Genomic DNA, 576716 nt, shown 5'->3' on the forward strand with positions numbered 1-576716 from the left:
AGGAATAGTAATTTCTAGTTCTATCAATTTGCCTGAAAATTTAATGTTGTTGTTTTTGCAGCTGAGTAAGGCTCCATTGTGTAAATGTACAACATTTTCTTCATCCATACTTTGGTGGGGATCATCTAGGTTAAGAGGAAGATTTTTAAAAATTTTAAATTGTTATTATTTTTAACATTTATTTTATTAGAATTTCATATATGAATACTGTATTTACACCATTTCCACCCCACTCTTTCCTCTTCCAAATCCTTCTGCATCCACTATTCCTTCTTCCCCATCTATTATAAAATACTGATGTGGTCTATCTGGTTCAAGTCTTGTTCATGTAACAACTTCTGTGACTTCACAATTTTATATATATATATATATATATATATATTTATATATATATGTGTGTGTGTGTGTGTGTGTGTGTGTGTGTGTGTGTGTGTGTGTACATATTTGCATGTGTACTTTTGAGTGTGTGTGTGTGTGCCTTTGTGTTTGTGTGTGTACATAAGAGAGAAAGAGAAAGAGAGAGAAAAAGAGATTCTTGTTTGTCAGTTTGACTATAACTTGAATGAACTACAATCCAGAAATGAAGGACACAACTGTAATAGGATCTTGACGTAGGAAGACAACATGCCTTTGATTCCGATCCTGTAGTTGAAAGACATAGATTTTTGATCTGAATCTTGAGGCAGGGTGACTAATGTCATCTAGATCTTGAGGCAAGGAGGCTCATCTTTATATGGCCCACACTTCCTGAAAGCCTATATAAAGACAAGGGAAGAAAGAAGGTTTCATTCATTCTTTGTCCCCTTGGCCTTGTTTTGCTAGCACACCCATTCCTTCACTGGCACTGAAGTCTTTCACTCTTGGATTCTAGCATATATAGAAGACCGGCTTAGAAACCCAGTCTTGTGGGACTAAGCAATTATGGATTCCCAAATTACCTTTACAGTTAGCCATTATTGGACTGTAGCCTGTATGTTGTTCCAATAAAAACCCATGTCTATCTATCTATTATCTATATCTATATCTCTATATCTCTGTAACTCTATCTATATATCTATATATTTATATATCTATACTATAGACCCATTGCATAAGTTCTGTGACTTTAGCGCACCCTGACTAACACACACACACACACACACACACACACACACACACACAGAGAGAGAGAGAGAGAGAGAGAGAGAGAGAGAGAGAGAGAGAGAGAAAGAGAGAGAGAGAGAGAGAGAGAGAGAGAGAGAGAGAGAGAGAGAGAGAGAGAGAGAGAGAGAGAATAAGTCATAGAAACAGAAGGGAACTCTCAGACGGAAGGGAAGGAATTTTATTTTAGAGAGAAGTACATTTATTTAATCATAGTAAATGCTTTTTGTTTTTTTATCATGAGTATGACATTGGCAAATGGCTTCACTTTATCTTAGGCTCCTTGAAAACCACCATGTACCTCGTGCTACATTGAGGGGAGTATCCATCTGCGTAGGCAGTGTCTTTAAGGAGAGAGTTATCATCCTTGAGCCACAGTGGTGATGGGTATGGAGACAGAATGGTATAAGCATGTCATCTAGGGATGTAGTGTCAACATTACTTCTGGAACAAGTCCTCAATATATTCCTCTGGGTTGGCCTTAGCCTGGTCAGTGGGATAATGTGCTAGTGGCTCAGGTTGTGTTTTCTCTTTGCCTTCTTCATCAGTGCCATCTTCTTCTTATCTGTTGGTGTCATGGCTGTAACTGACTACTTCAGGTAAGATCTAATGCTTGTGCCCACTCACGGCCTTCACCTGGACACCCACTGTATTTTCAAGTTTGGTCATGCACTTTCCTAAGACTAGGTTTCCTGGAGAGGTAGGCTTCCTAATCCAGAAGGTCAGGGCTATGATAGACTGCAGCAGCAGGATCACCAGTACCCCCTGTGTATAGTTCTGTGTAGGATCTGTGATTCTTGAAAGAGACTTGCAGTCTGTTTTCTTTCAATAGATATTTGACCTTAACAATCTTACACAGGGCTTTGTAGAAGATGTTTGCACCAGAACATTGCATTGGCCTTGCCAGTTGTATAGGGGTCATACAATTTGGTTTGATAAAAAGGATAAATTTTGCTCTGTGATTGCATTCATCTGTGTGTCTTCTGGTTATGCACTATCATGTGCTTGTACCTTGAACACACTTCCTGAGTTAGCTTGATCAGTGATGGAACTCTGTGAAAAAGTTCTGAAATCTAGGAATCAGCAAAATGAGAGTCATAGGGTAGCCCTGTGAAATACATTGAGTGTGGGATAGTAACAGGATGTTGCACTGGTGACTACCAGGGCAGGATCAAGTGTATCCTGGGAACATGTATCCACATGATAGTATCACACTTTTGTGTAAAGATTCAGGATTCATTGAAAAAGAGTTCTTATAAGAAAAGAATAGATTCCTGCCATTGCAAATGGTACAAAGAGGTAAAGGTATAGAGAGAAGAGCAGAAGAATAGACTCAACGAATTTTGATTGAAAATGTCATAATGAAACCCAATACTTCTATGCTAGCTAAAATAGATAATAAATAAGCAAGTAGTAAAGATCAATGTAACAAAAGGAATGGGGCAAAATGGGGAGGTACTGACAGTTGGAGAAAATGGGTCATGAGTCAGTCTATATTATATACATATATAAGTATATTGTAATAATATTTAGTACAAATGAAATAAGCTAATAATACAAAATAAGTAAATATCTTGGCTTAAACATATGCTACCTTTTGATCTTTGTTAAATTTCTTTTAATTTCTATGGGCCTTAATTTCATAATAGCTAAAAAAGGAACTAACTTATGTAATTGCTCTGTTGATTCAATAAGACAAGGTGCATATACACATATAAGCTTTGAGTATAGTAGGTGTAACAGAAGATGTTTTAATTTTACAGATATATGCTCTTGAGTCTCTAATAGATACTGAAGGTTCTGTTTCTTCTAGTATAATGCATCAGACATTCACAAGTCCAGATGTAAGTAGACAGACAAAAATGTGTGTGTGTGTGCGTGTGTGTGTGTGCATTTTCACCCTTTAATGAAACATACTATCATATTTTTCATCCTTGTTTCTTCAGAGGTTTCCATGGAAACATCTAGTTAATTTTTTCCACAATTTCTCCCAATAAGGACTTAGAAATGAGTATATGAAGATCTGGAGGATGAAAAAATACAACTGACATCCACTGTAATGAATTCATTGTCATTTTTCTTTCCACTTGATATATTCTTATTAAGCTATTCATTTTTCTATCCACTTGATATATTCTTATTAAGCTAATTTTGTATGGCTGACCCTCTCTTCTTTTAGAGTGACATATTTTTTTCATAAAATATTCTTTTACATTTCACATTCAAAACAAATTGTCTCTGCTAAGTTTGTCACATCTTTAATAAAGTTTACACCTCAACGATGAACAGAAATTCAAAGAAAATAGATAATTGTACTTTCAATATCCATTATAGTTTTTCTTTAAAAATAATTTTTAGTACATTTTTGGGAAATTTGTATAATTTGTGTTGATCATAGTCGTCCTCTTTCTACCATAGCTTCCCAGATCCCAGCTACGTATCCCTTTCAGCCCAATTTTGTGTCTAGTTTTTTATTCATCAAGATGAATTTGTGCCACCCAAATATCTTTGTAGATGTGGCTTTTGACTGGAGTGTGGTTGACATATCAGGAGCTACACTCTGAGAGAATACTAATTATCCATTTCCCAACATCTAACAATAATCAATATCTCCTTGACTGAGTCTCCTATCACTCAGCTCCCATGTACCAAATCACAGAGATCAAAACATCAATCAGGTCAGTCTACCATGTCCAGGGTGTCATTATTTAGAAGTCTGGTTTGGGATCCCTCCAGTGCCAGCACTTGATAGGATCCATGACACCTTCTGTGGTTGGTTGGGGCTTGCTGCCTGGACTTTGGTCCTCGTGAGAAGAGTTAACATGATCATTGTAACATTCTCCAGGAACCATTAGGCTTATGTATCACAAACACGGGGCTGTTACAGGGGTTCATAGAGGGCATTATCTGTCCTTCTTTAAGCAGATTTCTGGTTATTTCCTTGAGTATCTTAAGTTTAATTTCAGGTAATGGCCATTACTCAACCCGTAACAGCTTACCAGGTGCTCACATAATGGGGGGAGGGGATACCCTGGGGACAGTGGCCCTCTACTTTTGGGGGTGAATCCAGGTGTCAGAGTCTGCTGGATGACACCTTGCTCTGTCTTATCATCATAAAATGCTAGGTGGTCAGTGATAATAACAGCATCCATTTGTCCTAATAAAACTTGTCCCAGGAGGTTTGCAGACAATGCCGGGAGCATTAGAGGCCTGAACTTTCCTTTGTCTCCATATGGCCCCACCCAAGTTATGGGACTGGCCATTTCTTGAGACGTAGACCAACCTCCAACCCCCATGAGAGGCAGCCTGGTTATGAGATCCCAGCTGGTCGGGACCTCTCCTTTTCTGAGGACCATCCTGAGAGCTCCTGTGTCTATCAGGCATTTGGAATCTTTGCGCCTCCCAGACGTCATAGTCATATTGGGTTGGAACCCCTCTACCACTGGAATGGTCCAGTTAACTGAAGGTGCATCTCTCCTTTCTTTGGTTAAAGGGGGCAGGAAGGCGCTCCTCCATCTAATTTAGAGGTTGATTTGTTATGGGTTTCCCATTCATATCAAATTAGGTGCAGCAATCTGAGCCCCAGTGGTACTCTTTGTGGCAGCAAGGGCAGGGGAGATAGAAAGGGTTCCTTCCACACGAGGGTCTTATTGCCCTTTTGTGGGAAATCCCTCTTAAAATGACCCAGATGACCACATAAGAAACATTTCCCAGGTGTTTGCTTTTGCTGTCCGGCTGCCTCCAGGGCTTAAGTAATAGAAGAGGCTAGAGTTTGGGTCTGGATCTGAAGGGCCCCCACAAGAGTCTGGTTGGTATGTGACTGGGTCCTACATTCTGCGATGCCACAACTCTGACTCATGGACCCTTCTCTAAGGCCAGCACAAGCCATCCTAGTATCTTCGTTCACACCTTCCCAGACTAGGAGCTTAGTAAATTGGTCTCTAAGCCCACCAGAGGACAAATTCCTCACAAGGACCGGTGCTGAACATGACAATAAAGTCCAGAAGCGGCTTTCCCGGTTTTTGCATCGTGCCAGCTCTAGGTGATTCTGTGGGTCCTTCCTCTAGCTTGGCCCAGGCCTTCAGGCTTGCTTGTCTAACTTGTTCTGATACAGACCTGCAATCCTAGCTTGGTGGACCCCAGCGGAAAAAGCCTTCGCCCATACCAGTTAGTATTGAATAAGTGATGGCAATTGGGGGTTTGGCCGCTCTGTTGAACTCTGCTGTAGGTGTGACAGGCCTCCTTAAAGAAGGATGTCCATTTAACATATTGGGATTCCCCCAGGGTAGCCTTGGCCACATCATACCAGTCCTTTGGGACAGAAGGAAGGTAGACTACATCCTGAAGGAGGGTCGTGGCCCAAGGGGAGTTGGGGTCATCTTCAGCCAGTGCCTTCCTCAATTCTTTCAGGTCCTTAGATTCCCAAGTATACTAGGATAGGTCACAATTAGGGCCAGGGGCAACTTTGACCAGGAAAGCTTGGGGCTTTTAAACCCTAGCCCCTATAGGCCTCGGTGAAACTATCCCCTGGAGACTCTGCTCCACATTCCTCCTGGAAGGTGGTATATTCATTTCCTCCTGGCAAGGATGGAGCCCCCTTATTTGTCCCATTCCCCTCTCCTATTTTATCTTTCCAGGGCAGCTGAGAACATAAGGAGGTGGCCACTCCTTGCCACAGGCAATATTTGCTTTCCTTTGTGTCTTTGCCTTTGCTCCCATATTCCTTCCCCCTGGGACCACTCTTCAGTAAATTGCGCCCATTTTTGATCTTCTTCACTCTCATTTGACTCATTTCCTCCTGTTCTTTTGGTTAATTGGTTACTTTTCGATTCTTTAGACTTCTCCCGATCTTTGACCTCTTCCTGCTCCTCCTTGCCTGTCTCCTCCCCCAAAGCTGTGTTACCCCATCATGGGGGTCCCACTCACTTTGAGACTACTTTGACTTGGTACTAGTGCCCCACATTGGGTGCCAGTTTCTGGCTTCTTGAAACCTCCTTATTCCCAGGGAAAGGTGAGTGCATTATTTGCCTATTCCCACAGCCCCACCATTCAGGACAATCAGATCTGCAGTCCCAAATGCAGGACAATCAGATGCAAAGGGAGCAGAGTCAAAGCATGGAACTCAGTTTGTTACTGTGAGCATGAGCTTATATAGTTTAAGTGACATGGTGACATGGTATGATGTGGAGGTACCGCCAGACAGTGAGAGGCAGCCAAATCCTCCCTCTAGCTGGAGGGGCATCTACCCTAATTTTTACTTTCTCATTGTCACTCAAACTCAAGCCAGGATTTCTCTGTCTTACAGGCCTCAAAGTCTGGGCCCTGAACTCGAGCCAGGCTTTTTTGTCTTATAGGCCTCAAGATATAGGCCCCTGAGATAATTTTAGCCCAACAGAATACCTCTAGAGACTCAAAGTTAATAGTCACAAATGAGACAAAACATGCAAAATTTTCTTTGGACTCTGGGTTACCTAACCATGAATAATTGTTTCCGGATCCATTTATTTATGCAAATATTTTCTAATATTAGATTTCTTAACAGCTGGCAATTTTCTATTAATTAAATATACCATACTTTTATTATCCATTTATTATAAAATGGGTAACTAGGTGATTTCCATTTCCTGTTTATTGTGAATACTGCAGCAATGAACAGGGATGAGCAAGTATATTCTGTAGTAGGATAGAACCTACAACAAGACGGTAATAGTAGGATAATGTAACAGATTATTTTCAACTTTTGCATCAACATTCATAGTAATTTACACAGTGAATTATATTAATTTATATTCCCACCAGCACTGAGTAAGTTTTCTGCTTTTACCCAAATCCACATAAGCACGTGTTGTCAGTAGTTTCATCAATACTAACTATTCTGACAGCAATAAGGTGAAATTTCCAAGTAGTCTTAATTTGCATGTACACAATGCCTAAGAACATTGATCATTTTAAAAATATATAATCTGGCCAGTGAAGCAGGTATGTAACCTGCAGATAGATATTCATCTCTCTTCAATTTCTCTAAATCCAATTCCCCAGTCTCATTCCCAGATCTACAGCAGACTACCTGTGTTGACCTCACTTATCCATTAATCTTATTTCCAGGTAAATCACACAGATCTTCCTCTTAAAATCTTTTTTCCCTCAACTTATTGTTTTATCCAAGGCCCTCTATTGCAATAGATATTTCCCAAGAAAATGCTAGTTATTCCAGCTAGATAAGCAAGTAAACTAACTATGGATCTTCACATATCTCTATATTTCACCTGGAAACGACAGTGGACACAACTCTCAGGATCTCAGAAGAAATTATTAGCAGTTAACACACCATCACCACATTCTCCCATAAACCAGAGAGAACAACAGAAACCAAGTAACAAAACACATTCCCAGCAAGGACCAAATATCAGCACACAAAATTATAACCTTCTCAAACCCAGATACCTAGATGCCTATAGTAGGAGCTGTGGGCTGCGTTCCTGCTGCCTGTCTCCCGGCCACCTGGCTAGCTTATGCCCCAAAATAACAACACACAAACTGTATTCATATAAACACTGTTTGGCCCATTTCTATTAATGTTTGTAGCACGATGAGGTGGTGACTTACCAGGAAGATTCTAGCCTATGTCCATCCTGGGTCGGAGCTTCATTGTGTCTGCCCTGGAGAAGAGTGGCATGGCATCTGTGTTCACTTCCTCTTCCTTCCAGCATTCTGTTCTGTTACTCCACCCACCTATATTCTAACGTATCAGGCCAAGCAGTTTCTTTATTAATTAACCAATGAAAGCAACGGATATATGACACTCCCACATCAGATGTCAGCATAAAATGAAAATAATAGCTACAATAAAAGAATCTCCAAGAGCCAAGAAACACTACCACAGTAGACCCCGGGTACTATGACATAGTTAAAGCATAGATAAAAGACCTTAAAATAATCTTACAAATGTGATAAGAGTCTTTAAATAGGAAATGATTGATACTCTTAAAGAAATCTGTGAAAACACAAACCATTGAAGAAAATGAATAAAACAGTTCAAGAACTGAAAGTGGAACTAGAACCAATAGAGAAAACACACAGAGAGGAAAGTCTAAAAATGAGAAATTTATGAACTTGTACAGGAATATCTGAGGTGAGCTTCACTAATGGAAAACAAGAAATGGGAGATATAATCTCAGACAATTATGACAGGACAGAAGAAATAAATACATCAGTCAACAATGTGAACTCTAATCTTTTTTCAGTTGAGGGTCATCTAGGTTGTTTTCACGTTCGGGCTATTATGAATAATGCAGCTATGAACATAGTTGAGCACTTGTCCTTGTGGTATGATTGAGCATCCTTTGGGTATATAGCCAACAGCAGTATTGCTGGGTCTTGAGGTAGATTGTTCCCTAATTTTCTGAGAAATTGCCACACTGATTTCCAAAGTGACTCTACAAGATTACACTGGCGCTGTTTAGGTGCTGAGGAGTTCCATCTGGACGGGTGAGTGTGTGCAGTCCAGGGGCAGATTGTCCAGGAAGAGAGCACAAACCTCCCTCCCCCATCTCCTGCTGCGGGTCTGTCTTTCTTACACACGACCCATCCTCCCAGCACCCCCCCCAGGCCTGCCCTGCTGTCTTCTAGGTCCTTTGCTTAAGAATAACTTTCCGCTCCTACACTAAGGCTACCCACCCAGAGCGGTGAATGCCTGCCTACCGGGCAGGCCTCAGGGTCCCTCGTAAGGGAGCCTGGGCACCTTCAGCTTGTGCTGCAGGGTCTCCTGCACTCTACTGGACCCTGCTCTGCCTACCACGTTCTTCCTTTGGTCCCCAGCTCATTGAGCTACCAGGTGTCCCTGTTTAGGTGCTGAGGAGCTCCATCTGGATGGGTGAGTGTGTGCTATCTAGGAGCGGATTGTCCTGGAAGACAGCACAAACCCCCTTCTCCCAGCGCCTGCTGCAGGGCTGTCTTTCTTACACACCAACCAGCCACCCAACCCCCCCCCCCCAGCCTGACCTGCTGTCTTCTAGGACCTGTGCTCAAGAACAGTATTCCGCTCCTACACTAAGGCTACCCACCCAGAGTGGTGAGTGCCTGCCTACCAGGCAGGCCTCAAGGACCCCCGAAAGGGAGCGCAGGCACCTTCAGCTTATGCAGCAGGGTCTCTTGTGTTCTACTCGACCCCACCCTGCCCCCCCAAGTTCGCCCCTTTTGTCCTCAGGTCATTGGACTACCAGGCATCCATGTTTTGGTGCTGAGGAGTTCCATCTGTCCGGGTACGGTTCCTGCTTCTACACTGAGGAGATACACTCAGAGAGTCAGTCACAGCAAAGACTAGACCAAGATACCAGGCCTCTCCTGACTCCATTTGAAGGAAGAGAAGAGAAGGCACCAATGCAAGAATTCCTCTAACAATCTGAAAGGCAACATGACATCACCAGAATCCAGGGATCCCGAAATAAGAAGAATTGTATACCCTACTCCAGAAGAATTAGAAGACATCGACTCAAAAGTGAATTATATGAAAATAATAGAGGACCTTAAACTTGTGCAACCACTTTGGAAATAGTGTGGTAGTTTCTCAGGAAATTCGGGATCAACCTACCCCAAGATCCAGTAATACCACTCTTGGGAATATAGCCAAGAGAGGCCCTGTCATATTACAAAAGCATTTGTTCAACTATGTTCATAGCAGCATTATTTGTAATAGCCAGAAGCTGGAAACAACCTAGATGCCCTTCAATGGAAGAATGGATGAAGAAAGTGTGGAATATATACATATTAGAGTACTACTCAGCGGTAAAAAACAATGACTTCATGAATTTTGCATGCAAATGGATGGAAATAGAAAACACTATCCTGAGTGAGGTATCTTAGACCCAAAAAGATGAACATGGGATCTACTCTCTCATAATTTGTTTCTAGCCATAAATAAAGGACATTAAACATATAATTTGTGATCCTATAGAAGCTAAATAAGAAGGTGAAGACAAAAAAAAAACATATAGTCATCGACCTGGATATGGGAAGTAGACAAGATTGCCGGGCAAAAACTGGGAACTTGGGGGTGAGGTGGCATGGGGCTAAGGGGAACTCGGGTGAGAAACATGAGAAGGGGAGAATGGAGGAGCTTGGGGGAATGGGATGGTTGGGATAAAGGAAGGGTGGATACAGGAGCAGAGAAATATATATCCTAATTAAGGGAGCCATCTTAGGGTTGGCAAGAGACTTGAATCTAGAGGGGCTCGCAGGTGTCCAGGGAGATGTCCCCAGCTCGTTCCTTGAGCAACTGAGGAAAGGGAACCTGAAATGACCCTATCCTATAGCCATACTGATGAATATCTTGCATATCACCTTAGAACCTTCATCTGGCGATGGATCAAGATAGAGACAGAGACCCAAATAGGAGCACCGGACTGAGTTCTTAAGATCCAAATGAGGAGTGAACAATCTAAATAGACCTGTTAGTCGCGAAGAATTAGAAGAGGTTATCAAAAACCTCCCTACCAAAAAAAGCCCAGGACCAGATGGCTTCAATACGGAATTCTTCCAGAACTTCCAAGAAGAACCTATACTCCTTAATGTATTTCACAATATAGAAACAGAAGAGGCATTGCCAAATTCCTTTTATGAAGCTACAGTTACCCTGATACCAAAACCGCACAAAGACTCAACCAAGAAAGAGAATTATAGACCAATCTCACTCATGAACATCGATGCAAAAATCCTCAACAAAATACTGGCAAACCGAATCCAAGAACACATTAGAAAAATTATCCATTATGATCAAGAAGGCTTCATCCCAGGGATAAAGGGCTGGTTCAACATACGAAAATCTATCAATGTAATCCAGCATATAAATAAACTGAAAGAAAAAAACCATATGATCATTTCATTAGATGCTGAAAAAGCATTTGACAAAATTCAACATCCCTTTATGATAAAAGTATTGGAGAGATTAGGGATACAAGGGTCATACCTAAATATAATAAAAGCTATATACAGCAAGCCGACAGCTAACATCAAATTAAATGGAGAGAAACTTAAAGCCATCCCACTAAACTCAGGAACACGACAAGGCTGTCCACTCTCACAATACCTCTTCAATATAGTGCTTGAAGTTCTAGCAATAGCAATAAGACAACATAAGGGGATCAAGGGGATTTGAATTGGAAAGGAAGAAGTGAAACTTTCGTTATTTGCAGATGATATGATAGTGTACATAAGCGACCCCAAAAACTCCACCAAAGAACTTTTAGAGCTGATAAACACCTTTAGTATTCTGGCAGGATACAAGATCAACTCCAAAAAATCAGTCGCCCGCTTATACACAAAGGATATGGAAGCAGAGAGGGAAATCAGAGAAGCTGCACCTTTCACGATAGCCACAAACAGCATAAAATATCTTGGGGTAACTCTAACCAAGGAAGTGAAAGATCTATTTGACAAGAACTTTAAGGCATTGAAGAAAGAAACTGAGGAGTATACCAGAAAATGGAAGGACCTCCCTTGCTCTTGGATTGGGAGGATCAACATAGTAAAAATGGCAATTCTACCAAAGGTAATTTATAGATTCAATGCAATCCCCATCAAGGTCCCATCAAAATTCTTTACAGATCTTGAGAGGACAATAAACAACTTTATATGGAAAAACAAAAAACCCAGGATAGGCAAAACAATCCTATACAATAAAGGATTGTCTGGAGGCATTACTATCCCTGACTTCAAACTCTATTACAGAGCTACAGTGATGAAAACAATGTGGTACTGGCATAAAAACAGAGAAGTCGACCAATGGAATCGTATAGAAGACCCGAATTTTAACCCACAAACCTATGATCAACTCATTTTCGATAAAGGAACCAAAAGTATACAATGGAAGAAAGAAAGCATCTTCAACAAATGGTGCTGGCACAACTGGATGTCAACCTGTAGAAGAATGAAATCGGACCCATATCTATCACCGTGCACAAAACTCAAGTCCAAATGGATTAAGGACCTCACTATCAGTCAGAACACATTGAACCTGATAGAAGCGAAAGTGGGAAGTACCCTACAGGAGATGGGCACAGGAGATCGCTTCCTATGTGTAACCCCAACAGCACAGACATTAAGGGCAACATTGAATAAATGGGACCTACTAAAACTGAGAAGCTTCTGTAAAGCAAAGGACACTGTCACCAAGACAAAAAGGCAACCTACTGACTGGGAGAAGATCTTCACCAATCCCGCAACAGACAAAGGTCTGATCTCCAAAATATATAGAGAACTCAGGAAACTAGACTTTAAAATGCTAATTAACCCAATTAAAAAATGGGGCACTGAACTGAACAGAGAATTCTCAGCAGAGGAAGTTCAAATGGCCAAGAGACACTTAAGGTCATGCTCAACCTCCTTAGCGATCAGGGAAATGCAAATCAAACCAACTTTGAGATATCATCTTACACCTGTCAGAATGGCTAAAATAAAAAACTCCAATGATAGCCTTTGCTGGAGAGGCTGTGGAGGAAGGGGTACCCACATCCATTGCTGGTGAGAATGCAATCTTGTGCAACCACTTTGGAAATCGGTGTTTCGGTTTCTCAGGAAATTCGGGATCAACCTACCCCTGGACCCAGCAATACAACTCCTGGGAATATACCCAAGAGATGCCCTATCATATGACAAGAGCATTTGTTCAACTATGTTCATAGCAGTATTATTTGTAATAGCCAGAACCTGGAAACAACTAGATACCCTTCAATGTAAGAATGGATAAGAAAGTATGGAATATCTACACATTAGAGTACTACGCTGCGGTAAGAAACAATGACTTCTCAAATTTTGCATGCAAATGGATGGAAATAGAAAACACTGTCCTGAGTAAGGTAACCCAGACCCAAAAAGATGAATATGGGATGTACTCACTCATAATTGGTTTCTAGCCATAAACAAGGGTCACGGAGTCTACAATTGGTGATCCCAAAGAAGCTAAGTAAGAAGGTGAACCAAAGGAAAAACATATAGTTGTCCTCTTGGCTATGGGAAGTAGACAAAATTGCCAGGGAGAAAATTGAGATCTTGGGGGTGGGGTGGGATGGGGGTAAGGGGAGATGGGGAGAGAAAAGGGAGAAGGGGAGAATGGGGGGAACTTGGGGAAAAAGGAGGATTGGGATAAAGGAAGGTTAGATAGGGGAGCACGGAAGCACAATTCTTAGTTAAGGGAGCCACCTTAGAGTTGTCAAGAGACTTGAACCTAGAGTGGCTCCCAGATGCCCAAGCCGAGGTCCCCAGTTAGTTCCTTGGGCAGCTGAGGATAGGGAACCTGAAATGACCCTATCCTAGAGCAATACTGACGAATATCTTGCATATCATCATAGAACCTTCATCTGGTGATGGATAGAGATAGAGACAGAGACCCACAATGGAGCACTGGACTGAGCTCCCAAGGTCCCAATGAGGAGCAGAAGGAGGGAGAACATGAGCAAAGAACCACGAGGGGTGCACCCACCCACTGAGACAGTGGAGCTGATCTATTGGGAGCTCACCAAGGCCAGCTGGACTGTGACTGAAAAAGCATGGGATAAAACTGGACTCTCTGAGCATGGCGAACAATGAGGGCTGATGAAAAGCCAAGGACAATGGCACGGGGTTTTGAACCTACGTAATGTGCTGGCTTTGTGGGAGCCTAGTCAGTTTGGATGTTCACCTTCCTAGGAATGGACAGAGAGGGGAGGACCTAGGACCTTCCACAGGGCAGGGAACCCTGACTGCTCTTTGGGCTGGAGAGGGAGGGGGAGAGGAGTGGGGGGAGGGGGACAAGGGTGGGGGAGGTGAAGAAGGGTGGGAGGAGGGGGAGAAGGGTGGGAGGAGGGGGAGAAGGGTGGGAGGAGGGGGAGGGAAATGGGAGGCTGGGAGGAGGTGGAAACTTTTTTTTTCTCCTTTTCTCAATTAAAAAAAATGGAAAAAAAAAGATCCAAATGAGGAGCAGAAGGCGGGAGAACATGAGCAAGGAAGTCAGGACCCCTAGGGGTGCACCCACCCTCTGTGACAGTGGAACTGACTATTGGGAGCTCACCAAGGCCAGCGGGACTGGGACTGAATAAGCATGGGATGAAACCGAACTTTCAGAACATGGCGGACTGTGAAGGCTGATGAGAAGCCAACGACAATGGCACTAGGTTTCTATCCTAATACATGAACTCCCTTTGTGGGAGCCTAGCCTGTTTGGATGCTCACCTTCCTGATCCTGGATAGAAGTGGGAGGACCTTAGACTTCCCTCAGGTTAGGGAATCTGGACTGCTCTTCATTTGAGAGGGAGGGAGAATGGAGTGAGGGGAGGGGTGGAGGAGGAGGGGAGGGGGGTGAGGTGTGGGAGGAGGGAAATGGGAAACGGTGAGGTGGCAGAAATTTTTTTTCAACAACTAAAAAAGAAATAATAAACATAAAATAAACAAAAAAACATTACACTGGCACCAACAATGGAGGAGCATTCCCTTATCCCATATCCTCTCCAGCATAAGCTGTCATAAGTGTTTTTGATCTTGACTATTCTGCCAGATATAAGATGGAATCTCAGAGTTGATTTTATTTGCATTTTTCTGATGTCTAGGATGTTGAGCATTTCCTTAAGTGTCTTTCAGCCATTTTAGATTTCTCTGCTGAGAGCTCTCCTCTGTTTACATCTGTACCCCATTTTTATTGGATTATTTGTTCTTTTAATGTCAAGTAGAAAATGTGATACATTTACACAATGGAATAGTACACAGTGGTAAAAAAATGGCATGTTGAAACTTGTAGGCAAATAGATAGATCTAGAAAAAAAATACTGTGTGAGATAACCCAGAATTAGAAAGACAAATATAATATGTTCTCATTCATAAGTGGTTTGTAGGGGCTGGAGACATGGATCAGTGGTTAAGAGCATTCCCTGCTCTTTCAAAAGTCCTGAGTTCAATTCCCAGCAACCACATGGTGGCTAACAACCATCTGTAATGAGGTCTGGTGCCCTCTTCTGACTTTCAGGCATACACACAGACAGAATATTGTATACATAATAAATAAATAAATAAACAAACAAATAAATAAATATTTTTTAAAAAAAATAAGTGGTTTGTAGATATAAAGCAAAGAAAAACTAGCCCACAGTCCACAACCCCAGGAAACCTAGACAACAAAGACAAACCTAAGAGAGATATACATGGATCTAAATAGGAAGGTCAAAAATACAAGAACTTCTGAGTAAATTGGGAGCATAAAGGTTACAGGAGAGGGTAAAGGGGAAAGGGGAGGAAGGGGAGGGAGCAGAGAAAAATATATAGCTCAATAAAAATAATTTAAAAACCAAAAAAAAAACAAAAAAAACTATGAAATATAGAAAGGAAGGAAAGAATGAGGGATGGAAAAAATCCTAACACAAAGTATTTAGTAAACAAGAAAAGCCAAGCTCTAAGAATAATTAAGTGTTCATTCTCACCATAAGTACAATACTTTGCATTACTCAAATACCTGCTTGCTTTCAGGCCCCAGTGCTGTTTAACTTTCCAGTGTGGTGTTAGCACGACAATGTTAACCACTGTCAGTAGACAATGGGTTATTGAGTGTTCTCCAGCTGTATCCCATAGCAACACAACCTCTTATCGGGTACTCAAACTTCTTCATCATCTTCAGTACAAACTATACTCAGAGATGTTTCATTTTGACTTTGTTGTATAACTTATACTGCCAATATGGATGGTGAATTAAGCTGGGCAATGACAACTTTCTCATTAAGGAAAAATGTTAGCTTTCATGTAAAACCAGAATGTTTTTTTTCTAAAAATCAATCTGTATAACTCTTTAGCTGTTCATGAATTCTACTAAGTCCTTGTTTCATCCTTGTATTTGTGTGTAACTACATATTAGGATTCATATAGTTTGTAAAACTTCAGCATCAAGCAAGGTATTATTCCCATGTGATTAAAATTCTTTCATTGCTCTTTTATGTAAGAAATAAAATTCGCTAAATGAAAAAAAAATAAGAAGAGAGAAAGAAGAAAACACCCAGGTCAAAAGCACAGCACTAAATACTTGAATAAAAAGGGGAGCAATTCTCATACTAGTAACTTAACAGCACACTTGAATGCTCTAGAACAAAAAGAAGAAATCATACCTAAGAGGAGGAGATGGGAAGAAAGCAAACAAAGAAACAAAAAACAGTCAAACTCTGGGTTGAAATCATAAAATAAAAACAAACAACACCAAAACAATAGAAAGAGTCAATGAAATAAATGAATTGGTCCTTTGATAAAATAAGATTAACAAACCCTTAAAAAAATTAACTAGAGGTCAGAGAAAAATATCAAAACTAACAGAATCAGAAACTAAAAGCAGAACGTAACAACAGACATCAAGGAAATCAAATGGATCATTAGGTCATATTTTAAAAATCGGTACTCCATCAAATTGGAAAATCCAAAAGTAATTGATACTTTTTTCTACATATACCACTTACCAAACTTAAATATTGATCAGATACACAATTTAAACAGATCAATAACAGCTAATGAAATAGAAGCAGTCATAAAGTCTCCCAACCGAAGAAAAGCTGAGGGTTTTAATATAGAAATCTACAAGACTTCCAAAGAAGAGTTTATGCCAATAGTCTTAAATTATTCCGAAAAATAACAGACCAAACAATGAGACCAATATTCCTTATGAAGATAGATGTAAAAATTCTCAATAAAATTCTTCCAAACTAAATCCAAAGACAAATCAAAAAGAACATCAGCCATTAACAAGTTATATTTATCCCAGCAATTCATGGATAGTTCAACATATTTAAGTCAATGGATATAATCCTCCATATAAACAAACTCAAAGACAAAATCTACATGAACATCTAATTAGATGGAGAAAAGATCTTTGGCAAATCCAATACTCTTTTATGGTAAAAGTCCTGGAGAGATTAGGTATAAAAGGGATATACCTAAGCACAACAAAGGAAGTTTATAGAAAGCTTATAGTCAACATCAAAATTAATGAAGAGAAAGACAAAGCAATTCCACTAAAATCAAGACCAAAATAAGGTTTCTCACTCTCTTCTTAAGTATTCAGTATGGTACTTGAGACCTTAGAGCAATAAGGCAAATGAATGATTGGTTTTGATATCAAGTAATAATAGTGCTTCCATAATAGGAATTTGAAAATGTTCTTTCTTTTTTTGTTTTGAGGAATGTTGGCAAGAACTCTTCCTTGAAAGTCTGGTAAAATTTTGCATTGAATCCATCTGGCCCTGGGGTTGTTTTATTGGAAGAATATTAATTACTGTGTCTATCTCACTGGATATTGTGAATCTATTTAAACATTTTCTATTTATTTGTTTGTTTTTAAGTATGTTCTTACACGAAATACATTTACATCACTTTCCCCCTACTGTTTCTCTCTCTAGCCCCTCCCATATACCCTCCCTCAATACCCTTCCACATTTCTCCCATCTCCCAATTTGATAGTCCCTTCTTCTTATTAGTGTTGTTTAATACACATATATGCTTATATACGCACACATATACAAACTATAACCACAAAAAAACTATATATATTTAAAATTGATTGATTCTTTTGTTGTGGTTGTTGTTGTTTATATTATAAATGGTTTATGGGCTGACCACTCTGCATAAAGCAGACAATAAGACAATTACCCCTAAAAAGGATGTGTTATTCTTCTAGCAGTAGTAATTAATTACCTACAGTTGTTTGTCTAGGTCTGGGTTCCTACGAAATTCTACTCTCTTTTTGGCACAATGGAATAGTTCCCACCTATAAACAAAAATGAAACCATAAAATTTGCAGGTAAGTGGATGGACATAGAAAAGATTGTATTGAGGGAGGTAATCTCAACTCAGAAAGAAAACATCACAAATTCTGTCTCATCTGTGGCTCCTAGCTTCACATCCTCAGATGTGAGTATACAACATGAAGAAATAAGAGAAATGGACAAGAAAGGTGGAGGCAAACTTGTCAGTAGAACTGCAGGATACAGATGATTTGAAGTGGAAAACAAAATATTAAGTGGGGTGTTCAAATGGGGAAGAAGAAGGGAGTTCAGTACGGAAAGAGAAGGATAGATGAGAGACAATACCATGGTTGTTTGGTAAAGACTCAAGTAACCATATTGTTTAATATTCATCTAAATTTTACTATCTATATATTAAATGAGATCAAACCACTTGACTAACAATGCTCCTATCAAGAATCAGAGTACCAGAAACCCCAGTGGGCAAAAGATACTTCCTTTCAAATTGTTTGTCAGGTTGTCTATGTTAATCTCCAAATAATATAGACTATGGATGTACCCTTTACAGACTCTCGGAGAATTAAGGTAAGCCACTTTTGCTAATGGCAATGCACACTTAGAACACAGGCCTCAGATGATTCAAGCTGGGACTGAAGTGGTGCTCATATCAGTGGCAATAACAGCCGTCATGCCTGGGTCCTGAAAACCTAGTAAGGTTTCTGATGGTAGTGACGTCATGAACTTTAGAAATAATCTACCACCACCACTTGAGTAGAGCAGCATCTACATTCTAAATCTTATCTTTATACCTACAGGCAAGTGGAGCTACCACACCCATTGAAAGAAAACTCTCTCCTCTCCTTCCTTTCCATCTCCTTCTCTCTTCTCCCTCTCCCTTCTCTCTCTCTCCCCACTTTTATTTTTTCCTGACATGATTTTTCTGTGTAGCCCTGGCTGTCCTGGAACTCCCTAGACCAGACTGGACTCATGCTCAGAGATCTGTCTGCCTCTGCCTCTAGAGTGCTGGGACTAACATTTTGTGCCACCAGTTTCAACTAAAGATGCCTCTCTTTAGAGCAAATGGATACTACCATAGAAAATAACAATTTCACACAACGAAGAGATCAGCAGATTGTGGGGAGCACAGCAAATACACCTGTGACACAGTTCTTGCATCTATGGCTCATGGAACATTTTGGAATTGGGGATGTAAAGATTGTAGTAGCTATAATGCCAGAAAATCTACTTTGAAATGGTCTCTCTCTCCTAGGAATGATTGCATAATGAAGACTGGAACAATGTCAATATTAATGGGCATTTTTAATTGGAAGTAAGGAATGTTTAAATTATTAACTTCATCTTGATTTAACTTTGATGTGAAGTATTGTTGTGTATCTAGAAAATCACTCATTTTTTAGATTTCCCAGTTTAGTAAAATATAGATTTTTAAAGTATGTCTTTATGAGATTCTTAATTTCCTAAGTATCTGCTGTAATGTCTTATATTTCATCTCTAATTTTATTAATTTGTATTCTTTCTGTATTTCTCTTTTTTTAATTCGACTAAAAGTTTGCCAATGTTGCTAGCCTTTTTAAAAGAATAAACTCTTTGTTTCACTGATTCATTGTACTTTTCCCCTTTCTATTGATTATCTCTTCGTACTTTCAACCTTTCTTAGAGTTGATTTTTTTTTTACTTTTTTTAAGACATTCAGGTGGATAGTTGGGTTCTCAATATGAGATTGTGCCAGGATTTTGATATATGCCAAATTGCTATAAACTTTTCACTTTTGAGTGTAATAATTGTGTTTTATAGATTTTGGAAATGGAATTTCATTTTCATTCAGTCATAGGAATTCCTAAGCTTATTTCTGCTTTTTCTACACACAGTTTTACCTCAGTAGTTTGTTGTTAAGATTCCACAAATTTGTGTACTTTCTGCCTTTTCATTTGGCTGCTGATGTCCTGCATAATATACAATGGTCAGAAAGAAAGTGGGTTGTAATTTCAATTTTCCTGTATTTGTTAAATTTGCTTTGTGTGCTAATCTGTAGTCTATTTTGGAGAAAGTTCTGTGATATGTTGCAATGAATGTGTATTCTTTAGCATTTTGGTTGAATGTTTTGGAAGCATGTTTGTTCCATTTGGCTTCTGATGTCATTTAATCTCAGAGTTTTTGTACTTAGATTTTTGGTTTGTTAGTTTATTTTTTCAACATGATCTGTCTATTAGTGACAGTGGTGCATTGAAATAACCCATGATCATTGTGTTTAGGTCAATTTGTGGTTTTAAATTTCATATTTCTGTTACAAAACTGGATAACCCTATATTTCATTCATATATTTAGGACTGTAATATCCCATTGTATTTTCCTTTAATATGTATTATGAAAATTAGTTCCTATTCTTTTAATTAAAAAGGAATATAAGGCATTCAGGTTAACTCAAGCTTTAATGTTCCAAATTCTGTGTCCAAATTACATGGTGTCTCTAGCAATAAGGTCATATCTTTAATCTTTGGGAGGTGAGTAAAGAAAACAAGGGCTGTACTGATTTGGATGTATCTTAGTATCTCTTAATAAACAACTCAAAGGGAGGTTTCTCAGACCTGATACTGGAGTGAGCTTCTTCCTGTGAAACTGACTTTAAACCTAATTAAAAATCAACTCTAAGAAAGTCATAGCGTCTGTGTCAGTATGGCATCTATGGGTATATCTTATAATGCCAGAATTCTACTGGCACCTTTTTCCTTAATATCTTCCTTTTTCTTCTCCACAAATAGTACCTTTCTACTTTCCTGAATTCTACAGGCTCTTAAAATAAAATGCACAAACCTCAGGATTCGAGTTATGATACATACATATGTGACAAAATGTATATTCATCTCTCTGAGTCTGAGTAATCTTAGTTAATGTTTTCAAGCTGCATCCATTAACCTGTTATTTTCATGTATTATGTCTTTAAAACTGTGATGGCTATTGTGGGTTGTCAACTTGACTACACCTGGAATGAATAGATCTTGAGACAGGAAAACAACATGCCTTTGATCTGGATTTTGTGACTGGAAGACACAGGGTTTTGATCCAGATGTTGAGGCAGGATGACACATTCCTTTAATCCAGATCTTGAGATCGGAAGACACACCTTTAAGCTGGGTCACACCTTCTACTGGAAGCCAATGGAAGGATAATGGAAGGATGGGAGGAGGGGGAGAAGGGTGGGAGGAGGGGGAGGGAAATGGGAGGCTGGGAGGAGGTGGAAATTTGTTTTTTTTCTTCCTTTTCTCAATAAAAAAAATAAATAAATAAAAAGAAAAAAAGAAAGAATGATAAGGAATGATTGTCTAGTCTCTAAATCCTCTTGAACCCAGCTAGTGCAAACTACTATAAACAGATTCTTCCATCTTTTTGATGCAATGCATCAGAGTACTGGATATTAACTACCTACCCACGTGGTTGTAGGAAAAGACAGAATTTCCATGCTCTTACAGGACTTGACTTTTGTGACACAGTTGAAAATAATGTTAGATATTGTGATTTCTTCTGTGTGTACATTTTTAAATTCACTTCCTGAATTTTTCTGGAAATCAAAATGTACTAATCAAGCCAATGTTCCAATCTAATTGTGCAGAGACCAAACATAAACATCTGTCACTTTTGTGTTTTACTGATTCTAGAAATGTGATGTCTCTCAGTTTTTGTCTGTGCACATGCAAACATCACTTTGCATACAAAAATAAATCAGATTTACAATTCAAAAAAAAGAAAGAAATTTTTAAAAACATATGGGAAGACAATGAACCATGACAAAGAGCTTGTGCTAATTTTTTGGAAGAAATTAATAGCAATTATCCCAAAAGTGATAGAATTAACCTTACAAGAGAATTACTTGGATTATTCCCCGAATTGTACATGATGCTCCAATGACTGGAGCCTGCACATTTTATACTGATACAAATAATTCAGGAAAGGAAGGTTACAAATTAGAAGAATTAAGTAAGGTAGAACAAAGCCCTTATAATTCTGTCCAAAAAGCAGAGTTATATACTATTCTCATGGTAGTAAGGGATTTTAAAGAACCTCTAAATATAGTTACGGATTCACAATATGCAGAAAGAGTTGTCTTGCATATTTAAACTGCTGACTTTATACCAGATGATACAGAATTGACTTCATTATTCATTCAGGTTCAAGACATAATCAGGAATAGACTTTGTCTCATATACATAACACACATCCGATCTTATACAGGTCTGCCAGGTCCTCTAGCACAAGGTAATGCAAAAATTGACCAGTTGAAAGTATGCCGAAGGCCTCAGAATTTTATAGGAAACATCGTGTCTATGGTGATATGCAAGATACTCATCAGTATGGCTACAGGATAGGGCCATTTCTGGCGATGGATGGAGATAGAGACAGAGACCCACATTGGAGCACTGGACTAAGCTCCCAAGGTCCAAATGAGGAGCAGAAGGAGGGAAAACATGATCAAGGAAGTCAGGACCACGAGGGGTGCACACACCCACTGAAACAGTGGGGCTGATCTATTGGGAGCTCACCAAGGCCAGCTGGACTGGGACTGAAAAAGCATGGGATAAAACCAGACTCTCTGAACATGGCAGACAATGAGGGCTGATGAGAAGCCAAGGACAATGACACTGGGTTTTGATCCTACTGCACATACTGGCTTTGTGGGAGCCTAGCCAGTTTGGATGCTCACCTTCCTAGACCTGGATGGAGGGAGGAGGACCTTGGACTTTCCGCAGGGCAGGGAATCCTGAGTGCTCTTCGGACTGGAGAGGGAGGGGGAGAGGAGTGGGGGGAGCGGGGGGGGGGGGAATGGCAGGCTGGGAGGAGGCAGAAATTTTTTCAATAAAAAAATATCAAAAAAAGAAACATAGTGTCAATAGCAAAAGTTTAAAGAGTTTTCTATTACATGGCAACAAGCTAAGGCAATTATAAAGAGATGTCCTACTTGTTCTTTCTATAACCAAATATCATTACCTGTAGGGAGTACCCAAAAGGTACTCAAAGGAATGAAATCTGGCAGATAGATGTGTTCCACTTACAAAATTTGGAAAATTAAAATATGTACACCACATCATTGATGCATATTAAGAACCTTGAGCTCAGAAAAGGATGATTCAGTAATTACATATTTATTAGAAGTTATGGCCATCATGGTTATACCTGCACAAATAAAGACAAACTATTGATGTGGAATTCCCCTCTGTATGTTGTGAATATCGTTGACTAATAAAGGAACTGCTTTGGACCTATAGCAGAGCTATAGAGTAACAGAGCTAGGCGGGAAAAACTAAACTGAACACTGGGAGAAAGATGAGCAGAGTCAGAGAGAGAGATGCCATGTAGCCACACAAGAGACAGACACCAGAACTTTAGCCAGTAAGCCACCTCCATGTGACAATACACAGATTAACAGAAATGGGTTAAATTAATATATAAGAGTTAGCCAATAAGAAGCCAGAGCTAATGGGCCAAGCAGTGATTTGAATAAAAATAGTTTCTGTGTGTTTATTTTGGGGCTGAGTGGCCGGGAACCAACAAGCATCTCCTTCCTATAGACAATGGACCAGCATGTATGTCTAGGAAAATTAAACAGGTTTTTTTTTGCTTATTATAATATAAAACATATTACAAGTATACCAAACAATCCTACAGGTCAGACAGTTATAGAAAGATCAATTTGAACTATAAAGGATATGTTAAATAAACAGAAAGCTATGGAAAATACTCCCAGAAATAGATTGCATAATCCTTTACTAAACTTGAATATTCTTAACGCTAATGAGAAAGGAACAGCAGCAGTAGAGAGACATTGGCTAATAGAAAAAACTTTGGAATTAAATCAGCCAGTGCAGTTCAAGAATGTGGTGACCTCACAATGGAAACCAGGAGATGTGCTGGGGTTTTGCTCTTGAGTCCATAGAAGGTGAAAAGTTATGGATAGCATCAAGATTAATAAAGATTCGGTTTGAAAAAGAGAAACCTCTTGAGAAAAAGAAATGACAGCTCATCCACAGAGGTGACAATCATACAGGTAGTAAGAAAACCTCATAAGGGTTGGGGCAGGGTTCTGTTCTTATCTTTGAGGAAAATACTCATCTTCAAAGAGGTGAGAGACTTGGACATCTAGATGTCTAAAGATGAAAAGATAGCTATCCAGAAAGAATCAACAAGCAAAGAGGACTCTGACTTATGATGCTGCATCATATGCATGATAAAATTTTATTATCTGGACATGTATACATATCTAATTAAAAATTAGAGCTGGCTTTGAATTTAGACAATGGCTATCCTCTAAATTCAAACATGTTGTTAAAAAATCAGAATTTCTGTCTTGTGTCAGGAGCCATCTGGTATGGGACACAAAGAAGATAGATTTTAAGGAAATATTTTTTCTTTATGACCATTTTGCCTATATAATATATTTTATTGAATAGGTGTCCATATGAGTAATGTTTAAGTTTTCCACATTGAACATGGAGTAATTTTTGAAGCTTCCAGGAAGAAGATGGGGCCCCACAACAATGACTCCACCTCGTCAATATGATGTCATGATGCTGATAGCACTACTATGAGACCAGTTTTTAGTTGCCAGCTGGAGAAATGGTGTACCTTCTTGCAACGTTCTGGCCAGAACTCCAAATAAGAACTTCAGAAAAAAGAAAAACACCCTATCAACTACTCAGAGATCATTTGCAATTATTCAAAACAGCAATCTTGAAACTTAACCATCATTTTACTTTTACAGGATCCTATAGAAAGAACTTCACCTGCAAGGCAGCTGGAAGCAATTCTAGAAGATGACATTCCCTCTCACAACAAAGTTTGTCTTCAGGGTTAGGGATACTATTTAGGGGTTGATTATTATTCATATAGATTTGGGAATTGGGATGGAAATTATATAGATCCAGAGATCTCAAAAAAGAGGGAAAAATAAATGGGATAATGGGTAGATCAGTGTAAACTTGTTCACACTAATAATAATAATAGTGAGTAAAAGAGTGAATACTTGTGGGCTATTATTTGTGGGAAATTTACATTGGTATAAATTTTTGTATATTAATGCAAGTTTAAATTATATTTCCTATGCTGAATATGCTCCTATTTCTGTTTATAATACTTGTACGCTTATGTAATATTATTTTGTCTGACTATATGTATGCATGTTTCTACCCCTCTTTGAGACATTTTGTATATTGTTACAATTTTAAGATATATTTATCATGTTGCATTATACATGTCTACCTTTGATCAAGATACTTATATTGTTTACATTTTGAACACATCGTCCTCCTTTACTGCAAGTTGTTTAAAGATTGTTTAATATTCTGATATGAAGTCTTAATCTTTAAGTTATATAGGTATTAAATATTATGGGTCAATAGTCATTCATATTTTTTATACTTTTAATCAGATTAATTAGGTTTGTTAGATACATAGAGATTGTATGTTGTATGGAGACTGCTAGTTGTTCCCAGGCGCTTAGCCCCAAAATAATCACACAGAAACCATATTAATTAAATCACTGCTTGGTCCATTTGGTGTGGGACAATATCTATATTCTGTCAATTATGCTTTAAATAAACACTGATTGGCCAGTAGCCAGGCAGGAAGTATAGACAGGACAATAAGACAGGAAGTAGAGGTGGGTCAATGAGAACAAAAGATTTCTGGGAAGGAGGAAGCCATTCCTCCGGAGTCCTGTCCAGACACCGAAGAAGGAAAATGTGACCTGCCCTGCTGAAAAAGGTAACAAGACATTTGACTAACATATACTAGAATAATGGGCTAATATAAGTTATAAAACTTAATAAGAAGCCTGAGCTAATGGGCCAATCAGCTTATAAAATATAGACCTCTATGTGATTTCTTTGAGACATAAAGACTGCAGGAACTGGGCAGAACAAGGACTGGACAGGATAGAAACCCTGACAACATTCATAACTCTAACTTCTTATTGGCTAACTCTTACATCTTTATTTAACCCATTTCTAGTAATCTGTGTATTGCCACGTGGCTGTAGCTTACCAGGAATATTCCAACCAGCATCTGTATCTGGCGGGGCTACATGAGCATCTCTCTGATCCTGCCCTTCTTTCTCCCAGCATTCAGTTCCATCTTCCCCGCCTACCTTGGCTTTGCCTTGTTACAGGTTCAAGCCAGCTTTCTTTATTAAACAATTGTATTCACAGCATATAGAGGGAAATCTCACATCACCTCACCTTTTCTGTTTAAATAAAAAGGAAGCTTTTAACTTTAACATAGTAAAATTACATACAACAAAACAGTTATCAAGCAAGAATTACAGTTACAATATTTCTATTTACTTTATCATTTATCATAACTAAGGAAAACTATAATTATAACTATAAATTCTTCAACTCCATGAAAGACTCCAGAAGGATATAATATTACCTATGTAAACAATAAGTTCATTGCAAGCAACTTCCAAAACTCTAGAAATGACAGAGACATCTCACTGCCTGGACAGTCATCCAAAGTTCTTCTGTACTGTTGGGGCATCCAACTTCAGGCCCATAGTATCCAGCAGACTTTTCCATGAAGCAGGAAATTTCAAAGATAGGTCTGCCTATATTGGCAGTTTGTCAATCATTTTTTTCTGTGTCCTGCGAAATGTCTGGCAGACTTTTTCATGAAACAGGAACCCCAAAGAATCATCTCATCTTTAGTCAAGTTCAGCCATCATTTCTCTGAGGGTCCTGCATGTCCAGTTAAGCAGTCCAGGCAAGAGCAGTTTCTTGCCCAAATGGCTAGCAAACTTCATAAGGAGCCTCTTCAATGCCCATCTTCCTCTTGAAGTAGATTGGTGCGGCCAGGAGCAGATGTGTCTCATTGTCATGAAATTTCTTAAACATCTTAAATGCCATATTCTGAAGGCATTTGAAGGTCTCCAAAAGATTTGAAGAATATATATATAACTGAAATATATTTCTATATATCTAGAAAACCTAACTAACATGACTACAAGCTTGACTATTATAGATGATTATCTATTTACCTATATTTCTTAATTATACATTACATTTTAAACAAATGGCACAATCACAATACCTTAATCAAAAGCAAATATATATATATATATATATATATAGTATAACAAAATTGATCTTAAATTTGTATCAATAAACCAAGATCCATACCAACGCAAATATCTGTAGCAATTGTATTCTGCATAGATAGGTAATCTTCAACCACTTCAAGGATCTGTAGAACATGGCATTTAAATAACTTAGGATTCTGTCGACATGAGACATGAATGATAATGGCAGCACCAATATATTCCTGAAAGATGAGTACCAAAGACACTTCACTTGGAGTTTGTTTTCTTCTTGGCACAACTGGTCTTTGGCAAGGAACTGCCCATGCCTTGACCACTGACAAGGTGCATGGTGTGCAGATTGGACAGGCAGAATATAAGAAAAAGACTTCCAAACTTTTCCAAGACAGGGTAAGTCAGTTCTGAAAATTTTTCTACCTCTGAAAATGGTCTATCAGTTATTCTAGGCCTTAGCCAAAGTTGGTTGTTTCAAAAATGTAAATGAGACTTTGGGTGATTGCTCAGGTTGACATTTGTCTCTGTCATCTACTGCACATTTTGTAAGCTGCTTGATTTCACTTCCTGCCTACTCAAGTAATATTATCTCCCTTCTCAGGCCTTCCATGGGGTTAAAGATTAGATAGTCATAGTTACGTTCATCTTATGATCTAACCAAGACATTTCCAATGTAAAACTAGACTCCTTAAGATAAAATGTTTATTAAAACGTTTAACATAGTGCATAAAATTTTGTATTGGGTTTGGAACTATCTTATTTAAACAAAAGGGGGAGGTGCTGTGGGAGTTCCTTCAGCCATAGCCTTTAGAATACCAGCCTATTTGGGCATAGTCTCATACTATAATTGCTGAGGTAAAGTTTGTACTTGCTCTCTCAGTTCCAGCTGCTGGATTTGGTTCCTGTTCCCTGTTTGTGCAGAGGACTGTGATCTGTGGGCCTATCCCTAAATAAATAACCCTGTATTATCCATAATTATGAACTATAGTGGGATTATTTTGTTACTTCTGTCATCATTTCAGGACACAAATAAACTTCTAGTATATATTATTATTAACTGATTTTAGTTTTTTGCTTTTGTCTTTATAACACTAGCACATATGCTATTTAAAAGCATGATTCTTTTTCTGTTTGTTCAATGATCTTTCTTGACTACCTTGTCCTATATCAGTCATTCACATATACCAGATACTTTGCAAATCTTTGTTGAGATCACTAATGAAGTAGACTCTATCTCATCTATGAGGAAGGAAAATGTATTTGAATACTATGAAGAAATTATTCAAGAAAATAAGTATGTGGAAAAAAAGAAAAATGTAGGTATCAGTCTCTCTGTACAAATAATCCGTGAACAGTTACTATTCCAATCAGACAAGAATTGGCCCAAATTATTCACAATCCTACAAGAAAGACAACTAAATTTATTGATCTAATCAGATCTTGAAAGCTCATCATACAACACTGAAGACCAAATTCCAACATTAACTGTTGAAGGACATGGGTCAAAGAATTCTAAGCTAACTCCAAGATACACCAATTCCCGTTAACTTAACTTTGGAGATAATAAGGCATACTCACACCATTGCAATAGCACAAAATCTTTATAAGAGACTATTTACTTTCTTATTCAATACCTCTACTTTAGTATTTGTAAATATTTTTCCTTTATTTAATTTAGAAAAAATTATGTGTATGTATGCACATCTGTGCAAAGGCATGTGCATGTGGGTAAAGGTACTCTCAGAGGACAGAAGAAGGCATCAGATCCCCCAGGAGAGCTAAATTACAGGTAGTTGTGAATTGTTTGATGTAGGTTCTGGGAACAAACTCAAGTCCTCTTGAAAAGCACCAAACACAAATAGCTCTTGAGTATTGAGATATCTCTATAGTTCCTCTTGTAAATGTTTTAATATTACTATATTCATAACTGAAATCTTGATTACTGATATGAATAGCCCTTTAAAATCCCAATTATATTTTGAGTTTTATAAATAATACCATTGCTTGTCCAATTGCTGAAAACAGAAGTCTGGGGCCCACTTCCTATTTATGTTTTCTCCCTGCCCCCTTGTAGCTTATTCTAAGATTATGAGATTATGTTTTTCTTGCATGGAACTTTTTCTTCTATTGCTTTCTCTCTCTCTTTCTCTCTATTTGTATTTTATTATCACTAAATGCAGAATATATTTTAGAAACATAGTTTATGTGTCACTCCTCTAAACCCTATAATAACTTCATGGTGAATTTGGATAAACTTCAATCTTCATAAACCTTAGCCAAAGGGTCTCATGATCTACCTCAACCTTACTCCTCTAACTTACTTAGTTAGTAATTCTGCCCAATGTTGATCATTTTAAATTTTGTTCTTTAAAATTCCATATATATGACAAAAACTTATATGTCATGTTTTATCATATCTACTCATTACCCTTTCTTATCCCACTTCCACTCCTGCTGAATTCTGTCTTCTTCTATGTGTATTGTATATATTCTCTCTCTCTCTCTCCTCTCTCTCTCTCTCTCTCTCTCTCATCTCTCTCTCTCTCTCTCTCTCTCTCTCTGTGTGTGTGTGTGTGTGTGTGTGTGTGCATGTGTGTATACATGAATATGTATATGTCCTCTGGATTATAATTGAGGTGGCTAATGTGACCATGCATAGAGATTATTACTAAAACATAGGCAAATTACCAGTGCCTACACCACTGAAGAACACAGTGAACTGCCAATAATCCCTAAGATAAGGGTGAAATCTTATGAGTCCATCTCTCATTTACAATGAAATGTCGAGAGATCCATTTTTACAGGTTTCCTGTAACTAACCACACCTTCAGTGATTTCAAGATTGCAATGGCCATGTCATGTCCAGAATACAATGTTTCATTGCTCTTTTCTCCATCCTTCTTTTCTTACATTCTTTCAAACCTGTTTCTATGATTTCCCATGAGCCTTGGATGGAGCAATTTAGATTTCATGTTTCCATCTAATAAGTCCAAAGACAGACACTCTCAAAATTTAGTCAGTTATGAGTATCCGCGGTAACCACCATGCACTACTAAAAGAAGCTTCTCCGAACAAAGATGAGACTAGCACCAGCCTATGAGTAAATTATAAATATTTAAAAAGCAGTTTGGCATCAAAAAACAGGACAGGTTTCTCCCTAATTCATGTTCATCATCCATGACATCAGTTGCCTCCAATGGAACAGGCCTCAAATTCATTCAGATGTCAGTTACTCACTCCCATAGCCTCATTACTCTACTGCAACAGTGGGCATATCTTGCCTGATAGGGAACACAGCTGAGTAAGATCATTAATGGCTTTTACTTCACAGAAGCCTCCATATCACTTTTCAGTACCATGAAAGTTGGTCAGCAGTGAGAAAACTGCAAGTCAATATAAATCTGATTTCTCTATATCCAAAGATTACACTTGTTTTTAACTTGCTGAACTCCTCAGAGCACTAAGAATTTTGAGCACATTCTTATCTTTTATTGGAATTCTGCCTCCCAAGATCTTTGCTCTTTTTATTATTTGAGTCTCAATTATAAAATTAATTACATTTGGGGGAGGGAATGGTGATATGACTCAGAGAGTAAAGAGTTATTCACCAAGCCTGATGGCCTGAATTTGATCAATGGGACCCACATGATAGAAGATCACCAACTCTAAGGAGCTATGCTATTAAAGAAAGCCGAATCTCCTGCTCCAAACAACTGTCAATTGTCAGGAGTTAAGAGTTCATGTCTGTGTGTATAAGAGGGCGACTGATTTTTTGGAGTTGATCTTGTATCCTGCCACATTACTAAAGCTGTTTATCAGCTGTAGGAGTTCTTTGGTGGAGTTTTTGGGGTCGCTTATGTACACTATCATATCATCTGCAAATAACGAAAGTTTAACTTCTTCCTTTCCAATTCGAATCCCCTTGTTCCCATTATGTTGTCTTATTGCTATTGCTAGAACTTCAAGCACTATATTGAAGAGGTATGGTGAGAGTGGACAGCCTTGCCGTGTTCCTGAGTGTTTCGGTTTCTCAGGAAATTCGGGATCAACTTACCCCTGGACCCAGCAATACCACTCTTGGGAATATACCCAAGAGATGCCCTATCACATGACAAGAGCATTTGTTCAACTATGTTCATAGCAGTATTATTTGTAATAGCCAGAACCTGGAAACAACCTAGATGCCCTTCAATGGAAGAATGGATGAAGAAAGTGTGGAATATATACACACTAGAGTACTATGCTGCGTTAAAAAACAATGACTTCTCAAATTTTGCATGCAAATGGATGGAATAGAAAACACTATCCTGAGTGAGGTATCCCAGACCCAAAAATATGAACATGGGATGTACTCACTCATAATTGTTTTCTAGCCATAAACAAGGGTCCACGGAGTCTACACTTGGTGATCCCAAAGAAGCTAAGTAAGAAGGTGAACCAAAGGAAAAGCATATAGTTGTCCTCTTGGCTATGGGAAGTAGACAAAATTGCCGGGGAGAAAATTGAGATCTTGGGGGTGGGGTGGGATGGGGGTAAGGGGAGATGGGGAGAGAGGGGGGAGAGGGGGAGAATGGGGGGAACTTGGGGAAGGGGCAGGATTGGGATGAAGGAAGGTTGGATGGGGGAGCACGGAAGCACGGTTCTTAGTTAAGGGAGCCACCTTAGAGTTGGCAAGAGACTTGAACCTAGAGTGGCTCCCAGGAGCCCAAGCCGAGGGTCCCCAGTTAGTTCCTTGGGCAGCTGAGGATGGGGAACCTGAAATGACCCTATCCTAGAGCAATACTGACGAATATCTTGCATATCATCATAGAACCTTCATCTGGTGATGGATGGAGACAGAGACAGAGACCCTCACTGGAGCACTGGACTGAGCTCCCAAGGTCCCGATGAGGAGCAGAAGGAGGGAGAACATGAGCAAAGAAGTCGGGACCACGAGGGGAGCACCCACCCACTGAGACAGTGGAGCTGATCTATTGGGAGCTCACCAAGGCCAGCTGAACTGTGACTGAAAAAGCATGGGATAAAACTGGACTCTCTGAGCATGGCGAACAATGAGGGCTGATGAGAACCCAAGGACAATGGCACGGGGTTTTGAACCTACGTAATGTGCTGTCTTTGTGGGAGCCTAGCCAGTTTGGATGTTCACCTTCCTAGAAATGCACGGAGGGGGGAGGACCTAGGACTTACCACAGGGTAGGGAAATCTGACTGCTCTTTGGGCTGGAGAGGGAGGGGGAGAGGAGTGGGGGGAGGGGGAGAAGGGTGGGAGGAGGGGGAGGGAAATGGGAGGCTGGGAGGAGGAGGAAATTTTTTTTTCTTTTCTCAATAAAAAAAAGTTAAAAAAAAATCTAAACACCAAGAAAACCAACAACTTTAGGAAACTGAACAAGGAGTTCATAAAGAAGACATACAAATAATAAACACTGTTTTAAATGTTCAATATATTTAGCCATCAGGGAAATGCAAATCAAAACTACTCGGAAATTTCATATCACTCCAGCTAGAATGGCCATAGTCAAGAAAACAAATTATATTAATCAATGCTGGAAATGATATAAGGAAAGGGGAATCTTTACCTATTGATGGTGGGAGTAAAAACTGATACAGTCACTATAGAAATCATTGTGGATGGCTCTCAAAATGCTAAAAACATATCCTCTATATAACCTAGTTATATCCCTCCTGGACATCTGAAAAACTCTATGTCTTTCACAAAGATATGTGTATACCCATGTTCATCACAACAGCCTGGAAATGGAACAGGGATAGATATTCATTCACTGATGAAATTAATGGGTAATGAAATTGTGGTACATATACAACATAATTTTATTTAGCCATAAGCAATAAAGTTCATAGATCAGAAAAATAGTACACACAGAGAGGTAACAAAAGCCCACAAAGAAAAATTTACATGACTTTTCTCATAAGCGGATGATAGTTTCAAACTCTCAGATTAGTTTGTTAACACAGAGTTCCTGTAAAAGCCCAAAATTTAGAAAGAAGCCACTAGAAGAAAAGAAAATTTAGGCCTTAAAGGGGGATATTTTGTAGAATCCATGTGATGTGAACATAGAGAAGGAGAATATTTGGTATGTAAAAATTGAACTGCAGTTAGAGAGAGGATGGGAAGTAGCTCAAGAAAGCTAAGAATGTATTAAAAAATTCATAAAGAAGTCTAATATTTATAAGATTATTAAAAATGCAATTTTAAAAATAGCTTAAAAGAAGATATCCTGAATGGTGAACAATGTTCCTCCCAGAAGGCCTGAGGTACTAACCAAAAATGGCAGTGCCAGGCATTGGATACCTTTCCCTAGAATGGCCAGAGGAGACTCCAGGCCTTCCCTTGTAACACTGACTTATCAGTTCTTGGTTGCCTACCATAACTAGGTAGTAAGGCCTCAGTGTTCGATACATCACATAGTTTGGCTGCAGAACATGGAGAAAATAAAGCTGGAACTGTCCCTGAAAACTTTTGTACTCGCCAGCTTTCACCGAGCCAGAAGGGTGTCCTATGCAGACTTGTGGGGAGGTAGGGAGTCATCAATAATCCTTATCCAGTTGTGGATCCTGTATGGTACAATCATCTCACCAGATAAGAAATGTCCACTAGTTTAATAGTGGCAAGACTCTCATTGGAATAATCAAACACTTTTTTGTTTGGGCTTGATGCCTGCTCATTGATATGAAAATATAAGCCAGCATTGAAATTTGACCAATATCCTGCCTGCAGCTAGGAGGTTTTTTGGCTCTAGAGGGGAACCTACTGGTGTTTTGTTTCATTTTTTTACTAAGTGGATAGAGTGTCAAACTGACTACTAAATATCTATGTTTCTATCAACATATTAGGGCTGTTCTAATCTTGGTCAGAGAAGCTTCTTTTTGCAGTGGACACCAATTAATTCAGATACTCATAATTGGTCAGAGTGTCAAGAATAAGTGACGGGGTTGAGAGCTTGACCCCAGCAAGATATATATATTACTATTTCAAGGTTTCATGGAATATCACAGAATAAAAATGGGGAAGAATGTAAATAGTAAAGGATAGATACATTTATTATGAAAAAAATTTCCTGGAGATATGGCATGGCTGTTACATTTATAATTTCACTACAACTCTTCAGAAAACCTAAAAATGATTGGTGTCCAACAAGAGATGGGGGGAGAGGGCGGTTTTCTCAAGAGGTACCAATGGTCCCTGAAGGACCACTGATAATTAGTGGTTACTAGGGGAGAAGGTGTCATTTTCTTAAGCCATTGCTAAGTTGTTCATGCTTCGATAAATAGCCATAGCCACCCATGCTCGTGCAAGCAATCTAATTAACTTAGCAGATTAAAAACAAACCAAGCTATTTCTGACAGTTTTCTGGCATACATCATCTATAAACAATCTTAATCATTTTTCTTGTTCTTTTATTATTAGATTATTCTATACATCAATATGTTTATTTGTAGAGCACTTCAAATGATGTTCATATGTTTTAGTTATTGATTTCTTTTGCTAATCTATTATCTCTCCCCATACTAGGTTATAGACTTGATGTAGGAGGGACTATTTTTGCTACTCAGATATACTCAGCTTCTTATATATCTTCCAAATTGTAAGCACACAACTGCTTCTTCAGGAAGTCAATCAGTAAAAATGTTGAAATGTCACCCTGGTCCATCTACCTAAGTAGGAGATAAGTTTCTAATTTGTTAGAATAAGAATGCTTCCTTGGCTAATACTTTATGATTTTGTAATTCTGTAACCATATTTTTGCTAAATTGACTAGTTATTTTGATGGGAATGATGGACTTAACTCTGCATAAAAGAACGATTTCAGGAAGTGTTTTTGCAGAAAATTAAGCAATTAGGCATGAAGCCAGAGGCTCCCCAAAGTAAGATGTCATCTTCCAAGCTGGATGAACTGATACTATGTATATCTTTTATAGAATCAAAGGAGACAAAGAAGAAAAAGATCATAACTTCATATTTTTTTCAGGCATGTGCTGGCCATACTTGCATGCAAAATTTCGCTCAGTTCCTCCAAACACATTTTTATTCTTCAGTAGATGAGAGATTTATCTGTAACTTTCTCAATGGATTAACATCGCCTGCTTAGAGCCGCATTCAGACATGCTCGGATGTTGTTTCAACAGAAAGACGTGGAGAAGAAAATTCTTTGTATATCGGTTCTTTGTGGAAACAGATGGAAGAATGTTGACTTATCTCAGCAATCTGACTCTGTCTGCTTAAAGTGAAGCTACGGCAGACCATCAGAGCTGGTGAAGTGCTTTTATCTTTGCTTCATCTCCTCCCATAGACAGGCAGTCTGGACTTTATCATCTGGAGTCTTACGTTGAAGGCACTGAGATCTAGGAATCACAGGAGACTCCAACTACGAACAACATTAATAATAAGTTCCATTTACTTAACTAAACCACGCACTTTGCCAGGCACTGCGTGTATATTACGTCAGTGGACTTGACAACAATCCTAGAATTCTTATTCAAATATCCATTTTTCATATAATAAAACAGGATCTGAGACATGAAGTTACTTGCCTAATTTTAAATCTCATGCTCTTAAAACACATTCTGCTGCCGGGCAGTGGTAGCACACTCCTTTAATCCCAGTACTTGGAAGGTAAAGCAGGCAGATCTCTGAGTTCCAGAACAGCCTGGTCTACAGAGTGAGTTCAAGGGCACTCAGGGCTACACAGAAAAACCCTGACTCAGGAAAAAACAAAAACCAAAAAAAAAAAGAAAGAAAGAAAGAAAAAAAACCTTTCTTCTATAAGAGAGAATAACATTGACTTTCCATCCTGCTAAATCCAATTTCAGCCCTCTTTGGATACTGTATGGACACCCTGTTCTGAGGAAATCTAAGGCCAACATCTGCCATCGCTGCTCTCTGACTCAACTATTGTCTTCTACCCCCAGTTAGAGGGAAATCGGTTCCTCTTTACAATGTTGATATCGGTTTATTTTATTGCTGGGAAGCTAAAATTTCAAGTATGTCTATGATGATAGGCTTCTAAGGCTGTAGTGTCAGAGGATCTACGTATCATAGGAGAAATTAGACTCTTCAGAACCATTCCTGGAAATACGTGGCAGCGGCTTCAGAAATGAGAGGCAACAGCTTCCCAGCTGTGACGCAGGGTAAAAAATGTGAAGAGACTTTAATACCAATCAGTTGAGATGCTGTACTTTAAAAATAAGATCATTCAGCCAAGAAAAAAATAAAATAAAAACAAGGCCGATTTATTCACAAAGCAATCAATAAAGTGAGTCCTATGTGCCTCTTGAATTTCTTTCAAGGTAATTCTTTTGTTCTTTTGTTTCAGTCCTGTTTTCTTTCTTTCGTACAGACAGCCTAACTTTTGATATTTGCTTTTGCCTCTTGTCTATGATTTGACTGGGGACTTTCCTCCCACAGAGGCCTATGTGTTGATTTCCTGGTGTCTGAGATGACAGTGTCGGGAGGGTGACATCTAGCGGGAAATAATTTAGTGGGAACATGACCTTAGAAAGGATTAAGGAATTGCTCTCAGGCCACTGAGGTAGTTCATCTAAGAACAAACATCTGTGCTGGTTCCCCCGCTGTCAGTCCAGAATCAGTGAGCTCCAATTAGCTCAGGTCAGCTGTTTCAATGAGTATCCCCATCATGGTCTTGACCCCTTTGCTCATATTATGGCTCCTCCCTCTCTTCAGCTGGACTTTGAGAGCTTGGCCCAATGCTCCGCTGTGGTTCTCTACATCTGCTTTCATCAGTTGTTGGATGAAGGTTCTAGGATGACCATACTAGGCCCTCTGAATGTGGGGTTACTGTTGTGCCTGGGACAGTCTGTGGGGCCACTGGCACTAGGACCAGTAGTTATCCCTAGTGCTTGAACTGGCTTTTTTGGAGTCCATTCTCTTTGGAGGGATACTTTGCTCAGCCTAAATATAGTGGGGATGGCCTTGGTCCTGCCACAAACTGACATGCTAGACTTTGTTGACTCCCCATGGGAAGTCTTAACTTCTCTGAGGAGGGGATGGGGGTGGGGTTGGTAGAACATGGTGGGGGAAGTGGGAGAAGGGGAGGGAGAGGGAACTGGGATTACTATGTAAAATGAGAAAATACTGTTTTTAAATATAAGTTAATTAGTTTAAAAAAGAACAAGCATCTATAAAAATCTTTGCCTAGTTTCTAAATTATCACCTTGCTACTAGTGAAGTAATGGTTAATTTTACATATGCTCCTACCATTCTGATGCCATGATAAGCTAATGTAGGTCTGGATGTCTGGATTTCCAGCCTCCAAAATGGAACTAAACCCCCTTTTCTCTTTGTTATTATTATTATTGTGTATATGTGGCCTTGTGTATGCCATGATGAACAAATTAAACAGAACAACTTTGGGGAGCTGGTTCTTTCTTTTCATTCTTTACTTGGGTTCCAGGGATGGAACACTAGTCATCGGGTTTCACAGTAAATACTTTAACCTGTTGGCATGCTTCTATTTTTAATTACCCATGTTCAGGCATTTTTTATAATGCTGAGAAATAAACTAATACACTGGCCTGTGCTCATTTTCAGAATTTGCTGACAAAATACATATTTCTAGCTTTGACTTTTGGTATTTCTATATATTTACTTTTTTCCTTGCTTTTCTTCATTCTTTTTCTCAATACTGAGAACCACTCTAGACAAGACAAATTTTTCTCTGGATGATCCAAATAAGTATTTGGGGCTTTCCGTGCAAAACTGTCTTGGTTACAAGCTTAGAAAGACAAGGTTCATCTGCTGTGATCAATAGGTTGCAAAGTTGTAAAGAGAGATAGCAGAGTCTTAATCCAAGGAAATCAATGTTAATAAGACTCCCTAAAAGTATGACCACAAGACAAAGTCAGATTCTTAGAAAATGGAGTCTTTGAGGATTCCTTAAAGAAGGGTAGTAGGAGATGAATCAGTGAGGAGAGAAATCTCTCCATAGCAAGGGAATAGTCTTGGGATCTAGGTAGCAACAGGAGCCAAGGGGTAACATAAACTTTAGACAAAGGAGACTGCCTTGCAATTAGAGCAAATAACTGAACACTTGGCTCAATGCCTTGTTTAAATTCACTCTGGGCCAAATTCTGGATATTGTGTGCTATAACAAAATCTAATTTCAATTTTAAGGCAACAGATACGAACTGGGGCCCAGTATCTTATAAGCTGTAATTCAGCTAGGCTATGCATCACCTAAATTTAAATTGAAATCTATATTCTCTATAAATACTACCACCTCTCTTATTTTTGATCATTTGTTTTCCTTGACTTTTGAAAATTAGTTGAATACTGCCATTGTTGAGTGAAGAGGAAAAGGATTTAAACTCATTTCATCTGACCTAAGGAAAAGACAAGATCAAAGATGGCCAAAGCGTCCCATGTTCAGCATCACAGGAGTTATTGATAGGCACATAAAGTGCTTACCATCCATGAGAGAGAAGAGGTGAACATCAATCTCATCCTATCCAGAGCTTTCTCTCCCACCAGTCCTTGTTAGCTGGCTCTACCACATTCTCTGTGAACCCCATGATCCACATACACCTTGAACGTCCAATTTTGAGAAAGACCTGTCATAACCACTAAAAAAGATGAGCTCAATGTCAGAATTTGATCTTTCAAACAATGAATAATAGGGTCTCAAATATCAGAATTGAAACATCCCATAGAAATGAGAGACAATTCCTAAGATAAGGCTAGTCAACTTTCACAAAAATACCAGTCCCCCTTGTCCCTATCCCCCAAAGATCCATATTGATATTCTCATAGATAAAGTCTAAACGTCAGCATTTTTCAGAGCTCCTTGTATATTTTGAACATGCAGTTACAGTGACAAAGAGTCGATATAGTTTAAACTTCTCAGTGCTAAATATAGGGAGATGAGGTTCACATACAGAAAAAATAATAAATAAGGTGTAATGGCAGGTTAATCAAGAAAGCTAGAATATAAGTATCCTGTTTCCTTATCCTCTACTTTCTTTCTCTACACTGCTTCTAAGTGTAAAGTACCATTGCAGTCCAGAGTTCCTTCTAAGCCTTACAGTGCTTTTATATAGCAGAAAAATCATCACAACCTCTTCATTCAACTGTCTTCACACACATCTCACACAGCTGCAGACTAGGAGTATTTCTTGGAAATTGTACAGTGATTGCTATGTGTGTGAGATGAAATACTCAGACCCAAGGAACTCTTAATATCAGAATGCTGAAAACTTATGAGGTGATCCCAAACATTTTATCTGACTTTGAAAAGAGCATGGCTCTAAATACTTCAATATGCCCAGAGTCTACATAATGATAATTCCTATCTACAGTATTATACACTTAGCATCACTGCAAACCATTTTGTGATTACAACAAAAAGGAAAAGCCCTATTTTTTAAAGTGGGGGCAGCTTCTAAGATAATTCCTTCTGGGAGTAGAAAAGCAAACTAAGAGAATATGAAAGACAAGAATTAAGTTACAAGATGTCCTTCAAAACTTGTATAGCGATATAACCTGAATAACCTGACAAGGACAGCATGTAGAAAGTATGTAGAAATGATCGGTTCTCTGCATTCTGCCCAATACTATGGTATTAATTTTTAATTCATCTATTTCATAAAGATAAAAATGTTGTATTTACTTTCTGATATACTTTTTCATATATTGATGCATATTTGTATTACTTGCTCTTTTGCCAGTTGTGACAAACAGAATTCTAAAATGGCCCCAAGTTCCTTCCTGCAGACAGACTTCCCCCTAGAATGTAAGCCGTGCCTGTGAATGGCACTTAACAGGTGTTCTCTGTGTGAGGTGTGTTCTGAGTCAAAGATCATGAGATGTTTTATGTATGTATACACGCAACCTTTAATAGAACAGTGGAAAGGGATTCACCATGTTATGTCAGAGTACAGCTAGGAATTTATGGTGATATCTAAGGACAGTGATTACTGTTCTCTAATTGACAACCAGGAGGTAAATGTTAATTCAGTCCTATATCCCTTTAAAACTTCATTCTTCCAACAGATACTATGTACTTGGAAGAGGATATTGAACCCAAGAAATAGTGATGTTTTCCTACTTCAAAACCTTGAGTTTGAGGAAGTCTTCTAGCATCTATCTTTTCCTCTTCTAGTACTCCCCTTTGCGACTCTTCATAAAAATCTAACCTCCAGGTCATGGAAATCCACAACACATAAATAGATACCCACTGTAACAGTTCCAGTTGTCCTAGCACAAACTGTCAGTCATACCAGTGAGCCATCTCAGACATTCCAGACCCTCCGGGCTCCTCGAGTGACTGCCACCTCAACTAATAGAGTATGTAGAAAAAGAAGTAACTTCTCAGCCACATCCACATAATCACGTGTTATTGTATGGTGTAGGAGGCCCTTCTGTATTTGTGTTGCCTTCATTGGTTATTAAAGGAACTGCCTTGGCCTAGTTGATAGGGTGGAACTCAGTAGGCTGGGAAGACAGAACAGAATGCTGGGAAGAAGAGCAGAGACAGGCAGATGCCATGGTTCTCCTGCCGGAGACGGACACTGGTTAGACTCATGCCAGTAAGCCACAGTCAAGTGGTGATACACATTAATGGAGATGGGTTAAACTAATATGTGAGAGTTAGCCAATAAGAGGCTGGAGACAATAGGCCAGGCAGTGATTTAATTAATACAATTTCTGTGTGGTTATTTCAGGTGTAAGCTAGCAGGGTGGCCGGGACCAAAAACAGGCCCTCTCATGCTACAATTGTAAAACTGATTTTTGTTTTAAACCAGTAAATGTTGTGGTTTACTATGCTAAACTAGAAACTGATTTGGCATGTGCCAATCAATGTAAACCATTGTAGACATATGCCCAACACATTTATTATGCAGCAACAGATAACCAAAGCACACATGCAATCCTCTCATGGAACAACTAGTATTATCACCACTGTTTGACAAATGAGGAAACCACACTCTTAATTAATTAATTGTCCCAAGATCATAATGCTTACACATGAATGAATTATAATATAAGCTTAGAGTTCCTATTCCTAATCAAGATTCTGTGATTCTGCTTGTGAATGCAAAAATTCTAAAAATATTAACAAATACATCATATAGAGAGGATCACATGTTAATTTGTGGTGGAACTACTCCTTCAGCAAGAGATCCTCAACTGAATAAGATGGAGAAAGGAAGTCAAGCACTAAAATGTATATCATAATTCTCTACTCTCAACTCTTTTATTACTTTTTGGAGGTGGTGTGCTGGTAGATTTTAATAATATTGGTAAAGAGCCAAATTCTAAAATGCCCCAGCATACAAAATACAAAATACAAAAAAATCTCAGAGACAAAATAAAAACCCATGAAAAAAATAAGAGCATCCTGAGAAAGGTAATAGTCTTGAAGCTGAAAAAACCATTTTATCAAATGCACCAAGCATCTTTATTAGAATTTAAGTGAAATTAAAAACAAGGAACATAGTGGAGTATTCCCCACCACATTGATCAGGAAGATGTTGTCTGTGTGGCTGAAGGCACAGCACCAGATACACAAATCAACCTCAGTCTCCAGTGGATCTGGAATGGACCCCCTCCAGGTAGACAGAATTCCCTCACAAGTCTCTTACTGGGCAGAAATCAATGTACTCTCTGGTTGTAAGGTACCCTTGGGTAGTAACTTTATTGGCAAATGGGTCAGGGGTGACATGTTTCCACACAGCTAGAGAAACAGGATGGAGCTACCCAACACCGCACAGTTCACCACACAGAGGGCTAGGCATTGGTGGAGTGATAAGCTGCCTCCTCTTGGAACATTATTACTCGGATAAAGTTAACAGTGCTGTGTGAGCAACAGACCAATGATAAGAAGCTGGAACCCCAGGGATTCCTACTCTCCAGAGGAATAGTGTGTCACTGCTCTGTGTGTGGCAGGAAAGCAGAAATTGACAAGCTAGTCCTGGTTTAGTTGCACTGATTATCTGCCAAGATGCCTTCTCTGGGTAGGTGAGCGAGAGTTCCCCTCAACTCTGCAGCAAATACTTTCCCACTGCCATCATTTGGTCCTCTGTTTTCCCTAAAGGCATCCTTCTTTCATACCTGTCTGGATGCTGAGTTTGGTGCACTCCTTACATGGGAACAGCGCAATACATACTACAGCCCTTCACATCAGCTGCACCTCACTCGTTCCAGGTCAGACGTTCACATCACTGTGTGCCTGTGCAGCCCAGGATGTAGCAGCAATGTGTGGCTGTTGGAATTCTGTGCATGTCAGACAGCTGACACTCCGCTGTAGAGTCACCCTCATCCGGGCCAGAAAGGCTTTGAAGGTGGAGAGACCTTCACTCCAGCCCTGTGGACAGGCCCTTCATTTCCCAATCCAAACCAACAGCTTAAACAGATGCAGATCCATTTGATAGTGGGGACAGTAAAGAAGATTCAAGGTTTTCTATTCTTTAGATGTCTACGTGTGCTGTGCTGGCTATTGAAAAGTGCTGTGCAACATGGAGATTAAAGGCACCAGCAGCTTCTTAGAGGAAGGGAGTCCTATTCTCCTTGGGGATTAATGATAGAACTCACCGAGGCATTGAATCAAAGTCAGTGACAATCTTGCTGTACTTCTATGTGAATTTCCTGAACGTGACCCCAGCCAGTTTTACATTAGCCTAGCAGCCATTGTCTCTTCGCTGTCATGGTATTTATCCGACACGAATATAACTTCTTTCAATCTGCCTGGATGACGAGCTTAGCACATTCATTACATGGGAACAAAGCGACTCACACACGACAGCCCTTCACATCAGCCCTTCGGTTCATGATAGCATTTAGCTCGCCATGGCACACATAAGGATATTTTCTGCTGTTCTCCAGGCAACGGGTTATCACGGCATCTATTTGTCATTCCATTGTACCCCATCCCAACATCCCTGTCCTCTGTATTCACAATGCAGGCTCTGCTCTCGGAGCTTAGATTCTTGCTTCTTTGTGCTGATAGAAAAACCACCGCCATGAAATCTGCCACGAAATACTCAGGCCGTTCCAGACAATCATTCAGTTTTTCTGTCAGGAATGTCATGCTGGCCCTAAGAGTCATAGGACTCAGCTTGGAAAGGGCATGCAGTCCTCACAAGTAGCTCAACTGTTCTCTGGCTTATCAAGCTTCCATCCTCCCCACCATGTGGGTGCCGGAAGAGACTCAGGGAACACTGAGGAACACCCTCCCTCCTCGGAGGCAAACTGACGCCCACATGCAGGCTGAGCACAGCAGCAGCTGAGTCCTCTGCAGGAGACCACTGGCTCTGGCTCTCTGCTTGGCTGAGATGCAGGCCAAACTCATCATCTCGCCTGCCCCTCCCCCAACACACACACACTCCTCTCCCCAGCCTCAGCCTCAGGGCTCAAGAGGAAAGTCAGAAGTGAAACTTTTCTCTTGACTATAGATGTAATGCCATCATTTCTTTCAAACACCTATTGCTGTGACTTCCCTGCCATGATGAACTTTAACCTGGAATTGAGAACGAAGTAAACACTTTCTCCCAACATTGCTTTGGTCAAGATATTTTACCACAGCAACAGGGAAAAAAAAACACTAAGAGATAATATTAAAATAATAAAAATGATAGGAAATTATGCATAATAAATTAATTATTGTACCTGGTTGTCAGGAAAAGAAATAAAAGAGGAATGAGCACATACATAAAGGAAACATCAATGCTACCTGTAAAAATATACTTTAAGTGCATTAAGAAATATTTGCAAAGGAACCAACAGTTAGCTAGTGGACTTAGAGAACACACTAATGGAGACAAACAGAGTAGGATTTATCCAGAGATTCAGACAGCATCTTCGAGATGTGTCCACTGGCAGAAAGGAACTACAGATGTGAGTGGGTGTGAGGACCAGGGAGCCTATTAGGATGGTGGGCTGGGATCTGAAGAGCTAAGCATTCAAATATCTGTTACACTTTCCAAATTATAGTAAACACAGTTCACATTTCAGAACTTTAAGTTAGTCACTAAAAATAAAATGGATGTCTGGTCACATCTGCCAACAATTAGAAGAGATATTGGCCCTGACTATAGTTTTGCCTCTGATGAGAAAAGATCTTGGCTCGAACCCCACAGTTCTGCTTCTTTGGCCAGCTGTAGACCATCATGCTATGTCCTCAAAAAAAAAAATACTGCTCAGAGAATAGACACCCCAGGCCAACATACACGTTCTATTCCATTTCAGTGGTCTTGATGTAAGCCTCTGTTCCTTCTTACCCCCAAGTTCAGGCTGGACAGGGTTGGGGATGTCAGAGAACAGAGTTGTGACTAAGAAGCTAACCCTTTCACCTTTTCCAACACAGGTTCCTCAGAATCTTATCTAGATTGAGTCTCTTGATTTCCAGTATCCAATCGATCACCCTGAAAACCCTGCCCAAGAAAAAAAGCCTATCTTTAAAGTGCTTCCCTGATGATCTGTACCTTGTGATATATCTTTTGTTTCTTCCTCCCATCACTTTTATGTTTTCTAGATGATGAACAGGGGAAGAGTTGAAGGAAGCTCAGTGCCCCATGAGATGAGAGAGTGACGCTACTACTATTTATACAATGACATGCCTATAGCTCTGTGCCTACTTTGAGTATTTGAACACTTGTTTCAATTTTACTTTAGTTCTGCATATCCTTAGCAATTTTCCAGTGCTGGCAAACTCAAAACCTTATACATTCTCAGTTAGTGTTCTACTACTGAACAGGTGCCTCAGACTTGCCCCAGCTGTATTTTATTTTATAATTTTACCACATAAGAAGTTGAAGTCAATGAGTCAATATTTCCATAGCACCTACTGTGTACCAAAAACGTCAGAAATATAACATTGTGAAACTGACCTGGAAGTTGTCCAGAAATCATGAAACTCAAATGCATAAAACAGTAGCAACAAAAGCATATCTAGTAAGTAATTTAGTAAAAGGCTAAACAAAAAGCTGAAGACTGTGATCTTTAGTGTAAACCAGTGTGTTTCAGTATGGAAGGGACTTTGTGGAGCGTAAGATAAATGAAACAAGGGAGTTCTTAGATAGTAATCATCTCTAGAATAAACTAAAGTCTGATTTCCTGAGCCAGGCGGTGGTGGCACACGCCTTTAATCCCAGCACTTGGGAGGCAGAGGCAGGCGGATCTTTGTGAGTTTGAGACCAGCCTGGTCTACAAGAGCTAGTTCCAGGACAGGCTCCAAAACCACAGAGAAACCCTGTCTCGAAAAACAAAACAACAACAACAACAACAACAAAAGTCTGATTTCCTTTCTACTGGAAAGAGAATTGGATCCATAGAACAGTGTTCAACAGTGCTGAGTCACTATTTTGACTCATTAGATATAGGAAGAACTTCACTTGCCCTATAGGTTTTGCCTAGTATATGAGGGCTTAAAAACCTGACACCGTGGGCCAGTGAGCAGGTTGTCCTGGCTAGTTTTATGTCAACTTGACACAAGCTAGAGTCATCAGAGAGAAGGAAGCCTCTATTGAGAAAATGCCTCCATAGAAATCAGGCTGTAGGCAAGCCTGTAAAGAATTTTCTTAATTACTGATTAATGAGGCAGGGACCAGCCCATTGTGGGCGGTGCCATCTGGGGCCAGTGGTCCTGGGTTCTATTAGAAAGCAGACTGAACAAGCCATAGGGAGCAAGCCAGTAAGTAGCACTCCCCCATGACCTCTGCATCAGCTCCTGCCACAGGATCTTGCCCTACTTAAGTTCCTGTATTTTCTTCCTTCAGTGATGACCTGTGATATGAAAATGTAAGCCTAATAAACCCTTTCTCCCCAACTTCCCTTTGTTCATAGTGTTTCATCACAGTAAGAGTAACCTTAACTGGGGGCTGGAGAGATGGCTCAGTGGTTAAGAGCATTGCCTGCTCTTCCAAAGGTCCTGAGTTCAATTCCTGGCAACCACATGGTGGCTCACAACCATCTGGAATGAGGTCTGGTGCCCACTTCTGGCCTGCAGACATACACACAGACAGAATATTGTATACATAATAAGTAAATAAATATTAAAAAAAGAGTAACCTTAACTAAGACAGGGGCTTAGCACGTAAAAAATGGAAAAATGCTTTCTGTTGTGATCAGTGTTAATCCCCAAAACCAAAATGGTAGAAGGAGAGAACTGATTACCCAAAGCTTTCCTCAGATCACCACAATATGCAAAAGTACATGTGGACCCCCCACACATATATAAATAAAATGTAAAAAAAATATTTTTTTTTTAAAAAAAAGAAGGTCACAGTATAGGCCTGGTCACCCAGTGCATAAAAGAGTTCAGATACCAAATCAGTATACATTGGCAATTTCCAGTTAGAAAATATTCTAGAATGATATTATTTATAACATCAACTAAGTCTAAAATAAAAAGTCTAGACACAATCCTAACAATAGATGGAGCACTAATATGGAACAAACGCTTGTAAAATAATTTAAGGGTATTTTAATATTTGAATGAGTATAGCAATATGCATTGACATGGAAAGACCAACTCAGTATTAACATAATGGATATGCTGTCCAAATTGCTCTATAAATTCCAAGGGTTTTATTTACATAAAACTAATAGGATCATTTTAACTTATTTGAAAGAGAAAGTGCATAAATATGGCCAAGAAATTTGGAAATAAAAGTAGCTGACAAAGATATGTCCTATCAGATATCAAGACTTAAAATGAAATAATTGAAATTTTATAATTGGTGCTAAAAAATTTTAATTAATGAACTAAATTGAGAGAATACCAAAATAGACATTAGAAATAAAGATATACATTAGTATGGCTATAGGATTGGGCCATTTCAGGCTCTCTCTCCTCAGCTGCCCAAGAACCTAGTTGGGGACATCTCTCTGGACCCCTGGGAACCGCTCTTGAGTCAAGGCTCTTGCCAACCCTAAAATGACTCCCTTAATTAAGATATATACTTCCCTGCTCCCATATCCATCCTTCCATTATCCCAACCATCCCATTTCCCCAAGCTCCCCCATCCTCTCCTTCTCACTTGTCTCTCCTCATCTCCCCTTTCCCCCACCCCACCCCTCAGTTCCCAATTTTTGCCCAGCAATCTTGTCTACTTCCAATATCCAGGAGGATAACTATATGTTTTTCTTTGGGTTTACCTCTTATTTAGCTTCTCTGGGATTGCGAATTATAGGCTCAATGTCCTTTATTTATGGCTAAAAACCAATGAGTGAGTACATCCCATGTTCATCTTTTTGGGTCTGAGTTACCTCACACAGGATAATGATTTCTATTTCCACCCATTTGCATGCACAATTCAAGAAGTCATTGTTTTTTACCACTGAGTAGTACTCTAATATGTATATATTCCACACTTTCTTCATCCATTCTTCCATTGAAGGGCATCTAGGTTGTTTCCAGGTTCTGGCTATTACAAATAATGCTGTTATGAACATAGTTGAACAAATACTTTTGTAGTATGATAGGGAATCTCTTGGGTATATTCCCAAGAGTGGTATTGTTGGGTCCTGGGGTAGGTTGATCCCAAATTTCCTGAGAAACATGGAGATAGAGACATAGATCCACATTGGAGCGCTGGACTGAGCTCCCAAGGTCCAAATGAGGAACAGAAGGAGGGAGAACACGAGCAAGGAAGTCAAGACGGCAAGGGGGGCACCCACCCACTGAGACAGTGGGGCTGATCTATTGGGAGCTCACCAAGGTCAGCTGGACTGGGACTGAAAAAGCATGGGATAAAACCGGACTCTCTGAATATGGTGGACAATGAGGGCTGCTGAGAAGCCAAGGACAATGGCACTGGGTTTTGATCTTACTGCATGTACTGGCTTTGTGAGCCTAGCCTGTTTGGATGCTCACCTTCCTAGACCTGGATGGAGGGAGGAGGACCTTGGACTTTCCGCAGGGCAGGGAACCCTGACTGCTCTTTGGACTGGAGAGGGAGGGGGAGGGGAGTGGGGATTAGGGAGTGGGAGGAGGGGAGGACAAATGGAGGCAGGGAGGAGGCAGAAATTTTTTAATAAAAAAAAAGAAATAAATACATAAATAAATACATAAATGGATGTTAAGTACAGATGTTAATATGAATTGATATATGGAAGAAAAGGTGATATTTCATATTAATATGAAAAAAGTAGTTGAGTGTAATTCATAAATTAGAAATATTTAATCATCATTTAAAAAGTATTCTTGCTGGATAGTGATTGTGCATGCCTTTAATCTCAGCACTCAGGAGGCAGAAACAGGCAGATCTCTGAGTTTGAGGACAGCCTAGTATACAGAGTCAGTTTCAGGACAGTCTACACAGAGAAACCCTGTCTCGAAAAACAAGAAAGAAGGAAAGAAAGAAAGAGAAATTCTTATCTGATACTATTTGCAAAAGTAATTCCACATTAATTATAAATCCTAATGTAAAAAATATTTCTAAATAAATTTATAGGTAATGCACATAAATTTGGAGAATGAAAGTTCTTAGATAAGATACAAAATGTAGAAATATAAATATATGTGTGAGCTTAACAGCATTAAAATGGAAAGCTTTTTACAGCAAAACGTCCAACATAAGCAAAGTAAAACTACTGGCACACTAAGAGAAAAAATTTCCCAAAAATTAATGTATGGACTAAAATGTAAGCTAACTACACATATTTATGTAAATCAAAAAATTAATAAACTTAGTCCATTAAGTGTTAAGATATATGCATCATTTGTTGAGTTTCTGCTTCTAAGTAATGAAAAGAAACTTTCTCACATAGGCATAAAGGAGTATGCATATGGAAGTTAGTTGCATTACTGGAAACAGTCAAAGGGAAATGACAAGACATACCATGGCGTGTCTGCTTTATGGCTCAGCAAGTAGCAATTTAAAGTGAGGAGTGCTAATTTTGTAAAAATCAAAGTCATACTTTAATTTTTTATTAGAATGTGTTAATTATACCTAATGATGTGTCATATTGCCATCTCTCATATCTATAAATTATACTCTGATCATATTCAGCCCCATTACCTTCTCTTGGCCCTCCTTTCGCTCTCACCTTTCCCCTTTCTCTTCTTTTTATCTTTTACTTATTTATTGGTGACCAAGTGATCACACCACAGTTACTGACAGGAGCATAGGTGAGGAATTACTTAAAGAAGCACGAGCACTTTCCCAGTGCCTACACAGTGTAGGCCGTGAACCGTTAAGCACAGCTGCTGTGAGTTCCGAAACACCACAGCTTGAAAGGCAGAATTGCCCAGCTCTACCTCTTCCTCGGGCTCTTGTGTTCTTGCCACTAAAAATAAATTACATTTTTGGCTAACAACTAGTTGTGGAACAGTATTCATGTTCTGAAATAATTTAAATTTTGAACACTATAAAATAAGACAATGTATTTGTACACCGCGATTTCATATCATTATAAAAGCAGGTGCCAAAACAGGACTAAAGGAATAAGAGAGTCATTGAAATGCTTGAGCATGAAGCAATACTCAAAGCCATACTCAAAACAGTCTTCAGTCTTTATGTAGGTTTGATACATGTAAGAGAAAAGAGGTACTGAAAATCTGAGAATACGTCAGCCTGTCCAATTCAGAGACCACGAGCAAAAGTCCATTGGAGAAATCATCTCCAATACTCCCGGCATGCTCAGTGTTGGGCTCTGAACATTCTGTAGGAAGCAGGATTTCTATCTGTATGATGTCCTGAACCTATACATGCTGCATCTTGGGTTGTCAGTAAACTCTTTTCCCTGATGCAAGTTCTCTTAAAGCGGCAGCTAAATGATACATCTCCCTATAAACTACATATTTATAAACACTTATGTCTATCAATGAATGGGGAAAGTATGGAAGGATAGTAATATCTAACAGTTACTGATAAACAATGGTATATCCATACAATAACATAACACTTATCAATAAAAAGAAGTGTACAAAGATACGTGCAAGTTGAACACATCTCACAGAGATAATGCTGATTGTAAGAAGCTTGCCTGAAATGATTGTATTCTGCCCCATTACACTTGTTTAAAGTACTCTAAATGGCAAAAATAGAATTCCAAAGAAAATATCAGTAATTTCTACTGTTCTGAGCAAAGCCATGAGGGGGATGGGAAATAGAAAAATCACAAATATAATGTAAGGTGAAGGTTAAAGTTCACTTTCTGTACAGATATTCAGTTGTTCTAGAACCACAGAATCATTTGTTGGAAAGGCATTCTCAACTGAATGGCATCAAAAGCAAATTGTCTTTAGGGTTATTTTGCTCTATATACCTAACCTTTACACTGCTAGCAAATTACCTTTGTTTTTCTAATTTTATTATGTCTTTTAAAACATAGCAAACTGTTTGCATTATTTAAAATCCTGTTGATTGCTTTCTTTGCTGAATACAAAGTTTTCCAATTTCATACAATTCCGTTTGGCCATTCTGCTCTCATTTACTGAGCTATTAGAGGCATATTCCAAAATCTCTGACCTGTGCCTATGTTGTGAAGTATTTCCCTGAGCTTTCCTTGAGTAATTTCAAAATCTGAGGTCTGACATGAAGGTTCTAGGCTCATTTAGAATTGATTTTTGTACAGGAAAAGGGTAGGGGTCAAGTTTCATCTTTTACATGTGAATATCCGGATTTTTCATTGGCATTGGTTGAAGATGCTGTCTGTCCTCTAAAATGTATAGTTTTGGAACTTTGGTTGACAATAAGATGGCTAGAGATGACTGTATTTATTTCTGTGTCCCATATTATGATCTATTGTGCTACATACTTGGTCTGTGACCACTATTCTCTTCCCTTTCTATGAAATTAACTTTTGTAGTTTTCAAATACAAATGAAAACATGCGTGCTTTGTATTTCTCTATCTTACTTTGCCTAACACCGTGACTTCCAGTTTCACCCATGTTATAAAATAAATGACAAGATTTGTATTTTTAAGATTGAATAATATACCTATATATGTGTGTATGCATGTATTATCTTTGTTCATTTACCCGTCAGTTAACACCTCAGCTTAGTCCATATCTTAGCTGCTGTGAATAGCACTGCAATAAGGATTTTCTCCTTTAGGGGGTTCTTCCTCACTTTGTGACAGACACTTGCATAACCAAAAAACACAAAGGATTTAAGCCATAATTTCCTGTATCACAATGCTACTCCACAAGTGTGGTTTCTCCAGTAGTAAAGTAATAAAAGTGGACCATCCATTCCATGTTGGTCACTTCCTCAAAGTTTAGATTCCTGCCCTACACATAAATGATCTTCTTTGCTACTCAGCAACCTTGGGCTATTGTATCATTGTGTTTTTTCTACAGTTTACTGTTATTACTAAAGTAACTGATTTCTTAAAACTCTATTTTTCTATTTAGAAAGCAGTATTAGAATTATGTATCCAAGGTTACATAGTTATTATGTAATGCAATATGCCTTCAAAAGTAATTCTTTAGCCCTGTCATAGCAACATTTAAGTATTACTACATAGTAATACTATATCTCAAAAAGAAAAAAGAAAACTGTCCTTCACACTATACAATAATTTTCAAGTCAATTTTTTTAAAGGTGGATATCAGATATTTATTGTAGAACACTCACGAACAACAAGGTAGAGAACTGCCATGATCCGCTGCTCTGTGTGTGCTGGGAGCTGCATTCAGATCTCTGATCACCACCCAAGAGAAAGAGCAAGCTTCTTATCTGCCATTATAGTACCTCAGATCATGCCCAAATGGGCCAGTATCCAAAAGGCTATTGACTGAATGAATTTCTACAACACTCAGTGTCTCCTCTCCTGCTGCCATAATCTAGAGGTTTGGATTAGAGGCAGGGAGCAGGTTTGTGAAGCTGGTGCTGATTTACCCTTTTTTAAAAATTTTTAAATACAAGACATTGCTACTAAAGTTAAGTTTCATCGGGAACTGTCACATTTCTGTAGCAGGCTTTCTTTTGGGTCACCAACAAACTTCCAAATCATGACACTGAGACTTATTAGTTCTGAATGCTCAGCCTTAGCTTATGCTTGCCCCACTAGCTCTTATAACTTACTTTAACTTGTTTCTCTTCATTTACATTTTGCCTTGGGGCTTATACCTTTCTTTCACTCTTCATGTCTTACTTTGTGTCTGGCTGGCTGCCAGCTGCCTGGCTGAGTGCCCACAGACATCTCCTTCTCCCTGTTCTCTCTTCTCTCTCCTTCATCTGATCTAGATTCCTCCTCCTACCTATTCTGTCTACACACCAGCCCCAACTATCCCTCTACTGCCTAGCTATTGGCCATTCACCTTTTTATTAGAATAATTAGGTACCTTAGGCAGACAAAGCAACAAATAGCTACATTGTTTTTGTTTGTTTGTAATTGATTTTACTGAGCTCTACATTTTTCTCTGCTTTCCCCTTCCTCCCTCTCCTCTCCCCTTCAGTTCTTTCCCATGCTCCAAATTTACTCAGCAGATCTTGTCTTTTTCTACTTCCCATGTAGATTAGATCCATGTATGTCTCTCTTAGGGTCCTCATTGTTGTCTAGGTTCTCTGGGGTTGTGAATTGTAGGCTGGTTTTCTTTTCTTTATGTTTAAAAAGCACTTATGAGTGAGTGCATATGATAATTGTCTTTCATGTCTGGGTTATTTCACTCAAAATGATGTTTTCTAGCTCCATCCATTTTCTTGCAAAATTCAAGATGTTGTTATTTTTTCAACTGTGCAGTACTCCATTGTGTAAATGTACCACATTTTCCTAATCCATTCTTTGGTCGAGGGGCATTTAGGTTGTTTCCAGGTTCTGGCTATGACAAACAAAGCTGCTATGAACATAGTTGAGCACATGTCCTTGTGGCACGACTGAGCATTCCTTGGATATATACCCAAAAGTGGTATTACTGGTTCTTGAGGAAGGTTGTTTCCTAATTTTCTGAGAAATTGCCACACTGACATCCAAAGCTTGCATTCCCACCAACAATGCAGAAGTGTTCCCTTTATCCCATAACCTCTCCAACATAAGTTGTCATCAGTGTTTTTGATCTTGGCCATTCTTACAGGTGTAAGATGGAATCTCAGAGTTATTTTATTTTGCATTTTTCTGATGACTAAGGATGTTGAGTATTTCCTTAAGTGTCTTTCAGCCATTTTAGATTCCTCTATAGAGAGTTTTCTGTTTAGGTCTGTACTCCATACTTTTATTGGATTATTTGTTCGTTTGATGGCCAATTTCTTGAGTTCTTTGTATATTTTGGAGATCAGACCTCTGTCTGATGTGGGGTTGGTGAAGACCTTTTCCCATTCTGTTGGGTGTCGTTTTGTCTTGTTGACCGTGTCCTTTGCTTTACAGAAGCTTTTTAAAAGTTTCAGGAGGTCCCATTTATTAATTGTTTCTCTCAGTGTCTGTGCTGCTGGTGTTATATTTAGGAAGTAGTCTCCTGTGATCTGCCCTTATTAAATACAATGTAAGACCAACTATTGTGTTTCATTTATTCTAAATGCCTTTCAAACCTCGCTTTTTTCAGATTTACAGCTTTCTCTTTAAGGAAACATATACTTACCTTCCTTGGGGACCAGTTCTTCCACTTTCTCTGTTAGAAAACCAAGTAGAAACGAGCCAAGAACCCGTAAGAGTCCACATATACTGGGAAAGCTGGTTTCCTTTTTCTCTGTGAGGTCTAGCCTAGTTCAACAGAAAGATTTGATCTCAGGTCTCATTTTTCTTCACACAGCTCCCTCGGCACAGATTCCTTTTTGATACCTTATAGGGCAAACAAATAATTAGATTATAAGGTTTTGTGTCTTTCTTCCTTCTCTAATTCATTTATTCTAAAATCAAAATCAATAAGGGCATTTTAAAGCAACTATTTCTTCCTGAGATCAATTCCAAAGTTGAGGACAGACCCACTTCTCTCCCTTACATGAAACCATTGATAGCATATGCTTACATATTTCTGAACCACTAAGGATAAAATTCCCAGTACCAAGTCCCTGCTCTCGGAACCTTAATAGTCCACCTTCCTAAAATGAGTACCATGCTAGGTGTCTTCGTTTCATTTTCATGAAAATGAAATGATAAAGGAGAAAAAAATTGTATTTCTTTTATCTCACAGTCCCACGTTATAGTCTCTTGCTTTGGGGAAGGGACAGTGGCAAAAGCTTGAAAAAGACTAATCATATCACATCCATAGCCATGAAGAGGAAGGAATTCGTGCATGTGTGCACTCAGCTGGATTTCTATATTTTTATACGTTTCAGGGTACCTTGTCTATGGAATACGAAACACAGTGGGGAGATTTTTTTTTTCACTTCAATGAACCATAATCAATCTAATAAAATCCAAGTATGCCCACGGGCCAACATGGGTAGAAGTATTTTTTGTCCACATTATATGTCATTATATAAAGTGGGAATAATGAAACCACCCACCATTACTGAGTTGGAGTTAATCTGTGTCTTTAAGTCCAGGTTTATTAAATTGAGTACACTGGTAATTGGTACATGTATGTTCAGGATTGTAACATGTTCTTGGTTCATTTTTTTCCCTGAATATAATGAAGTATCCTTTCTTTATCTTATTTGATTACTTTTCCTTTGAAGTACATTTTTGCCAGACTGCAGCACACACTTTAATGTGGTGCCTATCTTTGAAGATGAACTTCTTGTAGACACAGAAAAAAGAATTATTTCTTAACTCATTCAGCTATCCTGTGTCTTTTGATTGGAGAATTGAGGCCATTAATATTCAAATATACTATTGAAATTAGTGTGTATCGCTGCTTGGTTTTTATGTCAATTTGACCCAAGCTATAGTCATTTTGGAAGAGGGAACTTCAATCAATAAAATGATCCCACCAGATTAGCCAGTGAGCAAGTCTGTGGTGTATTTCCTTAACTGATGATTTATGTAGAGGGGTCAAGATCACTGTGTGTGGTACCATTGCTGGGCAGGTGGACTTGGACAGTAAAAGAAAAGAAGCTAGGTGAGGAGTGAGGAGCAAGCCAGTAAGCAGCACTCCTTCATGGCCTCTGAAGGAGTTGCTGCCTCAGGTTCCTGTCCTGCTTGAGTTCTTGTCCTGATTTCCCTCCAAATGGACTGTTTTCTAGAGGTGTGAATTGAAATAAACTCTTTTTTTCCAATGTTGCTTTTGGTTATGGTGCTTCATCACAACAGTAAAAACCCAAACTAAGTGCATCTGAGTTGCTGTCATGTGCTCTTGATGTTTCCTTGGTATTTGTGTTTTTAGTCCTACCTTGTGCTTCACTAATTACAAGTCATTTTCCCTACCATTTCTTAGATTTGGTTATTTTTCTTTTCAGTCCAAAGTATTGTTCCGCGTATTCTCTGTAGGGCTTGAGGTTCTTGTGAGTGTGAATTATTTTAGCTTTTTTATGTGATACAAAAGTTTCCTTTCTCCTTCAATTATGATGGAAAATTTTTTCTAGATATCATTGTCCAGGTTGCCATCCATGATCTTTTAGACAGTAAAATGTATTTTTTCAGACTCTACTTGCTTTTAAAGTTTCCGTTGACAAATCAGCTGTTACTCTGATAGGCTTCCCTTTATATGTGACTTACGATTTTTCCCTTGAAGCTTTCAGTAATCCTATGTGAAATTAGTAAGAAAATAGCTGAAGCTAGAAGGTATTATACTAAGTGAAGTAACTCAGGCACCCCAAATGACAACCAGAATATCTGCTCCTATTTGTGCACCTCTATTCTATATCTTTAGATGTGAGTATATAACCTAGAATAACCATGGAAACCAGGAAAGTAAAAAGGGACCATGGTTGGGGGAGCTCTGAAGAAAGGATAGTAAGACACAAGTACAATGAATGGAAAAATAGAAGGACTTGTATAGGAAGGGGAGAGGGGAGACAATAGAGAGAAGTCAGGAAGAAGAGGAATAAATAATACTAATTATTCTGAAAAAGTCATACAGCAACATTATCTTTTCTTAAAAACTCATATATAATATACATCCTTTTTATATTTCATGCCTAAACACACTCACACACCCATACACATACACAGAGAGAGAGGGGGAGAGGAGGAAGAGAGTGGTAGAGGAGGAGGAATTTGAGTGAAGTTACGCCACTTGTATTGATAATGCTGCCTCAAAGAGTCGTAGACTAAAAAATCCCTGATGCTAAACTTGGAAAACCTCTCTTCCAGTTGTTCATCAGAGGATTTGAAAAAAACTTTCAAAATAATATAGGCTATTGCTATTGACTTTGATTTCCTCCTAGAGATTGAAGGTAAGACTCTATTTATAAAGATAACACACTTCAGACATGGGACTTGGAAGAATTAAGCTAGATGTAACTGGGAAGCCTCTTCCCTAAGGGCTAGCTAGCTCTCATAGTATCTGAAGTTTCTATGCAAGCTGCCAAGAGGGAAAAGACTTCAGCATCCTACCAGTTGTGTAGCTTATGTGTAGTGAGCCGGACAGGATCGCCATTACAAGATGGCGCCGACATCCTGTCTTGTTGGTTATAAACAACTCCATATTTGGCTATGGCTTTGAGAGCTGCGCGTCCCCATTCCCGCATGCGCGGTGGATGAGGATCCTTGAGCCTATCCCGATGCGGTCTGGTGTCAGCTGTTGGTGGCAGCCAATCACAGGGCGACCCGTGTGCCAATTCCCTATTTAAGCGGCTGCCTAAGTGCCCCCCCGGCCCCTTCGCTTCATGCTCTCCCTGCCCTTCCCTTCCTGACCCTTGTTTTCTTGCCCCCCTCTTGTTTCCTGCTCCCCATCAATCAAGGGCACTCCAGTAAAGCGTGTTCTGAGTAGAATCCTGATGTGGTGGTCATTCTTCGTCGCCGGTCGAGAAGTCCGCCACACTTATGAACCCCAACAATGACCAGGATGACAAAATATATTCACTCTTCCCCTTGATAGACTGTTCTACACAAAAAAAATCATACTAGTCTCTAAATTTTTATTTTTAAATTATTTATTTACTTAAGGTGACATACATGTCATATAGGCATAAGGAGGTGATTGGATATTATGAAGGAGTTACTTCTCTTCTTCCACCATGTGGGTCCTAGTGGGTCCGAGCTCAGGATATCAGACTTGACAGCAGCTGAGTTTATCTGTTGAGTCATCTTACTAGTCCATTGGTCTTTTTATAAAACTACAAACCAGGTAATTCTCTCTATCTAGTGTCTAAAATCCCTATAAATATTTTCTATTTCATTTATATAGAAAAGCATAAAAGATCCCAAATAATTTATCATTTTATCACTTCATCATAATAATTTTTCAATTCATACCTTCATCCTCCTCCTCTTCCTCATCTCTCTCTATGCATATATATATATATATATATATATATATATATGCAGAATATTTCTGCTGCCACACAAATATTCTGCAAAGATACCAAGTTTTGCCCTATTTCAGGACTTTCCTAATCAGGTCCCTCTATTCAGAATGTTCTTCAATAACTTCAATCTTCTTAATAACTGAGGACTGATTTCTTATTATTAAATCCCAGCTGGAATGCCAATTCCTCTGACATATCTTTTTCAACAACCCAACCACTCAGTTTATTTGATTTGATCAAGTTCTAATTTCCCACCTTAGAATTTGCTCTAGGTAGTTAAACCATTCTCCTGTAAGTAGAAGAGTACTTTGTGGGGTTTTGTTTTGCATTTCTGCCCTGGGCCTTTTAAATTGAGCTGCACTGTCTACCAGTCATGTACTCCTACCGAAGAATAAAGCAAATAATGAGCCCCATGTATGTTAGAACCACTCTAGTACTTGTCAGCATTAGCAGTCAATGTCTATGACCTCAGAGATCACACTGCCTTCCAAACAAGCTTCTTTTCTTTTTTCAGGTAGGTTACTTGCAAAGGTTTATCTTTAGATAGATTATGCTCAGGACATGGCAACATACAAAGGATTAATAATATATATATATATATATATATATATATATATATAATAAACTGGGCTCTTGAAATATTTCCATCTTTTGCATTTAATATTATGATCAGACTGAGTTCAAATCTTGGCTCTGTCACTAAGTAGCTGTATACCTCTGGGGAAGTGATTTAAACTCTCTTAGCCTGTATATACTCATCCATAATATGTAATTTCTATAGAAAAACAAAGTTGAATTCACATTAATATGGACATCTATGATAAGTGTTCTCTCCTCTCAAATTAACCACTGTGTGAAAGGTTCTCTATATTTAATATCTGTACCTGGTTACAGTTATTGCAACTCTTGCTCTTCTCCAAGGGCTGCTTTCTTTCTTTTCAGTTATTTTAAATTTATGTAAAATGATATATAAAATATATAAGTTGTATATGTGATGTTTTGATGCACGTATAGGCCATGTAATACTTAAATTGGAATATTGTTGTGTGACACTGTTCCTGGGGGACACATGAACAAAGTTCTACCCACCCAGATAGGGAACCAACAATAGACCAAAGTAAGGATACCACCAAAGTCTGACTTGGTGAAACAATAAGTTTTATTAGGGTTACCTACAGGACTATGAAGGAAGGGGTTACTTATAGAAGCAGAAATTTCTCAAAGACAGCTGCATCACAAAGACCAAGTGCAGCATGGGCACAGCTCACGAAAGCTACAAACCTGGAGTGCACTACAGTATCTAATGGCCATTCAGCAGATTGGAGAGTGTCCTTTCTGAATATCTCAATTGGTCTGAGCTTCTTCCAGGCAACTTGTGTGATCTGAGAGGCCCTTAAGTAGTCCTTACTGCTTACATAAGCTTATGGATGGAGGGTCCTTGTAAACTTTGTCAGTTTCAAGGACTTCCTGGAACTTTTGAGTTGTTTACTTCCCGAGTTTAATTAGTTTCCCAGCAGCATGAAATTTTCACCTTCCTTTAGAATATATTGTATCTTAACAGAGCTTACATCCACGATGAAATATTTTATCTGGAAAGAAACTGCTACATGATAGTTAACCATATCTATTCTATCAAATATTCATCATATTTTTACGGTGAGAACTCTGAAAATATTTTCTTCTATTTGCTTTGAAAGTGTACATTGTTGGCTTATTGAGCCTTAATCCCTACTCTTCTAATCACATTTTTGAATGATGGGTTGGAAAGATAATTATCCTATATTACATAGAGAAACCAGAGGGTTGTCCTCATATTCACTCAATAAGACCAGACTATGATACTGTCATCCCTCATGCAATATTAAGAAATGCCTACAGGTGATTCTGTCTACCTTTCTTTGTACTTATTCTTCAGGATTATATATATTTATATAGTTACATGATAGATAGACCATGTAGACCTGCAAATACTACACGTTATTAGCATTGTTCTTTGTTTACCTCCAGAACTAGATAGCAAGACCCCACCTAAATTGAAAACATTGTACACACAAGTCCAAAAACATGAAAATCAAGCTGGTACTGATATGGAAGATTTATCCACATTGGATAGCTTTCATAGTGCTTGAACGTGCTATATATACATTCTAATGAAGGAGAAAAGTAATAATCAACCTTATCCGGCTGTGAGCCTAAGAGCTACAATAATGACTGGCCTGGCAAGAAAAGCCCACTGGTATATGAGTGGCATGAAAGCCATAGGAATAATCAATCATTTTCTGATTGGATTTAAGGCCCACTTGATCAAATGTAACTCTTACTAGACACCATTATCAGTGCAAAGAACCTGTGGTAAAAACAAGTCATGGGCTGTAGTGTATACTCTATTACTATTATTCTGCTAAATAGATATAGTACCAAACTGACTTCTAATAACTGACTCATAGAATAGAGCATCTCTCAACACTCAACAGAGAGGCTTCTTTATGCAATAGATGCTGGTGAGCACAAAGACTCATAACCGAGGAATACTCATCCCTAAACAGAATATCTGAATGACATCCCTCTTCCTAGGGACCATTGATCATTACATAAGAGAGACTGGAAAGATTTCAAGAGCCAGAGGTAGTAGATGTCCACAAAGAAACTGCTTTCTAGACAAAGCCAGACAGTTTCTCTTATGAACTAGCAGCAGATATGAATGCATATAAAAGAATTGTGTAAGCTCAGGCTTGATAAAAATCCCACCATGGATAGGGGAAGTGATCCTGAAGTCCCAACCCTAGCTGAGGCACTATTGGCAACTAATAGATGCGAAGAGGAGGAAAATCAGTTTACTTTAAGGGTGTAAGCCCTGATAAGTTGACCATTCTCCAGTGGAAGGCCACATGGATGTGTAAGTAGCACAAATTATGCTTCACAGTTAAAAAAAAAAAAGAGGAGACAAAGCTGACTGAACGGATCTGAGAGGCATTGGGGCAGAGTAAATATGATCAAAATACATTGTATGAAATTCTCAAAGAACTAATAAAAAAATGTCTTCAATACTGAAAGGCTTCTAGCATTGCAGAGCAAGTCAAGTATGGTAAAACAGGGCCCTTGTCTTGAAGAAGACACTCATGTTGTTTAAGAAGTAACCAGGAACAACAAGGACTTCTTGAATTTTGCATACAAATGGATGGAAATAGAAAACACTATCCTGAGTGAGGTAAGCCAGACCCAAAAAGAGGAACATGGGATGTACTCACTCATATTTGGTTTCTAGCCATAAATAAAGGACATTGAGCCTATAATTCATGTTCCTAGAGAAGCTAAATAAGGTGAATCCAAAGACAAACACATAGGCATCCTCAGGAATATTAACCTTCATCAGGCGATGAAAGGAGACAGAGACAGAGACCCACACGGGAGCACCGGACAGAAATCTCAAGGTCCAAATCAGGAGCAGAAGGAGACGGAGCACGAGCAAGGAACTCAGGACCACGAGGGGTGCACCCACACACTAAGACAATGGGGATGTTCTATTGGGATCTCACCAAGGCCAGCTGGCCTAGGTCTGAAAAAGCATGGGATAAATCCGGACTAGCTGAACATAGCGGACAATGAGGAATACTGAGAATTCAAGAACAATTGCAGTGGGTTTTTGATCCTACTGCACGTACTGACTTTGTGGGAGCCTAGGCAGTTTGAATGCTCACCTTACGAGACCTGGATAGAGGTGGGCAGTCCTTGGGCTTCCCACAGGTCAGGGAACCCTGATTGCTCTTCGAGCAGATGAGGGGGGGGGGACTTGATCGGGGGAGGGGGAGGGAAATGGGAAGCGGTTGTGGGGACGAGGCAGAAATCCTTAATAAATAAATAAATTAAAAAAAAAAGAAGTAACCAGGCTTTCCTGATTTCTGTGTGTTCACAATATCAAAAAAAAAAGTTTATCAAAATAACAAATTCATTCTTGCTATGGTTTGGATATTGTTTAGATGTTCCTCAAAGATCCACATTAAAGTTTAGATACCAGGGATGTCTTAAAAATTCAAGAGGTTGGGTCTAAACCAGTGGCCTCTGTTGGAGCAGGCCTGAGGGAGCAAACTCCACTGAAGCAGGTACAAGTGAGCAACCACTGAGGGAGTAGGCCAGAGCCTGAGACCTCTGTGGGTCCAGATTTGAATCTAGGAGCTCCAAGCGAGTAGGCCTGAGCCAGAAAATTCTGTGGGATCTGGCCCAAGCCAGGGACTTCCACAAGAGTCGGCCCAAGCCAGGAGGCAACCACTGAGGGAGCAGGCCCAGGCCAGGGGTATCTATGGAAACAGGCCTGAGCCAGTGACCTCCACCAGAGCAGGCCTGAGAAAGCACACTCCACATGAGTAGGTACAGGGGAGTGACTTAAGATGGAGCAGGCCTGAGTCAGAGACCTCTGCAGGACTAGAAGCCCAATGCTGAGGGAGCAGGCCCAAACCAGAGACCTCTGCCATACTGGGAATGAATCAGTGGCCTCTGAAATAGCCATGAGCCAGCAACATCCCACAGAGCACGCACAATCCAACAACTTCCACCTGAGCAGACCTGAGCCAAAGCAGGCCTAAGTCAGCAACGTCAGCTGAAAGAACCTCAAGCAATTAATCTCTATGGGAGAAGGCCCAAATGACCCCTGGTATTGCAGATTGACCCCTGGGAGCACTGAGCAACCTCCAGAAATATGGAGTGACCAACAGGGTGACTAGAACTGTGGCCCTGACTATATCACGAGGAGAAACAATCTGAGCCTTAAAAGATTGATTGCCAGAGACACAGACAACCCCAACTTACCAATCAGAGGAAAAGATGGGTAGACAAGGTAAAAAGATACGTAACAACAGAAAGAGCAAAACAACACCAGTATAAACTAGTGGCCCTACAAGACCAAGACTTGAACAACCAAACATAGAGAAAGTAGAAGAAAATGACCTAAAAAATAACTTCAGGAGAATGTTTGAGACCCCTAAAGAGGAATTGAAAAATTCCCTCAAAGAGATGGAAGAAATGACATAAAAAATTGGACGGTATCAACAAATTTCTTAAGAAAACCAAGAAAAAGCAATCAAATATATGAAAGAAACAATTCAAGACTAGAAAACTGAAATAGAGACAATAAATAATATACAAGCCAAGGGAATTATAGAAATGGAAATCATGAGAAAATGATCAGGAACCAAAAATGCAAGCATAAACAGCAGAATACAAGAGATGGAAGAGAGGATCTCAAGCGCTGAAGTTACAATGGAGAAAATAGACTCATCAGTCAAAGAAAACATTAAATCTAATGAAAGCTTAACACAAAATATCCAGGAAATATGGGACACCATGAAAAGACCAAACCTAAGAATAATAGAAGGAGAAGAAGTTAACCTAAAAAACACAGAAAATATATTTAACAAAACCATAGAAGAAAACTTTCCCAACCTAAAGAAAGATATGCCTATGAATATACAAGAAGCTTACACAACACCAAATAGACTGGATCAAAAAAAGTCCCGTTGCCATATAATAATTAACACACTAAGCATACAGAATAAAGAAAAAAATATCAAGAGCTGCAAAGGAAAAGAGCCAAGTAACATATAAAGGCAGACCTATCAGAATTACACCTGACTTTTCAATGGAAACAATGAAAGTCAGAAGGTCCTGGTCAAGGGTTATGCAGACATTAAGAGACCACGGATGCCAGCCCAGACTACTATATCCAGTAGAACTTTCAATCACCATAGATAGACAAAACAAGATATTTCATGACTGAACCAGATTCAACCAATACCTAACCACAAACCCAGCCCTACACAAAATACTAGAAGGAAAATTCTAACCATAGGAAGTTGGCTACATCAACAAAAGCACAGACAATTTATGATCTCACCACAGCAAATCCCAAAGAAGGAAAAAAACACACACACAATAACATCACCAACAATTAAAACTAAAATAACAAAACCAGGCAACCACTGGTCATTAATATCCTTTAGTATAAATGGACTCAATTCACCTATAAAAAGACACAGACTAACAGATTGGATGCAAAAACAGAATCCATCTTTCTGCTCCGTACAAGAAATGCACCTCTACCTCAAAGACAAACACTGCCACAGAGTAAAAAGTTGGGAAATTTTTTAATCAAATAGACCTAAGAAACAAGCTGGTGTAGCTATCCTAATATCTAACAAGATAGGCTTCAAACTAAAATCAATCAAAAACAGACAAAGAAGGACATTTTCTATTAGTCAAAGGAAAAAAAATCCATGAAGAGGAAAGCTCAATAATGAGCGTCTATGCCCCAAATACAAGGGCACCCTCATATGTAAAAGAAACACTTCCTTTTTTTTCCCATTTTTTTATTGAGAAAAGGAGAAAAAAAAACAAGTTTCCACCACCTCCCAGCCTCCCATTTCCCTCCCCCTCCTCCCACCCTTCTCCCCCTCCTCCCACTCTTCTCCCCCTCCCCCCACTCCTCTCCCCATCCCTCTCCAGTCCAAAGAGCAGTCAGGGTTCCCTGCCCTGTGGTAAGTCCTAGTTCCTCCCCTCTCCATCCATTTCTAGGAAGGTGAACATCCAAACTGGCTAGGCTCCCTCAAAGCCAGCACATTACGTAGGTTCAAAACCCCGTGCCATTGTCCTTGGCTTCTCATGCCCAAGCCAAGGTCCCCAGTTAGTTCCTTGGGCAGCTGAGGATAGGGAACCTGAAATGACCCTATCCTATAGCAATACTGACGAATATTTTGCATATCATCATAGAACCTTCATCTGGTGATGGATGGAGATAGAGACAGAGACCATACTGGAGCACTGGACTGATCTCCCAAGGTCCCAATGAGGAGCAGAAGGAGGGAGAACATGAGCAAAGAAGTTGGGACCACGAGGGGTGCACCCACCCACTGAGACAGTGGAGCTGATCTATTGGGAGCTCACCAAGGCCAGCTGGACTGTGACTGAAAAAGCATGGGATAAAACTGGACTCTCTGAGCATGGCGAACAAAGAAACAGTTCTAAAGCTTAAATGATGTATTAAACCACACACACTAATAGTGGGAGACTTCAATACCCCCATTCTTCATACTGACCAGGACTGCAAGACAGAAATTTAACAGAGAAACAAGGGATCTAACAGATGTTATGACACAAATGGACATAACAGACATCTATAGAACATTCCATCCAAACAGAAAAGAATATGCCTTCTTCTCAACAACTCATGGAACCTTCTCGAAAATTGACCACATACTAGGTAGCAAAGCAAGCCTCAACAGATACAGAAAAATTGGAATCACCCCATGTATCTTATTGGATAACCATGGCTTAAAATTAAAATTCAATAGCAACACTAATTACAGAAAGCCCACAAATACATGGAAATTAAACAATGCTCACCTGAATCATAAGTGGGTCAAGGAAGAAATAAAGGATGAAATTAAAGACTTCTTAAAATTCAATGAAAATGATCACGCAATATGCCCAAATTATGGGCCACAATGAAAGCAGTGTTAATAGGCAAGTTCATAACACTAAATATCTACATAAAGAAGCAGGAAAAACCCACACTAGTTATTTAACAGAACATTTGAAAACTTTAGAACAAAAAGAAGCAAACTAACCCAAGAGAAATAGATGGCAGGAAATAATCAAATTGAGAGCTGAAATCAACAAAATAGAAACAAAGAAAACAATACAAAGAATCAATGAGACAAAAGAGTTGGTTCTTCAGGAAGATCAACAAAATAGACAAACCTTTATCCAAATGAACCAAAAGGCAGAGAGAGAATATCCAAATTAACAAAATCAGAAATGAAAAGAGGGGACATAACAACAGACATGGATTAAATCCCAAGAATCATTAGGTAATATTTCTAAAACCTATACTTCACAAAATTGGAAAAATTAAGGGAAATAGACAACTTTCTGGATAAATATCACTTACCAAAGTAAAACCAAGACCAGATAAGCAAATCAAATAGACCTATAACTGCTAAAGAAATAGAAACAGTCATCAAAAGTCTCCCAACCAAAAAAAAAACTTAGGAAAAGTTGGTTTTAGTTCAAAATTTTATAATATTTTTAAAGAAAATTTAATACCAATACTCCTTAAATTATTCTACACAATAGAAATAGGAGTATTGCTAAGCTCATTTTATGAGGCTACAATTACCCTGATACCCAAACCACAAAAACACATTACTAAGAAAGGGAATTGCAGACCAGTATCACTCATGAACATTGATGCAAAAATACTTAATAAAATACTGGCAAATCAAATCCCAGAACACATCAGAAACATCATCCACCATGATCAAGTCGACTTTATCCCAGAGATGCAGGGATGATTCAATTTACATTAATCTGTTAATGTAATAATCTACCATATAAACAAACTGAAAAATAAAAACCACATGATCCTCTCATTAGATGTTAAAAAAGACTTCAACAAATACAACATCCCTTCATGATAAATGTCTTGGAGAGAGCAAGGATATAAGGGACATACCTAAACATAATAAAGGCAATATACAGCAAACCAACAACCAACTTCAAACTAAATGGAGAGAAAGTCACAGTGAGCCCACTGATCAGGAACAGGACAAGGTTGTCTACTCTCTTCATATCTATTCAATATAATTCTTGAGGTCCTAACTAGAGCAATAAGACAACAAAAGGAGATCAAGGAAATACGAATTGGAAAAGAAGAAGTCAAACTCTCACTATTTGCTGATGATATGATAGTTTACATAAGTGACACAAAAATTCTACCAAGGAACTTCTACAACTCATAAACACTCTCAGTAATGTATCAGGATACAAGGTTAACTCAAGAAAATCAGTAGCCCTCCTTTACACAGATGATAAATGACTTAGAAAGAAATCAGAGGAACATCACCCATTACAATAGCTACAAATAGCATAAAATATCTTGGAGTAACTCTACCCAAACAAGTAAAAACCTGTATGACAAGAACTTTAAATCTTTGAAGAAAGAAATTGAAGGAGACACCACAAAAATGGAAGGATCTCTCATGCTTTTGGGTAGGTAAAATTAACACAGTAAAAATGGCAATTTTTTAAATATTTATTTATTATTTATTATGTATACAATAGTCTACCTGTGTGTATGCCAAAGGCCAGAAGAGGGCACCAGACCTTATTATAGATGGTTGTGAGCCACCATGCGGTTGCTGGGATTTGAACTCAGGACCTTTGGAAGAGCAGGCAATGCTCTTAACCACTGAGCCATCTCTCCAGCCCCAAAAATGGCAATCTTACCAAAAGCATTGTACAGATTCAAAGCAATGCCCAGAAAAATCCCAGCAAAATTTTTCAAAGACCTCAAAGAACAATACCCAATGTCATTTAGAAGGGCAAAGAACCCAGGATAGCCAAAACAATCCTGTACAATAAAAGAACTTCTGGAGGCATTCCAATCCCTGACTTCAAACTCTACTACAGAGCTACAGTACTGAAAATAGCCTGGTATTGGCATAAAAACAGGAGGACCAATGGAACAGAATTGAAAACCTGGATATTAATCCACATACCTTCAAACACCTAATTTCTGACAAAGGAGCTAAAAATTAAAATGGAAAAAGAAAGCATATTCAACAAATGGTGCTGCCGTAACTGGATATCAACATGTAGAAGAATGAAAATAGACCCATATGTAGTATTAGGGGCGGCGGGGCTGCGTCCCCAGCACCCCGGCTGCCTGCTCGGCTAGCTTATGCCCCGAAATAACAACACACAAACTGTATTCATTTAAACACGGCTTGGCCCATTCTCTTCTAGGCTAATTCTCACACATTAATTTAGCCCATTTCTAATCATCTGTGTTGCGCCCCTAGGTGCGCTTACCAGGAAGATCCTAGCCTATGTCCATCCTGGGTCGGAGCTTCTTAGCGTGCGTCTGCCCAGGAGCCAGGAGCATGGCTTCTCTCTCAGGCGTCTGCTCCCGAGAGGAGAGCGGTCGAGTCTGCTCACTTCCTCTTCCTCCCAGCGTTTTGTTCTGTTTACTCCTCCCACCTATCCTCTAACCAATAAAATGGGCCAAGGCAGTTCCTTTATTAGCCAATGACCTTCCTCCATCACCCATATCTATCACCATGCACAAAACTCAAATCCAAATGGATCAAAGACCTCAACATAAAGTCAACCATACTGAGCCTTATAGAAGAGAAAGTGGGAAGTACACTTGACTACATTGGCACAGTAGACCACTTCCTAAATATAACCCCAGTAGAAAAGACACTGAGAGAAACAATTAATAAATGGGACCTCCTTAAGCTGAGAAGCTTCTGTAAAGCAAAGGACACTCTCAACAAGACAATATGGCAGCCTACAGAATGGGAAAAGATCTTCACTAACCCCACATCAGACAGAGGTCTGATCCCCAAAATATATAAAGAACTAATGAAATTGGTCATCAAAGAAACAAATAATCAAATAAAAGCATGGAATACAGACCTAAACAGAGAACTCTCAACAGAGGAATCTAAAATGGCTGAAAGACACTTAAGGAAATGTTCAACATCCTTAGTCATCAGAGAAATGCAAATCAAAACAACTCTGAGATTCCATCTTACACCTGGCAGAATAACCAAGAAAACACTGATGACAACTTATGCTGGAGAGGATGTGGGGAAAAGGGAACATTCCTCCATTGCTGGTGGGAGTGCAAACTGGTACAACTGCTTTGGATATTAGTATGGCAATTTCTCAGAAAATTAGTAAACAGACTACCTCAAGGCCCAGCAATACCACTTTTGGGTATATATCCAAAGGATGCTCAATCATGCCACAAAGACACATGCTCAACTATGTTCATACAAGCATTGTTTGTCATTGCCAGAACCTGGAAACAATCTAAATGCCCCTTGACCAAAGAATGGATAAGGAAAATGTGGCATATTTACAAATGGAGTACTATGCAACAGAAAAAAATGACATCTTGAGATTTGCATCATATTGAGTGAGGTACCCCAGACCCAGAAAGACAAATATCATATGTACTCACTCATAAGAGGCTTTTAGACATAAAGCAAAGAAAACCAGCCTACAAATCACAATCCTAGAGATCCTAGACAATAATGAGGACCCTAAGAGAGACTTACATGGATCCAATCTACATAGGAAGTAGAAAAAAAATCAAGATCTCCTGAGTAAACTGGGAACATGGGGACCATCGGGGAGGTTAGAAAGGGAGAGTAGAGGAAGGAAGGGGAGCAGAAAAAAATAAAATAGCTCAAGAGGTTGAACCTAGTGAGAAATTGGTAGTAGGACATCATTCCCCAGAAACTCAAGGTAGTTCTCAGGATTGGTTTGTTGCTATCTCCTATGGTCCTAATGATAAACCAAGTTACAACTTAACAACAGGTTACTTCAGGGATCAATAAGTGTATTGGGGTTACTTCCAGAGCATAAGATGAGGGATTTCTGACAAGAATGTGGATGACCCAAAAGTAGCCACTCTAGAAAGCCCTCAGCCTGCTTGGTTGATGGCTTCTCACCTGTAATGTAGATGTAATTCCCTTCCCCTAGTCTTCTCCAGCCTATGTACTCCAGCTTCTCATAGAGTCCCCGAGGCCATGAACAATTAGGGTAGAATGCATGCATAGGGCTGGGAGGAATGGCTGGAAATTCAATTGCGGATCCAATGATCCTAGCATGTCAACAGTATATAGACAGACTTGCAAGCAATCACATTTAATCTAACGAAGATGATGACAGTTTGGCTCAGAGAATAGTGCCTTACAACAGACGTTCTTCTGGCTGTGTGGCTACTGGCTTCTGCACAGGCATCTATCCAAGTGTGATGCCATCCACTGACCTCACCAGGCACTAAATCAGTGAAGCTAAGTCTTTTCTGGAACTTTAAACCTCCCAAAAGTCTGACTTAAATAAATCTCCTTCTTGTTTACCCGGCCTGCCTTAGGTATTTCATTAAGAGAACAAAAAAGTGCATAATGGGATACTGAAATGTCTTCTTTCCAGTTCAGTGAAATGTTTTGGGTTTGTGTTTATTTTTTTATTTATTTTTTTTTGCTTTCTTAGGAATAAATCTTTCTTTATGATTTTGGTTATTTGCACAAAAACGTGCTATTTCTTGCTGAATTGTTTCTATTGTCTAATACCTGGCTGTCTAGTGCTTTGTCCCTCTGCCTGCATTACTAAGGTCTTGAATGTTATCTGTCTTTAAGAGCAAATTTCTATAGGAACTGAATGGACCCTGGTTCTGTACATCTGGCCTCCAGCTAGCCTTGAGTCTGGGATGTTCTGCAAGCTCCTTCTCAGACCAAACTTTGTCCCAGGTCACAAGTTTGAAACCTTATAAGGAGGGTTTCAGTCTTATTTTTGTGTCCTTGAGAACTTCTGGTATTTTAGTTTCCAACCTCCCAGAATCAGGAGGATTTTAATCAGCCTTTCTTTAATCAGTAATGACTGGCATACAACAAGTTCCAGGAGATACAGGTCATTCAAGTGCCATTTTTATGGATGTAGTGCAACTCTCATAGGATTTTACGTGTGTGTGTGTGTGTGTGTGTGTGTGTGTGTGTGTGTGTGTGATGTTTATTGTGTATATTATATACGGTCATGTATATTATGTGTGTGTATATATATATATATGTATCATACATGCGCACACACACACACTTGTGCACACCTTTAGAACAGACACAATTTTACCTAGAAAAAATGACATTATAGAGGCCACACTGGGGAAAAACTGATATGTATACTTTGTTCTTTAAGAATGACTTTAAACAAAAATAAATCTGACCTATAGTCTGTTTTTCTTAATGGATAATAAAAACCTTTTAATTGTTTTCCTAAAATGTATTTGAGCCAAGGCTAATTTAAAGCACAAAAACTGTTTCTTTAATTAGCACTTTTAGACTACATTGAGGATTAGCTTCCAAGTTTTTATTTATGTATATATGTGTATATTTCTGTGTAAGCTCTCTTGTGTATGTGCATGCATGTGTGTGTGTGTGTGTGTGTGTGTGTGTGTGTGTGTGTGTGTGTGTTCACAGAGACCACAAGGATGTTAGACTTCCTGAATATGGAGTAACAGGCAGTTGTGTGCCACCCAGGGTGAATTTGAGGAATTAAACTCAGGGCTTCTGGAGGATTGAGAAGAGCTGTTCAGCCCTGGGATTAGCTATGATATTAATGTATTTGATGTATTCTTACACCTTTTATTTGATTAAAGCTTGAAACTGCAAAAATCATATGGAAATTGTGAGCAAAATTATAGATCTGACATTTAGATGACCACTTTAATAAGAACTTACCAGATATGAATAAGAAAATGGAGGAGGGGGAGGAAGGGGGAATGTGGAGCAGAGGGGGAGGGGGAACCTCAAGAAAGATGTTGTATAAAAAAAGACACTTTTATTAACAACCACAAAAGCCCTCCTCTTCTATTATGCTCAGGTTTAATAAGTACAGAGTCTTTAAATTATCATGTTAATTAAATGGCCAAGAATACAAATTATGTCAAAATTCCTATGCTACATGCTCTTTTATGCATATATATGTTATAATAATTTTTCTGCATGAAACTAGCTAGCATTACTAGCCAGCTAGCTGTCTCTCTCTTATCTTTCTGTATTGCTTTCTAGTTCCTTTGGCTGGAAAGACTAACTGATTAAATTTGACTTGTTATTATGAATATAGTCTACAATGTAGTCTAAACAGTCAAATATCCTGAAAAAAAATGAAATGTTACTGAGCTTTGCCTATATGGATAATAAAAAGTATATTTTTGCAATAATGTTTATAATTGCGGCTATAAAATGATAAAACCCTTCAATTTTAAATGAAAGTTTTTATGTGTTTCCATCAAATACTAGTTTACTAAAAATAGTTATCATAATATTTTGCCTTATTTATGACCAAGATTAAATTTCTAATGATTAAAATTTCTTAAATTGTTTCATCTTTAATTTTATGAATAGAATATGTTTTCATTATTTTTACAGCTTCTTAAAAGTTAAAAATATGCATATATAAAATTGTATTTAACTAAATAAAATAAATATAATGGTTTTATATTGACATATGTGATTTTTAAGTTTTTGAAGTTATTTTTTATTAAAATGTTAAATATATTTTAGTTATTTCTAAAGTTAAAGCCTTACATTATGAACAAGTTGCATATTTTGTGACATTATATGTCTACATGTAATAAGTATACATTTACTGTATTTTTAATAAACATGGTGCCAACAGAAGAAAATTTAAATTTGGACTTTTCCTATGAAATCTCTGAATTAAGCTTTACTCAGATTGCTTGGTCTTTCTCTTTATTGCAGAACTGTGTTAGCTTCCAGTGCTTTTATCACGATCTTAAATCATTTTATTAGGGATTCTGTTGGTAGCCCTGAGTTAGTTTTATTTGTTCATTTAAAGAAATGGTATCATAGGCCTTAATGCCCTCTTAAATATAAAGTAATCTTAGAAATTAAATCACCTCAGATGACTAAAATAATTTCCCTTACCCTGCTCTTCCAACTGTAGAAAAGAAAACATTTATCTTGATAACTGGTGTATTTTAGGATTACCCCACTAATTTGAATGTTTGAAATGGTTTGGAGACCAGGAAAAACTGACGCTTAAATCTTGACTAAGCCAAAGCAAAACAGTACATTGAAGAAGTTTTAGACACTTTGCTCTTACCTAAGGAAAAAAATCAAGCAATAATAAAAATATGCTCACACAAAGCACAATAATCCAAAATCTCAATGTAAGGCTTCACTGATCACAGTGCTAAGCAAGGAGCAGTAATCCAGATAACACATAGAAAGGAGTCCTTGGGAAAAGTCAAAGAGCTATTATAAACTATCTGCCTCTGAAAATAAAGAAGTGAGAAAAGTTAGGATATTTGATGCATAATACAATATTTGGAGCCATGAGGAAGCCCATACCTAGACTCCCAACACTAGGGCATGGGGGAAGGTGCTAAGGCAAAAGAATCTCAAGGTGAAGACTTTCTGGGCTACAAAATGAAATGCTGCCCACCTTCCCCCAAAAGAAAAACAATGTCAACTCTCAGAGTGACTAATTGATTGCACTAAATAAGTCTAAATAAAATTTAGCAAACAAAATATTTTGTAGCTTTCCTATAAGGTAAAAAAATATAATTAAATCACTTGTTGTACAATTTAAAGATGATATTGAGTATATTCCAAAATGCTTTCTTTTTGTCAACAACAATATCCTGTATTCAAGAATCAAAATCTTGAAGACCCTTTGAACACAAACCTCCAAATGGACGTTATTCAAATGTTTCCTACAATAGTGTCTTAGTTACTATTGTATTGCTATGAAGAGACATCATTACCAAGGCAACATACAGAAGAAAGCACTAAACTGGGGATTTGCTTACAGTTTCAGAGGGCTTGACCATGATCATCATGGCTTGAAGTCTGACGCAGGCAGGCAAGCATGGAGCTGGAGAAGTAGCTGAGGACCCACATCATGAAGTAAGGGGGTAGAGATAACTAGGGACTAGGCCTGTGGCCTTCTGAAACCTCAAAGTTCCCCTTTTCCCCAGTGACACACCTCCTCCAACAAACGGATCACACCTCCTAAGCCTTCCCCAAACTAGTTCTATCAGCTAGAGACAAAGCATTCAGATAGAGGAATTTATGGGGACCATTTTTATTCAAACAACCATACAGGCTATAAATATTTCCTGGTTATTATTTGTTTATTCTTGGGGTAGATTAAATGCTTTCCTTAATTAGAAAGCCATCACTCTATGACTGCCCCATTTCTGCCCCCAGTCTCCACCCCGTCCCTATCCCATCCCATTGCCTCCTTGCCTTCTAAAACTTATTATTTTCTCCAAACTGAAGAGCCTCATTTATTTGTTACAAATACAATTATACTAGTATTGTTATGAAGGAACTTTATACTTTTATTTTCTCGGAAACAAATTATGAAAATTTTCATCTATAGTACTCAGAAAAAAATAGAGCAGGCTAATAAAATTCTAAAATTAAAACTAAAAACATTGTCAGAAAGTATTGGACTTTCGGGTCTTAAATTATTATTATTTGCTTTGATGTCCTCTGGGGTGCACAGGTTATCCCCTTATAAAACAATCCGAGGTCATTATATTCATGTGATATAGCAAGCAGATTTAACTGTGATTCATTACTACTAGAGAGTCAAACTTTGTCAAGAAGCACTACATTAATTTTCAAAACATCCACCTAAATATCTAAAAGCATCTACAGAATTTATACCATTTAGATTTACTCTTTTCTAAAAGATGAAGGAAAAAAATTCCTGAGTCCTTGATTTAAAAGATCTTATCTACAAAGCATGGTAATACATGTCTGTAATGCCAGCACTCTGGAGGCTGAGGCAGGAGGACCTCAAGTTGGAAGGCAGTTCAGGCTGTGTAGCAAGATTCTGTCTTAGAAAAACAAACAACAAATGAAACTTTAATCAAGTATTGTTAATGACTGACATATCAATAAAATGTCAAGGTATTGTTGCTTATATTCATGTTTCCCATAACAAAACAAGTATGTAATTTGTGTGTGTGTGTGTGTGTGTGTGTGAGAGAGAGAGAGAGAGAGAGAGACAGAGACAGAGACAGAGAATTGGGGATCAATCCATGGGCCTGTGAATGCTGAGCTCTACCACTGAGCTTTATACTCAGCCATCAAGCTCAGACACCAATATCCTTATTCCTGACCACTGAATATTCATCCCAAATAGAAATCCTGGATTTCTGGGATTACTGGGAATTCCTCAGAATCCACTGATATCAGAAATAAATAAATTGTGTGCAAGCCAGTGCAACAATATTATTTTTATTGTTGTTTCTTCAATGGTCTCCCCTCCTTACTTTCTAAAGCAGAGTTCTTTCTATGTTTTCAGAGATCATAGCTATTGCTGTGAATCTAGCAGGCTTTTGGACCTACCACCACTCATCTCAATCTCCTGACAGAATTTGGATGGTTGTTCTTACCAATTAACAGCTTTGCTTTTGTTTTCTGGTACTTATGTTTCCCACAGGTCATCTGTTTTCAATCTTCAACCCTGGAAAAATTAGGCTTTCACCTCCCATGTACCAAGTGTTGATTAAAATCCTATAAGCAAAACCAAACCTAAAATAGCTCCATTTATTGGGATCAGCCTAGCCATGACAGTTTTCTCTTTTGGAAACATGTAACCTTTGATTATAGAAACTGTTTGATTCCAATGAAGAAACCCATTCACAAAGGATATAACATTAATTCGCTTCTACTATATTACATTATATATATATATATATATATATATATATATATATATATATAATCTCAATACAAGCTGTGCTCCAACAGGATATTATTCCTTATGTGAACATCAGGTTTCTACCTATACAGTAAACTATTTTTTCTATTAAGAGTAATTAGAGATTTCTAAGTATCTGATATTACCACCCATCTAGTAAATGATGTATCTATTTAAAAATGGCTAGATGCCTCCAAAATAAAATAAGCTCTAATTATTCTGCAAATTATCGAAGAGTAATATTTTTTCCCACATGAGCTATAATTTCCAAAATGGGCGTAATACAACTAGAGAAGCTGAGTGAATGGATTCTACATCAGCTCCTGCCTCCAGGCTCCTGCCCTGTTGGATCTCTTGTCCTGACTTCCTTCAGTGATGGACTATGATGTGGAAGAGTCAGTCTAATAAACTCTCCCCTCCAAAAAAAAAAAAGTTGAGTCACTCAAAACTTGTCTCTGACTATAGCTGAAATCATGAAATAATAATACTATTTTCTAGGACCTAAGAAACAATTCTAAATTCACTAACTAGCCTAATATTTCCTCTTAACCAACAAAGAGAAAAATAGTACTCCAGTAAACCACTTTGTTGCATCTATATAAATACTAAGGACAAGTAGAACAGTCTGTAACTAAGCTAAAAGAAAAAAAAAAACATCTGGATGTCTAAAACAGGCCCTGCTGAATTCTGGAAAGTTACATCCCACTGCCTGAATTACATAATCTAGGACCTTCGATGTTTGCTGGGGACTAGTAGATGTTTATGATAACTGACTATGTTACAGTTGTCTGATATAACTTGTTCAGACTCTTAAATAATAATTAACAGCCAAAGTCATGTCTGATGGTTCAAAAGTTTGTCCTACAAGCAAGCTTAATGGTAGCTCATCTATAAAAGACAATCAAAGGAAACTTTTCTGTGCTTAATAAACATGCTGTTGATAATGATGAAAACCTGGATGCCATGCATTAAACTCTTGCAGCTTAGATTTATTTATCTTTAGTCATAAAGAAAAACTGAGAAAAAATAATCCTTTTCTGACATCCAGAACCCATCTGGCATTCAGATAGATCTCAACAATATTTAAAACAGGTTTGACATCATAACTAGGCCATTTTGTTCTCCTATTGGGCATAAACAATGTCAAAGAAAACAACCTCACACAAGGCTACTCTGAGATCACAATAAAATAAAACAAAGCAAGATCACTTCATAATTTAATCTAAGTACAGAATGAAACAGGTTCATAAAATTGCCCCCACTTTCTGGCAACATCCAATCGCAAAGGAACCCCTACTTCCTTCAGTCCTTGCCAAAATCACCCAAAAACGCCCAAATCCTAGGGTGGCTTCTTTGTAGCATATGTTTTCATCACACCCTGCCTCCCTGTGCTGTATTTCTCTGAACTCCAAGAGGGATAATAAAGGCAATTTATTTATGCCAAGATTTGTCCCTAGTGAGTTTTTGGATAAAATTGCTTAAAGTCCCATAGAATGTATTGAATGAATATTTGCTGGAAACCAGTGGCCCACAATTTGCTTTCCTTTCTCATATGTACCATTCAAAATGAGTGTTGGATCACCCAGTCCAGTGCTTTTTTTTCTCATGCTTAAACTCCCTCTAATCTATCATATCCTACCATGCTGTGAATATTCTCATCTAAGCTTCACACTATCTATGCTCCTACCCTTTCCTGTCTCTGTCAGTCAATTCTATATCGTTGGAGATTTGTAAGTGTTGGGCCTCATGAGGCCTGGGCATGAGGCCCAGTGTAATTTCCTGAGCCTTAAATTGAGTTGGAGTGAGGCCTAGCGTGTAACTTCCTGAGCCCAGCTAGTTTGGAAACCTGTCTCTGGCTACCTGACCTAGACCCGCCTCCACCCAGCCACCTCTAGCGTAGCAGAATATTATTGGCCCTTGTTTCTTTGCTCCACCTTGGCCCATCCCAGGCTTCTCCACCCCCATCACAACCGTATATAAGTCCCTGCTTGATACCATTAAAAGAGTTCCTGCTTTGACATAGACTCCCCCACTCAGTGGGTGTGTTTCTCCCTGGTGCTCTGGAGGAGGGCTGAGAGGGCTATGTCGCGACATTCACAATCCTGTCAGCCCCAGGGAGAATCTGCGGTTCTGGATCTGCACTGCGAACACCAGAGAACCTGGCAGATTGGTGCCCTGTGTGAGGAAGCTCCATAGTGTGAGGAACTTTGTTTAGAGTGAGAAACAAGAATTGTTGTGGGGCCAATCGATCTGCGGTTGGCTCCATTGTGTGAGGGACGGAAGAAATGAAAGGATCCCTGATCCCTGATGGGTCGATCAGTCTGCGGGTGAGTGTAACCCCATTAAAAATGGGGCAATTCTTTACTAAACAAAATCCTGCTTTGGAACTTAGTTCAGTGTATCAGCCCCTAGACACCTTTTACAGGGCCCCTAGGCCCTTGAGGGGTCCTTTACCTCCAGATCCCTCCCCCACAAAGCCCTTTTGAGCACTCTCTGCTCCACCACTTTGCTGCAGAAGGGATCTGCCCTATATGGGAGTCCCCTCTGCACCCCAGCTTCATATCAGGGAGGAAGCATTAGGAGGTAGCTTCTTTCAGAGCAACAGAGGAAGAAACGGCACACCTGTCCTGTAAATGTTAACCCAGGTGGTAACTGGCCTAATGCCCGGTACTGTTGGGAAGCCCAGGATCTTAAGCATCTAAAGAAAGCTATAGCTGAAGACTGGCCAAATTCACCCTGGGCTGAAACCTTCCTCCAGGGGTTAGCCCACCAATTTTGCACTGGGATCTCTTTTTCTTAAATGGGAAGCCTCCTTTAGAGAAGAATGCCAGGTCCAAGCTGAGTGCAATGGGGCAGCTAACCCAGCTATCCCCATTACTTAGGGGATGCTCTCTGGTATGGCTGACAAGCATGCCATGGGCCTTTTGCCGGCAGCCATTCCCCCTTCCTATCAGGATCAGTTTAGGGCACTAGGTTTAGTGGTTTAGAAGAAGCTTGAGGAGGGTCCTACTGAAGCCCTGGTGTCAGGGGTCTCCCAGAAGCCAGAAGAGGACGTCACATCCTTTACAGAAAGGGCTAACAAAAACCTTCAGAGAAAGTTCCTCCCTGGGGAACTTAGGGACAGGCATGTTTGAATGCTAGTGCGGGCTGGAATGAAGGCCAACCATAGACTAGCATGTACGGGACTTAGGGATCACAGCTTGGGGAAGTGGATCATTGCCTCCCGGGACGTGGGCTTAATGTCTCACCAAGCAAGGACTATGGCTGCTGCCATGCAGGCCATGCATAAAGAAAAGATGACAACTTTGATTAACACCCTACAGGAAGTAACTATATGTGGAAGGGAAGGCCATTTCAAAAGAGAATGTCCTAATAAGGCTACAGTCAGTCTGCCAGCTCCAGCCAAGTCTGGTGTGCCATGCACCCTATGCCCCAGGTGCAAAAAGGGATTCCATTGGGACAGGGTTCAATCTCCACGTTCAATCTCCAGGGAAAGCCTTTAAACTCCCCCAGGGGCCACCCCTAGCTCCGGTAAATAAAGGGAAAGGGCAGTCAAAGCACACTGGACAGTGCCTTTGATACCCGTATTAAGACCAAAGATGGCCCGAACAATTGGAGATAGAACCTTTAGGTTCCTTATAGACACTGGGGCCCACTGCAAGGTCATCAGAAAAGAGGAGGGCCCCCCCCTCTTGTCAGCTGGTCCCGGAGCCACCTCTTCTTGGTGTGGGCAGGCAATTTATAACACGGGAGACAACCAACTGCTGCCCCGGACTGATTTCAATGGTAATCACAGGGAGGTGCATCCCTTGTTGGTCTCTGGCCTAACTGCCAACCTCCTTGGCAAGACATCCTTGAGGAGGCTGAGGCATATATTACCACTGACCATAAGGCTTTTACACTGAGGGATATGAGTTACAATTTAAACAGGGACGAGCTGCCCACCCTAATTCTTGGGTTCAACCCCAATCCTAAGGGCCACTGCTTGCTCCCTCTTGCCAAAAATCCAGTGGGCACCTGGTGACCCCATGTGGGTTTAACAGTGGCTTCCACCTTCTTTTAGGTTACAACAACTTGATTCCCTGGTTAAACAACAACTGTTATTGGGGCATGTCTGGCCATCTATGAACCCTTGGCGTTCCCCTGTTTTTGTTATAAGAAAGACTAATGACTCCTGGAGACTCCTTACATGACTTAAGAAAAATCAATGAGAGTATGATCCCATTTGGCATCCCCCAGAAGGGACTCCCCTTAATACCTGCCATTCCTAACCCTTATTACCTAATAATTGTTGATATTAAAGATTGCTTTTCCATCCCATTGCATCCAGATGACATGGAGAAGTTCGCATTCTCACTGCCTTCAACTAACTTCTGGGGCCCAGAGCAGAGGTTCAAATGGACTGAGTTATCTCAGGAATGGCTAATAGCCCACCCTTATGTCAATATTATATGTTACATCCCTTTTCCTCCTTAATGGAACATCCCAGAGTTTCATTCTATATTAATATGGATGATATTATTTTGGAAGCCCCACTTCATCAGGCCTCTGTGACCTCACAGATAATTCCCTTACCATTCTAAAGGATGATAACTGCAAGGTGGCTCCAGATAAAATTCAGCCTATTCCTCCCTCTAAAATTTTAGTTTCCCTTTTGTCCCTTGATTTGGTTTCTCCAGCCAAACCCCGATTACACATTTAGGATTCTTATGCCCTACCTCAGCTCCAAAAGGTACTAGTAGAAATAAATTGGATGAGGCCATGGATGTCTGTTTCCATGGAACAGTTGGCACCATTGTTTGAACTCCTAAAGGGCTTCGATCTCTCATCCCAAGTTACTTTATCTTCTTACCTGATCATACGGCAGGTCTAAAAGGCCATTGACACTGTGGCCATGAGGAGCTTTGATCCTAACCTACCTGTCTTCCTATATATCTTTCCTGGGGAAACCTTGTGCACTGCATTATTAGCACAGGAGGGGGAGTATTTTCATTGGGTTCACCTCTCAGTAGGCAGAGCTCCCAGAGTCTATTCCATGACCAATTAGATAGCTGATTGCATCATTAAAGGCAGGGATATTTTGATCATGACATTTGTCACAGAACCTCATTCCCTTATTGTTCCATTTAAAATCACAGATCTCACCTGGCTTCAGAGAATTGCCATAGCCCTTGATGGATTCTAAGGAAAACTTGATTGCCATTATGGCCCTCACAAATGGGTGAGCTCCTTTTCTCAACTGGAGTAGAGGTCTCCTAAGCTTTTTCTGTCTCAACTCAACCCTGATTTTCTTACAGTGTTTACAGACAGGGGGCACTTGGGGGCCTCCCTTGTTGTATTCCTACCTCTCCTACGGGGAGAGGAGCCAATGCCTATTAAATAAATTTCCCATGAGGTGGAGGGATTTGCACAGTTTAAAGCATTATTTGCCATTATTATGGCATTGAGTTCCATACCAGAGCTGTTCAATCTATTTTCTGATAGCCTCTATGTTGTAAATATTTTACCCAACCTAGTTAAGGCCCATATTAAACTAGTCTCCAACCCTATGTCCCCTCTTATGATTCAAGCTCACCTCTTACTTAAACAAAGGATTAATCCCATATTCCTACAATATTTTAGAGGTCACCAAAACTTACCTGGATTTCTCTCCAGGGGAAATCAGATGGCTGATCACCTGACTTCCTTGCCTCGTTGCAATCCTGCTATGGAAGCCACACATTTTCACCTTTTGACCCATGTTAACTAGAGGGGCCTAAAACATAGTTTCCCACAGGTACCAGTTAAATATCTCAAACAAAATTGTTCAGACTTGTAAGTCCTGTCAGCCTTCCTTCCAGGTTCCTCTCCTCCAAAATGTGGGGAGCAATCCCCAGGGGCTTCACCCCAACCATCTCTGGCAGATTGATGTTACACATTATTCTCCATTCAGAAAGTTTAAATAGTTTTTTTTTTTTCCAGTGGATACCTTCTCCCGAGCCTGCTGGGCTTTGGCACAGGCTAGAGAGAAATCCAAATATGCTATTAAGACATATGCTATATATGTAGGCAACTCTCAGCAGTATCTTATGAAATAATTACTCTCCTCATTAGATTCCCATGGTGTGGCCTTATGCATATGGGTCTATTTCTGAACCCTCAGTTCAGTCCTAATAGTCTGCATATCTATACTCACTGTGGCTTCATAGGTAGTACTAAAATCAGGCAGCATACACTCTCCAGTTTTAGTCTTCTTTTTCAGAAATGTTCTGCTAAGTTCCTTGAAAATTCACTTAAGATTTAAAACCTGCCTGACAATTTTGTAAGAAAACCCGTTGACATTTTTAATGGAACCCAGTTGAATCAGCAGATAAATATGGAGAAATGGTAACAATATTGCATCTTCCAATTAAAGAACATAATATGTCTCAAAAAAAAGACATATGCTACAATGCTTTGCTATCCTTGGCTTACCTGGCCAAATTAAAACAGATAATGGCCCATGATTTATTGGTGGGGCTTTTATAAACTTTCTAGAAACCTGGAAATTTTCTCATTCCACTGGCATTCCATATAATCCAAGGGAACAGGCCATCATGGAAAGGTACAATCAAACACTCAAGTCTCAACTAGAAAAGCAAAAACGGGAGTCCCTACCCCTGCATGATCAATTGAGAAAGGCATTATTGATCCTAAATATTCTAAATTTCTCTAGAAGATAAATATCTGTCTCCTTTTCAAAAACATTGGTCTTCATCAGTTACCTACAGTTCTATCTTGGTCAAATGGAAGGATCCCTTGACTGGGGCCTGGAGAGGACCAGACCCATTCCTCACCACAGAAAGAGGGTTTGGATATGTCTTCCCTCAAAATAAAAAGAGGCCCATCTGGTGGCTAGAGATATTAAATATTTACCCCAACAAGGGGATAATGATAATGATATTCCCAGGGAGTGTCCCACCCCTGAGGATGGTCTTTCTGCTTTTTTTTCCAGAAATAATCAAAGACGTGGGTGCTGTCACTTATCCTGATGAGACCTAGAGAAGAGATGGCGAGATCTTTGGGACAACCCCCTGTGGATGGGCTTTCATGGATTCTTACCCTGCTTCCTTTTCATGCACGGACCCTTCCATTTTCTTATTCACCTTCTTACTGTTGGGCCAGTGTGTTTAATAAGATCACACAATTTGTTTACTAAAGATTGGAGGCAGTTGAACTATATCAGGTCAAGGTATACTATCATAGGCTGGCCACTCAGGAGTCTGGGTCCTTCGTATAACTCTATGACTGGTAACCCTCATATAAACACCCCTCCTCTACCCTCCACTTGACCAGTGATAGGTAAGATCTCAGTCAGGCTGGGACAACCTAAGGCAGGTCATGGAGGTGGGGTTTTCATAAAAGAGGTACATGATATTCAGTTACTTCTTCATAAATGAGATACATGGTACTCAGTGATGGGTAAGACGACCTAAGACAGGGACCATGTCTTCCACTGTCATGACAAAAACAAAAAGAGAGATGAGGCCTGGGTGTGAGACCCAGTGTAATTTCCTGAGCTGACTTGAGTTAGCATGAGACCTAGTGTAACTTCCTGAGCCTAACGAGATTTGGAGACCTGTCTCTGGCTACCTGACCTAGACCTGCCTCTACCCAGCCACCTCTAGCATGGCAGAATATTATTGGCCCTTGTTCCTTGTTCAATCTTGGCCTATCCTACCCACATCACAACCCTATAGAAGTCTTTGATTGATACCATTAAAAGAGTCCCTGCTTTGACAGACTTCCAACTTAGTGGGTGTGTTTCTCCCTGGTGCCCAGGGGGGTGGGCTGAGTCACGACACTCACCATCCAATTCAGCCCCAGGGAGAGTCTGATTGTTCCAGCTCTGCCTTGCTCTTTCTGACAGAGAACCTGGCACATAAGATTCTGCATTCTTACTCTGGAGGTTTCAGTTATACTGAGGGCTTCGACAAATATAAATATGTGAATGATTACAATATTTATATTCCTAATAGCATCTTTCTGCAGTCTGCCAATTAATACCATTCCAGTATGTTCATGCTTCTTCTATTCTACTCCAAGAGTAGTTCTGAATATTGTATGTTTGCAAAAAGAAACCCTGCTACAGCTTAAATCACATTTTGACCCTTACACATTAATAGTGGGAGATTTCAATACTCCACTCTCACCAATGTACATGTCATCCAGACAAAACTAAACAGAGAAATAATGGATTTAACAGACATTGTGAATTAAACAGACCTAACAGATATTTACAGATGATTTCACTCAAACACAAAAGAATATACCTTCTTCTCTGCACCTCATGAAACTTTCTCAAAAATTGACATGCTTAGACACACACCAAGTCTGAACAGACATGAGGAAATTGAAATAAATCCCTACAGCCTATCAGACCACATGGGTTAAAACTGGATATCAACAACAGAAACCACAGAGAGCAGAGAAACTCATAGAAACTAAACAATTCTCTACTGAAGGAAAAATGGGTCAAGGCAGAAATGAAGAGATTAAAATCTTTCTAAAAATTAAATGAAAATAAATATACAGCATACCCAAATTTATGAAACACACTGAAAGTAGTTGAGACAAGTTCACAGCACTAAGCGCCTACATTAAAAGAAAATTGGATAGATCTCATACTATCAAATTAAGGTCTAGAAAAAAAAATAGTCACAGCAAAAATGAGTAAATGACAAGAAAAAAATCAAATTTAGGGCTAAAATCAATAAAATAGAAACAAGGAGGACAATACAAAGATTCAATAAAATAAAGAGTTGCTTCTTTGATATTATAAACAAATCTTTATCCAAACTAACTAAAAAATGGAGAAAGAATACTTAAGTTAATAAAACAAAACAAAAAAGGGGGGGTATTAACAACAGACACTGAAGAAATTCAGAGAATCATATGGATATACTTTAAAAACCTGTACTCACCAAACGAGAAAATCTAGAAGAAATGCTTATTTTTCTCCATAGGTACCATTTACTAAGTTAAATCCAGACCATATAACCAATTTACATATATCTATAACCCACAGAAAAAATAGAAACAATCATTAATAGTCTCCCATCAAAAAAAAGCCTAGGTTCAGATGGTTTTAGCATAGAATTCTAACCAGCATTCAGAGAAGAGTTAATGCCAATACTCTTCAAATTTTTCCACAAAATGAAAACAGAAAGAACATTGCCCAATTTATTTTTGAGGCTCACAGTTACCCTGACACCCCAAACCATATAAAGATCCAACAAGGAAAGAGAAATATAAACTAGTTTCTATTATGAATATAGATGCAAAAATGTTCACTGAAATTCAATAAAATACCTGCAAACTGAGTCCAAGAACACATCAAAAAGATCATCCATCATCAGTAGGCTTCGTCCCAGAGATGCCAGGATAGTTCACTATGTGAAAATCAATAATTGTAACACATAATATAAACAAGCTAAAAGAAAACAACAAAATGATCATCTCTTTAGATGCCAAAAAAGATTTTTTTAGAAAGGCCAACAGCCCTTCATGATAAAAGTCTGGGGAGATTAGGCGATAAAAGGAACATATCTAAACATCATAATGGCACTTTACCTCAAATTAAATTGAGAAAAACTCAAGGCAATTCCGCCAAAATCAGGAGCAATACAAGGTTGTCCACTCTCTCCATATCTATTCAATATAGTATTTGAAATCCTAGCTAGAGCTGTAAGACAATTAAAGGAGATCAAGGGAATACAAATTGGAAAAGAAGAAGTTAAAGTATTGTTATATGCAGATGATATGATAATATACTTAAGTGACCCTCAAAACTCCACCAAGAAACTACTACAGCTGATAAATACTTTCAGCAATGTAGCTGTATAAAAAAAAGTTAATTCACAAAAATCAATAGCCATCCTATATACAAATGACAAATGACTGAGAAAGAAATCAGAGAAGTAATAATTTTCATAGTAGCCTCAAATAATATATCTTTGGGTAACTCTAAACAAGCAAGTGAAAGACCTGCATGATAAAAGTCATCAAGTTTTGAAGAAAGAAACTGAAGATATCAGAAGTTGAAAATATCTCCTATCCTCATGGATCATTAAGATGAATATTATGGAAATTGCCATCCTACCAACAGCAATCTACAAATTAATATTATGGAAATTGCCATCCTACCAACAGCAATCCACAAATTCAGTGCAAACCCCATCAAAATTCCAACACAATTTTTTACAGACCTTGAAGGAACAATGTTTAACTTTATATGGAAAACAAAAAGCTCAGGACAGCTAAAACAATCCTGAACAACAAAAGAACTGCTGGAGGTCTCACCATTTCTGATTTCAAGTTGTACTGCAGAGCTATAGCAATAAAAAAAATGTATAATATTAGCATAAAAGCACACATGTTGATCAACGGAATCGAGCTGAAGATCCAGCCATAAACCCACACACCCACACCAACACCAACACCCACCCACATCGGATTTTCAACAAAGAAGCGAAAATTATACAATGGAAAAAAGAAAGCATCTTCAACAAATGGTGCTGGTCTAACTGGATGGATGCATCTAGAAGAATGCAAATAGATCCATCCTTTCTGCAGACACCAAGACTCCATTGCCAAAGACAACACCCATATAGTTCATTGAACAAGAAGAAATCAAGCTGGTGCCTACATAAAACCTTCACCACTACATTCTAGTATCTTTTGTGAGGAAAGGTTGTCTGCAAGCTACCAAAATAAAAAGGTAAACACCAACATAGCTACAGAAACTTATAACTACAATCTGTGATGCTTGCAAAATATGCTAGTGCAATGATACCAGAGAACTGTGGGAGTAGCCAACCAATGTCTGATTAAACTTCACGTCCAGTCCACTAGGGGAAATCCATTTTTGACACTGCTTGGGTAACCAAGAACTAGGGACTAGATAGCACAAAGACCTAGGGTGAAACCAAACAGTACTGGTCTAAAAACAAAAGTGTCAATAAAATGACACTGGCGCTATGACATTCTGTTGTACTCATAGATCAGTGCCTTATTCTGCCATCATCAGAGAGGCTTCCTTCGGCAGCAGATAGGAACAGATGCAGAGACCCATAGCCACACAATATACAGAGATAGTCTAAATGGAATGTCTCCATCAAATCTCTCCCCTCAGAGCTCAGGAGGCAGAAGGAGTGTATGGGACAGAGTAGATGGAAGACACCAGGAGAACAAGGCCCTCTGAATCAATTAAGCAGGGCTTATGTGTATTTACAGAGATGAAAGCAGCAAGCACAATGGCTACATAGGTCTACAACAGCTCCTCTGCGGATATATTATAGCCTTTAGCTTAGTATTTTTATGGACTCCTGACTCTGAGAACAAGTGGCTCTCTGATTCTTGAGCCTACTCTTGGGATTATTTTCTTTCTGTTGGATTACCTTGTCCAACTTCAATATGGTAAATTTTTCTGCTTTATCTTATTATATTTTATTTTGTCATACCTGGTTGTTATCTCTTAGACACTTGTTCTGTTCATTTCCAATGAAAGACAGAAAGGGAGTGGATTCAGAGGTGAGGTAAGGTAGGGGAGGAACTGGAATGAGTAGAGGGAAGGAAAACTATAATCAAAGCTATATTGTATAAAAATAATCTACGGTCAATAAAAAGAGAATAAATTGGACAAAATTAATCAGAGAACTCTTTTTTAAAATTTTTTATTCATTTTACATACCAACCACAGTCCCCATCCCTCCCATCCTCCTGCTCCCCGCTATCTCTCCCCAACAACAACTCCCCCATCTACATTTCAGAAAGGATAAGGCCTCCCATGGGGAGTCAAGGAAGCCTGGCACAAAGAATTTAATTCCTTACCTCAAGAAGTTGGGGTGGAAAACAAGTCAAATCTACTTTCAGAAAATGGAAAGAAATAGTAGATCAGGGAAAAATTAATACAATAGAAATAAAAAGAACCATGGAAAGAATCAACTGAAGAGTCAGTTCTGAAAACAGAAATACAAGTTGTATTATACAGACTGAGGAAGCTATATTTTGGAATGTGTGTGTGAATATATGTATGTATATTTAAATCCGTGCAATGACAATTAGTGAAAAAAGTGGTCAGGATTTGAAGAAGAGTGGGAAGAGGTATATTGGAGGGAGGGAAGGCACTATAACCTCAAAAACTGAAAAGGAATCAATGAAATAAATAGGTAGTAAATTAAAAAATAAACAATATTAACTCTTTGACAAACTAACCAGAAGAGAAATTTCTCCAAATCAATAAAATTACAAATGAAAAGGAAGACATTACAATAGATGCCAATGATATTTAGAAGATATTTAGAGGACATACTTTAAAAACATATATTCAAATACATTTGAAAATCTAGGGCAAATGAATTAATTCCTACACAATATTACCTACTCAAATTAAACCAAAAATATATAAACAATATAAACCGATCTATAGAAGATAATAAAATTTAAACATTAATCAAATGCCTGTTTACTTAAAAAAAATACCCAGGCCCAGAGGAATTCACAGGCAAATCCTACCAAACATCGAATGAGAAACTAACGTCGATGTTTCCCATAAATAATTTCATAAATAGAAAAGGAAGAAACTCTCATTTTATGAAGTCAATATTACCCTGATGCCAGGGGTAGGTTGATCCCAAATTTCCTGAGAAACCGCCACACTGCTTTCCAGAGTGGTTGCACAAGTTTGCATTCCCACCAGCAATGGATGAGTGTACCCCTTTCTCCACAACCTCTCCAGCAAAGGCTATCATTGGTGTTTTTTATTTTAGCCATTCTGACAGGTGTAAGATGGTATGTCAAAGTTGTCTTGATTTGCATTTCCCTGATCACTAAAAAAGTTGAACATGACCTTAGGTGTCTTTTGGCCATTTGAACTTCTTCTGTTGAGAATTCTCTGTTCAGCTCAGTGCTCCATTTTATAATTGGGTTGATTAGCCTTTTACGGTCTAATTTCTTGAGTTCTTTATGTATTTTGGAGATCAGACCTTTGTCAGTTACGGGATTGGTGAAGATCTTCTCCCAGTAAATGGGTTGCCTTTTTGTCTTAGTGACAGTGTCCTTTGCTTTACAGAAGCTTCTCAGTCTCAGGAGGTCCCATTTATTCAATGAGGCCCTTAATGTCTGTGCTGCAGTGGTTATACGTAGGAAGTGGTCTCCTATGCCCATATGTTGTAGAGTACTTCCCACTTTCTCTTCTATCAGGTTCAGTGTGTTCAGACTGATATTGAGGTCTTTAATCCATTTGGACTTGAGTTTTGTGCCCCAGCAATACCACTCTTGGGAAGATACCCAAGAGATTCCCTATCATACTACAAAAGTATTTGTTCAACTATGTTCATAACAGCATTATTTGTAATAGCCAGAACCTGGAAACAACCTAGATGCCCTTCAATGGAAGAATGGATGAAGAAAGTATGGAATATATACATATTAGAGTACTACTCAGCTGTAAAAAACAAGGACTTCTTGAATTTTGCATACAAATGGATGGAAATAGAAAACACTATCCTGAGTGAGGTAAGCCAGACCCAAAAAGAGGAACATGGGATGTACTCACTCATATTTGGTTTCTAGCCATAAATAAAGGACATTGAGCCTATAATTCGCGATCCTAGAGAAGCTAAATAAGAAGGTGAATCCAAAGACAAACATATAGACATCCTCCTGAATATTAACCTACATCAGGTGATGAAAGTAGACAGAGACCCACATTGGAGCACCGGACTGAAATCTCAAGGTCCAAATCAGGAGCAGAAAGAGAGAGAGCACGAGCAAGGAACTTAGGACTGCGAGGGGTGAACCCACACACTGAGACAATGGGGATGTTCTATCAGGAACCCACTAAGGCCAGCTGGCCTGGGTCTGAAAAAGCATGGGATAAAACCAGACTTGCTGAACATAGCGGACAATGAGGACTACTGAGAACTCAAGAGCAATGGCAATGGGTTTTTGATCCTACTGCACGTACTGGCTTTGGGGGAGCCTAGGCAGTTTGGATGCTCAACTTACTAGACCTGGATGGAGGTGGGTGGACCATGGACTTCCCATATGTCAGGGAACCCTGATTGCTCTTCGAGCTGATGAGGGAGGGGGACTTGATCGGGGGAGGGGGAGGGAAATGGGAGGTGGTGGCGGGGAGGAGGCAGAAATCTTAAATAAATAAATAAATAAATAAATAAATAGATAGATAAATAGATAAATAAATAAATAAAATATTACCCTGATGCTAAAATTGAACAAAAACATACAAAAATTATAAGCTAGTCTTCAAAGAAACATGAATGGAAAACCTTTTAATAAATTACTAGTAAACTACCTTAAAATAACATTATAAAGACAATTCACTATGGCCAAATGGGCTTCATTTTAGGAGGGATGCTCGGATGGTTAGAATTATCCAAACCAACACATGAAATATAATACAAGAATAGACTCAAGGACAGAAGTCACAGGATTATTACACTATCATCCTTTTATGACAAAATATTCTGCTAAAAGAAAATTGAAATAGAAGAACTACACTTTAAAATAATAAAGCTATATATTATAAAACTATAGTCAATACTACATCGATGGAGACAAACACAAAGCATTTCCAAAAAATTAGGCTTGAGATGAGGGTGTCTACTTTCTCTAATCTTGCACAAGACAGATCTTGAAGTCTTAGCACAAGCAAGACAAGAAAAGATAATTAACACAAATAGGAAAGGAAGAATGATGTGGTTTTATATGTAAGAAACTCTAAAGCTTCTATCAGAAAACACTGATTAAAACATTTTCTGCGAAGTAGCAAGATTCAAAGTTAGCATAGAAAAAGTGATTAGTTTTATTATATACCAGTAATGAACATGCTCAGAAATAAATAATCTCATATACAATAGGTTCAAAAATACCTAAAAATGAATAGTCCTAGCCAAAGGTACAAAAGAAATGAACTATGAAATTTCAAAGTGCTGAAAAAAAGAGATTAAAGGAAGACAGTACAAGATGGAAAAACCTCCCAAGACCACAGAGTAAAGGAATGGGTAAAATGATAATATTACCAAAAGCAATTAAAAATTTTAATGTAATATCTATGTCATTTTTTTATTAAAAATTTCTGCTTCCTCCCCGCCTCCCTTTTCCCTCCCCCTCCCCCCACTCCCCCACTCCCCTCCCCCTCCCTCTCAAGTCTGAAGAGCAGTCAGGGTTCCCTGCCCTGTGGTAAGTCCTAGGTCCTCCCCCCTCCATCCAGGTCTAGGAAGGTGAACATCCAAACTGACTAGGCTCCCACAAAGCCCAGTGCTATTGTCCTTGGCTTCTCATCAGCCCTCATTGTCCGCCATGTTCAGAGAGTCCGGTTTTATCCCATGCTTTTTCAGTCCCAGTCCAGCTGGCCTTGGTGAGCTCCCAATAGATCATCTCCACTGTCTCAGTGGGTGGGTGCATCCCTCGTGGTCCTGACTTCCTTGCTCATGTTCTCCCTCCTCATTTGGACCTTGGAGATGGGGAGAGAAAAGTGAGAAGGGGAGGATGGGGAGAGCTTGGGGAATGGGATGGTTGGGATAAAGGAAGGGTGGATATGGGAGCAGGGAAGTATATATCTTAATTAAGGGAGCCATTTTAGGGTTGGCAAGACTCTGACTCTAGAGGGGTTCCCAGGGGTCCAGAGAGATGTCCCCAGTTAGGTCCTTGGGCAGCTGAGGTGAGAGATCCTGAAATGGCCTGATCCTATAACCATACTAATGAATATCTTGCATATCTGTAGTAATAAGTGGCGTGGGGCTGCGTCCCCAGCACCCCAGCCACCCGCACGGCTAGCTTTACCTGAAATAACAACACACAAACTGTATTCATTTAAACACTGCTTGGCCCTTTAGCTCTAGCCCTTACTGGCTAATTCTGATATCCCGATCAACCCATCTCTAATAATCTGTGAGAACCGGTCTTACCGGGAAAGGTTCAGCATGTCTAACCTGGCGGCTTGTTTCATCGCGTGTGTCTGCCCGGGAGCGGGGCATGGTGTCTTTCTCAGGCGTCTGCTCCTGAGAGGAGAGCTGTGGAGTCTGACCTCACTTCCTCTTCCTCCCAGCATTTTGTTCTGTTTACTCCACCCACAGGGCCAAGCAGTTTCTTTATTGCTTAACCAATGAAATCAACAGATTGATATATGACACTCCCACATCACTTCCCCTTTTTCTGTTTAAACAAAAAAAAGAAGGCTTTAACTTTAACATAGCAAAATTACATATAACAAAACAGTTATCAAGTAAAAATTACAATAATCTTTATCATAACTAAGGAAAACTATAACTAACTATTCTTAACTCCATCAAAGACTCCAGAAAGATATAATATTACTTAAGTAAACAAGAACTAAGAAACTTCAAACTCTAGAAATGACAAAGACATCTCGCTGCCTGGACAATCACCCAAAGTTCTTTTGTACCATTGGGGCATCCATCTTCAGCCTTCAGGCCCATAGTATCCAGCAGACATTTTCATCAAGCAGGAAATTCCAAAGGCAGTCACTTTCTGCTTGTCCTGAAGAATGTCTCGCAGACTCTCTCATGAATCAGGAACCCCGAAAGATCATCTCACCTTTAGGCAAGTTCAGTAGTCCTCTCTCTGCGGGTTCTCTGTTTCCAGTTTATGCAATAGTCCAGGCAAGAGCAGTTTCTTGCCCAAATGGCTATCAAACTCCATAAGGATCCTCTTCAATGCCCATCTTCCTCTTGAAGTAGATTGGTGCTGCCAGGAGCAGAGTGTCTCATTGTCATGAAAAGTCCTAAGTTATTAAAATATTTAAAATGCCATATTCTATAATCTTTGAAAGATATGAAGAATGCCTATCTAAAATATATCTACGCACATCTAGAAAATCTTAACTAACATGACTACAAACTTGACTATTATTTATGATTATCCATCAACAACCTATATTTCCTAATTATACATTACATTTTAATAATGAACTACACAATCACAATACCTTAATCAATATCAGAAATACATATACATATAACAAAATTGACCGTAAATCTCTATCAATAAAGCAAAATCTATACTAATGCAAATTATTCATACCTATATCATATCCCCCTTTAAATGTAAAAGAACGTTTATAAACCATATTTGGGAACATGGGCGCAGTTTTTTCTCTCCAAACTGCTTCCTGCTGAATGGGGGCGTCGTTAATTAGGTCTTTCATGGTATAACCTGTGTGCTAGTTTCATCTCAGTTGGCAGTTGAGCGAAGCAATTTTTTGAAGGCGTGCACAGGAACCATTCAGGAGGACGTGGTCTATCATACCACATTGGGATGGAAGCAATCCACAAACTCTCACCCTCTGTGAAAACAAAATAAGAAACTCCTTTCCAAAGCATCATGTCCTTAGATCCAAATTTCAAAGTCAAGGCATCAAAATATCTATGTTGGATTAGTTCAGCAGCATTTATAAATAAATATCTTTTAGCAGCTGTTGCTCCTTCCTCAGCTTTCAAATAATTCAAAGAGAGCATAATAGCATACAGTATCAAAATTCTCTGTGTATTTTCCATCTTTGTTCGTTTTATTTTAACCTCTATTTTGTTTATTTTTACTTTTAACTTTTTGCTTTTTGAGATAGGTTCTCTGTATCTTTGACCTGAAGTAACTCTGTAGACCAGGCTGTCCTTGAACTCTCAGAGATCTGCCTGTCTCTGCCTCCCAGGCATTGGGATTAAAGGCGTGTGCTACCACACCTTGAAGTCACAGAGGTCTATCTCCCTCTGCCTACCAAGTGTTGGGATTAAAGGTGTGTACCACACACAACAACTCTCTTCCTTTTTTTTTGTTACTTTAAGAACTTTAAATTTTAGTCTGCATATATTTTTAACACACTTCAAACCATTTAGAAATTTTCTTTGTCTTTGAATCTCTCTTTACTGTATATCTCTCTTTTTCTGACCACACGAGCCTTTAAATTACTGAGCAATATCAGTAGGATTAAAGCCGTGGCTTTGCCAGCTAGATGTAACCCATTCCTTAGCTTTCTGCCATTCAAACCTTGTGGCTGAGGTACCGGCCAGAGCCGCATTCAGTGCCGCAAGTCTACAGTGTTTCAAGGTCCTTGCCATCAAACAATCTACAACAGACAACACTCAAGTCCTCTCTCTGTAGTCGGCCCTCCTGCCTCAAACAGTCAGAGTTTGCCCTGGCAGGATGGCCCAGAAAGCTGGCATTTTTAAACAGCGCAGCTTTTTTCCTGCTATGGCTGAAAACCGAAAAGCATGTGTTCAGCTTTTCGTCAACACCATTTAAGTGTTTCGTGGCAGGACTTCTTAATGAGCTGCAGGGTTTTGCAGCTAAAGCTGATTCAGGAAACCTCTATTAAATTGCAGCTACCAAGAAAACATGCTCTTCTCTTTCCCAAGCTTTCTCAGGCTTTCTGTGGATTCAGTTGTCCACGTGGGTGCCAATCTGTAGTAATAAGGGCGGCGGGGCTGTGTCCCCAGCACCCCAGCCGCCCGCACGGCTAGCTTTACCTGAAATAACAACACACAAACTGTATTCATTTAATCACTGCTTGGCCCTTTAGCCCTAGCCCTTACTGGCTAATTCTGATATCCCGATCAACCCATCTCTAATAATCTGTGAGAACCGGTCTTACCGGGAAAGGTTCAGCAAGTCTAACCTGGCGGCTTGTTTCATTGCGTGTGTCTGCCCGGGAGCGGGGCATGGTGTCTCTCTCAGGCGTCTGCTCCTGAGAGGAGAGCTGTGGAGTCTGACCTCACTTCCTCTTCCTCCCAGCATTGTGTTCTGTTTACTCCACCCACAGGGCCAAGCAGTTTCTTTATTGCTTAACCAATGAAATCAACAGATTGATATATGACACTCCCACATCACATATCTCCATGAAAATTTTAATAACCTTCTTCATAAACTAGAAAAAATCATAAAAACTGTATAGAACTACAAAATACTCCCATATAACCAAAACAAAATCTGAACAAAATTAACAATATTTTTAAATACCACATTATCTGATTTTAAGATATAGTATAGACCTATAGTGACAAAAACAGATTCATAGAGTTCACTGGAATAGAATGGGGGTATCCAAAAATAAACCCACATAGCTATGGCGATTTGATTTTTACAAAGATGTAAATAAGAAACATTACAGAACAGAAAGCCTACTTAACAAACGACACTGGCAAAACTAGATATCAAGCTATGGAAGGCTGAAATTTACTCAGTATCTATCACTCTGCACAAGATCAACTTCAAATGGATAAAATGCCTTAAGGTAAAACGTAAAATTCTGATACTCTATTTTTTTCAGTCTATATTTTTTAATGAAATTCTATACAGTTACAATAGCCATTCTGAAGTTGTAGAGCTTTGCTTTACATTTTATATGTGTACTATCAATTACATTTTAATACGCTTTCCCACTACAAGTATGTGTGAGTGAGTAAGTGAGTGAGGGAGTGAGTGAGTGTGTATATTTATAGTGGAGTGGGAAAAACTGATACTCTTAGGGAAGAACATTAGGATAATATTTCATGATTTAAGCATAATCATAGACTTGTGTAAAATCACTCCAACAGAACATGAAATAATCCCCAAAGTTGACAAATAGGATCTCCTGGCTGATTGTAAATCATATCACATGACAATAAAAATTGACAATTACAATATCCATCTCTTTCCTATTTGACACCCAAATACATCACTTTTATTTATGTGTTTTTTAGACTTCTTTGTTTTTCACTTTTTGTTTCATTTTATTTGAGTTTATCATTGTAAATTGTGCTTTATGGAATTATAGACATATTTAACTTGGAAATGTATATAGTGATTATGATTAAATACAACTTACATCACTTTTAAATCATAACATTTCATCCATCTCCCACATAGACTCAAAGTCATATCATAATGAAAAATGTATTAAATAGAACTTAAAATGTCTCCATAGTCTTAACATTTTCAACATTGTTTGAAAACAACTCTAATATCCCTTTCTGAGAATTAATCTCTTAACTTTGAGAAACTAAAATATTAACAAGTTGCCCAGTCATAATATACAATAGCACAAAGTAAACATTCCCAATCCCAAGTGAAGGGATGGGAAATATGTTGAGGAAAGATAAGACCATAGAAAGGCAATCCAGCAGGGGCATCAGATCCTTCTGCAGCATGCCTGGTATCTGAGACTTGAGATCTAGGTTCTAACATTTCTGAGTAGTTCCCACTCTAGTTTTGTCAACTACAATACATTTAGTGTCTTTTGTGCATCAACTTTTATACACTCCATGGAGCTTTCTTGCGAGACATTCCACAGACAGAGTATCTCCAATATCCTGAATCACCATTGCAACTTGGGATTTACCTGCACAGCTCCGTGAAGTGGCCTCTTTGGACATATCTCCTTGCCACACATTGATCTGCTACACATTGCTTGACTTCAACAACTTTCTGTAAATGTAACTGAGTATTCTGTGACCCTGAACCACCTGCACTTTGCATGCCTGCAGAGCCAGTGGCATATGGAAAAACACTGCCAAGTTCTGCTGACAGCACTTAAGATTCCAGACAACACTTGGAAGACTGAGGCAAGAGGACTCAAGCCCAGCCTGGGTTACATAGTGAGTTAAAACCTGGACTACATAGCACGACCCTGAAAGAAAAGAAGAAAAACACAATTATAGATCATAAATCATGGTAAGTATTATTATTATTTTTTTTTTTTGGTTTTTCGAGACAGGGTTTCTCTGTGGTTTTGGAGCCTGTCCTGGAACTAGCTCTTGTAGATCAGGCTGGTCTCAAACTCACAGAGATCCGCCTGCCTCTGCCTCCCAAGTGCTGGGATTAAAGGCGTGCGCCACCACCACCCGGCGGTAAGTATTATTAAATAAAGAGTGGGATAATTTTTCACAGCAAAGAAGTCACCTGGCTTATTTGGAGCCTCAAGAACAGATTTTCTGAACAATTAATATATAACTTGAGAATAAAAGAAGGGATTAATACAAAGAAATAGGGGTGGAGGCAAAATCCAAACCAGAAGAGTGTATGCAACATCCAGAGAGAAAGAAGACAGTAGCTGTTTGATGACAAAGAGGAAGGCTAGTGTAGCTAGAAGAGTGGAGCATGAGGAAAATAATATTGTCAGATGAGATTGGTAAAGTGATACTTGGAAAAAGGAAAGAACTTTGTGATGTGGGATTTCCTTCTGTATGCTATGAATATGTTTTATTGATTATTAAAGAAGCTGTCTTTGCTAATGGCTTATTAGAGTAAAGCTAGGTAGGAAATCTGAACAGATATATAGAGAGAAAGTAGGCACCATCAATGAGAAGCCATGTAGTTGCCAAAGGAAAAAGAAGCCAATGGCTAGCCAGAACCTTACTAATAGACCACAATGTCATGTTGATTCACAGATTAACAAAAATGGGTTAATTTAAAATGTAAGAATTAGCTAAAAATATGCATAAGCCATTGTCTAAATAGTATTGTAATTAATATAGTTTCAGTGTGACTATTCATGTCCAAGCAGCCGGGAAATGAACGAGCAGTCTCCATCTACAAAACAGAGTGCCAACATGGGCCGACTACATTCACATAAAACCTGAGAGAACTTGGAAAGGAACTATAGACACAAAAGAACAGAGTTCAGCACAGCTTCTTAGCAGCAGCATTTTATTTTCAGATGTTGCTCTATTTGCTAGTGGCAAGCAGAGGTGCCATGGGTCCTTTAAAAGAGGTCTTTCTGACTCAGCATTGGCAGCGAAGACTGTACGGCTTCCTTAGGGGAGGGCATCCTGGTTCATGCTGGCACAAAAGTCTCTGGATCTTTTGGGAGGTCCAGCTACAGGGCATTTGAATGGGGTTTGTGAGTAGACTGCAACATGTTAATTGATGGCAAAGTGGACCCACTGCATCCCTGGAGCTGGGTTAGAGAGCATAGCTCAAAAAGCTGGTAATAAACATACCTCTGCCATGTTGGAGTGGCAGAACCAAAAGGCAAAGCAGCCTTAGTCCTAGCCACACCCACTTAGCTTTTTTAAAAAAAAATGCACTCCTGGTCAGAAAATGGTTGCAGATATGCAATAAAGAAAGATTCAGGTGAAAAAACCAAACCTCCGACTGGGTTATAGTGTGTTTAAAAATGTACATAGGCTTGAGAGAGAGAGAAGAAAAAAAGTATAGACAGTTATAAAAAGAAATAAATAGTTTAAAAAATCTTTAAAGAGACACAGTACAGTCATAGATTAAAGGAGAACAGAAAAATAAGTCACATAAAGATGGAATATACACAGAGAGTCTGGATTATGTATATTATTGTATTTAATTTTTTTGACTGCAGAGAGACATTTGATTCTGAGGATTGCTAAATTAAACAAACATATATATTTCAAAGGTATCTTGGCTTCAAAATTTAAGTCTAAGGATATGTTACTTTGGAAAAAAGGTTCTGCTTTGGTTTCCACAGAGGATGGGAACCTAGGAATTCTTTCCAGGTTATTGTGGTTTGATGGAACAAGTGAAAGGTTTCTGTGAACCCCTAAAAATACTTCACCCAACAAACAGTAGAAAAGAGTTTAGAGAAACTATACCCAAATTCCCAAAATGATTGTTTATAAATGTTTGTTCTTGTTTAAAGGGGGATATGATATAGAGGTGAATAATTTGCATTGGTATGGATCTTGGTCTATTGATACAAATTTAAGGTTGATATTGTTACACTATGTATATGTATTTCTGCTCTTGTTTAGGTATTATGTTTGTGCAGCTCATTTAAAAATATAATGCATAGTTAAGAAATACTGATTAATAATCATCTATAAAAATCAAACTTGCGGTCATGTTACATTTTCTACATATATAGAGATAAATTTCTGTTAGATAGGTTATCTTCAACACTCCAAAGACCTATAGAATATGGAATTTAAAAGGTTTTAAGAACTTAGACTTTTCTTGACAGTGAGACATGTCTGTTTCTGGCAGCACCAATTACTTCAGAGAGGCTGAAGTGCATCAAAGAAACTCATTATGCGATATGCCGTCAATGTGGCAAGAACAGCCATTTGGGCAAGAAACTATTCTTGCCTGGACTGCTTGACTGTATGCTGTATAAACTGGACATGCAAGACCCTCAGAAAATGACAGCTGAACTTGCTTAAAGAAGGTGGAGATGGTGTTTCAGGGTTCATGATTCATAAAAGAAACTGCCAGACATTCTGCAGGACACAGAAGAAAACAACTGATGAACTTTGACATTACAAGGCAAATTTCCTGCTTCATGGAAAAGTCTGACAGATACTATGGGCCTGTAGGCAGAAGATGGATATCCCAATGCCACAGAAGAACTTTGGGTGAATGAATATGTGTTATTACCATTGGTTATTAAAGAAGTTGTTTCAGCAAATGGTTTAGTAAAGTAAAGCCAGACGGGAAATCTGAACAGAGATAAAGAGAGAAAGCACATAGAGTCACAGAGACACCATGTAGTTGCCGAAGGAGAAAGACACCAACTGTCAGCCAGAACCTTACCGGTAGGCCACAACATCATGGTGATTCACAGATTAATAGAAATGGGTTAATTTAAGATGTAAGAGTTATCTAGGAATATGCATAAGCTATTGGCCAAACAGTGTTGTAATTAATGTAGTTTCTGTGTGATTATTCATGGCCGGGTGGCCAGGAGGCCAGGAAATGAATGAGCAATCTCAGTCAACATCTTTGCAAGGTATATTAAGGATCTGGGATCTCAAGTGCAATGAAAATCTCTTAGAAGCTTTAAGCAAGGAGGCAGCATGGTGTGATTTACAAGTTATCAAAGATCCCTCTTTCTGTCATGTGATGAATTTTTTACAGGATGAGATGAGAGAATATGAAGAGTTAGGAGGCTATTAAATTTGTTCAGGCAAGAAATGATGATGGATTAGTGCTGGGCTGAGCTTGGTGGCACAGTTCTATAAACCCAGCACTTGAGAGAGTAATTCAGGCAGATTATATGTTTAAGGCCAGTTTTGGGGTTATGTAGTAAGGAGGGTAGGGCTAACAGATGACCATAGAAAGGGATCAAGTACACAATTTCTAGCTACATTTTGCAAATGGAATTGGCAAGGCTCGGTGACCAAGAATGGTAACTAAAAGGGAGAGATCCAAATGATACCTAAGGATTCATATCCCGTGTGTGTGTGTGTGTGTGTGTGTGTGTGTGTGTGTGTGTGTGTGTGTGTGTGGTGTCTTGTGTTAGGTATGATTGCATGCAATATGTGTGAAAATGTCCACAGAGACAAGAAAAAGCCACTAGATTCCTTGAGTTGGACAGTCATGAGCTACCAGATGTGGGTTCTGGGAACTTAACTAGGGTCCTACAAAATATTAAGAAGTGATCTTAACTGCTGGGCCATCTCTTAAGGCCCATAATGCACAGGGATCTTGATATGAGAAAAGCTACCATTTATTGAGATGAAGAAAAAAAGAACAGATTTGCATTGTGAAGAAAGGAACAAGAGTCAGTTTGAATACACTGAATTTGAGGGGTTAAAAGAACAATGGAAAACATGTCAATTGAGTAATTGTATTAGTAAACATGGAACTCAGAAGATAAAAATACAGATGAGAAAGGATTAGGAGGAAGGAGTAAAGGAAGAAGGGATAAAGTGAAGGAGGGAGGGAGAGAAAGAACACAGAGATGCTGTCTGAAATTTGTACAAAATCCAGGAAGAAAGTACAGAATTTTATAAGTTAGAATGAAAGAAATAAAGAATCAAAACTAAGAAAACTTATGAAAAGGACAGAGGAAAACTGAAATATCACCATGTGAAAAATTACAAAGAAAAAAAGTGATCATTGGGTTAAATGTGCCAGAAAGGATAAATAGGAACATCTCTGGGAATATCAAAGGATGTAATGTCACCAAGGAACTTGATGACCTTGACAAGAGTAATTTCTGTTTTGTATAGAAGGAGAACAATTTGAAAGGAACTAGAGGTGGCAATGACACAAGAAAGAAGAAAATACTGGTGGCCTGAGAATTTGTATTAACAATCTTACAGAGAAATGGTAGGTTTAGAGGGAGCGTCTGAAAATGGAACAGAAGAACAAATTGAATATTTTAATCATTATATTTTAATCATTTTATATTAATACCTGTCACCCTATATATATTAGGGTTTCATTTGTTCAATCTTCACCATTTCTCTCAAGTATTATTATCGGCCGTTTCCTTATGACTTTTTTCTGTCTCTAATACTCTTTTCCTCAAAATCTTTTTATGTTAGCAGTTTTCAAAGTATAATTTATGATCTTCTTGAACTAGGCAATAATTGAAGTTCCTAGACATGACAGAACCACTGCACTCAAAAACTAACAGCATCTGTGGCTGTCTGCACAAGAGAAGCATAAAATCAAGCCAGTAGTCTTTCCAGCATGGAGAGAAGAGGGGCTCATGAGCCCCACCCCTAGCTGAGGAGTTCTTGACAGGAGATGGTTACTAGAGCAGCAGGGGTCAGTTTTTTTTAGATGTGGTCCCTGGTAGGGCAGTGGATTGCCCTGTATCCATATTTATATGGAAAATGCTAATTGGACTCAATAAGTTACTTAAAAAGAAGGGGGCATGAAGGGGATTCTGTGGGGTATGACTTACCCCACAGAGGTATCCTGTAGAGGAGTTAGAGAGAGGAGTAGAGATGAAAATGATCAAAATACATTGCATGCATTATGAAATCCTCAAATAATTGCAAAAATGCATTTAAAAAGAACACCCTCAACTAAACAATGAATTTATTAATTTTGTTGAATTTTTATCCTTGAATGTACTACTAATACTTTGCTTGACACAACAGAGAGTACTTGCAGCAATAAAGCTCTGCTATACAACAAAATTGTTGCTTGTCACAGGAAAAAGGACTTGTGAGCTGTATAATGAACTAGAGTTTTTCTTGTGGAACACAATTTTTAAATGGTAGTAAGTGGCAGATGAACTATACTCATTCACACTTGAATACTTGGCAGCCATTTTCTCACAAATAAATGATGTAATACTGTCTGTCCATTAAGGAAAACAACTGGCAATGTTGGTTCCCAATATAAAAGTTGGACTTTTAAAGTAAAAATTGGAGTTTTAGAAAAATTTTTATGAGCTTGAAATTTTATTTTTTTTTAATTGAAAAAAAATTCCGCCTCCTCCCAGCCTCCCATTTCCCTCCCCCTCCTCCCACTCCTCTCCCCCTCCCCCCACTCCTCTCCCCCTCCCTCTCCAGTCTGAAGAACAGTCAGGGTTCCCTGCCCTGTGGAAAGTCCAAAGTCCTCCCCCCTCCATCCTGGTCAAGGAAGGTGAACATCCAAACTGGCTAGGCTCCCACAAAGCCAGAACATGAAGTGGGATCAAAACCCAGTGCCATTGTCTTGGCTTCTCAGCAGCCCTCATTGTCCGCCATATTCAGAGAGTCCGGTTTTATCTCATGCTTTTTCAGTCACAGTCCAGCTGGCCTTGGTGAGCTCCCAATAGATCAGCCCCACTGTCTCAGTGGGTGGGTGCACCCCTTGTGGTCCTGACTTCTTTGTTCATGTTCTCCCTCCGTCTGCTCCTCATTGGGACATTGGGAGCTCAGTCCAGTGCTCCAGTGTGGGTTTCTGTCTCTATCTCCATCCATCGCCAGGTGAAGGTTCTATGGTGATATGCAAGATATTCATCAGTATGGCTATAGGATAGGGTCATTTCAGGTTCCCTATCCTCAGCTGCCCCAGAGAGCTTGAAATTTTAAATGAACTTAAGAAGTCTAGCTGATTTTCCTGATGAGTTTGATGAAGCTATTAACTCACAACTTTCAAAAACATATTTCATAATGAGTGCACATACAAGATTTGGTGGCCAAATATCTTCCACACAACTAATCCATGCTGCTACTAAAACATGTGTGACTAAGCATGCACAGCCCAATGCATGAATGAATTATGGAAGATTCATTAAATGTACAAGATAGACCAATGGGTTTTAATGAAGCAGACTATGTCAAACCACTAATATGGTTTCTGGTTCCACATGACACTTAACTTTCAAGAGACCACAGTTGATCTTTGGTGTAGTCTTAAAGAAGAATATCCATATGTATATACTAGGTATCCTATTTCTTCAAATAAAACCAGATGGCCAAAGAGAACACCAGAAAGCAGGTATGTTCTATTAATAAAGGCAGACAACAAAAAGTCTTAAAATTTGTAAAATTATATTATTCCTTTTTATAATTTATTTTGGAAAATGTAGTTGTTTTCCTCATACATTTTAATAATATATAACTGATTCATTTATTTGCATTCATTCATTTGCATTCATTTAAAATGAATTTTACAAATTTTAAGACTTTTTGTTGTCTGCCTTTATTAATAGAGCATACCTGCTTTCTGGTGTTCTGTTTGGGCATCTGGTTTTATTTGAAGAAATAGGATACCTAGTATATACATATGGATATTCTTCTTTAAGACTACACCAAAGATCAACTGTGGTCTCTTGAAAGTTAAGTGTCATGTGGAACCAGAAACCATATTAGTGGTTTGGCATATTCTGCTTCATTAAAACCCATTCATTTAAAATGAATCATTTTTTTTAAATCTCAAATTCAATGAGCAACATGGTAAATATGAACAGATACAAATTACAGAAGCAAAAGCTCTTTGAGATTTTTCAACAATTTATTAAGAGTCTTAAATGTTTCTGAGACCAAAATATGTCATGATAGTTCTATAAGGTCCATGTCGCCTTCCTGGTTATTAAGCTTCAAACAGTCCACAAGCATTCAGGGTTCTTCGCAGACAGACTTACAGCCCTTTTTTTTTCTGCTACATTTGATCGATCCCTTTTTCACTAGTGCAGTTTATGAGGTTTGGTTCATAATCATTCTATTTTGCACATGAAGAAACCTGGGTACAAAGAAGGAAAGAAGTTCCACTACACAATACAGTAAGCGAATAACTGAGCTAGTGCCTAAATTCCCAGAATTCTTTCCATAGTTCCTTCTATAGATGCTGAGGCCATGGCTCAAAGCATGAGAGGGACTGAAAGGATTAAATGAAACTATGAGGAAAAGGTTCTGGAGATAGAGGATGTAGCTCAGTGGTAGAACATTTGTGGAGTATAAACAAAGGCCTTGGGTTCAACATCCAGTCGTGAAAAATCATTCTAAGTTGGGATGACTGTGAGGGAATCACTCTCGGCTTTGTCTAGGTAGAAAGGCAGCCTATCAGTCTGCACAGGTTGATAGCAGTTACAATCCACTTACAGGCAATACCCTGGTCCTTTTCTCCTTTACACTGCTTCCTGCCAGTCATTCTCCGTAACTAGAGTGCCTCCGGAGGCTGCAGGTGCTCTAGAGGCCTGCTAAAGAGAACTGTTCCCTCTGAAGAAGGCTCTTTGAGCAAGCCTTTTATAGTCGCAACAGCTCATTTACTTCCACTGCCTTTATTCAACTTCCTAGACTGAGACAAGTACATCGAGGAAGGCCTAAAGCACCACTCAAGAACTGGTGGAAAATGTAGCTACCTGTTTCAAAGCACTGAGCTTTTTCCTCTATTTTGCCAAATGGTAAATATTGGGATTTTTTTTGGAGGAAAAATGATTTTAAAAACTTTGAGCTATTACTGAGAAATAATTTCTGTGAGGCTTCTGAATGAAACTAGGTCTACAGTATAATGTGCCATAGCATCTGGCTGGCTAGGAAAAGATGCAGGGGTCTAGGAAATAATGGGTGTTTTTACTATTCCATGGCAAAGCCTTTTAGGAACCTTTGGTTCTGATAATGTAATGTTAGAATCCAGCTGCTGCTCAGGCCACTATACCTGTAGCAGCCCTTCCCTTCTTACAGAGACTGACAGGCACCCTGCTGAGACATTGCCTGGGAGCCCCTAGCTAACAGCCTTCCAGGTACCAAGATCTCTCACCAGACAAGTGGGTTTACATCTAAAGGATATTAGTGGGCACACATAACGCTGTTCCTATCCTGTTCTCTGCCTCTTGCCAAGATATCAGCAGCCTGTAGCCACCTTCATGCTGTGAATTCCCTATTTCCTCAGAAAGGATCTGGTACCTGCCAAAATCCTCACCAAGCTGTCTGTCTCTGTTTCTACAGTCTGAAATCTTCTCAGAGCCTCCACCAAGCTGTTAAATTATCTGTCCATCCGTGGCATTACCTAACTCCTAATAAATTATTTACTCCCAACAATCCTCCTCGTGTCCCTCTGGAGCATGTTAATCCTTCAGTGATGAATTCCAATATTTAACCATATTGGTTAAATGTGAGCCAGATTCTGGGCTACGAGATTAGAGCAGAGTTAATTAACAGAGAGCCCTCTTGCTCTGATAAACAAGCAAACAAAATTATAAAGTGCATGGCAGACTAACATACTCAGTTGATCAGTGGGATGGAAGAGGAAAGATGTCCATCCATATCTGCCTCTGTCTGGAGCCTGACTGCATCACTAGACTGGCTATAATTCTGATGCTTGGTTTTCTTTTTTTTTTTTTTATTTTTAGGAAGTCAGTATTATTCTGATACTAAAATGAGACAACCAACAAACAAAAAACAAAAAATTTTAGGACATTATCTTTGGTGAACACAAGATTTCTAAATAAGATATTTCTAGACATAAAAGTTCTAAATAAAATATTTGCAACCTGTATTTAAGAACTCTTTACTGAAATAAGTTAAAAGATTACTGGAATAATCAAATCAACTTCATCCCAGAGATATAGGGATTGGTCAACACACATAAATCACACATATAGACTAAAGAACAGATATTGCATGATTTTTATCTACAAATGCATAAAAGACTTTTATTAAAATCTGACTTCTATTCATGACAAAAGTTCCGGAGAGACTAGAGATACAAGAGATATGCCTTAATACGATAAAAGCAACATACAGGAATGTGGTGATATTTTGTTTATGATTCTAACAAATAAAGCTTGCCAGAAGATCAGAGTGTGGATCTATCCACTAGTTAGCCATAGAGACCAGGCCGCGGTGGCACACACCTTTAATACAAGGTGTGGAGGCAGAGGCAGATGGACCTTTGTGAGTTCAAGGCCACCCTGGGCTACACTGGATTGAGCCAATACAAAAGAGAAATAGAGTCAGTGACTCACACCTTTAATCCCAGTACTTGGGAGTCACACCTTTAATTCCAACATGAAGGAGGTAGAGACAGGAAGGGATAAGGCTGGGTGAAGAGAAAAATATAAGGCAGGAGGAGACATCAGAAGAAGACTTAGGTGAGCACACATGCAAATGTAGGTGTGTGTGCCTGTGAACACACATGTAGAGGCCAGAAGAGGAAGGAGGGTGTCTTCCCTTATCACTTTGCCTTATTCTCATAAAAACGAGTCTCTGACTGAATGAGTTTGGGTATTTGGGCTACACTGACTGGGCAGCAAGCTTATGGGATCTACCCATTGCCATCCCCTAATGCTGAGGTTATTGGAATGTACTGCTACGCCTGGCACTTTATTTATTGTTTGTTTATTTATTGTAATGTGGGTGATAGAGCTAGGGATTCGAACTTGGGTTCTTACACTTGTTATAGCAAAGGGTCTTACCCACTGACTTGCCTTCCAAATCCAATGCTTGAACTTCCTAACAGGGAAATGAGCAGTCTGTAAACAGAACTTCTTGGTTATAATTCTAAATACTTGGTAAATTACAAATGTGACTTTAAGAAGAAGATATAAAAGGAAGGACATCATTGATTTAGGAAGAAGATTTAGAAGAGTTTGCCCCACATACTGAATCTAAGTAACTGAGAATCAAAATAGCTATTCCAGGCGGGTGTGTGTGTGTGTGTGTGTGTGTGTGTGTGTGTGTGTGTACCAAACACAAAACATTTGTTTAGAGTAGTTCAGAATAAAGAGATTAAATCATTGGGTCTTGAAAGGAAGGTTTTGAAGTAGCTATAGGAACGGTACATGAGCTAAGGTTGATACTAAAGAATCAAATCATAAAAATAATTGCTATGCTAATCAGTTAATATGTGACAACATAAAATATACATTTCAATAAATGTATGCCCTGGAGTTTTAAGGTAGAATGACGTGGAGTGACAGAAGGTAAAAATTGCATTCATGAATGATGAGGATCTTAAAGAAGAGAAAAATCTTCCAAAGCAGTTGGTCCAGAAATTAGCAGCCCGAAGATTCCCTTGATCTGACCTAGAGGTGAGTGTGGTGTGAATAGATGGGCAATCCCTGATAACTGTGAGATGCCACAGGAGGTTGGGGCAAGCATTTGGAAATACATGAGGCTGTATAACACTACTGACCATCTGTGTAGAATACAAATGTCACAGTGAAAATGTTTAGGGAAACAAGAAGAGTGAAAGAATTAATCAGAGAAGAGGTGCCCCAGAGTATGGTTTGATTGCAAGTGTTGGGTTTATTGATAAGATATAAGCAGAGCAAGAAGCGATAGATTCTGGCTTATATCTGGCAAAAGGTAAACCCCAGCTGGAGGGCTGCTGCAGACTGGAAAAAATGCCCCATGATGATGAGAGCAAGGCAAGTTTCCAACTCTCTGAATAACAGTAACAGGATGCTCCCGTGGAGTTATCCTCTTATTGGATTGCATTACCCAATATGCATAATTATGCTGAATGTCATTGTCAACATGACCAGATTTAGAATCGTCATAGAAACACAGCTCTGGGTAAGTGTACTAGGGCTTTTCTAAAGAGGTTTAACTGAGCAGGGACGATCTGCCCTGAATGTGGTGGCTCCATCCCATGGATGCAGCCCTTAACTGAATGAAAAAGTGAAAGGGAGCTGAGCACCAACATTCGTAGGCCTCTGACTCGTGACTGTATATGTAATGGGATCAGCTACCCCACCCTTTTGCCACCATGACATGTCTGCCATAATAGATCGTCCCCTCAAACTGAGCCAGAATAAACCTTTCCTTCCTTCACTTGTTCTTGTCAGGAGTTTTGTCACAAATGACAACAGTGAGCTTGTGAATCAGTCTATATGACCATTTAGGTTATCTTTCAGCTCTCCGGTTCCATAAATCTGCAAGGGAAGCAGGCATCTCAGATTAAGCCCAGTGGCCCATCCATTAGTGAAAGGTGATGGTGACAGATTTAAGGCCAGAGGGTTCTTTGAGTAGTACACTCAGTGAAATAAATGAGACTTCTTGGTTTAGGACAATGCCATCCTTTCTTTCAAATGTATCTCTTGCTGACCCGGTCTCCCCAATGACTGTGTAAACAGAGAACCATATGGTTAATTCTACTAGATATCTATTTTTAGAAATGTCAGGCCCTTAAGCTCCCCTGGAAGAAATCTCACCCTTCAGTAGGCATGAATGCGGTCATCCACATTCCCAGCCCCTGTGGACTCCACACTGGACACATAAGATGGATTTTGAGAATGGTCCTAGGTACCAAAGCATAGTTTGAAACCAAACTTGAAGAAAATGAAGATCGGAGACATTGAATGCTTCCCATTGATTTCTCACTGCACCTCAGGCACAGCTTATCATTCCTGTTACAAGTGAAGAAACTAAGGCTGGGAGAGCTGAGGTGATTTCCAGGGTGGGATATAATTCTCTCTCTGCCCTCCCTCTACTTTTCTATATCCCTTCTCCCTCCTCAGCTATCTCTCTTCTCCCCTCTCTTTCTGGCTCTTTTCTTGTCCCCCCCCCCCCGGGAAAAAAATGTCTTGCTGGTTCTAGTGTAGAGAACTTGGACTAATACATAAAATGAAAGGAAAGGTGTGATTTGGGGTAGGTGCTATTAGAGACAACTGGAGTCAGATAGTAAGTAGTACTGCCAGGCAATGTTTGTGTGATTGGAGCTAAGCTCTGCAACCTTGCAAAGATTCAGTTTCCTTACATAAGACACTATATTATCCAGGAATTTTGTGACCCATAAATGAGAAGCTTGGAATAAGAATACCTAGGAGAGGGCTTTTTTCCTGTTCCATTTTCTCTAATATTTTTCTAATATAATATTATTATATCTAATAAAATATTCCTAATATTTTATCTCAGCTGACAATTAGCATTTTAAATTTATCAGGGAGTTGAAAAATGTTACAACTTTCTAATATGAATTAGAAACTCAAAGTTCCTTCCTTATTAAGTAGGCTTTAGAACTCAGTGAGTCACACAGGAAAAGAATCTTCTACGTCTTCCATGCTCTCCTGGACACTGTGAGGACCTGTGAGTACCATTGTGTTGGTCACATTTAGGGCTGCCTCTTGGATTTCTGAGAGCTATACATGCGCATTAACATCTTGAGAAGGAAGCATCTTCTTCCAAACACAAGGTCAAAGTTGCTCTGTACATCTCCCGTCCTCAACTTATTTCAGGCACTGACCACACCTTTAATTTACTCCCATGGTCCAATCTCATCAGCATAGCATACACAAATAACAGTTTCTTTCCTAATCATAAGTCGAACACATAGCTTAGGATATACTGGTAATTCTGATAGTGCCGACAGAATCACGTAGGAGATGAACATTAGGACGTGTCTGTGAGAGAGTTTCTAGATAGCACTGGGGGAGGAAGACTAACATAAATGTAGATGGATAGCATCATCTCTTGAACTAGAAAATTGGACCAAATAAAAAGGAGAAAACTTAGCAAGGGCATCATCACTCCGGATTCCCAGACACAGGCACAATGGGATTAGCTGCCTGGAGCATCTGCCGCTGTGACTTTCCTACCACAGTGGATTGAACCCCCAAACCGTGAGACAAAATGACCCTCCTTGAGTCACTTTTCTCAAGATATTTTATCACAACAGGAGTTTTGAGAATTGAAAACCTTTTTGTAGCCTCTGGAGTCCCATAAGCTTTTATTTCCACTTTGGTTTTCAGTATTTACTTACTGTGACTTTGAGCAAGTAATGATTTTTCTGAATTTAATCTTTTTATGTGTAATATGAGACTAAAATGAGGTGCCAGGATGCTCAAATAACACTTTCTCTCCCTCCTCCCCTACCTCTTCCCCCTCATGTGTGCATGTATTTTCTTTCACCAAATTACTTTTCTTACTCTAACCCCAGACCACCGGGAAGTCCCAAGGATTCAGGCTTCTCCTACTCCATGCTTGGTACCTAACCAGTGCTTAATGATATTTGTTTCCCTTCTTTGATTACACAGTAGCCTATTTTCTAGCAGTCTGTTTCGATCAAGTCTCTGAATTCTAATAGAACAAATCAAAAGTTGTGTCTTATTTTCATCCCTTGTCACTACATCAGAGCTAAGTACTCCACCTCCTTTGTCACAATGGGACTGGCATAGTTTTGTGGTTTGTCTGTGCTTCTTCCCTGGAGCTTTTAAAATCTACTGAAATTATATTTAGACTCGTTCCCTAAAGCATTTTGTGATGTCATCTTCATTTCAGGAAAAATAATGTGATATAACCTGGACATCCAAAGAATCTAAGGGTTAATTTCCAATTGTGGATGAAATGACCCAGTAGTACGCTGTTTCTCATCTCCTTTCTCCTCTTCAGAACACAGCTACCCCCTTGCTGAGTGCCCGGTTGTGAACACCACGCCACAACTCCTATGAGATCAGGAGTACAAAATGTAAAAGAGGAAAGCAATGGGATGTGGGGAAGAGACGTGCATCACAAGACATCAGGTGGATGGCCAGGAGGTTGAAAACATCCATGCCACCCCACCAGGAGCTGAGCTATAATAAAAAAAAAATAAAACAGCCCTTGTCAAATTTTAAAGACATAAGAATCTTCAAGGTCTCACTATTGACAAATGCCCAGGGCCAATTAGGTGAGCCTAAGATATGAGCAGAAAAACCTCTGCATGGTAGAAATACACATACAAACAGACCCAGCTACGGGCATATATAGACACAGCTTGGTAGGAGTCAGTACAGTTAGTCATGGGCTCAGAGAGATGAAATTTCTCATTTGATGCAGGTTAAAACACATTGAAGAATCCAAAGATTAAGTAGTGATCATCATTTAGGAATGTCTCCTTGCGTGGTATAGCTCAATGTTCTGATCTAGGGCAGATGGAGAGGAGACTGCATTCCTGGAAAGCTACTGAGTCACGACCGCCACTGACAATGCTGATAATGACTAATACTTATAAATACATGGCTGACAACACATATTCGAGTGAGAAGGACTTGCTGCAGTGGCAGCTACTAGGCATATAATCTATCTCGGGGCCTGTTAGTCTTAATCATAGAAATCCAGAGAAACATGAGTCCCAAAGGCAAAGGGTATGGAGTGTGCGTGCATGTGTGAATATCACTTACCTTGCTTCTAATGGTGGGAATGTAAAAGCCAGAGTCCGACTGGCAATGTCCAGAAAAGATGTCAAGGGAGTAACAGAGGGACTCAGTATAACACTGAGTCCACCTAGATCTCAGGTCTAGGAGTGGAAGAGAATTCCGAAACTTACAGTAAGTGTAAGGAAGAGATGGCAGACAATCACGACTGAGGTCCGACCAATCTCACATCATGATGTGTCTGGGATTAACCGTGGGATGGCACTTTCCAGTACTTTGGGTAGTAGTAGCTGGGGAAGAAGAAACCAGAGGAATAAATGTAGGATTGACAATACTAGTGGAAAAGATAGGCACAGAGAAAAGGTCACTGTGTAGCTTCAATGTCAGAGCTAGAAAAACTCCATTTCAGTTTTAAATCCAGGTAACATCTTGGTGGGGATTCTAAGGGCCTGCACAGTCAGACTTTATATAGAGAGTTCAGAGACATTAACAGAAATTAAGTGTAAGTGCTTTGGATACGGAATATCCTCCTAAGGCCCACATGCTAAAGGCTGGGTCCCCTTTATGACACTGTTGGGAAATGGTGGCTACTTTATAAGGAGAGACTAATGGGAAGCCACCATGCCATTGAGGGTGTACTTGTGATGAGTAGATTATGACTTGAGCCTCTTCCTATCCTATCCTATTTTTCTGCATGACTGAATTTAGTGGCTCAACTCTGCCATGTGCTTCCCCCGCATGTTGTTTCACCCAGAGCAAAGGTCCAAATGACCATGAACTGACAACTTGAAAACTGAGACAAAAAAGTTGATTATCTCTGGTATTTGTTACAGTGACAGACAGCACACAGGAAGAGGCCCACACTCAATGAGAAGCCTTCAAGTGGAAATACTGCTCAAGAACACATATATTCCTGGTGTTCCATCGTGACTTTATCCATCACAAGACTAGCACCTCTGAGCCTCTGAACAAAAGGATTGCACCTCACTCTGCCATATAAAACCTAGCAAGTCTCTGTACTTCAGAGAATTCTTCAAAAATCTCATCTGTATTTGTTCCGTTATCCAAATGGAAGGGCACTGGGAACAAGCTTAGAGCACTCTTAAAATCAAACTTGCCTCTATCTCCCCACTATTAGAATTCCCCATGTTGATTAATGACAATTCTCTCAGGAGGTAGGAAGAAGAATGGTCTGAATTGGAATCCTGAATTCACTATATCCTGAGTGTGGGAACTTGGGTAAATGGTGTAATGTTCTGTGCCTCAGTTTTCTCCTTTATAAAATGGTATAGTGCCAAGGGGACCTCATAGGAATGCTTGTTAAGGCAAATCAAAGAACTTAAAACCACATTTTCATTAAGTAGACAAGTGTCTACCATTACAATCAAGTGATGCGGCAATGGCCATCACCATCGCAGATCTTTAGGAAACTGACAGGCAGAGATTAGGGAGGTAACTATTTCATACTTTTCACAAGCATCTATTATGTCCCCTAAGAAAACGCCATAACCAAACCTGTGATTCATTACAAAATATTAAGATGTAATTAAGGCTAATGGGGTTATTAAAATATGGAGAAAATTCTGATTTTAGTAGATTCAGTCATTGTTATGGGATGAACCCTAAACAGAAGAGGCAAAAAAAGGAAGCAAGAAAAAAAGGCAGCAGCAACAATTCAAGAAGGATTCAGGCAGTTGGCTTAAAAATGGAGAGAGTTTTTGTTTTGTTATATTTTTGTCTTATTGGATTTTTTTGTTTTATGGGGTTTTTTTGAGAAAGGGAGCATGAAATTGGGTGGGCAGGAAGATGGGGAGGATCTGGAAAATATCTAGGAAAGAGAAAGAATATGATCAAAGCATATAGTATGTCAAAAACTTTTAAATAAAAAAGCTAAAAATAATTGAAGACTCCAGTCTTACAGAAGAAGCTAAATTATTCTAACAACCTTGACTGAACTCAAAAGAATATCTCAGATGAGAACCACTCAGAGAATTCAACTATTTCATAGGAAAACTTCTGACCAACAGGGACAGTGAGGTGATAATGAATGGATGAAGTGCTAAATTTTTGATAAAAAAAAATACTGGATGTATCTTTGTGCATGTTTTTACCTGTATGCATGTATGTATGTGCACAACATGTTTGCTGGTACCCTCAGAGGCTAGAAAAAGAAGTCAAATCTCCTGGAACTGGAGAGTTGTGAAGCACCATGTAAGCGCTGAGAACTGGATCCAGGTTCCCTGGAAGAGCAACAGTGCTCGTACTCTCTGAGTCATCTCTCCAGCCCTAAACTTGTGATCAGTCATTTGAACAGCCATAAAGACTAACACAGTGCTGCTGTATTTCAGGTTGCCCAAACCTGTCAAATTGAGAACTACTTTGTCCCTTGAAGCAGCTGATGTGAGGACAAAATAATAGAAAGAACCTAAGACTGTTCTGCAAAATTTTAAGTCACAAAACTCTTCTATACTCCAACAGGAAAAATAATCAATCTGGTTTGAACCAGGAGAGATAGTTAAAGGCCAGGTTTACAAGCAAAAATCCAAGAACTTAGAGCTCATGACATTTCTCAGGAGAAAAACTAAAGGTCTGCAGGCCTGCCTCTTCTCCTCTAGAGAAACAGCACGGCGTAGGAGGATTTGAAAGACTCAAGGCCCACTCTGCCTCCTACGCTATGATACCCGTCTGAGCAGCAACAAAATGGGAAACTCACTCCTGCTCTGAGGTGAGAAAGGCTGTGTGGGTACTCAAAAGGAAGGCTTGTGGATGTATGACAGAAACAAAACACCCAGATGACAATACAGCACACCTCCTCTGCGTGGGTGGCTCGCTGTTGGGAGCAGGTGTCTAGACTGTGGCAAATAGATCACCTAAGGGAAGTCCTGTAGAATGGTATTATAAGGGGGGAGGTAGTTTCTACCCTCGGGTACAGCCTTACGCAAGTCCTTCGCCTTCGATGAGTTTGTTTCTCCACCTATAAGAAGTCACCTTGAGGCCAGTGGCTCTCAAATACTGGGCACTAGACTCACCTGGAGGGGTAAGCAGCAGACAATGACTATAAGTTTCTTCTCCCACTGCCAAAGCATCCCCCAAAAATCTGAGGCAAGGAATCTTGTTTTTACTAAATCATGCAAAGCCTTAGCCACAACACAAGTTGATTCATCCAGTAGGTGGCCTGAAAGCAGTTGAATCTCGAAACTCTGCATTCTTTGTTATACTTGAATTTGAAAATTAACTAATTTGCAGCCAATTAATGAGCTAGGCTCCTCCTGGTCTTTGCAAATTTCTGTTACCACTGCTTTGCTATAATCCCAGCACTCGGGAGTCAGAGGCAGGCGGATCTCTGTGAGTTCGAGACCAGCCTGGTCTACAAGAGATAGTTCCAGGACAGGCTCCAAAGCCAAAGAGAAACCCTGTCTCGAAAAACCAAAAAAAAAAAAAAAAAAAAAAAAAAAAAGTCCTCCCAGTATTGCCTTTCTTCTGTGAAATGACGATGCTAACCTCGCTGAAGAGCAGTAGAGTTGCCCACTGGCATTACATCATGGCCTGAGTCTGAAAGTTGAAAAGACCCTCTGAGACAAAAGGTAGACGAGACGATGTGCATGGCATGCTCAGCATCTCAGAGAGGATGTAACAAAGCTGAGTCACAACCACAGAGCTCCTGAAAAGCTCCATCCAACGGCCGCATGTCTGTGCACTGCTTCCCTTGCACAGTCTGACAGCCAGGTCACTTTCAGTCTGCTTATTCCCTGGACTTGGCCTGCTATGCTTGGACATAGAGGAACTTCATTCACTTGTCAACACAGTCACAGGCCACGTGCAAACCGATGAAAGAAGCAGAGCGTTATGGACTCTCAACAGATTAGAGCAGACTAAGCCAAGTGTTTCTCAAAATTTTAATGTGCATAGAAATCTCTTCTGGGATTCTCAGTATTCCTCATTGTCCGCTATGTTCAGCTAGTCCGGATTTATCCCATGCTTTTTCAGACCTAGGCCAGCTGGCCTTGGTGAGATCCCAATAGAACATCCCCATTGTCTTAGTGTGTGGGTGCACCCCTCGTGGTCCTGAGTTCCTTGCTCGTGCTCCGTCTCCTTCTGCTCCTGATTTGGACCTAATGAGGAATACTGAGAATTCAAGAACAATTGCAGTGGGTTTTTGATCCTACTGCACGTACTGGCTTTGTGGGAGCCTAGGCAGTTTGAATGCTCACCTTACGAGACCTGGATAGAGGTGGGCAGTCCTTGGGCTTCCCACAGGTCAGGGAACCCTGATTGCTCTTCGAGCAGATGAGGGAGGGGGACTTGATCGGGAGAGGGGGAGGGAAATGGGAAGCGGTTGTGGGGACGAGGCAGAAATCCCTAATAAATAAATAATTAAAGAAATCTCTTCTGGGGTCTTGTTAAAATACAGATTCATATTCCAGATGTCTCAGGTAGATCCGAGGAATCTGCGTTTCTAATGAGTTGCCAGGTAATGCTAAGGCCAAAACTGATATTTTTATTAATCCTATTTTAAAACATCTTCACTTATATTTGGGATTCATTTTCTTTTGAAGATTTATTTATTTATGAATTTTCTGTATATGGGTATTTTGTACTTCTACAAACTAGAAGGGGGCATTGGATCCCCTGTGACTATACTTATAGATGGTTGTGAGCTGTCATATAGGTGCTGGGAACTGAATTCAGGACCCCAGGAAGAGCAACCAGTACTCTTAACGGCTGAGCCATCTCTCTAGCCCAGAGGTTTGTTTTCACTACTAATTTTGTGACACTGTGGTAAACAGAAAGCCATTTGCAGTTCCCAATCTTGGACTTTAATCAATTTCTAGAGTCTTCTTATGGGTAAGTCATTTTTACCTCCCTGGACCTCAAGTTTCCTTACCTACAAGACAGACTTGCTAGCTATCACTTATTGATGCTATACAGCCTGAGAGAATGGCAAAGCTGAATAGATTAAGACTCTTGGGTTCAAAAACATTTTGTGCCGAGTTCTCTTTGAATGTTTTTACAAGACAGCGTGAGAGGAAGATGGTGGGTGCACCATCATTCCTGATATGCCGAAAGACTGTTTCCATCATGAGACTGCAGATGGAGGACATTTATTCAAGCACTTAATTGAAAATCACATGAGTGGGCTCAAGGATCTAATTCTTTTCTCTTATTTCACACTCATAGTTCATATAGGCAATTTCATATGAAAATGAAGGCTTTACTTCATTGACAATATCTTGTTAAGTTATTTAGATTCACTCTGGATTTTCCTTTGCTGTTGTCGCTAAAGCTTTTGTAGGTAGGCGTCTAATGTGTCAAGGTCAATTGTCTGCTCCTTCTTTAATAACAGCTTCACTGGTCCATGTTCTTTCAAAAGCAATTATTTCATGAGTTGCCGAACTACTTCCTTTACTTTTTGTAGTTCTTACAGAATAAAGTAATGTCTTGAAAAGGGGAGGATGTTTCCCTATTGTAGCCCATTACTTCCAAAGCACTCTTACACGACACTATTTTGTTTCTTAAACTGAATGTTTAGTTTTTGTCCTGTGCTGGCTGGATACTTCTTAATACCTCTCTTTCAACTTGAAATATAAAAATTCAATGAAATTTCTTTTTATTAAATGACCCCTGATTTTTGCTTTCACCACGGAAAACCTTTGTAGCAAGGTGACCCCAGGGCATCAAATTCCACAAAGGCACAGAGAACTTCCGTTCTCTCCAAGTGCGTGCATGTATATCACCAGTCTTCTTGATCAAACTGTACACGTGACAGGTAGGGATGTACTGGGAAAACACAGCCACACCTGGAAGGACCCTTTCTCTCTGAAAAGTGACTACAGCGACTAATTCACAGCTACCGATCACAACAAATTCTTCACTTCACAAGGTGAGTTTCGATGATCTCTTAAAACATATTAAAAATCTGATGCACTCAGAGTGAAAAGAAAACCCAACTAGGGATTATCTTTCAGCCTATGGTCTACTCCCTTACGAGGCAGCCTTGCACCACGTCCCTCCCTCACTGTTTTCCTTTCCATATTGGTTAGGCATATGGGAGTCAAGAGTCAACTCACCTCCAGCAATGTGTCCTCCGTCTAAATACCTACCTCTGAATGACATAGGGAAAATTGCAGAGGGTGAAAATTCCGAGAGGTCAGGATGGAAATCACACTTCTAGTATACATTATGTCTGTGTACTAGAGCCGGTAACAACACAACTGGGTACCCTCTTAGTCTGTACAAGAAGCTGAGTACTTGCATGATTCTTATTAGGATGACATCTAAGGTATTTGAAGTATCTGGTATTCAGTGGGTGCTTAATAAGTGTTAGCGCTTCCGTCGTCACTATCAGTTCAAGACTTAACAGTTCTCTCACCTATTTGCTAGGGTTGTTGCTAATTTCCCAGAGATACCCACGCACATATGGCCTCTTCTGATCCCCTCTTTGGAGTGAGCATCTATGTATCAAGCAGAGATGGACCAGGCCAATCTCCCTTCACGACATCATGCTTCACCACAGCCATATTGCTCTTTAAAGCAGGTTGTCAAAGGGAGAGACTTTGTTTCATTCTCCAAAAGGAGTTGATGCAGAAGTAGAACCACCCCAGCAACTGCTCCCTGGCCTCCAAAGCTGGGGACCCCTCCTTCTCAGCTGAGTTTTCATCCATGTCCCACATAACATAGCAATCACAGTGCAAAGTTTCTAGAAACTTCTTCTATTGGGATTGCAGTGTCTTTCTCTGCCTCTCCATAGTATTCTAAGACTTTTAATGTTTACCACGGCCTTTTGCCTGAGGAAAACTAGACTCAAACTGTCTTCCTAATCCTTCATGGATCCTGGCTCACTCCAGTGACCAAGTTCTACACATACACTGGCTTTTCTCTCATTAACAGAGAGGATTCAGCTCTAAGACCAGAACTCAGTAAGAGCCCCGCAAGCCTCAGAGGCCGGGGCCCGGGCATCTGCACAGAAACAGAAGCACCAACACCCTAAAAACCAGGCCTCAAAAATGTCTATTCTTCAGATTTCCTACTCCCTGCACTGCTTTCGTTTTAGTGCACTTTCAGTGACTCCAGCAGTGCTGAAAGGACCAGCAGCTTGTAGCTTGGATTTTCCACTTGCTGGCAAATATGAGAGGCTCAAGAGAGAATCAAAGCCAATAGCTCCCCAAAGAACCATTAAAGCCACCACCTACAAGGCCCCCTCCTCGATAAATGTGGCGTACTAAAAAGAACCTTATGTAGGAGCTCAGACACCTGGGATCTCGTCCTCTTGTGGTCGCTAACTTGCTCGTCATGTAAACTAAGCTGTTGTTAGTATAAATGCGTTTGAAAGTTCCTTCTAATCCAACCCTTTATGGGCTGTAAAGAGTCTTTTATCTCAAGGGCTGTGGTTCTTAACCTTTATTGGGTTGCAGTCCCATTTGAAATCCAGTAGAATGTTATGAACCATCTGCTCAGAAAAGGCATTACCCTCATGGAATTGTATATGTCATCTTGGGGGCATCATGGAGTTCCAGAATCCACAGGCACTTGGCTAAGAATTAGTTTTGTTTGCTTGTAAGATTTGCTTGTTTGCTTTTTCTTCACGAAATAAAAGAACATGTAAGCGAGAGGCAAATAAGAAGCAATAGCAACAATTCCTCGTACTCAAGTCAATCTTAGCCATTTTTCCTAACACTTGGCCCTCCCCGTTTTGTTTTGTTTTGTTTTGTTTTGTACAAAGACGTTTTCTGCTTTGTTTTATTTGTTGATTGCTGGAAAGGAAGCTATTAGGTGAAAGTAGGCAAAAGGAAAATCCAGACAGCCTAGGCTTTGACATGCAACACATGCTTAGCACTGTGAAGGACACTGTGTGGGAATGATCCACGCGGCCTGGCCCCACTGGACATCATTAACATGTCATGGTACCAGAGTGCCAATCTGGTACTAGTTAGTGTCCATATTCTCAGAAAGAGACATGACACAATTCTCCAATATTCAACTAACAGCCCTAGTCCCTTCCAAATAAGGTAAACAATGGCCCCAACTCCGGTAGCCTTTAGATCAGGGTGAGGCCTCCAAGATCAGTCTTTAGCCCTGAATCAGTCAGAGTCCAGTGACCTTTGAAGAGACAAGTTCAGAGAAGAGTGGAAAGCTGGGCTCCCCTCTTCAATACAGGTCAGTGGGTATTTTCACGTCAGTAGAGCTTGGAGCTTAAGAGAATCCTGCCATCCAGTGTCCTTGGAGCTGCTCACAACAGACATTCTGGGGAGATGAAGAGAGAATACAAAGGAGAAACAAACACATGTCTCAGACATGTGCTCCCTATTTTATAGCTTCCCAGACACTGAGGGTTCGAGGCCGGAAATGAGCTGCTCTTCAGCACCAAATAGCTCACATGGGTTTGAAGTAGACCCTTCCCCAACCTGGAAAGGGTCCCTCGAGGCCAAGTCCTTTCAAACCTAAAATGAAAAGAAAAAAAAATAGGGAGTTAGGTAAGCCTGGGTGAATATTTAACAGGTGTTAGGAAGGGGGAGGGGTGTCTCTCTAGTTTCTTACCCTAACTAGTACCTAGTCTGGAAAAGGGACTTTGTACTTTAGACTCCAAACAGCAGGTCAAGGCTGCTCTAAATAGGACTAGAGACTGTCTTTGACCCCACCTCCAATTCCCTAAAACAATCTACCAACAGGGGAAGCAAAATTCTGATACTAAAACTTCTGAGCCTGCCGCTCCGTTCTCCTCCCTTGCATCTTAATCATTGCCTTTGCGCTCCTTTCGGTATCTCCAAACTTCCTTTGCCCAGGCCTTCATTCTTAAGGCTGATAAGACACAGCTTATCTATCGCTAGGCCATGGAGGACTGGCAGTGACAGGAAAACACAGAAGGCTAAGGAGCACATGGCAAGCCAAACTCCAGATACTTGGACCTCATTAATGTTCACATTGGTTCATGTCATGCCAGAGATCTGATAACCAAGCAATCAAAGTCTTATGCAGAGAAAGACATTTCCCTGACCCCCAAGCCTCCTGTGACCTTAGCAAGTCACTTATCCCCTCTGAACTTAAGTTCCTTTGTTTGTTGAGTTGGAACACATAGTATCCTCCTTCTTTCTGGCATGGGATGTGGATCAAATGAGATCTTGGATATGAAAGTTTTGCACACTCAAATGAACATAAAGGACCACAGAGGATGGTTCAGGTGGGAAGAACTGAAGTAGTTACTTGGTCTCAAGGAATGAAGTCCCACTATAGACACATTGTCATTTGTCTAAATATCAAAGAGGAAGTCACTGGCATCCTTAGAGACTCGAACAATAGCGGAGGCAGGCAGGTCCATCGTCTCATTTTACAAACAGAAACTGAGATTTGGAAAAGGAAACATGCTTGGCCAAAATATCCAGCCTGGGATTTCTAATGAATTCAGCTGAAAAGCAATCTTACAGTAATATAGTGGAGGGGGAAATGGCAGGGAAAGAAAACTGCAAATCATATGAAACCGCACAAATAAAGTATGTAATTTTAGGGGAGCAAACTGAGACATGGAGTAAGGTCCTACCCTCTGGACTTGTGTGATATTCTAGTCTTCAAAGTCCTAGCCATGAAAAGGGCTTATTTGAACGTTTTGTCATGAAGGGTAGAAACAACATACCTGTGGCCTCAGCTCTCATCTCCAGGAAGTTTTCCTTGAGAGCTGTGGGCAAAAGAAAGAGAGCTCAATGAAGCCCTTGATGTCAGGACTGAAAAGGTTAATGGTAAACAAGTCACTTGGTTAGGGGGAAATTATTCTGCTCAGATCTTTTACTGCATTTGGTTCCATTCTTCTAGGTTGGGAAGGTTTAGAGAACCCACTATTCTAGACACGAAGCCATCTTTCAGGAGCTAAAACAATTTTTTGAGTAGTAGACTATGGGAAACTAGACACAAGACAGAAGCTGACCCAAGACCACAGTTCACATCGCATGATTATCACTGCTGGTTAGAAGGACAAGAAGGCAGGGGTCAGTACCGTGTAAAACAAAGTCCTCCTTGGTCTTACAAAAACCACACAAGCTCTGGTCAGCCTGCTGATCAGCCCTAAATTCGCCTTCCATACTCAGCTGAGAACTGGGAGAAAGAGACAACCATAGAAAAGAAATCTCCTAACAATATAGCCAGAGCATCCCACATAACAGCTGGTTCCCCCAGCTACAGCCACAGCCTTCTACTTTTCTCTCATCTCTTGAAACTACTTATAACTAGTTGCCTAAATTATCTTATTCCTATTCATGGTTTTAATTACCACCAACTATTGGGAATCTTCTTCCAAAGTGTCACTACTCATACAGTATATATGTGATGTCCCACACTAGAATTCTATAAAACATTGGTCATCCCTAGCATTTCTATTACTAAATCTGTACAGGCCCCACCCTGACAATTAGTTTGGGTTGCAGTTACTCACTGGGCATCTCTACCTGGATGTCTCACAGTGTCTTCACAGGGACTGTCTGAACCTGAGCACAGCAAATGTCTCACAAAACCTGTTTCTTTATGATTAATTGTTGTGCCATCTACCAAATTGCCCAAGTTAGACTTATCTCTCTCAGCACTTCCACAGTGCCTCCCATCTGAAAAGTCAGCAGGGTCTGCTGGAACCGAGCGCACACATCTGTCCCTGTATTCCATTCCCACAGCAACACCTTAGGTCAGACCTTCCATCAGCTCCGGCCAGCAAGATTTCTTTCCTAATTGGTCTCCCTGCTTCCCATCTTTACCACCAGAGTGATCTTTTTACAACTGAGCCAGCTCAGAATGTGCACAACTACCTAAATATCTTCAACGGCCTGCCCCCAGCAGACTACAATACAAAGAGCAAACACCTTAACATGTCATACAAGACCTTTGCAGTCTGGCTCTAATCCATTTTCCTGGTGTTCCGTTCAGCTAAGCTTTCTTCTTTTCAACCCCACATTATAGACAAAGTGGAACACTAATCACTTCTGAAGCTACATTGCCTTATGGAATATTCTCTCTTCCCTTTTCTTCCTGACAAATCTCTAATAATATTTCCTTTGAGTTTTTTTTTTCTTTTTAACTGTTGAAGAGGGCAAGAGAATGAGGAACAGATGCTATCAAAATGACAGGCTACAGTCAAGCATGCAAAGGAAAAACTAAAAGCAGCAAGGCAAGATGATCGAAGAGGTAGGCAACAATGACCATATAAGGGATTAGCCACGTGACTGGGAACATCTTGCTCAGTGGCCAGCCTGTGAATACACTACTGGTAGTGGTGGATTCAAGGTAGGAAGAATATTTTTCCTAAGCAGCTTCTGAGTAAGAACTACAGCTAGCCAAGATAGAAGGCTGGTATGTTTTAGCCTTACTTTCATTCCTTCCAAGGTGATTCTTAGGACACAGAACAGGATTAAGGCTAGGTTTGAGAAGCCCAGATAAAGAGTGGATAGAATAGCATAGGCTGAAGTGCCTGCTTTGGACAAGGCCTTCCGGTGTTGTGCTTGGTCTAAGTCTGCCCTGAGCACTGGATGACAAATCCTACCCCCTTGCAAATGTCTTTCCATGCCCTCAACATCAGTTTGGCAATGGTTTTCCTACTGAAAGTTAGCCTTCACTAGAAATTCTACTAGACTTTGTTCATGCCTCTTAAATATTCCCTTCTTAATGTCTTGACAGCCTGAACTAAGATACAGATCAATCCCCAAATTTTGCTGTGTACTTCTATTTGATCAAGCCCCAGCTCATGTATTAACTCTTCAATATGCCTGATTCTTTTTGTTCATTCCAGTTTATTTCCTTCAATTTCTCTGGTGTTTATTTCTCAAAGGATTTCTTTATCCTAGGGAGGGAGGAAGTAGTGTCACTCACAGGAGGCAACTCTATTAAGAACCTCTCTTTCCCCCTCTGCCTCGGCCCACTCTGTGGAACTCAAGGCTTCAAGCATGATGTACAAATACTTTAGCACTGAGATATAATTCCCAGTTCCACTCCAAAACCTCTTCATTTTCCATCCTCTGGTAAAAGAAATAAGGGATTTAGCCTCACTTTCATCTGTTCTGGTAAAAATAAATGATAAGTTATTGTCTAAACAGAATTTGGCTGATCCCATAGCTGCCTGTGGTGACTTGCCATGTGGAATCACATCCTGGTGAATTCGATTCATGGTATTGGGAAGAGAATGTCAAACCTATCCTGGCTCCATTTTTAGGCTGGCAGCCTAAAAACATTAACTCTTGTTCTTGGCCAAGAAGCACAACTAAAAAAATTCTCAGATTAGCCACATGAATCAAACTCACAGCAAACACCTTGAAGACTAAGCAACCATTCCGCTGGATGCTTTTGTGCAAATGCTCCCAAATGCCCAGAGCTTGAACAGTTTGTACCAGCATTTGGAAAAAAAATTAAAAACAAATAGAAGGAAGGATGAACAGAAGGAGAAGAAGGAGAAAGTAAATAGGGAAGAGGGATGACAAAAGGAGGAAATAATGGATTCTCATGTACCAGTCAAAAGATCAATTTTAGTGAGTGTAGAGGAGAAGCCAGGAATCTGGGATTTTTTTAAACAATTTTTCAAGAGATTTAGATGGATGGTCAGTTTGATAATCATTTAGTCAACTACTTACTTTTGAAATGGGAGCCATACTTACTCTGAACCCATAGACAATAGAATGCTATATTCTACAAGCCTTTGTCAGCTGACCTTATACACTATGATGTCTAAGTAAGTAAAATAATAGCAACAAAAAGACCTTCATTGATGCAAGGTTTCTTTTTTTCAGCATAACTTTGGGATGTGCGCTGGCTAGTTCTATGTCAATTTGACACAAGCTATCTGAGAGGAGGGAGCCTCAACTGAGAAAATGCCTCCATAAGATCAGGCTTTTGGCAAGTGTGCAAAACATGTTCTTATTAGTGATTGATTGGGGGTAGCAGCCATTGTGGGTACTCCTGGGTTCTATAAGAAAGCAGGCTGAGCAAGTCACGTGGAGCAAGCCAGTAAGCAGCACCCCTCCATGGCCTCTGTATCAGTTCCTGCCTCCAGGCTCCTGCCCTGCTTGAGTTCCGGTCCTGACTTCCTTCAGTGATAGACTATGATGTGAAAGTGTAAACCCTTCCTTCCCCAGGCTGCTTTAGTAGTGGTGTTTCATCCCAGCAACAGTAACTCTAACTAGGACCACATGTGTGTACATACAATAGAGTACATGCACAGGTATGTCTGTGAAAGAGAACGAGAAGCAGAAGAAATGGAAAAAAATGAGTAAGAAAAGAGACAACAGAGACACAAATTAAGAAAAGCAAGAAGGATGGCATAAAGAGAACACAGGGCGAGAAGTGCAAAAAGTGGCAGAAAAACTGAGAATGGCAGAGACACGTGTAAGAACAAGCAAGAGAAAAAGACAGGACACTGATAAGAAATAGAAGCCAATCTACGATGATTGCAGGAGAAAGGTGGGAGAGGAAAAGGGAGAGAAGGACAGAGAGGAGGGGAGAAAACAAGAACTATAGAGAAACAGAAAAGGAGGAGGAAAGAGCAAAACCTGATGAGCTGCACTTGATGCATCCATGCAGTACTGCCATTTGCCCTCTCTGCTGTGTCTCTTACCTTCCAGTTTTCCGGGATGCTGTTTCAAAGAATCTGGTCCTGGATGCCACCCTGCAAATAGAAGCCAAGCAAATATGATGAGCTACAGTGGAATACATGTGAGAAGCAAAGACCAATGGAAAGGACATGACACTCAGTACCAGACAGGTCACCAATACCAGGCCCTACCCTGGCTCGCAAAAAGCCCAGGGCAAAACTCGAATATCAGAATGAGAAATGGTTCTGAAGCCATAGGCACCCCAGGGCAAAAAAAAAAAAGATCCTTTACTACCTATAGATCCAGAATGGTAAACTCTGAGACTCACTCAGACCTGTCTTTGGAAAAGTAAATGAAAACAGTCTTTGGTTTCAAAGTATGACTGAGGGAGCTTTGCAAACACACATTGCTAATTAGTGGAAGTTGTGGAGGCTTTGATCTTTCCCTAAGTTTTACAATTATGGAAAATAAAAGACACAAGAAAAAGAAGGGTCTGGACGTGATGTGCTAATGGTCCAGGAAGATGGTCTTAGGAGGGCATGAGGAGAGGCCAGTCAGGCTAGCTATGGCCAAGCACAGCTGGTTTCTTGGCTCTACTTTTTCCCTGGCTCCCTAACCAGAGGGCCTATTGGGTATCCTGTAAGAGGATCTTTAGAGGACCTGAGTCATTTTGGATGATTTTTTTTTAAAATGTACCCTTGCAAGAAAGAAAGAAAAAAGCCCCAAGCACAAGTACAATGACAAAAATTACATGCTCATTAAATTACTTGAATAACCAGTAGCAATAACACAAAATAGAAAAGATTTTTAGAGCAGAAAACTGAAAGTAATTTTTCTTCCTCCACAGACATCAGGGCAGCTAAGAACAAATGAGTCTTTATATAAGACTTTGAAAAAGTCTTCATATGTAGTGAAATAGCCCAACTTTGGATACTGAATGGAATATTCCACACAGGGATGACACTGGATAGTCTCTAGATTATAAAGAGAATGATGTTCCAGAGTTGTCTGCTGTATACACTTAGCAACCAGAGATGGTGACCCTAAAGGCACTTCTAGTGGTCAGCACAGGCCTTAGATCAAGTTGAGGGAAAACATTGCTTACACAGATGATGGGATTTCCCCTGCATTGCCAGCCACAGTATCTGGCTTTGGTTCTGGCTTCTGTGAAACACTGGCCCGGCAAGGAGGGTCTGGGGGTCTCACTGGAGGACGGATGATTGTTTGCTTTTCTCCTGGGGGCCGAACTTTGCTGAAACAGTCAGTATCTCCTAAAAGAGAAAGCAATAACAAGGACATAAATAGTCGCCCAAATAGAACACTAAATGTCAGTCGATGACCTGGGGTTGGCTGGGTCATCTTCTCTGGTCCCCATTTCTTCTTAGCTAACAACAACTCTATTTTTGTTTTAAAATTCTTCTGGCTGATGCCCTTTAGAAAGCTTACATTCCAACCTAGACTGTACAATTTCATGTACCTTACATTTGTTACGAATTTTCTAATTCTACATTTCCTTGGCTTTACAATTCAGAGTAGTAACACATTTGTTTATAGAGATCGAAGGGACTAAGTTAGGAACTAGTATGTTTATTACAGTGCCAGCCACATCGTAGGTGATTAATGCCATAGAGTAGGTGATTGATGAGGAACTTAAATTTGATAAATTCATCCCTACTAAAATCAGATCCTGAGACTGGGGAAATGACTCAGCAGTTGAAAGTATTTACTGCTCTTCCAAAGGACACAAACTGCATCCCTAGCACCTATGTCAGGAGGCTTAGAAAAACCTGCAACTCCAGACCCAACATTCTCTGCTGGACTCTGTGGGCAACTGTATGCACATCAACATACATATGTACATAAAATGAAAACTAAAATAAACCTCAAAAAATTCCAGGTCCTTTCAGTACTAAAGTACTCTTCTATCTCACGTTGCTATCTCCACATTTCTGGCTTACAGTTTAATTGGAAGAAATAAACAAATAGTTTTTATGAAATGGCACTGGCAGGATTATGGTAAAAACAAGTACTCTCATACTGCTGGTGGCACGATAAACTGGACTAATTCTATCTAGATACCTATCAAGTATTTTGGAACAATCTGGATGTAACACAAAATTATGCATAGGTAATAAATAATTCATGCCTGTTTATCTAGTAATTCCACTTTGAAAAAAACCTTACAAGAATTCATCCAAGATAAAAAATAAGAAAAACCAGCTGGCACAAAACATACATAGCAAAATATCAGCCAGAACTACAAAAGCTAACCAAACAATTTACTCTTACAAGCAACTAACACATATTGCATATAAACTGACAAGAACTTGGACAAGGTCAAGACAAAAATGTATATTGAAATAAAGTAAAAATGAATTCATAAAGCTTGGCATGGTCACTCAAGTCCCAGTGCTGAGGACTCTAAAGCAACAGGATTGACATTAGTTAGAGGCCACCTTAGTCTACATAGTAAGTTCCAGGCAAGCCTAAGCTACAGAGGGAGACTCTGTCTCAACAAGAATGAAGGAAAAAAACTCCACCAAAAAGTACTTGTGTCTCAATGAAGATGATATTAATATAGCCATATGTGTAATAATGAAGTGGATTAGATCTTGATATTTGCTTAATATTAGATCTTAATTTTCATTCTTTCTGCAAGATGCTTAAAGTAAAATTAAAAACTCAAATTCCATCTACATAATACTGCTTGCTATAGGATTTACTAAAGTTTACACAGTTTTATTTTTCTTCAAGTCCTTCTCAGTAACTCTAAAATGCACAGGATAAAGATCAAACTTCTCAACATAATTCAAGGCCTCCTTTAAACTAGCTACAAATCATTGTTTCAGGAATAACTACCGGACATTACCTACCAAGCCTACTCTATCAAACTGGTCTCTTCACTACCCCATCAAAACAAGTCTTGATTTTTGGTTATATTAGTATGCTGATTTCCCTCTGTATGCTGTGAATATCATTGTTTAATAAAGGACTGCTTTGGGCCTATAGCAGGGTAGAACTTAGATAGGCAGGGAAAACTAAACTAAATGCTGGGAGAAATGAGGCAGAGACAGAAGGATGCCATGTAACCCCACGGGAGACAGATGCCGGAACTTTAGCCGATAAGCCACAGCCACGAGGCCATACACAGATTAATAAAAATGGGTTAAATTAATATGTAGGGGTTAACCAATAAGAAGCCAGAGCTAAGGGGCCAAGCAGTGATTTAAATAATATAGTTTCTGTGTGGTTATTTTGAGTCTGAGCTACAGTACGCCACAGAAAATACAGAGGTTCTAGAATTGTGAAGACCTGGATGTGTGGCTTTATTCTGCTATTTCTGCTGTGGGTTAATGCTCTTGTACACTGTAAATATTTGTCATCCATATTGGCTTAATAAAACACTGATTGACTAGTAGCCAGGCAGGAAGTATAGGTGGGGCAATCAGACTAGGAGAATTCTGGGAGGAGGAAAGGCAGAGAGTTACTAGTCAGTTACTGACTAGACACAGAGGAATCAAGATGAGAATTTCTTACTGAAAGTCACGTGGCTAACTACAGATAAGAATTGCAGGTTGATTTAAGTTGTAAGAGCTAGACAATAATAAGCCTGAGCAATAGACCAAACAGTTTATGATTAACATTAAACCTTTGTGTGTTTATTTGAGATTGAATGGCTATGGGACTGGGTGGGACAGAAACTTACAGTTATAAACTTCCAAGCAGTGAGAACTTGGACAGTGATTTAATGTCTTTGACTATAATTTTCTCACTTGGGAAATTGGTATATAACAATTTCATTTCATAAGGTGATTATAAAAAGTTAGATGATATACTATCCAAAACAAGCATGAATAAGTGTTAGATGATTTTTACTTCTTTCCTTCTATCGATTCCTAAGCTTGCTCACATCATAAGCACCAGATCCATTCCTTAAGAGTGTGTACAAGTAGGGAAATATAACACTAAAGCTGTTTGAAAAGGCTATATGGAGATCTATTATTTTATAAGATTTCTAAATATGTAAAATAATTTAATTGGAGTCACCATACACAGGGAATAAAGCTCTTTCCAGAAGCCATAACTTACCAAATAAAAAGCCTGCTGTCAGGTGTGAGATACCTCCCCTCAATTTGTTGATCAGAAGTGTCTTTGAGATCCCAGGACAACACAGCCTATTGCAATTGCTCTTGGTTGCCCACCAAAACTTGATGGTAAGACCCTTTTGCTGAAAATACCACGTACTTTGAACACAGGATGTGGAGAAATAAAGTTAGTACTGATCAGGAAGCCTCCTGTCTGATGACTAGCTTTCATAATACCAGAAGATATATGTAGGCTGCTGGGGGGAAGTTATCAGTGGTCATACTTAGTTGTAAATCGTATACGCTAAAATAACAACTGGCCTGGAAAGATATGATCATGGTTGCAATAATGGCAGGAATGTAACAGAAGTTACCAACTACTTTCTGATTGAATTTAGGGTCTCAAGAGGAAGAAGCACATGCCTGGTACTAAGGATGGTCTCAAATCCATGGTTGAGGAGTTCACTGGGTCAAGGGGTAAAGCCTACTGCTATCAATAAATAAACATAGAATTAAACTGACCTATAATCCATTTCTCTATACACAGATTAATATAGCAGTCAGATATCATCAGAGCAGTCTATTTGTTCCATGGATAACATTTAACACAGAAACACAAGTAGTCAAAGTGCAGAGAATAGGTGTTCATGGTTTCACATTTCTTCTCAGGCTCAGAGATCATTGCAGAAGAAAGAATGGAAAGATTATAAGAGCAATGCAGTGTCTTCTGGACATTGCAAGACTATTGCACTCATATGCCCACAGCTGCTGGGGTTATATGCACAAGACCTGCATAAGATCAAGCTAGTCAACATTCCAGGATGGAGAGTGGAGGGGCATGTAAGTCCACACCTAGCTGAGGAGATGCTGACAGCTGTTAGCTACTATGGAAAGGAGAGTCAGTTTTCTTTACACTATGGCTCTTGGTAGGGCAAACACATTCTAGTGGATGGTCCCCATACTCAGGAGAACATGGGTCATACAAATCAGACTCAGTAGGTTTTTATAAAAATAAAGAGGAAACAAATTTGAAAGGGGTGAGAGGAAAGAGGGATCTAGGAGGAGTTATGGGGAGGAGGTGGTAAATATTATAAAAATGGTGTATTTGCAAGTATGAAATTTGCAAAAAATCAAAAATTACCATAATTACGTTTTATTAGAGCCAGTTCAAATCTGAGTTACATATGAAAAATCTCAGGAGAAAAGGCAGAATTCTGATAGTACAGTATATGTAGTATACTAGTAGAGGAATAAGTAAAATATTATTCCTGTTTACAGAGAATTTCTATCTTCCCATCTAGGCTCTAGCTTATATTTATGGACATACTATTCACCATAGTTAGCATCAGGGTGATTTTCTACAACTGCATTAAATAAAAGATCATCAAAGTAATAATAATTGCTTTCCTTGACTAACAAATTTATACTGTTTGAAACATTCTCCCAGATGATGTTCATAGTCATCTGAGAAGGAAAGAATAGAGACTTCATGTCATTTCTATTTTACAGAGAAGGAACTGAGGCTCAGAATGGTAAATCTATTTACCCATTACCAGATTGTAATAGAGTAATGATTGAAAATTATTTTCTATTTTTATGTCCACTTCTTTCCCGGTGCCTGCTATGTTGTTATTAGTAGCAGTAATAGAAAATTGCAAATGATAATAATGATTAACAGTAAAAAAATAAGTAAAACAATAGTTACTATTTATTTTTATTGACTGATTTTGCAGTATGGGGATTAATACCAGGGTCTCACACAGTTCCAGTTCTGGCTACTTTTATTACCAAACACCAGTTCTGATCCAAGTTTCATTAACACCGCATTTAGTGCTTTTTTCAGGTTTCATAGTTAAGACTGGGCATCATTCTGCACAAATGTTATGCCTTTTCTACCGTTGAGGAAAACACTCCAAAATGAAAAGGAACCTCAATGCTTACCATTAACAGATCCATGTGCATGTGATTTCTACAACCTATGTAGTTCCAGTTACCAGAGGTGCAGTGGATTTCAATCCTGGCTGCACATGAGAACATGGGAAGACCTTTAAGTAAGCAGTACCCAGATCCATCCTCAGCAGTCCTAGTTTGACTAGGACAGGACTTGCACCTGGGCATGTCAGTGTTCCCCTGGTTCATGGGCAGTGTGGGCTGTAAAGTTGTAAGCCACCCAAACCCGCTTCCTCGTTGCAGGTCACACATGAGCAAAGATGGCAGTGATATTCCATTTCCACTAGTTATTGGAGGAGGGAGTTTGATAGGAAAGACACTACACTTTCAGAGCTAGAATTATTTCTACCTGAAGCCATGCCTAGCCTAGGGCTCATTTCTCTTGAGGAGTATAGCAGATATGATCCTCATAACAGCAGCCTCACTCATTACCTTTACAGCCACATCCAAATGGACATCTAACTAGGGCCTGAAAGTAAGCACCATTAGCTGTTCGTCTGATTAGGCCCTTTTATATGCAACTTCAACTTGATGATTCATTACAAGTCATGCTTTGAAGTAGCAGCAAAGAGTTTTCTTGGCTGAAAGACCCCGGTGTTGTTCTTTCTTGCCTCTAATTTGTCTCAGTCACAGTTAGGCCACAATGTCAAACTGGCAAAGCACGGAAAGAAGTCATATAACTAGGAGTCAAGAAACCTGGTTTCTCATCTTAATACTAAAACTAGCTTGTGTAAGTCAGCGGTTCATTTCTCTGCCAGTACAATAGGAAGATTGGACTGTTTTGCAGATGAATCAGCAGATGGTATCAGTCTGTAAACCTTTGCCTTTCTTTGCTAACTTTTGTATGTTTGTTTGGGAATACTATGGAAGTCTCAATTTCTTTATCAGTCTCTCCCTTCCTTTCTTCCACCTTCTTATTACCTCTCAATAAATGGATTTCAATTTCATGCCCCCTGTTGCCTGCCGGTAATACCCAAAATGCCTAAGTTGGCATTCACTATGCCCTCTTCCATTGGGCTTTAGCAGTCCTTTCTGATCTTGCTTTCCACCATTCTTCTTCACATATGCTACCGTCTAGACAAACATCATTATTTATTGTTCTGTGTGCATGTCTTGCAATGAATCATCTTTCCAAAATCCTCTTTATCCTATTCCCACATGCCCCAAATTGCATCCGCTTAAGTGCCATGTCTCTTAGGAAGCTTAAGATTCTCCAAGTTCCTTTCTCCAGCTCTGAAGGCACTGGTTGTCTTGTACTTTGAATCTTGTACTTTGGCTCTTTGCTTTCATGGCTCTTTCTCCCCTATTAGAATGGGAGCAACTTGAGAGCAAGATCCAGGTGGGACTCATCTCTGTATCCCCAAGAGAACCAAGTAAATTGCTCTGTGTGTAACCGGCAGATATTCAACAAATATTTATTGAGTAAAGAAAAATGCAATGCAGCCTTTTAGAAGGACAGCAAGGAAAGCTTTCCCTTTTTAGGCTTCCAACTGAGCTTCCTATGACACACAAGCTCAATACTCTCGGGCTTCAAGGGTATTCTGAGACCTAAAGTAAGTATTCAATATACTAGGGATTTTGTGAGAGCATTTGTGTCCAACAAGGGATGAACACAAGTGATCCTATACAGTCTCCCTGGGATCTTAAGTCCAAACTGGGATGAGAAGTCATAGGCATGGGCTATAAGCAGTCACATTAGAGGGCCAAGCATGGGAGCTCCAGGAAGTGAGGTATGGGTGGGTACCCTGGAATAGGACTGTCAGAGGACCCATGGACCAACTGGACTGGAACTGGACTAAGAAGAGCTAAATGTCCTTTTTTGTCTCTTTTCTCCACAATGTTTTTTTTTCTGTCTGGGTGTTTATCAAGTGTATAGCGAGGCTGAAGACAAAAAAAAAAAAGTAGTTCTGAGCTGTTTTCTTCTGCCCACATTTTACATTTGAGATTCCACCAAGGCTCTAGAATACAGAAAAGTAGATGTCCCTGTCTTGTAATCTGCCACTTCTTGAGCCTCTACTAGATAACTAGGTGCTTTATAGACTACTTCTACTGTTTCACACACACACACACACACACACACACACACACACACACACACACACACATCTTGCCTGTGGTAGAGGTGCTAGCCCATACTACTCATAGTGGGGAAATAAAAAGTAAAGCTGACCTAATTACAACAGCATGCTATCAAAACCAAACAACTCCTTCCATTTACAGGGTAGTTGGAAAGGCACAGGTATACACATGCCACCCTTCCTTGTTATAGCAATCCAATGGGCACAATTATGAGCCTCTTATACAAATGAGAGGCTCAGACAGGTTATGATTTACCTGAAATCCCACAGCTGGGAGAGACGGGGTCAAATTTAAAACACATATCAAGGGAAGTAATGGAGGATGGGGTTTTAACCACACATTCTCTCTAGTCTATAGAATTCCACCAAATGGCGGTCATTTTCTTTTGATTCTTGGTCCAAAACATAGGTTTCATTACAAACTTACTGCCCTCTCCAAAACATTTGGCTCCTTCCTTTCCCATCCTCTGCCAAATGGTGGTGAGCAAATATCTTAGCATGTGTGGGTTTATGGAGAGACAATAGTCATCAGTTCTCGATTTTATGCAGCTTTCTTAACACCCTCCCTAATATCCACCTATACCCCACCTCGGGCGAAAGAGCAGGGGGAAGATTGATTTTTCTTCTCCCTCAGCCCTAGCCTTCTACAATGATCTCTTGCTTTCTGTGACATTCCTCCATGCGCATCCTATAGCCTTCCTTTCCCCTTAGCCATCAACTATCCTTATGGAACACTCTGGAGTTAGACTCCAGGAACGGCAGAGAATGAAAACCAAACAGTAGATTACTAAAGCATACGCATAATAAGTTCAAACAAGAAAATGTGGATAATGGCCAGCAACGCCCATTACTGCAGGAGCAAGTCTGTTCCTAATACTTTTAGAGCAGATACAAATGCCACTTACAGCATTAGTCACCTCAGTGAAGAATTGATGGCTGTGTGCCTAAAAAAGGTCTTGCAAATATCCTTCCTCCAAGCCCAGAAGCTTATTACCAGAGAGAGGAAAGAAACTAAGCAGGGCTGTTAAACCCACATGCCCTAGGGCCCGTGTGTGTGGCCCTACCTACTTTAATATCTATACTCAGGCAGAATGAAGGGCTTCTTACCCTGGCTCTTACTGCTCTCATTATCATCCAAGAACATAGCTCACACCGGGCTTTGACTGACAGCCTATGGGCCATCCTCACTGTGAACAATGGGAAGGCAGAATCATGGCTTTTCCTCTCGGTCTTTCCCTTTGCTTAGTGTGATGTCTGAATGAATGCCCAGATAGAAGAGAAAGGCATACACCCTTCTGTCCTCTTCATTCTCCCCCAAATACTAAATCTCTTTGTAGAAATTATACACTTGCATTTTGTAAAGCCAGAACCGGTAAGAGAAAGCAGCATTGAGTGATGCTACCTGTTTTCTCTTATATGTAGAACCTAGATTTCAATAGATGTGGGGGATCTACATGGAGGGCCACAAAAATAGAAACTGGGGAGAGTGGAGGAAGAGATCGTAATGGAGGTGGGAAATAGAGAGAGCAATGTAATATATATAACAGGAAATAAAGTAGAGGGGAAAACTAACTGGGGAAAGAAAGGTAACCAAGTAGAGGAGGCACACTAGCGAAGGAGAGGAATAAATGGCAACACAGCATAACACATATGCATGAAGATGCTATGATGAACCATCCATTACTCTATATGCTAACCTAGAAAATTAATTTAAAAGACAACAAACTCACATGGTCAAAAGAAGACGTGCTAATTTGTATACGCCAAAGTAATGCTTGCTGTAAAAGAAGGAGGTGGCTAAGGCAGAAAAAAAGGACTGTGGGGTGAGAGAGATGATTATGTGTTGAAAAGAGCTTGCTGCCCTTGTGAAGGAACCACATGTGAACTCCAGCATTCACATGGTGGCTCACTCCTATCTGTAACTTCGGTGCCAGGGAACGTGACACCCACTTCTGGCTTTCATGGGCAAAAGGTGCATGATACATACATACATGCAGACAAATATTCACATGCTTAAAATAAGTCTTTAAAACTGAATGTGTTATATAAAAAGCATACCAAATATCTAGTTTCCAGCAACATCTCTGCATTTTATAGCCCAAGGGATGCTGGGCAATTTGCTTCCTACTGAGCCACTCTTTCTTTGAGATGGGTAGGGTAAAACCTACCTCACACACTTACCAATGATAAAAATATGCAATGAATAAGAAAAAGCATACAGGCCCATGTCTGGAATAGAAAAGGGTCCTGAATAAAATTCCATCAAGGAACAATATTGCTGTTTGCAAAGTCACTCGACTGCCATGGAAGGAAGCCTTAACATGGCACCAGGTGCCTGCCATTTCTAATTGCTCTGGGAAAAATGGGTAGAGCAATGAAATCCACTCACATGCTAGGTCAATGGAAGGGGTAACGATGGAGAGAGGTTAGGATGGTGACACATTTGGAATACCAGAAGCAACACAGCACCTTCAACAGCAAAGGTGGAAGCTACTGACAACTCTTTGGTGTAGAGTGGGTGAGCAGAAGAGGCAACTTGCTCCCCAAGCCTGCCATTCAGGTTGCTTGTTAGCACATGGGGTTAATCATCCGCTTCAGCTCAGGGGAAGAACCATGTGTAGCAACTGATTAACTGATAACTCTTCTGGTGTCCAGGAATTTACCAGGAACATCAGCGAAACTAGGGAGGAAAGCGGAGGTGAAGTGATAGGCGGGGAAGGTTTAGAGACGCAACTATACCAGCAATTTGGCTACAGGGCTCTACCATGACCCAACCCATCCGAGTGCTGCCAAGGCTGAAGGCCAGAGGCTTTAACGAAAACTGTACCACATAAGTTTGTTGCTAACTGATTTAAGAGCAAAAAAAAAAAAAAAATCTGGCAATGCTGCAGCTTAGACTGAGAAAGCCTGGATGGCCCTGGACAAGTCAGATCAGTTCTTATATTAACTGATACCATTAGATCAGAGCTGCTGCTGCCAGCAGCCCAGAGGATGGGAGTGTGAGAGAAGCAGCAGAAGGGATGGCATGGGGATTGTATTCTATATCCAAAGATGTCGGAGGCAGAGCCGATGTAGAAGGCTAAAAGTTACTGTGTGTGCTGAGCTGACAGGATCTGGCTTGACAACGGGCAGGGCAAAGTTTACCATAGGGGTAGAAGTGCCGCTCCCCAAGCTTCTACTTGGTTAATGTGATGATCAATATATGACTTCTAAACTGAAGCAGATGTCTCCATAGATGTCTGGCCTTTTCTGGCTGCCTCCCATAAGAGGCAATTTGTAGGGAGGGAAGACAGGACTGAGGGAGAAAATTAATAACATATTTCATTTTCTGATTATGAGCCAGGTATTTTGTTTGTTATTCTTTTTAATCCTAAAAAATTATTTGTAGCTATACTTTTTCCCATTTTAGAGATATAAAACCCAAGGTACAGACACGGAAAGTAACATGGACATGCAAATGCATCTGAGGATCAAACCAGAGAATCAGAAAGTGCCAATTGCTCTGTGGAAATCTTGCTGGCATCCACACAAAATGGCATTTACCGAATTGCTCAAAGACAACGCTGTCAGCATGTACTGAGCCTGCCACAGACGACAGAATTTCTTCCCTCTGCTTTATCTGGACGGGCTTATTTTTCCTCTAGCTTCCCTCTGCCTTCATATATACTCTAAAATACCTCCCTGCCTCTCCTCTCTAAAAAGAAATTTGTGATGCTATTCATCAAGTGTGAAAGGCTTTCGTGGACACTTCCCACACCAACTCCATTGCTGGCCTTCCTCTGCTATCCTGCTCCCCAGTTCCTCACTCGATGCTGCTGTTTTTACCTGTGCTCCAGCACTGTGCTACCAAACAGAAAGACTCCCTTGAAAAGGATGTCAGGCCAGGTGCAGGGCCGCATGCATTCGGGAGGTTCAGGAGGCTGAGGCAGGAGGATCTAATGCCCAAGTCCTTAATGGACTACATGTTGAGAGCCATTATTCATAGAGACAAAAAAGAATCCTAGAATTTATAAGAAATATGAAAGAACACAGTAAAAACAACACGAAGCAGAAGGAACACAGCCGGAGACATCACATTACCTGACCTCAGATTAGACTATGGTAAAGCTACTGGCACTAAACAGACATGTAGACCAAGGGAACATGACAGAAGAACTAGCAATAAACCCACACAACTACGGAAACCTAATTTCTGATTAAAGCGCCAAGAAAGTGTGCTGGAGGAAAAAACTGCCCCTTCAACAAATTGCCAGCAAAACTCAATAACTTCTTGCAAAATAATGAAATTAGATTTCATAGCTCTCAGCTTGCACAAAAATTAATTCAAAATCAATCAGAGACCTAGATCTTAAACTGGAAACAATGAAACAAAGGGTAAACACTTGTGGATATAGTTACAGACAACAAATCTCAGAACAGGAAATAGACCAAGAATTGACAAATGGAACCATATGGATTCAAAGAACCACCACCACCACCACCATCACCACCACCACCTCCACCACCACCATCACCACCATCACCACCATCTCCACCACCACCATCACCACCACCACCTCCACCACCACCACCACCACCACCACCTCCACCACCACCACCTCCACCACCACCTCCACCACCACCTCCACCACCACCACCACCTCCACCACCACCATCACCACAATCACCACCACCACCATCACCACCATCACCACCACCACCTCCACCACCACCACCACCACCTCCACCACCACCTCCACCACCACCACCACCTCCACCACCACCACCATCACCACCCCCACCACCTCCACCACCACCACCACCACCACCACCATCACCACCTCCACCACCACCATCACCTCCACCACCACTACCACCTCCACCACCACCACCACCACCATCACCACCTCCACCACCACCATCACCACCACCACCACCACCACCACCACCACCACACACCACAACCACCACCACCACCACCATTATAAACAATAGCAATAACAAGTGAGTAGAATAAACAGCCAAGAGAACGGGGAAAGTCTTCATCAGCTAGACAACATACAAGGAGTTAATATCTCCAATAAATAGTTTTAAAATTCTAAAAAGTAAACACCAAAGAAATAGTTATCAATTAGAACATGGGCCAACCATCTGAACAGACACTGGTGGCTGGATAAGAATGTCCCCCCATAGGCTCATATATTTGAATGTTTAGTCATCAAAGTGTGGAACTGTTAGAAAGGATTAACAAGATGAGGAGGTGTGACCTTGTTGGAGGAAGTGTGTCACTGGGGGTGGACTTTGAGGTTTAAATATCTCATGCTGGGCCCAGTCTCCCTCTCTGCCTACGGATCAGGATGTAGAACTCTCAGCTACTCCTCCAGCACCCTGCCTGCCTGCCTGCACGGTGCTATGCTCCCTGCCTTGACGATAATGGACTGAACCTCTGAAACTGTAAACGAGCCCCCAATGAAATGTTTTCCTTACAAGAGTTGACTTGGTGATGGTGTCTCTAAACAGTGACTAAAAGAAGATAGTTCTCAAAGGAAGACCAGATACATTTTCAAATATTCAACATCTCTATCCATCAAAGAAATGTAAATTAAAACGACATTGAGATCCCATCTCACCCAGTGAGAATGGCTGACATCAAGAAAACAATATGGGGAAAGAGGAACACTTACATACTCCTGGTGGGAGGGTAAGCTGGTGACGCCACTATGTAAAGTAGCGTGGGGGTATCTATAAAACCAATAGAACTTCTTTTTACCCAGCTATACCACTCCCGGGCATAAACTCAAAGGACTCTATATCCGGCCACACTGTTTGTCGCACGTCCATGTTCACTGTAGCTCTGTTGGTGATAGCTAGGCCCCGATGTCTATCAACAGATAAATGGATAATGAAAAAGTGCTGCCTATACACAAAGGACTTTTAGTCGTCCATAAAAAAAATGAAATTTTCAAAAGGAAAATGGAGAGAAATGCAAACAAATTGTTTTAAGCCGGTTAACCCAGGCTCCAGAAAGACAGCTGCTCTACACTGTCTCTCATAGCCACACCTTAGTTTCTAACTGTGAAGTGCACAACTGGCAGGAGATACGAGTAAAGGGCAGCAAACTAGAAGGCGACTCAGGCGACTGGGAAACAAAAGAGGCTCTAAGAGAGCAGGTCGGGAAGACAATAGAACAAAGTAGAAGGTGCAAATATACAGCAAGGAAGGGGAATCAAGGAGATGGGGAATGGGCGATAAGAATCAACTAAAATGAAATATGCATTAAAATCTCATACTGAAACCTACTAATTACTTGGCAAGCTAATTTTAAAAATTACAATCAAAAAAGCAAGACATGGGAGGACACGTGACAAGAGGGAGAGAAGGAGGGCAGGAGCAAGGGAGGAAGATACCTCCAACCCTAGAAAGTTCCCATGGTGAAAAGCAGCTTGGCTCAGTTCTGCTTCCCATAGCATTGCTAAACATTTACCTTCCTTGTGGTGAGCCACTGGCCTGGGAGCTGGTCTCTTTATATGGAAAGAGGAGGTCTTTGTGGTCCCAGAACCTGGCACAGGTCCATTGGTGGCCTTTGGAGTAGCCTTGGTCCCTCCATCCTGCAACCTAAATACCAACTTCCCCACATCCATCTCTGGGCAGGGCTCCGATTGGTAGTCAGAAACAGATCTATTTGGGGACTTTCTTCCAGGGTCAGTTTCCCCACTTTTCTGAATGGGTAGTTTGAGGTGCTGCGGTAGCCTGGGGGGATCCAGGTTGCTAGTGATTGTACCATTAGGAGTTTGATGCTGGGTTTCATCTGAAAAAAATAAATTGGTACAAAGAAGAAAGATTAATCATGACCTTCATGTATACATATTTAAATCTGAAAATCTGCACACATTTTCAAAATTGTTATTCTAGTACAGACTGACTACATCCCACAAGAACAGTCTCCACCCTGCCCGACTTGCATGGAGTCACAGGTCTCATTCAAATGAGGTTCAATTTAAGATGTTCGGATGACTTTCACCGACACAACTGAATCAACTCGAGTCTCCAATCTGCTTTATTCAAAAGGATGCAATTCAAAAGGGACAGAGTGCCCAATCAATTGCATAATTTACTCTTTCTAAATAAATGCATCAACTAATTCCCAAGTAGCACTTTTAAAAGCAATTTTTTAAGGTTTCTCCAATTTCAAGCTAACAAGCCTAACAGAATTTAATTTCTTTCTCTATCCATGTAAAGATCTCCTCAAATAGCCAATTTACATTCTTCCTCTAGCCTTTGTGCTCTGTAATTTCCTGTGCCCATTAGAATAAGATTTTAAGTGATTCTGAATATAGTTAAAGCTTTAAAGAACACAATAACAGACAGAAAGACTTTCTCTAGAAAAATAAGCCCACACACATATATTTAAAATTTTTCAAAACTACTTTAAGTTATTCGCTGTCTCTGAAAAAAAAATCAACGAATGCCCCAGATTCATAATATCCACTATGGACGTTGTCACCTTCATTAATAATAGAAAACTTAGGGCTGGGGTTAACAACTCAGTGATAGAGCACTGGTATGGGACGTACAAGGTTGTTGGTTTCATTCCCGGCACCCCAAAAATAAATAAATAAATGAAACAGACATGTATATAAAGCTCATGTTAGAGCCCAGTAGTTAGGCATACTGTCTCTGTTCAGCAAAGGGAGACATTTGAGAGCTGTATTCAGCAAAGGTGACACAGGGCCCTTATTTGAAACCTGTTTCTTGTAATGAGATAGTGAGAAATTTTAAACATTGACTAGACAATTAATCTTAAGGATCTGGTTTCATTTATATATAATTATTATACTGATCATTTAGAGTTAATCATTGAACTCTGGCCGAGAAATTGGTGGGAGTCATAGACAAATCAAAATTGTTCAGACAAACAAAAGCTTGGAGGAGTAAAAAAATCATGCTTTGTAAGAAAATATTACATTATACAGAGTGAGCAGGTTATGTCTAAGTATATAATATATAATATATATATGTATTGACATATATGCATGTAACAACAATCAATAAAAAAGGAGGCCATGGGAGTATTTGAAAGAAGAAAAGGAAGGGAAAGGGGAATAGTGCAAATACATTATAATTTCAAAAATGAAAGAATTTTAAAACAAAAATATATTTCAAAAGCAAATAAGTTCAGTTTGTCTTGAGCATTTATGATAAAAGATGTGAGTAGCTAGATATGGGTCTATGCTAGCTAGGTGCTATTTCAGTAAGGCCTGAATAGGAATATGAACATTACCTCTGGTAGGTGGAAAGGAAGCATTGTCAAATAGATGTTTCCAGAACATCTAGTATGAAAAGCAGATCAGAGTGGACAAACTAGAGATTTCAAAACATATGGGAATGCTGATGACAATGACCAAAACTGCAACAGTACCCGTAAAGAAACACGGTCTCTTTGTTAAAGAGGTGGACTGGAAGGTGCAGTTAGTTGCACACTCCTGTAATCCTAGCACTTGGGAAGTTGGGGCAGAAGGATTGAAAGTTCAATATTAGCATAGGCCACATAGCAAGGCCCAATGTCAAACAAATAATACAGACTTAGAATGGCCAAAGATTTGATATAGGATATGAAAGGGTCTATGATAGTGGGGGAAGGATTTACTAAAATATTATATACAGGCAGAATATAAATTTGAAGATCAAATAATGAGATGCCATTTGTCAAGAAAAGTGGCGAACAGTATCGGCTGCTCCTTAGAATGGTGGTGGGACACATTGTAAGAAGTACAGTGTTACATCTACTAGGCATGTGGGATTTGGGATAAGATAGAAGGGGGAAATTGCTGCTCTTTAATTTGGTCATGGTATCAACTGGACAAATTACTCTCCTTCTCTGAGCCACAAATGACTTTCTGAAGCTCAGGTACCTACTTCATACTGGAATATCGAGGATTAAATGAGATTATAGGTTCACGCCCACTTAAAATGCACAGAATGAAAAGATAAGACTACTGTAATTAGCACTGACCAGAATACAGGAATATTTGAAGCACCATCCTGTATTGGTGAGAAAGTAAAATGGCACATGTGCTTTGGAAATTAGCTTGGTCGCTCTGCAAAAGTCTAACTTTAGAGTAAATGTATACTCGGCAATACACTCAAGACAACTGAAGTCAGACATTCCCCCAACAACCTGAATACTCATAGCAGTACTATTCATAAAACACAAATACAATTTCAGTGCCCATTCACTGAGGAATGGATAAACATAACATGGTATAGTCACACCCTGGAATATCATATAGCAGCAGAAAATATACATACACACCCCAGAATAAGTTGCTAGCCATAAAAGATTATATAGAATATGAGTCCATTTATATAAAAATTTCAGAATAAACAAGTCTTCAAGGTTAGCGAGTCATTGCCAGAGGCTGGGGAGGGGAAAGAATTGGAAGATTTCCTTTTTAGGATAATGCAAATATTTTCAGATAAGGTAGTTGTGCAAAATACATTTTACTGGGATTTATAATTTAATGGGGTTTATTTTATGACCTGGGCATTATTTATCAGTCCAAAAATTAGTGGGTAAACTGTAATCTCACTGAAGATCTGGTACAAAGCCCTCATCATAGAGCAGGGCAAATTGAACCCCAGTTCAATTTACTCAACAGGCTAGTGACCAAAATGAAATTAGACCTGAGGTCTACTGACACCCAGTTAATTCATCTAATACACTCAGTAATTGGGCACTTATTATGTAGCAAGTTCTGTGTTGGTGTAGGGCATAAAGTTCTAAAAAGTTCTGTTAGTATAAGTTTTTTGGAGGGAACATTATAAATAAATTAATTTCATAAAAATCTAATTATGGGGCAACAAAACAAGCATCCGGTACTCCCATTTTCCACTTTCTATTCCTCCTCTATGGAAGTGATCCCTTGAGCTAGATAATCCCTTTCTATTCATATTCATAATATAACTATTCATTCACATTATAAATATGTACTGAACACACACAATGTATATATAGCAGGGATTGGTCCCAGACCCGGTGATAAAAATGGATCTAACGTTCTTAGGGGGAAAGTAGCTACTAAATATGTCATCAAGTAGTAGCAGGTGACATGAATAAAACAAAGCAGTGTAAGGGGACAGGAAGGGAGAAATGTTTAACTTGGGTGCTCAGAAAAGGTCTCTACAAGGAGATGGCAATGTAAACTTGAGACCCATAAGGAATATCAAGGGTCATGAAACTAGAGAACAGAGAGCAAAAGGGACAGAAAGTACATAAAGAAAGTTCAGATAGATAAGCACGGGGCACTGAAAACAGCATAAAAACAATTTTATTCAAAACATGAAGAGAGGTCACTAGAAGTTTGGAGCAGAGGGACGAGGTCATGGGCTTCACATTTTTGAAAGGATGGAGAATTTGCTGGCTGCTTTGGAAAATGGATTAGAGGCATTCAAGCAGGCCAGCACAGACAGCTGGGAAGAGATGGTACAACCTCAGAGTGTGTGGTCCAAAGGGAAACCAAAGATTTCATATGTGATGTACATCCACAGCCCAAATGAATTGCTGATGGACCTAATGTGAGAGCGATTTGGACAAAGAGCTACCAGGAAAGACCAACACTCTTGACCTCAGTGTTCTGGAGCTGGAAGTTGAGAGGGGAGGCATCACGAAAGGAGTAGGTTCAGAAGCAATAGAAAATCAAGAGTTGCTTTGGGCTAAGGAAGCGATGTGGAGCTTAGTGATAGAATGATCACCTGTCATTGTACAAAGGACTAGGTTCCAGCCACCACCATTAAAATAAAATACAAATCATGGTCCATTCCTCTTGAATTTCTAATGTCAGATGTGAATGGAAAGGGTAGAACGAATCCTGTATCTAAATGAACTGGGGAGTCCTCTGCAACATTTAGACGCTTTTTACATGCAAGAAACTTAGGCGGTGTACAAGAAAAGCATGGGAAAGGAGGTTAAGACCTTTGGAGTCTTCAAATATCAAAATTAGAAAAAGAAAAGCAGTAGAGGGGGATGAGGTGGATGAAAAGAGAGGGATCAAGTTTAGTGTCCTGAAAGCCAAGTCTAGTGCCCCACAAAGAGAGAGGGGTTACCTGTCACATGTAGCTCACCAATTCACAAGAACAGTGCAGTGCTTGGTTTGGTCATGAGGAGATAAAAGTAGTTAGAGGAGTGGCAGGGGCTAAGGCCTATTTAGGACAAGTACAGTCTCCTCAGGAAGAATCATCCCATTGGATGATGCTCATTTTTTCACATAGCCATATCTTCCTCTGTCCTATAAGCTCCATGAGGGCAGGGGCATGTGGCTTAATTTCATTTGGCCTCTTTCAAATTACTTGGAACATGGCCATCATTCAACCCATGGTAGCTGCATTTAAATTACATTCTCAAAACATTAGCAAGAACCTTGTACACATATTTCAATGAACTAGAGTAACATACCGATGAATAACTTGGATTTGCTGCTAGCCTTGCAAGGGATCATGCAGGATTCACCCCTTCCCCATCCACTTCCAGTAATCTAATTTCCTCTTAGAATACAAACTATAAGCCTTGCTTCTTCTGACTGCTTGTAAGCCAAAGACCTATGAAGGGTCTATCATTGCATGGAGGAAATAGTCACACTCCCATTTCTGTCCTCCAGTATTTTCTTTGTATGTAGCTGTCATACTAACCACTGACCTTCACTTTCCTCGAGGGAAGAAGTGTAGAACACTGTCTTCTCTCTCAGCAAACGCTTCGAGATTGTGATTGGTTTGTGCCTTCTTGCTGTCACTCGAGGCGGAGGCACTGGAGGTATTTGGCTATCCTCAGGTGGACCCAAATATATCTGTAGAGAAGGAAGGAAGATACCCAAGAGATAATTAGCAAACTACTCCTTGATGCAGTCCAGCACTGTATCTGGTTGACCATGTGGATGCTAAAGCGGCTAATGGGACTGGAGGGATTTTCTTGCTCCCTCTAACGACCAGCAAGTGTTCAGATGTCTCCTACCATAATGAATGCATAGAACTGACCCCCTCTGTGTGGAGAAAGAATGTCGATATAAATAGTGAAGCAACCCTGGACTTTATACTTACTACCAGTGAGACTTTAGGTAAGACATCTACCTTTGAGTCTCAGCATCCTCTCTCAATTGGAATAAGAGGATAGCAGCAACTACCCAACAGGCCTGTCGAGCTACTTTGTATGGGTGGAGATGAGGGTAAAGGGTTACTAAACACATTCCTGCGTACATATACGTGTATGCACTCAATATTTCAAAAAGGATACTTAAGTATCTAGATATGCAGGTTGTCTCAATACTGAGGAAGAAAAAGAAGAAAAATGGTTTTCTCTCATATTATTTTGATCACCTACAGAAATTTTCATAATATGGCATGTTAATTATTTAAAAATAGAAGGAAAATAAAATTGAGAAGAATATCAAAAGTGCCTTGGATTGTGTGTGTGTGTGTGTGTGTGTGTGTGTGTGTGTGTGTATGATTCTTGAGGAGTACAAGAATAGCTGTGATTAGAATTGCTAACATGTGAAATGCCTGTGTAAAAGTGGCAAAATTAACAGGAACATTGTACATACAATCACAAGCCAACATGGATTTCATGGGTGACAGTAAGAGATGATGAAACAGTGGTAAGCAGATGAGTATTGAGCTGCATGATTCTAGGACACAGTGGGTTCTCCTTCTATCAGAGAACTGAAATAGCTAGCTAGCATTTTGGGAACTCCTACTCCATTACTGTAATAGTCACAAATACCCCTTCCTATGCTTTATACATGCCAGAACCTTTGTATCGATTGCTCATTATACGCAGAGAACTCATTTCTCTCTCCAACTATCCATGTGGCTTGCTTGCTCTGTTTTACTTGCCCTTCTTATAAAGGCCTTCCAATTCAATGCATCTAAACTTTGACATACCTCCCTCTACCCAACACTTCCTATTTCTTTCTTCCCTGAATTTTTATGTTTTGTTATTTTGACATTTATCACGTTTTAAACATACATACACAAATACATACATTTAAATAAACATATATTTTCACTTAGTTTATTTCCTGTCTCCTAACTAGTTTTATTATTGTTATTACCATTGTTGTTGTTAACTCTTCCCTTCTCCTCTCCATTTTCTCTCTGCGGCCCCACCAATGTCTGCTTAAACATTTCCACACCCAGTATTCCTCTTAGCATGTCCAGACCACACATGTTCTATTACCCTCCCTGCTCTTCTCCCCTGAAGCCTCTTTTGTCTTCTCTCACGGGCCCCTTCCCAGTTTCCTGGCATCTACACAAAGTCACTTCCATCTAAATGCACATCTTTAAAAACTTGCTAGGATCTCTATATGAGAAAGAATAGTAGTGTTTCCCTTTCTGAATCTGGGTTGCCTCAATATATTTTTTAATTCCATCTATTTTCCTTCAGATTTCATTTTTCTTTATGGTTGAATATAATCCATTGTATATGTGTACCACATTTTCATTCTTCATCTGTTGTTGGGCATCTAGGCTGGTTTCATCTCCTTGCCACTGGGTACAGAACAGCAGTAAACAAGAGTGTGCAAGTATCTCTATGGTAGGGTTTAGAGACCTTTGGGCAAATGCTTAGCAATTGCACAGCTGAGTCATATAGTAATTTTATTGTTAGCTTTTGTGTTAGCTAGTTTTATGTCAATTTGATACAAGCCTTATCATCTGAGAGGAAGGAACATCTACTGAGAAGGTATCTCCATAGATGAAAGTTCGGGTAGGCCTGTGGAGCATTTTCTTATTAAGTGATTGATGGTGGAGACATCAATTGTGGGTGGTGACATCCCTAGGCTGGTGATCCCGGGTTCTATTAGAAAAAAGGTTGACCAAGCCATGTGGTTGTTAACAAGCCAGTAAGCAGCACTCTTCCATGGTCTCTGCATCAGCTCCTGTCTCCAGGTTCCTGCCCTGCATGAGTTCCTGCTCTCATTCCTTTTGAGGATGGACTGTTACATGGACCCTTTCATAAGTTGCTTTAGGTCATGGTGTTTCATTACAGCAATAGTAACCCTAACTAAGATAACTTCTCTCTCCCCCTTGCTCCCTCCCTCCCACCTGTCTTTCTTTCTTTTGAAACCTCCACACTGATTTCAATTATGGCTGTACTAGATTTTAAGCTTTATAAAGGCAAGTCTATTATATTTCCCACTCTTTCTGAGATCCATGAGAATGCCTTGACCTGGTGACTCAAAAATCAAACACATTTATAAATAAGACACACAAGGAAAATGCACCCCCTTCCGGAAGACAGCATTTCAACTACTTCTTTATAAGATATTGCCATAGGACCTTATTTTCTTGCAGTCTGACACAAGAAAAAAAAAACAAAGGACAAAACGAAACAGAAGAAACACATGCACCAGTGGTTTCTGAGCCATTGAGAAGGTAGTTATGACAGTTAGTGTTTCCTGGAGATGATGAAAACAAACAAGGCAAGGCTTTTGATCATTATCACACTTGCAAATTACAGAGATCTATGCAGACAGCAGTGTAGAAAGGGGAGTCTAAGCAGAGCACAGCAGGGCCTTTCTTAGGCAAGGCAATAAAAATGACCATGAAAAATACCAGAGAGGACACAGTTTGCCCCATTACCAAAACTTTCAAAGTACTTCAGATTGAACACAACCCCAATAAAGGTTTTTGATAGAATTAATAAGCTCATTCAAAATTTATAAAATTCAAAGAACTTAACCAAAAAAAATATCTTAAAAGAAAAATAGAGTTGGAGGTCTGCTATTACCTGATTTCAAGCCTTATTATACAAACCTGTGATAATCAAGACAGTGTGGCATTGGCATCAGTGTTAAAATGGATCAACGAATATAGAAAGTCCAAATAAAGTCTTACAAACTACATAAATAATTAGAATTTTTTTCAGAAAGACAACTCAGTACAGAAAGATCAGCCATGATAATGAAATAATTGAAAAGTCATAACACTGTGTTGTGAAAATCAGAATATTAATCCATATCTTACACATTAGATAACATATTTCCTTCAAAGTTATTTTGTGTCTTATGAGAGAGATAATTTTAAGCTTAGCAAATATAACAGCCAAAATTACATATTTTTATAAGCCTCTATTATAAACCTGAAAACTAGTCCAATTATGCTTTCCTAAGAAAAATATGAATGGTAGCTATAATAAAAAATAATCAATCTAGAAAAAAGATACTAGTAATACATTTTAAGGTACACTATAGCAAAATACAATACACATAATAGTCAATGAGCTAATATCAAATAATAAGAACTAAGCAAGCTTCTAAAACAGAAAAAATGAAGAAAAGTTTAAAGAGACATATGAAAAGGTAGAAAAATAAATAGCTCAGAAACATGAAAATGCAACAGCTTCACTGCCAATCATAAAATGCATTTTAAAAGAACAATACATTACATTTTCCATTAGACTAATATATTCCACTGAACTAGTAAATAAATGGATGAACACCATCTTTATAAGCTCTGTTGAGATAGTGATTTGCTTTTAGCTATATTTGGTTTCATTAAAGCAGCGACTTTAAATGTTCCTTTGATTATCACCACTTCTAGGACTCTCATGGAGCAAAAACACTCACATAATTATATGCTCATAACTTTCATGCAACATTCCTTAAATGAAATTCTAAAATTCATACAACATGAATATGGTCACATAAATTATGATTCATCTAGAGACAAATATTATGTAACTATTAAAACATGATGGAGATTCATGGGAAATGAGATTGAAAGATTTAGTAAATATTTTAAAATAGCCGATAGGACAGTATGAACATGACAGCATGATTTAAACATGGTTTTGCAATGTGTGAGTATGTATTAATCTTTATTTGCTTTTTACTGATGATTAACAAAGAACCTAAATTTTAGGGATCTAACATGCCTGCATTCAAATCTCAGGTGTAACATTTGTTACCTAGTCATCATAAGTAAAGTTATTTAACTTCTCTTAACCTCAGTATTCCAATCTGCCCAGAGAGAGATTACACTTACTTCAAATATAATCAAATATAATGGTCAACTAGTAAATAAAAGTACTTCTCTAGCATTAATCCCTTCTTTTTCTCCTCTCTCTCTTTCCCATCTCTCCCCCTCGCTTTCTCTTTCTCAAGGACTTGTCTATTTTAACAAGAGAATTTCCCTACTGGGGGGAATTTTGTCTCTGAGGGCATCTTTCATGTTGCCTATAGAAATATTTTGTCGTCACAAGTGTAGGAGGGGGAATGGTGTGTAGTAAAGAAAGGCCAGGGATGATGCTAAACATGGCGTTCTTATAATATGCAGAACAATCTCTACAATCAAGAACTATTGGCCCAAACTGACAAAATAAAGTCAAGGTTGAAAAAAAAACTAACTTTATTAAAACGGGATAAGAATAACAAAATAATTACTAAATGTGGGTGGGTACCAAAGGTTTTTTTTTTTCTTTCTAGATTGGGTTTCTAAATATACTTTGAAAAAGTTCAATGGAAGGAGAAAACAGAATACATAGTGTGTTAGTGTTTGTTGGTTGTTTTTTAAATATCCACCCATCTATCCATCTATCCACTCAACCACCAATACATCTGACACTTCAGATAGCACTAAAGGAAGCATTATTTCTGGAGACAACCTCATCATTGCTGCCTCTTGCTCAGTTAGATGTAATGGTTGCCAAGCATTTGTAGCACACTATATCAAAGGATAGTTTCACTTAGATAACCCTATCTCACACTTCAGAGAAAGCAGAGGTCCTTAGAAGGAAATATCTTCAATTTTCTATTTTCTCACTGGCATAAACTCATAAACTCAACTTACCTCATCCCTAGTTTTTATTTCAAAAACCAGAAAGTCCTACTTGTGCCCTCAATCCCGTGTGATCTCTTCCTGGTTCTTGAAGGACCTTCTTGCATAATCTGCTACTTCTGTACATTACTACTTCTCTGTAGCATTCAGACATACTGAACTCTCTCATTCGGACCATTCTCCCTGAGCTGACACCATACACTTTTTCATCTTTACTCCCTAACCTGGTTGACTTCCACTGCTCTTCAATGTGGCCATGACCACACCCCTTCTCTTCCAGAATGATTTTAAATTTTATTATTTATTTTGGTGTGTATAGATGTTTCACATGCATGTTCGTCTGTGAATTACATGTGTGTCATGCCTGGAGGCCAGACGAGAGCATTAGACGCCCAGAACTGGAGTTAGAGACGGGTGTGAGCCTCCATGGGAGAGCTGCAAATTCCACCTGGATCTACTGTAGGCTGGTTCTCTTCACTGCTGAGCCATCTCTTCAGCTCTAGATAATTTTCATAATAATCACCACTAACCTATTTTCCAGATCCAAGCAACTTTTAAACCTGACTTTGACTTTTCAAGAGTATTGCGACAATTACCTAGTCCTTTTCCAATAATGTCTTTCCCATTCCTTTCTACTTTGTTTGATTCTGAGCCTTGCCCTGTGTCTTTCCCTGGTTCTCAATAAATCTTGATATTGTTCAGGATTGCGTTCTCAGTGCTCTTGTGAACTCATGAACACAGACTCGCCACAGCCGTTCCATCCATTCTTACTTCCTGCACTCCCAGACTCATCTAGTTTTTTCTGTACAGTGTATCTAGTTACTCAGTGGTGCTATGGACAACCCAAAAGCAACTCAAACAACATTTCAAAAGGTATCACCACTTGACTCTTCTATTATAATTTCTTACGCAAAATAATGGTAATGCCCAATCTCTGTACATCATCCCAATATCCTCCCTGTCTCCAGTTTCCCATCCATTTACTCACCAAGGTTTCCTAATTGTACCTCCTTCTATCTCTCTGATCTCTCGTCTCCTTACTGACACTGCCTTAGCTCAGAGTTTTATGTCTCTTTCTGATTACTACATGGCCTCCTAATTGTTCTTTCTGCTTCCAGTCACTCCTTTCTTAAATCTGTTTGCTCTGGTATAAGTTGGGTGATCTTTCTTAACTCAAATTTAATTGTGCTGTTCCTCAGTTGAAAAGATCTCAGTGACGCCTCACTGTTTTGAGGACAAAGTTCAAATTGAGTTCCTTTACTAGCAGGAGATACTCTAAATTCTGGCCACTGCTCACAACCTTCAGTTCCTATTTCCCTGTATGGCTCCATTCACCCCAGACTACCCCTATTCTGTGTTATGATCGCTCTTTCTGCTCTTTGGTGTTCATTTCTCTGACTTTTTAGTACTTCTCTGTCTCTTTGATCTCTCATTCCTGTATGTATCCAGAGTTTCTGTGATGAGCAGACCACATCCCTAATGATGGAAGAGGTTACTCATTGCTCATCCTAACACCCTCTTTCTTCTTTTTTTAAAAATATTTATTTATTTATTATGTATACAATATTCTGTCTGTGTGTGTGCCTGAAGGCCAAAAGAGGGCACCAGACCTCATTACAGATAGTTGTGAGCCACCATGTGGTTGCTGGGAATTGAACTCAGGACCTTTGGAAGAGCAGGCAATGCTCTTAACCGCTGAGCCATCTCTCCAGCCCTAGCTTAGACCCATACCTACATTTCTTAGCCTCTCTTGTTGTGAGTTGAGGAATTGGTTTAGACAATGCTTTAAACAATTGTCTTAAAGAATGAAATGGAAATGATGCATACAATCTTTTGAATCATTTTATTATAAAGAAGCTCTGTATGTTCCATTCTGCCTCTTTTCCCTTTCTCCCTGGACCACAAAAAAGGACAAATGGAACACTAACTAAAGCTTCGATATTGCATCCATGTCATGAGGATGGTGTGATGTCCTATCTATCGTGTGTCACCTCTAGTTTTCTACACAAGATAAAAATGAACTTCTGCCTTATTTGAAAGGCTGCATTTACAATACCTACTTCTAAGAATTTAATACAGAGAGTTTTCTGGTACCTCAAATTAATCTGCTGACTTTGAGGATTTCCCTCATGAACTAACTGCTCTGAGAGAACTTCTGTAGTCAGGTTGCTTATGTACAAGTATGGTCCCAGAATTTGAGAGGCTAACGCAGGAGAATCAAGGGTTCAAGCCACCCTCAACTATATCGCCTTATATTTCATCCAAAGTAAAAGGACTGAAAATGAAGAGGAAGACAAGAACGAACAGAAGACATAAAGGAGGAGGTGGGGTGACGGAGAAAGCACTATCATTTTTCCATGTACATCTATAGAATCTAGGGCACATTTCCATCATTATACTTAACACATTACTTCCCAAGGACGAGTAGATACAAAATTCCCAGGCAATCATATTCATTTCCTGATGTCAGAGACTTCCCACCCGTGCCTGTGTAAAAGCAAGGGTGGAATGGGGCACCAGACAAAAAGCTGCAGCTCAATAACCATTTTTGCAATGAGCAGATGAATGTTGGCTGCCAGGCCCAGTACGATATTACATAACAGACACCTTTTCACCACGTGTCCAACTGGAATAGGAAAGAGTACAGCGCACAAAGACTACTGAGTCTAGCTGGAGTCAAGGTCAGTTGTGTTGAGGCTTTGCTACTTACTAGTTATGCAACCCTAGGTGAGACTCGAGACTTCAGTTGCTAAAAACATAATGACTGCCTACTAGAATTGTGGTCACTGAATGTGATTATGAGCCTACACTGCAAAATACTAGCTATCGATATATGGTAATGATTATAATTATCAGCAACACTACAAAGAAATTACACCTATGTATACTTGGGTAAAGACATAGGCAGAAAGAAATGTTTGTTGTCAGGGAAAGAGCAAGGGAGGGAAGAAATGGGGTGGCGGAAATGCTTCTGCGGCACAGAGAACAGAGGACAGGGATTCAGGGACTCTCCAAAGTCTGTGCCACATCAAATGATCTTTTTATCCCTTACCTCATTACACAAACTATCTGCAGCGCATTGACAACAGCACTTTCTTGAAGCCTGTTTTTTTTAGGAAGAGGTGCCAAGTTGACTGAGACACTGATCAGGAACCTTCTGAGACCCATTCTGCCAATATACCAGAAATCCGGCCTCAGAGAGGGTAAATGGGAAGCTTAAAGCTGTATTCTGTCCAAATGGGAGAAGTACAGAAAAGTAGAGGGGCCATATAATCCTGGTTATGTGACCACTCTGAAATTAAAATGTGGCCTGCATAACCCCAAAGTCATCACAGATTGCAACATCCCTCCCAAAGCTGGTCTGCAGATGTAAACCGTGGAGCCAAACGTTAATGTGGAAATTTTGGCAATTCGTTTGGTAAGAGAAGTAATTTACCTCTTTCTGTTCTGTGGGCCCTCTAAAGACCTCACTTTGTGTATTTTGTTTCAATGTTTTGATTACTTTTGGAGACAGAGTTTCATTCTGTAGCCCAGGCTGTCCTGGAACTCATTATATGTAGCTCAGGATGGCCTTTAACTTACAGCAATCCTCTTGACTCCGTTTCCGGAACACAGTCAATAATGTTTACTGCCTGGCCCACATCTTTTGAAAGATGAATTTAGCCCTTGTGTAGCCTTTGAGAAGAGAAATGAAACAAACGGCTACTTTGCTCATTCCACTATCCTCCCTTCGCTGTTCAACATACCAACCACACATCTGCCTTGGGGCCCCTATAATTGGTTTTAGTATTCATAGAGCTCTAAGAGAGCTACCATAGCTCATATTCTTATTTCATGGAGATCGCTGTCCTAAATTTTCCATTGTGAATGGCCTTCTTTCATTATCTTACAAATACTAACCTTTACCGGCTTTTTTTTTTCAGAGTATTTACTATCATTTGATAAATATGTCTAATTGGTCTTTCCCCAAGAAAATATGAGACTTATTTTAAAAGGCTTTTGTTTGGTTTATAGGAGTATTTCCAGTGCCAGAATTTTGATTGTTATATACCACAAAATTAGTAACCATTCATTGAATGAATATCATGGGCACTTGAGAACTGGGCTATTACCTGCAGACCTAACTTGTGGGACTGAGAAGGAAAACTTTGGAAGGGAGATGTCATAATTTCTCTTAAGAGAGGGGCAAGAAAGAAGACGAATGCAAGAGCTTCTGCTTTTTATTATTTGGAGCACACTTTATTGGTTTCTGTAATCAAGAGCCCCAAATCCCTTGATTTACTGTTGGTAGCCCAATGTTAAGGAGGAGACTTTTATAGATGAAAAGGGCATTGGAGTGCCCAAGAAAAGAACCCCAGCCTGCACTGCTTATTCCACCATTGATTTCTTGACTATCCACGAAAGGGCTTGTTCTAAGTTGGTTCCAATGATGGACAGTATACCTTCTAAATAGAAGAAACAAACCCCAAACTCACAGGAAACAAGGCTTTTCTACTGGGTCAATGATGGAAGATAGAGAACCAAGCTCTCTTAGGCCTTCTGATATCATTGTGAAGGGAAGGCAACAGTGATAGTGGAGAAGGAAAGAGAAAATGATTCTAACGGTGGACTCAGACAAGTGACTAAAGTACAACTTGGACAGCACAAACTTTTCCCAGGGACAAGTGATGGATAAAGGACTGTTTTCATGGTAAAGTCCTATACCATGTTTAAGTGTTAGGTACAGTTCTAAAGTTCTATTTACTTAGTGACTTTTCATAATTTCTTTTCTCTCCAATGAAAACTTGGGTTTTAAATATATGATTAATTAGCTAACTATTACGTTATGGTCAGCACAGAATTAATCCATCTATCCACCCCATTGATAGTATTAAAAGAGGAAAGAATGGTTGGAAATATAAATGAAAAGTAAATAATTACCAACAGAATTTGATAGGGCTTTGGTCCTCATTTTTCCTTCTCTAGACTCTGGGGTCTTTTACATAGCTGAAAGAGTAAGTGGGCATTCTTTGCTAACAGAAAGACTAGACCAGCTTGGAGAGAAGGCTGGAGAGGGGATTTAAGGCCAAGGGCTTGGCTGGGAATAAAGAGAGTGTATCTTTCCAAGGCTACCCGATAATAAGTAGCAAGGCCATGTTATGAACTCTGAAGTGTCTGACTTCAAGGCTAACACTCTTTCTACTATATAAGAAGGAAACATTTTAATTTGAACAAATGATTATTTGAATGGGAGCAGGATCAGGCAGTACAAGTTTCCCACGCATCAAAATTCCAGCAACTATATGACTAACTGACTTCTCTCTGAAAACTAGGTAAGAATACCCAGGCTCTTGCAGTTACTAAGAGTGAGAATAGGAAAACAATCTCAGAGAGTGGTCAGAATAGAATCTTGTGCCAAAATAGTGCTTATTTGTGGACACATGATTGGTACCGTGTAAAATATTCACTGAGAAAAATCTGCAATGCCTGGTCAAAAGGAAATCAATATCCAAGGCTAAATTCTATTCAGGTAGCTGTTGGCTGTTGCCTAGGGTTGGAGTCAGGTGTCCAACTCCAGGACATTCCTCCTCTTTCTAAAGGGTTCTGAGAACTAAATCTGAATTACAACACTGAAATTTGGAGGCACAGCCAGAAATGAACTACCTTCAATGAACTGGAGGTTCATGAACTACTTACCTAAGCTTGGTGATAAATTTCTCCCATTGTAGACTTTCCTCTGTCATGCATTTAGGTGTGAGAATAAAGTTTAATAAAAGATGGTCATTTTCAAATTGTCAAAAACTCACAGAGCTGAACAACTATGGAGATTCACCCCAGATGGGGCTTCCAGGTTCCACATATCAGATTGTAGAAAACAAAAGAAAAGGAAAAGAAAAAACAACAAAAAAAGCCTACCTTGAATTTCTAGAAATCTAAGCTATAATATCTGGCCCTGAAGAATGCCAGCTTTCCACCAACTCTCCATTTCAACTCTGGCTGAGGCTAGATTGAGCTTTTCTGAGGTCTGGTTATACTAGCAGAAACTGTATTTTAAAATGCATTAGAAACAAAGGTGGCAATGGGGTCAAAAATAATAAGCTCTTAGCATTTGGCACAAACCACTTTAAACATCAAGTGTGTCACCAAGTTTGCTTGGAGTATCTACATAACTTTGAAAATGTCACGTCTCTTGTAAACAAGAGCCAACTTTTAAAAGAGGGCTGTCATTAAGACTGTCTTTTGACTCAGCAACACATAGTCTTTAAGATTTTCTTTTTAGATAGAATATTGTAGAATGCTATTTGGTCCTATTCATACATTGTACTTGTGGAAAAACTAATATCCAAAGAGGAGTTATGAATTGCCCAGGGCTCCAAAACTAGTAGAAGATAGAATTGTGATTAGAGCCCAAGTTCTAAGGCCCAATATGGTCTCCTTTCCCTTAAAGTACAGCATCTACTGTAGAAAATAACCATTGCCTTCCATTAACTATATTTACTAGGTCTGTAACCCATGCTCTGATTGGCTATCCATTCCCTGGTTGGTTGCCTTGGAATGAGAACACCAAGGGAATGAAAGAATGCAGTCAGATCCTGCTAAGAATGTTCTGAGTGGAATTGGTAATTATGTGTTTTCTACGAAGAATGGATTGATAGATATCAAGTGGAGTGCTTCTTTTGGACCAGCATAGTATGATTTAGACTGTGGAAGTGAAGAGTGTCTTTACCACAAGGAAACAAAAGTAAATAAGGGTCAAAGGACCTCTAAGACAAGCTTATTTTATTACAATGAATTCGGAGACAGTAAGGAAAAATGATTATAGGAGAATGTGCCCACTAAGATCAAGTTCATTTCCCATGCATACTCTAAAACGCTGGTGGGGGAGGGCATAGGCATTGTGCTATATACAGAGCACTGGACACCTTTATCATAGCGAATCCTCCTAATGACACTGAGGTAGGGTTAATCATTTGTCTCCTTTTTTAAAAGGAGGCAAACACCGCTCAGGGAGAAAAACTGACTTGCTTAAGACCACCCAGATAGCAAAGGATACAATTAGAACTACACTCCAGGGCTGTCTGGTTCTAAAGTTATTCCATTCTTTTCATTGCTTTCACATCACTAGAGATACTTGAGAAGCCTATATAGTTAACCAGGACACTTCCTGGATTCTTTGTGTTAATCCAAAGAAGTAGCCGTGACCCAGTCATCAGCCACAAAATCTCAGAGATCAGAAATAAAGCACACAATCTCTCAGGCCTCGTCCACTGCTCCCTAGCCTCTAAAACTCCTATTGGCACAACTGCCTGACTGCAAAAAGTCAGGCTGTTCCAGGCCTGGCTGCCAGAGTCCACCATCTGGCCCTCTAGCCTACTGACCCCAGTCTTACTATATCGTCTAGACTTTGACCGGAGACTTCAGAGTACTCCAAAGCCATGTCAGACACAGAGATAAATTCTATGAAACAATCACCGTCTAGTGAGGAAAATAGTCTGTATCATTTTGGAAATCTTTTTAGAATGGCAAAGGCTAACTAAGGTTATAGCTCAGGGCTTGCCTAGCAGTTCATAGGTGCAGGGCCCTGGGGTCCATCCCCAGCATTTAAAATAACAACAATAAGTGAGTCAATAATACCTTTAAAAGGTATTTATTCTATTTAGGTGTGTTTCCGCTTGGACATATAAACTAGATACGAACAACAACAACAACAAACATGTTTGATTTTGATAACCCACAGCAAACTTAGCCTTTCTCTGTCTCATTACCTACCAGTAAAATGGGGGAACACCTCAAGGGTTGTTGGAAGGACTCGATAGAATGTTGAACAGCAAAGGCTTAGCATATAGTAAGTTCTCGTGAAATGCTACCTATGGTTCTTACTGTTGGGAGCATTGTAGTGCCAGCTGGAGAAAGGAAAGGGAGAGGAGAATGTATCGCTACCTTTTGCTGAATCTTCCAGAGAACGATCAGGGTGACCAGAATCGAAAGACTGACTCATAATGAGGATTTCAGGTATCAGAACACTGGGGGCAAATGTCACTCCCAAATGTACCCTATACTTCACACGCCATCTCATTGGGATTGGACATGCTGATTGAGCTGCAGCAAGCCCTGACTGTGATCCAAAGGCTAGCTGAGAGAACCCGGCTGCTGGAAAATGTGTGAAGAACTCAACTCAGGCAGGGTTGAAACCTCGAAACTGTATCTTTAAAAGATTCACTATGACTAGTGAACACGTCTGAAGTTTCTCAATCTTAATAATCCCTGCTCAAAGCTATTTTTCTTCAGGTTACCCTTTGATCTCAATATGCATACTTAAAGATACTTTTCTGAAGATTCATTTGAAAATGTTTGTCAAATTCTCAGCTAACTACATATTAGATTCTGAAAATGTCCTAACATGAACAAGCTAATAAAAATGTTATTCTTAATAACTTTTTAGCTTAACCTTATCATTTCAGAAATTATATGCAATGAAGCACAGATCTGACTTAATTAGATTCTCTCACCCTCTCTTTATTCCTGTTACATATGCACACATATACGTGCGTGTACTATTAATGAATATTTAGATGACGACAGGTACATTTTAAAATATAAACACTAAAAACAAGCTTTATAGTAAGACGCATTGTGATTTGCAATCAGCGTTTACATTTCAAATTAATACACACACATGTGTATGTGTGTCTGAATGTGTGTATCTGTCATTTATCATTCCACAAAGAGGGAAACACATTTCTCTGTTCTCTTGCTGCCCTCTGGCGGCCGACACAAATCTACAGAAGTCACATTTCAGGAAAAAGAAGCAAACCAGGGCTGTGGTCTGTGTCCCTTGGGGCTGCTAGATTGGGTGTCAGAAAAATACATAAATCAGAGTTGTTTTTTAAAAGGGACTCTTGTTTGCCTCTTCCAATCCATCATGTTGCTACAACATCAATGAGGTCTTTTTTCCTGGATAAGTTCCTGTTTGGACATTTGGGAACATAGGCAACATTGGAGTTCTCACAAACTTTGTATTGAAAACAATCCAGCTTTCTCTGGCCAGTTTACAAGAAGAACTCCCCTCAGTCATCTGTGGCAAAGACTGTATCCTTCAGTTTTTCAGTTCCTCCAACCACGCTCTCAAACCATTCATCTTTAGAGACAGTAAAATCCATTCTGACATATATTAGTAGTGGATTTCCTAATTACCTTGAAAATAATTGTTTTCCCAGAAAACTATACGAAGACCATGAAGCAACACGGTGCATAATTGAAAGGCAATTACCCACCCACCAGAAGGGAAATATTGGACTATAGCTGTAGCTCAGCGGTACGGCAGTCATAGTATGTGTGATGCCCTGTGTTACATCCCCAATACTAAGAAACATGCATAAAGAAAAAGGAAAGCATTGGAATACACATATTAGCACTGCAGAGGAAGTTAACGAGAGCAACAATGGCCACCTCAATAGCAGTGATACAAAGACGAGCACCACCGACTACTCTCCTTAATCTTTCGCTTGAAAAGAGGTCTCCATGCCTTGAGATGCAGCCTTACGCTGCCACAACTAGATTTATCTCAGTTTTGCCACTCAACAAACTCAGTATCTCTGTTCCCTAATCTAGAAAATCAATAATGTGCATCATTTCAGAGTCGGAATGAGGACTGGATGAGCTAAGAGTACAGTGCACCTCACTGCACCCAGCCCGACTCCTGGGTCACTGCTCAAAAATCGACTTCTGAGCAGGTTGACCAGTAACTGGTCTCTAGCACAGTGCAATCAGGAGCAGCAAATGGGGAAAGTGCTGAAGTCCGGCTGTGCGGCTGACAAATGTCTTTCTGAAGTACACGTGAGATAATAGAATAGGCAAGGATTCAACCCTGGTCCCTGAGCTCTTTTATAAAGTACCTTGTGAAGAACCAAGGGGATATGAGGGTCCAAAGACAAGGGTGGGGATGGAGCTGCAACAGTGCATTTTGCAAAGAGACGGGGCTTTATGGAAAATGAAGTGCCTGAGTCAGAAGAGCTTTAAAAGTCACTTTCTCGTTCTGATAGCCAAATGAATCTGTCCCATATTCCATCTCCTTAAGGGAAATACAATTCTGTCCTCAGAACTAAATCACTAAGAACTGCCTTCCCAGCTGGCCTCTCTCTTTCCCTGTAATTCCCAGCAGCTGCCCCAAACAAAATGTTCAGAAAACAAAAACCAACCTTCCTCTGCCAATCCAAATTACCTCTGTGTCTCAAGCCAGCAGTATCGGGTTAGCGTACCATGATCCACACACTATTTCATGGGCTAGAGACTAAGAACTTCAGAATAATTGACAGTGCTATTCTAGGGGATTAGTGGAGGGGGGAGAACTTCCTTTCCCCAGTTACTTATCTGCTCTCCTACTTGGAAATTTAGAGGTGATTCAAATTACTTAAAAACAACAGTGCTGAGACAAATCTCGGAATTGACTCCTTTAAGCATCAGCTTGCCTTACACATTTAAGTTTTCTTTACAGACTAGCTAGGTATTTTTTTAAAGGGGCTGATAGAGAATCTGAAAGCCAGTGTGTTTAAGCCCTTTCTATTAAAAAGCAAGCGTAAATGGAAAAAAATATTACTGAAATTATAATATGTCAACCGAAAAATCATATCCCATTAGCCGAACAACTCGGCAGGAACATATAATCCCTAGTGCTTGCTGGGCAGCCTCAACGCTCACATATATTATCTCTTTTAATCCCCACAGCTATTCTATGTAGTCACGCCTACATAAGGTCGATAATTTCGGGGACAACCCCACACATCAGTTTTCTCCTTTTCAAAACGGGCAATTTGATAAATGCTTAGCACACTGGAAGTTCATTTTCTATAGCCACATAAGATGCCTCACCTGAAGGAAATTTATAAATCAGAAGCAATTCGTGATTGTCATATTGCTGTTTTGAAAACATAGCTAATGTACATCTTTAGTACCATACAAAGGCCAGAATTACAATCATGTAATACATATTTAAAATCTAGCAAGATGTAACAGCCTCACCCCACCGCTGAGCACCAGTAAGCTGAAATGACCTCCTATTGGAGACTGGGGATAACAGATAACCAGTATTTGTAATTAATTGTTCCTCACAAATTGCTACAATATAGAGTTAGGGATCCAGACCAAACATGCAGCAAAATAATTTTATAAACCCTGTTGGGATTAAGGATATTCACCAAAGAGCAGATCTTTTTGGTAAAATAAAATTGGTCTTTTATCTTTAAAATCTATAGAATAATTTTTTTTATTTGGGTTTTGAGAAATTTGAGTGGGTTGTTTTTGTTTGTTTTTGTTTTTGAGACAGGGCTTCTCTGTGTAGTCCTGGCTCTTCCTGGAATGTGCTCTGTGAACCAGGGTGGTTTCTAACTCACAGGCCCTCTGTCTCCTGAGTGCTGGGATTAAAAGTATGTGCAGCCACCACCCAGCCAGAAATTAAGGGGTTTTGACTGATAACAGACTAAACATCATCCTTCCTCTATCCACTCACAAATGAATAAGAACATTTAAAGTGCAGTAAGTCAGGACATACTGAAGCATTTCCATGGCCTCTTCTGCCTGGAGCTAAACTCTTCACTCAAACCAACAAGATTCATAAGTTCATCATCACATGTTAAAATTAGGATACTGTATTAGTTACTTGTGCTGCTCTGATAAAATGCCATGACTAAGACAACTTAAAGAAGAAAAGAGATTATTTGGGTTTTTGGTTCCAAAAGGAGAGTCCACAATGGTGGGGAAGGGTGGCAGCAAGCAGCAGGAATAGCGGCAGGGCCGGGAAGCAGAAAGATCACACTTCTGTGCACAGGCAGGAAGCAGAAAAAGCAGAGGCAAACTACAAGAGAGGAAGTGGGACGAAGTTAGAAACTCGCAGAGCTGGCCTTCAGTGATGGCCTTCCTTCAGCACGGATCCACCTCCAAAAGCTTCTAGAACTCTCCCCAAACAGTGCCTGCAACTGGGGACCAAGTACTCGAATATCTGAACCTATGGGAGACATTCATCTTTCCAACTAGCGCACACATCTAACACAAATCTCCACTATGTGGATGACCTTTGGCAACTCTAGTCTCAAATATCCTCGACCTTTTCATCTCTACTGACAATCTCTGCCACTTACGTACTCATTTTCATCTCTACTGACAATCTCCGCCACTTACGTACTCATTTTCAAGAACCCAGCAAAGACCCTGGAGTGTCGATTTGAGTTAATGTTAAATCTGAGTTCCCAAACTGGCTCATTCGGTGACCCTGGACAAGTCATTCTGTTCTCCTAATGGGAACTTCGGTGTAAAATTGTCTCCAATAATACCTGACATACAGTGGTAACATGATAATTTTAAATCCCTGCAGAGGTAAACAGCTTTTGTCTCTATCTGACAAATGCTCAGGAGAGCAAAATATGGTTCCCCAGATGTCCGTGTTTGGTTTGCTTTGTTTTAATTAAGAAACTGCACATCTATTTTTCAGAGAGGCTGTCCTATTTTATATTCCCATTTGAGAAGTATGACACATTTGAGCTTCTGTGTACCCTCGTCACTATTTTGCATTGTCGCTGTTTTTTATTTCTGCTGTTCTGATAAATATTCGGTGCTAGCTCACTGGGGTCTTAATTTGCATTTCCCTACTGGTTAGTTATCCTGAACAACTTCTAATCTCTGACTTGCCATCTGCGCATACTGTTCATGACTATCCAGTTTAATAATTACAATGCTTGATCCTTTGCGGTTGGCTATGCAAATTCTTTATATATTCTAGATATGAATCCTTTGCAACTTGGTAGTAACTTTGATAAAAATCCAACCCACTGATTTGTTTTCCTTTCTGGGTGTCACATCAAAAAACTCTTCTAAAAGACCAAGGGCCTGCAGACTTTCTCCTATGCAATTTTCCAAAAATTTACCTGTAACTGAGTACTCCAATTTTTTTGCTGCTGATTTTGCTTCCTTTTAGATAATCCATTTTGAGTTAACTTTTGCACATGCTATGAGATTTACATTGAGATTCACTTTCATTACCAACATATGTGCAATTTCTTACAGCATTGGTTGAAAATATTATTCTTATTTAAAATTCTTTTGCCGTACTTGGAGATTGAATTTGGGGTCTGAGCTATGGAAAAGGCAAGTGACAGCTACCTGAGCTATGTAAGACAGTGTCAGCTACCTTTGTACCTTTGTGAAAAATAGTTTATCCAAACTTTGTGGGACTACTTGCACATTCTTTATTCTGCTTCATTGGTCTGTGTCTATCCTTTTGCTAATTGCATATTGTCTTAGTGCTGAATATCATAAGAATTAATAATAATACACCTCAATTTGTTCCTTTTCAAAAAGTGTTAGCTTTTATAGTCCCTTTTGAATCCTCCTACTTAGTATGACCTTGCCACTACCAACAAAAATATTTGGCTGAATTTTGACATTGACTTAATATAGGTCATCTGGGAAAGAAATGATATCGTTACTACGTTGCGTATTCTACTCATTAAATACAGTGTGCCTCTTAATATAGCTATAATTATTGTGAATTCTCTTGTCAGCTTTCTGTAGTTTGAGCAAGTAACTCCAATAAATGCTTTGTTAGGCCTACTTTCAAGTTTTGCATTTGTTTTGAGTGGAAGTAACCTGTCACCTTTTGATTTAATCTAAGGATGACTGGATGAGGTAAAGCCCATACCAGACACTGCTAACGTGGCCCAGAACTGAGACTAGATCGATCATGGATTTAGGGGAAAACTTGATGCTATTTTCTGCTAAATGAGTATAATTACATGATTCCTAATGAGGTTTTGTTATACCCACAGATCAGCGCCTTGCTCAACTCACATCAGAGAAGCTTCTTTTTGTAGGAAACTGGAGTCAATGCAGAGACCTACAACTGGACAGTATGCAGAGAGAGAGAACTTTGGACTAAACTCCAGCACCGCGGAGGGGAAGTGGAAAAATGGTCCTACCCCTAACCAAGAAGCCACTGCAATTGGTGCCTGCTGGGAAAGGGAAAATTGGGTTTCTCCAATAGAGTGTTACTGGTCTATCAACAATATTCAAGGGTAGGCCCCATGCCCAGATCTGGCTAACACAAACAACAAAATATATGCTTTGTGAAATTTTTGTTTTACTTTCTTTGCTTTTCCGTTTTCTATTTTACTGGTTTCTTGTTTGATCTGAATTGATTTTTGTTTCTTGCTTTTGCTTTGAGAGAGAAAGTAGAGAGCGAGAGAGAACATTAAATTGAGTCAGTTGGGAAGTAGGAAGGATCTAGGAAGAGTTTAAGGAGGGGAAAATCATGAACAAGATATATTGTATGATTAAATAAATAATTGAATAAACAAAAATAAAATAAAATGACTGTTTAGCCTTCCCACTTCTATTTCTGTCTACTGTAACTATTGTCCCCACCTCAGTCAGAATAGTCCTATGAAAAATAAGGAAAATCATGTCACTCCAATGCTAAAAAATCTACTTTTTGTCATAGAAAACAAAGCCAAAAGCTTTCCAAGGGATTCTAAGTCCTACTACTTCCCTCATTATCCTTTTGAACCCTTTTTCTTCTATATAGATTTTCCTATTTCCTATGTCTAAACAAAACCTCACATATAGGGATGGATGAAAGGATGGATGGATAGATGGATGATAGATAATTATGCTGTGTGAACAAATCAACTCATCAATAAATAAAATCTAATCATTACACCAGGGCTGAATTAATTATAGACCATGGGCTTAATAGCCTATTTTATTGTACAACATGGCCACTCCTGTTTACACATGGTTGCTTCCCTACTCTACAGTCAGCATGGGTCAGTTGTGACAGAGTTCTGTAGCCTCCAAATCCTAAATTGTTTACTATATGGTTTTATATTCAGTGACCCTTTCTTTAGATTCACATTAGCCAGCTTCCCTGCACACCTTCAGACCTGTCTAATCCAACTTGCCCCAAACTGAGATTTCCTTCATCTCTCCCAAAATTTATCATTCTATATTTCTTTTTTTTTAATTTATTTATTTATTAAGGATTTCTGCCTCGTCCCCACAACCGCTTCCCATTTCCCTCCCCCTCCCCTGATCAAGTCCCCCCCCCCTCATCTGCTCGAAGAGCAATCAGGGTTCCCTGACCTGTGGGAAGCCCAAGGACTGCCCACCTCTATCCATTCTATATTTCTTACGATAAAAAGAGTGGCTACATTCACTTGGCCAGGCAAATAAGAAATCTAGGCATCAGAAACCCTTAGTAGCATCCTCAGATTATTAAGTCCTAATGATTTCACCTCTCTCTTCTTCCCACTGTCCGAACTCGGAATATAATGACTTTGTGCTCAGACAGTGTTCCAACTGTGTGAGCTATTCTTCTAAATGCAGCCTCTTTTATACAAGGCTTACTGTAGCCTTTCTCTACTAGAAAGCAATGCTTTCCTAGCAGTGGCAGGATAAAATGCTCACGTTCAAACTCATCAACTAGGCAGTCAATTGCTTTTCAGCCCTGATCCCCATCTGCCTCCAGTGCAATCTGCTACTTTTTATTCCCACTTCATGTTCTAATAACACAGCATCAGGTCTCTGACCTTTGTCCACACTGGGTTATCCACTTGTAATGTGCTTTCCCTGTTTCTCTTTCTATTCAGCTTTAGAATCTGTGACAACTGTTAAGCGACAAACAGACTGGATTAAGTAGCCCACATGAGGAAGATCAACCCTCATTGGGGAAGAACCCATCTGATCTGTTGGGGCCATGAAAACACAGAAGACTAATTTGTGAATGAGAATTTTCTTCTCGTGCTTTGGACATCAGGACTATTTTCCCACTCACCTCTGCACTCCTGCTCTTACGCCACGCTAACCATCCACACCGGGACCCCTTTATCTGTAGCCTTTCTAAGATGATTTATACTGTAGGCTTCCCTGGTTCTGAGGCTCCTGGAACTTGACTGAGTCATACTATTGAATCCTGGGGTCTCCAGTCCATCATAGGTGTACTATGCTGTTACTTCTTTGCTGCAATAAACACATCATCTAATTCCCCTAACAGCTCTCCTCTGTAGTGTCTATACATGTCACATACCAGTTCTACCTCTCTAGAAAGTTCTGATTAATAGAGTACCTAATGTAGGTCTTATCTACTTCTTCACAACTCGATAATTACAAGGCGCCTTGTATAGACCCTACTGTCACTACACATCATGACTGGTGCTGCAGTGGTATCTAATTAAGTACCACTTAGACTCTTAGAATATCTCTTGTTAACACTTTTTAGTTGACAGATATTACACATACATATGTGGTACAGTGTTAAAATTCATACATTCACACACAGTGCATAAGGATCAAAGAGTATTTCCATCTCCTTATATAGTTATTGTTTCTTCGTGATAAGACTCACAATTTTTTCTCTTTCTGCACAGTTCATGTGTTATAGTTATTCTATTGTGCTATGGAAAACTGAACTCTCTTCATCTAAATGCATTATCCATTTTGCTACCCATCTTTGCCACTTCCTAGAGAAATAACCTTGGACCTATGGCTATCACATAGAAGCATATAAACCTCTTTCAATTTCTAATGCCAAAACCAGAAAGGTTATGAAAAGTTTTGGAAGAGACATGGACAACATGGCAGAGAACACTAGCTGTTTCTGTGGATGCATTCTCTTACTCCTTTTGAAGTCTTAGTTGGGAATGTGCTATACTGAAGACTTTACCTTCAAGCCGGGCAGTGGTGGTGCACGCCTGTAATCCCAGCACTGGGGAGGCAGAGGCAGGTGGTTCTCTGTGAGTTTGGGGCCAGCCTGGTCTACAAGAGCTAGTCCCAGGATAGGCTCCAAAGCTACAGAGAAACCTTGTCTAAAAAAAAGAATTTCCCTTCTTGAGACAGCACAGTTGCATATGTGTTTTATCCCAGCACTTGGGAAGTTGAGGAGACTAACTACAAATTCAAAGGCAGCTTGGGCTATGAAGCAAGATTGTGGCTTAAAAAAAAAACAACAAAAACGAAACAAAGACTACTTTTCTGCCTCTCTTATCAGTGAGCATGATTGTGAGATTCAAGTTTAGAAAATGGAATGTAATGAAAATGATGCCTAACTCCCAGACAGGAACCTTAAAGCACAGGGTTATAAACTCTACTTCTCCCTCATTCTTTTCAACAGCTAGAATGGAGATGATGAATGACCATTGGAGCGAAAGCAGGATATTAGGCTTCTCAGAGCACTAAGAAAGAAAGAACAAAGAATCCTGATTACATCAAGTCATCTTAGTTGGGTTATTTTACAACAAAGAAAGAAACATCTCTTACATTAGAGCCATGGTATGTTTATGCCTCTCAGCATCTGAGCATCTTACCTAGTGAGGCTAACAAGTGATCAAGATTGGACTTGAACTATGCATAGACTCAGCTTGTATCAGCCTTCACAATACAAATAAAGTTCTTTTTAAATAATGCTTTCCATGGAGGGCTCTGTCTGCTAAAAAGCTCTTACAAATAAACATGAGACATTTGTGGCAAGTCCACAGTTTGTGTTAAGAAGTATTTCTTGTCTCAAGCACATTACCAGGTTCATTTTTTGTCTCCCTATAATTTATTCCTTGGATTTGACTAAATTATAATGTATGCTACCTTATAAGTCATATATGATATAAAATACTCTAACTTAAAACATTTTAAAATGAGATGTAATTTAAAATAAACACACTGATTTATTTGTGGTCTTGAAATGGGGTTCAAGACTTGCTAAATATGGGACTTGCAAACATAATGGTTCTCAGACCTTCTGCTGCCCATTTTCACTGAAGCAGGCCAGAAAAGAATTTTCTGATTTCCCACTAAAGTACATTATATAAGATAAACCCAGGGGAACCCAGGGAAAACAAACAATGGTGTCCTCAAAGGTACAGAAACACACACACACACACAAAAGTCCCAAACAAATAGGCCTGCCTCCAGTGTGTTAGTACTCTATCAGCCCCTATTGTCCTGCAGTCATATTTCTCTAGAACCAGAAATTTCATCATATAGTATAAGTTTACCTGAGTTTTGGGGGGAAGGTGCTTATTCTAGAGTGTTGCAAAGTCATATGTCATATAAAACGTACATAGACATGTTTACTTTTCTCTTAGTAATCTGTCATTTGATTGGGGGATGTCATGGACTTGGTATGTGAGGATAACTCTACCCTATAGTTTCATTGTATATGCATCACCTTCTTCCGTATCACTTTCCTTTGCTATACTTCATGGTTAGTGTCTTAGAAACAGCCAGTGGCTTTTTTTTTCTTTAATATCCTCAGCATTTACCTGATAATAAAAACAGTTTATGTTCAAGTAACAGATGCTTAATAGATGAAAAGCTAAGTGTTATATTTTTGTGTGTTTTGTTTGTTTGTTTGCTTTTTGAGACAGGGTTTTTCTGTAGCTTTGGGGCCTGTCATGGAACTCTCTCTTGTAGACCAGGCTGGCCTCGAACTCACAGAGATCCACCTGCCTCTGCCTCCCGAGTACTGGGATTAAAGGTGTGTGCCACAACTACCTGACTGCTAAGTGTTAGGTTTAATATTTAACAATGCAGACCTGTAATCTCAGATACTTGGGAGGCTAGGGAAGGAGGATCATAACTTGAAGATCTGTCTGGGTTACAGAGTGAATTGAAGGTTGACTGGGACACCGTATTAAGACTGCTTGAAAAGTAAAAAGAGGGCTTGAGGCTAGATCAATGGTAAAATATTTGCTTATCATATACAAGGTCCTAGTTTTAATTTATACATCTTCAAGAAACATGTCATTGTGGCACACAATATCAACTTGAACAAAATAATAAGACACACAACTTCCTGTCTGTGAGCCCAACAGTCTGGAAACTAAGTCATAAGGATGACAGGTTCGATATGCACTACATAGTGAGTGCCAGGATAGCCAAGCTTTTTATAACATGTTTTGCTTTGAAAATCTAAACAAAAAAAAAGAAGGAAGGAAGGAAGGAAAAGAAAGAAAGAAAGAAAGAAAGAAAGAAAGAAAGAAAGAAAGAAAGAAAGAAAGAAAGAAAGAAAGAAAGAAAGAAAGAAAGAAAGAAAGAAAGAAAGAAAAAAGGAGGGATGGAGGCAGGCAGATAGACAAACACAGTTAAAAGGCAGACAAGACAGATGTCACTTTTTTGGAGGGGAGATATTAAGGATAGGAAATGGTTACCTTGCCAAAGTGTTCAATCAGGATTTCTACCACAATGTTCTGGAATTTGATGTTCATCATAGCAGCCACAGTGTCCTCTTGAGCTCTCATCAGGGTGGGCCCAAAGATCACCCCCATATTGGAAGGTGTCATAAGATTCTCTTTGCTGTGCTCACATACACTGCCAGAAGAAAAAGAAAATGATGAAAAAGGTACATTTTTCTGGTAACGAGAACTATGCTGGGTGTTAAAGGAGATAAGAGACACCAAAGAGTAGAAAAGAAGAGGCCAAAAGTATAGATGGAAGAAAAAACACAATGGAAAAAAACTAGCAGGTAACACAAGATAGTATATGCATAGGAGCCAAAGTGAGAGAGAGGAGGAACTAAGAAAGCAAGTCTGAAGGAGTTAGGGGACAGATGTGGAGGTAGTAAAGGGTGTGGGGAGGCAGGAGAAAGGCCTGAATATGTGCAAGGCATGGAGAACAGCAGGTCCAATGAAGAGCAAAGTACATTAGAAGGATAACCCAGAGGTGGAGGACTTCCCTAATACTTCATTGCTTTCTTTAAAAACAAAACCAGTGGGAAGTGTGCCTACTAGTCCTTCTAGTGAGGAATCTGGCCATTCTAGTACCACAGTCAAAAAACTAAAACCTGAAAGACCGAAAAGGATACTACGGTTGACTGCCCCTTGATCAGCTTCTTCATCTTATAAAACAAAGGAGACGGAAAAGCAACTTCCTGAAATCACAATTGCTGAGCTGGGGAGTAGATCCTGCAATCTGATGGCCAGATCTCTGCTCTGCGTCAATTCTTGCCACTGGCTACCCATCACTTACAGGAGAAGCTAAAAGGTTTTTAGAGAGCACAGCTAAAACCTTTTGTAATCCCCCCCACCCATTTCTAATCCCTAGGTATAGCCTAGGTTCTAAAGTTGAGCCCAGTTGGGATCCCAACAGTGCCCTCACAAGCTGTGCAACAGGGAGTTTTAATCCCAACCTCCCTGAGCTTTGGTTTTCCCCCTTGTGTAAACAGTGTCTACTTTAGAGCAGTAGAAAACCAAGTGTGACATTGCTTCAACACGGGACTGCCCAATGCGCTTCTCTTTCTAAGAACCTCCGTTAAAGGTACTGCTAATCTTTGACAAGTGTTCCACTCAACTGCTTAGATAAGCGTTTTCTGGCTATACCATGGTTATTGCAGACAGAATTTCCTATCTTTCTCTTATGCCAACCCTTTTCCTTGAATGTCCCCTATCCCATATCTAAAGAATGACTAATTTTTCCTGGAGATTTACTTTAGGTAACATCTATCTCCTTCCAGGTAGCTGAAAATGAGGACTAATAAATTTTAAGTCAAAGGTGGCATTTAGTGTGAGGAAGACAATGGATTTCTGGCTTCCCTCTCTCCTGCTTTCTTAAAAACATGTTTTTAATTTTCCAGAAAAAAATACAAATTATACCATTTTCCTCTTCCCTTTCCTCCCATAGCCAGCTTACCCCCATTCAAATTCATATCCTCTTTTTCTTTGATTCTTCTTGCTAGCTACAAGCATGTGCATAAATATATGAATATAACCTGCCTAGTCTGGTTAATGTTGCTTTGTGTGTATGCGATTTCAGGTCTATCCATTTGGTACCGTCCTCACCTTAACTGATAATACTAGCAAGGAGAATACATTGCAATTTTCAGTTTAATTATCTGCTTCTACTAGGTGGTAAACAACTTCCAACTGTGTTCCTGGCACACAACAGCTACTAATTAATTATCTTTATAGGAACCGAACTCCATTAAAGCTCTTTTAAACTACTAGAGGCAGGCAAGTGAAAAACATGCAGCCCTTTGGCCAGTTAGGCTGTGGGGGTGTAGAGGTTAGAATAAGGGGCAGGCCCGGTGCCCACTCAAAATACTAATGCCAAACTCACCAAGCTAAAGGCCCTGAGAGACTGACCCATGAACAAGCAAGTTCTTGACACTAAGTGGGTAATTAAGGGGGACAGAATCCTTAGACCAATCTTTATAATAAAGTCTCTTAAGCCCTTAACAAAGGCTGGGTGCCATTCAGATGGTAATGAGCTGCCAGCATTCAGGCCTTTGATATTTCTGGCTGTTGATCAGTCCCTTTCAACAGTTTAAATGCCTCTGCAATTAACCTTTATTCTTTAGTGACAGAATTTGTTCAGTTATTAAAATAGCAAAGAATCTCCATGCTGCCACCAAGTGATCTGGAATGGCTAAACCACTGTGAACTAGGCAAGAACCCTCATCTCCTTTTGTGAGCTTTGTATATTTGCAACTGCAGAAAGAAGGGTGCTTTATTCCGGGACCTGAGGCGAAGCACCCAGCAGCAGGTGCTCAATAATGTCACTTTGGAGAGGCAGGTGATTCGAACCTGTATTTGTTGGTGTTTGAGTGTAACCATTGTTCCACTGCATCTTCCTGCCTGCTTCGGTAAGGCCTCCTGGGGAAGAGAAGCCTCGATAGAAGGATTTTAAGCTGAGCTTACTTCTCTTTTTCTGCAGGAGCTTCCTACTATCCCTACTATATTCACCTCTCATGGTGGCCTTCTGGTGAAACCTGGGGAGATTTCTTTGCAAGTGCCATGTCTCGTCCTACTATACACTTCCTTTTTGACACAAGGGATTGAACACTATAGCTTTATCCATACTAGCCAAGGTCTCTAGCACTGAGCTACACCCAAGCCATATCCATTTTCCATGTGCTAACTTTCTTAATGCACACATTTGTTTCCTTTCATTTGAGAATATTTTATCTGTTGAGAATTCCATACAATGTATTTTGATTATATTTATTCCCCACTCATCCCCCTAACTTTTCCATACCCCCCCACAACTTTATTTCCTGTTTTTTGCTTTTAAATTTAATACTCCATTTGACTCCAATTTGTGTTGTTCATGTACTTCTGGGTGTGGGGCCATCCACTGGAGTGAGTAGTCTTACCAGGAGTCATAACCTTAAAGAAAACAGATTCTCCCTCGTCTAGTAGCCACCAACTGTTCATAGCACCAAAGGAGGGGGGGTTCACTAATGAACTGCTTGGGCTCCATGCTAGAACGCTGAACGGCTTGCTCTTGTGCAGGCAAATCCTCAGCTGCTCTGAACTCCTGAGTGCAGCAGCCTTGGCATGCTTCATCATGCCTTTGCTCTGTTCTTCATCAACTTCTGCATCTCATCGGCTTTCTGCTAGAGTCTCTGAACCTTGAGTAGGAGGTGATGAGACAGATAGCCCACATGCGGCTGAGTCCTCCTCGGGCACTTATTCTCTGCACTTTGGCCAGCTATTAGTTTCTGCCTTAATCACCACCCAGCAGCTAAAAATGTGGAGAGCTGATCACAGTGGTCTAGGGATGGAGTCCTAGGTACTTTGGAGGCTGGGGTGAGAGGATCATTTGAGCCCAAGAGTTTGAAGCCAGTCTGAGAAATGTAACAAGACCTTATATACAGAAGTAATGAATGATGTCCAAAATGATAAATGAAAAAAGTGGCACAAAGAGCAATGATACACTGGGATGTGCAATTTATGTACAAATGCACAAAATATAGAAATGTCTTTATATAGAGAGAGTATTTATGTATATTTGGTCTGCCTGGCTAATCTTGCTGCATGATTTTTTATTTGCAAGTTCTGTACAGTAAATTCAACTTTTAAAAGGAGAGATATAAGTCATAGCTCACTTGTATGAGTGAACCCCGACAACATGCTAAACAGTAAATTATGTAGAAGTTTACAGTATTATTTCTAATCCACAAGGACTAGAACAAGTGGGCACAACTTCAGCATCAAAATTAAAAATAAAATGTTTAGCTAAACCAGCATAACTTTAGACTGCCTTCTAAATATTTATGCTTATATCCATAGACTACTACTTCAACGAATGTGTGTGAATGCAAAGACTTAACACCACAAGAAGCACTAAGAATAAATCACAGTTAAGGACTGAGCCCTAAACAAAGCATCAATGGTTTTCTGCTAAGGCTCAAGGACTATTGCGGAAGAAAGAATGGAAGAATCGAAAGACCGGGAAAGGGGCTGTGAAATGCTATATTCTGGGCAAGAAACAGCAAGTGCGATCACAAACACATAACAACTGGGGACAACTGTATAGGGACTGCTCATGACTGAGCCTGTCACTGTCAGATAAAAGGGAGGAGGGACTCATGGGGCCCTATCTGTCACTGATGAAGTGTTTCTTACTGACAGATTTAGGGAGAGAGGCAGTTGTTGCCAACAGTTGTTGGCACCCACGAGTGGCCCCACCAAGCTCCAATAGATAGTCCCAGTCTGATGGCTACAATTATAGCCCTAGTTAACTAAGTAGGCCACAAAGCAAACCCCAAAGTCATTAATCTGGGAAAGGGACTGGTATGTGAAGGGGATAGTGGGAGCTGGTAGGCATAAGAAAGAGACAAAAGACTGTACAGAGCATAATCAGAACACATTACAAGCAGGTATGAAAACATCAAAGAACTAACTTAATGCAAAATTAAAACAAAAGAAGGAGCATTTGAAGGAGGTGTTGCTCTCTACTATAGAAGATAATAACTCTCTTTGATGGTTTAGATTTGAAGAAATAAACTAAAATTTTTTGAGGAGCACAGAAGTCATGTAAACGAGGTATATTAACCTGGAACATATGGCTGATCCCTTTAAGCAAGCACACATTTGTTAAACCACTATGGTACCATTCAACATTATTTCTTGCTTTACGAAATGACCTTCATCATCTAATCATTACAGGAGGAATGAAAAGTGTCCTCCTGACGAAACAGGGCAACTGCACATACGAATTCACAATGGTTATGACATCACACACAAGATCTGGCTATTCCAAATTCCAACATGGAGAAGGGACTTGGGTGGGAAATCCAACCACTCAAGGAGGAGCTGTTGGCAACTGTCAGTTGCTAGGAGATGAAGGGTCAGCTAGTTATAAAAATATAGGCTCTCATAAGTTGACCATACTCCAGTGGAAGGTCCTACATCTATGAATATTAGGGCAGCAAAAGTTGGCATGGATTGGTATAAAAAGACACAAAATTGGGTGTGTAGGAAAGGAGAGGTGGACCTAGGAAGAGCTGTTGGGGAGGGTGAATATGTTCAAAACATGCTGCACGAAGTTCTCAAAGAAATAATAATAAAAAATCCTAAAAGAGTACTGGAGTCTGTGGCAAGTCGGCAACTTACACTACTTCAAAGAAGAAACCACTACTACCTCCAGCATACCTGGCCCGGTGGGGTGAGATGGTCTTATTCTTGAAATTCAGACATTAATGTGAATTACTTAAAATTTAAAATTTGGGAACTAAGTCTTTTTTCCCCCAAAATAGTTGAAAACAATTATTTTATTTATTTATTTATTTATTGCGCTCTGAATTTTATCTGCAGGCTATTCAGTTGAGTGAGACCTCTGGTTTACAAAGATAGCTGGCAGAAGAATTGGAGGCTATTTATGTAAACTTGTCAGTATCAGCCAGTTTTAGGGTTCAGTGACTCTAAGAACTCGATGTACTTTGACTTTTAAACGAGGCCACTTCCAATCATATTCCTGGTTCTGTTACTAATGTACTGTGTGGCTTTGTGCCTATCTTTTCCATCCCTAAGAATCCGTTCTGTCATGTGTAAGGTGAAAAAGTTATTAGGTGATCGAAAGTGTATTTCAGCCTGCCAAAAAATGAATCTAAGAAAACCCTGCTCTCGAAAACAGCGAAAAAGAGAGAGCCACACACTACATGTCTCCTGGACCATCAATTATGTATATTATCCCACTCGAAACACACATCCACACAAACTGGAATCTGAGCAAAGCAAGCTTCTATACTCAACTTTCAACTACAGAAAACTTTAAAGGACAAGTAACTTTTTTCTTTAACATATCACAAGAAAAAGGAACGGTGTACAGAAAACCGTGTATTGAATACACGGTAAAATAAAATAGTCTCTGTTGCGCACTACATCAAGTCTAGGCCACACTGTGTGTTTTATGATGTTACAGGTGATTCTGATATGCAATAAATTTAGAAAACAGTGCTATAGATCAAGCAGTTAAACCAAATCTTACTATCATGTGCTTTTTTTAAATAAATAAAGCTTTACTTGAACACAGCTTTTCCACTCATTTAAATAGTATTTATGCCTGCTTTCAAGCTGTAATTATACAACTGTGTAGATGTGATCCAGGCTGAAAGGCTCCCATATGTACTTTCAAGTCAAACTCTGCTAGAAATTAGATACTTGAAACTCATGTCACTAGATTGCTATGCATACATTCAAATTGGATCCTCATTTCAAGACAGAAACAATATACTTGTGAACAGTATAAATTTGAAAATAGAATATTTCATATTACTATTAATTTCCTTTCGGCTACAATAATTTTACTAGATATGTGCTTACAAAGGGTTCTCATCTTCTCAAGATAAATTTGAAGCTGAGATTTTGATGAGTGAAACAAATATAGTGTCACGACTTTATTTAAAAAATCATACACCAGGCAGATGGAAACTAGGACTATAGATAAAGTGTGACCTCGAGAGCTGAATCTGGATGATTCATATGGTGATGTTTCCTTCATTTAATTTTTGTATATACACACTAGAGGACATCTTGCATAATACAAATTTATTCAAAAGGAAAAGCAGTAACAGAGAGAGTGAGTGCCAAAAATGACCAGTCCCTTCCCCCAAAATGGTGTTCTCTTTCAACGGTAGACAGCTTTGGCTTTCTCCATCAGTAGCATACCCTCTGTAACCTACGATATATATTTCAACATAGTACAATGGCCTAGAATATTTCAATGCCACCGATTAAAACCAAATCATGAATGTAAAAAAGAAAAACAATTTTATTGTCAAATCATTGCATAATGTTTTAAGAAACTTAAAGAACAAAAATAAACTGAAAACTGGATATAAGTTAACAGCAATAGTGACGGTAAGCTAAGAGAGCAGATATTAGCAAGTTGATACATAGAGAATGTGATAATTACATCAAGGCTATCTAACAATACAATTTTAATAAACTGTTGGTTCTAAGATGCTTCCAGAGTGCAGATAACAAATTGAAAAGGAAAAGTGCCCTCAGAACCAATGACAAAATGTTTATTTATATTTTTTACTTGCATGTGTACTCTCATACCTTGATAATTGTATTATTGTAATCATGATTTTGTACATTTATACTCTAAGAGTAACTAGTTGTATTTAAAAGACTAACAAAGACAAAGAGCTATAATAAAATTTTGAAAACACTATCGCCAGTCAGCATGACAGGTGGTAAAAATGATTTCTCATGAGGTAGATGTGTAGGAAATACAGATACTAACTGTGAACACCATACAGTCACACAGCCTTCTTAGGAACAGAAAGAAAACAATAGCACTTGATAATGTGACCATCAACAAGTGAATAAACCAATACTACGACTCTCCAGATGTGATGAAACGTAAGTTACCAAACAATCCTTGACTATTTGCTGGAGCTGCAGATCGGTTAATTGAATCCATTCAGCCTTTAAAGGCAACCTGTTATATGCAAGAATAAAGGGACAGGCTAGAAATAAGACAATGAAGAAAATAAGTATAACTAGGAAGAAGGAACCAAGCACCTGTAATTCCAACACTGAGGATGTTAAAGCACAGGTATCATTAGTATGAGGCCAACCTGCAGTATAGAATGAACTTGTCTGTTACAAACAGACTAAGAATAACAATGTGCAGGACAATGTTGTGGTCTCATCAATAAACCAGTGTCATAATAGTTGGGGGCGTGGTAAGTTAAAGAGATGAAAAGGATGTAAGAGAGAGGTAGAATGTGTGGTAATATACTGGTTAGTTAGACAAACACCTTTAAAGAGCAGTTTTAATGTCAACTAGGAAAATAATAACAGAGTCTGGAAAGGCAGAAACTACAGAACAAGGTAAGTAGAAGATGTCAGGCATGGTTGTGCAGACCTGTAATCCCAGAACTCGAGTGACAGAAGCAAGAGGACCAGGAGTCCCTAACCTTCCCAAATGACATTCATGTCTGCATAGACTACCTGAGCCTGCCTAGAAAGAGTGGGGAGGGAAGCTGAACACCGTAACCTCATCTTATTGACAAACACAAATATGTTTCTATATAAACACACTTTCACAAAAGATTTAGAATAGTATGTGTTATATTATCAGTAATGACTACAGAGAACTAGAACAAAGAAAGATAATTTTGGCTTTGTTTTCTGTACTTTCTAATTTCTACACTGCGAAGTACTGCTTCTGAAAAGATGTAAGTATTACAAAAATAAGAATCCAGTAAACCTAATAACCCTAATCCTTTCAAATAGCAGCACAGATGCAAGACGGTGAAAGAGTTTTACATCTCCCCCATTAGATCATAGAATTTTATTGCCGGACTCCAATTATACTACTGCATTTTCTCATTTGCCTCAAGTAAAACTTTCACAAAAGATGCTGTCAACGCATCTGAAAGCACCAAGAAATGGGACTTCATTGGGATTATAGAACAAGCTGGACAACTCCCTTTGTGTTTGTGTACTGATAAACACATGTACGAATGGTAGAATTAGCCATGACATTAGCTTCCATTGTAGAATTCCAGTAAGGGTGAGACTGCTGGAGAGGAGACTATTAGTGATCTCCTATCTGTGACTAATGGAAACTCCAGACAAAAAAAGAACTGGATAACTGAGAACCCCAGAGGTCTATTTATTTTTGCCTATTATTAACCTAGAAAATAGCAAGAAGCAGGAATATATTACAAAGGCACAGATATAATCATTATATACACTATGGAAGCCATATCACCTCTGAGGGTTTCTGTCAGGCCATTTCCATGGAATGTTAACTACGGTGGGAGACATGCCCTAAAAGATGTCAACAACATCCCATAACCTTGTGGCACATGTCGAGCAAAAGGGAAAAATGGACAAAGCCCACTAAATTTCTCAAATTTACATTCTCTCCATCTCTCTCTTTTACCCTTCTTCCCCCCCTCACTAAGCCTTGCCACTGTGATATAAGGTGTTGTGTCTTGTCATGGACATGCCCCACTCACTCTACCCTGATGAAGTGATGGGTCGAAATAAATATGCCCTCCCTTCAGGTTACTTTATTCTGGTATTTTGTCACAGTGATAAAAGACTAAGACAAGAACTGTGGACATCTGGCCAGCCTACAGGAAGCTTCAGTGATCAGTGCTTTGCCGCACTTGCTTTCTCTGTGTATGTTTTCCGACGTCTCCAGAAATAAATTGATTAATCCCTAAACTACCAGCATTCATACTGAAAGACAAAGCAAAATTTCCTACTAGACTATAACAAGATTTTCATGTAGAAGAAAATTTGCAATTCCACACCACCTAATATCTATGCCATAATCAAATTCTCTCAAGTGTCAAGAGAAAACAAGTCTTTTAAACTGAGTTTTTAACATGTCGGTAAAATCAAAATTCATGTACTGCATTTGCCTTTTAGGATCCCTACCTCTTTTTCCATGATACTGACTTGGAAAAAATAAATCCAAGCCAATAATCTCATAGATTGTCAAGCATTCTCTGTATTTATAGCCTTTTGTCTCTTAGTTCGATTCACATTAAACATTTCATAGTTTCATGCTTTATACTTCACACTTTATCAAATTAGGAGACATAGAGGGTCAACTTGTGTCATTATTGGTGATGCTAACATTGACCAATGATTTAAGGCAGCATCTGTCACAGAGCCTCATTGTGAAGATCCACAGTGTCCATTTATAATTAGTAGCCTGAAGCAATACATTAAAATGATAAGAATATCTTGTCTCTCGATTTGATCATTTAATCAGTGCTCAAAACCAAGGCAGTGCTAACAACTTGGCTATCACTCCCACATTCATTAGCTGCTGTTCTTCTATAATAGCTGTTCTGTCTTTACCACCTCCTCCATGAATCTCTGCTTCATCAGTGTGCTCTTAGCAAGTATTCCTGTGCGGGCTTCCCAAACGTCATTGGTCTCATCCTATTCAAGCAAATCCCTTTCTTTATGGTATAATTTACCCACGGCTCACCTTGTCTTTCCAAACCCCAGATCTGGAAAGGCCGCTTTTCTAAGCTGCTCTGGTCCTTTTGAAAAGGGAATAGAATTTAGATACAAAGAACTGGGCACTAGGTATACTCACATTTGAAGGGGAAGGGAGAGAACCATTTCAAGGATGGAAAAAAATGTTTTTGTTTTATTTGGTATAGTGAATTCATAGACACCCCCTTTGTTGTTGTTGTTTTTATTCTTTGGACTCTTTACTCTTTGGGGGGGCCAAGCACCCAGCTCCCAACTAAATTACACTCATGGAGGCTTATTATTACTTATAAGTGCCCAACCTTAGCATTGCTTGTCTCTTGCCAGTTTTTCTTAAATTATCCCTTCTACTTTTTGTCTCTGGGTTTTTTTTTTTCTTTTGTTACTTCCGTATATCTTACTTTCCTTCTTACTCAGTGGCTGGGTGGCTGGCCCCTGATGTCCTCCTCTCCTTGTTCTCTCTAGCTCTTCTTCTCTTCTAGATTTTTCCTATTTATTCTCTCTGTCTTCCAGCCCCGCCTATCCTTTCTCCTGCCTTGCTATTGGTCATTCAGCTCTTTATTAGGCCATCAGGAGTTTTAGACAGGCACAATAACACAGCTTCATGGACTTAAACAAATGCAGCATAAACAAAAGCAACACATCTTATAATAATATTCTATAACATTTCCCCTTTACCTTTAATATTGCAAAACTCCGTTCTTCATTTCTACCTTCATATCCAATTCTCTTATTTCTTAGTGTATAAACACATACAAATATTCATGCACATAGATATTTGTTTTCCTTGTAAAATGTTTATATATTTTATATCATATTTATATGACTACTAATAAAACAACTGAATGACGCTTAAAATTTATTTGTAGCTCTTTCTTGCTTTCCAGGGCCATTGCATAAGGATGAGTGAGAGGCAAGGACGGACAACTTAGTTGAAATAGCTCCTTTCTCTACGTGCTCCTATCACCAAGTGGACAATCATGCACCTGTTTTGGGGCTGTTCTGTTTTAGGGTTCTTGAGATTTGCTTATTTTTATTTTATTTTTGGATTTGTACAAATTAGCACTGATTGGAAGTAAAATCTACATCAGAAGGTGACTCAGAGAAATCTAATTCTTGTCCCTATCCCCTCCATGACATTAATACCATGTTCATAACTTCATAACTTTGCTGAGGTTTAAATGCCATTAAGTTCCCCATTTACAAGAGTATTATTCAACGGCTTTTAGTATATTCGTAGGGTGATATAACTACTACCAATGTCTAATGCAAGAAGCTATCATTATTCCATAAAAAGCACCACACCTAGTATCAGCAACTCTTAAATACTATGCAATATTTTGTCTATCAATTTATATAGTGACAGGTGCTAGGTTTACTGACACTATTAAATAATTATGGATAATGCTGTTATAAATATCTGAGCATAAGGTTTTGTAAGGACATCTGTTTTGATTTATCTCGGGTATACAGTGAGGAAATAGAATTCCCAGGTCTTGCAGAAGCCTGTATTTAACTTTTGGAATCATTACATATTTTTAAAATCCCATTGTGTTTCATTTGACCTTAACATGCGTGTGATTTCTAATATTTAAAATTTTCCTCTTCTATTAGGAAAATGCTCTAAAATATTATACCCCTTGATTTATATTTTAGGTCTTTTTTGTTGTTGCTGTTGCTTGTTTTATAACCTAACATGTATAATGCATCACGTGGGGAAAAACCTGCATAGACAATGTCTTTATTCTTTTTTTATGAGTACACATTACTACATGTGGGATATACCCTTATTCACCCAACAAGCCCTTTTTGTTGGGCATGTACTATCCAATTTTTGTTGTTAAAATTATGCTGCACTGACCAACATTGCCTTGCATTTGTGGAGATGTATATTTACAGTAGATGCCAAAAAGTGTGCCTGGTAGACTGAAGTGAAAATCAATATGCACATGTGTTAAGTGCTTCTGAATGCCCCTCCTCTAGAAGCATACTAAACTAACACTGCAATTACTCAGAAGGCCTGTTTCCCATAGTCTCATTGACAGAGAATGTAAATTGAAATTTGTCAATGAATGGTAGCTCAGCAGACGTTTGATCTGCATTTCATTACTACGGTGAGATTAAGTATTACATTTCCACACATTTAACGCTTTCTAGCTCTGTGATATATCTATATGTATCACTTTTGTTTTAAAGATCTTGAGGAGCAGGAATATGGAGGTAAACCAGTTAGATGGGAAGATGGAGGCCGATGCCCCATCACTCACTATCAGCAGGAACGTTATGATGAGTTATAGGGATCTTATCACATATTAGATTTTCAGAAAGTCACAGCTAAAAGAATGCCTTGAAAAATAGCTGATTCGGTTCCTTCCAGCTATCAATGAACAAGCTCTACATTAATAACTGAGGGCCAAGGAGTGGAAGGACTTTCTTTAGGTCACACAACAAACTAGAGCTAAAGCTAGAAATGGAACTCAAAGTTACTTTCCCTACAGGAACATCAAATTAATGCACAAATAATTTCTTCGTTGATTTTTGCATTTTTGCTAAGATTACATCAAAGTACATTTTGGAGAGAACATGTCTCTTAATACTCTTTATCAGCCTGAGCTGCAGACATCAGCAATAAACCAAAATGTATCATTTTGCTATCCGCGCTTATTATCTATATCAGCATCTTTAATATCCACTTGCAGTAGAAGTGCAAAAACAATCTTAGAAGGTACAAGCTGGATGAGATTTCAGTCGATACCTCACATCACAGGAACACACGAGGTCCAGATACACAGAGTGTTCAATATATATCTCACAGGGGCAGCCAAGAGGGTCCTTAGTCTGAGATTTCACTATCACTAAAGGCCTGGAGATTAGGTGTTTAGACTCTTTCCATATGAGGTTCAATATAGCATGATGAATTTTGAGAGTGTATAGATAGGCATATTTGCTAAATATTTGCTTAGGATATATTGTAATTTTATGCTGTTTTACACATTGCTGCTTAAAATACCAGGAGGGGCCTAGAGAGGGGCACAGCAATCAAATGAGCTAGCAACAGAACTGAAATAAGCACTCAAAGTTTGATAACTTCTCAACTGCATGCCGTCAATCTTTGTTTTGATTCAAGAGCATCAATCTTCATTCACAAAACTGAATCTTTTTTATGATGCATCGTCACGGAGCATGTGTACCCCTTCTAAGTAAGTCTCCTGCCATCTCCACAGCAGACCAGGAGCTTGACCACATCCTAATATCTTTTATTTTATTCATTTCTCTTTTGCCCCAACTCCCCTCCTCCCTCTCTTCATCCCTCTTCCCTCTCTTGATCCCTCCTCCAATCCATAGCTTTCTTCCTTCCCCCCTTCTAATTCCTTACTTCCTTTCTTTTATTCTTTCTGTCCATTGGCAGGGTATCACTACATAATTGGCTAGTCTGGCCTCTAGCTGACAGTCTTTCTACACTATCCTCCCAAATGCTAGGATTACAGACACACACATAAAAAAAAATTGCACTTCTTAAGAGCTCACTCTATGTAAAGGCTTTCCTATGTTCATCTGAATCCATGACACTCCTACTTCATATGTTCATAGAGATGAACATCGAGAGGCTCACTAAGACAGCTAAGTGGTAGAACTAGGCTCGTCTGACAGTAAAGTACATGTCTGGTCCTGATGCACAGCACACTCCCTTACTGCTGCTACCTTTCAACTACAACAGAGTAGAGGCCTGTGGACTCTAGGATACGTACACGGGTGAATGCAAAACTGAATTCCCTCAGAGAATATTCAGATGGCAGAAGAAAAAGGTGGGGGGATGGGGTTCAATGAGTTAGGAATCAGTTTTTCTTCAGTCCTCCCATGTGTTCCAGACGAACAACAGAAACTCTTTTTGAAACCCCAGCAGTTACTTACTTTACCAAGTGTCCGATAAGAAGTTCCAGCATCTCCCGGTTCTTTTCTGGTAGCTTATATACTAGGGAGTGAATAGCCCCCAGACGGTAATCCAGGTTGTCAGATTCTGGCAGAGAGAACAAAGAGAGATGGTTTGGCTTCTAGGTGACTGGATTAATTAAACTCTAACATGTGCGCACATATGTACGTGCATGTGTTCATATGTATGCACGCACGCGCACGCGCACACACACACACACACACACACCTGAGCACAGGGAAAGGGAGAAAGGAAGAGGGAAGGAGAGAGAAGAAAGGGGAGGAAGACAATAAAAAAGATGAAGAAAGGAAACAGGCAAATAGGCACAGACACACTGAATAAATGAGAAAAAATAAAAAACAAAGTCAGCAATGGCAAGGGGAGATTAGAAAGCAAAACAAACAAAATGTAGGCCTAGAAGGATGAAGAAATTAGAAAGTGGGGAATGGAAGCTTGTGGACTCAGGTTCAGAGGCAGGCAGAATCCCAGGCACAGCAGGCTGTCTCTAAAGCCCCAAGCAAAGCCTCCAGTTGGAAACCTTTTCCCCACCTACTATATGTGAAGCACTATGGGTGCTGCTATCCCAAGTCAATCACTGAAAGAGCCCGGAAGTACATACCACGTACCTCCCCTTAGTCAATTACTTGAAACCATGCAAGTAACATTGGCTATCAAAATTATTTACCTCAAAAAGTTAGCAACCAAAACTACTCTCATTTGGCAGTGGGCAACATCAGTTTATTTTAGCAATTGTCCCCCAAAGCAGTCTTCAGGTTTTTTATAATAAGCTTACTAGGAAACCAGAGCAACCAATTGAACGAGCAGTACACATACTTACTGGCAGCAGAGACGAGCTCTTTGTGAAGCTTATAAGTCATGACAGGTTCGGAAAGATTCCTGAAATGAATGAAAGGGATCACTCTTTTGGAGGAAGGAGTAACCAGACCTTGGACTCTCAGTTCTACAAGTACTAAGGACCCATACCTTAGCCTGATTACACCCATCTCACAGAAGTTTACCACTGGGATCTATGTCTGAATGAAATGTATGCCCTAGCAATGGTGAAGCATGCATGGGCAGCCTGTATGTGGCGGTTCTGTTGAACTTGTCCATTGGGTTTCATGGTCTAAATTGACAAGGACAGCTAATCTGGTCTCTTCCTCATATTTAAAAGAAGATCTGCTAAAATATAGACTGCAGCTTCCAGCAAGGTCTCCAATTAGCTCCCCAAAGTGAAAGGAAATAAAAACCAATCCTGCCAATTCTAAAATAGACCTACTCGAAATATGACGTGCTTATAAATTGGTGGATCTGAAGAATTATTTCCAAAGCGCTTTAGTATCTGTTCTATTTGACCCTTCCGCTGGTCCTATGAAGTAGAGCAGGATTGAAACAAAAAGATGAGTTCTGTCTGGGATGGCACTAAAACTTGGGCAATCACTAACCATAGAGGCAAGAACATAGACAAGATCATTTGATGAGCTGTTGTACACATTTGCAGCCAGGTTTCTATACAAAGCAATGGACATAACATGTCTACTTCTTAGTCCCGGAACCCCCTGGTTCGCTCGCTAATCCATTATGACCTGACTCAGCCCAAATGCTCCAATGAAGCTGTTCTGACCAGTACCACCAGTGACTGCCTCAATGCTGCACAAAAAGGCAACTGTCATTTTTTACCTTTGCATCATTTCGGGGTTGTTAACAAGCCTCCTTGAGACTTACCTCTTGGGTTCTGTTGAATCACTTGATTTTGGTATTTCTTCTCACCACTTTGACCTTTTATAATTTATCTTCTCTGGGAATTTATCATGGCCCCTTTTCTGTTTTTACAACACTAGAGGGTTGGAAAACTCAAATATCTGCAGAGGCTAGGAGATTTTCATACTGCACTTGTCTGATATTTAATCTGCACTTACATGACATTGCCTTGATTTTCTCAATGGCAGACATGTTTACTTACACAAAGAAGCATGTGGGCTCAAGGGAGTCAGATATTTCCATCTTCAACAGAGATGGGAAATGAATATTTTTATTGGAAATACACTCATTTTCATATTTTGGCCATTGATTTGATTCTACTTGAGTGGCAGCTACTATTGGACAAAAGGGAGTGATATAAAACATTGCACCGCTGTTTCCCAAAAGTCTGTATCTTTCCTGGAGCAGAGGGGCATCTGTTCTTGTGGTTTTAAGCACAAGCACAGCATCGTGATTTCCACTTCTGCCACTGAAAGGCACAAGAAGGGCCTGACATCTAATTTCTTACTAAACATGATTTTCCCGTGGCAAATCCAAACGGCCCCGTGGTCGTGCACATTCACTTCATTATCAGTTGATCCCTATTCTGTCTGATTGCCCACACCAGATTCCTTTCTCCCTCACGATCCCAACCAGCAAAAGGATTCCATCCACAAACTCCTTCTGAGCTCTTTTCTTGCCCCTTATGCCACTGCTATGAAACTTTACATCAACTAAAAGCAAAACTTTGCATCTTGACTGCAAATGCAATGTGACCTCGTGTGCACCACTGCCATCACTTCCCTTCCAGGAGGGACTGGACACTTTATTAAGCTACAAGTCAAAACAAATCCTCTTTCTTAAAAACGAAATTGAAATAAATCAATAGTGATGACAGCCTAGCACAATATGACAGCTTCACTAATGATCACCTCTTGCTACATGTGTCGGCCACTAATAGTTTTAGACTTGGCCTTCCCTTCTGCAGATTAGGTTTAAGCTAGAAAGGCTTTCAATTGAAGAAAGCCCTTGAAACACATCTGTGAAGATATTGCTTTAAAGAGGATAGGGACAGTACATCACTTACTCATCTAAGTTGGAAATTATTCATATAAGACTGCTCTCTTGTTATTAAACTATCCCCACATCCCAAAGTTGGTCATGGCTCCTGAAAACAGGTATTAGGGGGGGAAAGACACCCCAGGAAAAGTAGCTTTTTAAGTCAGAGATTTAAGTTCAAAAGATATCACCTATGACCATATACATACTTTGTTGGGGAAGCAAGAACCTGAGTTTCCCCATCTGTAAAAAGGAGTATTGCCCTTCCTGTGGTACACAGGAGTAGGGATGAACAAATAATCAATGAAGGTGTTAATATTAGCAGCTAGCACAGTGGCTATCACAGGATAAGCCCTCCAATAGCATTTCCTTTCTTTATAAGACAGAAAAGGCATGTCCCAGAGGAATCTAAAATGACTGAAAGACACTTAAGGAAACGCTCAACATCCTTACTCATCAGAGAAATGCAAATCAAAACAACTCTGAGATTCCATCTTACACCTGTAAGAATGGCCAAGATCAAAAACACTGATGACAACTTATGCTGGAGAGGTTGTGGGGTAAAGGGAACACTCCTGCATTGCTGGTGGGAGTGCAAGCTGGTACAGCCCCTTTGGATGTCAGTGTGGCAATTACTCAGAAAATTAGGAAACAACCTTCCTCAAGACCACTTTTGGGTATATATCCAAAGGATGCACAAGGACATGTGCTCAACTATGCTCATAGCAGCATTATTTGTCATAGCCAGAACCTGGAAACAACTTAAATGTCCCTTGACTGAAGAATGGATAAGGAAAATGTGGTACATTTACACATGGAGAACTACATGGCAGAGAAAAATAACGACATCTTGAAATTTGCAGGAAAATGGATGGAGCTAGAAAACATCATATTTAGTAAGGTTACCCAGACCCAGAAAGACAAATATCAAATTACTCACTCATAGGTGGTTTCCAAACATAAAGCAAAGAAAACCAGCCCACAAATCACAATCCCAGAGAACCTTGACAACAATGAGGACTCCAAGAGAGACATATGTGGATCTAATCTACATGGGAAGTAGACAAAGACAAGATCTCCTGGGTAAATTGGGAGCATGGGGACCATGGGAGAGGGTTGAAGGGGAGGGGAGAAACAGGGAGGGGAGCAGAGAAAAAAATGTAAGCTCAATAAAATCAAGAAAAAAGAATATAAAAAAGAATAGACATGTTTCTGAACATAGCATTCATAGTTATATGAAATTAGAACTACATCAAGATGATGCTATGGGCTGACAAGGGAGGGGAACTTGATTGGGGGAGGGGGAGGGAAATGGGAGGAGGTGGCGGGGAAGAGACAAATCTTTAATAAATAAATAAACGGAAAAAAAAGATGATGCTACAGTGGAAGGTCATTCAACAGCAATATCATGACCCAGCTGTTTAGAATAATGATACGGTACAGAGTTTAAACATCTATCTTAATGCTAAAAGTCCACAAAAAATGGAAAAGATAACACTTGAACTTGAAACTATAGTGTATGTTATAGATCATAAAGAATGGTAGAGGGTAACTGAAGGTAGTGCTATGTGTGGTGGCAATGCACACCTTTAACCCTAGCAGCACAGAGGCAGAGGCAAGTGGATTTCTGTGAATGGAGGCCAGCCTGATCTACACAGAGAGTTCCAGTCCAGCCTGCAAAGTCAGAGCCTGTCTCAAAAAAATCAATGGATATGTACATAATATGTATGCGTGTGTATATAGTCTTTGAATTATGTAAATATACATGTCTATATATACATATTCAAACATATTTTAAATAACATATACTTACTTATGCCTATAAATAAGACATTAATTTTATCAGCACTATATATCCCCAAATTTTGCTTATCTTTTTTCTTATTGCTGTTGCTCATTTATCCCCAACTTTGTATTTTCTTTTATATTTCCATTTATATGGGTAAAGAGATGGAAATATGGTATAGCCATATTCTATTTCTCTTTCTCTCTCGGGGTGAGGACTCTACTGCTGAGCTATATCCACAAGAGGATGGTTTTAAATAATACTGTTTTGTAAAGGATTTTTCCAGTAACAAATGCTTTCTAAATCAAATCCTCATATTAAAGATAAATTTTCAAGAGCTTGAGGTTGTGGCCAATGTCTATAATTTTAGCTTTCAGGAGACTGAGGCAGGATGATTATATCTAGTTCCAGTACAGCCTGAGCTACATAGTTAGTACATGTCTCAAAGACAAACAAAAAACATCTTATTAAACAGAAATCCTCTTAGACAAATTTCATCAATTATAAAAAGTCAAGATCCAATTGAATAAAACATACCTGAGGTAGAATTTTAAGGAGCTTGTGATTGTCTTAATGTCCCAGTCACTATTATGAAAATCGACATCTCCTGGGCATTTTGGATCTAAGGAAAACAAAACAAAATGAAACAAAAAATAATCTTCCAACAGATTTTACAAGTTACCTTTTTCTATAAGAAGAGGTAAATTAATTAGTTACTCAAATACATTTTCAAGAGACCAAAACTTAACACAAAGAAATCTTTTCATTTAAAAAAAATCATCTTGTATTCTGTCTCAGTATGTAAGAAATTTGGAACTCATCACTTCTAGACACCCTATGAGAAAAAAAAATGCTGAACAACTCTAGATTACCAAAGTCTGGAGATGGCGAGGAAACCTGCTGCTGCCAAACTGAGAAGCACTCCCTGGCAGAAGCTCAAGAGCAGAAATGCCATGAAAACCATTCCCAGCCCAGGAACAGCTAATCTGTAAATAAAATAATGCTAAGACCCATTAAGTATGAGTTTCAGAGTTATAAACTGAGTGGCCCAATCCCATCAGAGAATACCTCCGGTTTGCGTTCCCTAGTAGCTTTACCTTGAGAATGTTATCAGTTTTCCAGAGAAGAAAACGAAGAAAAATCCCCTCATGAATTCATGCTTCTAGTAAAGGTAGTAGAAAAGCAAGCACACGGCAGGAGCTTTGAGGCATAACAAGAACTATTTTACCATACTCCAACTACTACAGTTTATTACCACAGTCTAAATGAAGCGGATATTGAAGAAAGCATTCAACTCCATACCCATATGTCTCTCCTTAAAAGTAACACCAAAAATAAACTAAGAGGTGCTGAGAAAGGTCACAGCCCAGGGGGGCAGTAGACAAAGAATCACAGAAGTTATGGAACACTTCCCCCTACCATGACACCTTACCACCACGTCCTTCTGCACAGGACCCATTCTGATTAAAAGAACAGCACAGCCGGGCGGTGGTGCACGCCTTTAATCCCAGCACTCGGGAGGCAGAGGCAGGCGGATCTCTGTGAGTTCGAGGCCAGCCTGGTCTACAAGAGCTAGTTCCAGGACAGGAACCAAAAAGCTACAGAGAAACCCTGTCTCGAAAAATAAAAAAAAAAAAAAGAACAGCACAATTCACTATGTCTCTATGGCAAACAAAAGCTAGAGGAAAGACAAAAACGCAATTTAACCTGAGTCAAACATAAAGCTCCATACTAAAGGTACATGCACCTCCACTATTTTTTAATCTATTATTGTCATGTCCAGCTTACAAAAAGTCAGAAAACACAGTTCAAAGATGCAGAAGCAAGATAAAAACCACACTTTGACATGTTTTGGAAATATGAACTCAGTAACTGGAAACACCTCTGATTAATGCTAAGGACTATACTACACAAAAGTGGATAACATAAACGAAGAGATGGATAAATCAGTAGATTCAAAATCTAAAGAAGCATAAAACTAAATACTAAAAAAAAATCCAGAAAAACTGTAATAGGAACAATGCCTTTAAAAACTGAACACGGTTCAGCAAAACATCAGTGAGTCTGAAGAAATGCCAATAGGAACTTCTAAAATGGAAATACAAACCAAAAAAAAATATCTAAAGCTATGAAAGGTATAATATACATGTGATAAGAATCACCATGATGATGCAACAGATAAAAGAGAGATTTTTGGATGTAGCTCAGTAGCACTGTGCTTCTATTGCATCTGTAATGCCTTGAGTTCAATTCCCAGTGGTGGTGGAAGAAAGAAGGGAACAGGAAAGAAAAAAAAGAAATAAAAAACAGAAAAAAATGAACAACTAAGAATTTCCCAAGACTAACAAAAACAATAAATGCCAAAGCACAAATGCAGGAAGGAATCATCAGAAAACATATCTGTATCTCTCTCTTTCTCTCTTTCTCTCTCTCTTTCTCTCTCTCTCTCTCTCTCTCTCTCTCTCTCTCTGTCTCTCTCTCTCTGTCTCTCTGTCTCTGTCTCTCTCTGTGTGTGTGTGTGTGAGTGTGTGTGTGAGTGTGTGTGTGTGTGTGTGTGTGTGTGTGTGTGTGTGTGTGTGTGTGTACAGAGAGAGAGGCTGTTGAGAATGACTGGGAGGTCCCAGCCCCAATTAATAGAACTAATTGGTGCAGTCCTTACACCAAAGTGCTATGTTGTTAAATGACAACATTCAGTGAAGTATGATTTAGACTTCCAGAAATTTCAACTGATATTATAAACGAAAAACATCTATAAATGTACAACTTACAAAAATTAAACTTCCAACAAACAAAACTCAACATAGCAAAGCCCTACAAAAGAATACAGGTTGGCTACTAGCTGTCTCTCTAGAGACTCAGTTTATAGATTCAAGAAGAGAACACCCAGAAAACAAGTAGGGCATAACAAATCTTTACCTAGATGTCAATTTCACCTTACTCCAGTCATAATGGCAAAGATCACAACTGACAATAAAAGCTGGACAGGATATGGGGGAAAGGGGAACCCTCATTCGTTGTTGGTGGGATTGTAAACTGGTCCATCCAACTCTGAAAATCAGTGTAAAGAACCCTCAGAAAGCTAAAAATAAACCTCCTATATGATCCAGCTAAACCACTCCTCAGCACATTCCCAAAGGACTCAACACTCTACTCCACAGACACTTACTCGGTCATGTTCATTGCTGCTCTATTCACAACAAGGAGGAAATGAAACAACCTAAATGTCCTTCAACTAAAAAATGGATGATAAAAACATAGCACATATATTACTATGAATACTATGCACATGTAAAGAAAAATGCTACTTGCAAGTAAATGGATGGAACTATAAAGTATCTTACTGAGTGATGTAACCTAAGTCCAGAAAGACAAATGGTCATATCTAAGGTTCCTAACTCCAAATCTTCAGATGTGAGTAAATACATAATCCGGAGAAACTACAGAAATCAGAAAAGTTTAAAAAATACTGCTACAGGGTAAGGAGCAATAATAGAAGAGTGAATATCACCATACAAGTGATCTGAGGGAGGAACAGGTCCAAAAGGAAGGATACAAATACAAAAGAAGGAGGGAGGAAAGTAACATAATAGCTTCCTATTTATTTCCCTTAGGTATCAGAAAAAGTCATAAGGAATCAGACTATTAACTATATACCTAAAATATCTCTAGCAAATATAAAACTCTGTATACAAATAAATATAGTTTAAATGGCAATGCTCCCCGAAGAGCCACAGACTATCCAAAACAAAACAAAACAAAACAAGAAACCTAACACCAGGCATAAGAAGACCTCTTTTGAGATTTCCGTGAGATTTCCAAAACAGTAGATGCTATCGCTGCTGTGATTGGTGAACTGCCTCCAGAGGTGAAAGGTAAAGGTACCATGTACTTCATACACAAGACTCAGAAGACCAGGAATGGATTTGTCCTAAAAGCCTCTTTCCTGTATATGCTTTTATGGTCCAAGAAGGAACCATGCATGCTTCCAAAGGAAGGAAACAACTAATAGTATTACCCAGGTATTGTGTCTATGAACTACAACACAGTCCAGCATGTCAGGATAATTAACTTTGCAATAGTGGCAAGTATACCGTGGTGGTAAGCAACAGCTCTCTAAAATTCAAGACCTATTCAACAAGAGGGACATCATACCTGATAGCAGAAACCCGGTCAACTACCCAAGATTGGTAAAGTCACGGACCTTGGAGGAGAACCTACAATTACCACTTTACTAAACTATCCTAGTCCCTGCCTTTCTAAATATTTGTCCTTATATCCACAGAAAAGTATTGGTTCTCACCCGTCATCAAGAAAAATTCTCTTTGCAACAGATGGAGACCATTTCAGAAAGCACAATCAATCAAAATGCAGAACTGGGCAGCTCACCCCTAAACGACACATCTACAACACAAGTCCTCCACCTAAGACTCAAGGATCTCATTGGGAGGGGATGTGAATCAATTCTAAGAGCTAAAGGAACAGGACGTCTGCTATGAAAATCCATCTCCTTGAAATGTCAGGGCAGCTGCACCCATCAACTCTCAACAACACAGCTACCTAAGTAAGACTTGAACAAGGATGGCACAAAAGCCATGCTAATGGAAGACGGGACGCTCAGAAGGCCTCAACCCTAGCCAAAGAACTAAGGAAGGCTGGAAGTAGGATGAGAACACTAGCTGCTTTCCAATACCAAACGATCAGCCCTGAAAACACACATACATGCACCATTATAAAGACTGAGAAGGTTTATCTTACATATTTGGTTGTGTGTGTGTGTGTGTATGTGTGTGTGTGTGTCTGGGTAGATATGCATGTGTGTAACAATAAGTAAGAAGTTCTTAATTTGAAAGAGAGCAAAGAGATAAATGGGAAGGATTATAGCAGCAAAGAGAAGGGGGAATGGTGTAATTATAATCTATCTCCCTTTGTGTGTGTGTGTGTGTGTGTGTGTGTGTGTGTGTGTGTGTGTGTGTGTGTATTCAAAATAATAGTGGTTAAATTGAACAATTTTCAAAACTCGGAATGAGTCTGTCACTGCCCTTAGTATCTATTCTCTTGCAATGATCTTTTTGTTATATCAAATTTAAATTGCTTAGTTTCTCCGAATTTGTAAGTGGATAACTCTGTGTTCTCTTATCTTTGGAAACTCAACATGGAACAAACTTTCTTTTTACGAAGTTCACTTACAGATAAGTTTCTTTGCTCTGGATTAAAATTTGAAAGATCTCTTTTACTAAGGAAATCTGTGCTCTTCAGAAAAATTCTGGAACTTTCAAGTCTACCTCAGTAAATAAGAAGATAATTGTTTTATTTGATTTTTCTTTGATTTTGAGACAAGATTTCTCTATATGGTCCTGGCTGTCCCAGAACTCCCTATGCAGACCAGACTGGCCTCAAACTCAGAGACCTGCCTGCCTCTGCCTCCCACGTGCCGGGAGTAAAGGTGTGCCACTATGCTTGGCTAGCAATAGATATTTTAATATTCTTTGATGTGATACCTTAGTTCTCACATATGACCTAACTGCAAGGATGGCAAACTAACCAACTCTGGCTATCAATAGGAACTTTAAAAATCATATGCTAATATTTATAGTAGCGTCTGTGGTGGAATATGAAGTAGATTGGAATTAAGCTCTAGAGCAAAGATATCAGAGCAAGGATTTCAGCCATACTCGGTGATAAAGGAAGAGAACTGAAGATGCTTAGGCTGCAGAGGATCATAAAAACATACCAAGTAACAACAGAATAAAAGTGGATTTCTTCAGCTATGAAAAATGGTAACAAAGGCCCATCCACAGGTGAGACCACATGGCTAGGAGAGGATGTAATCACTAGCAGAAAGGGTAAGAGATGAGCCAGTGCAAGTCACACTGAGACTATCTGAAAGGAAAATGATGGCAAGAGAATTACATTTTATCAATAGCTATTAGAAGGTAATAATAATTTCCAGATATATAATTTTGACAACATAAGAACACAGCCCTGGACAGAGTTACAACATGACAGAATTGCGTAGTATTACTTTATTTTATGAAAATTTCAGTGTAGTTAGAAAAATTTTTTTTCTGGAGACAAGCAACATGTTAATGTAGCTTCATTCTACGGGGGTAACCACTTAGGCAAACAAAGCAGGCCAGAGACCATTGTTCTAAGGAAGGTTTCCTTGCAAAATGGGCCCTGGGAACTCGGAATTTGCAAGGGTCCCTGACATTGTTAGAATCTATAAAGTGGCTCCTTCACTGTTTCTGGGTTTCTTGTACAGTAAAGTTTATGCTGAGGACCTGCTTTTATTTTGAGGCTGTATAGTTTGTGCATGTGCTGGGCAGAAGTAGCTTTCACAGCCTGCCCTGATAAAAGACTTAGCAAATCAGTTTCTGGCTATCAAACCATGTAAAGCATGTGAAAACAATATGTGTCTATCACAACCAATACTAGAGGAACTGTCTGGGTCTTGGGTACCTCTCCTAGAAGAAGGTTCCTGGAAGCTTGTGCCTTTTCTTCTTCTGGATTCTACCACATACATGTTTCCCCTTTTCTAATTTTCCTTTGTCTTTTGACCATAATAAATTACAGCCACGAGAATAACTGTGTGCTATGTCTTGCTAGTTTCTCTACTTACCAAACCTGAAGGAGATCGGGAGAACTTCAAGGTATATGAGAGACATATTTTCAGGAAGTTGGTGAAGAAGAGATACAATTTCTTTTTAATCTTTCAGAAATTCAACTAACTAAGCATGTTCTAGTATAGGCAATGAGGACTGCATGTAATGTGCTAAAATCAACACTGAAATGACAAAGCACAGATATAGGAATTAAATATGAAAGATGTTTGCACAGATAAACAGAGAGTTATTATTAAATTATAGTTCCATTATTGAATGGAACTACAAGTTGGCATTTAAGCATTCAGAATTTGAAAAAAATAAGACAGAATCATTGGGAAGTCAAAAAAATCAAATTATAATTAAAGAAGAAAACTAGGGTGAAAGTCCAAGTTCATTAATCACAAACTCAGAATTCTGAACGTTTCCCTCTCTCACTGTGGTATCCAAACTGCATCAAGACTAGCTCCATATCCCCTAGAGACCACAGTTAAAATTGTGTCCACTGAGAAGAAGAACATCATTAATGATACATTTACTCACCACATATGTAGTAGTTATTCTGTTCCAAGCACTATTTCAAGAAGCTAAAAATATATAGTAAGTCAAATAAAATCTCTGCCCTGTGGAGGTTCAATACATGAATCATTTCATAATTCATAACTAAGTGGGTTCAAGGTTAACCGAAAAGAATGACAGCCTTGATCTTGGCACAAGACAGACAATGATTATGGAACATCATATTATTTATTAGAAAGGCACAATGCTTTCCAAGGTTCCTAACAGTATCGAGATAGCCAGCGGCAAATCTGAGAACAGCCTTCTATGATGAATAGAAGTGGTCAATTGGATTATGAAATAATTAGATCTAATCAGAACAAGCTGAGTCTATATATGAGTCCAGGAAGCCATGAGGGGAATAGAAAAACTTAATTTAAGTATGATAGAAGACAGGGTCATAGAGAAGTAACTGTAATGTGTATATATTGTCAAGAAGTTATGCAATGACTTTGCAAAGGGAAGTAAATATATAAAGGTTGATGAAAACCAGCTTACATGTTGGTTAAAATCCAGATCACTCATCCTGAACTGCTATTGCATTAATAGCTTCCAGATACATATGGAATAGATTCCAACTTGTTGACATAAAGACACCTCATTTTCTACCACACAGAATGCTAGCAAGGTGGTAAAGATGGTATCTTGGTCAGATTCGATCTACAAATATGTTTTGTTTGACTTATGATAATAAGGCGTCTTATTAATCTGTAAAATATTTCAAGTATAAAGAGAAACCCTTTCTTAAAGGCACCCAGCTAAAGATAACTTCATAACCTATTTCTGCCAGATCATTCTGTTAAATGATATAATCTTTAATCATAAACTTAAAGAAGTTAAATACTATAATTAAATTGATGCAGTCTAGGGACCGACTCCCTTCCACTCAGAGAGAGTCCCTATCAATAAGTACAGGAATTCAGTACTGATGATTCGTGAGGTGCACTGCACATGCATTCACAATATTTTGTTTATTTCAGATCTTTAAACTGTCCCCAAATGGTAATAGAACATATAAATCCTTCTGAAACTTTCTTTCATTGGTCCAATTATGATTCTGGGATTTATACATGTTTTGATAATTCCTACTTATGTTCAGAGTTGGAAAATTACCACCCCTAAGCTAAAAATCAATTTGATTAAACTCCATGACTATCTAAAATGTTAATGTCTATCAATACAGTTCGTGGTGCACGTTCCTGGAACCAGAGATTTCTAAGCAACTCGTTGTCTAAGTGAGCTCTTATGCTTATGACTTGAGCAACACTCCTCAGCAAGGAAATCCAAAGACATGTTTTCTCTATGCTTGGCAAGAAAGATGAAAGGATTAGGACTATGACTATAGCTTGAATAAAGAGGAAGATTTTAAAGGAGATTGCCAGGAGACACTCGATGGGATGGGAGGCAGGAAAGTCACTGATTCAAAAATGCCAATGATGGAAGATAAGGACATGCAATGAGATTTTGCGAAGTTAATATGAAACAAGAAGACTGGAATTACATTACTTGCAGGGAAATGGGTGGAACTTCCAATCATGTTAGGTGAAATAAGCCCCACTTGAGTAAACATGTTTTCTCTTACGTGTGGCACACATACCATGAAAGCAGAAAAGGGACTCTCTGGAGAGAGAAGGCTGAGAAAGAGGAAATGAGAAGGCAATGAGGGATAAAGACAAACCGTATATGTTTTCTCTCACATGTAGGAGTACTATTTGAAGGGAGAAAGGAAGAACAGTGGGAGGGACAAAGGAAAAAAAAACAGTAATGGGATAAAATGAGCAATTAAAATGACATCAAGTATGAAAAATCTCATGAAGAAACCCATTATTTTGCATGTTAACTGTTCTAGCTTGCTTTCTGTTTCTGTGATTAAAAAAAAAAGCACCCTCACTAACAACAACTTGAGAGAAGGAAGGATTTATTTGGCTTACATTTCCAGGCCACAGTCCATCACTGAGGGTCGCCAGGACAGAAACCAAAGCAAGTGAGAAAGCAGAAACCACAGAGCAATGCGCCTTGCTAACTTGCTTACTCTACCTCATGCTCAGATATCTTTCTTCTACAGCCTAGGCCCATCTCCCTAGGAATAGTGCCTGTCACACTGGGTTGGGCCCTACACATCTAGTGGCAATCAAGAAAGTGTGCCACAGACATGTCTTACCTAGGTCAATCCTCAGTTGAGGTTCCCCAGTTCATGCTAAGTTGACAATAAAACTAACCAGTACTCCTAGTAAATGGAGGACATGGTGCCTGAACTGGCCGTCTGTAACCAGGCAAGACTCCCAGGGGTGGGTGGGACTAGACACCAACCCAGCCACAAAACCTACAACCCACAACCTGCCCTGCATGCAAGTTGTGCTGGGGCAGCAGTGGTTCGGAGCTTGTGGGAGTGGCCAATCAATGACTTGTCTAGCTTGAGGCCCACTCCATGAGAGGGAGCCCATGCGTGACACTGGCTGGAGGGCCAGGAACCAGATGAAGGACAGCCCAGAGACATAGGAAAGAATCAAATACAAAACTGGCCCAAAAATATTTTAAAAAATTAATGAAATTATTCTGCTTTATTCATTGGGTCTGTGCCTGGCCCAACTGCCATCAGAGAGGCTTCCTGCAGCAGCTGATGGGAGCAGCTACAGAGACCCACAGCCAGACATTAGGCAGAGCTCAGAGAACCCCAGAGAAGTAGGAGCCAGAGGGGTCGAGGACATCAGGAGAACAAGACCCACAAAATCAACTAACTGGGGCTCCTAGAGGCTAACAGAGACTGAAGTGACAATCACAGAACCTGCGTGGGTCTGCACTAGGGCTCCTGCACATATGCTGTAGGTGTTTAGCTAGGGGGTTTTGTACTCCGAACAGCGGAAGTATGTCTGACTTCTTTGCCTGCTTTTGAGATTCTTTTCTTCCTATTGGGATTTCTCATCCAGCCTTGATATGAGGGTTTCTGCCTAGTCTTATTAAAGCTTGTTATGCCATGTTTGGTTCATATCCCTCGGAGGCCTGCCCTTTTCTGAAGGGAAACAGAGGAGGAGTGGATCTGAGGAAGAGGGGAGGTGGTAGGAGGGACTGGGAAGAGAGGAAAGAGGGGAAACTATGGTTGGAATGTAATATATGAGAGAAGAATAAAGAAAAAGGAAAAAAAAACCTAACAAGTACATTAACTAAAACTAAGTAATTTTTAAAAAATGGAACAAAAAACACAGAAAGAATATTAAACTTTCCCAACACAGATGAAAAATGAAGAATTAGCCACTAAGTCGTCAAATCTGGTCTGTTCTCCATGCCCACACTGTCTATAGCTGTGTTTGGAATAGTGGCTATTTTATTTTTTAGCCTACTAGGGTTATTATGTTTACCAGTGCTATCACTAGAAATCAAATGATTAAAGAAGTAACCATTCATTCCCAGATTTACCCAAAATCTGTTTAACCAAATTAAAGGTCTAGACCAAGGTTGTTCCAGCACATAAGAGATTAATCAGTAATGGTCCATATGTAAGAAGGAAAATGAAAATAAAATGGAGTAACCTAGGACCTTAAAAAAGCCTTGGCTCTCTGATAGAATGAAGGAAAACAGGTTAATTCATTTAGATCGCATCATATAAAATAGATACAAAAATCATTGTAAGGAGCACCTTATTCTTAAGAATTTACTTAGCAAAGATAAAACTCTCAAAAGAATACACAGTATGATGAGATAATAAGTAGAAATGTAGAACTAAAGTCCACTACACATAGTAGGTACACTATCTAGGTCACCTGATACTTTTTATAGTCTTCCTGTAATGTGCTAATTTCTTTTTAAAATCCAAATAAAATAAGAATACACTGTAGCTTATATAAGAATCATATTTAAATGAATGTCTCAAATTCAAATTTTTAATGTTTCTGGAAGAGATTTGACTATTTTTTATAGAGGAATAATTGTAATAGAACACAAAAAGTCCCAAACACCCATGAAAGGCATAATGAGGCCCTGCAGCTACTTGGCACATTCCTCAAATTTAGAAAAACCATTGTGAAGAATAACAAAGCCATAGTTGAGAACTGTATACTAAAGGTTCTGCCAAAATCACTCCAGAAAATAACTAACTCCTGGCACCTGCAGCTTCAGATTTCAAATTCATACAATTTAAATAATTGATTCATCAAAAATATCGCTACATAGATTAACCTTTCCAAATCCCTTGTAAATAGTCAAAATAACTATCATTATATTTTGAGTGGCAGATTCCAATGAACATGGCTCAGAACAATTCATGAGATGTTTGCCAAAGTTTTAACCAGTGTGCATTAAATTAACAATCAGATATATTATTCACAGTAGTATGAAGCCATTAACCTGAAGGTTCAGATTTCTCTACAAATAGAACTTTTCTTACCATCATAGTCTTTCATATATGCCCTACTGCTTAAATTCCTGTTGAAAAAATTCTAAACTTGGAGAGTGGATGTAACATGAAGGGGGGCCTGCTTGTTGGGGTTTTCTGTCCTGCCCGGTACCCCCCAGCTGTTTAGTCCCAGAGAAAAATCACACATAGGTCTCCATAAATTATAAGCTGATTGGCCCATTAGCTCTAGCCTCTCACCGGCTAACTCTCACATCTTGATTAACCCATTTTTCTGATCTATGTTAGCCATGCGGCTCAAGACGGGGAAGTGGTGCGGGAGAATTGTTTGTATTCTGTCAATCATGTTATAAATAAATGCTGATTGGCCAGGTAGGAAATGTAGGTGGGAAAACCAGACAGGCAGCAGAAATGATGTAATGACAACAGGAGAATTCTTGGAAGGAAGAAGTTGATTCCTCCCACTCCTGCTCAGACTACCGAAGTAGCAGGATGTAATCTGCCCCACTGAAAAAAGGTACTGAGCCGCATGGCTAACATAGATCAGAAAAATGGGTTAATCAAGATGTGAGAGTTAGCTGGTGAGAGGCTAGAGCTAATGGGCCAATCAGCTTATAATTTATGGAGACCTATGTGTGATTTTCTTTGGGGCTTAACAGTTGTGGGGTACTGGGCGGGACAGGAACTCCAACAAGCAGGCCTGGCCCTTCATGTTACAAGTGGAGGGAAGATATGCTAATAGTTATCAAGCACATAAAAAGATGCACAAAATCATAGACATAAAATTGTTCAGCTCCTACGCAAAGCACTAACAAGTCCTTTAAAAAGCAAAATACCAAGTTAACATGTGACCCTGCAATTCAATTCCTAGATATATAGTGAAAAGGGGGAGGAGAGCTAAGCAGGTAAGGATGCTTGCCTCAAAAGCATGAGAACCTAAGTTGAAAGCTCCAGAAGCAACATAAAAGCTGGGCGTAAACATATGTGTCTGTAATCCCAAAACTGTGGGCAGTGGATGGACACAGGAGGACTTCTGAACCTTGTTGTCTGGAATCCTAGCTCCAAGTTCAATGAGAGAATTGGAATAAGGTAGAGTGACAGAAGGACACTAGGCTTCCTCTTCTGACATCCATGTGCACACTCACACAAATGGAAACATATATCTCACACCTATACAGCACTCATACAATAATCAAATTTTCATGAAGTGAAACTGGGATGCAAACGAGTACACACACACACTAGTAACAAGCACTGAAAGGTAGAGACAGCTCAAGTGCTTATCAAGGATGTGTCGATTCAAAAACACAGCTCTCACTTCAAAAGAAATAAGAAATAGTTTATTCTGGAGTGAAATATCAATGACCACAGACCAAGAATATCAATTTTTGTTACCTTAAATGCCAAGTTACAACATGGTAACATTTCCATAAAGTTATTGGAATGACACAACAGAGAAAGTCATAAATCGTCACACTTCAAATATACTGGAGGAAGCGTCAGGTGGCTGGGACATACCAAACAAGGGAAATCTTTTACAGCCCTCAGATACTATCTGAGCACATTCTTAGCTTTTGAATTGGAGGAAGCTGACAGCTTACTAAGAATACATTTTAAAGGTTTTGACAGTCACAAAGGTATTAGGTTAGATTTAGGGGTGGACAATGAATGTCTTTCAAAGGGACTAAAAATAGGCTAAGGTACTTTGGCTTTGGTCGGCATTTGACCTTGTAGAATCTTCACAGCATACCCAGGCATTATTAGATCAGTCATAAAATATGAAATACTAAGTATACGAATAAGTACATGAAATTCATAAGCAATATTCCGTGTGAAAGGAAACTGTTCTACACCATTGCATAATTCATCTATATAAATCATCAGGTGTAGTGATATTTAATTTGTATTTTAATAAATAAAGCTTGCCTGAAGATTAGAGTGTAAAACAGCGCCAATGGTTAGCCTTACAGACCAGGCAGTGGTGACAAACACCTTTAATCCCAGTAGACATGTTAGTTTGCATAGAAACCAGGTGGTAGTGGTGCACACCTTTAATCCCAGCCCTAGAGAGGAATAGAAAATGGGAGGAGACAGTTCTCAGACAGAGTCTCATTCTGAGATACTGGGAGGCAGGATCACCATTTCGGACTGAGGTTGAGATAAGAGCTGGCCGTTTTGCATTTTTGATCTTCACGTTGAACCCCAATTTCTCTCTCTGAGTTTTTATTAATCATGCAACAATCAAGTTCTAGAATATTGAGACAAGAGAAATCACAAGAGCAGAAACAATACAAGCTTTGTAACTCATATCCATATTCCTAGCACTGGGTTGGCTTAGGTGGGAACACTGCCATGAATTCAAGGCAAGACCTGGGTTCCCAAGAAAGACCCTGTCTAAAAACAACAAAATAGTTACCAAAAAAGAAAAAGATCAATGGCTCTCAGGGAAAGGAAAAGGCCACACTGTTCAACTGGTATGACACTGACTTCCAAGAGCAATGGAAACGTTTTGAAATTAGGTAGGCATGATGCCTAGAGAGCACTGCTGTTGTGCTAAATGCTACTCAGCTGCTCACGTTAAAAATGCTTAGCATACGAATTCTATGTCAACAAGAAAGAATACAATATTAACACATGATAGTCATTTTATAATTATTCTGAAGAGGTATTCAAAATATCTGGACATAATAGTAGCAGCTACTATAAATGGCACTGAACATTTTATTAATAGTTTACAATTAAAAGTAAATTCTGGCCCAGAAGTCCCTGACTGGAACTGGCATGAATTCGTTGCCCCCTGCCCTGAGGACTAGTTTTCATGGTACCAGAAAGCACTTATCACAAGTTTCCAAAGGAGGAAATTGTCTAATAGTGCTACACAGATATGACTCCTATGAACCACATAAAAGACCAGCATGGCACAGTAACCAGTAACCCTAAGGGTGTGACAGTGGCATATAATCCTTGGAGGTAACCAACAATTTTCTAATTGGACATGAGCCCTAGTTAAGAATAAGTAAATCCATCCTTCCTCCATCCCCACGGTCCCATTCCCCCAAGCTCTCCCCATTCTACCCTTCTCCCTTATCTCTCCCCATCTCCCCTTACCCCCAACCTACCCCCACCGCCCAAGCTCCCAATTTTTGCCTGGCAATCTTGTCTACTTCCAATATCCAGGAGGATAACTATACATTTTCCTTTGGGTTCACCTTCTTATTTAGCTTCTCTAGAATCACGAATTATAGGCTCAAAGTCCTTTATGGCTAGAAACCAATTATGAGTGAGTACATACCATATTCATCTTTTTGCGCCTGGGTTACCTCACTCAGAATAGTGTTTTCTATTTCCATCCATTTGCATGCAAAATTCAAGATATCATTATTTTTCACCTCTGAGTAGTACTCTAATATGTATATATTCCACACTTTCTTCATCCATTCTTCCATTGAAGGACATCTAGGTTGTTTCCAGGTTCTGGCTATTACAAATAATGCTGCTATGAACATAGTTGAACAAATGCTTTTGTAGTATGATAGGGCATCTCTTGGGTATATTCCCAAGAGTGGTATTGCTGGATCCTGGGGTAGGTTGATCCCAAATTTCCTAAGAAACTGTCACAGATTTCCAAAGTGGTTGCACAAGGGTGGATATGGGAGCAGGGAAGTATATATCTTAATCAAGGGAGCCATTTTAGGGTTGGCAAGAGACTTGACTCTAGAGGGGTTCTCAGGTGTCCAAGGAGATGTCCCCAGCTTGTTCCTTGGGCAGCTGAAGAGAGGGAGCCTAAACTAGCCCTATCCTATAGCCACACTGATGAATATCTTGCATATCACCATAGAACCTTCATCTGGCGATGGATGGAGATAGAGACAGAGACTCACATTGGAGCACTGGACTGAGCTCCCAAAGTCCAAATGAGGAGCAGAAGGAGGGAGAAGATGAACAAGGAAGTCAGGACTGCGAGGGGTGTGCACACCCATTGAGACAGTGGGACTGATCTAATGGGAGCTCACCAAGGCCAGCTGGACTGGGACTGAAAAAGCATGGGATAAAACCGGACTCTCTGAACATGGTGGACAATGAGGGCTGATGAGAAGCCAAGGACAATGGCACTGGGTTTTGATTCTACTGCATGTACTGGCTTTGTGGAAGCCTAGTCTGTTTGGATGCTCACCTTCCTATACCTGGATGGAGGGGGGAGGACCTTGGACTTACTACAGGGCAGGGAACCCTGACTTCTCTTTGGACTGGAGAGGGAGAGGGAAAAGGGGAGGGAAATGGGAGGAGGGGAGGAGGTGGGAATTTTTAATAATAATAATAATAATAATAGAATAAATAAATCATGCCCAGTAGTGAAAACTAGAGCTAGTGAAGTCATGAAACTTGGAGGAGAATTTGCAACCACCATTTTATTAAACCAATAACCCTTAACTACATTTCAGATATCTGTCCTTATATCCACAGATAAGTGGCGTTCCCATCCATCATCAAACAAAATTGTATTTGCAACAGATGGAGACCATTACAGAAGACCACAACCAATCAACATGCAGAATTTTGGGGCTGACTTCCCATGGATTCATTTACAACCATAAGTCCTGCACCTAAGGATCATGGGGGATTAGGGGACAGACACATTGTTAAGAGCCAGAGTATCAGAAAGTTTATTTAGATTGTGTCACCTAGTAATGTCAAAAGCTACACCCATCAAGTCTTACCAACACGAATGCCTACACATGAACTGAACAAGGACAACAGCAATAGACATGCGAAAGTGAACAGGATAAAAGTCACAATGTCTCAACCTACCCAAATAACTACAGGCAACTATGGAATGTTGAGAGCAGGAGAAATAGTCTTCCCCAGGGAATAGCACATCAATTGGTTATCCAATACCAACTGGTCAGCCCTGAGAGCAAATATATGAGTAGCACCATACAGACTGAGCAGCTTATTTCAAGGACTATACATGTATATACATATATGCACATAACAACAATTAATGAATGAAAAAAGAAGCCATGATTTTAAAAGAGACTAAGTGGGGTATGTGGAAGGGTTTGGAGGGAGTAAAGGGAAGGAATAAATGTTTTTAATTATATTGCAATTTCAAAAATAAAAGAAATATATAGGCATCCTCCTGAATATTAACCTTCATCAGGCGTTGCAAGGAGACAGAGACAGAGACCCACATTGGAGCACCAGACAGAAATCTCAAGGTCCAAATCAGGAGCAGATGGAGAGAGAGCATGAGCAAGGAACTAAGGACCGCAAGGGGTGCACCCACACACTGAGACAATGGGGATGTTCTATTGGGAACTCACTAAGGCCAGCTGGCCTGGGTCTGAAAAAGCCTGGGATAAAACCGGACTCGCTGAACATAGTGGACAGTGAGGACTACTGAGAACTCAAGAACAATGGCAATGGGTTTCTGATCCTACTGCACATACTGGCTTTGTGGGAGCCTAGGCAGTTTGGATGCTCACCTTACTGGACCTGGATGGAGGTGGGGGTTACTTGGACTTCCCACAGGGCAGGGAACCCTGATTGCTCTTTGGGCTGACGAGGGAGGGGGACTTGATTGGGGGAGGGTGAGGGAAATGGGAGGCGGTGGCGGGGAAGAGACAGAAATCTTTAATAAATAAATAAATTTATAAAAAAATAAAAGAAATAATAAAAAAGTAAATTGTTCAGTAGCATTAACAACTGAGCCTTCACCAGGAAGCTTCAAAGAATCAAAGAGTATATTTGAACTTGAACTAGAAATGGTTTACTTACAACTAAAGAGGATGAACAGTAAAAACAGACTAATGATGTCAGATACTGATGATGAAATGGATTCATAAATACAGGTAAATTTGGTACATCAGCTAAGTTCAAAAACTATAATTTTGAAGCAATGATTATAAAAGGAAAACATTTAAAATCTAATTTTATCTAAATCACTTCTTCAAGGTAAACTGAAAAGTTGACAATATAAAGAATTTGGCTGTAGTTTCTAATATTTCAAATTTACATGAAAGTTAAGAAACAGCCAAAGAATTCCTACTGTGCCCTTTAACATTATATAAAAAATATACAGTTTCGGAGACAGAGACCCACATTGGAGCACAGGACTGAATTCTCAAGGTCCAAATCAGGAGCAGAAGGAGAGAGAGCACGAGCAAGGAACTCAGGACCATGAGGGGTGCACCCACACACTGAGACAATGGGGATGTTCTACTGGGAACTCACCAAGACCAGCTGGCCTGGGTCTGGAAAAGCCTGGGATAAAACCGGACTCTCTGAACATAACGGACAATGAGGACTACTGAGAACTCAAGAACAATGGCACTGGGTTTCTGATCCTACTGCACGTACTGGCTTTGTGGGAGCCTAGGCAGTTTGGATGCTCAACTTACTAGACCTGGATGGAGGTGGGGGGTTCCTTGGACTTCCCACAGGACAGGGAACCCTGATTGCTTTTCGGGCTGGGGGGGGACTTAATTAGGGGAGGGGGAGGGAAATGGGAGGCAGTGGCTGGGAAGAGACAGAAATCTTTAATAAATAAATAAATTAAAAAAATAAATAAATAAAAAAACATATTAAGCATTAAAAAAAAACAAAAAAAATATACAGTTTCTTCATTTTCTCTGTGTAGTACATATGAACATGTAAACATATACAATTATTTTGGGGTTTTGGGAAGGATTTTTTTAGACAGTCTCATGTATGCCGGATTTGCCTATATAAGCTACATCGTCAACAATGATCTTGAACCTGTGATTCTCCTGCTTCTATCTTCACGTACTGGGATTATACACATGCACTGCTATATTCCACTGGACACGGAGTATTACTATAGAGCACAGCATAATTTCAAGATCATAGGCCCCATCTCAGATTCTTAAATTCTGCGATTATAGGCATGTGCTATCATATCCACAACAAATAGTTTTTTCCTGATAATGTATTGCAGACATTATAATCACTTTCCTCCTAAATATTTTAGTGTGCATTTCTCAGAAAACATATTCTTTTGAATAACAGTACAGAAATAATAATCAACTAATAATAATAGTAAAATAATAATAAAATCAGAACTGATATTTTAATTTGAAACAATACTAACATCCACTATCTACATTCAAAGTGTCAATTTTCTCTAAAACCCCCTTTATATGTCCTTCTCTCATCTCCCTGTTCACTGTCCAGTCCAATATTACACATGTGCATTACAACACTCCCTAGTTCCTATTTTACATTGCTAGAAAGCATACTGACATACAAGTCTCTTTTGCTCTCTCCAAATATGTATGTGTTGCCTTAGTGACTGTGAAGAGACATCATGACCATAGCAACTCTTAGAAAACAAAGCATTTAATTGGGGCTGGTTTACCGTTTCAGTGGTTGTAGTGGTTTGAAAAGAAATGTCCCCCAAAGGGAGTGGCATTATTAGGAGGTGTGCCCTTGTTGGAGTAGGTGTGGCCTTGTTGGAGGAAATGTGTCACTGTGGAGGCAGGCTTTGAGGACTCATATATGCTCAATATAAGGCCCAGTGGCGGACCACTTCTTGTTTCCTGTAAGATGCCGGACTGACTCTCAGCTATTTCTCTAGCACCATGTCTGCCTGCACACTACCATGTCCCACCATGATGATAATGAACAGTAAGTGAGCCACCCCAATTAAATGTTTTCCTTTAGAAGAGCTGTCATGGCGTGGTAGCAGGAGAAGATGGCGGTCTCCATAGGAGTTAAAGTTCCGCGGAATTTTCGCTTGTTGAAAGAACTTGACGGACAGAAAGGAGTAGGTGATGGTACGGTTAGCTGGGACCTTGAAGATGATGAAGACATGACACTTACAAGGTGGACAGGCATGATTATTGGGCCACCAAGGACAAACTATGAAAACAGAATATATAGTCTGAAGGTAGATTGTGGATCTAAATACCCAGAAGCTCCTCCATCCATTAGATTTGTAACTAAAATTAATATGAATGGGATCAATAATTCCAGTGGAATGGTGGATGCACGAAAGCATACCAGTATTAGCAAAATGGCAAAATTCCTATAGCATTAAAGTTGTCCTCCAAGAGCTAAGACGTCTAATGATGTCCAAAGAAAATATGAAGCTTCCACGACCCCCAGAAGGACAAACATACAACTGATTTTAGTGGATCTCAAACTTGTCTTAAATCAACAACCTTCTACTCATGTTAGTCTTTATTAAATATCACCATGCAAAATACCCACACATTAAGTAAAAGAATTCCAGCTGGTAAACATGACCTGGACAGTTGTAAGAATATATTTAATATATGTACACCTATTATGTTTTCAGGTAACAAGAGAAGTGCAGCACAATTTTTCTTTCTCTTCTTAAAGCACTGTCATTTAAACATGAGCCTGAAGTATTCAAAATTGAATTCAGGTTTTCAAGACAAGAGCACGGCAAAGGAGTGTCAAATGGCAGTGGAAACTTTTGTCTTTCTGAACAATAAAGTCTCAAGAAGGAAGAGCAGAAATGGCATGCTTTATCCATCGTCCTTAGACTACAGTGAACTGTTTAAAGTAGCAGGAATAATGAGTAGTCACAGTTGTGTTAACTCGAAGCAGTGCGGGTTTGGGTGCTGACTACTATAGCATCAAAAATAGCTTCAGAATTGTTTTGATACCTGTATTTATAATAAAAAGATGTTTGGGAGTATTGATGAATCTCTGTTAAAAGCTGTTCCTCTTTGCTCCATGTAACAGACATAATAAATATTTGTTTACAGTCTTTGTTTAATAAAACATGCTTAGAGGTTTTAAGTGAAGCAACGAAAAGGAAATAGGTGTATGGATATGTGATTTCAGATCAAAGTTAGTCTTAAAATGTAAATAAAATGTGGAATGTGTCCTCAAAAAAAAAAAAGAGCTGTCATGGCCACGTTGTCTCTTCACAGCAACAGAAACCCTAAGACAGGAGTTATTACCAGAGACTTGAGTACTACTGTGATAGGCCTGAACATGTTTTTGTTTGCAGAACTCGAACTTTGGTTCTTTGCATGGAATAAGCCCTGCTTAATGGAACATACTAGTAGGAGTATGGAAGAGAGCGGTGCTGAGTCCAATTTGATAAACTGTGAGGACTACCTCCAGAAGTTTCAGAGGAGAAGAATATTAATATGTGGCCTAGAGATCATTCTGAAGATATTTTGGTGAAGAACGTGGCTGCCTTTTGCCTAAGTCTGCCTAAGGCTAAAGTGAAGAGTTTCAGATTAATTTTACTGGCAAGGAAAAATCTCAAAATGGCCTAGTATAGACTCTGTTATGTAGTTACTAGGTTTAACTCTAATGAAGATTTATAATAAAAAGAGCAAGCTGAGCAGGGTAAATTACCAAATGTAAAATTTAAGAAGAAAAGGAGTACCAAAAAGTAGGATGTGTTCAAGGAGATAAACAGATTAATAAGTGTGATAAAAGGAACGGTGACCTCAGTACAACAACACCCCCCAGCTAAGTTTCCAACATATGAAAAAAATTAAAGAAAAACTTAGAGCCAGGTGTGTTGGCACTCACCTTTAATCCCAGCACTCAAAAGGCAGAGGCTGGCAGATCCCTGACTATGAGGACAGCCTGGTCTACAGAGCAAGTTCTAGAACTTAGAAGCTTAGGCAGTGAAGAAAATCATAGAAAAGAGAAAGCTGGTGAAGATGTAATTGAATGAGGTGGCCATATTTTAGTCCCAGCAAACAGCAGAAATCGGAAGCTTGAATCACATGGTTCTGGTTTTGGAATCAAGGATAGAAGAAAGGAGTTAGGGTATTTGCTTCCATGCCTAAGGAAAGCTGTCCAGGTATGTGTCAGAGGTGTCCCTGAATGAAGGCCCATCGGGGCCATTTCATGAAGCTATGAAGGTGAAGGCTGGATTGTCTTGGAAACCTCAAGATACTAGAAATGCCAGAGTCATGGGTTATCTGCCAAGGACAGCTGCTAACAGAGAGTGGAACCAGCCCAAGGGAAAGAAAAGCATTATAGTCAACAAAGCTGAAAGGAGTTGGAGATCTTAAGATCATTTTTGACAACAGACATGGAAATGGAGAGTTTGGAGTTTGCCCAGCTGGTTTTCAGTCTTGCTATGGTTCAGTATTTCCTCACTATGCTCCCTTCCCTGTGTCTTAGAATGGTCATGTATATCCTATGTCCATTATATGTTAGAAGTATGAGATCTGCTTTTTGATTTTGATTTTACAGGTGATTACAGTTAAGAGATTTTATGAATCTCAGAAGAGACTTAGAACTTTAGACTTTAAGTTTGAGAGTGTTACAGACTTTGGGGACTTTTGAGGTTGGAGTGAATGCATTTTGCATTATGATATGAGTTCAAGCCTTTGGGGCCCACGGAGTGGAATGTGGAAAATGCCCTATGCAAAGGGAGTGGCACTATTAGGAGGTGTGGTCTTGCTGGAAGAAGTGTATCACTGTGGAGATAGGCTTTGAAGTCTCATACATGTTCAAGATACCACCCAGTGTCAGACCACTTCCTTTTGCCTGCAAGGGGTAGGACTCTCAGCTACTTCTCCAGGACCATATCTGCCTGCTTCCTGACATGTCCCACCATGATGATAATGCACTGAACCTCTGAACTGTAAACAAGTCACCCTAGTTAAATGTTTTCCTTTGTAATAATTACTGTGATCACGGTGTCTTTTCATAGCAATAGAAACCCTAACGAAGACAAAGGTATAGTCCATTATCCATCATGCCAGGAACCATGGAAGCACACAGGAAAACATGGTGGTGAAGAAATAACTGAAAATTCTACATCCCGCAGCAGGAAAAGAAAGACTCTGAGCCTTGCATGAGTTTCTGAAACCTCAAAGTTTACCCCCAGTGACGTACTTCCTCCAACAAGGCCACACCTACTACAAGGTCACACCTCCTAATCCCTCTCAAGTAGTGCCACTCCCTGTGGCCAGAGGCTTTTCTGTCCTGCCTACCAGTTCCATAGTTGCTTATAAAATAATCACTCAGAGGCTATATATTAATTATAAATGCTTGGCTGATGGCTCAGAATAATTATTATTGGCTAGTTCTTATATAATATATACTAATATATATGTATATATATATATATAATTAACTCATTTCTATTAATGTGTGAATCACCATGTGGTGATCCTCTGATATCTTTATCCTTTGGCAGCTGTTGGCATCTCCCTTTATTCAGTTTGGCTTTTTCACCTGACTCTATTCTGCTTGGCTATTGGCCAAATCATCTTTATTCATTAACCAATAAAAGCAACACATATGTGCAGTGTACAGAAGAACATCCCACATCATTTCCCCTTTTCTGTCTAATTAAAAAGTAAGGTTTTAACTTTAACATTGTAAAATTACATATAACAAAACAGTTATTAAGTAAGAATTAGTTCCAATATCCAGTCTATTTGTATTTGACAAAATTAAGGAAAATATTCTATTGTCTATTTTATCTTCATGAGTCTAAAGTTTTATATCTAATTTATCTTTTATCATAATGAAGGAAAATTATAACTATCTAGTCTTCAAATCCATCAAGGACCCCATAAGGATTTAAAATACCTTAGTAAACAGTAAGTGCATTGTAAGCAACTTCTAAAACTCTAGAAGTGACAGAGACACCTGACTGTCTGGTAAAGAGCAGGTTGGCCACTTGTGGCAGTAGGCCTCAGCTCAGTCATTTGGGATCAGACCACGTTGGGTTCCAGGTGAAGTGATAACTCACAAGAATCTATTTAACAATTTATTAAGGGGTAAAATGGAAAAACAAACTCACAAATACAGAACAAAATAGACACCAATGCTCATCCAGCTGCTGGTGTTCTGCCATTCTATCGAAGGGTAAAAAGGACCAAGTGCTTCTCCACTGCTTGCACTGGCTCTAAGCACCCAAGAGAGAGACTGGACAACCCTCCCCTCAGTTTTATCTTGTCATGTATTCAGAGAAAACCATGCCCATAGGGCTTGTTACCCCAAATGCCATTGGTTAAATAGATCGAGCTCCCATAACATCTCCCTAACAACCAATCATTAAAATGTATAAGACTATGTGATGTGGGATTCTCCTCTGCATGCTGTGATTACCATTAATAAATAAAGAAACTGCTTTGGCCTATATCAAGGCAGAACTTAGCTAAGCTGGGGGGGGGGACTATACTGAATACTGGGAAAAAGAAGGCGGAATCAAGAAGCCATGTAGCCCCACCGGAGACAGACACCATAAGTTTGCCTAGTAAGCCACAGCCTCATGGTGATACACAGATTAATGGAGATGAATTAATTAAGATATGAGTTAGCCAGAAATACGTTTAAACTCTTGGCCAAGCAGTATTGCAAATAATATAGTTTCTGTGTGATTATTTTGGGGCTGAGCAGTCCGGAACAAACAAGCAGGCTTTTACAACAAGTATGTGGGCCATTTTTATTCAAACTACTACATGCATATACAAAGAATGCTGTATCTATGGATTCCATGTGGAGTCAATCCACTCTGAACCAGAAATATTCACTGAAATTGCATCTCTATCAAACTTATGCACACTTTTCCCTTGTCATTGCTAAACAATACAAAGGAACAACTAATTACATAGGACTTAAATTATACTATGTACTGTAAGAATTCTAGAGATGATTTAAAGTATAAACAATGGCATGCATAGGTTTGTATGAATACTATACTATTTCATATACAAGAGATAACAAACTATGTAGATTTTTGTATCCATAAGGGGCCTACAGTCAACGACTTACAGATACTAATGATAACTATTTATACATATGCATGTATATGTATAATTTTCTTAACATAGAAATACAATGAACATGAATTACATGTAAATAAAGATATGGATAAGAAATCAGAAATATATAGCCACCACACTTAGTGAAATAACAGTCAAACAAAATTTTGTGGCTTCAGGTTCGGATACCTGATAGCAGAAAGAAAGACTGAGCTATAACAAAGGGGTTATTCCAATATGTGGAACATGCTGTAGAGAGAGTAAACTATGGTAAATGGCAGCTATATTTATTCAAAGAATGCAAAGGAAAAATAAAATTCAACTGAGGAAATGAAGACATCCAAGTCCCGCACTTGGCTATCATCATACTAAAATAATGGTAGCATATAATATAGAGAGCATATGGCAGCATTATAAAGAACTAAAAAGTTTAGTTCAAGATATAATGTGGTGGTACACAATTTTAATCCCAACACTTGGAGATAAAAGTAGGAAGGTTTGAATTCAAGGACATTCTCTAACTTTAGTGAGTTCAAGACCAGTCTGAGGCACATGATACCCCATTAAGAAATATGGATTCTATCTTACCAAAAGCAATCTACAGATTCAGTGCAATCCCCATTAAAATGACATATGTATAATGAACAATATTCAACTTCATATCGAAAAACAAAACAAGATAGCTAAAACAATCCTGAATAATAAAAGAACTTCTGGAGGTAACACCATCCCTAATTTCAAGCTGTACTAGAGAGCTATTATAATAACAACTGCACAGTATTGGTATAAAAACAGAGAGGTTGATCAATGGAATTGAATCTAAGACCCAGAAGCAAATCTACATACCTATGGACATCCATTTTTTGATAAAGAAGCCGGAAATATCCATGGAAAATGAAAGAATCTTTAAGAAATGGTGCTGATCTGACTGTATATCCACATGTATAAGAATGTAAATTGAGACATATTTATCATTCTGCACTAAACTCAAATCTAAATGGATCAAAGACCTCAACATAAAACCAGATACACTGAACTCAATAGAAGAGAAATTGATGAAAAGCTTTGGATGCTTTGCTACAGGAGAAAACTTTCTGAACAGAACACCAATAGTAAAAGTACTAACAACCACAATTAATAAAAGGGACATCATGAAATTGAAAAGCTTCTGAAACCAAATGACACCAACAATAGGACAAAATGGCAGTCTACAGAATAGGAAAAGATCTTCACATCCAAAAGAGGGCTTGAAAAAAATGGCCTCCAAAGGATGAAAATGGTGGTTTGAAAGAAAATGGCCTCCAAAGAAAGTGGCACTATTAACAAGTGTGGCCTTGTTGGAGTAGGTATGGCCTTGTTAGAGGAAGTATGTCGCTATGGGGGTGTTCTTTAAGGTCCCCTATGCTCAAGCTATGCCCAATGTCACAGACTACTTCTTTTTGCTTAAGGGTAAAGATGTAGAACCTCTTCCCCAGCCTGCATGCCACCAAGTCACACCCTGATGATAATGGATTAAACCTCTGAAACTGGAAGCCACCTCAATTAAATGTCTTTGCTTTATAAGAATTACCATGGTCATGGTGTCTCTACACAGCAATAGAAACTTTAAGATAGGGCTAATTTTCAAAAATATGTAAAGAACTTAATGAACTAGACATCAACAAATAAAATAACCCAATTAAAAAATGAGGTACATTTTCTCCCCGGCAATTTGGTCTACTTCCCTTAGCCAAGAGGATAACTATATGTTTTTCCTTGGGTTCACCTTCTTACTTAGCTTCTTTAGGTTCACCTATTGTAGACTCCGTGGCCCTTATTTATGGCTAGAAACCAATTATGAGTGAGTACATCCCATATTCATCTTTTTGGGTCTGGGACACCTCACTCAGGATAGTATCTTCTATTTCCATCCATTTGCATTCAAAATTCGAGAAGTCATTGTTTTTTACCGCAGCATAGTACTCTAGCGTGTATATATTCCATAGGGGGTGGGGTGGGATGGGGGTAAGGAGAGATGGGGAGAGAAAAGGTAGAAGGGAAGGAGGGGGGACCTGGGGAAACAGGAGAATTGGGATAAAGGAAAGGTGGATAGGGGAGCACGGAACCACAATTCTTAGTTAAGGGAGCCACTTTAGGGTGGGCAAGAGACTTGACCCTAGAGGGGCTCCCAAGTGCCCAAGATGAGGTTCCCAGTTAGTTCCTTGGGCAGCTGAGGATTGGGAACCTGAAATGACCCTATCCTAGAGCAATACTGACGAATATCATGCATATCATCATAGAATCTTCATCTGGTGATGGATAGAGATAGAGACAGAGACCCACACAGGAGCACTGGACTGAGCTCCCAAGGTCCCAATGAGGAGCAGAAGGAGGGAGAACATGAGCAAAGAAGTTGGGACCACGAGGCGTGCATCCACCCACTGAGACAGTGGAGCTGATCTACGGGGAGCTCACCAAGGCCAGCTGGACTGTGACCGAAAAAGCATAGGATAAAACCGGACTCTCTGAACATGGCGAACAATGAGGGCTGATGAGACGCCAAGGACAATGGCACGGGGTTTTGATCCTACTTAATGTGCTGGCTTTGTGGGAGCCTAGCCAGTTTGGATGTTCACCTTCCTAGATATGGACGGAGGGGGGAGGACCTAGGACTTACCACAGGCAGGGAACCCGGACTGCTCTGTGAAATGGAGAGGGAGGGGGAGAGGAGTGGGGGGGAGGGGGAGAAGGGTGGGAGGAGGGAGAGAAGGGTGGGAGGAGGGGGAGGGAAATGGGAGGCTGGGAGGAGGTGGAAACTTGTTTTTTTGTTTATGTTTTTTTTCTTCTTTTCTCAATAAAATAAAAAAAATGAGGTACAGATCTAAACAGAATTCTTGACAGAAGAAACTGAAATTGCTAATAAACACCTACACTTAAAGAAATGTTCAACTTTTTTAGAAATCTGAGAAATGCGAATCAAAACAACTCTGAAAATCCATCTTATATCTGTCAGAATGGCTAAGATCAAAAACAAGTTTTTGATCATGCTGGAGAAGATGTGAAACAAAGAACACACTATCCCACTGCTGGTGGGAGTGCAATCTTGTACAGCCACTTTGGGAATCAGTATGGTGGTTTCTCAGAAAAATCAGGAATCCATCTACCTCAAGACCAAGCTATACCACTCCTGAGCATATACCCAAAGGACCCTCAGTCTTACCACAAAGACACTTGCTCAACTATGTTCATTGTAGCTTTATTCATAAGAGCAAGCAACTGAAACCACCTAGATGTCCCTCAAGACATGGGTAAAGAAAATGTGGTATATTTACACAATGGAATATTACCCATCTGTTAAAAAAAATACATCATGAAATTTGCAGGCAAAAGAATAGAATTAGAAAAAAAATCATTCTGAGTGAGATAACCCAATAACAGAAAGACAAAAATAGTATGTACTCACTTCTGAGGATATTAGCTATAAAGTAAAAGATAATCATATACAATCCACAGACCCAGAGAGTCAAAGTAACAAGCAAGACTCAATGGGGGATGCATGAATCTCCCTGGGAAGAAGAAATAAAACAGATTTTTCAGATAGACTAGAGGCAGGGGGTGGATGGGAACAGAAGGGATTAGCAGCAGTGGGAATGGGAGTACGGGGAGAGATGACTGGAACTGGGGACATTTGTGGGGGGCAAAGTAGAAACCTAGTTCAATGGAAGCTCCCTGGAATGTATGAAGGTGACCCTAGAAAAGATTCCTAGTAATGGGGGATACAGAGTCTTAAACAGATTATATTCTGTAACCAGGCAAGTCTTTCAGCAGAGGAACTGGAACACCAACCCAGCTACAAACCATTTGACCTACAATTTATCCTGCATGCTAGATGTGCTGAGGTAAAGTTGCCACAGAACCTGTGGGAGTGGGAAGTAGAAGGGGAGAGACTAGAAGGAGATGAGGAAGGGGAAACTGAGGTAAGATGTAATATAAGAGACAAGAATAAATAAAAAAGAAAAAAATATGGATTCTAAACTGAATTCTATTGAACAAGAAGGGAGACATTTTCAAGAAAATGTGTGAACACAAACATATCTAGATTATAATTGACACGCTTTAAGTGTATTTTTATAGCAGGATACCTATGGCCATATTGGGACAGTCATCATTCTAATTAGGAAAGAAATGCCACACCCTCCATTAATTTATTACCATAGAGTACCACTAATCTAGATTCCCTGTGTATTACCCAAATAGAGAAAATTTATACAAATAAAACCCTACCTCATTTGATGCTACTTTGTGGTGCTGGAGATCAAACCCAGAGCTTCAGACACAGTAGGTAAGTCACCAATAATTGAACTATACTCGGAGCCCTGCAATTGGTATTTTTATCACAGTTTTCTTTTGGTTAGTATAATGTCTTCAAAATTCTTCCATATGTTACATGTCACACTTTTATTGCAAAAAACTGGATACACCGAAGTCCATAATTCAGTAAAGTATCCCATACAAAAGAGGTAACGAGGAGACAACGAGATGTTTGTTTGTTTGTTTGTTTCTGAAGCAGGGAAAAATTAGAATGTGCTATCATCTGTAGGCAATTCCCCAGAATCCCAGGCTTGTTTATCCACAATAATTATAAGCAAAGGGAGTTTCCGTAAAGACCCAAGAAACTTAGAGTATACACAATATGTAGGAAAATGGCAGCAACACTGACAGTAACTTAATGAATATAAATAAAAATAATAATAAAACTTTTCCTACCCCCAAATGCAGTCCTTACCGGCCACCAGGAGCTTATGCTGAGTCTGCCCCACCTTTCTGAAAGAAAAGTGTAACTTCCATTTTCTTTTCTCTGTCTCTTTCTTTGGTAGAAGTTAAGCATGCTGTGTCTGGTGCTTTCTCTAAAGCTCCCCTCCGTGCCGTGTGGGTGACTGTCTGCCATGTGGCTGACCTCCATGTTGGCTTAAAACAGCATGGCATTTTTCCATTCTTCATTCTCCTCCTCCGGGGAGCTGATGAGATTTACAACTTGTCTGCCTTGAGTTTTTCTTTTAAACGCTAATAAAATGTTCCTCTTGGAGTAAACTTTCATTTTCATGACTCTCAAAAAATTAAAAATGAATAAGCTTTGAAAAGACCCCATGCCAAGGCAGATGGCTCTCAGAAACTATGATCTTATGTAGCCACATTCAGATTTGGGGTTTTTAATCTAAATTAATATAAGAACATAGTTCCTCACTGTATTAACCATCTTTTCAGACTTTGATGGCTTCATGAACCCAGTCACTATCATATTAGAGAACATAGATAAAAATATTTTCATCTTCTCAGAAAATCCTTTTGGATAGCTCTGGTCTCCAGATCCATAAAATTGTCAGCGCCTAACCCATTTACTCATTCTAGAAATATTTATTAAAAGTCTCCTATGTGCCCTGGGGGCATCACTCAATTGTAGAATATGTGTTCATGTGGATTAGGTCCTAGGTTTCCATTCCTAACAACACATGAAAGAGGGGAGTCTATTATCTGCAAGTCACCATGTGCCTATAGGAATACCACAGCACACCAAACTTACAAAGCCCTCTGTGTGGAGTCTCAGTTGCTAGTGATATGGAACGAAAGATAAACAAATAAAAAGTACTTGACAAGGATTTAGTGGTGATAAAATAGAAGAGGGGGAGTTGTTCTGAACATAATGGACTAGGGCTCTGTGATAAACGTGCTCCAGAAGGATGCAGGGAAGAAACATGGACAGAATCTGTGCAAATGGGAGACAGAAAAACACCACAGAAAGAGAAAACAGCTGATTCCAAGGGCATATGGCAGGTGAAAGCTGGGTGTACTCCAAAAGCTGTGCACCTATACCTCAGTGACACATGAAAGAGTAAAAGGGAAATCTAAGTAACTGTACAAGAACTACAGATTGGAAAGAAAAATAGTACTGTCATTTGGAAAGCCTGATCAAACTGTTTTAGTACATTTCTTTTATATCAAGGACATCACTAAGTCAGAAGAGATATGTTTGAAAAGGTCATACCAAAAGAGCTTCATGAATCTTTTATCACAGCAAATCAGGCCATAAATAGAGAAATTTATTTTTTACATAATAATCATTTAGAGTCTCTAGAAAGTACTCTAGGGGCTAAAGCAGAGGTTAAGTGAACTTGCTACTCTTGTAGAAGACCTGGATTCAATTCACAGCATCCACATGGCAGCTTATGACTGTCTGCACCTCCGGTTCCAGTGGATCTAACATACTCTTCTGACCTCCATGGGCACCAGGAATACATGTGATATACATACATATATACATGTTCTCACAAATATACATAAAAACAAATGTTTTTATGTAAAATCATGATTTTTATTGTTTTTAATTGAGCAATACATTTTCCCCTCTTCCTTTCCTTTCTCCCCTCTCCCCATCCATACTCCCCCTTGCCCCCATGCTCCCAATTTACTCAGGAGATCTTGTCTTTTCTCCTTTCTAGGCAGATCCCTGTATTTCTTTCTTAGGGTCTTCTTTGTTGTCTAGGTTCTCTGGGGTTATGGACTATAGCTTGGTTATTCTTTGCTTTATGTCTAAAAGCCACTTATGAGTGAGTACATATATTTGTCTTTCTGTGTCTGGGTTACTGCACTCTGTATGTTTTTTTTCCTAGAAAGTGGGAAGTAGCCTTAACACATAGGCATAGAGACCACTTCCTAAATATAATTCCAGTAGCACAGACACTGAGAGCAACAATTAATAAATCAATTAATAAATGCGACCTCTTGAAACTGAGAAGCTTCTTGAAAGCAAAGGACATGGTCAACAAGACAAAACAGCAGCCTACAAATTGGGAAAAGATCTTCACCAACCCCACATCAGACAGAGTACTGATATCCAAAATATACAAAAAACTCTAAGAAAGTAGACATCAAAAAATATATGTAACGCAATAAAAAGGGGGGCATAGACCTAAACACAGAACTCTCAACAGATGAATCTTAAATGGCCGAAAGGCACTTACAGAAAAGCTCAACATCCTTAGGTTCCATCTTACACCTGTAAGAATGGCCAAGAATGGTGTGGGAGAATTGTCTGTATTCTGTCAATCATGTTATAAATAAACGCTGATTGGCCAGGCAGGAAATATAGGTGGGAAAACCAGACAGGAAGCAGAAATGATGTAATGAGAACAGGAGAATTCTGGGAAGGAGGAAGTTGATTCCTCCCACTCCTGCCCAGATCACTGAAGCAGCAGGATGTGATCTGCCCCACTGATAAAAGGTACTGAGCCACATGGCTAACATAGATCAGAAAGATGGGTTAACCAAGATGTGAGAGCCAGTGAGAGGCTAGAGCTAATGGGCCAATCAGCTTATAATTTATGGAGACCTATGTGTGATTTTCTTTGGGGCTAAACAGTTGTGGGGTACCGGGAGGGACAGAAACCCCAATAAGCAGGCCTGGCCCTTCATGTTACACAAGAATAAAAACACTGATGACAGCTTATGATGAAGAGAATGTGGGGTAAGGGAAACACTACTCCATTGCTGGTGGGATTGCAAACTTGTATAGCAACTTTGGAAATCAGTATGGTGATTTCTCAGAAAATTAGGAATCAAACTACCTTAGGATCCAGCAATGCCACTCTTAGGAATATATCCAAAGGATTCTCAATCATATCACAAGGACATTTATTCAACCATGTTCATAGCAGCATTATTCATAATAGCCATCACCTGGAAACAACCTAGATGGCCCTCAACTGAAGAATGCATTAGGAAAATGTGGTACATTTACACAATGGAGTACTACTCAGTGGTAAAAAAAATTAACATATTGAAATTTGCAGACAAAAACAAAATCTTTTAACAAAGAAAGCACCCTAATCATAAACAATGAGTGAGGATCACTGGGATACAGTCATGCCTGTGCCAGGTCCCTAGGGCACTGGTTCCAGGCACGGAAAAGGAGGCCAAGAAGACAAATGATTGGTGCTACCATACATTGTCCTGATCTTGCAGTGCATGAGAAAAGGATTTCGTTATCCCCAACCATGATAACCATTGGTACCCTGATTCTCACTCTATGGAGAGAAGGCCACAAAAATTCAGAGTTCCACAGCTTCTCATAAAGGAGTTTGAAATTATAGGTACTCTCAGAAAATGAAGATATCCCAGGGTTTTTTTTTTGTGTGTGTGTGTGTATGTGCATGTGTAGTTGGGTATTTTGTGGGGGGTGTTTGTAGTATGTGTGCATGTTTGCATGTTCAAAGTATGTAGGTACACGTATATGTGAAGATGCATATCAAGGGTACATGTGGAGACCATAGGCTGACAACAGGTATTTTCCTCCATCTCTATCAACCTGATATCTTTAGGCAGAGTGTCCTCACCTAAATCCAGAGCTTGCTTATACAAGCTATCACATCTGCCTGCCATTTACATAGTACTGGTATTTTATACTCTAATCCTGACACTTACATGGTAAGCATTTTACCTCCTGACCCAATTTCTCACCTAAATCCAGAGCTTGCTTATACAAGCTATCACATCTGCCTGCCATTTACACGGCACTGGTATTTTATACTCTAACCCTGACACTTACATGGTAAGCATTTTACCTCCTGAGCCAATTTCCCAGGTCTTGTTTTTGCTGTTTTGTTCTTGTTTCATTTTGTTGTTTTGCTTGGGGACAGGATCTCAATATGCAGCTCAAGCTGGATTTGAATTTTTACTTCTTTTGCTTTAGCTGCCTGAGTACTGAAATCACAAGCATACAACACCACACCCAGCTACTTAAAGTGAGTATTTTGTGGTAAGCAATTAAGGATAAGTTGGAAGCTTCATGGATCTCTAAATCACAGGCTATCCTCTTTATGCAGGAGAATCAAAAATAGAATAGCTATGAAGAGCCCATCTAGGGTCAAAGAAAGACTTAAATGTTAGTCATAAAACAACTACAAGCCAAAAATATGAAGTATAATAAGTAAAATAAAAATTTACTAGAGAGGCACAATAGTAGACTTAAGCTACAGGAAGGAACAATCAGCAAACATTTAGATAGATAAAGGGCTTCTAAACTAAAACAGAGAAAAATAAAAAGAATCACAAAATATAATGTCACTAAGCATACTGATATATAAGAAACAAGAAAAGAGATGTCAGGATAATATTTTAATAACTAATAGTGAGAAATTCACAATTTTATGAAAACCATAAAATCAGTATAGTACATTAAAAAATATTCAACCCCAGAGAAATGGTATAAATGTTCCGAAAGCCAAAGAGAGCCTTAAAAGCAACAACAGAGCAACATCTAAAGACATATAAGGTGGATAGAGTATAGATCATAGGAAGGAAGAAATTAAAACATATGGGGGTTAAGTGGAGAAGGTGATGGCACTGTAGGCCAGAAGAGAGGGAATGGAAAGGATAGCTAACAGGATTTTTGAAAAAAAAAAGCCATATGGAAAACATTGTTTTATAAACTTCACACACACACACACATTTATTCACACACATGAATATAAATGAGTTACCCTAAAGAGAGGATAATGCTCCTCCAAGTAGCCGTAAGTTGCCAAATAGAGTCCAGTGCCAGGTGAGGTATACGTCTACTCAACTGGTTGGTTGGAAGTAGACAGAAAACCCCAGGACCCTGTAGGATATTGCTGTTCCTCTTGGTTGCCCACCAGCAGTGCATGGTAAGACCCTATTGCAAAAGATACCACCCATTTGGTCATGGGACTTGAAGAAATCCAGTTGTGACTGATCAAGCAGCTACTTCTCAGGTGGTTAGCTTTCACAGCCATGGAAGGTGCTTTGCGGGCTTCTGGGAGACCAAAGGCAAGAGTCTTTACCCAGCTCTGAGCTCTACTTATGGATGCAATAGTGTCATGAAGGGTCCAGAGGAAAGCAAGCACTTTCTTATGCAATTCAAGGCCCACTCCTTAGGAGGAAGTACACATCTGCTATTATAAATCTCTTCAAGAACCTATGATCAGTGAGTTCATAGACACCAGACATGAGCCTACTACTATTATTTTGCTAAATGGCTACATCACAAACTGTTCTGAAAATATATTTCTGTGAGCTATGAAGTTAGGAGGAAGATAGAATGGAGGGGCACTAGGAAGAATGGAAGGGCAGTAGTAGTGGATAGACATGCTAAAAAAAACACTGTACGATTGCATAAAATTTTCAAAAACTAAAAATATTTAAAGATAAAAATTTTAAAAGATACATACTTACTAACTAATAAAAATGTTCTGCTGTGGGAAGGAATACCAGTATGAATGATGCTATCATTTTGGCTTAATTCAAACATGTATCATATATATATATATATATATATATATATATATATATATATCAGTGATTCAAACTTTTTATATATTTAGTACTAGTTACTTTTAGAATTAGTATACTATTGTTCCCTAGACTTACCTTTAATCCTGTCACAGCCTGCCCATGGAAGTCCTCCTCCTAGCCCATCCCTATTCCCCAGGTACTCAGCCTCTTGGTGTGGACCCAGGGCTTCCCTAGTTACCTTTAAGCTTTTTCTTCTAGCACATCTCAAGTCCTTTGTGACTCCTCAAACCCACACAGAACATCTCTTTACCAGGGATCCAAAGCTACCACACTAGGAGGGGACTCAGGTAGGGGAACTTCATTCTCTGTCCTCTGTTCAGTCTCACGCCAGCCACCCTTAGTCCAGCTTCAGAGTGACCACAGGAGCCCCTCCTCCAGTCTACCTTAATTCCCTGTGCACTATACCTCTTGGTGTGCACCCAGGTTCTCCTCATTGTTCCCCACTGCACCTCTAGGCTTTTCCTTCAACCTCTTCTCCATTCCTTTGTTACTTCCCACTGACCAATATAATGGATCTACACCAGGGACGCCACACCTACTACAGTTGGCAGAGACCCAGAACCACTCCCTACCAGGAATACCAACTCAGCAAAGATAAGATAATATATCTACACCAAGAAACAACTCAAACATCTTAACTCCAAGATACCTATATCGCAGTGTAAAAACAAAATTATGAACAACCAGGATAATATGCCTCTTCCAGAAGTCAGCATCCATATTATATTAGGCCCAGAGAAAAGTAATTTAGTCAAAACATACAAGAAACAAGACAAGGCCTTCAAAATAACAATCATGAATATGTTCAAAGACCTTAAAGAGGATATGAATGAATATCATATTGAAGGCCATGAAATCACAGTTGAATGAAATAATAAAAATTAAAAACATTAAGACAGAATTTAACAAAGAAATAGATCACTAAAAGCAAAAGCAAACTGAAACATACATGGAAATAAAAAACTCTAACCTCAGAAATAAGTGTGGCCAATATATTAAAAGACAAAGAAGAGAGAATCTCAAGTTGTTGAAGACACAGTAGAAGAAATGGACAGTTCAATCAAAGAAAATACTAAATTAAAAAAAAAAAACCTCAGACACAAAACATCCAGGAAATTTGGGACACTATGGACCAAATCTATGAATAATTGGAACAAGAAGGGAGAAGGAACCTAGGTCAAAGGTAGAGGAAATATTTGTAACAAAATCATAGAAGACAAATTTTCAAACCAAAAGAAAGATACCTATCAACATACAAGAGGCATACCAAGTACCAAATAGACAGAACCAGAAAAAAACTCCCAACAACACATAATCAAAACATAAAATGCACAGGACAAATAAAGAATATTAAAATCAGCAAGAGAAAAAGATCAAGTCACATAGAAAGACTGCCCTATTATAACTAACATCTGGTATTTCAATAGGGACTCAGAAAGCCAGAGTGCCTGGATAGATAGATGTTCTATATGTTCTAAGAGATTGCACATGCCAGCCCGGACTACTATACCCAGCAAAACTTTAAATCACAATAGAGGGAGAGAGAGAATTCCATGACAAAACTAGATTTAAGCACTGTTTAGAAATCCAGCTGTACAGAAAGCACTAGAAGAACAACTTCATTCTGAAGAGAAAGTTAACTACACTAAAGTAGACACAGAGAATAAATAATCCCAGAACAGTCAAAAGAGGAAAGAGAAGTATATACTATAACAAAAATGGGTAATAAACATTACTCACTAATAAGATTCAATATTAATAGTCTTAATTCTACAATAAAAATACATTATTCTGTTGCATCCAAGAAACACACTTTATCACCAGGGACAGCTATCATCTCGGAGTAAAAGGATAGAAAAAATTTTCTCTAAGCAAATGGATCTAAGAAGCAAGCTGGAGTTGTCAATTTAATATCTGACAAAATGGACTTTGAAACAAAAATAACCACAAAAGATAGGGAAGAACACTACATACTCATAAGGAAAAAAATCTACCAAAAGGATCTTAACATCTATGGACTAAGCACAAGGGAACCCAAGTTCATAAAAGAAACACTACTACAACAACTAAAACCACATATTGACCCTCACACAGTGATAGTGCATGACTTCAATACCCCACCCTCACCACAGACATCCAAGCGAAAACTAGACAAAGAAATGATGGAGTTAAATAATGTCATAAATCAATTATACCCAATAGACTTCTACAGAACATCCCACCCACACACCAAAAAAAATACTTTCTTCTCAGCAGTCCATGGAACTTCCTCAAAAACTGATCACATATTAGAAAATGAAGCACAAAGATATAAAAACATTGAAATAGCACTCTGCAAGCTATATAAAGCTTCATATCAATAACAAAAAATAGCAGGAAGTATACAAACTTAACAACCACAAATGAATGAAATTGTGTCAAGACAGAAATCAAGAAAAAGTTAACTTTTTAGAATTTAGCGAAAATGAAAATACAATATACCCAAACCTATTGATATATAATGAAGGCAGTTCTAAGAGTCAAGATCATAGCACTAAGGGCCTACATAGAAAAAAATGGAGAATTTCCATACTTACTAATTGACAACACAGTTGAAGGTTCTGGAAAACTACTAAGAAATAATGCCCAAGAAGAGTAGATGGGACGAAATAAACTCAGGGCTGAAATCAGTGAAATAAAAACAAACAAATTCAACAACACAAAAAGAATCAATGAAATGAAGAGCTGATTCTTTGAGACTACCAACAACACAGATAAACCTTTTACAAAATTAACCAAAGGATGGAGAAACGATCCAAATTAATAAAATCAGAGATGAAAAGACAGACATTACAACAGAAACTGAGGAAGTTTCAAGAACCATAAGAGCATACATTTAAAATCTGTATTCCACCAAACTGGAAAACCTAGAAGAATGGATTAATTTCTAGATGTATATGACCTACTAAAGTTAAATCAAGATCAAATAGGCATTTTAAATGGACTCATAACCCCTAGTGAAATAAAAGTAGAAGCAGAAATTAACCATCCCTCAAAAAGCTGAGTATCAGATAGATTCAGTGCAGAAGCCTACCAGACCTTCAAAGAAGAACTAAAGACTAAATTCTGCAAATTATTCCACAAAATGAAATACCCAAATCTATGATATATAATGAAGGAAGTTCTAAGAGTAACTGAAGGAACATTTCTTAATTCTTTTTTACAAAGTCACTATTACCTTGATACCAAAAGAAAAGAGAAGAAAAAGAGAAATATAAAAGTGAGAAAACTACAGACCAATATCCTTTAGAAACATAGATGCAAAATCTCAAAAAATACTTATTATCCAAATCCAAGAATACATCAAAAAGATGATCCACCATGACGAATTAAGTTGACTTCAGTCAAGAGATGAAGGGATGGTTCAACATACATAAATCAATGAACATAATCCATCACATAAACAGACTGAAATACAAAAACAACATGATCATCTGATTAGAGGCAGAAAAGGCATTTGAGAACATCCAACATGCCTTCATGATAAAAGCCCTGGACAGACTACAGATAAAATGGACATATCTCAACATAATAAGGTAGTTTATTGCATGCTCACCCACAGCCAACATCAACATATATGGAGAGAAACTCAAAGCATTTCCACTAAAATCAGGAACAAGACAGGATCGCTACTTTCTTCAGATCTATACAACTGAAGGAGATAAAGGGGATACAAACAGGAAGGGAAGAAGTCGATATATATTTATTTCAGATGATATGGATTATTTCAGTAAAGATTCTTCCAAGAAAGTCTACATCTGATAAACACTTTCAGCAAAGTGTCAGAATATAAAATTAATAAACAAAATCAGTAGTCTTCCTATATGCAAATGACAAACAGACTGGGAAAGAAATCAGAGAAAGAGTGCCTTTCACAGTAGCCTCGAAAAAAATCTTGGGGTGATTCTAAACAAGAGAGTGAAAGACTTGTATAATAAAATTTTAAAGACATTAGAATATGGAAATACCTCCCATGCTCTTGTATCAATAAAACATATGAAATCATAAAAATCCAAGATAGCTAAAACAATCTTGAATAATAAAAGAATAGCTAGAGGTCTCACCATCCCAGGCTTCAAGTTATATTATAGTGCTATAGTAAAAAACCAGCATGCTATGGCCTCAAAATGGACAAGTTGATCAATATAATAAAACTGAAGACCCAAACATAAGTCCACATATATATGAACACCTGATTTGAACCGAAAACACACACTAAAAAAAGACACCATTTTCAACATATGCTGTTGGTCAAACTGGATGGCTATATGTCAATATAAATGAGAAAAGATCCATATGTATCAGCCGGCACAAAACTAGGATCAAGAACATCAATGTAAAACCAGATACCTTGAATGTAATGAAACAGTCAGTACAGATTAGGCTTGAAATTCACTGGCACAGGGAAAGGACACCTGTGCTTAACCTATTTATTGATTAGCAAGATTTGTATTTTGATACTTAATTTTGGCAATTATTTGTATATCCTATATATTAACTAATTAGCAATGTGTGCGAAGCTTTCTCAAAAATAAAACCCAGCTATACCACTCCTGGGCATATGCCCAAAGGACTCTATTTCATAATACAGAGATGCTCCACATCCTGAGCTATTGCTATTTCCTTGACAAGAAATGGAATCAGCCTAGATGGCCATCGACAGATGAACTGATAATGAAAATATGGCACAAACACACAACGGGATTTTACAGCCATAAAGTAAAATGAAATCTGCTGGTAAATCAATGGAACTGAAAAAAAAAAATTATGCTGAGTAAAGTAGCCCAGATCCATAAAGACAAATACACCATTTCCTCTCTTGTATATTTGTTTAAACCTCTAATTTTTACATATGCATATTTTGAGGACAGTGAGTATGGGTATAGGTCATGAAATAAGGAAGGCACCTATTGGGGGGGAAGCGAACATTTCCACAGGCTGTGGAAAGAGTAATAGAACATGTGAAGTTGGTTTAAGCAGGAAAGCGGGCGAGAGAGCTAGGGAGAGTGGTTGGGTACCAGGGAGAAGCAACCCAAACAAAGGTATTAAAGTGTAAAAGAACTTGACACTTTGTGTGTAAAAATATAAATCAACAAGAATAAAAAATAAGGTAAAAGAAAGAAATAATAATTTTAAAATACCAATATCATGCTAAGCAAAACTATCCAAAATGAAAAAAAAAAGGAGAATGAGAATTTTTTTTTAAAGGCACAGAATTCTGTTACTATCATTTTTTAAAATGTTGATGTTGGAGCTACAGAGATGGTTCAGTCGGAAAAGTGCTTTCCAAATAAGCACGAGGATGGAATTGGAGTTCCAGCACCTACAGAAAGCCAGCTGCAGCAGTGCATGCTTCCAATCCCAGCATCAAGGATCGCTAGAGAGAGCTTCAGGGGACGCCAGTCAGCCTAGCCGCACTGACAAGCTCATGCTTGTCTCAAAAACAAAACAGATAACACCTGCCAATATTCATTTTCTCTCTCTCTCTCTCTCTCTCTCTCTCTCTCTCTCTCTCTCTCTCTCTCTCTCTCTCTCTCTCTCTCTCTCCCTAACACACACAAACACACACACAATTGTGAATAAAATTAAGTGATGGAAGACAATTGAAATTCACTCACACCAAAAAACAAAGAATAGACATAAAGGCTATGGCAAAAGACAACTGACTTAGTTAGAGTGTCTGTTGCTATGATGAAACACCAGGAACAAAAGGAAAATTGGGGAAGAAAGGGTTTATTTGGCTTGCACTTCAGCACTGCTGTTCTGCACTGAAGGAAGTCAGGACAGGAACTCAAACAGGGTAGGATACCAGAGGCAGGAGCTGATGTAGAAGCCATGGAGGGATGCTACTTACTGGCTTGTTTCCCATGGCTTTCATGGCCCATCTTCATATAGAACCCAGGACCACCACTCCAGAGACTGCATAACCCACCATAGGTTAGACCCTCCTCACTGATCACTAAATGATAAAATACCTCATTTGAGCTGGAGCTCATCGAGGTATTTCCTCAAGGGAGGCTCCTGCCTCTGATGACTCTAACTAGCATCAAGTTAATACACAAAACCAGTCAGCACAAGAATATAAACACATCTTCCTTAACCAATTTAACAACAAATATGTAGACTATTTATTAGACCTAAAACATAAAGAAATGAAACCTATTTCACAATGACAGCACAAAGGATGTGTAGAGGATTGGGAGAGGGGTATAATGAGAAACTACAGAAAACAAGAAAACTAAATGGAAATTCTATTATAACATATTTTATTAACATATACTGGCTCTCCATTCTTTGGTATTTCAGAAGATGTATAAAATAATAACAATATAGGTTGGATTTATAATATTGGAGAATATATATAACAACAATAGGCACCAAAAAAGGAAGAAAGTGGAGAGGAACCAGGTGAATAAAAGTGGCCCTTCTGTACATCACTGAAACAGAACATCCAAACAGATTCTGGCAAATCTTGGTGTAAGTTTTAAGTTTTAGAGTAGAAACCAAGAAAAAAATACATATACACAGTGAAAATTCATGGATTAAACATTATGCTAGACTAAATTCACTTAATTAAAAAAGTTTTAAAAACACAGATGACTAAAAATACATGACTCATATAGGCCTGGGTCTGTTGACTCATGCCTGATGTCACTGCACTTGGTGAGCTGAAGCTTATTCGTTGTTGTTAAGACTACAATCTGTGATCCTAAAGAAGCTAAATAAGAAGGTAAACCCAAAGAAAAACATATAGTTGTTATCCTGGGTATGGGAAGTAGACAAGATTGCCGGGCAAAAAATTGGGAACTTGGGGGTGAGGTGGGACGGGGGTAAGGGGAGATGGGGAGAGAAAAGTAAAAAGGGGAGAATGGGGGGAACTTGGGGAAACGGGATGATTGGGAGAAAGGAAGGTTGGATAGAGGAGCAGGGAATCACATAACTTAATTAAGGGAGTCATCTTAGGGTTGGCAAGAGACTTGAACCTAGAGGGGCTCCCAGGTGCCCAGGGCGATGTCCCCAGTTAGTTCCTTGGGCAGCTGAGGATAGGGAACCTGAAATGACCCTATCCTATAGCCATACTGATGAATATCTTGCATATCACCATAGAACCTTCATCTGGTGATGGATGGAGATAGAGACAGAGACCCACACTGGAGCATCGGACTGAGCTCCCAAGGTCCCAATGAAGAGCAGAAGGACGGAGAACATGAGCAAGGAAGTCAGGACCACAAGGGGTACACCCACCCACTGAGACAGTGGGGCTGATCTATTGGGAGCTCACCAAGGCCAGCTGGACTGGGACTGAAAAAGAATGGGATAAAACCGGACTCTTTGAACATGGCGGACAATGAGGGCTGATGAGAAGCAAAAGACAATGGCACTGGATTTTGATCCTACTTCATGTTCTGGCTTTGTGGGAGCCTAGCCAGTATGGATGTTCACCTTCCTAGACCGGGGTGGAGGGGGGAGGACCTTGGACTTTCCACAGGGCAGGGAACCCTGACTGCTCTTCGGACTGGAGAGAGAGGGGGAGAGGAGTGGGGGGAGGAGGAGAAGAGTGGGAGGAGGGAGGGAAATGGGAGGCTGGGAGGAGGCGGGAATTTCTTTTTTTCTTTCAATTAAATAAATAAATAAGACTACAAACTGGTACAGTTTGTACAGTCCTCTAGAAATCAGTTTGGATAGCTCTCAAAGAGTTAAAACTAAAGCTAGCATGGGACCCAGGGCCACTCCTTGGCATATGTCCAAAGGACTTGACATCCTAACTCCACAGATACCTACTCTGTCATGTTCATTGCTGCTCTATCCACAATAGCCAGGAAATGGAAACAGCCTAAATAGATGATGGAAATGTGGTGTATACACACCATGGAATGGTAAGCTGTAAAGAAAAATGAAATCACCAAATTTGCAGAGAAATGGAAGGAACTAGAAAATATCGCATTAAATGAGGTAACACAGACCAGCATCACATGGTCTCTCTCATCTGATGTTCCTAGCCAAAATCTTCAAATGTGAGCAGATAATCTGGGGAAATGGCAGAAATCAGAGAGGAAAAAGGAATTTTTAGAGATGGGTTACTAGAGAGGGTATGGCAGGAAGGATATAAGTGACATGAAAGGAGAAATGGGAAAAGCAGTCCCCAGAGTTAACTAGGGGGGAGAGGAAGAGGTCAACCAAGAAGGAGGAAGAGGAACAAAAACAATACTAAATGGACTTGGAAAAAATCATAAGGAGGGCTAGAGAGGTGGTTAAGCTATTAAAGGCTAGTCTCACAACCAAAAACAAAAGAAAAAGCCACAGGAACCATTTTTATTTACGTAAGATTACATATAATACATTACATATATATGTATTTATACACACACATACATACAGTGTGTGAGGGTGGAGGTATGGTTATGCCACTCGAGCTGATAAATCTACCCCCAATAGTCACTGACTACCTAACAAAACACCAGTAGCCAGCATGAGAAAATGTCTTTCAAGCTGTTGGTCGGGGAGCTAAAGAGACTACCAAATCCATAAAAGCTATTATTGTTTCCCTTGATTGCCTCCCAGAAGTTGAAACTAAGTTCCTATTGCCAAAAACACCACACACTTTGGACACAGGACTTGCAGGACCCGAGAAGGCTCTGACCTAAGAATCCTCCAACCTAAGCTCCAGTTTTCCTAGTATCAGAAGGTACTGTATAAGCTGCAAAGGTGAGAAGCCACCAATAGTACTACCCAGCTGGGACACCTATGGACCACAGCAGTGACTGAACATGGAAAGATATCCCTAAAGACACAACAGAGACACTTATTTTGGCAATCACTGAGAGTACTATAGTTGGACTTTAAGCCACTCAACAGGAGAGAAGTCATGGCTTCTGGTAGAAACCTACCAAACTTTCCAGATCTAATGTGGCCATGGACCTTCGAGGAGAACATTCTACCACCACTTCATTGGACCAGCGTAATTCCTAGCTGCACTTTAAATATGTATCCTTATTCCAACATGTAAGTATAGCTCCCATACCCTCATCTAGGAAGTGCTCTTTGCAGCAAAGATCATAATAAAACAGCATGACTGGTCAATCTCCAGAGATCAACTGATAGTGGGTTACCCAGCGCTAACAGATGTACCTACAATACAACTGCACCTCAGGCTCAAGAAAGAAGGCAGAAAAGGGTATGGAAAGACTGTGATTGTCACAGGAACAGGTAGTCTGTTATGAGATTCTGTCTACTAGAAATGACAGGGGAACTACATCTGTTGAAGGTACTTCAACAATACGGTTGTCTAACGAGGACTGAACAATGGCAATACCAATAGATATGCTATCATAGAAGGGTGTTCCCATAGAAACCCACTCTACACAAAGAACCTTAGGCAAAGAAGGACTTCTGAGAAAAGAAAAATCAGTCATCTCCAGGGATGAGAGCAATGATTGGTTATTCAATTCTAAGTGATTATCCCTGAAATCATATATGAATATTCAACAATAAATGGATTCAGCAGGTTATACTTAGATGTGTATTTATACATATGTAATAATAAGAACTAAATAAAAAGAACATAAAATTGAGAGGTAGTTAAGGGGGTACATGAAAGGGGTGGAAAGTAGAAAAAGAAAAGGGAGGTGACAGAATTATATTTTAATTTTCAGTGTTTTATTTTTTTGAACTATTATTGTATTCTTCTCCTTTTAGGGATTACAATATTATTACATCATTTCCCCCTTTGCATTCCTCCTTCAATATCTTCCCATGTAGTTTTTCTTGATGTCTTTCAAATATATATATATTTTAAAAGTTCCCATGACAAAGACAGAACACCTACCTGTAGTCCCAAATACTCAGAAGGCTGTGTTCAAGTTAAACCTGGGATACATAATAAAACCCTATCTCAAAAAAACAAAATCATTTTTAAAAGTATACTTCCTTTAATTCATTAATAAATAAAATTGGAAATAAGACTAAAAGTAAAAAATATTGTTGGCAAAAAATAAAGGAACACCCTTTATGTTGTTCATGGTGAGGTTATAATTCTGGTGAATTTACTAACTATAAAAATATTAAGGTGTGCTTTGGGGCATAGCACCTCCCTGCCCAGCCTGCTAGGGCGCTGGGACCGAATCTGAACCGGGAGGACATAGGGGTGGCCGGTAGCTCCTTTGTTCCCATAGCCTGCCCGCAGCGAGCGGGGTGGGCCCTATGTTCGCGAGCTAACCAAGCAGCGCAGAGTTTCGATCTGGGCACCGAGTGAAACATCATTGTGGTGAGTGAGTGCTGCAGCAACTGGGATCATACCTCAGCCCGCCCACACTTCCTGGCCATCCTACAGGGGCTATACTGCCCAAACCCCCTCTCTCTTCCTATCCCACTCAGCTTACATCCAGATCCCAACACCCCCTGTCTCCCTCCCTCATTTGGGGCATAGCGCCTCCCTGCCCAGCCTGCTAGGGCGCTGGGACCGAATCTGAACCGGGAGGACATAGGGGTGGCCGGTAGCTCCTTTGTTCCCATAGCCTGCCCGCAGCGAGCAGGGTGGGCCCTTTGTTCGCGAGCTAACCAAGCAGTGTGGAGTTTCGTTCTGGGCACCGAGTGAAACATCATTGTGGAGAAACATCTCTGGGGAGTGACATCACTGGGAAGGTACATCAGTGGGCAAGAAGACCTGATCCTATAAAAGAAGATCCAAAGGGGAGTATTGGGAGGAAGAGATGGGCAGACGCCAATGCAGGAATTCTCCCAACAATCTGAAAAACAACACGAAACCACCAGAAGCCAGTGACCCCACAACAGGGGGAAATGAACACCTTAATCAAGAAGAAGTAGAAAAAACTGACTTCATGAAAGTGATTGACACCCTTAAACAGCATATAAAAAACGCCCTTATAGAAATGGATGAGAAGTACAATAGAAAGTTCGAGGAATTGAGTAAATCAGTGAATGATACCCTAGGAAACCAAGGAAAAACAATCAAGCAGATAAAGGAAACAGTTCATGACTTGAAAACTGAAATGGAGGCAAAGAAGAAAACACAAACAGAGGGCCGACTGGACATGGAAAATCTAGGTAAACGAATAGAGACTACAGAATCAAGTATAACCAGCAGAATACAAGAGATAGAAGAAAGAATCTCAGATTCTGAGGATAACATAGAGAAAATAAACACTCTGATCAAAGAAAACAGCAAGTCCAACAAACTCTCATCACAAAACATTCAGGAAATATGGGACACAATAAAAAGACCAAACCTAAGAATAATTGGAGTAGAAGAAGGAGAAGAAGTGCAGCTCAACGGTACAGAAAATATACTTAATAAAATTATAGAAGAAAACTTTCCCAACCTGAAGACAGATGTACCTATGAAGGTTCAAGAAGCATACAGAACACCAAATAGGCTGGATCAAAAGAAAACATCCCCTCGCCATATAATAATCAAAACACAAAATATACAGAATAAAGAAAGAATATTAAGAGCCGCAAAGGAAAAAGGCCAAGTTACTTATAAAGGTAAACCTATCAGACTTACACCTGACTTCTCTATGGAAACCATGAAAGCCAGAAGGTCCTGGATAGATGTTCTCCAAAAACTAAGAGACCACGGATGCAAGCCCAGACTACTATATCCAGCCAAACTTTCATTCACTATAAATGGAGAAAACAAAATTTTCCAGGATAAAAACAAATTTAAACAATACGTAGCCACAAATCCAGCCTTACAGAAAATAATAGAAGGAAAATCACTAACCAAGGAGTCCAACAATGACCACAATAACTCAGACATCTAGAGACTCTTCACCAGCGCAAATCAAAGAAGGAAAACACACAAACCCTACTACTTAAAAAGTGACCGGAGTTAACAACCACTGGTCATTAATATCAGTTAATATCAATGGGCTCAACTCATCTCTAAAAAGGCACAGGCTAAGAGATTGGATAAGAAAACAGGATCCAACATTCTGCTGTCTACAAGAAACACACCTCAACCACAAAGACAGGCACCTACTCAGAGTAAAGGGCTGGGAAAAGGCTTATCAAGCAAATGGACCTAAGAAACAAGCAGGTGTGGCCATACTAATTTCTAACAAAGTTGACTTCAAACTTAAATCAATCAGAAGAGATGGAGAGGGACATTTTATACTCATAACAGGAACAATTCATCAGGAAGAAGTCTCAATCCTGAATATCTATGCCCCTAATATAAAAGCACCCACGTACGTAAAAGAAACATTACTAAAACTCAAGGCAGCCATCAAACCACACACACTAATAGTAGGAGACTTCAACACTCCTCTCTCACCAATGGACAGGTCAATCAGACAGAAACCTAACAGAGAAATTAGAGAATTAATGGAGGTAATGAAGCAAATGGACTTAACAGACATCTATAGATTATTCCACCCAAAGAGGAAAGAATATACCTTCTTCTCTGCAGCTCATGGAACCTTCTCGAAAATTGACCACATACTTGGTAACAAAGCGAACTTACACAGTTACAAAAAAATATTAGTAACCACCTGTGTCTTATCAGATCACCATGGATTAAAGTTAGAATTCAACAACCATGCTACCCCCAGAAAGCCTACAAACTCATGGAAACTGAACAGTCATCTACTGAACCATACCTGGATTAAGGAAGAAATAAAGAAAGAAATTAAAGTCTTCCTTGAATTCAATGAAAATAAAGAAACAACATACTCGAACTTATGGGACACTATGAAAGCAGTCCTGAGAGGAAAGTTCATAGCACTAAGTGCCCACCTAAAGAAAACAGAGAAAGCACATATTGGAGACTTAACAGCCCACTTGAAAGCTCTAGAAAAAAAAGAAGCAGACTCACCTAGGAGTAGTAGAAGACTGGAAATAATCAAATTGAGGGCTGAAATCAACAAAATAGAAACACAGAAAACAATCCAAAGAATCAATGAAACAAAAAGCTGGTTCCTGGAGAAAATCAACAAGATAGATAAACCCCTATCCAAACTAATCAAACGAAAGAGAGAGAACACGCAAATTAATAACATCAGAAATGAAAAGGGGGACATAACCACAGACACAGAGGAAATTCAGAGAGTCATTAGATCTTACTACAAAAGCCTATATGCCACAAAACTGGAAAATGTAAAAGAAATGGACGCTTTTTTAGATAAATACCATTTACCAAAACTAAACCAGGACCAGGTGAACAATCTAAACAGACCTGTAAGTCGCGAAGAATTAGAAGCTGTTATCAAAAACCTCCCTACCAAAAAAAGCCCAGGACCAGATGGTTTCAATGCAGAATTCTACCAGAACTTCCAAGAAGACCTAATACCTATACTCCTTAATGTATTCCACAATATAGAATCAGAAGGGTCATTACCAAATTCCTTTTATGAAGCCAAAATTACTCTGATACCAAAACCACTCAAAGACTCAACCAGGAAAGAGAGCTACAGGCCAATCTCACTCATGAATATCAACGCAAAAATCCTCAACAAAATACTGGCAAATCGAATCCAAGAACACATCCGAAAAATTATCCATTATGATCAAGTAGGCTTCATTCCTCAGATGCAGGGCTGGTTCAACATATGAAAATCTATCAATGTAATCCAGCATATAAATAAACTGAAAGAAAAAAACCATATGATCATTTCATTAGATGCTGAAAAAGCATTTGACAAAATTCAACATCCATTTATGTTAAAAGTCTTGGAGAGATTAGGGATACAAGGGTCATACCTAAATATAATAAAAGCTATATACAGCAAGCCGACAGATAACATCAAATTAAACGGAGAGAAACTCAAAGCCATTCCGCTTAACTCAGGAACACGGCAAGGCTGTCCACTCTCACCATACCTCTTCAATATAGTGCTTGAAGTTCTAGCAATAGCAATAAGACAACATAATGGGAACAAGGGGATTCGAATTGGAAAGGAAGAAGTTAAACTTTCGTTATTTGCAGATGATATGATAGTGTACATAAGCGACCCCCAAAACTCCACCAAAGAACTTTTACAGCTGATAAACAGCTTTAGTAATGTGGCAGGATAAAAGATCACCTCCAAAAAATCAGTTGCCCTCTTATACACAAAGGATAGGGAAGCAGAGAGGGAAATCAGAGAAGCTTCACCATTCACGATAGCCACAAACAGCATAAAATATCTGGGGGTAAATCTAACCAAGGAAGTGAAAGATCTATTTGACAAGAACTTTAAGGCACTGAAGAAAGAAATTGAAGAGGATACCAAAAAATGGATGGACCTCCCTTGCTCTTGGATTGGGAGGATCAACATAGTAAAAATGGCAATTCTACCAAAGGCAATTTATAGATTCAATGCAATCCCCATCAAGATCCCATCAAAATTCTTCACAGATCTGGAGAAGACAATAATCAACTTTATATGGAAAAACAAAAAACCCAGGATAGCCAAAACAATCCTATACAATCAAGGATCTTCTGGAGGCATTACCATCCCTGACTTCAAACTCTATTACAGAGCTACAGTAATGAAAACAGTGTGGTACTGGCATAAAAACAGAGAAGTCGACCAATGGAATCATATAGAAGACCCGGATTTTATCCCACAAACCTATGAACACCTCATTTTCGATAAAGGAGCTAAAAGTATGCAATGGAAGAAAGAAAGCATCTTCAACAAATGGTGCTGGCACAACTGGATGTCAACCTGTAGAAGAATGAAAATAGACCCATATCTCTCACCGTGCACAAAACTCAAGTCCAAATGGATTAAAGACCTCAATATCAGTCCGAAAACACTGAACCTGATAGAAGAGAAAGTGGGAAATACCCTACAACAGATGGGCACAGGAGATCGCTTCCTATGTATAACCCCAGAAACACAGACATTAAGGGCAACATTGAATAAATGGGACCTACTTAAACTGAGAAGCTTCTGTAAAGCAAAGGACACTGTCACTAAGACACAAAGGCAACCTACTGACTGGGAGAAGATCTTCACCAACCCCGCAACAGACAAAGGTCTGATCTCCAAAATATATAGAGAACTCAAGAAACTAGACTTTAAAATGCTAATTAACCCAATTAAAAAATGGGGCAGTGAACTGAACAGAGAATTCTCAACAGAAGAAGTTCAAATGGCCAAAAGACACTTAAGGTCGTGCTCAACTTCCTTAGCAATCAGGGAAATGCAAATCAAAACAACTTTGAGATATCATCTTACACCTGTCAGAATGGCTAAACTCAAAAACACCAAGGATAACCTTTGCTGGAGAGGCTGTGGAAGAACGGGTACCCTCATCCATTGCTGGTGGGAATGCAATCTTGTGCAACCACTGTGGAAGTCAGTGTTTCGGTTTCTCAGGAAATTCGGGATCAACTTACCCCTGGACCCAGCAATACCACTCTTGGGAATATACCCAAGAGATGCTCTATCAAATGACAAAAGCATTTGTTCAACTATGTTCATAGCAGTATTATTTGTAATAGCCAGAACCTGGAAACAACCTAGATGCCCTTCAATGGAAGAATGGATGAAGAAAGTATGGAATATATACACGCTAGAGTACTATGCTGCGGTAAAAAACAATGACTTCTCGAATTTTGCATGCAAATGGATGGAAATAGAAAACACTCTCCTGAGTGAGGTGTCCCAGACCCAAAAAGATGAATATGGGATGTACTCACTCATAATTGGTTTCTAGCCATAAATAAGGACCACGGAGTCTACAATAGGTGAACCTAAAGAAGCTAAGGAAGAAGGTGAACCGAAGGAAAAACATATAGTTGTCCTCTTCGCTAAGGGAAGTAGACCAAATTTCCGGGGAGAAAATGGGATCTTGGGGGGGGGGTGGGATGGGGGTAAGGGGAGATGGGGAGAGAAAAGGTAGAAGGGAAGGAGGGGGGACCTGGGAAACGGGAGAATTGGGATAAAGGAAAGGTGGATAGGGGAGCACAGAACCACAATTCTTAGTTAAGGGAGCCACTTTAGGGTGGGCAAGCGACTTGACCCTAGAGGGGCTCCCTAGTGCCCAAGATGAGGTCCCCAGTTAGTTCCTTGGGCAGCTGAGGATTGGGAACCTGAAATGACCCTATCCTAGAGCAATACTGACGAATATCTTGCATATCATCATAGAATCTTCATCTGGTGATGGATAGAGATCGAGACAGTGACCCACACAGGAGCACTGGACTGAGCTCCCAAGGTCCCAAGGAGGAGCAGAAGGAGGGAGAACATGAGCAAAGAATTCGGGACCACGAGGCGTGCATCCACCCACTGAGACAGAGGAGCTGATCTACGGGGAGCTCACCAAGGCCAGCTGGACTGTGACCGAAAAAGCATGGGATAAAACCGGACTCTCTGATCATGGCGAACAATGAGGGCTGATGAGACACCAAGGACAATGGCAGGGGGTTTTGATCCTACTTAATGTGCTGGCTTTGTGGGAGCCTAGCCAGTTTGGATGTTCACCTTCCTAGATATGGACGGAGAGGACCTAGGACTTAACACAGGGCAGGGAACCTGGACTGCTCTGTGGACTGGAGAGGGAGGGGGAGAGGAGTGGGGGGAGGGGGAGAAGGGTGGGAGGAGGGGGAGAAGGGTGGGGGGAGGGGGAGAAGGGTGGGAGGAGGGGAAGGGAAATGGGAGGCTGAGAGGAGGTGGAAACTTGTTTTTTGTTTATGTTTTTTTTTCTTCTTTTCGCAATAAAAAAAATACAAAACAGAAAAAAAATAAGTAAAAAATATTAAAGTGTATATATCCAAGTCCCTTGAAATTTCATTCTGATAATTACATATGAATACTATTAGGTTTATGAGCAAAAAGATGTCTAGCAGTATCATTTATAAATGTCAAATGCCTGAAATATGAAAGAAACAATAACTGTCAATTAATAAGAGAAAAGACAAAGGATTTATGAACTATACACAGAATAGAATACTATATAGCAACATCAATGAAGAATAAGGCTTTCCACAGCAACATGGACAAATTGCTAGAGGATAATTACGAGTGAGAAGAGTAAATGATAAGAGAATACTACACTGTAACATCATTCAAATAACACAAGCCAGTACATAGATGTGTGTTTGTGTTCAGTTGAGCCATATAAACTCGTCAAAAATAAATCATTCTTCAAACACGCGAGAATAATGGCAATCGAATTTACTGCAACCTGTAGCAAACCCACGAAAAGAAAAACAAAACAAGGTAAGGGGATGTTGAATAGTATATGAAGCCCTCTTTTGGTCTTTATGGGAACCCACAAAAGTGGCAGATACATACACATAAATAAAAATAAATCTTTTAAAAATATATACTAATAATTAAAACGGAACCAAAATGATTATTATGAATTCATAATATTAAGAAATATGAGTATATATACACCAACAAATTAGATTTAAATGAGATGGAAATAATCCTACATCATACTAAAACTTATAAAGACATATAGAGTTTAACAAGCCATATAAAGAGTTTAATTAGTCATTCAAATCTTATCATGAGGAAAAGTCCAGGCCCAGAAATTTTCACTAGTATATTTTATCATACAAAAAGATCAATGCCAATAATCAACAAGTTACTCTAGAAAGTAGAATGCATACTAATTTTGATTCATTCTACAAAGAGAGTATTGCAATAAAGCCAAACACACCACCACTAAGAACTAAAGAGCAATGGTTATACTATATATATATATATATATATATATATATATATATATATATATGCAAGTATTTCAGAAAAATATTAGAAAATAAATCCAAAACATATCAAAGAGATTATGGTGGCCACCTGGGATTTATCCAGCTATACAAGACTGGTTTAATATCTGAAAATCCAATAATGTAATAAAGCATATTCATAAAATAAGTGACAAAACCATAATACCACCTAGTCACTAGACATAATTCAACATATAACAACAAACAAAACTAACAAGTTACAAGAGAACTTTTTCCCCTAATAAATGACATAATGGGAAGGAATACGTGCTTTTTTAAGACTGAAGAAAAGACAAAGATGTCCAATTTTACCTTTTTAGATTTCCTACATTCTGTTTTATTTTTCTTTTATAAAGCATTTATTTTTATGTAAGTATATTCATGTTTATACATGCCTACTAGAATGTGTGCAGTCATGCGTGTACAGCTGTGTGCACAAAGGCCAAAGGAATGTGTCACTGTTTGTCACTCTTATTCCTTTGAGGGAAGTTTCTCCCTGAACCTGAGCTCACAAGTTCTCAATTATCTGGAAGTCAGGAAGGTAATCCTCCTATCTGCCCCACTCAGTGCTGAGGTTACAAGCATTTGCAGCAATGCCTGGCTTATTATATGGGTGCTGAGATCTAAACTCCATTCCTTAGGCCTGTGCAATAAGCACTCTTGACTATGAGCCATCTCTCTAGCCCTTAAGTTTTCTTTCTTAATGACATGGTTCCATACAATTCTTAAAAATCCTCTCACACAAATTATCAGACCTAACAAACGAGTTCAATAAGATTACCGACACAAGGTCAATACATAAAAGTCAACAGTCAAGAGGTTTCTATTTAGTCATAGAGTAACTGCCTATGTATAAGGCCCAGTGTTAGATGCTCACCAATAAAAAACTCAGTTGCATTCCTATATATGAATAATGAATAATATTTAAAAGAATTATTAGAGAACTTAATCTACTACAGCATAAATAGAATGAGATATTTCAGAGTAAAAATTTTCATATACGGAAGACTTTGCAAAGAAAATTAAATGGGATCTCATTTTATTTGAAAGGGTCAAGACGGCAATTCTCCCCAATATTAATTTACATATCCAATATAATTGCCATCAAAATTTTAATGGACTGTTTTATAGTAACTGACAAGAAGAACATTAAGTTAAACAGAAATGCAAAGCACTTACAATAACAACAACAATTTTGCACAGGTAGAAAGAAAACTGAAAGACTTTCATTGCCTGCTTTTTACATCTATTTACAGAAATCAGGCAACATAGAAAAATCCTTATATTTACAACTAATTAATATTCCCAAAGGTATCAAAGCAATTCATTTGAGAAAGTAAGACTATCACTATTATATTACTGAGAAAATTTAATCATTTAAATGGAAAAAAAAGCCTTCAAGCCAGTTGTGGTGGCAAATACATGTAATCCTGGCACTTGGTAGGCAGAGGTAGAACCACTAAGAGTTTCAGAACAGGGTTATATGATGAGAGTCTGTCTCAAAAAAAAAATAAAGAGAAACAAACAAAATACCTAGGGTTATAACTCAGTGCCTGAACAGTTGCCTAGCACCCTGTACAAAGGTTCAATACCCAGCACTGGAAATGAAAGAACCTGGGCCTCCAATACAAGCCATATACAAACATTATCTAGCAATAGATCAAACACATAAGAAAAACAATTTAAGTGTATTTTTTCTTTATGAACATATCCATTGTAGCCTGGCAAGGTCCCAAACTGGAAATAGTTGGGCAACAGAATAACAATGTAAAGCAATCCACACAAGAGAGTTCTATTCAGTAATAGAAAGGAAAAAAGTTAGAGAAGTTTGTGTTTATCACTGATGTCTTAGAAAACAGTATGGTACCTGAAAGAGGCCATATATAAGACCAGTTTTATGAATATTCAGAAAAGGCAAACATACAAAAAGGCAACCCACTGATTGGGAGAAGATCTTCACCAACCCCGCAACATACAAAGGTCTGATCTCCAAAATATATAAAGAACTCAAGAAACTAGACTTTAAAATGCTAATTAACCTAATTAAAAAATGGGGCACTGAACTGAACAGAGAATTCTCAACAGAAGAAGTTCAAATGGCCAAAAGACATTTAAGGTCATGTTCAACCTCCTTAGCGATCAGAGAAATGCAAATCAAAACAACTTTGAGATACCATCTTACACCTGTAAGAATGGCTAAAATCAAAAACACCAATGATAGCCTTTGCTGGAAAGGATGTGGAGAAAGGGGTACACTCATCCATTGCTGGTGGGAATGCAAACTTGTGCAACCATTTTGGAAAGCGGTGTGGTGGTTTCTCAGGAAATTTGGGATCAACTGACCCCAGGACCCAGCAATACCACTCTTGGGAATATACCCAAGAGATGCCCTATCATATGACAAAAGCATTTGTTCAACTATGTTCATAGCAGCATTATTTGTAATAGCCACATCCTGTAAACAACCTAGATGCCCTTCAATGTAAGAATGGATAAATAAAGTGTGGAATACATACGCATTAGTGTACTACTCAGGGGTAAAAAACAATGACATCTTGAATTTTGCATGCAAATGGATGGAAACAGAAAACACTATTCTGAGTGAGGTAACCCAGACCCAAAAAGATGAACATGGGATGTACTCACTCATAATTGGTTTCTAGCCATAAAGGACTTTGAGCCTATAATTCGTGATTCTAGAGAAGCTAAATAAGAAGGTGAACCCAAAGAAAAACATATAGTTATCCTCCTGGATATTGGAAGTAGACAAGATTGCTGGGAAAAAATTGGGAACTGGGGTGTGGGGGGGAATGGGGGAAAGGGGAGATGGGGAGAGAAAAGTGAGAAGGGGAGGATGGGGAGAGGTTGGGAGAATGGCATGGTTGGGATAAAGGAAGGGTGGATATTGGAGCAGGGAAGTATATATCTTAATTAAGGGAGCCATTTTAGGGCTGGCAAGAGTCTTGACTCTAGAGGGGTTCCCAGGGGTCCAGAGAGATGTCCCCAGCTAGGTCCTTGGGCAGCTGAGGAGAGAGAGAGCCTGAAATGGCCCAATCCTATAGCAATACTAATGAATATCTTGCATATCACCATAGAAACTTCATCTGGCGATGGATGGAGATAGAAACAGAGACCCACATGGGAGCACTGGACTGAGCTCCCAAGGTCCAAATGAGGAGGAGAAAGAGGGAGAAGATGAGCAAGGAAGTCAAGACCGTGAGGGAGCACCCACCCACTGAGACGGTGAGGCTGAGCTCACCAAGGCCAGCTGGACTGGGACTGAAAAAGCATAGGATAAAACCGGACTCTCTGAACATGGCGGACAATGAGAGCTGCTGAGAAGCCAAGGACAATGGCACTGGGTTTTGATCCTACTGCATGTATTGGCTTTGTGGGAGCCTAGTCTGTTTGGATGCTCACCTTCCTAGACCTGGATGGAGGTGGGAGGACCTTGGACTTCCCACAGGGCAGGGAACCCTGACTGCTCTTTGGACTGGAGAGGGAGGGGGAGGGGAGTGGGGGAGGGGGAGGGAAATGGGAGGAGGGGAGGAGGCAGAAATTTTTAATAAAAAAGAAGAAAGTAGAACATTGAAGGTAGATCTTAATGGGGTTCTGAAAATGTTCTACAACAGAATTAGAGAGTGGGTGTGCTGCTAAATAAAGTTAATGAACATTTTTTCAATTGTATACTTTAAATCAGTAGTATTATGATCTGTAAAACTATCTCAAAAAAGATTGTTTCTAAATCTGAACCTATGAACCTACTATGAACCAACAATTCTACTTCTAAGTAAATAGGCAATACATGTCTATTACTATGTACACGTTCACTGAAAAATGTATTCACTTAAAGACATGCACTAGAACATTCATAGCAGTGGTATTTGTAATAGTCTCATAACTTTATGGTGAATTCTCATAATTTTATGATGCTGGCTCAGCATCCATTTTGATTGTTTGACCTTCTTCTACCTGAAGCAGAGCTTAGTACTTCACCTTCAACATAACTTTGAGTTCTCCATGTCCTCCATGCTCCCCAGTGTGGTGGTCCAGGTACCTATATTCCTATAACATAGTAGGAATAACCTCCCATTCACCCCATGCCCCTGCACAGATTGTTCTTACATGCCATGGTGACAGCCGTCCTCCCATAGTGTAACCACATGGAACTTGCTTTGAACCCATCAATTGGAATTCTCTATAGAAAATGTGCTTGGCTATTGTCCTAGACCCAAATTAGGACCTCATCCTACTGGACCAAAATAGCTTTTATCTGTAGGCTGAGGACTACACCCTACAATCAATGATACTCACCAGTTCCCATTTTATCTCAGAAACTTGTGAGGAATAAACTCTTTTGTTATTTCATGGTTTGTGTGCGGATGCCTCTTCTCTGTGTCACCAGAATGACACATCCATATTTAACTTTAATCCACTTAAGGCTCCCTTAGAGAGTGGCTAAGCTGGCAGTAATGAACTGGATAGACAAGAGCCATGGGTCATGTGCCAGGACAAATGAGCTTCCTGTGACTAAGACAGCTAATCATAGGTCAGACAACTAGCCATTAAACTCTCTTCCAGGATAAAGAAGCAGGCCTGGAGATCATTATGTGCAAGATTTTTCAATTGTCAAACTGTAGTTTTGGGAACAAATTTTATATTGCAAACTTAACAAGTATGATTTCTAAATGCATTTTTAAAAGTCTGTTCTGAGTCACACTGCATTGTTTTGGAAAGCCAGAAATAATCTGAGCACACAGTGTTTACAATGCATTTAATTAGAAAAAGAAGTTGTAGAGTAACTAAAAAAAAGAAATCTAATTATTTTAGCCAAAACAGAATTCTTTCCCTACTTAAACATCTAAATAGAAAACAAAAACAAATCATATTATGTTCAAATCCAGGCAAAGAAAAGAGTTTACTTCAATATAGCAATTTGTTGAACTTTGCCTGAACCCTGTGTCCCAAAGAAACTTTCATAATGATTGGGAGATCCCCTTGGCCTTTGTGTTCTGAAAAACAAATAATTGCAAAGAATCACCCCAGCCTTCCATATAGCAGACATGTCCAACCTTCTTCATGACTCATATAAACCTCACAATGCCTCCCTTGATTGTCTGCCTCTATAAAATCTCAAATTTACTTCTTCTTGAGAAATACCTCACCAATGAAAGTTTTCCCTGCTGCAATAAGGGAACAAAAGCATCCTTTTAGTGATCCACTTAATCTTGCCTTTAACAAAGCTAGAGGAATCAAAGCAGTGTAGATGTGCAGAACAGTGTAATAGCACAGAGTTCAAAAGAAACCTTTCACACTACTGCTGAAATGATAAGGACAAGGAAATCATGATCACTTTGTGGAGGGAAGTATTTTATGTTTTGTTCATTATCTACAAACAAAAGAACAAACTTGGACCTGTCCTATACACTATCTACAACAATGAACTCAAAATGGATCAATCTACATGACAGGCACTATAAATCCTAACAAAAGGAGAAAAGCCTTGGGAAGCTACAGCAGGAGGAGGACTAGGTGCTCAAAGCCATCATTTGGAAATGTAATTTAAAAATCTCAGTAAGAAATGGTCTCATATCCTTTGCACAGGTCACTTACTAAAACAGAAAGCAAATCAGAAAACAAGTATGGTGACAATATGGACCCTGGGAACTTTGTACATTGGTGTGAAAATGTAAAATGAGGGCAGGGCTAGAGAGACAGTTCAGTAATGATCAGCACCTGTTGCTCTTACAAAGGACCCGAGTTTGGTTTCAAGTAACCACAGAGCAGCTTATCTAGAACTCCAATTCTAGGGCACCTGCTACCCTCTTCTGGCCTCCATGGGTACTGCACACAAATAGTTAACATTCATAACAACAAAACACTCATATTTAGAAAATAAAAATAAACCCCCTTTTAAAAGAAAATATGGCAGAGATGATATAGAAAACTGTCTACAGTTTCTCAAAGAAAAAAGCCTAAAATAAAATTACCATAGGATTCAGTATATAAGTCCTCATCTGTTTATATACAAGAAATAAAAGTAGCATCTTGATGGGCCGAATATTTATACACCATTTTTATATCACCTTTATTCAGAAGGGCTAAAATGTTCAAGCAAATGTTTACCAACAGGTGAATCAGATTGTTGGAATAAAAAGGGACCAGTGAAATAAAAAGGGCTAAAACTTTAGATACACACTACAATATAAGTGACTTCTCACAAGATAAATAAGTAATATAAGTCAGTCATACACAGACAAGTATCAAATGCTCCACTAATATTATGTCCTCTGACTCTTAGGTATTCAAACTGACAGAAAGCAGACTGGCAGCTGCAGGGAGTGAAGGGAAAGTAAGGATGGAAGTCTGTTACTTAATTGCACAGATTTTTGGTTTTGCAAGATGGGAAGAGCTCGGGATATTAGCTGTACAATAATGTAGATATATTTAACATTGCTCAACATTTGTTAATACGGGCAATTTTATTACATATGCTTTACCACAATTAAAAACAAAAAGCAAAATTTTTAAAAAGTAGATATCTCTCAATGGAGACTTGGTTGACTGCATGGAAAATTTTAATATACAAGCACAGCTAGATGATTTTATCTGTTGCCCATAGAATAGACCTATATTTTCTTCAGTGATGTTATGCTAATTATTGGTAGCCTATATATCATTTTCTCTCATCTCAAATTAAAATGGCATAAAAGGGCTAAGTTCCAAGGACATGCACACTTGTTTAACTGGGTGGAACTACTTATTTAATAAATGAAAATGTTAGGAACTTTCTGGGTCAGAGACACCATAGACAATTACTGAGGCTAAAATTACATTAAAATAAAAAGGTTGAAAGGCATCTAAGGGGGGATAATTAAAGAATAAGAACGGAAACTAAAGACAGCCATACAATTTACTGTGTTGACTACTGTGAGTTTGGGGCTTAACTCTCTGCATGAACTTGAATTACTGTTCCAGGAAATCCCCACCAGTGCAAACAGTTTTATTTCAGAAACTTCCTGGAAATCCATTTAGCCGAACAACAAGCTATCAAGTAGCTCTCATCTGGATAAACAGTGACTTCTTAGAAGAGCTCGAAAATGAGCTTATCAAATGCCTGCGTGCTCTTCAAAGTTTGCTTCAAAGCCCTTGAAGACGTAAGTCACAAGCTGTGATAGAATTTTAATATAAAAAATGGTATCATTCACTTTATTCAGTGTTAAGTATGCAGATCCCAACAAAGACGAAACAAGATTCCAAAAGCATTACAGATACGCACCCCCAGTCTTCGATCTCCCTTTACATGGACCAAGTGTTACAGTGGTAGTAGCTTTACCTTGTACTCTAAATAGGAAACATGGGTTGATCTCATTAGCAGTCTATTTTAGTGGGTTTCGGAACCATCAAGTTATCAAGATGCAAATCATAAGAACACCTCTGGGGCTTCACATTGCTCTTAAAGTAAATATCCAAATCCTTACTCATGAGACCTAGACTAGATATAGTTCTGCAGGACCTGACACCATATTAACAGAGATAAAATTTAGAATGACCATTTAAGTTCAATTTCACAAAAACAATGGTTTTTTTTTCACAAGTGTAAGCCTGTTTATCTGGAATTTTAAATGAATTGAGAAATATATTTTTACTTGCAATGATCTTCCATACACTACCCCGCTTAAAAGTCAATTATGAAAACAAACCTATGGAGTTCACAAAATCCCCCATTGAGAACCCAGATCAGAAGCCCAGTGGCTAGAGCCATTAAAGCAGGTAATTCATCTAGGCAGGAAGTAATTCAACTGTCCAACTGAGTAGCTGGGAGGAGCTTGCAGACAACAGGTGTGCATCCATAAGGTTAGTGTATACACCTTGGGCACTGGGATGAAGAACAGACAGGACTGCACTAATGGTTATTGATTCATAAAAACCTCAAGACTGACTTGGAAGGTATCCATTAGTTTTCGTCTGCTGGATGGTTCCTACTCTCATGAGTGACACCATACACACAACAACAAATATGCACTTAACAGGCCCCATCCTGAGGACTGGAGAATCAGAGAGGGATGGGGGCAAGGGACTACATGGGAAAGAGACATCTAAGGAAAGAAAAACTCTGAATAGGGAAAGGATAAAGGGGAGAGAAGGGGAAAAAAGAGGAAAGGGAGGGAAAGGGAAAGAAAGAATGCATGGAGAGACCAAATAAAACAGGGAAGAGAAGCCAGGCAGTGGTGATGCATGCCTTTAATTAAAGCACTTGGGAGGCAGAGCTAGGCGGATCTCTGTGAGTTCGAGGTCAGCCTGGTCTACAAGAGCTAGTTTCAGGACAGGCTCCAAAGTTACAGCAAAACCCTGTCTTGAAAAATCACAACACACACACACACACACACACACACACACACACACACACACACACAGAAAAGAGAAACTTCTGGATTTTTATTTAAAATCTAAAAGGGATGAGCAGTTAACGTGCACAAGATAGGCAGAGATACCAGAACACATATTGTCATTGTAACACAGAATATACAATGAGCTAGCACACAGGCCTCCTTGCTAGGACTGAAGTTAATGCTAAAAACCTTGCTGTAAAAGCTTTGCTTCGAACCCATTCTCTTTAGAGGGATACCTTGCTCAGCCTAGACATAGTAGGAAGGGCTTTGGTCCTGTCTCAAAGCAATGTGTGGGAAGCCTCAACCTCTCTGAGGAGTGGATGCGGAGTAGGGTGGGGGAAAGATGAAGGGAGGGGGAGGAGGGGAGGGAGTGAGAACTGGGATTGGTATGTAAAATGAGAAAAGACAGTTTTTTAAAAATAAATAATTATTTTAAAAAACTCAAAATTAGAAAGAAAAGTTTTGCTTCGAGTGCATATAAGAAATTTCTAAGGATCATCCAAGTAATTTGATGGCAATAGTTTCTCATGTCAAGCATGTTAACTGCTTAAATTCAAATTTGAGGATTTTCCAAGTGTATCAGAGAGTAATGAAGGGTATAATTGTCCAAAGCCATATTCCATTACATTAGAATTCTGCACAGTACAAATATGCGTGCATGTGTGATTTGCAAGCTAGATTAAGAAACGGCCCCTTTCCTTGAGATGCTCACAGTGAAACAGGGGCAGATGAACCCAGAAATAATTACATTACACCAGGAAATTCTCAGTGATAGAGACAGAGTAAAGCACAGAATTGTTAGTGAAAGAGAAGAGATAAACTCTTGTGTTTTAAATGAGGGTGTGGAGGTAGCTATGGGATAATTCAGTGGGGAATGCACTTGCTGTATGAACATGAGAAGCTGAATTTGGATCTCCAGCACCCATGTAAAATGGGAGGTATGGAAGCAAGTATCTCAAAGCCCAGTGCTGGCCATGGGGGCAGAGATGGGCAGAACCCACAAATCTCTAGCCAATCAATTTAGCTAACACAGTATCCTCCGGGTTCTCTGTGAGATCCTGTCTCAACAATAATGGGAATGAAGAGACAGCTAGCTCAGTGGTTAAAGGCACAAGTTGTTCTTGCAGAGGACCCAGATTCAGTTCCCAGCACCTATATCAAGAAGCTCACGACTGCCCACAACTCCAGATCCAGGGGATCAGACAACCTCTTTTAGACTCTGCATATGTGTAGTGCACATACATACACTCAGAAACACATATACATAAAGTAAAAAAAAATCTTAATAAGATAGGGAGGAAGATGCCTGAGGTCAATCTCTGGCCTCCACAAGCACATGCACAAGCAAGCCCACACACATACACTCATACAGATATACTACATACACATGTGAAGTAAAGTGAGCTTTGGCTTCAGAGGCTACGGTGCTACTGAAGAACAGCCTGTGCCATCCCAAATGTGAAGGACTGTGCAACTGACAGCAACTAAGACAAGCAAGGAGCCTGGAAAAGAAACTCAATTACAGAGCAATTGTCTAGCAAGTGTGAGGCCTTAGGTTCAATCCCCAGTATCGCCTAACAAACCAAGAATCAAACAGCGAAAATTAAACAGCAACAGATGCACTAAGGTCCTCCTTGTATTTCTAAAATCAGGACATAGATTTATGGGTAAAAGGAGACCCACATCCACTAAAGAGAACCAAGGGTAAATACTGATGACCATAACAACATCAGACCTTATCAGCCACAACACAGGGCCAGAGGAATGAACAAGGTCTACTATCTGGCTTTGGCTAGGTAGTGATCATGTTGCCCTAATCTCAAAGTCCTTTCTTTCTGCCTTGTCATTTCTCTGTTAGTTGTTGAAGGTTCTGCATAGTCTATAACTCAAAAATAACTCTGAGAACTACTCATTTCCTGGATGTCACTCCTGTATACATGAAATATGCATGAGCATTATTTTTTGGTTTTCTTTTTTATTGTTATAAGTGTCCGTTTCAAATAAGAACCTATAAACAGTACGAAAAAAATATTTTTCTTCCATTACAATATGAATATGGAACCTCAGTAATTAACAAAATTCCCAAAGTCCACAGATACAGATGAATCATGTACTTTGTCTTGTTCTCAGGTGGCAATTGCTCAACTAGAGGAAAACCACAGCATGAAGTAGTAAGAATAAATCAGAAGTCTGAAAGAGGCTTTGAAGAATGAACCCTGAACTAAGCAGAGAATAATAGCTTACGCTCATGTTGGCAAGCAAATGAACAGTATCACTGGAAGAATGACAGGGGATTAAGAGCAACAAATAAGAGATGCTCTCCAGCAGAGGAGGGGGCAGTTTGCTTTTGTCGATTCTAACCTGCATGGACTAAATGAAGAATCCCTTCTGACTAGGATTTACATATCATTGAGAGTTTTTGCTTCTCATGCTTTCCACTTACAATCTATCCCCAACTCTTAATGCATGACATTGCAGATGACTGAGTGATACTAATGATATTAGCAGGGATTCACAATTAGTTGCAAGTTGTGACAATATGTGATAGATAATCTGTTATATGAAGTATAGCCATACAACAGATAGTTCTTGCTTTAGAGAGAAAGACTTCTACTGGAAGAGACACACATCCAACGGTAATTTCAACACAATGTGATAGGTATAACCCACATGGTCTGTGGTATTTGGAGCAGAGTTCAATGTTAGGCAACTTGTCTAGCATTCAGAATGCCTTAGGTCTGATTTTTAACATTACAAAAAATATATATTCAAGATCTTTCGGTATGGCAAGATATCCATTAATTTATTTTAATTCTTCATGTTAATTATATATGGTATCACTCATCTGTAATCCCAATACTCAATAGGATGAAACAAGAAGGTGGCAAGTTAGAGACCAGCTTGGGGTAAATAATGAGTTCAAAGTTAGTTTGGACTATATAGTAGATTCAAGGCCAGTCTGGACTATGCAGTCAAACCCTGTCTCAAGAAAAAAAAAAAACTTCAAAAAGAAATCCTTAATGAATAAGCCTATCATTTGTGGCCTTCATGCTTGCAATCTTTATTTTTTTTCTCTTTATAATACTCTGTAGTATTTTTATAAACATACTTCCTATGGAATGCAACGTTCTCAATGAACATATTGACAGATCAATCCATGAAGCCAAGTGACAAAGGCACTGATACCACATATCAATAAATTTGGTTGGTCTCTAATTTTTGCTTTATTTTAACTTGAAAAGTATATGGAATTTTTAAAAAGTATCTAACAATTAATTAATTATACCGTGGGGGAATGATGAAGTCCTGCGTAAATGAATTGTTGACATGAGCACAGCCATGTCAAGGACCCCAACACCTCAAACTCAAAGGAATGCCAAAAACCTGCCCCAAGTCAGGCTCAGGGAACCAGCAAAGCCTCCCTCTTGTTCATGTAGGCAATGCTGGCAATGTGTGCAAAAACTAGCAACATCAACTTCCAATTGCCACCTGAGACTGCTCCCCTACAGAGACCTCCCATCAAGACTAGCTAAGGCCTCCTCCTTGTGCTATACATTATAAACACTCTGAGTGGTGTATGTAATAAACACTGAGTTTCCAGTGACATAGCAGGTGTCTGATATCAGAGCAAGCACAGTTCACGTGAACATAGCTCACCCAATCTCAGCTTTTCCACATATGTGTCCTATATCTTCAGTGTCTGTCCATTCTTCATTCCTACCTCACCCCAGTCAGGTTTCCAAGGCCAAATCCTGCTGGATGTGGCAACCTATACTACCATTTGGAATATCTGAGACATCTGAATATGGAACTACAGCTGGATAATGCTGTGGTCGGTAAGTGGAGACTGATATTCACAGCATGCAGAGGCGATCCCACATCACTGCTCAGCATTGCACAGTAAGCTTTGTGACATTGGGGACATCATTAGTGTGAAGATGGATATTTGTTATCAGTTTGACTGGATCTAGAATCATCTAAGAAGCAAGCTTTTGATCACACACATGAGGGAGTTTCTTGGTTATGACAACTGCAATGGGAAGATCCAAGCTGACTAAGGGTGTTACTTTCTAGTTGAGGGAAATAGGCTGCATCTTTCCCTGCCCCCTCTGCCCCTTGTTACATGTGGCAGGCAAGAGAGCTGGTCCGGGATCACGAGAGTGAGTGAACAATCCCTGCCCCACACAAGCTACAGCACACAGGAGAGCTGGCCCTGCACCCAGCACACTAGAAGGGGAGGGGAACAATTGAGCCAGTCCCAAGGGATTTTAGAGCAGAAGAACTGACCCTGCCCACTCCCTGTATGCTCCCTAAAGCAACTCAGAGAGAGGGCCTGATATTGGGCTCCCCTCTGTATGCTATGAATATGTTTTATTGCCATTGGTTAATAAAGAAGTCGCTTTGTCCTATGACAGGGCAAAACACAGCCAGGCTGGAACAGATATATAGAGAGAGTAGGAAAAGTAAGAGAGATGCCATGTAGCTGCCAAAGGAGACAGATGCCAGAACCTTACCAGTAGGCCACAGCCTCATGGTGATACATAGATTAATTGAAATGGGTTGATTTAAGATGTAAGAGCTAGCTAGAAATACACATAACCTATTGGCCAAACAGTGTTGTAATTAATGTAGTTTCTGTGTGATTATCCAGGCCTGTGTGGCTAGGAAACATTAAGAACAGTCTCTGTCTACAAAGGGCCTACACCTTGCCTGGGTAAAACAGTAGAGCCTGCCCTGGTCACACAAATAATAGGGACCCAGATCTGAGGGCCTGAGAGCAGAAGAACTGGCCTAGCTCTTTGCTGTAGGCTGCACTGGGAGAGCTAGCCTGGGCAGTGCTGGAGAGCCCTGTCTCACAAGTGAGGATGAGGGAAAGAAGATGAAGGAAAGATGGTGAGCTGACCAACCCAGCTACCACCCAGGCCCAGAACCAGGACTGTTCCACTGAATCTCTGAACTACTGGAGCATATGAAGGGGGCAAATGAACAGATCCAAAGCAGCAGGATCTATGAAACAGGACAACAGGATATACAAGAGCACCCTCAATAAGAACCCATTATTGGTGGTGTAGCAGAAGCCAGACATTCAAGCCAGACTAGTGACTCATGGTAATGAACAGTTGCAAGTAAAGATGAACAGACTAATGGTAAACTGTGTGTCCCAACAGGCGACACTACCGTTTCCAGGATAAGATTCTTCTTTTTTGTTGTTTTTGTTTTGTTTTGTTTGAGTTTTGGGTTTCCTTTTAAATTTGGTTTTGTTTTGGGGAAAAGTTCCGAGGACAAAGACTGGATTCGAGGAGACAAGGGAATAAGTGATATCAGAATTACATGATGTGAAACTCAAAAGGAATCAATAAATGTTAAAAAAAAAAAAAGTAGGGAAGTTGCAGGGAGATCCCTTTTGCTTTCGTGATGCCATCCTTTATATCACGCTGGCGAGTTTCTCCACCTAGTTACTACCACTGTGCTCCATCACTGGCATCAGAATCAAGTTTCTTCAGCCCTCTAACAGTGACTGTAGCTACATGGCTCTCCAGAAATCCTCTAGGCCTTAATTGCCAGATTGGAAAGGCTGGGCCTTGTAGCCATAATGACTGAGAAGCCACAGGGTTCTCAGCCTCTCCAATGTGAAGACAGTCATTTGTGTAAACCAATCTAACCCTCCCCCGACATATATCTTGTGTGTGTGTGTGTGTGTGTGTGTGTGTGTGTGTGTGTGTGTGTGTGTGTCACTCTACCGGTTTCCCAGGGAACCCTGACAGATACAGTTAATTAATTAATTGAAAGATTTATTTCTTATACAAATCCTGTACTTAATATCAGATTCCTAGAGATCTCAGAATCTAGTAAGGACAGGGACAGAGAGACTCAAGAGCTTATCTTACATACCTGAGAATTCTAGAAATACACTTTTTTTAGATGATCGCTTCATGACCTAGAGAAGAGTATAATATTTCTTATCATCTTGACCTGTATCAGGAAGAGTTCTAAAGTGTGGCCGTGGCATAGAATTTAATGGAAGTGAGTTGACAGTCAAAATAGGCACCAAAGAGTTATGTAAGAATAATAAAACCAAAAAAGAAATAATAAAACCAAGAAGATGTATAAAGACAAATGGCAGCAATAAACACTAGTGTCTAATATAGTAGACATTCAATATACATAGTAGCAACCAGAGAATGTGTCAGGGATAAATATGAGTCTAAGGAAAATCAAAATGTGGTTCTTAGGTCAAGGCAGAAGATAACTAATAGGTCCCCAAAGAAAATGAGAACCAATGGTAATCAGACAGAGAAAATGGTATAAACCACTGTTACTTTCATTATTGCTCAGACAAAATATACAGGAAAGCAACATAAGGAAGAAAGGGTGTGTTGTTGCTGTTGGTTGTCTGTTGGTTTGGGATCAGAGTTTAGGGGTATTATCCACAAACAGAGAAAGAGACGGATGCTGGTCATCAGCGCACGTTTTCCTTTGTATACAGTCAGTAGCCCCGCCCGGAAGAGAGTGTCAGCAACCTTAGGATGGATCTTTCCATCTCAAATGATCCAACCTAGAAAATCCTTCACAGGCCTGCCTTTGTGATTCTAGAGTCTGTCAAGTTGATAAAGCAACATTAACCATCACAAGTACACAGCAAGAAAATGAGTTTTACCTACTTCAAATCTTCTCTTTATGAGCTGCATAGCAAGAGTGCTAAAGATCTCAAATTAAGAAACAGGTTAATTATAATTTTAAACAGCTTTTTAAATGAAACTTTACTTTCTCTAATTGCTTATAACATTTCATTTTGTTGCTGTTATTTTTGTCTGTGGCTTGTGAGACAGGGCCTGCTATGTAACTCAAGCTGGGCTAAAACATATATCAACATATATAATCAATATAACTAACACACCATTACGGGCAGCCCACCTACATAGTTTTATATCCTAGTGCAGAACAACAGGGTCCTAGAACTGGGACAGTATTAATTTATTTTGAGAGGAAAAGATATGATCATCGATGACCCATAAGTGCTGCTACATTATAAGCTCACTGAGAGCAGAGTTTTGTCAGCCTCTTTCAACACAATGTCCCCGTCACCCAACATAGTAGCCGGCACTTAAAGGTACTCAATAATATGGAGGGTGTGTTCTAGAACAGTTCATCTGCATGCAGTGGCTTCAGATAGAGGATCTAGGGACTCCAGAACATCAACAGAAATAAAGAGGGTAACAGCGATAGCACTCTTTGGCATATACCCAAAGGGCTCGACATCTTACTCCACAGATAACTTGCACACACACCTAGGTGGTGTCCAGCTGCTCTCTGAGTGTACCTAACACCTGCTCCACAAAAAGGATACAATAACTAAACCCGCATAATCCCGAAGAGCAAAATATAAACATTCGTCCTTCTCTCTACAGATAAGTGTTGGCATCCTCCCCATCAAGGAAATTTCTCTTTGCAAGAGAAAGAGACTGCTAGAGAAAATTACAACCAATCAAAATGCAGAGATGTGAAGCCCAGCCCCAAGAGAATATTGTGAAAGAGGGGCAAAAAGATTATAATTGACAGATAATTAAGGACTTTACTGTGAGATTGTGTCTCCTTGTAATATCAGAAGTTACACCTGTAAAGTCTCATGAACATGACTGCAGCTGAGTGGTGGTGGCGCACACCTTTAATCCCAGCACTCGGGAGGCAGAGGTAGGCGGATCTCTGTGAGTTCCAGGCCAGCCTGGTCTACAAGGGCTAATTCCAGGACAGCTAGGGCTGTTTCACAGAGAAACCCTGTCTTGAAAAAACAAAACAAACATGACTGTTCAAACATGACCTTACAAAGGAGGGCAACAATAAACATGCCAAACCAGGTGGGGAAAAGTCGATGAGCCCTCCAACCCTGCACTAAGAACTTACAGGCAACCAAGCAAAGCTGGAAGAGGGGAAGGGGTTCTCCTAAGGAAAGAGCACACCAATTGGTTGTCCAGTGCCAAATGGTCAGCCCTGAAAACATACATACAAGTAACATTATGTGAACTTAGCACTTTATATTTAGAAATACCTGTGTATATACAAATACATATATGTATGCAATAACCATTGATGCAAAAAGCAGTCACGAATTTGAAGAAGAGTGAGGAGGGCCGAATGGGAGAGTTTAAGGGAGGAAAGGGGAAGATGCTGGAATTAAATTACAGCCTCAAAAATTAAAAAAAAAAATCAAAGAAAAAATGAACTGGGTTGAAGAAATCCCTACAAATGAAGGAAATAGTGAATTATTTACAGTTACTGAAGATGAACGAGTAATACTTTTGAATGAGTAATTGGCAATTGCTAATACTCTTTTGTAACAAAGTTTTAGATTCCACTATTCCCTGGCGATGCCAACATGTCTCACCTACTTCCAATGAGTGCTGCCTGCCCCTCGCCTAATTTGCCTTACCCTCAAGAAGCAGGTTCCTTTCCCTGGACTCTTTGTTCTGCACAAAGCACTGCCGCTATTCTAATTTCTAAGGTAAACAGTTTCACAAATTTAAGTCCGTAGACCAGAGGGGGAAAGCCGTGGAAGGAAGTCCAGTCCTCCAGGACAGAGACCTGTGATGCAATATCAATCCCAGACTGAGGTCACAGAGCACCATCCCATACAGTGGAGTTCCAGTTGCCAAGAAACCAAGTGTTATAGAATAATCAGCATGGATTTTTTTTTCCAGACTTAAGGCAGTAGGCAGTAGGGGGCAAAATTTTCCCCCTTGAGCATTACTGAAATTTTTTATCTCAATGTTTCTTTTAAACATATGACTTGTATACGTGCATACACTGTGCTAGAGCAAAGTGCATTGCAAGGCTCTGCCCAGCCACACAGACATTTCCAGTTCTATGGAGAATAAAGTAGGAGAATGACATTTCCATTTTTATGAAGCCATACATAGTGTTGGTGGGCTAATAAAAATGGCAACCATTATGGTTGCTGTGCATTCCAATAATTTCAGGCAGTTTAGCTGATTACATAAAGAAACTGATTTGAGGCTACCACAGTTTTAAGACATTATACTGGAAAAAATACATGGATAATGGTTATAATGAGAGCTCATGGGAATGAAGTCAGCAAATTAAGTGATAACGGTTATAATGAGAGCTTATGGGAATGAAGTTAACAAATTAAGTGCAAAGGGTCTCCTATAAGCAGTATATGTAAATGGAGCTAGCAGTGGATTGTAGACATACTGCAGCTCTTCTAGAGAGGAAACTTTATTCCTTGGCTTTTGCAGCTCTGCTTTTTCAGCTCCTTGTCTTCTGAAAGCATGGGGCTGAATATTCATGTGCTGTCTCTCAGGTACTCTCTTTCCTGAATTTCCCTCCCACGTTAAAGCCCCTGTGAATTACACACAGTCTTCCAGGATGAACAGAGAAAATTCCATGTCAAGAGCACCTGATTGACAACCTCAATTTTACCTGTCTCCTCCATTCCCCTTGGCCACATTTAAAGGAAATCTGAAAGCTACGCACTTTATCCGAGCTTCAGCTTTCCACACAACTCATTCTCTGACACTTCACAGAATCAAAGCTTACCAGCTACCTCACCGTCACTCACAAAAGGAAGATGCACGGGGCTATAGTGAAAAAAAAAGGTGAGTTTCATTTGGGTTATGGAAAATATAGGTAGGCACCTGTGGACTATCTATCTACACGGAGAGCACTACTGCAGAGATTCTAGTATTGATTTCTTGAGCTTTACAGTTTACTGCCTTGGTTATTACCTGTGTGCCATACCGACACAACGCTGACAGTCTGCCCACATCCTCATGTGGCAGGACCAAGGTAAGACTGAGAAGCAGAGGGTTAATTGACAGCAGATGCATTCTAGAACTTAGGAGATGTCTGGATGGAAATGCTGAGATTTCAGCCCATAGGTGCTAGTACCAAACATATAGAGGGATTTTCACTCCCAGACACAGTAGGGCCATTGGCACAAGATTTATTGTCTTGCCATAACTATTAGAAGATAGGACAAACTATATGAAGCTACTGTTTTTAGTCACTGAATAGCAAGCACAGGGCTGTGAGTGAGAAAATGTGCTCAGAAGGAAAGCCCTACCATTGCCATAGCGTGCCAACTGAAAAGACTTTATGGATAACAAAGTGAGTTAGAGATCAAGCTAAGGTCTTGCTCACGTGAAGAGACCAGAAGAAGGAAAAAAAAACTTCTGGGAAGCTTAGCTAGTTAGAATTTCCTCAGCATGGGCTGAGAATAGTCCTTAGTGGTAGAAGATTCTCCTAGGATGCATGAAGCCCCCAAATCAATCCCCAGCACTACAAGAAATAAAAAGAATGTATGCAGTAAAGTACAAAAGAAGAAGGCTCTATGTAGAGAGAGCAGTGGCCCAAATCTCTTGAGTCAACTGCTAACTACAAAGCCTTGTATAAATAATAAACCCAGGGTAAAACTCCACAGGCTAGGCAAAAAAATATTAGAGAACATTATGCTGAAAAATGCTAAGAATTCACGTAGCTAGTAGACATTTGTGCTCTTTTTAAAAATGTGTGCGTGTGTGTGATATGTATGTATGTAGTTTGTACATTTGTGTTTGTGTGCGTGCTTGTGTGTGCCTGCGTGTAGAATTGTGCATGCCATGACTCACATGTGGAGGTCAGGGTGCTGTTCCTCACCATCCAATCTTTTTGAGACAGTCTCTTCTTCACTGAGTCATGGCCAGGCTAGCAGGCCCCAAGGCTTCCAGGAATTCTCCTGTCTCCACCTCTCATTGTGCTGCAGATGCACGGGAACTGTAGATGGTCCCTACCTTATCTGGCTTTTACATGAGTGCTGGGGGCCCAGATTCAAGTCCTTGGGCTAGTGTGGCAACTGCTTTACCCACTGAACCCTCTCTCCAGCCCCAAATTGGTGTTCAAGTCAATAAGAATGAAGACACAAGAAAAGTTAAGAATTACTAGCAGGTCTAAACAAGCCAGTAGAGAATACTTTATGTTTGGTCTAACAAACTTACAAAAAAAATGAGTTGATAATTACCCACAGAAAAAGAAAAGAACAACAACAAAACCCAACACACACACACAACCAACAAAACCTACCTCAATGGTCTTTTGCTCAATGAAAATAAGACACTCACTAAGTCCTAACAGTCAATATTCAATAAAGATAGATACACACACACACGTACACACACATGCGCGCGCACACACACACATACATACACACACATGCGCGCACATGCACACATACACATACATGTACACGCACACTATTAAAAGAAAAATTTAACCCATATCCAGGATAAATATCACTCAGTAGAGGAAAAGGTAAAGGGATGCCAAGTTAGAACTCTGGGAAATGCCTTTAAATTTTTAAATGGTAGGAGGAAGGGGGAACAGAATCCAGGAAGAGTCACTGACAAAAAAGTAACACAAAGTAGAGTATTGTATCATGGGAGTCAAGTAAGGAGACAGTTCCCAGAAAGAAGACAGTGTTCAAGCAGAGAGCAAGTAAGACGGACTGGAGTGCTCCTTGGATTTGGCAAGCGCACACGCGAGCATCATGGCCAGAGGAGTTCCAGAAAAGAGGTGGTGGTAGAACTGGATTTCCTAGAGCCTGAGGAGTGGATGGGATGAGAGGTGACCGATGTTTATTCAATGCATGATGGTCTCTGACCCAAGGTGTGCAAAATATTTGTCTGTTTCACCGCTGAAAACATTTTGTAATATTCTACAGGCCAGTTAGAATGGCACTACTTGAGAGGTTGAGGCAGGATGATTGCTTGAGTCTAGGAGTTTGGGATTAGCCTGGGCAGCAAAACAAGACTACAACTCAAATTTAACATTCTCCGACCTTCCTAAGAAATGTCTTCTTTCTCTTTCCATCCCATTTGTTTCCATATAAACCATTCCCAATTAGAAGTATGTAAAATTGTTACCAAAAAAGGCATTGAGCAGCTTCTGAACCTGGATGTTGCTGCCCACTGTGCGGTACAACCCTTCTGTCTTGATCCCTAGGAAAAGAAAACCAGGTCATCTTTGTTAGTATAGCTCCAGCTTTGATGTTCTCCAAGGCAGAGAAAGGAAGCCCTTGTACACTGGTGTCAGTTCACAGACAACACAGAGGCCTCCTCTCTTCGAGTTCTCCAGCCCTCCTGTTACAGAGGAACAGCCCTACCATCCTAGTCATATCTAAAAATCATCCAGAACTTCATTTGATTGGACCTATTCCCTATTAATCGGAAGGGAAGAGTGCACACTCTACAGTAGAAAAGGTATATGTTTCGGGGAGTGGTAACAGGAGGATGAGAACAGTCTGCCATGTTGGAACGGAGTTAGCGATTAAAAGCTAAGGAGGTGATATCAACCCCCAGCTGTTCCCAAGCTCTGATATAACAGAGGAGAAGGTTGGAGAACGGAAGATGTGAAGCAAAACTCCATTTTGACACCGAGAAAGGCTAAAGCAAGGTTCCAAAGAAAACGTAATGGTCCATACATTCAGCCGCCTGCATTCTAAATATCCTCAGGAGGAAACAAAGGCAACGATTCAGGATGAAGCATGCTGACTCTACACATGCCTGAGTTTAGATTTGGCCCTAACAGTTTTAAAATTGATAATAAAATGATATCGTGATGGAAGCTGAGCCCTGGATCGCTTGGGATGGAACTATCACTAAACTGCTTGAGGTTCTATTCCAGCGCACATTCTAAATCGTTGCCGGGTTCTTCTCTCTTAAAGTGGAAACCACAAATTACATATATGTGTTTGGGTGAGGAGCGATATGATGGAAGCTGGTTTAGAACAGGCTTAAATTGAAACAAATGTGTCCAGTAGACAAGCGGTGGCCAAACAGCCCAAGAGTGGAGCTGTGCTGGGGGGATTCTGAGTGCTTAAGAAAACAGGAGTCTTGTGACCTCAGTTTCTTCAAAAACACAGAATTATCCTTGGAATACGCTTTTATGTTCCCTCCCGCCTCCTCCATGCACACTGGATAGCAGTGAGTTTACTTCAGACTATTCATTACACCTCTGTGGAGAAACATGGTTTTGCCATGTGTCCTTGGAATTGTATACTTTACTAATATGACTTTTCTTAGCAGAAAATTGTCTGATGCTCTGAATAAAGTTGGCTACTGCATGAGACTTTAGTCCGCCTCATTTTTAGGTTCCATACTTCCAGGGCCTAGCAGCCAATTAGATGGGTAAACACAAGATGGATAAAAAGTTGCCTTCCTAGAGATGGGCCCTGACTATCTCACTTTAGGGAAAGCTCCTCGGGATAAAAACAGAGTGGCCAAATCCAACCTCTTCAAGGTGATGATGGTTTTGATCTTACCTTTGGTCTCAATAAAATTGATACAATTCCTAACGAACTTGAACCCCACTTCATTCAGCTCCACTGTTTTGAGGAAAGGAAAGGAGAGTTAGTTCACAGCACAGTAAGAAGTTCCTACCCCACATGCAAGAGTCACAGGAAGGCACTGGGGCGAGAGTACTGGCGGGGCAGGTGCTCATGTCCACGTACCCTGAGACTGAAGGACACCATGCTCAGGGTAGGGTTAGACTTTTAAAACACAAAGTGTTTCTGTTTAGCCCTTTATATCACATTTACCCTAACATGAGCAAGATCAAATGCTGGGGAAATGCACACACTTTTGATCCTCTGTCTAGAACCAGGAGGCGATAATATATTCTCCGTATCCTCTGTACCATTCACACCATAAATTTCAACGGACTGACTTCCCTAGTTCAGTCAATATACAGTTTCAAACCAGAGCTAGGTTTCATTTTGCACAGATTTGTCTGAATGGTACATGTCACCAATACAAGCACTGCCTTGTCACTGGGTCAGTTTCGCGCTTATAATGTGAGGAGTATATATAAAGTGGAACTACTTACTTTCTTCCTGTTTTGTTATAGGGCTGTGATAGATCTACGAAAGAAGAGAAACCAAAAAGGCTCAGTTACTGTGACTCACAACAGAGAAGTAGGGCAAACAGGATTAAATTCCATTCCCTCGAAACACTGTCAAAATCCTTAGAGACTCTAGAGCTGTAACAAGAAAGGAAAGGCTTTGCTTAAACCGAGTTATCGTTGCCCAGATCCCAAGAAAACACAGTCCCTCAAACTGTACTAGGTGTTCATGCGGTTCACAGAGCTGAAGCTGCAGCTGACTCGCCAGACAGTTATCCAGGTAAAGCTTAGGGCACTTCTGTGCTGGAGCAACACATTAAAAAAAGGGAGTGGTCTTCTCAAGGACACTCAGAAAATGGGCATTGCTGGGACAATAGCTAGTGGATTCTTCTCTTTGGAAAGGCAAGGGTTCTTCTGAAGGAGACGGCCTCGGAGTCATCTCAAAGTACATAACCAATAACTATGTACAAGACCAGGATGGAGATCTTGGCTTCCTGTTTTCCTGGTTATGCCCATGTATCATTAGGAGACTGGACATGCCCTTTCCGTCCTCTAAATGTCATGTTTCCCATCAGTACAATGATCATGGCGGGAACAGATGCTCCTTCAGTGTCAAGGACCAGCCTCGAATGGATTCGCACGTTCCCGGGTAGGAGCGTGAGGATTGGAATTATTAAGTAAAAAGTGACAGAGCTAAGAGAGAAATAAGAGACAAAACACAGCATAGCATCAGGAAGGACATTCAGTGAATAGTGAACCACCCTTTTATTTTCCACATGTCTTTTTATACCCCACTCCAAAAGGGAAGGGAGGAGGCAAGAGACTTAAAAGGAATAAACCGAGCATCTCTGCCCTTTGGTCAAGATGGCGCTGATCCACCTCTGTACTCAAAACACGAATTAACCACTCGAGGTCAGGGGCTTTGTTTTGTAGCCACTTGCTGTCAACAACTTTGAAAGAGCAAAACAAGCTTGAACCCTCTGACCTCTACTCAAGGTGGAATGGACTCACGTCTGTGGGCCCTGACACTTCAAGCCCTGATCCTCACGGACAGCTGAAGCAAAGGCATATGCACGGTGCATATGATCAGTGGACTTGGTGTTTAAGGAAGCAGTAACACTGGTGGGGTGAGGCTGAGGGAATTCAATCCAGGCTCTCCTCTTGGAAAGGAAAAGAGCTGTATGTGTTGCTGTCCTCATGAATATTTCAGTAAGAGGCAATTCTGCATTGCGCGCCTTTGCTGCGACTTTTTACAAACAAGAGCTTCGGGAAGTCAGCGGCAATCAAGCTGGTGAGGCTGGAACTTGGAGGATCTAGACTTTAGCATCATTCTCCACAACAAGCCACTGATTTCTTCTGAGCTTCCAGAGCCTAAGGAAGCCGGAGTATGAGTGGACAGACAAATGCCTTGCTCCTAGCATCCTCTAGAGAAACACCACAGGCGAGGAAGGGCCAAATGTCAGGTTTCCAAGAAGGGAACCTCATTCTACTAGCTACTACAGCAACAATCTCAGAGATGACTACTCCACTCTTAGTTTTTCCACTTATAGTTTTTATTTGTGTTGGGAAAGGGGTGTGCATGTCGTGGCACATGTGGTGGTCAGAGGACAACTTACGGGAGTCAGTTCTCTCCTTCCCCCATGCAGGAACTAGGTAATTGAACTCGAGAGGACCAGGCTTGACGGCAGGCGCCTTGAGCCACTAAGCCATCTCACTCCCTGATTGTGCCTCTTTCCTCCATAGGGAACAGAGGACACAAAGAAAGAATATGTTTCCCCCAGCAGACTAGCTTTTCAGCTTTTCACCTGACAAGAACAAGGAGCTAAGGCTGTACCCAAACACTGCAATGGTCCTACAGTTGTTCTTCCAACCAGGGAGGAAGACCCAAAACTAAGACAGAACTCCGTTACTCTTTGGAGGACCGTTTCCACTGGAGTGGTCACAGTAATTCGGGGGGATAAGTAGAATAAAAAATCATTTTAAAAGATTTCATCAAGAAGAAAACTGAGGGGCAGAGAGTAAAAAATAACTTGCTAAAGTCATCGCCAAGTAACAGGAAAAGCAGGACCAGGCATCTGTAGTTCGAACACCAACAGCCATGTTATGTCACATGCCACTAAAAGAAACTACTAGAAAGATGTTGAAGAGACAGTGCTTTCCAACGAGTTCTGCTTTTGTTGTTCTAGATCTAGAACCACTTCTGACTCTTCTGAGGACTTGTTCTCTCTACCTGCCTAACAGTGAATTCTGAAAGAGAACAAGCTAAGTGTGTGGTGCAGGAGAGTTTAGAAATGTCATTTCCAAGAATGCTAAATGGATGCTTACTCACATCCATGACAATTCCTTCCCACCCTTCTAGATGGACAAAGCAATTCTACAATGTGAAGAGGGAGTGCTTTTCATGTTTAAGAACTTGTGGACATAACTACAGAATCCATACTACATACAACAGACAAGTCCTAGGGAAGTCCCTCAACTCTAGAATTCAAGTTGAATTAAACAAGAGTTCAGGAAGTGACAATTCCTTCTAGCTCTACGATTTATAATCTAAATAAGCTACGACCATTTCCCCACAGCAACCACTAGAGGGCACTCATAAACTGACTAATGCTGCTGAGGTAACCCTTTTATATAAGGGGTGGGGAGGATGGAGGGTCTGAGGTAACTTACAGGTTCTTTCCCATCCATGGCTTCCATCCATAGTCTTCTATTGGCTTCTGAAGGTGCCTGCAGAGTAATGGTTCCTGGTCTGGAGTGGAAAAAAGACAAGTTTAAGTCAGAAAATTCACCTGAGAGAATTGTATCCTGTGCTTCTTTCATCATTTTTTATATAATTTGAATTGGTGGATATTCATCACACAAAATGATGGATTTTATTAGAACATTTTAATATATGCATGCAATGTACTGCACAAACCAGATTCTTAACATCAGTACTATAAGGCTTCTTGTCTGTGGAAAGTTGCTTCAAACTTTTTTTAATTCTACTTACTTGTTGGCCATCTACTATGGTCTAGAAATATAAATACATACCCACACACACCCTCCAAAAGTTCCTGTATTAAATGAGACAACAATAATAAATTGAGTCTTCCAGAAGTGACAAACCACCTTTATAGAAAGGTTTGAAGAGGTAGGTCCATTCCCTTCTAGCCCTTCTTCCATGTGAGAACAAGAAATGTGTTCTTTCTGGAGGATGAAGAAGCAAAGACTCCCAGACTCCAAACCTGATAGCCCCGTGACCCTGGCCTTCCAACCTTAGAACTCTAAGAAAGAAACTTCTGATGCTTATGTATAACCCATTCTCGGGTATTAAAGCAATGAACTGAAGACACTATTTTCATCCGGACCCATTAAAGATTGATGTACCTATTATAATATATTTCGACTTTCAGAACAGATGGGTTGACCATATTCCTGCAGGCATGAAGTCTCGGTCAGTCTCTAGCTAGCCACAGCATTATGAAGTTTGCCTCTCACTTTCTGTATCATTCAGCCTCACCCCGAGGTACTGAATGTAAGAGAAATAATGAGAACTCTCAGCGATGCTGGCTCAATCCCTAGGCCTTTCTGCGCTGCCACTTCTCCGTCTCTAAGGGTGCTGGAAGATACCCTTGCGGAAGTACTTCCCAGTGCCGACATCAGGAGATTCCTGTCATACTGGGCTGTTTCATTCAAAATACCCCTCACCCAGCGAGCCAAATAATCTTGAACTTAAAAATAACCAAAAGCCAGCGCTTGGCTCTAGAAATGAGACTGTTTCAAATTTACCTGTCTCTAAGAACCTCATCCTTTGAGACATATATATTGCCGAACTGGGAAGCCTAGGGCTCTCTATGAAGATAGCTATCAGCCAAATGCAAAGCCAAATGGAAGGGGAGCAAGCACACGAACAACAGGCGTGAAAGTAACCAGTCTGAGAAGGAAATGCCCTGGAGCCACTGGGCAAACCCAGCTACGCTAGCCACGCGCTTTGGACTGCAGAGAAAGGCTGGAAGTATCAACATATGTCACTAAGGGAAGCATCCGGAGATTCTTCAGCGCAACAAATAGCCAAATTCAAAGACTAGTATTAAAGACAAGACAAGAGACTGGAAAAAGGACTAAGTTCTAGCCCAGTCTCCCTCATGTAGGATCCATTATGACCTCTGACAAACCGTTTGCCCTCCTGGAAGGTCCACTTGCCCATCTGGAGCAAGCAGGCCAACACGGCACACATGCAATAGAGGGCAAGGGGGAAGGAGGTGGCCTTCCTTAGAAACTCAAACAGCTGGACTTGGGCCCTGGTCCTACCATTTAGCAGTCGTGTTACTCAAGATGGTTAACTTTTCTTTGCTTCTTTCTCTTCCTTTGCGAACTTGAGGTAATAGCCGCATCTACTCTATATGATGAAGACTAAAGAAAGTTACATTTAAAAGGCCGAGAACAGGATCAGACAGGCAGGAGACACTTGGCAAGCAACATCATTTGCTGAAACTATTGTTAAGACCCTCCAAACTTTTGTGTGATATGAACCCACCATTTCAAATATTGAAACAAACATTAATTTTTGTAATGAAATCAGATCTTTCAGAACTAGAAAAAAAAGGGATTAAGAGACCTTTGCTTGGCACTCCAGAGAGCGTGAGTTAATGTGTGTGATACCTGCTGGGAAGCCTGGCTCTTTCTGAGATCGGGTAGGCAGGAGGGCAAGTAGCTGCAACAGACCTGACAGTCCCTCTTGCAGAGAAGTGTGTCCGCATCTCTTCATTATGAAATTGATTATTTTAATTGATAACAGCATAGGAATACAAAGGAAATGGCTGTGGAGACCACAGACCAGGGTGTTGCCTTGCTACAGAGTCAGTTAATATATTTGAGTCTTGGTGTCCTGCCGGTGGCCATGTCAGAGGAACAACAGGTGGCAACTGACTTCAGGGCATCAGCCCGCCAGGAAACAAAACCCTGATGGGTAAATCTCAGAGACGCAAGGCCCCAAGACCACAAAGCCCAGAATGTCTTTGGTTTCTGCTGTGCCTTCACATGCTTGCAGTTGCCATCTCTCTCTGATATCGGGCATGGTGTGAATGACTGTGTGAAGAGATCCTCACTGCCTATAATGTAGTGTTAATCTCATAGAAACCATCCCGTTGGGCATTTTTTAAACTGTCCTGAAGATTATTTCTTCCTAAGATGTACTGTCTAACTGATAATAATGTTAGTTTAAATAGAGTTTTGACAATAAAAATTAAAATGAGGTGTCGTACAGCTAGAACACATGAGTTTATATTGAGTTCAATTTTTTTTTTTTTTTGTCTTGGTTTTTCGAGACAGGGTTTCTCTGTAGCTTTGGAGCCTGTCCTGGAACTAACTCTTGTAGACCAGGCTGGTCTCAAACTCACAGAGATCTGTCTGCCCCTGCTTCCCGAGTGCTGGGATTAAAGGCATATGCCACCACCGCCCAGCAAATTCTTTTAATCTTAACGTTGGGAGATGTGTTCACGGGTTTTGGAGTGCATCATAGCTGAAACAAAGTTTTGAAAACAACTTAACTTAAAGTTAGAATAATACATTCTGTCAAAGAGCTTTGAGATGAAAAACCCAAGAAGACAAGGCACATAGCTAAATAAGGAAATCTTTAAGGTCAGGGAACCAGAACAAAGCAGCCCAAGAATTATTAGGTGATGTGTCTGTCTTGCTAGGATTGGCTGATGACCATGATTAATTCCTTGTACCTATTTTTGCCCTCAGTCTCCAGATATAAAAAACAATTGATGAGGGGGTGTAAACTCTAAAGATTTAAAGTACAGCTGAATTTTCATGAATAAAAGTTTAGATTTGTGGTTCCTTATAAGATTACCTCTCAAGATAAGTAATAAAGTAATTGGTTCTTTCTTTGTAAATACAAAACACAGCTTGCCAATAAAAGAATGTCTTGCTTGCTTTCACACCGTTAATGCATAAGAAGCTGCTTGGGTGTGAATGTATGTGGGTTCTTGGGATAATTTTTCACCTGTAACATGTAAAATATTTAATCATGCAAGGAATATGGGAAAAACATGCTGTTTTTTACTTGTATTCATTGTAATCATTCACTTGAAAAATAGAATATAACCATGTTGTGATTTTAATATTGCCTGAAAGATTTTGCTGGGGTTTATAAGCTGTAAGGGAGAGAATAAAGGCAGAATTAGAAGGAAAACATCAAGAATAAGAGAAGGAAATCACCAGGAAAATAATAGAGACTAGAGAGGAAGAATAAAGAAGGAAACCATCAAGAGAGAGTGTGAGGGTCGTTTTCCCTTGCCCCCTCAGAAAAAACAGTCTAGTGTGATGACTGCAGATTCCCTTTGAGCCCTGCACTACTAAAGGCTGGTCCCTCGGGCAGCAAAGTGTCCTCATGCATAAAATGGTGTGAGGGGATTCAGTAAGACAAGGTTTTAAAGGGAAAATAATATGGTAACTAAAGTCCCGGATGCATCATAACTTTAGGTACTGGCCTCTACTCTAAATAGTCCTCAGAATTCTGGGGAAGAATAAAAACAACATAGCTAAGAATTAACAACAAATTTACAACCTACAATAAGACAAGCTTAGTACATTGTGCAAGAAATATATAAACAAGTGCCACAGTCTCTCGCCCAGGGCCAAACTGTTTGTGATTGCTTTGAGTTAGGGAAATTAGCTACACGCAGCTGGCAAATTTAAGGCAAAAAGGGAATCAACATGGAATCAGACATGGAAAATTCAATCACTTAAAAGTGATTAAATCTTGATGTTGAAAAACCAGAGATACTACAGGTTCACGCAGGAAAGTCAGAGCCCACAGGGTTTTGTTTTTTTTTTTTTTTTATCCTATAGGGCTTGATGTTATCAGGCAAATGGGTGCCAATCATTTCATTACTGGTAGCAATACTCACTATCACAGTCCTTTTGACTGAGATCATCTATTTATTAACAAAGACATCATAAAAACCCACAAACCAAAATCATGAGGATCCTAAAATATCCCAATTTTGAAATAGGGCAACAGGCTAATAGCTACTTATTTCTGGATAGGAAAATGTCCTAATCTCTCAGTCTAACTGATCTTGTTGATATCAGTCCCTAGTGATTTTTCTATGATATTATAATTTATTAAGGTCCTTTCTAGCCCTCTGATCATTTTACGAAATTCTTCTCCATTACTCAGTGCCTGGTATACAAAAAAAGTTGATGATGGATGATGATGATAATAATAATAGCTTATTCGATGAATTTTGAACCAACTTCTTAACCAGAAAGCATGCCTATCATCACAATGTTAAATGCTTTCACTTTAAAGGATAGGTATCTTTTGCTTTCATATTAGGGTTTCCAATTTTGTGTTTTTAGAGGATTTCTGTGTTTGCCAGTCTGTGAGTTACTGAGTCTTTTCCTTCAGCTCTTTGTTTTTCTGTTTATTTGTTTGTTTTGTGCTATTCAACTTTGTTTGTTTTAATTTTATCTTATTTTTTATTCCTGATTGTTTTCTAATGCGTGAGCAAGGAAGGGTGTAGACTTGGACGGCGGGGAGATGGAAACGAGCTGGGACGAGCTGGGAGAGTGGGGATCATAGCCATATGTATTGTATGAAAAAATCCATTTTCAATTTCAGAAAAATAAAAGTATGAGGTGCAATTATCCTTCACTAAACTGTTTGCTTTTAGGGAAGAGAAAAAGAAGGCATTGGAGAGAAACAATACAATCATGCCCCAAATTTGGTAGCAGTGGTTCTAATGTTTGGGGTCAATAAACTATTCTAGCTCACATACATGTTTTCAAAGTAGGAGAAACATGCACTGTTTTACAGTAGGTATGAAAAAACTCCCCAAGATCACCTCTACCCTTGGCCCTATCTGTCTTCCTTTCCAAACTGTGTCAGTCCACTCCCTAAGTGATACAAGAGCATCTTCAAAAGAACAAGCATGACTATTCTGTCAGTTTTGTGGCATTGAGAAAAAAACAAATTTTTATATATGTGACAGCAAGTTAAATTCTAGGGGGGATATTTTCTGCCCAGAGCCAGTGAGGTAAATATGACTGAGGGATATACAGAAATCAAAAACAAAAGCAAAACAAACAAACAAAAATCCAGCCCCAAACCTAGTCTAACAGGGACCCCTTGTGAAGGGCAGACTAAGGGGCAGGACTAGCATTGGCCTATATATAAATTGCTCCTGTTCAGCAACAAGAAATCAGAGAGAAAAATACAAGACCCAGCTAAACTCATGGATGGTACACAGTGACCCCATAAATTCCCAGTATCCCAACTTACCTTTCATTAGTTTCTATATCGAAACAGAATCTCTTGTCAATGGACTCTGTCTTTCTTCTCACGCAGTATTTCAATGTTAAGTCCACAGGTCCCTGATATGAAAGAAACATTAACAGGCACGTATTCAAAATGCACAGAAGTGTCTTCTGTCTCCTTTCGTGTCTTCAGGGTCACTTGGATGGTGTCGAGCAAGTCACCAGGAGCAATGTGTTGACTCACTGAGAACCGCCACCTTCAAATCTTACAATAACATGGTAGATGGTGTCTTACCATTCTAAACATAAGTGGCCACGACTGGGGGAAAACGCTCACAGAGGCCTTCCCAAGCGTGGCAGATCCAATAGGAAGCCCAGGACACATCACCTAAGGGCACTGCAGGAGAAATGGACTGCCCGAACAGCATTAAGTATACACAATAAAATTTTCATGAAGCTTCTGAGAAGGGACACTGCAGCCGTGTAAGTAGCTATCTGAGATCATCTATAGAATGTGTGAGAAAAGTTGAGCATACAAGCTTCCTAATGGATGTGGTAGTGAATGCCTTCAGGATAACAAACACCATAAAAACGATCTCTCTAGAGGTAAGAAAAGAGTGGGGAAATAAACTAATTTGTTTATTAATCAAAGCAGCATTTTGATATGGGACACATGTGGGATAGTGTGGTTCATAATAGTTCTGTGGATAAACAAATCTGCCAAAGCTGTTGGTGGCCACAGACAAATTACCTGATCTGCCATTGTTTATTTCCCTCTATTGTCCCCCAACAGGAACAATGTGACACCGGAAGGGAGGTAATGTTTAGTTAGCACTTACAATGAACCACATACTATACAAGGTATTTTTAATTCATTGATTGCTTATTATTTTCTGCATTTGTTTTACACAAATTTCCCTCACAATAGCCCTGACAGAGCAGAATCTGAGCAACAAAATGCCTGAATGTCATGCGAGTTAGTAAGGTCAAAGTAGCATTAAACTAGGAAGCTTAAGATCTGGAGTAGTGCCTTAGTTATGCCATTTACTGGCTATGTGATCCTGGCAAATCAATTTCCCTCTTGAGTCTTAACTTCACAATCTATTAATAACAATAGCACCATAGGCCTACTGCCTCAAAATCAGAAACGCTTCTTAAGCTCCAGACCTGTACCTATGGCACTAGGCCATCCAAAAATACGACTCCTAGGCAAATACCAACTTACTCAAATTCAAAATGGAATTAGATCACAGAGCTGAGATTTATACCAGTTCAGACACTGTGGTATATGCACACAACTGTAATCTCAACACTCCAACCCGATGGGGAAGAACAAATTCAGGGCTGGTCTGGATTACACAGTGAGATCCTGCCTCAAAATTTAAAGTGTAAGATGGTATCTTAAAGTTGTCTTGATTTGCATTTCCCTGATCGCTAAGGAAGTTGAGCATGCCCTTCAATGGAAGAATGGATGAAGAAAGTATGGAATATATACATATTAGAGTACTACTCAGCAATAAAAAACAAGGACTTCTTGAATTTTGCATGCAAATGGATGGAAATAGAAAACACTATCCTGAGTGAGGTAAGCCAGACCCAAAATGAGGAACATGGGATGTACTCACTCATATTTGGTTTCTAGCCATAAACCAAGGACATTGAGCCTATAATTAGTGATCCCACAGAAGCTAAATAAGGAGAACCCAAAGAAAAACATATAGGCATCCTCCTGAATATTAACCTTCAGCAAGCGATGAAAGGAGACAGAGACAGAGACCCACATTGGAGCACAGGACTGAAATTTCAAGGTCCAAATCAGGAGCAGAAGGAGAGAGAGCACGAGCAAGGAACTCAGGACCGTGAGGGGTGCACCCACACACTGAGACAATGGGGATATTCTACTGGGAACTCACCAAGACCAGCTGGCCTGGGTCTGGAAAAGCCTGGGATAAAACCGGACTCGCTGAACATAGCGGACAATGAGGACTACTGAGAACTCAAGAACAACGGCAATGGGTTTCTGATCCTACTGCACGCACTGGCTTTGTGGGAGCCTAGGCAGTTTGGATGCTCAACTTACTAGACCTGGATGGAGGTAGGGGTCCCTTGGACTTCCCACAGGACAGGGAACCCTGATTGTTTTTCGGGATGGGGGGGGACTTAATTGGGGGAGGGGGAGGGAAATGGGAGGCGGTGGCGGGGAAGAGACAGAAATCTTTAATAAATAAATAAATTAAAAAAAATAAAATAAAAATTTAAAGTGTATAAATGAAACTCAGTATATACATAATTTCAGATCTTGATGCTCTTTGGTTAACTACTGGGTACTTCTCTCGGTGTGTTTGGCCATTTATTTATTTATTTATTTATTTATTAGGAAACAAGGCTGCCTGTTTAATTGCATTGAAATATGCTGTCTGAAGTCAGTCAGGGCCCCTGAGCCCAACCAGGTAACCACCATGCCACCTCAATGAGAGGGTGGGAGCTGGAGTAAGGGTGGTTGGCATCTTGCCCTCCTCACCACCTGTTCCTGAGGAGCCCAGAGTACTGTTTCCACTGTGGTCAGCCCAGCCTCTGGCCTTGTGCAGGCCAATCCTTTCTGTTTCCACTATAAGAACCCAACCCTTCATTAAGCCTCCAGTATGCTGGTCTTATCCTAATGCTTGGGATGTCCCGTGCAAGCTTCTTACAGTGGGCGACACGATCACGTAGGCACCCTCTCTCTTTAGCCTTCACACCATTCAGGATCAGCAGTGTGGCAGCTTAGGACCCTAGACCCCAGCCACGACCACGTATTTCATCTCCTATGGGTGTAGAACACTTGACGTACAAACCCTGCTCTTTAATGACTCGATGACAGTGCATGTTCGGTTCTCTCCACCCAAAGTGACTGTTGGTCTGAAGAGGCTGCTATACTTGTCCTATAAACCATGCTCAGCTCTCCTCCAACTCTACACATGGCCTGCCCCATGCTTTGTAACTTAAGGGAAAATGTCTTATTTCCAGGGCCTCACCTGACTGAGAAAGCTTTAAGGACGTAGATAATGTCTTATTTGTCTATGTATCCCTGGTCCCTAGTAAACAGGGCTCAGAAGAATTTATGAACACAATCATCACCCTTTCTACTTTCCTCATGAGGAAGAGGAACCTGAGTAACAAGAAATCATTAACTTGTGGTCAAAAGGCAAGTTTACCGCGGAACTAGTATTGAACCCCAGTTCTTTAATGTATGGATGAGCTGGGAGGTAGGGCGGCACAAGTGTAGACTTGTAGTAAGTGCCCTGCCATGTCACATCACCAGTCCCACAAAGCCAGTTAACTAATCTCAAAACCCATCACTCTTTCTCTTTTCCGTTCTGTCTAACATGGGAAGATAAAATTCTGATAAAATACTGCTTTAGAGGAGACGGGTAAACCGAGCATCATAAATAAGACCTCACAGTTACTAGGGAGCACTGGTAAGTGTCACAGTAAGAAAGAGGGCCAAATGTTCCATCTGTAAATTGGGTTCATGATATATGCTCTCCAGTGCCTCTAAGAGAGGGAATAAGGTACACGGTAGCACATATCCTTGGAAGACAGTTAGCATTCAGGAAAAAGTGGTTCTACTACTACTACTAACATCATTGAATCATTTATCTGTTATTTACCTTTCAGAAATACAAAGTACCACTAGAAATGGTGTCAGAAGATTGACAAGAAACAATTATTTCCAAATACAAACGGAGTAAATTCAGTAACTACTTCTATTCAGTCACTACCTTCTCAACGGGAGCTTGGTTCCTCTTTCCATTCCTTACATTAAAAGCGCTCAGGCTCAGGGCCAGGCATGCATGCCTTTAGTCCCAGCACTCAGGAGGGAGAGGCAGGTGCATCTCTGAGTTCACAGCGGCCTGGTACTGTACACAGTGAGTTCCAGGACAGTCAGGGCTACAGAGACTCTGTCTCAGAAAAGAAGAAGCCTGCTTACGCACACTGTTGGGCTCCCACAGTTGCAGGTTTGCCATAGTCCACTCAATGAAACAAGGGGGAAAGAAAAACTCAATTGTTCACATGTGCTAGGAACACACAAAAGTGGGGTCTACTGATTTTCTCTTTGGCACAATGCTCTTTGGAACAGGAATGCAAAAAAAAAAGTCTAAAAGTTATTACTTTCTCTGAAAAGAGAGCTAATATCCAGACTCCAGACAATATTTTGTATAGAATAAAAAGTAGAAATAGGAAGCAGCTCAGTTACAAGCAGCACAAAGTCCAGGGTTTACCCCAAATGCCACATAAACTGGTTATAGTGACACACTCGGGTAATTCCAGAATTCAGGAAATGAAACTTGCAGGATAAGGAATTCAAGGTCAGGCTTTACAACAAAATGAGTTTGAAGCCATCCTGGGCTACTGCGACCCCCATCTCAACAACCCCCATGCCCTAACATGAAATGGAAAACCAAAAGACTGCGGCTAGTATTGCTCATAAGCACTCGCCACGCAGATACAACAGACACGTTCAGCCTGACTGGGGACAGTTTCTGTGCTGCAGCCCAAGATGAATTTGTGGAAGCCTATTTACACATTTACCTAAGGGTGTACCCCAGCTTGAACCTACATTTAAGGTACAATACAAGGCTCTATACTTAAAGACCAAGGCAAAAAGTCCCCTCGAGTTTTCTGCATACAAGCTATACAAAATTGGTCATCTACAAAAATGGTTATTAATAGACACAGGCAGGTTTCTCCAAATTCCGATCTACCTAAATCGAGTCTTCGAGTGTATACTTAAAGCTTCCAACAATAGGAAAATAGTTAAAGGGGCACACTGACAGCAAGCATGAGGGCAAATGAAAGAGATACATTCAGAAAATAAATTGTGTGAGGATCAGTTTGTACCTATAGAAACTCCCATGCATGGAAAGGGGAGTAAACGACCCTCTCCCTGGTAAACTTACCTCGGCGCTTTGAAAAGTAGAAGGCTTGAAAAGGACAGAAGAAACATGAACTACTTACAGAGATTTTAATGTAGGGTGGGTGATTCTAACTTCAGGCCACAGACACATACACACACACACACGCACACCCACACACATACACATAGAGAGAGAGAGTTAATCATATATATATATATATATATATATATATATATATATAGAGAGAGAGAGAGAGAGAGAGACAGAGAGAGACAGAGACAGAGAGAGACAGAGAGAGACAGAGACAGAGAGATACACACACACACACGCACACCCACACACATACACATAGAGAGAGAGAGTTAATCATATATATATATATATATAGAGAGAGAGAGAGAGAGACAGAGAGACAGAGAGACAGAGAGACAGAGAGAGACAGAGACAGAGAGATACACACATACACACACATATACACACACACACGCACACCCACACACATACACATAGAGAGAGTTAATCATATATATATAGAGAGAGACAGAGAGACAGAGAGACAGAGAGAGACAGAGACAGAGAGATACACACATACACACACATATACACACACACTTTTTTTGGTTTTTCAAGACAAGTTTTCTCTGTGTAACAGCCCTGGTTGCCCTGGAACTCATTCTGTGGACCAAGGTGGTCTCAAACTCACAGAGATCCACCTGTTTCTGCCTCCTGAGTGCTAGGAACAAAGGCGTGTGCCACCACCGGCCAACACACACACACACACACACACACACACTTTTAATAAAGGCATTCTGGAAATTATATATTTAAAACTCACTACTTCGAAGAATCATGCACATTTTGGAAAAGTTCTCAGTATAAGCAATGAGCAATTGTAATACTAAATAGGCTGAAAACATAAAGATACAATCATAAACCCTGCTGGTAGGACCCGTGTATGATGTAACACACCTGTTAATACCAGCACTCAGGAGTCTGAGGCAAGAGACTTGCTGCAAGTTCAAGCCATGCGTGTGCTATACAATGTGTTCAAGGCCAGCCTGGGTCACAGAAGAAGAGCTTTTCTCAAAACACAAACCGATTAATAACAAAGTCCTGACCTTAGTCACAGCCCACGTACACTTGGGCCAAAGAGAACATGTAAAATCCTGGCTTTATGTGACAGTGATAGAATTCATCATTTGACACTTTGTCATTATATGTTCTTCTCTGAGACGCGCTCACACAAACGGGCCCACAAAGCAGCAGTAACAAGAACTGACCTGCTTAGCACCTGGCTTCTGTTCCATCGGTGTCATGGTGAGTGTCCTGGTGTCTTTCTCATATCGACAGTAGTATTTCACCCAGGATATACCCAGAGCCCCTACAAAGACAGGAAAGAGAGAGCTAGTAGAGCGTTTCAGCTCCCCAAAGCAGATGTTTACTGTTTTTGTTTTTTTCTTCTCCAGTGCTTGAAATTGAACCCAAGGCACCGAGTCCCAGCCTACTGCTTGCTCTTCACAGACAAAGCCCAGGTCCACCGCTGCCCTGTGCCTGTGCTCTATCTTTACCTAGCCCACCTACCCACTGTACCCACAGAGATCCTGACTGCTTCCCATCTCCATTCCTGGCTCATTTCAAAACTACTCTCCCTGCAGCCGTTCCTAGGAATAGGCCCACCTATGCCTCCAAAAGCTAGAAAGCCCTGTCAGTGTTCCTCTTTTGTGGAACCTCTCATTTGACTACCACTGGGTTGTAGCCACTCCAATCCTTACATGTCTCGCCTCCAGCTATCTAAACTTCTCCTACACCTTTAGCAATGAATTAGTTAAAGGATGTTATCATTGTCTTGCTTTCCTAATACTTACCACACTTACCAATAAAATACAGATGTACTTTTTCTCCCATTAATCATTTCAAACAGACTTTTCTCATTGCCCCATTTCTGATTCACTCCTAACAAACCTGTCCTCATCATTTTGCTAGAGCATTACTTTAAAGTAAATCACACAGGCTTTCCTACTCTCTCCAACCAACTTAGCCCACCCTCAAAGCCCTGCATAATTTGATCAAACTGACAATTCTGGACTTGTCACTGGGCACCCTCACCTCTGTGTCCCTGTGTCATTGAATTACATTCAGTTCCCAAATACTTAAATGGGCATATAATTTGTACTGTAAACCCAACGTGTATTTAAAATGGATGGCATACAACATATATCTTTGAATGAATAATTCCATCAGGACAACACGGGCTATCCTTGAGAAACCAAGACCTAAGCGTGAAGCCTGTTCTCTAGCACACCTGCGCCTCTACTCATACTGTAGCACACACCTGGAGTTCTCTACCAACGCCTATCCCTTCTCTGTTCACCTGCCCCACCCTCAGTGCACGTTCAAGCTCTAGCTCAAACATCACTTCCTCAGAGAAGCTCTTAGATAGCTGCCCCAAAGAGGGCGCTCAAAATGTCTTGTGAATATACTTTCCTATCTCTCCTATCAGTCTGAGAAATGCTTTGAGATTAAAAAAAAAAAAAAAGGAAACCAAACATGTTACCTCTCTCCGTTTTGTTTTGTTTTGTTTTGTTTTTGTACTCTCAATGTGTTACATAGCATTTGGCAGAAAGGATACTCGGTGAGTGTTCATTCACCTGAGCGGCAGCCATTTGACGAGATAGAAAACTGAGGCGCAGAAGCACCGTACAGTGCCTAGCAGAGGTTCTCAACTATGGGCAATTTTACTGTACTGCTTAGGTGGTCGTGTATGGACAGTCCTTCGAACACAAAGCGATGAGCAAACTAGGGTGCTGCTCACCACTTTACACTGGACAGATCCTGGGAGTGGTAGTTGGGATAGGACACGCTGGAAAGAGTATCAGTTTTGGCACAGGATACACCTGAACTGGATCATATAAATAGAGTGCCTGGTCTAAGCCTCAGTGGTCTCTGGCGTAAAATGAACAGAATATGGAATCAAAGATGAAATGGTGGGAGGTTTGTAGAGCACTACACATAGCTCTACACATAGCATATGCAAGAATATGATCTTTCTGCCTTCTTGGCCCTACCTCTTTGACCCAAACAAAGTTCACCATACACAATAACATTCCTCATCTTGAATCTCAGAGGAAAAATTCCAGATCTTACTACTCTAGAGTCACGGCAACCCTAACTCCCCCTCAAGTTTCTCCCTTTTGTATTTCTTCTGTTCCCGCCCTGCCCTCCAAGGCGTTGTATCTGGCATGAATCTACGAACACAGGGGTTCCCAGCCTTCAGAAAGGCAAAGAGGCAAGCCAACTGGAGCCCAGGGGATGGCCCTGCATGCCCACACACATTTCTCCTGGGTATAGAGATAGCCTTCGATGGTTGGCTGTCCCGGAAGTTTGCATGTCTGAGGAGCTTCTTTCATCCTTTTCTTAAGTTCCTCCATCTCTTCTCGGGTGCTGGAGAAATGATTTCTTGTCTGTCAAGACATCATTACAATCGTTATCAGTATTGTCACCAACAAGACTGCGTATTTATGGGTCATAGATACAGTACAGAGATTTCTCTGCTCACAGCATGTGCTAAAACATACAGAAGACTGCCGAATGGTGGTAACCAGAAAAGAATCCTAGAGTTTAATGGTATTACGAACTAGAAAGAGCACAAAACCATGAATACCACAAGGAGCAAGAGGTTTGACCCAATGGGTTAATTCAAGCTTCAAATAAATAAGGAACATTAAAATTCTGAGATTAGACTGCCCTTTCTTTACAATAAGGACAACTACGGAGAAAGTTCCCAAAGACAACATTACCATGGCAACTTCTTTATGTTAGTGAAGAAGACAGGGATGGCACCGGTTGGCCCCAGCTGTCAACGGTACTAACAGTGAGGCAGCCATGAGTACACATGCAAACGCTTGGTATTAGCTCACATTTGTCAAGTGACACATGGCAGAGGAGTCAACTTGATTGTAGAAAGATTTGGTAAGTCAGCAGAAAATAGGTTCTCTCACGTTCGGGTAAAGGAGAGGACCCAAAAGGAAGGAATAGATGCAGAAAGAAAAAAGTAGGTAAAACTGTACATCCCAGTCCCCCTAAGCAAGCATCTTATCAGCAGTTTTGAGTTGGAAAACACACCTATGAATGTCATGCACTGTAGCACTCTGTCCAGTGTCACCTGATTTTGGTGATACCTTCCCTGACTACCAATTGCTGCATTCTCTATGCCCTTTTAATATGTTGGTTTGATTTCATGTAGCAACAAATACTGAGGGATTATGATTTATCTGTGACTATATCTCTACTAGAATCACATATATGATCCTCCAAGACAGGCAAACCTTGATGCCTCTTTCAGGGATGTGAGAGACTGATACATTGTGTTACATGGGGTACTTTTTTATGGTATTCATAAATACTCATCAATGTGGGCTGTAATAAAACGAGTAAATTCTCATGTTCCAATACATAAAAATGTAGTGCCTGTGCTCATTTATAGAACTAGCATGCACAACAAGATGGAGAAGTCCTTGAAAATTCATGTGTTTCACTGTACTAAGTGATGGGAGAAGGAAGAAGATAATCATGAGCAGTCATAATGATAAAGCCCACCACAAGTGTCTTAACTGACTCTGGAGTTGACTTAAGGACTAAGCCTTATATTAAATACACCTATAGCGGGATTCTGATCTACAAGAGATACAGAAAAGTACCAACACTTAATAAATCCCGGCAAACAGAGGCGTTCCTGATCAGAGGATAGATGTGAACAGCAGGAAGTCTCAAAGAGAGGAAGAGTCGAACCTGAAAAAGCACGGACCCGCCACTATGCTGCCATGTTCGTGCTCTACACCACTTTGTCCTGGCAAATGGGCAGCGGTGCAACAACCTGTAATTCCAAAGTTAAGACGCCTGGGGCCCCCTTGGAAAGCCAGGAGAAGACATCCAGACGCAACTCACATTCTGTAAACTGAGCTGCAGCTGCTGTTTGTACGGGAGGAAATCCTGTGTGAGCTCCACAGTCAAACTGTTGGAAATGAAGAGGCTGTGGAGAAAGGCCAAGACCTGGGGGAAACAGACAAAAACCACCTTTAGAAATTCACCGTTATCTGACACCAGCACTCCCTGCCTGGTAAGGTAGGAACCATGAAGTCAGGGAAGACACCCCAGAGTGGTTACCGAGTACACTGTAGGAGCAGTGAGGGTGGCACAAGCAGGGACACACATGAGAACTCTCGTCTTAGGTTGAATACTTCAGCTGTCTTTGGTCTCAGAAAGGAACTAGCAAATCCAGGTCTTTTTAGATTACATGCAAAGCCACTCTGGAATTAGATACTGCAGGGATTAGCCACATCTCTTCTCTAAACTGGTACAGTATCTCTCACCAAATGATATCACATCTAAAACTGAAAACGTTCAAGGACAGATGCAAAGCCAAAAATGGAAATTTATACCTGACCTCATGTGCTAAATCTCAGGCATACTGTAGAAAGTGTAAACCCACTAAAAATACTGCATTAAATCTTTGGGTTATGAGTATAAGGGGTTTAAGAAACATAAACAGACTTTGTGTTTAAACTAGGAATTCATTTACGATATTTCATTATTTGAATGCAAATATTTCAAAATTTTTTTTGAAAATCTCAACCACTTCTGGGTCAAGCATTTTGGGTAACAGATAATGTGTGTGTGTGTGTGTGTGTGTGTGTGTGTGTGTGTGTGTGTGTGTGTGTGTGTATACATATATATATATACATATATATGTGTATATATATATGTATACACACACACATAAAAACAACATAACGGACACATACATACACATACATTTATGACAAGTATGTGGTAGAGAGATCCGTCCACCACATTCAGGCTTATATCCATAATGTTTCCTGTTTCTCTCCCAAATTTCATCTCAAGAAATGATATCACCACTCAGCAGTCAGTGAAACCAGGAACTAAAGAGTCAGCCCTGATCTCTCTTTAACTCACATTTAAGTCCAATTCAACAGTTTTTGCTAGTGTTTCCTCCAAAATGCCATTTCAAATGCTAGAGATAGAACCTAGGCCCTTGTATATGCTAGGCAAGCATTCTGCCTCTGAGTTATATCCCTAACCCTCCAAACTATTTTTTTTAACCCAGCTATCCTTTACGGTTTCTACTTCCACCACACCAACTCTAGGGAATGCATCTTCTTGCCTAGATCACTATAGTATTTTCTCGTTTAATTTGAGTGTGTCTAGCTTTGAATCCCAGACAGACCTCAAACTCATGATTCTCCTGCCTTTGTTCCCTCCTGGTATGGATACGATAAGTGTGTGCCACCTCACCAAGTCTACAATCGCTTCTCAACTGCTATCCTTGACCCCTGTCATGTCATTCTCCACACAACAAGTTGTTCCCTGTCAGGTCATACTTAATAGCCTGTAGTGGCTTTCTATGATGCGTAGGCTAACATCCAAATCAAATCCTATGCCAATGGGCCCTATGCCTTTCAGTTAGAACACACTTTCTGCAACCCCCCTTTTCTACTACCAGTATCTGAAGTCAGACATTTTCTTTCCATCTTTTGAGACCATCTAAACATTCTTTTCTCACTATCAGGAAGGCACGCTGGATTTTGTCAAAGGCCTTTTCTGCATCTATCAAGAAGATAATGTGCTTTTTATCTTGAAGTCCATTTACATGATTTATTACATTATCAGCATCATATGTTGAGCCAACCCTGCATCTGTAGGATAAAGCCAACGTGGTCACGTGAATGATCCTTGCGATGATATATGCCTATATTTGGCTTGTGAGTAGTTTATTGAGGTATTTGTGTCTAAGATCAACAGGGAAATTGATGTAGAGACCTTGCTGTTGTTGTGTATCTACCTGGCTTTGTCTACATGTCTTTCCCCTTTAGCTCTCTGCCTCAGTGGTACTTACTGGGATCCTTCTTGTACCACTAATGTAAATTTTTGCACTGCTAGATATAATTTGTTTCTTTCAAAGATCTTACCACATCTTACAACAGTTTGGATTATGTGCTTAGTTCCGTCCCTTCTTTCTGCCCCATGAGAGTTTCATGTTCTCAAAGGAAGAAACTGTCCATCTGGTTTACTACACTATGCCCAATGTCTAACACAGTGCCTGGACTACAACAAAATAAAGAAGAGAGAATTACAAAAATGTGGGCAACAACACAAGTATCCTCAGTCGCACATTCTCAAGTGGCATATACGTAGGCACATGCACACTCAAAACTACACATCATAGCCGGCCAGTGGTGGCGCATGCCTTTAATCCCAGCACTCAGGAGGCAGAGGTAGTGAGTTCGAGTCCAGCCTGGTCTACAGAGTGAGTTCCAGGACAGGTTCCAAAGCTACAGAGAAACTCTGTCTTGAAAAACAAAAAAATATGTGTACATTATAAACATAAAAAGGGATATATTACATATGCAAACAATTTAGAGGGGGAAATACTATATAACCAATGCAGATTATTTTTATATTAGGGGATTTTTGATCATCCTATGCACTATTTTATACTTTTCTGTGATGAATGCACCTAGAAATAAAACATTTATGAAAAGTCAGCACATTTTCAAATAAAAATACACTAAATGTTGTAATAAATTAAAGGGCATTTAGTAGCAACAATTATACAAGGCAGATATAAAAATAGTAGAACAGGAAGCGCTTAAATGTTAAGTGCCATGGGTTTGCAGTCCAGGCTGAAGTATGATAGTTTTTAAAAACTTTCTGAAAGCATGACAGGAAGAAAGCCAGAAAGTCCAAGCCCACATGTATTCACAGCAGGAAAACATAAGACTTTCAAAGAAGATCTAGAAAGAATACTTCTTACATTGCTTTTTTAAATTGAAACAGGAATACTTCCAAATTCCTTTTAAAAAGCCAGTATTATTTAATAGCAAAACCAGGTAAACACACACACACCAAAAAAAAAATTTACAGGTCAATATCCCTGACAAACATAGATGCAAAAATCTTCAATAAAACATTTGCAAACTGTATTTAGGCACATATCAAAAAAATATCCATCATGACCAAGTAGCTTTAGCCCAGAGATGCAGGGTTAGTTCAACAAAGCAAGCCAATAAATTTAATAAATCATATAAATGAACCTAAAGACAAAATTCACATCATCTCAACAGACAAAGAAAAAGTCTTTGACAAAATCCAACATGTCTTCATGAAAAAAGCCCTAAAGAGAGTAGAACTGGAAGCAACCATTCTCAACATAATAAAGGTTTATATGACAGCCCCACAGACAACACCATCCAAGATGGAGAGAAATTCAAAGAAAACTTCATAAAAATCAGAATGAAAGCAGTGCAGTGGTGGTGCAGTCTTTAATCCCAGCACTCAGGAGGCAGAGGCAGGCGGATCTCTGTGAGTTCAAGACCAGCCTGGTCTACGGAGCAAGTTCCAGGACAGTCAGGGCTACATATAGAAACCCTGTCTCAAAAGAAACAAATAATAATAATAATAATCAGAAATAAGACAAAACACTAGCTGGAACAATAAGAGAAGGAAATTAAAGGAATAAAACAGTAAAAGAAGTTGAATTTGCCCCCATTTGTAGATGATATATTACTCATGAGAGATTATAAAACTTCCTCTAGAAAACTGGAAATAAGCAACAATTTCAGCAAAGTGGCAGGATAACTTAGAAAACTCAGTAACACACTGAAAGAGAGACCATGAACACATTTCTACTCAAGACAGCTTCAAGAAATGCCTAGGACTTAACCAGCTAGAAAAAAAAATACCTCTACAATGAAAAACTTTCAAATTGAAAGAAAGAGATTGAGAAAAAGCTAGAAAATTGAAACACCTTCCATGCTCATGGGTTGGTAGAATATAATTGTGAAAATGATTATTCTATCAAAACAATTTACGGATTCAGTGCAGTTCCAATCAAAGTGCCATGTTCATCAAAGAAATGGAAAAAATCCTAAAATTCATATGGAACTCACCAAAGAAATCCTGCATAAAAAGAAAACCGAGTAATGGGAACAGCACTCCCAGGCTCACAACTTCCAGGTTGGCTCACCCACACCTCTGCCAATGGAGTTGGCCCTCCTATGCTGCCCACAGGAGGTGTAGGGTCGGCTGTCTGCCCTGAGCTGTTTCAGTTGATGGCGGGCAGGGGTGGGTGAGCCAGTTCCAATGTTGTGAGCATGGGAGAGTTGTCTCCATTGCTCATCTGTCATGCAGCAGCACAGGCGGGGTAGAGAGACATCCCATTTCCAGCCCACCTCTGTATGCCCATCAATGCCTGAGGCAGATGGAACAGATAGCCCTGCATTCGTAAGAGTAGAGAGCTGTCCCTGCCCACTCCTCAGCTACCGTACTAGGGAACTCTGGGCCCTATGTGTCCCCTGGGCAACACAGTAAGTAGAGCTGGTCCTGAAGGTGTGGGTGTGGAAGAACTGACTCTGAGGATGTGAAAGCAGGGGAACTGGCCCCGCCCTTTGCTCATTGCAGCAAGGGGTGAACTAGCCAAGGCAATGCGGGAGAGCGCACCCTGCTGGAAGCACAAGAGAGAGCTGACAGGCTGACCAAGCCTGCAACTACCAAGGCCGAGAACCAGGGTTATGTGTTGTCCCGCCCCAACATCCACCTCATCTGTGATCTGCTGGAGCATGTAAAGAGATTGGTCCTGTAGATCCAAAGCTGCGGGCCTCTACAACACGGGGCAGCAGCAGGATAACCAAGAGGTGTTCCAGTGAGGGCCCAAAATAGTGTAGCAAAAACCAGAAGCGTCCCGGACTCTATGTAATGAATATTTGCAAGTAAAGTACATGGATAAAGGGGTTACTGGATAACTCAGTGGGTTACACTACAACTTCCATAATGAGACTGATTTTTTTCCTTCTTTTCTTTTTTTTTTTTCTTTTTTTTCTCTTAAATTTTATTTTATTTGAAGGGGGAGGTTGCAAGGGCACAGGGTGGATACAAAGGGATGGGAAAATGAATGGGATGGAGATGCATGATGGGAAAGACACAAAAAATAAATAAAAAAGAAAGAAAAGAAAAATGTCCGTGGGATTCACAGTCTAGATCTCAAAATTTATTACAGGGCTACATCAATAAAAACAGCATAGTAGTTGCACAAAGCCAGACTTAAAGAACAATGAGTCAAAACAGAAAACTCCAACATTAGTAAATGTAACAACAGTCATCTCATATTTGACAACGATGCCAAAAATCTTTGCAGAAAAGATGGTGTCTTTAGCATCTAGGGCGGGAAAACTGGATGTCTACAAGGAGAAGAATAAAAGGAGGCCTACGTCTATCAACCCGTACTAAATTGACTCCAAATGAATTGAGTAGCTTAGTGTAAAGCCTGAAACTGCTAGAAGAAAACAGAGACAGGATGCTACGAGACTGGGGTATAGGAAAGGACTTTCTGAACAGGACTCCCTTTGCTCAGGATTTAGGCCACCAATTGACAAGTGGAACTTCAAAAAGCTAAAACCTTTGTGCACACCTAAGGAATAAATCTATTGAGTGGAAAAGAAGTCCAAAGAGAAGCAATATCTATAATATATATTTTAAAAATTAAAAAAGTCAAGGAAACAAGCAACCAAAACTGTTTTTAAAAAATGGGCTACAGAACTGAACAAAGAGCCGGGCAGTGGTTACACAGGCCTTTAATCCTAGCACTTGGGAGGCAGAGGCAAGCGGATCTCTGTGAGTTCGAGGCCAGTTCAAGGCCAGCCTGGTCTACAGAGCTAGTTCCAGGACAGGCTCCAAAGCCACAGAGAAACCCTGTCTTGAAAAACCAAAAAAAAAAAAAAAAAAAAAAAAAAAAAAAAAAAGAAGAAGAAGAAGAAGAAGAACTGAACAGAGTGCTCAGAAGTGGAAATAAAAATGGCAAAAAAATAAAAACCTCAAACATGCTCATTATCTTTAGCAATTAAGGAAATACAAATTAAAATGACATTGACATTTCATCTCATCCCACCCAGAATGGCCAAGATGCACAAAACAGCCACAACAAATACTGGTAAGGATATGGGGGAAGGGGACCCCTCGTTCACTGTTGGCATTGTAAACTGGTGCTGTCACTCTGAAAAGCTGTGTGGAGAATTCTCCAAAAGCTACAATAGACTCTCTGACCTACTTGTAATCTACCCGAAGGCTTCCTCACCCTACTCTCCAATGAGCGTTACTGCTCTATGCACGATAGCCAAGAAATGAAAACAATCTAAATGGCCTTTAATTTAGGACTAGATGACGAAAATATGGTGCTTATACATCATGAAGTATTATTCAGATGTAAAGAAAACTAAAATCATGAAAGTTGCTGATAAATGGACAAAACAGGAAATATTATATTGAGTGGGGTAACTCAGACCCTAACCCCAAGTCTTCAGAAGTGAGTCTATAAACTAGAGTAACTACAAACAGCAGAAAAGTAAAAGGAGACCATGGCAGGGGGCAGGTTGGGCAGGAGTTCTAGACAAGAAAATTGTAGGGCACAGGGGCTCTAAGAGGGAAAATGAGTAGGTGAGAGGTGAGACGTACTTACGGAGGAAAGAAGAATGGCAACACCAAGGGAGGGGGAGGGAAGAGGGATAAATAGCACTAAAGATATTAAGAAAATCAGTAGGGGAAATCATATTTTAATAGCTCCTTAAAATTAGATTTTGTGTGTATGTGTGCCTGTGTGTGTGCATGTGTCTGTGTGTGTACACAAAGAGAAATATGTCATTTGAGTGAAGCTACATCAATCGGGGTGATAATACTCCCCCTAAAAGAATACACACTACCTAATAAAAACCCAGTGTCAGGCACATGAAACCTACTTTTAAGTTGTTGGTTAGGAGAATCTAAGAGACCCTCCAAAAACAACAGAGGTTAATGCCATTGTCTTTGGTAACTTTCAGACTTGAAGATAAGACCTGATTGCTGAAGACACCACACATTTCAGATGAAGGATTTGGAGGAACTCATCTGGATCTGACCTGAAGATTCTTCACTGAGGATTAGCCCTCAGGGTTTCAGAAGGAGCCATGCAAGCTGCCAAGCGAGGAAAGTAATCAAGTCCCATCCAGCTATAATGGCAATTAATCACAACGCTGACCACTGTGGCAAGATAGCCTGAAAGGTACAGTAGCGGCCCTTACATCCACAGGCAACAGTCACCTAAATGGATTTAAGGTCCACCTAACAGGAGGGAATCCATATCTGGCACATCAGTTTAGCCAGCTACCTATGGCTGGTCAGACCATGGTACATAGAGAACTTGCTCCTGCCACTAACCCAGCATAATCTGTAACTCTTTCTAAATACTCATCCTTCTGTCCAGAGATAAGTGAAGCTCTCACCCGTCATTGGATAAGCTTATTTTTGAAGCAGATGAAGAACACTACAGAAAGCCATAACTGGTCAAAATGTAGAAATAAACTGATAGTAGAGTTTCTGCCTCCAATCAATACATTTAGAACACAACCCCCACCCTCAAGTCCCTGGGGACATCACAGAAAATGGGACAGAAATATTGTTAAGAGCCAGGACAGTTGATGCAAGATAGTACAAAGTCTTTTCTTTAAAAAAAAAAAAAGCAGGGAGATGGGAGTGAGTTGGGGAGGAGTTAAGTGAAGGAGTCGGGTGAATAAGATCAAGACACATTGTACAAAATTCTCTACAAACTAATAAAATATTACTTTTAAAGGAAAAAAAGTGTGACATAGAAATTGGGGAAGGGACTCAATCGGAAAAAAAAGAAATATCATAAATGGAGAGCAAAATAGTGTGAACATGGTAAGGAAAAGCGTGAACACTTCTGAAAGAGCAAGAGAAATCTAAGTGTGTGTGCTGACGTTCTTGACATGTATCTTGACATGTATCTGAGCATGGACTGGTGTCTCCATTCCTTAAGCTTCCACTTTTATGACCACAGTTCTGAACATTCAGTTGAGGATTTGGGAAACACATGTTTTATAATACTAACCAACAGAGAGAACTTACTGGCTCCACAATATTGAACTTCTTGGACTCTTGAACTTCCTGGATTTGATAGACATAGTCAAGGGAGGACTCGAAGAAACTGTGCCTTTCCTTATCCACTTGGAGGTCTGCCTGTAGAAAGAGGGCAACAAATGTCACAAGTGGGCATGGTCAAGTTTTTGAAAGTCAGGAATGTTAAAGAGGCATTGAGTTATCTGCAAATATCCTATTTCGATTGTTTTCTTTATTTCTACTGTATTTTACAGAGATGGAATATGAAGCCAAGAGATTAAAGACTAAAGGCTTTCTATTTCTAGTCTAGCATGGAGGAAGCTTGGGAGTCATCAAACTGATTTTCAGATCAAGGAAAAAGCTGACCTAGTGGGAGAACCTTTCTCCTTAAATCCAACAGTAAAGTCATGGGGATAAGGGTTGCCTCCAAAACTAGACTAAAGGTGTATGGAGGGAATCGGAACTCAGGAGAATAGACACTGGGGGTGAACGGTGCTCAAGACTGGGGCACCACTGCTCTCACTAAAGAACTACTATCCAGTTTAAGAATAAGATGCTAAGAAAACACAAAGACAAAGCAAGGGCTCCAAAGGAACTACAGCAACAGCAAACTAAGCCCAACTTAAGTCCTAGCCAAACAAAGCACGAAAGCTCGCACTGAGCGCTTACATTCGTTTCTTTATCCAAACATCCTCTCTGCCTTTTAAGCAGGAAAGGTTAAAAAAAAAAAAAGCCATGATCCAAAGCAAGCGAACAAGCATCAGAAACTAACGAAGAGAAGGCAGAGGCTGCAGAATGATGAGACCATGGGCTGTAAGCATCTACGGTGAAATGAAAAGGGTGCTAATGGAAAAAGAGAGCAACACACAGCAACAGATGTGTGCTATTAGAAGATGAAAGTGCAGCATGGAGTCACAGGGAATGCCAGAAATCGAAAAGCCTAGGACAGAAATGAAGCATACTTTATTGGGATCACTACCAGTATGAACAAGGGAGAGGAAAGAATAAGTCTGGGCCTGGAGAGATTGTTCAAAAGCATACCACCCACCTAGCAGGTACGGGGCTCTGAGAGTCCTGACAACACAGGGGGGGGGGGAGGGAAGAATCACCGAGATTGAATGTACATCCACACAAAAGTCGAAACAAAGAGAGTAAACAACATAAAATAAAACATCTGAGAACTGCTAGATAGATGTGTACCGTATGTGTCCTCAGAATACAAATGACGAAAGAAAAAGAATGGAACAGAGAAACATTTTCAATTATAGTAACTGGGGATTTTGCAAAATGAAGGAAGTACCATATTAGCCAGCTACATACACGGCTCCTATGTAGACACCCAAATGACTCTAAGTTGGCATCCTACAGAAATAATTGCAGATCCATGTTTATTTTTCCACTATTTATAATAGCCATAATATGGAAGCAGCCTAGATGTCCATCAACAGATGAACAGATACAGAAAATTAGATGCATAAACACAACTAAATTTCATTTAGCACTAAAGAAAAATAAAGTCATGTAATTTTGAGGATTGGAAATCTGTAGGTTTAGTGAAATAAGACAAAGTCAGAAAAAATACCACATCATTCCTCTCTCTCTCTATCAGAATCTGGACTTATGTGTATATGTCTTTTTATAGGACAAAGAAATGGGAAAGCTCTAGAAGAGAACAGGAGGTCTAAAGGGAGGTGGAGAGAACAAGAAAGGATGGTGGAAAATATATTATGAAAGCAGAACTGGGGACTATCGGGGAGGAAGAGCATGAACAAGAAGAAAATGGAGAACTAAAAATGTCACTGAAATACATGTGTTTGTGTGCTAAAAAAAAATAACACCAATTTTTACTTTTAAAAATTTCACTGTCCCCATTGGCATGTCAACTGATGTTGTAATTATGCTAGCCTTGTTTAAGTAATTATATTGTTGAGATTTCCTGGGTGCGTTTCCCTAGTCAAATCTAGAGGACGCGATTTAAAAACTTCTGGAAGCGAAAATCAGAGAAAATCTAGCCATATATGATGATATGCACAGATGCCAGCACTCAAGAGTCTAAAGCAGCAAGACACAAGTTTGAGCAAGACACAAGTTTGAGACCTCCTTGAGCTGTTACAAAGCAAGATGAGGGAGCAGATAATCTGCATGGCTTTACATTGGCAAGAATTTTAAATACATCAAAAGCATGATTCATTGAAATTATGGATATTTCATTAAACCAAAAGCAGGCGCAGCACCAAAGGCCCTTCTAAGAAAATAAAAGAATATACTTGGAGCATTGTAAAACATGTATCTGATACTGGGTTGGCACCTAACATCATGCACAGAGTCCTTAAAACACAGCAACAAGAAAATAACTCAAATTTAAAATAACTCAAATTTAAGTATCAGATCAGACAGCTCACCAGAGAACACAGGTGGCAACTAAGCATATGAGGAGATATTACATGTCACTGGGAAATTTCAAATGACAACAGAAATGTGATTCCACTGCACACCTATCAGAGTGGCTAACAGTAAAAACACTGAAAACACCAACTGCTGATAAGAAGAAGCAAAATAAAGTCTAGAGCTGATTGGAAAGAAGAATGGTACATGCTGGAAAATAACGGATTCTTCCAAAATAAATCATCTGCTTACACTGCAACCCAACTCATACTCTATAGCATTTACCAAAACAACCTCAACAAAATCTACACATTAATATTTATCATGGCCATATTAATAACTGCCAAAGTTCAGAAGAAAAAAATAGCCTTCCATAGGATATAAGATACACATGTGGTACAACCAGACAGCAGCCCTGAAGAGAAATGAGACAGCTATCAAGACATAAAAATTCAGGAATAATAGACTCATATTGCTAAATAAAAGAAGTCAATATGAAAAGCATCCATGCTATAGGAGTCCATGACATTATAGAAAAGAAAAAATAAGAAGATCAGTGGCTGCCAGGGATGGAGATGAGCGAGCATGGAGCCAGGAGAATTTCAGAACAATGAAGTGTTCTCCATGACTCTACATGGCATTATACACTTGTCAAATCCCTCAGGGTGGGGCTAAAAGAAGAGTAACTCGGTATCACAGCTCCTGCCTAGCATAAGCAAGGTAAAAATAAACAACCCATAAACCACAGAACATAAAACCCATTGCCTCACCAATTGTAATAAATAACACAAGACCTTAACAATAGTGAGAATGTGAGCCAGAGATCCAATACTTTATCTCTGTAGTTTCCATTCCATTTTTCTTTAAGGTATATGAAATCTCTCTCATTTGCTATAACCACATGTGAATGTATAATCATCAAATAAATAGTTAAATTAAAGGGGAAATTTTGTCTAGGGATATAGCCCAGCACACACTCCTCCTTGCTCCCTCTCCCCTCCCCAGAAACAATAAGCCTAGACCTATCCTAGACAGTGTCTCTTGACTTCTTTCACACCATGAGCCAATGTAACAATAAAACAGAAAAGTGATTTAGCAATGATACAATTCTTTGTTTCCTTTTGGGGTACAGGGTCTAATGTATCCTAAGCTAGCCTCACACTCTCTAGGTAGACAAGGATGGCCTTAAGCTATAATTGCAGCCTTCACCCTCCCTCTCTTCCTCTCTCTCTTCAATCCTTCTTTCCTTTTCTTCTTTTCTGAGACAGAGTCTCACTATATAGAACTTATTATGTAACCCAGGCTGCCCTCAAATTCACAGCAATCCTCCTGCCTCAGAGTCTTGGGTGTTGAGATTATAACAATTACCCACCATACCTAACTTTAAAAATAGCTTTACAAATAAAACCTCTTCATTTAAAAAAGTGACTGATTCAATTTCCCTTACCTCATTTTTTAGCCCTGTAGCCCTGTTCATCAGAAATGTCAACAAAGGCTAGGTATCTTGGCTTAAGCCTACAACTCAACACTTAAAGAGGCAAAGGCAGGGAGACTTCTGAGAATCTGAGGCTATTCTGGATGAGGCCCTGTTTTAAAACACCAAAATCTCCCACAAACTGCAAAGAAGGGCACCTGCATAGTGTACAAAACTACTAGAACATTCTCGATGTCTTCATAGCAAAAACCACTAATATATGGATTGTATCCCCATGGGTCCCTATGACTATCCTCAGAATTGGTAGTCACTTAGAGAGCTCACTTGGGGATTCAACATATAGTCATAATCCCGGATTTTATTTATTTTAGTGAAAGGATACAAAGAGGAAAGATGTAAAACCCAGTCTAGAAGAAACTATGTATAAGATACTAAGAAACTCCTCAGTAGTCTTGCAAAGAATACATGAAATTTCTCTTTCAATAAGCTATAACAACAGAGTAAAAATAGCTGCATGGAAGGTACTGTAGAGACTGATGATACCCCTAGGTTTTCATTGGGCCTGGTAACATGGGCACTCCCTGCCTAGCATGAGTTATAATTTTAGACTGTCTGAGGAACAGGTATTTGAGAAAAGCCACTCTGTCTGCATAGGCAGCTTGTGCACAGAGAACCACTATTAAAATAGCCTCTCTAAAAATTCCCTCATCCTCCTTTTCTTCAGACAGCATCTGTTCAAACAGATAATTTTGGAAATTATCCCTGTGCTCTCCTTGCCTGCTGCAGATAATAAATATTTCTCCACTATTTGATGTCTTGCCCATGTTTTTCTTTCTCTTTCTTGCTCTCTCACTTTCTCTCTCTCTCTTTCTTGTTATTGTTGCACTCTCTTGTCAAGATATAAGGGTGGGGCGGTGGTGGTGCACGGATTTATTCCCAGCACTCGGGAGGAAGAAGCAGGCGGATCTCTGTGAGTTCGAGACCAGCCTGGTCTACAAGAGCTAGTTCCAGGACAGCCTCCAAAGCTACAGAGAAACCCTGTCTCAAAAAAGGGAAAAACACACACACACAAAGACAAAAAAAGGAAGATGTAAGTCCACTGCTTTTGATTACACTATCTTGTCTTTCACTAGTCTTTTAGAGTAGTATCAATTCTGGACAAATCGCTTCTCAAGATTATCTCATGCCTTGTTCAGCCTTGAAGCTACTAGCTTCAGTAGGGCAATTTCTCCATTTCTATTTGTCATACATTTTAGTTTTTTCAAATGATTATCTCAAATTGGAAAGGCACCTTTCTTCCATAGAGAGAATTCCTCCATTCAGACAAAGTCTTCACCTCCTCATCCCCCAGGTCCCTCAAGACTATTATATAAACATACATAGTATGGTACAGAAAGAGGCTTGCTGCTAGATTAATGCACATTCTTAAGTTAGAATCCCAGCTCTAAGGTGGAGAAGGACATGGACATTGTATGGTGTCCCTTTATTCCTGTTCCGCCCAGTGTAAGGACAATTTGGTAGCTGTCTATTAAATAGTGGCCAGTGGAAGTCTCATAGTCTCACTGTGCGGTAGCCACAATGCAGCAGTGCCTGCCCCCACCAAAACAGGCAATGGAACACCGCCAAGGACAGCTGTCTGCTCCTTATATACCAAATACAACACCAGTTGAAATCTGTCTGAACACAGCATCCAGAATCACAGACTTAGGAACTTGGGATTGAAAGTGATCCTGGAGATCCTCGAGTATCACTCCATCACACAGTAGGACTGACGCCAGGAATGAAGTTCCTCACCACGGGAAGGTAGTGGAAGGACTGACTTAAGACTCAGAGAGCCTGGGGCCCAGACCTCAGGTATTCCCTACAAATGTTTCCATGGCCCCTGTGGAGCCATTATAAGAGGAAACCTCCCAAGCAGAAATGACTGTGGTTTCTAACACAGCACGGGATGGAGTCGGAAACAGACTTGGGGAACATACCTCTAGCAACTGAGATTCTTTCTTTTTGGATGACAGGTGTAAGTGCCGGTCCAGTAATGAGTAAAACCTCTCACCATCCTTTTCAAATTTCTTCTTCCTCTCCTAGACATGGAACAGAAGCTTGGCATTAAATTTATATGCTTTAGTACTATGGCATGAGAATGAAAGATACAGGTTCAGGTTTTGTGTGATGAGTTCCTGCCGTTCCTAGGAAGCAAAGAAAAACTACAGGCAGCGCAGAATGTGCTGGTTTGCACTGAGCTCAGCAGTTTTGATTTCCTCAGCTACAATCTCAAACCTTTTTACCTATAAAAATAGGCAGTTCCTGGCTCTTTGGCGCCCATTCCCTATGGAGGAATCTCTTGCTCAGCCTAGATAGAGCAGGAAGGGCCTTGGTCCTGCCTCACGTGATGTAACAGACTTTGTTGACCTCCCATGAGAGGCCTCTCTGAGGAGTATATGGCAGGGGAGGGGAGGGGAGGAGGTGGGGGGAGTGGGAGGATGGAAGGGAGAGGGAACTGGAATTGATATGTAAAATAATATTCGTTAAAAATATAATAATTTAAAAAGCTGTACTCCACAAAAAAAAGGCAGTTTCTACTGGTTAGAGCTGAAGTCTCTGCAAGCTCTTGCTCCAAAAGTGGCACTCGCGGGAGGGGGGCGGGTGTCTGTTGCTGCACACCCTTTCTTCCCTTCACATATAGTTATCATTCATTTCATCATTTAAAAAGAAAAAAGAAACAAAACCGTGAAGCAAATGTGTCCAGGAAAGGCTAATCTGCATGAATCTGAACGACTTCCAACAGCCTCTATTCCAAGACAACAGGAATCAAGAAGCTCCCCTACTGAATTCTTTGGTGTTATTGAAGTATTTACGGCTGCATATTACAGGCTAACTGAGGGAAATCCTGAGAGATTTAGATAGGAAACAAGAATTCACAGCTAGCTTTATGGGGGTGGGGACACAGTCTTCACTCTCCTCGGCGATGAAATGTAGTTAACTTCTCTGCTGCTCAGCACAAGTAGAAGTCACAGGGCCTCTAAAGAAATGCTGACAGCCACATTTGCCACCGACTCATTGTCCTGATGTTTTCCTCAGCTTGACAGGAGCTCACGGTATTTAGGAAGCGGATCCTCGATTGAGGAAATGCCTCCATCAGATGGCCTGTAGATTATGTCTGCACGGCATTTTCTTGATTAATGGTTGATGTGGGATGGCCTAGCTTACTGCTGAGTGGTGTGACCCATGGGTTGTATAATGTGGTCCTGGGATGTATAAGAAAGCGGGCTGAAAAGGCCATGAGGAGTAAGCCAACAAGAAGCACCCTTCCATGACTTCTACTGCAATCCCTGTCTCCAACTTCCGGTGTTGAGTTCCACCCTGGCTTCCCTGATCTGTAAGCCAAAGAAATCCTTTCCTCCTCAATTTGCTTTTGGTCATGGCGTTTTACCCCAGCAATAGAAACCTAAGCCAGAGAGTGGTACCAGAGAGTGGAGTAGGCAGACACCTGACCATGGTTGGGGGAGAATTGTGTAAGGACTTCTGGAATTTTGGGCTAGAAAAGTCACTAAGTATTCGGGAGAAATGAACTAGTGAGGTAATTTAGAAGAAAACACAGCCAAACAATAGAGGACCTCTAAGACTGTTTTCACCATGCTGACTTTGAGTGATGAGTCACCAACATAAAAAAAAACGTGTTTCATGCTGGTAAGAATTCCATTTTAAGGTAGACTACTGGTGAATTGTAAGAGTTTCCAACAACTAAATTTGAATGTACAGATTAATTTGGGTTGAATTAACATCTGTAAAATAATATGGCACCTAGGTATTAAGTTGCTTATCCAAAGACACCTAACCATTAAGAGGTAGCACAAACTACTTAAAATAGCTTTTCTTAAAGCCAGCACTGACTACTGGATTCGGGTTTATACACCTTGACGAAGAGGGAATCTTCATTAGGATTACTAATGCTGAGATGAAACACCATGACCAAAGTCACTTGGGGGAGGAAAGAGTTTATTTAGCTTACACTTCCACATCACAGTTCATCAAAAGAAATCAGGACAGGCAGTACTAATGATGAGGTCATGGAGGTGTTCTGCTTACTACTGGCTTGTTCAGTCTGCTTTCTTATAGAACCTAGGACCACCAGCCCAGGTATAGCACCACCACAATGGGCTGGACCCTCCCCCATCAATCAGTAAGAAAATGCCCTAAAGACTTGCTATAGCCTGATATTATGGAGGCATTTTCTTAATAGAGGTCCCCTCCTCTTGGGTGACTTTAGTTTTTGTCAAGTTGACATAAAACTATCCAGCATAGACAGTGTTATGGCTTTGGAACCACCTTCTGTCTTTGTACAAAGTGTGTCCTCCACTTCTCATTTTCCTCCTTCTACTTCACTGGCTAACCACAATTCATTTTCAAGATCCCGTCCCTTTATGTCAATGGAGTGAGTTCTGTGTGTCTCTCAATGCCTCCATATCCTAGTCTTATTTTAGGAGTCCCTCCTCTGAGCCCTCAGCACTGCATACATACTAACATAAATCTGGTATGGGGGTGCATAGCTCTAATTCCAGCCTTCAGAAGGATGAGAGGAAGAATGAAAATTTTAGAAAAGAAAAGAATGAATAAATAGGAGGAAAAGAAGAATAGGGATGAAAATAATTGCGGAATTGTAGAAATATATGAATGACATTAATATTTTATTCACTCTGACACAATCTAGAAACAAGAAACACTTGCTCCATCACATGTATATGAAAACACTATAATAACATTTATAGGCACAAAAACTGCTACACAAAACTGAAAGAGAGCAAATTATCAAAGCATGAAAGCTATAAGCAAACTACAATTTCCCTTCTAATTGTAAGACTTGCTCTGTAAGCATACATTTAGCAATCGAGTAATACAAATTCTTTTATCTGTGTTCGACACAATATAGCAAATACGCTTGTGTTGGGCACGGGCATTGGCCTGAGGTAATCTAGAGAAGGCAAGGCCACTGGAACCAGCATTCAAGGCCCTCATACTCCAGTAAGGGCTAGAAATACACCTTAAAAGCTCATTTTCCTTTCACTTCTTAAAACATGAGGGCTCTCATTCAGCTACCACCATTCTTCATAAGCAGAAAAAAATACAGCACAAAATAGCGATGGAGAGTGCTGTTTCTTCTGTATGGGTTTAGTATTGAGACACACCCTTGCTATATAGCTCAGACTGGCCTTCAAATAGTCCTTCCTCCATCACCCGAGTGCTTGGATTAAAGGCATGCATCACCATATCTGGCAGAGATTACTATTTCTTTTTTTTTTTACTCTGATAATAAAAAGCATTTATTTGGGGCTGACTTGCAATTAGCCCATTATCATCATAGTAGAAGACATGGTGTCATGCAGACATGGTGCTAGAGAGATAGATGACAGTTGTATATCTAGATCTGGAAACAGCAGACAGGAGAGACTCTGGGCCTGGCTTGAGCACTTGAAATCTCAAAGTACATACCCACTAAAACACTTTCTTCATCAAGGCCATATCTATATGCAATGCCATACCTCCTAATCCCTGTTGAGTAGCATCTCTCCCTAATGAACCATCATTCAAATATGTAATTCTATGGGGGCCATTCCTATTCAAACCACAATGTTCCATTCCCTGACCTTCGTATGTTTATAATCATATCATAAGACAAAACTGTATTCAGTCCAACTTCAAAAATTCTCATAGCCTATCATAGTTATAACACTGTTTAGAAATCCAAAGTTTAAAGTCTCTTCTGAGACTCATAGCAGTCTCTTAACTGTAGTCACCTATAAAATCAAAACTAAAAAGCAGATCATATACTTCCAAACATAGAATAAACATTACGATTCCTAAAGGAAATAAAAGGAATGTAATGAGGAAATACTATTTCTTACACTGTTGCAAGGATCTATCCTTTTCGACTGAAAAGAAAGGCATTCTCTCTTCATGGGATGTGCCGAAGTGCGTGCTGAAGAAAACAAGCATCCTGCGGAAAGTGTTTCCTGTGCATTGCATAGCTCCGCCAAGCAAGCTGCTCGGAAGAAGCAGCTGGACGGGGCACTTAAAGAGCGTGACAAATGTCCAGAGAACATTGTGTCCAGGCAGGCAGAGCCAGGCAACTTCTGTTCTCTTTAGAGGAAGTTAACATGAGCTGCCAAAGGTTTAAGACATTGGTTCTGGTTCAGCAAATCTCTCATGGACTGAGGAGGTTCTCTTTCTGGCCAGAATAAGTTGGAACCACTCGGGTTGACAAGACCAGCTGTGGAGCTGACAGCTGTTTCTCTCTCCCACCTCCTACTTGGAAGAGGCTGTGAGCTCATATCAATGTCTCCACCCACTTGCACCAGTATCTGCAGTCCCAGAATGCAGCAGAGGGGGGTCTGTGTGGCCAAGGTATTAATGACTCCTTGTACAGGGTGGTGATGCTGCTGTCAGTAGGAAATGAGACCTTTGCAAACAGCAGCATGTGAGGACCCCTCTCAAGAATACAAAGAAAGGACTTACTATGCTGCTTAGTAAAAAGAATAACCTCAGAAAACGGAAAACAGAGAACAATAGTTCAGGATTCTTTTTCCTGTGGTGGGAGTAATAGTGATGCTAAGTTTGCTCAACCCATGGCCTCTTGTATATGTCTTAGGGTTTATATTGCTATGATAAACACCATGGCCATAAGCAACTTGGGATAAAAGTGTTTATTTCAGCTTCTAGTGCCATGACAGAGTCCATCACTGAGGAAAACCAGGACCAGAACCTAGAGGCAGAAGCTGATCCAGAAATCACGGAGGAGTGCTGCTTACAGGTTTCCTTGGCCTGCCGTTTTATCACACCAAGGACCACCAGTCTGGGACCAGTATTACACATAGTGAGTTGGGCCAGTACACATAAAGCATCAATCGAGAAAATGAGGCACAGGTTTGTCCATAGATCAGTCTAGTAGGGACTTCTTTTTTTTAAACTGATGTTCCCTTATGAAAATGTCCAGCACACAAGGCAAGTGTTCAATGTTCTAACACTAGGATGCACCCTCGGGTCTTCAGTAATAGTTTATGGTATAGATTAAAATAACACGGCAGTAATTGTGGTGCCTTTTACTAATGCTGAAATTGCGTCATAATGGGGAGAAAGTGAACACTGGCAAAGAGCTTGCAGTAATTCATTGGGAGAGATTAGCAACAAACATCCCAAAACAAGAGACTCCAGTTTATAAAATGAACTAATTGGATTGTCCCTCAGATAATAAAGGAAAAACCAATTTCTGGAGCCCCTAAATTCTACACTAATGCAAATAAATCAGGAAAGGCAGGTGATAAGTCAGAACACTTAAGTAGCTCAAAGCCCTTATGATTCAGTTTAGAAATCATAAATACATGCTATAGTATTATCAGATTTTTCAGAAAAAACAATCTCTCAATATGCAGAAAGAGTTGCTTTTTAAAACATATTGAAACTGCTGAACTTATTCCAGATGATTCAGAATTAACTTTGTTATTTATTTAACTACAAGTAATCAAAAATAGAAATCATCCTTGTATATAACAAATATCACATCCCATACATGTTTAGCAGGACCTCTAAGACATAATAATGATAAAATTGATCAGCTAAATTTTCATAAGAAATACCAGGTTAACAGCAAGGGTTTAAAGAAAGATTTTTCAATCATTTGGCAATGAGCCAAAGAAATTATAAGGACATGTCCTACATGTTCCTTGTATAATCGAACTCTATTACCTGGAAGACGTTACCTAAAAGGTACTCAAAGAATTTCACAAAAGGATGTGTTTCATTTTGCAGAGTTTGGAAAATTAAAATATGTGTACCATACCATAGATACATATTCAGAATTTCAATGAGTAAATGCTTTAAGTTCTGAAAAGGAGGATTCTGTTATTACACATTTATTAGAAGTCATGGCTATCATGGGTATCCCTGCACAAATTAAGACTGACAATGTTCCACCATATGTCTCTAGTAAAATGAAACAGTTTTTGCATATTACAATATAAAGCATATTACAGGTGTATCACACAATCCCATAGGACAAGCAGTTATAGAGTGATCTAATTGTACTTTAAAAGATATGCTTAATAAACAGAACGGGGCAATAAAGATCTCTTTCTGAAAAAAAGGGGGAGGATATGGAAAGGATAAGAGAAAAAAGGTAGGTTATTGAATATACTTTAAACTAAAAATCAACTATTTACCCCCAAAATTTTACATTGATATGACCCAATTATGGGTCAGGAGTTAGCAACTAGTTGAAAGAAAGGTAATCATAGAGCCTGAGAGAGAGTGTGGTAGACATAGAGAGATGCACAGGAACTAGTAAGGAGGGATTTGGAGTGGTGTGGCTTTTTTTGTTTGTTTGGTTGGTTGCTTGGTGGAGTGGAAGAATGCTCTCTTTCAGAGATACTATCAAGGATATAAGTTTAGCTAGGTGCTAGTCAAACTCTTTGAGCTATCAGATTTCCACCCCAGACTTTTATTCGCAAGTCTTACTTATAAATAGAATGACTGAGATTTATGCAAAGCTACCTTTAGTGGCAGCAGCAGAGTCATGGCCTGTGAGAACAGAATTCCTACGAGGCTGAGGCATAAGTGGCTGGGCCACTGCCAGAGAAGCAGGCCAGTAACTGGAGTCACAATTACTGACTGAAATAGCAATAGATGAAGGTTTATCCACTGTGCCTAAGAAAATAACAGAGTAACCTGGAAATGGGGCATTGTAAACTCTCAAAGCCCACACCCAATGATATGCTTCACAGCAAGCAAGGCTGCATCCCCTTACGGTTATATAACCTGCCCCAAAGTATCAACAACTGGAGGCAAATTATTCAAATATGTAAGCCTATGAAGGATTTCATTCAAAATGAGCCTAAGAGGGGTTATCATTTAAACCACCATAAAAGTTTTATTTACACTGCAGAACTTAAAGGGATTATGTATAAAGACAGTTTATGTTTTCACATTAATGACTCACAGTAAAGGAACTAACATTTAGCATCAAGCACTTTTATAATTGATCCCACTAATCCCTACAACTAGGATGGAATTATTACCCATGCATTACAGTCAAAATTACAGCTAATCATCATAGAACCTTCATCTGGTGATGGATGGAGATAGAGACAGAGACCCACACTGGAGCACTGGATTGAGCTCCCAAGGTCCCAATGAGGAGCAGAAGGAGGGAGAACATGAGCAAAGAAGTCGGGACCACGAGGGATGCACCCACCCACTGAGACAGTGGAGCTGATCTATTGAGAGCTCACCAAGACCAGCTGGACTGTGACTGAAAAAGCATGGGATAAAACTGGACTCTCTGAACATGGCGAACAATGAGGGCTGATGAGACGCAAAGGACAATGGCACGGGGGTTTGATCCTACGTAATGTGATGGCTTTGTGGGAGCCTAGCCAGTTTGGATGTTCACCTTCCTAGATATGGACGGAGGTGGGAGGTCCTAAGTCTTACCACAGGGCAGAAAACCCTGACTGCTCTTTGGACTGGAGAGGGAGGGGGAAAGGAGTGGGGGGAGGGGGAGAAGGGTGGGAGGAGGGGACGTAGGGTGGGAGGAGGGGGAGGGAAATGGGAGGCTGGGAGGAGGTGGAAACTTGTTTTTTTTTCTCCTTTTCTCAATAAAAAAAGAAAAAAAATTACAGCTAATAAAGGTAACATGATTCCATATCATAGAAATAGTAAATAGAAGAATTAATATGTTCACTTCTGTTGATGTGCTGTGATATTCTCATACAGCTGCACAGTATACTGGACGCAGGAGCTATGCCATTTCTCTATGCCTTAGGTTTTTGATATTTATTTGATTTTCTTAATCTCTGAACTGGCAATAAGTGATCCTTATCCCAAATTGAATACTATGTGAGCATCTTATGAATATTCAAGCATATGTGTATACTTAAATATTGCAAAGTTAGAAGATGCCATCATTTATATCTATCCCAATGTGTTCTTTCTTAACATAAATTAAGATGTCAAATGGCCTCTTTGAAAGATCTCTGGGAGGACCACGATGTTGTCAACTTGCCCTAACACAGAATCATTAAACAAGATTCCATACAGCAAATACTTCTTCAGTTTGAACGTCTGCCCTCCCTGGCATAATTTTCATCTTCCTCTCTTTGACCACCTTTCAGGAAATGGAAACAGAAGAGCATGGCAATGTGGGAAACGGAATTAGAAAAAAGTCAATTTCAGAAGGATAGGAGAACTAAGAACCTTCCCCATATCCAAATATTTCCCCTTCTGAGATGAGTATCTAAAATGAGAAAATGACCTCAAGATTCTGGTCTAGATTCTGTTGCTACCTAGTTGAGAAAACATAAATCTAATTACCTAAGAGAAAATAGCCAGGTGTGGTGGTATACATCTTTAATTTTAGCACTCCAAGAAGCAGAAGCAGGAGGTTCTCTTTCTGTGTTTGAGGCCATCTTTGTCTACATAGTGAGTTTGAGTTCAGACAGTGCTACATAGTAGGACCCTATCATCACAAAAGTAAACTAAAAACAAAGCATAAAATGAAAATAATTCATAAACAGTTTATAAATGCATTAGATGTTCAAGTATATTGTAGAGTGAATAACTTGCTCAAGGTCATATCAAACAGTTCAAGATTGGGATCCTGGGGCAAATGAGATATAAAGCACTTGCTTAGCATGTGTGACTCCCAACTCTCTATTGGGACAAGAGAATCAGACATTCTAAGCGTGAGTTCCTAAATTCTATCCCAACTATCATCAAGGAGATCAAAGAAAGGGAGGCTATCAATCTGTGGGCAGGAATTTCAGGGAAGGTATGGGAATGCTGGAATAAGAAAAATAAAGGGGGAAAGTGATGAATCTCTATTTCAATTAAAAACGTATTTTACAGGAAAAGAAAAAGTACGAAGGGTTAAGAAGAGATTCCCCCAGACCCTATCCTTTTCTCATCATACCTCTTATGTTTCCATCAAAAATATTTTTCCCATTACATACTTTTTTCTGAGTATAAAACTCAGTTTGTAGAGTGTTTGCTTAGCATGCAAGAGGCCCTGCATCCAGCAATGCATAAAATGGGCATGATGATGCATGCCTGTAACCCCAGCACTTTACAGAGACAAGAAAAGCAGAAATTCAAAGTCATCTTCAACAACATAGTAGATTAAAGGCCAATCTGGTATACATGACACTGTCTTAAAAATAAATCCTAAGTCTTTCCTCTTACTCATTATCACTGATGTTCAGCCAGGACATAGTTTACTGAATAACTGATCCACAAACTTCCCACTGGCTATATTCACGTACTTTCCCATGTGATATTGCATTGCCTTTCATTAAAGGCAAAATGTACTTCACTTCTGATATTGAGTTCATCCAGATGACTAAGTTTAGCCATTGCATTTGTGAAGAAGTAATAATGTAGCAGCTTAGCATCTTGCATTAAAATATCTTATTTCTCTTCTCAACTGCCATGCATTGTTGCTGTCATCATAAGAAAAAATATACTACCACTTTCATGTCCCAGAAGAATACAAGCACATGGAACAAATCAAAAGAGAGCCCCTGGCTCAAGCCAAGTCCCATCAAACTCAACTGAAGCCAATCAAGCCACTCTAGCTTATATATAGATGAGCTAGAAATAAATGCTTACTAATATATGCCACTGAGTTTTAAGGTGTTTGTCATGTTAGTTTTATAAGAGGTAACCAATATGTATGGTTTGATGAGTCTTCTACTAAAGTGTTTGGGGGACATGATAAATGTCTAAAAGGACTGAAAATTGGAAACCAAGTCAAATTTCATACATATTATCAAGTGACTTCATGCATATACCAACCTTTCTAATATGGGAGCTGATCACTGTGCTCAAATACTAGCTTCCTTACAATTATTATTTCCCAGCCTGAGTTACCTCATGGGCAAAATGAAGAAAAGAATAATGCTTGTATTGGAGGGTTGTGGCAAGCTCGGAAGAGATAATGCATGATAAATAACACATATATTGAATATTTGATAAGGGCACGGATGACCGTAAAAGTAGTACCTTCTACAATGTTGTCAAAGAGGGGAAAGTAAATATTTTGAAAATATTACATTAAAATATTTCCCTTTAAGGATAAAATCTAGTTGGTGGGGTACAGGGTTTATCGCTGTGGTAGAGCAGATGTTTCGCATCTATGAGCCGCTACATACTGTCACCAGCACCCAAATCCAAACTCTGCATGTGGTTAGAAGCGTTTTATCCCACTTACTACCCAATAATAACTTTCTTTCAGTGTCAAAAGCTATAAAAGCATATAAGGAACTAAGTACGTCGTAGTTCAGATAGACAAAGGGCTACACAAACTAATAAGCAAAAAGCACATCTGGTTTTCCAGGTGTGGCAATGCACTCAAGCCGTTCAGACAGGAAGATTATGAACTCAAAGCTAGCCTGGCACACATAGTAAGACCCTGTCTTACAAACAATATAATCTGCGGTCATGCTCTCTTAGGGAGTACACACATCTCTGTGAGCAGAATTTAGTTTCCTAGGGGAGATTCTTACAGAGGAAGCCAGCCTTTGGAAAATGGCTGTTCTCCAGGACTATTGAGCCTGATGGGACAGACAACACACTGCCAGTAAAGAGACAGAACTCACAAGTGTCTACCGCTTAAAATATGGGTAAATAAATAAAACATTATATTAACTAAGTTATCTAGATAGATATTTGGCTTGGAATATTCATTAAATCTAAAAATGTATCCTTTGGCAGGTTAACGACCTAGCTAAGGTCTAGTCTTGGTCTGTATTAGTCATAGAATTTTAAAAACACATAAAATTATACAGTTCACTCCTCTCATTTTCAGATAAGGAAAGTGAATTTGATCTATTACTATTCTTTTACATTGTGGTTAATTTTAATAGCAGAACGGACCTTTAAAACTTGTTATTCACATCACCTTTTCAGATGAGATAACTGACCCTTAAGGAGGCACAGTTTGCGATGGGAGAAATGGGACCAGAGTAGAAAACAGGTGCATCTAATTCTGTCCGAAAGAAAGGGATGGTGACAAGACAGAATTATGTGAAAGTAATGGCTCTTGGGAAGGTTACTGCAGCAGTATCCCCCTACCTGAAGTTTCAAGTCTTCTCACAGGAGTATCAGTTATCTAAACGCAAGAAGAACTCTATCTAAAATATCAAAACTAGAGGACATCTGTGAAGAAAACTGTGATTACTTCTTTTTTAAAGACTTATTTATTAATAATGTATACACTGTTCTGTCTGCATGGATGCTTGCACACCAGAAGAGGGCACCAGATCCCATTATAGATGGCTGTGGTTGCTGGAAATTGAACTCAGGACCTCTGGAAGAACAGTCAGTGCTCTTAATCTCTGAGCCATCTCTCCAGCCCATGTGATTACTTCTGGCAAGTAGGAATATAATACAATATAAATGAATGGTAATAGATCAAATTCAGTTATGTTTTTAAAAAACTAAAACTCACAATAAATCTAAATTATATATGCAGGTGTCGTGTAGCAGTTTCCTCCAAGATGAAATCCTTCCATCTTGTAGGGAAGTTCTTTATGACACAGGATGTTAACAATGAGGTAAAACAACCAAGTGTGGCAATGGGAAGTGAAACACTTCATACTGTAGACAAGCTAGTTAAGACAGGAAGTATACAACTCAAAATAGCCTCAGGAAGTCCCTGAAACTGACTTGATTCATAAGACCTTTCCTTCCCCAAGAGTTTAGAAACAGTAAAGACTATTGAGTGGCATACTTGGACAAGCTGAGCTGCTTAGAAGATGTTCAAACTGAGTAGCCCAAAAGAAGCAGAGATCAACAAAACAACCTGGAAGAAGTCAAACTGTCTAAAATACACAGAGACCAGCCAAGCTTAGACCAACTGGAAAAAAGACACTTTCCTACCCATTGAGCTACCAGGAGCTTGTACAGTATGCCCAGGTTTTTATCTTTTATGAGTTGTTGTGCTCAGAGGCTGCTCGTTTGTGTCCTGGCCACCCAGATTCCTAAAATAATCACACAGAATCTGTATTAGTTAAATCACTACTTGGCCTATTAGCTCTAGCTTCTTATTGACTAACTCTTATATCTTAAATTAACCCATTTCTATTATTTTATATTTTACTATGAGGCTCGTGGTTTACCAACAAGGTTTCAGCACATCTGTCTCCTGCAGCAGCTCCATGGCATCTCTCTGACTCTGCCTATTCTCTCTCTCTCTACATCCCTGTTTGGATTTCCCACCTGGCTTTACTCTGCTAAGCCATTGGCCAAAAGCAGCTTTATTCATTAACCAATAAGAACAACACATATACAGAAGGACTTCCCACACCAAGTTGTCACCTATGCTTGGGTAGGCTTGAGTGGTGCAGTTGTCTTTGAGTCACATCTGTAGGTAACCCCAGTAAAACTCACTGACTCACCAAGTTGGATGTCTGTACTTTGGCCCCTCATAAGTTCCTTATATGGGCTGAGTAGACAGCTGTTTGTATCTCTGCAGGAATAGCAGGAACTGTACACATACACTCTTAATATCCTTGCAAAATCCTGGGTCATAAAATGTGACCCAAAAGAAAGAACATAGTCAGAATATAGGACCTATCCCAAACTGTGCCACCAACTTGCTGTGTAATCTTTGAGGGCTCCATTTCTCATGCTGAGTCTTGAATGCAATCTTTTTATAGAAGACAGGATATAAAGAAAACTCCTCAGTGCTTATTAAAATGGCACAGACAGATTTATTTTTCTTCCCTGTCTTATGAGTGTACTCTAAAAAGTCCTAGTTAAGTTATAACATCTCTATTCATAAAAGTTCTTGATTAATAGTCAGAGGTCCAGGCCAACATAACAGCCTTCCTTCTTCCTACTTCCTTAGCTATCAAGCAGGCAAATATTCTCAGGGCAAAAAGAGCCTGTCTCCCAAGCCAAGGGGAGTATTATTATTCCCATTTGTCTTTGCCAATTATTGACCTAAGAGTTGGCCCACAACTCAGCCCATGAGATATAAGGAAAAGACTGCTGGCAGCTCTGAGGAGACATATGTCTCTCTAGCCAAAAGAATAAAAATGGTATATTAATGGAGCCCTTCATTATTACACGGGGTACTGGAAAATAACAATGTACTATGTTAACTTGTGGCATCTATGACCTTGCAGTAACATCTAAAAGAACTGTAGAAAGAAGACTTCGAGGTGACTTAGGGAAACTTGGAACCTCCTCCCTCCAGAGCTCTTAATAACAAATGTTGTCATGGTATTGGGTAATTTTATACATAAACATGGCTAGGCCATGTTGCCCAAATGTCTGGTCAAATGCTAGTCCAAGAGCTGCTCTTAAGGTAGTTTGTAGACAGCAATTACCACTAAATCAGTTCACTTTGAGAAAATCATATCACCTGGCAGAATGAGTGTGAGACTCATCCAGTTAATAGAGGCTTTAGGAAATAATGTTTTCCAATCAACAAAGAAAGATATCTTCATACCTCAACTGCAATGTAGTCTCTTTCTATGTGTCCACCCTGACAAGCTGCCCTGCAAATTTTAGATTTGGTAACTCCCACAGTCATTTCCTTAACCCACCATCCCACCTCTCTCTCTCTCTCTTCCCTCTCTCCTTCCCTCCCTTTGAGACTTATGAAGGGGTTATGTCCTGATAAATCGATCATAAGTTAAAAATGTTATAAGTCAAAAATGTTCAACTACACTTCACTTACTGAATATCAAACACAGAACAAGGTGTGGTGACACATACCTGTAATAACAGCACCTGGGAGGCTGAGATTAGAAGTTTGGGGTCATCCTGAGCAATTAAACAAGACCTTATCACAAAATTTTTAAATAAAGTAAAGGCCTGGGATTTTAGCTTTGTGGTGGCGCACTTGCCTGACATGCACAAATCTTTAGACTCAACCATTAAATGTGGGGGAAAATAGTAACACAGCAAACCATCAAGTAGAATTTGGTTCCCCTTGTATGTGGTTTATTGCCCCCACTAAACAACACAACAGGACATCATCTCACATTTTTCCAGTCTGAGAAACATTGAAACTCAAACTCTAAGTATGTTTTTATGAATGCATATTGCTTTAGAAACACAGTATAGTAAAAAGTTATAAAGTCAAAACATCATACATCAGAGACCATATTTACACATATCTTATTAATTCTATTAATCTAATCCTACATTAGAAATTATTTGGAAGTAAGTGATTCATTCAGTCACTTTAATTCCTGTGTTACTTTGAATGTATTTGGTCCCCATAAGCTCACAGGGAGTGGCACTGTTAGGAAGTATTGCCTTGTTGGAGGAAGTGGTCTTGTTGGAGGAGGCTGGATGACACAAGCCTTTAATCCAGACCTTGAGACTGGCAGGCACACCTTTAACCTAGACCATACCTTATGCTGAAAGTGTGTCACTGTGGGAGTGGACTTTGAGGTCTTTTTTCTCAAACTTCACACAGTGTGCCTGTCGGTGGACTTCCTGTTGCCTCTGAGTCAAGATGTAGGACTCTCAGCTTCAGCACCACATGTCCCTGCATGCAGCCATGCTCCCCACCTTGATGGACTAAATCTCTGAACTGTAAATGTTGACTTAAATGTTTTCTTTATAAGAGTTGCTGTGGTCACAGTGTCTCTTCACAGCAATGGTAACCCTAACTAAGACAATCCTGCATACTTATTTCTCTTAGCATACTAAGTATTACTGAAGTCTCAGGAACCAAACTAGAATTTCCACCGATCCATTTGTTCATCAACACTAGTAGTTAATAATTTAGAATTCTTGTGCTAAGTAATTTTATTTTATGCTTCTCTGGTGTAAAGACAGAAGAACTAAGTAAAGAAAAGAAATAAATATTTCTGAACAAATAAACTTTGAAGTTTGAAAGACCAGACAGACACTGGTTTAAGGCCTGGCCCTGCCATTTTGTAGCTCCTGTGCCCCTGAATACGTTCTTATCCTCTGAGAGCCCTTGTTACCTCACTGGGTGAATAACAAATATCTTCTTCATGGGATATGTGAGAATGCAATCTTCTTACTACACATCACATCCTGATGCAAATGAACCAAATGAATGTTGTCCCCACACATTCCAATACCTACACAATGTGAAAATTCTGCTTAACCAATATACTAACCACTAGCCACACATAGTTATATTCACTTAATTAGAATTAAACAAAATTTAAAATTCCATGGCACCCTCAGTCACAGTGCAAACTTGTCTGTACGTACTTGTGATTGGAAGTTACTTGAGTGGCAATTCAGATACACATTTGATATTTCCCCAGGGGAGGGGTAATAAAAGAATCTGCAAATTATAATCTAAAGCAAAAGGTCATATACTCTTGATTTCCCGCCTTTCCATGTACTTCAACAGTAAAGCTGAAACCAGCTGATGATAACAACAAAGAAACAAAGTCATGGAGGTTCTGTTAACCCAAACAAGATGACTCTCAAGAATTATAGAATGTCGCAATGGGGAGTTCAAATGGGAAGGGCACTGGGAAGGTTAAGGCAGACACAAGAGTCTCATTTTGGTTATGAAAGGGAAGAAAAATGGTGATGCCTTTGTTCAGTGGCACAATTCCTTACTACTGAAGGATGCAAAAGAGATGGAAAATAGATGTGACTCTTTCCTAGATCATGTTCTATTCTATGTTGTGTATTATGAGGATGGTACTCTCTTTTAACTCTGATCTTCCAGCTAAATTGTCTTCCATTCCTACATTTTAGGACTAGAACACCTTGTCAAGGGGTCTACTCTGAGTCAGGTACTTGTGATCAGTTATGACCACACTTGGTGTTAAGCAAAAGTGACTAATATAGTCACTATATAGCTAGAGAGTAGATTTGTACACTTCAAGTGACTTCTTTCTTCTATATGCAAAGAGTAAACACTTGATGAACCAAATTCTCTTACATTTTTCTGTGTTAGGATATGTTTTTCTGGGATGCAATACAAAGAAAGCTCTGTTATGTTAAAAAACTGTTACAATCACCTAAGAAACATTTGATACTAAATCTAGGAAAGATGCTTAGATCCAACAATGCAGAAATATATATACACACATATTATATATTAATGTGTAAAATATAATATCTATATTAATATATAATATATATTAAGAGAGATCCTGATAAGAATTTCACATTTACACAAGAAGATATATGAAGTACTTTCATGGCAATATTTTTTATGCTCATTAGCGTGGAAACAGCTGACTACCAATGAACAAGATAAGGTAAAGACACCATATGACAGTATATGTTCTCTCTTATTTGTGGATCCTAGATCTGAATCTTCACGTGTGAGTAAATAATCTGAAGTAACTTTAGCTACCAGGAGAGTAAAAAGGGACCATGTAGTGGTACTCTGGGGAGGGGAAGTAGGACACAGGTACTGTGAAGAAGAAAAAGGGAAAAATAGGGGAGGGCAAGTTACCTGAGGAGGGGAAGGGGGACAATACAAAGGGAGAGGAAAGGAAATGGGAACACTAAAGATGCTTGGAACAGCCAAGGAAAATCATATTATTTTATTTTTACTTAAAATTACAGATAAGGACGTGTGTGTGTGTGTGTGTGTGTGTGTGTGTGTGTGTGTGTGTGTGCTGTCATTATGTCTTTTATTGATCAAACCTTTCCTAGTGCCTGGAATGCAGCCCTCACTATCCCTATCCGCCTCTTGATGTCTAAAATAATTCCCTCCTTTGAACTGAGGTTTCCTCCTAGATAGACAAAGTGGACTGTTTGCTTGAGGTTCTGATTCTTACTACAATGTTAAAATCTTGGTACGCCTATCCTATGTACTGTATCTCAGTTTTCTCGATGTTTACTTTCATACCAAGGTTTTCACTTACTTCCACCTGCAGCTCATTTGGACTTTCAGAAAGAAGTGCTATATCATTGGTGAGACACAAATTATTGATTTTCACACCACCTATCTGCACACCTATCTCCTCATCCTCCAGGGCTGTTGCTATCATAGATTTCAGGAATATATTAAAGAGAAGTGGTGAGAAGATGCATCCCTGCAACACTCCTATGATTGTCTTAAACAAAATTGACAAAAAAATTACAAGTATGTGAGACATTTCTCTTGAGCTGCCTTCTTTACAACTCCCAAACCTGGACAATGAAAGGCTCCTCAGAACAGTGGCTAGATGTGTTTGAGATGGCAGGTCTCAGGAGGATTCTAGGCGTCACACAAAAAGATAGGCTGTGCAACAATGACATTAAGAAATATCTCCACCAACAGAAGGAAGTAAATTACAGGATACAGCTTGAGATACTTCGATGATCTTATAAGAATAAATGACAGCAGATACCTAAAGACAGCACTGCTTGGAGGAAAGCATGGGATAAGGCAAAGAAGAAGGTCCAAAAAATGCTGGATAGACAACATAAAGGAAGACTGTGGAACCTTGTGTATGACAATAACACAAGCATCTAGGACTGCCCAGGATAGGAAGAACTGGAGAACAGCCATAAACAGACTGCTCATGCATACTTAACCATTACCAGGACAGTGATGATGATGATGATGATGATGATGATGATGATGATGATGATGATGATGACGACGATGTGTGTGTGTGTGTACATGTTTTTAAATAAAGTTAGGCAACTTGGGGTGACAATGCTCCCCAAAAAGTCATAAACTAACAAAAAACCTCAATGCTTCATTTCAAGATGCTCATCAGGGGAGCCAAAGATACTCTCAAAACAATGCAGGCTAATCCCATTGCCCTTGGTTTCCTCCTGGAAAGGAAGACCTAATTGCTGAATCCAGCACAAACTTTAGACATGGGACTTGGAGGAATTCAGCTGAAACTGACCTGAAATATTCCTCCCCGAGGACTAGCTCTCATAGTATCAGAAGGAGCTATGCAAGCAGCCCAGAGAGAAAAGTAATCAATAGTCTTACCCATCTATGATACCGATGAACCACAGAAATGACTAAAATATCAAGATACTTCAAAGGGACAATAGTGGAACTTATTTATTAGGGCTAATAAATAGCTATCTAATTGGACTTAAGGCCCATTCAATAGAATAGAATTCATGTATGGTACAATAAACCTAGCCAAGTACTTGTGGCTGGTGAAGCCATGGACCCTACTGTCACTTTCCTAAACTAGTGTAATTTCGAACTGTATTCCAAATACCCACAGATGAGTACAGCTCTCAGCCCTCATCTAAGAAACTTCTTTTGCAGCAGGTGGAGACTATTACAGAAATTCACAACTGGACAAACAGAGAACAACTGACCATGGAGTGCTTAGCCCCCGGCTGATACAGCTACAGCACAACCCCTACACCTAAGGCTCAGGAAACACCACAGAATAGGGACTGGAGAGATTGGGAAAGATAGAGGACTGCAAGATGGGGAAGCGGTACCCAGGATTTCTCAACAATATGGCTTCCTAAGCAAGATCTGAGTAATGACAGCACCAGCCAACATGCCAATGTGGATGGGGAAAATCTCCCAAGGCCCTGCCTCTAGATAAAGAGCAATTAATGGCTGCTGAGGGAGTAAGAGTTAGTCATCTCCAGGGACAAGGACCCTGATACATTATTCAATCCCAAGTGGTCAGCCATAAACCAAATACATGTGAGCAACACTAAAGAGACACAGCAGGTTGTATTTATGAATTTAATTTCCATGATCACTTTGTTTGGCTGGTTTTGAGCTGTATAGAAACATATCCATCTAGCATGCAATATTTGACAGCATTTCTTCTTTTACTGCAGCATGTTATTTGTTGCATTCATCCACATAATGGCATACAACAGGTCTAGCTCAACTGATCTCCTAACTGCAATGAAATTGGCCCCAATATATTTATTTACTCAAACATTCATAGGCATCATCAACCACTTTGGAAACTTCTCACAACAAGGCTAAAAGGCTAAGATCAAAGGTCAGTGATATAGCGTTATAGTATGATGTTTTCCTTTAAGACATAGATAGTATGCTAACCCCATTGCTAGGTTGAAAAGAAAATAGCCAGTTAGCCATAACAAGTCATAGCAAGGATAGCCATGTCTATGGTAACAGAAATAAAGCTGCTTTTATTAGATACCCTCTAATAAAAGGATGGAGAAAAAGGCCACAGGATCCTCACCTAGAAGTCCAGCTATTACTCTGCCTTGTCCTACTCCAGCAGCAAGTCATCTTGGAGGATGTTGGAGTACACGGGAAATAGAAAGTTAAATAAAGTGGAGACAGGGGAGACTCCATGATTTAGCTCCCATAAAGCTGTCATTCATGGGATGACATTGGGTGTGGTGATGCAGCTGTTGGGAGTCACCCAGGTTCCCATAAATAAGCTCTTGCCTGTGCTCTATTAGTAACAGAGTTCCTTGCTTTGCTACGTTGGACTTTAATGAAATCGTTAACTTTTCTGTCATCTGTGCTCTAGCTGAGATAAAGAGAAAGCTGTTTGCATTTCCAGAAGATAAATGAACACAACGGACAGTGCTGCAGGAGTTCCTACAGCCAGTAGGGCGCAGTCTCTTATACTATATATGCCAATGTAAAGCTCGTGTCCAGCCTCTCTTCCGGCTGCAGAATTCAGTTGCTGTTCCCTGTTAAAGCAGAGGACTATAATCTATGGGTCTACCCCTAAATAAACAACCCTAAATTATACTCAATTCTGAGCTAGTGTGAGATTTCTTTTAAGTGTCCATCTTCATCTGGCACCCATGTGGATCCAAACATCACACCTAAACAGCTGGACCGCTTAAAGGCCTAACCAGTCCACAGCTCAGAAAGTCTCCCATCCATGCCCACCTGACTTGCTTTTACCTAAGAGGTTTTTAGTAATACCCCAACTATAGCAGAGCTAACTGTGTGCGGTGACTTGGAAATTTCCCAAGCTTGCACAAATCGCCTCCCCCACTGCCACATTCCCTGCCCCTTGGTGACTTGTGCAGCTTCCAGTTTGTGCTCCCTGCCTGTGAGTTCTGGGCTTCTTGCTCCATGTAGGGAATTAATTTAATTGCTTTTAATTTGTCAAGAAAAGCATATTTCTCAGTATTTAACCAGCACCAAGGCAAAAAAAACAAAACGGCTCAGGACCATTCGTGGCAGCAGGTTGTGTAGCTAGTGGTGACTCTGAAACCATGACACCTGCTGGGCAATAAAGATTATTACACACAAAACAATTTACCAGACCTCATACCAGGTAATTAATAAATCAATAAACTTGAAAGTTATATATTAGCAGACAACATTACCATGGAAGATTTTTAGTAACTTTTTGGCTAATACTATGGATTGTATTCTGCAAGGCTTATATGATTATTGTGATATCATATTGGATACCACTTATTGGATATCGGGACTCAGTTTTTTTCCTTCATATTATATCCTTAAGAAAATGGTTTGATAACAGAGCCAAAAATGAGGCACTTTTAGAAATGATACAGTTTTTACAGACTAATAATGAACAGCTAGCTGACAGGATTAATACCATTGAAAATCAAAAGTTACCTGAAAAAATTAATACTATTGGAAAAGGTAACAATAATTTGACAGACAAAATTGAATTCATGTCAAAGGATGCTGATAAATTTTCTGAAAGAATTCATACTGTTGAATTTGACAATCAAAATTTGTTAAAAAGTTATGATAGGTTAGCAGATAGTGTATCTCTCCAGGAAGGCAATCTGCATGCTATCCAAATAATGTTATCTTTAAAGAAAAAACTTCAGACCTTGGAATCACATGTGCAGAATGAGAACCAGAGTCTAGGTGCCTCAATGAAATCACTAGAGATATATACAGGCCAGGAGATTCAGGCTTTAAAAAGACAGTAGTAAAAAGATTCAAAACGATTGAGGAAATGATTGGAGCTAATGAGCAGGGAAAGAGGGTACAAGGACAGGATTTAACATCACCAGTATCTGTCAGAGATGACTAACCAAGGGTTTTAGCCTCCTACCCTATAATCCACTCTGACAAAACATCAAGTCCTAAAGGCCCAAAAGGATCCAAAAAAGGTAGATGGATACCTATAGGAATGCATGCTCTAAAAGAAATTAAGCATGCAATAGTAACTTACAGCTTACATTCTGTATTTGTTAGGGAGATGATAAAGATATGGGCTTCTAGCATTAAAGCTACGCCACATAACTGGCTTCAGTTAGTTTCAACAGTCCTGGATGATGGGCCTCAACTAATATTTAAATGTTACTTCAGGGAAGAGGCTAAAATTTTAGAACAACAGGGAAAAGCAAAAGGATTTGAGACATTCCAAGATCAAATTCTTGGTGAGGGCACTTATGTTGACTCAAGCTCTTTATGATGAACAAATCTTGTCCCTATGCAACAAAGCAGCCTTAAATGCTTGAGACAGGATCCAAGAACTAGGAAAATGAATTGAATCGTATACCAAGGTTAAACAGGGCCAGAGAAAACCCTTTAGTGAGTTATTAAAAAGCTTAACTAAGGTTGTATGAATAGGAGTAACAGACCCAGATGCTAGATGAATACTTATTGAAGTTTTGGCTTTTGAAAATGCAAACTTAGAATGCAAAAAGATACTTGGACCTTGAAAGATTAGATCAGCATCAAAGGATGAATGGATCCTGCATACAATGAACACTGAGACATTTGACTATAATAATGAATCTTGAGTAGGAGAAGCAATTTCCAAAGGATTGAGGAGACACCAAAATGTCAATTGTTCTAATTGTGGTAGAATAGGACATTGAAGAAAGGACTGTAGACAAGGAATTCCTAGGAATAATATCTCCTCTGGAAATGACAAGAATAGGAAGACTTAGCCTTTAGGTATATGTAGAAGGTGTGGCAAAGGCCGACATTGGACCAATGAATGCAGATCAACAAAAGACAAACAAGGCAACTGGATAGCATTGGGAAACTCCTTGAGGGGTTTTTCACAGGACCCCAAGTCAAAAATGGTCGAGTCATTGCCAGTCACTTTGGGTGACATGTATCACTAGGAAAATTAAAAGATCCAGAGCCTTCTGAAAAAGATCCTACTGTTCTGAATCATGGGGAAAAAAAACATGGAGGATAAATCAAAACTTCCAATAGGAAACGTATATTCTGGCAGACTTCTATAAATGATCAAAGACAAAAGCTAAGAGTGCATATAAATGGAATTGTAATTGTGGCTTTGATAGACACAGGTGCAGACATGAGAATGATTACTCCAGAATCTTGGCATCCAAACTGGCCTCTTCATGAGGCATCAGATGTTCAATTACTAGGAACTGGAACCCTATCTCAAGTGAAACAAAGCACACGATGGCTTGAATCCATAGGGCCAGAAGGACGGAGCAGAAGGCTGAGACTATATGTGGCTAATATTGCAGTGAATTTATGGGGTTGTGACCTGCTGCAGCAATGGAATACCCATATTAACATTCCTATAGTCCCAGAATCTCATAATTTTGGGAAGGATATTATAAGGTACCAAAAGTCACCAGCCATTTAGGCTATACAAGAACACAAAGCAATGAGTAAACCTTCAGAGGTACCAACAGCCCTACCTTTAACTGGTTAACTGAGAAACCAATATGGGTAAAACAGTGGTCATTAACAGAAGACAAACTGGAGGCCCCACAACAACAACTCCACCTAGTTGATATGGCATCATGATGCTGATAGTGCTACTATAAGACCTGTTTTGGGTACCAGCTACTCAAGATGGTTCCAACTTGGTTAGGTGAAAGGGTACATTTTTTTTACAATGTTCTAGCCAGAACTCCAAATAGGAACCTCAGAAAAATCCTACCAAATACCTGGAGACTATTTGTAGTTATGCCAGACAGTAATCTTGGAACTTAACCATCATTTTACTTTCACAGAATCCCATAGAAAGAACATCACCTCCATGACAGCTGGAAGTAATTCTAGAAGACTACATCACCTATCCTAACAAAGTATGTCCTCAGGGTTAGGTAGGGGCATCATTTAGGGGTTGTTATAGGGTTGGGATTGGGGGAAAATTAGGTAAGCTCAGGAATCTCTTTTAAAAAAAAAGGAAATTGGATGGGATAATAGATTAGGGTGAGCTTACTTACACTAACAAGAATGGTGAGTAATAGAGTGAATATTTGTGAGCTATTAATTATAGGTAATTTACATTGGTATAGATTCTTACATATTGATACAAACTTAAATTATATTGAATATGTTCCCTTTTGTCTACAATATTTGTATACCTAGGCAAAGTTATTTTGTCATATTGTATGTATTCATGCTTCTACCTCTGCTTAAGACATTTTGTATATTGATACAATTTTAGGATATATATATATACATATATATATATATCATATTGCAATATACATTTCTACCTCTGATCAAGATACTTATACACTGTTTACATTTCAAGATCATTGTCCTCATTTGCTGCACAGTTGTTTAATCATTTGTTGCACAGTTGTTTAAAGATTGTTTAATATTTAATATGAAGTCTTAGTCTTTAAGTTATATAGGTATTAAGATTTATAGGTCAATAGTCATCTATGTTTGTCATACTTAGACTACTCAGGTTCTTTAGATACACAGAGATTGTATTCTGCATAGATAGGTAATCTTCAACCACTTCAAAGAGCTGTAAAATATGGCATTTAAATAACTTAGGGTTCTATTGACATGAGACACAAATGCTCCTGGCAGCACCAATCTATTACAGAGAGAATGTTAAGCACCCAAGACACACCACTTGGAGCTTGTTTTCTTCTTAGCAAAACTGCCCTTTGGGCAAGGAACTGCCCATGCATTGACCACTGACAAAATGCATGATGCCTGGACAGGACAAGCAGGATCCAAGATAAAAGACTGTCAATTTTTGCCAAGACAGGGTAAGAAGGTTTTGAAAATTTTCCTGCCTCAAAAATGGTCTTTCAGTTACACTAGGCCTTCAGCCAAAGTTGCAAATGAGACTTTGGGTGATTGCCCACGTAACCAGTTGTCTTTGTCATTTGTTACACATTTTGGAAGTTTCTTGATTGCATTTTATGCTTATTCAAATAATATTATTTTCCTTCTCGGATCTTCAATGTGGTTGAAGACTAGATAGTTGTAGTTACTCTCTTCTCATGACTTGACCAAGTTATTTATTATACAAGACTTAAACTCATTAGGATGGGATAAATATTGAAACATCTATCACATGTTTCTTGCTTAATATTGTTTATGCTGGTTGTAATTCTAATTTTTATACCTGATATTTGTTCTTATTGGATATAACTTTGTATTAGGCTTAGAACTTTCTTATTTAAACAAAAGGGGCAAGTGCTGTAGTAATTCCTACAGCCAGTAGCCTTTAAGTTACCCGCCCACTTGGGTGTGGCCTCTTATACTATATATGCAGATGTAAAGTGTTCATCTGCCGTCTCTTCCGGATGTGGGATTTGGTTGCTGTTCCCTGTTTGAACAGAGGACTGTAATCTGTGAGTCTACCCCTAAATAAATAACCCTCTAATATACTCATTCTGAACTAGTGTGGGATTTCTTTTAAGTGTCCATCTTCAAGACAGCAAGAAAACTGTATCTGAAGTACCAAAAATCTTATTGATGCTTTCTATTTTTAATAGCTATTTTTCCTCAGCAAGTTACTTGTTCACTATGTATCATGATTTTTTTTCATCTATAGGCTATAGATAATAACATTTAACAAATAAAACATATAGCAAGTCCCTAGTAAACAGTAATTATTACTATAAGGCATATACAGTATTTGTTGCTGATATCTAAATCATTTATGGATTACTGTCACAGCAACTTGGCTCAGAAACCTTGACTAGTTGACGTCCCCTTCTAATGCATTCTAGTGACCACCAGTTCCAAAACATGCAGGACATCTGTGATGCAAATTCTTAAAAGCTGTTGGGGGCTGTTTCCTTCCACTCTCCAAGGGCATGCAGTAGCTTTTGGAGTGGGAGCCAGCACTAATAACCTTTGGCTTTATTTGCTCAAAGTGCTAGCTTCATTTTTTTTCTCTATCATTTGGGTTTTCTCAGCATCATCTACCAGCAGAACAGCCCTTTTCTTGAAACTGTTTTTATAAACTCTGTTCACGAAGAAGGAAGAGCAAGAAGAGTGACACACCCAAGTCCTGCTGCCGGTGGCCTCTTGCCCGCTATCTATTGAACAAAAACACACTGCATCCTTGCTTCTATGCCAGCTTTAACTCTAAAAGAGAGTTAAATGCATACTCAGAGGTCCTAGTCAGAAGATTTGGCCCTGGTCTCACCAGAAATCTAGACAAAGGCCTCATTCAGGATCTGTTCCTCTTTGGCAAGAGAATTCTTAAGAATGAAAACATCATACTGTGGGCAACTCTGACAAGACTCAAAAAATATGAATCCAAGGGCACAAATACTCTCCCTGTCATGTGTCTAGAAGGGATCACTGCATCTTTATTCTGCCATCTCTAGTGGACAGTCCAGCATTCTACCCTGCAGAATGAAAGACTTATTATGTGTGAAGAGAGCTAAATTAAGTCTTGCTTGTCCCCCTTGATCTTGGGTCGGGGAATGGGGAAGTTACATGGTAGATGTAAGGGAGATTATGTTAAGAAGAGTTTTCTCAATCAGGTGACAGCTATGACATACAGAGGGGTTGGGGAAAACTCCAAAATCTTATATGCAGTGGGTCATTTTAGAAGTAAGAGGGAAAGAATTTAACCAACAAATGCCTAAAATGAGGTAAAAAAAAAAAAGTGTGCCACACTTTTTTTTACCTGTACTTAAGAGGTTGAGGTAGGAGGATAGTCAGAAGTTAAAAAGCAGCCTGGGCTGTCCATCAAATACCAGTAAATGAGATACAGCAAGACAATGTCTTATAAAAAGAGAGATATAACATAAAATAAGCAGACAAAGTAAGTAATTCAGTCTAATCGAAAAGAAATTTCAAGGAAGAAGGTAAACACCTTTCTTTCTTTTTGTTTCATTAAACAGGGTCTCATGTGGCCCAAGCTGGCCCTGAATTTACTATGTAAAGAAAATGACCTTGAACTTATGATCCCTCTACCTTCAGCCTCTGCGTGCTGGGATTATTGGAATACACCACCTCATTTGGTTTACTTGATGCTGAGCATTGAGCCCAGGGCTTCATGTTCAGCAAGCATTCTATCAACTGAGCTACATCCTTACCAAGGTAATTTCTGGTATGCCCTAGCTACCACAACTAGCAAATAGATTTATCCAATATAAACCAGAAAAAGAAACGCGGGTGGAAACTTGCAACAATTTTACAACTGCCTTCTGTCAGTGTAACATAAACTAAGTGATATTTTATTTCACTAATATGTCCAAACTAATGTAAGGGTACTACAACAATCCTAAATTGGAAAGAGAAAGTATGACTGCCAAAAACAATGTGGGCAATACAGAGAGGTAAAGGAACATACTAATATCTTTATCTCACAAAGTTACCATCAAAAGAAATAGTTTAGTGGCATATGTGATATTCAATTCCCAGCACAGAAAAGTCAATGAAGAAGTAAAAGTTTAATCCTTAGCTAAAATCATCAAATGAAAGAGAAGATTAAAATTAATAAAATTAGAGATGAAAGGGGTTATGTTATAAGTTCCCATAAAATCCAGACTTATTCGGAAATACTTTGAAAACTTACATCCTAAGAGAAGCTGGGAAACGGAAGGAACAGATAAATTGCTAGACATGTAGGAGGATGTTACAGAGGTAAACAGCTACTTCCTAGTTGAATTTAAGTCCCATTCTACAGGAGGAAACACATGCTTGGCACTGTCCTGGACATAATCTATGGCTGGAGAGTTAACAGGCTTCAAGAATGAGTCTACTACTATTATTCTAGTAAATGAGCATAGTATCAAACTGCTCTCTAAATTCCCTTCTCTCATAAATTAATGCTGCTCTCAGACCTCATCAGAGAAGGTTCTGTGTTCAGTGGATGATTGCTAACACAGAAGTTCATAGCTTGTCAAACTGCATGGATTAAGTGCCACAAATGAGACATGTATAGTTATGTTCCCCTCCCCAAGGCTAAGGGAGCTGTCTTAGTTTGGGTTGCTATTCCTGTGAAGAGACACCATGAGCACAGCAACTCTTAAAAAGAAAACAACTTAGTTGTAGTGGCGAATCACAGTTCGGAGGCTCAGTGCATTATCAAGATGGGGAGCATGGTGGCATAAAGGAAGAGATACTAGAGAGTATATCTCAAAAATGACTTATCTAACATTATATAGATTTAACGGGGTATGTTGAGGAATATGTATATATGTATATGTGTGTATGCAAATGCATATTTGCATGCAACTACAATTAATGAAAAATCAGCCATGAATTTGAAATTAGAGTGGGAAAGTTCAATATATGGGAGTGTTCAAGAGGGAGGGAACAAAGAAATGTAATTAAATCATAATCTCAAAAATAAACAACAAGATAGCCACAGGCCCATGAACAATTTTAAAGAAACAAAAATGAATTATTTCATTGACAAAAGAAACTTCATTAAAAACATAAACGCACTAGTTAAAATACTTTTACTTAACTTTCAAAGTTTACATAAGCTTTGCTTAATCTCAAAATCTTGTTGTAAATCATATTCTCTAAGTAATATAAGTTTATTTTTTATTAAAATATAATTACATCTCCCTTTCTCATTCCATTTCCTCCTCCCAAGATCATATAAATAGCCATTATAAGGAAATCTAAGCATTACAGTCTCTGGAAAAGCCCACATCTTATCTTAAGATCATATTCTAGCTTATTCATATAGATCTCATATAAATACTTTAAAATTCACTAATGTTGATTTATAATGATTCATCCTGAAATTCATTTCCATAACATAGTCAAAAAAAATCTCTTTACCTGAATAGAAGTCCCTCAGCGGGATGGAACCTCCCCAGGACGCTGTTGGTAGGGCGCTCTGGCTATGTTTCTTTGTCACTGGTGACAGTACCTAGCAACTGCTGGTGAAGCCACAAACTGGCTGGCAGCAGTTCTGTGTATTCATCTCCAGCCCAATTAGAACAGAATGTATTACCAAGAATTATTACAAGGCAGGCCTGTTGGTAAAGACCTGTAATTCCAGCTACTCTAGAGGCTAAGGCTCGGGGTCAGGGGTGGGATAACAAGTTTTAAACTTGCTTAGACTACAGAATGAGTGCAAGACCAGCAGTTTATTGAGACACTGTCTCAAAACAAAAAGTTCTAATGGGGGATTATAGTTCAGGGGGTAGAGCATTTGCCCAGAATATACAAGATACTAGGTTCTATTTTCAGTAATACAAAAGGGGGGGAATAATTACAACAAAGTAACTATAAACTTTAAGGAAAGTTTATATGGGTCCCAGGCTAAAGAAGATATTCAAGCCAAAACTGGATAGAGAACATGGCAATATAACTCCCTGAGTAGAAGCAAAGTCTAATTCTAAGGCTTGGTAGTTTATACTCACTTATCTCTCCAGAGATAACCAGCACACAGTTTGCGGAAAAGAGGGGGATACAGAAAGATGTAGATGAGGCTCCCGGGACCTGCCTGGCTCAGGGGGAATCACCTAAGCATAATCAGAGTATATAACGGCCCAGCATAGAGATTGATGTTTCATTCTAATGCTTCATGCATCAGACAGTCCCATGGCAGGGGAAGAGGGTGACTGTAGAGGAAGTCTAGAGAAAACCATGGGTGTGCGAGGCCTTTCGGGGTTGCTGCACATGCAGAATGTCATTAGTATAATAGAAGCTTCAAGGTCAGCGATACACTAAGTGTTCTGAGAAAAGAGCTAAATCAGAGGTCCACCACTGCAGCAGCCCACCAGGCAGCCTCTAAAAACTTGGAGAAAGACCCCTGCACCTACAGTATTGTCTACCATGAAAGCTTAAAACCATGCTAACTTTAGAGTGATAACTGAAGGAACTGTCTGTTATCGCAGAACAGATACAGATATAGAGATATGGAGGGATGAATTTGGAACTAGGAAGCAAACACAGACCAGTAGAATAATAACTTCCTTTTCTTGCCCTTAGTGAAGTGTAAATTCCTCTACCCTAAATTTCATGGTCAGAAAAATTCCAGGTATTTGAGACATAATTCTGACACTGAGTTAGTCTTTGTAGTGGTACAGGCTAGCCCCACTGATAAAGAGGGGTCTTTAGGATTCAAAAAAGACTGTTGGTTGTTTTAACCCTTCAGAGTCTCAGTCTCTTTACTAGGACAATAAGTTTTTAAGTCCTACTTCAGTCTGCTGTGGGAAGACAGTGTGTATAACATCATCAAACTAGTAGACCAGGTACATACAAAACATACCACGAAATTTCCCTTTCTGTATGACAGACCGTCCACCACTACAGTATAGCCAGACTTTCCTATTGCTGCTCTCATGCAGGACTGAAAGCAAGTCTGAGAGGTGGGTCTCCAAACACTTCAACCCCTTTCAGTGTCAGATAATAACTGTCATGCAATTTAACAAATGACAATTATTTTTCTATTGCATGGGTAATTTCCAAGCTTCTTGTGTCTTTTAATTTTATGTTTCCCCCAAATAAGTATTAATACTAGTTAGACATGGGCTGGAGAGATGGCTCAGAGGGCCTGGAGAGATGGCTCAGAGGTTAAGAGCATTGCCTCCTCTTTCAAAGGTCCTGAGTTCAATTTCCAGCAACCACATGGTGGGTCACAACCATCTAAAATGGGGTCTGGTACCGTCTTCTGGCCTGCAGGCATACACACAGACAGAATATTATACACATAATAAATAAATAAATATTAAATTTTTTTTTAAAAAAAAATACTAGTTAGACGCCAGATGAAACTAGCAGAACACAGTATCTCTGGGCTATCTAGACCACCCACTATGCTTGCATGTTTATATTAGCTTCAGTCATGGTATCAAGGAGTAGGAGCACATTCACTACTTATCTTGCCCTTCACATTTTCCTTTGCCTTTTCATGTGAGGCGTGGGCATAGAGCACAGAGCCTCATATGTGCTAGGCAACCACTATACTACTGAGCTATCATCTCAGCATTCCATTTCATAGTTTTTATATCTCAATGACCTTGGGGATTCTAATTGACCTGACAATAAATCTCTTCCCTGCTATGATGGAGGAGGGTCATCTGTCAATGTGTCACTTTCATTGGTTAATAAAGAAACTGCCTTGGCCCTTTGATAGGACAGAAAATTAGGTAGTCAGGGAAGACAGAACAGAATTCTGGGAGAAAGAAAGCTGAGTCAAGCAGACGCTATAGCTCTCCTTTCCAAGATGGACACAGGTTAAGATCCTTCTTGGTAAGCCACCACCTCGAGGTGCTACACTCATTAATAGAAATGGGTTACCTCACTCAGGATACTATTTTCTATTTCCATCCATTTGCATGCAAAATTTGAGAAGTCATTGTTTTTTACCGCTGAGTAGTACTCTAATGTGTATATATTCCACACTTTCTTCATCCATTCTTCCATTGAAGGACATCTAGGTTGTTTCCAGGTTCTGGCTATTACAATTAATGCTGCTATGAACATAGTTGAACAAATGCCCTTGTCATATGATCGGGCATCTCTTGGGTATATTCCCAAGAGTGGTATTGCTGGGTCCAGGGGTAGGTTGATCCCGAATTTCCTGAGAAACCACCACACTGCTTTCCAAAGTGGTTGCACAAGTTTGCATTCCCACCAGCAATGGATGAGGGTACCCCTTCCTCCACAACCTCTCCAGCAGAGGCTATCATTGGTGTTTTGTAACCCAGACCCAAAAAGATGAACAAGGGATATACTCACTCATAATTGGGTTCTAGCCATAAATAAAGATCAGTGAGTCTATAATTTGTTATCCTAAAGAAACTAGATAAGAAGGTGAACCCAAAGAAAAACATATAGCTATCCTCCTGGGTATGGGGAGTAGACGAGATTGCCAGGCAAAAATCGGGATCTTAAGGGTGGGGTGGGAGGGGGGTAGGGGGAGATGGGGAGAGAAAAGTGAGAAGGGTAGGATGGGGAGAACTTGGGGCAACGGGATGATTGGGATAAAGGAAGGTTGGATAGGGGAGCAAGGAAGCACATATCTTAATTAAGGGAGCCATCTTAGGGTTGGCAAGAGACTTGGACCTAGAGGGGCTTCCAGGTGCCCAAGGCGAGGTCCCCAGTTAGTTCCTGGGGCAGTTGAGGATAGGGAACCTGAAATGATCCTATCCTATAGCCATAATGATGAATATTTTGCATATCACCATAGAACCTTCATCTGGCGATGGATGGAGATAGAGATAGAGACCCACACTGGAGCACTGGACTGAGCTCCCAAAGTCTCAATGAGGAGCAGAAGGAGGGAGAACATGAACAAAGAAGTCAGGACCACAAGGGGTGCATCCACCCACTGAGACAGTGGGGCTGATCTATTGGAGCTCACCAAGGCCAGCTGGACTGTGACTGAAAAAGCATGGGATAAAACCAGACTCTCTGAATATGGCGGACAATGAGGGCTGCTGAGAAGCCAAGGACAATGGCACGGGGTTTTGATCCTACTACATGTCCTGGCTTTGTGGGAGCCTAGCCAGTTTGGATATTCTCCTTCCTAGACCAGGATGGAGTGGGGAGGACTTTGGACTTTCCACAGGGCAGGAAACCCTGACTGCTCTTCAGACTGGAGAGGGAGGGGGAGAGGAGTGGGGGAGGGGAAGAGGAGTGGGGGGGAGGGGGAGGAGTGAGGGGAGGGGGGAGGAGTGGGGGGAGGGGGGAGGAGTGGGAGGCTGGGAGGAGGCAGAAATTTTTTTCTCAATAAAAAAAATGGGAAAAACAATTACAATAGAGAAAAAAAATAAATTAATATTTCCAAACCAAAAAAAAATAGAAATGGGTTAATCAAGATGTGAGAATTAGCCAATAAGATGCTGAAACTAATGGGCCAGGCAGTGTTTAAAAGAATTCAGTTTCCGTGTAATTATTTCAGGTAAAGCTAGCCGGGTGGCAGGAAGCGGCCCGCCACTCCTATTTCTACACTGCTAATTTCATAGTCTTTATCCAAACTGATTGCCATGGGATTCCAATAATAACACTGTATGGTATATTCTTATTCCAAATATTAAGACTGGATGCTTGGTCAAGATGATATATTTTAACCTACAAAGGAAAGAATACTTTGGTTACATGCTGGGTACGTGTTGAGAATAGTTTTGTGCACGAGGCTGAAAAAGATTAAACTCAAAAGTATTCATATCCCTTTCTAACATATTAACTAATGGAAGAGATCCAGGGACAATGAAACTGAAATTAGCTGGCATAGCACTGTACAATAGACCATTCGATGATGAGCAGGGTTGATGAATAAGCTTTCCAATGAAATAGCTACTAGCCACCTGTGACTACTAAGTATTTAAAATGAGACTAACAACATTGAGTACTGGAAACTTAAAATATCCAGTGGCTCTCATAAGGGTAAGTCAAACAGTGTACATTTGTACATATCTACAAGCCCAGCACTCAAGAGTCTAAGGCAGGAGAATCAAGAGTAAGAAGCCAGCCTAGAGTCCTACTTACACTACATAGAGAGACTCTAACTTAAAATACACACACACACACACACACACACACACACACACACACAAACACACATACATGCATACACACAATTTAAAACTACTAGGCAGCACAGATCTAGACAGCATAACTTAATAGAAGGATGTAGTTGGAAAAGGTAGTATACACCAGTAATTCCAACATTAGGGAGGCTGAAAAAGGAAGAACAGAAAGACATCCCAGGCCAGCCTGGTCTTCATAACGAGATCCTATCTTGTAAAGGAGTAAAATATGAAGCTAAAAGGATGCTCATATCCCAATCCTGGCCACTGAAACTAACTCTATAACTTTCATCATCATATTTGTCTTGTATAGGTTTCATTCATCTCACTGCCAGGTGCCCTCAGGAATGCTGTGGTCCCAGAAAGAATGCAAAGGGCTCCGCCCAGGGATGCTGGCTACTGTTTTCCTGCCTCTCATTTGCTAAATGGAACAACTGAAATCTGAAAGGAAACTAAAATGTTTACAGCGTTTAGGATTTCTACATTGAAAATTGGGGAGACACAAACAATATTCTGCCTTCCCCAGTCCTCACCAATCTCACTCCTCTCTTACAGGCAAAATACAGTAATTTCATCTCAACAACTTCAAAGGGCATCTTAGTCCAGCATCATTTCAAGTGTCCAAAGTTCAAAGTTTAACATATTCACTTTATGATACAACCTAGATATGATTGATAATTGAGATACAATTATCTTCGGCTGTGGGCCTTTGATGCCAAAATAAGAAAGCTACTTCTCAAAAAAAAAATGCAGGTATGGGCATAAGACAGGCATCCCCATTCTAGAAGACAGAAATGTAGAAGGGAGGAGTGATGGATTACAAGTTGAAAATCAAACAAGGCAAACTCCATGGGATCTTGAGGTTCTAATTTCTGTTTCCTTTAGTCTCAGGTGGTAGTGTTGGCGTAATCTCATCTGTGTAGCCTTGCACTGAGATAACTTGTTAGGCCCTCAGCTCATGCCATGGGAATCTTTTTTAAAGATTCACTTTCATTATTTTTTAAATTATGTAGACTGTATGTAGTATATGACTATATGTGGGTATATGCATACGAGTGAGGGTTTCCATGGAGTCCAGATGAGGGTGTTCTATTACCTGGAGCTGGAGTTACAGGCAACTTTGAGGGGTTCAATGTAGGAGCTGTAAACCTAACCCCACTCCTCCACAAAAGCAATGCCCAAGCTCTTAACCACTGTCATCTCCAGGCCCAACCATACTAATCTTCTCAACTTCTCTTCAGAACCTGTTTTCTTGTTCTTTGCAACATGAATACACTGGACCAAGTATTTAAAAGTTCTGGTTCATTTTTGTCTACAAAGTCCTTATTCAGACTTTCCAGACCTGAGTGACAGATCCCTGTCCCCAGATCTCTAGTTGGGGGAGGGACAACTAACCAGGAGCCGCTCAGCACTTTTCAGGCCTGAGCGATGGAGAACACAGATGGTAGAACTTGCCGTCATACCAAGCCCGTGGTCTCTAGTTCCAGGCACACCAGAGGTGTAAAGCAACGTCTCTGGGCCATGCTTTGCAGCTGGGTGAGTGGGACTCAACAAGTGCCACCCGTGACTCAACCAGGAGTCCACCAGGTATCAGGGGACTATTATGGTGAGCAAGTACAGGGTGGAGAAGTGTGTGTGTGTGTGTGTGTGTGTGTGTGTGTGTGTGTGTGTGTGTGTGTGAAAAGGGGGGGTGCAAAAAAAGTTCATGAGCTAAGAAGAGAGGAGGACTTGAAGAGGTGAGGGTGGTAAGGAACAGGTTGACATAAATGACCTGCTTGCCACCCAAGTCCAAGGTGATGTCCAGGACCTGGGCTACAACCACCCAGGCCTATGGTCTGTGCTGTCACCTGGGTCCATGATGGTATCCAAAAGGCACACTGCAACAGGGGCCATGCAGATATGAGTAGCCTGTGCTCTCACCCAGGGCCATGCTGTCCTCTTGTCTAGGGCTGCAGCCGAGGGGCATGTCTGGGTCCATGGTCCTAAGGCAGTCAGGGTCTCAGGTGATGTCTGTGATTCCTGTGACACCTAGAGTAATGTGGATGACCACCCAGGACCATCTCAGTGTCCAAGGGCCATGCCACTGCCCAGGACGTACTGATCTGAGTAGTCTGTGTGCTACCTGGGAGCATGGAGATGTCCAGGCCTGAGCTGTTGCTCAGGGACATGTCTGAGTCCATGGCCCAGCAGTAGCTGGAGTCCGTGATGATGTCCACGACCTGTGTTAGCACAAGGGGTAATAAGAACCATGCTTATGGAAATCTGAGGGCTGAGCTGAGCTAGCCCTGCCCTTCACTACGCCTGAGATAGCTGGCCCTGCCCCTCGCTGAAAATGGCAACAGGAGAGCTGATCCCACACCTCCAGGGATAATTGACCCCCATACAGAGGAAATAAGACCCCAAACCTTACCACAGGTGTGTAGCTCACCAGGGCAGCACACTAGAGTTGACCCTGTTAATCGAGAGGCAGGTCAGTCGTCCCTGAGGGCATGAGAGCAGCAGAGCGGACCCTCCCCCTTGTCTGACATGTGGTGGCATGGGTGAGGGAAAGACGCCCTTCCCCCCTCTTCCCTTTGCTACCCGCAGCAGACAAAAGAACTGGCCCTGGGGTCACTAGAATAAGAGAACTAGCCATGCCCCTCACCTGCTGCAGTACGCAGGACAGCAGGCCCCGAACCCTGCCTGGACAGCACACTAGAGATGACCCTGTTGTCAGGGGTGCAGGTGAGCCAGCCCTGAAGGCATGAAAGCAGGAGAGCTGCCCCTGCCCCCACCCTCTCATATGCCCCCTACAGCAATCAGGAAAGAGGGTCCTGCACTTTATCTGGGTAAAACAATAGAGCTAGCCCTGGTGGTAGGAGTTAAGGCAACCTGCATCTGAGGACCTGAGAGCGAAAGTGGTCCCACTCCTTGCTGCAGGCTGCATTGGCTGAGCTAGCTGGGACAGTGCTGAAACCTAGGTAGTGATGAAGATAGAAAACTGGTGGGCTGACCAACCCAGCTATCACCTAAGCCCAGAACCAGGTCTATAAGTTAGTCCACCCCAACATCCACCCCATCTGTGAACTTTCGGGGGCATGTGAAGGGAACGAACTTACAGGTCCAAAACTGCAGGACAACAACAGGATACCTGAAAGGAGAGCCAGCAAGGGCTTAGCATCTATAGTGTACCGGAAGCCAGAGGCCTCGAGCCAGACCAACGACTGATTGCATGAACACTTGCAATTAAAGAAGAATGGACTACAGGGTGCACTGGGTGACTCAACGGGCCACACTACCCCTTCCACAAGACTCTTCTTTTGTTTGTTTTGTTTTTTGTTTGGTTTGGTTTTTGGATTTTCTTTTAAAATTTAATTTTTGTTTTGTTTTAAGGGGTGTTCACATGGGCAGAGGGCAGATGTGAGGGGACGGGCAGATAAACAGAATCAAGATAAATGATGTAAAAAACCCACAAAGAATCAGTAACAGTTATAAATAAATGATTAAGTTCTTCTTCACTTTTTCTCTTCTTAAATTTTACTACTACTGGGCAGAAGAAAACAAGCTGCTTCTTACATAGTCCACTTAAAAATCTCTGCAGCTCAATCCCTATTAAAATTTCTACACAATTCTTTACAGACATTTAAAGTACAATACTAAACTTCATATTGGAAAACAAAAGATCCAGGATATCTAAAACAATCCTATACAATAAAAGAACATCTGGAGTTATTGCCACCCCTGATATCAAGCTGTACTGTAGAACTATAGTAATAAAAACTGCATGCATGGTATTGGGATAAAAACAGACCAGTGGACCAACGGGATTGAATCAAAGACCCAAGCATGAATCCACACAATGATGAACACTTTTTAAATAAAGAAAAAAAACAGAAATTCATACTGGAAAAAAGAAAATATCTTCAACAAATGATGCTGGTCAAACTGGATGTCTCCACGTAGAAGTATACAAATAGATCTATATCTATCACCTTAATGTCCACATTTCTCATAACACTACATAATTGGTCAAGTATAATCTACGACAGTGGAAGCTTTCTTAATCAGTCTCCTCATTTATTGCTGAATCCTTACCAGATAGAAGTCATTCCAGAGCACTCTCCACTTCCCCAGGTATGTTCCTCAAAACTGTTCCAACCCACCAAGTGTGTGGTTCTGGTGGTGCCTTCATAGTTGTACATATAGTTATATGCTACATAATACCACATTACTCTTATGTGACATAATGACATTTGACATTTTTCAACAACACACTGCATGTATGACAGTGGCCCAAAAGATAATAGAATTGGGTGTGGTGGGACAAGCCTTCAAGCCCAGCGTTCGTGGACCTAAAAAGGAAAGATCAGGGATATGAGTCCATCCTAAGCAACACTGACATTTTGTCTGAAAAAAGTAAAGAAAACAAAGGGGACAGAAGAGATTACAGAAGAGGGGGAGGGTAACTGGAGGAAGAGAGGAGAAAGGGAAGGGAGAGGAAGGACAACAGGAGAGTAGAAAATTTTCTGCCATTCCCATGACATTATAGTCATAGTAACATCATAGCATCCAGCATCATTGATATGTCTGTGATACTGTATACTGTGGGATCAATAACCAGAAATTAGCACATCTAATCATATACCTTTGCATGATAACAAAAATATGTTGCTGAGATATATATTTACTATACCATACCTTTATAATTATTTTAGAGGATAAACCTTAGAAAACATTTACTGTTAAACAATATACTTTGTCAAATACCTCATGCTTACTGCATTTCCTAATTGTATGAAGAAACTACATTGAGTGATCTATGCCATCTAGTTCTGTATTCTCTATGAAGTTCACATAATGATAAACTCAGCTAACGATGCATTTCTCAGAATGTATTCCCACTGTTAAGTGGTATATAACTCTTACTAGTTACAGCAGCAGACACTTCCTATTGCTAATTTCTATATTAGTTAGAGAGATAAAGCGTGAGAGTGAGAAAGAGAGAGAAAGGAGAGAGAGAAAAAAACTTATCCTAAGGTGCTGGATCTAATGATTATGAAGGTTAAAAAGTTTCATGATCTGCTATATGTAAATTGTAAGGAATACCAGTAGGATAGTAAGAAGGTTCAACAGCTTAAAAGTTATTGCTGTGGATTCTGATTTGGGTTTGAAGGAGTAAGAACCAGTAATACTGAGAGCAAAGGGCCATGTCCCAAGTCATGTGGCCTAGTTGTCAACTCAACCTTTCTCTATACCTTTGTTCTACTCAGACTCTCAATGTGTAGATGATACCCACCCGCATGGATTAGGGCCCCCAAGCATTCAAATTCCAAGTTCTTCTGGAAACACTCACAGAGATAAACTCCTAGCTTTTGGGGAAATCTGAGCATCTTCATTTGAACATTGCAGAATAATGAATGGCAGCCCAAACAACTACTCAATTACTATCTGAAATAACCTTATATAGACATTTATACATATATACATTTAGCACCAAAAACATACCTTTGTGAAACCTATTTGTTCCTTCCGAAAAGTTTCCAGGGGTTTGATCAGCAAGTCACTAGCATTTTGTACCTAAAGAAAAAAAAAAGAAGAAAATAACATCTAGATTAACAAGGTTCAAATGCAAACTTGTTATTCCTTACCATTAGTGTTTTTCTTTAAAATATATCATCCTGCTGGGTGGTGGTGCACGTCTTTAATCTCAGCACTGGGGAGGCAGAGGCAGAGGCATGAGGATCTCTGTAATTTGGAGGCCAATCTGGACTACAGAGTGAGTTTGAGGCCAGTCTAATTTACACAGAGAAATCTTGTCTCAAAAAAACATACATACACAAAATATACATACATACATACATACACACACACACACACACACGAACATTCTAAAAAAAAACACTTTCTGAACAGGGTACTGTTTGTACAGGCACTAAGATCAACAATTAATAAATGGTACCTCATGAAATTGAAAAGCAGAAGGCAAAAGACACTGTCATTCATAAAAAGTATCAGCCTACAGAACGGGAATAGATTTTTACTGACTACACATTCCACAGAGGACAAATACACAAAATATAAAAAAAAGTTAAAAAAAACTAAATACCAAGGAACAAATAACCCAAATAAAAATGGGGTACATGGATGTGGAGTAAGGGGAACATTCATCCATTGCTGCAGAGAATGCAAACTTGTACAGCACCTATGGCAATCAATGTGGCAGTTTCTCAGGAAGATGGGAATAGATCTACCTCAAGATCCAGCTATACCACTCTTAGGCATCTACCCAAAGGATGCTTCATCCTACCTACCATAAAGACACTTGCCCAACCATGTTCATTGCTGCTTTATTCACAATAGCCAGAAACTGGTAACAACCTAGATGTCCCTCAACAGAAGAAGAGATTAAGAAGAATTATTATTCAGCTGTTAAGAAAATGAAATCATGAAATTCTCAGGCAAATGGATAAAACTAGGAAAGAATCATCCTGACTAAGGCAATCTATAACCAAAAAGGCAAAAATACTTATATGTGGCTATTAGCTGTTAAGATGGCTATGTATAGGTAGGGGAGCTGAAAAGGCAGGGTCAAGTGAAGAAGGGGAAGAAAAAGGGGGATGAGAAGAGGAATTATGGAGAGAGACAGCTAAAATTAAGCTACAGTTGAGGGGTAGTATAGAAGAAGCCTAATAAAATAGAAAACCCTATATTTATATGAAGGAAAGTTAAATGAAATCACCAAATAATGGGGGAGGCAGAGCTCTAACAGAATGTCTCTTGTCACATAATAAAGCTTTTAGTCCCAGGAATGGGTTACATCTAATTGAGTTGTTGGCCAAAGGGATACTATGAAAATCCCCAAATAACCTAGGCTGTTGCAAAGACTATAGGTTGCTCTACACAAACTAATGGCAAGGCCCGATTGCTGAAGACACCTACACAACTCATTAAATATGGAGAAGTTCAGTTGGTGCCTACCTAGTACCTTCACCCCTACATGCTAGTGTCTTTGGTAGAGGAAGGTACTTTCCGTGCTACATAGGAGAAACAAACACTGATTCAGCTACAAGCCCTTTGGTTTACCATCTGTCCTGCCTATAAGAAATGCTAGTCCAATGGTAGAACAACGTTTGGGGGAGTAAACAATTGGTAACATATCTGACCTAAGGTCCAATTCATAGGATGGAAAGCTTACCCATCTCTGCCTGGGCCACCAAGAACCTGAAACTAAATAGCCCAGAGACTTAGGGCAAAACCAAATACTACTGTTCTACTAAAAGAATGTACCAATAAAATGAATCTTAACGACATTCTGTTATACTCATACATCAGTGCCTTGCTCAGCCACTATCAGAGAAACTTCCTCCTGAAGCAGATGAGATCAAATACAGAAACCCACACCCAGACAATATGCAAAGAATGAGAGACCGTAGAACACTCAGCCCAAAACACGATTCCTCCATATAATCCCTCCCTTCAGGGTCAGGGAACACTGTTGAAGAGAAGGTGAAAAGAGTGTATAATCCAGGGATGGAGGACACCAAAGAAACACGGCCCTCTAAGTAAAAAGATTGAGGCACATATGAACTCACAGAGACTGGGGTAGCTTGCACAAGGCCTACACAGGTGTAAGCCAGAGGTGTCCTAGACCTGAAAGAAGTGGATACATGTCTCCATCCCTAAGCCAGACCTGAAAGAAGTGGATACATGTCTCCATCCCTAACCCAGACCTGAAAGAAGTGGATACATGTCTCCATCCCTAACCCAGACCTGAAAGAAGTGGATACATGTCTCCATCCCTAACCCAGAAGCAACAACCAATGGACAACTACTTGCAAAGGAAAATTTCCTTTTCTCCAAAGGAGTCTCACTGGGGAAGCAAACGATTGGGGAAACAAAACTACTCTTAAGGGCAGACTGCATGGCCTACAGTGAATGGCCAACAGAAACCAACACAGGACCATCTTTTTTAGGGGCTTTATTTTATTTATAAGGAGGTTCCTTACTTAAAAATGTCATATCATGACTTTTTAATCTTATTTTTTATTTTAATTTTTATTTAATTTATATATTTTTCTCTCTTTTTGCCCTACCATTCCTTTGCATGTATATTATGGCTTCTAGCTTATTTTTATGAGAATTCTGAGTGTACAAAAAAGTGGGTCTATTTCTTTTGCCTTCTTGTGGGATCTTTTCCTTCTATTTGTTTGTTTTATCCTATTCCAATGTGTGAGATTTTTTTATATTATTATTTTTTATTTTGTAATATTCCTTTGAAGCCTGTCTGTTTTCTAATGAAAGCTAAAAAGGTGATGGAACCAGATTGGGAGGGGAGGTAGGAAGGAACTTGGAGAAGTGGAGGGAGAAGAAACTACAATCAGGATATATTAGGTGAGAAAAAATTATTTTCAATAAGAGGGAAAATGAAACACTTTTCTGTAAAATGAAAAATGTATCATCCTGAAGCATAGCAATTGGAGTAGAGGTATAATTCAGGAGTAGTGGAAATGCTCATCATCTATAGGGCCATGAGATCAGTTTCTAGCATTGAAATAAATGTGAATTTGCATACTTTTTATTGAATTTTGTTAGTTCCTTTATGAAAAACAAATAAATGCTTTGAAGAAAGGAACACAAAAGGATTTTCTTTACTCGGGATGATTTTTTTTCTAGTTCCATCCATTTGTCTCCGTATTTCATGAGGTCATTTTAACAGCTGAGTTATACTCCATTGTGTAAATGTACCACAGTTTCTATTTCCATTCTTTGGTTGGGAGACACCTAGGTTCCAATTTCTGGCTATTATGAATAAGAACATAGTTGGGCAAGTGTCCTTGTGGTAGGATGGGACATCCTTTGGGAATAAATGCAAGAATGGTATAGCTGGGTCTGGAAGTAGATCAATTCCCAATTTTCTGAGGAACTGCCATATTTATTTTCATAGTGGCTATACAAGTTTGCACTCCTATCATAAATGGAAGAGTGTCCCCCTTGCTCCACATCCTTGTCAGCATGAGCTGTCACTTGTAGTTTTGATCCTAGCCATTCTGACAGATGTAAGATGGAATATCATAATCATTTTGATTTATATTTTCCTGGATGTTGTACATTTATTTAAGCATTTCTTGGCCATTTGAGATTCCTGTTGAGAATTCTCTGTTTAGATCTATACGCCACTTTTAATTGGATTATTTGGTTTGTTGATGTCTAGTTTCTTAAGTTCTTTATATATTTTGGAGATTAGCCCTCTGTCAGATGTGGGATTGGTGAAGATCTTTTCCCATTCTATAGGCTGCCGTTTTGTCTTATTGACAGTATCCTTTGTCTTATCAAACCTTTTCAGCTTCATGAGGTCCCATTTATTGTTAATCTTAGTGCCTGTGCTATTGGTGTTTTATTTAGGAAGTGGTCTCCTGTGCCAATGCATTCACGGTTACTTTCCCCTTTCTCTTCTATCAGCTTCAGTGTATCTGTTTTTTTTTTTTTTTTTTTTTTTTTTTTTTTTTTTTTTTTTGTTGAGGTCTTTAATTCACTTGGACTTGAGGGGGTTTTTTTGGTTTTTTTTGAGGTGTTTTTTTTTGTTTGTTTTTTGTTTTTTTTTTTTTTTTGAGACAGGGTTTCTCTGTAGCTTTGGAGCCTGTCCTGGAACTAGCTCTGTAGACCAGGCTGGCCTCGAACTCCCAGAGATCCTCCTGCCTCTGCCTCCCGAGTGCTGGGATGAAAGGCTTGCGCCACCACTGCCCGGCTGGACTTGAGTTTTATGCAGGGTGACAGATATGGATCTATTTGGATTCTTCTACATGTTGACATCCAGTTTGAGCAGTACCATTTGTTGAAGATGTTGTCTTTTTTCCAATGTGCATTTCTGGTTTCTTTGTAAAAGATCAGGTGTCCGTATGTGTTTGGAATTATGTCTGGGTCTTCAGGTAGATTTCATACATCAACATGATAGGTTTTATGACAATAGCATGCTGTTTTATTACTACAGCTCTATAGTACAATTTGAAGTAAGGGATGGTGCTATCTTCAGCAGTTCATTCATTATTCACAATTATTTTAGCTACGTTGGGGATCTTGTATTTCCATATGAAGCTGAAAACTGTCCCTTCAATTTCTGTCATGAATTGTGTCAGAATTTTGATGGGGATTGTACTGAATTTGTAGACTGCATTTGGTAGCATGGTAATTTTTACTATACTAATCATATCAATCTAAAAGCATAGGAGATCTTTCCATTTTCTGATATCTTCCTCAATTTCTTTCTTCAATGTCTTAAAGTTTTTATTATCCAAATCTTTCACTTGCTTGGTTACAGTAACCCCAAGATATTTTTGAGCCTATTTTGAAAGGTGTTGTTTCAATTACCTTCTCAGCCTATTGCTTGAATATATGAAGGCTACTGTTTTGTATGAGTTAATTTTTTATCCTGCTACTTTGCTGAAAGTGTTTACCGGCTGTAGGAGTTTCCTGGTGGAGTTTTTAGGGTCATTTTCATACACAATTATATCATCTGCAAATGAAAATACTTTGACTTTTTTCCTTCCTATTTATCTACCTGAAGACACAGACATAATTCCAAATCACTTGTTCTCCTTCAGTTGTCTTATTGCTTGAGCTAAGAGGTCAATTAATATACTGAATAGGTAAAGGGAATGGATAATCTTGTCTTGTTCCTGATTTTAAAAGAAATGTCTAGTGTTTCTCTCCATTTAAGTGGATGTTGGCTGGAGGCTTGATAAAAACTGGTGTTATTATGTTGAACTATGTCCCATGTATCCTTATTGTCTCCAGAATTTTTATCATGAAGGGGTGTGAGAAATTGCCAAAGGCCTTTTTTGCATCATATTAGATGATCATGTGATGTGGGAGTGTCATATATCAATCTGTTGATTTCATTGGTTAAGTAATAAAGAAACTGCTTGGCTGGTCCTCATAGGTTAAAACATAGGTAGGCGGAGTAAACAGAACAGAATGCTGGGAGAAAGAAACTGAGTCAAGGAGTCGCCATGACTCTCCCACCCCAGGCAGATGCAGGTTAAGATCATTCCTGGTAAGCCAGCTCGTGGGCTACATAGATTATTAGAAATGGGCTAGTCCAGGTGCGAGAGCTAGCCTAGAAGAGGCTAGATAGAAATGGGCCAAGCGGTGTTTAAAAGAATACAGTTTCCGTGTAATTATTTCGGGGAAAGCTAGCCGTGGGGGCGGCCGGGTGCCGGGGACGCAGCCCACCGCTCTTATTACTACAACAATAATGTAGATTTTGTTTTTCAGCCCATTTATATGGTAAATTACATTTATTAATTTACATAAATTCAAGCATCACTGCATCTCTGGAAGGCCTTTATTGTTTCAAGTTATTAGTGAATGGTATCCATGGATGGCTATCTTTTTTGTTTTTGTTCTTTTAGTTCTATTTTGTGTTTCTGAAATTATAGCTTCATTTGTTTTCTTGCTATAGCCTCCTACACTGGCTTATTCCTCACTTTGTTCTCAAGTATTGCTTCTAGTATTCTCTGTAGGACTGGTGTGTGTGTGTGTGTGTGTGTGTGTGTGTGTGTGTGTGTGTGTGTGCATGCATTTGTGTGTGTGTATATGTGTGCAACAGTAATAATAAAAAAGAAGTCATGAATTTGAAAGGGAGTCTGAAGAACATGGAAGTAGTTGTGGGCAGGGGAGAATGGGTGGAAATCAGGTTAATTTGTAAATTATGTATGTATTTGTAATTATGTATGTATTTCTTTTATTTTTTATGAGGGTGTTAAAACAGGGTTTCTCTGTGTAACAGCCCTAGCTGTCCTATAGACCAGGCTGGCTCCGAACTCAGAAATCTGTCTGCCTCTGACTCCCAAGTGCTGGGATTAAAGGCATGTACCATCACCATCCAGCTGTATGTATTTTTTAATTAAAATTTCAATTTAAAAACTCTAAAAAAACATTCTTTACCTTTGCTGCCTCTTAAAAAAGAAAAGCACAGATCTCTTACCTACTTGGTCCCCCAGAACCTCTGTGATTCCGAATTACCAGACCTAGGAAACCTCTTTCCAGACCGTATCTGATCTTACTCACACAAACACCTCTCGGAATGGCACTTAATACCCAATAGCTAACTGTATTCATCAACCAAAAGAAGAAAGTCCTTATATTCATCCTGCATGATTCCTCCCTCCATGAAGGTTATTCTACAGAGTCTACAGAGGGCTTTCATTCATGCCAAGACTTAAACTGATTTTTCATTCAGTGAAAACTACTCAAAGAATTCTCCTATTCAACACATTCTATACTTTGCTGGAGTGTGGATCATGAAGACTACAGGTTTTGTTTACTCACCTAGAGACAAATTAAATTCAAGGAGGCATTCTTTCTTTTTTTTAACTTCAGCAATCTTAAAACATGACTTTACTTTTGAAAACATGCCTACCACTGAAAACTGAGACCTGAGCTCCCCACGTTGAATGTGAGGGGGCTTGTTATTGTTTTGAACCAATCAACTGGAGGTAGCACTAAGGGAGACACTAAGTTTAAGTCATAATTTTCCATCAGAGACTGCTCAGTTCTCTTGAAGATCTGAGTCTGCACACTCCTCATGGAAGACAAAAAGAAGTGGAATGGCCCTGAGACTGAAAGCCAGAGAGACCCAATGCAGACATTCTTCTGGTCAATATCTCTTACCAGCCGAACCCAGCCTCTCCAGCCTGTCAGGAGCACCACTTAGAAGCACTATAACAAGCCCTGTGTTCAGCAAGTATTACTACATGGAGAAGAAGAAATATTCAATGCTCTCTACCTAAAACCTGATCCACAAACCAACTGCCAATAATTAAATCATTTTACTGTAAGCCATTAGGTTTTAGAATAGGCTGTTAGGAAACAATAGATGATTTTTTAAAAACCGGCACCAATGTCACATAAATAACATGTAAAATGTGACGGTCTGAAACATGGAGGAAGTTTGACTTTGAACAGGAAGTAAACATGCCACTCGTAAAGAGTGTCACACAGCAATTGTTTGTATGGATGCCCAACTGGGCTTTCATATTCAGATGGCCCCAGGATGGCACAGTTTCTAGTTTTTCATGTTCACAGGAAGACTGTCCTGAACAAGCAAGTGTACACGCAACTCTTAACAGATGTCCAAGCAAATTATTTATCTGCAGGTGCTTCACTGAATGAGGCACTCTAGAGCCTTCCCTTAACTGAACTGGTGATGTTGCTCAGTCTCACCGAACACAAACTGATACCGTGAACCTTGCTACCCAGTTGTTAGAATACTATTTTCTGCTAGAACAAAGCTGGAGATATGGGGACAAAACATGCTGAACCCTCGTTCCTTTTCTTCTTGTATTGTTTAACCTTAAATTTCTTAGACATTCAGCAACCACCGAAAGAATCCCTTTTAAGAAAGCTTCGTCAGGCTGGAGAGATGGCTCAGTGGTTAAGAACACTGACTGCTCTTCCAGAGGACCCAGATTCAGTTCCTAGCACCCACATGCCAGTTCAAAACTTTCTGAGAATCTTGTTCCAAGGTATCTGACATCTTCACACCAACACACATAAAATAAAAATAAATAAATAAATTAGTTTAAAAAAAAGAAATCTTTGTGTTTAATCACCTTTCTGTCCACTGCATTCATTTTTGTGAGTTCTCTGTGAAAAATGCCAACAACAACCCTGTATCTTGATGGGAACCTAACCATGAGACACCCCAGCCTTTACTCAGTAAGAGTTTAGAGAATCAGCTTCCTACAGAATAAAGACAAAATTAAAGCTTAACAATGTCGCGCTAAATAGAGATGGTCTCCACTCTAATACCACAGGATTGCTCTGGAACCGTTGGTAATAAACAAGCTATCAAACTGGCTTCAGGAATGTACTGTTTGTAATGGTGTGGGCCTCTAAATGTTATTTCTGTCATTCCTCAGAGACTTTGCACATCACGAACAAAACTCCCTTCTCAGTTAGAAAAGCAGACAGACAGGTTTCCTCAAATACAGGAAGTCTGCAACCCAGACGCTTAAACACCACTCCCGAGACACGACTCTGAAGACCATCACAGCTGGGATACTCCACCTTTTCTCTCCCCACAGTTCCTGCCACAATCTACATTCGTTTATGGAGATGACCAGGCCAGGACCATGGCCATGGTCCCAGACCCTGAACTTCCTTATTGCTTGTCATCATAAATCCACTTGGGATTCTAATTTTAGAAAGAATGACAAACTGTTCAACATAAATGTGTGACAAAGAACCAGGAAGAAGGAGAAGGAAAACGACATCTCAGAAGATGATTTCTGTCCCAGTAATGGAGAGCTTTGCTCTCAAGTAAATAAAAGAGACGAAGTACAGTGGAGAAAGGCAGCTGAGGTTTCTTCCTGGTAGCAGCTGAATAAGCTAGAGGTAAACGCCTCTAAGAACAACATGAAGAGAGGGTCAGGGAAGCTCTGACAGAAGAGAATACCCAATGAACTTGGTCTGAGCAAGTAGGCCATCTATGAGGCTTAAATGAAGGCACTCATGCCTTTCTCCCCTTATTATCTTTAGAAGCAAATTTCATGAACTCGGAAAATTCCTGCTATTTCTCATGAGCAACCAGAGACTACTAAAAACAATTTTTTATATAATAAATGTGTTTTGCCTTTATAAAACATTCTTGTACCATCATGTCATGTAGGGTGCTTCATAATAACAGGACTGGCGATTATTTTCCTTACTTTACGAGACAATAACTGATTAGTACAAAGTCAAAAAGTGAGCTAGGGGCTGAGTCAGAATCAAATACTAAATCTCCTACCCTCAAAGCCTATCTTCAACCACACTTGTCTAGGAGCCGAGAAAATAGTAGTACTACTCTGAAAAGCTAGGACCACTATCTTCTTAGAGTGGGATGAGAAAAACTTTTAAACGGAACTTCTGTTTAACAAAACTAGGATGCCGATAACAAGTCATCTCAGTAAAGATGGGGACAAAAAAAAACCATTGTGCCATCCTATAAAAAGTTCTTACTTTAACACGGACCAATACTTAAAATAAAAATTGTTCAATCACTAGTTCCAGATTTGGGTACCAACTAGGTCTGGGTTGGGGCCATGAATAATGTCCCAATAAATATGGATGGTGCTGATCTAGAGACCACATAAAAACATTGTCTCTTGTTGAAGGATGACTTTTTTTGGTTGTTTTTGTTGTTGCTTTTGTTTTGTTTTGTTTTAAAAGGGATTTCATGTACCACAAACTGGCCTAGAATTCTCCATGAAGCCAAATATTCCCTTGAATTTCTGATCTTCCTGCTTCAAACTTCTTTCCTGGAATCTGGGAGTACAGACTTGTTTGTATTACCACATTCAGGTCAAGATTATATTCAAAACCATTAAAATGATTAGAATCCAAAAATTAAAAAAAATCTTAGGTACAAACCTAGAAATATACATGAAAGACCTTCATAAATAAGTTATAAAACACTGATGAAATACAAATAAGAGTAGTAAACAGAACAATGACCCACATTCCCAGACACAAACAGCCATTATTTTTAAGATAACAGCTTCCACAGCTGGATCTAGAGATTCAGTGTTATCCCAATAAAAAATGTTAGTAACTTACTTTGTGGATACTAACAAACTGACTCTACAGTTTATACCTTATTTCAAGGCTTACTACAAAATTATAGCAATGAACACAATATGGAAATGGAGAAAAGTAAAAGAATTCATACAAGAAACAGAAATAGAGGAAAGAAAAAGGGAAGCATTTGCATTGAGGAAAGATAATCTTTTAAGAAATAGTCCTGGGGGAAAGTCCATAATTCCTCAGTCCTAGACAAAGAACTACTGGTAATTAAGGAACAAGAGAATTAGTCTTCTCCAGGAAAAGAGCACACTAAGTTGAACCAATGGTCATCCCTGACAATAGACATGCACGTAACATTATATAAACTAAGCAGGTTGCACTTATGAATATATATTCATATATATATATATTAATATAATTCATATATGCATTAAAAGTCATGAATTTAAAAGGGAGCAATTGGGGGATATATGGAAAGATTTGGAGGGATGAAAGGAATGGAGAAATGTTGTAACTATTATCTCAAAAATTTTAAAATTAATTGAAAAATTAAGGCTAAGCAAGCCAATAAAGAGAACTCTTCCATGGATTCTGCATCGGTTCCTGCCTCCAGTTGCTCACCTGGTTTGAATTCCTGCCTTGACTTTCCTTGGTCGATTGTGATTCAAAATACGATAGCGAAATAAACCCTTTCCTTGGTCCCCCAAAATAAATTGCTCTAACAAGGCAAGTTAAAAAGAAATTAAAAGTATACAAATAGTAAAAGGAGCCATAATATTGCCCTTTTCAGATGATACAATAGTATAGATTAGATATGCCAAAATTCTACCAGAAAACTTCAAGAAATGATAACAAATTCAACAAGATTGATAGAACACAAAATCAGCTTGCAAAAATCAATACCTTTTCTATACAATACCAATAAAATACAGAGAAGACCATGAGACACAATACCATTCACAATAGCCTCAACAGAAATAAACTATCTAGGAATAAACCTAACCATGGAGCTGAAGTTCCTTTCCAATGAAAACTTTACATTTCTGAAGAAAAAGATAGAGAATGACACTAGAAAATGAGAAAGCACCCCATATTCATAGATAGGTAGATTAGTATTGTGAAAAATAACCATTTTACCAAAAGCCATTTACAGATTCTATGCAATCCCAATCAAAATCCCCATATTATTTGTAACAGAAATAGAAAAAGCTATCTTTGAAATTAATATGAAACCACAAAAGACCCCATATAATCAGAACAATCCTTAGCAAAACAAACAATGCTGGAGAAATTGCCATTTCAGATCCCAAAATATACTACAGAACCATAATAATAAAAGGACTTATGGTGCTGGCCAAAACAAACATATAGACCAATGGAAAAAAATTGAAGACCCAAACATGAGTATAGATAATGTCAGCAATTTAATATTTGACAAAGGTGCCAAAAACACACTGGAAAAAAGAAAACATCTTCAACAAATGATACTGGAAAACCTGGAATTACACAAGAAGGAGAATGAAATTAGATCTGTATCTGTCATCTTTCACAAAAACTAACTCCAAATGGATCAAAGACCTAATCCTCAAAGATTGGAACTGCTAGAAGAGAATGCAGATAGTATTGATATCATAAAGGTCTAGGAAAGATTTCCTGAAAGGATCCATTTGTCCAAGAATTAAGGCCAACAATTGACAAGCTGGACTTTAAAAAGCAAAAGCTTCTGCTTCTGCATGAAGAGGAGGCCCACAAAATAGACTGAAAAGAATCTTTGCCATCTGTATATCTGATGTAGGATTAATATCCAGACTATATTAAGAATTCAAAAAAAAAGAAAGCATGAAAACCACAAATGACCCATTCAAACAAAATGATCCTGGGATGGTCATCATACCCAGCAACTAGGGAAATACAAATGACAACAACTTCAATTTCACCTTACCCTAGTCAGAATGCTAAAGATAAACAAAACAACCAACAACAAATACTGAAGTTGTGGTGAAGAAAAGGGGACCACTGGATGCGCACATATTAAAAAATTAAACTAAAGATTTTTAAGCCTTCCAAAATTATCTAAAAATGGATCACAGACCTAAATGTACCAAACGCCTAAGAAATTTCAGAATAAGTTAGATGACCTTACATTTCATGGTGACTTTTTTAGACTCCAAAAGCAAGATCTATGAAGAAAAAACACAGTTAAGAGCATTGACTAATCTTCCAAAGGACCCCAGTTCAATTCCCAGCACATATGTGCTGACTTACAACCATATGTAAATTCAGTTAAGAGCATTGACTGATCTTCCAAAGGACCCCAGTTCAGTTCCCAGCACATATGTGCTGACTTACAACCATATGTAAATTCAATTCCAGGGAATTTCTCTTCTGGCCTCTACAGGTATCAGGCACTCATATGAAACACAAACATACATGTAGACAAAACAGCCATATACAGAAAAATTATTTTAAAAGAAAAAATGATAAATTGAGCTTCAATAATATAGTTCTGTTCTGCAAAACACACTTGTCTACTTCACTGGACGTGGGATCCAATAAGAAAACAACTCTGGGTACATCTCTGACAATGTTTTGTAGAAGGATTAATTGAACAGAGGAAGATAATCTCCCAAAGTGGTGACCCGGTTATAAAGAAGTCTTGGCGAAAGGCTGTTCACAGTCAATTAACTGCTAGTGAATGTAATGGTCTGCTCTGTCCCTTTAAAAAGACAAGGAATGCCTACTCCCTCCCTGTCTGCCCAGGTAAACTGATCTTCAGTTTCCAGCCTGAGTCCTTCCTTTTCCATCTCCCTTTCAAATAGGCAGCTTCTGTTTCTCCCCACTTCTCCCCTTCCCCCTTCTATTTCTCTCTCTCTCTCTCTCTCTCTCTCTCTCTCTCTCTCTCTCTCTCTCTCTCTCTCTCTCTCTCTCTCCTCCTTCCCTCCCTCCCTCCCTCCCTCCCTCTCTCTCTCTCTCTCTCTCTCTCTCTCTCTCTCCTCTTCTACTTTCTCTCCTTCCCTTCCATAACCCACTAAATAAATATCCAACCTCACTCTGTATGGTATGTTTATCTGTCTGTCTCTTGCCTGCTGTGTGGCTCCCTGCCTGGGACAAGCCGCCTTCGGAGACCTGCAGTGTGGTCTCGTGGCATGCCCATTCATCTGTCTCTCCTCATGGGACTCGCTGCCCCTTGTGGCCTACTGCAATCACTTGGAGAACTGTGCCATCCCTGCCTGGGACTGGCTGCTCTCGGGACCTGCTGCCCACTGCAGCCATTGGTATCTGCAGCATTTTACTTTTACCATTACATTGGTGCCATGACTCAGATTGAACACATCTACCCTGTTGTTGTTGTGCCTGCCATCCTTTGGTGATAGTAGAACCCAGGTTCTTGGCCTTCCAACATGGACTGAAGACTAGAAACTCTCAATGCAATATATATCTAGCCTCAGTGACTGAACAGCTACTAGGTTTCCAGCCTCTCTGATGTGAACAGAGCCATTGCTGAACTAGATGTCCCATATAGCAGAAGTTAATCTAATACATTCCCTTTAAATATATACTTACCCAATTGGTTCTGTTCCTTTATAGAACCCTTACTAATACAGTGACCTACCATCATCATCCTCTCATTTTCTACTTCATTGAGCAATTCAGCAAATTCCTTGAATGATTCCGCTAAGAAGAGAGAATAAAAAATAAATTAAATTAGTAATGGTGCATATTGATGAGCAGGCAAAGATTTATGCAACTTGAAGTAGAGACCAGTGCCTTAATCTCACAGAGCCACTAGAGAATGACATGAAACCTAAGGTAAACAGAAGGAGAGGTTAAGTACCCACTGACTATTATTTCTTTTCTTTTTCTTTCCTTTTTTGCTAAAGAGATATTTCACAACTAACATTGTATTTAATCCACTTTATCACACTTAAAAATGTCTGGGGCTTCTCTAATTGTATGGACAAACAAGACTGTTTGGATTATACCTCAAGGTGATACTAGGCTACACAGTGAGATCAGGTCAACCTGAGCTGAGCTACAGGATCTTAATCTGTCACCAAAAAAAAAAAGATATGAAAGTTCCTTAATCTTAGCCCTAAATCTATCTCCTTGCATTCTGTCAATTATTTTTACGAATTACCTGAGGACAAATTTTACAGGACCACAGACAAGCAAGGAACTAACTTCTAGATTAGAAAAAAAAATCAGATAGAGCATTAGATAATAAGAATTTTAGTTCAGTAAACAATACAGAGAAAGAGAAGAAACACAAAGTCTAGAGGGAAGAAGGCCTGGATTGGAAGCCTTTTTCCCATCATTTTCTTCCTGAGTAGCTTTGTGTAAATGACTTGACTCCTCTGAGCTTCAGCTGCCTTACTTATCAACAGGCATGATCATATCTACTTTAGTGTTTCATTCTTTATAGGAAAGAAATTATGTTGTGAATGTGGAGTATGCATACAAAGTAGATAACACTAACATATCTCCCCTTCTGCAGTCAACTCTCCCACTTACTGGCAGTGTGCTAGCCATTCAATTCTCTGTCCTGGATTTCAATTTCTCCATACACACAAGAGAAATAAATTTTTCTTGTGTCTTCAAATTCCCCAACTCCCCACTACAAGCATTAAGTACATTCTCAAAACATATGGAAGCCTGGGCAAACAAATGTGTCCAGATATTTATTTATTTGGTTAGTTAGTTAGCTAGTCAGTTTCTCACTATATAGCTGGAGCTAGCCTCACTAAAGCTCTTGAGTGATAGACAGGATTTCTATTATATCAAGCCCCTAAATTAGTGCTTTTTAAACAAAAGATAGATTCCTTCCAAAATATATTGACTATTTCAGAATGCGTCATTTAATTTTCACAAAGTTGTAGATTTCAAAACTTGCTGTTATTGGTAGCTAATCTACTGTGATCACATTTATTGAAGCCTATTTTCTGATTTATTATACAGTCACTTTAAAAATATACCATATATGCTTGAAAAGAATATCCTCAGCACTTCTGGAGTGGAGGACAAAAGAGGACACCAGGTCCCCTGGAACAGGACTTAGAAACAGTTGTTAACTCCCCATATGGACACTCGTTATGGAACCTAGCCATCAATTGGGAAAATGCTCCCATAAGATCCTACTTTAAGGCATTTTCTTTATAGGTGACTGTTGTGGGAGGGCCCAGATCACCATGGGTGGTTCCACCCCTGGGCTGGTAGTCCTGGGTTCTATACGAAAGCAGGCTAAGAAAGCCATGGGGAGCAAGCCAGTAAGCAGCACTCCTCTATGACTTCTATATTAGCTCCTCCCTCCAGGTAGCTGCCCTGTTGGGATTCTCATCCTGATTTCCTTCAATGATGAACAGCAATATAAAAGTATAAGCCAAATAAACCCTTTCCTCCTCTTCTTGCTTTTTGGTCATGGTGTTTCAATGCAGCAATAGAAACCCTAAGAAAAGTTGGTATCAGGGACTTGAGTATTGCTGTGATTCACCTGTCCATATTTTTGCTTGGAGTAATATGAAATAATTTGGGATACTAAGCAAGGCTTAATGGCCATGCTAATAGGAGCATAGAAGACAGTGGGGTGATTTAAGAGTGGGGATCCAGAAGAGCTTTCAGAGGAGAAGAATATTAGCATGTGACCTAGACATCATTCTTGTGATAGTTTGGCAAAAAATGTAGCTGCTGTCTTCCCTTGTGCAGAAAAATTGCCTGAGGATAAATTGAAGAGTTATGGATTAAGAGCTTTGACAGAGCGAATTTTCAGATAGCCTAGTTTTAACTGTGTTGATTGGTTATTAACGGCCATGCTTATGAAAATCTGTAATGAAAAGGAGGAAGCTATACAATGAAAAATACAAGATGTACAGTTTGAGAAAAAAATAGGGCACCAGGAATTATAAACAAATTAAATCAAAACCTAATGCTAAATGGAACAAAGACAGTGGTGACCTCAGAGGAAGACTCCACCCAGTTAAGTTTCCAACTTGCGGAAGGGAATTTAAGAAAATCTTAGGGCCAGGTGTGGTAGTAGTCCCAGCACTTGGAAGATGGAATCTGACAGGTCTCTGAGTTCAAGGCCAGCCTAGGCCTACAGAGCAAGTTCCATGACAGCCAAGATTAGGCAATGAATGACACCACTGACAACATAAAGCTGATGGAAATGTATTTGAATGAGGGGCCCATGTTCTAGCCCTAGAAAGCAGCAGAACTTGGCAGCTTTGGCCAAGTGGTTCTAGTTTTAGAGTCAAGAATACAAAGGAACCATGGAATCTTCCTCCATGGCTTAAAAAAAAAATTGTTGAAATCAGGCATGTGTCAGGGGTATCCCTGCATGAAGACCAGAGAAGTCATTTCCTGAAGGTATAAAGGTGAAGACTGGATTGCCTTGGAGATCTCGAGATGTTGAAGAAGCCAGAGCCTTGGGATACTTGCTGAAAAGAGCTGCCAATAGGGAATGTAATCAGCCCAAGAGAAAGCGTATTGCTGTGTTAACAAAGGTGAAAGGAGTTGGAAATTTGAAGAGCACTTATTGTCACACATGAACATACAGAGTTTGGTGCTTAACCAGCTGGTTTTCAGTCTTTCTTTGGTCCAGTATTTCCTCACCATGCTCCCTTTCCTAAGTTTTGGAATGGTAATGTATGTCTTGTGCCATTATATGTTAGTATGCGATTAGCTTTTTTATTTTTATTTTTTGTGTTTTTTATTGATTTTTATTGAGCTCTACATTTTTCTCTGCTCCCATCCATGCCTCTCCCCTTCCCCCTTCAACCCTCACCCAAGGTCCCCATGCTCCCAAATTACTCAGGAGATCTTGTCTTTTTCTACTTCCCATGTAGATTAGAGCTATGTAAGTCTCTCTTAGTGTCCTCCTTATTATCTAAGTTCTCTGGGATTGTTGTTTGTAGGCTTGCTTTCTTTGCTTTATGTTTAAAAACCACCTATGATTGAGTACATGTGATAATTGTCTTTCTGTGTCTGGGTTACTTCACTCAAAATAATGTTTTCTAGCTCCATCCAATTTCCTGCAAAATTCAAGATGTCATTTTTTCTGCTGTGTAGTACTCCATTGTGTAAATGTACCACATTTTCCTTATCCATTCTTCAGTCAAGAGGCATTTAGGTTGTTTCCAGGTTCTGGCTATGACAAACAATGCTGCTATGAACATAGTGGAGCACATGTCATTGTGGCACGATTGAGCATCCTTTGGGTATATATCCAAAAGTGGTATTGCTGGGTCTTGAGGAAGGTTGTTTCCTAAATTTCTGAGAAATCGCCACACTGACATCCAAAGGGGCTGTACTAGCTTGCATTCCCACCAGCAATACAGAAGTGTTCCCTTTTCCCCACAACCTTTCCAGTATAAGTTGGCATCAATGTTTTTGATCTTGGCCATTCTTATAGGTCTAACATGGAATCTCAAAGTTGTTTTGATTTGCATTTCTCTGATGACTAAGGATGTTGAACATTTTCTTAAGTGTCTTTCAGCCATTTTGACTTTACAGGGGATTACAATTAGGAGATTGCAAGAGTCTCACAAGAGACTTTGAACTTTGGAATCTTAAATAGTGCTGATACTGTTATAGACTATGGAGATCTTTGAAGTTGGATTTAATCCATTTTGTATTATGCTATGGGCTCAAGTCTTTGGGGGCCAGGGAGTGGAATATGGCGGATCTGAATGAAAATTACCCCCCTAAAGGGAGCAGCATTATTAGAAAGTGTGGCCTTTTTGGAGTAGGTGTGGCCTTGGAGGAAGTGTCAACTGAGGGTGGGCTTTAAGGTTTCAGAATCTCAAGCCAGGGACAGTGGCTTACTCTCTCTTCCTGCTGCCTGCCAATCCAGACAGATGTAGAACTCTGGACTCCTTTTCCAGCACAATGTCTGCCTACACACTGCCATGCTTCCTGTCATGACAATAATGGAATAAACCTCTGTTGGACCCAATTAAATGCATTCCTTGTTAAGAGTTGCCATGGTTGTGATGTCTCTTCACAGCAACAGAAATCCTAACTAAGATAGTCTTTGTTGAACTGTTATGTATGTATTTGAGGGTGTGCCTTCAATATTTAGCTAGGCAATTTACAATTCTATTCCAGCCTCCACTTGCTGCTTGCCCAAATACTCAAGTCATCTAAAAGTTGGGGAACAGGGCTTTCTCAGATCTTTTTTAGATAAATACAAACAGTGAGCATGTCCAAAGCTCTATATACGTGCATGGCCCAGAGCTTTTCAGAGCTCTCAAAGGTGCTTATTCTTCTTTTACCTTTTATGAGTGCTGTCCAGGATTTGCTTGCTGTTTTAGTCTTTCTACTGCCTGCAGTAACTGGAGTTCTAAACAACTACCATTGAGTATTTTCTTTTTATGTGCATTAAAAGTTGGTAAAATATATTTTGACCATGTTTCTTCCCTCCCCCAATTCTTCCCTGACCCTCCCAACCTCCCTACCCACCCAATTTTATTTTTAAAATACTCTGAAAAAAAACTTTGAAACAATCAAGCTATGAGTCATTTCAAATAAGACAAGCTGTAGAAGTCATAATTCCCAGAACTGGGGAAATTGAAAAATCATTCTTCTTTCTCAAATGGCTTCAAAAAATAGTGGTTTTCACATGTGCTAGGATTATGCAATTAGTTTACAAAGTTACCGCAGATCATTTTTTTTACATCAGTAGGAACACACACCAAGATAAAATGCCACAAAGTTCATTGCTGCTTCAAATATTAACCCATTTTTTAAAGTAGCCATGCTCTATTTGTTGCAGTATTCATTTGGATGAAATTCTGTGTGAATAAAAAGTTGATGATGCAAATGGTTCCCAGTGCATTCGCTGCTTTTGAGAAGATTGTATTTTGAGGGTGACGTCTCCATCAGGTGCTACTGAGGCAATGCGATCAGAGTTTTAAAAGATCACTCTGAACCTAGGTTTTATACATTCTACGCAAGCACTCTACCCCAAGTGAGCTACATCCTCTGCCCAAGCCCTACTTCCCTTTTATGATTTGTTTGGTTTTGTGCTTTTGAAAAAAAAAAATCTCACTCTGAAGCCCAGGGTGTCCTAAAATTTGATGTAATTCTGTCACAATCTGCCAAGTACTCGGATTACAAGCATGTATTACCATATCCAGCTTGATCCCTCTTTTCTCTTGAAGAGGAGAGCTCTCCTGTATCCTATGCAGGCCTTGAACTCACTACGTAGACAAGGATAGCCTTCAACTCTTGATCTCCTGCCTCCATATCCCAAGTTCAGTATTATAGGCATGCATTTATCACACGAGGCTCTTGAACCTTACTTTCAATTAATAAGGTATTCAATAATTTCTGAATTAATTCAAAGTTAAGTTGCTGAGTCAAGAAGACCCCATCTGGGAATGGTGACACAGGCTACTATCACTGGGGAGATAGGATTGCGACTTTGAGGTCAGTGTTAGCTATGCCAGCAAAAGCTCCCAGAAACAAATAGCCCCTTCAACTGAACCTTCTGAAAGCCTGATTTACTGAAGAGACCTTTGGTGACGGTGCAGAGTTTAGATCAGTGGCAAGTTCAGAACCAAATGATCTTGGACTAGTATTAGCCCTCGTCCTGGTCATTTATTGTAGTCCTCTCTATCTGACCTAAAAGCTTTGTGAGCATTGGGGAAATCAATTGGTAAAGACAGAACACTCATTCTGTAACCATCCACAAAGCCAGGGACACTCAAGTCTAGCATCCCATCATTTAGCCCACCTACGTAGTACTCCCACCAATGAAGATACCTTGATTTATAACTTTATGTTCTATTACTATAAAACCTTTCTGAAACTGCTTCCATACTGGGACACAGAAATTGGAGCAACCTAATTCTGTGTTCCCAGGCTGTGGTCACTCCTATCTGGATCCAGAATAAACTATTTCTTATCCACCTTGAGGTAAAAGTTATGAGTTGTGTTTATTAGTCATCTATTTCTTCCTTCCTTCCTTCCTTCCATCCTTTCTTTTTCACTTCCTTTCTTTCTAAATAATGAGGTGCTGTCTCAAATGAAAAATATTTATAAAAGAAGTTCATTGTTCTCTATCTGACCTATAAAATCTTCTATAAATTTATTTGTTAAAAGTAGATTCCAAAATCTTACTGAGACATATGGCATGAGGCAAGAAATACCAGCAAAGTGAAGACAGCATCTGCATTCCAGATATTCATTATCCAAAAGTCTCATAGTTCTAATAATCATTTCTATTACTCCAACTAACTCGTTTCATTCTTTTTATTTTGGATGACAAGGTCTCACTATGTATCTCAGACTAGCCTTGAACTCACTATATAATCCAGACTTGTAGACCTACAATAAAAATCCTGCCTTAGCTTTCTCAATACTGGGATCATAGGCGGCCATCAGCAGGCTGTGGTTTTTAGTCCTGAAGAAATTAGAACTTGAATGGCCAAGGACACAAAGCTGATGACATTGTCAGAAAGGGGTTGTATCTCAATGCTTATTGGACAGTTTTAAGAAAACAAGGTATCAGTAGAAACAGACAAAACTCCCACGCCTCTGGCCATTCATTTGGTCTCCAAATGGTGTTTTCTTCTCTCTTTGCACATTCTCATGTTCGCCTTTTATGTTTTACGTCTGTCCTTTTCGCTAACGTTGAAAATGCTTGAAGTACAAAAGCAGTGTTTATTTCTAACTAAATAGGCATGTCTTACTGATACACTTTTAGTGAAACAGCATGAGTAACTGCAGCACCTGATGAGAAGTAGCCAGGCAAATGCTTCACTGGAGTTAAAGGAAGAAAAAGAAGAGCTTTAGTAAGTGTAGTTCAAATTTAATTGTTCTTAATAATAAAAACCCAGAGTCAGATATAAGGGATAAAAGCTGAGAGGTCAGTGAAGCAGTGCAGCCAGCTACTCGGGAGACCTTTTACCTCTACCAAATCCTCCGACTGAAGGGGCGATCCTGTCTAGAACTCCTCAGACTACATCTCCAAACTGCCCTGTCTCCTTCCACCTTATCTTCCTCTCTCTGCCCAGTCATATCACTCCTGTCTTCACCTCCCTAGTGCTGGGAGTGAAGGCATGTAACTCCCAAATACTGGGATTAAAGGTGTGAGCCACCACTGCCTGACTCTGTTTCTCTTTGAGACTGGATTAATCTAGTACAGCCCAGGGTGGTCTTGAACTCACAGAGATCCCTCTGCCTCTGTCCTCCTGGTGCTGGGATTAAAGGTGTGTGCCACCACTGCCTGGCCTCTATGGCTAACTAGTGGCTTAGCTCTGCACTCTGATCTTCAGTCAAGCTTTCTTTATTAGGTCACCAACAAAATCTCACCACAAGTAAGGAGACCAGACCATCCTCTAGTGTGCTATTAGAAGAGTCACTAAAGAGAACTTCCTGCCCCCCTCTGCAGATAAAAGAAATGATGACTAGGAAAATTGGCTACACAAAGGAAGGAAAATGTCCTGTGGAGCCAACCCCAGCGCGATCATCAACAACCACCATAAACATGGCTAGGGAAATTGCCACATTGTCAATAATTTCAAGCTGTTCCAAAATATTAAAATGAGACTCTGGGGGCTGGAGAGATGGCTCAGCGGTTAAGAGCATTGTCTGTTGTTCCAAAGGTCCTGAGTTCAATTCCCAGCAACCACATGGTGGCTCACAACCATCTATAATGAGGTCTGGTGCCCTCTTCTGGCCTGCAGGCAAATGTGTAGGCAGAATATTGTATACATAATAAATAAATAATTTTAAAAATAAATAAATAAAATGAGACTCTGGTAAGAATTAACTCTCTCTGGAAAATGTCAAGGAAGAAAAATATAAAAGTAGGGAAGATACCATACTGTATGTGTTTCAGATCTAATATTCATTTTTACCACCTTAACAATGAGAAAATAGAAGTTCAGTAAAACAAAGAAAAATGTCTAGGTTGAAATAAACACTGCCTTCCAAAAGCATCATAAATTTTCAATAATGTTGACAACATTGATCAAGTGACTTACAACTGCTTATACCCTTTTACCTACAAACTTCATTGGGAAAGGAAGCCTAAAAATAACTCTGACCCCAAGGAGAAAAGCTTTTAGAGCCAAGGTAAGCACTCATCATTATTAATGATGGTGAAAAATTAAAAATCATTAAAATCTAAACATGTCTAAGAAATGATTAAGTGTATCTACTTAAAGGACCATTTTCCTTGCTTCTTAAAGAGAACATTACACAAAACTTTATGAACATAGTAAAATGTCTATGGTGTCATATTGTGTGAAACAAGCGGAATGTAAAAAATTTTAAGAAAGGCAGACTGACTAAAAACTTTTTCCTGGGGTTTTCAAAGAAAGAGAGAAACATGAAATTAGGTGGGTAGAGATGTTGGGAAGATCTGGGAGGTGCTGGAGAAGGTAAAAAATATCAAATATATTGTATGAAATTTTTAAAATAATTTTGCGTGTATATGAAGTAAAATAAATTATATGTGCAATATGACTGCAAACAAGTACAGAAAATTAAACTGAGATACGAAAGGGAGAATTCAATGGTGGCTCTCTATGAAAAAGACATATGTATAAATTTGTGAATCAAGATTAACTGATTTAAAATCCCACTTAATCAAGCCATGAAAAGAAAAGAAGCTAGACACACAATAATCCCAGCACTGGAAAGGCAGAGAAAGGTGGATCTCTATGAGTTCTAGGCCAGCCTATTCCACATCATGAATTCTAGGACAGCCAAGGCTATGTAATGAGACCCTATCTCAAAACAGTAACAACAACAACAGAAACAGTAACAGCAACAAGCCAGTCACAGTGAGGCATGCCTGTAATCCCAGCATTTGGAAAGCTAAAATCTGGGGACTGTCAGATTGAGGCCAATCTTGAATGTATAATGACAACTTGTCAAAAAAGGCAGAAGGAAAGAGGAAAAAGAAAAGGAAGAGGAGCTGTGGCTAACCTCCTCAGTCATTTTTCGAAGTGAAAGACAGGCTATAGTTCCATTCAGGGTGCAGGAGATGTGGTTCCGCATTTAAGAATACTTCCTGCTCATTCAGAGAGCTGCAGTTCAGTTCTCAGCACTTCCCCATGTATGGTGGCTCAGCTAGTCACTGCCCATGACTCCAGTTCCAAGGCTTGGCCATCTTCTTTTGGCCTGTGGAAGCACTTCTCCACTCAAGTATCATTCTCCTCAACATATAATTTTTAAAATAAAATATATTGTTTAAAAAAATAACAAGCAAACAGCTCCTGTGGGTGCTATAGCAAAAATTTAAGCCACAGTGAGGCAGTGGTGGCATGTGCCTTTAATTCCAGCACTCAGGAGGCAGAGGCTGGCAGGTCTCTGTGAGTTCGAGGCCAGCCTAGTCGACAGGCTCTAAAGCTACAGAGAAACCCTGTCTCGAAAAACCAAAGAAAAAGAAAAAAGAAAAGCCACAAATGGAGATGGAGGCAAGAGGATCATCCTCATCCGCCACATAGTGAGTTTAAAAGCTAGCCTTGGCTACAAGACAACCTATTTCAAAATGAAAATAACAAAAGAAGAAAAGAAAACCGTGTACAGTTCTAATAGTTTAGAGTGGCTGAACTGGTCAGTGCAGTTTTAATAAGATCTGTAGCATCTTATCCACCCCGCCCCTCGGCCCAGCCTCAAACTAGCTATGTCGCCAAGGATAACTTTAAACTCCTGAACCTTTTCTCTCTGTTTCACAGATGCTGGAATTAGAGGTATGTCTTTGTTCCCTGCCTTTTCTTTTTTCTTTCTTTCTTTACTGTTTTTTGATTATTTTCTTTCTTTGAATGTGGCACACTTTTCCATTTATTTGTATGCTTTGTGACTTTTTGTTGAAAATTGAGTTCAGACTCAGGGCTTATTTTTCTTTTGTTATTGGTAATTATTGCTTATTGTTGCAGGCAATCTTTAAGCCGAAGACTGTGATATAAACATAAAATCTTGGATCTTTTCTGAATAAAACTGGATTTTTTTTCCTGGGCATATGAATTCGCTTTCACATTTTCTTTTTCTTGTTTATTTTAATGTTTTTATTGACCTATATATTTTCCTCCATTCTCCTCCCTTCCTCTCTTCTCCCCTTCTACCCTCTCCAATAATCCCCATGCTCCCAATTTCCTCAGGAGATTTTGTCTTTTTTACTTCCCAAGTAGATTAGATCTATGTATGTCCCTCTTAGGGTCCTCTTTGTTGTCTAGGTTCTCTGAGATTGTGAATTGTAGGCTGGTTTATCTTTGTTTTATGCCCAAAGGGCATTTATGACACTTATGAGTGAGTACACATTATATTTGTCTTTCTGGGTCTCAATATGATGTTTTCTAGATACATCCATTTGCCCACAAATTTAAAGATTTAATCTTTTTTATGCTGTATAGTATTCCACTGTGTAAATGTACTACATTTTCCTTATCTATTCTTCAGTCAAGGGGCATTTAGGTTATTTCCAGTTCTGGCTATGACAAACAATGCTGCTATGAACATAGTTGAGCACACGTCCTTGTGGCATAACTGAGCATTCTTTGGATATATACCCAAAAGTGGTATTGCTGAGTCTCGAGGAAGGTTGTTTCCTAATTTTCTGAGAAATCACCATACTGATATCTGAAGCAGTTGTACCAGTTTGCATTCCCACCAGCAATGCAGGAGTTTTCCCTTTATCCCACATCCTCTCTAGCATCAGCTGTCATAAGTGTTATTTATATTGGCCATTCTTACAGGTGTAAGATGGAATCTCAGAGTCGTTTTGATTTGCATTTCTCTGATGGCTAAAGACTTTGAGCATTCCCTTAAGTGTATTTCAGCCATTTTAGATTCTCAGATTAACCAAGACAATGGGGACAAGATAATCAAAGACAGGTGTGCAGAGTGTCTAAATAAATGTTAGCAATGTAAAATCCCTTGTCAATATTAAATCTCATTTATTTTTCTGTTATTTATTGAAGACTTGCATGTATATGACATATCCAATTCCATAAGTGCCTCTTTTTTCTGTTAGTATGATCTAACACTGTGCCCATTTTCCTCGAGAACAATGAACAGAGGAGAGAATTATACACCATAAACATTAACTCGTGCTGTGTAATAAAAAGAATATATGAACTTAGCATAGTGGCAAGCAACAATAAAAATGACTTCCTGGCACTGCCAGACTCCTGTAGGTTTCTGTGGTCTCCCTGATTGCTTTTGCCTGTGACATCTTTGTTTCTTAACATGTGATTTATGATAGCTCTTTAACTTAGCTACCACTCGCTACCTCTCACTTGGCAACTTTATCAGCTCCCAGCTACTACCTGACTATCGCTGCAGCAGATATGTCCAACTGTTTTACACTGTAAACCTTGCCATCTACGAAATTCCCACCTGAGAGATGCGATATCAAATTTAGAAAAATTATGCAAGTTCAAAACATTGTCTTGGGCTTCATTCATAGCTGTTCTGGGGTACTTATGAGCTTCTGGACTAAGTTGGGTATACCTGCAGAGATTATGACTCCGTGAACTAACTTTTGTTAAGGGAGACAGGAGAGTGACTTGGAGAATTCATGGGCTTGCTGTGTCCACTACACATTTTGTGTTTGTCATTTTTCTAAGCTGGGATTTGTGGTAGTGTGAAAGGAAGTGGCAATGCTTCAGCAGCTGAGGTTGATGCTGTTTGGAGTCCTTGAGACAAAAATCTTGGGGACTTAATGGAAGTCTGTTGTTGGGAAGAAACAGTTGTTCCAGAAGCTGATGTAGCAGTGTTTGCCATGTCCTACTGGCCTTGAGTTGTACACTCTCTGCTTCACTGCAAGAATTTGTACAAGTCTAGTTAGGATGAAATAGTTAGACTATTAGATTTTACATTGAATATGCAGAGGACCCAGAATTCCATAATGGACTTTTAATGAGAGATTTGAAAGGCAACTTGGTACATTTGCTCATAGTAGACTGCATATATCTAGGTGTTGTGGTTTGACTGAAAATGGTCCCATAGGCTCGTGTATTTGAATGCTTGGTTCTCAGCTGATGGGAAGGAGTAGGAGGTGTGGCCTTGTTGGAGGTGTGCCACTGGGGGGCGGGATTTGAGGGTTCAAAAGTCCACATCATTGCCTATTGCCAGTTAGAGTTCTCTTTTTCTCCCACAATCATTTCCTTAACCCACCATCCCAACACACTCTCCATTCCTCCCTGCCTGCCTGCCTGCCATACATATACTTGTGAACCAGCTACTGCTTCAGTACCATGCCTGCTTGTCCACTGCCATGCTCCCTACCATGATGGTTATGGACTCGCCCTTTGAAACTGTAATTCCCAAAGAGACTATTTCTTCTGTAAGTTGCCTTGATCATGCTGTCTTATCACAGTGATAGAAAAGTAAGTAAGATACGAGGAGAAATAAAAATGATTCTACAGCTCATGGAGAAATCCCAACTTCCCTGAAGCTTTGCTTGACGTTCAGCTCCAGGTCTTCCCCTGAACAGTCTGTGTTCAATGGGAAAAGCTCAAGTTCAAATAAGGGCATTTGTTTCCATTCTAGCCTACAACATTTGTGCCTTCAGTTTGCGTTGGTCTTTTCCGCAGCTCGCATGGCTTCTAAAATGGATGTTACTTTTCTTAGTCCTGTGACAAAATATCAGATAAAAAGCTAGCTAGAGAAAGAAAGTTTATTCTCTATCTGTGCAGTTCACCATGGTGGGGACAGACTGAGCAATGCTTGAGGTAGCTTGTCACATGGCATCCACAGGAAGCAGAGAGAAATGAACATGCGTACAGAGTACAGTTTCTCCTTTTTAGTAAGTCTAGGACCCAAGCCCATGGAATGGTGTTGCTCATGTTTAGAGTGGGGTCTTCTAACTCAGTTCTTCTAATCTACATAACCCCTCACAGATACTCTATCTCTCTTTTTCTTGACACAGGGTTTCTCTGTGTTGCCCTAGCTGCCCTGGAACTCCCTTTGTAGATCAGGTTGACCTCGAACTCAGAGATCTGTCTGCCTCTGCCTCTGAAGTGCTGGGAATAAAGGTGTGTGCCACCACAGTCTGGCTTCCTTACAGTTATTCTGAGAGGCTAACATAATCTAGATAACTCTTTCCAAGTATGTCCTGAAGCTTCTCTCCTGTATTTTTATAATCCTGTCAAACTGAACATATTAACCATCACAGAATTAAAAGTTTTTGGGGTTTCATGTCTGCTTCAGGTTCGAGGTTTGTGTATTAGCTGTGGGATATTAGCAATTTTACTTGAACCTATTGAGCCTCCATTGTTCTCTTCTGTGAACTATGGAATATAATTTACCTCATAAGTCTATGTGGAATAAATAGAATAACCCATGTAGATTAGAATGTATGTAAATTATTTAGCTTGGTATCTAGCATATAGTTGCTAGTCAATAACTGAGAAAAAATAAATCTGGCTTTCCTTAATTTGGTCACAGTAATAAAAAAGTAACTTATATACTCATCTTACAGATTAAAAAAATTAACATTCAAAGAGGTGAAATTGCTTGCCCAAGTAACACACTAAATAAGTTGTAGATCTGCAAGTCAAACTTAGGCTGTCGGCCTCCAGAGCCATTAATAATCTTAGTAAGTCAGGCTCTTGGACCAGGACCTACCTGCATAAGTAGAAAGAAATCCAATCAGATTGTAATAACTCAAATACAAGTACCAACCTCACTAGGTTCACAACCACATTTAATTAAAATATTCATCAATGTTATTAATACAAAGATATTTATCATGATACCATCTAAAATAGTGAAAACTATAAATAAGGTGAATCCCAAAAGTAGCTAAGTAGAAAATAAACTGTAATTATATCAAATATATAAATAAAATATACTAATGCTGATATATCTATTATTCTCATTTGGTAAACATGCATTCAGCAGCTAATGTATACCTAGCATTCTCTTAGGTGTTGGCAAAAGAGCAGTGGATGAAACAATGTCCTTGCTTTCTCATGAAACTTAGAAAGAAATTTAAATTTAAATGGAAAATTAAATTTGCTGTGTAAAATGTTAAGTACAAATTATAAAATGTCACCATTTGAGCCTACTAAAAAATATGTACACACACACACTTGAGCCAGGATCTATATAGCCCAGGCTAGACTATGCAGCCAAGGATACATTTGAACTTCTGATGCTCTGCTTCTGCCTTCCAAGAGCTGAGATTATAGATAGGTGTGTGCAACCCCTTACAATTTATGCAGTGCTGGGAATCAAATCTGGAGTTTCTTGCAGAGCTGAAAAGTACTCTACCAACTGAGCTATATCCCCAGCCTAAATTTTATATTCATTAAGAAGTAGTTTCCATGCGAAGAACATGGATATATGAGCGATCTATGCCTCCAATCCCAGCACTTGAGAGGCTGAGACTGGACAATCAAGAGTTCAAAGCCAAGGACTACAGGGATGGTTCAGCAGTTAAAACCAGGTACTATTCTTGCAGAGGACCTAACTGCGGTTCCCGGGACCCATGATCAATGCCTCCCAACCACCTCCAGCTGCAGGGGATCTGGCTCTCTGGCCTCTTCCAGCACGACACTCATCTGTCCATATCTACAGATAGATACATATGGAAATACGCAATTAAAAACAAAATAACTCTTTTAAGTTCACTGCCAGCCTGGGACACACAGCAACCTTGTCTCAAGAAAAAAAAAAGAAAAAGAGAAAAGAAAATCCTTTAAAGAAGATAGTAAGTATACGAGAAAATATTCAGAAGTTGATATACCAGTATGCCTAATATGCTTCTAACTATGGATGAATAGCACAAGTAATTGCATCCTTTATACATTTACAAATCATTCAAATTAGCTACAATGAGATTTTATCATAATGTTTTGTATTTTAATCCTTGGGACTATAAATGTAACTGCAAACATCACTTCTTTTTAGTAACAGTATTATTCCTCATAACAGCTGTGTGTTCATCGCTCTCATCTGGAAAATATTCTTTTTTTGATACAGGGTCGCACTAGGCCTCACTATTGCATCTTTGGCTGGCCCGAAGCTCACCATATAGACTAAGCTTGCATTGAACGCAAAGAAATCTCTGTGCTTCTGGCCTAGATGCCATGGCCAACCCAGCAAATAGTATGCTGAACTCCAAGGTCAGCAAACTCAATCTAGTCAGAATGTAGTTTATCTCTTAAATTTTGAAGGGCAATTAAATATCTGAATTTGTAGAGTTCTTGGTATTGGTGCTGTAATTGATGCTTAAAATAAACACATTTTCCCTACCAAAAAAAAAATTTTTTTGAAGGGCATCGGTCACTATCAGTGCTACCTAATGCTGTTCTGCCAAACAAAACACCCATAAACGCTTAGATAAGTGTAGCTAGGTCCCAATGAAATTTACATGCAAAAAGACGTAGGGAGGGGCATTTGGCACAAGAACCTTAGTTTGCTCAGGTCCTTGCTTTAATTCATGAGAATAAAAATAAACACAAAAGTCCTTTTACCTCCTGTTCAATGTCCTCTGTAATAGCTTTCAGAGAGATACTAACTGTAATTTCAGAAGACAGGAGTGTGGCTCAAAGAGAAACAGCTTGTCCAACATCTCACAGTCAACTTAGTAGATGATTTAAAGAAAAGTCTCTACTTGCAAACTATATGTAACTGGTGACTACTATATTAGATAGTGCATTCCAGGTAATGTGTGACAGATAGTATTTCTTGACTTACAATGTATAATGTATATTTATTACATATAACATATAGTGATATGATTTTGCTTTTGGGGTGAATGACTAGGCTGCTCACATCCTGCTCTCTCCATCTGCTTTTTCTTTATGATTTTAGATCTATATACTTGTGTGACTCTAGATATATGTGTATAATCTGTGCTTGCAATTTTAATTTTTTTTAATTTATTTATTTATTAAGGATTTCTGCCTCCTCCCCGCAACCGCTTCCCATTTCGCTCCCCCTCCCCCGATCAAGTCCCCCTCCCTCATCTGCTCGAAGAGCAATCAGGGTTCCCTGACCTGTGGGTGGTTTCAAATTAGGATGATTTTGTAGTTTTGGCATTGGGCATCACAACTGAACATAAAATTAAGGGTTGGCCTCAGAAAAGCTAAACAAAGAGAAAAAAATACATAGAACTGAATCTGTGTGTGTATTTACGTCGTGTGTGTGTGTGTCTGTGTGTGTGTGTGTGTGTGTGTGAGAGAGAGAGAGAGAGAGAGAGAGAGAGAGAGAGAGAGAGAGACCACCAAGCAGCAATCCAGGACTGGGAGACGGCAACATTCTCCATTACATAGAACCTATGTTTTAGTGGAAAAGATGGGTAACAAAGAAGCAAATAAATATAATTTACAATGTGAAAAAATAAAGAAAAAAATAAAGAAAAGTCTCCCTTCAGGCTAGCCAGTGGCTTCAGTGGAGGTTCAGGAGACCCCTTCACTGCTTCTACATGAGGGGGAAATGTTAGTAAAAAGGATGTTTCCTTAGCATTCTTAAGCAGCCTCCTAGGGCCTTGCACTAGAGCAAAAGGGATGAGGGGGACCCTGTGCTGCTCCGTATCCAGAAGAGAAGGGAATTACGTGGGGTCTGGGTGGCTTCCTGAGTTGCATGGCCACACGCTGCTGAAGACTTACCAATATTGATCTCATCATCGGTCAGAGTGTCCCCGATGAAATCAAACTGAAACGACTGCAGCGTCTGGGAAAACTTCTGGACCGCAGAAGAGTAATCTGCAAAGGAAGAGGGCAGGGGAGACGGTCAGCGCTGCCGTCCTGCTCACGGGTACAGCACATGGGAAATACAGAGGGACCTCCGGCAAGCAGCAACTTGCATTCGAGGAAGTCAGGAAATTTTCATCAATACTTACTTCCAAAGTTTCCAGGTGTTTGTTCCCTACATGGGAGTCTGATGGAACAAAAGCTGTTTATAAAGTCACATATTCTTCTACAGGGCTACAAAAGTATTCTAATCGTGAGGTTGAGAAATCTTCATTAACTTTATTTCTTAATGTTCCCCACAAGGTTATAATAAAGGAGATCAAATGGCTGGACCTCTTAACTTATGCTTGCCAATAAAAGATGCCTCAAGCTCTTGAGCCATCTTGTAATGGACAATAGTGACAAAAACATCAGTCTTGCTAATACCTGTGACGAAGACCGACAAGGGTTTTTATATGGTTTTCTTGTCTGTCCTCTTTCTGCCATATGCTTCCCCAACTATTTTAACATCTAAAAAAATTAAAGAAAAAATATAGTAATCCTAACAGTCTCACTTTTTTGTATGTTACAGATGCTCACTCTGTCACAGAGCACACTCCAAGGATGTGCACTGTCATCACGTGACTGTCTTTATGTCTGGCTCTTTGCCATCTATTAGGTTTAATCATGGCCTATTAGATCAACACTCCTCTGAGGCACTCAAACTTCTGCCCCGTCTACATCACCCCTTTTGACAGCTGGAAAGCAGTCAGAGTGGCTGCACCCCAAAATCCCTAATAACAGAGTGACCTCTGAGAGAAGGGATTGGGGGACTAGGAGTTGGACAGATTCCATGATAGGCAGAGAGATAGGGAAAGAAGCCCCAGTTAGGTAATAAAAATGGTTAACTTCTAAGACAGCAGGCTGAGAAAAAAACCTAATGCCTTAAAACAAAGGCTTGCTAGGTTTTTCTCCTCTAAGTATGGCCCCCTGCTGATGGACAGACTGATGAATTCAAGGCAAACCAGATGCCACAGCTGTGGGCCAATCAGTCACCCTGTCCTTGTTCAAACTGACCAACCCTAAATTGGGAGAAAGACTCTAAAAACCCTGGCACACACCTTTAATCCCAGCACTCAGAAGGCAGAGGTAGACAGGTCGATGTTCAAGGCCACCATTGTCTAAATAGTGAGTTCCAGGACAATTAGAGCTACAAAGACCCTGTCTCAAAAAAAAAAATAGCCCAAGAGGAGAGACTGGATTTTTTTGGGCTTCCAAGTGCCCCTTCCAGTTTATATAGGGCATTTCTCTCTGTCTCCTCTCTGGGTATCTCAAATTGCTAACCAACCACTCCCTATCCTTCTGCTGGCCTGGCTTACATTACCACTGGGCTTTTACTCCACCTGCAAAGATACTGGGGAACCCTTGAAACAGAGGAGGGCTTTCCTAAATGGGACATAACTCTCATCTTTTGGCAAAATTTTGTAAAACTCGCTCCTCCACATTTGCCCTAGGGACTTTAAGACTACTTCACAGGGTCCCCTAATGTGCTCATAGGTCCCCCACTTCCTAGGTATAACTATGTCAGTTCCTTCCAACTTTACCAATGCAACAATGTCCCAATCACCACCTTTGTACCACAAGACTGTCTGAGCCGCTTCATCCCAGATGGCCCTTCTGGCACTATCTGCCTATCTGGCCTTCTCATTTTCAATCTGACTGAGTCCTCTGCTGATTTCTAGTATTGCTGGGGATAGGGAGGAAGATTTAACTCATCTGCTCCAGGAAAATCCTTTGAAATACTCCCCTACCACCGCGTTCTATTCAAGCTAAACCTGCTGTATCTGTCAGCTCCTGGAAACCCCTTCACCGTCCTGGTTTTTCCTCAATATCAATACCTTTCACCGAGCTAAAGGGCCATCAAACTCATCACTCTTCTTGCCACTCTGGGCAAGAGTCCACTTCAGGACTCAGACTAGGAACAGTAGGAGTGGGGGGTTCTTTACATCAGTTAGCCTCTCTGTCTAACCAGCTCTGAGAAAGCCTTAAAAGAAATTTTAGATCAGCTTGACACCATTAGGGATCAGTTTGATTCTTTGGCCAATGTCATACTCCAATATCAAAGAGAGCTAGATCTCCTGACTGCTGTCAATGAAGCAATCTGTGTCTTCCTCCAGAAATAATGCTGCTTCCACACCAACAAACCCAAGCTAGTTCAAGATGGGGGTCAAAGACATAGGGACCATGAAGCATGATTAATAAAAACTTGGAGACAGATATTGGGGTTCAACCTCAAGATCAGAAAAGCAAAGCAGCCAGCCCCTGGTTCTTACCTAGACCTCAGTCTGAAAATGGTGATCCTGCCTCCAGGAAATCTCAGAATGAGACTAAGACAGAGAGCTGTCTCCACCCATTTTATAATCCTTTCTAGCTCTGGGATTAAGAGTGTGCACACCTACTGCCTGGTTTCTATGGCAAAACAGTATGGTTACTTGGGTTAAAGGTGTGGGCCATTGCTGCTTGGTCTCTAAGGCTGGCCAGTGTGGCTATTTTCCTTTTCTGATCTTTGAGCAAGCTTTATTTATTAAAATACAAGTGAAATGCCACTACAGAACCAGGCTCAGAAAATTCAACACCAAGCCTCTTCCTCTGGATGAGTTTTTGTTTCCATCTTATCCTGGTTCATCCCCTTAATGGCCCCCCTACTTTAATCCTGTCTTTTCAACATTTTACAGACGTTCTTCCCAGATCAAAGCACTGACATCACTCAGGCCACCACACAGGACAAAATAAAAATAATACTTCTTTTGGAGTCACTCCAGACCCCAAAACTCCAAAACAATATCCCCTCCACCATCAAGAGGCCACCAGAAAGAAAATGACTCTCTCTATCCTTTATATGTGAAGGGCCTCAAATAAAGAATATCCCCTCTACAAAATTATGGCCATAAAACAGGCCCAAAGTTCCAAGAAATCTGCCCAAGGCCATGAAATGGTAGCAAGCAGCAAACCCCAGCACACATCCTAGAGCTCAGAGGTTACAAAAGCAATCTGACTTATCTCACATCCTTTCTACAAAAAGTAGCTCCTGGGTTCAGTAAAGGCAGACAGGTTCTCCCTGCTACCTTCTCTCAACTATAAAATCAGATTCTCAGATCCCACATGGCAGGTACATTCTCCTGTTCCCAGCAGGCTCTTGGGGTGACAACCTCTTAAAATAATAAAAAATTGGCTCTCACTGCTTGAGGTCAAACTGAGTCTTTAGCCTTTCTTTTCTCTCTCCTGGCTAATTCCTTACCATATCTATTGCAAATACACAACTAAAGACTTAAGTTGAGGATTGTTTATTCAAGGAAAAAAAAACCAGAATTCCTTTGTGATACACTCAAGTTATCCTAAGAAAAGTATTGTCTTCCCATTCTGCAGCAATACTGGAAACACCACCACAACTGCAATAACTGCAAACCAACAGCTCAGAAGCCACAGAAGGGGCAAAATGTGCCTGAAGGTTTTAAGTCCCAACGCTAAAAAAAGTTCTCTACTCCTCCAATTTGACGGATCCTGAGAGAGAGCTTCATTGTCCTGACTTGAAACTAATTCTGCCTAAAAGATACTAATGACAATGTCAAAAAGCAAACACTCACAATTATTTTAAGTTGTATTAGCAGGAAGAAGCTTAGCAAACTGGTTTAGTAAGAGTGTAATCAAGATATTTGATTAAAAAATTGGAGAATAACAGAACAGAGAATGGCTTGCTCACAGGGTCCTTTGAAAGGCCCCAAGCTATTACTAGAAATATAGAAAGACATTTTTGCATGCGAATAGATACATGCCTTGAGATGTGTGAATGCCCAAGAGAGACTTGAGAAGTCCCTGGTCATCCAAAACTAACTAACCATGCACAAGCCAAAAGAAAAGCATAAGGTAAGCAAAGGTCAAATTATAAACTGTCTGGCTGAGTGCTAAAGATATATCCCAAAACACAAAAGACATGCTGAAGTCAAGGTTAGTAAGTGTATTAGTTCAAATTATTTAATGAAACTGTTATCCAAACATTAAACAGTCAATGAACTAACCTACCACAGACTTCAGTAGGTTCATTACAAAAAAAAAAAAAAAGAATACCCGCTTTACAGAATGATTGTAAATCTAAAATGTCAAGAAACAAACAAACAACAAGGAACATCAATGGTAAACTGTAGGGAAAAATAAATGATTTAATTTTAAGAACTGACACGTTTTATTATTTAGAAATACTTTTGAAAGATTTTATTTATTTTTTTATTTTGAGTGTATGTTTGTGTGTGCCTGCACATATGTCTATAAAACATGCTGGGAATAATGCATCAAATCAGCAGGCACAGTAGTTATGGTGCCATATGGTAAGGTAGTAAGGTGCCATATGGGTAACGGGAGCCAAACTCAGGAAACCCAGCTCCTGTGGAAGAGCGACAAGTACTGTGAAACATTGAGCCACCTTCTGGAGTCACTCCTCTCCCTTCTATCATATGGGTGCTGGGGATCACACCCAGGCTGCCTATGCCATTACCTGCTAAGTCATTGCAAAGGCCCAATGTTCACTTCTTAATAAAACACCACGACACAGACACAGAAAACCATAGCTCGTGTTCCAAAACAGTATGTATTTAGTACAAATTGTTCCTTGAAATATACCATGGAACAAGTAACAAAATGGGAGATGGCCTCAAAGCAATTTTTTATAGAAAACCGTGCCTATTAATTCCATCACTTGAGAGGTACCAGGAGAAAAATTAGTAATCAAGGCTAGTTTTGGCTACATAGCCAGTTCAAGGACAGCCTGGGCCACATGAGATTCAGTCTTTAAAATGCAAACAAAACAAAATGGGGCTGGAGATATGTATGGCTCAGTTGTTAAAAGTACCTAGGGCTGATTTTCACTCTCCTTCCTCTCCCCCATTGCAAATTCCCTAGTCTTACCCAGCCCTGTAACAGAACTCAGCTCCCTCTCTACCTCTATTCCCTGGGAACTGTGTAGAACCTCTCCAGGATGCAGCCTTCCTCCCTCACCCCATCTTTTTGTGTCAGCCACCAATACCTAGATGTACTTTCTACCTGGGACCTCTGTCAACACCAATCTGAAAATCAGGAGGTGATTTTCTCTCCTTCCTGTCCTCCATTATAAATCACCTCAGTCACATCCCCACCACAGTAAAAGATGCCACTCCCTGGGGATTCTGCCTAAACTCAAGGCAGATCAAGATTTCCTTCATCCTATGGACCCTCTCAGTCCCAGCACTACTTCTAGCCCACCCACATTTCTTCCTGTCAGACCCCAATACCAGGAAACACATTTTATATGGGACCCACAGAGGCCACACCTGAAAGGGACTCAGAAGCACTCCCTACCAAGAAAGCCATAGTCACTGTTTTCCCAAGGTCCGGAGAGGACAGCAGAAACAAGGAACTTAAGACCCACCCAAAGAAAACAGTTATCAACACTTAGAAACGCAGTCCTCGCAAACACAGACGCTGAGACACGAGCACAAAGCCAAAATCACTAACACCCAAGACAATGTGACTCCTTCAGAACCCAGCAATGCTACTACAGTAGGCCCTGCAAAATGCAATATAGCTGAAGCCCAAGTCAAGGATTTCAAAATAGCCACTGGTAATACACTCACAGACCTTAAAGAGGGTGTGAATAAATCCTTTAAGGAAGTCTGTGAAAACACAAATAGTAGAATGAATGATAAATACACTTGAATGTAAGAAGTTAAGGCCTACCAAGCCAAAAGGAGCAAACCTGGAGTCTGTCTGGTACTATCAGAGGTCCTGACTATGCCTAGCTAAAGAGGGACTACCCAGCAATGTTTCCTGAGGGCCTAGCAACAGGTGCTGTCAGAGGTCCTGACGATGCCTAGCTAATGAGGGGAGATCATGCCATGTCATCTGTCAGTGGCTCCGAATGCCTAGGTGCTGGGAGAGTATAGAAGCTTCTCTCCATTGGTAAATAAACTAGTCTGCTCTATGCCTTCTACCTGACTCCCATTGTCAGAGACGTTAACACTGTGCTTTTTCACCTGCTCCCCCAAGGAAGACGTGAGCCCCCAGCAATAGTTTAAGACAACAAAGTAAAAATAGAAACACTAAAGAAAGCCCAAAGTAAGGTAAAACAGGGAATGAAAAGTTTAGGAAGGCAAACAAAAACCTCAGAGGTAAGTCCACCAGCAGAATACAAGAGAGGAAACAGAGAATCTCAGTCATGGAAGACAAGATAGAAGAAATGGATACCTCAGTTAAAGAAAATACTAAATCTAAACAAATCCAGGCACAAAACATCCAGGAAATCTAGGACGCTATGAAAAGACAAAATCTACAAATAATGGAAACATACATGAGAGCCGGGCAGTGGTGGTGCATGCTTTTAATCACAGCACTTGAAGGCAGAGGCAGGCAGATCTCTGTGAGTTCAAGGCCACTCTGGTCTACACGAGCTAGGTCCATGACAGTTAGGAATATAACACAGAGAAACCCTGTCCCCATAAAACAAAAAATGTACTTGAGATTAGGGGTAAAAAAAGGGGCATACCTAAATATAATAAAGGCAATATACAGCAAGGCTATAGCCAACATCAAAGTAAATGGAGAGAAATTCAAAACAATTCCACTACAATCAGGAACAAGACAAGGTTATCCACTTTCTCCATACCTATTGAATACAGTACTTGAAGTCTAACTAGAGCAATGAGATAACTGAAGGAAGTCAAGGAGATACAAATAGGAAGAAGTCAAAGTAGCTTTATTTAGAGATGATAAGATATAGAAATGACTCTAGGAATTCCATCAGGAAACTGATAACAGCTGGAAAACACTTTCAGCAAAGTAGAAGAATAGAAAAATCAGGAGCTGTCTGATTTTTGACAAGTTGTCAAAGGAAGAAATTAGGAAAATAAGACCTTTCATAATAGCCTCAAAAATATTATTGGGTAACTCTAACCAAGCAACCGAGGGCTTCTGTGTGGTGAAGGACAAACTGGAAAGCTAGATAATGAACAAATATTTTACCAACTACACATCCCATGAAGGGCTAATATCTAAAATACATAAGGAACGCAAAGAACCAGACATTGAGAAAACAAATCACCCAACTAAAAATGGGGTACAGATCTAAAAAGAGAATCTTCAAAAGATAAAACACAAACGACTGGTAAGCATTTAAAGAAACATTCAATATCCTAGTCCTCAGGGAAATTCAAATCACAACTACTTTGAGACATCATCTTACACCTGTCAGAATAGTCAAGATCAATAAAACAAATGACAGCTCATACTGGCAACGTTGTAGAGAAACGCAAATACTTATCTATTGGGGTAGAAGTGCAAACTTGAATAGTCACTATGGAAATCAATGTAGTGGTTCCTCAGGAAGGTGGGAATGGAACTTTGTTGGGGGCTATAGACCCCCAGAGCCTGAATTTCCTGTAAACAACCTGTTATGCTTGCAGCTGTTTTGAGCAAAGGAACTTGTTTTCCTGTGTTTGCAGCTGCTCTGAGCATGAGACAGGAGAGTGGTTTCTGGTGGCTGCAGCTGAAAGATCCCAAGAGCTGGGGCGTGGGCAGAGCACTATATAAGCTGCTCCTGAACATAATAAAGTGGGCATTCTTGGCATTCTTGTTTCAAGGATGTCCTGTGTCCCTGTGTCTCTGTATTTATGTGTGTCAATCTCTAGCTCCTTACCCGACTCATGTTTAGATATGTAGTACATGCGGACACATACAGGTGGAGGCCCCAAGTGAGATCAGGAACTAGAGACACACTGAGAGATCGCCCTCAGAATTAGGGAGAGTGAATTAAAGGCCTCAAAAAGAATGGAATAAAAAGAGTAAGTTTTTAAAGAGATGGAGTATAGACAGTCAGATTAAAAGAATGGAACGAAAAGAGTAAGTTTTTAAAGAGACAGAGTATAGGCAATCATATTAAAAGGAGTAAAAAAATAAGCCATATAAAGACAGAATGTCCACAGAGAATTTGGATTATGTATATTATTGTTTTGTCTTTTGGTTTCTTGACTGGAGAGAGAGATTTGATTCTGAGAACTGCTAAGAAAGGTATCTTGACTTTTTAAAATATGCATCTAAGGATATGTTGCTTTGGAAAAGAGGTTCTGCTTTTGTTTCCACAGAAAATGAGAACATGCGGATTCATTCCAGATTAATGTGGTTTGATGCACCAAGACCTCTTGAAATGGTGCTGTGAATACCCCCAAAGAACTTCGCCCAATAAATAGCAGAAAGTAGTATAGAGAACAATACCCAAATTCCCAAATTTGTTTACTAGAGGTTGTAGGGCTGAGGGGGACACTGTCATAGTGCCAGGAGCACTGGAAACTGCGGCAACAAGTGCTGGAGTCAAGGCAAGCCAGAGCCACTCAGACCCCTCTGGGCTGCCCATCTGGTGCAGCGAATGGAGAAGGCAGGGGTGGAGCGAGGGGAAGGGGGCAGTGGTTCCTGGCTCTACATGCCCAAGAGTCTGCTGCGTGAGAGGCAGGCTTTCCCATAGGACCCAGGGAACTCATGCAGTAGCCATGGAAGGTCCCCAAGCCTGACTGCTGCTCTGGCAGATTGTGGTGATGCTTGCTGGAGGATTTGCTGAAGGAGGCAGAGACAGGATAATCTGAAGTTCAAGGAAGGCTGCCGAGCCATCCTAGCTGAGACTTCAGGATCACCACAGGTGGCCACTATTGTCACTGCTGAGGCCTCCTTCATGGCAGCTGGAATTGTCATCAACCAGACAGCTGCTGTGACTATCTTGTAGCCAGCACCAGCATTTAATATCATTCATGTTTAACGTAGAATGAATATGCTCACTAGGGCATTTTCCAGCTTATAAGAGCAGTTGGATTTCTTGTGGGATTTGCATATGGTTAGTTGCTCTCCTTTTTTCCATCATACTTATGCCACAGCCGGGCCAGTTAAAAAAGTTAGTGCTAATTATATAGAAAAGGGGGAGCTTTGGGGGGCTGTGGACTCCCAGACCCTGAATTTCCTGTAAACAATTTGTTATGCTTGCAGCTGCTTTGTTTTCCTGTGTTTGCAGCTGCTCTGAGTATGAGACAGGAGAGCAGTTTCTGGTAGCTGCAGCTGAAAGATCCCGAGAGCTGAGGCGTGGCCAGAGCACTATATAAGCTGCTCCATATTACAATAAAGTTGGCATTCTTGGCATTCTTGTTTCAAGGATGACCTGTTTCCCCTTGTCTATGTATTTGTGTGTGTGTCAATTTCCGGCCCCTTTTCTAGCTCACATACAGTCCCATAGTGTGGACAGTACAGACCTACCTCAATATCCAGCTACACGGCTCTTGTGCATACAGCCAAAGGACTCTCCAACCTACCAGAGACACACTTTCTGAACCATATTCATTGCTGCTCTACTTATTGATAATAGTCAAAAATTGGAAATGACCTAGATTTTCCTCAACAAAAAGGTGGATAAAGAAAGTGCATTACATTTGCACAATGAAATATTACTCAGCTGTTTAAAAATGATGAAATTTGCAGGTAATGGAGTTAGAATGAATGAATGGATGGATGGAGCTAGAAAAAAGTCATCCTGAGTGAGTTAATCCAGACCCAAAATGACACACATGGTACATACACATTTATGTGTAGATATTAGTTGTTATCAATAAACAGTCTATAATCAACATAACCAGAGGTTTGGTACAGCGTAAGGGGCTTGATGAGGGGATGGATCTACCTAAGAAGGGAAAATAGAATAGATAGTTATAGAAGGACAGTAGAGGGGACTGGAACGGAAGGATCAAACAGGGAGTAGAAAGGAAGAAAGGTGTAAGGAAGGGAATGCGGTAAGGGGCAGCTAAAACTACAGGCGATTTGAGGGGCTGTTAGAGACCTAATACAGTAAAAGCTTCTTAAAATATATACATATGTGAAAGAAATCAAAATGGAATAACAAAGTAACAGGGGAGACAAAGCTCCAACTAGACATCTCTTGCCACCAAATGAAACCTCCAGTTCTGGTTATGAATTATATCTAATCAAATTGTTGGCCAAGAGGACTCTAAGAAAATTTTCAAACAAACTAGACTATCACCAAAACTATTGGTTGCTCTTCACCAACTAATGGTAAGGCTTTATTGCTGAAGACAATGCCTACACAACTCATTGAACATGGAGAAGTGGAGCTGGTGCCTACCTAGAGCCTTCACTCCTACTGACTAGTATTTCGAGTACTTTAAGGTACTCTGTACACTAACAAAAGGGAAAGACAAACAAAACACAAGCTATCGACCCTACAATCTACAATGATGACATACCTGAAAGATGTTCTGCTGCAATAGTGGCACAAAGTTTGTGGGCATAACCAGGTAATATCTGGTTGGATTTAAGGACCATCCCTAACAGTGCTTGGGATGGCTAAGAAGCTGAGACTAGATAGGCTATGGGCCAAGGGAAAACTCAAATACTATTATTTTGCTAAAGGTACATAGCGAAGAAGTGACTCCAAAAGACATTCTTCTGTATTCATACATCAGTGTCTTGCATAGTCATCATTAAGGAAGCTTCCTCCCACAGTAGATAAAACCAAATGCAGAGGCTCACCACTGGACAACATGCAGAAAGTGAGGTACCTTAAAACACACATTGCCAAACAGGATGTCTTCATCAAATTCTTCCACTCAGAGATCAGGGAACTTTGTTTAAGAGGAGGCAGAAAGATTATAAGAGCAAATGGGAATGGAAGATACCAAGGAAACAAAGGCCAACAGAGCAAACACACACAGGAACTAGCAGAGACTGTGGCAGAATGTATAGAGCCGGCATGGGTCTAATCCACATGGGGTCCCAGCTGAGAGGGGAAGTGGACACAAGCCCCCATCCCTAAGCAAAGCTATCTCCAGTTGATAACCACTTGGAAAGGAAAAATTAGTTTTCTCCAACTGGATCTCATTGAGTATACAAACCACACTTAAGGCCAGATCCCATGCCCACAGTAGATGGTTAATACAAAACAAACTCAGTCTTTTAAAGTTGTCTCATAAGGCTGTATCTGTACAACTTTTTTACATTACAGGTCTTCTTCTTCTATATTATGGTTACATATTCTGTGGTTTTATGGGATTTCTGTGTGTACAAATGAGTGTGTCTCTTTTGTACATGATTCTTACGCTTTTTGTTTGACTCCTTTTGTTTGCTTGTTTGGGCAAATTCTGTTTTGTTTTTTAAGTTGTTTGTTTGTTTTCTAACAAGGTGGGGGAGGAGATGGAAGGAGTTTGGGGAGGAGAAACAGTAATCAGAATATATGAAAAATTTATTTTCCATAAATAGATACAACATAATTGGAAAAAAATCACTAATGTCAACTCTACCTTAATGCTCTTACAGAGGACCTAAGGTTGGTTCTTACTGATCACGTGGCAGCTCATACCACCTGTAACTTCCATCCCAGGAGATATGAAAAACTCTTCTGGCCTCTCTGAAATATTGCTTAGAAGTGGTAAACATAAACTCACACAGGTAAACACACCAACACATAAAAAAATAAAATGAGTAAAAAAGAGCAAATAAAAAAGACAAAAGTATGACTAGAGACAAGAAATTTAATAATAATAACAGACAAAATCCATCAGAAAGATATTAACAATTACGAATATAACATTGAACAAAGATCATTGAAACAAAAAACAGCAATTTATAAATAGACAAATCAACAAAAACTAGATATACTAGTGTGACATATTTAAAAATAGACAAAACAACCAGGTAGAATATTGAAAAAAAATGTAAGACATTAACAAACCTGCAAACATGTTAGATACAACATACATCTATAAAGACTTTTAAGCATTTCTACTAAGAAACTACAGTTTTCTCAAGTTCACGAAGAAATTTCCCAGGATATATGATTCAGTACAACAATAAATAAGCCTTGATAAATTCTACAAGATTGAAATCCTCCAAAGTAGCTGGGCCTGGTGGTGCATGCCTTTAATTTCAGCACTCAGGAGGAAGAGACAGGTGAATCTCTGTAAGTTCAAGGCTAGCCTGCTCTACGGAGTAAGTTCCAGGACAGCCAAAGATAGGTTTTGAGAAACCATGTCAAAAGAAAGAAAGAAAGAAAGAAAGAAAGAAAGAAAGAAAGAAAGAAAGAAAGAAAGAAAGAAAGAAAGAAAGAAAGAAAGAAAGAAATCCTCTTTTCGGACCCCCTGACCATAAAAGAATGTAAAACAAAAAACACCTGAAAAATAATTTAAGGAAAAACCAGAATGGCCTTAAAAATGGCAATGACATTTTACAGACAATATCAAAGAATAATTGATGAGTTGGGTGGTGGTAGTGCATGTCTTTAATTCCAGCACTTGGCCAGGCTGCTCTGCAGAGTGAATTCCAGGACAGCCAGGGCTATACAGAGAAGTGCTATCTCAACATTCCCCCTACCCACAAAAAAAGAATAACTGATGAAAGAAACAGTTGATAATTAATTTAATTAATTAATTTTTTTAAGCTTCTGCTCTGTGAAAGACAATGTCAAGAAACATAAGCTACAGACTAAAAAAAAACTTTGCAAAAGATATGATTTTAAAAAGTCTGCTATCCAAAACATACAGAGAGGTCTTAAAAATTAACAATAAAAAACAAATAACCTAATTGAAAAAATTGTAAGACAATCTATGCTCATGCCTATACATAGAATACATATGCACACATATGTTCAACATTATAAACTGATGAGGATATGGAAGACTAGAATTCTCATTGTTGGTGGGAATGCAAAATGGTGCAGCCAGTTAGGAAGACAATTTAATCCTCTTCTAAAATTAAACAATAGCTTGGCATGGCAAATCAAACCTACAATCCAAGCTCTGGGAGATTGATGCAGGAAGATCTTTCATTTGAGGCCAGCCCAGGTTATATAGTGAATTCCAGATCAGTCTAGTCTACGTAGTAAGACCCTGTCTGAAAATATTAATAACAATATAGTAAGATAACATGTCTGAAAATATTAATAATATAGCAAGATGAGCCTTGTGAAAATATTAATGATATTTTAAAACTAGCAATACATAAAAAACAGCAATTTCAATTTCAGTCCTTGATATTTTACCACGTCAAAAATGTATGACCAGGGCTCACCTGGGTGGCACTTATACTGCAGTTGAAATGATGTAGAGAACATTAGCATAACTGCTGCAAGCATGACAGGCATTTTTGTAAAAGTCATATTTTTTCAAAATCTGTGCTATGTATTGAAAGTCTTATTTTTGCAAAATCTGTGCTATGTATGAGCAAATATCTTATAATTAAGCCCGTTGTTTTGTATACTAATTTTTTAGTTAAAATTTTTCTAGGAAACAAAAATGTTCAAAACTCTTAAAATATGTTCACCCAAAAATCTGCACAAAGACATTTATAGCAGCATTATTCGTGAGTGATAAAACTTGGAAGCAACAAAATTTCCTCAATTGGATGAGTAGGTAAATAAATAAATGTGGTACCCATAAACAAAGAACTGTGAGTAAAAAACAGGAACTTTTTCAGTCATTGTTCTCTTGATTAGCACTGGTTTCTCACTATCAATTGCATATGTATATATGGAAAGGAGTAAAATGACTCATAAATAACAATCACTAAAAAAAAATAACAAGAAATGCAAACGAGACTATTCTAGCCCTATGGAAAGGCTAGAACAGTTAGGATCTCATCTGTGAAACGGAAGTAGGCCCTGTTGAGTGCAACACGTACAGTAGTCCCTCGCTGCTCTAGAAGAGCTAAACTAGATGGAGGGCAACGGAACAGCTGCTTGACGCTGCCGACGCTGCCGACGGGGCCCTAAACAGCAACGCCAGAAAGTCAGTCGATCTTCAGGTCAGTCAATAGCTTTTCCTAATACCACCAAGTTTAAAGACTTGTTTTCAAATGCCTAAAAGAAAGTCAAGAAAAATGCCCCGACTTTCAAAAGCAAAGAGCAGGAGCTCCACGCCCTCAGGTGTGGAGATATGCGTTCCTAGCAGCTCAGTTAAGAAAAGGAAAATGGCGTCTGGCCTTCAAACTAAGAACCCTAAGAAACCGCGTCAAACCGAGAAGGGTCACCAGGACATACTAACACAGAAAGTAGCTACCGAGGAACCCAATGAGGTTTTACTGGGCCTTCGTGAGAAAGTCGCAAGTGGTAGAAATTCACGAAGAAAACCAAAGGCCTCTGACCCAGTGACGGTAGCCATGGCAACGCGTTCGACCGTTGCCAGAAAAAGCCAGCCTTTGTCTAGCCCTACAGTGACTACAACCATGGAGGAACGTTCGTCTGTCAACAGAAAGGGCCAGTCTTCGTCTGGCCCCGTGCCAAAAACCATGTCCACGTACTTGACTATTGGCAGAAAGAGCCAATCTTCACCATGCCTAATGACCAGAGCCATGGCTACACGCTTGTCCGTTGCCAGAAAAAGCCAGCCTTTGTTTAGACCAGTGACTACAACCATGGACGGATGTTCGTCTGGCTCGGTGCCAAAAACCATGTCCACATACTTGATTGGTGGCAGAAAGAGCCAATCTTCACCATGCCTAATGACCAGAGCCATGGCTACACGCTTGTCCGTTGCCAGAAAAAGCCAGCCTTTGTTTAGACCAGTGACTACAACCATGGACGAATGCTCGTCTGTCAACAGAAAGGGCCAGTCTTCGTCTGGCCGCGTGCCAAAAACCAGGTCCACGTACTTGACTGGTGGCAGAAAGAGCCAATCTTCACCATGCCTAATGACCAGAGCCATGGCTACGCACTTGTCCGTTGCCAGAAAAAGTCAGTCTTCAACTGGTCCAGTAACCAAAGCCATGGCCACAGGCTTGGCTGTTGACCAAAAAAGTTCCACAACTATAACCACGCGACTGGCCAGTCACAGAAAGAATGAATTTCCATCCAACCTGGTGACCACAGATACAGCCACACACTTGACAGGGGCCAAAAGTGAACATCCTTTACCTGGCCCAGTGACCACAGCCAAGGAGAAAGCCTTAGCTGCTACCAGAAAGAGTCGATCAATGTCTAGTTTGGTAATTGCCTCCACTGCCAAGCACTTAGAAGCTGCCAAAAGAAGTCAATCTCTGTCTGGCCAAGTGATGGCAGCAACAAGGTCGCAGTTGGCTGTTACCAACAAAGGTCAATTTTCATCTTGCCCCATGACCACAGACCTGGCTCCACTTTTAACTATTGCTACTACAGGACAATCTCCATCAGGGGATGCAAGTAACATAAAGCAAACAGTTACAGAAACGACTAACAAGGAGACAAGTGCTCCAGAAAAACCTGATGAGAACAGGCCAAGATGTACTGTCAAGAGAAGGCCTTCTGAAAGGCGTTTCAGTGTAAGGCTGGTGGAGAGTTCCTCCAGATTCAGAGATATCGTGGTGAGGAAGCAAGATGGCTTCACCCACATCATGTTATCCACAAAATCATCAGAAAATAACTCACTAAATCTAGAAGTGATGAAAGAACTTCAGGATGCTCTCAACAAGGCTGCTGTTGATGACAGCAAGCTGGTACTTCTCAGTGCAATTGGCAATGTCTTCTGCTTTGGACTGGACTTTACTTATTTTATACAGCGCCTCACAGCGAACAAGAAAAGAGAAAGTGCTAAAATGGCAGAATCGATCAAAAATTTTGTGAATACGTTCATTCAGTTTAAGAAGCCTATTATTGCAGCAGTCAATGGCCCAGCCCTTGGCTTGGGAGCATCTATACTGCCTCTTTGTGATGTGGTTTGGGCTAATGAAAAGGCTTGGTTTCAAACCCCCTATACCACCTTTGGACAGAGTCCAGATGGCTGTTCCAGCTTTACATTTCCCAATACTATGGGAGAAGCCTCTGCAAATGCAATGTTGCTCAGTGGGCAGAAACTGACAGCACAGGAAGCTTGTAAGAAGGGCCTGGTCTCCCAGGTATTTTGGCCACAGACCTTCAGCCAGGAAGTCATGATTCGAATCAAGGAGCTCGCCTCATGTAATGCAGTTGTCCTGGAAGAGTCCAAAGCCCTACTGCGCTTTACCACCAAGATGAAGTTGGAGGAGGCCAATGAGAGGGAGTGCAAAGTGCTGAAAAATATTTGGGGCTCTGCAGAGGGAATAGAGGCCATGTTAAAATACTTGCAGAAAAAAATTGAGTACTGATTGCTAGGACTGTCACCGATGACCCTGGGACTGGTTTAAGCAGAACATTAGGATATCACTGGTTCCCAGTTAGAAATACCTACCCTTAAAGCCTGAAACAAGTTCACCTATATCTCATGCCTAAAAGTAGGAGTGGAACACTCAAGATATCTATTACCAACAAGTTTTAAAGACCTATGACTATAAAATATCTAACTGCAAAGTAACTTTAATCAAATATCCTTATATCCATATACAAGCAAATATAAAACGGGAATGGTGAGCACTTGTTGGCTAGTGCTATATTAAAATATCTATTCCATTCTTCCGAGGTAACAAACTCTGAAATTATTTTTTTCTTCATTTTTTCCCTTTTGATGTGATATTTGCTTTCTTTACTTATTTTCCTTCCAGAACAAAGAATCTAAAGGGATATTAGCCAGAATCACATCCCTTTCTAAATAGAGATATATAAAGATCTGAGACATTTCTTTTGTCTCCAGGAGGAGAGGTAAAAATACCCTAGGAATGAGAAATTCTAAAACAATTAAAAAGGAAAAAACACTTTTAGGAAAAATATTACTGGTGAAAAATCTCAACATGCACCTATGGTTCATGCTGAAATCTCAGCTTGTTCTTCCTTTGTTATGTATGTCCAACTCTTACTCACTTAGCATTAAGAGACCTCTGTCTCTTGAAGTAAGCTTATACTGCAGTATCCGTGCATAACTGAGTAGCATAAATAGGAATGGCAAAGTTAAAAGTTAGTCCTAGAATGTTTTAAATCTATAAGTTATTCCTAGTGTGTTTTAAATATGCCTCGCCATTTCAAAAGTGAACTGCATCTTGTTGCTTGGTGGAAAGCATTCCTTTATACAAAATTTTGCTTTTCTATTTGCAAATATGATTGATGTATGGCACCAGAAAAACTTTAAGTTTATAGGATATAATTTTAGGTTCACTTAGGATATATTTTATTAAATAAGGTAGAAATTCTTTTTGCGTACTGTTAGTTACAGTGAAAATAAATACACAGTTTTGGTTTGCTATATGCAGATAATGTTGGTGTATTGCACCAAAAACAGCTTTATATATATTTATAAACTATAATTTTTGTTTCCCTTAGAATAAATTAGGTAATATAAATAATAAATAAGGTAAAATTATTTTGCATACAATAATTATAGAACTTTTAATTACTTTGTATTTGATATTTAATGTTCTCGGTATTAGCTGTAATATATCTACCATATACTAAGTATACTTAGTATAGTACTTAGTACTTTACCATTTGTAGTTCAAACTTGTCTTCTCATAAACATTTAGTTGGAAAAGGTATGGGAAAAACCTTTCAGATAATTGTAGCAATCCTTTTTGCTGCCAAACTTTATTTTGTTGCATTTGTTGTTGTTGTTTTGTCTTCTCTCATATATTACATCCCAAACCCAGTTTCCCCTCCCCTCTTCTCCCCAGTCTCCCCCCCCCACCGCCCCGAAGTTCCCCTCTTCCCCAGAGAACCCCACCAAGACCTCCTCTCAGACAAGAGCAGACCTCTCAGGGACATTGACCAAAAACAGCACAACAAGCTACAGTAAGACCAGGCAAATACCATCAAATCAAGGCTGGATAAGGCAACCCAGTAAGAGGAATAGGGTCCCACAAGCAGACAAAAGAGTCAGAGACAGCCCCCACTCCCACTGTTAGGAATCCTATCCTACAAGTAAACAGAGGACCTGCATCAGACTCCTACAGGCTCGCTGATCTCCGCAACCCATAAGTCCCAGTCAGTTGATTCTAAGGGTCGTGTTCTCACGGGGTCTCTGACTCCTCTGGTTACTCCAATCCTTTGTCCCCTCCTCGGCAGAACTCCCCGAGCTCTGCCTAATGTTTGGCTGTGGTATTCTGCATCTGCTCCCATCAGTCTCTCTGGTCGCTGATGAGGCTTCAGCTAGGCTCCAGTCCCAGAACACTCTGCAGGCAGAACAAACAGTAGGTCAAAGGTTTTGTGGCTGGGTTGATGTCCCAATCCTTTCACTTGGGGCCTTGCCTGGTTACAGAAGATGGTTGGTTCAGGCTCCATGACCCCCATTACTAGGAGTCTTTGCTAGGGTTACTCTAATAGATTTCATGGAGTTTCAACTGCACTAGGTTTCTACCTCACCCATGAATGTCTCCCAATTCTAGTCATCTCTCCTAGGATTTTCTCCCTCTCCCCACCTGATCCTTACTGTTCCCAATCCCACCTGCCCCCAGTTCACTGGTATAGTCTATTCTATTTCCCCATTCCAAGTCACCCCCCTTGAACTCTCCTTGTTACTTGGCCTCCCTGGATCTGTGGATTGTAACATAATTATCTTTTACTTTACAGCTAATATTCAATTATAATATTTGTCTTTCTCATCTAGATTACCTCATTCAGGATCATTGCTTTTATCTAGTTCCATCAATTTGCCAGCAAATTTTATGATGTCATTGTTTTTAACAGCTGAATATTACTCCATTGTATAAATGTACATTTTTTTATCCATTCTTCATTATTCAACATCTAGGTTGTTTCCCATTTCTAGCTATTACAAATAAAGCTGCAATGAACATAGTTGAGCAAGTGTCCTTGTGGTATGTTGGAGCGTCCTTTAGGTATATGCCCAGGAATGGTATATCTGGGTCTTGAAGTAGATCAAATCCTAATTTTATGAGAAACCATCATATTGACTTCCCAAGTGACTGTACAAGTTTGCCCTCCCCTCGGCAATGGAGGAGTATTCCCCTTTCCCACATCCTCTCCAGCATGAGCTGACACTTGTGGTTTTGACCTTAGTCATTCTGATAGGTGTAAGATGGAATGTCAAAGTTGTTTTGATTTGCATTTCCCTGATGGCTAAGGATGTTTGTTGAACATTTCCTGAGTGTTTCTGGGCCATTTGAGATCCCTTTGCTGACAATTCTCTGTTTAGATCTGTACACCATTTTTAATTGGATTATTTGGTTTATGAAATTCTAGTTTTTTTGAGTTCTTTATATAGTTTGTGTTATTCTTATATTAGCCCTCTGTCAGCTGTAGAGTAGGAAAACCTTTTCCCATTCTGGCTGCCACACTTTGTTACAACAGAACAACTAAGTTTAGAGAATATGTAAGAAACAAGGTTTGGAATGTAATGGGTGAGGTTCCGATCGGCATTTTGGGAGTTGAAAGTCTAAAATTAGGATTCCTCGCCTGTTCAGGACCTGTAATGACATTCTGGCAACATCACAATATAGAAGATGGTAACATGGTAGGAGTACATGCAAGAAGAACAGAGCTGTTACATGGCAAGACAGGAAGCCAGATAGGGTCACTGTTGCCCTCTCATGAAAAATAACGGAAGGTCCTAAAAGAATTACATTAATGCCTATTAAGGACAATGCTACCAGTATCTTGTTGTGTGAAGTTTTACTCTTTTTTGGCTTGTGGGGGGCACCACCCAGTTCCCAAATAAATCAAACACAGAGTCTTATTCTATCTTATATATGTCCGGTCTTAGCTTGGCTTGTTTCTAGCTAGTTTTTCTTATCTTAAATTATCCCGTCTACCTTCTGCCTCTGGGCTTTTTCCTTTTCCTACTTCTGTGTATCTTACTTTCACTCTTCCTCTGTGGCAGCTGTGTGACTGGGTGGCTAGCCCCTGAGTACCGAATTCCCTTCTATTCAATCTTGTAAACACTCCACAGCCTTTCAACATAGCTGGACTACTAATCACACTTCCAATACATGAATTTTTGAGAAATACATTCAGATTGTGTGCAAAGTACAAAACCAACCAAAATCTTACAAAGAGTAGCTTCTCAAAGATTGGTGGCAATGTGTAAATCAGAAACTGTATCAATGACCCTTTCATATCTTCAGTCACAAACTGATCTGTCTTGGATTTTGAACGGATTGAAACCCATGACTGACTTTCACATATGTGTAATTTTATAGCACCATTCATTGCTCACTTGGGAAACACTAGTTCACTAGTATATGCAAGTCTCATGAATTTTAATACACTTCATTATTCAACATATAAAATATAGTGTCAATATCATCAAAGAAACCTCGAAATACTGAAAGGTTGTGAAGCTCACAGTGATGAATACATGCTTTCAATAATTTAGATATTTGTTTAAAATTTTTATGTGGGAGAGGGCTGAGAATTACATACAGAGCCTTGTGAAGAATATGAAATTCATTATTGTCAACAAATACTGTTGCTTACTCAGTAGAAAACGTATTTCAAGTAAAGAAGAAAGAGAATGTGTCTGCCCTCAGCACTTGACACCAATCAAATGACCACATGTGTGAGTCGCAATATTTTACTCAAAAACGATATTATATTCTCAGTGACAGCCAGAACCTCCTATCTCTAGCACCTAAAAGACACCTTGCACAGGACAGCGGTTGAATGAATTGATGAATGAATGGATGAGTGAGTGAGTGAATTCTCTAAAAGCACAGATTGTGGGGCAGAAACTGCTGTGAGTACTAGGAAGGCAGAGAGTACCTAAGAGTCAGCTTCTGCCTACCAAGTTTGAGCATATAGAAACCACATGCGAACAACTCACAAGTCAGTGCTATATATAAGAGGCCAAGGGTTAGGGAAGAACTCTAAACACATTTTAAAATATAAGCCATTTACTCCCAGTTTACTAAACTAGAATATTAAATGTTGGGAAAGGTGTTGGGGCTTCGGGTTTTAGTGTTAGTGCTATATACCACCAGAGAGTTCTAAAACATACTGAAACAAATATTGTTGCTCACTCAGAATGGGACACTGATGTCAAATGACCATGTAAGTGGGTCACAATGTTTTCCTCTAAAATAAGTATATTCTCAATGTCAGCCAGAATCACTTGTCTCCAGTATAAGAAACTCCTTGTGAATTCTACAAGGGATCTAAGTTTGCCCAGGAAGTGCATAAGGAGAATTGATGCAGCATATTTAACCTGGAGTTGAAACTAAAAGGGCATTCAAAGCTGGGAAAAGAAAGGAAGAAATGAGAGGCTGGAGAGACGGCTCAACAGTAAAGAGCACTTGTTGCATTTGCAAAGGAATGGGCTCAGTTTCCAACACTGACATGATGGTTCCCAGCCATCCCTAAACTCCAGCTACAAAGGATCTGATGCCCTCTTCTGACCTCTGTAGGAACCAGACAGGCATGTGGTATATGAATATACATGTGGGAAAAACAATAACATCCAAAACACTAAAAAAAATCCAAAAATATCTTTAATAAAATTTGAAATGGTAGAACAAAAGTTCCAATTAGCTTTGAGTCGTTGTGAAGGCAAGTAATAGACAAGCAAGAACAAAATGTTATCCACTATATTGGTATCTATACTAACCTGCATGATGCACAGTAACCCCACTTCCACTAAGAATTTGGTGGCTTTTGTGGTTGAGTTTGTTTTTAAAACATACTCTTACTATGCATCACTGGCTATCCTCGAGCTTGCGGAAATCATCTTCCTCAGCCGCCTGAGTGCTGCAGTTACTGCATGTGGAACCATAGCTTTCTTATTTGGGTTTGGCTTGGTTTCAATTTTTTGAGACAGGGTCGCATGTAGGACTAGCCTTGAATTTCTAAACTCAAGTGCTGAGATTAGTTGTGGGCATTCAATAATACTCCTGGCTTACACCCAACACTTAATTGGGATGAAATTATAGTTGATAGGTGTTATTGTAGAATCTAAGGTAGTTGACACAATGAAAATACCTAAGAGATTGCTGGGTTTGGTCACATTGACTGCTTTTAATTATGAAAACAGAGTGCTCTTTTCACAAATGTGCCCCTTTATATTTAACAATTAATTAGTTTAAATGGCTCCTCATACTGCCACCTGGCAGGGCTCTATGCTTTTCCAAGATAGAATGACATAGTGAAAATATGTATGAGATTGAATATTTAGTCTTGGTTCTTGATCAGATACTATTATTTGCCTTTGGCTTCTGCAGTTGTAAGATGGCAATAATATATTGCTCAGAGGTTTGTAGGAGCATTAAAATAAGATGATACGACAAAATGTTTCAAGAAACTAGTAATTTGATGGGTGTGGTGGCATGTGCCTTTGTCTTTAATCCCAGTGCCCGGGAGGCAGAAGCAAGTGGATCTCTGTGAGTTCAAGACAAGCCCAGTCCACATAGTGAGTTCCAGGACAGCCAGAGCTATGTAGATACACCATATCTCAAAAAAAAGAAGTAACACAACTATAGTTAGTTTTATTTTTAAAGTAAACTGGCTTGATATGAAGAACTAATAAAAATATGTACAATTATGCATAAAATGGAACTACTGAAAGTAGTGACTTAAATTTTGAAAGCCTTGTAGAGTCTTCTTAGAATAGGATGAAATTTATGGTGCTTGGGGCTGAAGAGATGGTTCAGTGGTTAAGAGCCCCCAAGTCATTTCCCAGCACCTGTATATAACTCCAGCTTCAGGGAGATCTGAAGCCTCAGGCCTCCAAGGACATCTGCACACATATGTGCATACCCTCACATAGACAAATAATAAAAATAATAAAAGTAAAGTGATGTGGGAGTGATTTCTTATTAATAAAGAAACTGCCTAGACCCATTTGATAGGCCAACCCTTAGGTAGGTGGAGTAAACAGAATGTAATTCTGGGAGAAAGAAGCTGAGTCAGGGAGTCGCCATGATTCTCCCACTCCAGACAGACGCAGGTTAAGATCATTCCTGGTAAGCCAGCTCTTGGGCTACACAGATTAATAGAAATGGGTTAGATCAATATGTAAAAGCTAGCCAATAAGAAACTGAAACTAATGGGTCAGGCAGTGTTTAAAAGAATACAGTTTCCGTGTAATTATTTCGGGTAAAGCTAGCTGGGTGGCGGGACACAGCCCGCCGCTCCGTATTTCAACAGAGTGGCACCCAACGTGCTAATGAACTCCACGTAAAACCTGAGAGGGCTTAAAAAGGAGAGAGAGAGAATTTAAGACAGCTTTTTGCTGTTTGTGGGTTGTGTGCCGCAAAGAAATTGTCCTGACTCAGCAGCAGGAAAAAACTGGCTGTTTTAAAATGCCAGCTTTCTGGTCTGTGCCGCCATTGCGATCTCTGTCTGGCTCCTGTGGGAGACAGAGCTTTTAAATGGAACATTTGGAGTAAAGCTCTACGGCTTGCTTGATGGCAATGTGGACTGCTGTGTGCCTGGAACTGTGTGTGGCTCAGAGGCACCAAATGGCTCTGAGGCAGGAGCGGCTTGGCTCAGCTCTGCCATGCTGAACTGTGCTGGTCTCAGGCAGGAACTACCATAATTACCATAAAAACAGCGCAGTTAAGGTTTTCAACTGGGCAGGACACCAGCAGTACCGTATTACCTGTACATGGCGCAACTTAAGTTTTTAAGAACTGCTTAACATTTTAAGAAATGCTCCTGGATAGTAAAAAAATGTTACAGATTCACAATAAAACAGATTCAGACATAAAAGACCACACTGTTGGATGAATACACATAGACTTGAGAGAGAGAAGAAAAAGAATATAGAAAATAAAGTTAATGGTTTAAAAAAAAGGTAAAGTCTTTAAAGAGACAGAGTACAGATAGTTAAGAGATTAAAAGAAATTAAGGAAAATAAGCCACATAAAAATGGAAAATTCACAGAGAGTCTGGATTATGTACATTGTGCTTTCTTTAAAATTTTTGACTGTAAAGGAGCTAAGTACAGAGAGACATTTCATTACATGGGCTGCTAAGCTAAACCAGAATGGATATAAGGGTATTACGATTTCAAAATTTGGGTTTAAGAATATGATGCTTTGGAGAGGGTCTTCTTTTGTTTTCACAGAGGACCAGACCCTGTGGATTTCTTCTATTACAATTTGGTATGATAGACCACGCCCTCCTGAAAGGTTGTTGTGAACATCTTCAGAAAATTGCTTCGCTCAACTGCCAACTGAGATGAAACTAGCACACAGGTTATACCATGAAAGACCTAATTAACGACGCCCCCATTCAGCAGGAAGCAGTTTGGAGAGAAAAAACTGCGAACATGTTCCCAAAATATTGTTTATAAATGTTCTTTTACATTTAAAGGGGGATATGATATAGGTATGAATAATTTGCATTGGTATGGATTTTAAGGTCAGTTTTGTTATATGTGTATTTTTGATCTTGAATAAGGTGTGATTGTGTAGTTCATTTTTAAAATGTAATGTATAATTAGGAAATATAGGTTGTTGATGGATAATCATAATAGTCAAGTTTGTAGTCATGTTACTTAGATTTTCTAGATATATAGAGATATATTTCAGATAGGCATTCTTCATATCTCTCAAAGGCTACAGAATATGGCATTTAAAATATTTTAATAACTTAGGACTTTTCATGACAATGAGATACGTCTGCTCCTGGCAGCACCAATCTACTTCGAGAGGAAGATGGGCATCGAAGAGGATCCTTATGGAGTTTGATAGCCATTTGGGCAAGAAACTGCTCTTGCCTGGACTGTTGCATAAAATGGACACAGAGAACCCACAGAGAGAGGACTGCTGAACTTGCCTAAAGGTGAGATGGTCTTTCGGGGTTCATGACTCATGAAAGAGTCTGCGAGACATTCTGCAGGACACAGCAGATAGTGACTGAACTGTCTTTGGAATTTCCTGCTTCATGGAAATGTCTGCTGGATACTTTGGGCCTGAAGGCTGAAGATGGATGCCCCAAAGGTACAAAAGAACTTTGGGTGACTGTCCAGGCAGCAAGATGTCTCTGTCATTTCTAGAGTTTTCTTATTTCTTGTTTACTTAGGTAGTATTATATCCTTCTGGAGTCTTTGATGGAGTTGAAGAATGAATAGATAGTTATAGTTTTCCTTAGTTATGATAAAAGATATAAATAGTGTAACTGTAATTCTTGCTTGATAACTGTTTTGCTATATGTAATTTTACTATGTTAAAGTTAAAGCCTTTCTTTTTTGTTTAAACAGAAAAAGGGGAAATGATGTGGGAGTGATTTCTTATTAATAAAGAAACTGCCTAGACCCATTTGATAGGCCAACCCTTAGGTAGGTGGAGTAAACAGAATGTAATTCTGGGAGAAAGAAGCTGAGTCAGGGAGTCGCCATGATTCTCCCACTCCAGACAGACGCAGGTTAAGATCATTCCTGGTAAGCCAGCTCGTGGGCTACACAGATTAATAGAAATGGGTTAGATCAATATGTAAAAGCTAGCCAATAAGAAACTGAAACTAATGGGTCAGGCAGTGTTTAAAAGAATACAGTTTCCGTGTAATTATTTCGGGTAAAGCTAGCCGGGTGGCGGGACACAGCCCGCCGCTCCGTATTGCAACAGTAAAGCTTTAAAAAAATTATGCAGTTTTCTCTAAAAAATACACATCTGCCAAAAAGTAGGGTATTTTTGTATATACACTTAATAGTATTTTGATCATATTCACCCCTATTATCACATCTTGCCCCATCCAATACTGCCTAATCTCATTCTCCATAAATATGCACTCTCTTTTACTTTCATCTCTTTTCTGTGTATGTGTGACCCATCGAATTTCATTTGTGTCATTTATAAGTACATGGGCATTTTCACAGTAGCCACACCACTGAAGAAAGTGTCTTTCCATTCCTCGTAAACTGTTAACTATTTAGAACGCCTCAGAAAGTGTAAGAGCTCAGGATCCCCTCCCTCTTCCAGGACAGGATATTGATAAGTTCAATTCATACACAAGTAATCATGGTTTCTGTGAGCTCAAGAGCAGAACAGACAAACCATTCCTGGAAGATGCGGTTCCATACCACTCCCTGCTCCATCCTCCATCCCTTCTTACACGATGTTGAGCAATGAAGTCTGATAGAACTGGCCCATTTAGGGTGCAACATTCAACTTTCATTTGTTCTCAGCATTTGAATGAGTTATGAGTCTCTGCACTCAGTGTTGACTACTCCGCGAAGCAACTTTCCTGAGCAATCTTGCCAGCGGCACTATTCTATAGTCATGAATGTAGCTTTTAGAAGGCAATGTGACAAGCATATTGAATTACCTAGATGATGGACACACTTGGTAAAAGAAAAGCAGTAGCTTCCCCAGTAGGAACTATGCTACCCTTAACCATGGGCTCTGTCCATGTTTGCAGTACCAGACATGAATTCCTTTGTGTGGAATGGGCAACAAATCCAATCACAAAGTGGTTGGTTACTGCATAACAGATTTGCCACTAGTATAGCAGTGGATCCTGTATTTTGACTGGTCAATATCATCGCAAACAAGTCAACAGTGGAGTAAGGCTAATGAGGATGGTTTTTATACTCCTATTTAACATAGTATTGGAAGTTCTAGCCAACGAAATTTAGCAAGTAAAACAAATAAAATGTATTAATAATAAAAAGGAAGAAGAAAAGTTATTTTGTCCACAAAAGGCACAAATTTATATGTAGAAAGTCCCAAAGGTAAGTAAAAGGATTAGAGTTAGTAAATTTAGCAAAGTCATTAGACAGAAACCAGTTTGGAGGTTTTTCCAAAAGCTAAATATAGATATACCATGTGATATATACCCAAAGGACTCCGTACCCTAATTGAGAGATAGCTGCTCATCCAGGTTCTTTGATTCTCTACTCACAACAGCCAGAAAATACAAAAATCCTAGATGTCCATCAACTGATGGGTAACGAAATATTGTATATTTACACACTGGGATATAATTAAGCTATTAAGAAAATGGTATTAATGGATAAGTGCACGAAAATATATTTGGTAGTGATAGTTTAAAACCCAATGTTAAACTCCACAACTTCTGTCCTGAATGACTACTCTAACAGTATAGAAGCTCACTGAGTTCTATAGTCTTTATATGTTTTTATAATAAAGTCTAAAATAAACAAATTCCACATCAAATTATAAAATTCACAGGTGCCTAAATGGAACTAGAACTACTCATTCTGAAGAAGACAAGTCAGACTAAAAAAAGGCAAATGCCACATGTTTTCTCTCATCTGTGGATGTTAGCTTTGAATCTTAAGCTATGTATGTTTCATTGGGTGTTCCCATAAACATTAAAAAAACTGCTAAAGTCTTAGTCAGTGTTCTATTGCTGTGAAGATACAATATGGCCACCCCAACTTTTATAAAAGAAAGCATTTATTTTGAACTTGCTTACAGTTTCAGAGGTTTAGTTCACTATCATCACGGCGGGGAGTATGGAGGCATGTCGGCAGACATGGGGCTGGAGAAGTAGGTGAAAGTTCTCCATCCAAATTCACAGAGAGCAAATCTGTAGGCCTGGCCTGAGCTTTCAGAAACTCAAAGCCCACCCTCCCGTGATACACTTCCTCCAATTAGGCCATACTTCTTCCAACAAAGTCACACCTCTTAATCCTTCTCAAAAAGTGCCACTCTCTGATGACTAATTATTCAAATAGATAAGCCAACGGGAGACATTCTTATTTAAGCCAGCACCTTCTACTCCCTGCCCCCATAGGCTTATAGGCATATCATAATGCAAAAATGCATTCATTCAGTTTAATTTCAAAAGTTCCCATAGTTCAGTCTCAGCATTGTTTAAAAGTAAAAAGTTCAAAGTCTCTGAGATTCATGGCATTCTCTTAATCATAGCCCCCCATAAAATCAAAATCAAAAAGTAGTGAACAACAGACAAAGGAACAGAACATACATTGCTATTCTAAAAGGAAAGAAAGGAAGCATCATGAAGAAGCAGTGGACCAAAGGAGGACTGCAAACCAGGAGGGCAAACTCGAAATTCAGCATGTCTGATTTCAAGGCACTCTTCACAGCTCCAACTCCTTTCAGCTTTGTTTACTACAGCACAGTTCTTTCTCTTGGACTGTTTCCACACCAGGTCTGCAGCTCTTCTGGGCAGGCATCCCACAACACCAGCATCTCCATCATCATTGGGTCTCTAACACAATCCAGGCTTTACCTTCACAGCTTCATGCAATGGCATCTCTGGATTTCCATGCGGGAACAGCCCTGACACATATCTGACCTCACTGGCTTTCCTTAGCCACGGAGGGAGATTACACAGCACCTTTCTTACATCCTAGACTCTAAAGCCAAAACCATATGATCCATGCTCTGTAGCTGGCTGGGCTCCTTCAATTACATCTTCATCAACTTTCTTTTGCTGAGTCCTTCAATGTTTAAGCTTGTCTTTAATTTCTTTTCACAAGTTGGACATTTAGATGGGTAGAATCTTGTCCTGAGATCACGACTCCCTGTTTTCCATTTAGCATCAGGCTTTCCTTCAAACTTTTTAAGTCCTTGAGCACTGGACTTAGCTCCATTATTCTTCCTGGTGTTCCCTTTCTCCTCAAAGTGTACATTTTTTAATTTTCCCTTACCCAGTTTGCTCCTTTTCATTATAGAGCTACATAAAAGTGGCCACTAATAGCCAAGCAACACAGTCAATACTAGGCTGTCTTAAAATCTCCACTGCCAATTTCAGTAATCCAAAACTCAATTTAGTCTCAGAAAAAAAAATTTAGGAAAAGAGCAGAAAGTAGCCACATTCTTTGCCAAAATATTGTATGAACAGTCTCCAGGCCATTTAGCAATGTTCTTCCCCTCAGAAATTTCTTGAACTGGGACCCTACAGTTCAAATCACCCTCAGCAGTATCTTCCTTGTTCCTACTAGAATAACATATTAAGCACCACTTAAAATATTCAGTTCCTTTCCTAATCCAGACTCCCAAAGTCCACATTCCACTAACAAGCAGGACAGTCGGTCCTCTCCCAGCAATTCTGTGCTCCCCGATACCCACTTTTATCTTAGTGGTTCTACTGCTTTGAAGAGTCACTATGGCCAAAGCAATTCTTATGAAAGAAAGCATTTAATTGGGGCTAGCTTACAGTTTCAGAAGTTTAGTCCATTATCATCATGACAGTGAGAATGGTGGCATTCAGGCAGACATGTTGCTGAAGAAATAGGTGAGAGTTTTACACCTGGACCCACAGGCAGCAGGAAGAGAAATCCCATCAGCCTTGCTTCGGCTTTTGGAACCTAAAAACCTACCCCCAGTGACATACTTTCTCCAACAAGGCCATATATACCACATAATCTTTCTTAAATAGTACCAATCCCTAAATGGCTAAGCATTCAAATATATAAACCTTTAAGGGCTATATTCTTCCCCCCTCACGAAAGGGGTTTTCTGTGTAGCTCTGGGTGTCCTGGAACTCACTATGTTGTGTAGTTCAGAATGGCCTCGGAAATCTAACAGCCTTTGCCTCCTGAGTTCTGGGATTAAAGGTGTGTGCCACCACCACCCAGCTGAGGGAAATTCTTATTCAAACCACCACAAGGTTCATGGGGAGAGACATTCAAGGGAAGGTCCCAAAGATCCCCAAACATTACAGGCCACTGCCATTGCTCTTGGTTGCCCTCTAGAACTTAATAGCAGGGCCATATTGCTGAAGACCATACATTTGAGTCATTGAACATGGAGAATTCAAGCTGCTACAGCCTAGAAGCTTTGATCCCAACTGGCTAGCTGTCCCAGTGCCACAAGGTGAAAAGCACACTACCAGAGGAGAAAAATAATCATCAATTAGAAACATCTATGAACCCTGGGAGCCACAATCATGACTAGCCTGGCAAGCCATGCCCACTCATGTTATAGTGCCATAAATATCATGAAAGAAACCGACAATTTTCTGATTGGCTTTAAGTCCCACTCAACAAGATGAAACACATACCTGGGCATCAATTTTGGGCCAAGAGCAAACCTACAACTAGACAGCTTAGAACCCTTAGTTGAGAAACTGTCCCTATCATTTTACTAAATGCACATAGTATTAAACCAACTCCTGTGATTAATTGCTACTCCCATAGATCAAGGCATCTCTCAGCCCTCATCTGAGAAGCTTCTATTTGCAGTAGATAGTGATTAACACAGAAACTGACAATTGACCAAGGTGCAGAAAATAAGAGACTGCAGAATGCTGAACTCTAAATGGATTGTACCTATCATACCCTCTTCTTCTAAAGCGAAGAATCATTGCAGAATAGGAGGCAGAAAGAGTGTAACAGCCAGAGGCAAAAGGATGACTACAGGAAAACATGTGGACATAGCAGAGCAGTGGTACATATCAACTCCCAGTGCCTCTTACCCAGCACTCAGAGAAGCCCATGAGCTACATAGTGAAATAATCTCAAAAAAATAGTTTGCCATGTACACACAACCACATTTAATGTAGAAATATTTCAAAAAATAAATAAATAGAAATATTTCAAAGAGTCATTATGGAATAATGCTGTGGGGTTTTATTCATCCATAAAAAGAACAAAATCCCGTCACTGGCACAGAGAATGAAATTCGTCATCTGCAGGAAAATAGGCAGAAACAGAGATCATGTATATCCTTTGAATCAAGCACAACCTCATAATGGCTACCAAATAAATGTTCGATCCAGCATTTATCCAGAAAATAAACCACTTATTGAAGATGCTTAAACTTAGGAATTTATCCCTAAGCACATTGACCCCATTCCTTAAATACATTCCATATTAAGAAAATTAAGTAGAGATCACTGAAACAATGAGACAAAGACTATTTGCTTTATAGCCTAGGCTGCCTCAAACTCATAATCCTCCTCTATCAGACTTTTCAGTGTTTGAACTAGAAGCATACATCACCACACTTAGCTCTGGAAAATACCCTGCAAAGCCATTAGTGCATATATATTAACAAAAGTAGAAGAGAAATTGAGATTATATTGCCAGCTGCTCATGATTAACACAATTTAGGATGTAATAGGTATTTCAGATTTTTCTTATGAAAATAATATCATTTACAGCACACAGAACAGAATTTTGGAGAAAGCATCTGAGGTTGGTGGTAAGAGTTCTGGCCTGGGATTAAGCTTTAATAAGGCCAAGCTCCTTTTCTTGGCTTCTGTTTCTTACGTAAAATCATAGAATACACTGATTTCTGTCGTGTGTTTTCTGGGTTGACCAGCTAATTTCAAAGGGCACATTTAGTATCCTTCTGAGGCAACCATTTCTCCCAGCTGTTTCCTGTTCCCCGTGAAGCTTCCATTCTCTCCATGTTGCCTGCCTACTTCTGGACAAGTTCTCTACAACGGAACCACATCCCCAACCCTAGTCAGATGGTTTATTCCTGCAGACTGACGGGCATACTGTGCTTGCCATTTATGCAGATGTCTTTGTTTTCTCTTGCATTTCACTGCTGTTGCTCTGTTAGTTCATTTCTCAGTGGACTCTATTGTTTTGTGATCAAGCCGCCTATTAATAGGGTTTTGTTTTCTTGGTCACCTCTCTCCCAAGCTCATCATTTCTGAGAACTGTGCTTTTCACTCAGTGCCCAGAGAACTCCCTATTTGATTTCATTTGGAATGTCTCCAAATATAACAATGCACTACTTCATGGCCCTGCCTCTGTGCCTTTACTGTTTTGGTCCCTGTGGCTCCTTTAAGAAGAGCATTTACCATTCTGTAGGCTATCGTTTTGTCTTGTTGACCATGTCTTTTGCTTTACAGAAGCTTTTCAGTTTCAGGAGGTCCTATTTATTAATTGTTTCTCTCAGTGTCTGTGCTGCTAGGGTTTTATTTAGGAAGTGGTCTCCTGTGCCAATGCATTCAAGTGTACTTCCCACTTTCTCTTCTATAAAGTTTGCTGTGGATGGCCTTATGTTGAGGTCTTTGATCCATTTGGACTTGAGTTTTGTGCATGGTGATAGATATGGGTCTATTTTCATTCTTCTACATGTTGATATCCAATTATGCCAGCATCATTTGTTAAATATGCTTTCTTTTTTCCATTTGATATTTTTTGCTTCTTTGTCAAAAATCAGGTGTTCGAAGGTGTATAGATTAACGCTGTGGGACAATGGTTTATACCCTGTCAATTGTATTTTAATAAAACGCTGATTGGCCAGTAGCCAGGCAGGAAGTATAGGTAGGACAACCAGACAGGAAGTAGAGGTGGGTGAAAGAGAACATGAGAATTCTGGGAAGAAGGAAGTCCTAGTCTGTAGTCATTACACAGCCACAGAAGAAGCAAGATGTGACTGCCTTGCCAAATAAAGTACCGAGCCACATAGCTAACATAGACAAGAATAATGGGCTAATATAAGTTATAAGAGTTAATAAGAAGTCTGAGCTAATGGGCCAATCAGTTTATAACTAATGTAGACCTCTGTATGATTTCTTTGGGACTTAACAACTGCAGGAACCGAGCAGGACAGAAAACTCCATCAACAGATTAATATCCAGGTCTTCTATTTGGTTCCATTTGGTCCTCCTGCCTCCTCCATTGGTCTTATGCCAATACCAGGCTGTTTTCAGTATTGTAGCTCTGTAGTAGAGTTTGAAGTCAGGGATTGTTATGCCTCCAGAAGTTTCTTTACTGTACAGGACTGTTTTGGCTATCCTGGGTTTTCTTGTTTTTCCATATGAAGTTGAGTATTATTATTTTGAGGTCTGTGAAGAATTTTGCTGGGATTATGATGGGCATTGCATTTAATCTGTAGATTGCTTTTGGTAAGATTGCAATTTTTACTGTGTTAATTCTATCTACCCAAGAGCATGAGAGATCTTTTCATTTTCTGGTGTCTTCTTCAATTTCTTTCTTCAAAGATTTAGAGTTCTTGTCATACAGGTCTTCTACTTGTTTGGTTAGAGTTACTCCAACATATTTTATGATATTTGTGGCTATCCTGAAGGGTGATGTTTCTCTGATTTCTTTCTCAGCCCATTTATCATCTGTACCTTTTACTTTCATGTCATATATACACATATAAAAATATATATTCCTTATATGAGAAGAATGTAATATTTACTTCTGATTTGGGTTTGTGTTCATGTTAATTATACCCATAAAACTCCCTAGGTCAGGCCAGGCAGTGGTAATGCATGCCTTTAATCCCAGCACTTGAGAGGCAGATGCAGGCAGATCTCTGAGTTCAAGGCCAACCTGATCTACAGAGCAAGTTCCAGGACAGGCTCCAAAGCTACAGAGAAACCTTATCTCAAAAATTCAAAAAAAATATATAAAGTAAAAATAAAAAAACTTTCTAGGTCCCCAAAGGTATACATATTCAAAAAGCCACCAAGCATCTGAAATAGGACACTTGAAAGCAGTTTCTATCCTTTAAGTGTTTCTGTTAGTTAGGTATTCTTCAAATCTTTCAGAGACCTTCATTATGGCATTTAAATATTTCAAAAATTTATGACTTTTCATGTCAGTGAGACACATCTGACCCTGGAAGCATCAACCTACTTCAAGAGGAAGACGGGCATCGAAGATGCTCCTTATGGCATTTGTTAGATGAACCGGACATGCAAGATCCACAGAGAAATGACTGTTGAACTTGCCTATAGCTAAGACGACCCTTCAGGGTTCCTGTTACATGAAAGAGTCTGAGACATTCTGCAGAATACTCAAGAAAGTGACTGACAAACTGCCAATATTGGTGAAACTGTCTTTGAAATTTCCTGCTTCAAGGAAAAGTCTGCTGGATACTATGGGCCTGTAGGATAAAAGATGGATGCCCCAACGATACAAAAGAACTTTGGGTGACTATCTAGGCAGTGAGATATGTCTCTGTCAATTCTAGAGTTTTGGAAGTTGCTTACAATGTACTTCCTGTTTACTTAGGTAATATTATATCCTTCTGGAGTCTTTAATGGAGTTGAAGTGTAGATAGTAATAATATACTTTTCCTTAGTTATTGCCATGCCTGTATGGCCTAGATAGCCGAGACTGGTGGGGCGGGGGGGCTGGGTATTGAGACACAGAGGCTTCTTTTCAAGTGGAAGAACAGCAAGCTTTATTTTGCCTCAGCTAAAACCTTTTAGACCTCTATTGCTTCTATGGAAAACCTCCAGCCAGAAAGAACACAAACATTCTTGTCAATTACAGACCACAAGGAAGTTCTGCTGTCGGTCAGGGGAAGTGAGGGCAGCTGTATCACAACAGTTATAATAAGAGATAAAGTAGATATAAATATTGTAACTGTAAGCCTTCCTTTTTATCTAAACACAAAAGGGGAAATGGTGTGAGAGGTCCTTCTGTCTATGTGTTGCTTTTATTGGTTAATGAATAAAAAAAATGCCTTGGCCTCTTGATAGGGCAGAACTTAGGTAGACAGGGAAAACTGGATTGAATGCTGGGAGAAGGAAGGCGGAGAGAGAGACGCCATGGAGCCACCACCAGAGATAGACATGCTAAAACTTTGCTGGTAGGCCGCGACCTCGTGGTGATATACAGATTAATAGATATGGGTTAAATTAATATGTAATAGTTAGCCAATAAGAAGCTAAAGCTAATGGGCCAAGCAGTGATTTAAATAATACAGTTTCTGTGAGATTATATCGGGTCTAAGCTAGCCGGGCAGCCGAGAACCAACAACCGGACTCCTCCAACACACCATAGTTACTATATGTGCACAGAACCAATTGCTGTGGTATAATCCTTCTGTATACTGTGTGAATATATGAGACTATGATGGCTTTAATAAACAAGCTGACTGGTCAAAAGCTGTACAGGATAAAGTTAGGCAGGAAAGCCAAGCTGAGAATGATGGGATGAGGAAGAGCAGAACCAGAGGAGTTACCAGTCAGATGCAGAGGGAGCAGGAAATGATCATGCCATGCTAAGAAAAGTACTGCCACGTGGCAGAGCATAAATATGGAATATGGATTAACTTAAAATATTAAGAGCTAGTTAGTAATAACCCTGATCTATTTATGCTGAGCATTTATAACTTATATTAAGCCTCTGAGTGATTAATTGGGAGCAGGCAGTCAAGACAGGAAAACTCCACCTACAACCCATAGCCCAAAAAAAGTACTAAATTTTGCTGTACATGCTTGAAAATGCAGAGTAATAGTGAACTTACAGGTTTAGATATAGAGTTGGTGGTCGTGTAACATCTGTAAGTAAATAACACACACAAAAATGTGCCACTGAACTTACAGCACTCATGGTGGGATCAACCAATACATGAAATTCTCCTGCCACACTATGACGGTCCTCACTGAAAAGGAACACATTGTTCCTAAGCCAGAAGTAGAGGATAACATAAAGATGAAGAAATCCAAGAATCCAGCAAAAAAAAAGTTAAAAAATACGTGTATGAAGATATACCTTATATACCACAAAATTTACTAATTTAAAGTATAAATATAAAACCTGTTGTTTCTGTCACTTGCTTATATATTACTGTTTTTACTCTGTTTTATTTTGTATTGTTTTTGAAAAATGCCAAATACTAACCACTAGACAACCAGGGAATTATTTTGTTTTATCTTGGGAAAACATATTGTTATATGTTGTCCAGGATGGCCTCAAATTCATGATCTTCCTGCCTCAGCCTCCTGAGTACCGAGGTTATAGGTATTCATCCCTACACAAACACACACACACACAACTTTAAACACTAAAACATGGTACTATCTACTAATGCAAAAATAATTATACCCTATAATTTTTTCTTAGAGTTAATTATCTGTAAGATTTCATTGTACTCATTATAATTCTTTATAAAGCTTCTTTATTGCTATTACTTCATTTTCTAACATATTCAACACAGTTATACAAGGCAAATCTTTTTCTTCCTAGCATATACTCTTATAAAAAGTGTTTAAAGTATTTTCTTTTATTATACACAGTCACATTTGGCCATTTTCAAATGCACATATAATGCACTTTGAACATATCCTCCATATCCCTCTCTCCCCTTCTCCCCTGCCATTGATCCTCTTTGATCTCCAAACACTTTCTATTTTCGTCTCATCAGTACCTATATGATTTTAAGCAACCACAACGTCTAGGACCCACCAACGAGAGGATATGTGATTTTTTTTTCTTTTGAGACTAATATATTTAATGTCATTCTCTGTAGTTGCACCACAGTGATATAACTTAAGATGTCATTCCAGAACACAGTGATGGAAAATAAGCAAAATAGATGTTGAGGACCAAGAAGTTGCCAGGGATACTGGCACCCACCTCTAGCACTCAGGAGCCTGAGACAGGAGGATCACAAGTTTCAGACTTTTCAGACTGGCTACATAGCAAGACCCTACATAACTAATAAACAAACCTACAAATTAATAAGAAAGTTAATGAAGGTATATGATTTCAAAGCCTCGGGTTTCTGATTCACTGTAGACATTTTAAATCCACAGTTATTCAAACAAAACCAATCAAGAGCATTACAATGACCTAAGCTATCAACAATGCCTATAGCCAAGGCTGGGGTAAGTAACACTTCAAAAGCCACAATGAGGTAGAATACCAGATGTCACTTTCAAATTATGAAGAAAAAAAAAACACTTCAGGCTGTCCTCGTTCTTAATATTTCCTACCTGTGTGTTTGTGTTTGATCCATTCTCTCAGACACTGGTGCATATAGTTATTAGTCTGGCCTGAACAACCTGACCTTGTCTACACACACCCTGCTTGGGCCCAGGAGGTGCACCTGTCACCAGAATCACACCGAAGAATACTTTCCCAGTGGATTGTTCAGCCTCTATCTATCCAAGCTCTGCAGAACTCCACCATTAGACTCGGAAGGGTTTCAATCTCGCATGACAGTAACGAGAGAAGTTTCCTCGTGAAATGGGAAGTCTTTCTAACCGCATGAGAAAATCTGGGATCTGCAAGACTAGGAATTCACTCTAAGAAGCCAGCAGCGAAAACTGAAGAAGACAGGCAGAGTGGAGTTCGGAAGTTGTTCATAGGACATTATTGCTCTCCAGTGTTGAAGATGAATGTCTGCTATGGAATGCAGACCAATAAAATCTGAACATGCTCCTGACATTTGATAACTTGAGTTCCTTGCTGATAAACGTGGCTTAAGCTGTCCCTCCCCCGTTTGTATTTGGTTGCAGGCTATCTATGGCAAGAACAAGACGCCACATGCTTTCAAGATGAAGTATTTTCCTATTTTGAAACCACTGAAAGGTGAGTGAAAGTTTGCCTGAAGTCTAAAATGATGCCTAACATTTGGGTAAACCCCGAGGTTTGATCTCTAAGATGGAAAGGGAAGAAGCAGAAGGGGTAACGGACAGAGAGGGGAAGAAGGACAGTTAAAGGAAAGAGAGGGGGAAAGGGGAGAAGGGAATGAGGAGAGACAGCTAATGAAAAGAAAAGACTTCTTATTGGGGTAGCAAAATGTTCTTCTAAATTGATTGCAGTGATAGTTGGAAAACTGTGACTATACCCAAAGCCATGAGATTGTACAACTTTAATGGGTAAATTGTTTTATATGAATTAAACCTAAATGTGTATATACTGTATATTTTTCACAACTACTATATTTTTATAGTTTTCTTCAAACTCTCAACAAATTGGACTATTTATCTGTTTTTCTGTCTTTATTATATGGCTACTAATTTTGTTGGGATGCTTTTATTGAATGGGTACATCTAAAATTAAAGAGCCATTATTCTAAAAATACATACTATTCAGAGACCTGAACAATAAGAGACAAGCATTAGTTAATTATATTAAGAAATAATTTGGGGCTGAGGATGTGGTTCAGTGGTAAGGTGCATGCCTAGCATACACAAGACCCTGACTTGGTAGCCATAGTCTTTAAGGACTATCTACCTTCAGAAAATCATTTTCTCAATTTATCATCTTTACAAATGTGACTTATAATCCAGAAAAAACTGTGTATTTCAAACTTTTCCTAGCTAAAGAATAGTTAACCAGCCTCTTAAAGAGTTCATTTATTTCTCCAAATTACACACACACACATACATTTCTCCAAATTATATGTATATAATTAAGAGAAAAAAGGCTCAGGCAATTATGAAGTCACAGCTCTCTACAATACTAACACTAAACTCTAGGATTATGCTCTTATAGGATTCTTACTATACCATGTGTACTTTAGTATTAAACACTACAAGCATAATCTTATGAATTCATGCTATAAAAATGTCAGTCCTTGTTTAGAATGTGTTTCATTGGAATTACATTTTAGCCAGACATGGTGGTGCTCATGTTTAATCCCAGCACTCAAGAGGTAGAGACAGGCAATCTCTGTGGGACTGAGGTCAGCCTGGTCCAACATGGCATGTTTCAGGCCAGTCAAAGCTATGTAGGCTGGACTGGAGCACGAATAATAAAAACCCAGAGACAGATATTGGGGTTCATCCTGAAAACCAGAAAAGCAAAGCAGACAAGCCCCTAGAGAAGTCTTACCTCTACCAAGGCTGGGTGACCACAGCCTAAGCAGCCTAAGCCGCCTAAACCGCCTAAGCCTACTAAACCTCTATCTCCTCCTATCTTATACTCCCTCTAGTGCTGGGATCAAAGGTGTGACTCTCTAGTACTGGGATTAAAGGTGTGAACCACCACCACCTAAATTTAGCTCTGCATTGATCTTTGAACTCACAGAGATCCATTGCCTCTGACTCCCAAATCCTGGGATTAAAGGTGTGTACCACCACTGCCTGGTCTGTAAGGCTGACCAGTGGGCTGTTTTACTCTCTGATCTTCAGGAAAGCTTTATTTATTGATGGGAAAGTTCAACCAATCACATCTGGTTAGGGTGTGGCCGCCTGGAGCCCAGGTAGAAAAACCGGGAGATGCAGGCGCATTCTCTCTCTCTCTCTCTCTCTCTCTCTCTCTCTCTCTCTCTCTCTCTCTCTCTCTCTCTCCTCTCTCCTCTCTCTCTCTCTCTCTCTCTCTCTCTCTCTCTCTCTCTCTCTCTCTCTCTCTCTCTCTCTCTCTCTCCAGTGCTCGCCAGACCCTTCTGGATTTCGGACCTCCCACTCTTGTAGCATGAGTTCTCCCTTTTTCAATTATTAAATTATAACTGTTGTTCTTGAGCTGGTCTGGTTATTTATCATACCGAACGAATATGCCAACAATTTATTAAAACACAAATGAAATATCACTACACTAGACAGGCTAAGAAATTAAAGCTTAAAGAGAATAAGTTAACTTACTGTAAATCACACAATTATTGTGTGGTAGAACTGCAATTTGAATTTCAGAATACCACTGTCAAAAGATCCCCATGCTAGGGCTCTGATTACAGACCCCCCCCCCCCTCTTTCCTTTCCTAGTCTCTAGTAATGGCAGTCATGGGCTGCAACTTAGAAGCATTTCTCATTTGGAAAACCCAATGGTGTTACATACACTTTGTGCATCTTTTTCTCTTCACTTTTTTTTTTTTTTTTTTTTTTTGGTTTTTTGAGACAGGGTTTCTCTGTGGTTTTGGAGCCTGTCCTGGAACTAGCTCTTGTAGACCAGGCTGGTCTCAAACTCACAGAGATCCGCCTGCCTCTGCCTCCCGAGTGCTGAGATTAAAGGCGTGCGCCACCACCGCCCGGCTTCTTCACTTTTTAAGACAGGTTATCATTCTGTAATCCTGACTGGCCTGGAATTCACTATGTACCTCAGGCTTGCATCAAACCCCCAGAAATCCTTCTGCCTCGGCCTCCCTAAAGTTGGAATTAGAGGCATGAGCTACAGCACCAAGTAGTGTGTCCTTTTTGATTCTTTTAAAGGGTTTCCTTTTCTGAGTGAATATGTAAGGTGTGTCTGTGTGTGTGTGTGTGTGTGTGTGTGTGTGTGTGTGTGTGTGTATGCGTGTATGTGTGTGTTATATGTGCACATGTGTGTGCAGAGACCAAAGGAAGATGTTGAGGGTCCTGCTTGCCAGTCTCTGTCTTATTTTTTTGAGACAGGGTCTCTTCACTGAACTTGGAGCTAGGCTAATGGCCATCAAGCCCCAGCAAGCATCTTTCCACAAGCACACGGTACCACACACACCTCGCTTTTTACATGGATCCTTGGGATTTGAACGCAGGTCTTCATATCTGCACAGCAATCACTCTTGCTTCCTAAGCCATCTCCTCAGCTTCAAGGTTTTCACTTTTTAACCTAAGTGTCAATTTAAACAGATCATAATGACCAACCTTGGTTGTCAACAACATCTAGAATTATCTGTGACCCAATCTGCTTAGGCACTCCAGCGTGGGCTTTTCTTAATCACATTATTTGAGGGAAGAGCCATCCTGAATCTGGGCTGCACCTTCTGGTAGCACCCCACATAAAAGGACATGGAAGAAGGAAATTTTGCTTTTTGCCTGCTTGCCCTCACTCTCTCTGGCAAGTCCGTCTGTCCTGTTGCTGCCAATTTCTTCAGGATTCCAATGTCACTAAAAACCAACAGCTCTCCAGGAATCCTCCCAGACATCAGTGCCAGACTGGGACTGAAGAGACATCCTGCCTCATGAACTGAACAACTACAGGTTCTCAGCCCTTCTGCCCGGAGACAGCCACTGTTAGATTCCTCGGGTCATGTCCCATCCGTCAGTTTTTACCCTATTAGTTCAGATCCTTAAAAGAACCTGACTAACACAACAGTTCTGCTTTTAAAAAGAAAAACTGAGTCACCCTTTCTGTTCAGGAATGGTTACACCTCTTAGGTATAATCATTTTCTGTGTTTCCCCCCCCCCAAGTCTTCGAAAGTTATAATAAAATTATAGTTGTAACTTTTAACATATACCAAGCAAGAAAATTCATATGAACTGCTGTTTCGTTCTTTAGAGGAGTTTGAAAATTGTGCTAACACTCTAACTCTATGAAAGCCTGGGTCTACGTTTCCACATTCTTTATAGTAACTACAGCCCCCCAGGGCTTAAACTCCCTAGAGGTCCTACTGCTTGAACAGGACAGCAAAAAGAGGAAATGCCTGGGTTTCAGTATTTTTTAAGGAAGTACAAGAAATCACACAATGGAAATATAATAGACAATCAGGAAGGAAATCCTCCTGGGACACGAGCCTCCTGGAACAGTTTACAGATAGAGTTTAGACACTGTCCCACATCCAGTAGTAATGTCTCATTATTGGCAAGAATAATTAAGACAAGCATAACAGCAACGGAGCTAAGTTGAAATCTTCAATCTGAATCAAATAGCCTTATGACTTGAGACAAGTGGCTTAACCTCCTAATAGCTCCAATCTTAAAGGTTTTCCTTGGAGGATTAAATAAGTTAATATGGATAAAGTGTTTTTAAAAAATGCCTGCAACTATCTATGTGGATAAATACATTTAAACACTCGAATTTTACAAACTAGTTCGGTTATACTAGGTAAATGAGCAATCTGAGCCATAAAAAGATAGTTTGGGAAATATTACAGGAAAGGAAAATTCGTCCACTTTACTAGATTTACAAGTAGACACCTCCAAGCCCAGCACTTGAAAGACCAAAGGAGGAAAATCACGAGTTCAAGGCCTATCATTAAGACCTACATTAAGATCTTGTCAGAGAAAGAGGGAGAGGGAGGGGGAGAAAAGGAAAGAGAACACTAATGGGTCCCATGAATATAAGTGCAAAAACTCATTAGCAAAAATATTAGTGGCTGAATCGAGCGAAGTGTAAGAGAAATTATGTATGACAATCAAGTGGGCTATATGTCAGACCGTAAAGCTGGTTTATCACTTAGAAATCAATGCAAACGAACCTGGCAACAGGCTAAAGAAGAAAGCACGTGATTCTATCAAAAGAATCAGACTAAAAAGAATGTCTATGGGGAATTCTCTAAACTCAATAAAGAACATCTACAGAAAGCCCACAGCTAAATGACAAAACTGGCCATTTCCCACTATCACTGGGAAACCGGCAAGTATCTCTCCTCTCACTTAGAGAATATTCAGTTTTCTATAACTGGAACCTAAAGAAGGAACGAAGGAGGAAGCTGGAGGCTAAAGCTGTGAGTAGCTATACATATTTGCTTGTGCCCTTGTAGGGTGACTTCCGATCTCCAACTGTCTCCTTTCTTAAACTGGCGAGTAAATGCCAAGTTTGCAGTGACGAAAAAAAAACTACCTGAATATCCAGGACCCTTCTAAGGTTCCTTGCCCCAAAAGTAAAAAGGCAGGTCACCTGACACCAGAGGGCTTACTGACCCAAGGGATAGAACTCCTGTGTCACAGCCTCAGGTGCCCCTTTCACCTCCCCCACCCCCTCCTCTTTCCTCTTTTCCCTTTCCTCTTTCCCCTCTCCCTTTTCCTCTTCCTTTCTCTCTCTGGAATAAAGAAGTCTTCAGGCCAAGCTGACCTCCAACGTGATCATCAACTTCATCATTGGTGAGACAGAGCCTCAGGTGAATCTTAAGTTGCAGATACTACAGTAAGTTTTCTACGCCATAGTGGGGCCTCTTGCTGTGTTCTTTTTTTTTTAATGATTTTTTTTAATTTATTTATTATGTATACAATATTCTGTGTGCGTGTATGCCTGCAGGTCAGAAGAGGGCACCAGACCTCATTACAGATGGTTGTGAGCCACCACGTGGTTGCTGGGAATTGAACTCAGGACCTTTGAAAGAGCAGGCAATGCTCTTAACCGCTGAGCCATCTCTCCAGCCCTCTTGCTGTGTTCTTATTTCACATTCCGGACAACTTATCAGTTAGTAGACACCTTACGACTTTATGCTGGCTATGGAATAATTTATTGATTTAACCGTACTTTATTAGGAACCCCAACATGTTCTCTCCATTTATTGGGCAGAAACCTATTAAAACTAGGAACCCAAATTATCTTCAAACTTCCAAAAAATATCACACATTAATGGTCATAATCACCTACGCTTGAGAGACAAACCGTGATTGAGTTTTTACTGGTGTCCCTATTAACTTCCGCCGAGTACGGGCCACTGACATGCAAATAAGGCAGTAACGACTATCCCAGCTACAACCTCAAAAGGTTTTCCTAACCATAAGCAATATTTTCTCTAGTCTGAAGCCACAATCTACTTCAATCCTTAATCAGGAAAATCTTTTCATTGTGAGCTTTATTAATAACTCCCTGTCAGCCACCCTGTTTCATTCCAGTGCCAGCCACTAAAATCATTCCCTGACACGGCCTCCAGAGAGCTTTTCAAAATTATAGTGATCCTTCCTGCCTTTCTTTCCCAGATTGCTAACTCTGTCTTTAATCCCTGAAAATTAGCTATTCTCTTCATTCCTCTTCCCAACTACAGCCCCCAGAAAGATAGAATGCGCTATTCAGACACAGTGTAATGTGCCAAAAAGCTTGATGAGGAAACCCATCTCACTTGGAAGGCAACACTCTCTCCTTAGGGCATGTATAGACCTTCATTCTGCTCTCAGCTCTTCTGGGATACTTTCTGCCTTTTTCCTATATTCATATCTCTTCCCAGATGAGGAACCCAATCTCTAAGGCAATTTGCCCCTAGACACAATGAATTTGAAGAGGCTATCAAAGATTATGGGTTGGAAGGACTGCCTAATCCACTGGGAAAACGGGATAGACCTCTTTTCTAAGGCAAAACAGACACTAATTAAAACTTGCCTCCAGGGCCCTCAGGACCAAGAATTAGTGTCTCTTTGGAAAGGCCCTTTCTCCCACTACACCAGGCTCTTCCTCTTAACACCAGAAAGTTCCCTGGAATTATCATCTGGACTCATCACTCCGTGGAAAGAGACGCTAAGGAAAGTGAGCAGGGACATGTGTAGTGAGCCGGACAGGATCGCCATTACAAGATGGCGCCGACATCCTGTCTTGTTGGTTATAAACAACTCCATATTTGGCTATAGCTTTGAGAGCTGCGCGTCCCAGCTTCCCGCATGCGCAGAGGATGAGGATCCTTGAGCCTATCCCGATGCGGTCTGGTGTCAGCTGTTGGTGGCAGCCAATCACAGGGCGACCCGTGTGCCAATTCCCTATTTAAGCGGCTGCCTAAGTGCACCCCGGCCCCTTCGCTTCCTGCTGCCTCTCCCCTTCGCTTCCTGCCCCTTAGCTCCCTGCCCCTCCGGTTCCTGTTCCTTGTTCTCCTGCCCCCCTCATTCCATGCTCCCCATCAATCAAGGGCACTCCAGTAAAAGCGTGATCTGAGTGGAATCCTGGTGTGGTGGTCATTCTTTCTCGCAGGTCGAGAGGTCCGCCACAGCTGGTGCCGAAACCCGGGAACTTCGGTCACCAGGCGAAGGGCCGAAGAGGATTCTGAACTCAACACGCGGAGTGGCGACGTCGGTAAGTTTCTCCCAGTATGCTAATTTCAGTCTCCCCAAGTATGCTGTTTGCGGGAATGGGTTCTTGGGTGTTTGGTCTCGTGTTCGTGGCGTTTGTGATGTTTATACTGGCCTGCTGTCTCTGGTTGCACTGCCATAAGTCCAGCCGCAACCTCAGAGCAGGGAACAGCTTGGACGTTCCGAGAGAGGGGCGAAAGGCCCGCATTAAACACAAGAACAGTTTTTCAGATTCAGATTCAAAGGGAGGAAACTTGAAAAGGCCTGAAAGAAAAAAAGTAAAAGAAAAGGATCCTGGTACAAACCTCTCTAAAAGAGAGGCTAATGAGAAGGGGAGAAGTCCCCTCTATCCAGCGCTCGAGGAATTTGCGGGCCTGGATAGGTCTGAGGAGGAGGAAGAACTAGAGAAAGCCGCCTCTGGCAATCTTAATGTGTCATCCTATGATAGGCTTGGTAGAGATATGGCTGCTAAACAAGATATGCTAAGGAAGGGAATTATATTCTTCTGGTTTGAGTTACCGAGGCCTCCAGATTTTGTAGAATGTGAACAGCTGAGGCTCCAAGATGCAAAGCTACAAACAGACAGGACCTGCCTTGAGGACCTACAGGCTAGAATGCTAGGCCACTCCCAGCGTGGGCCTCAAGGCAAAGCGCAGCGTGACCCTGGTGAGGCTCACCAGCTAGAACCTCTGTCCTAGCCTGGGGCAACCGGCCTGGATCAGGTCGGCCCAGCTGCTCTGCTCAGCCACACTTCCAAGCAAGGCTTGTGATTAAACAACTTTGTATTTAGGCCCAAAAGGGGTATTGCTAAGTTTTGAGGTAAATATTTGCCTAATTTTAAAAGATAGACCTAATGGAAAACTCCCAGTGCTGGGGAGACTCTCACTAAGGTCTAGGGATGGCGCGGGCCCCCACATGGCTCGCCGGAGACCGTCCTTGCTGAGGTCACATGGCTTTGATTGGCGGGGGAGGAGTTTGACCCCTAGTGACCTGGAAAAAAAAATTTTTAAGAAAAGAGGCCACAGCCCTATACTCAGGGAGGGTCATAAATTCCAAAAATCCAATGGTGGTCGCAGGGGGACTCCCTGCCTCGGGACCACTCCCAAGGTCGTAATCTGCTAGTTCCTAAAAGCAACAAGCTGATAATCACAAGGAGAGAACTCAACTGTTTATCGGGATTGTTATCAGGATTGTAGTCTGGTTTTGTCTTCAGCTAGTTCCTGATAACAGGGTCGCTGAAGCAGCTAGTCCTGGATTTTTGGTTCTTCTCTTCCTGCTGGAGGAGTCTAGATTTGTTCAGGTTTTTCAATACGATGTGTGATCCAAAGATGGCTGTGTCAGTTTACACTTCCAGCAATAAGGTTTTTTCTTTACCCACATTTTCTTAAGCATAAATTGTTAACAATAATTTTTAATCTTGGTCATTTTTACAAGGTTAAGATAAAATCTCAAAGTTTTGGTTTACATTTCTCTGAGGGCTAAAGGTTGTTATGTTTGAACATTTTTTAAATGTGTCAGTCATTTTTAAGTTTGTCTGTTGAGAATTTTCAGTTTAGGTCTGTAATAAGTAAAGATCTTTTCCCACTCTAGCCTTGTTATACAAAAGCTTCTCAATTCAAGAGATATAATTTATGGTTTCTCACAATGTTTGTGCCACTAAGGCTATGTTTGAGACGTGACAAAATGTGCTTCAAAATTTTTTCTCTGTGAGGTTCAACATAATTTTTATATGCTAAGGCCTTTGGCTCATTTGAACTTAAGTTTTGTACATGGAGATGGATGTAGATATATTTTCATTTTTCTACGCCGTTGGGGCCTGGTCTTGGCACCTGATAAGATCCAACAGACTACTGCTATAAAATTTCTGGGGGCAATTATATCCCCTTTGACGGTGACCCCTCAAAAGATTTCCATTCGCACCCATCATTTGAGGACACTTAATGATTTTCAACAATTATTGGGGGATATTAATTGGATTAGGGGGTATTTAAACATCCCCCGGGCAAAGTTGTTGCCCTTGTTTTCTATTTTGGAAGGTGATCCAAATATTAACTCGAACAGAACTTTGACCCCCTTGGCTGAAAAGGCTTTAAAACAGGTGGAGAAAGCAATGACTAAGGCACAATTGTGCCGAGTCGATCCTGCTTTGCCCATATTCTTATGCATCTTAAAAACTACACATTACCCTACTGGGGTGCTATGGCAAGATGGCCCTTTATGGTGGTTCCATGGTAATTCTTCAGGTACCAAAGCTATTCAATATTATCCTGAGTTGGTTGCTTCTCAAGCGGTATTGGGGATAAAACATTGCTTAACATCTTTTGCAACCATGCCAGATAAATTGATTATTCCCTATACCAAAGGACAGGTGGAGACATTGGCAGCTACAGTGAATGAATGGGCTGTTTTGGTTTGCGCTTTTCCTAACCTTATTGATAATCACTATCCAAGACATCCCCTATTAAATTTTGTGGAAAGGAACTTAGTGTATTTTCCTAAGGTTACCTTTAAAAAGCCCATTAATATGACCTTGACTGTTTTTACTGATGGCTCCAAAACTGGCAAAGGTGCCATAGTAATTGAAGGTAGGGAACCCATTTTGCTTGATTTTCGACCTGATTCCCCACAAGTCAAGGAATGTATGACCGTGCTGGAAGTTTTTAAAAGATTTTCAGAACCCTTCAATTTATTTTCAGATTCTAAATATATGGTAAATACTGTTGCCTCATTGGAGGTGGCTGCCTTTGTTAGAAATTCAAGTACAGTTTCCAATATTTTATGTCAAATTCAAGCGTGCATTTTACAAAGGGATAATCCCTTTTTCATTGGACATATTCGGGCACATACTTTGCTTCCAGGACCCATGTCTGAGGCCAATGATTTGGCTGACTGCCTTACCCGGTCCATGGCTTTGGTCGTCTCGGACCCTATAGAATTAGCACGAGATTTTCATGAGCTTTGGCATGTGCCTGCCAATACCCTTAGAAAAAAATTTCATATTTCCAGACAGATAGCCAGAGATATAGTTAAAGCCTGTTCTTCATGGGTGACCTTTTTATACCCTCCTAATGTTGGGGTCAACCCTAGAGGGCTGCAACCTAACGCGTTGTGGCAAATGGATGTTACCCATCTGCCTGATTTTGGCAAATTAAAATATTTACATGTATCAGTGGATACCTTTTCTGGCAGTATTCATGCCACGCCCCTAGCGGGAGAAAAGGTGACTCATGTAAAAACACATTGCCTTGAGGCCTGGGCTGCCTGGGGAAAACCCCTACGCCTGAAGACAGACAATGGCCCGGCATATACCTCCCATGGATTTCGTGCCTTTTGCGCACAGCTCCAAGTGACCCACATTACGGGTCTTCCATACAATCCACAAGGACAAGGTATTGTGGAGAGAGCCAACAGAAATATTAAAGAAATTCTACAAAAACAAAAAGGGGGAATAGCTGAATCCGCCTCCCCCAGGGAAAGAATCTCCCTTGCTCTCTTCACACTTAATTTTTTAAACCTGAATGAGTCGGGTACTGCAGCAGCTGAAAAGCATGCAGCAGGCCCTATGGTACAAAAGGAATATGTGATGTGGAAAGATATATTGGATAACAAATGGTATGGACCGGATCTTGCGGTGGCAAGATCCAGGGGAGCTGTATGTGTTTTTCCACAGGGCCAAGAGGCTCCACTTTGGGTTCCGAGCCGGCTGACACGCATGATCAAGGAAGTTCCTAAGGAAGAGGCTGAGTCGCTGGAGAAAGTTCCTGCTAACATCCCTGATGATGTGGATCCAGGGGAAGGTGGAGCACAGAAGGAGAAGCCTGTCAGCCTTCCCAAAGGCGATGCCCGTTCGCCATGATTTCCCCAGATTTTTACCACCGATAGAAACCTTGAGTTATAAGTCTAAAGTGGCCCTTTTAGGAGAAGCACATAACATTACAGAGAAAGGGTCCCTGTGCTTTCAGTTCCATGGGCATGTTTTTTGGCAAGCTGCCTGGGTGGCTATGTGTTGTGCCTGTGGTTGGTTTGCTGCCTTCGAGCCCAGACCAATAGGGATAAGGCTATATTGGGATAAGGTTATAATCTCTCAGGCTTTAGCTACCCTGGAGTGTGGCTCCTTCCCCCAGATATGGTTGTCAGCACTAAGAGACGCTTAGGGCTTCCATCCTGCACAGCCTTTGCACCCCATGGGATCTGTTGATTGATCCATTGCACTTGGGTAGGTGTGCGGATGTAGGTTCCTCCTGCACAGCCTTTGCACCCCATGGGATCTGTCGATCCATTGCACTTGGGAAGGTGTGTGGTTGTAGGTTCCTGCGACACAGCCTTTGCACCCCCGGGGTTCCTCGAGTACCCATTGCACAGGGGAAGGTGTGTCCATGGAAAATTATCTTCCATCCTCGATCGACCAACACATCATGAGGTGGGGGTCAGATTGGATGATGTTAGTCCTGTGCTCATTGCTTACAAACAATAAGGGGGAATTGTAGTGAGCCGGACAGGATCGCCATTACAAGATGGCGCCGACATCCTGTCTTGTTGGTTATAAACAACTCCATATTTGGCTATAGCTTTGAGAGCTGCGCGTCCCCGCTTCCCGCATGCGCAGAGGATGAGGATCCTTGAGCCTATCCCGATGCGGTCTGGTGTCAGCTGTTGGTGGCAGCCAATCACAGGGCGACCCGTGTGCCAATTCCCTATTTAAGTGGCTGCCTAAGTGCACCCCGGCCCCTTCGATTCCTGCTGCCTCTCCCCTTCGCTTCCTGCCCCTTAGCTCCCTGCCCCTCCGGTTCCTGTTCCTTGTTCTCCTGCCCCCCTCATTCCATGCTCCCCATCAATCAAGGGCACTCCAGTAAAAGCGTGATCTGAGTGGAATCCTGGTGTGGTGGTCATTCTTTCTCGCCGGTCGAGAGGTCCGCCACAGACATGACCTTACCTACATGTGAAAGAGAAGCAGGTACAAAAAGTTTACTGTTGGCTCCTGCCTCGTGTCGCCGCTGGCTCTAAGCCAGTTCTGTTTCTGCCTTCTTATACTCAGAATAAAAGCTATCAAATACTGTGCTGATTTGCCTAAATTATATCACCAGACTCAAAGTATTTTCCATTGGTTCGGTTATCTGCCTTCATTTTTCTTCCCTCTATAAGACTAGAGGACACTCAATCAAGATTAAGTGATGTACGTATTTCTGATTATTTTAGTAATGTTCATCTGCTTTATACACAACCCACAAAACACAATTCAAACCACTTCAGACACTATCATCCTTTTGACAAACAGCTCTGCAATCGAGTGCCTGGATTTCAATGGGCAAAAGAAATTATAATCAGTCTGGTACCTTGATTTTTCTCCTAACATCTGAAAGTCAGCAAGAATGAAAACCTTAAAGCCTTCTATGCTTCATTTCATGGAAACACAGTCATGTTTCCTTGACACTTGGTTTTATGGTCTCGACTCTTGAGAGGGGATTATGAGGCAACTAGTTAGAAATGAGCAAGATTAAAAGGACAATGAGATTGGGCCCCTACCTCATAATCAGCTGCTTATAAACTAGAACGAAGAAGCTAACATGTTGGGATATATATATATGTGTGTGTGTGTGTGTGTGTGTGTGTGTGTGTGTATACACATATATACACACATACACACACACACACACACACACACATATATATATATATATATATATATATATATATATATATATATATTCCCAACACTTAGAAAGTAGATGCAGGAGGATCGAGAGGTCAAAGCCAGTCTGCCAGGAGGAGGAAGAGGGGAGGAGAGGGAAGAGAAAGGAGATGGGGGTGGGATCTGAGTCTGCTATGGCCTGGGATGGACTACCAGAAAGTCTATCTGCCCCATCCCTTAAAGAGCTGATCCAAATGGGCTTGTCAATGACGTTGACAGGAAAACTGTTCTTAGGAAAGCGTGTCTGTTGAGGAGATTGAAATAAATAGCAACTAGCCAGCTTTCTGACTGCTGTGAGAGTGTCCTCCTCCGCAGTGTCCCCTCTGGCCATCGCCCACTCTCATCCTTGAGCGTGTGTCACGTCATTCTGTACGAAAATTACCTATCTTCTACAATCAAAGAGACCTTCTCATAGATGCAAACTCAAGTACTTAAAGCTTCAAAACAACACACATGATCTCTCCCGTTCTCATCCCCACGCCACCCCTTCCAGCCTACCCCCCACCATCCACTGGCAAAGTCCATTCTCTTTCCCCTTCCCAGGGAGATCATGCAACTGCCCCACCCCGAGACCTCCTTGTTACTTAGCCTCTCCAGGTCTGTAGACTGTAGCACGCTTCTCCTTGTAAGTGAGAACACACCATGGTTGTCTTTCTGAGTCTGGGTTACCTCACTCAGGTTAATCTTTTCTAGCTCCATCCATGTAACAGCAAATTTCCTGATGTCATTGTTTTCTAAAAGGTGAGTAGTACTCCATTGTGTAAATGGACCACATTTTCTTTATCCATTCTTCAGTTGAGGGACATATAGGTTGTTTACAGTTTCCATTTTCTGACTATTACAAATAAACTTGCCTGGGGTCTTCTATAACTAATAAAAATGGCTTGGCTCTAGTGGCCCAACACTATTTAAGACCATAATTCAACCTCTATTATCAAAACCAATGAAAATTATAAACTATCTTTTCTTGATCTCTAACATCCACTTGTAAAACAACTGCCATGGGTATTCTTTGGGACTTCTTGACATACTAACAGTCACTGTGGTCACTGAGTACATTTTGTAATCTCCTATGCCTTCATTCAATAAAAAAAAGTCTTCAATGAGATATTTCCAGACTGTAGTTAGTATCCCTGATTTTAAACTTCCTTTGAAATAATATTTTACCATATTTCTGTCTTAGCCACAGCAGTAACCTTGTCCTTCCACAATTTACTGAAATCTGTTCCATCTTTTATTGTGGAAAGTTAGATTTTAAAAATAATGACAATGGGCACTAATGCCATTCAACTTTTCAATTTTTCCACTGCCTATAACCTTAACAAAGCTAAATAACGGTATCCTGTGCCAAAGCTATACGTGCGCATATATACATATTAATTGGCAGTCTTTAGAAAAGCTGATCTAGCGGCAGGAGTGGTGGTTCAGTGGTTAGAGCACATAGGCTGCTCTTTCAGAAGACCAGAGTTTGATTTCCATCATCCACATAGCAGCTGACTCCCTCTTCTGGCCTCTTCCAGCGCTGGGCACACATGTGGGACTCTTACACAGAGCCAAAACACTCATACACATGTATTTCTATATATACACATGAAATATAAATAAATAAATAAATATTTTTTATGAAAGAGTTGAAAGTTTTACATGTTTTATTTATTTATTTATTTATTTGTTTTACAGGGACAAGTCTCTTGTCAGGTAGTCCAGGCTGATCTTGAACTCAGTAATCCTTCTGCCTCCTGACTACTGGGATTACAAGCCCTGAGTCACAGATAAGAGTTCATTTTACTGTTTCCATCGAGATGAATTTTAGATTCGCTAACTATGTTAAGTTAAATTTTACTTAAATCCGCCTCCAAAAGCAGTGAAGTGCAACTTAATTCATACTGGAAACAACCTGTAATCAAAACTTAGGTTTAATTTTTGTAAAGGGTACTTTTGAGCTTCAGCCAGGCACAGCAGCTAAGCTTTGCCAGGCAGCAGGTGCAAACTGATCACACCAGGCCACTCAGAGCGACACCTCACATCCTAAGCAAGCAGCTGCTTTGTAAATGTCAGTTCTTTGTTTCTTTCTGTAAACACTGCCTGCCTACAGTGCTGGGTGGAGCTCTCTGAACCTCTCCTAGTTAAGAAATGGCTAATTTATGAATCACTCCTTGCTCAAACAAACGGCTCAATTAAGTTTACCTGAGGTTTTTCAGTTAACAATTGTTAAGTAGTAGACTACGAACAGCCAAGAGGTAACAAAGAAAATCCCTAGGCATCTGTTTGAGGATGAAACTTTAGTTTTCTATATATGATTATTAATTAACAGAAATTAATTACTATTAAAAATTCACTTCTTCGGCCACATTAGTCCCATTTCAAGAGATAAACAGTTACATGTAGCTAATGGGTACTGTACCAAAAGAACAACATTTCCACAATTACCAAAAGTTCTACTGGTCTACACCATACTAGAATACTGTGGCAGACACCATGAGCTTTGGAATTCAGAAGAACTTTCTACTTCGGACTTCCCAACTACCCACCCAACACTATTTACTATCTTCTCTCTAATCCTCACCTCAGAAAGTTGTGAACATAATATTTATTAAGATTATCCATCCCATAATAGACTCTAGCTGTCAGCACTTCTCCACGGCAAAGTTTTTACATTACAAAGAATCTATCCACTTCACTAAGCACTGCCTTCAAATGACCACACTCTCTAACAGAGAAAAACAGTATTTCAACGCAATTCTAATTTGCTATTCCAGAGGCAGGACCACTGCCTTTCGGGGCGAAAGGATCACCCCCAGACCCTTACAAGAACACAGCCCGCAGGAAGCGAGCATCTCAGAAGGCACAAACTGACATGAAGCAATAGCCATCTTCTTCTCACAAGCAGCTCTTCAGTCAGCACCAGGAATGCCTCCCTGGAGCATCACAGCTTCCAGCTGCTATCTTCCCCACAGTCACAAGCACACCCCAGAGACCACTGTTGTTCTAATTTTTCACATCCCTAATCACAAGCAAGGTTTGAGCTGAGAAGGGAAAGCATCAGTGCACCTATTTCTGTCCAGCCAAAAAAAGTAGAAAAGGGGGGTTGTCTAAGTGTCTCTGCATATAAAGGTGCTTGGAGCCAAGCCACGTGACCTGACTTTCATTCCCCGGATGTATGTAGTGTAAGGAGAGAACCAACATGTTGGCCTTTGACCTACACTTTGCACACATACAAGATTAAATAAACATAATAAAATAAAGCAGAAAAGAAAAATGATATTTGGTGAAAGTCTGTCATCTAGCATGTACTTTATCACTGTACTTAGATAATATTTCATATGCTAAGACAGCTCTATGAAGTAAAAATTATCTCCACTTATTATATTTCTAAAGCTATTTTACACAGAGAATTACAATGATAAAAATTTAATTAGAAAAGTCTTATTTGGCGGCGGAGACACCAGCGCGCAGATTCGGCAGATGTGGCATGAAACAGTAAAGCCCACACTGAGAGCAGATCGCCCCACTACAATTAAATCAAGTAGGTTTTTTAGGGCATGGCCTCCAGAGTGGTAGGCCTTTTATTGGCGAGGTCCACGGGTGAACGGGGAGCCTAGTCCTGTCCCTGAAGACCCTCCTGAGTGGGGAGAATGTTCTTGGCCCATGGCGAGACACAAGAAACGGAGCAGGGGCATTCCCTGACCCCCTTGACACACCCCCCCCGTTAGTCTGTGAGGGCTGGTACCCTCTGCTGGGGCTGCTCCTCCTCGGCTGCGACCTCTCTCTCCCTGGCCCATCCCAGCTTGCACCCAGGGGCCTCCTTCACTCCCCCTCCCTACCGCAGGGCCTCCGGATCACCCAGTTTAGCCTGTTTGGGCGCTGGGTTGGGAGCTCGGGGCAGAGGGCAGCGGGAGTTTCTCTGTTTTGGTGGCTGGCCTGCAGAGTGGTAGACCTTTTGTTGGCAAGGACCCTGGCAAACTGAGAGCCTGGTCCTGGTCCTGAAGACCCTTCTGAGTGGTGAGAAGGATCTTGGCCTGCAGCGGGAACCCAGGAAACAGAGCGAGGGCATTTTGTAAGCGGGGCCCCTGGCCAGCAGGGAAACCTGATCCTGTTTTAAAAGACCCATTAGATAGCATCGATATGGGGAGATGGGCAGGCGCCAAGGCAAGAATTCACCCAACAATCTGAAAAACAACATGAAAACACCAGAACCCAATGATCTTACAACAGAAGGACTTGAATACCCTAACACAGAAAAAGAGGAAAAAATTGACTTTATGAAAGCAATAGAGTCCCTTAAACAACATGTAAAAAATGCCCTTATAGAAATGGATGAGAAGTATAACAAAAAGTTTGAAGAAATGAGTAAATACGTAAATGATACCCTGGGAAACCAAGAAAAAAACGATCAAACAGGTAATGGAAACAGTTCAAGAATTGAAAACTGAAATGGAAGCAAGGAAGAAAACACAAACTGAGGACCAGCTGGATATGGAAAATCTAGGTCAATGAGCAGAGACTACAGAAGCAAGCATAATCAATAGAATACAAGAGATAGAAGAAAGAATCTCAGATTCTGAAGACACCACAGAGAAGATAAACGCACTGATCAAAGAAAACAGCAAAGCCAATAAATTCTCATCACAAAACATTCAGAAAATATGGGACACATTAAAAAGACCAAACCTAAGAATAATAGGGATAGAAGAAGGAGAAGAGTAACAGCTCAAAAGCCCAGAAAATATTTTTAACAAAATTATGGAAGAAAACTTTCCCAACATAAAGATATTCCTTTGAATATTCAAGAAGCACACAGAACACCAAACAGACTGGATCAAAAAAAAATCCCCTCACCATATTATAATCAAAACACAAAATATACAAATTAAAGAAAGAATATTAAGAGCTGCAAAGGAAAAAGGGCAAGTAACTTATAAAGGTAAACTGATCAGACTTACACCTGACTTCTCTATGGAAACCATGAAAGCCAGAAGGTCCTGGATAGAGGGACTGCAGAAACTAAGAGACCATGGATGCAAACCCAAACTACTATACCCAGTCAAGCTATCACTCACTATCAATGGAGAAAACAAGACATTCCAGGATAAGAACAAATTTAAGCAATATGTAGTCACAAATCCAGCCCTACAGAAAGTAATAGAAGGAAAATCACAACCCAAGGAATCCAACATTGCCAACACTGCCTACAATAACTCAGGCATCTAGCAACCCTTCACCAGCACAACCCAAAGAAGGGAGACACGCAAACTCTACTACCAAAAACAATAAGAATAAACTGGAGTAAACAACCACTAATCATTAATATCACTTAATATTAATGGTCTCAATTCACCTATAAAAAGGCACAGGCTAAGAGATTGGATACGAAAATAGGATCCAACATTCTGCTGTTTGCAAGAAACACATCTCAACCACAAAGACAGGCATCTACTCAGAGTAAAGGGTTGGGAAAAGGTTTTTCAAACAAATGGTCCTAAGAAAAAAGCAGGTGTGGCCATATTAATTTCTAACAAAACTGACTTCAAACTAAAATCAATCAGAAGAGATAGAGATGGACACTTTATACTCATAACAGGAACAATTCATCAGGATGAAGCCTCAATCCTGAATATCTACGCCCCTAATATAAAAGCACCCACTTATGTAAAAGAAATATTACTAAAACTCAAGGCAGACACCAAACCACACACACTAGAAGTAGGAGACTTCAACACACCTCTCTCACCAATGGACAGGTCAATCAGACAGAAACCTAATAGAGAATTAAGAGAATTGTTGGAGGTAATGAAGCAAATGAATTGAACAGACATCTATAGAACACTCCACCCAAATAGGAAAGAATATACCTTCTTCTCTGCAGCTCATGGAACCATCTTGAAAATTGACCATATACTCGGAAGCAAAGGAAACCTCCACAGTGTCCACCTGTGTCTTATCAGATCACCATGGACTAAAGTTAGAAGGCAACAACAATGCTACCCCCAGAAAGCCGACAAACTCGTGGAAACTGAACAGTCAACTACTGAACAACACCTGGGTCAAGGAAGAAATTAAGAAAGAAATTAAAGTCTTCCTGGAATTCAATGAAAATAAAGAGACAACATACTCAAACCTATGGGACACGATGAAAGCAGTGCTAAGAGGAAAGCTCATAGCACTAGGTGCCCACTTAAAGAAAATGGAGAAAGCATATATTGGGGACTTAATAGCACACCTGAGAGCTCTAGAAAAAAAGAAGCAGACGCGCCCAGGAGGAGTAGAAGACTGGAAATAATCAAACTGAGGGCAGAAATCAACAAAATAGAAACACAGAAAACAATCCAAAGAATCAATGAAACAAAAAGTTGGTTCTTGGAGAAAATCAACAAGATCGACAAACCCCTATCCAAACTAATTAAACGACAGAGAGAGAACACGCAAATAAATAAGATCAGAAATGAAAAGGGGGACATAAACACAGACACAGAGGAAAACCAGAGAATCATTGGATCTTACTACAAAAGCCGGCATGCCACAAAACTGGAAAATGCAAAAGAAATGGACATTTTTTTAGATAAGTACCATATACCAAAGCTAAATCAAGACCAGGTGAATGATCTAAATAGACCTGTTAGTCGCAAAGAATTAGAAACTCTCCCTTCGAAAAAAAGCCCAGGACCAGATCGTTTCAATGCAGAATTCTACCAGAACTTCCAAGAAGAGCTAATACCTATACTCCTTAATGTATTTCACAATATAGAAACAGAAGAGTCATTGTCAAATTCCTTTTATGAAGCTACAGTTACCCTGATACCAAAACCACACAAAGACCCAACCAAGAAAGAGAATTACAGGCCAATCTCACTCATGAACATCGACGCAAAAATTCTCAATAAAATACTGGCAAACCGAATCCAAGAACACATTAGAAAAATTATCCATTATGATCAAGTAGGCTTCATCCCAGAGATGCAGGGCTGGTTCAACATACATAAATCTATCCATGTAATCCACCATATAAATAAACTGAAAGAAAAAAACCATATGATCATTTCATTAGATGCTGAAAAATCATTCGACAAAATTCAACACCCCTTTATGATAAAGGTCTTGGAGAGATTAGGGATACAAGGGTCATACCTAAATATAATAAAAGCTATTTACAGCAAACCGACAGCTAACATTAAATTAAATGGAGAAAAACTCAAAGCCATCCCACTAAAATCAGGAACTCGACAAGGCTGTCCACTCTCTCCATACCTCTTCAATATAGTGCTTGAAGTTCTAGCAATAGCAATAAGACAACATAAGGGGATAAAGGGGATTCGTATTGGAAAGGAAGAAGTTAAGCTTTCTTTATTTGCAGATGATATGATAGTATACATAAGCGACCCCAAAAACTCTACCAAAGAACTCCTACAGTTGATAAATACCTTTGGTAATGTGGCAGGATACAAGATCAACTCCAAAAAATCAGTTGCCTTCCTATACACTAAGGATAAGGAAGCAGAGAGGGAAATCAGAGAAGCATCACCTTTCACGATAGCCACAAATAGCATAAAATATCTTGGGGTAACTCTGACCAAGGAAGTGAAAGATCTATTTGAAAAGAACGTTAAGTCTTTGAAGAAGGAAATTGAAGAGGACACCAGAAAATGGAAGGATCTCCCTTGCTCTTGGATTGGGAGGATCAACATAGTAAAAATGGCAATTCTACCAAAAGCAATCTATAGATTCAATGCAATCCCCATCAAAATCCCATCAAAATTCTTCACAGATCTGGAGAAGACAATAATCAACTTTATATGGAAAAACAAAAAACCCAGGATAGCCAAAACAATCTTATACAACAAAGGAGCGTCTGGAGGCATTACAATCCCTGACTTCAAACTCTACTACAGAGCTACAGTATTGAAAACTGCTTGGTATTGGCATAAAAACAGAGAAGTCGACCAATGGAATCGAATAGAAGACCCTGACTTTAACCCACAAACCTATGAACACCTGATTTTTGATAAAGGAGCTAAAAGTATACAATGGAAAAAAGAGAGCATCTTCAACAAATTGTGCTGGCAAAATTGGATGTCAATCTGTAGAAGAATGAAAATAGATCCATATCTATCACCATGCACAAAACTCAAGTCCAAATGGATTAAAGACCTCAATATCAGTCTGACCACACTGAACCTGATAGAAGAGAAAGTGGGAAGTACTCTACAACACATGGGCACAGGAGACCACTTCCTACGTATAACCCCAGAAACACAGACATTAAGGGCAACATTGAATAAATGGGACCTCCTGAGACTGAGAAGCTTCTGTAAAGCAAAGGACACTGTCACTAAGACAAAAAGGCAACCCAATGACTGGGAGAAGATCTTCACCAACCTCGCAACTGACAAAGGTCTGATCTCCAAAATATATAAAGAACTCAAGAAACTAGACCGCAAAAGGCTAATCAACCCAATTATAAAATGGGGCACTGAGCTGAACAGAGAATTCTCAACAGAAGAAGTTCAAATGGCCAAAAGACACTTAAGATCATGCTCAACTTCCTTAGCTATCAGGGAAATGCAAATCAAGACAACTTTTAGATATCATCTTACACCTGTCAGAATGGCTAAAATAAAAAACACCAATGATAGCCTTTGCTGGAGAGGTTGTGGAGAAAGGAGTACACTCATCCATTGCTGGTGGGAATGCAAACTTGTGCAACCACTTTGGAAAGCAGTGTGGTGGTTTCTCAGGAAATTTGGGATCAACCTACCCCTGGACCCAGCAATACCACTCTTGGGAATATACCCAAGAGATGCCCTATCATACAACAAAAGTATTTGCTCAACTATGTTCATAGGAGCATTGTTTGTAATAGCCAGAACCTGGAAACAATCTAGATGCCCTTCAATGGAAGAATGGATGAAGAAAGTATGGAATATATACATATTAGAGTACTACTCAGCAGTAAAAAACAATGAATTCTTGAATTTTGCATACAAATGGACGGAAATAGAAAACACTATCCTGAGTGAGGTAAGCCAGACCCAAAAAGAGGAACATGGGATGTACTCACTCATATTTGATTTCTAGCCATAAATAAAGGACATTGAGCCTATAATTCGTGATCCTAGAGAAGCTAAATAAGAAGGTGAACCCAAAGAAAAACATATAGGCATCCTCCTGAATATTAACCTTCATCAGGCAATGAAAGGAGACTGAGACAGAGACCCACATTGGAGCACAGCACAGAAACCCCAAGGTCCAAATCAGGAGCAGAAGGAGAGAGAGCACGAGCAAGGAACTCAGGACCACGAGGGGTGAACCCACACACTGAGACAATGGATGTTCTATCGGGAACTCACCACAGCCAGCTGGCCAGGGTCTGAAAAAGCCTGGGATAAAACTGGACTCGCTGAACATAGGGGACAATGAGGACTACTGAGAACTCAAGAACAATGGCAATGGGTTTTGGGTCCTACTGCACGTACTAGCTTTGTGGGAACCTAGGCGGTTTGGATGCTCACCTTACTAGACCTGGATGGAGGTGGGTGGTCCTTGGACTTCCCACAGGGCAGGGAACCCTGATTGCTCTTTGGGCTGACGAGGGAGGGGGACTTGACCAGGGGAGGGGGAGGGAAATGGGAGACAGTGGCGGGGAGGAGGCAGAAATCTTTAATAAATAAATAAAAGAAAAGTCTTATTTGCTGCAAGTCGATCATGTACCCCTAACTATACTTAGATGGGATGTCATTTCACACACTAAAACAGCTTTATGAAATAAAGATTACCTTTATTTATTGTGTTTCTACAACTATTCTGCTCAGAGAATTAAAATGGCTCCCTAAGGTCTCATGGCAAGAAAGTAGCAACTGATTTTAAATCATATACACACCCAATTCATCCAGTCTGGTTTTAGTACAATTTTCTACAAAAAAAAAAAAGATTCTAGGGACAGGGTACATGCAATTCACTGTTAGAACATTTACTTAGCATGCACAAGCCCTTGGTTTAATTCCCAGCACAAGCATAAAATAAAACAAAATTACACACACACAAACACATCATAAAACAACCCCTCAAAGTCATTCTCCTCCTCTTTCCACTGACAGTACATTGCTAGCAAACATCTAATACCTGCAATGCTAAGAACTTAGCAAGACAGTATGTATAAGGCAAACTATTGTATGGGAGAGACAACCTGACCTCTGATGTCACAATATACACAACATGCATCAGGGACAGATTTAAAATGAGGTTACATCATAGTTTCCTATATAGCCATAATAAGCAAGTCATTTGCCCTCTGGGAGCTGGGTACTCTAAAAGCAAAATGCAAAGCCTGCCTAGATGATGATGATGATCCCACATCAGTTTTGAGATACAGACATTTCTACATTTTAACATTTCCAGAATCATGATGCATCATACTATCTTGTACATCATGCATACCACACCTTGAAATTATGTTCTTTAGTAGTGGTATATATAACTATAGAATAATTTAACACATGACATTCTAAGTGTGGTAAAAGAATTGTTATTCTTCCTACACCCTCAAAGACAGATACTATTAGCATTAGAGGGGGGAAAGAGGTTAAATAACTACCCCAAGGTTACAGAGCTAGTAACTGGTTGATGCAGAATACAACATTATGCAATCTAAATTAAAAAGAGTTCAAAGAGGCTGGAGAGATGAGTCAGGATTTAAAAGCACTGGCTGCTCTTGCAGAGGACCTGAGGTTCATTTCCCAATACCCACATGGCAGCTCACAAATATCTATTATTTGAGGTCCAAAGGATTGAAAGTCCCTCTTCTGGCTCCTCAAATACCAGGCACACACATGGTGCACAGACAAACATGCAGGCGATATCAATATACATAAAATAAATGATAAATATTTTCAAGTGTTTAAAATAGCATAATGAGATACATACAGTATAAGAAGTAGAACTGGGAGGGAGGTAGGGACCAGCAAGATGATTCTGAGATTGATGAGAGAGGACAGTGGAGGAGGAAGAGGAGAAAGAATAAAGCAAAATGACGAGTAGGACACGCATTACTTTGTATGCTAACTTTTAAAATTACAAAATAAAAACATGGGAGTTTCTTTTTAAAACTGTAGTCAGGGTAACATTAACAAAAGGACAAAGAAGGTATTTCCCATCCCCCACAGAAACATCAAAATAACACAGAAACAGTTTAAAATGGACTTTATCAGAGCTCTGGAATGTAGGCAAAGGTCCACAACAACCAACTGAAGATTGAATCAAGAAAAAGGCAACCTCAAAGTAGGAGCATTCTTTTGTCGTTTGTACATGCCTCTGGCCAATGACCTTTAGCATACTGAAAGTGGCATTTTGATGTTTTAAAGTTGTTCATTCTGTATCCTAGTGTGGACCCTGGGCTCTAGTTCCACAGGAAACAAAACAGATTTTATTCACAAACTACTGTGAATTTCTGTTCTAACCAATTTGAGAGGTGGCATGAAGGACTAAAGGCAGGCACTTGTGATTTTACCTAATACTGAGCTCAAAATTCTATGACTTGAAAACTGTAAGCTGGCAGAGTGTGGTGGCATTTATTACTATTCCGGCTTATTCATGGGAAATAGGAAATTTAAGACCAGCCTTGTGAGATCCTGTCACAAAAGAAAACAAAGAAGGGAGGGCTGGAGAGATACTTCAGTAGTCAGATGCCTGCCTAGCGTGCATAAGACCAACCATAGGGTAAACGGAACATAGGTATGAAGAGCTTGGGCTTAGGGGTATGGAATGGAGGGGAGTCCATCTGCAAAGACTAGTAGAAGTTTGTTGCTGTTGATGATGAGGATGATTGATGATGATGATGGATTCTGTCTTTGTAAGTTCCTGACTTTGTTTAAAAAAAAAATAAAAGTGTATGTCAAACTGTTACTGAACACCAAGCCCAGTGACCACACAGGATAAAGAATATATTCATTGCAGATACACTTTGTAAACATCACTCAAGCAGACTACTATATGAACTTCAGTAATCAAAAAGATTATTGGATGATCCTAAAATGAAAGTATATCTGATTTTCAAAATTATCACATTATAATATTCAAATAATGAGGTTTCAAGAGCAAAAATCACAAGTCACACTTTCTACCTGGGATCCCCAGTGGCCACACCTGACCTGGACTCACTTGGCCATCACCAAAGACGCTTCCTCTTGCAGTAGTGGAAACTAACATGGAGACCCACAATTGCACAATGTGCAGAGAGTGAGAGACCTTGGAACATTCACTTCTAAATGGGAGGTCTCCATGAACTCCCCTCAGGGCAAGGGAACTAACTGTTCAGAAGAAGATGCCAAAAGACTGCAAGAGTCATGGGGGTTAGATGACACCAAGGAAACTGTCTTACAGATCCAAGAGGACAAGAGGACAGATGCATATACGAACTCACAGCACCTGCGGCAGCATGTACAGGTACAAGGTGAAAGAGGATGTAGACACCAGTCCTCATCCTTAACCATGAAGCTGGCCGCAATTGATGCCCACTCTCACTGGGGATATAAATGACACTGAAGCCAGGCCCCATGCCCAGTATTAGATGGCCAACACAAAACTAAATCAAAGGTATTTTTGGAGAATTTTTTGTGTCATATTGTTTGGGTATTCTTTTCTTACCTTTCTTAAACCAAAAACACAGTCTACAAAGCAGCTAGAGAAAAGTAATTTATTTCATTAATGGGTTCTTCATTAAGATTAATAGCCCTAGCTGCCCTGGAATTAGCCCTTGTAGACCAGGTTGGCCTTGAACTCACAGAGATCCACCTGCCTCTGCCTCCCGAGTGCTGGGATTAAAGGCGTGCGCCACCACCGCCCGGCTTGTAATACAAATTTCTAGTTATCAAAAGTTGTTATATTACCAACCGTTTAGTATAATAAGAAAATGCAAGTTAGTAATTAGTCACATTAGGTATGCTTTCAAGGTTAAACAGGGATATATTTTAAATAGATAGGTCATCTTCAAACACTTCAGAGATCTACAGACTACAGGATTTAAAATGTTTTAATAACACAGGTTCTTTTTTGATGACAATGAGACATGTCTGCTCCTGGCAGTAAAAATTTATTTCAGAGAAGATAATGGGCACTGAAGAAACTACACAGTGAGTTTATTTTCTTTATGGCAAAATTGACCCATTGAGCAAGAAAATGTCCTTGCCTTGACTGCTGACTACTGTCCTAATTGGACAAGCAGGACACAAAAGAGAGTGACTGTCAAACATTATAAGACAAGGTGGGACAGCCCTTCAGAATATCCTGCTTCACAGAAAAGTCTGTTGGATATGCTAGGCCTGTAGGCCAAAGATGGATGCCCTGACTTTGCAGAGGAACCTTGGGTGACTGTCTGGGCAGCTCTCTGTTTCCGTCCTTTCTCAATTTTTTGGAAAGTTACTTGCTTGCATTCCCTGCTTACTCGGTTAATATTATTTCCTTCTTGGGTCTCTGAGGAAATTCAAGAGCAGATAGTTATATAGTTACAGTTTTCCTTGTTTACCAGACTCAGAAACAGAGGTATAAAGTATAAAAGGTTGACAGACACTAAAAGATAATTTGATAATGCAAATCAGAATAGAAAGTGAATTTGGTACAACCTTTCGGACTCATTAAGATAGGATAGATATGGAGTGTTTTATCTGAATTTGTCAAATGCAAATGGTTAGACATTGTTGATGTATTTATTGCCTATATACATTGTATATTGTTATTGTACTTATTGGTATATAGTTTTTCTTATAATAGTTATACCCTTCTTTTTTATTTTAGACAAAAAGGGGAAATAGGGTGATATAGTATTTGTGTTTTAATAAATAAATCTTGCCTGAAGATCAGAGTGCAAAACAGTCACAAGAGTCCACCACACAGGCCAGGCAGTAGTGGCACATACCTTTAATCCCAAAAGCCATGCTAATCAGACATAGAGGTCGAGTGTTGGTGGTGCACACCTTTAGTCCCAGCACTAGAGAGGAATATAAAATGGGAGGAGAGAGGATTCATGCTCAGTCTCAGACTGAGGATTCGTGGAGGCTGGATCGCATATTTTGGTCTGAGGTAGAGGTAAGAGCTAGTGACTGGCTGCTTTACTTTTCTGTTCTTCAGCTTGAACACCATTGTCTGTCTCTGGACTTTTATTATTCGTGCTACACTTAGCATAATAAAAATAAAAAGAGAGGAGAAAGGAAAAGAAGGGAAAAAGAGACAGCTCAATGACAGGGCACTTGCCTAGCATGCATAAAGACCTGAGGTTTTATCCCCAGTATTAAAAAAAGAGGAAAGCCAGGGCATGATGTTGGCAGTCCACACCTTTAATCCCAAAACTCAGGAGGCAGAGGCAGGGTCTGTGTGTTTAACATCAGTTTGATTTACATAGAGAGTTTTGGGATAGTCAGAACCAAAAAAAGGGAGGCTGAGTGTTGTGGAATATTATTTGAATATGTGTTACATTTGTTTAGATTGTGGAACATTTGTTTAATGATGCAAAGATGTGCTGAGTGTTGTGGAATATTATTTGAAGATGTGTTACATTTGTTTAGACTGTGGAACACTTGTTTAATGATGCAAAGATGTGTTGCATTTTTATAATACATTTGTTTAACTCTGTGAAGCTGTGCTATTTTGCCTGCCTAAAATACCTGATTGGACTAATAAAGAGCTAAACAGCCACAGCAAGGCACAAGAAAGGATAGGCAGGGCTGGCAGGCAGAGAGAATAAATAGAAAAAGGGATCAGGAAGCAAGATATGAAGGAGCAAGAAAAGAAGGGGCCAGCAACCAAGCTACACAGCAAGTCATGGAGAAAGAAGTAAAGATATACAGAAATAGAGAAAGGTAAAACAAAAAGCCCAGAGGTAAAAAGTAGATAGGATAATTGAAGTTAAGAAAAGCTGGCTAGAAACAAGTCAAGCTAAGGCCCAGCGCTTACAGGTAAGAATAAGCCTCTGTGTATTTATCTGGGACCTGGGTAGTGGCTCTCCCCGCAAAGAGTAAAAGAGTCAATAGGTAAAAACAAGCAACTACTGATGAGGAAGAAAAGACAAAAAAAAAAATTTACAATAATACTACAACCACAGACAGATCTGGAAAATATTGCTTTAATTTTATCAAATATCTAGAATAAGCAGTCACACAGACAGGTAAGCAGATTTGAAGTTATTAGAATCTGAAAGAAAATGAGAAGGGGGAAATATTTCTTGTTTGTAGTTCCTGTTGGGGACAATGAAGAAATTTCAGAAACAGTAACGATGACTGTATATTATAGATGCAAATCATGCCCACGAGTAGTAAGTATACTTACAAATGGGGAAAATCCCAAGTTTAGATCATATTGTATTTAACTCCAAAATTTCAAAGGTCCCCAGTCTTTTCAAGGTTCATTCTATCAATCACAGCACCATAGCACCCCCAAGCTCCACCTAACAGCTTATATCTAATACAAGGAATAGTGCCTGCCTGGTGCTCTTATTCTTGTTCTCAGAACAAATTAAACAGAAAACACGACAGAACTTTCTAATATGCAACATATTGAAGTCGGGGGTCATTATTTTCTTGGAGGTTGGCATATGAAGACCACAGTGTTTATTTCTTCAGTCCGAGGTGTTAAAATGCATCAGTTTTGTTGTGCCTCTTAGCTAAAGGCCCGGTTCAGTAGCAGGGATAGTTTCCAGTGACACCCTTTCATGCAGCCAAAATATTTCACTTGATAAATATTCTGCTTACACTGCTTATGGCTTCCATTTTTCCAGTTACCAGCACTTCCTTACAGTGTGTTATAAACATGTGGACACAAAAGATTTATTCACCTAGGTTGGCAAAACACTGATCAAACGAAAAGGAAAAACAACATTGCGGCTGCCAATTCTTGCTTTAAGGAAGCAAGAATAGTTTCCAGGGAGCCTACGTGGCAGAAAGTGCCAGGAAGCATGGTGAGGATCAATAAAGGGGCTGTGGCATCCAGCTTTTGAAATGACTCCCAGACAAGACCTACCACAGACACAGTCAGCTTCCGGATAGGGCTCTCCAGCCTTTTCACCCTGCTCAGAAGTAAGTATTAGAAAGCTTCCCAACAGGGGTCCCCAGCACACTGCCAGGCTGCTGTCTTGCAAGTAGTAGTGCTCACAGAAAAACACAGCTTAGCCTGACTCCCTTTGGAGAAGAAAGGGTAAGCGCTTCAAACACCAGCCAGGTAGAAAAGGGCATTCAGAAGGGAAAGAGGCAGGCCAATCCACTCTACACAAGGCAGCAGTCAATAAAGGAGGCTTGACACCCAGTTTCTTCAATGTCACGGTCCTGAACGCTATTGCCTTTACCCCTTTGTTCAATGATTTGACTTCCTTTTTCACTTTGTTTTGGCAACACATTCGCCTTGTATTAAACTGTCCCTGGCTTCAGCTGCCCTAACAAGAAACTGCTATGTCTTCTGCTAAGTGGTGACAGTCATCATTCCTAGACTCCAACAGCCAGTATCTGACCTCAGCACTGGCCTATAGGCCCCGACACCCCTGGAAGGGGTGAAAAGGGACACTGTAGTACATCTTACCAAGCTTTATAAATTACAAAGGCAAATCTCAAACTTGGAAACTGTAACACACAGTGGCTACTGTGAGCTAGGCATTTGCATATAGAGTTGGGAATTCTCATCCCAATCTTAAGTGGCAGATCCTATTATCCTCCTTTCATTTCTGCTTTTTTATTTTGAACTGAAGCCTTCATCTGTAGCTCACATTGACCTCAACCTCTTGGAATTCTCTTGCCTCAGCATTCTGAGCAGCTGTGCCCAAGGATAAACTACTCAGTTTGACTTATTCCCATATCAGAGAAAATAAAAGTGAGGTCGATGAAGGGTTAAGTGACTTCTAAGACCTCAAAGTTAATGCCACAGGCTTCAAAAAGCTTCCACTTAAATCTCTGTCCTTCCAAAGTAGTCAACTCAACACAGATGCCAAATCTGAATTCAAAATCGGAAGCAACAAACTTCTAAACCTAAGAGTTTCCATGGCATTAGTGAGGCCCTGGGACTGAGTCTGAGCACTAAAAAGTAAAGAGGACACAAATTCCTCATGACCTGAAGACAGGTGAAATGTCCTTAGACACAACTTCAGGGGCAACATCCACCAAGAAGGGAAACAACTTGAGTTCATCCAATTACAAATCTGGAGCTGAAGAGAAGGCTCGGCGGTTAAGAGCAGTTGTTGCTCTTGCTTTGGACCTAGGTTTGGTTCCTATCACACACAGGGTGGCTTACAACTGTCTATAACTCCACGTGTACCATATGTGGTACATAAACTATACATGCAAGGAAAGCACTAATACATATAAAATAAAATAAATAAGACAAAAAGCTAATTACAAATGTTTTGCTATGTGCACTGTCCCACTGAAAGGATTTGTGGAAGACAGGTTGTGAGAAAATACCTAAAGGCATGTGTCTGTGTCTGACAAGAGATCCCCATTCAGAATACAGGAAGCACTCACTAAACTCTAAAATAAGAAACTCGATTACATAGGGGCAAAAATATTTGCTCAGAGAAAATATACAGAGGGAAAATACCCAAGTGGTGTCACTGACAAAATCAGTAGTCATCATGGTGAAGCATGCTAAGGTTTAGCTACCACTCCAGTCCACTAGAAAGGCTGAAACGGCAGTGTCAACACCAAGTACTAGCAGGAATGCAGAAAAGCTAAAGCTCTTCTACACCGCTAATAGGAACGGAAAACCATTCCACTTTGCACAAAAATTTGGTTGTTTCTTGTAAAACTAAGCACATGTGTTTCAGCCCACAATCCATCTAGAGCATTTGCCTTATAGAAAGAGTCACAAGATAACAGCAGCTGCGTTTGTAATTACCAAAAATCTGTAAGCGAGCCAAGTGTCCTTCAGCAGGGGAACAAGTAAGCAAGCCGGCACAAACACACGCAGGAATACTATTAAGCAATAAAAAGGAATGAACTACTGACATATTTATATGGGTCATAAGGGAATAATGCTGACTTGGTAAAAATATTATCTAAAAGGTCACATATTGCATGATTCCATTTATATAACACTTTTGAAAAAGCCAAAATTAGAAAGATTGAGAACAGCGCAGCGACCGCCAAGAGGAGAAGCCTGAACAAGTGTGGAATAAAAGGGCACGGATTCATATGGACAGGGGTGATGAGAGGCATTTTTGGTTTGTTTTGTTTTGTTTTGTTTTGTTTTGTTTTGTTTTGTTTTGTTTTGTTTTGTTGAGTAACCACACTATGAGCTCTTGAGACTTGTACAACAAACTCTTAGAAGACACACTAACACGCGCCATGGCAAAAATACCAAGCTAAGTCATCGGGGAAGTATATTAAAACGAGAAAGAAAAGATCCCGGAAGGCAGTGGACACCCACTTTGATCCTTCCTTTCAATGCAGAGAGGAAGGGACGTACAGGAAAGGGGAAGGAGGAATAAGAAAGGGCAATGAGGGGAAGAGAGACAACACATAACACTTTTCTTTAATATGCAAAATGTATTTGTCTAGATGTACGCACAGGTCAGGAAAGCCAAAGATGGACTATTTGGCGGGGAGGAAGGGAGTCAATTGGAGGGGAACTCCAAGGGAATTCCAAGGGAGTGACAATGGAGGAAAAGCACAGGGCAACAATATGTGTAAGAAAACGGCAGTGAGCCCAATTAATTTTCCTTTAACTAAAAATGAAGGCATATCTACAAGCAAGTTAGAATGCAGAGCAATACCAAAGGCAAATTCTAAATATTATTTTCCTAAAGCTTATAGAATCCACAAAGTTCACTTTCATTTGTTGGGATAGGCAAGATATGGCAGCATTTGGGCCACCTGGGGGGAGGGAGACTGTCATCTTGCTAAACATGGAGCTTGCGCTGAAAATGGTATTAGGTAGGAGTCAGGGATGGCGGGGGAGAAAAGTAGATCCCCTCTCATTTCAGACCAAGTACAACACGCCTAGGTCTACTCAAAACACATTCTGGCACAATCAAAAAGAAATTCAACAGGCAGTGCTGTTAGAGAATCCTCTAAGGGAAACTCAACATGAAAAACAAGGGAAAATAACTGGAAAACAACAGGCTGTCCTAAAGAGGGCGAATCCCCGGGGAGCTCTGGAGAGTTCCAACTTGTTCTCTCAATGCTTTTTCTCATCGAGGAGAGCTCTAATCACATTTGCTGATCTCAGACAGAAGCCCCAAAGCCCAGAGTTCTGTTTACTCTTTCCCTCAGCCTTACTGGTGACTACGCTGAGCACTTGACCCCACTTTAAGCAAGGCCTATGTTCACAAAGCTTTCCCCACTGACGAATCTGCCAGGCACCACCCACTTCGACCAAAACTAACTAGCTGGGAAGTGAGGCTAAATTTCTATGTCACCTACAGCTATAGGGAACAGTGAAACTAGAAATGAAGCAAGCTGGTGGTTTACTTTACTCCTAGTGACAATTAGGGGGCAGTTGGAAAAGAAAAGAATGGGTTACAAGGATTTCATCACATTTAAACTTACTGTGACAGCCAGTGGTTCTCGAAACACCCCCCCCCCCCATGCTGCAACCCTTAATGCAGCTCCTGTTATGGTGACCACGACCATAAAATTATTTTCATTGCTACTTTGTAGTGATAGTTCATTTGTATTTTAATAAATAAAGCTTGCCTGAAGTTGAGAGAGTAAAACAGCCCCACTGGTAAGCCTTACAGACCAGGCAGTGGTAACACACACCTTTAATCCCAGTAGCCATACTAATTTGCCATAAAAACTGGGCGGTAATGGTACACACCTTTAAAGTCAGCCCTAAAGAGGAATATAAAATGGGAGGAGACAGCTCTCACACACAGTCTCATTCCGAGATTCCTGGAGGCAGGATCGCCATAAAGATTAAGAACCAGTGGCTGGCTGTTTTGTTTTTCTGACCTTTAGGTTGAACCCCAATATCTGTCTCTGGGTTTTTATTAATCGTGCTACACTACTTCATAACTGTAATTTTACTACTGTTAAGAATCACAACGTAGCCAGGTGCTGGTGGTGCATGCCTGTAATCCCAGCACTGGGGAAGCAGAGGCAGGTCTGTGTGAGTGTGAGGCCAGCCTGGTCTACTTAAGTTTCAGAACAGCCAGAGCTGTTACATAGAGAAACCCTGTCTCAAAAAACCAAAAATAGAACAGAAAAAAGGAATCCTTCAACCCCCAAAGAGGCTGAGAGGTTGAGGGCCACTGCTCTAGATCCTTAAGTCACTCTTGATTCTTTGGGAATTTCCCTTCATGCACCCCAATCACCTCCCAGTCCCTCTATATCCTCCCCTTACCCCTGCAGCATGCCCCCCAAATCCCCCCAAATCAATTAAAAACAAAACAAATTCACCCCGATTCCCTGGCTTGCCACCACCTCTTCATCTATCCTAGTGGCGCTGGATGATGTGATGTGTCATGCAGTACACCATTTTGTCCAAAGAGCCACACCCTCAAAATGTTCATTGCTATGAGTCTGGCTCAAGGCCTGTGGCACTCCATCACTTCATGTATTCTTTGAAAAATGAAGACCTCTATAGTACCAGTTACTCAGGGGGTAAGGCCAGAGGATTATTATAAGTTAAAAGACAGTATCATCTTCATAGTGAGTCGGCCTAATTTGAGACTTTGTTTGAAAAAGGATTTTTTTTAAAAAAAGTTTTAAAGCCTAATGAGAAGTACCATTTTCCCCAATACTGTCACACAGCATATGCAGTAAATTTCCTGAATTAATAAAATTAAGAGTATGTGATCCTTTACTTAAAGTCCATATTCTACCATTTGACCACATTTAGGACTAGCCAAGACCTTCCCATTCACAAAGATCACAGAAATCTTGACTACTCCACTGGACTTCAGTGGGCCCCTCAAAACACACTGCCAGAAAAGGCACTAAGGTTAAAGCCAAGAGAGTGCTCTTTCTAGCTGGGTAATCCTGGGTGGGCCCCTCTAAGTCCCCAGTTCCTATCTAGAAAATTTGAGAGGCTTAAACTAGCTCAGAAGTTCCCAAACTCAAAGCATTACTGCTCCGAGACAATGTGTAGATAACTACTCCTGTTGACTACAGCGCAGATAAAACATCTACGAACACCAGATAAATGGCAATGTCCAGAACAATCGAAAGGAGAACATAGCCTGTCCAATGCCAAGATCGTATTACTTTTGCTTCCCCAAGGGAAAAATGAATAAAATCTTAATTAGATCTCCTGGAGCCCTAAACGTTTTTGCCATAGGTCAATATAACAAAAACACTGCTATCCTTTGTCTGATCAAGTCTAAACAGTGAAGGCCAGAGATACGACTCTGTGGGAGATGATTACAAAGTCCTAGGTTGTGGGGGGAGGGTCATTAAATCTAGACACAGTGGGACACACTCACAGTCCCAGCATTTAGGAAGTGGGGACAGAAAAAAAAATCAGTTCAAGAATAGCTCAGGCCAAAGGGAAAGAACTTGTGGGGAGTGAAATCAAGAGAGAGAATATTTTAATCATAAATGAAGAGATGATAATAAAGAAAAAGGAAGGATTATGTACTGCATTCCCTAAAATGTCTGATTAAGAAATTTTCTTAGCCAAGTGTGGCGGTGCACGTCTTTAATTCCAGCACTCTCAGCACTCAGGAGGCAGAGGCAGATGGATCTCTGAGTTCGAGGCCAGCCTGGTCTACAGAGTGAGTTCTAGGACAGCCAGGGATACACACAGACACTCTGTCTCAGAAAAAGATGAAAGAAGAAAGGAAGGAAGGACAAGGAGAGAGAGGAGGAGGGGTAAGAAAAGAGAAAAGCTCTGGTAGAATTCTGCACATTGAGACTAAGATGTGATCTGGCACGGAACCTTACTACTTAAGAAATCTGTGTTCTCTCTCTCTCACCCCTCCCTCCTCCTCCCCACCCCCCTGTGTGTGTGTGTGTGTGTGTGTGTGTGTGTGTGAGAGAGAGAGAGAGAGAGAGAGAGAGAGAGAGAGAGAGAGAGAGAGAGAGAGAGTTTTTACAACCAGATGTTCCTTAATAACTCTTCATTTAAAAATCCACAAACAGCAAATTCCACTTTGGTCTGTTACTCACATTTGAAATCCAAGTAAAACTGAGTTGAGAGCACATTAAGAACGTTAAGAAAATGTTGGGGAAGTCTAGAACTGTTTACCTCCAATAAACAAACATGTGTGCTTGTTCATCAGCTTCATCCCAGGAGTCACGAGGGCGGGGTTGAGGAAGCTTCGCTTATTAATTTCATTTACTATTGTTAATGTCTGCTCTGAAATCCTCCCTACAAATCTCAGGACGAACTCTGGTTTCGAGATCAAAACCAATGAGGTCTCTATTTCTGCTGTCTGTCAACTTGAAGGTAAATCAGTTAGAGTAAAGCATCAACCTCCAGGGAGTTAGCTACAAAAGGCAGTGGCGCAGCAATGAACTTACTGATATGAGCACACAGAGAGAATGGCAACATAGATGAGGATGGCCAGCATCTACCTAGAGTCTCTGAGAAGATGGCTTGAAGGAAAAACGGTTTTACTGATTTTTCTGGGCACAAATATTGATAACACTTTCCAAACCCACTGCTAACCAAAGCCACCATTAACCCCTTCCTGAAGCTGAAAGACTACAGTAAATAAAGCATTTCCTTTTAAGGATATATTTCAAAATCCAGTCATTTTATGGCAGAAAAGACAGGCCTCTGTGGCCAACCCCACCTTGGCAGCAGTCTCCCAGAATATAGCCTGAAGTTCCAGAAATTTAAAAATCCTGAATCTGCACTAGTAGTTGTTGCCAGTGGCCTCACTGGGCTGGTATCCAAACTCTAGGGTCTAATATTTCAAAAGAAGGCCAAACCCAATATTGCACAACCTTCCTTATTGTTTAGAAGTGTTTTATTTCAAATAATCTTTTGCTACCAGCAAATTCTCATATATACCAGGGGAACTAATAACCATATTTGGCTCTGACAAAGCCATTATTTTCTGTACCACCCACCAGCCCACTTCTTCCAGCCAAATTTTCTGCAACTGGTACTAATTTTCATGGATTTACATAAACCTTGTTAAAATCCTCTAGTAAGGAGGTACAGGGTAAATAGAAGCAAGCACATGATATACCCCTAAGAAGATGTCAGCACGAAGCACATTGTTTTATGCAATTAATATATGCTAATAAATAAATAAAGACATTTCATAAATTCAGTAAGAAAGAAGAAAAAACTTGATTCCATCTAGCATTTCAAAGGGCATAAGATAAATTGACTATGTTGGAGTATGGTACAGAGAGCTTCTCAACGGAGAACGATTTTACTTAACATGGATCTAGCAAAATTTCCTGACTTAGGAAGGAGCTGGGATGTGGCAGAATGCTTTACTAACATGAACAATGGCTTAGGCTGGAACCTCAGCACCACAGAAACTAGACCAGGCCTACTGTCTCAGTACCCAGGATGTGAGAGCAGGAGAATCGAGAGGTCAAATTTATCTAAAACTACAAAGCTAGTTTGAGATCAGCCAAGGCTGCACAGTAGGTACAACCCTGGCCAGGCCTACACAATAAGATACTGCCTCAAAACAGAAAACAAATACTTTGGAATTTGGGAATAGGGGTTTAGCTCATTGATACAGTACTTACCTAGCATGACCCTAGCACCACAAAAAATTAATAATGCTAAAATTTTTAAAGTTTAATATTTTTACAGACAATGGGAGTATGAAATGACTAACCTTTACTGTCAACATCACTAGATTTAGAATCACCTAGGAAACAAACACCTAAGTGTGTTTGTGAAGCTATGTGGTGCTTTAAGAGAAAATGGCCCCCAAAGGGAGTGGCACTATTAGAAGGTGTGGCTTTGTTGGAGGAAGTTTGTCACTGTGGAGACTGGCTTTGAGTTCTCATATATGCTCAAGCCATGTCCAGTGTTTCAGACCACTTCCTGTTGCCTGCAGGATCAAGATGTAGCTCCTTCTCTAGCACCATGTCTGCCTGCATGTTGCCATATCTACCAAGATGATAATGGACTGAATTTCTGAAACTGTAAGCCACCCAGTTAATGTTTTTCTTTGTAAGTGTTGTTGTGGTCACGGTGCCTCTTCAGAGCAATAGAAACCTCACTAAGACAAAGTGTTTCCAGAGATATTTTTAACTGAAGTGTAATGCCCATCTTGAATGGAAATGATACAATTACTTGGGCTGGACTTCATAAAAAAGAGAAAGTGAGCTGAGACCTGCTGTGGAATATTAGTGGAAGATGTGTCACATTTGTTTATGCTGTGGGACATTTGTTTAATGATGTAAAGATGAGTTGCATTCTTTAATGTTGCATTTGTTTAACTCTGTGAAGCTGTGTTACTTTGACTGTCTAAAACACCTGATTGGTCTAATAATGAGCAGAATGGCCAATAGCTAGGCAGGAATTAGTCTAATAATGAGCTGAATGGCCAATAGCTAGGCAGGAAAAGGATAGGTAGGGCTGCCAGGCAAAGAGAAGAAGTAGAAGGAAAAAAAGAAGAGGAGGAGTGAGAAAAGGAGGAGAGAGGATGCCCAGCCACTGAGCCAGATATGGAATAAGAAGGAAAGAAAAGATATAACAGAAAAAGAGAGAGGTGAAAACCCAGAAGCAAAAGGCATATGGGATAATTTAAGAAAAGTCAACTAGAAAGAAATAAGCCAAGTTAAGGCCAGGCATTTATAAGAAAGAATATGTCTCCATGTGAAGCTGGCTGTCAGGGCCCCCAAAAAGTAAAGAATAGTAATAAAAAAAAAAAACCTACAAGCAGCAGTATGCATCTTTGTTTCCTGACTGGATTCAAGGCGACCGACCAGCTTCCTGTTGCTCCTATAAACACAGCTGAGAATTACTCTTGCCGCTATGCCTTCTCCACCATGATGGATTTTACCCTCAAACTGCGAGCCAAAGTAAACTCGTCTTAGGTTGTTTTCTCAAGGATTTTGGGACAGCAACAACAAAATGAACTAATGCAGAGGATCAGCTGCATTCTCAACAGGGAAGAGACTTATCTGTCGGCATGCACTGGTTGTTTGATCAGATTTCTCTTTAGGGAAATAAACTAGGCAACAGAGGCAGCAGTGACAACAAGTAGGCACGCTGTCATACAATGTGTCATCTCAGCCCCTGGAAGACTGAGGCAGGCAGATTATAAGCCCTGTCCTCAAAACAAAGAAAGAAAGAAACAAAAAGCAAAGCATGCAGTGGCGCACTGAAGAAACAAGAGAGGGCCCCAGGAATTAGAAAGGAGCTACAAATTCATTTAGAGGGATTTTTGTTTTACTGTTTTGTTTTTCTTTCGAGATAGGGCTTCTCTGTGCATCCCTGGCTAGACCAGGATAGCCTCGAACTTGCAGACATCTGTCCACCTCTACCTCCCGAGTCCTGGCATTGAAGGTATGTACCACCACCGCCGGCCCCATTTGGGAGGCTTTTAAACACCATAAATTCGTGGCTCCACCCTAGAACTACTGAACCTAAATGTCTCTCAGGATGGAAGGCATGAATTCATGGTTTAAGGTGATTTACTCTAAAAGCAACCCAAGTTCACAGGAACAATTTGAAGGATGTGTTTAAGATAATGATCTCTTCCCACATGCCTGCATCAACCATCACAATCCATACCACCCTGCCTCCAATCTCACTGTCCCAAAGAGGACAAGGATGAATATTTACCACAACATTTCCAAATTCCACAGGTAATGAGAATCGTCTGGGAACGAAAGGGAGGGAGAGAAGTGGCAAGGCGAAAGGAGGAGAGGTGACTCAGTGGGTAAGAACACTGACTCCTGCAGAGCCCCTGTGTTAGATTCCTAGCACCCACAGGGTGGTTCGCCACCATCTGGGACTTCAGCTTCAGAAGATCCGATGCCCTTTTCTAACTTCAGAGGGCACAAGGCATGTGCCTGGCGCTCATACATACATGTAGGCAAAACACTCATTTACATAAGATAAAATAAATCATTTAAAAGAAAAACCCATGGTGACATAATTCTCAATAGTGAACATTTGAAAGCTTAGGTCCTTAAGATTGGGAACAAGACCAGGAAGCTCACCTTTGCACCTCCTGTTCCACACATACAGAGTTCTAGCCAGACCAATTCAGGAATAAAAAGAAACTTGAAAAGCATCTCTGTACACCTTGTATCTAAACAAACAAAAAAAAAAACTCTAAAGATTCTGTATTAGAAAATGCCACATCTAATAAATTCAGCAAAAGTGCAAGTCAAAAATCTACATGTAAAATTCAGTTAGAATTAGTGATAAACAATCCAAAAAGGTAAATATTAGCCAGGGCCACACCACTTTGAAAAGATCTTCTATTGTGGCTGAACCATGATAATTCCCAAACTACAAGAATTTGATTTCCAGAACTAAACTAACTTATTTTTCAGAGCTGAAGAAACTGCTGAGCGGTTAAGAGCACTTGCTGCTTCTGGTGGGGACCCTGTTAGGGTGCCGTTACCCACATGGCAGCTGACAATCACTTGTAACTCCATTGCCAGAGGATCTTAAGCCCTCTTTGGGCTTGTCAAGCACACATGCATGCGGACAAACATTCATGTACACAAAAGGGATGTAAAGCAATAATGAAGTAACTCGTTTTTTTTTTTTTTTTTTGTTTTTTTTTTTACTTTCCCCAACTTTATTAAAGAAAAAAAAAAAAAGCAATGGTGGTAAATCTCTAGAACATGGCCAATTTCCTGGGATTCCTCCCTCGAAAATGTGACATTTGATTTCCAAACACATGCCGATGCACATGGTTCCCATCACACTAGGCAGGCGAGAAGCTGAAATCCTGATGTGCTCATCTTCCGACTTTCCCCAGTCTGTGGTCTGTCTTTGGGTCAGCAATGATTGCCTGAACAGCTACTATGGCTTCATTGATTTTCGTCTGTAGCTCTCTGAGCTCTTCTATGTGCAGCAATCGCAAGATCTGAGCCGCTTCGTTCAGAACTGCATCTCCTGTGTCAAAGCCAAGAATATGTTTGTCTAAAGCAACAGGTAAGCCCTCTTTCGTTTGATTTGCTTTAGCAACTGCATCCTGTGTTAGACGCTCCTGAACCAAAATGCGAATTGCCTTAAGCATTACCAAGTAATCATCATGACGCTGAATCTGAAGAAGGTTAGCCAGAGCCATGACACCAGCCTTAAAATCAGGATTATTTACGTCCAGGTTGATCAATGGCTCTGCATTTTTAGCTGTGTTGTCAGTATTATTCCTGTTATCGGGTACTAAGTCCTTGTATTTTTCAGCATTATCTCCATATTCAAGTCTAACAGCTAAACCAAGAAGCCAGTCAATTGCTTCCTGTCGCTCCTGAATCTTGAAAGGACAGTTAACATCTTTGAGATACTTTTCGAAGAACTTGGGCCAGTCACTGCTGTGGATATTTCTCAGGTTACCTCTGTCTTCAATCTTGTACTGTCTAATTTTCTGGTCTTCAAGCCAAACAATGAAGTTTCTAAATTCTGTTTCATCTTTGCAGTTGAAGCCTGCAGGGTTGTGGTAGTCCAGGGCCGTGAGCTTGCGTTGGAACATGGTCGCCGGTGCTCGTGCTGGCCGCCCGGGCCTCTGCCGGGACACCTGAAGTAACTCGTTTTTCTAGATTCTTGCCTCTCCTACCCGGCGGGTTAATTCAAAGCCAGCCTGATTGCAAACACACACTATGAGCTACTCATCCATCCCATGGCACAGAACCAGCCTGCTTCCTCTGAAACCTACTAGGCTGGCCTCGCACTCTTCCACACAGGCCCCCATCATGCTGCCGTCTGTCTGTGGCATCAAAAACTCTTCTAATAAATCTCTTATCCAAAAGAACAACCAGCCTCAGTGTCCACATCGAATAACCAACCTGAAATAATGGAGGAAGGTCATTGGTTAAATAAAGAAACTGCCTTGGCCCTGATAGGACAGAAAATTAGGTAGGCGGAGTAGACAGAACAGAATGCCGGGAGGAAGAGGAAGTGAGACAGATGCCATGCCGGTCCTCTCCAGGGCAGATGCGATGAAGCAAGCCACCAGGTCAGACATGTTGAATCTTTCCCAGTAAGACTGGTGCTACACAGATTACTAAATATGGGTTAGGCAAGATGTGAGAATTAGCCATTAAGAGGCTAGAACTAATGGGCCAAGCAGTGTTTAAAAGAATACAGTTTCTGTGTAATTATTTCCGGGGCTAAGCTAGCCGTGAGGGAGCGGGGCGGGACTAAACGCAGGCCCGCCACTCCTTCTACACTGAAACCTTTTGGTAATGAAGACAATCATTTCACTTAGTCCAGCATTAAACAAAAACAAGTAAATGTAAAGGAGGATGTAAAAACATACTTAAGGAAAAGCACAAAATATGGCTTTAAGAAATTAAAGACATGGCATGGAGTGAAAATAACGCTGTAGGAAGACAACACCCAATACAATGTAGACTCCATGCAGGCCCTAAGTGCTTTTCTCAGAAATAGAAAAAAAAATCTAAACTTCACAGGCCATCTCAAGAGACCCTAAACAAAACAAATGACCTTGAAGGAGAATAACAAAACTGGAGAAATCACACTTGTGATTTCAAAACTTACTAAAAGTCTATGCTAATCAGAACAATGTGGTACTGGCAGAACGACAGACACACAAACAAATGGAACAAACCACAGAGTATGGTTAATTAATTTTCAACAAATATCCCAAGATCATTCAATGGGAAAAGGGCAACCTTCCAGACAAAGTGGCACTGGAGAAGCTGCCCATCTACATCCCAGAGAATGAAGTTGGAGCCTTACCATATGCAAAAATAATAACAACAATTGAAATGGTTCAAAGGAGCTGGCGTACAGTTCACTGGCAGAGCATTTGCCTAGCATGTGTGAGGCTCTGCATTTGATCTCCAGTGCTGCTGAAAGAAAAATGATGAAAGACATCGAGCTAAAAACTGTAACAGTTATGGAGGGGGGGTGGCAGAGGTGTCACACATGCCCCGCAGATTGTCGTAGTGGAGCTATTTCCTTCTTGTGTGACATGACCATCAGCCAGCATGAAGCCGAGTTACTGTGGTGACCTACAAAATACACTGGCCCGCAAACATGACAATGAAATAAGCAGAAGAACACACTGAAAGCTAGGTCCCTGGTAATGGGAATTAATATTCCCTCCTCGGAGGGCACGGTGAGGCACCAGACACTCACCTGAGCATCTAGTCACCACGCCCTCTTGGCCCCAGCTGCAGTGGTCTTGGAGCGAATCTAAAAGGTGGGTATAAATACCTTTGAGTCACTTGGGTCCTTGTAAACAACCCTCACACATGCTCCTAGAAGTAACCTGAGTAAACTCATTGGTTCACCAAGCTGGACTTGGAAAGAATCTTTCTTGGCTTTGTTGATGCCCTCTTGACTTGGAACGAACAAATATTTCATGACAACACCTCACGAAAATTATCGACCGGCACAGGAATGAGTGAGGCAAGGTAAAAACACAGCAAAGCTTTGGGGCACCTGGAATGGGAAAGTAGCCACTTGGTTCCAAGCCTCGTTGAAGCCCAGCCTCAGCTGAGAAGCAAGAACTCCAACACAGAGACCAGGGAACTTGGGTCAGTTAGCAGAACAAGTCAGAAGCCTTGGATTTGATCACTGAAACTGCATAACCTGGGTATGATGAACTTAAGAGTCCAGATTTACCAGAGTGGAGGCCCCTAAAGCATAGAGGAAGTCCTCCTGCCGGTGGCGACAGAGCTGGGCTGGGTCTTCCACTGCACCGTCAACACAACATTCTACCACCGACTTACACTCTTACCAACATTTATTACCCCAGTTGATGATAGATGCCCAATTATGTTTTTCCCAGTCCAAGTGAGGTCATCAGTTCTGCTTATTTTCCAAGTTGTCTCCCAATGTTCATTCCCACAGTGGCCTGAATTAGTCACTATGAGACCATTGCTACAAGTGAATAGTATAAAATGGGGTTTCAGAGCTGCAAGCAGAGCTCAGTGAGTTCTTGCCTACCACGCACAAGGCCTTGGGTTTTGTACCCAGAAGCACACCCATACATGACCGAGTACATTTGATGAAAAGTACTTATAAACTAAGTGACATTATATCTGAGAGCTGCTTCAAATTAATCCAAACCCAAGGGGAAGGTAATAGGCAATGGACATCAATAAAATAAATCAGTTCATAAATTAGTTCATTGTAGACACTGGATATGGGTGAACACGGGTTAATTTTAGCATTCTCTATGACTTCTAGCGTATTCAAAACTTTCAAATCTAACTGCGAAGGCAGCTGGACTCATAATGGAAAAGCATGACGACGGGGCAACTGCTTTCCTGAAGGAGGCAACAGTGTGAGAAGTCATGGAGTATTGCTGGGAGCTGCAAGCTGATGCTTTGCTCGGGAGCACTTCATCTGCAGGCAGTATTGAATAACTAAAAAGGGAAAAGAGTGGGGAATGACTATATTCTCAGATAAAAGTGACCAGGCTTGGAAAAGCAGCAGGACGCATGTGGACAAGAGAAAAAAATGAAGATCACTGCAGAAATCCTGCTGAAGGGAACACTACCAGATGTGGTGGTCTACTGCATGCGAGGTGTCAGAGAGGAAGTAGGGAGGGACAGGAAGGAAGTAGAGAGGGAAAAAAGGGAGGACAAATGGACAGGCTGTCTTTGAAGTTTCACGGCTGGCTAGCAATACCAGAAACCAAAACAAGGAAGTCAGTGGGACGTGGGGAAAATGCTTAGCTGGGTTTTTACTCAAAGCAAAGCAAAGGAAATGACTAAATGCCAGAATGAATGTAATCATTAAACCCCAAGTGTAAATAAATCCTGCCACATATCTTATGTGGAAAGGCTTTGTGATCTGTTCTTGTCCAACAGCCCAGTAAGACTCACAAGCGGTACTACGTATCACACACAACACATGCTAAGCAAAAGAACTACATATCACAGAGCACATGCTAATCGAAAACGAACTAGAAACAAGCCTGGTAAGATATTCAGAGGCATGCTGACAAAGTCAGGTTTCAAATGACTCCACTCATTTTCATAATAAAAAAGAGAGTCAAGATAGATTCCACACAGGACCATGAGTTCTGAAACTGATCAGCTGGATCGTGCATATCCTTTTCCTCTGAGAGATAAAGAAACAGAACCAGAAAATCAGAAATTACAGCATGCCTAATGAAGAATTGTAATTGGACGGGAGCATCAGAAGCAGCCTGCCTAGAAAGGACAACAGTATCCCACAAGATAGGAATTTTCAGAAGCCAACACTAAATACTAGTCAGGGGAGAAGATTTAAAAAGAAAACAAAAAGCTCAGGAGGAAAGGAACCCAGCTCTGAAAGGTTTCCAGCCCACAACTGCGGCAGGCCACTCGTTAGTCGGGAATCTAAGCTCTACAGAGTTTGTTTTGGAAGTCTTCAGCCCACAAGCCTCAGAATCCAGATACAGAACCCGTGCGGGGCACAGAATCAAGTGGTGAGACAATCCTTAATGAAAAAAGAGAGGCACATTGAAAACTCAAATTCAAAATCCTCATGGGGCTCGGGATATACCACAGTGGTATGGTGCTCATCCAGCATTCGGGAGGCCCTGAATTCCATCCCCGGTATTGAGAACAACAACAACAACAAAAAAATTGTCCTGCCATGCACAGTGGCAACACAGTAGTTATAACGCATGCCTATAACTGTAATCCTAGCAGTCAGGAGCCAGAGGCAGGAGGATTTCTGTAAAACTGAGGCTAGCTTGGGCTATGTGGTAAAACACTATCTTAAAAAAAAATCAAATCAGGAAGACACAACTCCTGGGAAGAAACCTTCTTAGAAGGGTGGTACTTACTACAGCTGAATGTGAGAGCCCTTTTTAAATTGCTACTCTTCACTGCAGATCAGCAACATTTGACACATGTCTGAGCATGTTTTCTTTCCAAAGGTGTTGATGTTGAAATGATAACCCATTTCCAAACGGGAGAAATCTGGGCAAGGTCCAGGGAGCACCTAACTCAGTAACTGAACCAAGAGGAACCATGCCTTTCAACTTAAAGTAAATAAATAAACTAAGCCGGGCGAGGCTGCAGCGTGCCTGTCATCCCAGTACCCAGAACGTGGGCAGGAGCCTCATTAGTTTATGACCAGCTCAGGCTTCCGCTAATGAGACCTTATCACAAATACAAATAAAAAATATTTTTTAAAGATTTCCCTATCCCAGTTGTGCTGCTGTGGGAACTCGGAGAGTAGCACCAACGGGCTCTTTCTTCTGTGCCTTGTGTGTGACACTGGGCTCAACAGCATGAGTCAAAGGAGCAATGATTAATCCCAACAGAGGCAGCATTCTGAATTCTAAGGCTCTGGGTACTGCATGTCACGCACTGCTTGACAGGCCAGGCACTTCCTGAGCCAGTGGAACAGCTGCAGCAGCGAAGTTCAAGGAAAATGCTTATGCGCCCCAGAACTTCACTTTTCAGCAGTTTCCTGGCACACAAGGCACACGTGGCAAAGCACCCAGTTGGCACCACTCTGGGAGCGTCTATAGTCCTCTGTCATGACGGGGAAGACTGCTATCATTAAGGTGGTTGTACAGATAAAGAAGCCAAATTAATTTCTTATACAAGTAACAAATCTATCGATCTCAATGAGATGTCAAAATGGTACAGCCATTATGGAAAATAGTATCATGCTTACTTAAATGTTTCAACAGAACTACAAGACAATCCACTTCAGGTAATATAGGCAATGGAATTCAGATGCAAACCTCAGATGGGTATTTGCATAGCACTAATACATTCCCAATAGCTAAGAGGTAGAAACAAACCAAAGGTCCACTGAGGAACAAGCCAATAAACAAACCGTGGCATATACATGAAAGGGTAGATGTAGTCTTTAAACTGAGTACATTCTGACATACACTACACCATGAATGAACTTTGAAGACATTATGCTAAACAGAATAAGTCAGTCACCGAACGGTAAACAATGTATAATTCTACCCACATAAAGGAAATAAAATAACAAAAACAATATGAACGGAAAATAAAAACCTGCAAAGGCCTGGGGAAAGAAGAGAGAATTGGTGTTCAGAGGGACAGCATTTCAGCATTGCTCAGCATTGCAAGATGAAAATGCTGTGGTCAAGGAAGGAAATGCAGTGTTTTTACCATCACTAAAAAGGAACTGGTGGGGCTAGACAAAGAGAGCTCAGTAGTGATGTCTGTTTGCTGCTCTTAGAGAGGACCTGAGTTACATCCACAGCGCCCACCATGAGAGACTCGCAGCCACCTATAACTCCAGGCTATCAGATTCGTGTGGAATGTTCAGGTAGGTGCATAGTACCACCGACCCCTACATAAGATGCCTCTAAAGTTCCACGCCTTGCAGATCTTAAATCAGCTTTTATCCCCAGACATTTGCAGGTTCCCTTCCTGTTTCAATTTATCTCAATTGTCACTTCCTTTTCTTATCAAAGTTTTGTCTCTAGCTTTCTTCCTCATATCTGGTTTCTACTTCTAAGGGTTTGTTTGCACATTGCTTTCTCGAGACAGGGTCCCACTATGTAGCCCATACTAGTCTCAAACTCATGATCCTTTCCCCTAGTAATCCCAGTGGGATTACTGGCAGGCATGCTAGCTGCTTCTACATCTCTAAGGAGTGCAAATCACATACATTTGTTATTTATTAAGAGCCATTAAACTTAGGACAGCATCCTTTCCCTGGGATAATGCCTAGCACCACCTTAACTATTTAAAAAATGTTTTTGAGGAGCCAACCTCAAGATTCCCAGTTATTATTCTACATGGTGAGATTTATAAATTTGACTTTCCTTCTTTATTTTTTGAACTGGAGATAAAATCCAGGGCCTTGTCCATGTTTGACACTGTTATTCTTTGGTCGCTTGTGCCTTTAAGGGACAAGCCACGCCCATTCCTGGCAACCTCTGACCTTCCATCACCATCTTGGCTTCCTTCTTACTGTCCCCTCTGGTATGTGCACACGTGTCTCTATCTATCTCTGTCTCCTCTCTCTCTCTCTCTCTCTCTCTCTCTCTCTCTCTCTCTCTCTCTCTCTCCCCCCCCCCCTCTCTCTCCTTTAATAAATGTTTAGCTCTATGCCTATTTTTTGTGTCTATGTGTCTTTTACCCGCCACCCGTCCACACCCGCCCTGTTGGCTCTCCCGGACCAGCCGCATGGCAGAACCAGCCAACTGCCTGGGATGGGCACTCACTGGGAATCCGCCAGGGCTCACCGCTGGTCTGCGAGCCCCCCCCCCCACACACACACACACACACACTCGCCACCACTCTGGGGAATAAAAACACAGGGATTTTAGAACAACAGACACTCTACCACTAAACTATATTACCAGCCCAAACTGACCTTCAGTGTACAATAGCCTTACCATAATGCAGCAAGTATATGAGGAAAAAATTACATTTCTTGGGTAGATTAAATTAGCTATTCTAAACCGGGCGGTGGTGGCGCATGCCTTTAATCCCAGCACTCGGGAGGTAGAGGCAAGCAGATCTCTGTGAGTTTAAGGCCAACCTGGTCTACCTGAGCTAGGCTCCAAAGCTACAGAGAAAGTCTGTCTCAAAAAAACCAAAAAAAAAAAAAAGCCATTCTAAATGGCAATTGAATCCCAGCTTACAAACAAGAAGAAATTAAGCCACAGAAAAAAATTACTTGATTCCTTCTACAGTTTTAAAATCTCAATTGACTAACATTTTCTATAGGCATATAACAATTAAAAATAGATTTTTCTGTTTCCAGGCGTGTACCATCAGCCCTAGTACAAGGCAAGGGTTCTTGATCAAGTGTCAGGTACAGGAAACAAGAGCTCTCAAAGGCGAGCTGTACTTAAGATCACATGATTAGCAAAGATCTGGGTGTTCTCTCTGCTGAGCCACAGGCTCACCCTAGATGATCTCCATGAGTGCAATCCGGTATTCCCTGAGAACATCCGATTGCAATCCTGGAAAGGAGATATGGCCTGATTCCAAAAACTACAGGTGCAACCAAATACAGCCATCACTAGGGCGAGTATTCGAAACGTTACAGATACAATGGCAATGCTCTGGAATGTTCGGAACAACATTCAGAATATCCCAAGACAACTGGAGCTATTTCAAGAGGACACTAAAGGGGCTCTAGCAGGCCCAAATATGGCAAACATGTCGCCAACAGGTTTTTCACTTTTACCCTTCTCCCCCATTCCCTCTTCCTTGCTAGACACCAAAGTCTATTTCCTTAGTTCACCACTTCCTCCTTCTGACGTGGACTACCAAGGTCCAGAGAGCAAAGTAATCAAAAGCCCCTTTTTAACTACCCTAATTAATAGGCCAAACCAAAATGAACCAAATCATCCTAACTCAGGGGTGTCCCCCCTTTCCCATGACAAACTGTCATTTGCCTATGGGCCACATCTGTCCCCTCCCTATCCAAAGGCATCCTCTGTCTCCCTGGGGCAAATATCCCTCCTGACTTCCCCCAACCCCACACCTACCCATCTCCCTTGGTCCTTTCCCCTTCTCCCTTGACCTCTGTCTGTCTTTGTCTCTTCCACCCCTGCAACTCTGTGCCTCTGGGGCAAACATCCCTTCCCCATTTCCCTTGGTTCTTTCCTCCTCTCCCTCATCTTCTATCTGTTTTTGTCTCTTATGCCTTGCCCTTTGTCCCTCTGGGGCAAATAAATCTCCTTTGTGCTGAGAACATGGTCTTGGGGTGTCTTGTGCTGACTTTCAGGTCCTTTCAGACAGAAAACAGATCCAGCAGAGGGAGGGTGTTAAAATAAATGTTAATTTAAAAAATGATTCTTTCACATAAAAACGCAATGACTAAAGGCTGAGAAACCCTCAAGATCATACAAGGTGGGGGAAATGAACTCACTTCTTTTAATGAGCATAAACCAACAGAACTTGAAGAAATATCTTCTTGACATTTCAAAGAATTGTTTTCAAAGCTAAATTTAGGAATGTTGGGACCTGGGGGAACAGCTCAGTAAAGTGCTTACTATACAAGAGGACCCGAGTGTGGATCCCCAGCAGTCAGGAGCAAAGCCCGGCATGGCTGGGAATGGTGTAGCTTACTTTTATGATGTACAAGGATCTAGGGTCAATACTTGTACCTAAAAGCGGGTGGAGAGGCATGGCGACCTGTGTCTGTAATCTTAGTATTGGGGAAACAGAGATAAAAGGATCCCTGGGACTTGCTGGCCAATGGTCTAGCTGAATCAGTCAATTCCAAGTTTCTTGTCCCAAAATATAAGGTGGAGAGACACTGAGGATGGCCTCTGACATCAATCTCTGGCCTACACAGGCAGGACAGATACCCACACCAACACATGAATGTGTATATATGCATGCACACTATACATATGAAATTTAAAAAGTCAAAACTACAATGAAAAATTAAGCAATGTTATAATTTCATGAGGAAACTCTCTACCCCACGTTATTTCAATTAGAATTATAAGCCTGTTTAAGATAGGATTAGAAGAATTAATATTAGATCAAGACACAGAGAAATGAGGACTTCTTAGTATTTTACCACTCTGGAAATTAATATCACTCTTCCCATAAAGTAATGTTTAATATCATCGTCCAATACAAGATATCCAGCTGAATAGATCCTTAGTCTGAATCAGTCACTTGCCTAGTGGATTTATGAGTTAACTTGCAAACATTTTATGAATTTGGAAGAAAATGTTAAAATTATGTATTATGTTCTTCAAAAAAAATAGAATGGAATTACTGTGTGATACCACAATTGTACTTTAGGAATATGCCATAGTACATTTGTGCTACTAAACCAAAAACAACAGACAGAATAATTTATTTTAAAAATTTTGGTGCCTGCAATCTAATCATTCAGAAGGTAGAAGCAAGAGAAAAGAGAGTTCAAGGCCAGCCTTGACTACATAGCAAGACCCTACTCTCAAAAAAAGGTATATTTTCTAAGAAATCTATTTCTCACAAGTAGACACTGGATGGTATAGTGGTTTACACTTAGAGTCCTAACACTTGGAAGTCTAAGACAAGAGGTTTGCCATGAGTTCATGGACAGCCTTGGCTACATTGTGAATTCTAAACAAGCCTGGACTAAAAGTAAGACCTTGCCTCGAAAAAAAAAAACTCAAATGAAAAATTTGAGACTCTGTAAAGTCAAAAATAAAGGTACCAGGACTTACTGGGGGTCTGCTGGGTGGTCTGGCCACTTTCAAGATGGCATCTTTAAGCCTGCATCCTGTAGAGGAGCAGAATGCCACGGAAAACACAAGGTCAAGGGGGAGACTTGGGCCATCAAACTCTTTAAACAGTGTTAATCCTGGCCTGGGGACTGAACCCGGAGACCTGAATGCCTCCCCAGAGGCCATACCTCTCAGTCCCGTTGCTTTGGAAATTAAGTGCCACCATATGAATTTTAAAGGACACATTCAGATCATAGCAGGGAAAACTCCCAAAATAAATGACAAATATTTGCACACCATACTCTTATAGCAGCATTTTTTCCAACAGCAAAAAGGTGGAATATATGAATAAAGAAATACAATTTGGTCGATGCACACAATTCAGCCTTTAAAAGCAATAAAAGTCTAACACGGGTTACAACATCATTGTATGCTAAATGAATCCAGAAGGGAAAATGCTGTACAGCTCCACCTATATGAGATACTTAATTTAGTCAAATTTTTAGTGACAGAAAACAGAATAGCAGCTGTCAGAGGCCGAGGCAGGGAGCAACTGGAAGCAACCGTTTACTGAGGGTAGGTTTAACTTTACACATTGTAGAGAGTTCTGGAAATTCATCATGTTGATAACTGCACAGCAATGTCAATGTATTTAGTAGCAATGAACCATACACTTGAAAACAGTTCTGACAGAGTCGGGGTCTAGGTCAGTAGCATGCACTAGGTGAGTTCCATCCCTATTACTGGGTTGGGGGGGGGGATTTAAATGGCTATGATGGTACCTTTTATATTGTATCCATTTTACCACACTTTAAAACTACTTATCAGCGTGGCATAGTGGAACATGCCTATAAGCCCAGCACTTGAAAGGCAAGAAGATCAACTAACCAATGGCAGCCTGAGATATACAGTGAACCCTATCTCAAGACAAACAGAGTGGGGCTTGGTGACACACACCTGTGATGCACAGCATGGGAGGTGGAGCCAGGAGGATCAAGATTTCAAGGCAACCATCATTACAAATTCATGAAATCCAGACTAGCCTGGGCTACCATGAGACCCTAACTCAATATACAGAACAACTATTTATCAGACACTATTTAACACAGGCACTTTCCTATCCACATAGGGACTGAGAGTGAAAGACTGTTCCATAACTAAGAAGAATTTGCAAATGGGGGTCCTATCTGAGCTATGTACTTGAGAAAGGGGGAAGTGGAAATTTAGTATGGACTTTCATTTGGAAATGTCTCTTTTCCTGTCCAGTATGAATCTTTTCGATCACTTCTGATAGTAGACTAGGAATGAGTAGCCTTGGTACAGTAATGCCTTGGCCACTGTGCCCCACCACCAGGAAGAGCTGCTGCCAATGACCGTAAGGCAAACAAGAAGCAAAAGGAAAGACAAACAACCGTCCATCACGGCAAAGTTCCTCCTCTCCAGCTTTTTTAGGTCTAGTGCATGATAGCTCCTGTTTGTGAATCTCTTGTGGGGTTTTTAATGACTTCTATAACAACTAGGGCATCGTAAAACATTCAAAAAGAGGCCAGCTTGTGGCTGAAGAGATGGCTCAAAGGTTAAGAGCACAGAAGGCTCTTCCAGAGGTCCTGAGTTCAATTCCCAGCAACCACATGACAGCTCACAACCATCTGTAATGAGATCTGGTGTTCTCTTCTGACCTGCAGATGTACATGCAGGCAGAACACTGAATACATAAGAAATAAATAAACCTTTAAAAAAAAAAACAGCAGGCCAGCATCTGTCTTTCCTTTGAAAGGAGTTCTCTGAACATTCAGTGTCTGTTAGCCCAGCCCTGTGGCTTTATCAGGAAAAACAACTGCAAGCTAATCAATATCACAGAGCGTACAGGTAGATTCAAGGACTCCATGCTGGGGAAAGTCTCATCCCCCTCTACAACTATAGCACACACTAACGCTAATATGCTCTTCCTTCAAGCCAACCCCACCTGCCTGAAAAATCCACACCAGGACTGTCTATCCTTCCCTGCATGAACCCAGGGACTTTGGTTCAACTTCAGCTCTGATGCAATAGGCAAAATTTTGATGTGATGTCTTTCCTTTCTTTTCTTCTTGTTCATCTATTCCTGGGTTTATTAGATTATTTTTCTTTAAAGAAAATACCATGACCAGATTGTAATGTCTTCTTTCGTTCACTAAGCGATGTCAGATAAAACATGGCACTCCCACTGCACTTCTTACCCCACTCTCCTGGTTTAAGGAGAAGCAAGGCATCAGCTGGTAAGGGGGAAGGAAGTCCCTCTACTGCATAATGCCCAAGAAGTGACCGGAACGGAACGGAAAGCCTAGAAAGGGAAGAACGGTGGGCAAGAAGCAAAGCAGACAACCCATTATCAATAAGGCTATGCTGTCTCTGTAAACCCTCCAACGGGCCACTTCACTGTTAGGGGGGTCTCAATTTGTATGCTAGAAAAAGAAGGTGCTCTAGTGCATCCAAATAAAATAAAGAATGCTGACAACCAGGCACTGTGTTAGGAACTTCAACACCCTGAGATGTTCCCCTTTCTCAGCACCATCAGAAGTACCAGAGATGAAGTAGTATACTCACGATGGGGCGGGGGTGGGGAGGTGTTAAAGGAAGCAGACACACCAATACCTTATCTGAGAATTAAGCTGGCCTTACGTGGTGCCCTAGGAGGGCTCTCTCATCAGTTCCTACTTTACTGTCATTCAAGTACATACAGGGCCCTGTGGCAGGATGATATTTACACGCATGTGCCTTTGCTTGTCACTTCCCAAAATGCACTCTGGAATTTTCAAAGAATGATGTACATATAACGCCAGCTAAGTTACCAATACAGCCCACTTCAGTTTATGGTATAAATTCTACCATACGTGGAAGCACTTAAATTGCTTAGTAAGAATTTTTAACTATGAAGACAATTCAACACTGGCAAGGTCCTGGATTCAGTCCGCAGCACTGCAGAGATGTGGGCAGGAGGGTATTATTCTCAACGACATTATCTGATGCATATATTCAATGACCAAATTTGGCACTACTGTCTCCAGTTATAACTGAGAAAGCGGAGACCTTGGGAAACTTACAGAAGCGAGAGAGATGTTCCAGTGGGTGACGTGCTTGCCATGCAGGCATGAGGACCTGAGTTTGATCCCTACTACCCATGGAAAGCCCAGCCACACTGGCACACATCTGTACCCACAGTGCTGGGGGAGAGGGGGGTCAGAGACACAAGGATCCCAGGAGCTCACTGGCCAGCCAGCATAGCCCAACATATGAGGCTGCATCCTCCTCCTCGCCAAGCCCAGGTCTACCTGGGCTATATCAGACTCTGTCTAGAAACAGCAAAGGAGTTAGATCCAAAAAAATGAGCTCCAGGTTCAAGGAAAGACACTGTGTCAAAACAAAAACAAAAAAAAAAGGTGGGGATCAAGTGAAGGAGAACAACTGGGGAGACCCCTAACATACACACACAGAGAAGCATACATGCACATATGTGAACACATATTAACACACACGGGGGGAGGGGGTACAGAGCTGGCCACAGGTCACCAGGCAAGTTCACATCCCAGGTCTGCAGGCCTCCAAAGGAAATCGTAATGTATGCAAGTCCGTAATGCTAAACCGTGCCATTCTTTCCTGAAAAGCTTAATTTCCCAGACATCAAATATGAAGATTAGAAACTCAACTTCAGCCAAAACCACATCTTCATCTATTTAAATCCCAAATGTCCTATAAGTACATAAAATGACAAAAGTAGAAAACTTAATTAAAACCTTGAAGTTTAAAAGTTAAAAATTTCCAAAGCAAAACAGTTTCTAGTGTTCTCCACATACAGAAATTACTGAAGGAAAAAAACTCCATGTCTTCTCCAGCCCTCAGGCTATGGAGAAGGCTTGACTCCATGACCTATCCAAACCTCTTCGAAAATCAGTTCATTTCCTATTCTCTCTTCCATGCTCACCAAGGCGAACCTATGAGAATTCTCTCTGCCATGCTAACCTTTCGAGTCCAGCTCACTCTAGTTTGGTAAAGTTGCCAGAAATAACGTAAGCCGCCATACTTCAAGAAAATGTCCTTACCAAACCATACCAAAATAACTCCACAAAAAGAAAAATCATACAAACAAACACAAGGAAGAAATAGGAACTTAAGGAAACAGAAAAGTTATCCTCAGCATTCCTTTTCTTTAGGCCTGACCAGTTGCAAACAGCCTGTCTGGACAGTGTACCCTGTGGTGACTTCTGTGCTTCCTGTCTCTTCGCTTTCACTTCTTGGTATATTACATCATGGCTAACTAGAAAGGGAGCTGCTGTCAGCCCCCATTAATGAACCAAAAATTCCCAACCTTATCAAAGAGAGAAAAGAACCCCTGCAGCTTATGACAAAGAGAGAGTGTAATACTGAAACCTTGCCTTTTCTGAGCACAGAGATGCAGGTTGCTTCTTCCGTATCACCTTAGCTGAACAGTTCGTCTCAAAGCTTAAAGTTCCAAACAAATAGACATACACAAAAAGACCTTCATAAATGATCCCAAATATCCGAAGACAGCTCCTAAGAGGCAAGAGGACTGCAAATTCGAAACAAGCCCAGACTACATAATGCAATTATGTCCAAACAAAAAGAAAAAAAAAGAAAAAGAAAACAGTTTTTCACTAGAGAACCACTGCAATTTTGAGTGGGCACTAGGGAAAGCAAAACTCCTAGATCAGAACTGACATGGTGTTATGCCTCAGGGTAGGAACTAGGAAAACAGGGCTTGGGGCAACACTTTGCTCACTCAAATGGTAAAACAGCTCGGAGTGCCTGCTAAACACCAAGCATTCATACTGTGTGAGGAAGTAGGCTATTTCCAGAACCACTTCCTTGCACACCTCACTACACAACCCAGCTAGCGCCAGACACATTCAAGGAAGGAGGTGCCTTGCCAGACCCAAGGAAGGATAGCCAACTGACTTTGTTCCACTTAGTTCAGTCTTTGGAGGGCTACTGTTAACTCAATGAACTAATTCTGCCATCTGCCATATCAACCACTGATGATATAAAACCAAAGGGGTGACCTTATGCGTTAAAATTGTTTTTTTTTTACAAAAGCACATATTACTTATTATGGGTGGCACATAAGATTTGGCCACACGCTGACTCTGCTTTAGCACAAAGTGAGAAAAAGGACCTCCAGATAAGAAAATGGCAACTCTTTATCTCCTCTCCTTTATTCTTAGGACTTTCAACAAAGAGCAAAAGAGAAATGATGCAAAGCCAGGAAGTTTCCTTCGGCCACTATCCTCAAAGATAAAAGCTACAGAACATCTCAAAGCTAATGACACAGATGCATTCAACTTCTCGTCGCCATCAGAAAACAAGAATCTTCACAGGTTCAATGGGCAGAGCAGGGCTACATTTATCTTGTTTGTTTGGTTGCTTTTCAAGACAGGGTTTCTCTTTGTAGCCCTGGCTGTCCATAAACTAGATTTGTAGATCAGACTGGCCTCAAACTCATGGACATCCTCTGCCTCCCGAGTGCTGGGATTGAAGGTCTGCACCACCACCGCCCAGCTACATTTATCTTTTCTGCCAAGAAGATGTTTTTTATTAAACAATTTTTTTCTTGATTTTTGAATGTTTGGGGACAGAGTCTCTCCATAGCACTGGTTGGCCTGGAACTCCCTATGTAGCCCAGACTGCCTCCAATTCACAGCAACCCTCTTGTCTCTGCCTCTCTAGTGCTGAAACTCCAGGCATGCACTGCCACACGAAGCTCCTGAGCATCAGGAGTTTTTTAGAAAATTATATGCAATGGATTATTATTCATCCATAAAGGACAAAGTGCTATTGTTTGTGACAAAATTAATGGAACTGGAGGGCCGTAGACTGCATGAAATAAGCCACGTGCAGGAAAACAAACACAGCATGTTCTCGCTCATCTGTGAAAGCTAAAAAGTTCACCTCAACATTAAGGGAAAAGGATACTAAATCCTGGAGACTGAGAGGGGGTGAGAGGTAGGAGAAAAGAGCAAATCAGATGATGGGCACCAAAATATAGGCAAGGGATTGACTATAACTCACACTAAGTTATGATATATGTTATAAAGAACTAGGAGAAAGCACTCTATACCTCCAAATATCAGACACTGTGTGAGACAATAAAACTCACCCTCAGTGATCAGTGTGTACCGTATCTATGGGATGACCTATCACACACTGTAGCCCATAAATAGGGCTATTACATGTTAATTAAAAAAGAAAATTTAAACATCCTGTTATTAACTCTTGCTTGGTTCATCAACTCGGAAGCATGCTATGAGAAACACGAGAGGCACAACTGACCAGAAGTCTCCAGAATAGAAGTTACCGGAGGTCCACACATTAGCAACAGCAGTTCCAAGGTTCCAAGTAGTTCTAAGAGAGCTGTTAATTCCTTAAGGATGAAAATATCTCTCTCTCTCTCCCTCTCCCTCTCCCTCTCAAAATTCTCCTTGGAGAAAAGACCAACGAAGCAAGTGCTGCCTTGCCCAGTGGGCAACTGACTACTTCAATCAGCCAGATCTTGCTGGACTTGTTAGACCTGACCCAAAAGCAACAATTGCTTCAGAAATGATGCCAGGCATAGGCATAGCTAGCACAAAGCTGCCTGGCGCAATGGAAATCCCTATTAAAGGGAATCTCCAAAACCATGCCAATTATCCCCCTACTGCCAAGGAAGCAGGAACAGATTAAAGGCGCATGGGTAAGAGAAAGTCCTAAATACCTCTATGGCTTTACCAATATTTATGACCTCTTTGAATGGAAGCTGCCTGTCATGTGGCAGCAGAAGCTCTGAAAGACTTGAAATCGGAGTTTGAAGTGGGGCAGATGAATTGTCAAAGCGAGACACTTGGCTAGGAGAGCAAATGAAAAGCCAAGGCACAATAAGGCAGGGTGCCTGAAAGGCCTCCTGGGGTCTTGCAGGGAAAGGGAACTGGCAGCCTAAAATCCTGATGGGGGGCCAGAAGTGCTGAAGCTAAGGAAAGAGATGGTAGGAGGAGGCCCGGCTCAAGGAGCAGAAGCAGGGCAAGGGTGAAGGCAGGCGAGAGCTGAGCAGACACCCAGGAGAGCCTAACAGCTACAACAGGACAGAGGCAAAGGTGTTACAAACTCGGACAAGGCCAAACTGCTGACTCCTGACGCAGTGTGACCGAGCAGGAAAAAAAAAACACTCAGAAACCAAATTAAGGTTTAGAGCCCAAACTGCTACACTAACCAAACTTTGCAAATGACCAAACTTTAATTTCATCATCAGGAAAACGGAGACTTTTGCCTGCTCTGGGTTACTTTACCTCCCCCAAAACATAATGCTTTGCCTGGTTAACTCATGACTGTGAGATCACAGATAAAACTCTGCTGAACTGAAAGATATGCTTGGTGGTGCTGGTGATAACACCCAGTCATGCATGCTAGGCACATGCTCCACCACTGAGCAACGTTCCAACACTCCGAGGTCCTTATTTTTAGGACACCACCTAACAATATAATGGTGTCAAGCAATATATGTTAGTCCCCAACCTTAATCTGTAAACAGTGAAAATGCTCAGGTTTCTCTGTAGCTTTGCAGCCTGTCCTGGAACTTGCTCTGCAGACCAGGCTGGCCTTGAACTCACAGAGATCCGCGCGTCTCTGCCTCCCAAGATTAAAGCCTTGCCACTGCCAGGCAACTGATTAGTGCAATTTTAGAGATAAACTCAAGTTCAAAAGCATTGGCTTCCTCATCTATGAACTGCAGGTAATAACACTTCCTTCGATTAAGTTGAAGAATGCATATTAAACAACCTTATCAGAAAGAACATGAAATTAGCTTGGTAGGGAGGTGGAGGGAACCTAGGAGGAGTTGGGGGAGAGAAAAAAGAATATACTCAAAATAAATTGTATGAAATTCTCAAAGAACAAATAAAAGTATCATTTAATGAAAAGACCTTGTGTATTGCAAAGTACTTTGGAAATGGTAGTTTACACTCTGAGCCACAGGCAGGATCACACACACACACACACACACACACACACACACACACGTGCACACACACACACACACACAAAACTTTACTTGTTATCTAAGACAAATATTGTTACACTTAAACGCTAACTCGACTGTATTAGAATTATTTCTCCCTCACTCACAGATTGAGAGTGGTCAGTTACAGTTAGAGAAGTTACCTTGATCTTCTATAGCTCCAGGTTCTGGCATGCAAAAATCAACCAAAAAACCCTACAGCTTTAACTTCAGACTCAAGGAACCTTCCCCTACTCCATTCCAGCAGATCTGCAAAATGTGTGGTTGTATGCAGGCCCACAACTGGAGGTGCATTCTTGGCTAGAAGCACCCAAGAGACTCTCACAAGGTGTAAATGGTTCTGAAAATAGAAATGCGGTTCCACAGAGGTTGGTGACGAGCAGACACTTCCAGTGTGCACTGTTGTACACAGAGCACGGCGATGGGACAGATATTAGGTTTAGTACTGATTCTGTGATTAACTGACTCTAAGATATGCGTTGGCACCCAGCTTCCTCATCTGAAATATGGAAGAGTTTCATGAAACGTCACAAAGGCCCTTTGCACCGTATGCATCTATTTTTGGCAAGATACCACCCATTGGTGAAAAACCAGGGGAAGGGGCATGGTGATACAGGCCTGTAACCCCAGAAGGATTGTGAGTTTTTCAGGAGTGGGTTACCCAGTAAGACATTGTCAGAAAAGGGGGAGGTAACAGGAGGGGAGGGAAGGGGGCAGGGAGGGGAGGGAGAAGGAGGAAGGGAGGGGAGGAGAGGGGAGAGGAGGGCAGGGGAGGGGAGGGGAGGGGAAAGAAAGAATGAAGATGGTTAAACAGCATCTGTTCTCCACAAAGGAAAAGCAAACAAAATGCCAAGAAACCCCAGCTTTCTCTCTCCTTCCATTCTACCAGCAAAACTGTGTAAGCCCCGGCTGGTTAACACACCACTGCCCAGTCTTTCCCCACCTAGTACCATTCACAGTCACCCCACAGAGCCTGAAAAGTCAGGCGTGCACTACTGAAGGCGACCTCACCAGGTCAACTGAATGGGAGTCTGCCATTCTGGGGTTTCAAGGACAAGAGAAACGCAACGTGTCCACTGTGCAGGGACTCACAACCCTCCTGTGTCTGATTCCTCTGCTCTAAAGAAAATTGTAAGGGGCGAATGCGTAGATAGCACCTCCACTGCCTGCTCCTCAGGGTCCTACTCCGCCTAACAAATTAGGGACGGGTTAATTCAGCACTCGTCTCCTCCAGCGTCCACTGTCACATGCACAGAACCTCACTTCCCAGTCGCAGAGAGAGGCATTTCCACAACAGCCTGGCTCTGGAAAGCGAGCTGGAAGCTGAAGCGTGGCCCTCCTGCTTCTGGGAAGTCCTTAATGAAAACCTTTTGAGAAAGAATGGCCTTTCGTGAAGTTCCTAACATGGTGCGGTACTGTTGGGCCTACTGCTTGCCACTTGTGAGAAATTCCATGCCGCCCTAGGACAAAAATAATGTAGGGAGGGGAGAGGAATTTGTCACCCCCATGAGTAATGCCACGCATTTCCCAGTGTATACTACACGCTACACCAAAAGCAGCTGTTTGCACTAGGTCAACAGACAAGCAGAGATGGGAGGCCCCACCAGCTCCTACTCTAGACTCCTAGGGAAGGAACAGAAAGGGCAGGTGTCACATCACCAAGATACATTACCATCCTATAACAAGGGAAGAAAAGGCTATCAGATGCTAATTAGGGTGGCGGGAGACTGCTGAACAGGGGAAACACCTGATCTCAGTCATGATCCAGGCAAAGAAGAAAGGACAACGTTCCACTAATATGCTATCCTGCTGCCAACTGGGTCATTCCAAACAAGCACACTCCCCGGCACCAATAAAGGGCATCCAAACAGATGGAAGCAAGGTACCTGCTTCAGAGTACAGTGCAGAATGTGCCTGGAATGGGAAACCAGGAAATCCCATGCCAGTCCCAAATTGGACTCTAGCTCCTCCTGGTCACAGAAGGAATAATTCTCTCTCTCGGTTTCCTTTTGCCTAGATACACACCCAATGCTACAGACATGAATCTTTCAAAACAGCCTTTCAAGTCTGATACAAGGGAGAACCAGAGACATATCTAAGTCTATAAGGTAAGCACTTCTGCTTTTCCAAACACAATGGCATTTTATGTTTGCACACAGCTCAAAGTTCCTACTTAGGCACCGTAAAATTCACCCAGTGCACAGCCAAGTGGTTTCAGTATACTCACAAAGCAGTACATCCACCATCATATTGTAATTAAGAAAAGTGCACAACTCCAAACAAGACACTCCTCACCCCTTGGCAGTCACAATACAGTTTAACTCTCCAGCCCTGAGCAAATAGTAGCCTGGTGATACTTTAGCAGGTTGACTTTCTGGAAGGGAATCATAAACAATATGTAGTTTTTATGAATGGCTTTTTATTATATGTTTATTTACCTCTCAATTAATGAACGTTTAAGCTATTTCCCGCTTTTGGTCATTATAAATAATAATTCTGATAGATATAGATAGACAATATAGTGCAATTGTTTATTTGTGGGGTGATTGACTAACCATTGTTGAAGAATTGCAAAAGATTAGCGGCTAAACTTTCTAAATGGCTACAATACGCTATGCACACCAACAATAAATAGAAGTTGCAAATTCTCCAATGATGTTTGCCATTTCACCGGACTCAGCTGGTCATGTTTTGTTTCGCTTTATTTTATTTTTCGAGACAGGGTTTCTCTGTGTAACATCCCTGGCTGTCCTGGAACTCACTTTTTAGACCAGCCTGGCTTTGAACTCACTAAGATCTACCTGCCTCTGCCTCCCAAGTACTGGGATAAAAGGCGTGCACCACTGCCACCCAGCAAAGTCATATTTTTAATGTTTGTCCCTGTCAGTGCTTGTTTTATTTGTATGTTTATTTAGGTATGCATGTGTGTGCATGGGTGCATACATGATACAGCATGCATGTGAAGGCCAGAGGAATATTTACAGGCCTCTGGTCTTTCCTTTCTCCACATTGGGCCCCAGAGATGGAAATCCGATAGTCATGCTGGAAGTAAAGTGCCTTTTACCACTTGCCTGCCCCTGTTTTGCTTTTTCTTTTGCTTTTAATATGATTGGATGGCCTTGAATTAACTAAGTGACTGAGAATGACCTTGAGTTCCTGACGCTCTTGCTTCAACCTCCTGAGGGCCAGAAGTGCAGGTGCGTGCCAGCATACTTAGCTACTTTCGTCATTTTTTTCAAATTTATTTACTTTTAGTGCATTAGTGTTTTATCTGCATGTATGTCTGTAACTGAATACCAGATCCCCTAGAATTGGAGTTACAGACAGTGGTGAGCTGCCATGTGGGTGCTGGGAATTGAATCTGGGTCCTTTGGAAGAACAGACAGTGCTCTTAATCACTGGGCCATCTATCTAGCCCCTACTTTTGTCATTTTTAATTGGATTTTTTGTATTTAATTGAATTATAAGCATTATTCCCATACATATACATATATGTGTATAAAACTCAGTGTGTTTGTGTGTGTGTGTTATCAAACATAACTTTTCAATTTTCCCTTTTTATTGAAGTGCACTAGAAGTTCTAGGCAGGATAGTTGGGCTCCAATCTTTTTTTCTGAATAAAATTATTTCTACCACAAAATTTAACTTGTAGAACTCTAACTTACCAATTTTCCCGTTTGTCACCTGGCATCACAAATAAGAAATCACTGGCTGATTCAAAGCCAAGAAGTTTGAAAACATCACTTACGTTCACGGTTTTACAGTTTTAGTTCTTACTGGGAAGCATCTGATCCACTTCAGTGAGGTTCTGTGTGGTTTAAAGACTAGAACCCAATGTTAGTGGATAGCCCGGTGGGCTGACCCAGCACCATCGGCTGATGCTTTTTCTTTCCACTCACTCATGAAACTCAATCGACCATCAATGTGAAGTTTCCTCCCCCAATTCTGTACTCCACTGACCTCTTAAGCCTTTATCGATGGCAATATCTTCATTAGCACAGCTCAAAAAAAAAATACCTAAAGTCGAGTGGGGCAACTTCTCCAATTAAGTTCTTTTTCAAGATTGTTTTGCCTGACATGGGTCCCTTCCCTTCCATGTCAATGTTAAAATGTCCATGCATTTTGCCTGGTATGATGATGGCTCATACCTTACATCACCCAGGAGACTGAGGCAGAGGGACTATCACACATTCAAAGTCAGTCTATGCCACATAATCAATTACATGCCAGCTTGGAATGGTGTAAGATGCTAATGAATTCCAGTAACAAAGCTACTTGGCTCGAGACAGTGTTACATGCATAGATCAGGTGGAATATATTGCCATCATAACAAATTTTGTTGTGTTTTTTTTTTGATACAATATATTCTGATTACGGTTTCCCTTCTCCCAACTCCTCATAGATCCTCCCCACTTCCCCGCCACCCAAAATCCATACCCTTTCCTTCTCTCATTAGAAAATAAAGTCATCTAAAATTTAATAAGAAAATAAGCTACAACAAAAGCAAAGCAGAATGGGACAAAACAAAGAAACAACAAAAACAAAGAGCCAAAGAAAAAGCACAGGAAACACATACAGACAGTGAGACACACACACATTCACACACAGAGAAAGCCATCAAAACAAAATCGGAAAACATAATACATAAGCAAAAGATTTGTAAGGTGAGAAAAGAAATGCCCAGACAAAGTGCTGTGAGACAAAAAAAAAAAAAAAAACAAAAAACAAAAAACAAAAAAAAAAAAAAAAAACTCCCAAAATACCAGTAAGTTCATTTTGTGTTGCCCATCTACTGCTGGCCTTAAGTATGCTTTGTATATAGTCAGTGAGACTCCACTGGAGAGAATGAATTTTGACCTTGCTAACAGTTCTCAGTTAGAGAGAGCTTCTGGGTTAGGGATAGGGTCTTGGGTCTATCTCCCCTCTCAGCACCGGGATGCCCTCTGGCTTAGCCCTGTACGTACTGCCATAGTCTCTGAGTTCATAAATACATCAGTTCTGTTGTTTCTAGAAGGCCTTGTTTCCTTGGTGTCTTCCATCCCATAGTAAGCCTTTAACTCACAACCATTCGATCTTTTTCCCCTTCAGTAGATCTTTCATCTCTTTCAGTGATGGGAGGGGGCGGGGCTCGGCCTTGCTCATGCCAGGCAAGCCCTCTTACTACCATACTTTATCCCCAGCTCTCAATGATGTTTTGTAATTTTCAGTGAAAAGGTCATGGACTTCTTTTCAATGTATTTCTAATTAGGTCAGCAAGATGGCTCAGTAAATAAGGCACTACACATAGTAGAAGCAAAGAACTGACTCGTATATCTTGTCCTCTGATCTCTGTGTGCATGCGCACACATACAGACATAGATCAATGAATATCATAATTTTATGAATTTTCATTTGTAAAGATTTTATTCTTTTGGTGTTATTATGAATAATATTTTTCTTAATTCAACTTCGGAATGGTCAACATAGAAAAACGCGACTGATTTTTTCTATACTACCTTGCATCCTATAACCCTGCTACACTTAGCATCTTGAGTCATCCTCTTCAAATTCCCTAGGCATCAGTGTTTCTCAACCTGTGGGTCATCACCCCTATTTGGGGGGGGGGCTGCATATTAGCTATTTATACTACATTCATAACAGTAGCAAAATCACAGTTATAAAGTGGCCTCGAAGTAATTTTATGGTTGAGGGTCACCACAACATGGGGAGCTGTATTAAAGGATCGCAGCATTAGGAGAGTTGAACACCACTGCTATGCACAGTACCATGCCCTGTGATGACAGAGATAGCTTTATCATTTTCTCCCATCCAAATACGTTGTAATTACTTTTCCTGCCCCATCTTCCTGCCTAACTAAAACAATGATATGTCATAGCATACAGGCTGGAACTCTCAATTACTTCTTTCATGTTTTGGATCAAACACTTCCTCGACCTGACTGCTGTAGAACTATCAGTAGCTGTGATGTCAACACCCTGGAGATAGAGCTGTTCCCGGCAAACCAGCTGTGCGAGGTGCCATGGTAAGCAGCCCCGTGAATGAACCTTTCCTAATCATCCGCAAAGGTGACTAAATACAACATGGCTCTGGGGATGGGACTTTTTGAGGAGCCACAATCCTATCTTGCCTCCCCAGATGCTGCAAGGCTACCATCGCTATGAAGCTTTAGTTTTCGACACTACCCTAGAGGTAAGGAGGGGGTAATGGGAGGCTACAACACAGCTGTTAGAGGTCACCAGCAACCACATAGTATTTTTGCCTTTAATAGATAACTAGGGTTATTTTGATTTGACCTTGTTGTGCAGGGATGGTGTCCATTTGCTTTTAGGCAGAAGTGGCTTTGGGGGCTTCTTTAGTCTACAATCCATCCAGGGACATTTAAAAAAAAAATAAGCTGGGATCTTGCTATGTAGCCAGGGTTGGCCTCAAACTTAGAGTCCCCAAGTGCTGAGATCACAGGCATGGACCTTGATGCCTGGTCTCATCCAGATATAATGCTGAAGAAAGCTTGTCGCAGAGCAGCTAAGATTTGCCTATAATGGAACACACTCCTAAAGAGACAGAAATTGGAGGAAGTACTGAAATAAGGCTAGACAAACTATCGACACTGCTTGCCTCCAGGGAGAAAAATTGGGGAAGTATGACAGAGGTGGAGGAAAGAGAAGCAGGCCATGGAGGCACGTAACCGCAATCTCACCACTTTAGAGACTCAAGTAAGAGAAACAGAAGTCGGATGCCAAGGCCTACAGAGGCGGCAAGGCCATTAAAGTGCCAGTCACACAAGCCTGAGGGCCTGAGTTCAGATCCCCAGCCCTTACGTAAAAACTAGATGTGGCAGTGTGCACCCGTATCACCAGCACTGAAAGGACAAAAACAGAAGGATCCCTCAAAACTGGTGAGTGTCAGGTTCGATGAGAGGCCCTGTCTCAAAAGTAAGGAGGAGGGCAAGTAAGATGATGGTTCAGTGGACGAACGCGCTAGTCACCATCCGGACCTACACGGTGGGAGAGGAAAACAGACTCCTGCAATTGTCGTCTGATATCCACGCATGCTCTGTGACATGCTTACACCCACACAGTCATACATGCACACCCAATAAATTAAAATGTAGTAATTTTTAAAAATAAGGTAGCTATGCAAATAAACAACTACATAGCACACACATATGACTTGCACACAGAAAATAAAAAGAAACATTTTAGAAGTAGAAGGCCAGCCTAATCCACACAGTAAGACTTTCTCTCAAAACATCAAAAGGAAGAAAAAAAGATTAATGTCTTGTTAAGTACCAAGGCCATTATCACGGTGGTGAAACACAAGTCTGTTGGACTTAGGTACTCTTCCTCCTTGGTTTCTCCTTACCAATAGATAACACATTATCACCGTCAAATTCCCTTTCCTTACCCCACAAATCTCAACTTCAAAAGATACGACAGACTATGTATCTCACCCTGAACTTCCTCTTCGTACCCCTTCTCAAAACTGTCTTGACAGCCGGGCGATGGTGGCGCACGCCTTTAATCCCAGCACTCGGGAGGCAGAGGCAGGCGGATCTCTGTGAGTTCGAGGCCAGCCTGGTCTACAAGAACTAGTTCCAGGACAGGCTCCAAAGCCACAGAGAAACCCTGTCTCGAAAAAAAAAAAAAAACTGTCTTGACATAAGTAGATAGATAACTAGCTAATGTGTGCCCCAAGAGGACAGGGTCTCTCTAGCATCCTGACTCACGCCCTCTCTCTAATCTCCAGGGCAGCACTGACACGCAGTAGGTGATTAGAAAATCTATATGGAATTAAATTGAATTCCCTTTACACTGCCCAAGGTTCTAGGACGTGAAGGAAGCCCGGTAATGGCTCACAAGGATCCTCTGGCTGACTAGAAAAGAAAACTCAGGTAATCGCCTGGAAAACTGTGTATCTTTCCAGATCCTTGTGAGCTTTTAGGAAAATTCTCTGGTGCTTGATTAGAGAAACAGATGCCAGATTAAACAAATAGTTTGGGCTATGGCGGAGAGTCATTTTCCTTCACCATCCTTAAGCCTGATTGGAAAACTTCTCTTAATAGGCGAGTCAAGCTAAACCCATTAGCGCCGCAGCACTACTCCTCCACTCCGAATAAAATTATTGCTCACAAACTGCCACTTTTTCCCACCATACTTCCACTCCCCTCAGTCCAGCTACTCTGCAATGTAGGTCTTCGGAAGCCTTCTAACAGACACGGTAATGCAGCTGCACTGAATCCCACTGAGCGCTTTCACATCTACTAAAAAGCAGTCCTAGCCGGGTGGTGGTGGTGCACACCTTCAGTCACAGCACTCAGGAGGCAGAGGCAGGTGGATCTCTGTGAGTTCGAGGCCAGCCTGGTCTACAAGAGCTAGTTCTAGGTCAGGTTCCAAAGCTACAGAGAAACCCTGTCTCGAAAAACCTAAAAAAAAAAGTCCTAAATCATACACCAGTAAATTGATCAATTTATTCTGGGGGGCCTAAAACAACTCGGTATGCTCAGTGGCTCAAGGGTGTTACATAAGTATCACTAAGATAATGACAGGTGAACTTGTGAGTAAAAGCATACATTTCATCACACTCCCATGTATCATGGCTCTAAACCTACCTCTAAAGAGACTCCCAGCTATTCTGGGCAGAAGTGAAAAGCATCAGATTGACATCTCCCTCCAAAAACACTCAACAAGTTCACACTCCCATAAGCCAGTGTAATTCAAGCTGTCTATCCATGACGGATGTTTGGTTTTTCTTGTGGCCTATTCTCCTAGAGTCAAGATGCACTTGCTTGATTTTGGCAGAACCATCTCAGGGAGTTTAACTTTCTGAGTAAAGCAACAGTAACCAGAAAACAGAAGGCTAAATCCAAAAGGAACCCTTGTGATCACTGAGCAGACCTCTAATTCTACAAGTGAGAAAACCTATACTCAAAAGTCAAGGTTTACTCAAGACCACACAGACTGTTAATAGCAGGCTCGGAAGCGGCCTATCCTTCCAGGAAAGCAACCCATACATAGGCACCCAAGTTGCCGAATTCTGAACTGAAAAGGTACCAAAGGTGACTTTACTGTAAATATGTAAAACTCTTCAAATGTATATGTAATTAACTTTTTTTCTTTCCTTTTTTTGTTGTTGTTTGGTTTCTCAAGACAGGGTTTCTCTGTGTAGCCCTGGCTGTCCTGGAACTCACTCTTATACACCAGGCTGGCCTCCAACTCACAGAAATCCGCCTGCCTCTGCCTCCTGAGTGCTGGGATTAAAGGCATGGGCCACTAGTTAACTTTCAAAACAAAGGTGTAGACTATAAGAAAGTGGTTTTCTTTTGAAATATTAAGACCAAGGTATCAAAATTACACACATTATACTATAACCATTTTATCAACTTCATGTACATATCTGGTACAGAAAGTGTCTGTGGTTGTCAGATTTATTTTTAACTTGACAGAATCTAGAATCTGCAGGAGATGGCCTCCAGCAAGCCTCTGCTGGGTTATCTTGATTTATCTTGATTAGGTGATTCTGGAAGAGTCCCCTTAACTGTAGGCAGGAGCATCCATGGGCGGGGGATCCAGGACTGTAGGGATGGAGAGGAAGGACTGGGCAGCAGCACACATTCATAATTCATGAAAACTGATGTAAACATGAATTCCGTAGCTTGGAAAATCATTCCTTTTTTAAATTGTTGAACTACAATACACAATGGAAGTTTGGAAGTGAAAGCTACACAGCTATGTAGAAGTCCTACTCCTTCCCCATTTTTATTTCACAGACCACATCATGTCCATCTAGGATCCTTTGCCATTATACTATACTCCTCCCTTTGCTAAATAGAAAACAGTTTCTAGTCTTTGAGAACCTTTCTCCCTGAAGACTGGCACACTTCCTTTCCCAAGCATACAAGAGGTCAAGACTTGTTGGCTAATAAATCTAAATGATTTAGCTCAGGGACTACAATTCATTCAATCTAGCCTACAGACAACGTTGGATTGTGCTGGAAACACAGCTCAGTGGCAGAGCATCTCTCTAGCATGTGTGAGGCCCTAGGTTCAATTTCTAGCACTGTAAAAAAGAAAAAACAAGTTTTCTTCAGCTAAAACACTAAAGAGAGACTATGTGAGTGTTATGGTACATAGCTGTAACTCCAGAACTTAGGAGGCTGAGCAAGAAGATTGCTACAACTTCGAGGCTAGCCTGGGTTATATAGCAAGACTCTGTCACACCAAAAAAAAAAAAAAAAAAACACCAGCAAATGAGCATTTAAAAATCATTAACTAAGACTGGAGGGTGATGAGACTTGGATTTTCCCCACAGATCCTCCAGACCCACTAACCTCCCCGTTTCCAGCGACTTCATCCTTCTCTCTTCTCCTGTGAGCCGGGGTCCTTGAATCCACAGTAGACACAATTTATAGCATACCAAAATCAATTCATTTACTAGAAAATGTGAGATATGGCATTCCAGTCTACCAATAATTATATTAGCTGGATTGCCAGGAAAAGTCCACTTAACCTAAATAGCTTTACCAAAGGTCTGCAAACTGCAGCTGGTAAAACAAACCCAGTTTACTATTTTTATATGTTACCCTCCCCCCGGAAGCACTAAAAATGGCTTTCACATTTTAGGGAAGTTTTCTTTTGATTTTTTTTTTTTTTTTTTTTTTTTTTTTTTTTGGCACAGGATCTCTCTGTTACATCCCAGGATGTCCTACAATCCATTCCGTCCCAGGTTTGCTTTGAACTCTCAGCTTTCCTGCCTGCATCTCCTGACTGCCAGGTACACATACCACCACTAGTGATAGTTGTAAAGCTTGACAAAATTCCAAGGAATAAAATACCATGACATGAGAAAAGTGTCGGAAAAATCACATTTCCATTTAGTAAGCTTTCCTAGAGTGCTTCTTTCACTGAGGCTGCTTTCAGACAACAGCAGATTAGTCGTGTGTGAATGCACGGTCTTAAAGCATAAAATATATGTAATATGATATTTTACAGACAAGATGTATTGATCCTGAGCTATATTAAAAATATAATGATACAGGTCTATAATCCCAGCACTCAGGATGCTGAGGTGGGAGAATTTTGACCTTAACAAACACCTACCTGAGCTACATAGAGAGATCATCTCAAATATTATACTCTAAAGTTGGGTGTGGTTGCTCATTCCTGTATACGCAGCATTCAGGAAACTGTAGCAGGAAAATTGTAAAGTTTGAAGTCAGCCTGGGCTACTTAGCATGCTCTAAGAAAGCCTGGGCTACAGAACAAGATCCTGTCTTAAAAAAATGTTAAATGCCACAAATACAGTCGAGTTTGGTGGCACACCCTTTTAATTACACCCCTGAAGACAGTGACAAAGAAAGATAATGAAGTCAAGGCCAGCCCAGGATACACAGTGAATTCAAAGTAAGCCTGAGCTACATGAGACCCTGTCTCAAAAAACAGTCAGAAACATTTGTATAGAGTGCTAACTTGTTATTCTTGATAAGCTCTCAGTGACTCTTACTAAAATACAGCAAAAACTACACTCCCACCTAGCCATTTTTTTTGGCGTAGCCTGCCCATAAAGTATAACATCTAAAAAAAATTTAATTAAGAATCACTGGTAGGCGGGAACAGTTTAATAAATCACAGTGCTGTTAATTCTGGCAAGCTCCAATTCTATTTCCTCCTTTGTTTCCTCTGTCTTCCACCAAGAAATGAGCTCTCTCCCTCTCTCTAATGTCACATACAATCATGTCCACCATCCAACTCTAACGTTCTCAACTTTAATACCTTATACAGCAGTGATTTCTCCTCTACACATCTCCCCTACTAGGCTCGGAACTTCTCGGGGTCAATATCCACCTGTGACTCACACTCTGTGTGTCTAACAGTCATCTGAACAAAGATTAGAACATAGTATGCACCCAGGAATTTACTGAATGAATGGTATTTAGTCCATGAACTATATATAGGCTACATGAAGTGTCTCAGGTTTCTGGGGCCATATAAGCAATGGGCCATATGATTTATACTGAACAATGCCTAGCCTCAGTGTTCAGCAAATATTCACTAACATCAAAAGGCCTTAAACTGTCACCATCAAAAAGGAGAGGCGCAGGGATATAGATTAGTAGGAGAGGGCGTGTCCAGCATGCATAAGGCCCTATGATCTATCCTCAGCACATGTGCACACACATAAGCATGCACAGAGGGAGGGAGCGAGGGAGGAAGGGAGGAAGGGAGGGAGGGAGAGAGGAAGCGAGCAAGGGAGGGGGAGAGGAAGAGAGCAAGGGAGGGGGAGAGGGAGAGAGAGTCAGCAAAGGACCACAGAAAAGCAGCCACAGTCTTTATATTTCAGAGGGATGGTGGTTTATTTTCTATTAGCTTAAGTTATAATCGTCATATGCTCCAAAAATTATAAATAAATCACATTTGTGGGGGATCAGGCATCCATCAGAGAAGGCAGCTATTGGAACATCAATTACCTCTGAGCAGCGAATTAAATAAACTTAAGTATTTGTGCCAGCTTGCTTTCTGTTGCTGGGATAAAAAACACTGGCCAGAGCAACTTGGGGAGGAAGCAATCTATTTCTGCTTATAATTCCCAGGTCACAGTCCATCTCTGACGGCAGGAACCTGGAGGCAGGAAGCGAAGCAGAGGATAATGGAGATGATACTGCTTTCTGGCTTGCCTGTTTACATCACCCAGTCAGTACCAACTGCCCAGAGGTGGCACTGCCCACAGTGGGCTGGGACCTCCTTTTTAACAATCAAGAAAATCCCCCGACTGACTTGCTTTTGGACAATCTGGTGGAGACAATCCCTCAAGTGAATTCCCCTCTTCCCAGACAACTCAGGCTGTGTCAAGTTGACAAAAACAAAAGAAAACAAAGAAAAAAACTAATCAGCACACAATTCAAACAGGACCACATTTAACACACTAATAGTCACACATACATGTGGCTTAAAGTTTAGCCAGAGCTCTATGCAAAAATTACACAGTGAGATAAAGTACTGACATCAGGTTTCCCCTGGGTTAACAACTAGAAGGAAAATTACAATTGAGTTTTGCAGCTCAGTGTGTCATGTCTCAAGGTTTGCAAGAAAGCTAGCCATTTGACTTAATATCCAAATTAGTTAAGTGTCAATCATTGTCCTGCCTTTTATTGCCTGGTTCCAGATGCTAAGATGGATCCATGCACACGAATACAAAACTAATCACTGAGCTGTGCCCAGATGAGTGAATTTTTCCATCAAGATAACAAGGAAAAAGTCTGTTTCCAACTACTTCTATTCATGTATTTTCTTTCTGAACTTTACTGAAAATTACACCACTCATCAACAGATGTATTAATAACCAAAAGATAGACTATCAACAATGTGCCTGTTTTAGTCATTCCATTTTACAAAACCTTTTAGAATTAATTCCCTTGAGCCAGGCGGTGGTGGTGCATGCCTTTAAGCTCAGCACTTGGAAGGCAGAGGCAAGCGGATCTCTGTGAGTTCGAGACCAGCCTGGTCTACAAACTGAGTTCTAGAACAGGCCCCAAAGCTACAGGGAAACCCTCTCTCAAAAAAAAAAAAAAGAATTAATTTCCTTGAGACTCACAACTACCCCGTGAGGTGGATATAATTACCACCATTATTATAGCATTTTTTTAAAAAAAATTCAATACTATGGAAGGAATACAGGGTCTTGCACTTGACAGGTAAACATTCTAATACTGAGCTTCATGCCCAGCCCACCATCAATTTCATATTGTACAAATTTCCTGTTGTATATTACCATAAAGTTAACCAGTGTTTACTTAATTTGGGATAGTTTCACATTTTTCTCTCCTAACAGATTTTTTTTCTTGATTTTTGAATTACATTTCACAATTGAAATGGTTTGTGCCAGATCCCAAAATGGGGAAGCCACAACTGTATCCGAGGTCTTCAAAATCTAATCCCAGTGGGATATTTTCCTCTTTCCTTCACTTAGGAGGAGCACACCTGTTTTGCATCCATCCTACGTACCAGGAAAAAGTGGCTGAGCAGTCACAGCCTGAAAAAGCAGAGTGTGGGGAACAAGGACTTCTATGATAAAGATGGTAGGAAACAATTCCATCTTTGCCTTTAGCTACTCAAGTATTTAAAAACTGTGAAGCTCAAAGAAAAGTAGTAAGGCACGAGTTAGTATCTGGGCTTTAATATCTCCCCATCCCATTTTGACTCTGAAATAGAAAAGCAGCACAAATAATAAAGAATCCCTATCCTAGAATAGCAAAGATTTGAGCCTGCATAGTTGCTATATCTTCCCACTCTTAGTCTCAGAAATAATAGAAAGGAAAAAACCCACTATTGCCTTTTAAGTTGCAAAACATTTGCATGCTTATAAACCAGCACTTGGGAAGCTAAGGCAGAAAGATGAGCAGTTAAAGGCAAGCCCAATCTACATTTTGAGACCCTATCCCCCCCAAACCAAGACCTACATATGTAGCTAGTATATGCAAAGATCTGAATGCATTCCCCAGACAAACATTTTGCCTTTCCCCGAAATGTTTTACTGAACTGATATTTTTTCTTACACAGCTTAATCACTTGGATATGACTTAGCTTTTCATTTTTAGCACAATTTCAGCTTGCCATACATGTCATCAAAAACTACCTCCTGCCTAGCACTTTTATATTGGGCTTTCTTTGATGGTGACTACTACGCCAGGCAGTCCGCAATAAGAAGAAATCTGCAATCCAAACAGTCCCCTTTTCCTTTCACAGAGTCCTCCAGTTTCTATTTCTGTGGCACAACCTCCATACCCTCAACCTCTCAGTGAACTCTATTAAGAGGAGACACACCCAAAAAGCCTGGCCTACAAGTCTGCAAGGCTCAGCATTTCAAATATTCCATCTTTAAGGTGCTAACACAAGTTTGCTATTGGCCAGGTGACGCAACAACAAAACATTAAGTGATCAAACCCAATTAAGGAACTCGAAGGAACAGTTTACAGATTCTGACCAAGAGTGGCCAGACCACCACGAACCAGAACTGCTACAGAGAAATGCTGGCTTGCAACAGTTCTTGTGGCACCAAAGCTTCTAAGAGCCTCTCCATTGCTGCTTGGCTGTAACAGCTTGATACCAGGGTCCGCACAACCTTGACATGGGATGGGGTCGGGGTAAATCCACTCAAAACAAAGTTAAAGGCATAGAGGGACTCCTACAAAACGACTATACCTTTCACAGTTATCTTTCAGCCAAGGAGAGAAAAAAATACTTAATCATCACTTCTTAATCATTACCCTCCATTCTTCTAGGTATATAATTTGACACAGAGGGTTGGCTTCCTTCGACTTTCTTTGGGGATGTTTATTATTCTTCCTTTTTCTCGGAGCCTCCTGACAACCAGCAGAAATAAAAGCCTACACACAGAGGAGGAAAAAACAGTCCCACAGCTGAGGAAACTGTGACCACTGAAAAAGCAAAGCTAGGTAAGGTCCTTTCAATGTAGCAGCCCTACCCCCTACCCCTGCAGTTTACACCCAGGGGATCTGGGCCCCTTGGACCACGAACTTGACAGGGCTTTGTTCAACACTGAAGCAGAATTCAGTAGTATGTGAAGGCAACCAAGAATCCTGAACTTGGACTGACAATGACCTTAACAGTATATAAAAGAAGAAAATCTCGGGGGAGGGCAAAGGTGCTCTCCTTAGAAAATGATTTGGGAAGGGTAATTTCTTTAAAGCCCTACAATTTTCGGTAATAACTAGAGGCTAGAACAAAAGTCGTTATAACGGAGCTCTTAGCCTTAATTCCCAATTACTTAGGGAGTGCTGGGGTAGTTCCTTGGTCAGCATGGAAGTCACCTTGTACCAGACAGGGGTGCTGGGCATGTCTGACAGGCTGGCAGACTCTCATTTTCAATAAGGAGCTGGTAAGTAAGAGTAACTGCAAAATAAGAGGGTCCTTGTCCGGGCTGCATATTAAGTCTTAGAAGGTCGGGGCTACTAAAGGGAAAGGCCCAAAGTTCTGCTTGTCTTCACCACTTTCCACTTCTACTGACCCCACACCCAAAGGTTTGGAAACCCATCAGATTCAGAGACCTGGTTTGAGAGTCACTGCAGATCCTCCCATCCCCCTGTGGTATGGAAAGGTTTAAAGGCCAGAACCACCTACTCAGAGAAAAGGCTCGTGGAAGCCTTCCACTTACTTCTCATAGCGCTGATAAGCGCGCTGCCGTCCTTGATCACGTCTTTGATGAATTTATTGGTCCTCTCCAGCTCCTGTTCATAACACTTGAGCCTCTCGCGGAAATCGGGGCTGTCGAGGTAGCAGTCGCTGAACTCCAGCGGGGGATGCCCCATGGTTACGGTAGCGGAGGGACTAGGGGTTAGAGACAAAGAGCGAAAGCATCAGTGGCACAATCAGCAGAATAGACCTAGTGGCTTACTTTCAGGCTCCACTTTTAGACGACTCAGCCCCACTCCCTTTGGAAGACAGGTACCTGTTCCAATGTAACTCTTGGGAGCGCCCGCTGGTGTGTAGCAGGAGCGTGTAGTCCGGTGGCGGCTGCGGGTGACCAGGAATGCTTACCAACGCCTTCTGACGCCGGCAGGGTGCAGCCTAGCGAGCAGCACGCCCCCTGGTCATCACCTCCCCGAAGCAAAGCGCTGAGTCCTGGGCAGCCCAGGGTGGAGGCGGGGAGAGCGCGAATGCAGGGGGCCGCCTCTCTGCGCTCCCAAGCCAACCAGCCGAGGCTTCCTTCCCTGGCTCCCTGAGCGGCAGACCGCGCCTCCCCTCCCCCTTCTTAAAGCCAATGCCACTGCTTCACGCTGGCCGAGCCCCAAGCCCGAGACCGACCGGCAGCACAGGCTCCCTTCAGCTGTCTTCTTCAGGGTCTTTGGGGCTCGTCGCCCACAACTCGGCAACTGCAGAGACCGCCTACTCGTTCCTGGGAGCCGGCAGGCTGCCGGATTTGGCGCTTAAAGGGTTAAACCCGGAGGCCAAGGAGACGTAGCTTTCCTCCAACAACAGGGCAGTAACAGCGGGAAGAGGAGGGCGACAGCGCTACGCACAATAGCTGTGGTAGCCTGGCGCTTCCCTACGGAAACTGGGGAGCAGTCAGCGCCCTAGGACTCCAGCTGGAAAGCGTGGCGGCCTGGGAGATGTAGTCTTTCCGTTTGCACGTCCCATGACTCCACCCTGCGGTCTCCCACCAACCCTCCAGGGTGGCCGCTCTCCCAGATCTGCTTCCCTAAGCCGGCTCCAGGCACAGAGATCCTAGAGGGGCAGGTGTACCGCCCCGGTCCCTGAGGGTGCATGCAAAGTTTCCCTAACTGCCACAAAAACTCAAAAGGATGATAGGAGGCAGTCTCTCTGCAGTATTTGGCTGGACTGTCCTGTCTTTTCGGTCCTCTTTCAACCTTCCTCTGATACACCAACTTTTTTCCTACTTTTCCTGTGTCTCATAGATCATACAGTACAGACACTAATTCTCATTGGTGCCTACTGTAGGATCTGTGTTAGGCCCAGAACCCCTTGCTGAGGAGACAGAGGCCAACAAGTTTGGACTAAAGGGTATACTGTGTGACTCACTGAGCCACACTACAGGCTCCAAGCTGAGATTTTGTTTGTTTGTTTGTTTGTTTGTTTTTGGTGGTGGTGGTGGTGGTGGTGGTGGTGGTGGTGGTGGTGGTGGTGGTGGTGGTGGTGGTGGTGGTGGTGGTGGTTTGGTTTCTTGAGGTTTTTTGTTTTTGTTTGTTTAGTTTTTAAATTTGGGGAGGTTTGAAAAGGCAGAGGGCAGAAGCAAGGGGACAGGGAGTCGAGTGCGATCAGGATGCACGACGTGAAGTCCACCAAGAATCAAGAAAAAGTTAACAAAAGGAAAAAAAAAAACAAAGGCCATAGCTAGTTTTGAACTTTTTCCTGAATAGGGCCTCAGAGACTGTTTTCTATGACAAATCAATTCATAGGCTGATAATATCTGTTAATGGGGAACCTAAAAAGAGGTTACTATCAACTGTCTTGCAGTTTATCCAAAATGCCTTACATTTATTGTCTATTATAGGGAAAGCTGGACTCTTTTTAAAGACAACTCTCTAAGAATAGCTACAATTAGGAAAACTGAGCAATAGTATGCACTAGGACAAAAAAAGATCTATTTGATTTTGCAGCAGTGCTTACATTAAATTACATCAATAAAAGCCAGAATACAGAGTTAAAAAAATACAGTAATAACAGCAAAGCTACCTGTATTAATGTCTAGCTGCTTCTGTAACAAATTACCACCAACTCGGTGGCTTCAATGAACATAAATGTATTATTTTATAGTTATGGGAGTAAGAGTTGGAAATGAGCATCACTAAGCTAAAGTCCAAATGTCAGAATGGCTATGTTCTTCTGGACTCTAGGTCAGTATCCATTTATCTACCTTCTGCAGTTTCTTAAAATGGCCCTCAAACTGTCTGTCCTCAAAGCCAGCAATGGTTGCCAGAGTCTTTCTCGTCCTGTATTACTATGACCATGACTTTCTTGCCTTCTCTTTTCCTTTCCTTACACTAAGTTCATGGGATAAACCAGGATCATCATTTATCACATGATCCTTAGTTTAACCACATTTACACAGTCCTTTTTGTCATTTCAGATAACATATTCACAGGTTCTAAGGATTTCGAAATGGATATGCAGAAGGGCCATTCGTTGACACACCAATCAATTGGTTTATAATCCTATAAACCACCTCGCAAGTGGTAGAAGGTGGCGGGGCACCCCTTTAATCCCAGCAGTCAAGAGGTAGAGGAAGTTGATCTTCAAGTTCAAAGTCAGCCTGCTCTACATATTGAGCTCTAGTCCAGCCAGGGATGCACAGCAAGACCCTGTCTCAAAGAAAAACAAAATGAAAGCAATGATAACAAAACATGCCACGAGTCTTCAAAACACCCCTGTGTGGTTGGCATTCAGTGGAAGGCTGTAGAAGTTGCATCAAAGAGCAGCTGATTTGCCCAAGGACAGTGCGAATGGTAGGCAAGTGTCCTACGAACTGATCTACACCCCCCAGCCCTACTTCCTACTCTTAATGTTTAAAGGGTTAATAAGTGCTGAGGGGTGGAACTTGGTTTGTAAATCCCTCACCTCAAATGACCAAGACCCTGGTTTATTAGGTGTTTTGTTTTGTTGGATTCTTTTTTAGAGACTTAATGGCCTCAATCATAACAATCTTACTGCCTCTGTGTCCCTAGTGCTATATATTTGTGCCACCATGGCGTTTGATATCCAGTACAGCAGGACAAAACAAAGCAAAGACAGAAAAGCAAGGGATTACATTTCATGAGAAAATACCCGAAGCAGACTTTAAATGCCCTGTGGGTGGAGAAATGGAGGGATTAAAAGATGTTCATTGAAGAGGGGTGATTTTTTTCAAATTGTCACGTTTCTATTGGGCAGTCATTCATTCATTCACTAAGCATTTTGATTGCATTTTGTTATGCTTCTTTGTTTGTTTATTTGTTTGTTTTAAATAAATATTTTATTTTTATTTGTTTGCTTGTTTGTTTGAGATCGGATTCAACCTCCAATGCTGTCCTAAGACGCATTTCACTTAGCCCAAGTTTGCCTTAAACTCCAAATCCTCCAGCCTTTGCCTCCTGAGTGCTGTGATTGCAGGTGTGCGCCAGCTATCCTACCCAAGTCTTGCGATATGTGACACTGAGCTTCAAATATTCAAAGAAAAACAAAATTTCTCACCTAACCCTGGAAATGGTTACATTGCTCTGCCATATGATTTCCCTCTGACACTGTACATTGCATAAACCTCAAAGAATTTTGTCCTTTCAAAAAATATTTTTACCTAAAAGTCTGCTATTGATTACCATATTGAATTTCTTCCCAATAAAACCAAAAATAGAAATTAAATTATTTCCTTGTGATGGCGATAAGGCTCACATATATAAAAGTCTTTTGAATTGAGTTATGATTTGCAATTATGCATGTAAATTTCTAAAATATCATATTTTATTATTATTACTAAACAAAATGATCGGACATGTAAGTCGTATCAAAAGGATGGGGAAGGTATAGGCTACGGGACCTAGAGTTAAACAAGAGTCCTCTGAAAAGAAAGACAAAACAACACAAGGATTTCTCAACCTCAATGTTTTTAACCCTCAGTATTTGGAATATTGATTAGTCTGTTTAACCCTAACACTTTTGCACATGGGCAATTTGTAAGACTTCTGACCTTTACCCCAGCATGATGGCACATGCCTTTGATCCCAGCTGTTGAGAAGTAGAGGCAGGTGGATCTCTGTGAGTTCGAGGCCAGCCTGGTCTACAGAGCAAGTTCCAGGACAGCCAGGACTGTTGCACAGAGAAACCCTGTCTTGAAAACAAAACAAACAGAAAAGATTCCTGGCCTTTGAAGGCCATTCTTTCCTTTAGAGGGACTGAGAAACGGGGGAGGGTAGAGAAGTTAAACTGGAGCAGTGATTTTTGTGAAGTCACTTCTAAAGGAATTCGAAAATTTGAAAATTGGTTCCCTTTCAGCTATGGTGACCCCATAGTCCTTGGAAAGTGTACGTTGCTATGGAATGAGTAAGTGCAGCTCTCAACATTCAATTGTTAGCCACTAGATAAGTAAAATCACCTATATTTGTAAAATTAAAAGCTACTTCTCCTCTAATGACAAAACACTCTGAAATTGTTTTCTGTTGCTAATAAGGCCCATCAGAGAAACTGGCCCAGAACCAGCCAAAATGGCTGGACTGACCTGCCTATTCCCTCTTGGTTGCCTAGAGTAATTCTGTGTAGTTCAACATTAAGTCCAACCCCTAGGAGAGACACTTTGATCACCTTTCTCTAAAATGTGCCCTGTAGGAAGCATGAATTCAAACAGAGCATGCGCAAGGATGTTCCCACCCCTACCTGTGACAACAAATATGGATAAACTTCTCTAACAAATGCCACTTGGATTTTTCAAACTCCTTTGAGACAAAGTCTAGCTATGCAGCCCATGCTGAACTTGAACTAGCAAAACTCCTGTCTTGGTGTCCCGCACGCTTCGCTTACTGGTGAGACTCCAGGCAATCTTCTTGCTTGGTTTGCTTCCAATGACACTGCTTTGATCGTTATCTCCAGTGCTCTTGTACTTGTTGCTGAAATAATAAACTGTTCTCCACTCAGTTACCTCCTGGTTTTCCTTATGCACTTTGCACTCACTAAGACATGAGCCCATGATGTTCCGTGATAATGTGTTGAAATGCTAACCTCCAAGTAGGGAGCCTGGGATATGAGTAGGTCATTAGACAAGATTCTTTATGAACAGGATGAATAAAGGTCCTTTTCCTTCTCACCATGTGAGAATACAGGGAGGGGAAAAAAACAAAAATAAGTAGTCTCTGAACCAGAAAGAAGGCCTACAGAAGAAATTATTTCTGCAATAATACTGGCTTCTTGACCTCCACTACCACACAAAATACATTTCTGTTGGTTAGGAGTCACTCTGTACAGTGACATTTTATTTGTGTTTTAATAAACAAAGCTTGCCTGAAGATCAGTGTGCAAAGTAGTCACACTAGTCAGTCATACATGCCAGGCAGCGGTGGCACACACCCTTAATCCCAGCACCAGAGAGGAATATAAAATGGGAGGAGCCAGGAGCTCAGGGTCTCAGTCTGCAGTCTGAGGTTTGGTGGAGATCTTTGCAGTCTACAGTCATGTTGGGGACAGGATTGCCCCTTGGTTTGTCTGAGTCTTGGTAGAGGTAAGAAGTCTCTAATGGCTTGGCTGCTTTATTTCTCCTATCTTTCCGTTCGAATCCCAGTATCTGCCTCTGGGTTTTTATTATTCAGGCTACATCTCTGTCTATGATATTTTGTCATAGCCACCCACATGGACAGATACACATAGGCATACCCAGGATGAAGACAACACCCAAATAATTACATGAGGAACAGGATGCTCCAAAAGTCTCAACAACTGCTCAGTCTCTGACAGCCAGTAAGGGCTTAACTAGCTCCACTAAGTCCAAGTGATATGAATCTGTGGCAACGCAATGAACACCAACGAGGACACACATAGGGAGAGGATTTGCCGCCATTTGTCGAGGGACGCAAAATGAACCGTTCCCACCTTTTGTGGTTTGGAGTGTTTTGTTGTTTGTTTGATTTGATTTGATTTCTTGAGACAGGATCTCACTTTTGGTAGCCTCCAGCCTCCGCTTGCCAAGGTGCCAAGTTTGTAGGTATATGCCACCAGGCACAGGTATGTTTTTACTTTAAAATGAATGAAAGATGTTAGAGAAATAGATGAAGTAAAGTCTTTCAGTGTTGTTTATATGCCTACAATTTTTCATAATTAAACATTAGAGGAAAAAATTAACATGCACATCTACAATCCCAATCCCAATACTCAAAAGATGAGAGACCGAGGCAGGAGGCTGGATAATTTGACACTAGCCAAAGATGCATAGAGAAGCTAGTTTTTAAAAAAAATCTCATTTCCCCCATGTCAAGAAACACCATATGCATGGTCTTAATAGAAGCTAGTGTGTTTCCTAAGCCATTAGTCTATTGCAGCTGTGATAGTGCGGACAGAACACAGTTTGTAGCAATACAGACTTAAAATCAAGTGTGGCTCCAAACTTACATAGTTTTTTCACCTAATCACCTAATGATATGGATCAATTCCTCCTTCATATTTTTTTCTATAGACTTTCATGCACAAAGCCCTCAATTTGATTCCTAGCACCATACAAAAAAAAATTCTAAGAAAGACCTGAATAGATTGATCGGCATTTAAGAGCACATATTACTCTTGCAGAGCACCAGACTGGCCCTCAGAACCCACATAGGACAGTACACAACTGCCTGAAATGCCAAATTCTAGTGGGGGGGGGGGGCTGATGCCTCTGGCCTCCTTGGGCACCTGTACTCATATATATATATATACTCACCCACACATATATACATAATTAAAAACAATAAAACTAAATTCTTTCTAATTCTAAAGATTAAATTACAGATAATATATACAGACATAGCCAGTACATAAACATTCCTTAATATGAGTTAAATCTAAGTATTCTTTCTTCCGTGCTTCTTGTTCTGATGAACAGTGCTAAAGGCAGAAATACATCAGATTAATCGCAATGGTAGTCTTAGGAAAACATTTTTAATAATTAAACATACGTGCACACGCACTCAAACAAACACACACACACACACAAAGTGACACCTGTTCATTATCATCATAGCACAATTAAAAGTCATTCTTCTCCAGAAAGAAATTGATATTTTTACTCAAATAAATTCTAGCCTGGGAATAATTGATTACTGGTAGAGACTTGCTTGCCATGCCCTAGGAGATGGGTTCAATTCCCAGAAGGATTTGTGATCCCCTAACAAGTTTTCTACTGGATTTACTATGTTCTCTCCACTTCCTGGATGTTCTTCCTGGAGTGTGAAGTCACTATCCCCTCTGGGTTTCAAGAACCAGAACCTGAAACCCTGGAGTCATCCCTGGTAGCGGGCCACTCAAATGTGGAGTTGCAGGATGTCAGCAAGGCTTCTTGGCCTTTGACCCGGTTTATCCAGCTGAGCCTTGATGTTTATCGGCTTGCCGTGTCCATCTGTGTGTCTGTCATTTATGCTGGAATCAGAACCAAGCCATTAGACTTAATGAAGCAGTCATCTGGGTCAGGACCAGCCTTTTGCCATTGCACAATACTGTGGCCACTTGAAACAGAGATAAGGAAAGCAGATGTTGAGCCTGCTATGCTGGCATATGAATATAAGCACACTTCTTTTTTTCCTGTTAAAATTTTATATTATTGATTTTTCTTTCTTTTTTAGAGAAAACAGATTTTTTTTATATATACAATGTATTCTGATCACAGATTCCAGTCCCTCATCTCCCAGGTCCTTTCCACTTCCCCGCCCATCTGACTCCACACCTTCCTTCTCTCTCTTTAGAAAACAAAACATAATAGAACAAAGCAAAGGAGAAAAAGAAAGGAAAACATCTGAACATGTAAGCACATACACACAGAGACAGAAAAATTGAGACAGGCAGAGAGAGAGAGAGAGAGAGAGAGTAAAAAAAACACAAAGTCAGAAGCCATAATATATAATTAAAAGAACAGTAAGGTTTAAAAAAAATAAAAGCCCAGACAAGGCATTATGAGAAAAACATCTCCCAAAACACAACTGGGTTCATTTTTTTAATTGCCCATCTACAGATGGGCATGAGGCCTGCCCTTAAATATGGTTTGTATAACTAATGAAACTCTGCTAAATACAACTAATTTTTCCTTTGCTAGCGATTATCAATTGGTGATAGCTTGTGACTTAAGAATAGGCACTTGTGTCTACTTCTCAGAGCTGGGACCCCATCGGGCAGGCACAGACAAGAGCTGGCCCTGTTGTGTGTCCTATGGTGTCTAGAAGGCCTTGTTTCCTTGGTGTCCTTCATCTCCACTGACTCTGACAATCTTCTGCCTCCTCTTTTGCAAAGTTCCCTGAACCCTGAGGGAAGAGGTTTGATGGAGACATTCCATGTAGAATTGGGTATTCCAAGTCTTCTTACTCTCTGCATTGTTCCGTTGTCGATCTCTGTATTTTTTCACACTTACGGCAAGTGGAAGTTTCTCTGATGGTGACTGAGCAATGCACTCATCTATGGGTATAGTAGAATGTTGTTCAGAGTCATTATATTGCTATATTTCTATAGCAGAATAATAGTTTTTATTTTTTGCCTAGGTCTTGGTCTATCTAGTCTCAGGTTCTTGGTCACCGAGCAGTATCAGACATACTCCATCTCATGCAGTGGGCCTTAAATCCAATCAAACAGGGGTTGGTTTCTCCCATATGTTTTGTGCTACTATTGCACCAGCATATCATGAAGGCAGGTCACCATTGTAGATCAAAGGTATCATACCTTTGGTGTTTACCTTTCTCTTCCAGTTGTGTGCAGAGTATCTTCCGGTACCATGAACACTAGTGAGTAAGGGAGAAGGCTCCAGTTAGGCACCAGCTCAGCTTCTCTGTGTTCAGTGAGTTGTGTACATGTTGCTTTTCAGCAATAGAGCCTTACAGACCGTTTCTGAAAAGCAATCAATGATCTTGGCAATATCCTGAGTTGTTTGGCGGTTCCCATGGGGTCCCTCTGGCCAACGACTTGATTAGATGTAACCTATTCCTAGCAATGGAAGTTTCATTTGGTGGAGAGAGTTATCTAGATGGGTTTCGTATCCCCCGTTATTTATTGATTGAATTTAGATTTATTTCAATATATATACATAAATATGTGTATATATTTATATATATGTGTATATATATATATATAAAGAACCTTTTACAGTAGTAGGTTTCTATATGACCCCTCAGATGACCCTGAGTTTTAGCTGTTTCTCCCTATACTCCCTCCCTTACTCCCCTCTTTCCTCACCATCTCCTTTAATCCTCCTGTTCCAGCCTCCCCCCCACCAACCTCCATCTCTCCATAATAATGCTCTTCTCTTTCCCCTTACTAAGGAAATCCTCCCCCTTTCCTCCTTCACTTAGCCTTACTCCTCCTTACAAGCACACTTCTAATCTCAGCACTCACTCAAGATGCTAAAGCAGGAGGGTCACAAACTCCAGGCCAGTTGAGTCTACCAAGACCATGTCTTTAAAAACACATAAACATGCTTATAGCAACATTATTTGTCATAGCCAGAACCTGGAAACAACCTAGAGGCCCCTCAACCGAAGAATGGATAAAGAAAATGTGGTACATTTACACAATGGAGTACTACTCAGTGGGAAAAAAGGCAATGGCATCTTGAAATTTGCATGCAAATGGATGGAGCTAGAAGAAACCATCCTGAGTGAGGTAACCCAGATCCAGAAATATGTGCATGGTAAGTACCCACTCATAGGTGAATACTAGCTGTAAAGCAAAGGATGAAGAGCCTTTGCTGTAGTCCACTACTGCAGAGAAGCTAAGTAACAAGGAGAACCCTAAGAGAAACATACATAGATCCCCTGGGGAAGTGGTAATAGACAAGATCTCCTGAGAAACTGGGAACATGGGGTGGGGGTGGGAGAAAAGAAGGCAGAAGTGGAGCTGATGAGAGAGGGGGGAGGAGAACTTGAGGGAACAGGATGGTCAAGATGGGGGAAGGACAGAGACAGAGAGCAAGGTAAGAGATACCTTGATTGAGGGAGCCATTATGGGGGTAGCAAGAAACCTGGCACTAGAGAAATTCCCAGAAATCCACAAGGCTGATCCCAGCTAAGACCCTAAGCAATAGTGGAGAGGGTGCCTGAACTGACCTTGTCCTATAGTCAGATTGATGGCTATCTTAAATGTTACCATAAAACCTACATCCAGCAACTGATGGAAGAAGATGCAGAGAACCACAGCAGAACATTGGGCTGAGCTCCCAAAGTCCAGTCGAAGAGGGGAGGAGTGAGAATATAAGCAAAGAGGTCAAGACCATGATGGGGATACCCACTGAAACAGTTTACCTGAGCTAATTTACCCACTGAAACAGTTTACGTTGCAACTCTGGCCTGACAGCAAGGGAACCAGCATAAGACCAAACTAGGCCCTCTGAATGTGTGTGACAGTTATGTGGCTGGGGCAGACTGTGGGACCACTGGCAGTGAGACCAGGACTTATCCCTACTGCTTGTTCTGGCTTTTTGGAACCCATTCTCTCTGGAAGGATATCTTGCTCAATCTAGATATAGGGGGGAGGTCCTACCTCAAAGCAATGACCTTGACTTTGTTGACTTCCCACCAGGAAGCCTTACCCTCTCTGAGAAATGGAAGTGGGGGGTGATATGGAGGGTGAGAGGGGGGAATGTGGAGGGAGCAGGAGGAGGGGAGGGAGTGGGAAATGGATTTGGCATGTAAAATGAGAAAAGATAGCTTTTAAAAAATAAATTTTAAAAAATAAAAAACAAACAACAAAGAAACCAGATGCTATGGGCCTGTAGGAAATGCATTGTGCCTTACTAAGAAAGCCAAACCCTGTTAACTTACTATGTCAGCTTCTGTTTCTTTTCTCCATCTGCAACTGCAGTTAACTTCCCTAAATTTTTATTTACAACACTTGTTAGTTGTTTAGACTTCTCTGCATATAAAAGGTGGAAGGAACTTAGAAAAAAAAAAAAACTTTGCCTGGGACTCTGGGGAAAAAAAAGTAATTTTCCAAATCACATTTTTTATGCTTCAGTAATAATGTTAGGTGTGGTTTTTTTGTTTCTTAAAAAATGTGTCCCGGACATATGAAATAATATTTTCTAGTCTCTATACTTCAAGGATCTAAAGGTCTGTGTCCTGGAATCTTCAAGCCTTCCTTCACAAGCCAGTAAAGTAGCTAAGAATGTTATCTGGCCCGTGTCAAGTTTCTCTGTAGCACGAACTGGTGTGAAGATATCAGTGATGAGGGAAAAAAGAGGCCGACAAAGGCTGATGTCTCATGTCAAGTACTTTAGGAAAAATGTTCTAATTGTTTTTGCTCAACAATTCCACAAAGAAGATCCTATTGTCAATTTCATTTTACATACAAACATCTGAAATTCCAGAGTTAAAGCAGTTGGCTCCAGTCACAGAGGATAATCTAGACTTGAATCTGAAGCCCTTTTCTTGCCATTGTAATGCAGGCTAATACATACGCATCTAATCTCTATCCCTCCATGTTTGGGAGGATGGGCATAGGTGGAACTTCAACATGGAGAAGGGTAGGTTTTAGTCACGTGCTGGGAGCTATAGCAAATGATTCAAAACTATACAAGGTCAAGGACTAACAAAAGCCGAAGGACTGGCTGACAGACTGGCTCCCATGACCACGTGTTCAACTCTTGAATTTCCAGGCTTGCACACAGCAGACCATAAAACACTGTGCCTAACTAACTGTTTGCAGCCCCACCACACTGCTAGCCTTGCCCTTGGTTCCAGCCTGGCCTAAAGCCTTTACTACCATTGGCACCATTCCCAGTCTGGTCTTGGCGCTGGCCTCTTCTCTGCTTTGACTTGAGTTGGCCTAGTTTCTTTCCTTAGCTAAAGCCAAAACTTGAAAACCTTTAGGAGCCTAGGAGCAGCAAATACTTCAAGGATGGAAAACTTGTCTTCCACATTTTCTGCACATGCGAGTCTCCACTTACTACCTCACTTACCTCCACACTCCCCTCCGTGTTTCTTGGTGGAAAAAAAACGTCTCTACTTATAGCCTTTAAATGTATATAGTTTATGGGAGGCTGAGGCAGGAGAATCCCTTGAGCCCAGGCGTTCAAGATCAACCTAGGCAGCATAATGAGACCCTGCATTTATTAATAACTACCAAAACTCTTGGGGGGGGGGTTTTCATGTGTTTGTTGCTTTGTTCTTTGTAGTTTGAGGGACTAAACCTAGGCCCTTGCAAATGCCTATCACTGAACTACACCCTGGCCTTCTAGCAAATTTCTTTTTTATTTGTTGTTGTTGCTCTGCACGTGCACATGCTCGCGGGCGCGTGCGCACACACAGCACACACACGCATACACACACATACATGTGGAGGTCTGAGGATAACTGTGTGGAGTTGTTTCTTTCTTTCTGCCTTGATGTGGGTTCCAGAGACCAAACTCAGGTTGCCAAGCATGTGCAGCAAGCATCTTTACCCCTCTTCCCACCAAAATATTTTTTTAATTCTTTGGATTCCTCATTTTCTGTATCTTTCACTTCAGTGGGGCAGTGTCAAAACTACTCACTGGTAAAAATCTGGCTACTTTCTCTGTTCAATTTGATTCCCAGTTAGCAACAGTTTAGAGAGAGAGAGAAACAGAGAGAGAGAGAGAGAGAGAGAGAGAGAGAGAGAGAGAGAGAGAGAGAGAGAGAGACATAGGTTCTCAGGAGCTTATGGAGTAATAAAGGCACAGTTATATTACTTTTGAACTTTTTTTAACTTTCAAGAAAGTATCAACACGTTCCACTTCAACACAACCCAATGTGTCACCCTGTTTATGCTATCTCAAAAGGTAGAGGCAGATGCAGGGCCACACGTCCATAAGTCCACTAGTAGGAAGGCTGAGACAAGAAAGTCAGAATTTTGAAGCTAGCCTACACTAGCTTCAGTAAGACTCTCTCTCTCTCTCTCTCTCTCTCTCTCTCTCTCTCTCTCTCTCTCTCTCTCTCAAAATAGAAGTAGAGGGGGAGTGGAGAGATGACAGATCTATAGACTAACTACAAACTTTTCAACAGTTTCTAGGGGCTCCCACTGGGTAGTACAACCTACATTTTAATCTTCTACTAAAGGTCCTTGCACTCCATTTTGCGTCTGGTGTTTGCTGGGATACATACTGTGTGAGATATGGGCTTGGGTCTGAAAATAATGAAGAGCCATTAGTTACATGGGAGGCTACCGGAAGGTAGCTGGAACATCAAATTCTAGCTATGTCAAAGCACAACGCAGGAAGATCACAAATTACAGGCCAGTCTGGGCAATCTATAGAAGACAGAGACAGAGAGAGAATGAAGGGGAAGGGGAGGGGAGGAGAAATAGAGAAGCAAGTGCATGGACAGGGAGATTTCTGGGGAAAGCCTCCGAAAAACCTAAATTGTTATTTCATTTACTTTTTTTTCTTGCAGTGCTAGGGATGAATGGATTCCAGAACTTCACACATGTCAAGCAAGTCCCCTACCACTGAGCTACATCCCCAAGCCCTAAACCACTATATTTTCACTAATTTCAAAAGATGCTTTTAGTAGAGGAACTCATGATACCAGCATCCAAGTTCATGTATTGATAGGCTTTTATCCACTAAAGACTTGTTGAGACATTACAGTCCTCGCCCAACAATGGTTTTCATTAATGACATGCGCGAAAATTTCCATTGCCCATTTTGGCTTTCCTATTTTCATTCTGTCTTCATCTTTTGTCTGATTTAAGGCTAATAATGAAATAAATACAATTCAATAACTAGAGTTTACACAATGCTTTATGTGAGGTCGTCTTCATTCATGTCACATAACATGGCATGCATATGACTAACAGAACTACTAGAAAGATAACATCAGAAAAATAACTGGACTGTTTCCGAACGACTAACTCTAATTCCCTTCCTTTCACAATAAAAAAGATAAATGCTCAGAATAGTAGGTCACTGACTGCAAACTAATGTGCAGTTATGCTAACAGTAAAATTCCAAGAGACAAAGTTTAAAAACTTGGCCTTGTGGTACAGACCCATATCCAGCTATTCAGGAGGCTGGGGTCGGAGAAGCCTAAGTTCAAGAGCAAACTGAGTAGCCTATTGAGATCCTATCTCAAAAGCTGGTAGGGTAGGAATGCATCTCAGTGTCGAGAAAGTTTGATCCTCAGAACCAGAATTTTTTTATATTTATTTATTTATTTAGTCGTTTGTTTCTTTTGAGACAGAGTTTCTCTGTGTAGACCTGTCTGTCCTGGAACTCACAGAGATCCGCCTGCCTCTGTCTCCCGAGTGCTGGGATTAAAGGCATGCGCCATCACTGCCTGGCCAGAATGAAAATGTTTAAAATGAAATAAAATGCTGGGTATAATAGCTGATGACTGAAATCCCAACACATAGGAGGCTGAGGCAGAGCAAATGCAGAAAGTCCGAGGCATCATGGGATACACACTGAGTTTCAGACAGTTTTGAGCTACTAAGACGGACCCTGTTTCAAAAGAATCCTTTTAACATGAAGTTCTGAGGTAGTATAAACAGGTCATTTCCAAAAACTTACAGTAAATTTTATGCCAGAAATTTTACAGAATGACACTCTACACTAAGTCAGCAGAAACACACCACATAGAGAGTGGAAACACAACACACAGACAGTGGACACACAACACAAACACAGTATAACCACAACACAGTCAGTTAACATACACCAAAAAGCGGCAGACTCACAACACACACAGTGGACTCATATCACTCAGTCAGTACACACATAACACACAAGAAGTGCACACACAGCACAAAGCAAGGGGACACATTCCACATAGGCAGTGTGCACACAACCCAGACTGAACACACAATACACGGAGAGTAGACACACACTCCACAGGTTCAGGACACTGGGATAATTGTCTAAAGAAGAGAAAGCCAAAAGCTGAGGAACTAACTCAGGGGCAGGGTGCCTGCTAACATTCATGAGATCTGGGGTACCTCAAAAGCACCACGGAGGGGGAAAACAAACAGCAAGGTACGCTGGCAAAGACTCAATATATGCCAATCAAGCTTTTCCTATCACACTATGGTACCAACACTAACCACAGGAAGGAAATTGGCCTCGCACAGCCTTGCTAAGAATGGTGCATGAATTTGCATTTCAACCATCAGAGAGCTTGATTAGGCCACTAAACTGCGTTACTTATTTTTAGATATCTTCGGGACAGTTTTGAGCAGCAGAGGAGGGTTTCCACAAATTTGAGATTAGCTTGATCTACATAGTGACCTCCAGGCTGACCTGGGTTATACGTAGAGAGCCTGTCTCGAAACAAATTGAGCTTTAATACTGGCAAATACTACAAGGAAACCAAGGCCAAACATTAACATTTGCTGGGTCAGAGTCATCTACTTGGTATCTGTCACTATCATCACCCTTCGAGGATGCATTTATATCATTCTTATTCTCCAGATCAGGACATTTAAGCTCAGAAAGGTGAAATAGCTTATCCAAAGTATACTTAGAAACAACCCAATATCATCTTTTCTGCCTCCAGTGGTACAGGAGATAGAACCCAAGGCTTTGCATATGCTAAGCAAGCATCCTCTTGCTGATCTATACCACCAACCACTGTTTGATTTTCATTTTGAGAAAAGTGTTATAACGTTGCTTTGACTAACCTTAAACACATCCTGTAATCCATGCAAGCCTCGGACTCATGGCCTGGGATTGGCGGAAATTTGTGGCCTGATCTTGGGCCTTTTTTTCTCTGTAGGATGGAGCTTAGTCACCCCCCTCATCTCCAGGGGCTGAAGTAGTCTGGGGGAACTGGCCTGGCTGCTTGCACAGGGGCTTACAAGGAGAATCAAGAGTTCAAGGTCATCCTTAGGTACTGTGGGATCTGAGGTCAGTGTGGGCTACATGAAATCCTGTTTCAAAGAGAAAAAGAAAAAAACTGAAACAAAAGAGAGAGAGGAAAGGACGGAAGGAGGAGAGACCGCTGCTAAATGGGTCAGTGGGTAAAGATGAATGCCGCCATGCTTGATACCTGGAGCTCAGTGCCTGGGACTCCGATGGCGGAAGGATAGAATCAACATCCAAAGTTCTTCTCTATTTCCCCATGCCCACTGTGGTGACCTGAAGCTTCTGATTAATCTGCTCGCACCACTGAGATGCTGGAGCTACAGACTTGGGGCCTACCACCGGGCCTGGTTTAGGTGGTACTGGAGCCATAGTCTTCGGCATTCTAGGCCTACGCTCTCCCGACTGAGTTACATCTCCAGCTGTTTGAACCGTTCTACTTGGTCAACGTTTGTGTTCCTTTTTCAGGATCCAAATTGGAGAAAAACTTGTGAGTGTTTGAGCAGAATCTTGGAGCCTTCATTTTTAGGCAAAGAGCTCCTTAATGGTTCTCCTTTGTCCTACCTCATCCTACTGATCCCCTGTCCCCAATTCTGGTGGTCTTCGTGTTCTCTCTTCCTCATACCTCTCGCTTCTGGGACTACCTTTAGGAAACAAACATTTTCTATTACTAGAGGAAACCTGTATTCTAACCCTAAGGTAGCTGGGGAAAGACTACCCAAGTCCACAGTCCCTTTCCATGTCTGACATTACCCAGCTAGACGCCAAACTTGAGTCTTTTATCCAAGAGCTCTACAGCTTTATTAAAGAATTTTGAAGCCAGGGTGGAGGATGGGGGTGGGGTTTAGTGACACATGCCTTTAATCGCAGCACCCAGGAGGCCAGAAGCAGGCAGATCTCTGTGGCCAGCCAGATTTACAAAGCAAGTTCCAGGACAGCCAGAGCTGTTACACAGAGAAATCCTGTCTTGGAAAAACAAAATAAATAATAATAGTGATAATAATAATTTTGATATACAAAAAGCTCAAGAAATTGGACTCCAAAAGATCACATAATCCAATAAAAAAATTGAGTACAGACCCAGACAGAGAACTCTCAACAGAGGAATCTAAAATGGCTGAAAGACACTTAAGGAAATGTTCAACATCCTTAGTCATCAGAGAAATGCAAATCAAAACAACTCTGAGATTCCATCTTACACTTATAAGAATGGCCAAGATCAAAAACACTGATGGCAACTTATGCTGGAGAGGATGTGGGGTAAAGGGAACACTCCTCTATTGCTGGTGGGAGTGCAAACTGGTACAACCCCTTTGGATGTCAGTGTGGCAATTTCTCAGAAAATTAGGAAACAACATTTCTCAAGACCCAGCAATACCACTTTTGGGTATATATCCAAAGGATACCCAATCGTGCCACAAGGACATGTGCTCAACTATGTTCATAGCAGCTTTGTTTGTCATAGCCAGAACCCGGAAACAACCTAAATGCCCCTCAACCGAAGAATGGATAAGGAAAATGTGGTACATTTACACAATGGGTACTACATAGCAGAAAAAAATAATAACAGCTTGAATTTTGCAAGAAAATGGATGGAGCTAGAAAACATCATTTTGAGTGAAGTAACCCAGACCCAGAAAGACAATTATCACATGTACTCACTCATAGGTAGTTTTTAAACATAAAGCAAAAAAAGCCAGCCTAAAAACCACAATCCCAGAGAACTTAGACAACAATGAAGACACTAAGAAAGACTTACATAGATCTAATCTACATTGGAAGTACAAAGTAGAAAAAGACAAGATCTCCTGAGTAAATTGGGAGCATGGGGACCTTGGGGGAGGGTTGAAGGGGAGGAGGAGAAGCAGGGAGGGGAGCAGAGAAAAATGTAGAGCTCAATAAATATCAATAAAATAAAAAAGGAATAAAAGAAAATAAATAAGCCTACTGAGAATATCTGGGCCATGGGAAAAAAATAATAATTTTGAGCCATCATTATCTCCTTTTACCTAATTTGGCAGAAGATATATAACTACCTGCTATACCCTTGAGAAAAAGATCCATATTTAGTCATTGGCCAGGCAAACGGTCGATAAGGTCTATGCCTGTGATCCATGGAAGGCCCCTCCTAGGGAAGACGCAGGAGTAGTTGAGAACCTATCCCGTTCTGGCTCCAGATTTACTGAAGCTGTGTGTAAATATATTAACTAGTAGCCAGAGCACCCCCAAAGGCTTCTCTATTATTTTAGTCCATCTCATTGGCCAGGATATGAGACAAAAATGTCAAAAAACTAGGTAAGGAACACCAAGGTCATTTTCCCACTTGACTCAATATGGTCTTCAAGGCATTTAATCACCTAGAGGGGGCCTCAAGGACTAAGAAGGACAGGGAATGTGGCAAGCTATGGACCCAATGCATGGCAGCACTGTTGACCCATGACTGTGTTGGGGCTACCCTGACTCTACCTAACGGGTATGCTAACCATCAATTGAGAGCTTCTCCCTGCCTCATGAGGACTTCATCAGGCTGTTAATAACTGGGAACAATAATTGTTATGCTTTATGGTGTGGGTGACCCCAGTAGGTCCCACAGTGGGTGGGAGACAGCTGCAGCTAGGGGACAGATGGATACGCCATGCGGAGAGAGCTTGGGTATGGAGAGTTTATTTAGTGGGTATTGGGAGGGTAAGGTGGTATGGGGGGAAGAGAGGAAAGAGGAGGGGGGAAGGAAGGAGGCTGGGAGCTGCCTCTTCAGAAATAGAACAGAGAGAGGAAAGAGGAGAGGGGAAGGAAGGAGGCAGGGAGCTGCCTCTTCAGAAGTAGAACAGAGAGAGGAAAGAGGAGGGGGCGGAGGAGGAGGCAGGGACTGCCTCTTCAGAAGAACAGACAGAGAAAAAAGGAGAGAGATTGAAGACTAGCTTACCGGTGGGAAGGGGGAGATTGGGAATGGGTGGAGCTTGTCTCCTAAAAGGGACAGGGTACCCAGGTGATAGGGCAGGTTAGGATAATTATAATTATATCCACATCCCTCCACCACCTGGTTCATGTCAACACTACAAATAAACAGGACGTTGAAAGAGAGACTACCCCTCTCTCACCAATAGTGAAAGTGTATCAATTGATGACATGCTCTTTGGCTTCTTTTGGAGGGCCCACCACTCGGCTCTCAAATGAATCACACATGCAGGCTTATTCTTAGATATAAACGTTCAGTCTTCGCTTGGCTTATTTCTTGCCCGCTATTTTTAACTTAGTTTATCCCATGTACCTTTTGGTTCTGGGCTTTTCCCTTTCTCCTACTTCTGTAAATCTTACTCTTACTCTGTGGATTGCTGTGTAGCTGGTGGGCTGGTCCCTGATGCCCACCCCCCCTCCTTCTCGGGCCACTACTCAGAACCCCTTCTCCCAGTTTTCTCCTTCTAATTCTTCCCTCTACCTGCCAGACCCACCTATGCTTTCTCCTGCCTGGCTTTTGGCCGTTCAGCTCTTTATTAGATCATCAGGTGTTCTAGACAGGCAAAGTCTCACCATTTCACAGAATTAAACAAATGTAACATGAACAAAACGTAACACACTTTAAAAATAATATCCTCAACACAAAAGTCCCAGGAACATTACGGCCCAAGGGAGCCATGGTTACATTTCACTCTGTTCCCGATTTTGAGGAACCCATGCAGGAAGAGTACCTCCTTTTGCTTGATTGAGCAGGCCCAGAAGCTGACCTTACGGATGAGTAGAAGGCGGCCCTGGGTGTGTCAAGAACTAGATTTAATTACATTTTGAAAAAATATTTGTAAAGCTTTCTTTTTGTAACTTTGATGAGTATGGGTGTTTTTGCCTGCATGTTTATTTCCATCACATCTGTGCAGTGCCCTCGGGAACCAGTGGGGGTTGACAGATGTCCTAGAACTGGAGCTATAGATGGTTGTTAGCTGCCATGTGAGTGCTGGGAATCCAAACCTGGTTCTCTGTAACAGCAGCCAAAGCTCTTAATCATGGAGCCAGCTCGCCCGCCCCTAGACTCATTGTCTTTATATGTATGGGGCCACTTGCTCTGACCTGACTGCTGTTCCTGGAGCACTTCTCCATCCTTGATCTGCCTCTGTAGAATTGAAAGGCAACCTTACCAAGGCTGCTTCACATCGCCTCTGGTGTGCTACATAGAACAACATATCTTTACACACCCGTTCCTAGTATTAATAGCCAATGTAGCCCACTCCTGGGAAGTGGCATTGTGTCAAAATTCAGCTTGAACATTCATGACAAAACTACACTGCTGTCAGTTGCTCAGGCTCTATTCCCAGGCACCTCCTAGTATAGATCCCTCTAGTTTTCAGTAAGTTCCCCTGAGGTATGGATTGTCTCACTTCCTGGATGATCTCAAAGACCTCAGTTCCTTTCCTGGACACTCTTTGTATCCCCTGAAGTCTAAATACCAGAGCTGACCACAACCTCTCATTCATAAGTTTGAGGCCTGGGGCCTACTTACCCTGTTACTTCCCTTTCAACATATCTACCAGGAACCTGGTAGCCAGGAACCTGGTGTCATTTACCAACCGGTACCATGCTTCTAGCCAATAATAAAGCCGTAATCACTTTGTTGTACAGAACCCCTGTATCATCCTAAGCCAGGTCTCCAGGAGACTGTCTGGTTTACAGTCCTCCTAGACTTAAAGGATACTTTGATCCACATCTTCGTGATGCTGACTCTCAGTTATTTTGCCTTGGATTACTGAGACCCTGACTTGCAGTTTGGTCAACAATTAACTTGGACTTTCCTGCCCCAGGGACTCCAAAACAGCCCCCACCTGTTTGGCCAGGTCTCAGATAAGGACCTTTCACCCTTACAGCTTCTTCCTAGTCTTTCTTCAATTCGTAGATAACCTGCTTATCTGCTGCCCAGACAAAGAACCCTCCACGGAAATAACTCAGAGTTATGGAGGTACAAATATCTTCTCACCTCAAGAGAAGTACTAACTCCAGGCACCCAGCATTTTTCAAGCCACCATGTGTACACACACATGCGCGCGCGCACACACACACACACACACACACACACACACACACACGTAATCATAAATGTAGATATACCTGTCACAACTACATTCTGAATTTCTGAATTTAGATTCAGTTAAGCTTCTTTATTAGGGCCTCATGGGCACCAGAAAATGAGCCTTGAAATTGCACACCTCCTATTGAGAAGGCCCTACAAACATTCAAGTAGACTGTCACCATTACTCCCACATTGGCCCTACAAGAACAAACTCTTTTCTCTGCATGCTTGTGAAAGAAAGTGAATTTCACTGAGAGTCCTCACTCAAATGCTGGGGACAGCCACTAGTCCAGTTGCCTACTTGTCAAAAGTTTAGAGCTAGTCATTTAAGGATTGACCCTGTGACTCTGGGCTTGAGCTTAAGGTTCCCTCATGATCAAAGAGCCAAGCTAAAATTGAAGCAAATAATCATGATATTTATAACATACTAGATTCTAGATATATCCAACTCTCAATTTTTCCCTAGATTTCTAATAGTCCCATTTACATATATCAGATTCCCCTCACCTAAGGCCTATTCAGGCATATTCAAATTATTGACTTAGTTACAGGCCCAAGCTCCTCTCCCTTGCTCCAGCACTCCTGCTGAGAAATCTTAGGTCTAGACCTTAATGCCAGGCAGGAGCTTCTGAACACCCCCTCCCTGTTCCCGGGGTCACATGGTTAACTGGGGGCAGTGGTTATACCCTGGATGGAACCCAGGTTTCTAGGTATTCAATTATCATCTTTATATAAGTCATTAAATCTGACTCCTTGCCCAGGCAGCAGCATGTCAACACAAAAACCTAACTGATTTCCTTCACATATACCCTCCAACTAGAGGCAAAAAAGTGGCTTAAGTAATATCTATACCAGCTCAGTCTGTCTTCCACATGGCTCATGCCAATGCTGCTATTTGGGACAAATAATGTACTGTACTAATTAATATAGGACCTCAATAATAGAGAAAATAGGCATTGAGTATATGGGACTTGTCTGCACTATCTTAATTTTTCTATAACTCTAACATTGTTATAAAATAAATGTGTATTTTAAAAAATATCTGAGATTGATTCAAAATCATACAGTAAAAAACAGTATAGGGAAAATAAGCAAAAGTAGTCATGAATTGTAATTGTTAAAACTGGTGCTAGGTGTAAGAAAGCTTGTTCTGCCAGGGGTGGGGGTACAGGCACTGGGGAGGTGCAGGTGGATCTCTGAGTGCAAGGCCTGCCTGATCTACAGAGTGAGTTCCAGGACAACCAGAATTGCATGAAGAAACCCTTTCTTGAAAAAAAAATGAAAAACAAAAAGGAAAGAAAGAAAAAACATTTTACTAGTTTCTTTCTTTTTGTATGCTGGACATTTTCCATAATAAATATTTAAAAGGAGACATGCAAAATTTGAAAGATAAAAGTCCAAATAGCAGAACAAAAAGCACACCAACTGAAATCAAGAATACAAAGAATTTGGATAGATACTTTGCTCAGCCTAGATATAGTAGGGAGGGCCTTGGACCTTCCCCAAAGCAATGTACCTTACCCTCTCTATGGAGTTTATGGGGGATGGGGTGGGGGAAAGGTGGAGGGGATGAGAGGAAGGGAGGCAGTAGGAACTAGGATTGATATGTAAAATGAAAAAGATAGTTTGTTTTCTTTTTTCAAAAAATAAAATTAACAAAAAGAAACTAAAAAACCTGCAAAAATTTCCCCTCGTCTACTTCCTCTATCTCCTCCATTTCCCCTTGCCATCTTATATATTCTTCCTTTGGTTTTCATTCCCCTTCCCTACTCAAGACCCACATTTTGTTTTCTACTTTTCCTTCCAGAATAGCTCACTCCAAAAGCATTCAAACTGACAAAGAATGCTGAGTTCAGGGTGACAGATAAGGGGAACAGTGGGAGCAGAGGCAGGGCTTCTGACCCTGCTCCGAGTGACTGGGCATGACGCATCCCTAGCACCCACTAAACTTAGAATCAAGGATGTGATAAAGAAAACTTCTCTAAACCACACATTCCCCATGTTGCTTAGTCCTCTTACCTCGGAATTTTGTAAAAACATTGATTTCTTTTCTGTGTACATTGAAGTTAATACAATATTTTTCATTTTGTAAGATGATATTCAATGTAATGCAAACCTATCTTCCTGGGCCATGGTCACATATTTGGAGCTCAGAATACACTGTTTTCTTATTTTCTTAAAGCAAAAGTTTTTGTGGTGCAGATGTGTTGCACAGGGACATGCTGAAAGAGTAAACTAAACTTTACTAAGTGATGTGATATTTGTACAGGTTCAAAGCACCTCCTAACAAAAATCCCATTTTTTTTTTAAAAAAAGATCTCACTATGTAGCTTTGGCTGGCCTGGAACTTGCTACGTATACCAGGTTGGCCAAGGATTCCACCCGCCTCTGCCTCCCAAGTACCAGGATTCAAGGCTTGTGCCACCACACCTGGCCTGTACTGCACTTTGAATGTTTACATAATCTTGTGAGTATTTTGAACTAAAAATAAAGAGGATGAAGAAAATAACTTGCCAGCTATGCTCATGCATACCTGTAATTTCGGCCCTCAGGAGGCTGCGGTAGGAGTACCCAGAAGTTGAGGTCAGCCTAAACTATATAGTAAGTACCAGGCATGCCAGTGCTACATAGCGACAGTGAGTTTTAGAAGTCCGAAACACTAAATAGGAAAGAGAGAGAAAGAGTAAACAGAAAGAGTGTCTAGAAGAGAAATCAAAAAAGTGTCCCCAGAGCAGCAGGGAAATAACAAAGCAAGACGGTAAGACATGCTGTAGAAAAGAAAGGGGCTCTCCCTACACTGTTTAAAGGTTCAGTCTTGTGAAAAATGCAGACGATAGACAAATTAACAGGAGAAAAGCATACAAATTTAATCTATATGCATGCACACAGAAGTCTTACAAAACAGGAAACTTAAAAACAAACCGAATGTTTGAGGCTTAAATAGCATTCTCAGCTACAAAACGAAAGAGGCAAGGAGTTTGAGGTGGACAGGTATCAGACAAATGCCAAGTGGGGAGGTAAGGGGAACATTGACCCAGGAAACAAAGGGTAAATTTGCTCTCAAGTAAGAGCAAATCCCAGTAAGGGGCTGCTTGTAGCCCCTGCCTCCCGTGAGTGAATCTTCCCTATTTGGTGAGAAGGCAGCTCATAAAGAACTCATGAACTACGGAGCCTCCATGGGACCAAACTAGGCCATCTGTATGTGGGGGGCAGTTGTGTAGCTTGGTCTGTTTGAGGGGCCCCTGGCAGTGGAACCAGGATCTAGCCCTGGTGCATGAGCTGGCTTTTTCGAGTCATCCCCTGTGGTGGGATGTCTTGCTCAGCTTGGATGCAGGGGGCAGGGGCTTGGTCCTCTCTCAGTGAATGTGCCAGGCTTTATTGACTCCCCATGGGAAGCCATACCCTTTGGGAGGAGTGGATGGGAGATGGGCTGGGAGGGGAGATGACGGGAAGCAGGGGGGAGGGAGAACTCTGGTTGGAATGTAAAATGAAATTAAAATAAATATATAAAAATTGTATTTCTCTTTTTTTCTTTAAATTCATCGTTTGAGTTAACATATAAAGCAATGAGTTTCACTGTGCCTTCTTTCCTCCTCCTCCTCCTCCTCCCTTGAAATGCGTAAGCTTTTGTGCAAATACATTGCATGTTGAGCTCTCTTTCTTCCTTTTTGGTTTTTTTGAGACAGGTATAACAGTCCCAACTGTCCTGGAATTCTCTTTGTAGACGAGATTGGCCTCGAACACAGAGATCCACCTGTCTGTGCCTCCAAAGTGCTGGGACTAAAGGCGGCTGCCACCACCGCCACTCAGCAAGCTCTCTTTGTTATCCTTCCTTCTTTCACCTCCCTTCCATTACCCCCTCTGTCCTCAAAGTTTTATTTCTGTTTTGAATTCCTAAATACACACATGACTTTATGCATCTGTATAAAATCTAGGAGCCACAAATAAGAGAAAATATGTGACATTTGTCTTTCTGAAAATGGCTTAATTGAATTAATTTCTTTATCTCCAGTTGTATCCATTTAATGCAAATGACAGGACTTTATTCTTTATGGCTGAAAGAAAATTCCATTGTGTCTATATTTTCTTTATTTATCCCTCTACTGATAGATACCATGATCGGTTCTCAAACTTAGTTTTCGTAAAAAGTGCAGCAGGAAACACTGACGTGCAATCATCTCTGTGATATGTTGACATATTGACATCTCTGTGATATGACTTTAGGTCAGTAACAGGGATTGTCTTTCTGGATCTAAGGAAAGATCTCCTTCGAACTTTTAAAGAAATCACCATGTTTCTATGAGCTGAGCTTTGAGAAGGTTCTTCTGGGTGCACCCGCCTTTGTGAGTCCTGACTCTCTTTTCTTCTCTTTTGTCTTTTTCGTTTGGAAACTGGCCAGAGCTTCCACATGCTGTTAGCCTCCCTAACTAAACGCTTTGGACTTCCTTAAACTGAGTGATGGACTTAAAAGCTCATGGTCTCCATACTCCTCCTTCTGGCAGCTGTGAGATTACAGCTTGCCGGGCCTTTACATTCACGATAATCCTCCTGCCTCAGCCTCCTGAGTGGAGTGGTGGGTTTTACCGGCCTGAGTAAGCTTGACTTTCTCGAGCTTGAGTTCTTTGTATGTTATAGCTACATTATTTTTATCAGATGTTTGCTTTCTAAATACTTTCCCTCACGGTGTAAGTTGTCTTTTTCTTCTTCATAGACTCATTAAAAAAAACTTTTTATTTTTATTTAGTGGGGGTCATATACGTGGAGTTGGTCCTATCCTTTCTAGCTTTGTGTGGTCTCCTGGAATGGAACTAAGGTCATGAGGTTCAGAAACAAGCAATTTTGCCCACTGAGCCAACTCGCATGTCCTACGGTATACCTTGATGCACAAAAGCTATTTGTGTTTAGAAATCTAAATTTCTAATTTGCAATATTATTAATTAATTTTTGCTAATTTTCAGTACAATAGTGCCACCAAACACAGGTCTTTGAATCAAGTAGCTATTTTGTCTTTTAGTTTGTTAATTTTCACCTTAAGGACCACACTCCTTATCACATTGAAGTTTCACAAATGCTCGTCTGAATCACCAATAGGTCAAGGAAGAAATAAAGGAAGAAATTAAAGACTTGCTAAAATTCAACAAAAATGACCATAGAACAAACCCAAATGTATGGAACACAATGAAAGTAGTATTAAGAGGAAAGTTCATAGCACTAAATGCGTATATAAAGAAGCTAGAAAAAAAATCTCACACCAGCGAGGTAACAGAACACCTGAAAACTCTAGAACAAAAAGAAACAAACACACCCAGGAGGACTAGAGGGCAGAAAATAATCAAATTGGGAGCTGAAATCAACAAAATAGAAACAAAGAAAACAATACAAAGAATCCTTCTTACACCTGTTAGAATGGACAAGACCAAAAACTTGGATGACAGCTTATGCTGGAGAGCAGGGGTTAAGAGAACACTCCCCCATTGCTGGTGGGAATGCAAACTTGTACAGCTGCTTTGGATATCAGTATGGTGATTTATCAGAAAATTAGTAAACAACCTTCCTCAAGACCCAGCAATACCACTTTTGGGTATATACCCAAAGGATGTTCAATCATAGTACAAGGACATGTGCTCAACTGTGTTCAAAGCAGCATTATTTGTCATAGCCAGAACCTGGAAACAACCTAAATGCCCCTCTACTGAAGAGTGGATAAAGAAGATGTGGTAATTTACACAATGGAGTATTGCACAGCAGAAAAATAATGACATCTTGAAATCTGCAGGCAAATGAATGGATCTAGAAAACATCATATTGAGTGAGGTAACCCAGACCCAAAAAGACAAATATCATATGTACTCACTCATAAGTGGTCTTTAGATATAAAGTAAAGAAAAACCAACCTAAAATTCACAATCCCAGAGAACCTAGGCAATAGAGGACCTTAAGAGAGGCATACATGGATCTAATGTACATTGGAAGTAGAAAAAGACAAGATCTCCCGAGTAAATTGGTAGCGTGGGCATCATGGAAAAGGATAGAAGGGAAGAGGGGAGGAAGGAATGGAGTGGAGAAAAATATATAACTCAATTAAAAAAAAAGATAACATGTGTCACTCAACACGGTCCTGACCTCTGTCTGGAAAAAAAAAAAGTATAGAAACCACTTCAGTATCCCTTTTCATGACCCAAGGTTAGTTTCACTGGTTTCACTATTATCATTTGTGAACAATTTATAGTAAACCACTTATCTCTTTTGAGCCTCATTTTCTTATGAAACTGAAATACAAATAGAACAAACAGAATCTGAAAAAAAAACTAGATGCCGCGGTGTATGTGAAACTCGTTTGTAAAGTGATAGAGGACTTGGGGTATAGCTCAACGGCAGAACGATAGTCTAGCATGCACACGACACTGGATTTGATCTCTGGCAGGGTAACATTTTTGAAGAAAATAAGAGAAACGGGGCTAGAGATATGGCTCAGCACATATTGTTCTTGCAGAGGACCCTAGTTCAGTATCCAGATGTTTGTAGCTTACAAACATCTATAACTCCAGTCCCAAGGGCTCCAACATCCTAGTCTGACCTCCACAGACACCACGATACACATACCTACAGGCAGACAAATACACACAGAGAACAATTTTTAAATAAATATTTTATATACTTATGTATTTTTAAAGAAAAAGGTGTCAAATTTATTTCTGTATTTAGTTTTATTGTTAAATAAGATTATTTGATAGTTACTGTAATATAAAATTCATTACCAGGGGAGCAGAAAATGTTACTAAGTGATTAAATTCAGCAGTGAATAAAGTTGCTGGAGCATGAATTTAGAAAAGCTGTGTCTAATGTCTGAAATCTATTTTACCACTGAAAGATCCTTAGGCCCTCCTAACTGTCATTTTATCCAGTTCCTGCAATCACACTGCCACTAAACCTTTATCAGTTATGAAGTGTGACTTCATAAATTTGAAATTTTAATTTTCACTTTGAGCCTATTCGAGTAAAAAGTAACAGAGCACCACCACCATATGGATTACAAACAGATGGAATAAAAAGCAAAATAATATTTATGTAATAAGCAAATGATCAGTACTATTTAACTGTTTCACAGTTCTAATGCCAGTGACTGGCCTTTTCACTGCTAGCTGGCTATAAGGCACAGTGCTCTGCTCTTGCTGGGCACAAACAGTATCCAGTCCAGTGGGTGATAATTATCAGGATAATGAGAATCTTTTCTAAAATTAAGTTTAAAAATGCAGATGATCTTGGTAATTACCAGTTGTCACAAGGTTGAAGTTAGAAAATACAAACAGACACACTCATTAATTGTAATTTTCCCTTAAGAAAGTCAACAATGCTTCCATCCCAAAAATTAAGCAATAGGAATTTTTAAATCACTATTAATATATTATACACTTTAGTCTTTAATTCTTGCACTTGGGAAGCAGAGACATTGTGAGTTCAAGGCCAGCCTGATCTACATGGTGTGTTCCAGGATAGTTGAAGCTATGTAGAGAGACCATGTCTCAAATATAACAACAAAAATACTGTATATTTTAAGCCAAAGAAACCTTTCGCCTCAGAAAGTAATTCTTTTACATTTCTAATATCCTCTGTCCAGAACTGATCCTTATTTTAAACCATTTGAATAGTATATATAATCTAGAGCCATTTTTCTTCACACAATGTTTTTCACTTAAGTACATAAGCTCCAAAATGACAAATGATTGTCAGTATTAAAGAATTTTTGCCACAGGTTGAAAAAATAATTTTTTTTTTGGTTTTTCAAGGCAGGATTTCTCTGTGTAGCCTTGGCTGTCATGGAACTTGAACTCACAGAGCTCTGCCTGCTTCTGCCTCCCAAGTGCTGGAATTAAAGGCGGGCACCACCACCTCCCAGCAAGTAAATGATTTTTTTTTTACTACTATTCTCATCGTCTTTATTTTTAGGGAAGAGAAAACAGGACCTGGCCTTTTAAGGAAATAGATAGCTTCCTATGGAACCAAAACTTTGGCTTCTCACCACCTTCCACCTCAAGACAAGGCTTCAAATTATCTTTTAATTGAAATTTTTTTCATACAATACATTTTGATCATGATTTTCCCTCTCCTAGATCCTCCTTACCTCCCTCCCCATCAAACTTAATTCTCTCTCTCCCTATCTTTAAAGAACAGACAAAACAAAAACAAGAAATACACACACACACACACACACACACACACAAAATGAAAATCAAATTATACAATAAAAGGACCAATAAAACAAAAAAGTCCAAATAAAACAAAATGACACAAAAAAATCTACAAAAATACATTTCTTTTGGGTTGGCCATCTACTCCAGGAGATGGTGCCTACCACAAGGTGTGGTTAACATATCCAGTGAGACTCTCCCATGATGTTCCCTGAGCCTTGGTGGCTAATAACAGAATTAAGTATTGGATCAACTTTGAAAAGAAAGAAAACCGAAGATAGTAAAGTAGCGAGGAGGAGAAAATTGAGATGCCATTAAGAGTTTACGGGTGTATCATTTAAGGTATGAAAAGTTATAACTAGGAAGTAAAAAGAGGAGCTGGAAAGATAGGCCGCCTCAGTGGCTAAGGGCACACAGCTCACAACCATCTGTGATTCTAATTCCAGGGGATCCAGTGCCCTCTTCTGGACTCTCTGTGCACCAGGCATGTATGTGGTACAACAGACATACATGCAAGCAAAACAGTCATACACATCAACTAAAAATAAAGAAGCCTTTTATAAAAATAGAACTGGAGGAAGAAGAGGAGAGGATAAGGATCTCAGGAGGCAAAATGACATAGGATTAAGAGGAGAAATACACGTGATGTTGCTGAAGAGTGTAGTATAGAATTCTTAGAGTAGACTGGGTGGAAGCAGCCCTAAAATCTAAATAACAATATACGAACAAAATAAAAATTATCGTAAGGTATATGTGCAACAGTGAATATCAAATAATAGAAAATAAGGAATAAAAAGAGTGCTGATAAAGTGAATTGCCCGCAGAAATGTAGAGTTGAAAGGCGAAGTTCTCCAATCTCTCTGCCTCTAGCAGACTTCACTTGGTGATGCGCTGTACATTAGTGTCTTCTGATGCTCCAGGTCCATTTTATGCGAGGAGCAGCACTTCCCTTGCAGTTTCTATTGTTCTTCCTTGGGCAGCTGATTCAGCTAGCACAGTGCTGATTTCAGAGGGTTTGCAGCCACCTCTGACTCCCAGCAATCCCACTCGCTCCCTCTAGAATTATTCTCTCGCTGTAATTCATTTCTACTAGAACCCACTTCCTCGGTGCCGTACTCACCTCCCAGGAGTGCCACAGTTGGGCAAGGCTTCAGCACATGGGCCCTTGGCAATTAAAACAAACTACAGTAGGAGCAGAGGAACTTAAGTTTTCAAATACAGTGAAATGATAGGAAGATGGTATGCAGCCCAGCGAGCACATACTCATCTAATGGCTTCCCTTTTCCTGCTTGGCTTCTCCCTCTTCCCTACTTCTATTGCATGGGACCATGTCACAGTAGCCAATGAATATGAAATCCTTGTTTGGGGCTCTGCTCTGTACAGAAAGCCCAAGAATATACAGTATTCCAGTGCAGCAAAAACACATTCAACTATACTTTAGTGCTTTACTACGTTCTCATACATTCATTTGAACTGTATTAATAATACTATATCCCCATTCAATTTCTTATATAAAATAAGTATAATAACTATATACAATATATACAGGCAATAAATACATCAAATATGTTTAGTTCATTTGCATCTGACAAATTCAGAGAAAATACTCCATATCTTGTGTATAATTTACTTACTATCATAACTTGCATTACCATCCAAAACTATCTTTTGATATCTCTCAATTTTATATACTTTCAATTTCTTAATATTTTTTTTAGTGAAGAAAGAATTAATTTAATCTTATATCTTGCAGTCCATCATACACGGAACTCAGTTCTGGCACTCAAGGCAGGGACCTGAAGTCACAAGCTAAAGCAGAGACCGTGGAAGAACAGTGTTTACTGGCATGCTGGCAGTACCATGCTGAGCTTGCTTTCTTTTCTTTTTTTTTTTTAACTTTTTTTTTTATTGAGAAAAGGAGAAAAAAAACCCAAATTTCCTCCTCCTCCCAGCCTCCCATTTCCCTCCCCCTCCTCCCACCCTTCTCCCCCTCCTCCCACTCCTCTCCCCCTCCCTCTCCAGTCCAAAGAGCAGTCAGGGTTCCCTGCCCTGTGGTAAGTCCTAGGTCCTCCCCCTTCCGTCCATTTCTAGGAAGGTGAACATCCAAACTGGCTAGGCTCCCACAAAGCCAGCACATTATGTAGGTTCAAAACCCCGTGCCATTGTCCTTGGCTTCTCATCAGCCCTCATTGTTCGCCATGCTCAGAGAGTCCAGTTTTATCCCATGCTTTTTCAGTCACAGTCCAGCTGGCCTTGAGAGATGGCTCAGAGGTTAAAAGCATTGTCTGCTCTTCCAAAGGTCCTGAGTTCAATTCCCAGAAACCACATGGTGGCTCACAACCATCTGTAATGAGGTCTGGTGCCCTCTTCTGGCCTGCCGGCATACACACAGACAGAACATTGTATACATAATAAATAAATAAATATTTTAAAAAAATTTCTTAATTTTTTATGACATTCATAAATAATGAAAACTATAACTATCTAGTCTTCAACTACCTCGGAGATCCAAAAAGGAAATAACACTAACTGAGTAAACAGGAAGTGTGAGCAAACCACTTCTGAAATTGTAAGAAATGACAGAAACAGCTGGCTGCCTGGATAGTCACCCAAAGTTCCTCTGCAACATTAAGGCATCCTTCTTTGGCCTACAGGCCTAGAATATCTGACAGACTTTTCTATGAAGCAGGGTTTTTGAAGGACTGATCCAGTTTGTCTGGGCAAGGTTTGGCAGTTACTGTGTCCTGCTTGTCTAATTAGGATAACATACTGTCAGCAGTCGAGGCAAGGGTACTTTCTTACCTAGTAGCTTACATTTGCGATAAAGAAAGAAAACTCCATGTTGAGTTTCTTTGATACCCATCATCTTCTCTGAAATAGATTGGTGCTGCCAGGAGCAGACATGTCTCATTGTCATTAAAAGATAAAAAAGAGTCTATGTTATTAAAACATCTTAAATGCCATATTCTATAGAACTCTGAAGTGTTTGAACATGACCTGTCTATTTAAAATATAGCTCTGTTTGACCCTGAAAACATACTAATGCAACTACAAATTCAATTTTAATAGGTGACTAATTACTAACCTGCATTTTCTTTTTTTTTATTGCGAAAAGAAGAAAAAAAAACATAAACAAAAAACAAGTTTCCACCTCCTCCCAGCCTCCCATTTCCCTTCCCCTCCTCCCATCCTTCTCCCCCTCCTCCCACCCTTCTCCCCCTCCTCCCACCCTTCTCCCCCTCCTCCCACCCTTCTCCCCCTCCTCCCACCCTTCTCCCCCTCCCCCCACTCCTCTCCCCCTCCCTCTCCAGTCCACAGAGCAGTCCGGGTTCCCTGCCCTGTGTTAAGTCCTAGGTCCTCTCCGTCCATATCTAGGAAGGTGAACATCCAAACTGACTAGGCTCCCACAAAGCCAGCACATTAAGTAGGATCAAAACCCCCTGCCATTGTCCTTGGTGTCTCATCAGCCCTCATTGTTCGCCATGTTCAGAGAGTCCGGTTTTATCCCATGCTTTTTCGGTCACAGTCCAGCTGGCCTTGGTGAGCTCCCCGTAGATCAGCTCCTCTGTCTCAGTGGGTGGATGCACGCCTCGTGGTCCCGAATTCTTTGCTCATGTTCTCCCTCCTTCTGCTCCTCCTTGGGACCTTGGGAGCTCAGTCCAGTGCTCCTGTGTGGGTCACTGTCTCGATCTCTATCCATCACCAGATGAAGATTCTATGATGATATGCAAGATATTCGTCAGTATTGCTCTAGGATAGGGTCATTTCAGGTTCCCAATCCTCAGCTGCCCAAGGAACTAACTGGGAACCTCATCTTGGGCACTAGGGAGCCCCTCTAGGGTCAAGTCTCTTGCCCACCCTAAACTGGCTCCCTTAACTAAGAATTGTGGTTCGGTGCTCCCCTATCCACCTTTTCTTTATCCCAATTCTCCTGTTTCCCAGGTCCCCCCTCCTTCCCTTCTACCTTTTCTCTCCCCATCTCCCCTTACCCCCATCCCACCCCCCCCCCAAGATCCCATTTTCTCCCCGGAAATTTGGTCGACTTCCCTTAGCCAAGAGGACAACTATATGTTTTTCCTTCGGTTCACCTTCTTACTTAGCTTCTTTAGGTTCACCTATTGTAGACTCCGTGGTCCTTATTTATGGCTAGAAACCAATTATGAGTGAGTACATCCCATATTCATCTTTTTGGGTCTGGGACACCTCACTCAGGATAGTGTTTTCTATTTCCATCCATTTGCATGCAAAATTCGAGAAGTCATTGTTTTTTACCGCAGCATAGTACTCTAGCGTGTATATATTCCATACTTTCTTCATCCATTCTTCCATTGAAGGGCATCTAGGTTGTTTCCAGGTTCTGGCTATTACAAATAATACTGCTATGAACATAGTTGAACAAATGCTTTTGTCATTTGATAGAGCATCTCTTGGGTATATTCCCAAGAGTGGTATTGCTGGGTCCAGGGGTAAGTTGATCCCGAATTTCCTGAGAAACCGAAACACTGACTTCCACAGTGGTTGCACAAGATTGCATTCCCACCAGCAATGGATGAGGGTACCCGTTCTTCCACAGCCTCTCCAGCAAAGGTTATCCTTGGTGTTTTTGAGTTTAGCCATTCTGACAGGTGTAAGATGATATCTCAAAGTTGTTTTGATTTGCATTTCCCTGATTGCTAAGGAAGTTGAGCACGACCTTAAGTGTCTTTTGGCCATTTGAACTTCTTCTGTTGAGAATTCTCTGTTCAGTTCACTGCCCCATTTTTTAATTGGGTTAATTAGCATTTTAAAGTCTAGTTTCTTGAGTTCTCTATATATTTTGGAGATCAGACCTTTGTCTGTTGCGGGGTTGGTGAAGATCTTCTCCCAGTCAGTAGGTTGCCTTTGTGTCTTAGTGACAGTGTCCTTTGCTTTACAGAAGCTTCTCAGTTTAAGTAGGTCCCATTTATTCAATGTTGCCCTTAATGTCTGTGCTTCTGGGGTTATACATAGGAAGCGATCTCCTGTGCCCATCTGTTGTAGGGTATTTCCCACTTTCTCTTCTATCAGGTTCAGTGTGTTCGGACTGATATTGAGGTCTTTAATCCATTTGGACTTGAGCTTTGTGCACGGTGAGAGATATGGGTCTATTTTCATTCTTCTACAGGTTGACATCCAGTTGTGCCAGCACCATTTGTTGAAGATGCTTTCTTTCTTCCATTGCATACTTTTAGCTCCTTTATCGAAAATGAGGTGTTCATAGGTTTGTGGGATAAAATCCGGGTCTTCTATACGATTCCATTGGTCGACTTCTCTGTTTTTATGCCAGTACCACACTGTTTTCATTACTGTAGCTCTGTAATAGAGTTTGAAGTCAGGGATGGTAATGCCTCCAGAAGATCCTTTATTGTATAGGATTGTTTTGGCTATCCTGGGTTTTTCGTTTTTCCATATAAAGTTGATTATTGTCTTCTCCAGATCTGTGAAGAATTTTGATGGGATCTTGATGGGGATTGCATTGAATCTATAAATTGCCTTTGGTAGAATGGCCATTTTTACTATGTTGATCCTCCCAATCCAAGAGCAAGGGAGGTCCATCCATTTTTTGGTATCCTCTTCAATTTCTTTCTTCAATGCCTTAAAGTTCTTGTCAAATAGATCTTTCACTTTTTTGGTTAGATTTACCCCCAGATATTTTATGCTATTTGTGGCTATCGTGAATGGTGAAGCTTCTCTGATTTCCCTCTCTGCTTCCCTATCCTTTGTGTATAAGAGGGCAACTGATTTTTTGGAGTTGATCTTGTATCCTGCCACATTACTAAAGCTGTTTATCAGCTGTATAAGTTCTTTGGTGGAGTTTTGGGGGTCGCTTATGTACACTATCATATCATCTGCAAATAACGAAAGTTTAACTTCTTCCTTTCCAATTCGAATCCCCTTGATCCCATTATGTTGTCTTATTGCTATTGCTAGAACTTCAAGCACTATATTGAAGAGGTATGGTGAGAGTGGACAGCCTTGCCGTGTTCCTGAGTTAAGCGGGATGGCTTTGAGTTTCTCTCCGTTTAATTTGATGTTAGCTGTCGGCTTGCTGTATATAGCTTTTATTATATTTAGGTATGACCCTTGTATCCCTAATCTCTCCAAGACTTTTAACATAAATGGATGTTGAATTTTGTCAAATGCCTTTTCAGCATCTAATGAAATGATCATATGGTTTTTTTCTTTCAGTTTATTTATATGCTGGATTACATTGATAGATTTTCGTATGTTGAACCAGCCCTGCATCTGAGGAATGAAGCCTACTTGATCATAATGGATAATTTTTCGGATGTGTTCTTGGATTCGATTTGCCAGTATTTTGTTGAGGATTTTTGCGTCGATATTCATGAGTGAGATTGGCCTGTAGTTCTCTTTCCTGGTTGAGTCTTTGAGTGGTTTTGGTATCAGAGTAATTGTGGCTTCATAAAAGGAATTTGGTAATGACCCTTCTGATTCTATATTGTGGAATACATTAAGGAGTATAGGTATTAGGTCTTCTTGGAAGTTCTGGTAGAATTCTGCATTGAAACCATCTGGTCCTGGGCTTTTTTGGTAGGGAGGTTTTTGATAACAGCTTCTAATTCTTCGCGACTTACAGGTCTGTTTAGATTGTTCACCTGGTCCTGGTTTAGTTTTGGTAAATGGTATTTATCTAAAAAAGCGTCCATTTCTTTTACATTTTCCAGTTTTGTGGCATATAGGCTTTTGTAGTAAGATCTAATGACTCTCTGAATTTCCTCTGTGTCTGTGGTTATGTCCCCCTTTTCATTTCTGATCTTATTAATTTGCGTGTTCTCTCTCTTTCGTTTGATTAGTTTGGATAGGGGTTTATCTATCTTGTTGATTTTCTCCAGGAACCAGCTTTTTGTTTCATTGATTCTTTGGATTGTTTTCTGTGTTTCTATTTTGTTGATTTCAGCCCTCAATTTGATTATTTCCAGTCTTCTACTCCTCCTAGGTGAGTCTGCTTCTTTTTTTTCTAGAGCTTTCAAGTGGGCTGTTAAGTCTCCAATATGTGCTTTCTCTGTTTTCTTTAGGTGGGCACTTAGTGCTATGAACTTTCCTCTCAGGACTGCTTTCATAGTGTCCCATAAGTTCGAGTATGTTGTTTCTTTATTTTCATTGAATTCAAGGAAGACTTTAATTTCTTTCCTTATTTCTTCCTTAATCCAGGTATGGTTCAGTAGATGACTGTTCAGTTTCCACGAGTTTGTAGGCTTTCTGGGGGTAGCATTGTTGTTGAATTCTAACTTTAATCCATGGTGATCTGATAAGACACAGGTGGTTACTAATATTTTTTTGTAACTGTGTAAGTTCGCTTTGTTACCAAGTATGTGGTCAATTTTCGAGAAGGTTCCATGAGCTGCAGAGAAGAAGGTATATTCTTTCCTCTTTGGGTGGAATAATCTATAGATGTCTGTTAAGTCCATTTGCTTCATTACCTCCATTAATTCTCTAATTTCTCTGTTAGGTTTCTGTCTGATTGACCTGTCCATTGGTGAGAGAGGAGTGTTGAAGTCTCCTACTATTAGTGTGTGCGGTTTGATGGCTGCCTTGAGTTTTAGTAATGTTTCTTTTACGTACGTGGGTGCTTTTATATTAGGGGCATAGATATTCAGGATTGAGACTTCTTCCTGATGAATTGTTCCTGTTATGAGTATAAAATGTCCCTCTCCATCTCTTCTGATTGATTTAAGTTTGAAGTCAACTTTGTTAGAAATTAGTATGGCCACACCTGCTTGTTTCTTAGGTCCATTTGCTTGATAAGCCTTTTCCCAGCCCTTTACTCTGAGTAGGTGCCTGTCTTTGTGGTTGAGGTGTGTTTCTTGTAGACAGCAGAATGTTGGATCCTGTTTTCTTATCCAATCTCTTAGCCTGTGCCTTTTTATAGGTGAGTTGAGCCCATTGATATTAAGTGATATTAATGACCAGTGGTTGTTAACTCCGGTCACTTTTTAAGTAGTAGGGTTTGTGTGTTTTCCTTCTTTGATTTGCGCTGGTGAAGAGTCTCTAGATGTTTGAGTTATTGTGGTCATTGTTGGACTCCTTGGTTAGTGATTTTCCTTCTATTATTTTCTGTAAGGCTGGATTTGTGGCTACGTATTGTTTAAATTTGTTTTTATCCTGGAAAATTTTGTTTTCTCCATTTATAGTGAATGAAAGTTTGGCTGGATATAGTAGTCTGGGCTTGCATCCGTGGTCTCTTAGTTTTTGGAGAACATCTATCCAGGACCTTCTGGCTTTCATGGTTTCCATAGAGAAGTCAGGTGTAAGTCTGATCAGTTTACCTTTATAAGTAACTTGGCCTTTTTCCTTTGCGGCTCTTAATATTCTTTCTTTATTCTGTATATTTTGTGTTTTGATTATTATATGGCGAGGGGATATTTTCTTTTGATCCAGCCTATTTGGTGTTCTGTATGCTTCTTGAACCTTCATAGGTACATCTGTCTTCAGGTTGGGAAAGTTTTCTTCTATAATTTTATTAAGTATATTTTCTGTACCGTTGAGCTGCACTTCTTCTCCTTCTTCTACTCCAATTATTCTTAGGTTTGGTCTTTTTATTGTGTCCCATATTTCCTGAATGTTTTGTGATGAGAGTTTGTTGGACTTGCTGTTTTCTTTGATCAGAGTGTTTATTTTCTCTATGTTATCCTCAGAATCTGAGATTCTTTCTTCTATCTCTTGTATTCTGCTGGTTATACTTGATTCTGTAATCTCTATTTGTTTACCTAGATTTTCCATGTCCAGTCGGCCCTCTATTTGTGTTTTCTTCTTTGCCTCCATTTCAGTTTTCAAGTCATGAACTGTTTCCTTTATCTGCTTGATTGTTTTTCCTTGGTTTCCTAGGGTATCATTCACTGATTTACTCAATTCCTCGAACTTTCTATTATACTTCTCATCCATTTCTATAAGGGCGTTTTTTATATGCTGTTTAAGGGTGTCAATCACTTTCATGAAGTCAGTTTTTTCTACTTCTTCTTGATTAAGGTGTTCATGTCCTCCTGTTGTGGGGTCACTGGCTTCTGGTGGTTTCGTGTTGTTTTTCAGATTGTTGGGAGAATTCCTGCATTGGCGTCTGCCCATCTCTTCCTCCCAATACTCCCCTTTGGATCTTCTTTTATAGGATCAGGTCTTCTTGCCCACTGATGTACCTTCCCAGTGATGTCACTCCCCAGAGATGTTACTCCACAATGATGTTTCACTCGGTGCCCAGAACGAAACTCCACGCTGCTTGGTTAGCTCGCGAACAAAGGGCCCACCCTGCTCGCTGCCGGCAGGCTATGGGAACAAAGGAGCTACCGGCCACCCCTATGTCCTCCCGGTTCATAACCTGCATTTTCTTATTCTAAACAATAATACTTTCAAGGACTAGAAATTTGCATTATGTTGTTAAATGAGCTGTATAGGTACAATACCTTGAACAAGATTAGAAATGTATGTACAGTCTGTTTAATAAAATTAATCTCAAATTTGTATCTATATATAAAATTTGTATATAATATATAAAAGTCCAATCCAATGTAAAACATTTAAAACTATAAGTTGCTTTCTATAAGTAGATTCAATAATCTACCTTTTTATCATATCTAAATCATCCCTTTTTTCTTTTCAAAGTAGATTCTACCTTTTTATCATATCATATCATATCATATCATATCATATCATATCTGAATCTGCCTTTTTTCTTTTGGTGGCCCATACAGGACAAATAATAAAAACCAAGACATCAAGGCCAAATTGTGCTGCCCACATATACTTAGTTTCAGGGCCATTCACTTACAGGGTCAACCTACTGTGGGCCACACCCTTAAAGAAAATCAACTCTCCCTTTCCTAGCAGCTATCTACTGCCAATAGGTCCTCAGCTAAAGATGTGGCTTCAGGTTCACCCACCACTACACTGGGAATTTGTCTGTCTTGAGCTTGTACAGGTCTTGTGAATGCTGTTAAAACCATTGCAAGTTCCTATGTGCAACTGTCCTGTTGTGTCCCCCAAATACTCTTTCTTTAGAGCTATCTACTGGCTCTCGCTCTTATAATCTTCTTGACTCCTCTTCCAAGATGATCTCTGAGCCATGAGAGAATGGGTGTGGTAGGCATACCCTATTTAGTGCTGAGCATAGTCTCTCATTCTCTGCCCCTTGACAGGTTTGGGGAAGTCTCTGTGTTAATTGCCATTTACTGCAAGGAGAAGCTTCTCTGATGGGGGTTGAGAGATGCAATCTTCTATGAGTGAAGTGACGAATCATGAGGAATCAGTTTAATATTAGGTCCAGTTAGCAGAATAGTAGAAGTGTTTTTTCCTCTAGGACCTATGACCTATCTATCCCCAGGTTCTTGGTCTTGATAATGGTGCCAGATCTAAATATTTTGCCTAGTTTTGTGCCTTCCAGTTAGAAAGAACATGAAAAGAGTTTCCTTAAAGACAAGCTTTGTCCTTACCTTTGTCTTCTCTTGGTTGCAAAATGGTTGCTATATTATTCGCCACAAATGTTGGTATTCAAGACAAAAATTACACAAACCGAGTTTGTCTCCTCTATTAGGCAAAAGGTTTGCCAGAAGCCTCCCTACATTAATTGTTTTATTCTCTTTAGCTGGAACTGAATTATATTTGATCATCCCTGTTGGAAAAGGAAGCTGAGAAACTGAACAAAATGTTTGCTACAACTGACTTCAATCAGTTGTGAGTCCTTGTCTGGTTCTAAACTCATTGCCAAACTAAATGTGAGTATAATTCTTTAAGGAAAATTAAAAGGAAATAGATATTGGCTAGGAAATTAAATTTCCATGGGATCAGGAGTCCTTAAGTCTACACTGTGTTTTAAGAAGTTTATTTTTATTTTATGTGTATGAGTGTTTTGCCTGCATGTGTATGTACCGCATGCATGTACTATCTATGAATTCTTTAGAATTGGAGTTATAATAGATGGTTGTTTGCCACCGTGTGGGTGCTGGGAATAGAACTCAGGTCCTAAGTGCAAAGTGCTCTTAACTGCTGAGTCATCTTTCCAGAGCACCCACAGTGTTTTTATAAGCTGTATTTCCCATTTAATATAAGTGTCTTTACATGCCAGTCTATGAATATGTACTTTATATAATGTGTTAGTGTGTCTGCAATATTAGGGATTGAATCCAGGGCTCTCTCATGCCAGACAAGTGCTTTTCTATTGATCTATATCCTCATGGTCCCTTTTCCCTTATGAGACAGACCCAGGCTGGCCTTCACCTTGAGATCCTTCTGCCTTAGAATTTCTTCTGAAATTGTAGGTCTGCACCATGGGATCAGTCTTTTATCTTTTGAAAATAATACATGCGGAAGTGCTTAGGAATAAAGTAGAGAAATTTCTGTAAACTACTTTGAAAAAGGAACAGAAAACAAACTTAGAGCTAGGTCAATGGACTGGAGGGTTGATAGATGGCTAGTAACTCATAAAAAGAAGCAGATGAATGCTACCTGTGAAATTTAAGTGTTGTAGACATGGGACTTATTTGCACTGACATATTTTATCTTCTTCCTTTTCACTTTTCCAGCTATTTGAAGTTTTTTCATAGTAAGGCATTGCAATCAAATTAATGTTGGATGTCAGGTCTGGTGTGATAGGTCTGTAATTATAGCCTACTTTGGAGGCTAAGGCAGAAGGATCCCAAATTCAAGGCCTTCCATGACTATGGAGTAACTTCAATTCCAGCCTGGATAAATTAGTGGCACCCTGTCTCAAAATAAGATATATAATAAAGGAAACTAACTTTGAAATAGAATTAAAGAAATTCAGTATGTATAAGTGTATAACAACATATATATGTGTAGTACAAATTTTAATTGGTATTAATAATAAAAACCCAGAATCAGATTTAGGGGTTAAGGCAGCCAGCCACTAGAGAGTTCTTTTAACTCCACCAATGCTCAGACTAAAGGGGTGATCCTGTCCTCAGACTGCATCTCCCGACTGTATCAGTCTCCATCAAACCAGACACAGTGAGTTTTTTTTCTCCTTCCTCCTTATATTCCTCTCTCCACCCAGCCATATTCCTTCCCGTCTCTATCTCCCTAGTGCTGGAATTAAAGGTATGGGACTCCCAAGTACTGGGATTAAAGGTGTGAGCCACTACCACCTGACCTCTAGTGGCTAAACTTTGCAGTCTGATCTTCAGGCAAGCTTTATTTGTTAAAACAGAAACAAAATATCATTACACATATGTATATATGATTATTAAATATATCAGTATAAAAAACTCATTTCAAGCATTTGAAAATGTTTTCTTTGCAATAAAATTAAACTAGGACACTTGTCAAATTTATTAGTATATTTTTATGGATTTTAAAGCGCAAATATCAGCTACTCTATTGAGAATGTCCATGATTTTTATTATCGATTCTTTGGAAATTTCACAGCATGCACCCCAACCCCACTCATCTCCCAGTCCCTCTGTATCTGCTCCTCCCTCTTGTAGTGTCCCCCCCAGAAAGGAAACCTAAAAAAGAATAAAAATAAGATAAAATTATTATTAATAATAATAAAAGAAAACCACTCTCTCCTTTGTCTTTCCCACTTCTCTGTTGTTTCTTCATTCATCTCAGTGGCATTGGGAGCTGTGGTGTATCTGTATCATACAGGTTACTCTTTTGTCCAAACAGCTTTACCTGCAAATGTTCATTGTGTAATGAACTGATGGTCAGGTTCAAGGCCTCTGGCTTTGGTACACCATCAGTAATGATCCCTTACCAATATCCCTTTCTGAAATCCTGATGTTGCCCCAAGTCATGGAGATCCTGAGGTGATGGTCCCACAGGACCAGTCCCTTCACACACTCCAGCAGGTCACAGATGGGGTAGATATTGGGGTGTGCCTACTCCAAGCCCTGGATGTGTGTCTAGGTGGAGGTTGAGTTAGTCAGTCCAGGCTGCTGGGCCCACTTCTCTCAGCTGGCTCAGGTGGAGCCAGCTCTCCCAGGCCCATGGTAAGGGGTGGGATGAGCTTTCCCAAGTATGGGAGACAGCTGTCCTAGTAGGGGACAGGGCCAGTTTTCCCATGCTGGGGCCATCAGGGTCCATTATCCCAGGACTGGGGAGGTTCAGGATCAGCTCTCCTGTGGGGGGGAGGGGGACAGGTCACTCTTTACTAGTGAGGGGTGGGGCCTGCTAAGCAGGGTCCTCTTGCTTTGCCACACAGTTCAACACATGGTTTGCATGGGCCCCTGTTGTACCACAAGCAACAGACATCCACACAGACTCCAGTTGCTGCAGGACTAGGGCCCAGATGTGGTCAGGTGCAGTAACTTGGGACAGGTTGTCACCATGGCGGGTGTGGCAGCACAGGCTTTTCAGATCTGGTTGGGCCCAGCAGCAGCTTGTTTCCTGGGCTCCAGCCTGGCCCCATGCGGTGGTTTAGACTCAGGGCAGTTGGTGACCCCTAATGGTAACAGGCACCATGGAGCTCAACAGAGACTCCAACTGCTGCAGAGCAGCAGACCCAGAAGTGGACCTCATCCACAGGTTGGGCCAGGGAAGGTGGATCCCTGGAACGCTTTCACCAGGCAGCCAAACTGAATCCATGAACTCTAGGGTAACGAGATCATGCTTCTCAAATTGAGGTGGAGAGTGATTGAAGACAACACCTACACTCACTTCTTGCACTTGCATGTGCACAGACACTTGCATGTTTAATGTGTATCTGGATGCGCGCACACACAAACTCTATCTGTTCATGGAGAATTATTGCTTGATATTTCTTTTTTTGTTTTGAGGCAGGGTTTCTCTGTAATGTTGGATCCTATCCTGGAACTAGCTCTTGTAGTCCAGGCTAGCCTTGAACTCACAGAGATTCACCTGCCTCTGCATCCTGAGTGCTGGGATTAAAGGTGTGCACTACCACCTCCTGACACTTGTTTTATATTTCTATCAGACTTTATTTGCTAATACTGTAAGGTATTTGGGCATATATTAAAATGGGAGACTGATAAACTTTTTTAAATGATATTTTTGTCAGACTTGAGACCATAGTTATATTAGGTTCCTGAAACAAATTTGTAAACATTCATTTTTCCCCTTTGGGAACATTTATAGAGTGTAGGAATTATCTTGTTTTGTAGGCTTGAATGAACAAATTGGAGAAACACTTGGGTCCAAAACTTTAGGGATAGGAAGTTGTCTTTTGCTGCAACAAAACACCATGACCAGAAAGCAAGTTGGGGAAGAAAATGTTTGTTTGACTTACACTTCTATACCACTGTTCATCATTGAAAGAATTCAGGATGGGAACTAAAACAGGGTGGGATTCGGGAAGCAGGCTGATGCAGAGGCCATAGAGGAGTGATACTTCTTGGCTTTCTCCTCATGTCTTGTTCAGCCTGCTTTCTTATTGAACCCGGGACCACCAGCCCAGGGATGGCCCTCCCCTATCAATCACTAATTAAGAAAATGTCCTCCAGCTGGATTTTGTGAAGGCTTTTTCTCCATTTAGACGCCTTCCTCCCTGATGACTCTAGCTTGTGTCAAGATGACATAAAGTCAACCAGAAAAGGAAGGAGATTATATTTTCATTAGTTTTCAAAAAAATCTCATATGCATATATAGATTTTTATATAGATATAAACATTTCAAACTGGTTAAGTGCCATGTTATACCCCTGTAATTCTAGCATTCAGAAGGCTGAGGCAAGAGGATTGTGAGTTTCAGGTCAGGGTGTGCTGCATAGGGCCTTTGAGGCCAGTCTCTTGACACTACATGAAACAGAGAAAGAAAGAGAGGAAGGAAGAAAGGAAGGAAGGAAGGAAGGAAGGAAGAAAGAAAGGAAGGAAAGAAAGAAAGAAAGAAAGAAAGAAGGAAGGATTCAAATCCATTGAAGGTCATATAATGAATAGTTCTACAGGTCATACGCTAGACCAGTTCTCCAGGGAAAGTCTAACCATATCCAGTTCCTTTCCCCAAAGGTAGTTACTGGTTTAGCCAGTCTGCAAGTAGTTCGTGAATTTTGAAATATATGGATACATAAAATATATATCTATAGCATGTAGTTTTTAATTCACATGATATACAGATTGTTGTATATATTGCCTTTTATGTATTTACACTTTTTCTTAAATTTTTAAAAATATTTATTTATTTATTATGTGATGTGGGAGTGATTTCTTATTAATAAAGAAACTGCCTAGGCCCATTAGATAGGCCAACCCTTAGGTAGGCGGAGAAAACAGAACAGAATGCTGGGAGAAAGAAGCTGAATCAGAGAGTCTCCATGGTTCTCCCATTCCAGACAGATGCAGGTTAAGATCTTCCCTGGTAAGCCACCACGTGGGTTAGATCAATATGTAAGAGCTAGCCAATAAGAGGCTGGAACTAATGGGCCAAGCAGTGTTTAAAAGGATACAGTTTCCGTGTAATTATTTCGGGTATAAAGCTAGCCGTGCAGGTGGCCTGGTGCCAGGAATGTAGCCCACTGCTACAATTACAACAATTATGTATACAATATTCCGTCTGTGTGTATGCCTGCAGGCCAGAAGAGGGCACCAGACTCCATTACCGATGGTTGTGAGCCACCATGTGGTTGCTGGAAATTGAACTCAGGACCTTTGGAAGAGCAGACAACTCTCTTAACCTCTGAGCCATCTCTCCAGCCCCTTTCTTAAATTTTTTTAATGAAATTTCCTACTAACTTCCTGAGTCAATTTTATGCTTTTTTTTGAAACTATCTTATTATGCTGCCTACACTGGCTTCCTGTCTCAGTCTTGCAAGTGTTAGGCTTACAGAAATACATGCCCATGCCTGACATGCCTGCCATGCCTGCCTTTGATTTGTATTTGAGACAAGGTCTCTTGTAGCTCAGGCTGGCCTCAAAGTTCCTATGTAGTCTCTATGGAGTTATGGATAGTCTTGAATGCCTACCTCAATGTTCTGAGTGTTGAAATTACAAGTGTGTGCCACCATGCCTGGCTTTCGGCTTCAATTATAACTATTATTTTCTAAGAAAATATTTCCTCAATGTTTTTCAAGTTAATTTTATAGTTATATATTATATTGTCTTGAAATGAAGAACCAGTAAAATTCTGCATACTCAGATGAAATATTACCCTGTCTTCTAGCACTGACAAAGTTTCTAAGCAACTCTTACATGTCCTACAAATCCTGCTGCACCGCAGATCCCCATATCTGGACAGAAAGTAATGACTGGCAGCATGGCAAAGCACACCGAGCATTGGGGATGTAGCTTAATAATAGAATACTCGTCCAGAATGCATGAGACCTTGCTCTACATCTAGTCTGCAACACTGCAGAAGTAGCCCCCACTTGTTAGCATCCAGGAGATGGAGAAAGAGGGTCAGAAGTTTGAGACCATCCCCACTTATATAAGGAGTTTAAGGACAGCCTGATTGAGATATTCTGTCTCAAAATAAATAGAAATAAAAATCAACATAGAATCCGGGTTAATTTAGTACTTTAGGGAGATAACATTTTGATGAGAAACAGAAAGCTTCTCTTATACCACCCTCTTCGTTTACAACCTCCCTTTTGTCAGCTCAGAGCATCACACCAGCGCTGTACGCACTTAGTTAATGGAGAAAAAGGAGCACCAATAGTCTGAAATAATCCTTAGGTATCCTGGAAGTTTATTGGCTTGTTTTATGAGCTTTTTCCTCTTAACTCAACATTAGTGGCATCTTGAAAGAGCGGTAAAGAAGCTGAGGTGAGGTTAGAGAGAAAAACTGGATGCTAGCAGTGAGGGAGAAAGAACTAATTTTGGAGACTGGCAAGGAAATGAAATTATCAGTGGAAGTGGGAAGGGACTTGAGTGATAAGTGTAGGAGACAGGGTAAAACGATATTAGGAGGAGGGGAGACCGAGGTTGACTTGAGGCAGTTGTATATTTTGTTATGATTAGATTTTTTTTGAGACTGGTCTCTCTATGTACCCCAGAATGGTCTTTAATTCCTGATCTTCCTGCCTCTACCTCTTAGTGATGTGATTACTGGCTGGGTTGGGCTATCATGCCCTGCATATGATATTTTTGTTGCAATTAAAATAGGAGTTTGTATCAACTAGCCTAAAACATTTGTTAAGACAAGGTGCCAGCCCAAGGTCCAAATCAGGAGCAGAAGGAGAGAGAGCACGAGCAAGGAACTCAGGACGGCAAGGGGTGCACCCACACACTGAGACAATAGGGATGTTCTATCGGGAACTCACCAAGGCCAGCTGGACTGGGTCTGAAAAAGCATGGGATAAAACCGGACTCACTGAACATAGCGGACAATGAGAACTGCTAAGAAGTCAAGAACAATGGCTCTGGGTTATGATCCTAGTGCACTTACTAGCTGTGTGGGAGCCTAGGCTGTTTGGATGTTCACCTTACTAGACCTGGAAGGAGGTGGGAGGTCCTTGGACTCCCCACAGGGCAGGGAACCCTGACTGCTCTTCGGGCTGCTGAGAGAGGGGGAGTTGATTGGGGGAGGGGGAAGGAAATGGGAGGCCTTAGCGGGGAGGAGACAGAAATCTTTAATAAATAAATAATAATAAAACAAACAAAAGAACAACAACAACAAAAAGACAAGGTGCCAGATAACCATGACTGGCCTGAAATTTTATATATAGACTAGACTGGCCTCAAAGTTACAACAATCCTCCTGCCTCTGGGATTACAAGCAAGCGCCACAGCCTTGGCAAATTTTGAATTCTATTATCACTTCCACGAGTATTTGTTTAAGTACCGAAAGCTTACTTGGTTTGAAAAATTATTGTACTAACAATTCAGTAAAATAACAGCTATCCCCAACGCTTAATCTGGTTTTCCATATTCTATGTATCGCCTCTTTCATTTATTTAACAGGTTTCTTTTCTTTCTTTCTTTCTTTTTTTTTTTTTTTTTTTTTGAGACAGGATTTCTCTGTGCAACAGCCCTAGCTCCTGGAACTAGCGCTGTAGACCAAGCTGTCCTCTAACTCACAGAGATCTGTCTGCCTCTGCCTCCCAAGTGCTGGGATTAAAGGCCACCACCACTTAGCTTCTCCTCTTTCATTTATTATTGGCTTCCTTCCTAAAATACCTATCCAAAAATATAAAGCAGTGCCTTTCACTTATTTCCTACTCTTCTTGCTTAAATACCTAACGGCACCCCCCTTACCCCCCCACCCCCCCCACCCCCACCCCCACCCCCGGCTCAGAGGGCAGCTGCATAAGGGAGAATATTGATAGCATCAGAATGGCTCTCTTGTTTGACCTCATTTAAGCGGGGGGGGGGGGGGGGGGGGGGCAGGAGGTGAGCCACAGCAAGCGGGAGTCAGAAAAACCTTGAATTTACAGAGAGAGGTAGGGGGTCAAAGTTGGTCCGGGCAGGGGCTTTTTTTTTCTTTTTGGGTTACAGTAGCTAACCTCCATTCATCCCTTGCCCACCACCCACCCAGGCGCCACTATTGAGCAAGGACGTTTTCAGTACTTGCCCCCAAATAGTTTTGCAACTTCAACGTTGTAGTGAAATTGGAAAGTTGGGTCAGTGAATCTCTCCCATTCCACAAGTGATGGAGAAGATTTTGCAGGATCGGTGAGAAGACAGTACAGAGGTTTAAAGATTTGAAAGAGATGGAAGCTCGCTAAGAAGCTCAGGGAACTAGTAGGGCAGGGGCAGCAGTAGAGGGAGCCCCGGGTCAGGAGGATCAGGTTCTTCAACTTGAAGACCTTTTTCTTTGCCCCCTAGAAGAGAACCCGGTTGGGGGTACACGGAGACTGGCACTTCAGAGCCACTTGCTATGAACTGGCCCTGCCAAAGGCTGCTAGTCGCTGGTCCTAGCCGGGCGTGTCTTGGCTCAGCTCTGTTTCTCTAGGACTGATTGGGCGCTGGTGGGGCTCGGCAGGAGGCTGCTGCGTTCGACTGTGATCGCCTGTGCTCCGCTGTGCTCGGCTGTGTTCGGCTAAGTTCGGCTATGCTCGGCTGTACTCGGCAGCGCTCGGCAGGAGGCTGCTGCGTTCGACTGCTATCGCCTGTGCTCCGCTGGGTTCGGCTGTGCTCGGCTACGTTCGGCTGTGCGCCTTTGGGCTCGGTTGTGCCCGCCTGCATTCGACTGTGAGCAACTGGGCGGGACTGTGTTCGGCCGTGAGTTTTCTGTGCTCGTCTAGGTTCGGCTGGGAGCCTCTCGGCTCGGCTGTGCGCCGCTAAGTTCGGCTGTGCTCGGCCAAGTTCGGCTGCATTCGGCTGAACTCCTCTGGGCACCCCCTGGCCGCTTCGGGGAGACGAGCCTGTGCTCATAGAGGGCATGAAAGCCGGAGCGCCATCTAGCGGTACCGGCCCCCAAAAGTGAGGAAGGAGGAGCCCAGAGGTACCCGGACCACAAGGGCGGGCCCTGCACTGCAGCAGCGAGCCTCGGGCGGGCGCCTGCAATGACGCCATCTCCACGTGACAGCGCGCTGACCAGCCGCGTTCTCCACGTCTCAGGTTTTGCAAAGACTCATGGGAGCAACCCGGACGAAGGTGTGTCGAGATGGCGGAAGCCGAGGAATCGCCTGGAGAACCTGAGACAGCGGCGCCTAAGCCTTTGGTGAGCTAGGGTACTGTGACAGAAGGGGCCCAGGGTGAGGCAGAACTCCCCTAATGGAAGTCGGGCACTGGTCGTGGCTTAAGAGAGCTAGAGCTCCTTCGCCTTGCAGGCCTCTGCTGCTACAGTCATTAGCAAAGCACCTGTACTTTGAGTTAATTGCTTTCCTCTCCTTCCGCGGTCCTTCCTTCTGCACTTTTTCGTGTATCTCCTCTGCCCTTCCACACTAGGGGTTCCTTGTCCCCTACGTTGTGTCAAATGCTGAGCCTTGAGTGCTTTCTGAATTAATCTGCTCTCACTGTCATTTTATCAGGACATGTCACCAGCCATTGTGAAGTATTCCAGAAGTAATGAGAAACAGCTTCCCATAGGACGTTGTCATTTTATTGCTTGTAACTTGAATCTTTACTTGTTCAGTGACCCTAGTAGGCTAAATATTATTTCCAGGTCGTTGTCATCCTCTTCGGGACACTTAGAGTAAAAGCCACAGTGCATACAACTTAAGAACACAGGCTTTACAGTTAAACTTACGTGGGCTGGAATCCATTCAAACTGAAGCTTGTGTGAGTTTAAGCAATTAATTTCAGTAGAAGGTATTTATCTCTTAAACTAAAATAGAAGTCTCTGCCTTTAACAGTTTCCAGGAAGACAAAATAACATAACTCATACGAAGTGCCTAATACAATCGAGACCATGATCAGAGGACTATAAGGAAGTCATTGTTATACCCTGCTGTTCTTCCTTCCAAACAGTATTTGCTTATATAGTGTTTGCTCAATAAATGATTTCATTTCTATTCTTTTAAATTGGCAACTTAACAGTAGAGAACCGAAGTGAGAGGCAAGTGAACTTGGTTCTCGTCCCAGCTCTGCTCCTTAGTGGTTCTCTTTGTTCATGTCTTCATTCAGCAAATATTGATTGAGTATCTCCTGTGTTCCAGACAGTATTGTAGGTACCAGGAATGAAACTGTCAAAGATTGTGTTGGGTCTGGAGTTGTAGCTCAGTGGTAAAATGCTTGTTTTGCGTGTACAAAGCCCTATAGGTCTTATCCCCATCACTGAAGGGACAAGGTAATTGGGTCACCTTATGGATCAGTTGTGACCTTGAGTAAAATTACTCTAAACCCCAGTTTACTCGTTGGGAAAATGATTTCACAGAATAGTGAAAAGCACGTAAACTAATGCAGACATTGTTGACTGTGACATAGTTAGTGACAGGTAACCTAGCTGTTTTTAGTTTCTCTTTCCTCCAGACTGCTCCCTTCAGTGAAGCCCAGTACGCATGTATGTAAGTATGCATGTACGTATGTATGTATATATAGACAGGGTCTTAACTGTGTTCACCAGACTGGCCTGGAACTCATGCTTGAAAAAACTGAATAGTTGAGGGCAAGCTTCTAGCATTTACTCATTATGTTCTGCCACCTTTAATTAAAAGGAATGTTTGAGAATTAACTGTATTGTTTAATGTCTGTTGCGTTAACATTTACTTTTGACTACTATGCAAAACCCAAATAATTGCTAGGCGGTGGTGGTGCACACCTTGAATCCCAGCACTATGGAGGCAGAGGCCAGCCTCTGTGAGTTCAAGGCCAGCCTGGTCTACAGAACTAGTTCCAGGACAGGCTCCAAAGCTACAGAGAAACCCTGCCTCGAAAAACAAAAAAAAAAAAAAATTAAAAAAAAAAGAAGAAGAAAAAGAACAAGAAAGAAAAATCCAAATGAAATATACAGTCCCATCTCTAGAAAATGGTGATGGTTTGGGGATATTTTGCAGTCTGTTATAAACTGAATTGTCTTTCCCCAATCTTTTCTCAGTTCGCGGGCCTTTCTGATATATCAATTTCACAAGACATTCCAGTGGAAGGCGAGATCACTATTCCCATGAAAGCTCGTGCTCGAGAACTTGACAACTCCACACTAAATGAGTCCGTTCGCCATACCATCGTAAGTTAGACTAGTCGAGAACCCCCCTCGGTGTTGCAGGTATAAATACTACTAATGTTTTGAAAGATTTTTGTTTGGTTCTTTGATTTTTTTAATATATTTTACCTATTGAAATTTAAGATTCTCTCTTTGAGAGTGAGTTGTTAGTCTTTTTAGCAAGTGGAGGAGACTGCCTGGTAACTTTACTCATTACAGTACATCAAGTTATTTTTGTCTTTCAGATGCGTGATCTAAAAGCTGTGGGAAAGAAATTTATGCACGTTTTATATCCAAGGAAAAGTAATGCTCTGTTAAGAGACTGTGAGTATGGAGGTTTTGAGGATTTGCTTTGTATCATTGGTACCTTATCATTTACTGCTTTATAAAAGGCAAGTGTAATAAAGCTGACGTTTCACAGGATGAGACACTTATATAAATGAAATTTTTTTTTTTTTTTTTTGGTTTTTCGAGACAGGGTTTCTCTGGGGCTTTGGAGCCTGTCCTGGAACTTGCTCTGTAGACCAGGCTGGTCTCGAACTCACAGAGATGCGCCTACCTCTGCCTCCCGAGTGCTGGGATTAAAGGCGTGCGCCACCACCGCCCAGCTTTATAAATGAAATTTTTGAAAGAAATTTGGAATAGAATTTCAGCAGTTGAAAGACTTAGCTCATTGTATTAAGTTCATCCGTAAATATGAGCTTACAAATGCTCACAGGTGAGCTTAAATGCGATTGGCTGTCGTTGGGAATGTAGGGGATATCATCTATGTCCTTTGATGAGCTTCAGATTCCATCCGTATCCTGAAGTCACAGGCAGAATTTTGGATTTGAATATTTTGTACATTTAAGGGACAGATTGTTCATGGCTCTTCATGTGTTGGGATGGGGATTAGGAAGTGAAGAAAGGGTAATTCATGACTCATAGAGGGAAACGGTGAAGACAGATATGGGGACAGAAAGGTTGGGGAGGCTTAGGTAAAACTTGCTCTTTGGATTCTAAGAGTGAGAGAGGTAAGAATTAGGATAAATATAGGAAATATGGCATATTTGTTTCTTAGCATCCTGTCTTTTCTTTCCTTGTAGGGGATTTGTGGGGCCCATTAATACTGTGCGTGACACTTGCATTGTAAGTATTTACTTTCATTTTCACTAGACATTTTGATGGAGTTCCAGAATTAAGGAAAAAGTTGACTAGGCCTTTAAGACCTCTTAAAGACAAGATTGTACTGTATAGCCCACACTATCCCAGAATTTTCCATGTAGCTCATGCTTGCCTCAAATTTGTGCTTTTCCTGCCTCTGCTCTGAGTGCTAGGTTTACAAGTATGCGCCACCACACCATAACTATTAAAATTTAAATTTATGATATGCTCATTTAGATTGTAATGCAGTATTATTTTCTTGTACCTTTAGTAATCATATCAAGGGAACCAGTTCAGTGCCTTGAAAGGATGTATGTTAAGAGCTCTTGGAAAATAAATATATATATGAATAAATGTATGAATGTTGTTGGATCCATGCATGTAAATTAGAGATCCTTTTCTAGATTTGGTGTGCTTTTGTTACAAGTATAGAACTGACAGGGACAATAATTTTATGATTATTAATAGCTAACACTTATTGGACACACACACACATATATATATCAGTTTACTATTCTACTTTTAAAAGAATTTTTGTAATATCTTTATTCAAGAACACTTTACCATGAAATCATTTTTTCAAAGTGTACAATTCAGCAATTCGTACTATATATTCATTAGTTTTAAAAGATTAACCTCAGAGCTTATGTATTTCACTTCACTTATTTGCAGAGAAAACTATAATCCTAAGATGGAATTGAGTGACATGTTTAGTGACAGAACTAGGATCAGTGTCTGAGTCACCTGCCTCCCAGATTAGTTAGTGTTGTTTTCAACCTACCATGCTCAAGTCATAGGGGTTCCAGACGACTGAGAGTGCTAACACATTCTTTGCACCTGATGGTCAAGATTTGGCATGGAATATACATAGCCATACAATACAAAGTTCTCCACATATTGGCAAGCAGCAGAACCACACAAGAATTAATATGTAACCTCTCTATCCTATATAATAGGAAGAGGTTATTAATTTTTTATTACTTTTTAGGGAAATATAATTTCTCTAAGTCCAGAATTTGAAACATTTTACATCTATTAAATTCTTAGACACAGAATATTTAGATGCCAGTTCAATATTTACTCAGTTTCAAAGCAAAGTCCTTTAGTAATATTTATCTTCTGATTTTTTTAAAAGTCAGGAACTAAATACTATTAAATACTACTAAATACTATCAAAGACTATTTCTGTTACTGAGCATGTGCCTCAAACCTTAATGTAAGAATTACAAATTGATGACGGGCAGTGGTGGCGCACGTCTTTAATCCCAGCACTCGGGAGGCAGTGGCAGGTGGATCTCTGTGAGTTCGAGACCAGCCTGGTCTACAAGAGCTAGTTCCAGAACAGGAACCAAAAAAGCTACGGAGAAACCCTGTCTCAAAAATTTAAAAAAAAAAAAAGGAATTACAAATTGATAGCTGAGCATGTTGCTTATAATCCTGGCGCTGAGGTGGGAAGATAACAAGTTAAAGTCCAGCCTAGGCCACACAAGCAGACCTTGTTTAAAAGACAAGCAAGCAAACAAGCATTCAGATTTACTAACAGCTAGGAAAGCAATCCAAACACAGAGTACTGATCTGATGACTGGAAGGCCCTTTTTGTTATGCCAGCTACACCTGATACTATGTTGTAATCTTAGAGGCCCAGTGTGAAAAAAAAAACTCACTTTTCACCTAAACTCTTAAATAAAGATTCCGTTTTGTTTTGCTTGGGAATGTGACCCAGGGCCTCCTGCATGCTAGGTAGATACTCTACCACTGAGTAATCTTCACTAAAAAGGTACATTCTTTTCTTTTAATTCGCCAGCCTTCTGCCTTAATCTTCTTATAGTCCTTAGGCATTTGGATTTTAAATAAGAAAGCCTTACCAGATTCTATTGATGTTTCTCTTACAATGCAAAGTACACATTACAGATGTTCAGATGCCATATGCCCTAGCAATCTGGTGAGAAGCATGCTTTTGTAGCTTTGTATAAAAGATTATGTAGTTTTTCATGCTGTTTCTTAGAATGCTACAAAAGGGTTCTGTGGATGGAGAAAAAGATGGAGGACCACAATTTGCAGAAGTTTTTGTTGTTGTCTGGTTTGGAGCAGTCACAATTACACTCAATTCAAAACTTCTTGGCGGAAACATGTAAGTATCATTATATGTACCCTTTTCCTCTTTGCTAGGTAGCGTATCGTACATTTTAGGGAAACAGTACTATTTTGATATTTTTCTTTAAAGAAAATTTGACTTAATGACCAAATAAAAAGTTCTCTTAATACCATTAAAATAGAGCAGCAACTCAATTGAAATAAAATTTAGAGTTCAGTGATGAACTTCAGATATTCTCTGTAAACCTTGAAGTTGTAAGCAAATTTACTTAAGATACATGCGTTTTGGGGGAACCTATGGTAAACACATCCTCAAATTTGTCTCTAACTAAAGTAGATTAAGAACTACGCTAGAGAATCAATGGGAGATCTCTAGTAATTCGAGCAGATCATCTGATATTAGGAAATTGACTACTAAGGGACCTAAGAGGGGAACAGGAAGAGTAGAGAGAATATGAAAGTATATGATACAGGAAACTAGTCTTATTAAATTACCATCAGGGTAAAGATATAGATAGGATAGCCAGAAGGAGGCAATAGTCCATCAAATCTGTGAGGCATCTGTGCAATAAGATGTGTCTGGTACCATTCGATGATACTTAATGATCTGTGGATGCGTGTAGTTCTTTCTTTCAGAGCCTATGTGTGCTGGGATACTGCGTACTTCCTTTGACTGTTGCAATGCTGATTTGCCGGCTGGTGCTTTTGGCAGGGCAGGGCCCAATAAATTTTATGATTCGGCTTTTTGTGGTAGTGGTAATGTTTGCTTGGTCTGTGATCGGTGAGTATGTACTTATATGTATAGTACCAGAATTGATAAAACCATGGGTTAAAAATGAAGAGCCAATTATGAACAATTAAATTCTGCTGTCAAATGAACATAGCAGCCATAGAACCTGCTGTTCTAAGAAAATTTTGAAGGTGATGGTGTCCGTGTGATGTGAGCTGGACATCTGAACTTAGAAGATATGAACAGTCTCTGGGCATGGTAGTGTGCACTTACAATCCCAGCTACTTTAGAGATTGAGGAAAGAAGATTGCCGTTCAAAACCGAATTGGACAGTTAGCAATACCCTGTCTCAGAATAAAACTTATCAAATGAGACTGGGAATTATAGTAGTACTTATAGTAGAGTGCTTCTTTAGCACTTTCGGGCCCGAGTTGAAGCCTCTGTCCCAGAGAACAGAACAAAAAAGCTGTACATAACCACATTTTTTTTAGACAGGATCTCAATCTTCTATCTTACTCAGGCTGGCCTTAAACTCATAATCCTCCTGCATTTGCCTCCCAAATTGTTGGGATTACAGACCTGCACCATTCTGCCTAACCTGTAGGGGTTGTTCTTGTTGAGTAAGAGGATGAGTAAGCTTTTCTTAGATGAACAGAATAGCACTTTAAAGAGAGCTGGTAACTTGCAGGCCTATAGTCCCAGCACTTGGTAGCAGCAAGAGGATTATGAGTTCACCGTCAACTTCAGCTACCTAGTATGTTCAAGACTAGCCTGGGTTTTGTAAGACTTTGTTTGAAAAAAGAATGGTAATGGCAACAGTAACAAAACAGACCCACCCAAATTAACTCCCAAAAGTGAAGGAAGCAATATGAGACCATTTATTATAGGAGCAAATAACCTTACACATATTTAAACCTGCTAAACATAGTTCAGTAACTTTCCACAAAAGGCCAAGAACCCTGCATAAGAAGGATTTCTATCCAGAATAGTTAAAAACTTTTGAAGCTTTAGTATTTGAAAGAAGCTGCCCTGGGCTATTGGAAGATGACAGATATGTGATCTCTGCTTGTGTGTGTTATTTTGAATGGAACCTAGGGCCTTGTCCATGCTAAGCAAGTGCTCTGCCACTGAGCCATACATTCCTGCCCTATAACTGAACTTATTGTTCTCTAAGGGGCCACAAATGAAACTGAACTTTTAGTGTACTTCTATGTTCACATTAGAGTTTAGTAAATATTAGTAGTTCTGATAACATGATAATATTAAATATTCCTTTTGGTTTTCTTTAGCATCTACAGCTTTTCTTGCTGACAGCCAGCCACCCAATCGGAAAGCTCTCGCTGTGTATCCAGTCTTCTTATTCTATTTCGTGATCAGTTGGATGATACTCACGTTCACTCCATAGTGGATCTGGATACAGACATTGAAAACCAGTGAACTGAAGGCTCACCCGAAAGAACAGTTTACCACGACCAACTTCCCCACTCTCTTATTCAATTCTCGAGGTATTAAAAGGGAGCCACGTAGTACTGTTGTCATTTATATAAGGAACTGATATTTGCAAGGCTGTCCTTTTCCTCTTAATGCTTTTTCTTTCAAATACATGTGCATACCACACATAGCAAAATGCCTCCTTAAGGCATGATGAAGTTACTATGATCCATTAGGGTGACAACCAGTGACCCGAAGAGCAAGTGGATCCACTCTGCAAATTAAAAAGGGTTTAGTGACTATCTTCAGCTTGGAGAATATTTGTTCAGGTGCAACTCTTAAACACATTGCCTTATGACTATTAGAATATGCCTCTTTTCATAAATAGTAATAGTCTGTATCCATTTTCTTTCTCTTTTCTCCCCCAAACTTAAGAGGGCAAAGATAGAGGTTAGGTAGGAGATTTATAGATGTGGGAGGAGAAAATATGTATTAATATTTTCAGATTTTGATCAGAGGTAGTGCTATACTTGGTTTGTTTGTTTTTAAGCAAAAGACATTTAAGAATGAGCTTTTAAAAAGTATTTTTGTATAGTTACTTTTTTGTCACGTGTAACAGTACCTCGGTTAAGACTAGTTTTTAATCTTTCTTCCATATCCTGAATATACAGTGCTAGCAGTCATACATGCAACTTTCCTTCCAAGTTCTCAGTGGTTCAATGTTTGGGCTTTTCTAAGTAGAAGAAGATAGAAGTCTAGGTTCGTAGTTTGTAATACATATTGTCATGTGGGCACCTTCTTTTAAGGTATGGTTATATATTACGTAGCTAAACGGACCTATTCATTATTTTGTATGGTCCAGCCTCAGACTAGAAAGAAAGGCTACAACAGAAGTGTGCATTTATCCAATGGACACCAAATCTAGTGTTCTGAGGCCTAGGTAACAGAAGGATGTCTATGTAACGTGGCAAAGGTTGAGTTGAGTTTACAGCTGATGCCTTTCCTGTAGTGGGCTCAGCAGTTTTTTTCATTTTATATATATAGTTTTGTTTTATTTGTTTGTTTTGGCTGGGGAATAGCAATTGATTTTGTATTTTAGACATTATTTGTAAACCTAATTAGCTCCCCCTTAGATATGTACATTTTGCACATGTGCACCTACCTGTACTCTAATATTTATGCACACAAATGTGAAGGCTTTTCAGGGAACAGAGCATCTGAGACAGGCTGATCTCAACTAAACAGGACTCCTATAAGGTAGTAAGAATGGTTGCCTTCTATGTTTCAGTTGAAGAACTCTAATAGACAGATTAGGAGTCAGAGACCATTCATTGTAAATATGCAGTTGCTTATAGTGATAGCAATTCTTAATAGTGTGTTTTCTTTATCATAGAGTTGAAATATTTATTGATTTTGTATTTAAAGACTAGCTTCATATAAATATATGATTATAAAAACATAATTTTCCCCATTCTCAGAGTAACCAAATGAGCAACACTAGGCCAAATGGGTTCATATGGGATGAGTTACCAAGCATTACTGGGCTTATCTTCTCTGTTCCAGCCTTGTCTAAAGGTTTGGGGGTAGATATTTGAATTCATTATAATTTATCTTTTAAATTATAAACCCTGTGAGGATAAATCGAGTGTTTTACTCTTGAACTACTAAAGGAAAAATTTTTGAGATTTGTCATAAACTATCTCTTTCCACTCTCTGAAAAATTTTGAGCTTCCCACTCAAATATCTTTCCTAAGTTGTTGCTTGTAATCTACCCAAGTAATTATAATATTGAAGAGGTAACTATACTTCTCAAAGGAGATTTAGTCTCTACTGGATTTTACTCAGGTGAAACATTTACTCTGAAATTCCGAAGGCCACGATTTAAGGGGATTTGGAGGGTTAAGCACATTGGCTCTAAGGCAGCGTGGTCCTATTGGTCTGTTGCTCTTGGGTGGCTTGAGAATGGTTTTGTGTAGTTGAAATGTAGGGCTGGGGGTGTAGTTCCATGGAGAGCATTGCCAGGCATGCACAGTACTCTTGCTTCAATCCTTGGCATTGCCAACAAAAGTGGCTAAGCTGTAGGATTGATTACTCTTTTCTAGAATTGAATGATTAAAGAATATAATTATTTTTAATATATGCAAAAGGTCTTGCTTTCTGTGGCAAGTGAAGTCCTGAGTCTGGAAGCTGTAATATAGCTTTTCCTGGTTTGCTGCAAAGGTTGATTTTAGAAATGAAGACTGGAAGGGCAGAAGCCTCCAACAGAGGAACTCCTGTTCTAGGTTGTTGACATTTCATGCTTCTGATGAATTTCAAGCTTTTGAGTATCCCTGCAGAATGTATCATAGCCAGCTTGGATGATCACCTGCTGCTTCTACATCTGAGACCATGATACTCTTGTTACATAGCAAAAGGAAGGGTGAAAACTTGATTTAATTAGTGTTCAGATTACAAAAACTCTATCGATGATAACATATTTAAATGTTCTGAATGGTCTTGAAAGTCATCATCAAATATTGATTTTTTTTGGTGTGTGTGTATGTTTTGTTTGGATTTTGGCCTCAAAGATATGTAAGTTAAATTTGATCTTTTCATTGTGTTGTAGGAATTTTTTTGTTGGGCAAAGTAAAATAGCATGAGACTGGTAATCTTTTTTGTTGACTATGTCTTTTATAAATAATACCCCCAGAAATGTGATTAGAAGGCTAGTGAGTCTGAACTTGGGGATATAGTCTGTTGATTTACTACATTTGAGATGCCTGCTTATTTCTGGAGATGAGAATGAAAATTTGTCAGTTGATATTTTCGGGTACCATCAAGTTATCCATTGCATGCTGATGTTTTAGTCCGGTTTGAGCACTGAAGTGATCCTTAACTAGGCTGTCAGTTTCTGAGATGGTTGGGTGGAAATAAATGTATGAATGTTGTTGGATCCATGTATGTAAATTAGAGATCTTTTTCTAGATTTGGTGTGCTTTTGTTACGAGTATAGAACTGACAGGGACAATAATTTTATGATTATTAATAGCTAACACTTATTGGGCACTTATATATGTATATATATATATATATCAGTTTACTATTCTACTTTTAAAAGACTTTTTGTAATAGCTTTATTCAAGTACACTTTACCATGAAACCCATTTTTTCAAAGTGTACAATTCAGTGATTGTTACTATATTTAGAGTTCCACAACCATGTCTTCTATCTAACTTGAGAAAGTCTGTCTTTATCACTGCAGAGAAACCAATCACTCCTGTTCTCTAGTCACCTTCAGTCCTTGCAACTACTAGTCTACTTTCTGTCCATTCTTCTGGCCAGGTACTATTTGTAGTGCTTGCTCTATTTCCTCCACTCCTCAACAGAATATACTATAATTCTTATTTTACAGTAGAAAATTGAGGCACAGAAATTTAAGTAATTGTCCGAGGTCCTGCAGGAAGTGAAGTTATAGTAAGAACACATTAGATGAGATGCAGTTTGAATTGCACTGTTAGGCACATGAAATGAATGCATTCCTTCCTGGGGTGTGTCTTCTGTTACTAACCTTTGCACCCTAGAACTGACTGGAGACAGATGTATCTTGTTCTTTTTACTACTTTACAATTTCCTGTTTCACATATACATAGTCTGTTTTTTCCTCAAAGTTTGAAGATACAACTTCTTTTCATTTTCCTAGAGAGATGGTTAATGCCTCAAAATGTAACATCTCTTCAGGTGTTTATAGTATAGGGATGTATCTGGTCACATAGGGTACTGAATATGTTTCTAAGATTTAAGATTAAAGTCATTCGAGAACTGAATGCCTTTCTATTTAGGTAAATGTGAAGAGAAAGAAGACTTTGCCTTAATGAAGCTTGTTCATTTCTGGTCTTCTTTGGTATTCTACTTTAATCCTGGTCTTTCCTATAAACAATAAACCTGTGCAAAGAAACCTGTAAAATGGTTTGGGAATGTTATATGTGTCAATAAAAACACTGGAAAGGGGCAATTTGTGCCTTTTTTTTACTGAAGGTACAGAAATACTTGTACTGTATTGATGGAAGATGATACCTATATTCTAAAGAGACAAATGTAGAATTGTGTGAAACAAGTTTGAAAAGGGAAATCACACTTATTGAGCAAACATGGTATGCCAAGCTCTGTATTAATCTTTAATACATTGTGTCTTCTCTCTTCACACCAGCCTTTTTGTAATCAAATGCAGTTGTCAAGCCCATAAGCACAACTAAGACATCAATGAGTGAAGAAAAGTTTCTTGCAGCAAACAGCAATTGAAAACTTGTACTGTGAAGGTAGAGCTTATTGTGCTGGGAAGTACAATGCCTTTAGTAGACTTTCTCGCTGAAAATGGCTTCAAAGCAATATCTGAGGATATTGGAGAACAATTAGATTACGAGACAGGACAGTGTGGGTAGGACATCCCTGTGTCTAATTTGGAAGGCTGAAACCTAGAAGAGTGCATGTTTCTGAGAACAGCTGAGAAGGTTCTGACTCTGGCTATCAAAGTGCTATTTTTTGGATGACTGTCAATTCAAGCCTGCAGGGTAGTAGTCATAGGTATCATTAATGTTGAAGGAACATGGTATCTTAGACAGTCTTGTTGAGAACAATTGCTTATGGGCAAGAGTGAAGAATAACTTAGAAGTATAAATAGTAAATGAAGTTGAAACTTAATCTGCTGCGGATTTTCATGTATTATCATCATCTAACACTTTAACCCCATAAGGATGTCACCATCTTATAGTGCTGAGGGTCAAACCCAGGGCCTTTCACATGCTAGCCAAGTGTTCTGCCACTAAGCTATATCCCCGTTCCTTGGTTTTTTTGAGGCACATTACAGGCTAGCATTCTTTGCCTTGGCCTCCTGAATATTAGGATTACAAGGCATGTACCTCAAAGGTTCAACTCATAAGGAAAATGTTTTGATTCACGTCTTTGCCCATAGTAAAAGACAGGAAAATGCGAAGACAAGTAAACAGGTTGGGGGTGGTGGTGTATACCTTTAATCCCAGCACTCAGCAGGCAGATCTGTGAGTTTGACGCCAGCCTGGTCTACAAAGTGAATTCCAGGACAGCAAGGGCTACACAGAGAAACCCTATCTCAAAAAAGCAAGAGGGAGAGGTAAACATACATTTAAATAGACACTTAAAAGTCATGAATGAAGGCTGTGGGAGCCCACAGTAGAGACAGTTTCATTCTCAAGTATGGAAGTGGCCCATAAAACTGGCTACTCTGCAGTCTTCTCTAGAAGAAAGTCATTCTCTGCTCACAGTGGAGAGACTGTGGATTGCACCTTTCATATATGCTCTCCTGGAGTATTTCATGTTAGTCCAAGACCTGCATAAGCAGCAACTCGACACACCCAAGGCCACACAAATATTAAATGACAAAGCTGTTACTTGAACCCAAGCATCTCTAGCTGTAGAGACAGGCTAGGAAATACACTCTTGACTGTGTGCATCACTGCCCGAAATAGAATTGGGACCGGATATTGAGTGCAGCAGGTACCCTTCATCACAACGCTTCACTCGAATCAGTTCTAAAGGTAAACTTTCTGGGGGACTGGGGCTGCCAGGAAGTGAACTGAGGTCATCACACGTGGTAGGCAAGCATTCCACCACTGGAGCGACCTTTCCACCCTTATAAATGCACTCAGTGTTTGAAAGAGGATCATCTTTTTATTTTTAAACCGTTCACAGTTGCATACACATAATACATATTGATCATGACCCTACATTATCCTCTCTTACTGACCTCTCTGGTGTCTTCATTCCACCAGCTTTTTTTCTTCCCAACAAGTCCTCTTCTTACCTCCCTGTCTTTCTGTATTTAATTGGGGTTGCTTCCATGAGCATGTGTGGATGGTTACTTGAACAAGGGCAATTTACCCTTGGCTCCACCAGAGGATGACACTCCTCTGGGGGGGGGGGGGGCGGTAGAGCCTAATGATACCCCCCAATCCATGATGAAATGTTGATGGAACCAGGCTTGTGCATGAACCCACTGCGGCTGTGAGTTGAGATAGGGTTTTCTAAAACTTTTCTTCCTTTCTACAGTTTTCTCTGACCACAGAACACTAGGATGTTTGTTTCACTTCTGCTGTTTCCTTGCTTTTTTTTCCCTTTTGTGAAACAGTCTCATTCTTTAGCCCGGGATCAAATATACCACCACACTTTGCTGGACATAGAACACATGTCTTAGGTAAGTGTGCACCTCCCAATCTTTCATTTTTGGTCCATGTTTCTAACACTTCACTTCCGTGTGAAGATTGCCCCTCATTACAGAGTGTATCTGCTGGCAATGGATTTTTTGAGTTTCAGTTTTAGAATATAGATGAGAATATTTTTACTTAATTTTTATTTTATTTTATTTTAGTTGTTGCAAAAAAAATTTCTGCCTCCTCCCTGTTTCCCATTTCCCTCCCCCTCCTTGCACACATCGCCCCCTCTTTCCACTCCCCTACCCCCTCTCCCCCTCCCCCCCACTCCATTCCCCCTCCCTCTCGAGAACGAAGAACAGTCCAGATTCCCTGCCCTGTGGGAAGTCCAAGGTTCTCCCACTTCTATCCAGGACCAGGAAGGTGAGCATCCAAACAGGCTAGGCTCCCACAAAGCCAGTTCATGTATTAGGATCGAAACCTAATGCCATTGTCCTTGGCTTCTCATCAGCCTTCATTGTCCGCCATGTTCAGAGAGTCCGGTTTCATCCCATGCTTATTCAGTCCCAGTCCGGCTGGCCTTGGTGAGCTCCCAATAGATCCATTCCTCTGTCACAGTGGGTGGGTGCACCCCTCGTGGTCCTGACTTCCTTGCTCATGTTCTCCCTCCTGCTCCTCATTTGGATCTTAAGAGCTCAGTCCGGTGCTCCAATTTGGGTCTCTGTCTCTATCTCGATCCATCGCCAGATGAAGGTTCTAAGGTGATATGCAAGATATTCATCAGTATGGCTATAGGATAGGGTCATTTCAGGTTCCCTCTCCTCAGTTGCTCAAGGTACTAGCTGGGGGATGTACTCACTCATAATTGGTTTCTAGCCATAAATAAAGGACATTGAGCAAATTATTTGTGATCCTAGAGAAGCTAAATAAGAAGGTGAACCCAAAGAAAAACATATAGTCATCCGCCTGAATATGGGAAGTAGACAAGATTGCAGGGCAAAACATGGGAACTTGGGGGTGAGGTGGCATGGGGCTAAGGGGAAATGGGGTGAGAAACGTGAGAAGGGGAGAATGGGGGGAGCTTGGGGGAATGGGATGGTTGGGATAAAGGAAGGGTGGACACGGGAGCAGAGAAATATATATCCTAATTAAGGGAGCCATCTTAGGGTTGGCAAGAGACTTGACTCTAGAGGGGCTCGCAGGTTTTTACTTAATTTCTAAAGCACATTCTACCTAATTTCATACTCCAAGATGACAGTTACCTTGTTTCAGCACTTTGGGATTTTCTGCCCTTATTTTCTGATGAGAAACTGAGCTGTGTGTTCATTATTCATAATGTACCCTACTCTCTGGTTAATTTCAGATATCTTTTTCTCATTGATGGAGCTCAGTAGTTTTATATGTTTAGGGATGGATGCTTTTTAAGGTTTGAAGAGTTTTACAGCAAAGAAGTCAAGATTGGCCTTGAACTTGAAAACCCTCTTCTCCAGTGAAACACTACACATCCTTCAGAAGGCTCTGGGAGGGTAGTGGCATTTTGTTTTCAGTTCTAAAAATCAATCAAAGCCAGGACTTTGTACATGCTAGACAAACACTCCACCACTGAAGCATACCCTAAGCCCCTTTTTGTTCTGTTTTGTTTGAGACAAGGTCTCTAGGCTGGCCTCCAAATCCTGATCACCCTGCTTCAGCCTCCCTAGTGCTGGGAAACCTATACATACATTTCAGACTTTCACCAAATTTTGAAATTATTTTTAGCTATTTTTTTTTCAAAAAATTTCCTTCATTTTACTCTTCCTTTCTTCTGGGAGACTAAAGACAAGAATGTTGGGTTTTCTGTCATTGTCCCACTATTGTTTGAGCCTCCGTTAATTTCCTTCAGTTTTTTTCTCTGCATGTTTTAGATAGCATGACTGTTGATTTGTCCTTGTTATGTGCGTCAATACTGCTCAGTGTAGCACTTTTGCTAATTTAAAGTGTGGTGCGTTATTCATTCTGGAGATACTTAGTAGCTTGTGTTAAACTTGTGTCACATGACCCAGCCTCTAAGGAAATAAGTATGGAGGTTATTTTTTTAAAAAGCACCAAAAATAGAATTACTATATGGCTTAGCTGTACTCCTTCTGAGTATATACCCGAAGTTATATCGCAGATGTAGGTACACACCCATGTTTCTAACACTGCCATCCAGATGCCCCAGGTAATAAAGTCAGCCTAGTTATCCACCAATGGATGAGTGTCTAAAGAAAACATAAATACACAAAAAGGAATAGGTACAATTGGAGATCATATTCAACAAATTCAGGTGAAAAAAATATCCCTTGTTTTCTCTCATATATGAACCCTAGAATTCTTTATAGATACATAAAACCATGTATGTATATAAAAAACATGAAATCAGGATATGAGACTAGAGGAAGGGAGGAGACCAGCAGGAAGAGAGAAGAGGGTGAGGAGGAGTTAAAAGGAAAGAATAGGAGTGGGTATACATGGTATACTTGAAAGAAATTGTCTATATGAACCCTAACACTATGTACAATGAATATATGCCAATAACATATTGAAGAAAAACCATGTCATAAAGGAAGTGTGGGACAGTACACCTGGTGTATTGCTAGGTACTGGGGAAGCTGAGGTAGAAGAATTCCAGTAGTTAGAGGCTAGCTTGGGCTACAAAGCAAGACACTATCAACAAAAAATAAACAAACCATTGAATTTCACACTATAAACATTTATTAAAGCAAAGTATTTCACCTTTAATGCTCATATATTAAAATAATTATTTTTGAGACAGGGTTTCTCTGTAGCTTTGGAGCCTGTCCTGGAACTAACTCTTGTGGGTCAGGCTGGCCTCAAACTCAACAGAGACCTCCTGTCTGCCTCCCAGGCATGAGATATTAAAGGCGTGCACCATTACTGCCTCGCTTAGTTAAAATACTTTTTAAAGGATTTATAATAACAGTTTTTGTCAGATTTCCAAGACTTGGACTGTCACGGTGTTGATGTCTTTGGATATTTTTCCCCCTTGTAAGCTAAGATTCTTCATACATCTGGTAATTTTGGAAAGTATCCTGGGCATTTTAAATAATATTTCCTATTTAAACTTTAAAGAGAATGTAATCCTCATTTTTGCAAGCAATTGAGCGGGTAGTTGGGCTGCAGTTACAGGGGCCATAGTTTTAAAGAAAATAGCAGTGCAACTCAAAAGCTCGCCAGGCTGATGCCATCTAGTGGCCAATGTGAGACTGTGGCGATCTTTCCCTTCCAATCTCTTGCCAGACAGTAAAAGGCCAAGTGCCACATATTCTTTCATATGTCAAAACTCAAAAAGTTGACTTGAAATATTACTAAGGACTAGAACGGTACAGGAAGAGGTAAAGGTAGAAAAATGAACGTTGAATTTGATTAGCACATGCTGTATGCATACATGGCAATATCATACTAAATACCATAGTACTAACTTTAATATTAGTATTAGTAGGTATTAATTATTAAAATATGTCTTCCTTCAAATCAGATCTCTGCATATTCTGCTTGAAGTCTAAGTGTAAGGCTCTGCTCCGTGATCTCCTTTAAGGATCTTTCAGAGGGATTCCTGACACTTTGTTTTCAGTTTTCTGTTTGGGTGCTTCTGCCAGAAAGCAGGGACCTCAGAAGTCTGCTCGGCCATCTACTTCACGAAACTCTTCACATTTTAGCTAAGTTGCATGAGATCAAAACGAGGTAAAATGCCAAGGGGGATTTGTGGGGCCGTGGCAGTTCCAATTGGGGGAGGAATTGTTTCTTTAGTGTTTTCCTTTTGCATCCTAAGGGATAAGGGTGCTTCCCCTGCCACTGCTGCACAGCACAGGGCTGCGTGGGATTTAGGGTGCCAAGGGGTGAGAAAACAAAAATAAGACAAGAGAAGTCACGGAGAACTTTCACACTCTCTCCAGCATTAAGAGACCTCTTTCCACTAGTGGTGGTGGCATACACATTAAATCCCAACACTTGGGGGGCAGAGGGAGGCAGATCTCTGAGTTCGAGGTCAGCCTGGTCTACAGAACAAGTCCCATGACACACGCACATGCATGCACACGTGCATACACACACGGAGAGAGAGAGAGAGAGAGAGAGAGAGAGAGAGAGAGAGAGAGAGAGAGAGAGAGAGAGAGAGAGAGAGAGAGAGAGAGAGAATCCAAGCTGGGGAGCACTGCCCAAAAGAGAGTAGACTCACCAATGGTGAGTACTTTGCACTCCAGCCTTTCCTAGTCTACTATTCTGCTTTTCCATAATCTTCAAATAAGTCAGATTTCAGAGCTGCACTCAGTGAGACAGCATAAAATCTGTTTACCCAGAACTGGAATCCCTGACTGTTATTGTTACATTTATTGATTGAATGGTTTGCTGGAAATACCAGGGATTGATCCAAGACCTTGTGCATACTATCTACACAAGCTGAGTACCAGTGAGTTATGCCCCCCCCCCAAACCCTAGTACTGTCATTTTAAAAAAGAATTGCTAAGGTATGGGCATGAAACTCAGTGATGGAGTCCATATAAGTCTCTGGGTTCGAAATGCCCAACATCCTAAGGAAATAAAAATAATTACTACTTAAGATGATTGGCAGTCATCTGAGAAACAAACACGGCGATGGTCTCCCTGTCACAAATGCAACTGACAAATAACATCTGGATTCTTCCCAGAAGACCTGGTCATAGCCCCTTGGAAATCTCTAGGACAGTTTGATGTGGAGATGATGGTAGAACAGAGAGGATGAACTACAAAAACAAGGTTGTCAGAAGTCTGTGATAGAGTTTTCTTCTAACCAGAGCTTTGTGGGAGTCTTTTCCCTCTTTTGGGAGCCAAGCTATTGATACGAGTGAAATACTGTGAACGAACTCATTAGATCCTCAAGATGCATAGAGAAGCAGCCCTGGCTAAGGGAGCTAAACAACTTCCAATGCCCTATCAGTCACCACGTCTCTTTGGAGCTTATGAAAACTCACTGGTGTGGGCCCCAGTTTTCAGAATCATCGAGTTTTGAGCAAGTCACATCACCTCTCTGTGCTTCTGCATCTTGAAAATGTGTTTCTGAGGATGAGGTTGGTGAGATGGTCTGGTGGGTAAAGGTGCCCGATGTCAAGCCTGAAGACCTGAATTTAATCCCTGGGTATCACATGGTGGAAGAAAACAACTGACTCCCAAAAGTTGTCATCTGACTTCCATGTACATGCCATAGCAACACCCCCGCACATACATGTACACACCAACAAAAAAACAATGTTAAAACAATTTTAGAACTAAGGAGGGAAAAGTAGGAGGGAATAGAAGAGGAATTGGAAGAGTAGGAGTGGGGGGTATTTGATCAAAATGGATTACATGCCTATGAAATTCTCCAACAACAAAAAGATAAGTGTAAAAAATTTAAATAAAATAATCTATTTTTTGTCTATACTTATCTGAAGTGTCTGCTGGGGAGAGCAAATTCATAAGTATGAAGGAAATAGCAAGGGTTCAGTAAACGGTAATGTTCATACTTTTACTTTTAATTTTCCAGGTGTTTATTTTTAAATTTTACTTTATTTATATGTGTATGTGCAATTGTATGTATGTTTATAAATGACTACATACATGCACTTGTATGTGTGAGTGTCCCAAGAGGCCAAAAGGGGGTGTTAGATTCCCTGGAGCTAGAGTTATGGACAGTTGTAAGCTGCCCAAAGTGGTTCTGGGACCTCTGAATTTCGGTCATTAGAAGGACCTTGAGAGCACTCTTAACCCTGAATCACTTTTCCAGTTCCTATTCTTTTATTTTTAATTTTTGCTGTACTGGGGTGTCTCAAGGTTTCTGTTGCTGTGAAGAGACACCATGACCACGGCAACTCTTATAGAGGAAAACCTTTAATTGGGGTGGCTTGTTTATAGTTCCGAGATTCCCCCATTATAATCATGGCAGGGAGCATGGCAGTGTACAGGCATATGTGGGGCTGGCTACATCTTGATCAGGAGGCAACAGGAAGTGGATTGTGACACTGAGCAGTAATTTGAACATAGGGGACTGCAAAGCCTGCCCTGACAGTGACACACTTCCTCTAATAAGGCCACACCTACTCCAACAAAGTCACATCTCCTAATAGTGTTACTCACTTTGCGGGCCATTTTTTTTTTCAAACCACTACATGGGGATAGAACCCAGACATCTTAGTTAGTTTTCTATTGCCCTACAAAACAGCATGACCAAAGCCATTTATAAAAGAGAGTAGTTAATTGAGGATCACAGTTCCAGAAGGTAGTAGAGTCCATGACCATCATGGTGGGGACCATGGCAGCAAGCAGACAGTCATGGCACTGGAGCAGTAACTGAGACCCAGCTAAGATCCGCAAGCATGAGACAGAGAGAAAGAGCAAGGTAACTGGGAGTGGCAAGGGCTTCTGAAACCGCAAGACTCACCCACAATGATACACCTCCTCCAGCAAGGCCGTGCCTTCTAATTTTTTCCCAAACAGTTCCAACTTCAGACCAAGCATTCAAATATATGAGACTATGGGGACCGCTCTCATTCAAACCACCAGAGCGGGGCTTTTAGAATTTAGTAAGTGTTCAGCCACTGTGCTGTACCCCATTGCTTGGTGCTTTTTCTTTCAAACTTACGTTGTCTTATGACACACTGATAATATTAATGAGTTAGCAGTGAGTTAACGTGACCCCTAGACATTCTATATTTACTCAGATTTCTCTTGGATCTTCAAGAGGGGAACTTTCATCCTGTGCTGTGTAAGCCAGTCTAATTTCAGAAAAATCTGAGTTCGAATCCTGACTTTTCTTCCGTTGTTTGGCGATCATATTATTTCCTTCCTTTGAGACAGAGATTCCATACATATGAAAGGGAGAAGATGCAAACCTTCACTGCACAGTTTTGTGAGTTGGAACTAGGCTGATGTATGTAAAATGTTTGGCGAAGAGGCCCATATAGTGAAATTGGCACTTGGTATAAGTGAGTTATTTTCTGGATGAGAGGACAAGAGATGTTACAGAGAATTATTCTTTATTTTAAAATTTTTAAACATAATTTTTATTAATGCTTTATGAATTTCTCATTAAACACCCCTATCCCACTCATTTCACAGTTCCTTTGTATCAATCCTTTATCCTTTTAGCATTTGCCACCAAAAGGAAAACCTAAAAAAATAAATAAAAATACAAAATAAAAAGGAGAATATTAATTCAAACAAGCAAAAAGCAACAACCAAAAAGCAAAAACTAAAAAATGCAAATAAGCAAAAATAGACACAAAGATAAAACCCAAAGCAATTCATTTCTCTCCCACATCTTTCCCACCTCTCCACCGCTTCTTCATCCATCTTAGGGCCATTGGGAGCTGTGGGGTATCATGCAGTAGACTCTTTTTCCCAACAGTTTCACTTGCAAATGGTCATTGTGTAATGTGTTGTTGGTCAGGTTCAAGGCCTCTGGTTTCTGGTACGCCCTCAATGCTGGACCCTCCCTGATACCCTCTCAGACATCCTGCTGTTGCCCCAAGTCATGGAGATGCTGCAGCCATGGTTCTGCAGTCTCTTCACAGACTTGTGAGTCATGAGACTGCGACTCAGCAGGTCATAGATGGGGTAGATGTTGGGGAGTACCCTCTCAAATCCCCGAATGTGGATGTCTCAGTGGTAGCTGAGTTGATCAGTCAGGGCTACTAGGACCACCCTGCTCAGGTGAGGGGAGGAGTCAGCTCATCCACACCCGCGAGTGAGGACTTCACCAGTGTGGTAACATGGACAACGAACATTAACCAAGACCCCAGCTGCATCAGGACCATGGTCTGTGGCCCCCAGTGGCAGTGCAGGGCACAGAAAACAATTTTTCAAGGATGTGGCATCATCTGAGTCTTGCCTCCTCAGCTCTGTTCTGGAACCTTCAGTCAGACCTGAGTTGAAGAGCTCTGATCACTTTGTCTGTGTTTGGGTGTTGTTGTTTGCTTGTTTCTGCTGTTGTTACGGCCTGCACTCCTGCCTAAGGCTCCTGAACACTGAGGTCATAGGCATAAGCCACCACACCTGATTCTACATAAAGATGATGGCGTCTCAGTCGAAACAATTTCTCTGAGCCTTTCTTTTTCCCTGATTAGATATGAGAACTCTGCAGACGTGATGCAGTTATAATATGCTGGGAGAAGAGGAGACCATGATGGTTTAAAATTTCCAGCACTGTGAAAAAAATAGAAGCATCGAAGAGATGGATCAGGGGTTAAGAACATTTTCTGCTCTTTCAGAGGATCTAGGTTCAGTTGCCAGCACCTACGTGGCAACTCACAATGTTCCATGATTCTAGTTCCAGGGGATCTGATGCTCTCATCTGGCCTCTGTGGGCACCAGGCCATGCACAGGGTGCCCATACATGCAGGTAAAACACTCATACACATAAATATTTAAAAAAATACCATGAAGCAAATACCTGTTTGTTGTTCACAGCTGCTGAGTTTTGGAGTCGTCTGTTTCACAGTAATAGATAGCAGTGTGGTGCTACCTGGAAGTGGGATGCTAAAATAATAAATATCTAAAATTTTGAGAAAAACTTGAGAATTAAGCAGTTGGCAGACGCTGGAAGGCTTCTCAGGAGAGAGTTAGTGAAAGACTAAAATTTCTTGAACATATTGTTAGTAACAGTCTGAGCTTTGAGGATGCTGCCAATGAGGGTATAAATATAAGCAAAAGCTATTTGTGGAAAACAAAGGAATGCTGTGTTGTTTAGTGGCAGAAAGTTTAACAATACTGTTTCCCAAAACTATTTGGAAAGTAGGCAATGTGTCTAATGAGATGGGTGATCAGCTTGAGAAGCTTCTCACCAGCTGTTGCCTGGTTTCTTCTTGCTGCGGGTCGCAGAATGTGCAAGGACAGCGATGCGTGAATGGAGGATTATTAAAGTGTGAGTCTGAAGAGTCATCCCTAGATCCTCCAGACGGTGGCCAGTGCTAAAATAAGAAATGGCTTGAAACAAACCTCAAATCCAGGGCACTCTCAGGAAGGCAAGGTCTAAAACTAAAGCTAAAGGTCTGCCTGGAAAATCCTTCCCACTAAGACCATAAGAGGATCTAAGGTTGTGCCTCTAAGACTCAGTCAGTTGGGTGCTTAAGAAGCTTAAGGGCATTTACTCCTCGGGTATCCGCCAAAGCCTCAGGTGAGGAAGGGCTCAGCTCAAAGATATGTTTTGGATGAAGCCTTGATGTAGTCGAATAAACCTTAATGAGATTCACAGAGTTTTAAACACAACATGAACCAAAGTGATGGAGACAGTATAAAGCAAGAATCGACCTTGGGACCTTCAAATGCCTGCTAGTGAGAAAAGAGCTGAAATAAGCCCATGCTGTTGCAACCACTGCTACTCTTCATTTGGAAAGGAAAGATGAGCCAGAGGGTGTGCCCAAGAGCCCAGGGGCCAGCATCAGGACCTATGGCTGATTATTCCCAGGCAGGAAGCGAAAGTGTATCCTTAACGAGAAAGTCAAAGGCAGGCCATGAGTCCTGTCTTTGGGGCACCCCCTACAGTCTCTAAGGTAACTTGTGGTCTTAGCTGAAATGGGATCAAAGGGACATCCCAGCACCCTGCTGCATCTCTGCTGGCAGATTTCTCCTCCCCCAAGTGCCTGTGGTGCCTCTGTTGCCACTGCCCGGATGCTTCTGCATGAAGCACTTTTGTCACACAGTTGAAAAGCTCTATGAACATTAGGCTTTGCAGTTCTTAGAGAGGATGAAGAAGTGGAAGATTTTCTAGGTAAGACTTCCCTTTAGGTAGACTGACCCTCCTTTCCTTCTCTTTCTTTCTCTCTTTTAAATTTTTCAAGACATGGTTTCTCTATCAAGCCCTGGCTGTCCTGGCACTCACTCTGTAGATCAGGGTGGACTCGAACTCAGAGATCTGCCTTCCCCTTCCTACAAAATGCTAGGACTAAGGGCATGCACCCCGCTTGCCCCTCCTTTTCTAAAATAATTCTGTGTGGTCTCTGTGAGCTCTGCGCATATGAAGGGGCTGGAGCGTCAAATTTCTGCTGCGGGGGGGGGGGGGAGGGGGGGGCGGGAGCAGCTCAGCTGCTTTCTACCCTTTCCAAGGGAAGGGTAAAATAAGCAACAGACACAAGACAAGGAGAATCCCCAGCATTTCTAAGGTCCCACACGTCATTAACGTGACTAAAAGCCTGACTAAGCTAGTGGGGCCCCAGCGCATCTTCTGACATACACTACACAAGTCACTCCCGAAGCTCGTGATGAGCTCACAGGACTAGAAGGGTGCTGTTTCTCTAACTCTTCGTCTAAGAGCACATGCCACCAGCATGTACTGTCATCTCTCTCCTAGGGGCAGGGGCAGTTCCTCATGAGGTACCTTGTTATTAATGAGAAAGTGAGCTCACCCGTTCCTAGCTTCACTTTCTTCTGTTCTCTCTCTCGAGGTGACAGGGCTGAGACTAGGGCTATGGTCGAGCTGGATGGCACCAACCCACAAGCACTGGGGGCTAAACTGTAAAAAGCTGATGCTTGCTAATTATTAATCACAGCCATTGTTAAAATTTTAATTGTCTAAATTCACCCTTATTAAATTAAAGGTAATTTTAAATTTCCAATATAATGAACATTAATGAATAAAAATAAATAAATTAACCCTTCCGTATATGGTATTAAAACATGGGTAGTAATCACAATCACTTCCAGGTCATTCTTCTTGGAGGTAGAGAGGTTGAAACAAGGCCTTATACTGCAGTCCAGAGTAGCTTAGGCTCTAGCTAGACCAGGCTGAGCTTGAATTTGCAGCAAGTCCCCTGCTTCTGGGTCCTGAGTACTGGAATTGCAGGCATCAATCACCAGGCTTCTATTCATCTTTCTGCTTTTGAAGTTATGAGCATTTTATCAGTGCAGTAGAAACCCTGAGGCTTTATAACAGTATCTTCTGTTCTATAGCAGTGTAGCTTGAAATCTTCTCAGGCAGAGTATTTGCACCTTAAAAATCAACAGGCGCTAGAGAGAGCAAGGATTTGTTTATAATCCTTAGATCTGGTTGTTATGTATTCCCCCCCACCCCACACACACACACACTAGGATCTACCTGCAGATTCACATGAAGGAAAACTTCATGCCATTTTACAACTTTTTTTCCATTTTGGGGTTCATAACCAGGGCCTTGAGTGTATAGGAAAATTGCTCTACTACTAAGCTATATGCCCCCCCCAACTCCATCTCCTTGGTTATCGAGACAGAATCTTGCTATGTAACTCAGGTTGGCTTCAAACCCATGATCCTCCTGTCATTCTTCTAAATGCTATTAAGCTTTCTTGCTGCGGAAAGGTTTATAGCTAGTAACTAGCCGCCTATTGGGGCGTGGCCTCATAGACTTTTTACCCAGATGCGGAAGCGCGTCGGGGGCCCCTTCTCTTGTCCCCCTGGTTCCCGCTTGGCTAGTTCAGATTGTTTTGGATCTCATCTCCATCCGCCGTTCAAGCAGAGAATCCTGGTTTGTAAGTTTTTCCCCCTAAGTAAATAACTATTTCTTTTAAACGCCCAGTATCTCTGCCCATCACTTTCTTTCTTTCTTTCTTTCTTTCTTTCTTTCTTTCTTTCTTTCTTTCTTTCTTTCTTTCTTTCGAGTTATCTTTTTTTTTTACTTATGTGTATGCCTTTACGTGTTGTGTTAATACCTGTGGTGACCAGAACGGATGTCAGCTTCCCTGGGGCTAGAGTTACAGGTGGGTTGTAAGCCTCCAGACATAGGTGCTGGGAACCCAACTCTTGTCTTCCTGGAAGAGCAGTAGGTGTTCTTAACTGCTGAGCTATCTCTCTAGCCCCATCGGAAAGCCTTTTAAAACTTACGTAAGTTGAACTGGATGAGCTTAGCAGATGTTTATTACTGGAAAGAACCCATGAAATTCTTCCTACCTTTGTAGTTTAGGGTATCAACCACACAAAACCATAGATGCTGTCAATCATAGATATGTCCATGACTCAGAAGAGCTGTCATGTTCTTTACCTAGTGCATCTTGTAGGTAATATCAATGTCTACACATTTTGCCTTACTAGGAAAAGAGGAATCACAAAAAAGAATTATCTGAGAATAATAGTGTCACTGTCCTGCCAAGAATGAAGATATTCCTAAAGCTTTGGTTCTCAACCTGTGGATCATGGCTCCTTTGGGTGTTGAATGACCCTTTTACAGGGGTTGCCAAAGATATTTGGAAAACATAGATATTTACATTATGATTCATGATAGTATCAAAATTACAGTAATGAAGTAGCAAAGGAAATGATTTTATGGTTGGGGGTCACCATAAGATGAGGAGATGTATTAGAGGGTTGCAGTATTAAAAAGGTTGAGAACCACTGCTCTAGAGAGATCCTTGGGCCTTCCCATTTGTCTACCAGACTGCTGAGATAATGGACTCCAAGGATTTGGAATTTCTTCAGGAATCTCATATGAGAAGTGGGAAGAGGCTGAAGCCTGGTGACAGCCATAGGAGGAGCTTATGAAAGAGACCTCACACTCTGTCAGTCACCTGTCAGACCACCTTGCAGGAGAGACTAGAGCCCTGCCAGATAATGACGATAGAACACCTTAACAGGATTGCTTAGTTATGTGTACTTCGCGCTTCTTATTTATTTTTATAACATAATTCTTTATTGATTCCTTGGGAATTTCACATCATGCACCCCAATCCCACTCACCTCCTAGTCCCTCCATATCCTTCTCTCATTGCTTCAGCATGCCCCCCAAATCAATTAAGAACAAAATGAAACAAACAAAAAATCACCTCACTCCTCCACCTTGCCAATACCTCTTTATTCGTCCTAGTGGCACTGGGTACTACTGGGGGTCGCACAGTACACACTTTTGTCCAGTCGGCCCCACCTTTGCAGTGAGTCACTGCTCTGGTTCAAGGCTTAGCATCATCACTGGGCCCTCACTGAAACTCCTCTTAGATATCCTGCTATTGTCCTGAGTCATGGAGATCCTGCAGCTCTCATTCTGCAAGAACAGTTCCTTCATGTACTCCAGCAGGTCAGAGATGGGGTAGATGTTGGGGGGGGGGGGGCAACTCAAGGCCTGTGATGTGGGTCTGGGTGGTAGGTGAACTGGTTGGTCTGAGCCACTCAGATGGTCCCCCTCAGGCGTGGGACAGAGTCAGCTCTCCTAGGCCTACGTCATCGGGTCAATTCTCCCATGCCCAGGGTGAGTGGTAGGGTCATCTCTCCTGAGCATGGTGGCCAGCTCTCTCATGGGGAAGGCAGAGCAGTGGCCTGTGAAGGGAAGGGCCAGCTCTCCCTGGATCAGTGAAAGACAGGGCCAGCTCAGCAGAGCCCCCAGATTTCAGTACACATGATTCCTTTGATTTTCTGTGGCAACACGGGCCATGGACATCATCACATTCCCCAGTTGTAGCAGGACCACAGAGCCAGACAGCTCTTGGCAGCAGCTGTCACCATGAGCCCAGATGTCACCAAGAGCCCATCAGGCAGCAAAGGCTGACCAGATCCGCATGGCTCCCACGGCAGCAAGACTCTTAGACACCAACATGGTCTCAGGTGACTGTTCAGACCCCCAAACATCCACATGACCCTCAGTGGTAACAGGAGCCATGGACATCAATTCCGACATCGGCTGCTCCAGGGCCACAGAAAAGACATGGCCCTTAGCAGCAGCCTGGGCCCAAATGACACTGTGGCTTCAGGTGGCACCGTGTGGAGGCATGGACCCCACAGCAGTGTAACCTTCAGACACCAACATGGTACCAGGTTTATTGCCTTTTATTTAAACCCAAAACCCCAGAGATGAACTTGGGGATATGGTCTCTGGACTCTCTGCTTTTCTTCACAAAGTGGCCACATTGAACAAATTTTCTTTTTGTGTTTTTCAGTATTGTGCCTTGAATTGAATTATTGAGTCTGGCCAGCAAACCTGGTGGTTGGTGGAGTTTGAGGGAAAGACATGCTGTCAGGGTCCAGAAGTTGGCCCTAACTCCAATCACAGCTGTGAATAGCTGCTCCTGACAGTAACCACATTACACCATTAATCTTACCTGAGCTTTCACCAAAGAGAGCATGGCCTCAAATGTAAAATCTTGAAATTCTAGTGGTATTGGTACTTGTATGCCATGTCAGTTTAGCACTGTTTCTTTGGTTGGCATCCCTATTATTTATGAAAATGAAGGCACACAGCACTTTAATTCAATGGCATTCCAGGGTAGCAACCCCGGTCCTGCTCAATTGCACCCTGCACTACAGTTCCAACAGATGTGCACAAACAGTCATTGATTTTCAGTTAAGGACAAAACATGGAATTGGGTGTGGCATACAGCTAGGGCTGTCGCATTACGCAGAGCACTAATCAATGGTGGAGTGTCTTAGTTTTCTATTGCCATGTTAAGACACCACAAGCAAGGCAACTTGTAAAAGAAAGCACTTAATTTTGGAGTTTGCGGTTGCAGAGGTTTAGAGTCCATGATCTTCATGCCAGGGAGCATGGCAGCAGGCAGGTAGGCATGGCTCTGGACCGATAGCTGAGGTTTGCATTCTTATCCACGAGTAGAAGGCAGAGAGAACTAACTGGCAATGGCCTGAGTTTTTGAAACCTCAATGCCTGCCCTCAGTATTACACCTCCACTAATGAACCACACCTTCTAATCCTTTCCAAAGAGTTCCACTAGCTGGGGACCAAGTAGTAAAACATGTGAGCCTATGGTGGCTGTTCTCATTCAGGCTACCTCATGGAGGATAGTCTGAAATAGTAGCTACTGTTACCCTGGTCCTTGTATGTTCTCTGGCCTGTGTGATGAATGCATCATATTAATTATTGGGCTTTGTCAGTGTTCTCTAGCACCTCCTGGACTAAAAAGTCTTCTTTCTCTACCCTCTAAGGTATTCTATTTTACCCAGAACCTGGCTTACAACGAGCCACTTGTTTAGTAATTCTGGTAACAACCCCAAACTGGAGAAATCAAGTGCTGTCCCTCCACTTTGGGCTACTCCTAGTTTGGTGGTATTTTGAATTCTCTACCTCATGTCAAGTTTACCAGACAGCAACAATTTTATCCCCCAGAAAAATTGTGTTTGGCAGAGTTTCAGGATCCCTTTAACTTGACACATGGCATGGAACACACTTGTACCAACCCAGTCTTTTGGGGGCTCCTCAACAAAGACTTTGTAAATCAAGTGTTCTGCCTTAGGTTTAATGCTACCATTAGAGACAGCCTGGCCAGCATTGCTCTTGGTGAAGCATTCCAGAGGGTTGGATGGTTCTAGGTGTCCAGTATTCTGAGAGACACCCAAATCATTCAGGACTAAGAACAGATTATGAACATGCCCAAACACAGTATCCTGAGAGTTTGTCTCATGCTTTTGCCCCTCCCTTTCTAGCACAGTACTGCCCTATTTGTTGTGAAGGTGACGTCCTGCTCAAGATGGTCACTTCCGATCACGTGACTTCAGGTCCATTGCCTGCTGCCTTGCTGTTTGCGATCTGAGGAATATTCTCCAGTCGTGAACTCACGTAGCCACACTCCAGTGAGTCAGGACCCTTTCCCTTTCGATGCTATTTTTAAGGTTTCCAGCTATCATCCCTCCTACTACTCATGTTCTTTAGATGTGGGTAAAACTAAAACATCAGAGAGCCCTGGCACTCTGCCTGGAAGGGTGGCAAGGCTTTCAAGCTTCCTTCCTCCCTCGTGGAGAAGTTTGATATCTTATACACTTCTACCTAAAGCCGTTAACCCTCAGCAACAACAGATGCTATCTCTGCTCCTCGCCTGTACCACTCCCTGCTCCTGCTTTGATTGTTGTCTGATTCTCTCTACTGATAAATACTGCTCAGAGAGACAGGGAAGTAGGAAGAATTGCTATCCTCCAGGGAACTTGATGTGGGAAGCTGATCTGGATTCCTTTCTGCTCCATAGTCTACCTTACTTGCCTCAAAGCAACCTTGATGCAAAATGGTCAACCTGTCCTTGGCACTATTCCACAGTCAGTGGGGAGGATGGAAGGGTTCTTCCAGCTCCTGACAGGCACACAGTCCTGAGATAATGTAGGTGATGTGTCCAATGGTCACAAGTGATAATACAGCAGACAACGAGATGCAAAACCCATATTAGCAAGAAATAGGACAGCAGGTGCTGGGCAGAGAATAGGGAGCCGTGGAGTTGTTCCTCAATGGGTATAGAGTTTCAGGTATAGTAAAAGAGTAAGATTTGAGAATTGCTGTACCACATAGTTCCTGCAGTTAACATTATGGCATTATGCAATTCAAAATGCTCTATGTGGAGCTGGAGAGATGGTTCCACAGTTAAGTTCATCAGTGCTCTTCCAGAGGACATGGTTCAGTTCCTGGCCCCTGCATGGAGGTTCACAATCATTTGTAATGCCAGTTCTATGGGATATGACACCCTCGTCTGCCCTCCCCAACCAAGCATGCACACGTGCACATATATTCATGCAGGACAACACTCATACACATAAACTAAAATATTTTAAGAAGAAAAAGAAAATAGATTTTATTTCAAGTATTCTTACCATTCAGTTATGCATGTGCCTGCACACACACACACACACACACGTTTTTGCAAACTCCTAAAATTATATATATTGGCTATATATGATTTTTTTGTGTATCAGTTGTACTTTAACAAAACTGTTTTTAGCAAAGCATTGAAAGGAGATAGCAAGCGAGAAAAAGAGGGGGTTCTGTTATAGATGGAGTGGTAAAGGAAAGTTTCTCTGAAGTTCTTTCCCAGACTGTCCTCCAGCTCCTGATCCCGCTGCCTTAGTCCCCCGAGTACTGATTACTGATGTGTACCAGCACAGCCAACTGAACGCTTGGCCTTTGAATGAAGGCCTGACTATAGTGGACTAGTGACCATGGGGGAAGGAGTTTAAACGAGGAAAAAACAAGGGGGAACAGCTTGGCACATGAATAGCTGTTGTGCTTGAGGAATGGAAAGAAGGCCAGAGAACTCAGAGCCACTTTATAAGGTGGTCATTGCTGATTATCAAGTGCAAGCTTTTTATTACTAAAATGGGCCATTACATTTGGCGGGGGGGGGGGGGGGGGGAAGGCGCTCCAAATGTCTCCTTGTCCACCTTCCTCTCTCTTGCTTTTAGAAATAACTTCACTACTTGGGTTTCTGTCCAGAAATAAACAGACTGAAGAGAAGCCGTCCATCTTCTTCCCACAATCAAACCTGTGACTTTACCAGCATCTCTCCTCATCCTCTCTGCCTTTTCCTATACAAAGGATGAGACCACTACGCCCTTGGCATGGTTCCATCTCCACACTGTGCACTAGACCTCATATCCCACTGTCAATTCAAAGACTTTGCTCAAAAAAGAAGAAAAAAAAACCCTCTTTCATTCTTACGCAAGCATAACTGTTTTCCTGTCAGCTTGATCACAATGGTTCCCCATACCACAGGTCAGCTCCAAGGAAATCCTTAGTCATGTGCTATATGGAGCTCTCCTTTTATCTTCATAGCTCAGTATTCTCAACTCTTATTCATTCATTTTGTTTCCAACTCCCATTGATTTGTTTTCTAAATGAATGAGCAAGCGGGAAATGGGACACAGAAGTATGGCACAGAAAATAACAATTGTAAAATGTGTTTATTAATTACTTTATAATCACAAACTAGTATAGAGGCTGCCATGCATCAAACACAATAAAGACTGAGAGCAAGAGGTTCACTTTGTGAGGTTGAAGGTGATCCAGTTAGACAAAGGTGAAATGTTTGCTTACAGGGACCACACAGTTACTGAAGTATCACCTCAGGAAGCAGTGCCAGATAAGGTTGTCAAACTCCTTGATATGGGCAGGGTGTGGTGGCGCCCGCCTTCAATCCCAGCACTTGGGAGGCAGGGGTAGGTGGATCTCTGTGAGTTCGAGGCCAGCCTGGTCTATAGAGTGAGTTCCAGGACAGCCAAGGCTGAGAAACCCTGTCTCGAAAACAAACAAACAAACAAACAAACCTCCGTGATATGGGCCGCAAAACCCCTTTCTGTATTAGATATCTCCGAAGTCCGAGTAGCACATTGCATTGAGTCTTGTTGGGTCTCTTCAGCATTTCTGTCACCATGGAATATGGCCTGTCTACCTGCTACTGTTTCCTGGGGGAGGTGCTGGCTCCACTCAAGCTGTAAAGAAATGCCAGTGCTACTGAAGCCCTGGCTTATCTAATGCACTCTGTAAAAAATATTTTATTAATTCTTTGAGAATTCCATACAATGTATTCTGATCCTATTCACCCCAGCTTCTCATCTTAACTCCTCCCAGATCCGTCTCCACCTTCCTATCTCCTAACTCCATGTCCGTTTTAAACATCCAGTAACTCATGGATTCCTATTTGTGTTGTCCATATGCTTCTACATGTGGGACCATACACTGGAGCCTGGTTCTTTGAAATTTTCTTCTCTGGTTTTGTTAAGGGTTACAAGATGACCATCTTGCTAAATGCAATGGACTTGAAGAGAGTTGACATACTCCATCCAATTCTGCATTCCTTAAAACACCTCTTTGTTTGGCTTCCAGGAAGCCATATTCCACCATCTTCCTTCTCACTGCCCAACTTTTCCCCATCTCCTTCTACTGCCCCACCTTCTATTTTTGATCTTTAAATGTTAGGGAGACTTAAAATTCAGTTCTCACACTTCTCTCCATAGTTACTCTCCAGATGACCTTGTTCAGTCTTTTGACTTTAAATAGTATCTTTGATTGCAAATTTCTATCTCTAGTTCCTTAAGATCCACACTCCTATACCTATGCATGGATCTAAAATCACTGCTTGGAAGTATACAATGGAGTTCAAAAATGGTTCCTAATTATTCAACTTTAAAACAGCTTTTTCCCCTCTTTGCTCTGTTGATCTACTAATCCAGTTTCTCAGATAGGAGGCACCTTTGACATCTTTTTTCCTCCAACTGCACAGGCAATGCAGAAGCAATACCCATCGACTCTGCTTCTGATGATGAACATGTTCGGAGCATGATCTCACCATCTTCACAGCTGTCCTCCAGCATAGGACAGCATCATCTCTCCCCAGGGGGATGGATGTAGTCTCTGGCCTGGTCCTGGCAAGAGCCTGAAGGTGGAGGGATGGGTCAACCTAAGTGGCCTCTGTTTATTATCTAGATTCTATTTCATTCTAGAAGGAATTTGATCTAGACAACGCATTGAAAATTTGATGCCTTCTTATTGGCTCGTTTTATGCCAACTTGATACAAGGTACAGTCATCTGAAAGGAGGGAACCTCCATTGAGAAAATACCTCCAGAAGATGTGACTGTAGGCAAATCTGTAGGGAATTTTCTTTTAAATTTTTTGTTATTATTTTTAATTGAAAATAGTTTTATTTATTTATTTATTCATTTAGTATGTATACAATATTCTGTATGTATGTATGCCTACAGGCCAGAAGAGGGCACCAGACCCCATTACAGATGGTTGTGAGCCACCATGTGTTGCTGGGAATTGAACTCAGGACCTTTGGAAGAGCAGGCAATGCTCTTAACCTCTGAGCCATCTCTCCAGCCCCCGAAAATAGTTTTTTCATACAGTATATTCTGATTACAGTGTCCCCTTCCCAACTCCTCCCACTTCGCAACCCAACCACTCTTTCTTTCCACCTCTCAATAATTCCTTTGAAAACCAACAGAAAAAAAAGAGCCAAAGAAAAAGCACAAGAAACACATACAGACACTGAGACATACACATTTACATACACAAAAAACATTAAAAATTGGAAACCATAATATATAAGCAAAAGATCTGTAAGAAAAAAAAACAGAAGTCTAAACAAAACATTGTGAGACAAAATCCCTTCCCAAAATATTGAATTTGTTTGGTGTTGACCATTTAGTGATGGGCATGGGGCCTGCCCTTAAGTCTGGTTAATATACCCAGTGAGACTCTGTTAGAGAAACCAATTTTTCTCTTGCCAATGATTATTAATTGGAGGTAGATTCTGGGTTAGGAATGGGTGCTTGTCTTCTCTTCCTTTCTCATTGCTAGAACCCCATCTGCCTTAGACCTTGGGCAGTCTCTGTGTGTGCTGTATCCCTGTGAGTTCTTATGTGCATCAGTTCTGGGGTGTCTAGAAGACCCGTCTCTTTGGTTACCTCCATCCTCACTGCTTCATCTTCCACAGAGTTCCCTGAGCCCTGAAGGGGAATTTGATGGAGATGTCCCATTTAGAACTGAGTGTTCCCAGGTCTCTCACTCTCTGCATAGTGTCCAGCTGTCGGTCTTGTTTACATTAGTTCACATCTAACAAAGAAGGAAGCTTCTTTTCTGATGATGACTGAGAGAAACCCTGGTCTGTGGGTATAGCAGAATGCTGTTAGGGCTCATTTTATTGCTATGTTCCTTCAGCAGAACAGTATTACTTGGTTTTCTCCTAGGTCCCTGGCTTATCTAATCACAGGTTCTTAGTCACCCAAGCAGTGCCAAGGATGAGTTCTATCTTATGGAGTAGGCCTTCATTTCAATCAGCTATTGGTTGGTCTCTCCAACAACTTCATGCCACTTTTACATGAGTGTATCTTACAGGCAAGTCACCAATGTAGATTGCGCAGGGCTTGTAGCTGGGTTGTCAGCAGTGTTGGAGGTTCAAGGTAGGTACCAGCTCAGCTTCTCTGCATTCAGTGAGTTATATAGGTGTTGACTTAAAGCAGTAGGGTGGTGTGGGGCAATGGTTTGTATTCCGTCAATTATATTTTAAACAAATGCTGATTGGTCAATAGCCAGGCAGGAAGTATAGGTGGAGCAACCAGACAGGAAGTAGAGGTGGGTCAATGAGAACAGGAGAATTCTGGGAAAAGGAGCATTCTCTCTGTAGTCCTGACCCAGCCACAGAAGAAGCAAGATGTGACTGCCTCGCTAAGAAAGGTACTGAGCCATGTGGCTAGCATAGATAAGAATAATGGGCTAATGTAAGTTATAAGAGTTAATAAAAGCCTGAGCTAATGGGCCAATCAGTTTATAACTAATGTAGACCTCTGTGTGATTTCTTTAGGACTTAAAGATTGTGGGAACCAGGCAAGACGGAAAACTCAGACAACAATAGGGTCTTACCATCAGTCTCTACAGAACAATCAATAGCCTTGCAACAGGCTGGGTTGTTTGTGGGTTTCCATGGTACCGCTATGGCAGTTAGCTCTATTAGATGTAACCCATTCCCAACACTAGAGATTTTATTTGATGTTCAGCTGGGGATCTGTCTCTCCCATTATTGTGTGGTTCCACTTACATCTCCCTTATATATGTCTATTTTTTTAGTATTTTAGTATTTAGTATTCTTCTGTATTAAGTTTCCACATTAATTCCCCAAATGGCCCTTAGTTTTAGCTGTATCCCCACATTCCTTCCCTCACCCTTTTTCCTTCCTCCTCCCTGTTTGATCCTCCCATTTGAGTCACCTCCCCCCATATCCATCCATAACTATCTGTTCTAGTCCCCCCAGAGTGATCTAATCCTTCTGACTAGTCCCTTACTATATACCTAATCTCTGTGGTTATATGGTTATAGGCTGTGTATTGAAGGCTGAACCGTTGTCGTCCACTAATCAAGTACATTTGATAACGATTTTTGTCCTGTCTATTTTGTCTGATATTATGATAGTCACTGTAGTTCTCTTGAATAATGGTCACATTGTGTGTGTGTGTGTGTGTGTGTGTGTGTGTGTGTGTGTGTGCGTGCGTGCACGCGCGTGTCATTTTACTTTCAACGTATTTGTACCTTTGTCTGGAGCAGCACACAGCTGCACTGTTTCTCATGAAAACCTGAAGAGGAGATGTGCATAAGACTCTTTTGAAGATCTCCTTTTCCTTTCATTTCTTTCCCTTTCTTTTCCCCTCCCTCCCTCCCTCCCTCCCTCCCTCCCTCCCTCCCTCCCTCCCTTTTTAGTTTTCTTTGAAACAGAGTTTCTCTGTGTAGCTCTGGCTGTCCTGGAACTTACTCTGTAGACCAGGTTGGCCTCAGATTCATAGAGATCTGCCTGCCTCTGCTTCCTGAGTGCTGGGATTAAAGGCGTGGGCCACCACCACATAGATGAGACTCATTTCTTTTATTAAAGGATTTGTTTGTTTGTTTATTTATTTATTTAGTATTCTGTCTGCATGTCTGCTTGCATACCAGAAGAGGGCGCCAGATCTCATTACATATCACCATGAGCCACCATGTAGTTACTAGGAATTGAACCTCTGGAAGATTAGTGAGTACTTTTAATCTCTGAGCCATCTCTCCAGGCCCAAGAATCATTTCTTTAAACCTTCTCCTCTAGATGAAAAATTATTTAAATTGTTTTTATTAGTGATCCTGATTAATAGCTAGGAAAGAAATAATGAAGATTTTATTGCATTGAATTTTATTAATAATTTTATTTATTTTATTAATAATCATAATGCTAGGAGCTTTTCAAATGTACCTTATGAACTCACAAATAAACTGTAGCAGTTGGAAACAAACTGTGTCTAAAGTAGACTCCAACACTTCTGAATTCTTCTGATCCATGCTGTTGAAACAGCTCACTGAAGGCTGACAAGCAAAACAGAAATTCTTAAAATTGACTTCCATGTACAACACAGTGTTTATCATGAAAGAATAACTAACAAACACATGCTAATTTGAACCAGGAGAAGGGGCCTACACTTGTGATCCTGGCATTCTTGAGTTTCAGACCAGTCTGACTTACATCGATGAGAGCCCTTCTCAAGAAAAGCAAAACAAACCGTGCTAATTTGATACTTGTGTGTATATTAATAAAAGACAGCAGTGGCTGCAATGGTTGTTGTGTTTAAGGCATTACAGCTTAGAATAATGAAAGCTTTTGTTGCTTAAGGAGTGAGTTTTTCACTGCCGTTAGTTAGAATTGCTGCCATATGGTGGGCACTGCTGAAACCGAGACTGGTTTGTTTGTCAGTGGGGATTGAACACAGGGCATCGGGCATGTTAGGCATGCCCTACCCAAGACCTAATTCTTCGCTTTGAAATTATCAGAGACAACTCACACTCTATTACCTTCATCCACACTTCATCGCCTTCGTCGTCAACCTAGGTAGACATTGCCTACTAAGCATGGGATGTACTGAGAGAGGGTTTTCAGGCAAAAGACAAGGAGAGAAAAGGGAGAAGGCAGAAGCAGGATAGAAATCCTCTAGAGGTCAGATTCATTTATTCATTTTTTTGAGATAGGATCTTACGTAGCCAGGTCTAGGATGACCTTGGACACCTGATCCTCCTGCCTCCTCTGCTGGAGAGCTGCGATTGTAGGTGTGTGTAGGGATAAGTCCCGCCCCTTAGGGGGCGTGTTCGCCTCGGGCTAATGTCTGCCTATAAATTTAGCGAGCGTGCTCTGAGCTGTCTCTTCTGCTTTCCTGGTCTCCGCGGGAACGGTGGTTCTGTAAGTCTATTTCTACATTAAAACTATACATATTTTTACAATCTGTCTGCATTCGTTTACGCCGCTACATTTTGGCGCCCAACGTGGGGCTCGAACCCACGACCCTGAGATTAAGAGTCTCATGCTCTACCGACTGATATGTATGTCTTATTAAACATTTCTTTATAAATATATAGAGCTGGTTTTGAAGTTGGACTCTGGCTCAGTCCCTCTCCAATTCCAAGCCTGTTAGTAAGAGAAAAACCCAGAGTTTCTGGAGTTTCTGTCTCATGTCAAGAGCCATGATATGGGACAGAAAGAAATATGAGTTTAGAAAACATCTTTGCTTTTCTTCATATCTATCATACTTTTCATTGAATATATCTATCATGCCTTTCATTGAATATATATATATATATATGTATGTCTACATGATTAATGTTTAAGTTTTTCATAATGAACAATGAGTTTTTCCTGAAGTGACATTTGAAGTTTCCAGGAAGAAGATGGGGCCCCACAACAACAACTCTACCTGGTTGATATGACGCCATGATACTGATAGCGCTACTACAAGATCTGCTTTGGATACCAGCTGCACAAGACGATCCCAACTTGGTTAGCTGAAATGGTGCACATCTTGTACAACATTCTGGCCAGACCTCCACAAAATACTCAGAGACTATTTGCAATTTTAAAAGACATTGATCTTCAAATTTAACCATCATTTTACTTTCACAGGATCCCCAGAAAGAACGTCGCCCCCATGACAGCTGGAAGTAATTCTAGAGGACGACGTCCCCTCTCCCAGTAAAATTTACCCCTGGGTTTAGGGACATCATTTAGGGGTTGGGAGGTTGGGGGAGGAATTTTATAAGCTCAGGGATCATTTTGAAAAAAAAAAGAGGGAATGATGGGATAATAGATTTATAATTGTGAGTTACTGCTTTTAGACAAATATATTGGTATCAATTCTTGTATATTGAAACAAAGTTAAATTATATTGACTATTGTATGCATGCATGTTTCTATGTCTGTTTAAAACATTTTTATGTATTGACATATATTGTATTGATATATATATATTGTATATATTTACCATATTGCAATGTACATTTCTACCTCTGATTAAGATACTTATATAATGTTTGTGTATTGATATATATTTGCCATATTGCAATGTATATTTATACAGTGTTTATATTTGGAGGTCATTATCCTCATTTGTTACACAGTTGTTTATTGTCTTAGTCTTTAAGTTAGATAGATATTGAGAATTATATAGATAAATAGTCATCTAAGTTTGTCATTTATAATCAGACTAATCAGGTTCTTTAGATATATAGAGATTATACTCAGTATAGATAGATAATCTTCAACTTCTTCAAAGAGCTGTAGAAAATGGCCTTTAATCTAACTCAGAGTTTCATGATAGTGAGACACAATTGCTCCTGGCAACACTGCTCTATTCCCGAGAGAATGTTGAGCACCAAAGACACTCCACCTGGAGCCTTTCTATTTGGCAGAACTGGCCTTTGGCAAAGAAATGCCCATACCGCAACCACTGACACAGATACAGAGCATGCATCAATGGATAAAACAGGACTGTCATATCCTGCCAAGACAGGGTAAGATAGTTTTGAAAAGTTCCTTGCCTTTAATAATGGTATGTCAGTTATGTTAGGCCTTAGCCAAAATTGGTTGACTCAACATTGCAAACGAGACTTTGGGTGATTGCCCAGGTAGTCAGTTGTCTCTGTCAATTGTTGCACATTTTGGATATATCTCGTTTGTTGAGTAGTGTTTATTCCCTTCTCAGATCTTTGACTGAGTTGAAGATTATATAATTGTAGTTACTCTTTACATTATTTGGACTCCTTGAGATAGAATGTTTAGCAAAGCTTTTGTTCTCGATATTGTTTGTTATATTTATTATTTGTTGTTATTGTAGGTAGTTGTATTTGGTTTAGTTCTGTCTTATTTAGACAAAAAGGGGAGATGTAGGGATAAGTCCCGCCCCTTAGGGGGCGTGTTCGCCTCGGGCTAATGTCTGCCTATAAATTTAGCGAGCGTGCTCTGAGCTGTCTCTTCTGCTTTCCTGGTCTCCGCGGGAACGGTGGTTCTGTAAGTCTATTTCTACATTAAAACTATATATATTTTTACAATCTGTCTGCATTCGTTTACGCCGCTACAGGTGTGTGCTGCAACACTAGCTTTAGGTGGGACTGAGGCTTGAATCCAGAGCTTTGGGCACTTTACCAGCTAAACCACAGTGCCAGACCTGACAATAAGCTTTTGCGCCAACACTCACAGTGTCAAAGGAAGAGAATAGCTGAGGAAGAGAAACAGAGGGAGGGGACAGGGTATCAACGAATGAAACCATAGAAGGAGGTAAATGAATGATTTTTAAATGTATAATGACATACACATCAATGCTCAAAAGATGTAGCTTAAAGAAATGGAAAAACTATAAATTTGAGAAGTCAGAATGGGGGCTTTGGGAGGCAGAGTTTTCAATTCACTAAAGGCAATATGATTTATTTGACTTTAAAATTATGTATGCCCATTACATTAAAAATTTTTTGAAACATTTGATAATGCCAAGTATTCTATAGTGAAATCGACACCTCCATCCACTTTATACAAGCTAGAAGAAGTAGTTTGAAAAGTACTTCGAAAATATTGGATGCGCAACTGATTTTTCCTGGGAAGATGTGAATTAATGTCGATTCACTGTGAGTAGGACATTAATAATGAGCCATCAACACAATTCTATCCATGTCTGCTTAGGTGGACCAGTGATGTCATGGGGGTTACTTATAGGAACCTGGGTGAGAGGTTAGTCATAGGAGTATGGGTGATTCAAAGGCAGCTGAAGTCCCAACGTCCCCCCCCCCTTGCATACACAAAACTGCACCTCTGGAGCACCCTGCACAACTTAGAGCCTCACTCAACTCTTCTCCAGCAATTGCTTACATGACCTTTTAGAGGGAGAGACCTTGTCAATCTTGCAAGCATCTGAGCTTCTTAGATTCCCTAGGTTTGGGGAGCTTCCAAGGCATAACCATCCCTTATCCCTCATGCAGGGAGTATTTTAATTCAGAGAAATGGGTGTAGGACATTCAGTGAAATTGAAAATGCATATACTCCAAGACCTATACAGTCAATCCTAGGTATATCTCAGAAAACAAATCTGCATGTAAGGAGATGTGTGCAGAATTTTCCATTATCACAACACTGTTTTTAAGGGGAACTATTAAATAATCCAACTGTCCATCAGTATAGGAAGTAGGTTGAATATAGTTATACAGTGGGGTATTGATGCCACATTTTAAACTGCTAAGTTGGATTTCTCTATGTGGAAGTGGAAAAACTAGGAGAAAGTGTTCAAAATAACAATGGAGACCATAATTTAGCCATAATGCAAGGCTAGATGCCCACAACCATATAACCCAATGTGAATGGTTATATATGTCTTCCCCAAAAAGTTAACTCTGGTCATAATGAAAGCACAAAAGTCAAGTGTTGCCTTCCTGAGTGAAATTAAACCAATCAGCTAGAATGACAGTACCTTTTCCTCCTTGCCCTGAGGAATGTTAATGTATAATATGTAGGAGAAAAAGAGGTCAAAATACACCCTCCATTATGCTTTATAAAGCAAGCTAAACAAGTTATGGAATGCTTCTGACCATTTTGTTTTCCAAGTCTCCTGGTTCAGGAACTGGTCTTTTATATGCACAATAAACATTTATTTGTTGTAATCTGATCTAATACTTTTGGCAAACACAAAACGAACAAAGCCAAAGTTACAGTATATGGACGTCCTGCTGGTGTTTATATCGTAGGACTTAAGATTCTATGATATAACATCCAGACACTTAGAGGTTCAGGTGCTTACATGATATCATTGAAATCAAGTATTTTGAGATGATTACTTCTCCTTTGAACATGGGCTGAGTGCCCATCTGTATTTCTTGACTTTGATTCAAAGGCAGAGTCCAGTAGTGAGGAAAATGGGAACTCTGACCAGGAAAGAGTGGCAGAGATGTGGCATGAGCGAGCTGAAATCCTGGTAAGAGACTCTCCTAACCAAAGACTCTCCTTTTCCTCATCTCTGAGCGTTCCTTCTAGCATGGGCTGGAACAGGACTCAGAAATGTTTGTGCACTCGCTGGCTTTCTCTGGCCATTCACTTCCTCATTCACTCAATAATCCAGCGAACCATCCATATACTCAGGCTCTACTTTGTGCCAAACCTTGCAATGAGCACGTTAATTTTTTTTTAAAAAAAAATCATACATAGACTCAGTTGTCATGAGGCTCACAGACTATTGGGAGAGGTGGGCCCACAAATAACTTCCATTTCTGCATAATAATCTTATAATAAGATATTAACAAGGTGACATAGATTCCTGAAGGATGGTCACTGTTTCCAGGGATAGCATGATGGTCTAAAAGGCTTAATGGTGAAAATCACAACAGCCAAGGAATAATGGAGCTAAAATTTCAATCATGTTTATCATTTTCTTTTTCTGAGATAGGGTTGCTTTGTGTAACAGCCCCGGATGTCCTGGAACTCATTCTGTAGACCAGGCTGGTCTTGAACTCAAAGGGATCCATCTGTCTCTGCCTCCCAAGTGCTGGGATTAAAGGCATGGGCCACCACTGTCCAGCATCATTTTTAAAATTCATATTCACTCTATCAATTCTGATCATCTGGAGCAATGGTTCTTGACCTGTGGGTCGCGACCCCTTTGGAAGTCACATATCCTGCATATCAGATATTTGCATTACAATTATTAACAGTAGCAAAATTACAGTTACAAAGTAGCAATGAAATAATTGTAAGTTGAGGGTCACCACAACATGAGGAATCATGAACAATAGTTGACTTATTATATCACATGGCAGGAAATCCAAAGGAAAGTGGTTCCCAGACAGGTTCTGCAGCTCAGATGAATGGCCTGGAGCTTCCTTGTTTGTGTTGCCCAGCTTTCTACCACTGTGATAAGGTATCTGAGCAATCAGTTTAAAGGAGGGAAGGTTTGTGTAGCTTACAATTTTTATTCCTGATTAACTGTGGAGAGCTGCGATGGAGCCAAGATGCTCGACTCATGGAGGCCTGGAAGTGGGGAGGGAGGAAGGAAAGAGAGAAGAGGGAGGGAGGGAGGGAGGGAGGGAGGGAGGGAGGGAGGGAGGGAGGGAGGGAGAGAGAGAGAGAGAGAGAGAGAGAGAGAGAGAGAGAGAGAGAGATTGGAGGTGGGGGGAGAAGGAAGGGAGGTAGAAAACATATTCTTTAAAGTCCAAAGCTTGGGTTACGTATAGATAGCAAGTTCCAATCCAGCCTGATCTACGCAGTGAGATGTTAAAAACAAAACAAAAAAGCAACACAAAACAAACCCACAAGTAACCCCCAAATATCTCATTGAAGGGCACATCAATAATGACCTACTTCCTCCTACTGGGCCCCTCTTCCTAAAGATTTCAATGGCCCAATGAGCTATGAATTTATACATGCATTAACCCATTCATGTGACTGGAGCCGTCATGATCCAGTCATCTCCCTAGTGCCCCATCTCTGATTCTGCTGCTTTGAGGACCAGACATTCAGCACATAGACTCTGAGAAGAGTTCAGCTACAAACATTGACTTTCTGCTCTACTGTTCAGTATTTGTCAATAGTATCCCTCTTCTTGATTGCGAAGTAGTCCCTGAATCACGTGCAGGTACAACACCCTTCAGGGAATAAGAAAGAATAACACGCCACTCCTTATATAAGCATTCTTATAGTCGAGAGGAAAACCTGGTCCTCAAATACCCCATCGGACATCCTTTCCAGTCCCAGGTTTGTGCCCTGAATCCAATAAACTCTAGCATTTTAACCTCTTTAATGGGACTAGGTGGGGATAGTAGGGGAAAAGCCTAAAGAAATGAGGTCCTGGGGCTGAGGGAAATAGCTCACTTGGTGCACTTTGCCTAATATGCACAAAGTCCTGCACTGCATAAAACCAGGCATGGTGCTGCATGCCTGTCACACTAACTCAGCAGGTGGAGACTATACAGTGACTTCTGAGGCCTTGTCTCAAAAGAAGGTGGGGAAGGGACGATTCCAGTCAAAAATATCAGTAGTGCTGAGGCTGACCGGGCCTGTAGGGTAATTAATTGTTTAGAGTGCCTACCTTTTATGCAGTGTTTGCTTGAAAATATGATTGCAGAACCCCCAATAAGTAGTAAGTACTATTGAAAAGCAGAATCGGGCGAGTTGAGCTATGGAGCTATGGAGAACAATTAGAAGGTGGTTACAATATTCAGTCCAATGTTTTCAGTTTTCTCCCTTCCCCCTTTCCCTTTACTGCTTCCTCTTTTAATTAGTAAATTCAGCTCTTCTACAATTTCACACATGTACGTTATGCATTTTCATCACTCTCCCCTATTCCTTTCCCCAGGTCTCTCCCCTAGCTCATTAACCAGCCTTCATCTTCTTTCTGTGACTTTCTCCCCTATTTGCTAGTTAGTGTTCCACAGAGTTTAATTGGGGTTAGCTCTGTAATCCTGAGTTTGGAATTAGCTCTCCCCCTCCCCGCAACCCTTGCGTGTGCGTGTGTGTGTATGTGTGTGTGTGTGCGCGTGCGCACATGCACATGAGCATAAATCAGAGGACAACCTTACGTGTTGGTTGATTCTCACTTTCCACCTTGTTTGAAGGAATGTTTCTGCTGTTTGCTGCTGTGCTTCTTAAGGTCAGGCTATGGTCCTGCAAGCTTCTGAGGTTTGTCCTGTCTGCCTTCCATCTCGGCATCAGAGCGCCGGGTTACTGATGTGTTCGGCGGTCCAAATGTGTCCCACTTTACAGAGTTTCTGGGAGTTTGCACTCAGGTCCTCAGGCTTCCGTGACAAGCACTTTACCTATTGAGCCAGCTCTGTAGTCCTGGCTTATTTTCTTTATGCTTCCCATTAAGTCTTTGTCTTCCTGAGGCTGTGGAAAAGCTCTGGGCTTCCTTCCTACCTTAGGCCCACCATAAGGCAGTGTGGCATTGCCTGTGGACCTCAGGAAGACCCAAAGATCTCATTCATCCTGATATATGCTCATCTTTAATGCCTAAAGCCTTTATCCTCCAGAGAGTCAGGCCTCACTGAAGAATCTCAAATTAGGGGATTCTAAAAGAAAATGCAATGTGATCTACATTGGATAATAATAGACATACTCATGGTCTTTTCCAATTTGTAGTAATCATTTCATATCTATTAACTTGTTTATTTCTCATTATTAAGAATAGTTGAAGGTCAGCAAGACCTGTATTGGATTGAACATGGGTGTTTGTACATTTGAAAATTATGTGTGAGTTGGCCCCTAATTTAAATGTATCCCTTGGTGAATGGTGCTATGCAAGCTGAGCTGAATTTCTAGAGTTCTCTTCTTATGACAAAGGGGGCAATGAGTTGACAGGCACAGTGATCTCCTTGTCTCAGGTAACTACCCACACCCCAGACCCTGCCCCGCCAGTCTAGCTGCTCAGACTCTGATATGCAGCCCCTTCCATTCACAGCGCCTGCTCCTTCTCACAGCCTTCCTACTGTTTACTTTTATGAATAACTCTAGGCCAGTGGTTCTCAACTGTCCGAATGCTGTGACCCTTTGATACAGTTCCTCACGTTGTGATAATGTCAAACATAAGATTATTTTCATTGCTACTTCATAACTGTAATTTTGCTGCTGTTATGAACTATAACGTAAGTATCTATGTTTTCAGGTGGTCTTAGGTAACGCCTATGAAAAGGTCATTTGACCCCTGTGGTCACAACCCACAGGTTGAGAACTACAGCTCTAGGAAGGACAGAGACCTTGTTTTTATTAATTATCTAGTTGTCTTTATTTATTTTACACTCCAACCGCAGTTTCCCTTCCCTCTTCTCCTCCCATTCCTTCCCTGACACTTCCTCTCTGCCCCACCCCGATCCACTTGTCCTCCATTTCTGTTCAGAAAGGGGCAGGCCTCCCATGGATATTGACAAAACATGCCATATCAAGTTGTAGTAAGACTAAATACTTCCTGTGTATTAAGGCTGGGCAAAGAGACCGAGTAGGAGGAATAGACTCCCAAAAGACAGCAAAAGAGTCATAGACAGCCCCTGCTCCCTCTCTTAGGAGTCCCACAAGAGGCCCAAGGTATACAACTGTAACATATATGCAGAAGGCCTAGGTCAGTCCCATGCAGGCTCTCTGGTTGTCGGTTCAGTCTCCTTGAGCTCCTATGAGCCCAGGTTAGTCGTTTCTGTGGGTTTTCTTGTGATGTCCTTGACCCCCTGGCTCCTACAATACTTCTTCCTCTCTTGTGCAGGATTCCCAGAGCTCCACCTAATGTTTGACTGTGAATCTCTGCATCTGTTTCTGTCAGTTTCTGGATGAAGCCTCACTGATGACAATTTCGTTAGGCACCAATCTATGAGTATAGCAGAATATCGTTAGGAATCATTACGTTGATATTTTTGTCTTCAATCATGTTTGGTTCTATCCTAGGTCTCTGGACCATCCAGCCTTTGGGTCCCGGCACTCTAGGAAGTGTCAAGGCTGGGCTCACTCCCATAGCATGGGTCTCAGGCTGGACCAGTCATTGGTTGGCCACTCCCACAATCTCTGCACCACCCTTACCCCAGCTCATCCCACAGGCAGGAGAGACTGTAGGATGAAGGCTATGTGGCTGGGTTCCAGCCTCCACTGGAAGTCTTGCCTGGCCACAGAAGATGGGCAAGTTCAGGCTACATCTCCACTATTGCTAGGAATCTTAGCTGGGGTCATCCTTGTAGATTTCTGGGAGTTTCCCTTGCACCAGGTTTCTCCCTGACCCTGAAATGCTCCCCACTTTCCAGTACTCTTCCCCCTCCATTTACTTCCCAATCTAATAAATCATGTTCCCATCCCCACCCACCCCTAATCCACCCATGAAATCTCTTCTATTTCCCCTTCCCAGGGAGATCTGAGCATCCCCCTCTTGAGCTCCCCTTGCTACTTAGCTTCTCTGGGTCTGTGGATGGCACTCCTTTCCTTTACAGCTAATATCCACTTATGAGCAAGTACATTTCTGGGTCTGAGTTACCTCAGTCAGGATTTTTTTTCCTAGTTCCATCCATTATTTTGTTGTTTGTTTTGGTTTTAATTTTTTTCCTCATTAAACTTGTTTTAATGGGTCTCAAAATTCTGTGACAGATTTTTGGTCAAGTTGTTTCCATTAAAAAGTACTGATTTTGAAAACTAATAACTTAAAACTGCCACACACAAAAGAAATGGTCCACAAAACATCCCCCTTTCCTTCTGAAGGTTTTACGATGCATTGTTATCATTAACCAATCTTTTACTATTAAACTTAAATGGCCAATTGGTTTTTATTTTATTTTTTTAAAAAAACTATTTATTTATTTATTATGTATACAATATTCTGTCTGTGTGTCTGCCTGCAGGTCAGAAGAGGGCACCAGACCTCATTACAGATGGTTGTGAGCCACCATGTGGTTGCTGGGAATTGAACTCAGGACCTTTGGAAGAGCAGACAATGCTCTTAACCGCCGAGCCATCTCTCCAGCCCCATGGTTTTTACTTTTAAAACAATTTTTCTTTTTTATTTTACCTTTATTGATTCTTTGTAAATTTCACATCATGCATTCTGATCTCACTTATCTCTCCGTCCCTCACATCTGACCTCTGCCCTTGCAACCTCCCTCCCTAAACAAAACCAAGTTTAAAAGAACCCCCCCAAAAAAAACCAAACAAAATAAAAAAAAACAAAAAAGCAAACAAAAATAAAAATAAAAAAAGAAAAAGAATTTATTGTGGAAGCTGCAGTGTGGCCCGTTGAGACTCACAGTTCACCCTTTAGTCCATTCATCTTTACTTACAAGTGTTCATGGGTCTGGCTCGAGGCCACTGGTTTCTGCTGCACCACCAGCAATTGGCTCTCAGTGGGGCTCCTGTTGGATATACTGCTATTGTCTTGTGTCATGGAGATCCTGCTGTTTTGTATCTGTAAGTTCGTCCCCTTCACATCCTCCAACAGTTCATAGATGAGGTGGATATTGGGGTGGGTGAGCTCATAGCCCTGGCTCTGGGCCTGGGTGGTAGCTGGATTGGTCAGCTTCCCTCATCTTGTCTACTCCAGCACTGCCCAGGCTAGCTCACCCAGTGCAGCCTACAGCAAGGAGCCGGGCCAGTTCTTCTGCTCTCAGGCCCTCAGACCTGGGTCCCCCTCAACTCATTTTGCCAGGGTCAGCTCTACTGTTTTGCACAGGCAAAGAGTAGAGCCTTCTCTCCTGATTGCTTTAGGGGGCATACAGGGGGTGGGCAGGGTCAGCTCTCCTGCTCTCCTGCCCTCAGGGCTGGCTCTTCTGTGACCCCAACAACCATCTCAGCTGTAATGTGTTGCCCAGCCTGGGTGCAGAGCCCGCTATCCTGTGTGTTATAGCTGGTGCAGGGCAGGGCTGGTTCTCTCATACTCGTGACTCTGTGTAGTATTAGGAGCGGTGGGGCTGCGTTCCCAGCACCCAGGCCGCCTGCTCGGCTAGCTTATGCCCCGAAATAACAACACACAAACTGTATTCATTTAAACACTGCTTGGCCCATTCTCTTCTAGGCTAATTCTCACATATTAATTTAGCCCATTTCTAATCATCTGTGTATGGCACCCCAAGGTGCGCTTACCAGGAAGATTCTAGCCTATGTCCATCCTGGGTTGGAGCTTCATCCCGGGAGTGGGGCATGGCGTCTCTCTCAGGCGTCTGCTCCCGAGAGGAGAGCTGTCGAGACTGAGCTTACTTCCTCTTCCTCCCAGCGTCCTGTTCTGCCTACTCCTCCCACCTATCTTCCAACCAATAAAATGGGCCAAGGCTGTTCCTTTATTAGCCAATGACCTTCCTCCATCATCTGGGGCCAGCTCTCTTGCCTGCCACAGGTAGCAAGGGGCATGGGGGGAGGGTATCTTTCCCTCACCCATGCTACCACATGGCAGACAACGGGGAGTGGGGGCAGCTCTCCTGCTCTTATGCCTTCATGGTTGGCTCTCTTGCATCCCCGACCACAGGGTCAGCTCTAGTGTGCTTCCCATGCCTATGGTGAGGGGTGGGGCCATCTTTCTGGATGCAGGGAGAGGGAGTAAGCACTCCTCTGCAGGGTAGGGCCTATTGGAATATCCAGTGAGGGTAGGATCAGGACCAACCATCCCAGAGCCAGTGAAGAGCAGGCCGACTCAGCACAGCATGGTTCCAGTGATCCCCATGATAACATAGGCCGTTGACATCACCACAGACCCCAGCTGCCTCAGGACCACAGACCCAGACATGGCCCCTGGCAGCAGCTGGGGCCTAGACTTCATCACAGTCCTGGTGGCAGCACAGGCCCCTCAAATCAGCAGGACCCTGGCAGCAGTATGTCCCGGGGCATCAACATTGTCCCAGGTGGCTGGCCAGACCCTGGGCATCTACAGAGCCCTCAGTGGCAACTGGAGCCATGGATGCCACACCAGACCTCAGCCTCCACAGGGCAATGGACCCAGACATGGCCCTAAACATTGGCCTGTGCCCGGAGGTCTCCATAGCTTCAGGTAGTAGCACCAGCCACCCAGATCAGTATGGCTCTGGGCATGGCATGGTCCTTGGACACTGGCATGGTCTGAGGTGACTGACCAGATAGATCCTCCTGATTATCCGCATGGCCCTTGGTGACCACAGGAGCCCCAGCCATCAACTCAGACCCTGCCTGCTGTAGACATGGCCCTCTGCATCAGCCTTGGCCTGGAAAACACCATGGCCCCAGGTGACAGCACATGTCACTCAGATCAAGATGTCCCCGGTGGCAGCATGGCCCTCACCCTCATGGCTACAGGTTGTGACCCAGATCTTGGCCATCTGTGTGGCCTTTTGGCAACATGGACCACAGATATCAATATAGATCTTGGTTGTGGTAGGACCACAGACTCAGACATGATCCTAAGAAACAACCCAGACCCAGATGTCATCATGGTCCCAGGTGTCAGCGCAAGGCCATAGGGGCCAGCATGGCCCCCACAGCAGCATGACCCTTGAACAGCAAGCTGGCCCTAAGTGGCAGCATAGACCCCTGGCATCAGCATGGTCTTCAATAGTCTCAGGAGCCACAGATATCAACACAGACTCTGGGTGCGGCAGGGCCACAGTTGACAGCCTTGGCCCCCAATTCAGCCTGGCATTGACAGTGAATCAGCCCTGGAACACCAACATAGTCACAGGTTGCATCCCAGACCCTGGGCATCCACGGGAACCCTGGAAGCAATATGGGCCAGGGACATCAACACAAACCCCAACCACGGTAGGACCTCAGACCCAGACATGATCCTCGGCAGCAGCCTCTCCTTCTCTTCCACCTCCCTACCATGTACTTTCTCACCACAATGGTGTCCAACCACCCAACGCCAAGGCTTTTGGTTGGGTCACAAGTGGAGTTTGGTTGAGTACTGCCCATCCCAGCTATAAGGAACAGTGCAGAGACATTGCTTTACTCTCTCCCATGCCTGGGCCTAGAGACCTAAAGGCAGTACTCCATGCTATGGTACCTGATATCCAGAGATGCCAGGAAGGCTCCTGGTTGATTGTGACCCCTGCAGATGCAAAAGCCTGGGGCGATGCCATCTGTGTCCATTGCAGATTCAGGCCTGGGTGGGACCTGCGGCTCCTGGGTTATTGTTGATGTCATTGTGTTTTACAGCTGAGTGATACTCCATTGTGTAAATGTACCACATTTTCTTTATCCATTCTTCAGTTGAGGGACATCTAGGTTGTTTCCAGGTTCCAACTATTACAAATAAAGCTGCTATGAACACAGCTGAGCAAGTGTCCTTGTGGTATGATTGAGCATCCTTTAGGTATATGCCCAAGAGTGGTATAGCTGAGTCTCGAGGTAGATCAATTCCCAATTTTCTGAGAAAGCATCATATTGATGTCCAAAGTGGCTGTACAATTTTGTGCTCCCAGGAGTGTTCCCCGTGCCCCACATCCTCACTAGCATGAGTTGTCACTAACATTTTTGGTCTTAGCCATTCTGACAGGTGTAAGATGGAATCTCAGAGTTGTTTTGATTTGCATTTATCTGATGACTAAGGATGTTGACCATTTCCTTAAGTGTCTTTCAGCCTTTTTAGATTCCGCTGTTGAGAGTTCCCTGTTTAGATCTGTACCCCATTTTTTAAAAAAATATTTATTTATTTATTTATTGTGTATACAATATTCTGTCTGTGTGCGTGTCTGCAGGCCAGAACAGGGCACCAGACCTCTTTAAAGATGGTTGTAAGCCACCATGTGGTTGCTGGGAATTGAACTCAGTACCTTTGGAAGAGCAAGCAATGCTCTTAACCACTGAGACATCTCTCCAGCCCCTGTACCCCATTTTTTAATTGGATTGTTTGGTATTTTGATGTCTACTTTCTTGAGTTCTTTTGGAGATCAGCCTTCTGTCGGATGTGGTGTTGGTAGAGATCTTTTCCCATTATTTAGACTACTATTTTGGAAAGACAGAGACTTTTATCTAGATTTTTTTTTCCTGTAGGGGAATCTGAGGCACAGAGTGAGGCATTGTCCAACATCACTGTGAGGGATGAGTTCCTAGAACTTCTTAGACCATGAGCCTCTCTGCCCATTGCCTGGTCTTGCCACTAGAGGTCAGCATAAGAGTGGGAAACAGGGAGAAATACACCCACAGATTTGAGCTGCTGTTCCTAATAGCTAGCAAAAGACATTGCCTGTGGGAAACTACTCTGCATATACCCTGTACCCTGGGTTTGCTAGGAGATTCTGGAACACAGGGGTTCTGGTGAGGCTGGTGAAGAGTAGGATGGAGGGAAAAAGAAAGTCGGATGCCGTGAAAGGAAGACTGAGCTGAGCTATAATATACTGGGCTCTAGCTGGAGCCCTGAGGTCCTTGATCTAGGCTGTGACTTCAGGAAGACATTTTTTGCCCTCTCAGTTTCCCATCCCGATACACAGACCTTGTTAATTCAGAGCAGTGGCTCATAGCCAGGACTACTCAACAACATACTATGAGGAGCTTCTTTCCAAACACGTGGGCACAGGCACAGGCCTCACCCCCAGTCTTAGGAGGCAGAACTTCAGGAGGCAGGATCGCAGCTGTGTCTTTGCATATGGTTCCTGGTGCTTTCTACTGAATATCCTCTCTCTCTCTCTCTCTCTCTCTCTCTCTCTCTCTCTCTCTCTCTCTCTCTCTCTCTCTCCTGTTTTGTGAACTGCTAGGCCAGGCCATCACTCCATCACTGCCCCACCCCTCTTCTCCATGGGGAATACTAAGCAAGAGGACTGATGGATGTACACCCGTGCCTGTCTCTATGAACCCCTCTTACTCTCCTCCCAGGAGTGGCATGGGGCTCTCTAGAGACATCTCCCCTGAGCCTGTCCTCTCTGGCCTGGTTCTCTGGCTTTCCTGGGTGGGAGGCATGGGGCTCCAGAAGCGCTCTTCCTCTGCACAGGAGCAGCACACTCAGGTCTCTGGCATCTGCTCTGCCTTCTTCCTCTGGACATGTCCTTTCTGTAAAGGGGAACCTCTGAGGCTGCTGGGAAGGGACCAAGCAGAAATAGCAGGGGAAGGGAAGTATCCTTGAGGGAACTGGAAGAAGGGGGCCTCTGTAGAAACAAAGCAGCAGAAGGCAGGGCTGCAGAGACTGCTCAGCAGTTAAGAGCACATACTGCTCTTGCAGTGGACCCAGAGTTTGTTTCCTAGCACCCACAGTCGTAATCTCCCATGGCAACCTACACTTCTGGTTTCTCTGGGTACCTGCACTCATGTGCACAGACCCCGCCACCACATCCACATAGTTAAGAAAGAACTCTTTCAAAGACTAAAAGGCAAAGGAGGACTTTCTGGGCACCAGGACCAAAATAAGATTGGCTCTTCCCAAACTTCCGTCGTCAACACTTGAAATTCCAAACTCAGCCACAGCAAGGAGAGGAGCCGTTGTCCCCAGAACTCTAGGTTCTGCTTTCCTAAAGACACCCTCCCTGGACACAGGCCACCAGTCTGAGCTCTGACATCTTCTTCCATAGCCATATCTTGTATGGCTTCTATCATCTGCACTTTGCTTTTACTGTATATTTAATTATTTCTTGTTTATGTTCCCCACTAGACTATAAGTGCCAGGAGGACACGACCTGTACCCAGACGGTTGACTGTTGTGTTGTTGGTGAGTAGAAACTTGGCTGATGTATGAGGATAAGCGTTGGCTCCTTGCATAAAGTAAATGCACAAATGGGAAACTGGAGATATACAAAGAAGAGAGTGGTTCTAAATTCTGTGTCCAATCATGGGTATGATGCCAGCACTCAGTAGGCTACTTCAGTAGGATCTCAAATTCAGAGTCAGCCTGGGTTACACTGTGTGGTAATTTGAATGTATTTGGCTCCCATAAACTCCTAAGGAGTGGCACTATTAGGAGGTGTGACCTTGCTGGAGGAAGTGTGGTCTTCTTCACAGCGGTTGAATGACACACACCTTTAATCCAGAATTGAGGCTGGAGGGTACACCTTTAATCTGGGCCACACCTTCTGTCGCGAGTGTGTCACTGTGGGGCGGGCTTTGAGGTCTTTTTCTCAAGCTTCACTCGGTGTGACAGTCAGTCGACTTCCTGCTGCTTGCAAGATGTAGGACACTTGGCTATTTCTTCAGCACCACGCCTGACTGCATGCCGCCACGCTCCCTGCCATGATGGACTGAATCTCTGAACTGTAAATGAGCCGCCATAATTAAATATTTCCTTTATAACAGTTGCCATGGCCATGGTGTCTCTTCACAGCAATAAAAACCTAGCAAAGACAATTGTGGGACTTTTTAAGAGAGAGGAGGAGGCAGACAGAGAGGGCGGAAGAGAGATATCTGTGTGTATTTACTGCTTTGGAAAGTACTGGACACCATGTCCTTCTTGGTTCTGGTTCTCATGGCAGTGACGGCTACTTCTCTAGAGTCAAGGTTTTTAGCATTACATCACTAATTGTACACTGGGTGGCCAAGACACTAGAAGGGGCATTTGATGTAGTCGACAGGATCGGTGCCAACAAGCCGATTGCAATTGCCATACTCTTAAACCGTCTCCAGAGGAATGTCCTTAGCCACAAGCTGTGTCCTCAGGCCTGGCTGGCTAAACCCATTCAGCAGTCTAGGAGACTGCAGAAGATGTGGGATCATGACCACCTTATCCTCACTACTTCAGTTAACTGATAATGAGCTAGCAGGGGTAGCTGGAGACTTGAAAAATGATGAGTGTTTATAGCATGTATTAATATTCAGCGTGATGTTTACACGCTTGAATACAATGTGCACTGATTAACTCCAACCTCCTTTTACCCTCCATTCTCTTCCTAACCTCTAGTAATCTCCATTCTACTTCCAAGTCAATTCTTTTTAGCTTATATACAAAAGATAGGACATTTGCTATTAATCTCTCTGTGTCTGTCTGGCTTACTTCATTAATATTATACCTTATAGTGTTTTCCCATTTTGCTGCAAATGACAAAATTGTAGTCTTTTATTTGATGAATAGTATTCTATTGTATACTACATTTTCTTTATTTGTGAATCATTTGATAGGCAGTTAGATTTTCTGTAGTTGTGTATAGTGCTACAATGAACACGAAAGTGCAAACATCTATTTGGTAGACTAGTTTTGCTTCCTTTGGATAGTTCTTCAGCAATTGCATCTCTAAATCATTTGGCAAGGTTTTTTTTAAATTTCTTTTTATGTTTGTTTATATGAATATGTGTATGTTTGTAAGTGTATGCTTGTGTGTGTGTGCGCGCGCACGCGCGCCCTCATGTGTACTGGCAGTCATGGAGGTCAGAAGAGGATGTTGGATCTCCTAGAGCTGGTGTTACAGGATTTCTCAGAGGCCCAGCATGGGTGCTTGGAACTGAACTGGATAGTCTGTTCTAGTTGCTTTTCTATTGGTGTGATAACCGCACCATGACCAAAAGTGCCTTATGGAAGAAAGAGTTTATTTGTGCTTGTAGATCCTTAAGGTTGAGAGTCCATCATGGCAGGGAAGCATAGCTTCAAGAGACAAGCACAACTGCAGGAACTGGGAGCTGGGGCTCCTATTTTCAAACCTAAGGAGGAAGCAGAAAGCAGCACCCAGCTGCTAGTGCCATGCTTCCTCCAACAAGCCCTCACCTCCCAAAGACCCCATGACTTCCCTAAACAGTGCCACCAACTGGGGACCAGATGGTCAAATACATGAAATTAGGGCGACATTTCTCACTCAAACTACTACACATTCTTAATTAATGAGCTATCTTTCCAGGCCTGGTAGATTTAGTGTGTGTGTGTGTGTGTGTGTGTGTGTGTGTGTGTGTGTATGTGTGTGTGTGTTATACCCCCCTCTCCTCTCTCTCTCTCTCTCTCTCTCTCTCTCTCTCTCTCTCTCTCTCTCTCTCTTCTCTCTCTCTGTCTCTGTGTGTGTGTGTGTGTGCATGTGTGATATACACTTGTCTCTATATGTATGTGTGTATACCTCTGTGTGTGTGTTATAGAATTCTCTGTGTGTGTGTGTGTGTGTGATATACACTTGTCTATGTGTGTGTGGTTCTGTGGGGATCAGAGGTTGATGTTGCTGTCTTCTATTGGTGTCTGCCTTATTTTTGAGACAAGAGTCTCTCACTGGACCTGGAACTCACTGACGGGCTAGAACTGCCAGCCAGTGCAGCTCTGGGATCCTCTTGCTTCCACCTCCCAGTGCTGGAATTTGGGGTATTTGTGGGTATGTGTGGGTGCTGGGGATACAAACTCAGGCCTCATGCTTGAAAAGAAAACACTTTACCCATTGAACAATCTCCCCATCTCTATTTTTGAGGACTCTTCAGTTTTCCATAATGACAATACTAATTTAATCTTCACTGCCAATATATGAATTCCCTTTTTGCACTTCTTGCCAACACTGAAAGCAGAAAAGCAAAATAAGCAATCAACAGAGCAAAAGGAGACAAGAATGTGAAAAATATTTGCCAACTCTTTGTCTGATAATATCACTGATAGCCAGGATATATAAAGAACTCAAAACCTTCAAAACAAAAGTCTGTGAGTCATGCAGTTTTATAAAAAGTGGCAAATGATCTGAATAGGACCTTTCAAAAGAAGAACTACAAAGAGATTGTCTTACATTTCTCTTTTTAAAGAACTTGCTCGCAGAAGGCAGTTGAGCATGAAGGCTGCTTATGTGGACTCAGGAGCCAGCCTGCCAGGATTAGAAGCCTGGCCCTACTACTTAGCAACCGTATGGATTTGGGCAAAGCTCTTGGAACCTCCTCAAGATTCTCATCACTACAAATCCACAAGATTTGTGTGAGGGATAAATGAGGCAGTCCATAAAATGTACAGCAATGTCAGGTGCATTGTAAATGCTCAATGTATATTAGCCACAGCTGTAGCTGTTTTCGTACAATTTATCGTTATAGTCTCTCTTTCTTGTTATCGGGTTTTTTTAACTATCCTTTTCATTATTATTTTGTTTATGTTTTTATTTGTCTACATATCCCAGATATTTTACTTCCCCCAAATCTATGCATCATTGGTAGATGGGGCAATCAAGTTACAAAAACCTAATAGTGCCTTATCCTAGGTCTTATAGTCCAGCACTGAAAGACACAGTTCTGAATGTGGGGCTTGTTCTCAGAAGCCCAAGTCTCTAGGGAGCCTTATTTCCATTGTGGTGGGATCTGAGTCAGCTCTAAAAGCTGGACTGTGTCAATCATTTAGAGGCAGGAATGCTGGGCTGGACTTGATTCTGTGAGATACCTAACATCTATCCCTTCAAGGCACTCAATCATTG

At 40.5% G+C, this 576716-nt stretch overlaps 3 protein-coding genes and 2 pseudogenes across 3 annotated transcripts; 2 read left to right on the forward strand and 3 right to left on the reverse strand.

The window, feature by feature from the left end:
* Positions 1–42536: 42536 nt before the first annotated feature.
* On the reverse strand, positions 42537–43054 carry LOC121441929 (annotated as a pseudogene).
* A 71497-nt stretch (positions 43055–114551) lies between these two features.
* On the reverse strand, positions 114552–473304 carry LOC121441921 (oligophrenin-1). The gene is made up of 25 exons (XM_041643322.1): positions 472725–473304; positions 472431–472603; positions 361198–361293; positions 344244–344305; positions 330572–330643; positions 292507–292608; positions 286717–286827; positions 278689–278793; positions 277076–277205; positions 275025–275125; positions 268872–268963; positions 263267–263345; positions 260582–260615; positions 260019–260081; positions 258622–258696; positions 186525–186609; positions 182241–182299; positions 181384–181489; positions 167425–167584; positions 143127–143274; positions 137919–138242; positions 124448–124613; positions 123366–123416; positions 119418–119459; positions 114552–118230 (listed from the first exon to the last, which is right to left on the reverse strand). Exons 2-24 carry the CDS (start codon positions 472582–472584, stop codon positions 119426–119428), a joined length of 2409 nt encoding a protein of 802 aa, XP_041499256.1. The 5' UTR covers positions 472585–472603; positions 472725–473304; the 3' UTR covers positions 114552–118230; positions 119418–119425.
* On the forward strand, positions 205210–205642 carry LOC121441924 (annotated as a pseudogene).
* On the reverse strand, positions 437693–438619 carry LOC121441922 (RNA transcription, translation and transport factor protein-like). Its single transcript, XM_041643323.1, has one exon. The coding sequence runs from the start codon at positions 438602–438604 to the stop codon at positions 437870–437872; it is 735 nt and encodes a 244-aa protein (XP_041499257.1). The 5' UTR covers positions 438605–438619; the 3' UTR covers positions 437693–437869.
* A 47237-nt stretch (positions 473305–520541) lies between the features above and the next one.
* Positions 520542–532321, forward strand: LOC121441925 (protein YIPF6). Its single transcript, XM_041643324.1, has 7 exons — positions 520542–521015; positions 522831–522959; positions 523181–523259; positions 524021–524063; positions 526084–526209; positions 526796–526953; positions 528192–532321. Exons 1-7 carry the CDS (start codon positions 520959–520961, stop codon positions 528305–528307), a joined length of 708 nt encoding a protein of 235 aa, XP_041499258.1. The 5' UTR covers positions 520542–520958; the 3' UTR covers positions 528308–532321.
* Positions 532322–576716: the final 44395 nt, after the last annotated feature.

This window comes from Microtus oregoni, unplaced genomic scaffold, assembly GCF_018167655.1.
Source record: "Microtus oregoni isolate MIOR12 unplaced genomic scaffold, Mior012 000084F_ref0000050, whole genome shotgun sequence".
In the NCBI taxonomy this organism is placed as follows: domain Eukaryota; kingdom Metazoa; phylum Chordata; class Mammalia; order Rodentia; family Cricetidae; genus Microtus; species Microtus oregoni.

Coding starts and splice junctions, on each gene's coding strand:
- LOC121441922 (XM_041643323.1), bottom strand. CDS start 438,604: ATGTTCCAACGCAAGCTCACGGCCCTGGACTACCACAACCCTGCAGGC.
- LOC121441921 (XM_041643322.1), bottom strand. CDS start 472,584: ATGGGGCATCCCCCGCTGGAGTTCAGCGACTGCTACCTCGACAGCCCC. Junction 292,609..330,571: donor AACAAATAGGTTTCACAAAG/GTATGTTTTTGG, acceptor TTCCATGTCTAG/GAGAGGAAGAAGAAATTTGA. Junction 181,490..182,240: donor AGAGCTCGTCTCTGCTGCCA/GTAAGTATGTGT, acceptor TCTCTCTGCCAG/AATCTGACAACCTGGATTAC.
- LOC121441925 (XM_041643324.1), top strand. CDS start 520,959: ATGGCGGAAGCCGAGGAATCGCCTGGAGAACCTGAGACAGCGGCGCCT. Junction 522,960..523,180: donor AGTCCGTTCGCCATACCATC/GTAAGTTAGACT, acceptor TTTGTCTTTCAG/ATGCGTGATCTAAAAGCTGT. Junction 526,210..526,795: donor AAACTTCTTGGCGGAAACAT/GTAAGTATCATT, acceptor GGATGCGTGTAG/TTCTTTCTTTCAGAGCCTAT.